The following is a 422,411-nucleotide window of genomic DNA, read 5'->3' as shown; positions in this document are numbered from 1 at the left end:
TATTGTCAGACTCGTAAGAAACGACATCTGTTGTGTTTCCAATCATTTGAAAAATTATTAGCAAATAGTCCAAGACCTGATCAGTCATTACTTAGCATTCAAGATCATTGTTATCCCCAAATTACACAATGTTGGAACTGAACTTATTGCCAATGTTTCTTCTAATCTCATACCACATGAAGATTTTAGTCTTGATAGATTTTCAATGGGATTGGTATTTAGACCGCTGTACCTAGTAATATGTCAAATTGGAGAGTATTTAACAATGATGATATCATACATTCCCTCAATTGAGAGGGGACCTAAGATAATTTTGTTATTGACAAAGACATTCATGATCAAGAGCTTAATCAGACATCCAATAATGGAAAATTAAAAATATAGAATACTATACCAAAATCCATGGTTAAATTGGAATATTTTTATGATTTAAAAGACCTATTTAAAACTCCTACTAATTGTAAAATGAATAGTTCTTCAATGAAATATGAAGTGATTAATTTAGGTACCAAACAAAACCCACAAAATGTTAATTTGGGTCTAAGTTGTTCACCATCAGAAAGAGATGCATTTATTCATTTATTAAAATAATACAAGGATGTTTTTTCATGGTCTTATAATGACTTAGCAACCTAAGACACCTCAATAATCCAACACACGATCCCTATGATCCTAATTCTAAACTAGTCCAATAGAATTTAAGAAAAAACTATCATAACTTAGAAATCCAAATTAAAAATGAATTGAATAAAATTCTTGGGGAAAAAACAATTTTTCCTATTAGACATTCTAAATGGGTTTCTACGTTAGTTTTAGTAAAGAAAAAAATGGACATATTAGAATATGTATAGATTTGAGAAACTTGAATTAGGCATCCAGAGAAGATAATTTACCTCTTCCTCCTGGTATGGAATAGATATTGAAGTCTGTGGTTGGATTAAAATTAATGTCTTCTCTTGATGGTCTTTTAGGTTGTAACAAAATCTCAGTTGATCTCAATGATCACTTGAAAACAACCTTTCGAACCAAATGGGGCACTTTTTGCTATCAAAAATTGCCTTTCGGATTAATCAATGTTGGAGCTACATTTCAAAGAACCATGGATATAGCCTTCAGGGGGATGAATAATAAATCAATTGTCATTTATTTGCATGATATAACTATTTATTCTAAGAAAATATCTAACCATTTGTATCATTTGAAGAAGATTTATGAAAGATGCAGAAAGTATGGAATCTCCTTGGATCCCAAAAATTCATTTTTTGCATTAAATGAGGGGAAATTATAAGGATTCATTGTTTCTAAAGATGGGATTATCATTGAACCATCTAGATTTAAAGCAATTTCTAAAATCCCATTGCTAGATAATAAAAAATCTATGTAGTCTTTCTTAGGACAAATAAATTTTGTAAGTCTTTGTGTTCCTATCTTTTCCAAAACTATTCTTCCCTTACAAAATATGATTAAGATGTTGTATTAAGGTATAATTCTCAATAACGAGAATCTTTTGACTTCATTAAACATGCAATTTTTCAAGCTTCTACTCTCCTTTACCCAATTATAATAAATATTTTATTATTTACACCTGTTCCTCTAATCAATTATTTGATGTAGTTATCACACAAAAGGATGATCAGAATGCCAAGATTCCAATATTTTTTATGAGCTCAGGATTTCAAGGAGCTAAACTTAATTACACTAATGTTGATAAGCAGACCTATGTTGTTTTCAAGGTTGTAAAACATTTTAGGTTGTTCTCATTGAAATCCCATACTGAGATAATAGTTCGTTATTCTACAGTTAGAAATAGGCTTGTTCAAAAGGATTTTAGTGAGAAAATGGCACATTGGATGACAACGCTTCAAGAATATGGCCTAGAGATTAAACCTTCCAAAATTGTTACAGTTCAAGGGTCATGCAGATTGGGTACACAATCATTTGATTTTGAAACTAACGAACTTTATGATGATCAGGTCTTCGAAACTTCTCATCAAGAATTACAATAGATATATGTAAATCCTGAGTATTCCAATTCATGGTATACATATTTAATTTATTATTATTTATGTCATAGCTTTGCTACACCATATTTATATTTAAAGAAAAATTGTGCTCTGAGATTAAAATATAACCAATATCAATTGATGAATGGGGTGTTGTTACGCAAGAATTACAAGTCATTTTAAATTAGACGCTTAGAAAATCAGAAGTTGACAAAGTGTTAAATGATTTGCATGATGGACCTACAAGAGGATATTATGGTGGGGATACCACTACTCACAAAATTTTGCATGTAGGGTATTAATGCCTTCATTGTTTAAAGTTACACACACATATGTTTGTAAATTCTAGGTTCGCAAAATAGCAATATGAAGAGAAAGGAAATTGACTTTACCACTACAACATGTTATAACCGAAAAACCATTTTAATTGTGGGGTCTTGATATTATAGGTGAAATCAATCAAATCCCCTCTAAACAACACAGGTACATTTTGATAGCAATTGATTATTTTACAAGAAGGGTAGAAGCCATATCTTTGAAAATGATAACTTCAAAATAGGTAATATTTTTTATTGAAAAAATTATTTTAATAAGGTTTGGCATCTCAAGCACTTTTGTTTTTGATAATGCTACTTAATTTTCTTCTATACAACTAACTAAATTTGCTTTACAAATTGGTATTAAACTCAAATATTCTACTAATTATTATCCTCAAGGGCATTGTTTACTAGAATTGACTAATAAGAACCTTATCAAAGTTATTAAGAATACCATTACTGATTTCACAAGAATTGGCATAAATCTCTGGTAAATGCATTATGGGTAGACAAAGTAACATATAAAGCTTCTATAGGAAATATCACCCTACTTCCTTGTCTATGGCAAGGGAGCCATCCTTCTACCTATGTGGATTTCTCTTATTTACTGTTAACCCAGTCAGTTCAAGATGAACCTTGTTCTAACATACAACATTGTATTGAATAAATACTTAAATTAGAAGGAGTGAGAGATAGAGCCAAACAAACCTTGTCAAATCATCAAAATATTATTAAGAAATGTTTTGATAATCATTGAGTTGGTGGTAAAATTTTGAAGTTGGAGATTTCGTTTTGAAATGGGACAAATCCCATGAGGAAGAAAGAAAATACACCAAATTTCAAAAACTTTAGTTAGGACCATTTCAGGTCTCCCAAACGATTGGTCCATTCACTTTCTTACCATATTCTTTAACTGAGGAAAAGGAAAATATTCTTGTTAATGGGAAAATCTTAAAATTATATATATATCCTTTTGATTTATTTTTATGTGTGATTAAGGTTTTGTCAACCATCAATAGTTAACATCACACTGCAATTAAAATGATCTTTGTCAAACATCTTTATAAATAATTGTTATGTATTAAATTATGACACAGAGTGGAGAATTTATGATGAATATGATATAATCATGATGAATAAACTTTTATGACTACTTTATCATTATATAAGAAACATTCTCAAGGAAATTACTTTGACATAAAGTCCTTTCTCATATTCCCCTCCATTTGTTAGGAGTATCAAATGTTAAAATAAAAGGTTTGAAGTTTGTGAACCAAGATATTGTATTAAATAAAAAATATTGTCATATCACCCTACTTCCCATTCATCTAAAATTGTAAAAAAGGAAATCTCAAATATTCTCTTACCAAAATGGTGACTTGTAAATTATATCATAGGAAGTTGAAAGCAACTAAAGGTGTGAGAAGTGTATACAAACCCATCGGGGCTATGGAGGATCACTAGAATTGGAGCAATGTATACATGATACTAAGGAAACTGTGTCAGGGTTATGGATGCTCGCTAGCAGCGAAGCAATCCTGGGTTATAGAAAGATAAGATGAAGTGATTACATTAAAATCATAGCATGCAAAGCTTTACTTACTAGTCATATTAACAACCAACTTCTTAGTCAATTAATTTTAATAAATAAATAATGAAATTCCCTTTAATTCTCTTTGGAGGGATGGACTAGAAAAGTTACAACTACTAAATTGTTATTAATCTTTAATTGTTAGTCATAAAGGAAAAAAATATTATTACATCCAAAAGTTGCAAAGAATGTTTCCTATACTATTGGAAACTAGATCACTATTGAGGAAGTGGGAGGGCGGGGTTGAATTATTAATGAGACCATTTGTGATCTGGGTGGATATCGGTGGCCACCCGCCTATTCCACCTAGAACCCCCAGTCAATTTCATATGTTTCCTTGTTCATTTCAACATTTACTATTTTTAGCAATTTTTCAGGTCGTGAACTTTCAGAGTAGTTTTGACCCCCTAAACGACGATTTTTTTGGGGTCCGTGGCAGGCCCGTGGACATAGGCAAGGGCCTAATGTGAAACCTGTAGTACTCAATGAGACCTTTCCAAAAAGGTATCGTACACGCCAAACAGAGATAATATGACCAAGTTATGACCTCGGGAAGTTGGTTGCCCAACTAACCCCAATGAGGCCCACAGACTCTTGGTTCTACATCTCCTGGGGTTACGATTTTGGCTGTTTAGGGTTTTCTCATGTTTTCCAATAATAAATAGGCCCTTGAGCCTCATTGTAACACAGTTCAGAGGAAAGTAGCCACCACATCTCTTCTTAGAGATAAGCTACCATCACCTGAGTTATCTTATTTCCATTTTGTTTATAAGCATAGTTCAATATTTTGCTATTAATAAAATGAAGTGTTTTTCTGTTGCATCTCTATGTTTATGATTATATCTGTAATTTGTTGTGTTCTTGTTTAAGTTCAGATCAGCGGTATCAGAGCGATCTTCTCTTTCTCTTTTTTCTTTGCATGTCCCCAACTAGGTCAGGGTATAAGGAGTTAGGGCTTGATCTAGTTGAACCATTGCAAGATCAGCCTCGAAAAACCCGACAACCTCCCATGACAGAAGAAAAGAAAGATGAGGGGGAAGGATATCCTTTCAAAATGTTGCTTGAGGAAGTCCTTGAGCGAAAAATGGACGTAATGATGGATAACTTTACCCAGATCCTTCGATGACTACCCATAGGCAATGCATCTTCATCCAACAGCCACTCTGGAGGTGCCACTCCTTTTAAGGTACAAGTTAACTTCGATATTCCCATACTCGAAGGCTAGATAGATGCAGACACCGTAGATAAATGGTTAAATCTGTTGGAAGGATATTTTCAGTTCATGACTTTCAAGAAAAGATTACTTTTGCACTTCTCAAAGCTACCCCACACGTCAAGGACTGGAGGGAAACCTACTCTGAACAAAAGGACAAGAGTGAACCCTCATTTTTTTCATCCACACCAACTTGGAATTCTTTCTGAGGCACCATCAAGGAAAAATATTACCCTTTTAGGAGCTATGAATACAAATACATAAAGTGGACCATGCTACAGCAGGGAAGGGACCAAAACGTGCCACAGTTCACAAATATTTTCCATACCCTTCACAAGAAGCTAGGTATCAAGGATACTGAGCAGAATTTGGTGCTCAAGTACCATGGTTGTCTACACAAGAACATCCAGGACGAGATGGAGTTCCTCGACATTTCCTTGCTCAGTACGACGTATCGTACGCTGTCAAGATTGAGTAGAAGTTTAAACAAAAAAGGTGAGACTTTGGATCTATAAATCCAAAGCAAGGAAAAGGTGCCCCCAAACCATAGAACAAAGGCCCAAGCCAAGGTCTAGAATCAAGGAATATTCCCAGATGGGATCCTTCTAGAATGATCTAGAATTAAGGAATATTCCCAGAACCCTATGCAAATTTTGCTCAATGTCATCCAGCGTAGGTCAAAGAGGGCCTAAGTGCACTGCAATGCAAGCCTGAATGGGCCTACCTGCTATGCAGCGTAGTTACCCCTTACCAAGGCTGCATTGGTGTCCCAAGGAGGCATTTTAGCAAGGTCTCAGGCTAGGAAACTTTCATGGATGGAAGCATTCAATGTGATGAGTTGTCTAGGGCATGTAACAACTGAATTTGGGTTTGATGAGCCCTAATTGTACTGATCTCAATGTTAGGAGTGATGTGCCCAAATAGATGAGATAAGAGATGGGATCCTTCTAGAATGATCTAGAATCAAGGAATATTCCCAGAACCCTATGCAAATTTCGCTCAATCTCACCCAGTGAAGGTCAAAGAGGGCCTAAGTGCACTGCAATGTAGGCTTGAATGGGCCTACCTACTCTACAACGTAGTTACCCCTGACCAAGGTTGCATTGGTGTCCCAAGGAGGCATTTCAGCAAGGTCTCAGGCTAGGAAACTTTCATGGATGGAAGAATTCAATGTGATGACTTGTTTAGGGCATGTAACAACTGAATTAGTGTTTGATGAACCCTAATTGTACTTATCTCAATGTCGAGAGTGATGTGCCCAAATAGACCTGTAACAGTTTCCCCCTAAAGCATGAAGTAGAAAATGATAATGTCAAGTGATATGCTTAATGATGTGACGGGGAGGCTCTAAAGCAGATAGTGACCTGCATCAATTACAATACATAATATCATGATATTTTGAATTTTTCTTGAATTGCTGAGGGAAGCCATACCCATACTCAGCATATAAACTTTTCATTACATGTACATAAATCAGATAGTCGTTTATAGATATAGACCCTTGATAGGATGACCATCTGTGTAAAGCCATTGTACAGATGATTTATAACTCTCCTGAAATCGCAGCCCGAATGGATGAAACTAGATTCGGGGTCTTCTATCTTGTCCAATCGTTTGGTCAAGTACGAGTCTAATCATGTGAAAATGTGATCTAAAGTTGAACATGGGAAGACACCGTCTGGTTACCAACCAATGATGTAAGATGTTAACACACGCGAGAGAGATCACCGATAAGGATAATGATTCTCAAGGTACTACAATACATTCTGCATGGTGTGAATAGATGTTTTGATGTTGAACACCATACAAAGTCTTTCGGTCGAAAGCCAGTGATGTCAACCTGTCGCTGGAAGCGAGAAACTTGCCATTGATGTATGCAAGCCCCAAGGTACTAGAAGGGTGTTTCTATGTCAACTTCCTGGATAATGTGTTGATGTCGACAAGAAGCGGCTAGTTGCAAGAGGGCCTTGATGTATCCCCCATCAACAACATGAAACGAGTGTAATGATTTTGAAGACAGAATGTGTCTGACGACACAAGGTTCAGGAATGGCGGTCATGAGAATGAAGGTTTATGAGTATTGCAAAGGATGAAGTTTACTGAGTGACTTCTCTTGAACATGTCAGCGACACTGAATAAATTGGCAACATTGACCCAAAACCAAAGTGATGGATGGTGTGATAGACCATAAGTATGACAACCATCAAGCAGATAACCCAGCCCAAATAGTCACAGAGATGAAGTGAAAGTGTCATGTTCAAAAGTGACTTGCTACCATAAAGTGATTTACCCCTTTTCCCATTTTCCCCAATCATTTTTGACCAGTACCTCTTTATTTTTTAACAAGTTTGAGGAGGATAACATATGCTTGTAGTATAATTACACCCTTCGAGTGAATCCATCACTATGTGATGTTTTAACGAGTCTAGTGAAGGTGAAACTCGGTCTTGTCACGATGGACAAGTTTGTCGCTATTTGATGTTTTAACAAGTTTAACGACAATGAGAACTCGATCCTTTTCATGTTTTGAGTGTTTGAAAAGGGACAAAAAGAAAACTCCACAAGTTCTTTTTCGTAAATTTGTCTCTCAAGTCTGAAAAATGTAAAATAATACAAGAGAGAACCTATTAACCATGTTCGATCAACATATTCCTTTTTTGTAATTAATCTATCTCAGTCCGGAAAAGGGTTAAACTTATACTGAGTAGATGTCATTTCCAATCTGTTACAAGCTGAAAAGGACAAGCACTTAGGAAACTTTTCATATTTCGAGAGTCCAAAAAGGGCTTAAAGAGGACTCCACTCAGAGGATAAGAGATGGGATCCTTCATATCATGAGATAAGAGATGGGATCCTTCTAGAATGATCTAGAATCAAGGAATACTCCCAGAACCCTATGCAAATTTCTCTCAATATCACCCAACGCAAGTCAAAGAGGGCCTAAGTGCATTGCAATGCAGGCCTGAATGGGCCTACCTGCTCTGTAGCGTAGTTGCCCCTGACCAAGGCTTCCTAGGTGTCCCAAGGAGGCATTTCAGCAAGGTCTTAGGCTAGGAAACTTTCATGGATGGAAGCATTCAATGTGATGACTTGTCTAGGGCATGTAACAACTGAATTAGGGTTTGATGAATCCTAATTGTACTGATCTCAATGTCGGGAGTGATGTGCTCAAATAGACCTGTAACAGTTTCCCCCTAAAGCATGAAGTCGAAAATGATAATGTTTAGTGATATGCTTTACGATGTGACGGGGAGGATCTGAAGAGGATGGTGACCTGCATCAATTACAATACATAATATCATGATATTTTAAATTTTTCATGAATTGCTGAGGGAAGGCATACCCATATTCAGCATATAAACTTTTCATTACATGTACATAAATCAGATAGTCGTTTACAGATATAGACCTTTGATAGGATGACCATCTATGTAAAGTCATTGTACAGATGATTTAGTACTCTCCTGAAATCGCAACACAGATGGATGAAACTAGATCTGGGGTCTTCTATCTTGTCCAATCATTTGGTCAAGTACGAGTCTAACCATGTGAAAATGTGATCTGAAGTCGAACATGGGAAGACACCATCTAGTTACCAGCCAATGATATAAGATGTTAACACACGCGAGAGATATCACCGATAATGATAATGATTCTCAAGGTACTACAATACATTCTGCATGGTGTGAATAGATGTTTTGATTTCAAACACCATACAAATTCTTTCGGTCGAAGGCCAGTGATGTCAACCTGTCGCCAGAAGTGAGAAACTTGCCATTGATGTATGCAAGCCCCAAGGTATTAGAAGGGTGTTTCTACATCAACTTCCTGGATAATGTTCTGATGTTGACAAGAAGCGACTAGTCGCAGGAGGGCCTTGATGTAACCCCCATCAACGACATGAAACGAGTGTAATGATCTTAAAGACAGAATGTGTCTGACAACACAAGGTTCAGGAATGGTGGTCATGAAAATGAAGGTTTATGAGTATTGTAAAGGATGAAGTTTACTGAGTGACTTCTCTTGAACATGTCGGCGACACTGAATGAATTGGTAGCATTAACCTAAAACCAAAGTGATGGATGGTGTGATAGACAATAGGTATGATAACCATAAAGCAGATAACCCAACCCAAATAGTCACAGAGATGAAGTGAAAGTGTCATGTTCAATAGCGACTTGCTACCATAAAGTGATTTACCCCATTTCCCATTCTCCCCAATCATTTCTTACCAATACCTCTTTATTTTTTAACAAGCTTGAGGAGGATTGTAGTATAATTCTAGGCTTCGAGTGAATCCTTCACTATGTGATGTTTTAATGAGTCTAGCGAAGGTGAAACTCGGTCTTGTCATGATGGACAAGTTTGTCGCTATTTGATGTTTTAACGAGTTTAACGACAATGAGAACTCAGTCTTTTTCATGTTTAGAGTGTTTGAAAAGGGACAAAAAGGAAACTCCACAAGTTCTTTTTCATAAATTTGTCTCTCAAGTCTGAAAAAATGTAAAATAATACAAGAGAGAACCTATTGACCATGTTCGATCTACGTATTCCTTTTTCATAATTAATCTATCTCAGTCCGGACAAGGGTTAAACTTATACTGAGTAGATGTCATTTTCAATCCATTTATAAGTTGGAAAGGGCAAGCACTCGGGAATCTTTTCATATTTCGAGAGTCCAAAAAGGGCTTAAAGAGGACTCCACTTAGAGGAACGAGTGGTGTCTAGGATAGCAACTGGTTCTGGTGATGTTGGAACTTCTCAAAACATGTTATGGTCAAGAGGTTAGCTAATAAGACCACTCATTTCAGTTGTTCCTCAAAAATGGTAAAACAACCAAGTGAAAGTGTATGATTGGCCAAGTAGATAGTGATGGTGGGAGGACAAAAACAAAGGCTCATATGACGGAAGAGGCTGATAGAATGGCAATCACGAGGGTTAAAATGGAGATGGCTTCATTTTTACACAAGCTTGAACCATAGGGAACTATGCTTGGATTCAGTTTCATGTTTACACAAGCTTGAAATGAAAAATTATGCTTGGATTCAGTTTCATGTTTACACAAGCTTGAAACGAAAAACTATGCTTGGATTCAGTTTCATTTTTACACAAGCTTGAAATGAAAAACTATGCTTGAGATTGGTTTACATGCCCCCAGCATGATGACTCGATTCTAGGTGCATGCCCCCCAAGCTTCATTGTATTCACCTAAGTAGTCTACTCGTGGATATCAGGTGGATGGAATGAAGGTTCATTTACGAGATCAAGTGAAATACTTGACTGGGATTTTACGAGATCTAATCAAAGACTCGAATTGGAACTTTGCTCCAGGGGACCTTGTTTCATTTCTTAATGAGCTTGACACAAGACAAGGAACTCTGCTCAGATTCCTTGTTTCATTTTTTAACGATGTTGACACAAGACAAGGAACTATGCTCAGATTCCTTGCTTCATTTTTTAACGAGCTTGACACAAGACAAGTAACTATGCTCATATTCCTTGTTTCATCTTTTAATGAGCTTGACACAAGATAAGGAACTATGCTCATGTTCCTTTGTTTCATTTTTTAACGAGGTTGACACAAGACAAGGAACTATCCTCATACCCTTTGATCACAACCCATAAGAGGTGATGACTTCCAAGAGGTTCTCATCAGATGGGAGAACAATTCTCTGGAAGGGATACGTAGCAAGGAATGCATTAGAGAGATCTGGTTCCAATGCCCCCAATACATAATGCACAACATTATGGAATTGATCAACAGTTGATGTAGGCATGGAATGGGTTGCCACATAATTGACCCATGGCGGGTAAGATACCATTGGGACAAAAGGACCATTTAGGGAAGATGGTTGACTAGAAGCCATATTTGGATCAGGAAATGAAAGCTGGTAAATGGTGACAATTCTACCTTCATGCAGGAAACACGTCACTCAAAAGACTAATGAAACAATAGCTCCCATGTCATAAACATAGTCACACCCAAGAAGTAAATTGTAATATAAAGGGATTGGGACTACCATCACATTGAGATAAACAACTTTTCCTCCCAAAGTAATAGGCAACTGAGGAAGGATCCCTAATGGTTGACTGGCTCCTCTGTTAAAAGCCAACAGATTCTGGTTAACAGGCACAAGTGGCGGCGAACCGAGTGCCTGCCAAGTAGTGGAGGAAAGTATACTCACAAAAACATCTTCATCAATAATAGTGCCAGATACAATCATATAATAAAACTGTACTATGATCTGGAAAGGCACATAAGAAGGAAGACGACATCCTACTAGTCGATTCAAATAAAAGGAAGTGACTAGACTACTTGGAGGGGGTACCATAAGAACGGGAGAATTACCCCCTTGAGTTATGAGAACAGGAGGATTTTCCTCTTGTCTTGATGGAACAGGAGGGTTGCCTCCAAGCTCATTGGAATCTGAAGAAATGAAAAGAACCTGAGTGGTATCATACTCACTCTCTATGGGAAAGGTACGATTAACTGAAGGTGAAATCGGGTCAACTGTTTCCTCGACCTGTGATTGGTTAGGTATAGACTCATGGGATTCACATTCAGAGAGAGTGGGTTTGACCAACGGTTGATTTGGGTTAGTCACTTCATCAACTAGTGAAGGATTAAGGGAGAGTCTCCTGTAACTAGATGGAAGTCGTTGTGGAGAAGCAAGATGGTTATCCAACACTTTTTGGGCTTCATCCAGATAGGGACAAAGGTGAATGGGGTGATTCCCTTCACATAACCTACAGGGAAACTTAACTTTACCCTTCTTTCCATGAACTTTACTACCACTAGTTGATGGTGTGTCACCAGCATGATCTCCAGAAGTTGATGACATAGGATGATGTGAACGAGAAGACCATTCTTCTAAGATCTGAGGAATACTAGAAAAATTTCAAAGAATATGGTCTCCCATACAATGTTTGCAAGGATATTGAAGTTTGTGAGGCTTATCGGACAATTTCTCATCAGAAGTTGCATTCAAAGCAATGATTGCTTGGTTTCCCCCCTACTGAATTTTCTCCTTCTCCTTCTTCTTCCCTTTCTTCTTCTTCTTATCCACCTGGTTACTAGTGTCAATACTTTCACCAGGCAAAGAGGAAGAAGGGAAGGAAGAAACAATTGACGAAGAGGGTAAAGGGTCAACTTTAGAATCAATTGGAGGTTGATTTTGTCCAGGTGGAGGAGTACTCGATTGCGGAGAAATCACAACATTTTGAACCAAGGAGGTTGAAAACAACCATACTGGCAAGCCAATGGTAAGTCCGAGAAGGGATAATGTAGCCATATATGGAGCACAAATATTTCTGAAAGGAGGAAAAGGAATAGGATTCCCATCAAAAGGAATTCCTTGATCAGTGGACTCTGGAGTTGTTGCCATATGTCTCAACCTAAGATCGACTAAGGAGTGACGTGGAGGATGTTATCCATGGTCAATTAATTTTATTTTAATCAAACTAACATAACAAAACAAAAGAGGGATAATATAGGCAAAAGGATTACCAAATAACTGTGAACTGCAATATACTGCTTCAGTAAACCAAGGACTTAACATACGTGCAGGAAATCTCCCCGAATGTTGTTTTCGATGTATCACAGTATACAAGGAAATCGACTCAGTTACCTATGGATGGATAGCAACCTAATGTAGTCCTCCCAAATATACCTTAAAGTACGTGGAGGCCCAATCCATGTTAGCGCTGTCTAATGTGAAACCGCACAGTGAGAGCATTCCTTTATACTTTAATTTCATATTATAACACCGCTTGATATACCCAAAAGTACGTGGACGAGATACGATATACTTACATATGTGGAATGAGGTATCACAATTGGAATGTATCGCAGACCATTAGCGACAACTTCTATGTTTAATGACACCGGAACACGTCTCCAGCCTAGACCTCTAAATGTTATGCGTTAAGTTACAATTCTCCATTAGGTTAATCGAGATAACTTTTAAGTTGATCTTCTTAAGAATTTTCCTTTCAAGGTTCACCACGTGATGTATGTTTGAAATTCCTAGAATTCAACTAACATGAGAAACATTCTTTCATTCAATTAACAATAAAAACCGTAGCTAATAAGGGATAGAGCAATCATCTCTTTGACAAAGAGAAAAGAGCACACCTAATGCAATTTCCCTAGCTATTCCTACAAGCACACACAAACCTCTAAATGCATAATGCATGTTTTTCTTTTTGTTTCCTTTAATGTTTTGATGAACAAAAGGAAACTAAATGCAAAAACAATCAATCAATACTTTTCGCAAGAAACGAAGACTTTACGACAGTTCCTTTTTCAAAGAAATGAAGACTTTACAACACTTCTTTTTCAGAAAAAACTAATCGATTGTAAGCTAACTTTGACAATGAATTGATAATAATAAAGAATTCACTTAAGAAACACTAAACGATCAATGCCAAAGTAGGGCCAAGAGGAGAAATACAACTTGATTTCAGAACCATAGAAAACATTGATCTTTCAGCAAACAAAAACATAAGCAACTTTGGAAAAATCAAGCCAAAGGTGGGTATTTTAGCCTAAGAGGGATCAACGCAGGCCACAGTGTGCTATAGTTCACTGTCTCTAAGCTAAGGCTACTCTGCAGTGCACTGTGTCAAGACCAACACTGCGTTGGTGCTAGAGAGTCAAATCAGGAGACATCTAGTCACAATTGTTTTACCAAAAACACTTCAAAATGACTGAAATAAGATCAATGAAGTCAAGAAAAATCTACTAGGATGTAATATTATGAGAGAAATCTACTAGAAATGACAGTCGTTCCCCAGTATGGTTGCCAATTTGTTATATGGAATTTGTATCTATGGATAAACACATTTTCCCTAAGTGGGTAGCTACACTTAGAACAACAGAAAGAAAGTAGTTTAACCTTTTCCTATAGTAGATAGATGAGATGAAGGAACTTACTTGTAGTCTTTCGCTTCCTTGATCTCCTTTGAATCGCTCCTGTCGCTCCCACTTGAACTAAATCCGCTCAATTGGTACCTATGTCAATAGAAACAAAAACAAAAACGATCAAAGCATACATGATCTATCTACTATAAATCAATGGAATCAAAGACACTAAAACACATAATAATCATAGATATGAAAAAGAACATGAGAAAAGGAATAAAGAAATTTATTAATGTAGGAGGAGTTTCACCCAATGCGGTTCGATCCCATGTCACTCTCCAGCTCCAGTCCAACCCTCATCACACCAAAATCACACCAATATAGTAGCAAAACATTACTTGACATGAACTCAAATCTCCAACCAACAGTATTTCCTTACAATCTTCAGATTCTAGCCTCTTGATCACTATGATGAGTGCTCAATTTATAGGGAAATGGAGGTGGTTTTGTCATAAATTGGGTATTGAATGGCCTTCCAAAATTGGAGTTAGTTTCCATGGAGCAAGGGATGAGAGGATAGGAGGTTAATTGATCCTTAGCCTATCCAAATTTGAGCTCATAAGATGAGATAAGAGATGGGATCCTTCTAGAATGATCTAGAATCAAGGAATATTCCCAGAACCCTATGCAAATTTCAGTCAATCTCGCACAACACAGGTCAAAGAGGGCCTAAGTGCACTGCAATGCAGACTTGAATGGGCCTACCTACTTTGCAACGTAGTTACCCCTAACCAAGGCTGCGCTGGTGTCCCAAGGAGGCATTTCAGCAAGGTCTCAGGCTAGGAAACTTTCATGGATGGAAGAATTCAATGTGATGACTTATCTAGGGAATGTAACAACTGAATTTGGGTTTGATGAGCCCTAATTGCACTGATCTGAATGTCGGGAGTGATATGCCCAAATAGACCTATAACATAATGATTCTACTTGGATAGGACTTAATGTCTTCTAGATAGATATGGTGTTTAGTTTTGGTAGAGTGTTTTTCCAAGGAGCAATACACTCATGTTTAATATCAACTCCATGTTCCCTTAACCTAAAATTTAAAGGATCTCCTAGTTTCTCCAATGTTGTACTTTCCACACGTGCAGGTAATTATGCATACTCCTTTTTGATGTTGATCATCAATTTTGTCTTTGAGGGAACTAATCCTTTGTTTAACCGTCATCACATGTTTGAAAGAGTTAAAGATATTTTATTTTTTTAGGACCCTAGTGATATTAGTGACACCTTTTCTATTGGGTTAACATGGGATCAATTGATGTTTCTTGACCTTTTTCTTTCTTGTCTCAAGGACCTATTGTCCTTATCTTTATAACCAATACTTTTGAAGGCATTTTGTAGATGATCCAATTCTTGTTCAAGGTATTCATGGTTAGATATTCTCACAACTGTGGTTGGTAAGGTACTTAACATGCCATTCGTTTTCAAGGGGTAATGATGGGAATCAACATGCACATAAATTTTTGTGTGGTTTTTTTTGAATACTTGATGTCTTAACATGCCATCATTTTTTCATGGTAATGAGGAGATCAAGTAAGGGGACGTTTTTATTGCCTTCTCGCTCCATAGTAAACTAAATGTCTTTTGAAATCCTATTGAGGTGGTTCATAAATTTTATAAGTTCTTCCTCTCTATGAAACCATTTTACATTAGTATAATCTACAAATATCTTCCACCAAACTATTTTAAGGGGATAAGAATTTAGGGAAATCTTCTCAAAATTTTCCATCAAAATATTGACAACAATGGGAGACAGGGGGGATCCCATTTCTACCCCACTAATTTTCTCAAAAATATCTCCTTGAAAACTAAAGAAGTTATATCTTATACCTACCTAAACTGGTTTGGCTATATTCATATCTATGACCTATTTAACTACTTGAACAACTCATGAAGGGGAGTCTTGATAAAAAGTAGGACCACATCAAAGATGACTATCATGCCTTTAGGGCACACCTTATCATGTTTTATCAAATTTACAAAATGACAAGAGTATTTAATGTATGAACCAATGTTACCAACTAACGAGATTAGGATTTTGATAACATGTCTAGCTAGTTCATATTTTGGGACAATGGTATCAACTATAGGCCTAATCGATATCCCTTATTTGTGTATTTTAGAAAGTCTATAAATTTTGGGAGTGATATCAACACTTGGAGTTAGATTTTTTATAATCATTTCATTGAGATTAGGTTCCTTAAGAGTCTTTTTCATTTCTCTGATTACTCTGGAGATTGGATTGATTCTCAGCTTCTTGTACGTAATGCTATTATTAAGATTCTCATGCACCTTTTTATTTAGGGTTTATCTATATTTTTAATAAACTTTATGGTTTTATTTATTACTATAACCATTCATCCTTATTGTTCCCAACCTTGTAATAGGTTCCTTGTGGACCCACCTTCATCCTCCCATATTTTTTGCATCTTGTATGTATCACTTAAGTTTGACATTTTTGTCCTGATGATGTATATTGTTACTAGATTTGAAATGTTGACTACAAAATGTATATAGTGGAGGAAACTTTGGAAAATACCCTTAATCATGCATTTATGTAGTAAAAAAAATGCACGAAGTGTTAGCTTTTTTTCCCACAAGAGACGATCCCCTTAGGATCACTTGCATCTTGTTATTGCAACAAGCCTCTTTTGTAAGTGGGGCATTGACTTCATGACTAATCAACCATCCAAAAATAGTCACAAAAAAAATAGTACACCATAAGGTTGAGAACATGCACACATTCAATAACATTGCTAACACTATGACTCACTTTTACTTTAACCATGTCATCACATGGTTTGGTGTCCCTAAGGAGTTAATGTATAACCACATAAAACACTTTGACAATGAGGTGTTTCAAAAACTCTCATTCCTCTTGAGGTTCACTCACGGATTTCTTCATGATACTACTCTCAATCCAACGACCAAGTCAAAGTTGTTAACAAAGTTTTCAAAATGATGTTGTGACTCATAGTGAACAAACACAAAACCAATTGGCATCACATGCTTTTATCCACCATATGGGAATAACATAAGTTGATGAAGACCTCTACTAGATTCACTACCTTTCATCTTGTACAAGGGTCAAAGCTATTCTACCCGTAGAATGTGAGATCCCAACTTTTTGCATTGTTATTGAACTTCTACCATATACTAATACCATAGAGAAGTGCCTCATTCAATTGGAAAATGTTGACAAGAATTGGTGTACTTCTCTCCTGCATAATGAGACCACTAAGAAAATATCTAATTCAACATTCTACTGCAACATAAATCTTCATACCTTTAGGGAATGGGATTTAGTTCTTTATTATGATGTTTACAATGAAGCTTGGCTCTTGGGAAGTTCAAAAAATTCTGGATGAGACCTTATATTTTCTAACACTACCTCCTAAAAGGGGCATACATCTTCATTGAGCTCAACAAAATATGTCTCAAAAATCCCATTATTGGATTCTGTTTCAAAAAATTTCATCCCTAATGATAGTATTGTTGTCCCCTAGTTGTTATTGTATAATAATTTTGTGCTTCTTGCATTTTAATAGCCTCAGGGATGTATATATAATCTCTACCCTTTCATTTATTTATACATGGATAACCCACCGATGTACTTCCTTGATTTCACTAATGGCACCACTAGATGGACTCAGAACTTAGCCTTGGCAGCCTATGCCATTTATTCCTCTATCAAACCTTGCTCCATACAAGTGGTGTTTGCATCAGGACAACCACAACCAATAAAGCCAAATATTATGTCATCATAGGCCTGTTGGATGATGCCATTTAACTTGGCATTCATCACCTACATGTGTTCCTTGATTCCCAACCTATCGTCACCCAATTGAATTGCAGCTTTTAAGTTCACAATTCTCACCTATTTGAAAGGTACTTGCATGCCAAGTTGTTAATACATTGATCACATCACATTTTCACATAAACCACAAAGTTAGAATTACATTGTCGTAAGACATTTTATATTAGAAAGAATCACATTAACCATAAAACCATCAATATACATGCAAAAAAAAAACATAAATAAACATCATACAAATAATTAGATACATCACAGAAGAAGCAATATATAGCTAAGATCACATCCATAAGAGACACATGCCACCATGAACTATACATATACACACATACATCATCATCATCATAATATAGGTAGTATATGTACATATTTTACTATCAACCATAAAAAGGGGTCGTAGCAAAAATCCAAGGGAGAATTCTCATTATGGATTCTTTTCCTCATACAACATACAAAGTACGATAACCCCACCTAAGGGGGCAACAACATCGGGGAATAATCGTGTTCCCCTCTCTCCCCAATAGGAGGGCCCCACCTTGCATCTCAATCTGAGGGAAAAATCGGTGTCACTGTCATTACTAACATTGTAGCACTCCTCGGTACTTATCACCACTACCGATGTTGCGTTATTCTGACATCCACTTCATCCTCTCTTAGCATGGCCCAACAGACCTCTAGGATACCTAGAAAAATATTTTTTGTCCACTTGCACACATCCATATCCTTTCACTCCAGTGTAGCCACGTGCACATGGAGTTGGAAGAATTGTGCATCACAAGAATTCCATCCCCCTTGCATACAGAGGAGGCCCTAAGGAAACATTAAACATAAGATCATATTTTATGTCACCATATTCACACTTCTAGCTAGGTTTAACTCATCAATGTTACTACTCACACATCCTTAATAAATTTAGCAACATTTTGTTATTTAAAATATTTGATGATGAATTAAAGGATGAATTTATCTCTCATATTCAATAAACATTGTGGTACATTGAAAATCTCTTCAAACTAGTGTCTAGGGAAGTTAGAAGGAAAATTTGATAGGAAGATATCATAGAGTTGTTAACCACCATATAAATGAGAAAGAAAGATTCAATTAATCAAAGAGAGAAAAACATTGGATTACAAATGTACACTTGCTTACTTGACTTGATTGTTGATCTATGCATGTTTTCTTGTCACTGTTTGTATGCTAAATATGGCTACTCGTTACCTCCCTACCTATTTCGAAGGACACTTCAACTTCCCAAATCAACATGTTGAACTTCCTAACCTTCCTATCCAAGGGATTTTTATATGGTGGTTGACAACTTTGTGACATTTTCCCATCAAAATTCCTTTCCAACTTCCAAAATATCGGAAGGCATTTCTTTTCAATGGAAGTAAATAAAGCATTATAAGGGTTACTTTTCCCTATGGGAAATGAAATAATAAACTAGCATGAAATTATGTTCTTAAGATCTTATATGAACAATGATGTAGTGCAAATGGACACAAAATGTGTAGAAATATGATAAGATAATGTTGAGAAAAGATTCACGAAGAGAGGGTAATCTAGGTAACATGAACCACACTTCATGTGGACCAAAAAAATATAAGGGGCATTCAGAGGAATTTCTAACCTTGGTATAATTGCACATAATAGTGATTATCATTGTTCGATTAGAGTGATGGCATATGAACCATAGTATGATAGGTTGCATAGGGAATTGTGAGTAAGACATTTTTGTGGATCATGTTGGATGATTATTGACTTGCATTACCACTTGAAACCGATATTTCATGATAACATTTACATTTAATCTTAAGAAAATTATAGGAAATATATGTTTGATGTTACATCACATGTACTATCTAACTTTACATAAAGAGTATACATCATTAGTGTTATTTATTTACTTGACTATAACATTAAGATGAAATTCCTTGAAGGGTGGGTGTAATACCCAAGGTTTTGATTCCCAAATTAATAATTTAGGTTGATACAAGATGAAAGGCTAAAGAGCCTAGCTATATAATGGTTTAGAGTATTATTAATAAAATACATTACAAGCTATTGATGGACAATAAAAGGAGCATAGAGGCCTATGATCCCATAAGAGGGGAGTACCTAGAGAGGCTAGACCATTTCATTTATATTTTATCAAACGTATATTTGAAATTAGAGGAAAAATTTCATTATACGAGCTTATTTGGGAGGCCATGTGACATTATGAAAGAATGCATATTTAAACTTACCTTTCTGGTAGTAGGGGGATTCATTCATTAATTTTCCTCATTTTCTTTTGGTGTTCCTATTTCTTGGATAAAAAGGAATAAGATTATTTCTATTGTAGAGAGTGATTATTAGTGGTTGTGTGTTAAGGCTTGTTATTTTCCAATATGAGGAGGTGCTTAAGTGTATTGGCATTGCTGATAAAATTGTCCATGTTTGAGAGTCTTTGGATCTTTTAGCATTGATATTTCCTAACTAATAACATTGGAGCCTTAGAGGGAAATGGAATAACCTAAGGGACTACATTGCAAGGATAGGAATTCCTTTCCTTGGGTTTTACATGCTAAAGGGGAAAGACATCTGAAAGTTGATATTTATATTGGACTGGTTGCGTAATATTGTATTTATTTAATTGGGTGATTATTTGAGTAGAGAAATCTTATGTGATAAGTGATAGAGTTGACCCAAAAACCCATCCTTGTGGAATAATAGCCTTAGCTTAGAGGTGGCTTGTTGTAAAGAGTGAATGTGCAATATAGCCTACAATTGGGTGGAGTGTTTGTTGGAAAAAAATAATGAATGGGTTGAGACCCTAGGTTCAGGCACAGGGGCCAACAAAGGCTCCGTCATAGTCTAGCATAATGGCAACATTTTCACCCTATTCAGGAAGAATAAGGCATCTTACCCGAGGCGTGCCACAACCTTACTTAGTTAAGGGGCTAAAATCAGGTTTCAAGAGAAACTACATAGAGGCTATCAGTACTCAGTAAACCCAGAACTAGAACATCAAAGGTACAATCATAAGAACTCAAGCATTCAAGGAGAAAATATACTGTGCATGTGCATTCATAATAAAAAGTTTTGAAAGGCCACATAAAGTCACACAAGAATATTATCATATAACCTTATAACTTATTCCTCCATTAGGTTAAAAAAAGTTACAACAATACATTTGATACAAAGGCTTCATTGACTGAACATAAACTAGCATGGAAAGATAATAGATGAGCAAGATAACATAGAATGGTGCAGGATCAATAGGCTCTGTGACAACATTATAGTGAACTCCTTTCCTCTCTCTCTCTTTTGGATTTTCCCATTGGCCTTCTTAAATCCTACGCTCGTTTGGACTACTGCTTCTCCCTTAGATACTCCACCTTTTCCCTTTTTCGGCTAACTCTATTTCTCAGTTGTGTTTTCTTCCTCAGTTGTCACTGTTCCTTTCAGCTCGGCTACAACTTATTGAGTTCTGATTTCTTTGACTAGTCCTCCGCAACTGCTAGCCTTTGGCAAGTCCCTTCTCCTTCTCTATTTGTCTTCTCCATGAATTCATAGTGGTTTCCTTTGGTCAAAATGTGGTGAACCTTAAAACATGTAAAAACTTAGCTCTCAAAATGAAGGACCCAACAGGCCTTGACCACAATCCATTGATTCGTCCCCGAGTCAATCATTTGTCAGTGTTGGTGTTGGTGTTGGTTCTTCTTCCTGTGATTCTGCTCCTCGTCTGGTTCATTCAAATGAAGGACCCAACTATGGGATAGACTCAATGGTTTCATTTTTAAACCTTGTGCACTCATCGAGAGTCACCTTCCATAAGCCTGTGAGAGTGATCACTTCATCGAGGAACAACACTATGATTTCGACGGTAGGATGGGTAAGGCAGGTCATCAAGAGGGTATTCCATTGAGTTTATGTGTCCTCGCTAATATACTATAGTCTCTAAATGAGCTTGTGATGGTGTCTTAAGGTCATAGAGCAGGCATTTAGCCTTGCTTAACTCATCCTCAATTTTTTGGATTTGGGTTTCGAGGGTATCCACTTGTGCCAAAAGCTTATTTTACTGGGTTTTGTCCTTGGAGTCCATGGCTTGGTTGAAGTTGATTGGCCTCTTCACACAATGGGTAAACTATTTTATTTCTTCTTGTAAGGTAGCTTGACCAGTCGCGAACTTGTGCTAAGAGTCCCTTGGCTTCCTCCTTAACCTAAATGATAGAGGCTTTCAAACAAGCCACTTCTGCAATTTTCTGCTTAATCTCACTAGTATACTAGGAAGAAGGATATAGTAGCACCCTTTGAGTGGCAGGAATAATTCGTTTGAGATCTCTATTGGTCAAGACGAGGTTAGTGCAGGCTGCTTTAATGTGGTCACAACATTATAAGAGAGTGTAGGCTGAGAAGTCTTCCGGTGCATCTATTACTATCTCTGCAACCGAGGGCCATAGATCCTCGAACTTTGCAGTGATTTGGTCAACCTGATTTTGTAGTGTTTTCTTCTCCTAGAGTATATGATCCCAATATGAAGCAAGGGAAAAAATTTGCTATTATTTTTGTTCATGTTCAGCTTCCAGAATGTTGTGCAACGCCTCTGCTTGGTGTGCAACTAGTTGAATGAAATTTTGAAATTGAGGTGAGAACCAACCTTGGAGGTCATCAGGGGTGATAGTAGAGGGTTTAGGGAACCAACTCTGCAATGGTTTTCCACTGGAAACTTATTTGTCAAATTTCCCTTAGAGCAATTTGTCTCTCTGTGAGGGCTCTGCGGTGTGAGGACTAATATGGCCCAGGGTGGAATGTGGTGGTGATGAGGGGGGCGAGATAAATGAGTAGGGGCAATGTGTGGAAGGCTTCTGGATTCAAATTCTTAGGGGAAATAAACTAATTGGTGACTGTTAGTGATCTTGATTCAAGTAGTAAAGACAACAAGGATGTGTTAACAAACTCTGTTCTTGAAGGATGAGTTGTAAGTGTCCCATTTGTATTTTTGGTAATGGAGTGAATAATAGATTTTACCTCCATTTCTGTTTCAGTACTGAGTAGAGTCCTAGCTGGAAGTGTTTTTTAGATGGTGGCAGAGGTAGAGGGCGTTCTAGGTGAGGGATTGCATGACCTTGGGGATACGATAGAAGTGGAAGGTGGATGCTCTTCTATGACAGATGTGTTAGTGTGAGAGTGGGGTTCTTCATCAATAATATCAACAACATTGAAAGAGGCGGTTGTAGTATTTTTCTTGGGGACCGATGGTGGTTTGGTCTTAAGATGTCGTGTATTCATAATCATGCATTCAATATGAGAGTGAGGACCCACTAAAGGAATTGAAGCAATAGTAGGGCTACAGGTCAAAGAAACAAGCAGAATTGAACTGAGAAAATCAGAAAAGGTAGGAAAAGGACGTACTGATGCCCCAAGATTATCCATAGTGCTATGTAAGGACTACATTTGTGTCTCAAGCTTCTTGATGACAGGATCTAGTGTTTCTTCATCTAGTCGCTTCCTTGAGGCGAAAGGGGTCTGTTCAGGTAGTGGGTGAGACACCATTCCTTTGAACAAGTATATACGCTTCCCATCCCGAAATTTGCCAACAATCCTAGGCCAAGAAGAGACTTCAGTATGGAAGGCTTCCTCTGATAGCACAAAATTGTGGGCCTGCATCAAAGTTGTGTCAGGGTTGACACACTTAGGCCACACCTAAGTGTTATAATGACTTATGCCAAACTAGATATCCTAAAAGTATTCATCAAGGAGCGACAATGGGATTCTTGGTATAGTCTTGGTGATGTCCAAAATTTTCCTGTACTATCTTACAAAAGAGGCTTCATTGATTTCTTTGTTGCTGGGGTCCTGAGAGGTACGCCATGGTACATACCTGAGTGCAAGGGGCTAGTCTTTAACAATCATCGACATCTCTCTCTCTCCTCTGGTGGGAACCATTTCCACATAGTGAAGGTGACAACGAGATATCCATATATAAAATGAGTGGCCATTTTATAAACATCTTCACAAGCGTCGAAGAGTTCATTTAATAGAAATTTACACCAATTTAATTGTGCACCTTGCACACAAGTTTCCGCAACTGAGATAGTATCTAATGTGCATTCGCCTCTTGAGAAGTGCTGCATGAACTTTCCAACAATCATATAATAGGTTAATTTTATTTTAGGCTTGTTAATTGGTTCTACCAGGGCACCTTTAGCTCCACACTGGGTACCATACTTCTTGTAGTAATTGTCTTCGCTCATCTTCTTCCCCGTCTTGGAAGTATTATGAAATGAAGTTGATACCATGGCTACGATAGTGGACAACCATGCAAGTATGTGAATATTGATGGCATGGATTAGTATACCTTGTCAATCCATAGAGAACCTCTATGCATCTTGCTGATGAGGAATTTTAAGCATTGCCTAATTGCTCACACAATGCTGAATACTAGAAGACCTTGTAGATTCAACAACGTCGGCCTTCATATTCCTCTGAAGTCTTCTCTAACTTTCATCGACTGTATTCCATCGGATTTGGTGACAGTTTCTATGTATACTTCCCTCTTGAGTGTTGGAAAATGCAATGAGTCTAAGAGATCATTATCTACAAGCACAACCTTTTCGTATTTTACATAGAGATGCTCAGTTTTTGTGATTCTTCAGTCCGGTTCAGTGTCTGGAATAGATATTATGGTCTTCATCATGGCTGCAGTGCGAGGATGATACACAAGGAACACGGGGGGATTAAACTTGGGCTGTGAACAGGGGAAATTTGATACAAACTCCAGACTGGGAAATTCGACTACCTTGTCTTTGATACTAAGAAGCTTATCATTTCCATGTGAATTAAATAGAAACGCTCGACATGGATTTTTTGACTAGACCGCTTAACTAATTAATACGGTAACTTTCCATACTCAATAAAAATTGTGGAAACAATAATGGGGGCGAGTTGGACCTCACTTAAATGACGCAAAAGATGGAAAAAGAGGAGGGATGATGGGTAATTATGGTGCTATGATAGCAAGCGCCTAGAAGTTGATGAACAGATCGTGTTAGAGATATTACTAGAGATATTTAGCCCAAATTTGAATTTACGCATGGAATTATTACTAATTATTATGGATATGACAACTGACATGTGTGAATCCCTAACCACAAATAGTTGCGGAGGGGTGAAGCAGCTACTTCCACAACTAAAATAACTAATGAAAATTTATTCAAGACAGACTTCGACTGTAACAACTGACTAACTAAATTGACTGAGGCAACTGGCACACTAAAATAACTGACTGAATCTACCTAGACCTACCTACGATCCCCTTCCGGAGATCAAATCACTTTGATGTAGAATTGGTTGAGCGGTGGAAATGTTTTAGGTGTGCACCATTCACCCATCTAGGTAGTAGGACTCCATCCAATTGTGCAAGCCTAGAAACTCCTGATTCTTTCACTTTCGACACAATGAACAGTCCAAACCAATGCATTTTTAGCTTTCCAAGATGCTCTAATAACTTATTGTCGTATAGCAGAACATGTCCTCCAAATGTAAAATATTGCAGCTTTATGTGCCTGTCATGCCATGATTTCTAGCTCTGATTTTCTAAAGTCTAATGAAAGTCTTCCAGAGTCTTCCAACCATTTTGGAATTGATTCATCCTCTGACATGCGAGTGGCCTGCGTAATAAAAAGGTTGGGGATGGTGAACTTGATAGTACTATAGATTATCGTCCATACACTAGCTAGAATGGTGTATACTTGTGCAAGTGCTTGATGGTTGTATGATAAGCCCATAATGTAGCTATAACTCGTTCATCCCAATCGTCTCGATTGGCCGAGCATATCTGGGTGAGCTCCCTCTCTAATATTTTATTAAAAGATTCCATAATACCATTTTCTTGAGAGTGATATGGGATGATCTTATGGTGTTGTATCATAAAGTTTTGCAGCAATCAAGCAGTTGTCTCATTAATGAAGTCTGTCCCCTGGTCACTGGAAAGGCTTTAGGGGCACCCAAATCAAGTGATAATATTTTTGAAGATGAATTTAGCGGAAGTGTGCAGTGACATCTTTAACTGGTGCAGCTTCAAACCATATGGTAAGGTAACCCGTGGCGATAACACTATATTTGGCATGTGAGAGACGTGCTAGAGGGGGAATAGGTCCCACAAAGTTTACTGCCCATTTCTCAAAGGCCTGGAGTGCTTGTAATAGTTGCAAAGGAAGTTCATCCTGGCGCGATGTCTTTCCAACTCTTTAACAAATGTGACATCTCTTAGCATACTCATTTGCCTCTCGGCAAAGTGTGGGCCACCAGAGTCCTTCCTACAAAACTTTCTTTGTGGTGGCCTTCTCATCAATATTCCCACTCACAACTCCTAAATGACATTCCCACAATACATCCTGTCTCTCATGATCAAGAAAACACCTTCACAATATCTTATCAAGGCCCAAATTGTACAGTTTTCCTATGATTAACTAATAATCTGAAGCGCGAACTACCATGTACCATGATTTTGTTGTTTTGTACTCCTTCGAGCATTTACATGTGGCTATAAATATTGCAATTTCCTCCAAGTAGTCTGGTATGGCTTTGACTCGGAACAGGTCGACATTTAGCAACTGATCATCTACTTACCCTCTGGTTTTGCTTGAATCTAACCGAGAAAGATGATCAGGGCCCATGTTTTGTCTTCCTGGCTTGTTGATTACTTTAAATGTAAACTCCTAGAATATAAAAATCCATCTACAAATCCTTCCTTCAAGTACAGGCTTGTTCACCAAGTACTTCAGGGTGGAATGCTCAGTGAAGAATTTGAACAGACCCCACAAAAGATAGTGCCAAAAATTTTGTAGTGAATACACCATCATGAGTGCTTCATGCTTAGTTGTGGTATAATTCCTTTCCACCATGGATAATTTTTTGCTAGCAAAGTAGATGGGCTGATCAATATTTCCATCTCCGGGTTGAGCCATGATGACCGCTAAGGCAATACCAAATGTTTAAATATGAACATGAAATTCCTTGTTCCAATCTGGATAAACCAAGATTAGAGCACTTGCCAGTTTTTCTCTCAGAACATTGAAAGAAACTTCACATTCATCTGACCATGTGAACCTTTCATCTTTCTTTAGTAGCTTCTCCAATGGTGCACTGATCAAGGCATAGTTGCAAATGGACCTCCTATAATATCTTGTGTGGCCAAGGGTGGATCTCAATTGTTTACTGTTTGTTGGTGAGGCCATATTCAAGATCACTATGACCTTAGTGGGATCAACACATGCTCCCTCTTTGCAGACTATATGGCCCAACAATGTTCTGAATGGGACAACAAATATGCACCTTTTCAGGTTTAGGGAGACCTGCAGCTATGTACAACGGTCAACCATCACTCGAAGCAAACTGGAATGTTTTTTTAGTAAATTGTAGAAGATCCAATCATCCATGTAAACCTCTAGGAACATGTGAATATAATCCCTAAAGGAAAATATTACAATTCTTGATAATACTATTGGCGCATTCTTGAGTCCAAATGACATGACATGGTACACATAGGATCCACATTCGGTGGTTGATGTGGTTTTCTTCTTATCTTCTTCCGTGATCTAGACTTGGTGGTAACTAGAGAATCCATCTGTAAAAGTGTAAGCTTCATTTCTTGCCACATTGTCTAGATCTTCATCAATGAAAGGTGTGAGGAAGGTATCATGAACATAGGCATTATTCAAACTCCGATAATCCATATAGACCCGAATTTCTTTAGGGTCCTTTTTTTTCTGTGTAACAATTGGACTGACCTAGTCAGCTTCGTCAAGTGGTAAGATAAGTCATGCTTCCAACATCTTGTCTATATCCTTCTTCACCTTCTCCTTGACTCTCAAGTTCAACCTACACAGTCGATGTTTCACTAGCTTTGCATCAAGTTTAAGAACAACCTTCATCTCCCCTAACTCTCCCTTAATCCCTTTAAGCTTCACAATAGATGAATGTAACAAGTCTTCGTATTCTCTTAGGAGATCAAAAATGTCCTTGGTAATTTGCTCATCCCAGTAATATCCAATCAAGGCTAACTTTGACTTCTCATCAGAGCCAATGTTGTGTTTATGCAACTTTATAGGCAACTGCTGTAGACCATCGGTTATAGGCCCATCTTCAACACTTTGTTCCCCTTCAGTTTCCTTGAATGTTAGATGTATTAATTCTTCCAAGTAATCTTCATCAACTTCCCGATATACCTTTCCACAAGCTACAATTTCGTGGAATATGGATTCATATACATGCTTAAGGGTGTTGTCCTTGGTAATTTGCTCATCCCAGTAATATCCAATCAAGGCTAACTTTGACTTCTCATCAGAGCCAATGTTGTGTTTACGCAACTTTATAGGCAACAGCTGCAGACCATCGGTTATAGGCCCATCTTCAGCACTTTGTTCCCCTTCAGTTTCCTTGAATGTTAGATGTATTAATTCTTCCAAGTAATCTTCATCAACTTCCCGATATACCTTTCCACAAGCTACAATTTCGTGGAATATGGATTCATATACATGCTTAAGGGTGTTCTATTCCATTCATCCCTCTGTCAACTGCCTTGCCATGAGAAAAAACCCTTATGACAGCTTACAAAGCAGTTGTTATCCTCTCATCACTATTTGTGAAGGGAAAGTTTTTGATAAATTGAGTTGCCATATAGTCCCAGTCATCGGTTTGTCTTCTTATCTCTTCATTTACGTACCATGCCTTCAAAAATGTCCCCAGGGTGTGTACAAATTTGTGCATGCACAAGTTCTCTAGAAGTCCTTCTCTGATCCATCTAGCTTTACAATCTTATAGGTGTTGCTGAGGGTCGGAGCTCTCTCTATATTTAATAAAAAATTTTGGGTAGTCCTTTGCATACTCCAATCTGACCCTCATCAATGTATTAATCTCCTACCATTCTCTAAGATGGTTGCGATGAAATCCCACCACCTTGTTGGCGTCGGTTGGAAGAAAACATACAGTAAGGGCACTTTGTGTACTCCAGAGATGGTTGCATTAACTTCATTAAGAAAATCAGTAACGGAACCCATGCCATTGAAAATAGGGAACTGTCGTACCTTAGTACCAAACTAGTTGACATGATGGATCGTGGCACAATGCCTGATGTTGAGATCATGTCTAGCCTGCTACTAGTCATCCCATTAAGCCTCGGATCTAACCTCCAATCTCTAAATTCTCCTCCAGCTGATCGATCCTCTTTTCATCAGATTAATATCGTCTTCTCTTCTTCCTACCATCAATCAATATAGATGATCCAACAACTCAGGTTCTTCTCTATCATCTGTTGGCTCAGTAAACCTTGGCCCTTGGTAGGGGTCTAGGGGTTGGATCACTCTAACTCCCTCCACTTCAAAGGTCATCGTCTCCTTCTTTAGATCGATTATTGCATAATTCTCAAAATCCAAGTCTATTCCAAGCAACGCTAGATAGGGGTCTTTGTCCCCCAATATATATTACTTTAAATAAGCATAAGTTTTCACACCTAATATGTAAACTTCTACATCTTCTAGCCTTACAACCGCGAGTATACAATATTAACTCACCATGCATATCTGAATTGGAGAGAACATTAACTTAGGCCCTCCCAAGGCTTCCCAAATTTTCCTCGGCGGGATATTCACATCTAAGCCCAGGTCCAAATTGTATCCTTGATGTAAGATCCTGCAATCTAAGCATCAGTCCGGAACTCCCTCCACATTCTCTTCTTGTTTCTATGCACCCTCCTGGAGTGTCTTTCAGGTAAGTTGGAAGAAATGAATTCGTCCTCGACCGCTCCGTCCTTGACAACAAATTTAAGACTTTCTTGCAACTGTCTGAGCATCTGATCGTCATTCACAATCTGTAGAAACAACTTGAACCATTCTATTATGGGTCGAGTATTGAGTTGTGATAGGTCCAGACTCCTACATTTTGAAAACCTTGGTCATTCTCCTTGGGGCTTACCGCTTAGAGTCAATTTGTTAAAAGTCTCAGTGACTTCCTTGTAATATTGATTCTACTGATCAGAATCATATGAGTGCTTTTGTGAGGACAGTTTTCTGATCCTTGGTTGTTCAGCAGCTCCAAAGTAAACTTCAGTTTTCTTCCCTCCGTAGGTGACTATATTAATGTTTGAGAGGGGAGCTATCTCAGGTAACCTTGGTTCAAAACTGATTTAATTTTCTCCCCTTTGGTAGTTGCACTCTTCCCATCCAAAAATCAACTCTAAACAGTTTCTGTCGCATGTGTGTTGAACTTGCACTAAGAGCAATAGGGTCTTTTGGGTAGTAGGAAATCTCTTGGGACATGACCCTCTGGATTACAATTGTAGAAACATAGCATACCTATGCCTCTTGTTCTTCCTCCCCTTGTTCCTCCACCTCCTTTTTCTCAAGGAGTCTCATTGATCCAATAGGCAAATTGATCCAATCGATCAGCTAGGGCGTCTAGCGCTCTACACTGATCAATATGGCGAATTGGCAAGCCACATAATTCATAAAAGGTATTTTTTAGAACATTGGAATATTTATGTAGAATTGGACAGAGGCAATGGAGATATCCATACATTCTTCATATTTCACAATAATTAGATGGCGTTGCACTCTACTAGTTCAAAAATGCATGAAACTGAGTGTACCTTGTATATAGACATTGCGTACCAATTTTCACAAAGCGGTAGGTAAATATGTAAACGACCCCACTGGTACGGAGGGAGTTCTCAAGTCCCACAATCTTGGGCACTTTTTGGTGTGATGCCAATCGATATGGCAGTTGGTGCACCATACATTCGGTCGCACATGTCACACCAGTTGTAGGTCACTCAACTTCTTTGTCGGATCTGCGATCTGGTGCTGTAGTCCTAGGATAGAGGGGTCATGGGAAGATGTCTCCCCTAGTGCTCATGTGGGTATCTAATCATAGCCTCAATTCAAGTTACTTGCTCCAGGACATATTATAGAGTATCAATCTTTTGTTGAATCAACGACGTGCAAGTAAGTGGTAACAACAATTTAATGAACCAATCACGTTGATGATTGGGGTCAATCAGGTAGCTCAGCTTACTAATCCCATCCTTAAAACTTTTCATTAGGTCCCAGGCAATTTCTCCATCTCGCTGCTTAATTTCCCATAACTCAGACAACCCCTGCTGGTTGGGCTAGGGGAGCTTAAACTCCTGAACAAACTCTCATCTGACTTCGTCCACCATTGGATTCTATTGGAATGAAAACCATTTGATGAACCATCTTAATTCTCTCTCTCGAAGTTTGGTTTGAAACTCAATCAAATTTGTAGCATTTGGAGTCTGGGCTGCCCTCTAGATAGCTTCATATAGGTACCAATTATATTCTACGTCCTCATTTCTCCTACCAGAGAACTCGGGATATCAGGTAAAGGATCCTACCATGTTTGATATAACTCATGGGATGAGTATCAATCCTTGATAATCGAGTTATGATGATCCTTGGAGACATGTACTTCTGTTACTATTTGTACTTCTAATTTTGCCATCTTTGTAGGTGGAGTGCACACTCTGAACCTTTATAACTTTAATTAAATTAGACAAAAAATGATCGGGGTTGTGATAAAGTACCAAGAGAAGGTTGGGGGAAGTATTACCTGAGCTGTTGGGCAGTGAATCACTATTCATGGGGGACACATCATTCTCATAAAACAATATTCTCATGGTGAAGTGCACGCCATCATCTGGGACTTCTTCGGGACCTGCAAAGCTCATTCCATTTGGTGTTCCCATCTCCGCCGGCGGGGTGGAGTCTCTACTGATTCTCTGACCCTCTGTCACTATGGTTGCCTCAACCTCTCATATTGGACCAATTTTCACTCTAGCATTATCCCCACCACTATGCAACTTCAGTCGAATTATTTATATTTCTCATTCCTCTGGATTGCCTAACACCATTCCTTATTTGTGTAGCTCTCTTCGCCTTCTATCAATCTCATGTAGATCTCTCTCCTACCATTCTTCATCTATCTGTGCTCTCCTTTGTGCCCTCAAATATTTTGCCTTCCAGAAGTCATCCACATCTATTTCTTCAATATTTTCATAGCTCCCAATTAGGTAGCATCCATCCCCTTAGGCCCCTCCCCTAGTTTCAGGCCTTTAAGCTACCATGGGCAGGTTTTGGAACACCAACAAGTTCTCCTGTACCATTAGAACTTTAACCCACAATGAAATTTCATTTAGTAGTATTCCCTGCAACCCAAACCTGAACATGACCTCTACCTGAGTTATAGAAGGACTGATGACCTTCCAAAGAAACTCAATAATATACCCCTTTAATGTGGTATGCACTTAGAAATCGAAAACTCACATCAAATCTGTGTCAAGCCGATGTAGTTAAACAAGATCTTCTTAAGTCCAGGTATGAGGAGGTCGGATCTGGACGTTGGTTTTTTATTTTACTTTCAATCTTCAAACCTGTTTATAGAGCTCCGATGGAAGTTGTTATCCCTAGCATTAATATTTTTCCAAAGTTGGTAATAAGGCTATGTCAATAAAATTCAAAGGAGTAATTGCACTCAAAGGAGAAGTTTCGAGACCAAATGCATGATTAAAAAAGAATTTACATCGAAGCAGGTTATGCTATCAAGTGTCCAAACCAAACTGCAGCCAAATTTACCAAGCGACCATACAATGTTTCAAGAGTAAAGATAAATGCCTTGCCTCTTTCACATCGATCGTCATTCCTTGCAGACCAACGATGCTCCCGAACTAGTTCCCTGGATGAAACTTGCACAGGGGTTAACATACAATACTACGTTGACATTGAAAATTCAGTCATCAATCTGACGACCCAGATTAATTTCGGGGGTGAGGAGAAGAGCTCGTCCACCTATGGGCCTGCCCACTGAAGTACAATGGGGGCCACCTGCCAAGTGGGCTACCCCCATTGGCCCCTTATGACCAGTGATCACAGTGCTAAAGGTAAAGTTGATTTGTGATCCCCCCGCTTCTGTTCTCTGGTTATCCTTTCCCAACCAATCCTCAACTTCCACATTCCCATCCTCTTACCCCTGACATCATCCTCTCCCTACGTGTCCTCTCCTTGCTATAAAGTAGATTGTCCACAAATTCCCTTTTCTTGACAGCTACCCTATAGTTCCCCAGTGAGAATATCCTAGTCTTTTCACCTATGAAGGACCTCCCGCTCAAATTAACTAGACCAAATAAGGACCTCCTCATAATGTCGCTTTAAGATGCTCCTACAGGCTCTAGATAACTCGTCACCCAACCACCTATGTTTTGTGTTATGTTCGCTCGATAAAATGAAACAAACGACGCCTGAAACACCTAAAACCCATGAGGTTAATTCTTCTTCTACCCTCAAGCCCCTAATGGATTATGAGGGCCAAATTGAAAACCCATCTTGCTCTTATCAGCTTTCCAACCTCCGCTTTGATATATTTTCCATCCATGTGAGGGGAGAAGACACCTTTCGAGTTGTCAACTCTGGCTTATATTTCCAAATCATGCCCTCAGTCCATCACTTCCCAGAATTTATATCATGGCTCACTGCGACATACCTAGATGAAAAGAATTACTTCGTCTCCCCTTTAGGAACCAAAATATTGGAGGTAACCCCCGAATTGATTCAAAAGGCCCTAATTTTCCCTTTCTCTCCTGCAATGCATTTATTTACCGATGCTACCCTAGCCCACCACTTTTCTACTCTTCCTCTTCATGAGCAATAGCCCTTCTTGGACCAAATGTTTTCCCTAGGAGTCAAATCCCTGCCCCCGAATGAGTCTTTCCCAATTACCCTCTTCAGGGATCCTATTTGACCTATTATGTTTGCAATTGCATGTTTATTTGGGGAAGACAACTCCCATGGGATCAATAATTCCATTATGGTATGTTTACATAAAATGAAGCAACCTATTTGTCTGCTCAACATTTTGCTCTATCTATCTATAGTGATGTGCTTCCAGCTTCATTACTTCCCTGCCACTGCTTACTTTCACTATTACACCCTTCTATTATACCTATTTATGTATACCCACATCGAAGAGTTTGAATGTTTAGGCCTTAATGTAATATCTCTCAACAAACAACAGAATTCCATCTTCGACTGGAATATATTTGTAAGAAGAAGACCCAGCCTTGGTGGGTACTCTCAATTCATCTTGACCTTCATGGCCATTGCATACAGGATTATCCATGGGGCCTCGCCACCCAGAATTTTCCCTCAGAAAAAAGAGCTCCTCCAACTTAGCAAAGATGTTATTGTAGGAGATTGTTACATCTATGAGGATTACATAGAGCTTGTGGTTTATGGGTGCGAGATTTGTCCCTATCGTTTACCAATGTTCATGCCTATGAGAATATTTTCCCTTGATTTTATTCGACAACTCCTCAGTGTAGGCCTACTTCACTTCATTCCTACAAAGAAAGGTTTCATTTTTAAAATGAGACAACCTATGGGTCCTTTTGTGGTGATCACAAGAAAATATTTTAAAATAGTTGAGGCTTTACTTGAATCCATGGATTTTGAAAAAGGATACACTTGGCACTATGATCCCCAAGGCATCATTGCCCGAAGGAGAGAAAATATAAAATCATCAACTTACGTACATGAGCTCAAGCCCAAAATTGAATGGAAAGCTAACTTTGATTCATGTCCTCTTAATATAGAAATGGACACTGCATCCCCAGTAATCACAGGCAAAGCGTTAAAGAGGACGATTGACCAAGCTGGGGATACGGAGATGGAAGAAGCACACATAAATGAAAGGGCTATGATTCAAGGCTCAGAAGAAGAAGAAGAATATATTGTGATACATCTAGTGGAAATAGAACCAGATCAGACAGGTTTTCAGATTACTTTAGAGGATCCACCTTTAGCTATAGCTTCATCCACTATAGGAGTAACCATCCCAGACCCCGAGGACAGTGCTGCGGCCACTGGATCTAGCTAACCTATTGGAAAGCCATTGAGGAGAACAATAAAATATGCAGGGAGAGAATGCAACAAATGATGGCTATCAAATCAGCATCTCACCACACACGATTGCTGGCTACTATGGACCTGGAACGTGATCAAATGAAGTTTTCACTGCAACGCCCATCAACATAGTCATTACCTTCAGGGCCTAAATTAAAAACCTTGGATATCTCTCTGAACTTAGCAAGTGTCCCTTTACCAAATAAGATAAAATTTCATAAGTAGGTGGGGGATATGTTGTACAATGATCTCGACAAAAACTCCATGACCATTAGAAAAGCTAAGACATTGTTATAAAATGCTTTAAATAAGGTGAAAATGGAGAACTACAATTCTAGAGCCTTTCATATTCAGAATGAATGCTACAAGGAGTTGATAATCAAGCTGGAGGTGAACCCAAAAGAAAATACATTAGTGGAAACACTTCTTCAACAATCTCAGAAAGAGATCCGGGGATTAAGACACAAGTTAAAGATGGCAGGCAATGAACATGTCCAGACTAAGGAATTGGCTCAGGTCGAGAGAGAAAAGGGAATGTTGATGAAAGATTTGGTATATATAAGTGATGAGATAGTAGCTCTTAAATAGACAGTGGTTGAACTGCAAGAAAAAATTAACTCTCATGTGTGTGCGGTGGCAGTGCATGAAGATCCACAAAACCCTACTGAGTAGCTCACCAAAGCCTTGAATGAAGTGCATCTCTCGCACATCTCTCGGAAAGTGAGTTGAAGAGGGTACAAAGAGACTTAGATTCTACAAATGAAAGATTGGCTCAGAAAGAAAAACAGTTTTAGATTGTAGTAACGAATGCTGAAGTAGCCAACAAGAACCTATAGTCCGCAACACAAGAGATTACTGACCTTAAGACAAAGTTGAAGGGGAATATGTTTCCTCTGGAAGCCAGACAATTGGTATGGAATGAGATCATCGAGGAAATGAATCTCAGCTGGGAGCATATGACATTAATGCATGAGAAAATAGTTGCAAGCAGGGATTACAGGCGGTCCATCATGAATGCTAAAGAAGAAGGCGAAAATAATTCCCAAATTTCCAAGAGATTCATTTGCTTTATAAGTGAGAGACCAATTGAGGAGTTAAGACCCATCGATATAGAAGATAGGGTTAGTGTTGTAATGTATATATCTAAAGTTATTTTTAAAGAGGAATCAAGGGTTAGAGTTGAACAATGCATCGAGGTATTACAAAAGGAAGTGGCCTCCTTTAATGTTGAATTCGATAGAGTAGTACAAGATGGGTTACTTATTTGTTAGGGACTTCATGGTGAGTTTCTCTCTCATTAACAATATAATCAGAGGCATGTAAAAGCTAAAAGTAAGGCATGTTTGTCCTATGAGAAAACAACCACTCTCAAAGATAAAATAGTAGTGAACTTCCTGAAGAAGGAATTCCAATTACTTGGGATGGTTAGAAGTCTCTTTCATCACAGGTTGAATTACTTTGGTATAATTGATTTAAAGGTCAATTATCAATGGTTCAGCTCTGCTCCTCACCCACCTCTAGCATTATGGCAACAATGTGAGAAGTTTTTTAATCCACCAACTATCCAAGTCGTCGATCCACAGGCACAGGGCACTCCACAACGTACTTATTCATCCCACCGCCCTTGAAAAATATTACTAATAATCTCAATCTTGACATCTCATTTACATATTTTATGTTATTCACATTTTAATTTTTATTTTTGTAGGTTTTAACCTCATACAGAAATTGCCTGCATACGAATTCTAAAAGAAAAAAAATAAACAAAGGCGAGAGCATAACAGATAAAATAAATATACACAAATATTTCCCCCTGGATCCCAAAACCAGGACTACTAGATTGATTTTTCATTATTTTCCTTTCAATGTTACAATACATATATATACATGCCGATGCATACATAAACCCCAATCCATTAACCCTGGATTAGAACATAACCGTAGTTCCCTTCACCGGATCTACAAAATACCATGGACCGAAAATCATCGCGCTCAAAACCATGTGCGAAAACCATGCACAAAACCATAGGTAGGTCCGCCCACCTAATATAGGGTCCAAAAAAAAAAATTCCCGGGGACGCTGCCTTGAACCCCATAAAGGGGGGCTAATCACCCCCCTCAAACCCCCTATTGCGCATCGGCACAACGAGGGGGGGCTCTGCCCCCCCTCTAACCCCCCTATTTCTCTAGGGAAGCTAGTCGTGGAAAGAATATAACACAACCCAATAATTTTGTTATGTTAAATGGTTACATTTTAGTTAAGTACAAATGTGTAGTCAGTCACACTGAAGTTTTGAGGTGCTTAGTCATCATGAACAAAATCAAGAAGACAATATTCTGTAATGGCCTCTCTCTTTCTCATAGGGCCTATATAATTAGTTTTGAAAGAGGAAAGAAGGGTTTCGAATTTTGGGAATGAACTCTTTTCAAGTTTCATGAAGAAAATGTTATGAATCTCGATGCATGGATGTTTCTCAGAAAATTAATGTGATATTTTTGGTGATTCCAACTTATTGGATTGCAGTATGTTCATCTTCCTTTTTGTTTTTCATATATGTTGAATGTTCTTCTAAAATTTCATGTCATGTAGTTTCCAAATCTATTTCTCATAAGATGCAGATTCATTTAGATCAAGTTATTGATGGATAATGCCTGTATGAATATGGAAATCAAGTCTTTAAAAGAGGTCCATGTATCTTAGCATCCCATGAACATTTCCTTTGTCTCATTTATTTCTAAATCCAGATATATAGAATTCTTAAATTTCAAGCTCTGTGTGATGGATTTCTCCTCTACTTTCTTCTGTAATTGCATTTGTCTTAACAATTGATTCACTGCAATCTCTCAATCTGAATTGGCCACTAAAAATTGATGATTATATTCCTATGCATTCTTGTGTGTGTATCGATTCATGCATTGTATCCTTATGAATGGTTCTGAATCAACTTTATTTGAATTATATGCAAAAGAAAGGTGCTACAAGCTCTTAAGACAAGTTTAACAAAACTGATTCAAATGTCCTAGGAACTAATCTCCTCTCAACCCAAAAATGGTCTCTAGGAGTGACAACATCTTCTGGTGCTGTTTCGGGGAAACAGATTAGAGACTTTTTCCTCTGGGTATGACATTCATACACCCTTTGGTAAGCTGAGAAAATATGTGTGGGTTGTATATTTATCACCTTGGCGACTCCATAGTCTAATTATGAGTTCATCATTGTGAATTTTAAGAGGCCCCGTACCCACTCAGATACCTCTAAGAAAAGAACACTATATGTATCTGATCCAGAAAGACTAATATCTAGAAGGATTTGGAAGGAAAAAAACCCCAATATTGATGCTACTATCTCCTTGTTTCCTGAAACATCCTCGTCCAGCTCATAAAATGCCATAATTCATTGCTTCGATTTTTCTCTTAGAGTCCTGGTATATCCTTTAGAAAGTCGTTAACTACTCAGTATTGCTTCCCTAGAAGTCAAGGAATAATAAGTTTCACTCAACACTTATTCTTTCTCATTCCCTCCCCTCCCTAAAGTTGAGGAGGTTAAAGATATCCACAAGAGCAGTCCTACTCACAGTGTGAACAGTTTCTCAATCCTGAGTTAGTTAGTTGTCTCGCAATTAGTCATAGCACATAGGCCACTAATAAACCTAGCACCACCACCTCTACTTAATATGGTGGTCTTAGGTTTCCTATTAAATCAATATGCTCCCTTAGAACTTCCTCAACCTTTAAGTGCCATGCCACAGTATTATCTCAAAATCTTGTCCAAGTTTAATGGAGAAGACACATCAACACAGAGGCACATAGAAACTTTTTGTGCCTTTGTAGAAAATTGAAATGTCAAGCACCTGGATGTGGTTTTGAGTCTCTTCGTCCAATCTCTAGATGGAGAAGCCAGGAAATGGTTCAAATCCTTGCCGGATGCTTCCATTACTACTTGGGTAGAGATGGAAAACTCTTTTATGCAGAAGTGGGGAGAAAAGAGAGATTATGAATATGTCCTTACTGAGTTCAATGTTATGAAAAATAAACATGATGAGGATGTCTCTAGGTTTATAAAAAGACTTAAGAAATTGTATAATAGTCTACTTGCCGAGATAAAACCTCCACGACCACTGCCAGAGTAGTTTTTGTTGGAGCCTTTGAATCAGAGTTTAGTCTCACACTTTGAGAGAGGAAGTCTTGTACCTTAGACCAGATTAAAATTGACACTCTCGAGGTAGAAGCCAATTTTACATCACTAGGAAGTCAAAAAACATAACAGACCTAGAGGAGAGAAAAAATGGGAAAGATGAAGCAACTTTCTCAAGTCATGGAAGAGAATCCCAAGAACAAAAAATGGAGGAAATGGATAAGTTAATAAAGAACTTATCAAATAAACTGATAAAATTGGAGCTAGAAAATAAAAACCTTCCACGACAGAATTCCCAGGCTACTAATCAAGGTTTTAATCACCAATATAGAAGGCCTCCCCTACAAATATTGAAAAGGTAGAGAAAAGAACAACAAGACCACATCCACCCCCCATTATATATAGAAGATGATCTAGAGGAGTAGATACAAGATGTCAATGAAGTTCAGGGGAACATGTATTCCTCTTTCTCTAATGAAGAACAAGAAGTTAGAATGTATGAAGAAGAGGGGAATTGTAACACGCTCCTCCCACATCTGCCCAAGCAACCGACTAGCCAGGGTAAACATGTGATGAGAAGCCAATATGATATGATTCAACCTCCTAGGTAACCTTAAGGAAATGGAATCAACGGAACATCACACAGTCATCCAACGTCATCAATAGAACCCTCAGAAGACAAGTCAACCACTCAGATAGCCTGTCCCTAGTTCCTACTGTTGTTCTCGACCTATTAGGCCATAATCACTCACATGCCATTGGCAAGGGAGCAACCACAAACCCAAAGTCGCTCTCATAGGCCTACCTGCCAGCAATTGTGGACTAGAATTGCGAGTTCTGTGCCAGTGACCCAGGGATTTAAGTCACTTTTTCAAGCCTAGATCCTAGGCCAATGCCTAGAATGGAATGATAGCTTAGAATTAGGAAAATTACAGGGAAACAATGATGCAAAATTAATGAGATGATCAAGACCTTAGTCAGACCCTTACTAGCCATGACAGGAATTTCAACAAACATATCGTGAACATGTAACCTACAAGTGTAAACAACATAATTAAGTGTAGGGATCTCATACTTATTTAAGAATCTCTATGAACCATTGATTCCTCATGTCATTCGCTGCATATTCATCTATTAGGTCATAGACACATTATCCATTCACATACAAGTAAAAACATGTTGAGAGCCATACATAGTTGTTGTCATAAAATATACATATAACCAACATAATAGGGACATAAATATCAATAAAATCACAGCCATATACACCACATATAGTCCATCATAATACTCATAGAAATTCCATGAGATATCACCTTTCATTAATGATGCAAAATCAAAACCCGGGATGGGACTTCCACGTTCCACCCAACCGTAGAATGGTTGAGCCAAATCTCTCTTCAACCATTCACCCCTGTGCCATAAACTTTCATAAGCAGGTGGGGGAGATGTTGTACAACGATCTTGGAAAAAATCCATGAACATTAGCAAAGCCGAGACATTGTTAGAAAAGGCTTCAAATAAGGTGAAAATGGAGAAGGCCAATTCCAAAGCCTTGCATATTCAAAATGAATGCTACAAGGAGTTGATAATCAAGTTGGGGGTGAACCCAGGAGACAAGACAATAGTGAAAACTCTTCTTCAACAATCTCAGAAAGAGATCCAGGGATTAATACATGAGTTAAAGATGTCGGGAAGTGAACACATCCAGACAAAGGAACTGGCTCAAGTCAAGATGGAAAAGGAAAAAATGATGAAAGAGTCGGTAGACATAAGTGATGAGATATTGGCTCTTAAATAGATAGTGGCTAAACTGCAAGAAAAAATTAACTCTCATGTGTGTCTGGTGGTAGTGTCCGAAGATCCAAAAAACCATACTGAGCAGCTCACCAAAGCATTGACTGAAGTGCAGCTCTCGAAAAGTGAGTTGAATAGGGCACAGAGATACTTAGATTCTACAAATGCAAGACTGGCTTAGAAAGAAAATAGTTGCAGATTGCGATAACGAATGTTGAAGTAGCCAACAAGAGTCTGTAGTCCATAACGCAAGAGATTATTGAGCTTAAGACAAAGTTGAAGGGGAATATGTCCTCTTTTGGAAGCAAGACAACTGGTATGGGACGAGATCATTTAGGAAATGAATCTCAGCTGGGAGCATGTGACATTAATGCATGAGAAAAAAGTTGCAAGCAGGGATTGTGAGCAGTCCTTCATGAATTCTAAAGAAGAAGGCGAAAATAATTCCCAAATCACCAAGAGATTCATTCTCTTTATAAACGAGAGGTCAAGTGAGGAATTAAGACCCATCAACATAGTAGATAGGTTCAGTGTTGTAATGGATATATCTAAAGTCATTTTGAAAGAGGAAGCCAAGGTTAGAGCTGAACATTGCCTCAGGCTAGTACAAAAGGAATTGACCTCCTTTATTGATGAATTCGATAGATCAGTACAAGTTGGGTTACCTAACTGTTGGGGACTTCATCAGGAGTTTGCCTCTCAGGAATAGTACAATCAGAGGCTTGTAGAAGCTAAAAGTAAGGCATGTTTTTCCCACGATAAAACAACCACTCTCAAAGGTAAAACAATAGTGAAATTCCTGAAGAAGGAATTCCAATTACTCTGGATGGTTAGAAGTCTCTTTCATCATAGGTTGTATTACTCTGGTATAATTGATTTAAAGGTCAACTATCAATGGTTCAACTCCCTCCTCACCCACCTCTAGAATTATGGTAACGATGTGAGTAGTTTTTTAATCCACCAACTATCTGAGTCATCGATTGCAAGCACAACGCACTTCTTCATCCCACCATCCTTGAAAAATATTTCTAATCATGTCAATCTTGACATCTCATTTACATCTTTTATGTTATTCACATTTTAAGTTTTATTTTGTTCTGTTAAATGGTTACATTTCAATTAAGTACAACTGTGTAGTTAGACACACTAAAGTTTTGAGGTGCTTAGTCATCATGAACAAAATCAAGAAGAGAATATTTTGTAACAACCTCTCTCTTTCTCAGAGGGCTTATATGAACAGTTTTGAAAGAGGAAAGCAGGGTTCAGAATTTTTGGAAAGAACTATTTTTTGGTTTCATGAAGACAATGTTATGAATCTCGATGCATGTATGTTTCTCAGAAAATTAATGTGAGATTTTTGGTGATTCCAACTTATTGGATTGCAGTATGTTCATCCCCCTTTGTGTTTTTCATATATGTTGAATGTTCTTCTCAGATTTCATGTCAAGTAGCTGCCAGATGTATTTCTCATAAGATGCAGATTCATTTAGATCAAGTTATTAATGGATAATGCCTCTATGAATATGGAAATAAAGTATTTAAAAGCACTCCATGTATCTTAGCATCCCATTAACATTTCCTTTCTCTTGTTTCTCTCTAATCCATATATATGGAATTCTTAATGTTTAAGCTCTGTATGATGGATTTCTCCTCTACTTTTTTCTGCAATACATCTGTCTTAACAATTGATTCATTGCAAGCTCTCAATCTGAATTGGTCACCATAGATTGATGATTATATTCATGTGCATTCTTGTGTGTGTGTGTCGATTGATGCATTGTATCCTTATGAATGGTTTTGAATCAACTTTATTTGAATTATATGAAGAAAAAAAAGGTGCTACGAGCTCTTAAGACTAATTTGGATCTTCTAGGAACTGGTCTCCTCTCAATTCAAAGACTGTCTCTAGGAGTGACAACAAAAACTTGCATCAGAAGATCTCGTACTGATCACTTGTAGGTTCGCGTACATGATTTCTTCCTTCAGTCGCTTCACACTTCGACGATGGAGTTGAGGTTTTTGAGAAGAAAAATGCTCTACTTGTTCGTGCCACCAATATTGTAGATCCTTCTTAAAGATCCTCGACACCATATTCCAGACCCCCTTGAAAATTTTTACGTCCCGACAATAGAACCATTTGTTGTCATAAAATGATGAATAGGTTGAGACACTAGGTTTAAGCATAGGGGCCAACAAAGGCTCCATCATAGTCTAACATAACGTCCACATTTTCACCCTATTCAGGAAGAATAAGGTGTCTCCCCTGAGGCGTGCTGCAACCTAACTTAGCTAAGGGGCTAGAATCAAGAGTTGGGAGAAACCACATAAAGGCTATTAGTACTCAGTAAACCCAGAACTAGAACATTAGAGGTACAATCATAACAACTCAAGCATTCAAGGAATAAAAATATATTGTGCATGTGCATTCATAATAAAAATCTTTAAAAGTCCGCATAAAGTCACACAAGAAGATTCTCATATAACCTTGTAACTTCTTATTTCATTAGGTTCAACAACATTACAACGATACATTTGACACAAAGGCCTCATTGAATGAACAAAAGCTAGCATGGCAAGATATTACATGAACAAGATAACATAGAATGATGTGGGGCTCAATAGGCTCCACGACAACATTTCAGTGCACTTCTTGCCTCTCTCTCTCTCTCTTTTGGTTTTTCCCTTTGGCTTTCTTAAACCCCGTGCTTGCTTGGTATGCTGCTTCTCCCTTGGATGCTATGCCTTTTCCCTTTTTCAGTTGCCTATGTTGTTCAGTTGTGTCTATTTCCTCGGATGTCAGCATTTCTTTTAGCTCAGCTGCGACTGCTTGAGTTCTGATTTCTCTAGCCATTCCTCCACAACTGCTAGTCTTTAGTGGGTCCCTTCTCCTTCTCCGACTGTCTTCTCCACAACTTCCCAACTGTTGCCTCTAGTCAAAATGTCGTCAACCTCAAAACATGTCAAAACTTAGCTCTCAAAATGAAAGACCCAACAACGTCCAAAATCTGTAGTTAATTAGTGAAATATTTGTAAAGATAAGTTATTTTTGTGTTCTCTATATTTACGTTTCTACTATATATTCATTGAGTGATTATTTCTTTAATATTGTGCATGCCTATATGCATTTTCATTGCATATATTTAACATTTCTTGATAATTGCATGAATGTGCATGTATCCTACATGAATTAGTGATTTTCTTGATTATTAAAGACGTCATCAAAAGTTGAATTTCACCACAAAGAAAAAAAAAATTTGCATTCTCAATTGTACCTTGGCAAGGGGGCATGCCACAATGGGTGTATGCATTGCCCCACACTTTGGACTTTTACTTAATATAGTTTGCAATATTGTTTTATTACATTTCACATCATTGCACATTGACTTAGGGTTGAACAAAATCGATTATATTTTGTCTAAATATTATGAGACCTTATGGTGATTTTGTACTCGTACTATTATGTGAGGCGACATATTTGTTTATATAGATATATGTTGCTTACACTATTAATGTGAATTTCAATGCATGCATAGTCTTAGGTGCTTATGTAGTGATTATATATAAGGATGTTATTTATCATGAATATGATGCATGTAAATCTAATTCATAGTTAAAGTATATATAATTATTATATATACATGGATGTGTAAATAATGGCTTGAGGAAGTAATGATATTTATGCATAGAGGTACAATGATGAACTAACATGCGAATCTTGGGTCCTATAATGGTCCAGTGATGGTATTAATAGTAAGGAGGTTATCATACTTTTTTTTATAAGAGGCATTATTCTATAATGTTTTACTTGGTGAGATGTGTCATGTAAGGTACAAAATATTTTCTTAAGTAATTATCTTTTGGGCAAATTTGGATACATCAATCTAGAATGATAGTGGTTAGGGGATGATAAGGTATTTTAATTCAAGTATAGATGGAAATATTAGGCAGTGGAGGTTTTCTTCTTGTATAACATGCAACAACCCTGGGATTATAAAATTCGGTAAGTAAGTTTATTTTTTCGTAGATGGGTGTGGTTAATCACCAAGATATAGTTGTTGACCACATTATTATAATGACTTCTCTTAGCATTGATTGCATTTGATAAATGAATATGCCATGGTCTGCAAAGTGTGATTTGAGTAACCATAATCTAGCATGATATCATCCTAGTTGTCTAAACTAAGAGATACAATGATGTTATCACTTCATTTGATTTATTCAGTAACAATTTGGTCTCACCTCAAAAAAGTGACGACCACAAACCATGAAAAAAGGAAAACACCACATAAGGTAAAGTCATGCTCATTAAGATTTAAACATAGTGTCATACAATAATAAAAAGGGTGGGTGCCAGATGATGTCATGCAATAATAAAATAAAGGAAATGGGCATGCGTACATACACCTAAAATGTTAAACAATATTGGGGGAGTGGGGTGTGTGGCAGAATAAAGTTTCATACAATAATAAAAAGAGTGAGTAGTGGTTGGCTTGAGGGCCTCAATCATAATTGAACTTGTGGCGTAAGACCTCACCATCAACAACACATCTTAAGTAGATGGTTCAATTGATTGGGCAAACCCTTAGGGTTTAAAAATGTTTGGAACATCTCATCAATATCTTCAAGCATTTTAAGTAAGAGTGACATTAGTAGTACCTATCCCAAAACAAACATGTTACAAGTAGGCTTTAAACTTTAGTGATGAGGATAAAAACTTTCTCTTAATTATCCAAGCTAGACCAAATGAACTTACAAAAAATATCAATACATATTACATATATTGTGGTTGGAAAATGGTTAGTTTAACTAATAGATGAAATGGAAGTCCAACAACACAATTTCCACCTATATTGTGATTTATTGTTACTTAAAATGCACTTTTGAATGCAAAAATAGATTCAACACTCCTAGACAACCAAATTTTACAAATAAAACAATTTAAACTACTAAATTCTACCAGATTTTAGGCAAAAATAAAAACTGCCCATGAACCAACCATTTCACTTATTAATTAGACTATATAGTTAACAAAATTTATATAAAAATAATATGTGGAATTTTTTTTTTTAAGAAATTTCAATTAAATTTAAACTTTATTGAAATATAAATAAAAAGTAACTTTTCTTCTAATCTAGTTAATTCGATACATATGTAGAGGATGAGTAAATTTTTTATATATAGTACTTAGGAAAATTTAACACAGAGATTAACAAAACTATTAAAAACATAAATGTGTAGTCATGTTCATTGTGAAGAGTGGGTGAACATTGGAAAAGGCATTTAAAAATATAATAAGTTCTCATAGTAGAATCAACCTATAGTAGTTGAATGTAGGTCAGAAACAGTTAAACAATTAAGAAGATAATGTGTAATTCTGTGAGTTGTCAGAGGATAGGTGAGCGCCGGAAGAACCCATTAAATGCCGGTATTCTTCTCCCTTACCAGGGTGAGGAGACACAGAAAAAGGGAAATGCTTGTTACAGGAAAGAGCGGAAATTAATAGTTACTGAGAAGATCAGGGAAGTTTGAAGAAAGTTTGAAGTTGGAAGATTTCAGAGAGTTATCAACAACCATAAAAACGAGCCCTGTGCTGGGGAGGTCAGGAAGTTCAAGTTGGGGAGTCAGAAAGTTGGAGTGGCCATGTTGGGCAGGCGAACAGTGAGGAGCAAGAATGCACAGATCAACGATCAAGTCAAGTAAGCAAGTCTACATCTGAGATCCAATATTTTTGTTGCTTCTATTAATTGAATCTTTTTTCCAGTATTCAAATTTTAGTTGGAAATCTTGTGATGCTGCGATTTCAATGAAACTGCCTATTAATTTATTTACAGAATCAATGTGGAAAATGAAACACTGTTATACTGGTAAAAGATTATTTTCGTTGAATTTTTTAGATGAAAAAAATGTATTAATTTATATAATTTAAAATAAAATTTTTTTAAGGCTAATTATTTTCCCTGAATTATATGATTTAACAATAATTATTTTTGCTGAACTATATATTTTAATAATAATATGATACAGAAACACTGTTATACTGGTAAAAGATTATTTTTGTTGAATTTTTTAGATGAAAAAAATACTGGTTTATATATAATTTATTAGTGTATAAATTTAAAATAATATTTTTTAAGGTTAATTATTTTCCCTAAATTATATGATTTAGTAATAATTATTTTTACTAAACTATATATTTTAATAATAATATGATACAATAATCGTAATGATCGTATTTGTAATATGTATATTCAAATTTTGCAAATTACACAATTCAAATTTATAATTTTTTTTTATAAAATTAAATAAAAAAAATAAAAATAAAAATCCAAAACTTGTAAACTTACATTCCCACCTTCAACAAAATCAGTGTATTTCCGAGCCACTTGTATGTTACGAGCTGCGTTATCATTGTTTGATAACCCAATTTCAATTAACATTGAAATTTAGCTGAAGTTCAAGATAACTTGTCCTACAATTTCATCGAGTCTAATGTAACAATTAAATTTAGATCAAGTTCAATATAACTTGGCATACAATTTCATTCAGAATAATGTCATAATAAAATTGAAGAAGGTTAAACATTGCATTTCTTTTATTATTATTATTATATATCTTTATATAAGTTAATAATTTTTTATAAACTTCTAATTTTAAGTTAATTAAATTGTTATTTTTAATTTTATTTTTTTATTATGTTTTTTTTCAATTTTTTTTGGTCCTTTTTTTTTAATAATAAAAAAAAATCATATTTATTTTAATTTAAAATATTTTATTTCCAAACATCAAATTAAATTATTTTTTTTTCCCAAACTTCAAATTAAAAATATTGGTTTAATATTTTCCCTATTTTAAATTACTAAATAAATATTAATTTGTAAAATAATTTGACTATATCTAATGAAATTTATCTCAAGTTCAATATTGTCTTCATTAACAATTCCAACACCTTTCTTTTTTTCATGGAAATAAGTATTTTTGTATTAAACCCGTGCCCGGTCATGGCAAATACTTGTGGGAGTTACATTATTGTTTTGCTCATGGGCATATGGATTGAAAAATTGCAACTATCTACCCTTTCCTAGATTACATCAAAATCCTGAAACCTTGACAATACCCTTATTGTCCTAGAAGTATATAGTCGACAAGATTGAAACAACATACATACACATTTAACTCTGATCATTACCTTAAGGCTTAATCAGAGCTATCTCCTAGTGGGATCATTGGACGATTGGTTTGAAGATGCAAATCCATAATTATACTGCATAGAGCTTCCACCTCATCTTCCAAACGTGCAATTCTCTTTTGTTGGGCCTCAACTAATTCCATTATGGTTCAATTTGAGGTCTATTGTTGATATAACATTACCTACAAGTCGTAAATTTCAACGTTCATCTCTACATGGGCCTTTCAACAATGTTCACATACAATTGAGGCTAGAGAGTTTGACTTTGAGCTTGAATCCATGAGAGGGGTTGCTGAGACCAAAGCCAAAAAAAAGAAGAATCAACTGATACTGAGCTGATAGTAGAACCACCAATTTCCTTTCCTAAATCATAACTTGAAACCTCTAAGTAGAGAGAATGCTCCCTATTATGCACCAAACTAATTGAACAAAGAATGGACACAATTACCTTGAACCAGAGAGAGTGTGACACCACACTTCCCAGCTGCAATGATGCTTTACTCCTGAACAAAGATCCCTACACCAAAGAATCCAAGTAGCAACCTCGAGCTCATCAGTGATCTTCCAATTTCCCCAACTGCATGCCACCCTTGCTAATAGAACCTCCCTTCGACTAATGCTCATAGCATGGACATACCATAACCTTCTCTGCTCCCGTGGAATTGAGAAAACAAAGCCTCCTCTCCACAATTTAATCTCACTACCAAAGGATAGTCCCATAAGATTTTGTAGGGTTACATTATGTAATTTAGGTTCCCGTAACGAGATAATCATCTCCCCACTAACTGAAACGACACCTTCCTCCTATGGCATGAATCTTGCTTTGCACTTCTATCTAATCTTCCTTAGTTCACATGAATGAGGCACATTCAAGGAGATAATTGAAAGAGGTGTTGAAGAAATTATCTGCAACACGATTGCATGTAATCTAACCTCAAGGGATACCACACTTGTTTGGTATAGAGTTTGCCACAACCTCATTGCAATTGGCACCATAACACAAGCTTGCCTATCAGCTAAACATGGAGGTGAAAGGGAGGGGCAAGGAGAATTTTTAAAGGAGATTGAATAACATGAATTTGACAATGATGCTATAGAGGGGAAGGGGCACAAATTAATGTTGGGAATACAAAAATAGGCCATGAGCTTCATTTATGGGATGACAACATGACCAACCATAACATTTATTTATGTTCACCCTTCTGCCAAGAGGCATGTTTATTGGCCATAAGATCTACTTCACTATTGAGACTATGAAGAATATGAAAATGGGGGGAGCTAGATAAACATCATAATATACCTTTGATGCATTGGAACAATAAGCTAAGCATAAAGTCTTTAGGAGGCATATTGGATCTTAGGTGGTGAATGATTAAGGAGTCTCCTAGCATAACTATGTCTTTGATGCCACACTTTTGGGTTATTGATAGCCCCAAGAAAAGTCCATACATCTCGATCAGGTTGTTTGTTTTCCTGCCAAACCCCCACGAGAATTTGTCCACGATTATTCCTTCGAGATTTAGAAGAATCCCTCCCCCTCTTGCCACCCCTGGATTGCGCTTGGAGGCACCATCAAATTGGAGAACCCAGGGCCGAACATTCTTCCTCCATACTACAAAATTCTCTGCAAAAAGACACAACCACCACCGAGGACGAGACCTGCACTGGCCTAAAGAAATGAGTCTAGGAGAGATCCAAGGAGAGAGCCATTGTTGTTAAAGAATAACTAATGAATTCCAACACCCTTTTCATTAATAATTGGTTATGATAAAAAATAGATATAAAAAATAACAAACATGAAAACAATTAATCTTAAACTATATATAATGTAACCCTCAACAAAATGCATCTTATTATATAAAAATCATTAAACCAAGACATTTATACCCAATATCGTAAATACGAATGTGAATATAAATGTAAATTAAGAACTCCATAGAGTGATTTATTGATATCATGGAACATCCTTCTATCTATTTACACTTGGATAAGTCCATAAACTTCCAAGGAGAGGTTGGTTTTATCAAAATAAATTAATTTACTAGGTGATTAGTGCATGCATATAAATTAAATGGTTGGTAAATGCCCATAGGGATTAATCTATGAGAGGCATCGAGACACTCACCTCATGATAGATCTCATATTTCCAAGATTACAAAAAAACATTTATTTTTTTTTACTTTTATTTTAAGATTCAACACCTTGTATTTTTTTATTTTTTTTAAATAGCTACATAACTAATGTCCATATGCTATTAGTATGCCACATGGGAAACCAAGTCAATAACATAGTTTCAAATTTTTTACATTACATATCGCAAAAGCTATAATCTTATCATTTAAAGTAAAAGTATAATTAACAAAAAAAGATTACCAAATATTGACAATCAGAATTAAACTGGTGCCACTATAGAAAACTGCAATATCAATGCAGGCTCACCTGTTCATGTTAGCATAAGGAAGAGTCCACCTAGATCAATAGCTGTGAGGCCTAGGGAAGAGCACGAGGGCTTCATTGGGGGAGAAAGACGATACCACATGCATTCATATTGGGGGAGCAATACCATACCACAGGCATTCATATTGGGGGATATATATTGAGGAAAAAATGACATAATATATTGAGCATATAATATGGGGTAAAGGGTTTTTATATTGGCAAGTATAAAAAATGGAGCTCAAAGCTAATGAAAATATATAAAGGGGTATAAAAAATGTTAATGAAAAAAATGAATACCAAGAATATCTAGTGAAAGTAGGGGTTGTTTAAATTGGGGAGGTGTATTAGGTTCGTATTGGTAGTGGGTTAAATAATGTGATTTTTAGAGGTATTTCTGATATGTAGTCAAAGCAAGGGTGTTGTTTAGTATGCCACGAATGCACGTGATATATCAGAGGTTCATTGAGTGAAGCCCTTGTGAGGAAAATTCCACCTATATTAGTGGTTATAAGTATTGTCTTCATCAGATAGGGTAAATGTGATGCTTGCCATATTCTTAGCCAAAACAAAAACTTTGTTATCTAAATTCCCCATTTTATCCAATATCCTTGTAATGCAGACTAATATATTTTGATGAGTATCAACCCTCTCAATGAGAACTCTTCCCATTAGTGCTTTTATTTTCCAATAGAGATTGATTTCTTGCATGTAGGAGTTCTAACGAGATTGAGTATAAGTTCCAATCTTAGGGATCAATCTCCTTGTTTCCATGTCAATCTAATGATCAAGAATGAACTTGCAATCATACCAAACCTCCTCCTAAACTTCTAAAAATTTCACCGAATCCTCTCAATAAATACGTTGAGATCCATTGAATACTGAGCAACAATTTGAACATGTGGTTGATAGGAAGACAAGTGATGGACATCCCCACTTGCAAAGTGAATAGCTCTACCGCTTTTCCCTCATTTGCATCTCAAGGATATTCCTCTACATGCCATATAAGTAGAAGAAAGAACACAAAATGGACCAAAATCGAGGGGAGCTGAGTAAATCCAAAGGAAAGGACAAACACAAAATAGAGCTAGAGGAAAACTAAGCTTATGGAAATAAAATATCTAGGACAATAAAGTGGAAAGATATAGGCTTCATAGACTTAACAAGAATTTAGAGCCTCCTTCCCTTAAAAGCCATGAAAAAAGGGGGGCAACCAAGAAAACTGACATAAGGGGAAGAAGTAAGAGTATTACAGGAAAACATCTGCATTAAGAGAAGAATACCAAAGAACTGATAGTAAAATAAAAAACTAATAAATAAAACCATGAATTGAGAATTTGGAACTGAAAAACCAAGAAACAATGAATGAGAAGACACAAATATTATTGTCAAGGCAAAGTGCAAAGCCAGTTGAAGCCCAAGCTTGGAGCCAACAAACTTGCATCCACAAAACTCCACCTTTAGTTTGAAAGCTAGAATGAAGTCAACGAACATGAATATATCTTACTATAGAAACACATTGAGTTGGCCACAAAGAATACAAGAACAACTTAATCTTAAATGAAAGGAAACTCCAAGAAAAGAACCCTAAAACCCAATGAGGATATGCCTTATGAAAATGGCATAAGACTACAAAACTCACAGACAACCTTTCATGTCACTACTCCCACTAGATAATAACCAATTTAAACACACAACCTAATACCTTGAATTTCCCTTCCATTCAGGTAATAATTCCTAGGCTTCTCCATGAAATTGTCCATAATTAAACTAGAAGCAGAGTTGAAGGCGACCAACAGGTCGGGTTGTCCTTTCAAGGACTCTCGCACACTAACCTCCATGATGAACCATAACTCCCTTACATTTAGCTCAAGCTTCACCATCCAAATATTAATGATTTGCTTTACGTGTGAGCTGTCAACTGGGGGGCATACAACAAGATGCATTAAGATCTAACATACTCATATCAAAGAAGGGACACATATCCTATGTTTAGGCACCAATTGTGGGAAGAAAAAATCATAAAAATTAACTAAGTTATAACTTTATTTTAAACTATTATTATTGTTTTTTTTTGTAACCCATAGGAACTTGGTAATTTGCGTGACAAGGGGCTACCAATAAACCTCTGGGGTCTATGAGCTGTCCTCCTCTCTGTAAATTGGGACAGAACTAGGGGGATTTAAATCTTGGATGTCTTCATTACCACAAACTCACATTACTTCAATCACCAATTGAATTGCGTCCTTGAAACAACGTATTATTATTATTATTAATTATAAAAACAATTAATATATGAATTAAATAAATATATATTTTAAAAAATATATAACAAGAAAAATATAGTATTTGACATTTATAAATATGACATTTTTTAATTAAATTGAAAAAAGAAAAACATAACTACCTTTAAAATAAATATCAATTCTCTATCTTTAACTATTATTTAATATATTATATAAATATCCCATAAAAATTAAACCATCTATTTAATAATTAAATTAAAACTTTAACATTTTTATTCTATAATAAATAGATTTTAAACATCTATAAACTTAATGCATATTATTATATTCTAAATTATATAGTATAAATGCGAAATAATTATAGTTTTATAACGATTATATAGTATGAATATAAATTCAATTGATAAATTTTTTCTCGGCTCTCACTTTGCATAGTGTATGGCAAAGACTGGGCACAAGCCTATTGCAGGGCACATATTTTTCCTTCCACAACTACGACTGTCACATGGTGGCATGTCCATTACCGTTATTCTTGAAGTGCTGATTCATTTTTTTAATGGGTAACTTATAATTTTTTTATTTTTTTTAGAAAATACTTAAGAGATATTATAGTTATAAATATTTAATCAATTAAATAAAGTTTTAATTTTTGTTGTTGTTGTAAGTTTGGTAGGATTATATTTTTTTTTTTTCTTTTCCGTGGGGAGAAAGCATCCCCGCTGAAGAATCATCATACAATATATATCGTCGAAGCGAGCAGATTTCATCATACAACATTTATCGCCGAAGCGAGCAGAATTACGTCATCATCGAAACACATACGTCATCATCGAAACAAATGTGCTGCAGCATCGCGCAGCTCCCACAGGAATCGAACGTGGCTGGGGGTGCGAAAGCCAACCGCCCCAACCAACACATCATGCACTCACGTGCTTGGTAGGATTATATCTTTATCATATTCAATTTCTCATTTACAATGGAGAATAGCATAAGATTTGAATCTAAGACTTTTAATTCAGTGAGATTTTATTTTTATATCCGTTTCCAATTAAACTACCGCAAATTTGACAATTAACCATCAAAATTATTATATCACTCCTAACCGTTAATTAAATAAAAAATATTATATTTTATAAAATTTATGATTTGATTTTTATTATATCAAAAATTAAAAATAAATATGCAAAATAGTAATCACAAAATACAATAAAGTTTTTAATGAAAAATTGTCACTAATTAACCCTCAGAACTATTATATCAACTCTAACCGTTAATTAAATAAAAAATATTATTTTTATAAAATTTATGATTTGATTTTTGTTAAATCAAAACATAAAAATAAATATACGAAATATTAATCACAAAATACAACGAAGTTTTTAATGAAGAATTCTCACTAATCAATGAATGATGACAATGTGCAAATCTGTATAACGATAAGGGCATTCCAGTCACATCGTTACATTTACAATTTTTTATGCCTTTGATAATTTAAAGACAGGTCTCTTCCTTTTGTAAAGGACCCTTCCTCCTTCCTCAATTGCTATCCCTATAAAGGATTTTTTTTAAAGATTATTTGAAAAAAATAATGAATTTATGGTTAATACATTTTTGAACAATTATTACCCAAAAAATATGAATCAACCTCTTTATTAATATAACTATTTTAAAAATATTTTGTTATTCTAAACAAATTATATGAAATATAATTATACATGACTTAATATATAAACATTAATTTATAAATATAAATTAAATTGTACTAACCATTCTAATAAACATTATAATTATACATGACTTAATATATAAACATTAATTTATAAATATAAATAAAATTGTACGTTTTAAGAAGTTTTTAAAATCAAATTGGAATAAATTTCTTAAAAAATTAAGGGGTAATTTGATTTATGGAATTTCGTTAGATTTGAATAATGTTTTCCAGTGGAGATAATTGGAATTTGAAAAGGTTTTTTTAATCAAATTGAGTAATCTTTTTAAAAGTTTAATATGGTTGATTTTGATTTGAATAAAGTTAATTTCATTTGATTTTAAGAATTTTTTAGATTTGAATAATGTTTTTAAATTTTAAAAGTAGATAATCTTATTAGTGAGGTTACCGGAGCATATAAACTAGTCATATATTAAATGTTAAAGTTTTAACTATATATTTTTCAGTTTCATACTTTTACAATTTCCAATTCCAATGGAATATAAGACAAAATATACTTTGATTCATTTCACTAGTGTTAAAATATTAAAACTATATTAATGTTGTTGAATTATAGATTATGATTTGAAATTGAAATGACTTTGCAATGTACCTTAAGATATTAAAGACCTACCATTAAATGTTTTAAAATATTAAATTATAAGATAAAAGAAAACAAAAGATAACGTAAAGATAAATGTCAATTTTATTTTAACAATTCAACTATAAAAAAAGGAAGTACTATAAGTGAATTTAAGTATAGATTCGATGCACTACATTAAATTTGGGGAGAAATAAAAAAATGCATCAAATTTTCTCTAAAGTTAATATAATTGTAATATGTTAGTTTTAACCCTTTAGATGTATTATATTAGAGTATGTATAAATTGCAAATAAGTATTATAATAATTACAATATTCAAGACGCTTAAGAGTTTCAATAAAATTTTAATGTCAATCTTAAAGCCAAATCTTAACTATGAATGGTTCGGTACGTAATAATAGTAAATGTGCTTTCCTTGTATCATGTGATAGAACTTCAATGGTAAAATTAATATAAGTAAATAGTTTTGTTGAGAATTAATATAAATGTCGAAAATGAGTAGTAGGGAGTAAAAAAATGTAGGTTTTAATTTTGGAAAAATAATTTTTGCAGATAAATTCTCAATATAAAATATAAAAGACTTAATAGCACATGAACACAATTTGCAACCCAAAATTAGGAAAATTGGACTAATTTTTCTATAACTTTCAATGATTACATAAGCGTTATACATTTTCCTCTTAAAGGAGGGTTTCCATTTAGGGAAAAAAAAATCCCCAACATAACTTTTACTATTAAATTTGTGACCTAATGATGAATGGTCTAGATTGATTATGAAATTACAATATTCTACAAGGCAAATTTTCCAAAAAAATTTCTTTGAGGGCATTTCCCTCGAAATCTCCCACTGGGAGGGGCTCATAAATGTGTTGTCGCCCCCCTTGGACTCCCACAATGACATTTACATAGGGTGAAAGCCCCTCATTAGGAACTATGGCCCAATACGACTAATAATGCAAACAATCTAACACATACCCAACATTCTCGCACTTATTATTTTCGTTGCATACAAGGGGTCATAAGAGTACACAATCAACAATCTAGGGAAATAATACCCATTGTTTCTCTATACCCAGATAAATTCTTAGTACTTACATATTTTTTCATTGAATCTGCATCATTCTTCAAAGTGTCCACATTTATCAGTAGTACCTTCTTCTCTTCAACCATATCTCTCACAAAGTGATACTAAATATCAATATGCTTTGTTTTGAAATAATAATTAGGGTTCTTTGCTAGGAAAATTGCACTTTGGATGTCACAATCTATCCTTACAACTTGTACAAACCTAACACATGAACACAATCTCTGTAACCAATCTTCTTCTTTACTGCCATGAGTAGCTTACCATGTATTTAGCTCCTATAGTTGAGAGTGCCATTATAGAATGTCTCTTGCTTATCCAACAGATTGCTCATCCAAATAGGTTAAACACATACCCACTTGTAGATATTCTACGATCTAGATCTCCAACCCAACCTTCATCAACAAATCCATGTATGTCCAACACTCTGTCCAATCCTGGTCTTCCTTGGTAGCACAATCTATAATCAATAGTGCCACGCAGATACTTGAACACCCTCTTTACTATTGTCCAATTCTCCTTGGTTTTGACATATAGTTGATCAATTCTCCCACTTCATGTGCAATATCTGGTCTAGTACAAACCATTGCATACATAAAACTTCCAATCCCACTGGAAAATGGAATGCGAGACATGTTCTCTTCCTTTTTTGGTGACTTGGGAAACTGACTTGGAGATAAATTTACACCTAGGAATATGTACCTTTACCGATTTACCTTCTTTCATAATGAACCTCTACAATATTGTCTTGACATATTTCCTCTAATTTACCAGAGTTTCCTGTTTTCCCATTCTCTTTTAATTTCCATGCCCAAAATGAAATTTGCAACACCAGGATCCTTCATGTCAAATTTAGTGGAAAATTGAGTTTTCACATCCTGGATAATTTCCTTGTCATTTCCAATTAACAACATATCATAAACATACAAGACAAAATAAATAAGACGATCACCAACTAATTTAAAATAAATACGATAATCTACTTTCCTCCTTGTGAAGCCAAGTGTCAATTATATGTATCAAATTTTTAATACTACATGCCTGGTGATTTATTTAACCCATACACAGATTTTTTCAACCTACATAACAAATCTTATTATTTCCCTTCATTGCAAAGCCTTCTAGTTTCTTCATGTAGATATAATCTTCTAGATCCCCATGTAGGAATGTTGTCTTCACGTCCATCTATTCTACCTCAAAATCAAAATCAACAACAACAGATAAAATAAATCTAATAAAAACTAACTTAGCAAAAGGAGAAAAAATATCACCAAATTCAATTCCCGAGACCTGGGAATAACCTTTTACTATTAATTAAGATTTTTATTTGTCTACTTTTCCTTTTGCATTTAACCTCTTCTTAAACACTTAGTTGCTTCCAATAGGTTTTCTTCCAGCTAGAAACTCCACTAGATCCAAGCTTCATTCTTATCCAAGGTTGCAATTTCTTCAACCGTGGATTTTTTTTTTGTTTTTATTTTTCTTTCCATGGTTTTCTATCCTATGAATCCACTACCTCCCTAACAGTTCTAGGATAGTCATCAATAACAAACAAAGAAAAATTTGAACGAAAATCTGGTGGAGTATATCTTTTTAGTTTCCTTCTTTCCCAAACTGATCTCTTCAAAATCAAAGTATATGGTTCTTCTTCTTCTGATTCCTGTTCTATTATAGAGTTTGCTTCATTATTCTTCAGTTCAAAATCTATATTCTCTAGTTCTTTCTCCCTTCGTAGGACTTCCTATTTGATAACATATTTCACTTCTATAAATACCTCATCTCAACTATACAATACCTTCTTAATTTCTGGGTTCTAAAAATTATAACCTTTCAACCATCTTTATAACCAATAACGATGCCCCTTTCAAATTTACTACCCAACTTAGTTATATTTTCCTTCTAAAAATGTACATATGCATCACAGCCAAATACCCTGAGATGTGTGAGAGAGGGTTTCTTACCAATCCTACCTCATGTAGAATAATATCATCCAGTGTTGATGAGGGTGATCTATTTACCAAGTAATATGCAATATCAACTACCTTTGCTGAGAATTCCTATCCTAACCCAACACCATTGAGCACGTTCCTTACTTTTTCCATCAACGTCATGTTCATCCTTTCTACAACATCATTCTGTCAAGGTGTATATAAATTAGTTTTCTTCTGTGTCATACCAAAATTCTTATAACACTCTTAAAATTCTGTCTTGCAGAAGTCTCCACCATTATCTAGCCTCAACACCTTGATTTTCTTCTCTGTTTGATTTTCCACCAAATCCTTAAAATATTTAAATATGTCAAAGAATTCATATTTCTTTGTGATGATATATTCATTTATTCCTCAAGAAGCCATTATAAATGAGACATAATACACACATTTACCTAGTGATGGATCTGACATAGATCCAAAAACATCACTATGCACTAGTTGTAGTATCCCCTTTGATGTTTTAGCATAAGAGGAGAATATCACATTATTCTACCTCCCATATAAACAATGTTCACATAAATCAAAATTCAAAGAGAATTTTGACATACCTTATACCAAACCATTGCCATGTAATATTCAAAGATCATTCTCTCCAATATGTCCTAGTGTTTGATGTCACAACATAGCCTTTTCCCAAGAGAATATATGAATTTTTCCTTCTTCTACTCCACTCTTAGGAACAATGAAATTGTTGCACCTATTACTAACAATACTTTCCAATAGCTTATATATTGTTCCAATATGAACTTCCCTCAACAATACCATTGCCTCTTGAACCATCTGGAAAACAACCTTTTCACACATTGTTTTACATCACATCACTCTTCTTGCTTACATAAATCAATTTCTAGCTAATCTAGGGATGTGTAGAACAATAGGAAGTGGTCTAGCCATTCCACCCATGAGCTTTGACTTGAATTTTCCTTATCCTCTGATTCTGGTCATCGATTCATCCCCTACGAAAGCATTACGACCATCATATATTTCATACTCACAAAACCACTCACTATGGGGAGTCATATGAAATGATGCACTTGAGTCGAGCAACCATGCCTCATAACTACATGTGTACCTGAAGAAGCCAAGTACACATCTTGTCCTTCATCCAAGGATGTTTTTGGTTCAACAGAAGGAGCATCATTAATAGGTCCCTTCCCTTTCTTAATAGTTTTGGATTTGCAATATTTCTTGTAATGCTCTTCTTTTCCACATTTCCAACATATCTTTACAAATTTTCCTGAAGATTTAGATCTCCTATTTGAGGAGTTATTTTTATTTCTATTCTAGGACTGTCCTCTTACAGGGAAAATATCTCCATTTTGACTTTCCATCATTTTCCATCTCTTCTCCTTTGATAACAAGGATGAGACTATATCATTAAAACATAAGGTAGTTGCATTACTACCTATGGAAACAACCAAACTATCCCATAAATTTGGTAGAGAACAAAATATACTACTTCACTTATCTCCATTTGAAATCTTAATATCAATAGATGATAACTAACTTACCATTGTATTGATTGTGTTTAGATGCTCTATCACCGAGCCTCCATACTTCATTTTTAGGTTATACAACTTATTCCATAGGAATAATTTATTCACCAAGGACTTATACTAACACAATATCCCTAACTTATCCCACAATTCCTTCACTATAGCTTCTTCTAAAACATTCATCAATACTAAATCTTAGAGACACAATCATAAGGTGCTCTTTGCCTTTCAATCCAACTTGGTTTAATATTCAAGTGACATTATTATTGGTTTAGTACTTGGATCACTAGAATCCATTGATATTTGTATATCAACAGATCTTCCATCTCGAGCTTCCACAAATCAAAACTTTTTCCATCAAATTTCTCAACCTCTATCTTGGCATTTTTCACCATTTCTTTTCACCATAGGAATTGATTTCACAGATATCCCACTGTAATAGGATCTACCATAGGATTGAGTAAAATCCCTTAGCCACAAAGGTGTCCCCTTGAAGCCAAAACTACTTTGATACCAAATGTAGGTTTTAACCCAATATAAATAAAAAAGATTCAATAGCACATACATAATTTACACGAAATTTTTTCCCAAAATCTGGGAAAATCATACTAATTTTTATATATCTCTCAATGTTTACATAGCCACTATACAATTCCCCCTTAAAAGAGGGTTTCTAGGGTGAGAAACCTTAACATAACTTCTATTCTCAAATATTTGATCTAATGATGAACGATTTATATTGATAATGAAATTGTAATATTTTACATGGAAAATTTTCCAAAAAATTTTCTTCGAGGGTGTTGCCCTCGAAAGGCCCTGCCAGGGAGGAGGGGGGCTCCATAACAATGTCACTTCCCTATTGGATTTCCCATGGAAACAATTATATGGGGGGGTGGGAGCCCCCCATTAGGAATTGGGGTCTGAACATGACTAATAATGCAAAGAGTATAAAACATACCCAATACAAAAAGGGTTATGAATCTACTAGGGGAAGATGAAAGGAGTCCCTAGGAGAGGGGGAATTGGGTGAGAGTGGGATACCATCTTTCAAAGAACTCTCAACTTTTAATCGTGAGTCTTATTTAAATCTCTTCCACCATATTTGACTTAGAAGCCAATTATTGGATGCATGTGGTGGTTGCTAAGAATTATCTACCTATACTTATGAAGGCATGGGTATAGGTACACTAATCACGGGGAAGTGTAAGAGTCCCCCATCCTCATGGAAACCCATTCCTTCTCTATTTTAATATACACACTTTTACCATTCTCATGTTTAAGTACTATTAATGTTATGCAAATTGAAACCAATGTGTTTTAGAGTGATATACTAACCTGACATGGCCAAAGGGCCTATCAAAGAGTAATATATGGATCCAAAAAGAGAGACATATGGTCATAAGGGAGCATAGTGGTCAGGTTGTTTAACCACCCCTTCCTTGTTAATTTCTCCTTGGGTTCCCTATATCCAATGGAATATTCATTGAGGTTATTTCCATAAGATGGATAATAGTATGGTTCTTCCTAGCTATATTGAGGGAATTGGAAAGGATAATACTCTTGAGGGATAGTTACATAGAGAAGGGAAGTATCTTCCTTGTGTTGTGTGGGTAGTGGATGAGAATTCCATAACTAGTTGATGACTATGTGGTTTCTTGGAGTTCTTATTTGTGAATAGATTAATTGAGTCTAAGAGTAATTAGGTTGGGTTGATTAACCTAAGTCAATAGATAGTTTTCATCACCTTGATGACCTCATAGAATGACTTGGATGTAATCTAGACTAGATGCTTACTGAGAGGTGAAAAAGTACTCACGTATAACTAATTTCTTGGACCATCTTGGTTAAAATATAATTTTTCCTTGTATTTTTTAGTGACAGTCTTGTTATCCGGTCACGAGTGATCAAATATGCTCTCATAAGGTGTTGTTAGGGTGTCAAGTCAAATTTTTGTCATTTCAGTGAATCTTCAAATAAAAATTTGGTCATTGGTTGTTGTGTCTAGGTCATTGTTGCTCCCTTCACTTACTCATGGTCTTCATCACTCATCATGGTCATTGTCTTCTTCGAGGTATCATATCTTCATTTAAGTGTCTTGGGTCATGAAATGGTTAAATTCTTCATTTTAAGTCATGATCTAGGGCTTCACTCCATGTGTCATCATGATACCATATGTTGCCAAAAACATGTCCATCATGTGATTAAGTGGGGAAAGGAAGTTAGAAGCTTACGTAAAGCAAAATAAAGGTAAAGGTAAAGTTTTATTTCAAATAAAACAATGTTGCAGTACACTACCTCACCTCATCATTTCTCATAGGGACATGTTTGCTTCAAAATATGTTTCCGACCAAATGGAGAAGCATTTTAACAAAGTGAAAGTGTTTTTTGTCCATTATAGTCCAAGGAACACAAACCTCCTTCATTTTATGCACAGGTGTTATGATTTGAAAGAAATGCCCAAAATACACTTGCTACGGGAGAGTTGTTGCACTTCTGGACAAATTGACTTGAAGATAGTTTTTCAGGTGTTTGGATCCGTTTTTGGCAGTGCTTAAGGACTCTATTATGTAGTATACATCCCAAGCTTTCCAATGGTAGCTTCATATTGTGATTTGGATTAGTGTAAGGCATCCAAAAGTTCTTTGTAAGTTGGCGCCGTGCTTTTGTCAAAGAAACCTTGAGTTTTTTTAGTGACCTTGGGAAAATCCATTTTGCTCCCTGATGGAGTGTCCAAAGTACATTCTTGATGAGTCCATATTGTAGTAGACTTAAATAGATTTCCAACGAGCTATCAAGTGCTCAATTTGGAGTAGTCTAAGGCATCCAAAAGCAGGTTGGAATATGGCGCTGCATTTTTGCTGCGCTTCTGGAGGTGGTGTTGCACACAGAGACACTGCACTGTGCACAACCAAACTACGCTACGCACATGGTAGAGCATCCAAAACTCACCAAAAATCACCCAAATTCAAATTTTAAGCTTTCATTCCTGGTTTATATTTCTCTAAGCCATCTAGCAAGTAAGTACTCTCATTTCACTCCCTCTTGTACTTTGGCAAAACAAATGAATGATGGTTAGTTTAGTCATCTAGGGTTTGTGTGAATTTCATTCTTTGAGCTTGCAAATGATCAGTTGGAGCTTTTAAACCCTAAAAAACACTATCCCTATACCTCTATTTTCACGCAACTCATCATCCCCATTCACTAACAAACCATTTCCCTTCATTCCACTTCACCTCCCTACAAACCCTAGCCCTAATCTATCAAATTGTGCAATTTCCCTAGCTAGGACTATGTTTAAATTTCCTAGTTCATCTCCTTCATTCATTTCCCTTTATTTAACTTCCTAAGGATTCCTAAAACTTCCCTACTCCCATCTCCAAAAACTTCCCTACTCCCATCTCCCTTCCCTAACTCCCTTATTTCACCACTTCAATTACTTTTCACTGTTTTTTTTGCATTTCCTATCATCTAGGGTTTCAAAAATGGAAGGAGATTCTTCACCATCAGAAAAGAGAAAACATCATAAAGGAGGGAGGACTCTGAGGTATGAGCCCAAAAACTGAAATGAGATCAATTATTCACCATTCATAAGACAATGCTTTGAAGATGTCAACTACCTAGGGTTTTGCCAAAGAGTGGAAGAGGTAAGTTTTCATGAGCAGCTCATTGATTTGATTGCCACCAATCTGAAAGGAGAAAAGGCCACCATTGCAGGGATTGATTTCACATTCTTAGTTGATGTCATCTCTCTTGCCACAAGGATACCAAATCATGGAGAGTATTGGTTCAAAGACATGAACCCAGACCTAGAAGAGAACAAAAGCCACCAATGGAAGAATTGACCTTTGAGGAGAGGATTGCCATGGAAATAAATGAAGACAGGGAGTTTTGGCTTGACAAGATCAATTTCCACCTTGAGAATCTCCTTGAAAAGGTTAACAGAGATAATCAGTTGCTTAGGCATATGGCGCACCACTACCAGGCTCAAAACATGATCGCCAATGTCAAGGTAAAGCAGCTTGAAAACAAGCTCAAGGAAGCCAAAAAATACCAAAATGATGAGGGAAACTTGGAGATGCTTGCTGAGGCATCTATGAAGGTTTAACAAACATATTTTTTACAGCTTCCAACCAATTTTGAGAAAATTCTGAGAACGTTTAGTTTTTTGAGAATTTTTGAGCTAAATTAAGAAAATCAGTAGCATTAGATGTGCAGCACCTTGGCTCAGCGCTTTTTACTCAAGCCTCTATTTCAGGAAAATTTTATATTTTTGGAAATATATTGCCATCCTCTAAAAACTCATTTGCTCAGATTTTGCAGAGGTGGCTCAGTTTTGGAGAAAAGTGCAAAAAAGTGGCAAAAAATAGCATTTTGGACCCTTTTTTGACACGCGTTGCGCACCTGGAGTGACCTTGGGAGAATGGATTTTTGAAGGCCTTCCCATGGTCCAAATTCAAAAATTCAAATTGTTTTGGAAACTAGACTTGAAGGGCTAGTTGACCGTTCTTCTGTTTTGCAGTGTGACCTCTGGAAGGCACCTGAAAATCATCTCAAAGTCGGTGCTGCGCTTCTGCACTTTTTTGTGTTTTAATTTGTAAATTTCACTGTGTAAAATTTCTAGTTTCCAGTTTGACTTAGTCAAAGTAAAAATTCTCTATTTAATGGCACTCGTTTCGAGGCTAGGTGATGTAGGCATGAATAAATGTACATTGTAGGTTGTTTTTGATGTTTATTAGGCCTCATAAAGGAAGCAAACTCCTAAACAAACTCTCCAAGAAGTGTTTGAGTTTCACCTTCTCACTCTCACCTGTTGGTTGAGAGAATCTTGGAGTCAGTTCCTCCACCAAGGAATTCGACTCCTGAAGGTGGGAAAGTGGTCTAGGAGAGTCTATATGTATCATTTCTCTTTCAGAGAGAAAGGTTGAACTTTTTGTGGAGGAGGCTTGCATGTAATCATCTTTTCAGCTAATATAGAGACAGGTTGCAGCTATTTTCAAGGAACTCTAGCCCAGTGAGTTCATGGTGTATGTACTTCATTATATTTGTATTTTAATGGTTAAAACATCTTCATCTACATGATATATCTTCTTTCTATGGATTCCTTTCAGTGAAATATGCAAAATTCTTGTTTCTCAAGCTCTATTATCTGGTTTTCATAGTTATGTTTATGTCTTCCTAAGCTAATGAAATCATGTTTACTTATGCTCATTAGTTTCTTCTACGCAATCTCTTCTATACTACATTGGCAATATTCCAAATGCACCATGGCTTTTGATATCTATCTCCTTCTCATATTTTCTCCTGCACTCCTACAGCCTAGACCTATTTGTGGCTCCAAACCCTAAGTTCAGCAAACCCTAAAAACCAATTTTTCACAAACAAACAAACAAATACATATATCTAGCCTAAAACTCATTTGCTTTAAAGTCATATAACTCATAAGAGACTTAGAGATCCCTCTCATGCTCAGTAGGGCTAGCTAACTGAGCTGAAGTGGTTTGAGGTTACCCTTCTCGATTTCCTTTTCAACCTATGAAATTGTAAGGACTAACAATATTCTTGTTTTTCTCTATTTAGGAATTAGATGGATATGAAATCCCTAATTTAAATAAGTTTATGCATTTTTATTTCTATTGCATTTCTTAATTTAATACATTTATGATTTTAAATGAGATTATGGTTTCAATATTGAATATAGATTGAAATTGTGGGTCCTAGTCATGCCCTTGCTCAATGCATTGGATAAGTCTATGGACGGGGATGTGACAAAAATTACTTCTTTTTAGTTATGTTTAACATGTGATATTAAAGTTCTAAATGTTTACATTTATCTCTAACTTATATTTTATTTCAAATAAAAAAATGAGGTAAAACGTGAGCCTAAAAAAGTACGCTATCATTTCAAAATAACCAATAGGATTCAAGATGATGATGTCAACCATAAGAGTAAAGAGTTTTGGAGGGAAATAAAGAAAACTAATTTTTTTTTTTTTTAATCATATTTTTGACTTAACTCCTTATGGATTTACTCTAATTTCATGTGTAAAGACTCGATGGATCTAGAATAAAACTGTACATCCAATGAGAATCCACTTTGCATACTTTTGATAGATATATAGTGAGATCAACTAGGAATGCATGAAAACACGTGTTTCTCAAAACTTTTGATAGAACCATAGTGAGATAAATTGGAAATACATGAAAATTATGTTCTTTTTCAAGGAACACATTTTTCCATATATTTCTAATTTAACTCGCTATGGGTTTACCAAAAGTATGTATAGTGGGTATTCATTGGATGAAAATTTTAATTCTAGATAAAATGAGTGGATATACTTAAAATTAGAGTAAACCTCTAAGGGGTTAAGTAAAAAATATGATAAAGGATTTTATTTTAATTGCTATTGAAAATTCATAACTTTTATTTTATTACTTTAACTGTTATTTTATTATTTTCCTTGGGAGGCCCATTTAACGCTTCAAAATTTCTCTAATGCCTCTTTCTTTTAACATTAAAAGTTAATATTCCAATATGTTGGGTGGCAGTGTAGGATTTCATTTAAGGAAACTAGAATTTTAAACCATAATCTAGAATTCAAAAAACTCAAGTTTCAACATTTTAGTACTAGGTTAAGTGAATTAGTATAAGCTTTCTCCTATTACCCCATAGATCTAGACATTATAAGAGGATGAAGCATAATAATATAGATTTTAAACTTTATCAATATTCAATTTATAAGGTTTTTTTTTTGTTTAGTTTTATTTCCTTTCTCATTCAAAGAAGGAGATTATGAATGATAATATTTGAGTGACCCTCAAATTTTAGGAGGTTTATTAAATATGAGGAAGGATCCTCAAATTTGACTCAAAAGAGACCCTGACAATAAGAGGCACATCTCCTCCATTTTTGGTGAATATATACATATATATATATATATATATATATAAAATCAGAGAAGACCAGTAAAGGGCTCTTCATTGAAAATCATTATGGGAACTTTCATCAATTTCAAATAACCCAAAATTTGAGTAAGGTTCCTCGAATGGTTGGAAAGGAAAGGCCCTTCATTAACCTTCCTCCTACAAGAAAATGGTTTTTGTCTAGGTATACGATTCTATTCAAGAGACTTTTCGTGGTAACACCCCTTTTCTAGTTATAAATAGTTGTCAAAGCTACCAATCAATTTTTTATTTTAAAATTTTAGTAGAAACTTATTCTTAAACTTGATTGTGTTGACCTTTTTATATATTTTGATTAATGGATAGTATTTTTATGTGCTTTAAATGTTGAGATGAGATTTTGATTAGCTCTATCCTATTTGAATTTTATAAATTATCTTTTTCTAAACCTATATATATATATATATATATATATATATATATATATATATATAATTTTTTTAATGTTTTTAAGAATGTAAATAACTTATTATAGGTAATGACATCATCCATTTTCAAACACCTATATTTTTTGTAGTTTAATATTTATTTTTTGTAAGTTAACAGATTTCCATTATATCAAAAAGGAATACATCGCCCTATCAAGTATCTCAAAAACATTCGAACCTCACTCCTACCAAATCTATTGGCTAGAAGATGATTACCTAGGCATACAACAAGAAGACCGTACCATCTTATTAACAAGAGACAACAAGCCCAAATATTAATCCAAAATACATTCAAAATCAAAATGCAACCTAATATCATCCAAGATCAAAAGTGTACACCATAGCCAGATTTTCTGGAGCCGTTGCAGGTGAGGGTGGTAATTTGTAGTCACAGTGGACATGTTTTCCCATGTGTGCAAGTCACCCTTCAAAGCACTCCAACTTGGCCAAGATTCTCCTTTGACCTCTCTGCAATGTTGCTAGTGGGTCCAATATCCTCCATTGGTTTCTATGTCAATCATTCATGAATTCAATCATTGTGTTTATGTCATTGTGATGATCTCTACTATGCTTGTCTAGGAGAGTCATCATCTGCTTCAACTGATTGTCAAGAAGCTCAAATAGGGGAGGGAGCTCCAAAAAACGGGGGGAGTGTGTGGGAGTCAGGTCTATTGACTCCCCTTCACTGCGATATCCCCCAAGATGATTTTTTGCTGGTCCTGTGGCCCTACTCATCATTGAGCCTTTCCACACTGGTGATTCATGAGGCTCTACCCACAAAATGAAAAAATCCCAATGGCAAGGGAAGGGAACGCAAGTCTGAAACACTAGTAATCACCAAGGCACCAAGATTTTCCTCTAACAACCTAGATGCATGGGACTATTGAGAACACATATACATCAATCCCCACCTAAACCACAAAAAAACCATGCATAAGTCTTGTAGCCCCTGCTAGGAAACAAATAGAAACCTCCAAGATAGAGTCTAGGTGCCTCTTAACCCTGAACCAGTCCACTTGTAGTGCCTAGACTCCCCAATCCTCTTGTATGTTCCAAGGGCCAACCAACATGATAATACCTTGTCTGCTTTACCTGACAACCCCCCAAACCACCAAGAACAAAGCACAAAATGACATAAGGATGACATGTAGTTGTAGAGTGAAACACTAATACACCCCCACTCTCTAGAATAAATCAACAGGGGTCAAGGACCAAAAAAATCCCTCCCAACCCAGACTTGAGGGGCACCACAAGAAAAGGGCTCCACAACCCTTCATGTAGGCTTAAGCTCAGGCCCTTCGATACGATAGAAATTTCTAAATTAAACATCAAAATATCGGTAGAGCCGCAAGATTTTAACACAAGAAAGTCGAAGCTACTTACAAAATTTTTAAACAAAAACAAATTCTCTCCCCTAAATCCAAAATTTTGTAGAAATTAAATAGAAATTTTCTACTACTGATGAATTCGAACTAAAAACAAGAGATTACAATTTTTCTCTACTATTCTGTAGAATGGAAATCACAATTTAGAAACACATGCAATGACATGCAACCATCAACACCACAAGAACACAGATTTACAGGGGAACCCAATCGGGAAAAAAATCCTCGGCTGCTTTTCATTAATTAGATGAGAATGAGAAACTATTACAATGTCTTGCTTCAATCCTGAAGAAAACCTTTACTGCAAACATGTTCTCTTGCTAATTGTCTTGCTCTGGCCAACACTTATCCAATTCAAGGCTTCAACTTCCTCCTATTTCGTTGCACAATTCCCAAGGAATATATCACCTGCTTAACTGCGAAGCTTGTACACCCAACTAGTATACAATTGATGACTACATTGTGTCTTTTCCTCCACTTCATCTAGGAAATTAGAATTCCATGCATGTTTGGACTATTTTTAGTTGATTTACTAGTTTAACTGAGAGATCCGTGAGCTAACAACAATTCTACTACTCAACTAACCTTTAACTAACTCAATTAATTACTTGATGTCAATTAACTGAGTTCAACTGAAAATAATTGAACTAGATTGCTAAATTTTAGCAATCACTACATTCACAACTCTACTCCAAGCCTATAACTCGAATTTACTGACTTCACTCTAGCTAATTGCAATCCAAGTCATCCTGCTGATGTGGAAAATCGAATTACTCAATTTAACTAAACCACAAGTCAAATTGAGCCTTTGTTGCTACAATTTCTAACACTCCCTCTTAGCAAGAAAGGGATTTTGGACCACCCCTATCTTGCACTTGTGGAATTCGAATTTGCCTCTTGACAATTCCTTTGTCAAAATATCTACATGACGCTCCTTAGTTGGAATGTACTATAGCATCATGATTCTTCTCTACACACAATCTTAGAAGCGATGGTACCTGATATCAATGTGCTTGGACCTGTCATGAAATACCAGATTCTCAGAGAGTTTAATACAACTCTTATTATCACAATAAATCACTACTGGATCCATCTCCTAATTGAAAACACCCACAAGTATTTTCCTCATCCATATGACCTCACATGCTGCTTGACTTGCAACCATGTATTCAGCCTCTATTGAGCTTAGTGCCACAGACCTCCGTTTTATTCTATACCAGGAAATAATTGTAGACCCAACACTAAAGATAACACCTGAAGTACTTTTCCTGTATGATGGAATCCCTTCCCAATTTTCATCAATGAATCCTTTGAGCTTCACTCCCTCTGTCCTCTTGTACCATAAACCTTACTCGGTTATGCCTTTGAGGTATATTAACACATGCTTTGTTTCCTTCCAATATAGTGTTGTAGGCTTCACCATGGCTTGACTTAACTTATTAACTGCATAGCATATGTTGGGTCTTATGTTCACTAGATACATCAAAGATCCCACAAGCTAGCTGTAGATGGCAGCATCTACTGCCTCTCCTGAAGAACCATGCTCCTTAATCTAGTTGGTAGATAAAGGGGTGTCCATAGGCTTGTAGTTCTCTATGTGAAATATCTGAAGTATTTTAGAGGAATACTTCCCATGATTCACAAATGTCTCACCATCACCCTGCCATACTTCCAACCTAAGGAAGTAATGCATCAAGCCCATGTCCTTCATCTCAAATTCTCTTGCAAGGTTCTCCTTGCAAGAGTGGATCAACTTCTCATCCCATATAAGTATCAAGTCATCAACTGATCCAAAATGGATCTAGAATAGACTTCTAAGTCTAAAGTGTTCCTCACAGAGGAAAATGAAATTCCAAGGATGCTCTTGGAAATAGCCCCATTGCATAGATCTTTTCATTCTGAATCTACTGCAACTTGAATGGGCTAAAATGGACTTCGGATGAAGAAGTTATCGCAAAAAGAAGTTTGCCTTTGTCCTTTGAAAATGAGGAAAATTCTTATATAAATGGGACTTAAGGGAAAATGTGTTTTTAACATAAAAACCCTTAGAACCCATCGCATCACAATTCTTTATCTCATCGCAATAAACAAAGGGAAAGGACTTAAAACAGGCGCAAAGGCCTTCAGTGGACCTGACAGATTTACAAATCAGACAAAGGAACCTTTTGAATTCCGAAAGGAAGGCCATAAGTGGTATTTCAGGCAGGCTCCAAGTAGTAAGCGGTATTGGATGGGCTCCGCCCGAATCCATACATTGACTGACGCGTGGCATGGCGAAGGAGAGAGGAAACCACTTTTTTTGGGCAGTTAATCCACGTGCAAGTTACGCGCCTGAAACGGACTGTCAGCCGTTGGATTAATAGTCACGGATCAATGGCAAGTATTTGATCGGCGGATCGACGATCGACATGACCAAAGGAAAGAACCCCAAGCCGTTACCAATGCGATATGCTGATTGCGATATAGCGACGGGGCCGATAACGATCGGCGATATCGGCGAACCCCCGATACAAAGGGCCAACGCATTGCGATATGCCGATATGCGACTTGCGATAAAGGGCAGACCCGATGGAATTTATAAGCGTGATTCCATAATATTTGAAATCCGAAAATTCAGATTTTCAATGTATTTCCCATGTAAATGGGTTTTTGGCCATTTGGCCATGCGACAATGCGACGACGCAATTGCAATTTTGCGATGGATGGTGGACCCGAAAGGGATTATAGACCTGATTTCATAGATTTTGAAATCCGAGAATTTGGGATTTCTGTGTATTCCCGTGTATTGAGGTTTTTAGACCTCCTACCTAAGCGATAGTGATAAGCGATATTTGGACAGACCCGATAGGTTTATAGGGCCAATTCCATAATATTTGAAGTCCGGGCTAAAGGCCCATGATGTGTTTTGCGTGTGTTTCCTGTGTATTTCCGTTATTTGGCTGACACGGCCAGAGGAAGGCAAAACAATCGGGTTTCCCTACCCACATGTTCTTTTCCATTTGTAAACAAATTCTTGTGATGAAACAGTTGGGTTCTTCAATGATGGAGGACTGTAACCGATGCATGATAAAAACATAGACAACACAAATGTTGAAGGTAGTTGAAGGTTGCCGAGGGAGCTAGAGGACTGAAAGAGGTCATTGGAAGGTTGCTGAAGAATCGCTTGGAGGTCAAGTGCATTATAGAGGCATGTAGAGGCCGAGAGAGAGCTCAGAGAAGTTAGAGCCGAGAGCCAAGAGCCAGAGCCACGAGCCAGAGCCAAGAGCCAGAGCCAGAGCCAGAGCCAGAGCCGAGAGCCAGAGCCAGAAAGCCGAAGAGCTTCAGAGCCAGGGATAAGATGGTGTTCTAAGCCCATTGTGTTTAGTGTAAACCAGTGGAGTTGAGCATGGAGCTTGTAAAAGGACTTTGCCATAATCCCAGAGAGCCTAGTCGAGTTGACTAGAGCTCAAGGAGACATAGCCCAAGAGTTTTGGGTGAACTCCATATTATATTGTTGTCTTATGTGTTTGTTATTTGCTGCATTGTTTTACTGTTATATGCATTATTTACATATCAGTATAAACAACAGAACTTACAACACATAAACAATTTTAAAACAAACATAAGCATACACCTATATTCAAGCACTTTTTAATTCTGAAATTGGTTAATCATAAGATCTTGGGAATATTTAAGCTTTGGAAGTGGGAGAGGTTCTTGTAAGTTAGACAAGAAGCTATAGCACCCCATTTTCAGACTAGGTGGTATTAGAGCTTGAGATTGATTAACCCCACCTTCAGGAAGGTTATATCAGAACTGGTTATAGCAGAGAAAGTGGTACCAGATTAGAATGCTTGATTGACAGAGCAAAGATTGCCTGTCTGAAAGGTGTTTAAACAGTCAGAGGTTGATCGTTTGACTGTTGCAGACTGACTATTGTTTGAGTTTGCAGAGGTGAAGGAAAAGCTACTGATAGCTCAGTCCAGGAGAGGACAAAAAGGAAGAAGGGCTGAAGGCATTCTTCTTATCCCAAAGGACCTTAAGGCAATCCTTGAAGCACAAGAGGTTTGTTGCAAAAGGTTGCTGAATAAGCTCTTTATTAATCTTGTTTGAAGTTCTTTTGTTCATTGGCATAATGAAAACTTCTACAAGTGAGTCCTCAAATATTCTTTCTTCACAAGATTCTTTGATGGAGACATGAGGCAAGACTTGTCCACCATGATGGATAGGTGAGAGTAATGTATGAGGATGGAAGGAAGAGCATCATACTTAGAGAGCAGTTGAATTCCGTGGAGGAGGAGAAGCAGTTGCTTTTTGACAAATTGTAGGAAATGGAGAGGCAACTTCATATTGCAAATATGAACCTGAAAAGGATGAATGAGTTGGAGACATATCTCTTTGTTGCCAAAGAAGCCTTAGCCAAGTATTAGCTTGAAGAAGAGGTAAACAATTCTTGTTTGTCTTCAAATTATTCTAAGAATGCTTGTATTGGTTCTTTTGAAAAACATACCAGAGGCATAGGTTCCAAGTTAATGTCCAAGATGGGCTATGAAGGAAAAGGCTTGGGCAAACATGCCTAGGGTATTGTTTAGCCAATAATGATTGAGGATAGGCCTAAGTATTTGTGTCTTGGCTATGGACAGTTTTATGGAGAAAGTTCCAAAGCTGCCATGAAGGCCATTGAAACAGCTCCAAGAAGGAGTTGCATTGCAGGTCTTCTACCTCAAGAGTGTGAAGATTGTATTCAAGAGGAATGTAATAGCTTGAAACATCATTTGTAGGATGCAGGTGTTCAGAAGCATACACTTGAACCAGAGAGTTGTGGAAACTCTAACAGCCTTGAAGAGATTAATGGTGTTCCAAAGGGAGCCACTTCTTCATTTAATTCACCTCCTCAAGAAGGCAATAAAGGTGAAAGAGAAAGGTATAAATTTGGTTCTAATCATCTTCCTTTTGATTTTGCAAAGCATGATAAATTTCCACATAGATATGGGAAAAGAATTGCATGTTCCTTTTGTGGTTTGGACAACCATAATGTTTCTAGATGTTGGAAGAGAATGGCTACATATAGGAAACTTTTGAAGGAAAGGAAGCAAGAAGCCAAAGGTCCATTGGACAAGGCAAGTCATGCTTTCAAGAGGATGCATATGTAGTGCACTTACTGCCATAAGCAAGGACATCTTGCTGCTAAATGTTGGAATCTGAATCCAGCAATGCTTCCACAAAACTTGAAGAAGGTGGAAAGAGAAAATGGCAGAAATGGAAAGGAAGATTCCGTGATTGATGTGTTTCAGGATGATTCACATGTTGATGCTGATGTGCAGACAAAGGTAGTACCTTTGAAGTGGGTTGGTAAGAAATGGTTAGAGTTCTTATCCAATTAATATTGCATATATATAGTTGCATCTATTTGCATTTCTTTGTTAATAAGAATGCAAGTTGCAGGATTTTACCAAGAAGGTGAATGGAAAAAGTTGAGTAGGAGACTCACTTTATTGCTGCAACATCATATTTCATTTCAGCTTCGAAAGTACAATGTGCTTAAGCTAAAGTTGAAGGATGAAATGCATGCATAAGCTTGATGTCCATGAACACATGGATGTTGATGATTTCCTTGTATTTGAACATGTATGTGTAATTAACTTGCAGGGTTGATTGCTTTGGCATGCATGTGATGCAATGTTGACTTGGGAGAAGTTAACTTTGTCTCCAAGATGGAGATGATGATGAAGTGTTTCATCTTTTGAAAAGAATCCTTGAGATCTTTTCTACATGCTTGACTTGAAGGGTCATTTGTTTTAAAGGCATGTTTTGTGGGCTAGGTATCTAGTCCATCATTTGTATGTAGATGTAAGATATGGAGGTGTTCATAAGATGTGAAATCTATTTCTTTTGTTGAAGCAGGAGTTTAGGCCATCCAGTTGTTGTCTGTATTTATGTTGTTGTTAGCAGTTGTTGTTGGCAGTGTTAGGCGGAAAGAGTCGATAGTGCGGACACAACCAACCTCCCTAGGAGCCTAAGACTCTCTAGTGACAAACAAGACAAACAAGAGCAATCCTTCTCTAAACATGCATTTACCATACAAGAAATCAAGTGTTTAGATCCTACGTGTAGTCCAACGCTGTTGTAGTAGTCCAGCCTCGCCGATCCGGATGAGCTCCTCCTTCACTTCGAAACCTGCATTCACTAACAATCAAACGATTAAATAGCACTTGATAATCTCATAAAACAAAACATATTTAACATGTAGACCAAGGAGTACATGAAACAACTCATAAATAACAAGTTATTGAGAAGAATGGACTCATTTGCATTAATAGGAAACAAAAGGAACAATTACAACATGAGCCTTGGTGTTGTGCAAGTCCCTCCCAGGGTCCATCAAGAGTTCTCCTTTACTTTGACAAAGCTCACCCACTTCCAAATAGAACAAGAAAAGATGGTAATCTCTCCTCACAAGCTTCTAAATGGGAGTCCTAATTCCAGCAGCATCTACCCTTAGAAATGTTTAGCTTTCAACCTCCTCTCCTTTTGGCCCAATGCCTGTATTTATAGTGTTCAAGAGGAAGTTAATCAGGTCCACCATCAATGGGATAATCCCCTCTTTGGATGGGATAGCTCCTCTCTTGATGGGATAATTTCCTCTTTCATAGGGGTACATGAACCATCTGGAGGCGCTCAATACACGTCGAACAACCTTCTAGAATGCTCTAGAAGTGACCACAAGTAACTTTTTAAAGATGAAACTCGCGCCTTTTGACCTTTACAGGGGTACGCACCTGCCCCTTTACATACAGAGCGTACAAGTACGCGGTTTTTGTGAACATTAGGTGCGTATACATAGGTAAGGCCGAGAGAATCTGCGTACCCAGAGATAAACACATTTACAAAGACTTTCTCTCTTTTTGGAGTTTGACATGGAGAGTAGAGGCATAAGACTTGCCCATGAGGATAGCATGACTGTTGATAGAGCCATACTAACTGTAAATAGCCATGGTGACATTTTTTAGTGTAACAGATTGCCCCCTAAAGTGCGAAGCCTGTAGTAGATTAGGGTTTTGTATTATCTAGGAAGGGTGAAGCGCTTTATCATTTCAAGGATTATCTCGTGGAGAGCCTGGTCAGAACCTGCAATTTTCAACACAAAATACATGTATAAGATTATATCATCGCTGAGGTAGGCATTCCCATACTCAGATCAAAACTTTAACTAACAGACTAACTACTCTGATACAGGAATGATCTTGCAGTACATCATAATCATAGACTTTTGTAGACACAGTATGGGCGCAACCATCTGTTTATGATTAGTCTACTAGATAATGAATACAAAACTCCTCGCAGCCTGGATGGTGGAAACTAGATCCAGGGTCTTCATTTCTACTTCCCGAATTGGTACGATTCTAGCCATGCGAATAAATGAGTTGATGTCGAACATGGTAGAAACCACTTGATTATCAGTCGATGATGTAAACTGTTAACAAGTGTGAGAGAGACCACCAGTAATGTCAATGGTTCTCAAAGTACCCAGTACAATCCATGAGATGTGAATGAATGAATTGATGTCGAACATTTCACGGAATCCTTCGATCGAAAGTCAATGATGTAAACTGACGTCAAAGGCGAGAAACCTGCCATTGATGCATGCAGACTTCAAGGTACTGACGATTTCTAAGTCATCTCTCTAGATAATGTGCTGATGTCAATAGAAAGCGACCCGTTGTAGGCAAGCCCACAACACGAAATCATTGTTCAAGTTGAAGAAATGTTGCTGTAAGGACTGACTCAGGGATGGTCAAATGGATGACAAGTATTTTTGCAGATGAAAGTTTTGTTTGCAGACCTCTTGAACACATAACGACACAACAGATGGCTTGGTGACGAATGACTCAAAGTTAATCCCCGGAACCCAGCTGAAGACTTTCAATGTGGTTTGATCAACTGTGAGGTAAAGGATTTCCCAACCCAGGTGAATGAAAAGTGTCGTGTTCAAGAGTGGTAATAAGGTTTCTTCTGAGACAAAGGATAACAAATAGGCTCATTCTTCTCTCTTTTCCCCCACCATTTCTGGCAAGTACCTCTTTATTTTTAACAAGCTTGAGGAGGATAACATATGCTTGATTATAAGCTCATCCTTCGGATGAGTCCAACCTAGTTTTGATTCGAACCCTAGGAAGGAGTGGTTCGTTCCTGTTTGTAATTGAACAGGTCCTTTACTGTGAAATTTTAACGAGCCCAGTATAGGAGAAACTCAGTGTTTTTCAATTTTAGAGAGTCTGAAAAAATTAAGAAGACTCCAGGTTGAACTTTTTCGTAAATTTGTGTCCCCCAAGCCCGAAAAAGTATAAAATAATACCTGGGAGAACCGCTTGATCTTGCGACCAAGGAGTACTTTCATGATTAGTGTCTCTGACCTGAAAAGTAAAAAGCGATCAAGGACACGTCGTTTTATTTCCGTATCGAGTTTAAAACGACAAAAACCCGACAATCTTTTCCTGTTTTTACGGTCAGAAAAGAGCTATAAGGGGACCGTCTTTTAGTTCCGTTTTAACGAGTGTAAAAGAAATGCTTGGCAATCTTTTCATGTTTTAGGAGTCAGAAAAGAGCTTAAAAGATGACTCTGATATTTTGGTTCGTGAAAAATGATGATTTTACCCTAAAGTCCTTTTGTCCTGCACAAAAACAGCACATTACTCATACCTGTTTAAGATGGGCAAAAATACATTGAAAAATATCTTTTCATGGTGAAAAATAAACAAACTTAACATTCATTCATCCAAAAAACCTATAAAAAGACTTTTTACCATGTCATTTTTACCATTTTACTGTTGAGGTTGAGAAAAGTGCTTTTGACAAGAAAACTTCCTGTGGACATTGCGGAGAATCCGACCGTCAGAATCGAGCGCCGTCTCTTTCAGGTATTCCACAACATCCTCCTCTTCAATTTCATCCGTTTAAAATTCATTTTTAGGTTTTAGTTTGATTTTTTAGGGGGTTTAGGGTTTTAAGGTATGTTTCTCGGGGTACGCAGGTGCCCCATGGGCGACCTGCGTCCCCCGACCTTTTTGTATATAGGAAAAAGGTCGGGGTACGCAGCCCGCCTTCAGACCGGCTGCGTACCGCCGCTCTGTGTTCTGAACGCGGGGTGCGTACCCCGTGAAACACGCATTTTGAAACCCCAAACTCCAAATTAAACCAATCAAATTTCTTCTAATGAATTCTAACTATTGTTTTTTGGTGTGTAGGGCATTCACGATGCTAGATTGGAGAGAAAGAGAACACGAGGACGTTGATTTGGCCGCAATTGGTCATCAACCTTCCATTGATGCGTTAAAAGCATGCGGACTGTATAAATACTGGGCCATACCTGGCATGAGGGGCCAGGTGCCATTCCTTGAGTGGCTGGTTGAAAGGTGGAACATTCAGGATCAATGCTTCTACATCGGAGAGAACCAGCTCGAGATAGAGCCCTCCGACATATATTTTCTCTCTGGCTTGCCAAATAGGGGCGAGCAACTGACTCTGTCCGGGACTAGGCCGGGTGGCCAATCCCTTGCTAGCCTCCGGCTAGAGTGGTGCAACAATCAGAACCAGGAGAAAGGGATAGAAATCAAGTACATATCCCTGCCCGAACTTATGGTGATAGCCTTTACTGTTACCAGACTCTGCGGCGCAGCCGCCTTACACATTGCCACCGGGTCCCAAACGCGGATGGCGATAGATTGCTACCGAGGCACCATTTTCAACTGGTGCGATGCTGTGTTGGCCAATATGAAGGTCCAACTAACCAGGGCAAAGAACGGACAACTGAAGACTTTTGGATATGGGCCTTTAGTTGTGAGCTTTGCCCTAGAGAGAGTTCCAATGCTGATCCCCCAGCATCTTACTGTTCCAGTTGGGGCTCCTCGGGAGCCTAAGTTGACGAGATGGGTTGCGGTAATGGCCCGGCATCCTGATGAGGGCGCGACAGTTGTTCGATTTCCTGATGGTTACTTTCACTGGCTAGAGGGCCAGGTCTTTGCTATTCAGGATTTTCCCTATGCCGGAATGGATTTTCGGAATGATCCGGACATGGTTCTTCCACAGGGAGAACAGTGGGACGACAGAGGTATTTCATTCTTCACAAGTTTTTAAATTATGTATTTTTTTTTGTTTTTATATATATCGCCTCAAAACTGACAGCACAAATTTTCAAAATGCAGATGTAGGTCCACGGCGTCCGGCCAACCTCCGGGCTTTTGAGAGGAGAGTACCAGCTGTACCAGCACCAGCCCCACAGGATGCGGCTGCAGAGACCTTAGCCGAGCTGGAACAAGATCTAGAGCATCTGACGGCGGGTATACCAGAGACCACCATAGATGACATTCCTATTCGACTTCAGCGCTATGTGGTCGCAGTCCCAGGACCTTTTAGGAGGTTCCTGTGTAGGGTAGCGCGGGCAGTGGTCTCGTATAGAGAGCACCACCAGTGATTGGCTAGTCACTTTTGTAGACACATATGACATTTTTGGTTTTTTGTACTTATCATTTTTGCCGATCATAAGGTGTTTTTCAACCTATGATCGAAGACGATGTATATTTTTGACACACTCCTATCTATATATATATCATTATTACCGGCTTATCTTGTTTAACATATGTGATGAAATGTTTTTAAATTTACTTGCATGATTATCGCAAATGTCTGTCCAACATTCGAGAAGCAATTGCATCTGCTAATGTATTTAAAGACCTTGGAATATGCTGATATTCAATGTAATCAAATTCATGTTCCAAGAGGCGCACTCTCAAAAACAACCTTAATAACACAGGATTTCTAATGGCATATACTCTATTAAGCTGTAATACAACAAGTTCAGAATCTAACCTCACTATCAAACGTCGAATTCCAAATGAAATAGATTCAGACAATAATTCAACCACTGCACTGTATTCTGCAATGTTGTTCGTCGTTTGACCGAGGCTCACCCCATGCATAGAAACTAACTCGTCAGAGGGCGAATAGATAACCCAAGCTGCGGAAGAGATATTCCGTGTACTACGACAAGCACCATCGGCAAATCCAATGTACGTTTGGAGAGGCGTCGACATCTGCAATATCAAGAGTAAAACCAAGATAAGCCAGAATAACGACGAAAAACACACTTTCTAAGCTAAGCACACTATCTAAACTAACAAACATACTAGCTAGAAAGAAAACCTAACCTAACTAAAATTCTCCATACCCACCATTTAAGCATAATACCTCTTTAGGTAAAGTCCATTTCTGGGTTTACCCAAAGAGTCCCCATCAAAATCTACCAGCTCATAGGCCCCTTTTGCTAGCTTTCGCTTTACAATGTAGGGCCCATGCCACATAGGAACGAATTTTCCAGCACCTAGCTTATCGTTAGCTTGATCATATAATAGCACTAGGTCTCCCTCCGAAAAACTTTGAGGGGTCACATTTCTATCATATTGAGCTTTCATTCACTTCGCGTGAGTCTCGATTGCCAATGCAGCGTCACGTCGAGTCTCATCTAACTGAGCTAAGTATAATAAACGTTTCTCCTCTTCGGAAGTAGCTGGGAGTAATTCGACAGCCATTTGAAGTGATGGGATTTCGCATTCAATGGGTAACACAGCTTCCAAGCCATAAACTAGCTGGAAAGGAGTGAACCCTGTTGAAGTTTTCACTGAAGTTCGGTATGCCCATAGCGCTGAAAATAACATGTTGTGCCAATTCGACCGATGAATACCAATGATTCGTCGGATCATGATAACCAGAACTTTGTTGATAGACTCAACCAAACCGTTGGCTTGCGGATAATAAGGAGTAGAGCTATCGTGGCGCAAACCAAGCTGGCTTGTAAGCTCAATCATCATGATGTTTCGAAAATGGCTCCCATGGTCAGTGATGATCGCTTGTGGGACACCAAACCTAGTTATAATGTGATTGAATACGAAAACTGCAGCTGTTTTGCTGCTTGCGTCGAATGTAGGCATCGCCTCGGCCCATTTAGTAAAATAATCAACCGCGAGGATGATATGCGCATGCCCCCGGCCGAGTGAGGGTTACAAGTAATAAAATCGATACCCCATTTGGCGAAAGGACCAACGGCAATTATAGGATGGAGAGGAGCAGGTGGTGCGCGCATCTTGCGATCAAACACTTGACAGTTGTGGCACTTTCGGACCGCAACGATACAATCTTTAAACATGGACGGCCAGAAATAGCTAGCGCGCAACACCTTCTGAGCTGTGGCATACCCAGACATATGACCGCCACATGCTCCAGAGTGACAATCATTCAAAACCCTCTCAGCCTCTTCGTGAGTTAAACAACGTCGAAAAACTAAGTCTGCCCCCCGGCGATAAAGTGTATCTCCAATAATTCTGTATTGCTGGGATTGAAACCGAATTTTTCGACGTTCCGACTTTGAAGCTTCAGGCCAAAAGGTTTGGGTTTGGAGATAGATGATTATATCCCCGTACCACGAATCTAAAGTACTGATAAGAAACAAAGATTCGTCCGCAATGGACTCCTCTGCCACAGTTTCTGTGTCAGCATGCGGGAAATCACACATCAATTCCACAAAAACTAAGGATTTCTTAGACTTGGACTTCTCGAACTCCAAGTCGAACTCTTGCAGGATAACGATCCATTTAGAGTACTTGCCCCCTAGCAGTTGTTTAGTCAAAATATAAATCATAGGGTTGCAATCCGAAATAACTGTAGTTTTACGGAGAAGAATGTAGTGACGAAAACGCTGGACAACTTGAACGGCTGCCAGGGCCAATTTCTCCACATGCGAATATTTTAGCTCAGTGGGGTTTAATGTCCTACTAAGATAATATATCACATGTTCCGTTCCGAATTCATCTTCTTGGACTAACACCATTCCAATAGTGGAATGCGAAGCTGTGAGGTATAAGAAGTAGTCCTGGTTGTAGTTGGGAGGATGCAACAACGATGCATGGGTCAACGCGTGCTTAAGTGCATCAAAAGATTGTTGGGCAATCTCGTCCCAAAAGAATTGAGCGTTCTGTTTCAACAACCGTGTAAAACCTTTAGTGACCTCGGCGTAGTTTGGAATGAATCGGCGTAAAAAGTTTGCTTTCCCTTGCAAACTTTGGAGTTGGCGCAAACTCGAAGGAGGAGGCAATTTGATGATAGCTTTGACCTTCGAGGGATCGACGCGAATGCCGGCTTTTGAAACAACAAATCCCAGCAATCGACCCGTTTCTATACAGAATACACACTTGTGGGGATTCAACCGAATACGATAATGCCTACACCTCATAAAGATTGCTCGTAAGTGGACAAGGTGATCGCTCGATGTAAAGAATGAGCAGGAAAATCATCGAGGTACGGTTGCACAATGTGCTTGATGTCATGAAATGCGTAAGACATCGCCCGTTGAAAAGTGGCTCCGGCATTCTTAAGCCCAAAAGGTAATTTGCAGTAAGCAAATGTCCCCCATGGACAAATGAATGCCGTTTTTGGTTGATCGGCAGGTAGAATATTGATTTGATTATAGCCCGAAAAACCATCCATAAAGGAAAACATTTCACTTCCGGCACAATCATCAATGATTTGATTGATATAAGGCGTAGGATAGTTGTCTTTTGGACAAGCTCGATTTATATCCCTATAGTCGATACAGATTCTTATTGTTCCTTGTTTCTTGTTAACCGGAACAATATTCGATACCCAATCCGTTAACGGGATTGGATAAATGAAACCTTCTTTCAACAGCTTCTCGACTTCTGCTTTAATCGCAGCCGCTTTTCTAGGGTGAATCTGACGCAACCGTTGCCGGACGGGTTTAGTGTCCGGGTAGGTTTTTATTTCATGAACAACAATGGCAGGATCGATTCCTGGCATTTCCTCGTAAGACCAGGCAAACACATCGCGGAATTCTTGGAATAGGGCCTTGTAAGTTTGAATTTCATCTTCTGTACATGAGGCACCTATATGAATGTTCTCTTCAATTCCGGGCTTCACTGAAATGTCAATGGGAATAGTGCGAGAAATATTCCCTAAATTCAACTCTGAATCAGAATGTTTCGTTGGATTCTGAGCGTCTTTGACATATTCAGCGGTAAAAATAGATGAAAAATCGTTTTCAAAAACATCATCCTCAGGTAAAAACGAAGATCTATGATGGAGATCTTCCCATGGTAGATCGTCTACACTTAGGATTTCACGAAGTTGCTCGTCAGATGACACGACTTCGGGAAACGCTATCCGTTCTAAGGTTGATGTGAAAAGTGATTCCTCACTGACCACATTCATTTGGTCGATTTGGGTTGAACGCGAGTCGGTAAAAGACATGACGGCTTCATAAGCAATTTCATATGGACTCAAAGGCATAGCATCACCGAATGATTCTATCTCAGATTCAGATGGGACAATCCAAGGATCGTCGTAAATAATGGTGTCTGATGTAATCATATGAATTGATGCAAATGAAGGGTCTGCGTTGATTGGAGGGAAAGGAAAAGTTCCCAGTAAACCGGAATCTTTAACTAAACCTACGCCAACGTCCCTATAAGGGATTGTCATCTTACCGACATGCTGGATACTCTCTGAAGAGGCTGGGTCGGATGAAAAGTATGTCAGCTGATCAATTGTCACGATCTTACCGTTATGTGGAAACTTTATTACTCTGAAGACCGATGAAACGACCGCTTTCATAGCATATGACCAACTTCGACCCAAAAGAAGGTTGTAGTCTAGAGGGGCATCAACCACCTCCACATCCAGACTAACGGTTTTACCTTCTACCCCTATAGGCAATTCCTGTAGAATACCAAACGGACGGAACCCACAGCCATCAAAGGCCTTAAGGATGGTCGGGGATTGGTTCAGCGAAGGAGAACCAAGCGATCTCCAACACTGAATCGACATAATACACGTGGAAGCTCCCTCATCAATTACAGTCCGATGAATAGGCCTGTTTTTGACTATCACTGGAATCTGGAAAGCCATTTGATGGGGTAGACGCGGTGTACTATTTTATAGATCGAAGATTATCAGATTCGGGTCCTGAACATCAACAGCTCCGATAGCCGACAAAAGTAATTTTCGCTGTGCTGGGCATGATTGCAGCACTTCTAAAGCCGACATTGCTGAGGGTGAAACAGCTAAGTCCTCAACAATGTTGTAATTCTGGGCCGCTCTCGCATGTGGATTGAAAGCAGACCTTCGAAGTACACCCTTGGCGGGCGGTTTGATTACTAAGTCCGGGTTAGGTTTTTCGATCTGTAGTGGATTGGAACCAGGAGCTGAGGTTGATGGATTAGAATGAGAAGACTCTGCTTCCTTACCATCAACAGGATTCTTACTACCATAATCTTGCGACCGAGTCGCAATCCTCACATGAGACATCATCAAAATGGGTTCTTCACTGGCAGTCGAGGAAGAACCTATCATCTTACTCTCCTGCTTTGGAAATGGGTCTTTTAACACAGCAGGAGTGGGAGAACCTTTGACTATTTTCACAACCTTGGCCCGATGAGGGCAATCTCTTTTGAAATGATCCTCTTCACAAATAAGACAAGGATATCGAGGTTTGCACTTTTCGTCATTGGTTTCCGATTTTTCTGTTTTCTCCTTCGGAGCCTTGTCTGCTTTAGCCTTCTTCTTTCCTTTCTTCTTTCCACCGTTTTTTGATTTGGCCGTAGATGACTCTACAGCGTGAATATCGGCGGAAAGTTCAGGAGAAGACTCTCTTGTCGGGGAATCAGGCAAGGTGATTATAGGAGTAGTAGAATTCTTGGAAGATTTCTTCTTGCTCTTTGTGTTCACCGTACCAATCATACCATCAGCGGCATGAGATCTCGAAGGAGCAGCAGCGATTTGATTCGATTTTGGAAGATCTGGGATCTTCTCGTGTAACGTACCTGACTGAGTATAAACTAAGTCAAGGTACTGCGCCTGAGCAATGACTTGCTCCTCAGTAACTACTCCGGCCTTAGCTACATCTTCAGTAATCTTCGGTAATAATGATTTAACAAACCATTCAGCTAAGATTTGGTCCGGAATAAAAACTTTCACTAACCTTCTTCGACGTATCCACTCATGAATGTGATCAGAAATATACGTGGACGTCGATTGTTTTAGTGAAGTTAATAACTCCGTGCCGTTATCGTATCTGACCGGCAACTGAAAGTGAGTTAAGAACGAGGTAGCTAACTGGCTAAAATTGTAAAAAGAGGCACGTGGTAACTCAATGTACCACTTGGCCGCGAGACCAATGAGTGTACGCTGGAAAATACGTAAGCGGATCGAATCATCCGAGATAGAATTTGAAGCACACCAGAGGTGGTAAGTCATCACATGATTGGACGGATCCTCTCCAGACTTACCTTCGAACTTGGGTATATCACTGGGCAACTTATTTGGCATTGGCGGCCAGAACGGAAGATATTGAATTGGATCGTTCGTTAGGCGCGTCAAGTCTGGTAAATCCAAAGTTGCGATAAACGGTAATTGCCGGTTAGGATCTCTAAAACTCTGGGTCACAAGACTAGTCCCAGGAGGAGGATATCCAGGATAACTAGGAACAGGAATCGCATTAGGGATATTATATCCTCCTGGAAAACCAGGATTAACTGGACCGTACTGGGGTTGTTGAGGTTGTTGATAAGTGTACCCAAGATACGGTTGATACTGGTAAACCGGCTGCTGGACAGCTTGCCCATATTGGTACTGTCCCTGGTACGGTTGATGAACAAATTGAGGTTGAGTAGTGACAACCGTACTTATACCAGGCTGACCTATAGGCATCTGGACCGTGGTTTGAATCGTAGATCCAGACAACGGTAAAGATGTCTGAGGAGTGGTTGCAGAGACAGTAGAAACCGGAGCTGTCGATACTCCAGAAGTAAGTGCGACAGATGTTGCGGTAGTTGCAGCAGCCGTTTGAGATGGAGTATTAGGTGCAATTGGCGGATGAGTAACTACCGAAGTTACAGAAGTTTGAACATTTGACTGGACAGGTTGCGGTTGCTGGGGTGGACCAGAAACTACGGGTTGTCCAGCTTGAGGTACCAACTGCATACTTGGCTGCAACACCTGTTGACCTTGTGATGGATCCCACACTATCATTCCAGGGTATTGACCCGTAACAGGTTGAGGATACTGAGATCCATAACCGGATTGAGGATAGGATTGATAACTGAAAGGTACAGTTCCCATACCTTGAACATATGACTGACCTTGAGGTGGTTGATAACCTTGACTCGAGTATTGACCTTGAGGTTGATAACCTTGGGGTAAATACTGATACTGGGGTTGACCTTGACCTTGAGGTTGATACCCTTGAGGTTGATACCCTTGGGGTTGATACCCTTGAGGTAAATATTGATACTGAGGTTGACCCTGGGGTACATATTGAGGCTGGGGTTAACCTTGAGGCATGTATTGCACCATAGGTACATACTGACCTTGAGGCTGCCCCCCAGACACAATTTGTGTACCTTGAGGTTGCCCCCCAGGCGGTAATTGGCCACCTTGAGGTTGAGAAACGGGAACTGAACCTGACATCATGTAAATGTTTCCCAACGGTTTATTACCATTGTTTCCATCTAATAATCCATGATCAATGGGTTGAGGAGATGCCCCCGCAAAGGTACCAGAAAGTGATTGATACCCGGTGGGAACAGAAAGACCGCCGTGTAAGAAAGATTCAGGAGTTTGAGTAAACACGGACGACTGACCAGACATATTCACAGGAGTATAAATACCTCCAGGTGGAAAAGGAGTACGAGGTGGAGAAAAACCTAGCCCTGAGTTGTCTAAATAATTGGTTAACGAGAGGTACCAAGTAGTACTTCTAGGAGGACTGTAAAAGATAGATTCACGCTCCCTTAGATCAATAGTAGGTCGATCTTCAAGGTTAGAGACGCCTATTTCTTCCTCTGGAGAAAGTTCTTCAATAGCAATCAAACCAGTAGGAAGATTTTCGGTGATAACTCGTTCTACTCTTGGTGAATCTGGAACACTAGAAGTTGGAGTAACAGGTTCAGATATTTCAGGTTCTTCACCTATATCACTAGTAGATGAAAAGCTACCAGCAAGCTCGGAAACTGTAACAGCTTCGGGATTATAACCTGTCTCTAGACTTTGGTAATCTGGATGGACTACCAAGGAAGACTCTCCTTCTTCAGGTGAACCTACTCTACTGCCACTAGGAGGAGTTACAAGGACCTTCAATCCTTCGTACTGACCCGGGACGTCTTCAGGAGGTCCACCCCGTGATCTACGGAGTTTCCTCAACAAATCAGTTCCGGTAACAATCTCAGGTGACTTGCCCCGAAGTCTACGGGACTGTCTCGGTAATTCCGCCACAGCTAAAAACTTTTAACTACTACACACGAAAACAAAGTAAAATCTCAAATCAAACCACCTAAAGTCTCTAAAGACCCAAACAAATTTGAATCACACGCCTAAAGAATCTAGGGCGTCAAACCAAGCACAAACAGTAGCCTTCCAGACCGAAAACGCTAGTTGGAGATGAAACCCAACATCGCTGGATTCAGTACAGAAGTGGCGGGTGGAACAGTTACCCCGGCAACCTGCTTAATGAATAGACCGGCACAAGTTCCTCCACTTTAACCGTCTCGAGTGAAGTGAACCCCCCGGAAAATCCAAGTGAGTCTAGCCGACATCTGCTCTAGGTACAGTGGGATCTTCCCTCCACCGTCACCTCGGTAGAATCCTAAAGATAATGATCACTAAGGTTACCAACCGCAACAAATGCACCTGGGGGAACAGTCTACACTCCGACAGCATGCAAGGGCAGAGTATCGAGCTCAATCCCCTTGCCGGTTCCTTGACAATAATCCAAGGTTTACCGACAAGTGACCCCTGGCTCCTCGACAATGGTTAATCCGAGGTTTACCGTTTGTAATACGTGCGTGTCTGGCGTCGTTCCCAACGAGGGAGGATTGATCCCCTCACTGGTTCGGACACGATCTCGTGCTTCTCCTTTAAGAGGAGCTTTGCCAGAGTACAAATGAGACAATTGGATTTATTCTATCACAAGATAAGCTACTTGTTTGGTTTTGTTGTCTTGGAGAGTTAATTACTCTCCTACTCCAAGACACTAGCCTGATCTAAATTGGTGTTTCAGAGCCCTAGTAAATAAAAGTTACTAAGTTGATTTTACTTTAAGCGTTAATTTTATGGTTTTTCTTAAAGACAAAAGGTAGCGGAAATGAAACCAATGGTGTGTAGACTCGACTCAAACCACTACAAAGATGCACCTAAGATGATTTACGCTACTTTTCTCTTTCAATGAAACTCCTAACTAAGAGAGTTGGAAAATGCAAATTTTATAGAAAACAACTTTCTTAGTAAAGACAATCAAAGAAACAATTCTCTTTATCTTTCCAAGCATACAAACATGACCACTCCTTACGTGCACGAAAAATTCTTTTTCTTTCAAAATACCCCAAAGCTACTTGAAACAAAACTTTTCAAAGGAGATGTTTTTGTATTTTTTCTTATTTAATAAAGCATATAAATCTATTTTAACGAAAATCAATCTCAAAATCTATAAAATCTATGAAAAATTGACTCACAAGCAAATCAAAAAGAAATTTACTCTAAATCAAACCTAACGAGGCAAAAGCCTACAAGGATGATTCTAGGTTGTTTTACTTGACCACAATCAAGCCAAGGACCAGCTAATGTAGAATCAAAAGACCAGTCAAAACAAAACTCAAATCTTTTTGTTCTTTTTGTAAAATGGAATTCAATACTCAATCAACAAGCACTTCGAAATTCGCCAAAGAGACAACTCAAAGGTAAGTTACTCTCACAGGTAGACTTTATGACAGGTTCGACTCCTAAGAAGGCTGACAAAACCAGAGAGATCTAAGGCTTGACAACTTCTACCGCCAAAGTCACTACAAGACCTACTCAAAAATCAAACCCTAGGGCTTAAACTTCTATGAAATCCACTAAAACACTCAATGCTATCGAAACAAGTTCAGGTGAAGATCTTTGACAGGAGACTAATGGATCTGGGCAGTAAAAGAAAAAGCAAAATCTAAGAGGAAAAATGTAAAAAATGGAAATTTCTTAATTTTTAGCAGGGTACGCAGGCAACCTGTTAAGACAGGTGCGGGCCCGCTCTGTGCACACAGCAACAGTGCGTACAGGTACGCACTGTGCAATACTCAGAGGGTGCGTACTACTGGAAAAACCAAGAAAAACTAAATTCAATCTAACCCTAAGCTAACCCACCCAAATACAAAGTCACAGAGCCAAAAACCAGAAAATAAATGACTTTTCTCAGATCAAAGTTGCATACAAAGGAAAAAACTTTCACATCAATGGATTCCCCAGTGGAGTCGCCATTTTGTCAGGCGGAAAGAGTCGATAGTGTGGACACAACCAACCTCCCTAGGAGCCTAAGACTCTCTAGTGACAAACAAGACAAACAAGAGCAATCCTTCTCTAAACATGCATTTACCATACAAGAAATCAAGTGTTTAGATCCTACGTGTAGTCCAACGCTGTTGTAGTAGTCCAGCCTCGCCGATCCGGATGAGCTCCTCCTTCACTTCGAAACCTGCATTCACTAACAATCAAACGATTAAATAGCACTTGATAATCTCATAAAACAAAACATATTTAACATGTAGACCAAGGAGTACATGAAACAACTCATAAATAACAAGTTATTGAGAAGAATGGACTCATTTGCATTAATAGGAAACAAAAGGAACAATTACAACCTGAGCCTTGGTGTTGTGCAAGTCCCTCCCAGGGTCCATCAAGAGTTCTCCTTTACTTTGACAAAGCTCACCCACTTCCAAATAGAACAAGCAAAGATGGTAATCTCTCCTCACAAGCTTCTAAATGGGAGTCCTAATTCCAGCAACATCTACCCTTAGAAATGTTTAGCTTTCAACCTCCTCTCCTTCTGGCCCAATGCCTGTATTTATAGTGTTCAAGAGGAAGTTAATCAGGTCCACCATCAATGGGATAATCCCCTCTTTGGATGGGATAGCTCCTCTCTTGATGGGATAAGTTCCTCTTTCATAGGGGTACATGAACCATCTGGAGGCGCTCAATACACGTCGAACAACCTTCTAGAATGCTCTAGAAGTGACCACAAGTAACTTTTTAAAGATGAAACTCGCGCCTTTTGACCTTTACAGGGGTACGCACCTGCCCCTTTACATACAGAGCGTACAAGTACGCAGTTTTTGTGAACATTAGGTGCGTATACGCAGGTAAGGCCGAGAGAATCTGCGTACCCAGAGATAAACACATTTACAAAGACTTTCTCTCTTTTTGGAGTTTGACATGGAGAGCAGAGGCATAAGACTTGCCCAGGAGGATAGCATGACTGTTGATAGAGCCATACTAACTGTAAATAGCCATGGTGACATTTTTTAGTGTAACAGGCAGCTTTTCAAACAAGCACAAATGAAATTTTTGTGGAGCAGATGTACTTCACATTTGTTTGAGCCACCTTGGATCAATGATCAAGGCAGAGAAGTTCAAACTACCTTATGTGACCATCTCAACAAGAGTTCTGCATGAAGTCAAGAAGGAAAACAGTTCTTCCCAAGAGGACCAACACATCCAGGAAGGAGAGTGGTCAGAGACTTTGGTTCAGAGGCACTATGCAAGGCAAGTGTATGGATGCTGAAAGAAGAGGGTGTTGTTACTCTCATTTACTGTTCAGATCAGTATGTGAGTCTTTTGGAGATCAAAAGTTCTTTTAGTGGGAAGGTATGATCCAAAATGTATCTAGAATAGAATTCTAAGTCTAAAGTGTTCCTCACAGAGGAAAATGAAAGTCCAAGGATGCTCTTTGAAATAGCCCCATTGCATAGATCTTTTCATTTCGAATCTACTGCAACTTGAATGGGCTAAAATGGGTTTCGGATGAAGAAGTTATCGCAAAAAGAAGTTTGCCTTTGTCCTTTGAAAAGGAGGCAAATTCTTATATAAATGGGACTTAAGGGAAAATGTGTTTTTAACATAAAAACCCTTAGAACCCATCGCATTGCAATTCTTTATCACATCACAATAAACAAAGGGAAAGGACTTAAAACAGGTGTAAAGGCCTTCAGCGGACTCGGTGGATTTATAAATCAGACAGAGGAACCTTTTGAATTTTGAAAGGAAGGCCGTAAGTGGTATTTCGAGCCGGCTCCAAGCAGTAAGCAGTATTGGATGGGCTCCACCCGAATCCATACATCGACTGACGCGTGGTACAACGAAGGAGAGATGAAACCGCTTTTTTTCAGGCGGTTGATCCCCGTGCAAGTTACGTGCCCAAAATGGACTGCCAGCCGTTGGATTAGCGGTCGTGGATCAACGGTCAGGATCTGATCGACGGATCGGCGATCGGCATGACCAAAGGAAAGAACCCCCAGGCTGTTACCAATGTGATATGTTGATTGCGATATAGCGCTGGGGCCGATAACGATCGGCGAATCCCCGATACAAAGGGACAACGCACTACGATATGCCAATATGTGACTTGCGATAAAGGGCGGACCCGATGGAATTTATAAGCACGATTCCATAATATTTGAAATCCAGAAATTCAGATTTTCAATGTATTTCCCATGTAAATGGGTTTTTGGCCATTTGGCCATGTGACGATGCAATTGTGATATTGCGATGGATGGCGGACCCGAAAGGGATTATAGACCTGATTTCATAGATTTTGAAATCCGGGAATTTGGGATTTCTGTGTATTCCCGTGTATTGAGGTTTTTAGACCTCCTGCCTAAGCGATAGCGATAAGCGATATTTGGATAGACCCGATAGGTTTATAGGGCCGATTCCATAATATTTGAAGTTTGAGCTAAAGGCCCATGATGTGTTTTGCGTGCGTTTCCTGTGTATTTCCGTTATTTGGCTGACATGGCCAAAGGAAGGCAAAATGACTAGGTTTCCCTGCCCGCCTATTCTTTTCCATTTGTAAACGGATTCTTGTGAGGAAACAGTTGGGTTCTTCAATGATGGAGGATTGTAACCGATGCATGATAAAAACATAGAGAGCACAAATGATGAAGGTAGTTGAAGGTTGCCGAGGGAGCTGGAGGACTGAAAGAGGTCATTGGAAGGTTTCTGAAGAATCGCTTGGAGGTCAAGCGCATTATAGAGGCACAAAAAGGTCGAGAGAGAGCTCAGAGAAGCCAGAGCCAGAGCCGAGAGCCAGAGGCAAAAATCTGGAGAACTTCAGAGCGAAGGATAAGATGGTGTTCTAAGCTCATTGTGTTCAATGTAAATTAGTGGAGTTGAGCGTGGAGCTTGTAAAAGGACTTTGCCATAATCCCAGAGAGCCTAGTCGAGTTGACTAGAGCTCAAGGAGATGTAGCCCAAGGGTTTTGGGTGAACTCCATATTATATTGCTATCTTATGTGTTTGTTATTTGCTGCATTGTTTTACTGTTATATGCATTATTTACATATCAACATAAACAATAGAACTTATAGCACATAAACAGTTCTAAAACAAACATAAGAATACACCTATATTCAAGCACTTTTTAATTCCACAATTGGTTAATCATAAGATATTGGGAATATTTAAGCTTTGGAAGTGGGAGAGGTTCTTGTAAGTTAGACAAGAAGCCTACAACGTCCCATTTTTAGATCATCAACATACAATTCCAAGATAAGCAACTTTCCATCTACCACAATGTGATAGAGATTGGCATCTGCTTCACTTTTTGTGAAGCCCAATCCATTGATATATGTGTTAATACAAGTGTACCATGCTTAGGGTGCCTACTTAAGACCATACATGACTCTCCTGAGTCTACACACATGTCTCCCTGTCATAAGTCTCAAATCCCTCTAGATGCTCTATGCAAATTTCTTGCTCAACAACACCATTGAGGAAGGTGGTCTTCACATCCATCTGATTTCACCCCATATGCACAACTAATACTATAATGGTTATGATTGAAGAATATCTTTCTACAAGGTAAAAGGTTTCCTCATAGTCAACTCCCTCTACCTGTGAGAAGCCTTTGGCCACAAATATGGCCTTATACTTATTGATGCTCCCATCAATTGCATGCTTCACTTTGTAAATCCATCTGTAACCAACTACTGACTTTCTGTCTAGTATCAAAACCACCTACCATACATTGTTATTCATGATGGAGTAATACTCCTCCACCATGGAAACAACCCACATTTGTTGAGAAACTACTTCCTCAAACGAAGAAGGCTTTGACTCAATGAGTTTTGTCATGAGATCCATATACCCAGTGTATCTATCTGGTGACCTCCTCTACCTGCGCAAGGATGTAGGAGCTCCCACATGATCCCATGCATCTTGCATCAACCTATCAACTTCTCTCGTTCTCTTCCTCCCCTCTATGGAAGATTCTGGTTGAGTGTGTACCTCCACTCGCCCTCTTTATTTCTCCTCCGCATGTGGTTGCTCCACAACATCATGAAGCTTTGCATGAGGCTCCTCCTTTGGATATAGGAGCTCCTCCTCTAGTGGGATACTCAAATCTAACTCTAGAGAGCATATCATAGCCTTCTCCTCATCAAATTTGACATACCTCCTCACTATTGTCACCCTGAGTGAGGGAAAATATACCCTATAGTTAGGTGGAGTGTTTTTCTATCCTACAAAGGCTCACATCTCAGTTGTAGGATACAATTTGTTCCTACTATCCTTGGAGACATGAAAATACATATTAGCTCCAAAAATTTGAAAATGAGATACATCTAGCTTCCTCCCATACAAATCTTCTTTGGGTGTGATCATGCCAAGTATTCTATGAGGGATCCTGTTCTGCAAATAAACTACGATGTTGCATGCTTCTACCCATAGATGTAATGACAACCATTGATCATGTAACATGGATATTGATGCTCCCACTATGCTTCTGTTTTTCCTTTCAGCCACCCCATTTTTCTATGGGTTATGGGGTGGTATCGATTCTCTTCTAATCCCCTCTTTGGCACAAAAGTACTTGAAGTTGTTAGAAACAATTTCTCCTCCATTGTCACTTCTCAGGGCTTTCAATTTCCTACTAATATCCTTTTCAACCAATGCTTTGAATTCAACAAATTTTGAAAACACTTCATCCTTTTTCCTAATGAATAAAATCCAATAATTTCGAGAAAAGTCAACAAAAAAATTACATAATACCTATGTTTTGTTGTAGAGGCTGTTGAAAAGGGTCCACATACATTAGAGTGGACTCACTCCAAGATGTCTACTACTGTTATATCTCGGCCTTGGAAAGTGGATTTGAAATATTTCCCCAATGTGCATCCCTTGCAGACATCATGCTGGTTAAGGGTACATTTCGAAAGACCAGTGGTAATCTGCTACATGATTTTTAAGGCCCCATGGTGTAAGTGTCCCATGCACCTGTGCCATAGTTCTCCAACATCTTGACTCTGCACATTTTCTACGTTGCTACTCAGTTCAGAGCGAACTTCCACCTCAAGTTTGTATAGTTTTTTCACTCTAACCTTAATATGTTTCACTTGCCCGATAGCTACATGTCTTAGAAAGGATTTCTCCTTACTGAAAACAACATCATAGACTCTATCCTCCAATACAACTACATAGATCAAATTCTTCTTCAACCCAAGTACATACATAACATCTTTTAGATGAATATGGGAGCCTGGCTTCCTCTTAAAGGTTACAGTTCCAATTCCTTTGGTATTGTATCTCCCATCATCCCCAAGTTCTATGTGCATTTGGAGATCCTTCTCCTCTAGGCTGTTGAATAATTCTTTGCATCCTATCATATCGAATGCGACACCTAAATGTAGGTACCACACACTCCCCATTATATTGTCGGCCATGCATACAATTAGGATGAAGTCTAATTCAAATTCTGAGGCAAGTGCTTCACCCCCTGCTCCTCCTGAAGGATTCTTGTTATACTTCTTGTGTAGACACTTTGTAGCATAGTTCCCATATTCATGGAAGTGAAAATAGTTTATCTTGCTCAGTTCCTTCTAATTTCCGTTGTTCTGGCTGGACACTGGCTTAGTTTGGGCCTTCTTTCCATTACCTTTATTTCCCTTCTAAACCAAGGAGAAATTCTATTCCTCCTCATATTTGGATGTTACTCCATCTTTGGTGTTCCTTCGAATTTCGAAGCCTGAACCAAATAGGACCAAAGTCTCTCACAATTTGGAAATTTGACCCTTACATTTACAGAATCCTAGTAATTATGCCATGATTTTGGAAGGCCTAGGAGATCTAGGCTCACTAGATTCGAAGATGGTATATTTTCTCCAACTCCTCCAAGCTCATCTCGACACTGAGTGAAGTTGGAGAGGTAATGTGGAATGGTTTCATTTTTCTGTAATAAGATGTTTAAGCTTGTCCCTCAATTCCAATTTCCTGACATCACTATTATTTTTGAATAGCTCAGTGAGGGCGTTCCACATAGAAAATGGAGTTTCTTTTCCATGTAAATTTGAGACTATGTGGTCTCTCACACCCTCTAGGATGATCCTCCTGGATTTTGCAGTATCCTTCTTCCACTGGGATAACTGTTGTGCATCTGATACTACTGGTTTTGGAATGTCAGTTTCGGTGTACTCCAACACTCCATTATCATCGAGTACAACTTCCATTTTATCCTTCCAAGCTATGAAATTCTAGGTTCCCTCCACGACATACTCTAATCTTAATATGTTGAAAGACATTTTCTCGCACAAAAGAAAACCTGCTTCACTGAATCTGCAAATCAAAATTTCTGAAGGAGAATATCTATTGACTAGTTTCTATTGTGATTTTGAACTCTGATACGATGTAGAAATTAATATAAATTTGCTACTATTGATGAATTCGAACTGAAAACAAGAGATTAATAATTTCCTCTACTATTTTTTGGAATGGAAATCACAATTTAGAAACACATGCAATGACATGCAACCATCAAAACCACAAGAACAAAATGATTTAAAGGGGAACCCAATTGGAAAAAAAACCCTCCACTACTTTTCATTAATTAGATGAGGATGAGAAACTATTACAATGTCTTGCTTCAATCCTAAAGCACACCTTGCACTATAAACCTGTTCTCCTGATGATTGTCCTTCTTTGGCGCACTTAGCCAATTCAAGGCTCTGAATTCCTCCTTTTTCCTTGCACAATTCAAGAGAAATTTAGCTCCTAAATAACAGGGGAATTCGTTATTTCCTTGCACAATTCCCAAGGAATATATATCCTGCTTAAATCCCAAGCTTGTACACTCAACTAGTATATAATTGATGATTACAATGTGCCTTTTCCTCCACTCTAGCTAGGCAATTCGAATTCCATGCATGTCTGGCCTATTTTTAGTTGATTGAATGATTTAACTAGGAGATCAATGAGTTAACAACAATTCTACTACTAAATTGACCTAAAACTAACTCAATTAATTACTTGAGCTCAATTAACTGAGTTCAACTAAAAATAACTAAACTAGATTGCTAAATTTTAGCGATCGCTACATGCACAACTATACTCCAATCCTGTAACTCAAATTTACTGACTTAACTAGTAGACAAAGCCATGCCACTCTAGCTAACTGCGATCCAAGTCATCCTGCTGATGTGGAGAATAGAATTACTCAATTTAACTAAGGCACAAGTCAAATTGAGCCTTTCTTGTTACAATTTCTAACAAATTCCTCATCCAACCACCCCGCAGATTAAAGAGCCCCACTAGTTCACGAACCTCTGCAGGCCTCAATCTTCGAATGCTAGGATCCTAGGTTTGGTTTGGTTGGCCAACTGCCTCCCACACTTTAGCTTGCTAACCGAACCCCAAAAAGTCATAGGCCCTCGCCTCAAGGTTTCGTAGCTAGCTTAGTATCTGCCTGAAGCCAACTAGCCCATTCAAACCAGAGCTCCCACACACCGACTGTTCTCCCATTCCATATTTCACACCACCCTAGGCTATGCAACATACCACCCATAAATACGATTCCATGTATCGCAGGTGATATTTAATACCCACAAATATGCATTTTAGCTTTGTGCCATGCAACACCTCTTATTACTCACCATTCTCGAGGTGACGTCAGGTCCCCTTCACATGTCTTCTATGCCCCTCATTAGACACCCCGATTAAGGACTATAGTTTAATAAATTTGAAGAAAATATGACTTGTTATTTAAAAAAATAAATCTTTTTGATACTTGAAGAAACAATATCTTCTAACATTTATGTCATGTAGTAATTAGGGAAGATAGGTAATATTCTCTTAGATTCCCTAAATAGGGCATTAGGATTGCAAATTAACCCAAATATTTTCAACAATATTCACTCTATATTAATACACTTCTACTAAGAAGGCCTATTACCAATCCTTCATTCAACATAAATTTGACGAATCTACTTGAATTTCACTCATATTATCAACATACACTACTAGTCAATTCTAGTCTAGTTGAGAATAAATAGTCATTTCTCTTCACATTCATTTCATTTGACTATTTCTTTTAGTTTACTCAATCTCATAATATATCTTAATTGACTCTATTTGTTTGGTTATTTTTTCTCCTTGATCATATATTAAATAAAAACTACATTTTTTTAGAGCTTTTGGTTCGTTGGAAACATATTTTCTCTAAAGAAGATGGTGAAATTAGACATCCACCTCATCTAATAGATATTGCTTATATTTTGTATAAATTGGGCCTTTCAAGCCAATTTTCAGGAAATCTTATCTACCTTTGCAAGTCTAACAAAAATACATTTGTAACACCATGTCTTCGTCTAACTTAGGGTACTCATATTGCACTAAGTCTTGAACCATTGCCAAGTCTAGGAAAATTTTTTCCCCTTATCAAGCAAAAGAGATTAAAAAACCCTCAATTTCTATTCATTGGAAACATAATAAATTCTCATATATGGGGGAAATTGCATTTTAAGACCATTCTTCTCCACATTCTATGATTTTAAATTGGACCATACCTAATAGGTTTTAGGTTCTTTTTTGGGACTTGTAGACAATTGTTATTGAGGTCCAACCATACTGTATCTCCCACTTGAAATTAGTCAAATACTATATTAATCACGACTCTCTTTATATAGTTATTATGTTATCAATAATTCTTCTCCAAATTTCCTATATATATGCTTAATATTCTCAATTAATTGAACGATATTGACTTGATCATGTATTGGTCCTTAATATAACTCATCCATTGATCTCCAATAGCTTAAGCAAATAAAATATCAAAGGTTGTGTAAGGAAAAATGTAAACATGATTTAAATGATGATTTACTACTAGAACTATGAAATATATAATCATAATAGTGTTGAATATAGGGAAAAATTTCCACCCAAATGTTATACGGGATTTATGATTGTGGACAAAAATATCTCCCCTAGGCTGGTTGCTAACCTGGAACAACAAAGAGACAAGGGACACAATGCTTTTCCTTAAAGTAAATAGATGATGGAGTGAGGCCTACTTGGAATCCTTCACACACTTTGCTCCTTCTTTAGCTTGGAAGCTCCAATTCAAACTTCGAATACTAAAATTAGAACTTGCACAGTCAGATAACACAAGCCAAGAAATTACAAGATCTATGCAGTATCATCTAAGTACTTCATTCAATAGAACAACATGGTATTGAAATAAATGAAATAAAAACATCACATATAGGAAAACAATGAAATATTTGCATTACTATAAATGGAAGGATATTACAACCATAAGTAGCAGTTGATCTTGTAGAAGAGTTCCTCCAAGTTGTTGACTTTTCCTTTCCTTGTCACAATATGCACCTCCAATCACCCTAAATACACGAGATTATGACCACTCACTACAATAGCAGAAGAGAAGAATCACTCTCCAAAAGCCAACCCCCAACCACATAGAAGGCTGGGAATATATAGAGATGTAGGGTAAGTTGGGAGTTCTTATCCAATTACCAATCTAAGATGAGAGATCCACCTTTGATGGAGGGATAGGATCAAAGGATAAGTGGTGAAAACTCGAATGTAGGGAAGGATAGGATCTGAATGTTTTATCCAAGATGAGTAGTTGAAACAACTTCTAGAAACTCCTAAAAGGGGAAGTTTTAGGAATCTTGATCATTCTCCCATATTTCTAGAACCAATGCAGGTGCAAAGGGGAGCAACCTGTTGGTGACCAACACAGGCCATAGTGGAGTAACCTGCTGGTGAACACACCCTAGTAGGATTACAAGGAGAGTTGGTCCTCAAACTAGCTCAAATGAAGTAATTTAGGGATGAAACTATGGGAAATGAAAGGTTCATGCTTAGGGCTTTGTGAAAGATGGTGACAAGGGGGAATAGGATGTTGATTGATCCCATTAGGAGGCTCACTAATAATATGTGACAAAATATCTTATAACATAATCCCCCCTAAAGCATAAAGTTAGAGATGATGACTGATGAGTGAAGTGTTTTACCTTGTGACAAGTAGGGATGAAGGACAATTGGCGAGCTTCATCTGTTACAATACATTTACAACATGACATATTCTTTTTCTGAGGGAGGAATACCCATACTCAACACATAAGATAACATAACATGTATAATGATCAAAAGACGCAACCACAAATTCAACTGGTGGACCCATGACTGGATGACTATCTATATGATTGCGACCATCATACATCGTGATATTTGTATAATTCCTGAAATCGTAGCCCAGATGGATAAAACTATATCTAGGTTCTTCTATCTCGTTCACACGACCAACCAATGTACGAGTCTAACCATGTGAATCAATGAGCTGGAGTCGAACATGATAGACACCATATGATTACCGACCAATGATGTAAGTCGTTAACAGACACGAGAGAAACCACCGATGATGTTAATGACTCTCAAGGTACTAAAGTACAAACCATATGGTGTGCATAAATGAGATGATCTTGAACACCACAAAAAATCTTTCAGTTGAAGGCCATTGATGTAAACCTTTCACTGCGAGCGCGGAGACTTGGCATTGATGTATGCAAGCACCAAGGTACCGAAGGTGTGTTTCTAGGTCAACTTCTTGGATGATGTGTTGATGTCGATAGGAAGTGACCCATCACAGGAGGGCCTTGATGTATCCCCCATTAAAGACATGAAAAAGGTATCATGATTGAGACAAAATGATCAGAATGATGTTGATATGGAACTGGATCAAGAAAGGTAGACATGAAATGAAGGATTCTTAGTATTGTAATGGAGATCAACTGAATGACTTCTCTTGAAAACATAGACTACACTAAATGGAGTTGGAAACATTGACCCAAAAATGAAACGGAGGCCTTGAAAACGGTATGATAAACAAAATATAAGAAGATTACCCAACCCAACATCCACATAAATGAAGTGGAAGAGTGTCGTGTTCAAGAGCGATTAGCAAAATTGAATCCCTTGTTTTCCCAATTTTGCCAACCATACTGGTCAGTACCTCTCTATTTTTTAACAAGCTTGAGGACGATAACATATGTTTGATCTGTAAGTTCATCCTTCAGATGAATCCATCCGAGTATATTTAATAAACCCTAAGAAGGAGTGGTTAGACCTCCTCATGATAGACGAGTCCACCATTGTTTGATGTTTTTACGAGTCCAATGAAGGTAAAACTCAACATAATTTTCATGTTTAGAGAGTTCGAAAAAGAGGTGAAAAAGAAAACTCTAGATGTCCCTCTTCGTAGGTAGTCCCTTAGGTCCGAAAAGGTAGAAAAAAATACCCACAAGAACCTCTTAACCATGTTTGACTAAGGTATTCCTTTTTCATAGCTAGTCTATCTCAGTCCGGAAAAGGGTTAAACTTATACTGATTAGATGCCTTTTCATTTACTTTTAAAAATTTGAAAAGGCAAGTGCTCGACAATCTTTTCGTATTTTGGGAGTTTGAAAAGAGCTGAAAGAGGACTCTAGGGGGCTGTTCCTTTTTCATAGGTTTAAAGAGCCCGAAAAAGAGATAAAAGTGTACTTTGTGGTTAAAGTAACTTGTTCAAACATAATGAAAACCTGCTAACAACTGTCGACCTACTAAAAACACCACAAGAAGGATTAAACATACCTGTTTCATAGTAAAAATGAAGCATATCTAGGTCAAAACACTAAAAATGAATAAAATAATGAGAAAACGACCATAAATATTCAAAATGATTTCTCATTTTTGCCATTTCACATTTACCTTCAACAATGAGTATTTGGAGCCCTTTTGCCCTCGATCTTCTTCAGTTGATTACGGCCAATCCAGGGAACCATTTTAAGTGTTGTCACTTCCAGGTAAAAAATGCCTTGGGACCAACACAACCCTCCTATGTTGAAAACTGCATTGCATCTAAGCAGGGGAAAACTGTAGGCAGAGGTGCAATGCTTTGGTAAACATTGTTGGGGTTCGTCAGACACATTTTCCTAAGTTGTTTTTCAATTTTTCCTCAAATTTTGTCCAATTTTTTGCATGGGAAAGAGCCTAATGGATTCCTTATTGATGTTTCAGGTACCCATTAGCATAAAATGGCATTCATCTGGCGAAAAAGAGAACATGAGGAACAATAATTGAATGCAGAAAATGACCCCACTACCATCCAAGCGCTCAAAACTTGTGGGTTATTGAAATTCTTCTAGATTCCTAGTACGAGGCAACAAATGGAACTGTTGAAGTACCTTGTCCATTTATGGGATATTTAGGCACATGCGTTTAGGTTTGGGGAGAATCTACTCGAGGTATAGGTAGAGGATATTTACTTTCTGACAAGATTGTCAAAGCGAGGTGCCCCTGTCTCTCTTCTAGGTGGAAGAAGCGGTGGTGAGACGATGAAAGACTATATCACTACCTATTGTAAACCTCGATCCCTTCCTACTAAGGATGGAAAGATCAACATACACGATGTAACCCAATTACCTTCGAGAATGATCTTTTTCATTATTGCAAGATTGTAGGTAACTCAACACGACATGTAGCAATAAAATCATACATGCAATATGGGATAGAGTGTCTAGAGCTGACAATATTTAACTGGAGTGAGGGTGTCTTGGTTAATTTGAAGGAACAACTTACTAAAGCAAAGGAGAGGAAGTTGAAAAACTTCGGTTATGGCATGATCTTAGTCTCTTTTTCTCTAGAGTGGGTACCACTACTACAACCTCAACATATTGTACTTGTTCCCATCGATCCTAGGACCACACAGATGAGGAGGTGGATAGACCACATGAGCCGACATGTAGGCCCATTAGTGATCAACTTTTCACTAGCCTTCTTTGGGTCATTACACAGGTAGTTCATCATCATTGATGATTATCCTTACACAGGTACGAATTTTCGTGATGATCCTGAGCTCGAGTTGCCTGAGGGTGAGAAATGGGATGCTTCAGGTAAGATACTTCGAACATTAATTTTTTGAATGTTTTACAATTTTTTGTGTTTTTTTATGTTCCCGAGACTAAACTATTTGATGTTTTCATGTAGATATGGGACTTGTTCGACCAGTGGGTGCTACATATCTCTGTCGCCCAGAGAGACATCCATAGGAGGAGGTAGTGAGACCAATACATGTCATTGTGGTAGGATGGGATGTGCTACGAGATCCAGATGTAGCAGAGATCCTATCAGAGGTGGAGCGCCACATGGAAGGACTAACACACGGGATTGATGAGAGCATGGTCAATCAGATTGCATTGTGACTTCAACCACACACAATCAGAGTGCTTAGTCGTATTGGTTGATTAATATGCAAGATAGCTCATGCAATGTTGTTTTATCATGAGCACCACTGATTTTTGTCTACTTAGATGTTTTGCATGTAGTTTTTATATGGAAGACGTAGCCATATGTGTCTCGAGGCACACATTTTGTAAAACCAAACTTTATAGATATATATATATATATATATATATATATATATATATATTCAATGTTTCCTAGTTCCTATTCTTCTTCTTAATATATATATTCAGTGTTTCCTAGTTCCTATTCTTCTTTTTAATATAATGTGATGTGAATTTAAAGTTCTTTAGATTCTTTGAAAATGTCACTTTAAAACAAAATTAGATAGGGAATCTACTAATGTGTTCAAATTTGTAGATTTTTTTTCATATCGTATGAAATCGAAATGTCTTTCCAGAAGACACACTCTCAAAACCATGCGAAGCATGGTGGGATTTCTCACTGAATAGATATTCATGAGTTGTAGTACTATGAGCTGTAAGTCAAGCCTGATGACTATATGGCGGATACCATGTGAAATAGCATAAAAAAGTAGCTCGACCACGTTGCTATACTCAATGATATTATTAGTCGAGCGACCAATGCAAATCCCTTGCATGCTCACTAGCTCGCCATTCGAAGCAAAGATAGTCCATGTTGCGGAGGATAGGTTCTGAGTACTACGGATAACACCATTATCATAACCAATACATTGTTCAAGAGAGGTTGACATCTGTAATCCAAAAGTAAAAATAATCAATAAAAACAATGGAAAACTCTGAAAAACACACTGCAAACACACTCAATACACCTATAGACAATATGTACGCAGTGTACTATGCATGGGATCAAGCATAGTATTTTTTGAGGTACAACCCATTTCTAGGCTGCGCCAATGGAACTCCATCGAGATCTACTAACTCATAAGCCCCTTTTGCAATGAATTTCTTGAAAATGTATGGGCCCATCCACATAGGCTGGAACTTTCCTCGACCTAACTTGTTGGTCTCCTGGTCATATAAGATAACCAGATCTCCTTCTGAGAAGATTTTATGTGATCAAGTGCTCATTAATTAGCTCAAAAATCAAAGTTCTCAGATTGGCTCGAAAACTATACGATCGCGTCCGTCTGTCCAAGACGATCGTAACAAAATTCGTTTCACTAAAAACCGACTTCGGGTAAAGGAGAAAAGGCCTGCTGTTCGTTTTCCTAAACAGCTAAAAAAATTGCAAAACAGGACAAAATGATGACATGGCAGTACAATCAGCATGATGGGAATCTTCTTCAGTTTTTTCCCAATGAAGCTATGACAAATGTCACTTCAGGATTCGCCAGTTTGATTGTGTGAAGGGGAAATTGCCCAATGTCCTCCAAGGTAGAATTATGATTCATGATTAATATTATGTGGAAATTGTTATATATATATATATATCTATATATCTATATATATATAGATATATAATTTATATGATTTTATTATCATATATATATATATATATATATATAAACAAAAATTATAATCCAAATCCGCATATAAATATAATGGCACATTTTTAAAATATGGTATGATCAAAGTCAACGAAAATTTTTGAATGGCGCAAGTTTCATTTGAATGGCAATATATATATTTTGTGGGCAAAATATGTGTGAAGGGATGGGTGGAGGGTGGGTTGAACCCGTGACCTCTCCCTCCCAAACTCTAATGCTACCATTAGACCAAGCCACAGACTTTTTAAAAGGTACCTAGATTTTTATATTTATGCTGCAGTAATGTTCGACGACGGGAGAGGAGGGAGCCAGCCCTGTGGGCCAACCCCCTCTCCATACGACCAAGCTTTAAAAAACCAAGGGCCAACACTAAACAATTAAGTGCGATTAATGCCACTAATCATGTTTAGCCTTAATTAATCCACAGTTTATGTTGGCAACTATTTTGGAGGTGCGCCAAATTCGTCGGGACTGCCAGTTTTGGCGGTGCTAACTGGAGTCTTCTCTAGTTTTAGCGGGGTTTCTTAGGGAAAAATTGAATGAAGCATATCTTGAGAAATTTTTGACCAATTTTGGAAAATGAATAGTCATTCCTAGATGATTTCAACATTCTGAACTCATTGGTATAGGTTGTAGAGGCAATAGAAGACTTCTACATGTGATTTTTCCACAGGGAATTTTAGGGAAGCCTAGGGCCACCAGGGAAGGAGGTCATGCCCAGATCAGCCAGAGTCAGTTTTCAGAGATCTAATAGTCATTTTTGGCTAATTTGGACATTCTGAACACATTGGTGTAGGTATCAAGAGCCATAGAGCTTTGTAAACAAATTTTTTTCCACATTGAGCTAATATAGAGGCCCAAGCCATGGAAGCTGGACCAAGGAGATGTAGCCCAGGAGGGGTGAAATCCTTCATCAAAACATTGTGTTAATGTGTCTCTTTGATGGTTTGCTACACTGTACATCTTTGTTGTTCAGTATTTCTTTCTGAAGCTATTTTTCTCATGAATGTCACTTTAGACTTAAGGAAATTTAACTGATTGTATGCACAAATAACTAATGAAACCTCATCACAAGGAGTAATAAGTATGCACCTATTTATAAATATGTAATTGTTATTAGGAAAATAAAACTAATAATACAAAAAATATCAAGTTGGTATCAGAGCAATGGTTGAATTACTTGATTGCTTGAGTTTTTGCAATTAGGGTTTTAATGGTTGCAAAATTTTGATGCTTACAAGGTTAAAGTTGCATAAAGGAGAAGGGAAGTTATTGGTTGCAACTCCTGAGGTAATGCCCAGAAGATGGAGAGCCAAAAGGCCACAATCTCCACCACTCGAAGTTCCAATTCTAGTTGCACTTGAAATTCCTCAAGTTTTTCCTTGAATTGAGATTGAAGAGGTACAACTAGTATCAATTTCTGAGCCTCAATCCATAGCCATTATGTCTGGAGAAAGAGAGCCTGAAGGTCCCTCTTTATAAAAGGAAGAATTCAATAAATATTTCTACACTTTGACTGAGATGGTTAAAGTCCTCTATGTAGAGAGGAACGCTAGAATGGTTGGAGAGAGTTCTAAACCTCCACATGGAAAAGGAAGCTTAGAGGACAAAAAATATGAGAAGAAGGATTCCATAGGGAATGGTGGAAAGACACCTCCATCTCCACCATCCTCATCATCTTCCTCATCATCTCCATCATCTCACACAACATCATCTTCCACTACCACCACTGAAACTTCCCATACTCATTCGAAAACCCCAAAAGGAAAAAATCCATTACTGAAATTGGACATAAAATTCAAACTTCCCATGTACAATGGAGAGGTGAATGCAAAAAAGTTGGACAATTGGATTCGACAATTGGATGTATACTGCGGAATTCAGAACCTTCAAGACGACGACATAAAGATCTAGTTGGTTTCACTGAGGATAGAAGGAGCTGCACTAGTTTAGTGGGAAGCAAAGACTCAAGAGGAAATGAGAATCCATGGTAGGATATCCATCACTTGGGTTGAATTTGATTTTGAAATTAAAAGATAGTTTTATCCTTTAGCCTATATGCAAAAATCCATTATGAGTTGGCGTTTAGGAAAAGGTCTTTGTTATTAGGAGTGAATTTGAATTCCCAAGATACATTGCTGAAATATATTGGGGGGTTTACATTCCTATCTTAAACACACTATTCTTATGTTTAACCCAAACATTTTAGATGAAGTATGTGTGCAAGCCACACACCTTGAATCTAGAGGAAAGAACACTTATGAAGAGAGTAGTAATAAAAATCCATTCAAGGGTAAGGAGAAAGAAAAAGGTGGAAAATGGAAAGGGAATAAAAATGCAAGTGTGAAGAAAGAAGGGGAGAAAGTTATCTGTAAAAACTGTTCCAAAGAGGGACATAATGAGGGTAATTGCTGGAAACTCCATCCAGAAATGAGACCAAATAAGTTCAATAATAAAGGGAAACAGAAAACCATTGCTATCACTCAAGAAGATTTAGGTTCTGAATCAGGTGATGAAAACAAAATCACTGTCATGGGAATCAAAGGAAAACAAGATATTGCAAGCACTAGTTCACAAAACTGTAACACTACTACTACTCCAGATGAAAAGAGATGAATTGAGTTATTTCATGTTAGGGTCATCTCTAAACACACCAAGATTAACACACTCTTCGATAGTGGGTCACAAGCAAATCTAATCTTTGAAGGCTTAGTCAACAAATTGAATCTTGAAACTGTACCTCACCATAAACCATACCCTTTGGGATGGATAACAAGAGACACTAGTTTATGGGTCACAAGAAAATGTTTGTTTAAGTTTGCAATCACTGCAATTTTTGTTGACGAGGTAGAGTTAGATGTGGTACCACTTGATATTTCAGGTGTGGTGTTGGGTAGTCCATATTTGTATAACCAGAAATAAGTCTTTTACCGTCATGAAAACAAGTATCACTTGTCCAAGGATGGTGTGGAGTACATAGTGAGATCCCATCACAAAAAGCTGAACATTTCTTTGGTTAATGCAGGGCAGGAAAAAAGACTAGTGAATTCAAGTAAAAGTTTAGTACTTCTCATGTTCAAGCCAAATGATGATATTGTTTATGAAAATGTTGTTGCATGTAATGCAAGTTTCAATTCTGATTTGGTTGGTTCAGTTCATCAAAGTGATGAAGTATTTCAGGTTGTGAAAGAATCGTCCTTCAAAGAGAAAAAAACTTCACATGAAATATATTTGTAGCAAGAGGTTTCTCTTTGTGACGTTAGCATGCAAGGATTGACAAAATTGCAAAATGTAGAGACACCCATGCAATGTAAAAGTTTGTTGAACAATGGGCTCATTCAATCATCCTTTACACCATGTTGTGCACCGATGGTTATGGTGCCAAAGAGGAATGGTAAGTATTTCAAGAAAGAGGACAAAAGGAGTAGTTTTGGCCAAAGCAAAGTTGTAAAAAGAGGTCAGTGCAAGAATATACATAATACCAAACAAGAATGGTTTGTATGGCTTTTAATGTTGTATGTTCTTTGTAGAACTTCTATTACATACATGTATTTGAATTATGTCAAAAAGAGTCATTTCTTGAAGAAATTGTCCACTTGGGTGACATAAACATGTTTAGAAAGTTTTCGTATGCACATGTCATATATGAAGGAAAATTGTTTGATGTTTTTAAGATATCAAAGTATAAGTTGGGTTTCACTTTTTTGATGCATTTAGGCCATGATATTGGAGGAGGTAAGTTGAAGGCAAGCCTCTCTAAGTTGGATGCCATTGTTGATTTGTCAATGCCCAAGATCATCATTTTGATAAGAGGTTTGTTGGGAGTTGCCCAATGTTGGAGGAGAGTTGTTATTAACATTTCTTCTTTCAAAGCTCCTTGGCATGCATTGTCATGTATGCATAAAGTCTTCCAGTGGGGAGGTAAACACCAAGAGGCATGTGTTGCTTCAAACCAAAAGATCGGTTCAATTCTTTTTTATGCTCTTTCAAATTTGAAAGGTTCATTTGAGTTTCAGGTTTTTGCAGGCAACTTCACCATCTTATTTCATTAACAAGATTTCCATGGTGTAAAGATTAAGTTGCAGCGATCCATGCAATTTCATTGGATGGATACTTGTCAAAATTTTCACTTGGCTCGAAGATACAAAAGAGGTATAAGTAGTAAGTCCATTGTTATGCCTTTTAGGCCTACTAGTTATGTGACTGTTGCATTCAGGCTTCATTACGTTTTACATGAAAGTTATGTTCAGAAAATTTCATACTTTCAAGATATACAATCAGGCTTGAGTCATGTAAACCAAGTAGTGGAATTTGTCATTCATTTGCATCATATTTTGTTATGTCGTCTTAGTAAGAAGGATGTTGCTTTTGATGGCAACATGGAAAAAACCACGAGTTTCTGTGAACAACTAAAAATGGTGCAAAAAACAGTGAATCAGCTTGAAAAGGGAAAAGACACGTACAGGTATTATGTCAATCACATGTTTCAAGTTGATGGTGAAAGATGGTGTCAGTTTTGAAAAAAGAGGCTTCAAGTGGTTGAACAAGGAGAGAATGTTCAGATTTCACATTCTGAATGCATTCTTATAGAATTTTTGAATCAGTTTCAACAAGATGCCATCTGTGACGAAAAAATGGGGTCCTCAAGGAAAGTTAATGTTGATTTCCTTAAAGAGGAGCTCAAGGAAACAAATTCATCAAAAGCCAATTGGATCGAGCTTGGAAAGGTGAGGGGGTTGTACCCTCATCTACTTGTCAGATAATAATATCTTTTGGGGTCTAAAAAGCTTCAAATGGGGAGGAATGACCACGTGCTTAGTATTTAGCTCAAAAATCAAAGTTATTAGATTGGATCGAAAACTGTATGAATATGTACGTCTCATCAAGACAATCGCAACACAATTTGTTTCACTTCAAACTGAGTCCATATGAAGGAGAAAATGCCTACTGTTCGTTTTCCTAAACAACTAAAAAAATTGCAGAACATGACAGAATGATGACATGGCAGTACAATTAGCATGATGGAAATCTTCTTCAGTTTTTTCCCAATGAGGCTGTGACAAGTGTCACTTTAGGATTCGCCAGTTTGGTTGTGTGAAGGTGAAATTGCCCAATGTCCTCCAAGGTGGAATTATGATTCATGGTTAATATTATGTGGAAATTGTTTTTCTTTATATATATATATTATTTTAAATCATTTTATTATTATTATTATTATATATATATATATATATATATATATATATAATGGCGCATTTTTAAAATATGGTATGATCAAAGTAAACGAAATTTTTTGAATGATGCAAGTTTCATTTGAGTGGCAATATATATATATATATTCAATGGGCAAAATATGTGTGAAGGGATGGGCGGAGGGCAGGTCGAACCTGTGACCTCCCCCTCCCAAACTCCAATGCTTACCATTAGACCAAGCCGCAGACTTGTTAAAAGGCACCCACATTTTTATATTTATGCTGTAGTAATGTCTGACGATGGGAGAGGAGGGAGCCAACCCTGCGAGCCAACCCCCTCCCCATATGACCAAACTTTAAAAAACCAAGGGTTAGCGCTAAACAATTAAGCGCGATTAGCGCCACTAATCACGTTTAACCTGAATTAATCTGTAGTTTATGTTGGCGGAAGTTTTGGAGGAACACCAAATTCGGCGGGACTGCTAGTTTTGGCGGTGCTAACTGGAGTCTTCTCCAGTTTTAGCAGGGTTTCCTAGGGAAAAATTGAATGAACCATATCTTGAGTAATTTTTGACCAATTTTAGAAAATGAATTGTAATTCCTAGATGATTTCAACATTTTTAACTCATTGGTATAGGTTGCAGAGGAAACATAAGACTTCTATAGGTGATTTTTCCACAGGGAAGTTTAGGGAAGCCGAGGGCCACCAAGGAAGGAGGTCATGCCCATATCAACCAGAGTCAGTTTTCAGAGATCTAATAGTCATTTTTGGCTAATTTGGACATTTGAACACATTGGTGTAGGTATAAGGAGCCATAGAGCTTTGTAAAAAACATTTTTGCCACATTGAGCTAATATAGAGGCCCAAGCCATGGAAGCTAGACCAAGGAGATGTAGCCCAGGAGGGGTGAACTCCTTCATCAAAACACTGTGTTAATGTGTCTCTTTGATGGTTTGCTGCACTGTACATGTTTGTTGTTCAATATTTCTTTCTGAAGCTATTTTTCTCATGAATGTCACTTTAAACTTAAGGAAATTTAACTGATTGTATGCACAAACAACTAATGAAACCTCAACACAAGGAGCAATAAGCATGCACATATTTATAAATCTATAATTGTTATTAGCACAACAAAACTAATCATACAAAAATAGATCACTAGGGTTGACACTTTTTTCATATTTCGCTTTGACACGTCTGTTACGAGCTTCATTGGCTAATGCGACATTGCACCGAGTTTCATCCAAAAGAGTTAGATGTAAAAAATGCTCCTCCTTTGCTTAAGTAAAAGGAAGAAGTTCGATAGCTAGTTTCAATGATGGAATTTCGCATTCGATGGGGAGGATCACTTCCATACCATACACCAACTAGAAGGGTGTGAATCCAGTAGAAATCCTAATTAAAGTTCGATATGCCCACAAGGCAACAAAGAGAAGAGAGTGTCAGTCTGATTTGTGGACCCCTATCATATGTTAAAGCATAGTCTTAAGAATTTTTTTGATCACCTCAACTTATATGTTAGCCTGAGGATAATAGGGAGTGGAATTTTCATGTGAAAGTCCTAATTTGGAAGCTAATTCGATCATCATATGATTCCGAAAGTGCTTCTCGTGATCTGTTACTATTGCTTACGGGACACCAAACCTAGAAATCATGTGGTTGAAGAAAAAGTATGCAGCCATTTCACCTTAAATATTGAATGTATTCATCATTGTAGAAATTCCCACTGTAGATCACCTAATAATGCAATATACTAAAACAAAATACTTGATCTACTTCTACAAACAAACTTGCGGAAGCTTAATGGATTATGAGCAAGATCAAATAGAACACATATAACAGAGAATGAGAAATCAATCACACATGAACACAGAAGAATACTCTGGGGAAAGCCTCAGCTAAAAACCCCGATATCTGTATTATCATACAAGTGGAAATATGTCCGGATTACACAAAGATTTAGCTCACAAGCTATCCAGATCTCAGTAGAATACCTCAATGCTACTCATAGACTGAATAGACACAACATATGCCTTCCTCCAGTCCTCCAAGCCTCCTATTTACTTGCGCAGTTTATCCTAGGTCCTCTGGTTGCCACCTATGTGAATTCACCTCGCACACAACACTGACCTTTGAAATAACTGCGCAATCCTGAAGGAGATAATTCTTTCTGCATGGATGAGTTTCCTATATAGGAAAATTCCTCCAACTGATAGTACATTGTCCCTTCCTTTGATCTCAACTGGGTCTCTGACTGAACTGACATGCTTCAGTTATTTATGAGAGAATATTCAGTTATCTGAAGTACAACAGTTACATGCATGCATGTATTAACTAACTGAACTCACAATCAGTTCCACAAACTGTTGGAACTAATCTAACTGAACTTAACTCAGATAACTGAGCTAACTAATTACAACTCAAAGTACAACTCACCCTGATCTCCTTAATCAAGGGATAACTTCCTCAATCAATGGAGAAACTGTTGCATGTCTTCACATAGACTTCATGTTTGATTTCCTACAACTAATTAACTCAAGATGAATTAATTAATTATTTTACAAACAGTTGCTAAGATCAAATTCAAATCTTACTTCTCAATTTTAGTTCAGGGACTAACTAAAATTGGAATCTTTCTCAAAATGATATTTATAGCAATGCTATTTTTAGCATTTCTATTTTATCATTCCTTGTTGCTATTTCCAACACTGGTACCTGAGATTCTATTTATAGCATTTCTTGTTGCTATTTTCAACAATCACTTCGGCCCACTTAGTAAAGTAGTCAACAATGACAATGATGTAGCCATGCCCTCCGGCCGAGTGAGGGTTACATGTCATAAAATCAATGCCACGTTTTGCAAAGGGAACAACGACGACAATGAGATGCAACGGAGCAGGTGGAGTGCGGAATTTTCGATCATAGATCTGGCATGCATGAAATTTTTTGGACTGCGAGGATACAATCGCAGAAAATGGTGGGCCAAAAGTAACCAACGCATAAGATTTTTTGCACAGTAGAGTAACCAGATAAATGTTGACCACATGACCCCAAGTGGCATTCATTCAAGAATTTCTTGGCCTCTTCAAGAGTGAGGCACCTCCATAAAATTGTATCGATGCCACGACGATAAAGGGTGTCGCCGATAATCACATAGTTTCGAGATTGGTACCAAATACGTCAGTGTTCTGAGTGAGAGGTATTAGGATGGAAAGTCTGGGTCTGGAGATAGAGTAGAAAACATCGATATTATGGGTCGATGATGAGATCAGGAACAATGACTTGTTTGGGATGGAATCTTCAGATGTAGATTCAACATCAAGGGAAGGGAGATCACACATTAGCTCAACAAAATCTAAGGATTTCTTCGACTTGGATTTGATGAATTCCAGGTTGAAATCTTGGAGAATAACCATCCACTTAGAGTATTTTACCCCCAACAATTGACATGAAAATATGTATGTCATAGGGTTGCAATCAGAAATGACTGTAATTTTGTGAAGCAAGATGTATGGAAAAATCTATGGATGGATTGAAAGACCGCCAAAACTAACTTTTCCACATGAGTATATCGAATCACGATATCGTTGAGCTTCCAAATCAGATAATAAATAGAATGTTTAGTCCCCATATTGTCTTCTTGGACCAACACCATAGCTATAGTAGAGATTGTGGAAGAAAGGTACAATAAACAGTTGTGTTGATAGTTGGTGGGATATAAAAGAGATGCCCAAAGCAATACATCTTTCAAGGCATCAAAATCTTTATGCACAACGTCATCCCAATGGAAGGGAATCTCTTTTTGAGTAAGCAAGCAAAACCTTTCGTCAGTTTAGCGTAGTTAGGGACGAACCTCCCCAAGAAGTTGGCTTTCCCTTGGAGTCTTTGTAACTAAACAAGAGTGGAAGGTGCATGCAATTCAATGATTACCTCGAGTTTTAAAGGATCAATGCGAATTCCTTGTTTCAAAATGATGAAGCTAAGGAGTCGACCATAACTGACATAGAACACACATTTGTGCAGGTTGAGTTGAATGCTATTATGTCTACAACAAAGGAAAATGGCCCATAAATGCATGGGGTGATCAACTTGATGCTTGGAGTGAGCAGGGAGATCATCCAAATAGGGTTACATGATGTGCTAGATGTCTTGGAAAGCATAGTCCATCACACATTGAAACGTAGCCCCTGCATTCTTTAAACCAAAAACTAGAAGTAAAAGTACCCTAGGGACAAATAAAAGCAGTTTTAGGTTGGTCCGTCAGGAAAATGTTGATTTGATTATAGCCTAAGAATCCATCCATAAATGAATAAATCTCATAGCCAGTGCAGTCATCAATAATTTGGTCAATAAACGGGGTGGGGTATTTGTCCTTTGGACAAGATTGATTTACGTCCCGATAATCAACACATACTTGGATCGTGCCCTGTTTCTTCATGTCACAGACATCGTTCAATATCTAATCAATTAAAGGAATGATGTATATGAAACCAACCAGAAGAAGCTTTTTGATTTCAACTTTTATCCTAGCAACCTTCTTGGGATGGACCAGTCGGAGGCACTTTCAGACGGGTTTGGCATCATGATACTTCTTGATTTAATGCACCACGATGTTTGGGTCGATACCTGGAATTTCCTCATATGTCGAGGAAAAGACATCTATGAACTCATGAATAATGGCTCGATAAATATCAATTTTAGATGAAGTACAAGATGCTATAATGTATAAATTTTCGACTTTTCCTGGTTTAATTGAAATATTGAGAGGAATTGTTTCGTCGATATTCAAAAGGTTCTTTTCAGAGTTGATCTCATGAATGGAAACAAAATTCGTAAAGGGTTCAACAAATTAGGTAGGTACACACCACTGATATTATCTTCAATGGTATCTAGGAAGGAGGAACAGTGATGATGTTCGTCCCACAATGCGACGTCTAACATCATGATCTCTATGATGCTTTCGTTAATAAAGAATATATGTGAGAAAGGATTAGAGGGTGTACCCTAGTCCAGTGATCGATCTACCAAATTAATCGAAGAAAAAGCATAGGCTACATAAGCCGATCAGATGGCTTCATAATATTTCTCGACAGGGCTAAGCAACGTTCGATCGCCAATTTTTTTAATGCTAGTTTCATTAGGTACAAGTCATGGATCGACCATGATTGTAGATGATGATATCATGTTGATATAAGCAACCGAAGTGGAGGAGTTGGGAAGGGGAGGGGGAGGGAGTGAAAAAAGTTCCCATAAGTGATGAATTGTTCAATAAACCCACTCCAACATGTTGATAGGAATGCAGGGTTTCCCATACAGGAGGGACAATTACAATAACATTGGAATCAAAGGCGAAAAAGTTGAGTTTATCTATGGCCACGATCCAACCTTCATGAGGAAAGGTGATCATTCAAAAGTAAGTTGAAATGATGACAAAAATAGCATAAACCCATGTACATTCCGGTAGAAGATTATAATCCAAAGGTCCATCAATAACTTCTACCTCAATGAAGAGGGCTTTTCCCCCTATTTCCACTTGAAGGGAGTTTAGAATCCCACAAGATTTATATGTCCTTCCATCAAAGGTTTTTAATATAGTGGCCGATTGACTCAGTTGGGGTGAACCAACCGCCTTCCAACAAGACAAAGACATGATGCAGGTTGAGGCTCCCTCATCCACAATAGAATGATGAATGTTCTTACCATGAACAATGACCTAGATCATAAAAGCTAACTGAGGCGAAAGTCGAGGGGTATATTTTTCACGAGAGAAAACTACTAGGTTAGAATATGATGGATCCACACATTCTATAACTGACAATAAGGCCTTATTTTGGGTGGGAAGTTTTGCAACACCTCAAAAGTCGACATAGACAAAGGAGATTGAGCCAAGTCTTCAACTACGTTTTAATTTTGAGTGACTCTCAAACAAGGGTTGAAAGTAGAGTTATGGATAACACGTTTGGGAGGTTTGATAGTCAATTCCATAGGAACTGAAGGTGGAACAGGATCAGATGAAAGTGGTGTTGAATTGGCAGGTTGATCAGTAGCCTGACTGTTTAGTGGATTAGTATTACCATAGTCCTTATTCCGAGTGGCTACCAAGACATCATATTTCAGATTTGAGGAGGAAAGCATCAAAGTCGTCTTAGAGGAAGAGGCATCCTGGGCAACGATATGGGTCTCCTGATTGGGAAACGGGTCGGTCAGCACAGCAGGAGAAGTTAATGATTTAAGGAAATAATTCACTTCAGTGCGGTGCGGACAATCACAAAGTGATCCTCGTTACAAATCAAGCATGGGTATCGAGGCTTTCGTTTCTCATCAGAAGACAATTTTTTTTGTTTATCCTACGGTGTGGAATATTTCTTTTTCTTACCTTTAGCTTTCTTCTTGCTTCCAGGTTTCTGTTGAGACTTGAGTTTATCAAATGAGATGACATTTATCTCGGAAGGAAAAGATGCAGGAGGATGAGATGGAGGGTTTTTTGCAGGAGCGATAAAAGAAATACTAGATGGTTTACTCGTCAGCTGCGAACTGCTAGAACCTATAATGCCATCGACAGCATGAGATTCTTTACTAGATGGAGGAGGAAAAATATTCGAAGGTCTCAGAGCATTTGGTATCTTATCATAGAGCGTGCCTAATTGGGTATAGAGCATATCTAAATACTGAGCATGAGAAATAACTTGCTCTTCGGTCACGATTCCACCTTTGGCCACATCTTTTGTTATGGGAACTAACAAAGACTTAACAAACCATTATGCTAACAACTGATCAGGAACATAAGTCTTTACCAACTGACGATGACGTCTCCACTCATGAATGTGATCCTAAATGTGAGTAGAGTTTGATTGTTTGAAGTTGGTCAATAGTTCCATTCTAGTTTTGTATGTGATGGGCTATTGGAAATGTGTGAGGAGGGTAGTGACTAAAGTGTTGAAGTCGTGAAATGATGCTCTCGATGATTCAATATACCATTTAGCTCCGGTACATGTAATTGTTCATTGGAAAAGACGGAGTCGAATGGAATCATCATTAAGTGAATTGGATGAACACTATAGATGATACGTCATGACATGCGTTGACATGTGAATGAGCAATTAGGTCGTTAGTAAGCCAAGTTAAATATGGTAATTCAAGAGTAGCCACAAAAGGAAAATGTTGATTAAAGTCTGGAGGCAGATGACTTGGATATGAAGGGATAGCCTGGGAAATAGGAACTTGCATTCCTAGATAAGGAGGTTTTTAATAATAAGGAACCTGATTACCAAGATATGGAGGGCTCTGATAACCAACATACAAGTGGGTTTGTTGCCCAGCCCCAGGATGGTGATAAAGTTGCTGGAATGGTTGGGTTTGGATTTTCTAGCCTTGAAAAGGTGCTTGATGTGATCAATACTATTGCACGATCGGGGTCTGCATTGGCCCCTGGTGCGGGTTCGATTGAGACTGCGCCAAATTTTAAAGAATATGACCTACCAAAACTTGAGGAGTACCTTGTGCAAGTGATTGAGAAGGTGAGGAACTGTTGATGGTGCTGGACTCATCAACATTTAAGGGATCACCTCGGTATGAAGTCCCGACTAGACCTCACACCGTTTGGTGTGGGAGTCCCATCCGTTATGATGGCCCGGTCACCATTATCTTAAATATTTGCCTCAACTCTTGCTTGTCATCACAGGAGAGTGGTCTACTTTGTCTTCGAGAAGTGAGGTTCACATGCCCGGTGAGTGTAAGTCTTACTTGTGTCAATGGTTCTTTCATTGTATAGGGAGAGAGGGTGACAGTGATCCCCAAGACGGTTGGGAGAAGTCCAAACTCTGCTAGGAGCACACAACACAATAGGACATGCACAACTTCCGACAGAACAATCCACATAGATGCGGCAGTCTCAACACAAAAGGGAAGATAACACACATAAAACTCAGTGGATTAATCGCATGAGTGCAACGATTGTTATAGAAAGTTTTACGTGAAAGGTCTATCTGATGTCCGGGAGAGTAGTCTACACGGGCGATACAACGTTAACAACATATACAACACATTTCCATTAACATATGTGTATTACAACAAGTGAGTTAGTTCAAGTGTTAAAAATAGTTCCAAGCAACATGCATTACAAGTGTTAAAGATTGGTCTTACAACAAATAAAATACATGTGTGAAAACGTGCCGGCCTGTTAACAAGCTTCTGAATTAAGCGAAAGTACCTAGACACATCATTACACAATACATCACTAACCCCGTGTGAGGGGTGTTGGAGCCACTGCTTACTCCTCAAAGATAAGATAACAAACTCTCTTGGCTATGTGGGAGGAGCTGAGGTGAAAAATCCTTTGCATATACAAATGAGGGCGTATTTCTAGCCAAGGGTTAAACTAACCCTTGTGGCTATTCGACTACTATCATGATTGTTTGAATTCTATTACTTTTCGACTTTACATGACTCTTTGTACAAAAAGTGGGTCTCTTGGACTTCCACGTTACATTACATTGATTGACAACATAGCCCATAGTAGAGATGTGGGCAACATGACTCATGACATGACAGTGCTGGTACATTCGTGTTGCTGCTAGAGTGTATGTCGTGCTACAGTGCTATTGGGTGATGGATGTCTTCATGGTGTATCACAGCTTCACCTCTGCATGGAAAAGTGCTTGGAGTCTTCGATGGTCTTCGGTTCACTTGATGATGATTTGGCATGTCGCTCCTTGCTTGCATGTTGGAAGGATTGACAGGCTCATCTGTTTGCAAAGGGTGCATGTTCATCCGTTCGTCTGTCCGTGAGCACATCTTGCATGTTTGCTCATCCTTTTGTCCGTGAACATATCTTTGCATGATCATCTGTTCGCGAGCACATCTCTTCGCATGCATTGTTTGTTCGTCTGTTGGTGAACCTATCCTTATGCATGTGCTCACTTCATTCATCCCATTCGTCATCATGTCATTTTTGTTGGTGTACCTATACTTGCAGTCATTCATGAAGAGATGACATCAAATCCAACAACCTCCTAGTCTACCATGACACATGATCATTTCGGATGCAGGTGACTGGGGGAGGCAACAAGGTTGCGAGACGGGATGATGGCTCGGGGCACTGCTGATGAAAACTACGCAAGATTCACTGGGTGATGAAGATGGGAAATCCAAGTCGACAGTGGCTATCTGTGAGTTTTGGCTCAGTTGGGAGGCAAAATTGCGCAAATTTTGGGAGGACAGTCCAGGTTGCAGGAAGGCAAGGCAGACAAAATCTGCACATTTTCTGGAATCAGCGGGCAACAACGGTTGGAAGGTAAAATATACAAAATTTTCTAGAGGAACAGGTCGGGCTGCATGGAGGATCAGCATGCAGGAATTGCGCAGTTTTTTAGGGGAACTGGCCGGGAGCATGGCACCCAAACTATGCAGTTCCCAGAGGGAATTGGCAGTTGGCTGTTGGGTCACTGGCAGCCAAAACTACACAATTCCTAGAGTGAGCTGGCACTTGGCTACTGGGTCACTGGCAGCCAAAACTGCACAATTCCCGAAGGGGACTGGCAGTTGGTTGTTGGGTCACTGGCAACCAAAAATGCGCAATCCCCAGAGGGAGCTGGCAGTTGACTGTTGGGAGCTTGGCAGCAGAAACTGTGCAATTCATGGAGGGAACTAGCAGTTTGTTGCTAGGAGCTGTTGGCGAGGGAAAATGCACTGAGGCTGGGAGGTCGGCCTGCTGATCATCTCTGTGCAATTTCTAAGCTGAGCGGACTGTTGTGTAGCAGAAGGCTTGCTCATGAAAAATGTGTAATTTCCTGGATGAGAAACTGGTCTATTGTCGAAAGGACTGACTGGGAAAATTGCCCAATTTTCTAAGGGAGACAGGGATGGGCACTTGGTGTCTATCCAGCTTGTCTGCGCAATTTCCTCAGTCAGCAGAGCGGGCAAGGTCAGTAGCCTCTATGCAATTTTTGAGGGGAGTCAGTCCTGGGGTGGCTACCGGGTCTGACTCTCTGGGTGGCCAACATGAAAGCTGATTGGATCATTTGCTATCAATGTAGCTTGGAAAGACTTGCTTGGTGCTTTTGTACTATTCTGGGTGACATTCAATCGAGTCGATGGTAGAGTGATGGTCTAGCTGTCAGAGGGGAGTCTGGGCAGCAAGACTTTAGTAAAATGACTAAGTGTGTGAACGATCGAAAGATGCATAGGTGATCATGCAAACACACACTCGCATGAATTGACGACAAGACGACTCAAACCATCCAGACACACATTTTTAACAAGACCGATCGACAATGCAAGAGACAAGTGAGACACTCTTGATTTATCGTTGATCAACCATGTGACACTTGTGCGATAGTGAAAGTGACTCCATGTGTGAGTGTGACAGATTCTTTCATAGCGAACATAATAAGTACACAAGAAGCGAAGACTTTGATCATAACCAAAACATGGTCATAAGCATGACTTAAATACCAACATGCAAAAACTTGGATGAAATAAACAAGCAAGGTGGATGCAAAGACTCCCACAAGCTCATGGAGTGAACCTGAGGGTGTGCAGTCATAAAGGGAAACTCTCAATGGAGTCTCCGAAATTGGGTGCAGGCCAAAATTTTGGAGGGTGGTTGTAGCCGCTACAACAGGAACCTTGTACAGGTTGGCGAATCGAGATCTAGGGGGAACCAAATATTGTTGGAATGGGCTGTAAAGGTTGGTTCACATATATTTGAGCTTGTTGAGGCGCTGATGGATAGGTAGGAATCTGTGATGAAGATGGTACAGTTTTAGGATTCAACAATCGATCCCAAAATGAAGTAAGTTGCACGGGTAAAGTAGGTTGCCAAACAATGGAAGCTATTCCAAGATAAGGAGGACTACAACTAGGCGGATTACCATATTGAGGTATATGAACAATAGGTTTCCCCCCTACCATGGAAGGAAGGGATGGTGGAGGCAATTGCTATCCAGATGGAGGGTACCCAAAATAAGGAGGGTTGGGATTTTGAGGGTATCTTTGCCCAATGCTATACAGGCTAACCTGCTACTCTATTGTAGGCGTATATGAAGGAAAATGAGCAGATAGTGTGGAATTCATAAGATAAGTACCATACATTATTCCTGAATTGGATGACATGGGAGAGTTCCATACAAATGAGCTTCTGGTGATGTTACAAACATAGATGAGGATGCGAAACTTGATCTCTCAACCATAGTGGTGGACATAGGCTGAGATTTTGAATCAGTTCCAGTCATGGTTAACAATCCCAATGAATATTTCCACAAGAAATCTGTGGGTAAGCCTAAAGAATCAGGTAAATAATATTATGTCGGTGATTGAAGAGATGGAAGAGGATTGGTTTGATATAAATATAGTTCTTCCAAATGAACAGGTGTAGAAGGACGAGGCTATTCTTGAGGGATCTCTTCAATACATAAATTTTTTTATGGAAGAGGCTCACTATCAAGCACACAATATATTGGTTTTGTCTGAGACAAAGGAAGAAAGGGGGAAGGTCCCAAAGTCTCAGGTAAAGATGGTTGAGGTTCCTCAGGTTCAATAGCCTCAGGAAATAAATTTTACGACTCTAGGAGATCAGATTCAATGACGTCAGGTAACAAAATTTCAGGGACTTCTGTTTCATATGTGTCAGTGTTGCCAATAGGAATAAATGTAATCTCAAGTTCAGAACTCGAAGGGGCAAATGATTATGGCTGATCAATATTGGGAGGGACAGAAGTAGTTCCCGATGTTCCTGATTCAGTATTTTATGTTTTCCTATGCCTTGGAGAATGGTTAGGAGTAGCCTCTGGAGGAAGAGGGGGCTTATTTTTCATTCTAGATAAACGACGGGGAGGGGGATTTTGTTCTTCCACGTTGGACAATAATTTTTATTAACAAAAAAGAAATAAATCAAAAAGCTGATAATCTAGGCATAAATTATTACCAAGCAACCATGAATTGCAATATACACCTTGGTGAACCAAGGAATTAATGTGTGACAACCAATCTCCCTGAATGTTGTGTTCGGTGTATTACGGTATACAAGGCGAAAAACTTGGTTACCTATGGACGGATGCAGACTCGGTTACTTATGGATGGATAACAACCTATTGGGGAATCCCAAAATATATGCTACGGTACATGGGAGTGTAGTCTATAGTAGTGTTGTCTAATGTGTAACTGTTCAATGAGAGAGTTCCCATATACTTTACGTGCATGGAGCACCACCAATATACCCAAAGGTACGTGGAGTACCATCCTATACAATCACATACGTGGAACGAGATTTCACCCCCGGGATGAAATGTTGGAAAACAACGAGAGCTCCTACGTTTAACAACGTCGAAACATGTCTTCTAAATGTTTGCGTTAATGTTACAAATGCTCCTTAGGTTGATTCAATAAATTTTACTGTTTATCTTTGATTATGTTTTAGTTTTAGGGGTCACCACATATGTCACCTAAATATCCTAAAATGCAAATGTAGCATGAGAAAATAGAAATCCTTTCTCTTTCAATGAAAATTTAGCTAAGGAAGGGAAGAAACAACCAAGATGAAACACACAATGTGCAACAAACAAGATTCAAAACGCAATTTCCTTTACGATGTAACTATTCCTGTGCTAATGCACATGAAAAACCCTAAATGCCAATGCAAAAATTTTCTTTTCACCACACTTAATTTTTGAAATGGAGAAAACTAAGATGAAAATGTTCAATTAATGATTCAATTACACTTTTCAGAATTAGGACAAAAACAACAATTCATCCAAGCGACCAACAACGAAAAGAAAATAGTTTGCAATCGACCAAGTGGTACGAACAAAGAAAAATCGAAACCAATTCTTACCAAAGGTAAATAACAAAAATGAAAACCAAACAGAGGCTTTGGAGAGACCACAAGGCACTTAAGACTTAGGTATGTTCAACTGGAAGTAAGTTGACCAAAGAAAGGATCAAGAACCAAGGAAAAATTCATGCAAAAATAGGGGCCAACGTTGGTGCAGAAGAGGCACCAACAAGTTGCAACACTGGTGCAAAGTGGGCCAGGGTGAGGTGCAACACTCTATCAAAGACACAAGGGGTGCGTTGGGCGTAGGAAAGAGGATTCCAACACAAAAATAACCTATAACACAAGTTTTAGGATGCGTACTATTAAATCCCTTCAACACATGGCCATGATTCTATTCCCCATTTCTAAATTCCCATTTGTTTGTGGATGAAATTATGTACTTGTATTCAATCCAATTTCCACCATGTTGATTTTTCTTATAAAATACTGATATTCTAATATTGATAATTACTTGTAATAATTTATAATTATATCACATGAATCATTAAACAATTATACATCGGAAATATCAAAACTAGAACAATGATAATAGTAGGATCATAAAGAGATAGGAAAACACAGGAGACAAAAATTTACCCTGGGAAAACCCAACATTGGGAAAAACCTAACAAACTTTTCTTTTAAGGAGAATTTAATCTTCAGCAAAAGCTTACAATAAATATTGTCTAGAAATATTTGCCAATTCTCAAGCCCAACTACCAGCCAAACCTGGTCAAGATTATACCAAACTATAATTGCTTTAAAACAAAGAAGTCAATTTTGGTATACTAGTCAACGCTAGTCTACAGATAACATTTTAGTCAATAGAAAGGTTCATACTTGTGGTCAAGGTCCTAAGGGAAACTGAACCTGATTTCAATATACCGAGGTTAAATCCAAGCTACATTTAATCTAGTCAACACTCAAACTTGGTCCAATTTCACATAAATCAAACTTTGGTCAACTCAGTCAACTTCAGTCTTCTCTCTATTTTTCCACACGTGTGATTGCTTCAAATAAGATCTTCATTGTCGTTGGATTGGATGTCATATTTATGTATTTATAGTGGTCAAATGGGTGCCTATATTTGACCAAGGGTCACTTACAATGGTGGGGCCAACTTAAGCTTCTTATAGCTTACATAAACCAATATAAAAATTTATTTTTATAATATCTTTTTGTTGATTTGTAAGGCTCATTTGCATGCGTGAATACCTCCTGATGCTACAAAAATCAACAGTCCCTCTTAGTGAGGGAGGTATTCTCTTACAACAAATTTCCCTTTGGCTGGGTATTCTCCTTCCTATGAAAAGTTTCATGATCTTGTCCAGGTGATGAGCCTCATCATTGGGTAATTATATGGGCCTTAATTGACCTCCTAGCTTAGTCAAGCCAACTATTCTCATAACTTATTGCATACTTTTGATTATATTTTGTTTATGAGATAAGTTAGATTTGGATATTTTGCTTTGGGGTCTAATGTGCATTTAATGTAGGATTAAAGGATAAAAGCAAGGAATTTTGGCAAAATCCAAGGTCAAAACTAAAATGGGACAAGGGAGAGGGAGTATAGGATGTAAATCCTCCTCATTTACTACCCCTCCATTTGAATATTCCTCCATCAGCTCGGAGTGCAAACAATAAAATCATGAGGACTAGAAGGCATCCGAGCAAGTGAAATACAAACCACCAGTTTATCTCGAGTTTGGGAGCCGAGCCTCCCTAATTTTAAGGAAGTCATTGGAGACTTCAAATGTATAAGTAGAGAGGCCTAGGACCTTAGTAGGATTCGGATTTTTGATTGTAAAACTCTACTCTATTTTCGAGTTGCAAGACTTGTGACAATTTTTTATGTAATCCATTGTTTTGGTAATAAGAATGAGTTTTGTTTTGAGCCAGCACTGAGTTAACTCAGAGGGATGAAGATCTTGGGTTAGGGCACAACTCTAGCAGCCAAGACTCCTCTTTATTTTACATGTATTCTAATATAGATTCATAACTTAATCGTTCATTTGCTATGTAGATGCATTTCCATTACAACAATATAGATTAGATTGGTTGTGTGATAGTTTGCTTCCATTTGTGCTTCTTTCAAGTAACAGGTTAGCAAGGAGAAAAAGGATCACAACTAGGTTGTCAGCAGGTGTCTCAGCTTCACTTCCTCCCTCTCGGACCATGACTTGAGGAAGGGACCCTTCAGCAGCCCCAAAAACATAGATTTCTAGTTCTTGTATGAACTTTGGAGTTTGTTGTCTTTGATTCAGTGTTTGGTTCATGTTGCAAGCCAGATTTCATTGTCATATTTTTCCATCTCCATTTCTGCAATAAGATCTCACTCATGCTTTCATTCCCTTCGGCAACTTTCTTCATGCATAATATAGGCAATTGATTCATGCTTTTCTAGTTTATGAAAATGTATCTTGTTGCATAGTTCTTGGAAGACACACATGTTTTAAGCAAAACAGGTACCTCAGGAGGAGACTCAGACTTCATCACTAGAAACCACCTTCCACTTCATCCATCGTAGCCATCTCTTGATTCACCATCACCCTCACTAGCTTTTCATCATTTTTCATTGAAATTCCCCTAGATACATTGAACAAATCTAGCCATCTCTTATCTTGGATATTGACTCCTGAGTGCTCCTAGACCTTCTAACACCCCATTTCACTCATCACACACCTTTCCCAAGCTTCCCAACACCTCCAACACCTCACAATTAGCTCTCGGCTATATCCTGTAGGTTTCCTGTAATTCCTACAGGATCATCCTGTAGGTTTCTAGTACATCCTGTAGGTTTTTCTGAAACGACCTGTTTTGAGGCTGAATTGATAGGAATCCTCTAGGAAGTCACAAAAATCCTCCTAGGACCCTTCCACACCATCCAACCACTTCATAAACCATCTAGCCATCCTCAATCACCTCCCATCCACCTGTCACATCCACAAGAACAATTATTTTGCATACATGATTTTGCCTAAAAAAACCAAAAAAGTGAAAACAAATTTAGTTTAGTTTTTTGCTTACACATATGTATGGTATGATGCTCTTTACTTCTGCAACTGAGATAGTAGCATTTGTTTAGTGTTGATTTAGCAATTTTGCTTAGCATAGTTGTTTAAATGGTTAATTAGGATATGGTGTGATTTAGCATTACATGTTGTTTTCTTCATTACTGCAGCAGAGTAGCTCTCTTAGAGTAGATTTTCCCTTCTTCCATCAAAGAATCAACCTTCTTCCGACTCTATAGAAGCCTGGCTTGGAACCCCTGGGGTCTCTCACCGGCCGAACAGTGACAATAGGCAGGACCATCACTTTTACTTGTGCATACAACACTGTCACCTCCAAGTTTGTACGAACCCCAGTTTGATAAGTAAAACTGGTAGCCTAGGAGTTGCAGCATACTTGCTACAATACTGGCGTTCATCACTTTTTGGCGTCATTGTCGGGGAGGTGTCTGAGTAGAATGTGACTACTGCTTTCTTTTCTTCTATTTCTTGTCTTCAATATTCTACCGTTAGTTTATTTATGCAAAAGTAATCTAGTTGTTTCCTTTCTTTCATTTTTCATTGTCTACTTTTCTTTCCATTCTGCAAGTAGGATTTCAATTCAGCAAGTAGATTTTTTCATTCTGTAAGTGATTTTCATTCAATCAGTAATTTCATTTCCGCAAGTACTTTCCAGGTTTTAAAAAATGAATACAAAACCAACCCAAAAAAATTTCCTTTCATGCCTCATACGAATAGGGACAACTTAGGGAAATTTTTGCTGAATACCCTCACTGCATCCAACATCCAACCTTCTCTCTTCTTCGGTGGCTGTGAACTGGAGGAACCTTTGGGTGAGCAACCTGACATATTTGAAGAACCTACAGGGGAAGAAGAAGAAGAGGAACCCATTCCTATTGAACCAATGACTAAAAATCGAAATGACAGAGGGAATAGAGAGAGAGTTGAGGGTGCCTTCCCATTAGGGAAACCAACGGAGACACTAAGATGAAAAATATAAACCCCTCTACCCTACCTCATTTCCATGGCCTGACCACAGAGGACCCCGACACTTTCCTATTTGAGTTTGTTGTGATATGTCGAACCTATGACTATATAGATGATGAGAAAAAGTTAAAACTATTTCCATCTACCCTCAAGGATGCAACATTGCGCTGGTTCATGGGCTTACCTGGAGATAACATCACAACTTGGGCTCAGATGCAACAGGCCTTTAACAACAAATATGGAGAATACTGTCAGTCAAAGGATATTAAAGAAGAAATTTTCAAGATGTCCATAGGTCCTGATGAATCCTTAGAATACTACGAAGAAAGATTCCATCTCAGTTACAAAAGGGCCAGGTGCACACTTGACCCTGAGTCACTAAAGTTGGTCTTGCTTAGGGGAGTAAGAGAAGATCTTCTGGATACCTTACATTTGTTAGTAGGAGGAGATATCTACCAATTACCCTCTGATGATATCAAGAATGTCTTTAGAAACCATTCTAGGGCGGCCATGAAAAAGGGTAGGGGTAGTCAACCTATGGCCAATACATCATCTTCCAACTCATCCATCAAGGGTGAAATTGGAAATATGCTGGAATATTTCAAAAGTGAGATGTTGCAAACCCTTACCTTGCAAATGGACACCATGAACATTAAAAGGAAGCAAGAGGAAGTAGAGAGAGTGTTGGTCATCTTTTGTCGTAGATGCACCAGGAGGCATCCTAGGAACGAATGTCCATTGAACTGTATTGAAATTTTCTCGGTCTATGAAGAAAACCACTCCACAGAAATGTGCCCTTCTTTACCCAGAATCAAAGTTGTATACCAAGGAGTAGAAGGGGTCACTGAGCAGCTTTGCTATATTAACCAAAGGAGACCTCCTGGGCCTAGACCATACTAGCAGGGCGTGCAAGGGTCATCCCATGCATATTACAAACCGAACCAAATCACAGGTATACCTTCTTGGGGACCCCCTGCTCATCCTTCTTAATCTACACCCTCTCCTTGGTCCTATGCATCTCAGTATCATTCCCAGCCAGCCAGCCAGTCATTTCAACCTTACGCTTCACCATAATCTCAGTGGAATACATCGATCAAGGGGTGGAGGCCCCAATACAATAATGCTCTAGCTCTATTGCCTCCACCACTTTCCCAACAACAACTCCTACACTCTGCTCCACCCAAGAAACCCCAGATGCCTGCCTAGCCAAATCCGAACCCGAAAAATAGTCAGGCTCAGCAAGTATACAATGGAGAGACATCATATCCAGCTTATGTTGTGGAAATCCAGGAGATTAACTGAGATCTGGGAGAGTTCTCCCAGATAACCAACCCCCCCCTCCACCTAGGGAGGTCGAGGAAGAAAGAGAGGAAAGCAACCTTAAAGTAAATCCACCCTTTCCTGAGAGATTAGCCCAACCACTCCAGCCTACCCCAGAAGAAACTGAAATTCTGGGAGAATTGAAAAATCTATGCGTAAATATCCCCCTTCTCCAGGCAATAAAAGATGTCCCCATTTACAATAATTTGATTAAGGAGAAGTTCTTCAAGCATCCAGGAAGAAGAAAAAGGGATGCCCCTACCATTAGTGTCATTGGGCAGCTGTCTGACTTAATGCTGGGGCAAGTAATATGTACAAAATATTTGGACCCTGGAAGCCCTGTAGTAGATGTGCACATCAATGGCACCATTGTCCCACACACTTTGATCGATCTTGGGGTTTCCATTAATGTGATGACCAAGGACACCATGCTCAAGCCCAACCTCCAAGGGTCATTGAGGAAGACCACAACAGTTCTGCAACTTGCAGACTGTTCCATAGTAACCCCGAGGGAATTGTGGAGGATGTGATGGTCTCCATTGACTCCTGGGAGTACCCTGCAGATTTCCTAGTTCTATAGCCTAAGGCTAATCTTACTGGTTATCCTCTCATCCTTGGGAGGCCATGGTTGGTCACAGCTGATGCTTACATCAGCTGCAGAGCTGGGAATATGACCATCAAGAACGGGCATATTTCCAAGCAGTTAGTCCTATACCCTCCTCCTCAACCTTCTCTAAAGCATGATTTACCTTTATGGTTGGAGGAGGAGGAAGAAGATGAGGTTTATTCTACCCAACTTTATGCTTTGGAAGCAACCATGAGAGGAGGAAAACAAGATGAGGATGAATTGATTGAACACCTACTCCAAAGTCCAACTCCTAGTTCATTACCTTTAGAAGAAGCAGTAAAGGATACCAAGAACAATCATCCAATTGACTTATGCTTGGCCGATTCCAACCCACTCCGTGTCAAAACCATAGAATTCGGCCCAGAGAAAACCTTGAAAATTAATCCATCTCTTTCTGCTCCCGAAGAGGAGAAGCTATGCAACATGTTAAAGGAAATTCTATAAGCCTTCGCTTGGAGTTACAAGGAAATGAAGGGAGTACACCCCTCCATGTATACTCACCACATATACATCAAAGAAGGTTGCAAGCCAGTCCGGAAACCACAAAGGAGGATGAATCCATCTCTTAAAGATATAGTCAAAGAAGAACTGTAAAAACTACTAGATGCAGGATTCATTTACCCCATCTTTGACAGTGAGTGGGTCTCCCCTTTGGTGTTAGTTCCCAAGAAAAATGGTAAGTGGAGGATTTGTGTCGATTACAGGGAGTTGAACAAAGCCACAAAGAAGGATCATTTTCCTCTACCCTTCATTGACCAAGTGCTAGATGGCCTGGCAGGGAAAATGTTTTTCTCTTTCCTAGATGGATTCAGTGGGTACAACCAAATCCATATATGCCCAAAAGACCAGGATAAGACCACATTCACCTATCCTTGGGGTACTTTTTCTTATAGGGTCCTTCCTTTTGGCCTATGCAATGCTCCTGCCACTTTCCAAAGAGCAGTCTTGAGTATTTTCGCCGAATTAGTCCATGATGCGGTGGAAATTTATATGGATGATTTTACACCTTATGGCTGTGATTTTCAAGAAGCCCTGACTAACTTAGGCAAAGTATTACACAAATGCATTGAAATAAATCTATCTCTCAGTCCTGAAAAATGTGAATTCCTAATGACTGAAGAGACTGTACTAGGTCATTCAATATCTCAGCAAGGATTGCAGGTGGACCCGAACAAAATAGACATTATCCAAAGGGTCCCACCTCCTCAAAAGCAAAGAGATGTCAGAAGTTTCTTAGGGTTAGCTGGATACTACCGAAGGTTCATAAAGGACTTCAGCAAGTTGGCCTCTCCTTTATTTGGGTTGCTGGCCAAAGATTCCGAGTTTATATGGTCAAAAAGCTGTCAAGAGGCCTTAGACATTCTAAAGGGTAAGTTAACCACTGCACCAATTCTTCGGGGCCCAAATTGGGCCCTCCCCTTTCATATTTATGCTGATGCCTCACACAAAGCCATAGGAGTAGCCCTAGCCCAGGTAGAGGGAAAACTGCCTTGTGCTATCTATTTTATCAGTAACAACTTGTCAAAGGCTGATCTAAATTATACAATGACCGAAAAGGAACTCCTGGCTGTTGTGCATTCATTAAACAAATTTAGGCATTACATTACAGGCTATCAAACATTTGTGCATACTGACCATGCTGCAATCAAATATTTAATGAACAAACCATATGTGAATGCTCAAATTATAAGATGGTTGCTTTTATTACAATAGTTTGATCTAACCATTGTTGATAAGCCTCGTAAAGAAAATGTTGTTGCAGAGTTTTTATCTAGGGTAAATGTGCCTGTAGGTGAAGAAGGAATGGTGGATGACTAGTTACCGGATGAGCACTTGTTCGCTATTTCAGTTCTCTCTCCATGGTTTGCTGATATAGCAAACTATTTGGTATCAACATAGTTCCCACCAAACTTGCCCTCCAAAGAAAAGAGCAAGATAGTCAGGAAAAGTTCCCTCTTCACTTGGATTGGGGGAAATATTTTCAAACTTGGCCCAGATCAAATCTTGAGAAGGTGTGTCAGGGAAGAGGAAGTCTTTGACATCCTTCTGACCTGTCATGATGGGCCTTGTGGAGGTCACTTTGCATCAAAGAGGACAGCATTCAAAGTGTTACAAGTAGGCTATTATTGGCCCACTCTTCATCAGGATGTGAAAAAGTACACTAGTCAGTGTGATCGATGCCAGAGGATGGGAAGGCCTACTCCAAGAGATGAAATTTCCATGCAGCCTCAAGTGACTTTCGAGCCATTTGACAAGTGGGGTATGGACTTCATTGGTCCTATCAACCCTTCTTCAAAGAAAAAGCAGTACATTATTGTGTGCACTGATTATTTGACTAAGTGGGATGAAACCACAGAAATTAAGGCAGCAACAGAAGAGAAGGTGGCTGAGTTCCTAAGTGAGAATGTATTCTACAAATTTGGGTACCCAAGAGAGCTAGTCACAGACCAAGGTAGCCAGTTTACCTCCAACATGATTGAAGACCTGCTCAACCATCACAAGTTCAAGCATAGGAACTCCACTCCCTATCATCCACAAGCTAATGGGCAAGTGGAAGTGACCAACAGGGCACTGGAGGGCATCTTAACCAAGCTAATGAGAAGCAACGGGAAGGAGTGGGTAGAAAGACTAGTTGATACCACCCGGGCCTATAATACCACATGGAAGATCACCATTGGATTCACACCCTATGAGCTGGTCTATGGGAAAAAGGCCTTGCTGTCCATTGAGTTTGAATATAACACATTAAGGATGACAGCCCAACTAGATTTGGATCTCAATAGTGCACAGAAAGAGAGATTGTTCCAATTGAATGGCTTGGATGAATTCAGAATGTAGGCCCTCCTACATACAGAGGTAGTTCAACTTCAAAGGAAGATCTGGCATGATAAACATATTAAGGAGAAGCAATTTCAGGAGGGCAATTGGGAATTGTTATATGATTCTAGGTATAAAGACTTCAAGGGCAAGTTAAGGACAAGATGGCTCAGACCTTATGTTGTGGAAAGATTCCATGATAATGGTTCAATGCAAATCAAAACTATAGATGAAGAAGTCATTGCTTTTCTTGTTAATGGGCGCCAATTGAAAATGTACAAGAGACCTTTATCAAAAGAAGAGTTCATTGATAATATCAATAAAATAGTGATGATGGTGGAGCAAGTTCCAGATAATAATAATAAAAAAAGAAAGAAAAAAAAAGAGGCGGCCCAATGATTAAAAAAAAAAAGAGGAAAAAAAAGAAAAAAAAGAACAAAAAGAAAAGGAGAATAAGAAGATCCCTGGATGAAAACCTTCCTTGAGGCGCCTAGGGAAAACAACTAGGGTGAAAACCTCTCTGAGGCGACCTAGTTGTTTTTCAAAAAAAGAAAAAAAAAAAGAAGAAGAGAAAAATATATAATTGTCATGAAATTTCCATTTGCAGGTGGGCGAGAAAGACAGTCAAGGAGAAAAAGAGGATCCAAAGGGAACCCTACCTCTCACATATTCATCTCCTCCACTCCTTACCATGCATCCCTCCATCATTTCTGTCATTTTTCCACTCCATTGCTTCGATTTATGCAAAGACTGTGTTTTCTACAGGATCCCCTATATTCCTACAGGATCCCTTGAAAACCTATAGGATGATCCTGTAGGAATTACAGTGACCCAGAAATCCTATAGGAAGCAATCCGAAGGCACATGATAGATTTTTTAGGTCCCTAAAATTCACCCTATGCATGATCTAGCACCTCACCTCATCCACCATCATCATCCCTACACTCACCATTCAAAATAAAAAAATCAGTTTCAACAGTTTCTGCGAGTCTTAGAAAAAAATGGAAATAGAGAGAAGTAAGAGCATTACTTGAGTATCCTTTGCTCTACACACTTCTACTCCTTCCATCCATGTCACCATCCTCACAACCCTAGCCAGCAACATGGTTAAAGAATTATGAACGAGAAGTAGCTACAGGACATCTTGTAGGAAATCATGTAGTAGCCTATCCCATAGAATGCCAATCACACCAGCAACAGGTCTTCACTAGGATGATCTAGGAGCTCCATAACAGCAGCAACATCAGATCTTCAGCCATATACTTGCAAAATCAAAGAAACCATTAGCAGACAACAAGAGGAGGAAGAAGAATGACATGCAAAAAATATACAACGCAACACCTCTGGTCTTCGACAACTGTAGCATAGCATTGAAACCACAGGTAAGTATCCCGCTCGCTCACTCATATGCATCATGTAGTCAAAAGTTGTAAGGGTTATGAGATAGTTGGTTTATAAGTGAAAAGGTGGCCAGTTAACTTGGCCACCTTCGTTCAATCAGCACATGCACAACCAGGTGTCCTCTCACACGTGGCTACAGTCAACTCAAAGACAGAGAAGGAGTAGGACAAAAAGTGGTTAAACTACGGATCTACGAGGTGGGAGCTAATTACAAGGAGTGGGAAATGATGAGGTGGTAGTGGGGACCAATGGTCCAAAAATGACAATGTACCTTTGCTGCCAACACACCACCTCACCTCGAATCACCATAAGAAGAAATAAAACATCGTTCCCATGCATTCATGCATTTCACCTCCTTGAAACTCCCTCACTCAAGTTACTCTCATAACCCAGGCCACCCACCGGAAGCAAAGATCCATCATTCTGCACAGGAATTCCTACAGGATATAGTCTATAGGATACACAGAGACTATCTACAGGATACACAGAGACTGTCTACAGGATTGGCAGAGAAGAGTTTAGAAGGGATATCACAGGAATTGGCCACTACAACCAGTCTAAAGAGGTAGGCTCTAAAATTTCATCCCCCTTTGCAAGTAAATGAACCAGGGATACTCTCAAATTTAGTGAATTTAGCAACTGTGTGAAGTGAATTAAATACACAGTCAACTCTGTTTTGCTCCTGCATTTGAAAAATTGTGTCAACCCTCTCATTTTCTCCTCAAGATTCACCAGCAAGATGACAGGAGGGTTTAATAGGAGAGAGCCCACAAACACTGTGAGAATCCAACAACACCCCCAAGTGCTTGAAATATTTACAAGACACAACTGGATGGGGTTTTTCGAAAAATTCAAAGGGTATGATGATGAGGTGGCTCAAGAATTTTCTCTCTCCCTCACTCCACACAGCAGAATCCATGCCACTGTTATAGTAAGGGGCCTCACTATAGATCTCACCCCAGAGCTCATCAGCAGGGTCACCACACTTCCCCTAGGAATCCCATGGAGAAAATAAGACAAAGGAGATAGCCAGGTGGCAAAAAGAAAATTCTTTTTAGAAGGTGAAGAACCCACTGAGGACAAAAATGGAGTAAGGAGGGATAGTCTGCCATACCCATGGAGTGAGGTAGGTTACCAACTCATAAAATACATCTCATGTGAGGGTAGATATAGTGTTGTTTATGGCTATCATTTCAAGATCCTTGAGGAATTAAGATTTGGGGTAGAAACACCACCTCACCAAAGACTCAACATACCATATTTCTTGTTGCAATCACTCATAGACTCAAGCAACAAAGTGAAGGAAGGGAATTCCCAACAATTGGCTCACCATGGGTTGATTAGGATCCTCATTGAAGATGCCCTCCAAAACCTTAGAATCCCTATAACATGGTCAGTCTTCAGAGACTTGCTAGTAGAGGATGACATCAAAGCCCTCACTTATGATGTTAGTCCTACTGTCAGTGAAGAGGAGGTAAAACAGGAAGAGGAAGATACAGAGCAAGATAAGGATGAGATGGATGAAGAAGGAGTTGACACAGAGGAACATGATGAAGCTGAAGAAGAAGAGGGAGAAGAGAAGGAGGATGATGAAGAAACAAAGGAGGAAATTAAGGAGGAAACTGATAGAGATGATGAAGATCCACAAGAGGAAGAAGACAGGAAAAACAGAGAGGAAGAAGACAATAAAACAGAGGGGAAAGAACACAAGGAGGAGTCACCTAGGGTGTCTCTAGAGGCCACTGAGAGAGAGGCAGTAGCTGCCCTCACTGCTCTCAGCACCCCAGTCAAGCAAAAAGGAAAAAGGAGGAGGCAAACCCCACTATATTTCAGAACAAGAAAGAGCACAAGAATAAAATAGGGGAAGCCACAAACATCAACAAAAATTCCTATTGAGATTGAAGATTCCCCTACACAAAAAGACAAAATGCCTTCCCCTAAGTCCCCTATCACCTATGTAAGGAGGCCTACTACTAGATCAACTTCCTCAAAGGGTAAGGCAATCCTACAGGATCCACAACAAAATCTACAGGAAGCAAAAACAGTCCTACAGGATACTCTGTTGAATCTACAAGAGGCACAGAAATTGGAAAGAAAGGTAGGGGAGCAACAAGAAGCTAAAGAGGAAGACCTAGAGACAAAGGAACCCAGCCCCCAACCTAACCTGGACTCCTATTACTAGTTTATTGAAGGAGGCAAGGTAATACCTCAAAAATTTTCCATCCCACTATTCTTCAAGCTTGAGAAGGAGAGGGCCAGAACCCACCGATGGATGCAGATTGCCAAATCAAAGGGGGTGGAAGACATTGGGCACATGGAAGAGAAACTCAAAGAAATGGGCAGAGAGCTAAGTGGCTTAAGGGACAGAGAAGCTATAATGAGAAATCAACTTGAGAGAGAAAATGCATGGTTGAGGGGACAGCTGTAGGAAAGAGAGAACCAACTAGCATGTATGGCCAGCCTCTCCTTGGAGGCAATCTAGTGTAGGATGCCAACTAAATCCTATGCTCTTTACCTCAAAGAACAATGGCTGTAGTTTCAGATTAAGACACTAGCACAGAGGGGAACCATGCCATTTCAAGACTACAGGTAGTTTATTGATCTTTGTGATCAAAGTACACTAGAGGATAGGGCCAAAATGGTTGAGTTTTATTTGCACAACATGGCCCTCACAGACATGAATGTTTGGGACCCTAATGCCAAGCTAGGAGATCTAAAATTAATGGCTTTGGCATCATGGATGAACCATGAGGAGTCAAGAGCTGCAGAGATGAAAAGGATATTGGCCAGAGAGCAAACTGAACCTCTTTTGATTAGATCTGAACAATCAAATCCCATGGCCCTCATCAGTACCCATAATTTGATTTCAAATGATCCTTAGCTAGAACCTAGATATCTTGCTGCCCAAGAGCAAGCAATTTCACATTTTGAGGACATGTTTAGGCTACTAGGAGATGATAGTATACATGCTTGCCTAAGGAGATGGAACACACTACCACACAGCTTAAATATAAGAGAATATCACTCCCCTCAAAGGTTGAGAGAGGCACTCAACAGGACACCTATGTATAAGAAATCTATGCAAAGGTTGAAGGTCAATTGGATAGGCCTAAAACTCAGTCCACCACTACTCTTAGGGATGCTAGAAGGGAGAAAAGAAGAATAAGAAAAGAGGCAGTGGGAAGAAGTAGAAAAGAAAGTAGGCTTCTATGAACAAGAAGAAGAGACCACAACAGAGGCATGGGATGTTAGAGAGGCTACCAGAGCCATGAAGGATATGGATATTGACTAAGTTGCTCAGAGGATGAGCAAGACTTTCAGTGGGGGGGTGATGATGAGCCTCATCATTGGGTAATTATATGGGCCTTAATTCACCTCCTAGCTTAGTCAAACCAACTATTCTCATAACTTATTGCATACTTTTGATTATATTTTGTTTATGAGATGAGTTAGAGTTGGATATTTTTCTTTGTGGTCTAATGTGCATTTAATGTAGGATTAAAGGATAAAATCAAGGAATTTTGGCAAAGTCCAAGGTCAAAACTCGAATGGGACAAGGGAGAGGGATTATAGGAGGTAAATCCTCCTCATTTACTACCCCCCCCCCCCATTCGAATATTCCTCCATCAGCTCTGAGTGCAAACAGCCAAATCATGAGGACTAGAAAGTATCCGAGCAAGTGAAATACAAACCACCAGTTTATCTCGAGTTTGGGAGCCGAGCCTCCCTAATTTTAAGGAATTCATTGGAGACTTCAGATGTATAAGTAGAGAGGCCTAGGACCTCAGTAGGATTCATATTTTTTATTGTAAAACTCTACTCTATTTTCGAGCTGCAAGACTTGTGACAATTTTTTATGTAATCCATTGTTTTGGTAATAAGAATGAGTTTTGTTTTGAGCCAGCACTGAGTTAACTCAGAGGGCTGAAGCTCTTGGGTTAGGGCCCAACCCTAGTAGCCAAGGCTCCTCTTTATTGTACATGTATGCTAGTATAGATTCATAGCTTAATTGTTCATTTTCTTAGTAGATGCATTTCCATTACAACAGTATAGATTAGATTGGTTGTGTGATAGTTTGCTTCCATTTGTGCCTTCTTTCAAGTAGCAGGTTAGCAAGGAGAAAAAGGATCACCACAAGGTTGTCAGCAGGTGTCTCGGCCTCACTTCCTCCCTCTGGGACCATGACTTGAGGAAGGGACCCTTCAACAGCCCCAAAAACACAGATTTCTAGTTCTTGTATGAGCTTTGGAGTTTGTTGTCTTTGATTCAGTATTTGGTTCATGTTGCAAGGCAGATTTCATTGTCATCATTTTCCATCTCCATTTATGAAATAAGATCTCACTCATTCTCTCATTCCCTTCAGCAAATTTTTTCATGCATAATATAGGCAATTGATTCATGCTTTTCTAGTTTATGAAAATGTATCTTGTTGCATAGTTCTTGGAAGACACACATGTTTTAAGTAGAGCAGGTACTTCAGGAGGAGACCTAGACTTCATCACTAGTAGCCACCTTCCACTTCATCCACCGTAGCCATCTCTTGTTTCACCATCACCCTCACTAGTTTTTCATCATTTTTCATTGAAATTCCCCTAGATACATTGAGTGAATCTAGCCATCTCTTATCTTGGATATTGACTCCTGAGTGCTCCTAGACCTTCTAACACCCCATTCCACTCATCACACACCTTTCCCAAGCTTCCCAACACCTCCAACCTCACAATTATCTCTCAGTTGTATCCTATAGGTTTCCTGCAATTCCTACATGATCATCCTGTAAGTTTCTAGTATAGCCTGTAGGTTTTCATGAAACGACCTGTTTTGAGGCAAAATTGATAAGAAACCTCTAGGAAGTCACAAAAATACTCCTAGGACCCTTCCATACCATCCAACCACTTCATAAGCCTTTTAGCCATCCTCAATCACCTCCCATCCACCCGTCACATCCATAAGAACAACTAGTTTGCATACTTGATTTTTCCTTAAAAAACCAAAAAAGTGAAAATAGATTTAGTTTATTTTTTTCTTACACATTAGTATGGTTTGATGCTCTTTTCTTCTGCAACTGAGATAGTAGCATTTGTTTAGTGTTGATTTAGAAATTATGCTTAGCATAGTTGTTTAAATGGTTAATTAGGGTATGGTGTGATTTAGCATTACATGTTGTTTTCTTCATTACTGCAGTAGAGTAGCTCTCTTAGAGTAGATTTTCCCTTCTCCCATCAAAGAATCAAGCTTTTTCCGACTCTATAGAAGTCTAGCTTGGAACCCCTAGGGTCTCTCACCGGCCGAACAGTGACAACAGGCAGGACCATCACTTTTACTTGTGCATACAGCACTGTCACCTCCAAGTTGGTATGAATTTTGGGTTGATAAGTAAAGCAGGTAGCCCAGGAATTGCAACATCCTTGCTGCAATACTAGCACTCATCACCAAGGAAGGGGAAAATTCCTTTATGTCTCTTTAGGCAAATATATCAAACTCCTTTGGTCATGACCTTAACCTAGGAATTAAATCTTTTAAATTCTCAAGGGAGATTTTCCTTTGGACTATTCACCTTTTTTTTTTCAAAGTCCTATGTGACCTACCCATGTCCTTATGGTATTGAAAGGAAAATTTCATCTATATCCTTGGGTTGACATAGCCAAATCCTTCTGGATTATAAGGAGAATATCTGTCCAAATTTTATAGTTTCCCTACAACATTCACTTTTGGTCAACCTAGCCAAGTCCTTTTAGCTTCAAAAGTGAATGTATACATCCCTTCCTGGTCAAAATCCTTTATGACCTAGCCAAAGTCTTTTGGCTACCTCATCATTCCTTTCAATGAGGGAGATGTTGTCTTGTATGGGTCTGACCCAGGTTCAGAGGTGATTTAGCCAAGCAAATCCTAGTACTACTGGCCCTTTCGGTAATAGTCTGCGGAGCGTGGACTGAGGTCTCACCTGAAGTAGTATGGGAGGGTGCTAGAACCATGTTTCTACACCTTGGGGATGTCTAATGAGCTTCTGGAGGTCTGCACTTTGACCCTGCGTGCACATTGCTACGCGCACCTATTAGTCCTTCGGAACCTGTGATGCTACCTTCGCGCAGCCCTACTTAGGGCGTGACCTATATTATACCCAAGTTCCTTGCTATTTAACCTGTTGTTACCTGATTACTTAACTTCTCTATGTAAGACTAGTGATAATTAACAGTATATCCAGCAATCATATAAGTGCACGTGATAAACAAAACAATATAAATGTAAAGAAAGCAATACACAAGTAGATGCATCGAAATTGGAACCAGCTTCTCTTTATTATTCTTCGTTCAAAATTACAAACTCAACACTGCCCTGTGCACTCAGCTGCAAGGGTCCGCGCACTCAGCTGCGGACTCTACTAGGCCTCTACACATTGAGCTGCAGAGCCTCTTCCTACTACTACGACCCAATACACTTAGATTCTTACTATATGCTCTATCTTCGCTCCTTCGCTACTCAGCTGCTTAGTTCCTTTTACAACTTAAAGCCTCGCTCTACTTATACAATCCCATGGTCCACGGACCATGGGTAGGCCAACATGACATTGCATTACTCTAAAATACTTAGGGCAGACAAAGCTATGACTTAACCTATAGTTCACACTTCGCGCCCGCAATTCACAGAGTTTTACAATACATTTGACCAAAACTTGGGCTTTGATCCCCAAAACATGTTGTGGGGGGATTCCATGCCCAACAGGCCCCCAACATAATCATCGTGACTCGTCCCCGAGTCACTCTGTTGGCGTGGAGTCCCTCCATCTGGTCCCTTACTGCTCAGAGGTCCGCAGCGCACTGTTCTGCAGTTTTCTGGACCTGTTGCATGTGCTCTTCCGATGCTCCTGTGTGAGGATCAAATATCTACCTTAGCGCATAGAGCCCCTGCATCTGTGCGAGCTTGCCCTCGATATCTGCTGTAATGGTGAAGGCCTCGTCAATCCATGGTTGGACGCGTGCTTTGAGAAGTTCCTCTTTCTGCCTTGTGGCATCCACCTGCTCTTTCAGTGCCCTTGCTTGTTGCATCTTTTCTAGTCGTTGAGTGAGGACAACTATCTGTGCAGTTCCCCTTAGACTATCGTACTACTCCTTAAGCTCACGCGCCTCTGTTCCAAGTGTTGTATGTTGGGGTCCTCCTGCAAAGATGTGACGACTCCAAAGGCTTGGTCCAACATGCCGGTATATTCTTGCAATGCCCGTCCAATTTCTTCCAACCCTGTTTGGATAGCGCTAACGCTCTGCTCTCTAACTTCCAGAGGAGTGGAAGGTTGTGCCTTCAGTCGTAGCTCGGCAATATCGACATTCAACTCTAGTTGCACACGCGTTGTTTCCTCACGTGCGTTTTGGACTCCACTTGCCAGACAGTGGATGCGCATTTCTGTTGGTAGGTCTATGGTGATGGACAACTCTAGGACTCGCCGGCCCGCTTCATCAACTGTCTGTACTATTTGTTGGTTTTGTGACACCAGTTGGTCACGCTGCAGGCTAAGTTGTTCGATGTTGATCTTTTTCTCACTCATCACTTGAATCACGCAGCCCTCCTTGGCACGGAGCTCTACTGTTATGCCATCCTGCAGTTGGTATAGTGTGTCTTGCGGAAGGGCAGCCAAATTAAGGCCAGGTCCTTTGATCCTGCCAACCGCGGCTCTTTCGGTCTCATTCTCCGCTGCTAGCGCCCCTTCCGATAGCACTACGGTATTGGCCATCCTTGCACGTAGCATCTGCTCTGCTGCTGATGTGCCTACTACGGCGTAGGTGGCTACAATTCGTTCTTGTGGGGGCGCACATGTAGTTCCTGTAGCTGCGCCCTTAGGGCCCCTAAAACAATCTGCTGCTCCGACATGGTTTCTTGGAGCGCTTCCTTGGTGACCTCTCGAACTATGTCACCAATGTCGTAGAGGCTGCCTGCTGTTAACGTGATCGGGTCAATGGCCAATTTGGAGGCCTTTACCTTTTTCTGTGGACCCAATCTCTCTGTGACGCACGGTGTTACGAAACCAGCTCAAGAAAAGATAGAAAAGATAAATCCACGCCTTATAATTCAACCTCTTCGAGGGGGCAACCTCCTTTACATTACATAAATGAACAATTCTTGGATGATACAAATGACAAAACCTCCTTTCTATATATAGGAGTCTAAGGAGTCACAATATAATCCAGCCGACCTAACAATAATAATATAAAGCCACAAAAATAACAATAGAGGGATTCTAAGGGGCACAGAAATAACAATATGGGGGTAATAGGGGCACAACAATATAAATAAGGGGTATAACTACAATAGTAATGGGGTAATCACTAGTATTATAGGGACCCAACATGCCCCTCTCCTTCAAAAAAGTGTTGTCCTCAACGCTTGAGCAGTTCTGGATACTTCTGCATAAAATTCTCATCCTCCCATGTGGAATCTTCAGCGGATAAGTTCTTCCACTTGATAAGATACTCTGAAATTGATCGATTTCGTAGCTGTCGAGTTCTTGTTTCTGTGACTGCTTCCGGTTCCAATATAATTTTTCCTTCCTCGTCAAGTTCTGGCAATATTGTTTGAACTGGGAGCTTGTCGCCTATAACCTTCTTTAAACATGAAACATGGAAAACTGGGTGCAATCGAGAAGCTGCAGGAAGCTCCAATTTGTATGCCATAGTACCAATCTTTTCCAACACCTTGTACGGACCATAATACTTTGGTGATAATTTATTATCCTTCTTAGCTTGCTTTAGGGACATTTGCTTATATGGTTGTAGCCGTAGGAATACCCAATCACCTACATCAAAACTTCTTTCACTGCGATGTTGATCTGCCTGTTGTTTCATTCTATTTTGTGCCAACACGAGGTTATCCTTTAAGAGTTGGAGGACTTGTTGTTGATGTTCGATGTGATGTTCCACTGCCTGAACCTTAGAATTTTCTCTTAAATATGATGTGATGATGGTGGTTGATACCCATAAAGTGCCATAAATGGGGTCATTTTTTTGCTGTATGGAAGGAAGTGTTATACCACCATTCAGCCAGAGGCAACCATTTGACCCATTGTGTCTGTTTATCAGATACAAAGCAACGAAGATATCCTTCCAAACATTTGTTTACTATCTCAGTTTGCCCATCAGATTGAGGATGATAAGATGAGCTATGAGCTAACTGAGTACCAAGACAAGAAAATAATTCTGTCCAAAAATTTCCAGTGAAAATGGGATCTCTGTCACTTACAATAATCTTTGGGTTTCCATGTAGCTTTTGAACTGTTTCCATAAATGCAGTAGAAACTGTACTGGCTTTAAATGGATGTGATAATGCACAAAAGTGTGCATACTTGGTAAGTCTGTCAACTACCACCATGATGACACTCTTTCCCTCAGACTTGGGTAAACCTGTGATAAAATCCATTGAAACCTCCTCCCAACGTTGGCTTGGAATGGATAAAGGTTGTAATAGACCCGGTGTCTTAATTGTTTCAACTTTATTTTGTTGGCAAACCAAACATTCCGCCACAAACTTTTGAATATCTGATTTAAGGCCATCCCAAAAAAATTCCTTCTTAACCCTGTGGTAAGTTTTTAAAAATCCTGAGTGCCCTCCTAAGGGAGAAGTGTGCAATTCCATAAGAATCTTTTGTTTTAGCTGGGAATTCTTACAGAGGTATAAGCGATCTTTGTACCATAACGAATCATTTTGCCAGCTAAATGTATCAGAAGTACTGGAATCTTGTTGTAGCTTTCGAATAAGTGCCCACACTTCTTCGTCATTCTTCCATTCCTCCTTTGCTTCGTTTATCCAATCTGGTTGGATAATAGAAATGGCACACAACAATGCTTCCACATCCTCATCCTTTCTTGAGAGTGCATCTGCCACCACATTTTGCTTCCCTTTTTTGTAGATGATTTCAAAGTCATAACCCAACATCTTTGTGACCCACTTTTGTTGCTCTTCAGAGGATAATCTTTGTTCTAAAAAGTATTTAAGGCTATCATGATCCGTTTTTACCTTGAAGTGTCTTCCCATTAGGTAGGGTCGCCATTTCTTAAGTGCATGGAGTATTGCCAACATTTCCTTCTCATAAATAGCTTTGCTTAAAAACTTTCCCTTGATTGGACGACTTTCAAAAGCAATGGGTCTTTCATCTTGCATTAAAACAGCACCAATTCCATTTCCTGAAGCATCACATTCCACAATAAAGGTTTTTGTGAAGTCCGGTGTAGCTAAGACCGGTGCTTGGCACATTGCCTCTTTAAGATGTTCAAAGGCCTTTGTTGCTTCCGGAGTCCATGAAAATGAATCTTTCTTCAATAATGTTGTTAGAGGTGCTGCTATTCTCCCATAATTCTTAACAAACTTGCGATAATACCCTGTCAACCCAAGAAATCCTCGCAGATGCTTTATGGATGTGGGGATTTTCCATTCCTTAATGGCTTTAATTTTGCTAGGGTCTACCTTAACTCCTTCATGAGATACAATATGACCCAAATATTCCACCTCCTGGACTCCAAAGAAACATTTGGATCTTTTTGCATATAATTGTTTCTCCTCCAATAGTTGTAGCACCTGTCAACATGTTCAACATGATCCTTCCAAGACTTGCTGTAGATTAGTATATCATCAAAAAATACTAACACAAATTTTCTAAGGAATGGTTTGAAAATTGAATTCATCAAACCTTGAAATGTTGAAGGTGCATTGGTAAGGCCAAAAGGCATGACCAAAAATTCATAATGACCCTCATGAGTTCTAAATGCCGTTTTCGGAATGTCTTCAATCTTCATTCTGATTTGATGATATCCCGAACGAAGATCCAACTTGGTGAAGTAAATTGATCCATGCAATTCATCCAGTAATTCATCAATGACAGGAATGGGGAACTTATCTTTAATAGTGAGCTTGTTGAGCTCCCTATAATCTGGACACATGCGCCATGATCCATCCTTCTTGTGCACCAATACTACTGGAGCTGAGAAAGAACTTTGACTCGGTTGAATTATACCAGCCTCTAGCATTTCTGCAACCATACGTTCAATTTCACTTTTTTGGACATATGGATATCTGTACGGCCTGATGTTTGGAGGAACACTTCCTGGAATCAGATGAATAGCATGATCATGATCACGCATAGGTGGGAGACCTTTGGGAGTCTCAAATACCTTGGAATGATTGTCCAGGACTTTTTGGAGATCTGGAGAAATAGATGATTCCAATGTGGAAACATCTAGCGAACATAATTGTGCAATTACACCTCTTTGCTCCTTTTTAGAAGCTTTGTCATGCCATTAGAGCTGATTATCTTTCCTGGTTTCCCTGCAATACCCCTTAATTCAACTTCCTTTCCTTCCACAGAAAATTTCATGAAAAGTTCTTGAAAATTAAAAGCTATTGTACCCAAGGATTGTAGCCATTGGACTCCTAGTACAACATCAGCACCTCCCATTGGAATGGAAAGCATTGGGCTAGTCAATACATATTCTCCCATGGATAGCTTGATATTATGGCACTTTCCAGAACAATTTATTGTTCCTCCATTTGCAATCATCACTTGACACTCTGGTGCTGGATATAGGAAGCAATTCAATTCTTTTGCTACCCTACAATGAATAAAATTGTGGGTGCTTCCTGAATCAATCAACACTATTACCTTTTTCTTCTTGATTTGTCCTTCTATCTTGATGGTTTGAGGAGTGGTAATTCCCGCCAATGCATTACAAGATATGGTCGGATTTATTTGTTCTTCATCTAGGCTTTGTTCCTGGAATATATCCTCTTCTTTTGACCTTTCTTGCTCCTTTTCTTCTTCCTCTTCACAATCTATGTAGAATAATTTCTTCTCAGCACACTTATGACCTTTTGTGTATTTGCTATCACAATTGTAACAAAGCCCTTTTGCTCTTTTTTCTTCCAATTGTTGTGGTGTCAACCTTGTAGGTTGTGGAAGACTATGGGCAACAACACTTCCGTCTTTATAGTTGTGAATGGTATGCTTCCTAGTTGCCATAATTTTGCTTTCCATTTTTCTTGCTAACCTGAATGCCTTCTCTAATGAATCAGGTTCCCAAAGGCACACATCATGTTGGATATTATCCTTTAAAGACCCTATGAACACATCAATCCTATGCTCCTCTGGAATATCTTTTACCTTATGTTCAATTTTTGGAACTCCTCAATGTGCTCCATTATTGAACCCTTTTGTTTGAGACTTATCAATTGGCTAAAAAAAGTGTTGCTTTTTGTATCCTCATAATGTGCTATCAATTCTTCCGTAAAAATTGCCCAAGTGATAAATTGTTTACGAGAACAAAGCCATTGATACCATACAAACTGATTTGGTTCCAAATATAAAGTTGCCATACGTACCTTTTGTGTGTTTTGCACATTATTGAGATCGAAGAATTGCTCCATCTGTAATATCCATGTGGCGGGATCCTTGCCATCAAACTTCCTCATATCGATTTTTGGAACATGGTGAGTCTTCGATCCAACATTAGCATCTATGGTATCATGATTAACATTTCTTTTGTTCTCATCATGAGTTTCCTTTACTACCTTTTCACCATTAGTGACACTTTCTTGTAGCAACTTCTTCAATTCTTCCATATCTGTCTTCAAATCTATCTTCAAATCTGCCATGTCTCTCTTCAAATCTGTCTTTGAATCATCCATATTAGCTTCCATGCCCTTTATCTTAGATTCCACGCCACTTATCTTAGCTTCTGTTAGCTTTTGTGAGCGTGACATTTGTTGCACTTGTTCTTGTAATTTTGATATATCATGTAGCATTTCTTCTTCTTCTTCATGAGTCATGCTAGAGCTTTCAGGTTCCTTACTAGGTGTTTGCATTTTCTTTCCTCGGGGCATCAGTTACCGATAATAATGCTTTACTATTCCCTTTGAATTCCGTTAAACCAAGCTTACACAAAAATTTAAAAAAAAACTACACACCTTTTTTCACTTTATAGAAGCTTGATATTGAATCTGATGTATCTCTGTAATTTCGAATCATCCAATTCTGAAATTTATACCTGCAGTAGCCTTCTGCGTCCTCTTTCCAATGCCATAAGTTTGAGCTAAATTGGATTCTCCAAGGAAGAGTTATGTGAAATCTCCCACAGTGACTTTCTTTTATACTGGTTCAGTAGAGCGAACTTGTACGACGTGCCACGAGTCACTGTTTCAACCTTTGAATCTGAAACACACATACAATAAACTACAGTCCATCCTCTTTTTGTACCTTTTTACAAAATTTCAATCCGATCCTCAGAGAGAGAGTTATGACGATTTTCCCCAGGTCACCTGTTTTGAATGTAATTCAGGAGTCTGCAAAAAGGCCAACTTCCTCAGATCATATCTCCGAAAATATCACGCTAAAAGCTCTGAAATTTGGACCCAAGGTTCAGTGCCAATTCTTCTCAAATGGGTTTTTTTTGCGACTTCTGAAACATCACAGAAAAACAGTTATAGCGAAAATTCCACGATGACCTGTTTGGAGCAGCGAAACCCTAGAATCCAAAGCTCTGATACCAAATGTTATGAAACCAGCTCAAGAAAAGATAGAAAAGATAAATCCACGCCTTAGAATTTAGCCTCTTCGAGGGGGCAACCTCCTTTACATTACATAAATGAACAATTCTTGGATGATACAAATGACAAAACCTCCTTTCTATATATAGGAGTCTAAGGAGTCACAATATAATCCAGCCGACCTAACAATAATAATATAAAGCCACAAAAATAACAATAGAGGGATTCTAAGGGGCACAGAAATAACAATATGGGGGTAATAGGGGCACAACAATATAAATAAGGGGTATAACTACAATAGTAATGGGGTAATCACTAGTATTATAGGGACCCAACACACGGCCTTTTGAGTTGGGTGGAAGTTGTGCTCGAGTCCGTACCTTCTTCTGCAAGGTCTGTGTGATTTGCCTCCTATCCTATAGACAATTCTTGGCCCTCCTCTTCCTGCGTTGTTGTGGCCCCTGTTCTCTGCGCTGCTGCTACTATTTTGGCAGCCTTTGCATGCTCCGTGGCTACCTTTGCTGCCTCGCAGACTTCCCTTACCTCCGTTGCCGCTTTTTCATTATGCCTCTTCTTAGCCAACTTCGTGACGTGCAACTTGGCCTCATCCTTTCTTTTCTATGTTGTTGTCCTATCCAGCTCCACCAAATCCAGGGCGCGCCACTCGGGAGGCCATGATTCTAACACTGTAAAAATTGCATCATCAGTGGCGATGAAGGGGAGCTTGGTCCACTGCTGCGCCGAATCCTTTCGCGCCTTGATGTAAATGTTGTGCATGTCTGCCTTGAAGTCTGCAAAGCTCCGTAGACTGTTGTGCACTGTGGGGGACAGGTGTGGCTGCCTATTAATCCACATCTGGACGCTCGCCTCCATGAGCACCCAGAAGATCTTTGTCTCGTGAATCTGCTTTGCATCCTTGGTAGCCTAGAGCGACGCGTACTTTGCGGCCTATGGTAAGTCCTGTTAATGCTCGGGAACTAACTGTCCTCCAACAGTTCTCTTGCTACAAGAAAAATGGATAAAAGCAACCACGCGTAGTGGAAGGTCTTACCCTGCTCCTAGGCTTCCTTATAGTTGATCAAGAATTTCTTGCAGAGGAACTCAGCCCAGTTGAATTGGACCCCCTCTGCGCATTGTTTGGCCAACACAACTACCAACACTGGTACTTCATTGCCACGACATTTTCTCATTACCTTCCCGGCCAGGAGTTGGGTGGCTACACGCACCCCTTTATCTTTGATATTGCTGATAACGTAACCCCTTTTTTCCTTTTCGAGCTTATATTTCTTCTTCATGGCTTTCACGAGAGCCAAATTGCTGCTTTTTCTTGAAATCGTCGTGGGGTCTTTTCCCTTACAGGGAAGCCGAGAAATTTTGTGGATGAGATTCGTCGTGATGGGAATAGGCTCCTCCAGCCATAAGTACCCATCATGCACCAGGAAAAGCAGCTTCCTGATGACGAAAATAGTGATGGGTGCGTGGTGAAAGTGTGGAATCCATAGCAGATGAAGCAATCTGACCTTCTCCACACCACATAGCCATTTTCGCGGCTCTAAAGTTTTGACTGGCCCCTCCGTGCTCTACTTCATGATGCTCTCTGTCTCTAAGTGTGGGAACTTCTCACTGTCCGCGAGGTCCTAATCTTCAAACTTCAATGTGGGAATGCAGCCCAGGTGCGAGCCCTCAAACACAACTCCATCAAGGAGGAGCAGGGTCTGGAGTGTGCTCTTGGTGGCATCTAGATCCTTTGGTATCTTAGTTTTTCCTTTTCACAGAGGGACGTACTCGGGAAATTTTGCTGCAGAGTGCATCGACTAGATGTCCTATTCCATGTCCTCTGCTTCCTCTACCTCCGCAATGAGAGTCTACAGGTCCTCCTCCTTGTCATCTGTCTCAACGGTGACAACCTTACCCTTTTCTTCCATCTAGATCTTACCAAACCGCGGATTCCGCGGTGACATGTGGACTAGTCTCGCTGCCTGCTTATGTTTTTTCAGCCTCGGAGTCCGAGGTGATTTTGGGATTTCTGGCACGACCCCAGTATCTTCAGGAACATCATGTACCGTGGGGTTTTGTGCGGCCTCATCGGTGATTCCTTCTGCAAAGCCCAAACCTCTTCTGGTAGCCACCATCTTGTTTGAACTGTCTGTGGTCATTCACGAACTTCAGGGCTCGAATATCGCTCGGCGCTCAACACTTTGTGCTCTAATCAACTGCTCAAATCTCAAGTGAAAAAGTGTTGTCTCATGGCTAACCCATGGAGTTTTATAGTGCCTTTTGAATTCAAATTCTATTGTTCGCCCCAATTCTAGGCCATTAATGCTTTCTTGGCGACAGATTGTCCCAAATATTTCCCTTAATTCGCGTCATAAATGCCACCCACCCGCTCCCTTTTGCCTTAAATCGGACATCCCGTCATGAGCAGTGACACCAACGATCACTTCCCAGACTACCCACGCGGCAGCGTAGCCCCCTGTGTGCGGGTGTGACCCTTGTGACATGCTGATTCTGCGCACACCCCCCTTATCACGTAGCTCCCAAACAGACTCTTTTATAGTCCTGTGCTCTCTTTTAGCTACCATGAGTGCTGAGACTATGCTCCCTACGGCTAGTCAGGTGGTCGCACCACCTGTGTGAGACTCCAACTTGCCTTCCAGTATAGTTCGTGGAAACTCCTCAATTTCCCTCGTGGCAACTGGCGCCATGCGTTCTACCGTATGTAGTGCACTCCCCTGGTTACTGCATTTTGTGAGGTAGCAGAGTCATAAATTCTCGGCAACAATATTCTAATCCAGTGGTATGATCATCCATGTTATACAACAAATTTACCTCCTCATCAACTCAGAGGGGAAAGACATGATGGCTAAAGCAAAGACTACAATCACAGGCCTTGATTCCACACTAACGTTGGCTATGCACTGACAACCTACTTTATAAAGCTTGTCTGCAAGCCTAAGGGTGCGTTAGTGACCCTACCAACTCAAGTTGCTAGTATGGGAACAGCGTTAGTGAAACTTGGTGAAGTTCGAAGGGTCAAAGGAACGAATTGACTCATAAATATCTAGATATTTGTTCCTAAAATTACTCAAGAAAAGCAAGGAAACATCCAAAATCGATCTATTTGGAGGATTTCTAATCCGAAAGAAGGAGGAAAATGGGAAAGAGCTGAAAAACATGGCAACTTCATTTCTTTTGCCCTAGGGAACTCAAGGAGGAACTTAGCAACCCTAACTCAATTGCTACATAAGCAAAGTTAGGACTATGGTGATAGAGGTCAGAGCATTTGAAAGGATAGAATAATTGACTGTTGGGCATTGTCTCAAATCATAAGAAGTTGGCAAGAAGGGAAAGAGAGAGAGAAGTTGGAGGGGTAAAGGAAGGTTGATGCAATAGATGGTTGTAATCACTCTTCCAACATTAATATAAAACTGTAGTTGTACTGTCTACTCCGTGGTGTTGGTACTATCATTCATTTAGTTGTTTGTCCAATACCTTTTAGCATGAGTAGCTTAGTTATATGTAACTAGATGTTCTTTTATATATTCATGTATTAGTTATCAAAGTTGTATGTTGTGATTATGCTTGTCTCTTTTATGTGCAGGACTTGATCTGGAGCTGGCTCAGGGGACTTCCGCCTAGCTGCATAGTGCTCTCCAACAAATCTACATGGAGGCTTGAGGTAATCTACTTCTCCTACTTTGATAGTTAATTATTGTTTATGAACATGCATGTAACTTTGTGATGGTTGTAGATAATCTTATAGTTTGCCGAAGGTCCCGAGAAGACCTTTGAGGATATCTTCATTCTCCATACACCGTGCATATTATCCTATAGCAGAATTGGTGACTTCGTTGGGGACTATACATCTAGTTCCTGGTTTTCCCGGACAGTTCTTGATTTTCTCCTCCTTCTAATAGCTCCCTATACTTCTGCATTCCCTTTCTGACCCACCAAAAATCTTGCTGCATCTTTCCTACATGTATTCATCTCTAAATCTGATCTAGAAAGCCCTATTTTTGACTGATTTCCCACACTAACACAGGTTATCAGACTACATAGAGCTTTATAAAGCACTGTGTCTGCTCACAGGGAGTGTTAGTGGACCTATTAACTCTCTGTGGCCACTACTACAGAGCGTTAGTCTCCCAAAACCTTGATTTTCAGTTGTGTTTGTAAGCCAAAAGGGATAGGAAGCCTTCTCATGGACTGAAAGAAGATTTGTTACTGCATTTTGCTAGCAAAATAGGTGTCCTAAAAAGTTTTTTTTTTTGGAAATAAAGTTTGTTTTTTCTTTCTTAAAAGAATTTTTTACGAAAGAAATATCCACATTTTTTATTCATCCTTCTGTTTAGCTGGTTAAAAGCTGCTCTATTTTTGGTTTCAAGTAGTTGTTAAGAAACATTGGAAAGAAGTCCTTTGGTTATGCATGTGTTAAATGACTAAGATGCATGGAAAGAATATGAATATGTGAAAAACTCTCACCTGTAGAATACAACTTGTTTTCATCGAATTGAATTTTTTTTAAAGCATTGTCTTGTGCATGATTTATTGAGTCAGAGTCTCATCACATTTCATACGTCAACTCCCCTACTGAAGACAATAATCAAGTACACATAAAATTTACCTAAAATCAATCAGTAACTCTTTATTGAGAAAACCAACATTAGTGCAGGCTAGGATCTTGGGATAGGCAGTGTGAGTAAACTGCCCAAGGTCGAAAACCAAACTAGTGTCATTAAAAGAGAGAAAAATTCCTTCTGCACTCATACTGCCAAACCACTTCAGTAAAAGCGGAGCAAAATATGAGACAACATCGAACTGTAAGTGAAGATAGCCCGTCTTCTGTTACAACTCCTTTGGGTATTTTGTGTATTGGGGATCCCTTCGGGGATTTCGGAGCTGAGTCGAGGACTCAAGTATCCTGCCCACACAGCATACTATCTGCGACTATGTCCCCCCCGGTGGTGTCTATGATCTAAGGTATCTTTAGTGGCCAAACTTTTAGGGACTTACACAAGGTGACTGGGACGGGCTGTCCTGGTACCTAACACAGACAGATCTACCCTATCTTTAGTTTTTGGGAGGGTGCTCATCTTCACGAGAGTACTTTGCCCCTCAATTTAAGGTTCGGGTGAAGCTCTAGAGTAACCGTAACTGTACATCTAGCCAACCTTCTCTGTTATTCATTGAGATACTAGGTTTCATCTCCAGCGATCGGTGCTTATCAGACAGGGTAATTTCCCTCTGTTTGCTGATTGATCAACTTAGTGTATTTTTTATATTTTTTAGGCCCCCGCATGTTATCATTTTGAGACTTTAAAAAATATCACGATAAAATTTATTGATAAAATTAACGGTCACCGTGGCTACATCTGGCCCCCATTGTCAATCTAGACGATTTCTAGGACTTCCACCACTCATTGTGGAAGACCCGTCAAGCTCCAATGAACCGGATTCCCCATCTTCGAGCAATCAGTCTCTCAGATCTCACACGGATCTATGTGGACAATCGACGATTCAAGTTTTCTGGAGAATTTCTTTACCGAAGGATTCCTTCCTCCCTTTAACCCTCCACTCATGAATCCGTTGGACCCACTTTTGATTCCAGTGGCACCTGTACTTCCTACTTTGGTAGTTGGAACATTTCCATCTATCTCGTCGACGACTAACGGGTGGTGGGACTTTAGGGACACTTTTGGTCCTCCACCACTTCCCCAGTCGACAGTCACCACAACACCGATGATAGTGAACCCCGCTATCCAATTTGTCCCAAGTACAACCACTCACATGACACCCTCTACGAGTGGAACCCAGCCGATGTCGGGTTCCAACCCTTTAGTGTCAAACTACATACCTTCGACAACTGCTACATACAATGCTCCCTATAACGCTCAATATAGCAATATGGGCGCAGTTCCCATCTACCAACAATATGGTCTACCACTATTGTACAGTTCAATCCCCTGGATTCTTGTGTCTGGGGGCATTCCCAATATGCACATGCCAGTAGGTAACGTAACAGTTCCCCCTCCATTCTTAGGCATGCATGTTCAGTCGATAACTGACATGAGCATTCCTTATGTCAATGAAGGACAAATGGTTAGTTCTGTGATGGGCGGGAATCCTCAAGGAGGTCCCAACCAATCCATGGGGGCAACCTACTCACAAATTCAAATGAGTCAAGGGGGCACCTCTTATCCTGGGGGAAATTCTATACCCCAGTATCAAAATCCCCATGGAAATCCACACTACAACACCATCCCTCAAGGCAACTGCTATACCACGCAGCCCATGTATAATATTGGGACTCAAACGATGGGAGGAGCATAAGGCTCCTCAAGTCAGATGTCATCATCTTTTTCCGAGTCAGGGGCACCGCACTCTCTGCCTTTCTTGGCAATGTTGGATATCCCCGAATTGTACAAACTTACAAATGACCCCATCTATCATAACTTACAATGGTCGTCGATCCCGCATAAGTTACCAACGGACATCCCCAAGTTCGATGGGAAACAAGGGGAGGATCTGGGCACTCATATCACCACCTATCATCTTTGGAGTGTTTCTAACTCCATGGTGGATGATAGTGTCCAGTTACATCTTTTTCCCCGCACCCTCACTGGCAACGCAGCTAAGTGGTACATTGAGTTACCACGCGCGTCAGTAAATACCTTTGACGCTCTAGCGATGGAATTCTTAAAGAATTTCCAACTAGCCATCCGATATGAAACTAGGACGAAACTCCTCACTTCATTACGTCAGGATACCTCCACCCACATCTCCAATCATATACATGAATGGAGACGTATGCGAAGGTTATTTAAAGCTCCCCTCCCAGACTATATCTTAGTAGACTAGTTCTGTAAGTCCCTGCTCCCCCAAATCGCTAAGGATGTCACCTTAGGTGGTGTGGTCACAGAAGAAAAATCCATACGTCGTGCCCAGCACTTAGATCTGATATATTCACAGTCTGGCACTCTTTATGACATAATCCCCAATGCCCCTCGTAACTCCAATGATTCCACTGTTACGAAATCGACTACTCTTCCTACCACTACGATAAACTCTATGCAGTCTACAGGGAAAATTTTAAGAACCCCCCCCTAAATTTATATTTATAATAAATGGGCGAATCTCCATGGTATATAGGAAAAATGGAAGGCGATTTTATCAATAATATAATATGTATATATAATTTTTTGGCGAATCTCTCACCAGGCATGGCGAATATTTTACTCAATTATAAAATCTTGTAAGATCTTGGTATTACCATGGGTCAATACCATGGGTTATCATAAACCTGGAGCTTAAAAATTACTATTAGTAATTTATAAAAATTAATAAAATTAATAGTTGATTTTTATTTTATTTTTTATTTTAACCAAGCTAAAATGTTTAACATACATTAAATTACAACATCCATTTTTACTCTGGATCCACCCCTGAGAGGGATCAAATATTTTTTCACTCTATACTAGTTTGCATATCACGATATTTGATACCTCTCGGGGGTTAGTAGATCCAAAGTAAAGATGGATCTATGCTGGTTTAATTCCCCCATTTAAATAGGCTACATTCCAGGTGAATACCATGGGTCAATACCATGTGCCATTTTGGTGAATACCATGGGTCAATACCATGTGCCATTTTTATTTTTATTAATACTAATATTAGGGTTAATAATGTTTTTTTGCATGGTATTAATAACAATAGTCCATGGTATTTGTCCCATAGTATTTTGCCCATAGGTTTCACCTAAATATAACGCATTTTTTGAGTGTTCGTAAATATAAGGTGACTTATGGAGTAAATATAAAAAAATGTTTTATTTGTTTACCATACCTCTCGTTTATTTATATTTTTATTAATTTACCATACCTCTTTTACAAATATGGTATTTGGCCCATAGGATTCACTTAAATAAAACCTCTTTCTTGAGCCTTGATAAATAGAATGAGAGCTATGGACTAAATATAAAAAGAGGTTTTATTTATTTACCATACGTCTAGTTTATTTATTTTTTTATTTATTTACTATACCTTTTGAGTAAGTATAAAAAGATGTTTTATTTATTTACCATACCTCCACTTTACTTATATTTTTATTTGTTTACACCCTTGCATGTATATAAGGTGACTTATGGAGTAAATATAAAAAATGTTTTATTTATTTACCATAGCTCTCATTTATTTATATTTTTATTAATTTACCATACCTCTTTTATAAATATGGTATTTGGCCCATAGGATTCACTTAAATAAAACCTATTCTTGAAAATGGGCGAATGGATTCACTTAAATAAAATCTATTCTTGAAAATGGGCGAATGGAAGGTTGTAACTCCTAATTTCAAGGGCTAAATTTACCTTTTTTACCCCCTCCCTTAAAATAAGGTGGGCTATTTGAGGTGATTTGTAAAAATGTACTATGATACAAAATATTCGTCCACTAAAAATTTAAAACCCCTTAATTTCGCAAAAGGGCGAACATTCGCCCCTAAAATTTTCTATGGCAGTCTACACAAAATCTTAATGGTAAGAAAAAGAAGAATAAGAAAAAGACTGCTCCTTCTGAAGAGTAGTCAATAAAGTAGCAAAACCCAAAACAGAAAGCCACTGTGCCTCCTAACAAGGAAAAGGATAAACCCGCCTGATTCCCTTGTAAAATATGTGCTGAATACCACATGACATATTTATGTCCACGTCTTCAGGAATGCACAAAATACATTGCCAAAAAGGATGCTGGTAGGACCCTTGTTGTCCTTAATAATCCTTTCCCTGCTAAGTAGCAGCAAAACCTTATTGCAAACCAACCCCAACCCCCATAAGGGGGTAATGGTGGTTCTCAACATGCTTCAGTTGGTGAAGGATCTTCTACCGTTTACACCTTTCAAACAGTAGATCTACAAACAAGAGCCAAATCTATGGAGCTCCTGTCACTCATGAAGAGGAACCTTCCCTAAGTCAAAACCCACTGTCACCCAACGATTTGCATATCGAAAGGCCAGTTGCTGACCTTGTAATTCACACCCCCAAAGGGGCACTTCGACGCACAATACATCTGCACGTGTCGCCCAAAACTACAGCATTGTAGAAGACTTGGCGCAAGCGCCGTCGGCTATGTCGCCGCTTGAAGTATTACAAGCATGCCTAGCACAAAGGAAAGCTTTGCTTTTGGCTATTGGTGGTATCAACCCACAGGATTCCATGCTTGTAGTTTTCGACATGGAAAAGTGTAAACCTCCCCTTTCCCACCATCTTGCATTTCAAGTGCAAATTTTTTCGAAAGGTAAAGGTATACACAGAACTATCATCGACAAAGGTGCTTCTACCTGCGTCATGTCGACTTCATGTTGGCTCGCTTTGGGTTCTCCAACCCTATCCCTGCCGTCGAATTCCCTTAAAGCTTTCGATGGCCACACTTTCATCCCAAAAGGTTACCTAGCTAGCTATCCCATCACCTTGAGTGGGAAAATGGTAATGATAGATATTGAAGTTGTGGATCATAAACTCGACTATAATCTGCTTTTGGGCCACACTTGGACTTATGCTATGAAGGTTGTTGTGTCTTTGGTCTTCCATATCATCCTCTTTCCCTTGGATGGAAAGATAGTCACAGTGGACCAGTTGTCCTTTTGCACCCCAGATTACTCTCCGTTACCTAGCAGCTTTGTACCCTTAGTGGGTAGTGTACCTGACTCTTACATCAGTATCGATACTAGTCTACTAAAGGCTTCTTGCCTAATGGGTTTTTTCCCTCTTCAGCCGCCCAAGGTTTCACAGATGGTCAACATGCTTTCATCTATTCCTCATGAACAGACCGATCCATGGATCCTATCAACTCCTTCAGACATTAACACATACGGAGAACAAATGCCGTTGTCACCAGCTGAATTGGCCTACCAAGCCATTCAATCTGCATCTACATCTCTGGTCACTTTGGTTATGGCCAACGGTACCATTGCCCCTCCCATAACCGCTCCTTCTTTCGATCCACTCAATCAAGTCCTACCTATGGACGAAGCTATTAGAGAGATCACAAGTTTAGAAGAGTGACCTTGGGAGGACTCGCACCATCGTGTTTCGATATTTGATTCGGACATGATGCCTCTTCAAATCTTGTCATCTGACGCACCTGAAATCGTTTCCTCACCATATACGACTATCCACACTTTGGACTCAAAAGGAAACAGGGCCAACATTTCAAAAACATTTTTCATCGATATTTCTGTCATGACAGGCATCGTGGAAAACATACAGACTAGAGCCAATCGCAATCTTGAGGAAATTGTGAGCTTCACCTTCCCTTTTAAGGACTTCTGCGATGTTTTTCCTTGGTCTTATGAGGAAATGCATAGCATAGACCCTTCTATTGTCAAGCATGAGATCAAGGAAGATCGAGCATTCTTTTTATGGTATTTTTCTTGCTCGTTAATCCAAAACACCTCGAGTCTCCTTCTTTGGGCTCTTTAAACTACTACAACGAAGATATGAGCGCTTTCTTTTATGGGATATTCTCTTGCTCTCAAAAAATGAAACATCCCTAAGTTTGTCATCGTTGGGCTCGTTAAACATATACGATGATGGTATGAGCAACTCTTTTTCACTCTTTTTCTAGCTCATTAAACTGAAAAATACCATTAGAGCATTCTTTTTAAGCTCTTTTTTCTCGCTCATAAAACTGTCCTGAGTTTTGTCTTTAGGCTCGTTAAACATTTATAAAGATGACTTGATCATTCTTTTAGGTACTTTTCTCACTCGTTAAACTAAAAAATCCTGAGTTTTTGTCACTGGGCTCGTTAAAAATATATGGGAGCAACAAGAGCACTTGCTTTTTTAGGACCATTTCTCGCTCTTAAAATCGAAAAATCCTCGAGTTTTTCCCCTCCTTTGGGCTCATTAAATCTATGAAGGAGGAATGAGCAGTTATTTTACCTCTTTTTCCTCACTCACTAAACTGAAAAAGATACTTTGAGTTTTCTTCATTCGACTAGTCAAAATTTGATGAAGGCATTGAGTTTGTCGTCGCGTGACTCACTGAAAATTCACGATGAAAAACAAGTTTATTCTGTCTCCTCATACTCGTAACAAAATGAGGTCGACATCTATTGAACATAGGTTTCTCTTTATCCAGATTCAATAGATTAACTAACGGAAAAGTAACCGATCCGGGTATACTATTAACCTTTTGTCGCACCCGGTTAACAACTATGACAAAGGGACCACCATGGAGTCATTCTTTACGATCTTTTCAGACTCTCTAAATATGAAAAGACCACCGAGTTGTCTAGTCTGGACTCTTTAAATTACACAAACAAGATATAGAGTCACTCTTTTTGCGATCCTTTTCAGACTCTTTAAATATGAAAAGATCGATGAGTTTGCCTGTCTGGACTCATTAAACTAATCAGATAGGGCAGAGAGTCGCTCTTTTTGTGGTCCTTTTCAGACTCTTTAAATATGAAAATATCGATGAGTTTACCCGTCTGGACTCATTAAACTAATCAGACGGGGAAAGTGGACAGTACAACTGTATTCCGTATTAGAAAGCATGGTTTGGCAGCAGTCGTTCCCTTGAACATGGCACTCCCTCAGATAAACCTTCCTTGTGACGGCCTCTCAATATGAATCCTACCATCCTATTATTTTAGCATATATACCCCGATGTTCTTGCATCTCTGTATCCTAACACTCTTTGGTGTTCATGAGTCTAGTGCTTCCTGGTTAAAACCGTTGTCATGCCTTCTATTTTTCAAGGGTTAACCTTTTGTTTCCTCCATCAGTCCATCGAGCATATCCTTTCATCATGCCCTCTGTTGTTTAGACCCAAATGCTCAAAAGTTCCTCATAAAACAAAATCATTCTTGTCCTGTTTCGTGTCAATTGATGTAGGACACATTATTGCCTACCTTTCGACAGGTATCTTCCTATCGACTTCAACACTCTAACTAGAAAGACAACCCAGAAACACATTCAGTGCCTTGGTACTTGCAGACATTAGTGGTAGGTTGCCTTGTGTTTGATCAGGGATTCTCATTATTGGCTCTTGGTTAAGCGATTCTACGGGTGTTCGACGACAAAGACATCTTTCACACTCGTTAGATTGTATTGTGCATCTTGGAGACCATCACCATTATCAGTGGCCTTCCTCGCGTCTATTAACGGTCTCCATTATTGACTGGTAATCAGATGATTTCATGCATGTTCGACGTCAACACATATATTCACATGTATCGATCTATGCTGTTCGGTGAAGCGGAAATCAAGACCTTGGGTAGAGGCTTGCATCACTCAGCCTTGTTTCCTCTCCCAAGTTGCGGATATTGTTTTTTGGAGATAGCTTATCAAGATGATTCTATTATGACACCAGATCCGCATTGTGCTTATCGGCGGCTAGCATTTTCATATCTCTTTGGAGAAAATCACTCTGACATAGCTACTGAGCATGGGAATACCTGACTCAAGACATGATTTTAGCATTTTATATATATGTGTTGTATCAGGTTTCCAGTACCACCCAAAGCTTCGATCCTCGCTCTCTTTTTGAAGGAAAATTACAGTTAAAGTAAAGTATTCCAGCCATCGTCTCATACTTTAGGGGGCATCTGTTATACAACAAATTGACCTCCTCATCAACTCACAGGGGAAAGACATGATAGTTGAAGCAAAGACCACAATCACAGGCCTTGATTCCACACTAACGCTAGTTATGCACTAACAACCTGCTTTATAAAGTTTGTCTGCAAGCCTAAGGGTGCGTTAGTGACCCTACTAACTCAAGTTTCTAGTATGGGAACAACGTTAGTGAAACTTGGTGAAGTTCTAAGGGTCAAAGGAACGAATTGACTCATAAATATCTAGATATTTGTTCCTAAAATTACTCAAGAAAAGAAAGGAAACATCCAAAATCAATCTATTTGGAGGATTTCTAATCAGAAAGAAGGAGGAAAATGGGAAAGAGTTGAAAAGCATGTAAACTTTATTGCTTTTTCCCTAGGGAACTTAAGGAGGAACTTGGAAACCCTAACTCAATTGATACAAAAGCAATGCTAGGGCTATGGTGATAGAGGTCAGAGCATTTGAAAGGATAGCATACTTGACTGTTGAGTATTGTCTCAAATCATAAGAAGTTGGCAAGAAGGGAGAGAGAGAGAGAGAGAGAGAGAGAGAGAGAGAAGCTGGAGGGGTAAAGGAAGGCTGATGCAATAGATGGTTGTAATCACTCTTCCAACATTAATATAGAACTGCAGTTGTACTGTCTACTCCGTGGTGTTGGTACTATCATTCATTCAGTTGTTTGTCCAATACCTTTTAGCATGAGTAGCTTAGTTATATGTAACTAGATGTTCTTTTATATATTCACGTATTAGTTATCAGAGTTGTATGTTGTGATTATACTTGTCTCTTCTATGTGCAGGACTTGATTTGGAGCCGGCTCAGGGGACTTCCGCCTAGCTGCATTGTGCTCTCCAGCAAATCTACACGGAGGCTTGAGGTAATCTACTTCTCCTACTTTGATAGTTAATTATTGTTTATGAACATGCATGTAACTTTGTGACAGTTGCAAATAATCTTACAGTCTGCCGAAGGTCCTGGGAAGACCTTTGAGGATATCTTCATTCTCCATACACTATGCATTTTATCCTATAGCAATCCACACCTTGTCTTGTCATCCTTGGTTTATTGACGAGACATGCTTGCTTGATCTCATTTTCCAGCCTCTTGATTGCGTCATCCATCAAAATTATTTTCTTCCTCAACCGTACCTGGTCTTTTCCGAGTTCGCGAAGTCTAAGGTTCCCTCACCGAATGGCTTCCTAAATCTTTATGTGTTCGACCTCGCGTAGCTATGTGATTTCTTCGTCCTAGTCTTCACGCACTGTCACAACTACGGGAGCTCTTATGGGTGGACTCCTCTTTGCATTCTCTTCAGAAATTACGGTCTCTACTTTGTTCCGCACCTTTGGAATCATTTCCGTGGTCAGGGTTTTGCACATGGTCCTATAGGCCCATCGAACCGCTGGTACGCGCAGGTCCCAATCAGTGTGTCTCGCCTGGTGAACCCTGTTCAGTACTTCGCACACCCTATCGAATGCTTCTCCATGGATAATTGGTAGTGCACGTCGCCTTTCCTGCTGTTGCGGTTTGTTCCGATTCTCTATTCTGGGAGTGGTGTGCGCTTGTGCGGGCTGTACAACATATGTTCGTACCCATCGGGAAAGGTGGGCGCGCAAGTTGTCCTACCCCTGCTGACTGGCTCTCGTTCCAAGTTGGGGTTTTCCAAAGTGTAGGCGCATCATCCTTCTGCATCCGTGCCAGTCTTGAAAACTTCCTTGATGCGTGCCCCACCATCATGCGGGCGTTGTGCGCAGTGCCCACTTCAAAGCATCGAATTGCTGCTATTCTGGTACTACGCTTTCAAATTCGCTCAGGAATTCATCCACCGCTATCAACCCATCATATGTCAGCAAATTCCTTGCCTCTGTTGTCACACAACGCAGTGATCTAACCATCATGTTGCAATTAAGCATTGTTACTTCGTGCAGCCGATTCTGCCATCGCTCTATCTCTTCGTCTAAATCCGAAGTGCAGGAGCTTTCGCGCTCCCATGAAATCCTTCCATCTGCAGTCAGATTCACCCAATCCTCTTCTTGCGTGGTTATCTTGTAAATACAATCAAGATCATCATCACTATCGTCGTCATGCACCGGTTCAGTGTATCGCGCTCCTTTGGCTGGATCTAGCGGTACTACTATGCGTAGTGACTTTTTTTCAAAGATCATTTTGCACTTCTTTAGATTTATGACTCCATTCATATCGATGGCCTAGTCTATTCCTAGTAGCACGGGATAGGGATTACTGTCATCGAAAATATCTATCACTTCAAAATCCGCCTGCGTGCTCGCACCTTCAATATCTACTATTACCCCTTGCAATATTCCCATGGGCAAGGCCTTATGTTTGTTTGCCATTCGTAACTAAATAGGAGAACACTGTAGCGTGGGTCTGCCCATGCGTTCCCATGTTTTTTTTGGCAGTACATTCACGTCTGATCCGAGATCCAGGATTACCTGATCCATTTCATATTCGCCGATTTGCGCAGTCAACCTCATTTCCCTTCCTGTGCACAATGCATGCTTACCAAGTTTTCGGACCACGCGCGGTTCTCCTGACCTCGTGCACCTAGTGATAAGTTCCTGTAGTCCTTTTACTGCCTTTCTGTCACATAGCAGTTTCATGCATGTCTCCAGAAAGGTAGTGAGAATTGAAGGATCCATCCCTGGTTCTAGTTGATCCTTACTACCTGAAGTGGAGGCCTTCGTGAAGCTCTTCTTAGCTTCCATGAATGTCTCCTTCGCACGTTCTAAATCAAATTCGGGTTCCTTTGTAGGAGCCTTGTGAACCCACGCACTTTCTTCTGACTACTTACCTTTATCATTGCCAGTGGTCATACCGCTCCTGAGCATCATGTTTACATTCGGGTCTTCTTCGCGCGGCTCAGACCTCATCATTTGTAGATTCTGAGTCGGAGGGGGTTGAAGTACCCCTTTTTCGCACAATCTCACTATCAATGTAGGGCAGTCTTCTGCCTCATGATCAAACTGAGTACAGTACAAACATGATGTCCTTGTCGGGTTTGTACAATCGTGGGCATAGTGCCCTGGCCCTCCGCAATTATAACAAATTAACTGTCTGCGACCCCTTCCTGGTCCCATTCCACCTTGACCTCGAGTGCACCCCTGATTTCTAGCGCACGCCATTCCTGCATTCGGGTCAAGGGCTCACGTTTCGGTCTGCACCCTATAGGTAGGAGTCTGATCCATCATTAGTTCGTAGCTTCTGCAGGTGCGCTCATCATGGCCTACTAACCTGCAAAAGTTACAAAACAATTGCTAGGACGTCTGCATATACTTCTGCAATAGATGACAATTATCCATAGTGTGTTTTCCTCCTATCTGACAGATCGCGCACCATAATGTAGGCACCACGCTCGGTCCTGCTTGTGCCTCAGGTCTTAATGGCATCGACCCTCCTCCTGCCAAGTAATTCACAAACACTAGACAATGGTCCTTTTCATGCCCTTGGCCTTTGCATTTTATGCACCATACCTCCTCGCGCGCCTCTAGGCGAGGTGTCCTGTCCTGTTTCAAACTCTACACTTCCAAACACAGGTTTTGCAGCTGCGCATGGATTTGTTGGACTCCCAGACCAGGGTCTTGTTTAGGGGTCTCATGCAATCTCATCGCCATCTTCAAGGCTTCGCCTGGGTGGAAAGTTTTTGCTATGACAACACTGTCCTTAAGTGCGATGTTAGTGATGCTACAAACCATGCACGGTGCTATCCATCTATCAATGTCATGTTGGCTTCGCGAATCATGCCCTTCAATCTTTGGTCCAGATCCCAGGGGGTCTCGCCTGGGAGCATTGCGATCTCCTTAAACCCGATGATTGATTGTGTTTCTGACTTTGGCATGCTAAATTCCCTGTTCAACGCGGTCTGGATTTCTATGATTCCTGCGTTTGGATGGTCATTAGAATGCTTGATGTACCATGTTAATGCACGATCCTGCAATGCACTCACCAGCATAGCCTTCTTGATATTGTCATCCACGATGCCTTATGCTTCCCATACTACTCTTACCACAAACCAGAATTGATCCAGATCTTCATTCCCCACTCCTCTCAATACTGGTAGTTTGATCGCACTCGTCATACTGAACTATGGTGGTGGCAGAGGTGGGGTGCGTGGAGATGGAGGTGAGGAGGGTGAGATGGGTGGCAGTGTGGGTGGAGGTGGTAAACACGAAATGCGTTGCCTTATCAGACTAACCGCGCTTCTCGGAGAAACTTTCACAAGATCCTCCTCACTTTCTCGAGAGGGGGAAATTAAGGGACTAGTTTCCAATTCTTCACTACTTTCGTTTATGTAGATCTTCCCACTTCGCGTAGTCCCAAACATTAATTTATTCGCATAACCCACTTTTCACACAATAACATCTTAATCCAAGTGTTCAAATATTTAATATAATTACCTCGCGGTCCCTTGAGGAAACGTCACTCCACCTCACTGTAGCTAACGGTCGTGTCTACTGCGAACTCAGTGATAAATCCTCCTATAATTTGGTTGAGCCAATGGTCCACAGATTACACGATCTTATCTCCTGACACTTCTAGTCTATGCACTAATTCCGGAGTCCACACGATTGGTTTGTCGAGCCTACACCTTCCCTGACTGTCTGCTAGCTTTGCAATCCACTCATACAGTTCAGAAGGAAAGGATGCAAAGAAAATTTCATGGATTTATGTATACGCGCTCCAACCACTGTTCCTTAGATACTCGCAGATTTCTATTTTCTTGGACCACGAACTCATGAATCTTCTTGTCCAACCACTCTTCAATTTCTTTCTTTGTTGGATTCCAGTGGCACGACATCAGACATCCCTTATGCAGATCCTGGTCCCGATAATGAAACCATTTGTTGGCTTGTATGGGCCTGACCTAGGTTCAGAGGTGATTTAGCCAAGCAAATCCCAGTACTACTGGCCCTTTCGGCAACAATCCACGACGTGCGAACTGAGGTCTCACCCAAAGTAGTATGGGAGGGTGCTAGAACTAGGTTTCCACACCCTGGGGATGTCTCATGAGATTTTGGAGGTCCGCGGTTTGACCCTGTGCGCAGGTCGCTATGCACACCTATTAGTCCTTCGCAACCTGTGATGTTGCTTTCGCGCAACCCTACTCGGGGCACGACCCAAATTATACCCAAGTTCCTTGCTATTTAACCTTTTATTACCCGATTACTTAACTTATCTGTGTAAGACTAGTGATAATTAACAGTATATCCAGCAATCATTTAAGTGCGCATGATAAACAAAACAATATAAATGTAAAGAAAGCAATACACAAGTAGATGCACCAAAATTGGAACCAACTTCTCTTTATTATTCTTCGTACAAGATTACAAACTCGACACTGCCCCTGCGCACTCAGCTACAGAGCCTCTTCCTACTACTACGACCCAATACACTTAGATTCTTACTCTATGCTCCTTCACTACTCAGCTACTTAGCTCCTTTTACAACTTAGAGCCTCACTCTACTTATACAATCCCATGGTCCACGGACCATGGATAGGCCGACATGACATTACATTACTTTAAAATACTTAGGTCCTCGCTCCTTCACTACTCAGCTACTTAGCTCCTTTTACAACTTAGAGCCTCGCTCTACTTATACAATCCCATGGTCCACGGACCATGGATAGGCCGACATGACATTACATTACTTTAAAATACTTAGGGTGGACAACCCTATGACTTAACCTATACTTCGCGCTCACAATTCGTGGAGTTATACAATACATTTGACAAAAACTTAGGCATTGAGCCCCAAAACATGTTGTGGGGGGATTCCATGCCCAATAGGAGACATCTAACATCCTACTAAGCTCATTTTCGTCCATAATCTATGTAACATACCCCCTACTATCATTAGCCCTTACCAACGATATAAGGAGTAAATTACTATGCTGACCTGACCTCCAATGTCTCGTTATGGAAATGTGGTCTAATTTTTTTTACTTTTTTGATTTTCTCAAAACTTAAATCAAATAACATCATTACATTTGTCTCATTGATACCTTTCCAACGATATGAAATTTACTCCAATCTAATTCACAAATCATAATATATGGCTATTTAAAACTAGCCTATCGTATAGTGTCACATCTTCTAACCTGCCATGTGTTCTCCACGTGGCGGCTATGTGGCTATCTAGTTCGTGGCCTTGGTACCAACCACGTGGTAGTTCTACATTGTTTTCGACCCGTTCACATTGTGTCACAGACAATCCCTTTCCTATGGTCCACACAATCCAACCTATAACAAACATGCAACATAGAAGATGTATGCGGGTGCAAGCCTTCCATGGCCATCCCATCATAGGAATAGAATCCTGACAAGTTTCAATATTGTTCCCTATTGAAGCTACCAAGGACAACCTTTTGAAGCTACATGGAATATACACCTTGCAAAAAAATATTCTCCACCCCCTCGACTTATATGCAAAAACATTTACACCATGCGTCATTTGTCTCCATTGAATGAGACCTACATGCCAAGTCACCCAAGGATTCAAATCTGAAGCATTCTACTATGTCCTTCACTTGAAATATTTGAGGTCCAGGATGACTTCATCCTTCTTCATGCCATGCATGTCATGTTCCAATGAAGGCTCTAGGCTCTTTGTGAATCACATAATTCTCGTCATATGGGACATGTGGTGTTTTCCATGGTCTTTCTATGACTGTTGACAATGACCCCACTATCAAACCATCCCAAATATTTGATCCTAGGAGTTTTTCCTTGGCCTCCTTTCGAAACCTTCGAGGTACTAATCCTCCTGGGAAAAGTTTTGGGCTCATCCAATGGCCATGAACGATTACCCATTAATGTCTAACATTTCTCTTGTCTAATCACTGGATCACCACACTTGGTCACAAGTGCGAGGGGGGCGGGTGTTTAGGCCATTTCCTCCAAGATACTAAGGTTCAGACTCGCACATACACACATGAATACGTATATATAGATAATTTGTATGCAAGACTGTATGGGTTATTCATCCTACGCTTGTCAAGAATTGGCCATGGCCCTCAACCCACTGACTGTTCATATATGCATAAGTAGTTTACGCTACCTCTTCTAAGCTTAAACAAAAAAATTGTAGCCCAACGCATATAACCATATATTTATTCATACATGAAGGCTACATACATGCCACTGGACTTAATTTCAATCTAAGGGTAAACATAAAAATCATTTTAATGATGATATTTTACCCATACATTGGCTTAATTATTAAGGTTGCAGCTCAACCCCAAATTAATCATAGGAATATAATTATTTCCTTAAAACTCATTACACAATGTATTGGCATTCCTCTTTTATGAATTCAGCCCCAATTTCATTTCACAAATACAACATTCAACCAATACAAACCACATGTACGTGACATTTACACAAAGAAGCATGAATAAATACTTATCTTATGCAACACAACAATTTGGTGACTTAGAGTGGGAATTCAACTCTCCACCGAACCTTAGACAAGCTACAACGATTTTTAATTGTAGTTGTCACCCTCAAGCCAGATTCCATTGCTTGAGGTGGAGTGATTTTAGAGGATCATAATTGATATTAACAGTTGAAACAAGATGTCACAAGGTCACTCTGCCTTCATCCACCAAATTCACAAGCTTCCACTTAGTTTTTCCAAACTTTTCTTACATGATTAACATCCATGCTAGAATACCACAATACAAAGAGTCTCAGCTCGATTTTAGGAGAAGAGAGTCCACATCAAGGGGGGGTTCATTAGTGGATAAGCTATTGATGAGTAAGAGATGACCTCTCCAACTACTTCATTAGTGAGTCAAGAAGTAGAGATTTGGCCCCCAAGGAAACTCTTGGTGGTTCATCAACCTCACAAATACTTTAGTGTCTCTCCCTAATCCAATAGGTTCATCAATCCACAAGCTTCCAGTGGGTTCTTCAGCCTTCAGGAAAGCCACTGCTCTCTATAATATTTTCACCTAATAAGCCTCTTTGAGGGTTCCTCAAATAGTTCCCCTTCACCATAGCTTGATCATTATGATTTTGATCACTGCTCTACTCCTGTTACACCTCCAACCCTTTGGAGAATTTATACATACATAATTTCTTAATGCGAAAAATAGAATTCCAGTTTGTTATGGAGTGTAATGCTAAAATTGGAATTTCTTAATTACTAAGATTAACTCCCTCTAATGTTGAAGTGGGTTTTTTGGGTTTCTCCCTCTATCATGGAAATAATCCTTCAACTAAGACCTCCTATTAGTGTCGCTTCCTCTGTCATGTGCTACAACTCCTTGCGAGACCCTTCTAGTTACTATTTTTTTTATATTCTTTTAGAAGTTTAGTATCAATATGATCATCCCGAAATCTCATTGTTGGGTAACTTAATTCTTGATTAAATTACTTACATTAAATCATCAATCCAGGGTTCGTGAACTTGCGAAGTACACTTGCACTATATATGTTAGGCTATCAACTTTTAATTGAAAGAAAACTATTCTAATTGGAAGATGAAAATTAAACCTATTTATGACAAGAATTTAGTAAGGATACACGCACATTCTATATTATAAGCCTAGATCAAATTCAAAACTTGGAAATTAAATGAATTCAAAGAAATCTATGCTAATGTGAAAGATTCAAAATATATTCTATGACACAAGGAAATTAAATCTTATTCTATTGAACTTTGAAAGACAAATTTATTCTACTTATGCTTTGAAAGAAACCCATTCTATGGAATCTTGACGCAAATCTATTCGATGAATCTACTCTATGAGACTTTGAAAGAAAATTTAATATATATATGTGTGTGTGTGCGTGTGTGTGTGTGTGTGTGTGTGTGTGAGAGAGAGAGAAAGGAAATATAAGCTATCAATTCAAGAAAGTAGAGTTGATCTAAAAGCTACAAGACTTTGAAATAAAAAACTATTCTAGAGTATACAAAATATAGAACAATGAAATAATAATTATGGAAGCCTCAAAAGATTATTGATGTGCGCACTCTAAACCAGAGCCAATCATAACCTATCACACATAAATCTGAGACTAAGATTAAAAGGCAATTCAAGGTAAATATTTTGGTGTTTTTGGTTTATTATCAAGCGCTTGACCTGTAATGAAACAATGAGAAATGAGTGCAATTTTAATTTAAAAACATAGTATTGAAATAAAACTAAACATCTAAATAAATTGAACAACTAAATAAAGCATATTCTAATCTAGTTGGAGAGCATCAAGAAATTAAATCAAAATGACAAAAGACAACTAAACTATCTCACACATCCTTAGGGGGGCCTGCTTGTGAGTGTGGGAGGTTGAAAACTTTAAATCACGAGACTTGAATAACCAATACAATCACAAATATTCCATGAAAAAAGTTTGCATTATTTGAAGTGTAAAAACAAAGTTCACAATAGGAAACGATAATAATAGTGGTGCTAAACTTAATTGGATGCCTTTTGCTTTCAAAAAAAAGTTCTTTTATAATGGTTTTAGGATTAACAACTTAAGAAATTATTTCCTAAATCTAAGAATTTGAATTGACATCTAGGGTTCTAGATCAAAATAGGAATTTCATTTCTCATGATTCGCTACTAAAGGAATGAATCATGAGAAGGCACTCATTAGCACATCATCAACTTAAACTTAGGTCTTCAGATTGCGATCGCTTGCTATTTCCACGCTTGCTTGATTGTAGAGTCGATCCCTTGATATTCTGTGCAAATCAATTATTCCATAGCCATGTTGACACCAAGTTTGACCAAAGAGCCATGTTTATTTTGTGAGCTTCCACCAGTGACTAGTAGGTGGATGTCAATGTAGGTGACACTTGGAAACTTCTCATGTGCTTTGGTCATCCTTTATCACACGCTCACATGTAGAACTTAGGATTTGGTTGTGGAAATCCAAGTTAGCTGCCTAAAGTGCATGATTTTGTATTTATTACATAGTTTAAACCAATTTCATAAAGAAAACATAGACTTTGAGCTATTGATGAATGATTACCTTTTTATTGACATTTGCATATCTTCAGCTAGAGAAGTTTGTAGATGCATGATGGTCATGAGAACGATCAATAAACTTTGGTGGTTTATATATGAAATCAATAATGTTATTCATAACTCTTTTCTTATACTTAATTAGAAGGTTAAATTATTGCAAAAATACATCCACTTGGCATGCTTGGCTTGTTGTAATGTTATTTAATATACAAAAATAAGAAAGGTTTGTGTTGTTGTGAATCCCGATTTCCTTCTTTAATATTTAAAATTTCTCATGCTCCACGATTTGTTGGAAAACTAACTTGTCCAATAACCCATATGTACATATATATTATATTAATTTTGAATAAAATAAAATATATAATTATAATTATTAATTTTTTAAACTTAAATAAAAACTTATTATAATTATTTATTTTTAAATATGTGAAGTAACTATCCATCAATAACTTCATTTGAATTATAAATTTTTTGAACTTTATCTCATATAATATACAATCCTAAAAATTTTAAAATTTTATAGTTCATTAAAATGTATAATTTTCTATTATCTAAATTACTTTTAAATCGGGAAACAAAACTTATATTAAAAATTTTGAGCAAAATGGTGGTTGACCTTTATATTCTTTAGCATTTCATTTTTAATTCATATTAATTAAAATAATGTGGTTAGATCTTATTCACTATCATCTTTTGATGTATCATATTTGTTTATTTCAAAATGTCGAGAAAATCAAATATAAATGTGATGTATTTGGAAAAGTATATATTTGTAACCTTTGGATTTTTGTTTTATTAGTATTATTATTGAACTTGTATTTTATTAAAAGAAAGGAGATTACAGAGGTTGTTATTCAGATCCATTTAGTATGCTAGAAAACCAAGTTAACCCAAAATCCCAAATACATCCAAAGCCAGAGAGAATAATGCTCAATCCAACACATCTAGGCATAATTATACTAATCATTTCCATAGTGGGAACAAACAGGCCCAAATATCACCAGGTCCATAAGAACTCCTCAAACTTTATTACGAAGTTACAATGTAGTAATAGAAAAAGCAATCAAGTTCCTCAAGAGGAAACAAAGTATACCAACCCTAACAAACTAGCTAGATCAGGCTTGCACCAACAAAAACATAAACCAATTGACAAATCATATCAAACATCCCTCTCTGCAACTCAGAATCACCAAAAAAATATTTCCATAGAAGAAACAAGATTTCCCACGTAATACCCAACACTTGTTATAAAAAAAAGCCAAGCATAACACCTCCATACCGTTCATAAAATTTCAAGATTTAATCTCAACAACAAAAAATACCCAATGCTAATAAAAAAAACAAACAACAAACAACAAGAAGACATATCATCACCATTTAAGTAATACCCATCACCAGTGAAAACAACGAATTGGCAGGAAGATCTATCATCACTATCAAAGTATGCAGTCACTTTATCTAGGATAAAAAGCAGAGGACATGAGGTACCAAGACAATGCAAAGACAACATATAGGGGATTCCCCTAATGCACATCCAGTGCACTGCCATAGAAAAATATATAATGGAACTAAATCCACAATATTCAATTTAAGCGACTAGGAAGAAACACCTTGACCGAGAACCCTCATAAACACATAAAGCCACGACAATACCATATAATGACATTCAAACCAAAAGCTAAGAATAGAATCATCCCTCACTAGTACTATGCCACCTATTAGCCATGAGGAATTATTCAACCAAATCACACTAGGACTAAAACATATTGAGCATGCAAACTAAGAGTCTAGGAATTCAAAAGGCCAAAACTTATCAATCTCATTGAAGATTACCCAAAATTGTCACCAAAAACTTTGAAATTATTCATCTTTAATCAGGGTCCTAAGAAGAGACTATAGTCTGTGCCTAAGCACTAGATCCCGATGGATCCATAAGGTCCTCATAGGCTTAGTCACTCATAAGAAATCCCTCTACGTGGTCCAAACAAGAATCCAAGCTATCCAGACAAAACCTGTGATTTCAAAGCATGAATTTGATATCCTCCAGAGATGAAAACACATTGTAGTTTTCCACCTGCCTATCCTTGAGGACCATTCACAACAAGGTAGAAATTTGAATATTTAAAGAAAGATAATCCAGAAGATGAATCTTCCTACTCCTAGACTTTCCATGATAGGAAATTCCTTTCCATTTCAATTCATCACCTACCATATCTGAATCAGAATGATATAAATGCTCTCCTTTATCTTGAGTATCCAAAACATGAATTTATTTCCTCACCTTAGGAAGAACAATATTGAAAAGGGAAGCCACAAAGTCATATGCAAAAGGATGAGACTGTTTTTCCCCAAAGAGGAATTACTTCCTTCACCTTGCCTACAAGCCATCCTCTACCTTGGAGGAATTAGAACAATAAAAAGATAACACACTGGTTAAAAATAGCAACAAGAAATGATAAAATTAGAATCCAATATATTCCAATTTTAATTTGTCCTTGAATTAAAATTGTGAATTAAAATTTGAATTTAGTCTCACCAGCTGCTTGAAAAATAATTAATTAATTCATCTTGAGTTAATTAGCTGGAGAAATTCAAGTTAGAAGTCTTTCTGAAGTCATGCAACAGTTATCCCTTAAATTAAGGAGATTATCCCTTAATTAAGGAGATAAAATTGAGTTATATTTGAGTTGTAATTAGTTAGCTCAGTTAACTGAGTTAAGTCCAGTTAAATTAGTTCCAAACAGTTTGAGGAACTAATTGTGAGTTCATACAGTTAATGCATGCATGCATCCAACTAGTGTACTCTAGATAATTGAAGATTATCTCATCAGAAACTCATGCATGTCTATTCAGAGAAAAACCCAGTTGAGCTAAATGTCAAGGACAGGTTACTATTAGTTCCATGAGTTTTCCTATAAAGGAAACTCATCCATGCAGAAGGAATAAGGTTCCTTGAGGATTGCACAGTTTTATAGGGTGTGAGATCAGTGTGAGTGAGCGGTGTTACACTTCGTAACAATAGGATCACCCAGGAGAAACAGCGCAAGGAAATAGGAGGCTTGGAGGGCCGAGGAGAAGGTTTGTGAGAAACCTTGTTTCCCTGTGAACATCCAGGAGGATTGTACTGAGAGCTGGCTAGTTGTGAGAGCTAAGGCTTTGTGTAATCTTGATGTATTTCCAACCTGTATGATAATACAGATAGTGGGGTTTTTAGCTGAGGCTTTCACCAGAGTATGCTTATGTGTTTCATGTGCATTGATTCTTCTTCTGGTTATATGTGTTCTGCTTGATTTTTCTCAAATCTATTAAGTTTCTGCAAGTTTGATTGTAGAAGTAGATTAAAATATTTTTATTTAGTTATATTGCATTATCAGGATGATCTACAGTTAGAATTTCTACACACTTGGGACAAATGTTGAAGGATTGACGACCTAAAATAAAGCAGGAAGAAGGACTCAACACAAGACTTAGAACACCAAACCTAAGAACCACTATATCATCACCAAATTTCCAAATTAAAGGTTCCAAATTCACTAAGTAATCGACTCGAAAATCACTTAAAACAGAGAAGGGTTGACCCTTACATTGACTTGATTTTGATAAAAAAAAATACACAAAATTAACAGGGTAGAGCCATGAATTAACAACCAACCCAGAAAGAGTTGAACGAAATTTCACAAGAAAACCTTACAACTATTTTGAGCAACAAACTCTATATAGCTCAAGAGTTGACTGGAATTAAAACTGAAAAATGCCCAACAACCAATAAGCCACAAGGTCTGGAGAATTAACCTCAGGATAGATAGAAGCAAAAGATGAATGACCTTGTTAAAAACAAGACGCCAAAGTGAGAATCAAAATAATATAAAATAAACAGGCATGTGCTTGCTCACCAGTGCAGCAATATATCTATGATTTTTCCCCTAAAAGGAACCATCACTGCAAGTCGTCTTCAACAACAAAAAACCAAACCAAGAATCACAACAGAGGCGTAAAGCAATGGAGAAACACCAACTGAAGGTTGTATAGGGGCTTCCCTCACCACCATTCACACTAAGCATTGCACACATAAAAAAACACCAAGGCCAAAGTATTAGAGGACACCACACTTGTCACCTTGCATGTCAAACATCAGTTGGCATTGTTGTACCTTAAGAAACCAATTTCCTGGCTGTGGAGAAATTGTGCTTAATACATTAATGATTATTGTTTGATGTCACTTTTTTGTCACTTTATTGTTTGTTGTATTCTTAAATGAAGGACTTGGAAAACTTGGTCTTTAACCCTTAATACATATGTGACCGGAAAATCTCATAATTCCATTTGTTGCTAGATATAAATGATGAACGAAGAAAGCTTGAAGGAGAAGTTTAAGATAATATGCTGCTTAACACAGAACCTACTATCCGTCACTTAGAAGAATTATGAAAATGACAACTGAATCATAGACAATATGCTGCTTGACACAGAAACTATTATCTGCAACCCTTGGAGAAGTTAAATATAATATGTTGCCTTACACAGAAACTATTATATATAACTTAGTAAGGAAGATGAAAACTTCAAGTATAGGAGTGCTCTTTTAAGGGATTTTAACTTTATCTACATAAGCAAATAAAGACCTACAGCTTCATTACTATACTTGATAGAAGAAAACATAAGATGACACATGACAGAGAAGTTACAAAATTATACCCAACAATTCATGGAAACTTCTGATTCTTTCATTAGTCAACAGCTATATCAGGAATACAGTGGCTTAGTCTCTAGGTTCTCCAAAATTCGAACCCCCCTTATCTGTAAATTTTCCTCTTTTTATACATTGTGAAATAGTTGTTGATCTTTGAAACTGTCAAACTACTAAAATTGTTTCTCTAACTATCTGAAGTAAGAATTATTACAAAATATTACACAGAGGGTAAAGACATCTCAAAGAACATAAAATAATAGAAAATCACTGAACATGACAATGACTGCTGGCTTTTCGGCTCTTGAATTCTTCTGTAGATTCTTTAATAATTATTAATCCTCTTTAACCATAATAAACAGTGTTTGACTTTGACTTGTGCATAAATATGGGCTTACGCATGTATCAGGTGCGCTTTAATTGGCCAAAACGCAATTGAACCGCACTAATTACCTTCCTTTGAATTTGCCTCTAACACTAATTTTTCCCGCAACCTTTGATTATTATGGAACTCAAAAAGAATTAATTCTGCTTCATAAATCCATCGGATCCGCCCGTTCAATACTCCATTGACTTCGTATCGCAAATCACAATCGGCACCTTCAATTGATATATCAATACAAAACTTAACAACATGCGACATAACGGACGCGTCAGAAGAATTAAACATAATATATACCATATCGGGTCCGGCTTGTCGCAAATTGTAATCGGCATAACCATATACATATACATAAAGCGTTATGCAATATCACAGACCTGTCGACATTATAAAATGTAACACATATATTTTCGGGTCCGGATTTTCCATCACTCATCGCAATGAGCAAAGGAACCAACGCATATGCAAAGACGATTTGCGGACCCGCCGGGACTTATAAAATTCAACATATAGTTCTTCGGGTCCGGCCCATCATCGCAAATCACAATCGATGTTTCCGTGCTGATAACATAAATTCCCATTACATTTTTTGCGATTGCGATTAACTACATCGCTAACACACACACACACACACACACACATATATATATATCGGGTCTGGCTCCATATAAACATTTATATAGCAATTTGATTTGTTCGTATAGCAACCTTGGCTACACCGGGGCCGATTCTTTTACACTTCTTTCTTTTGCGATTTCGATATAATAAAAAAATACTTCATTTCCCTTAGACTCTGCGAATGTAAAGAAAATAAGGGAGCTTTATTAAGGTTGAACCCTTGTAGTGATTTTTAGACCACGCATTGTGATAAAAGTGATAAATAAGCTTAAACACAATATCAGCTACAACAGGCATAATAAAAGAGACATGAGCTCGTTAATGGAGTTGGTACCCTTGGGAAGAGGAGGGCACAAGCTACAATGAGTCCATCAAATAAAGAGTAACACCCCCATCAAGATTTTTTATTTTTATTACTGTTTTTGTTTTTTCTTAGGAGGTATAGATAAGTTGATTTCTGTGGAATTTAGTCTCTATTAGGTTATTAATCTAAATTTTAGGGAATGGGTTGAGGATCAGAGCCACATGTGAGAGGTTAAAATCGTTTCACGGGCTGTTGAAGCTTGACCAATCCTCATACAATCCTAATGATAACATCTCAAAAATGGGAAAGACATTTTCCCATCCAACATTAAAATTATCCATAAATTAAACTCAACTTAAAATATATATATAAAACAAAAATAATATATTAAATCAATAATGATGTTTAAATTTAATCTTATTTCAATGTTTTTTTTTTTATAATAATTTTCAAGATTTAGTTAAATAAGTTGCCCCTTTAAAGTGCATCGAGGACCTATTTCAAAAGATGATAGTGAACAACTCTTGATTTTCTTTCCAAGAAAAAACAATCTTTCTTTCCTTCGAGGACCTATTTCAAAGGATAATAGCAAAAAACTCTTGATTTTCTTTCCCAGAATAATCAATCTTTCTTTCCTTTGCTTTTACTCATTTTTGAGTACATAGAGACATGTTTATAATTTTTTATTTCATGGTTAACTTTATTTGATATTTGACTAAATTGAAAATTATCAATTTCGGGAAAAAAAATGAGTTCATATTTTTTTTAAGTTACACTTTAGGGTTGATTCCAATCTCATTTTAGAAATATATTGTTACTCATAACATTTTTTTAGAGATAGTTTTCACATTCTTCAATATTCTTAATTATTTTTAAATATGTTTTTTTTTATTATTATTAACAACGTTATATGTTATTTATTTTTCCAAAGTTATAATTTTGTTCTAAATACTTTTTTTAATGTTACATATTTTACATAAAATTGAAAATAATATTTTAAACATCCGTTAAAACTTTAATTTAATGTTTATATGATAAATATAGCTAAATAATACCAATTTTAAATATTTAATTAAAAAATAAATTGAAGTGTTAATCATAATATTAAACATATAATAAATCATTTTTTTATAATCAAAATTGGGAAAAGGAGAAAAAAAAAAACATAGCCCAGGAATTAAATCTTTTAAATTCTCAAGGGAGATTTTCCTTTAGACTATTCACCTTTTTTTTCAGAGTCCTATGTGACCTACCCAAGTCCTTATGGTATTGAAAGGTAAATTTCATCTATATCCTTGGGTTAACATAGCCAAATCCTTCCGGATTATAAGGAGAATATTTGTCCAAATTTTATAGTTACCTAGAACATTCACTTTTGGTCAACCTAGCCAAGTCCTTTTAGCTTCAAAAGTGAATGTATACATCTCTTCTTGGTCAAAATCCTTTATGACCTAGCCAAAGTCTTTTGGCTACCTCATCATTCCTTTCAATGAGGGAGATGTTGGCTTGTATGGGCCTAACCCAGGTTCAGAGGTGATTTAGCCAAGCAAATCCCGGTACTACTAGCCCTTTCAGCAACAGTCCGCGGAGCGTGGACTGGGGTCTCACCCGAAGTAGTATGGGAGGATGCTAGAACCAAGTTTCTACACCCTGGGGATGTCTGATGAGCTTCTGGAGGTCCACGGTTTGACCCTGCGTGCATGTTGCTACGCGCACCTATTAGTCTTTCGCAACCTGTGATGTTACCTTCGCGCAACCCTACTTGGGGCGTGACTCGTATTTTACCCAAGTTCCTTGCTATTTAACCTGTTATTACCCAATTACTTAACTTTTATGTGTAATACTAGTGATAATTAACAGTATATCCAGCAATCATATAAGTGCGTGCGATAAACTAAACAGTGTAAATGTAAAGAAATCAATACACAAGTAGATGCACCAAAATTGGAACCAACTTCTCTTTATTATTCTTCGTTCAAGATTACAAACTCGACACCGCCCTACGCACTCAGCTGCAGACTCTATTAGGCCTCTGTGCACTCAACTGCAGAGCCTCTTCCTACTACTACAACCCAATACACTTAGACTCTTACTCTATGCCCTATCTTCGCTCCTTCGCTACTCAGCTGCTTAGCTCCTTTTACAACTTAGAGCCTCGCTCTACTTATACAATCTCATGCTCTGCGAACCATGGGTAGGCCGACATGACATTACATTACTTTAAAATACTTAGGGCGAACAACCCTATGACTTAACCTATACTTCGTGCTCCGCGCCTGCAATTCGCGGAGTTTTACAATACATTTGACCAAAACTTGGACTTTGAGCCCCAAAACATGCTGTGGGGGGATTTCATGCCCAACAGGCCCCCAACACAATCATCGTGACTCGTCCCCGAGTCACTCTATTGGCTCGGAGTCCCTCCAACTAGTCCCGTACTGCTCGGAGGTCCGCAGTGCATTATTCTGTGGTTTTCTGGACCTGTTGCATGCGGTCTTCGATGCTTCTTTGTGAGAATCAAATCTATGCATTAGCACGTAGAGCCCCTGAAACTGTGCGAGCTTGCCCTCATTATCTTCCGTAATGGTGAAGGCCTCATCAATCCATGGCTGGACGCGTGCTTTGAGAAGTGCCTCTTTCTGTCTTGTGGCATCCACCTGCTCTTTCAGTGCCCTTGCTTGCTGCATATTTGCCAGTCATTGAGTGAGGATGACTGTCTGCGTAGTTCCCCTTACACTATCGTACTACTCCTAAAGCTCGCACGCCTCTGTTTCCAGGTGCTGTATGTTGGGGTCCTCCTGCAAGGATGTGAGGACTCTAAAGGCTTGGTCCAACATACCGGTACAGTCTTGCACTGCCCGCCCAATTTCTTCCAACCTTGTTTGGATAGTGCTAATGTGTTGCTCTCTAACTTCCAGAGGAGTGGAAGGCTGCACCTTCAGCCGCAGCTCGACAATCTGGAGATTCAACTCTAGCTACACACGCGTTGTTTCCTCGCACGTGTTTCGGACTCCACTTGCCAGACAGTGGATCCGCATTTCTATTGGTAGCTTTGTGGTGATGGAAAACTCTCGGACTCGCCGACACGCTTCATCAACTATCTGTACTATCTATTGGTTTTGTAACACCAGTTCGTCACGTTGCAGGCTGAGCTATTCGATGTTGATCTTTTGCTCACTCATCGCCTGAATCGTGCAGCCCTCCCTGGCACGGAGCTCTATTGTTTTGTCATCTTGCAGTTGGTATAGTGTGTCTCGCGGAAGGGCAGCCAAATTAAGGCCAAGTCCCTTGATCCTACCAACCGTGGCTCTGTTGGTCTCATTATCTGTTGCTAGCGCCCCTTTAGGTAGCACTACGGTATTGGCCATCCTTGCGTGTAGCATCTGCTCTACTGTTGATGTGCTTGCTGCGGTGTAGGTGGCTACGATTCCTTCCTGTGGGGTTCGCACCTATAGTTCTTGCAACTGCGCCCTTAGGGCCCCCAACACAGTCTGCTACTCTGACATGGCTTCTTGGAGCGCTTCCTTGGTGACCTCGTGAACCATGTCGCCAATGTCATAGAGGTCGCCTTCTGTTAACGTGATCGGGTCGATGGCCAATTTGGAGGCCTTGACCTTTTTCCGTGGACCCGATCTCTCTATGACGCGCGACCTTTTGAGTTGGGTGGAAGTTGTGCCCAGGTCCGCGCCTTCTTCTGCAAGGTCTGTGTCCTCTGCCTCCTATCCTGTAGACAATTCCTGGCCCTCCTCTTCCTGCATTGTTGTGGCCCCTGTTGTCTGCGCTGTTGCTGCTACTTTGGTGGCCTTTGCCTGCTCCACGGCTGCCTTTGCTGCCTCACGGACTACCCTTACCTCTGCTGCCGCTTTTTCATTGCGCCTCTTCTCAGCCAACTTCGTGACGCGCAACTTGGCCTCATCCTTTCTTTTCTATGCTGTTGTCCTATCCAGCTCCGCCAAATTCGGGGCGTGCCACTCAGGAGGCCATGATTCTAACACTGTAAAAATTGCATCATCAGTGGTGATGAAGGGGAGCTTGGTCCACTGCTGCACCGGATCCCTTGATGTAAATGTTATGCATGTCCGCCTTGAAGTCTACAAAGCTCCGCAGACTGTTGTGCACTGTGGGGGACAGGCGCGACCGCCTATTAATCTACATCTGGACACTCGCCTCCATGAGCACCCAAAAGATCTTTGTCTCACGAATCCGCTTTGCATCCTTGGTAGCCCAGAGTGACGCATACTTTGCGGCCTCTAGTAAGTCTTGTTCAATGCTCGAGAACTAACTGTCCTCTGACAGTTCTCCTGCTACCAGCAAAATGGATAAAAGCAACCACGCGTAGTGGAAGGTCTTACCCTGCTCCTGGGCTTCCTTGCAGTTGATCAAGAATTCCTCGTAGAGGAACTCGGCCCAATTGAATTGGACCCCCTCTGCGCATTGTTCGGCCAACACAAATATCGACGCCAGTACTTCATCACCGCGGCATTTTCTCATTAACTTCCCAGCCAGGAGTTGGGTGGCTACGCGCACCCCTTTATCTTTGATACTACTGATAGTGTAACCCCTCTTTTTCTTTTCGAGCTTATATTTCTTCTTCATGGCTTCCACGAGAGCCAAATCGCCACTTTTTCCTACTATCGTCATGGGGTCCTTTCCCTTATAGGGAAGCCGAGAAATTTTGTGGATGAGATCTATCGTGATGGGAATAGGCTCTTCCAGCCATAAGTACCCATCGTGCACCAGTCAAAGCAGCTGCCTGATGACGAAAATAGTGATAGGTGTGCGATGAAAGTGTGGAATCCACAGCAGATGAAGCAATCCGACCTTCTCCACACCGCACAGCCATTTTCGCAGCTCTAATGTTGTGACTAGCCCCCCCGTGCTCTGCTTCATGAGGCTCTCCGTCTCTAAGTGTGGGAACTTATCACTGTCCACGAGTTCCAAATCTTCAAACTTCATTGTGGGCACGCAGCCCAGTTGCGGCCCCTCAAACACAATTTCATCAAGCTAGAGTGGGGTCTGGAGTGCGCTCTTGGTGGCATCTAGTTCCTTTGGTATCTTAGTTTTCACTTTTTGCGGAGGGATGTACTTGGGCAATTTCGCTGCAGAGCGCACCGACTGGATGTCCTCTTCAATGTCCTTTACTTCCTCTACCTCAGCAATGAGAGTCTACAAGTCCTCCTCCTTGTCATCTGTCTCAATGGTGACAGCCTTACCCTTTTCTTCCCTTGAGAGCTTACCAAGCCGCGGATTTCGAGGGGACATGCAGACTGGTCCCACTGCTTTCTTGTCAATTTTCGGCCTCGATGTCTGAGGTGATTTCGAGATTTCTGACGCAACCCTAGTATCTTTGGGAACATCGTGTACCGTGGAGTTCTACGCGGCCTCGTCAGCGGTTCCTTCTGCAAAGCCCAAATCTCTTTTGGTAGCCGTCATATTGTTTGAACTCTCTCTGGTCGTTAGCGAACTTCGGGGCTCGAATATCGGTCGGTGCTCAACATTTTGTGCTCTAATCAACTGCTCAAATCTCAAGTGAACAAGTGTTGTCTCGTGGCTAGCCCCTAGAGTTTTATAGCATGTTTTGAATTCAAATTTGACTGCTCACCCCGATTCAATTCAAGAAAGTAGAGTTGATCTAAAAGCTACAAGACTTTGAAATAAAAACCTATTCTAGAGTATACAAAATATAGAACAATGAAATAATAATTATGGAAGACCCAAAAGATTAGTGATGTGCGCACTCTAAACCAGAGCCAATCATAACCTATCACGCATAAATTTGAGACTAAGATTAAAAGGAAATTCAAGGTAAATATTTTGGTGTTTTTGGTTTATTATCAAGTGCTTGACCTATAATGAAACAATGAAAAATGAGTGCGATTTTAATTTAAAAACATAGAATTAAAATAAAAATAAACATCTAAATAAATTGAACAACTAAATAAAGCATACTCTAATCTAGTTGGAGAGCATCAATAAATTAAATCAAAATGACAAAAGACAACTAAATTATCGCACACATCCTCAGGGCCCCCTACTTGTGAGTGTGGGAGGTTGAAAACTTCAGATCACGAGACTTGAATCACCAATACAATCACAAAGATTCCATGAAAAAGGTTTGCATTATTTGAAGTGTAAAAACAAAGTTCACAATAGGAAACAATAATAACAGTGGTGCTAAACTTAATTGGATGCCTTTTGCTTTCAAAACAAAGTTCTTTTATAATGGTTTTAGGATTAACAACTTAAGAAATTATTGCCTAAATCTAAGAATTTGAATTGACATCTAGGGTTCTAGATCAAAATAGGAATTTCACTTCTCATGATTCACTACTAAAGGAATGAATCATGAGAAGGCACTCATTAGCACATCATCAACTTAAACTTAGGTCTTCAGATTGCGATCGCTTGCTATTTCCACGCTTGTTTGATTGTAGAGTCGATCTCTTGATATTATGTACAAATCAATTATTCCATGGCCATGTTGACACCAAGTTTGACCAAAGAGCCATGTTTATTTTGTAAGCTTCCACCAGTGACTAGTAGGTGAATGTCAATGTAGGTGACACTTGGCAACTTCTCATGTGCTTTGGTCATCCTTTATCACACGCTAACATGTAGAACTTAGGATTTGGCTGTGGAAATTCAAGTTGGCTACATAAAGTACATGATTTTGTATCTATTACATAGTTTAAACCAATTTCAGAAAGAAAACATAGAATTTGAGCTATTGATGAATGATTACCTTTTTATTGACATTTTCATATCTTCTAGAGAAGTTTGTAGATGCATGATGGTCATGAGAACGATCAATAAACTTTGGTGGTTTAGATATGAAATCAATAATGTTATTCATAACTCTTTTCTTATACTTAATTAGAAGGTTAAATTATTGCAAAAATACACCCACTTGGCATGCTTGGCTTGTTGTAATGTTATTTAATATAAAAAATTAGAAAAATTTGTGTTGTTGTGAATCCCGATTTCCTTCTTTAATATTTAAAATTTCTCATGCTCCACGATTTGTTGGAAAGCTAACTTGTCCAATAACATATATATATATATATATATATATATATATATATATATATATTATTAATTTTGAATAAAATAAAATATATAAATATAATTATTAATTTTTTAAACTTAAATAAAAACTTATTATAATTATTTAATTATTTATTTTTATGTGAAGTAACTATCCATGAATAACTTCCTTTGAATTATAAATTCTTTGAACTTTATCTCATATAATATACCATCCTAATTTTTTTAAAATTTTATAGTTCATTTATATGTATAATTTTGTATTATCTAAATTACGTTTAAATTGGGAAACAAAGTTTCTATTAAAAGTTTTGAGCAAAATGGTGGTTGAACTTTATATTCTTTAGCATTTCATTTTAATTCATATTAATTAAAATAATGTGGTTAGATCTTATTCACTATCATCTTTTGATGTATCACATTTGTTTATTTCAAAATGTCGAGAAAATCAATATAAATGTGACGTATTTGGAAAATTATATATTCGTAACCTTTGGATTTTTGTTTTATTATTATTATTGAACTTGTATTTTATTAAAAGAAAGGAGATTACAAAGGTTGTTATTCAAATCTATTTAATATACTAGAAAACCAAGTTAACCCAAAATCCCAAATACATCCAAAGCCAGAGAGAATAATGCTTAATCCAACACAACTAGGCATAATTATACTAATCATTTTCACAGTGGGAACAAACAGGGCCAAATATCACCAAGTCGATAAGAACTCCTCAAACTTTATTACGAAGTTACAATGTAGTAATAGAAAAAGCCATCAAGTTCCTCAAGAGGAAACAAAGTATACCAACCCCAACAAACTAGCTAGATCAGCTTGCACCAACAAAACCATAAACCAATTGACAACATATCATATCAAAACATCCCTCCCTGCAACTCAGAATCACCAAAAAATTATTTCCATAGAAGAAACAAGATTTTCCAGGCAATACCCAACGCTTGGTATGAAAAAAAGCCAAGCACAACGCCTCCATACCATTCATAAAATTTCAGGATTTAATCTCAACAGCAAAAAATACCCAACACCAATAAAAACAACAAACAACAAGAAGACATATCATCACCATTTAAGTAATACCCATCACCAGTGAAAACAATGAATTGGCAGGAAGATCTATCATCACTATCAAAGTATGCAGTCACTTTGTCTAGGATAAAAAGCAGAGGACATGAGGTACCAAGACAATGCAAAGACAACATATAGGGATTCCCCTAATGCACATCCAATGCACCGCCATAGAAAAATATATAACAGAACTAAATCCACAATATTCAATTGAAGTGACTAGGAAGAAACACCTTGATCGAGAACCCTCATAAACACAGAAAGCCATGACAATACCATATAATAACATTCAAACCAGAAGCTAAGAATAGAATCACACCTCACTAGTACTATGCCACCTATTAGCCATGAGGAATTATTGAACCAAATCACACTAGGACTAAAACATATTGAGCATACAAACTAAGAGTCCAGGAATCCAAAAGGCCAAAACTTATCAATCTCATTGAAGATTACACAAAATTGTCACCAAAAACTTTGAAATTATTCATCTTTAATCAGGGTCCTAAGAAGAGACTGTAGTCAGTGCCTAAGCACTGGATCTCGATGGATCCATAAGGTCCTCATAGGTCGAGTCACTCATAAGAAATCCCTCTACGTGGTCCAAACAAGAATCCAAGCTATCCAGACAAAACCTGTGATTTCAGAGCATGTGTTTGATATCCTCTAGAGATGAAAACACATTGTAGTTTTCCACCTGCCTATCCTTGAGGACCATTCACAACAAAGTAGAAATTTGAATATTTAAAGAAAGATAATCCAGAATATGAATCTTCCTACTCATAGACTTTCCATGATAGGAAATGCCTTTCCATTTCAATTCATCACCTACCGTATCTGAATTAGAATGATATAAATGCTCTCCTTTATCTTGAGTGTCCAAAACATGAATTTATTTCCTCACCTTAGGAAGAAAAATATTGAAAATGTGAGCCACAAAGTCATATGCAAAAGGATGCGATTGTTTTTCCCCAAAGAGGAATTACTTCTTTCACCTTGACTACAAGCCATCCTCTACCTTGGAGGAATTAGAACAATACAAATATAACACTTTGTTAAAAATAGCAACAAGAAATGATAAAAATAGAATCCAGTATATTCCAATTTTAATTTTCCCTTGAATTAAAATTGTGAATTAAAATTCGAATTTAGTCTCACCAGCTACTTGAAAAATAATTAATTAATTCATCTTGAGTTAATTAGTTGGAGAAATTCAAGTTAGAAGTCTTTTTGAAGTCATGCAACAGTTATCCCTTAAATTAAGGAGATTATCCCTTAATTAAGGAGATAAGATTGAGTTATATTTGAGTTGTAATTAGTTAGCTTAGTTAACTGAGTTAAGTCTAGTTAAATTAGTTCCAAATAGTTTGAGGAACTAATTGTGAGTTCAGACAGTTAATGCATGCATGCATCCAACTAGTCTACTCCAGATAACTGAAGATTCTCTCATCAGAAACTCATGCATGTCTATTCAGAGAAAGACCCAGTTGAGCTAAATGTCAAGGACAGGTTACTATCAGTTGCATGAGTTTTCCTATAAAGGAAACTCATCCATGCAGAAGGAATAAGGTTCCTTGAGGATTGCGCAGTTTTACAGGGTGTGAGATTAGTGTGAGTGATCAGTGTTACACTTGGTAACAGTAGGATCACCCAGGAGAAACAGTGCAAGGAAATAGGAGGCTTGGAGGGTTGAGGAGAAGGTTTATGAGAAGCCTTGTTTGCCTGTGAGCATCCAGGAGGATTTTACTGAGAGCTGGCTAGCTGTGAGAGCTAAGGCTTTGTGTAATCTTGATGTATTTCCACCTTGTATGATAATACAGATAGTGGGGTTTTTAGCTGAGCCTTTCCCCAGAGTATGCTTCTGTGTTTCATGTGCATTGATTCTTCTTCTGGTTATATGTGTTCTGCTTGATTTTGCTCAAATCTATTAAGCTTCCGCAAGTTTGATTGTAGAAGTAGATTAAAGTATTTTGCTTTAGTTATCTTACATTATCAAATTGATCTACAGTCAGAATTTCTACACACTTGGGACGAATTTTGAAGGATTTACGACCTAAAATAAAGCAGGAATAAGGACTCAACAAAAGACTTAGAACACCAAACCTGAGAACCACTATATCATCACCAAATTTCCAAACTAAAGTTTCCAAATTCACTAAGTAATTGAGCTCCTAACGTCCAAGAACCATGACCCACCCAACTGGAAAATACCTTAAAACAAAGAAGAGTTGACCTTTACATTGACTTGACTTTGATAAAAAAATACACAAAATTAACAGGGTAGAGCCATGAATTAAAAACCAACCCAGAAAGAGTTGAACGAAATTTCACAAGAAAGCCTTACAACTACTCTGAGCAACAAACTCTATATAGCTCAAGAGTTGACTGGAATTAAAACTGAAAAATCGCCAACAACCAATAAGCCATAAGTTCTAGAGAATTAACCTCAGGATAGATAGAAGTAAAAGATGAATGACCTTGTTAAAAACAAGACGCCAAAGCGAGAATCAAAATAATATAAAATAAACAGTTTGTGCTTGCTCACTAGTGCACCAATATATCTGTGATTATTCCCCTAAAAGGAACCATCACTGCAAGTCATCTTCAACAACAAAAAATCGAACCAAGAATGACAACAGAAGCGTAAAGCAATGGAGAAACACCAACTAAAGGTTGTGTAGGGGCTTCCCTCACCACCATTCACACTAATCATTCCACACAACAAAAAACACCAAGGCCAAAATATTAGAGGACACCACACTTGTCACCTTGCATGTCAAACATCAGTTGGCATAATAAAAGAGACATCAACTCGTTAATGGAGTTGGTACCGTTGGGAAGAGGAGGGCACAACCTACAATGAGTCCATCAAATAAAGAGTAACACCCCCATCAAGAATTTTTATTTTTATTATTGTTGTTGTTTTTTCTTAGAAGGGATAGATAAGTTGATTTATGTGGAATTTAGTCTCTATTAGGTTATTAATCTAAATTTTAGGGGATGGATTGAGGATGAGAACCACATGTGAGAGGTTAAAATTGTTTCACGGGCTGTCCAAGCTTGACCAATCCTCATACAATCCTAGTGATAACATCTCAAAAATAGGAAAGACATTTTTCCATCCAACATTAAAATTATCCCTAAATTAAACTCAACTTAAAAAAAAATTATTTAAAAAAAACAAAAACAATCTATTAAATTGATAATGATGCTTAAATTTAATCCTATTTCAATGTTTTTTTTTTTTAAATCATTGTCGAGATTTAATTATATAAGTTGCCCGTTTAAAGTGCATTGAGGACCTATTTCAAAAAATAATAGTGAACAACTCTTGATTTTCATTCCAAGAAGAATATATCTTTCTTTCCTTCGAGGACCTATTTCAAAGGATAATAGTGAAAAACTCCTGATTTTCTTTCCAAGAATAATCAATCTTTCTTTCCTTCGCTTTTACTCATTTTTGAGTACATAGAGACATGTTTATATTTTTTGATTTCATGGTTAACTTTATTTGATATTTGACTAAATTGATAATTATCAATTTAGGGAAAAAAATGAGTTCATATTTTTTCAAGTTACACTTTAGGGTTGATTCCAATGTCATTTTAGAAATATATTGTTACTCATAACATTTTTTTTTAAAGATAGTTTTCACATTCTTCAATATTCTTAATTTTTTTAAATATGTTTTATTATTGTTATTATTAACCAGGTTATATGTTATTTATTTTTCCAAAGTTATAATTTTGTTCTAAATACTTTATTCTTAATGTTACATATTTTAAATAAAATTGAAAATAATATTTTAAACATCTCTTAAAATTTTATTTTAATGTTTATACGATAAATATAGCTAAATAATACTAATTTTAAATATTTAGTTAAAAAATAAATTTAAGTGTTAACCATAATATTAAACCTATAATAAATCATTTTTTTATAATCAAAATTGGGAAAAGGAGAAAAAAACATATTTTTATATATCTAATTTCTAAAATTGAGAATATATAATATTAGTTCCATTAAAATAATAATTCACTTGAAATTAAAAGGACAAAAAGTAAATTAAATAAGATTGTAAGGAACATATTAGAAAGATTGATTTTACATCAATATTTGTGTATATTTATTATAAATTGAGAATCTCAGTTTCCAAAACATTACAAACATAACTCATTATTAATATTTCAAATTGAACATTTTCTTCAAAGACATCTTAAACTAATCAATAATATCTAATATGTGAAATTCATAATTTTGGCAGGTACATCTTCAATTTAAGGAGCTTGACTTTTTTCTCTAACATGACTCCACACTTGCATTGGATCTTGTATATCTGTAAGTTGTCCAATTTGATCCTTTTGAAATAACCCTATTAATGGTGATTGAGGATTCTTTGACATTTTGGCTACATGTTGCACTAAAATTTCTTGTCTTCAAGTCAATTTCCTTCATTTCATTTTATTTCTTTCTACTTAATAAAATCACATTATAATGTATCATTTTCAAAGGATATGCAATTTCTTTCTTTCTATAAGTAATGTGCTATGTTGTACCTAAGAACCAAATTGAGAAAAATAAAGAAGTGATTTTTATTTTCCCCAGTGGTAGGATACCTTCATAATCCTAATAATTTGGACAACAATTTCACTTGGGGCATTCCACTTATCTATGAGCTTGCGAACAAGTTGCATCTATATGAAATCAATTGTGTATGGTCACTAAGGACAAGTAATTATCAAAAATACATTAAATAAATAAGAGTAAGTATGGATAGTGTTATGCTCTATAATTTAGAGGAGATACTATTGGATACTAGGTGAGCCACATCAAGTGAATTACTATCTACATTAATAACTATTTCTCATGCCACTATTGACAAGGCTAAAGTTGACAAGTTTGAGGAGAAGGGATGAGAAAGGAACTTGATTTACTTAGGAACCAAGTTAGATATTACAACAAATCTCAAGAGATAATAATAATGTTTGTGGATGATGTGCTAGTAGAGAATTAGAAACATGAACAAGTTGAATGTTAATTCTCGAGAGGAAAGTATAGCTTCAATAAACATTACAATTTTTTATAATGCAGAAGGAGGTTCTAAGTTAGAGCGAAAAGGGGGAAATCAGTAAGACTAGATTGAATATATCAAATAAAATTAGAAGCCACAAAATAAAGAAGGTAATGAAATCTAAATATTATTAGATGAGAGGATGTAGGGGTTAGTCTAGTACTAGGTAAAGCAAGTTGTGGAGCCAAGGATATAAGTGGATGAGGAAGGGTTTGTTTGTCTTAAATTTTGGAATAAGGTTAAATAGGTGATGCATTATCTTCACTTACCTAGTTTTGGTCCATTTCAGTAGTTTCAACAATTATAATAAGTGGTGTTAGTGTTCCCACAATAATGAAACCATCCCCCCTCAAGACCTTTTTAATGGAATGGGTGTCAAGAAATGACCTCTAGGGTTACTTTTTGGAGATGGAGTTATCATAAAATTATCTTCCTTCAAGCACATTGAAACTCCTGGCTTCCACTCACCAAGAGCTTGCCATCCATATAAATTTCATCAAAATTTTAGCTTTTGACACAAAGTTATTTCCTTTTAAAGTTTTGTCTTCCAAGCACCACTTCAACCTTCGTAACATTTCCACATGGCATAATTTTAATCCCATGTCTCCTTTGTATAATTATGTGTCAACTAACATGTGGTTATCCATGCCCACATGTCACCATCACACAAGACAATGTCACTATTTTACTTATCAACCAGTCCTTACATTCAAATATGTGATCTTACTTAAATCCCATTATAAGAAGTTCTAGATCTCTTGACTTTTGGATACATTTGGAAAAAATATAAAAGATTTATATCCATGGAAAATGTAAGTGTACCTCTTACCTTTGAGTTGGATCTATGGATATCCGAATTCCTAAATATCGTTATTTCTTTTGATTGTTATGAAACCAGCTCACAAAAAAGATAGAAAAGATAGATGAATGCCTTAGAAATAAGCCTCTTCGAGGGGGCAACCTCCTTTAAATTACACAAATGAACAATTCTTGGATGATACAAATGACAAGACCTCCTTTCTATAAATAGGAGTCTAAGGGGTCATAATATAATTAGAGCCGACATAACAATAATAATATAAGGGCACAATAATAACAATAGTGGGCTTCTATGGGCACAATAATAACAATATTGGGACTACATGGGCACAACAATATAATAAGGGGGTTGTACTAATAACAATAAGGGGTTACACTAGTAGTATAGGGACCTAACATGCCCCTCTCCTTCAAAAAGTGTTGTCCTCAACGCTTGAGTAGTTCTTAATGCTTCTGCATAAATTCTTGTCCTCCCATGTGGAATCTTCAGTGAGTAAGTTCTTCCACTTGATGAGATACTCTGAAATTGACCTATTTTGTAGCTTTTGATTTCTCGGTTCTGTGACTGCTTCGAGTTCCAATATGATTTTTTCTTCCTTGTCAAGTTCTTGCAATACTGTTTGAACTGGGATCTTCTGCAAATTTTGAATGAGTTCCCACTCCTTTGGGCATATGGATATATGTAAGGCCTGATGTTTGGAGGAACACTTCATGGAATCAAATGAATAGCATGATCATGATCACAAATAGGTGGGAGGCCTTTGGGAGTCTCAAATACCTTGGAATGATTGTCCAAAACGTTTTGGATATCTGGAGAAATACATGATTTCGATGTGGGATCCTCTAGTGAACATAATTGTGCAATTACACCCCGTTGTTCTTTATTTAGAAGCTTTGTCATGTGGTTAGAGTTTATTATCTTTCCAAGTTTTCCTTCGATACCCCTCAATTCAAATTCCTTTCCTTCCCAAAAAAAATTCAAGAAAAGTTCTTGAAAATTAAAATCTATCGTACCCAAAGATTGTAGCCATTGGACTCCTAGTAAAACATCAGCACCAACCATTGGAATGGAAAGCATTGGGCTATTCAATACATATTCTCCCATGGATAGCTTGATATTATGGCACTTTCCAGAGCAATTTATGGTTCCTCCACTTGCAACCATCACTTGACACTCTGGTGCTAGATATAGGAAGCAATTCAATTGCTTGGCTATCTTACAATCAATAAAATTATGGGTATTGCCCGAATCAATCAACACTCTTACCTTTTTCTTCTTGATATGTCCTTCTATCTTGATAGTTTGAGGAGTGGTAATTTCTTCCAATGCATTACAAGATATGGTTGGATTGATTTCTTGACACTCGATGTGATCTTTAAATTCTTGAACACTTTTCTTCTTGATATGTCCTTCTATATTGATAGTTTAAGGAGTGGTAATTTTGTCCAATGCATTACAATATATGGTCAAATTCATTTATTGTTTCTCGATGTGATCTTTCACTTCTTGAACCTTTTTCTTCTTGATATGTCCTTCTATCTTAAGAGTTTTAGGAGTGGTAATTCTTTCCAATGCTTTACAAGATATGGTTGGATTCATTTCTTCTTTCTCTGGGGTTGGTTCCTGGTGTATATACTCTTCTTTTGACGTTTCTTGATCCTTTTCTTCCTCCTCTCCACAATCAATATAAAATAATTTCTTCTTAGCACACTTATGACCTTTAATGTATTTGTTATCACAATTGTAACAAAGCCCTTTTTCTCTTTTTTCTTCCAATTGTTGTGGTGTAACCCTTGTAGGTTGTGGAAGGCTAGGAGAAACAACACTTCCATATTTATAGTTGTGAGGGGTAGACTTCCTTGTTGCCATAATTTTTCTTTCCACTTTGTAACAAATCCCTTTTTCTCTTTTTTCTTCCAATTGTTGTGGTGTTGCTTTAAAGAAGGTGTTGCTATTTGTATCCTCATAATGTGCTATCATTTCCTCCATGAAAATTGACCACGTAACAAGTTGTTTACGAGAACAAAGCCCTTTATACCATAAAAATTTATATGGTTCTAAATATGAAGATGCAATACATACCTTTTGTAACACTGGTACACCATGTAGATCAAAATATTGCTCCATCTGTAGTATCCAATTTACTGGATCCTTTCCATCAAACTTGCTCATATCGCCTTTTCTTGATTTCATGAGCTCGACCTTGAAATGGTTGTAACTCTGTACTTTCAGATCTCAAAGTTATGAAATTGTCTCCTGCAGTAGCCCTCTGAGTCCTCTTTCTAACCTCGCAAGTCTGATCAGAATTTGATTCTCCAAGAAAGAGTTATGCCCAATCTCCTAAGATGACCTGATTATATAATGTTTCAGTAGAGTGAACTTGTATGGCGTGCCACGTGTCACTGTTTCGACCTTCGGATTTGAAAACTATGCACAGAAAACTACAGTCCGTCCTATTTCTGTAACTTCTTATGAAATTTCAATTTGTTGCTCAGAGAGAAAGTTATGATGATTTTCCCAAGGTCACCTATTTAGGATGTAATTCGGGAGTCTGCAAAAACCCTAACTTCCTCAGATCATATATCCGAAAATATAGTGAGACAAGATCTGAAATTTGGACCCGAGATTCAAAACGATTTCTTCTCAAATGGGTTTTTTCTTTAGCTTCTGAAACTTTGTAGCGAAAAGGTTATAGCGAAAATACCATGATGACCTGTTTTAGATGAAATTTTGGAGCTTGCAAAAACCCTAACTTCCTCATATCATATATCCGAAAATATAGCGAGATAAGATCTGAAATTCAGACGTGCGGTTCAGCAATATTTCTTCTCAAATGGGTTTTTGTTTTAGCTTCTGAAACGTCGCAGAAAAAAGTTATAGCGAAAATACCACGATGACTTGTTTGGAGCAGCGAAACCCTAGAATCCAAAGCTTTGATACCAAATGTTATGAAACCAGCTCACAAAAAGATAGAAAAGATAGATGAATGCCTTAGAAATAAACCTCTTCGAGGGGGAAACCTCCTTTACATTACACAAATGAACAATTCTTGGATGATACAAATGACAAGACCTCCTTTTTATATATAGGAGTCTAAGGGGTCATAATATAATCAGAGCTGACATAACAATAATAATGTAAGGGAACAATAATAACAATAGTGGGCTTCTATGGGGCACAATAATAACAATATGGGGACTACATGAGCACAACAATATAATAAGGGGGTTGTACTAATAACAATAAGGGGTTACACTAGTATTATAGGGACCTAACATTGAGCATCTAAGCTTTCAATTACATTTGGTAAATCTAAAACATTCAGATCCAAGGACAACACAAGTGTTTGTGTTATCTTTGATCATGATCTTTGAATAAGAAACTTGATTTACATATTTTACATCACACACCACGTCATTGACACATTGACCCTTCTAGCCACAATTCACCACATCATCTTTCTACATTGACATGCCACATTAACAGTATGTCAACATGCCACGTTACCCAAATCCTGCACTTCGTGACAATTCAATATGGCATGTCATCATGCCACATTAATACACACCTACTCATAGAGTTTGTGTGTGTCAATGTAGGATCCATTTAATTTCCACCTCTCTTGTGATTATGGCATCTGACATCTAACATTCAAGTTTTTATTAAAATCCATTTACCAATTCTTCTAGATGATTGAATATTTGAATCTTGTTAAAACAATTAGGCTGACATCTCAATATGGGTTTTTGGCAATGGTCTCTTTATAAGGTTTTTTGGATTCTTGGATACCCAAATATCCTATAACCTTTATTTTCACGTTCCTCCTATGCGGAGTTTCACCACATTTGGGGTTCCACCATTTGACATTCAAAATTTGGGAAAATAATCTTATACAAGGAAATCTAGATGTTTACATATGTAGATCTCCCCACTTCTCCACATTTAATAGAAATTTATTGCCGATATATATCCACCACACTTACCATATCTTACTATTTCTCATTTGGAATCTAGCTATTTTGAATAAGGTTGCTTGTGAGTTGTCTCAAATGCTTGAATACCTAGATATCTAGATCTTCATAAATCTAGAGAAACACGACTTTCACTCTTTAGTAATTCATCAAATGTGATGATATATAGATATTAGAAACCTCTTTTACTTATCAACTTAAGCTCCTTTCTTGCTGGCCCTTAGTCATTATCCTCTCAATCCAATCCATGTGACCATGGGTTGGGGATAAACTTATAATACCAAATTTTTTCTACATAAATTCAAAATTCCAATGATCATCCTTGAAATCCAAATTTTTTTGATACACACTTATATTCCATTCCCAAGGACTAAAAAGGATTGCAATAAGGCGTTAATCTTCCTAGGAAACTTATAAGACACAAAATTAATTTTCAGCCTTTAGAGGATTTCAAACTCTACCCTTAAATAAACATCCTCAGAAGAAGGGAAAAAAATATGGCCAAAGGACAACACCACAACTTGACCCAAACTAAGATGAAATCCTTCTCATTTATTTGGGATGTAAAATTAAACTTCAAACTTGAAAACTTACAAGTAGAAAATCCAACAATATGGCCTATCATTTGAGAAAATAGGGTCCCCAAACTCTTTAACAACAAATTTGCAACCTATCTCTCATAAATGTCACAAATAGGGATTTTAACCCCCTCTCCAATGTATCCATGTCATGAAACCAACTCACAAAAAGATAGAAAAGATAGATCAACGCCTTATAATTCAGCCTCTTCGAGGGGGCAACCTCCTTTACAATACACAAATGAATGATTCTTTGATGATTCAAATGACAAAACCTCCTTTCTATATATAGGAGTCTAAGGAGTCACAATAGAACCCAGCCGACCTAACAATAACAATATAAAGGCACAAAAATAACTATAGAGGGATTCTATGGGGCACAGTAATAACAATATGGGGACAATACGGGCACAACAATATTAATAAGGGATACAAATACAATAGTAATGGGGTAATCACTAGTATTTATAAGGACCTAACATGCCCCTCTCCTTCAAAAAAGTGTTGTCCTCAACGCTTGAGTAGTTTTGGATGCTTCTGTATGAAATTCTCATCCTCCCATGTGGAATATTTAGTGGATAAGTTCTTCAACTTGATGAGATACTCTGAAATTGATCGATTTCGTAGTTGTCGAGTTCTTGTTTCTGTGATTGCTTCCAGTTCCAATATAATTTTTCCTTCCTCATCAAGTTCTGGCAATATTGTTTGAACTGGGAGTTTGTCGCCTATAACCTTCTTTAAATATGAAACATGGAAAACTGGGTGCACTCGAGAAGCTACAGGAAGCTCCAATTTGTATGCCATAGTACCAATCTTTTGCAACACCTTGTATGGACCATAATACTTTGGTGATAATTTATTATCCTTCTTAGCTTGCTTGAGGGACATTTGTTTATATGGTTGTAGCCATAGGAATACCCAATCACCTACATCAAAACTTCTTTCGCTGCGATGTTGATCTGCTTGTTGTTTCATTCTATTCTGCGCCAACACGAGGTTATCCTTTAAGAGTTGGAGGACTTGTTGTTGATGCTCGATGTGATGTTCCATTGCTTGAACCTTAGAATTTTCTCTTAAATATGATGTGATGGATGGTGGCTGATATTCATAAAGTGCCATAAATGGGGTCATTTTTGTTGCTATATGGAAGGAAGTGTTATACCACCATTCAGCCAGAGGCAACCATTTGACCCATTGTGTCTGTTTATCATATACAAAGCAATGAAGATATCCTTCCAAACATTTGTTTACTATCTTAGTTGTCCCATCGGATTGAGGATGATAAGATGAGCTATGAACTAACTGAGTACCGAGACAAGAAAATAATTATGTCCAAAAATTTCCAGTGAAAATGGGATCTCTGTCACTTACAATAATCTTTGGGTTTCCATGTAGCTTTTGAATTGTTTCCATAAATGCAGTAGAAATTGTACTGGGTTTAAATGGATGTGATAATGCAAAAAAGTGTGCATACTTGGTAAGTCTGTCAACTACCACCATGATGACACTCTTTCCCTCAGACTTGGGTAAACCTGTGATAAAATCCATTGAAACCTCCTCCCAACGTTGGCTTGGAATGGATAAAGTTTGTAATAGACTCGGGGTCTTAATTGCTTCAACTTTATTTTGTTGGCAAACTAAACATTCTGCCACAAACTTTTGAATATCCGATTTAAGGCCATCCCAAAAAAATTCCTTCTTAACCCTGTGGTAAGTTTTTAAAAATCCTGAGTGCCCTCCTAAGGGAGAAGTGTGCAATTCCATAAGAATCTTTTGTTTGAGTTGGGAATTCTTATAGTGGTATAAGCGATCTTTGTACCATAACAAAACATTTTTCCAGCTAAATGTATCAGATGCACTAGAATCTTGTTGTAACTTTTGAATAAGTGCCCACACTTCTTCATCACTCTTCCATTCCTCCCTTACTTCGTTTATCCAATCTGGTTGGATAATAGAAATGGAGCACAACAATGCTTCCACATCCTCATCCTTTCTTGAGAGTGCATCTGCCACCGCATTTTGCTTCCCTTTTTTGTAGATGATTTCAAAGTCATATCCCAACATCTTTGTGACCCACTTCTGTTGCTCTTTAGAGGATAATCTTTGTTCTAAAAAGTATTTAAGGTTATCATGATCCTTTTTTACCTTGAAGTGTCTTCCCATTAGGTAGGGTCGTCATTTCTTAAGTGCATGTAGTATGGCCAACATTTCCTTCTCATAAATAGCTTTGTGTAAAAACTTTCCCTTGATTGGATGACTTTCAAAATCAATGGGTCTTTCATCTTGCATTAAAACAGCACCAATTCCATTTCCTGAAGCATCACATTCCACAATAAAGATTTTTGTGAAGTCTGGTGTAGCTAAGACTGGTGCTTGGCACATTATCTCTTTAAGATGTTTGAAGGCCTTTGTTGCTTCTGGAGTCCATGAAAATGCATCTTTCTTCAATAATGTTGTTATAGGTGCTGCTATTCTCCCATAATTCTTGACAAACTCGCAATAATACCCTGTCAACTTGAGAAATCCTCGCGGATGCTTTATGGATGTGGGGATTTTCCATTCCTTAATGGCTTTAAGTGTGTAAGGGTCTACCTTAACTCCTTCATGAGATACAATATGACCCAGATATTCCACCTCTTGTACTCCAAAGAAACATTTGGATCTTTTTGCATATAATTGTTTCTCCTCCAATAGTTGTAGCACCCTGTCAACATGTTCAACATGATCCTTCCAAGACTTGCTGTAGATTAGTATATCATCAAAAAATACTAACACAATTTTTCTAAGGAAGGGTTTGAAAATGGAATTCATCAAACCTTGAAATGTAGAAGGTGCATTGGTAAGGCCAAAAGGCATGACCAAAAATTCATAATGACCCTCATGAGTTCTAAATGTTGTTTTTGGAATGTCTTCAGTCTTCATTCTAATTTGATGATATCCTGAATGAAGATCCAACTTGGTGAAGTAAATTGATCCATGCAATTCATCTAGTAATTCATCAATAACAGGAATGGGAAACTTATCTTTAATAGTGAGCTTGTTGAGCTCCCTATAATCCGGACACATGCGCCATGATCCATCCTTCTTGTGCACCAATACTACTGGAGCAGAGAAAGAACTTTGACTAGGTTGAATTATACCAACCTCTAGCATTTTTGCAACCATACGTTCAATTTCACTCTTTTGGGCATAGGGATATCTGTATGCCTTGATGTTTGGAGGAACACTTCCTGGAATCAGATGAATAGCATGATCATGATCACAAATAGGTGGGAGACCTTTGGGAGTCTCAAATACCTTGGAATTATTGTCCAAGACTTTTTGGAGATTTGGAGAAATAGATGATTTCGATGTGGAAACATCTAGTGCACATAATTGTGCAATTACACCTGTTTGTTCCTTTTTTAGAAGCTTTGTCATAGCATTAGATCTTATTATATTTCCGGGTTTTCCTGCAATACCCCTTAATTCAACTTCCTTTCCTTCTACAGAAAATTTCATGAACAGTTCTTGAAAATTAAAAGCTATTGTACCCAAGGATTGTAGCCATTGGACTCCTAGTACAACATCAGCACCTCCCATTGGAATGGAAAGCATTGGGCTAGTCAATACATATTCTCCCATGGATAGCTTGATATTATGGCACTTTCCAGAGCAATTTATTGTTGCTCCATTTGCAACCATCACTTGACACTCTGGTGCTGGATATAGGAATCAATTCAATTCTTTTGCTACCTTGCAATGAATAAAATTGTGGGTACTTCCTGAATCAAACAACATTGTTACCTTTTTCTTCTTGATTTGTCCTTCTATCTTGATGGTTTGAGGAGTGGTAATTCCCACCAATGCATTACAAGATATGGTCGGATTCATTTCTTCTTTATCTAGGCTTTGTTCCTAGAGTATATCCTCTTCTTTTGACCTTTCTTACTCCTTTTCCTCTTCCTCTTCACAATCTATGTAGAATAATTTATTCTCAGCACACTTATGACCTTTAGTGTATTTGCTATCACAACTGTAATAAAGCCCTTTTGCTCTTTTTTCTTCCAATTGATGTGGTCTCAACCTTATAGGTTGTGGAAGACTAGGGGCAACAACACTTCCATCTTTATAGTTGTGAGTGGTATGCTTTGTGGTTGCCATAATTTTGCTTTCCATTTTTCTTGCTAACTTGAATGCCTTCTCTAATGAATCAGGTTCCCAAAGGCGAACATCATGTTGGATATTATCCTTTAAAGTCCCTATGAACACATCAATCCTATGCTCCTCTGGAATATTTTTTTACCCTTATGTTCAATTTTTGGAACTCCTCAATGTGCTCCATTATTGAACCCTTTTGTTTGAGACTTATCAATTGGCTAAAAAAAGTGTTGCTTTTTGTATCCTCATAATGTGCTGTCAATTCTTCCGTAAAAATTGCCCAAGTGATAATTTGTTTATGAGAGCAAATCCATTGATACCATACAAACTGATTTGGTTCCAAATATAAAGTTGCAATACATACCTTTTGTGTGTTTTGCACATTATTGAGATCGAAAAATTGCTCCATCTGTAATATCCATGTTGCGGGATCCTTGCCATCAAACTTCCTCATATTGATTTTTGGAATATGGTGGGTCTTCGATCCCACATTAGAGTCTATGAAATCATGATTAACATTTCTTTTGTTCACATCATGAGTTTCCTTTACTACCCTTTCACCATTAGTAAGTATTTCTTGTAGAAAATTTGTCAAATCTATCTTCAAATCGTCCATCTTAGCTTCCACGCCCTTTATCTTAGATTCCACGCCATTTATCTTAGCTTCTGTTAGCTTTTGTGAGAGTGACATTTGTTGCACTTGGTCTTGTAATTTTGATATATCATGTAGCATTTCTTCCTCTTCTTCATGAGTCATGGTAGAGCTTTCAGGTTGCTTACTAGGTGTTTGCATTTTCTTTCCTTGGGGCATCAGTTACCGATAATAATGCTCTACTATTCCCTTTGAATTCCTTCAAAATAATTTTTCAAACCAAGCTTAAGCAAAAATTTAAAAAAATCTACACACTTTTTTTCACTTTGTAGGAGCTTGATATTGCCTCTGATGTATCTCTATAATTTCGGATCATCCAATTCTAAAATTGTGATCTGTAGTAGCCCTCTGTGTCCTCTTTCCAATGCCACCAGTCTGATCCAAATTGGATTCTCCAAGAAAGAGTTATGCCAAATATACCACAGTGACTTGATTATAGACTAGTTCAGTAGAGCAAACTTGTATGACATGCCACATGTCCCTGTTTCGACCTTTGGCTCTGAAAAATATATACAGGAAACTACAGTTCGTCCTCTTTCTGTACCTTCTCACAAAAATTCAATCCGATTCTCAGAGATAAGTTATGCCGATTTTCCCCAGGTCACCTATTTGGAATGTAATTCAGGAGTCTGCAAAAAGACCAACTTCCTCGGATCATATCTCCGCAAAGATAGCGCAAAAAGCTCTGAAATTCAGATCCAAGGTTCAGGGCGATTTCATCTCAAATGGGTTTTTTTTTCACTTCTGAAACGTCGCAGAAAAAAATTTACAGCGAAAATTCCACGATGACCTATTTGGAGTAGCGAAACCCTAGAATCCAAAGCTCTGATACCAAATGTCATGAAACCAGCTCACAAAAAGATAGAAAAGATAGATCAATGCCTTATAATTCAGCCTCTTCGAGGGGGAAACCTCCTTTACATTACACAAATGAATGATTCTTTTATGATTCAAATGACAAAACCTCCTTTCTATATAGGAGTCTAAGGAGTCACAATATAACCTAGCCGACCTAACAATAACAATATAAAGGCACAAAAATAACAATAGAGGGATTCTGTGGGGCACAGTAATAACAATATGGGGACAATAGGGGCACAACAATATTAATAAGGGATACAAATACAATAGTAATGGGGTATTCACTAGTATTTATAAGGACCTAACAATCCAATAAGGGAAACCTCACAGTATTCTTACTTCCATTTAGGGCTACTACACGATTGTTCAACCCACTTCTGGCCTAACAATGGTTGATCATACCAACAAAAACATGAAGAGCATTAGCCTCCAATTAGTTTGTACATTTTAATTCACAAACCATACATCTGATATTCATTATAAGTAACATATTCTAAGGATTACTTCTGCATACAACATTAATATATAAATGAATTTACATATATTTACCAAATGTTGTTCACCACGAATTTTAGCTTATCATTATAGACACACTTAACAATACATTGTAGCAATAATGATGAAACATTGAAAAATAATTTCATTTCATTAATATAGAAAATATATACACTTATTTATTTTGCTTAATTTTGCTGGAAATTGAAGAAGGGAGAGACACTCCCCACCCAACCATAGGGAAAAATACAGTGTAGGTTTCATTAGTTGTCCACCTGTAAACTAGATCTGATGCCTTGAGAGGAAGCTTCACGTACGGTTCAGCAAATTTATTTTAGGGTAGACGACATAAAGGCCACATAGAGAGAATCAAGATTCATTGTTTCAGTTATTGAGAATGGGCCTATTTACAAATAAAAATATGCTCACCATGGACCCAAACAACACAAAAGGGAACCCTTCACTGATCTAGAAGTTCCTCTATGCTTACACTTTTCTTAGTTCCTTAGATGCTTGATTAAGACAAAATATTCAGAAATTCCTACCGATCCTCTCACTCAAGCTAAAGACTTCCTCACTAATTTCCTTAACTAATTTAAGTAAGATTAGACTCTACACATGGTTCTTCTATCACTCAATGGGTTATTTTTCACCCCCTTTCAGAGCCACATTCTCATTTCTACATGTGTTTTAGTTCTATTTTCCTATGTTTCACTAGTTCACTGGTACACAATCTTTAGTTCTATCACACACATTAGTATTCATGACTGCTCTCTATTGCCCACATGATATGATTTCTCTACTCACACTACCATTCCATCCCTTAGCCCATGCACTCTTCCCAACATGAGAATACGGGTCCCTTCATTGGGTTGTGTAGTCAACCTGAAGTCTCCCAAATGGGTATGAGCATACCTATAAAGCAATTTCGTACCACTCCCATTCCTTCTCGTAACTACTAGTAATCAAGTGGTTCAACTACCAAATATAGAATTAGAACATTAATTTTAGGTAAGATAAGAAACTTCCCAAACCCCCCTTATAGCTTCCCCTCAGGAATTATGATCATTCTTGGTTACTCTCTTCAAATTTAGCAATATATTAAATAAAGATGAATATTTAAACCAAATGAAGACTATACAAATATCCATGTTGGCCATCCCAATATTATGATTATTTAATACAAATTACAAAATTTAGAGATTAAAAATGGATTTTACAATCCCCTCTAAGAGCTTCGTACTCTTCTCCATCTTGAGTTGGTTGCCCTTCTTTTCTAGCTCCTCTCCCATGGAGAAAATTTCAGCCTCAATATTTTCAACCCAACTATCACTTTCTTTTCGTTGGATTCTCATAACATCCTTAATTCTTTTAGCCTCTCCTGACTAGGTCTTTAATATGATTCCTTCCTCCTTGATCTCATTCTCCTTCTAATAAAAAACATGCATGGATTTTTCTTGATCTCTACACACTGTTATTAACCTCTCTACTTAACCAGTTAGCTTATATATTATAATCATGGTTGACTTAATTTGAACTTTAAGAACCACCGCATCATTGTCTTGACTATTCAAATATGAATGGATACCATTAGAACTATCTAATGCATGACTCAGAAATAATTTACAATCATAAATATCTTCAAATATACCTTGTTGCAACACCTCTAATTCTCTTGTATCTCCATTTTTTTACTTCTCCTCTTGATGATATAACAACCCTGGGTTAAAAATTCATGTAATAAGGTTAATAAAGGAAAAATAAGACCAAGGTCATGTGACACGTATTCCAGGTTGAATGTTGGGAAAAAAATCCTAGTGCGTGTTCATTTGATAATTATGGATAAAGGAAATTAGCAAACGCAAAGAAAAAGGAATTGAAAAGGCAAAGAGGCATTAATTGGCATTTTATTTATGAAAATAATGGAAAATAGGAGAAAAGGAAGGTGAAAGGTAACAGGTTGCATGTAAGGAGGAAAATGATGGAAAATGAAGAAAATAGAGGCCTCATTGATAAAAAGGTTTCTGAAGATCACTTCAAAACCTTTTGTCAGTTTAGTTTTGGAGCTCTCTCTCTATTCTTTCTCTCTCATACTCTTGCACACTTCGATAATTCTTGGATCACTCTAGCATTGGAGAAATGAAAGAAAAAGGAAGGAAAATAAATCAAAAGGGAAGTAAAGATCAAGAAAGGAAGAGTCAAATCAAGCAGCTACAACAAGATTACTTGCACGTATCGAGTGGCATGTATGATTTCCTTGCTAGTTTTGGCATGCATGGTGTATGCATGTGTGTATTTGGTTCTCTTGTTGTCATTTGCATGTGTTTTTCTAGGCGTGACAGTGGTTTTCAGCCTTGCCTTACCATGTTTGGATAGCCATGGTTGGATGGGGTTCTTTTACTTGGTTGAGTTGGATTTTCAGATGGTTTGAAAACTGAATGAGGTGGTCTTAGGAAAATTCCCAAAGGCCTAGAAAACCATAGATCGGTAAAGGTGGGATATGTGGTAAAGCCTGAAGGTGGAGATGGAAAAATTCCTCATGGTTTAGGTGGATAGATTCAGAGTCATCCATGCTTGTATAGGCCTAGTGATCCCTGGACTACTATATGGTGGAATTACGGTAAAACATGGTAGTGTATGTTTCCTTATTTGGGCCTAGGAATCTTTGATCGGTAATGGAGGGATTGCGGTAAATCCTGGTTATATAAATGAGGGTTTTGGGCCTAGGGATCCTTGACTGGTAATGGCGAGATATACAGTAAAGCCTAAGGAAGCCCTGGTTGGTTTTTTTGTGAGTCCCATATTCATGCTTGGAATATGACACAAGGGTGATTGGCTGAAAGAAAGATTTGGTTCAACCCAATATATGGTCGTGTGGTACGTGGAAGTCCCCGAATCGGTTGGATTTGCATATGTTAATAAAATCTTTTTTTCCTCTTGTATTTTATGAGTAAATGTGCTTGCTAATATGTGGCTTTAATGGTTGTTCTATGATTGATATTTCTCTAGTTATATGTTGGTTATAAACACGGTTTTATGAAAAACTTTAGTTATGGCTCTCATTATGTTTTGATTTGTAAATGAAAGGTTAATGAATGTATGACCTAATAGACGACATTGCAACTATTATGAGAGGGCATTAGTCCTTCTTGCTTATTCTTAGATAAGTATCAAACCCCCGTGTTTAGATGTGTATTTATGACCTGAACATTACATGTTCATGATTTTTTTGACAGAATGTTTGTCATGGATAGGCCTTCTTAGGTTAGGTTCTTATCTAAGTTTTGTATGGAAGGCCTTTTCCCTGTGTCATTTATCATTTCTAAGAGTTTCATTAAGGTTATGGGAAGAGATATGGATCCTAGCCTTGAAAAAGTGGCTTAAGTCTCGCGGTCGTTAGCATAGAACTGAGCAAAACATACTTCACTCACTCTATTGTAGGCTTGTGCATGCGACTAGAGAGTTGCAGTCTAAATTAGGGAGTGTTATTCCAATGTCCAAGGGTCTAGATCAGTGAAAAAGAGGCTTAACTCAGGGTGTGGGCACCTGGAAGTGTGGGTTAGTCTTGGGGGTCCTGTAGCACCTGAGGAGGTCGGTAAGGTTTGGTTGTTTCGATTCCACTTCCTTAAGGTGATCTAGGAGGTTGAGTCATATCATAGTAACTCTTCATCACATATTTACCCCGGTGGACCGGTAAGCTTGGGTAAGTGTGGGAGGAGGGCGTTATAGATTGGTATCAGAGCTTCCAGGTTCAACACTTGGACTGGATGGGCATAATTTGTTTTTCATTCATGCATGTAGGTTTTATATGTGCTTGTTATGTATGTATGGTGGTGGTCATTATTATAGTTGTGTTGTCATGTGGAAGTTGATGGTGTTGTTGTTGGAATGTGGTCATCATGAGTGCATGTTGGTTATGCATTTATTATGCATGTTAGTGTCTATATGTTGTTATGCATGCATTTTCATGGTTATGGTTGTCGTGCATGAGGTCATGGTATGTAGTTAGTATTATCATGCATGGTAACTAGATAATGGTTGAGATGATGTTGATATATTGTTATGATTATGATTATACATGTATTGTGTTAATCTGGTTGATCTTGCAGATGAGATATCCTCCCCTGAACTATACTGATGTATGTTGATTATGTTTATATTTTGGTTTAATTGATATGATATACTTGTAGGAAGAAGAAAAAAGATGACTAACAAGATGGTGGATTATAATTCATAAGAATCTCCCTACAAATCCGATGAGAAACATGGTGATGAGTACTCCCCTCATATAACAGACACATTGAGGATTTTTAAGGCAGAGATAAGAATTTGAAAAGTAGACAATGGCATAATCATTCAGTCACATGAGAGGCTTTCCAAGGAATAGGAGAAAAAAGCAAAATTCAATGTAGTTATCCTTCATATTTTGTCAGACTTGTAGAGACATGGACAACCAAAGATCAGTCATGAGTAGGAGGAAATGACAGATGGGGAATATGGTAATAAGTCTCACAGTGGGCACAAGTTGGATAAGGATGGCATGATTAGATATGGAAGGTTCTTAAATATGCTAGATAGGAGAGGTGATGGAAACAAGTTCTATTATAGTTCTGGGTCCGATAGGTGTTGTGGAGCACTGGAAAGGTATGTTTTTGACGAACAGTTTAGTGACTTTTCAGTAACAATTGTAACCCTTTCTGCATAATGAACTTAAAGAAATAAAGAATTTTAATAGAATGTGTGAGAATTAGTATGGAAAGCGTAATCGCTAATAATTGTCATTTTTCTATGCAGGGAAGGGTGGAAACGAAGATCTGCCGTCCAAAAGGGAAAGACAAAGGAGGAATAACTGTTGTCCCTCTAGAAGGAAACCGGATGCAAACGAGATCGAACAGATCGAAGCAGAATGACCCAGGGAAGAAAGAAGGGTTACCAATTCGGCGAAACAGGGAAAGAAAAGCAAAGGATTAACGGCTTGGCGAATCCCTCAGGATCTTTGATCCTGAGGGATCGTTGTTTTGCTTATTTTTGTTACCTAGATACCTCCGCCGTTACTTTTATAAAAAGGAACAGCACCGTTAAGCAAAGGGACTTTTTTTTATGTAATCTTAAGTTTCAGACTAAACTTTGATCATCGACTCTCTCTGAGTCTTGGTTTGCTGTACGTTTGTTGATGCATTAATATAAAAGACTTGGTGTTTATTTCATCTCTGCGTCTGGAGTAATCTAAGGAGGTGTACCGTTGGAAGCTAAGGGCCCAGCTCCGAAGGACATTTGCTTTTGTATCATTATAATTTGATTTCTGTGTGACTTGCTTATCTTTATAGCTCAGTAATCTGACATGTTTTTCATATGTTATTCCATGCTCTGTTACGATTAATTCATTAATGGTTTCTTCAAGAAATTTATGAAGTGACTCTGTATTGTATGAGTGAATCTTTTCAGAGTTGATTGCATGTTATCAGTCCAAGCCAACTATTTCTGTTACAGAGCCTTTATATTGAATATTGTTGTATTGGATTCATTTGAAATCTCAATTATTGGAATCCGGAAGTAATGTTATTCTATTTGGAAACATAGTCGTATTCTCTTTAATCATCAGATTGCTATATTAGCGTGTTGTGTATATATGGTTGATGATTGCTGTTCCATAATTCATCTGTGAGTGCTGTTCCATAAAGTATATTCCATCGAAGTTGCCTGAAGAGAGGAGATTGCTATTTTATTACAGAGTGTGAGTTTGGTTCAATAGAACAAGTTTAGTTCGGACTCGCGAGGCTTAGTTCATTTATTGCTGTTCCATTTACTGTTGTTCCATTACAGATTTGTTGTTCCATTTCCTGTTTGCTATTCCATTTTACTTTCTGTCGTTCCATTTACTTGCAATTGCTGCTTTGGTGTGAGAGAAGGTCTAAGGCTGTAGAGAGCCTCAGTTGTCGCTGCCTAGCTCCCAGACCTATGGTCCATGCTCTAATTTCCTTTCCATCAGTTTCTAGAGGGATGGGTTATCGCTTCCGCACCCTTGACTGATAAGCTGCCTTGTGTGATTTTATTCCTTTAAGTAGTTTAGTCGTAGTTTAGCATCAGTTTACTCTTGTATTTTCTGGACACTGTACTACTAAGCATTACTCTGACGAATAGCCTCGGATTGAGATACTCTTTGCAATAACAAAGCGTTCCCGGATTGACTTATTAATGTGGCATAACTAGAGGTGAAAGAGACCCTTGTTACAGCTCTACATTTTGGCGCCGTTGCCGGGGAAAGAGTATAGCCATTTGTCTTTTACAGAGTAGTGTATGAGTCTGCTAGGGGAGAGTTGGATTTTAAAAACGGAAGGTAAGAACCTGCGTACAGAGCATGTAAAAGCCCTGCTCCACCGTCCGCTTTCCTGGCAGAATTGTGGGTTGAATAGAATCTGGTAGTTTATAGAGTGCATGACTAAGCAGAAAAAGCCAGAAAAAATTATCAAACCTCCATTCAAACCCGAAAAAGCCAAAGGGCCGGTGACCCTTGGCCGAACAACCTTCATAGACGAAATCTATAAGAAAACTGAATCTCAGCCATCAGTAGGGCTCAGGAAAACCAATTCTAAACAACCTACTAGTTCCCTTCAGGCTGCAGGATCACCATCTGTAGCCTTCGCTGAGGTGCATAGTCAGACTGATGAACAGGACTTTCAAGAAATTGAAAATTCTATTCCAGAATGACTGCAGGAAGGGAATCTAAGCAATCTTTGTGAAGGAGAAGGGGAAGCAGGGGAAGTTGAAGAGCTAAGGTGTCCTCCTAGGATAATTCAGCCATTAAACAACCCAGATAAAGGGAGCGCTGCAAAAATCATTGTTGGGCGGATTCAATCTCCTCAAATAGTAGGGACTTCTATTATTCCAGACAAAGGAAGTGATATTAAAACAATCCCTGTCAAAGGTCGTTCCTTCTCAGCCTAGGAATACCCTCCTAGAAATTCCGGAAGGTTATTGGCACATATTTGACCCTATGGCGCAGAATCAGCCAAATACTCAAACTTCTACATTATAATATCCTACAGTGGATTCCGCAGCAAATGCTCCTATGAAAGCAATTCCCCTTCAACACATTCCTACATTTCACGGACTTACATCAGAGGACCCCGATGCATTCTTATTTGAATTTGATGTGTTATGCAGGGGATATGATTACACCACTGACCCCCAGAAATTAAAACTGTTCCCCTCCACCTTGAAAGGGGCAGCTTTAAGATGGTTTATGGGTTTAGGTGGTGGAGTTATAAATAACTGGGGGCAAATGAAGGAATCTTTCCTAAAGAAATATCAAGATTATTGTAGGTATAGAGAACTGAAAGATGAAATATTTCAGATGATAGCTAGACCAAATGAAACATTAGAAGAATATGTAGAACGTTTTCAGTATAATTTACAAAGATCTCCATATGCATCACTACCTCTGCCTGATAATGTGTTAAAAACAGCACTGATCAGAGGCATGAAGGAACAATGGATTGAAACATTAAATATCATGGGAAAAGGGGATATTTATCAAGAGAATTTTGCTGACATCATCGACTTATGTATCAGGAGCTCGAGAGGTAGCACAAGGATAAAACCAACAGAATATGATCGGTTTGTCAGAGATAACAAAATATCAACAGAAGGAGTAACACGTGTAGAACTTGGGAATTTATTAGAAAATTTTAAAACTGATATTCTGGGGACATTAACTACACAACTTGATATTGTGCAGGCTAAACAGAAGCAGATGGAGGCAAAATAGAATTTGGCGATCTTCTGCCCCTGATGTAGAAGAAAACATAACCATAAGGAATGTCCACTGGATGCAGTTCAAACATGTGCTATCTGTACAAAAGATCACCTTACTGAGAGTTGCCCCTCACTTCCTGGATTGAAAGCAGTATATAAGGAAGCGGAAGAAGAGCCAGAATCAGCATACTTCATTAACCAGCGTCGCCAATGGCAACCAAGGCAATCTGGTATGTTTTCAGACCCAGCTTCTTCTTTCCAGCCTCCACAGTATAATGCTCAGCAATATAGTATGTAGCAAAACCAATCTCAACCCCCATTTCCAAACTGGTCATCACAACTGTTTCCTTCTCCAAATCCATGGATGAATCAGCCAAGCCAATTTGGTTGGCCGAATATTCCTTACGCCCCATCATATTGGCAAAATAGCTCATATCCTCCACAATGGACCCCCCCTACTTCACAAGGTTCACCCCGGTAGACAAACTGGCCAAAATCGACATATCAGCCAACAGGAACTATTCTGCTCCCTCAACCGACTCTGCTAGCTTTACAACAAAATCCCCAGTCTAATCTGAGACCGCAACTCCCAGCCCAACCCAATCCCAATCCAAATAATAGACCGGTCCAATCCCTCCAAATCATAGAATCATCAGAAATCGGACCTGATCTGAGGGAGTGCAATGATCTTCGGTTAAGATCTGGACGTATAATAGAAACAGAGGGAGATAAAACAGTTCACATTGAAGATCAGTTACCAACAGAACAGCTGTTACAACAAGAGGGTGTAAATAAGGAGCAGACTCATCAGCAAGCAAGTAAATCCTCTCCTCCCTTCCTAGAACGATTAGTCATACCACGACCTGTACAATATCCTGACTTTGACATTCTGGGAGAGTTACAAAACCTGTACATAAGAATTCCTTTCCTCCAAGCCATTCAAGACATCCCTATATATGCAAAAACCATAAAAGAATTATGCATAAAAAAACCAAGGAGGAATGCAACCACTAACCCAAGAGTCCAAGTAGTCGGTTCTTTATCTAATCTGTTATCAGGAACACCTATTAAATATGAAGATCTGGGAAATCCAATCGTAACTGTTCAAATCTATGTTCAGACCTTGACTAATGCTTTAGTTGATCTATGAGCTGCAATTAATATTTTGACAACTTCTACTTGCCAAAAGCTCGGCATTACATCGGTAGAACCCACTTCTACTTTGTTAGAATTGGCCGACCGATCTGTAGTTCGACCAAAAGGTACTCTATAAAATGTCATGGTTTCTATAGATTCCTGGGAATACCCAACCGATTTCCTGGTAATTAATCCAAAAACCCGACTGGATGGACACCCGCTAATTTTAGGTAGACCTTGGCTTGCTACCGCCGATGTTACATTAGTTGCCGGCAGGGGAATATGACCATAACCAGAGGACCAGATATTAAAAATCTAGTTCTATACCCTCCAGCACAGCCAAGTCTTACAATGATAAAAACTAACCAGCACCCTGTATCATACCTTACTGACAATCAGATCACCATTGACTATACAGAAGGCCATAGACTTTAAAGACCAAACAGAAGACGATGCTATCAATAGCTTCATTAGTCAAACTGAATCTAGACCCCACACACAGTGTTTCATGATAGAAGCTGCATTCGATACCGAACTAGAAGAAGATCCCTTGAAAGACACACATGACCAAACGATACATGTGACTTCAGTTGCCAATAGTAAAGTAGTGGAAATTGAACCGGGAAAAACTCTAAACATCAATGCCAACCTTACACCGGACCAAGAAATAAAACTCATCCATCTGTTACGGAAGTATCAAGAAGAATTTGCGTGGGATTACCCTGATATGAAAGGGATTGATCCCCAATTGTGCACCCATCATATTTATATAGAAAAAGATGCAAGACCTGTCCGTCAACCGCAAAGAAGACTCAACCCTCATCTAAAAGATGTTGTAAAAGCTGAACTTCAGAAACTTTTAGATGTTAATTTCATTTACCCTATTTTTGATAGTAAATGGGTCTCTCTGCTTGTGGTTGTACCCAAGAAGAATGGGAAATGGAGGATTTGTGTGGATTATAGGGAGTTAAACAAAGCCACACAAAAATATCACTTCCCTCTCCCATTCATAGACCAAGTATTGGACACTTTAGCAGGAAAGAAATTCTTTTATTTCCTGGATGGCTTCAGTGGATACAATCAGATTCAGATTGCCCCTGAGGACCAAGATAAGACTACCTTTACTTGTCCTTGGGGAACGTTTGCCTATAGAGTTCTACCATTTGGCCTATGTAATGCTCCTGCCACATTCCAAAGGGCCGTTATTAGCATCTTTGCAGATTTAATCAATGATGGACTTGAAGTGTACATGGACGACTTTACACCATATGGAGATGATTTTGATCCAGCTTTAGACACTCTAGAAAAAGTCCTACAGCGTTCAATTGCTACCAAGCTTTGTTTAAGCCACGAAAAATGTTATATGATGATGACTGAAGGGCTTATTCTAGGACACTTTGTCTCAGCAGCTGGCATTCAGGTAGATCTGGCCAAAATTCAAATACTTTTGCTTATCCCCACTCCCACTACTCAAACAGAGGTACGCAACTTTCTTGGATTTTCTGGGTATTATAGACGATTCATAGAACATTATTCACACATTGCTGCACCTCTATATGCACTAACTGGTAATGTTGATTTCATGTGGACAGAAAAATGTGACCACGCTTTCCAGGAATTAAAGAAGCTTGTATCAACAGCTCCAGTCCTTCGAGGACCAGACTAGAATTTACCATTCCAAATCTCGTCTGATGCCTCATATGCAGAAATCGGTGCAGTCCTTGGGCAAGAAGAGGATAAAAAACCATATGCTATTTATTATATCAGCAAAAATTTATCCCTTGCTGAATTGAATTACACTGTCACTGAGAAAGAATTCCTCGCTGTGATACATGCTGTCAATAAGTTTAGACATTATATTACAGGCTATCCCGTTGTTTTATATACAGATCATTCTGCTATTAAATATTTAGCAAATAAGCCTGTTACAAATGCTAGAATAACTAGGTGGTTGATCTTATTGCAGGAGTTCGATATCACAATCAAGGATCGACCCGGCAAGAAAAACCCTGTAGCTGATTTTCTCTCTCGAATACAAAAATCAATTGAGGCAGCGGCAATGGAAGACCAATTTCCGGATGAGCACCTGTTTGCCATTGTTGTTCAAACACCCTGGTATGCTGATGTTGCCAATTACCTTGCAGTAGGTAAGCTACCAAAACACTTAACCCCTAATGAACGTAAGCAGATTGTTCAGAAGAGCACTCGATTTTCGTGGATTGGGGGTCATTTGTTCCACACAGGGGCAGACATGCAAATTAGGAGATGTATTCGAGAAGATGAAATTTTCGACATCTTAAAAGCCTATCATGACGGACCATGTGGGGGACACTTTGCTGAAAAAAGAACAACACATAAAGTATTGCAGACAGGATACTACTGGCCTACAATTTTTAAGGATGCGAAGAAATTTGTCCAAGCATGTGATAGCTGCCAGCGAGCAGGACGACCTGGTCAAGCCGACGAAATGCCTTTGAGGCCACAATTAGTCATTGAACCATTCGAACGATGGGCTCTTGATTTCGTTGGACCCATCAACCCATCATCAAACCAAAGAACATATATCTTGGTAGCCACAAAATATGTTACTAAATGGGTTGAGGCCAAAGCGTTGCCTAGAGCTACAGAAGATTCTGTAATATAGTTCTTGTTCCATTTGTTTGTACGTTATGGCCTTCCGAGAGAAATAATTATAGATGGAGGACCACAATTTGCTGGAAACAAATTAGCTGCAACACTTAACAATTATCACGTCCAGCATAAAATTACTACCCCATATCACCCGCAGGCAAATGGGCAAGTAGAAAGTAACAATAAGGTAATAGAATCAATTTTAACAAAAACCATTGCTTCACATAGGCGTGATTGGGCCGCCTGACTACCTGAAGCACTCTGGGCTTATAGAACCACATGGAGAAGTACCACCGGTTATTCACCCTATCAATTAGTGTTTGGAAAACAACCTATTTTCCCCATCGAATTCGAAATCCAAACGTTACGAACTGCACAGAAAGTTGGCCTAGATTTAAGTGAGGCACAAATTAATCGATTACAGCAGATTAATGAATTGGACGAAATAAGGCTCTCTGCATTACAGAATACAACACTTATGCAACAACAGCGAGCTAAATGGCATGATGCACTTATCAAGAACAAAGTCTTTCACGAAGGGGACTGGGCTTTGTTATATGACTCTCAGTTTCAGGACTTCCCGGGGAAACTGCAGACTCGTTGGTTGGGACCATACGAAATCCAGAAAGTACATGATAATGGGACCCTTACTTTGATCACAATCGATGGTTCTGGATATGCATTCAAGGTAAATGGCCACCGAGTTCGTCTTTATCGCAGGCCACTCACTCGTGAATCCTTCTGTCAACAGCTACGTCAAGACACTGATATGGAAATTTTAGGAGAGGAAGTAAAATCTTCCTCACCTGTAATTCAGTAAGGAATGCATTTTTTTTCCTATGACTTGTACATAAGTTCTTGTATATACGTTTTCTTAACATTTTTTTTTTTTGATCTTTCTTTTTTAATTTTGATTTTTGCATTCAGCGTATCTTTGCTGTTCCTTTTCCAAAAGGAACAACATTTGTTTGTTTTTTTGTTTCTGTTGTTCCTTTTCAAAAGGAACAGCATTTCTGAGTTTTTGCTGTTCCTTTTCAAAAGGAACAACATTTGTAATTTTCTGTTGTTCCTTTTCAAAAGGAACAGCATTTGTAATTTTCTGCTGTTCATTTTCAAAAGGAACAACATTTGTGAGTTTTAGTTGTTCCTTTTCAAAAGGAACAGCATTTGTGAGTTTTTGCTGTTCCTTTTCAAAAGGAACAGCATTTGTGAGTTTTTGCTGTTCCTTTTCAAAAGGAACAGCGTTTGTGAGTTTTTGTTGTTCCTTTTCAAAAGGAACAACATTTGTGAGTTTTTGCTGTTCCTTTTCAAAAGGAACAGAATTTGTGAGTTTTTGTTGTTCCTTTTCAAAAGGAACAGCATTTGAGAGTTTTTGTTGTTCATTTTTCAAAGGAGACAGCATTCATGATCTTCGGCTGTTCCTTCTCAAAGAACGGCATCTCAACTATTTGTTTTGCATGGATTCTTCTCTCTTGTTCCTTTTTCAACACTATTAGTGCTTGAAATTTCACCTCAGGCTGAAAAAGGTAAACTTCAAGGCAACATCAAACCACTTAGCCTCGTAGCTAGCCCTACGGGGCAGGAGAGGGCTCTCTCCGGTCTATCTCAGTAAAGATCTTCAATGGGCGAGATGACCAATAGGAAAACACTGATTTTAGGCTAGTAAACTGATCGAGAGGTTTAAATTTGGGATTTTTAAAGTTTTGGTGGAAAATTGGGGAATGGCAATTTCGGGTGCGAGGATTGGACACAGTTTTCGCAGGGAGTTCTTTGGAGCGAGGTAGGAAACAGTATTGATGCCTTTGATAGAGATGGATGGATGAGAATGACTGGTGAGGAGTTAAGGAGAGCAAGCAATAACCTTGAATTCCCCTTAAACAGTTGAAAACATTGATATTAAGCAAACTTAAAAGCAGAGCATGACAGTCATGAATTCTACTTTAACACTTCATTTGCCTAATTTGCAGAAGGAAAAGTAAGGAAATGATTCACATAACACACTTACAAGTACAAAGAGAAACACACCATCAATACATGTGACCACAAGAATCCCAAAAAGGATTGCAAAACCCTGGTCTTCCTTTGCCAAAAATTGCAGAGATACAGTGAATAATACAATAAGAGCTTCTCCCTCAAGAGTCCAACCATGAAAATGAGAAAGAAAGTACATAATATAGGCCATCTAACATATTTCCCTGCCTCTAGGGGTCGAGCTCATCCTTCTAGGAGCTGTTTCAACCAGTTCTAAACTAAGCACTGAAAACTAGGCAATCAAAACAACTTGCCTCTATAAGCTAGGAAACCAATTCATTCATTAAATGCATGCTATTTCATGAATGAATCTTATAGAGAAGGTAAATAAGTGTCATATCAACATGAAAATACATAAATTACATCAAAGAGGGTGAAAAATCCCATCAAAAGTCAAAACTAGTAAAAGCTGGGCGAATCCATGAGCTGTAAGTGAAAAATTGTGAAAATTGCCTGATGGGTCGCACGCATTTCCTGGACGGGTCGCGCGCCTTTGGAGGCACGTTTGAGGAACTTGCAGGTGTCCAAATGAAGCAAAAGTGGGCTTGTTGGAAAGGTCTGGATGTCTACTTTCCAACCCAAGTGGAATTTCTGAATTTGGTTGTCATTTGCACCTCCAAAATTACAATCTCACAAGACTGCTTTCTGTGTGTCAAAAATGTGGCAGAAAGTCTTTTTTGCTTGTTTTTTGACTTTCTGGAGGCCCAAAACTTCATAAAATCTCTTGGAAATGGGTGAGCATGTGTAACGTTTCATGAAAAATCCAGAAATGCTGAGTTTTCCTGGAACGGAGTAGCCAAATGAAAGGGTCGCGCGGGGGCTGAGACCCGTTGAGGGGACAAAACCTGTTTTTTGCCTGAAAAAACCAAAATGACCCAAAATGCTCAAAATTTCTTGGAATTTGTGTTGGGGTTGAGCTATTTAGTGCCATGCTCCTTCAAGGAAGCCTCGGCCAAGATGTGGAGGGGGTCAGACCTTTTTCTTCGTTTTTGTGCTTTGGCCAACCGCCTTTGGAGCACCTTCATTTTTGCCTTGCATACGTGCATTCAGGCCCAATAGTGGTTTTTCATGTTCCGGAGCAGGCTCAACTTCTGGTGCTGACTCACGGTCATCACTTTGCTCATAGTCAGTTTCGGTTTCTGACATGGTTTCAGGGGGCAAAGTGGCTGAAATGTACTGCTACTTCTGCTTTGAAATCTGCTGTTTTAACTGTTTTGAAATGTTGTTTCAAGGGGACAAGTAGCACAAGGGAAATGTTAGTGAAGGGAGACTTGGAAGGGAAATTGGGAAAAATATATGAAACAGGGGTTAAAGAGAGGAATCATGACATCAACATCATCATACAATTTCATTTGCAAGGATGTTATGAGAGGTAGGGTTTAGGGTTTGATTTTTGATTTCTTAATATTTTTGGTAGGGAAATTAAATAACAGTGATAAGGGAGTAAGAAATGGAAGGTGGGAAAATGTAGGAACAATAGGAATGAAAAGGAATACCTTAAAACAGCAAAACAAACCCTAGCAACTTTGATACTTTGAAGCAAAAGCACATGGAGTCTTTACTTGCAAATGAAAGCTTTTAAAATATTATCATGATCTTCTCAAGCTTTAGCAAACCATAATTTATATGATTGAAGGCCTACCGGACAAGCTTGAACAATTTGTGGTCGCTTGGCAGCTTGCTGGTAATTTTCTGTGGAGGAAACCCTGATGGGTCGCGCGCACTGCCCAACGGGTCGCACGCCCTCAACGGGTCGCGCCTGTGTAATTTTTACACTGCTGGAGGTGCCTTGACGGGTCGCGCGCCAGTCTCGACGGGTCGCGCGCCTCCCAAACTCACCGAATTCACTCAAACGCTCTTGCAACTGATTTCTCTATCACTTGGATGCACAATGGAGCTTGATGGAGGGAAATAGAGCCTTTATAGCCTGGCTTTGAATAAATTTCATGTCACAACCCACTTTCTAATGTTTTTCATGACACTTTTTAAACTTTGAATGCTGCTGACTTTTTGGTTTCCTTTTATCCTGAAATTGGTTGAATTGATGTTTTCCTTGATAATTTTTTGCAGGGATAGCTTCTGAGGGGTCCTGGCAAGGGAGCCAGGGTTGTATGCTGTCCTTTGAATCATTTTGAATTTTTACAATTTTTACAAAATTTTGAGAAATGACCTTGGCTTTAAAAACAGGGTTTTTAAATCCAAGGTGAAAATGAACTGTACAAGATGAAGTTTTTCGAAGAAACATTTTGAAAATCATCCCTCTGCCTTGCTGGGCACTTATTGACCTTCAGAGACATGACCTTGAAGATAAATTTGACCTAAACCCTAGACCTAGAAATTTTGACTTCAAGACAAGACAAATAACCTTGAAAAAGTTTAATGACTAAAACAACTTGATCCAGCAGTGCCAAGAGGGGAATAAAGACACCAGCTCCTCCATCAGGGTTATGGCATGCCTAATGGAATGCAAGACACTGATGAGACACCGATTTATGCAGATGCAAAGAGCTTTGATCGTTGATGAAGGGCTACTAGACCGACTCTAACATTGGCTCCAATGGGGATGGTAGCTCCTTGGAGGTGCCAAGAACCGCAGATCTCTGTAAGAGCTAGACAGTGCCTTCATCTATTGGGCAATGGAGTCAAAAACTCAAGCTGCAATGCATGACTGAAAACTGATGACTTGACAACACAAATTGACTCTCACTCAACTAAAAACTGACTCAATACTTAAACACAACCGACAAACTGAAAATGATGCTCAAAGTGGAGCTTATTCATCAAAACCTACTCTAACAGTTTCATTCATCACCTGATCAAGTGAAATGAAACAACCAATGCAACCAAGTAAGTATCCCGTCTGCTGGTTGAATTCTCCACAAGTTCTCGCTTATGAATAACAAGAGAGAACTACTGAAAGGCAACTCCCATGACAACTTAGAAACAGATCCGTTGAAAGATATGAATTCTCTATCCACCTCCAAAAACACTGCATAAGGATCTTGAAATTCAAGCACACTGGAACTTAGCTCATCCAATGGATTACTTCTCTTTCCTTCATACCATGAATGCAAATTTTGATCTGAGCCTTGTGACGAGACCTCTGCTGAAAATGACAAAGAAACCAGCTGCCGAATCAAGCTCATATCAGCACATGTTTCAAGCTCACATGTAGTCAATGGAGAAAAACTTTGACTGCAAACCTCATCCAAAACATCAGCTATTGGATCATGAAAAACATGAAAAGACTGCTGCAATGTATCCATTGAAAATGTATGACATCCTTCTAGCTGTTCATCTTTTTCTTGAGAGATTTTACGAAGATTCTGCCTTATAAACTGAAATGCTTCGAAACAAAAGGGTATAGAATCTTCCTGCTTCATCAAATCATGTAATTCGTCCTCCACAACTTCATCTGTAATCTGCCCTTCAATTTCATTTGGTGGCTGCAAATCTGATGCTACAGGCTGCTCAAGAATTTTGTTATTTGTCTCATCCTCAACTTTAACACTGAGAGATTGTTGATTTGTTATAGGCTGTTCATTTGAAGATCTACTATGCAATCTACCCTTCAAAAACGGAAATGATTCAAAACAGAATGGTACGGAGTCACCTTGAATCATTAAATCATGTGTGTGAACTTCCAAGTCTTCATCTGCAACTTGAAAATCAATGGCTTCCGGGGGTTGCAAATCTGAATATGTAAAGTCTTGAACAAAATTTTCATTGCTCTCAAGATGATTCAAATAGAGACTTGTTGACATTTGATTTCTGATTGCATGGTAGTTATCTCTGATGAACTGAAACTAATCAAAACAAAAAGGCAAAGATCCTTCACTTACTTCAAACTTTGCTGCACTTTCCTCGTCAATGTCATAGCTGATATGCGATGGCCGAACATTGTATTCGAGCTGCTGAAAATGAACTTCCTCCTCCCACAAACTAGCTGCTGATTTGTCTGCAAGATTAGCTTCTGTTTGGAGAACATAATCATCATCATCATACTAATCAAACTGAGGCAAATCATCGGTATAAAACATATCATCAAGCATGCAGGTCATTTCAACAATTTTCTCTTCTCCAAGATGATTAATAAGACAATCATTATCAGATCTATGACAACTAGGATAAGAAACAAAATGTTTTGGATCAGCAACTTGTTCTTCTTCAATCAGCGCGCCATGAACATCATAATCATTTCTTGTGTTGATCTTGTCCATCATCTTTTCCACTGCACTTACCAAAATGTCAAGCTTCACCTCTAGAGATGTTGATTCGGCCGGATCTATGTTTTTCATCTCTTCTTCCTTCAACCTTGCCTGTCGGATCAGCAGATGCGCCTCTACATTTACTGCACGGTTTTGCATCTCGTGAAGTGTTGCAATATCCCTTTCTCTCAGCTGAAACTCCATCTCCGGATCAAAGGCACCCGGATAGTGCAAGAGAGAAGATCTAGGAGAAGGTCTAATATCAACTGGCATCGAATAATAAACTTGGTTAAATCTGGCTGAAAACTGTTGTACTGTCTCCCCTGGCAATCTTTTCAGCTGGTTATACTCTTCTACAATCAAGAAAAGGTTTTGTCCGATCATCCACCTGTCGAGAAAAACTTTGATGAACTGCTGGAAATCTGAAATGCTTGCATCAGGCAGGGTTTTGAACAAACTCTTCACTTTGGCTTGCAAAGAAAGAGCAAAAAGCCTAATACTAATATCTTCATCATCAACTTCAAAAAGATCTAGAAAAGTCTCAACATTCTGCACATGTTGCTCAACGTTGACATTCTTACTTTCACCATCAAACCTCGGCAAGTATAGATCATAGTTTTTGGGGAAAGGATGGAGAACTGAAGGTAAAACAAGAGGTTTATACCGATCTGGAATTTTACAAGGTGTATGGGTATGTACAACAGGTATAGAATTAGTCTTGGTTGCTTGGGGCTCATCAGTTTGAAGATGGTCATCACAAAATTCGGAAAAAGGATCTTGATCAAGCTCAAAGGCATGCAAATCTTTGTTATTCACAATCTTCAAAGGGAAAGAATCAACTGCAGGCCGAGGATCTTTTCTCAAGCATAGTATACTTTGCAAAGCCTTCTTGACATTCTTGGGAAAAGAGAAGAAATAATTTATGACAAAGAACAAAATATCTTGGATGAAATTGCAACTTGAATACCTGATTTGTTCATGTTGTCCTTTCATGTTTTTGTTGGTCGGGATCATCCCCAAGTGGAGTCTTTGGATCTGATCTCGAAAATGATTTAGAGTCGCCAAGTGAATGATTTCAACCTTTCAAGTGTCTGATCGTTGTCCACTATCAACAATCAGATCTGAACTTGATACATGTACTGGGGTAAAATGCAAATGAAGTGTTGTATCCACAAGCTCACGGAGATTGACTGAAGCAGCGTTTATCTACTTCCGCTTATGTAAAGCAAAAGCGTTTCGAAGGCTACCTGGCATAACTTCAAGCTCCGTCTAAGACTTATGAAACCAACACATCAATCAACAAACAATTTGTTCTCCCCAGTATGGTCACCAATATGTTAGCGCTTGAAATTTCACCTCAGGCTGAGAAAGGTAAACTTCAAGGCAACATCAAACCACTTAGCCTCGTAGCTAGCCCTACGGGGCAGGAGAGGGCTCTCTCCGGTCTATCTCAGTAAAGATCTTCAATGGGCGCGATGACCAATAGGAAAAAACTGATTTTAGGCTAGTAAACTGATCGAGAGGTTTAAATTTGGGATTTTTAAAGTTTTGGTGGAAAATTAGGGAATGGCAATTTCAGGTGCGGGGATTGGACACAGTTTTCGTAGGGAGTTCTTTGGGGCGAGGTAGGAAACAGTATTGATGCCTTTGATAGAGATGGATGGATGAGAATGACTGGTGAGGAGTTAAGGAGAGCAAGCAATAACCTTGAATTCCCCTTAAACAGTTGAAAACATTGATATTAAGCAAACTTAAAAGCAGAGCATGACAGTCATGAATTCTACTTTAACACTTCATTTGCCTAATTTGCAGAAGGAAAAGTAAGGAAATGATTCACATAACACACTTACAAGTACAAAGAGAAACACACCATCAATACATGTGACCACAAGAATCCCAAAAAGGACTGCAAAACCCTGGTCTTCCTTTGCCAAAAATTGCAGAGATACAGTGAATAATACAATAAGAGCTTCTCCCTCAAGAGTCCAACCATGAAAATGAGAAAGAAAGTACATAATATAGGCCATCTAACATCTTTCCCTGCCTCTAGGGGTCGAGCTCATCCTTCTAGGAGCTGTTTCAACCAATTCTAAACTAAGCACTGAAAACTAGGCAATCAAAACAACTTGCCTCTATAAGCTAGGAAACCAATTCATTCATTAAATGCATGCTATTTCATGAATGAATCTTCTAGAGAAGGTAAATAAGTGTCATATCAACATGAAAATACATAAATTACATCAAAGAGGGTGAAAAATCCCATCAAAAGTCAAAACTAGTAAAAGTTGGGCGAATCCATGAGCTGTAAGTGAAAAATTGTGAAAATTGCCTGATGGGTCGCGCGCATTTACTGGACGGGTCGCGCGCCTTTGGAGGCACTTTTGAGGAACTTGCAGGTGTCCAAATGAAGCAAAAGTGGGCTTGTTGGAAAGGTCTAGATGTCTACTGTCCAACCCAAGTAGAATTTCTGAATTTGGTTGTCATTTGCCACTCCAAAATTGCAATCTCCCAAGACTGCTTTCTGTGTGTCAAAAATGTGGCAGAAAGTCATTTTTTGCTTGTTTTTTGACTTTTTGGAGGCCCAAAACTTCATAAAATCTCTTGGAAATGGGTGAGCATGTGTAACTTTTCATGAAAAATCCAAAAATGCTGAGTTTTCCTGGAACGGAGTAGCCAAATGAAAGGGTCGCGCGGGGGCTGAGACCCGTTGAGGGGACAAAACCTGTTTTTTGCCTGAAAAAACGAAAATGACCCAAAATGCTCAAATTTTCTTGGAATTTGTGCTGGGGTTGAGCTATTTAGTGCCATGCTCCTTCAAGGAAGCCTCGGCCAAGATGTGGAGGGGGTCAGACCTTTTTCTTCGTTTTTGTGCTTTGGCCAACCGCCTTTGGAGCACCTTCATTTTTGCCTTGCATACGTGCATTCGGGCCCAATAGTGGTTTTTCATGTTCCGGAGCAGGCTCAACTTCTGGTGTTGACTCACGGTCATCACTTTGCTCATAGTCGGTTTCGGTTTCTGACATGGTTTCAGGGGCAAAGTGGCTGAAATGTACTGCTGCTTCTGCTTTGAAATCTGCTGTTTTAACTGTTTTGAAATGCTGTTTCAAGGGGACAAGTAGCACAAGGGAAATGTTAGGGAAGGGAGACTTGGAAGGGAAATTGGGAAAAATATATGAAACAGGGGTTAAAGAGAGGAATCATGACATCAACATGATCATACAATTTCATTTGCAAGGATGTTATGAGAGGTAGGATTTAGGGTTTGATTTTTGATTTCTTAATATTTTTGGTAGGGAAATTAAATAACAGTGATAAGGGAGTAAGAAATGGAAGGTGGGAAAATGTAGGAACAATAGGAATGAAAAGGAATACCTTAAAACAGCAAAACAAACCCTAGCAACTTTGATATTTTGAAGCAAAAGCACATGGAGTCTTTACCTGAAAATGAAGGCTTTTAAAATATTATCATGATCTTCTCAAGCTTTAGCAAACCATAATTTATATGATTGAAGGCCTACCGGACAAGCTTGAACAATTTGTGGTCGCTTGGCAGCTTGCTGGTAATTTTCTGTGGAGGAAACCCTGATGGGTCGCGCGCACTTCCCAACGGGTCACGCGCCCTCAACGGGTCGCGCCTGTGTAATTTTTACACTGCTGGAGGTGCCATGACGGGTCGCGCACCTTCAACGGGTCGCGCGCCAGTCTCGACGGGTCGCGCGCCAGTCTCGACGGGTCACGCGCCTCCCAAACTCACCGAATTCACTCAAACGCTCTTGCAACTGATTTCTCTATCACTTGGATGCACAATGGAGCTTGATGGAGGGAAATAGAGCCTTTATAGCCTGGCTTTGAATAAATTTCATGTCACAACCCACTTTCTAATGTTTTTCATGACACTTTTTAAACTTTGAATGCTGCTGACTTTTTGGTTTCCTTTTATCCTGAAAATGGTTGAATTGATGTTTTCCTTGATAATTTTTTGCAGGGATAGCTTCTGAGGGGTCCTGGCAAGGGAGCCAGGGTTGTATGCTGTCCTTTGAATCATTTTGAATTTTTACAATTTTTACAAAATTTTGAGAAATGACCTTGGCTTTAAAAACAGGGTTTTTAAATCCAAGGTGAAAATTAACTGTACAAGATGAAATTTTTCGAAGAAACATTTTGAAAATCATCCCTCTGGCTTGTTGGGCACTTATTGACCTTCAGAGACATGACCTTGAAGATAAATTTGACCTAAACCCTAGACCTAGAAATTTTGACCTCAAGACAAGACAAATAACCTTGAAAAAGTTTAATGACTAAAACAACTTGATCCAGTGGTGCCAAGAGGGGAATAAAGACACCAGCTCCTCCATCAGGGTTATGGCATGCCTAATGGAATGCAAGACACTGATGAGACACCTATTTATGCAGATGCAAAGAGCTTTGATCACTGATGAAGGGCTACTAGACCGACTCTAACAAACACCATAGCCATGTTTTCGCTCTCTGTGATGATTCATATTGAGGATGCTTTTAGCCATGTTCTCTCCAGTCTTTAAGATACAGCTATGCACTTATGCACTGAACATAAATTACGACGTACCGAAGTCAGCAGATCATAAGATCGCTATCTTTATAGAGCCTAGTATTGATAAGAGGACAAGAGGAGGGACATATTTACCTCTCATCTCTGTTGTCATTGACTTATTCCCATTGTTTTGATTGGTTATCTTTATCATGGCGATTTCCTTAAAAAATTTCTTTGATTATTACTTAGGGATAAGAGCAGAGGATTCATATCTTTCTGTTGGGATAATAAGACTTCTTCCACTATTCCCACTCTTAAGGAGTGCTGAACCACCCTTATGTGTAAATAAATAAGAAAAAAAGTGTTTTGCAAAAAGAAAAAATGAATATGGATTGTCAAATGCAGGATAGGGGGTCTCATCACGAGCCAGCCTACCATGATCATCAGGATGGAAGCGAAGTGGCATTCCCAGTATGGCCACTACACCAGGGATATGGTCCAAAAGGTACACTAAATAAACAGACCTTGGAACAGGGGGTCTCATCACGAGCCGGCCTATCCACGTTTCGCACCTTCCTTGTGAATGGCATTATGGCTACCTGGTTACCAAGCCAGCATAATGGCCTGCATTTCGACAAAATATTTTTCAAAATACACACAAAGGATCATGGTTCCAAGGGTGAAATAAACAACTCTGCCAAGGTTATGAACACATGTCGGCAGCAGAGCTCTGTTAATGGTATCGAAGTCATAATGGCTACACCAATAGGTATGATATTAATACCTCTTTGTCTCTTATATCCTATAAATAATTCATATTTTATGTCCCAATGAATATATCGCATGAACACTCATTACCACCAATCATGGCAAAGGAACTGACAATGACCTCTGGAGACTTCGTACGATTGACAGACGTCCCATCCCCCGGCCTCGCATCATATTACGCAGGCTCTTATGTAAAACGCGATCCACCTTTTTGCCTCAATTTCGGTATTTCGTTGTCCATCTAAAACATGGCGTAATTTTATATGATGTTCCTTTATGACTGGTTACACGATGGCTGTTGCTCCTCTGTTTGACGGCTAGGGCAGCCTATCACATCGTGGGGGGGGGAAGGTAATCTCATTACTCCACGAGTTACGTGTCAGCACACCATTCGGGGTAGATAGTGTACGAAGGTATGTCATGGTTTAACGGTATGATAATTCTATTTTACGCAAAGTTGCCATCCACAATCCATTTTTGTTGCATACTCTGTTTTTTTTCGAGACGATCACCCTCTCTGCATCTCAAAACAGCACAGGCAGTTGCTGTTCCATTGGAAATTCTTAGTGGAACCATGGGAGGAAAGGCAATCCGAAGCGAACCTCAAGAATTGACAGTCTCTGCTGCTGCCCGGGAGATCCTGGAAAAGGCTGGATGGCTGAATTATTTCAGTCGCCTACAAGAATCAAACGAGACAGTGGCATTGGAATTTCTGCAAAACTTGCAGGAGGACTACTCCATAGTAAGAGAAAGGCGGATAGTGGTCACTGATGATGTAATTGCAGAAGTCTTAGGACTACCAACCACCGGACCTGTATGGACGCTGAGGAAAGAAAGACTACAAAAGATTATGGAGATTTTCCAGGATGAAGGCCAAAGCTTGATAGTGAAGGGGAAGGGAGTTCTGCCAGCAACGTTAGGAGAACCCTGGACCGAATTAGCAAAGATAGTACAGAGCTACATTACTTGCGAAGGAAGGAAAGATGTGGTAAGACCACGTCATCTTAAACTCTTAGCTGTTTTGAAAGAAAAATGTTCTGTAAATCTGCCTGCACTTTTAAATTCACTATTGCATGATGCGGCCCGAAGCCTGAAAACGACACAGCACGTAGAAGCAGTTGTTAGCCACCATGGATTGATTCGATTAATAGTGAGCCATAGTCTCACTCAACAGCAGAGCAGCTGGGAGGAGCTCATTGCATTGATTGAGGGGGGATTGGCTGCACCATCCCCAAAACCTAAACATTCCTCTAGCACACCGGAACGATCAGAGAAACGCAGAGAATTGGCAGCAGGAAAACGTGTTGCTCCAAAACATAAGCATTCTTCAAGTACACCGGAGCGACCAGAAAAACGCAGAGAATTGATAGCAGAAAAACCTGTTGCTTGTACACCTGAACAACCTGAGAAACCGAGAAAATCAGCCCGGCTAGCTCGAATACGAGGGAGGCTGGAAAAGATTCGGGAAAGCACCAGCCAGCCAATCGAGATTATAGACGAACCTCCAGAACTAGAAGGAGGACCTTCCGAAGAAAATGTTGGACAATCTAGGGGCGAGCCTTAGCAAGCCGGAGAAGGAGGCGAGGAGGGAGAAGTGCACTCCGAAACAGAAACAGAAGCTGAACACTCCAAGGTAGTCACTGAGCAGGACAATCAGGAGGAGGAAGTAGTACAGCCAGAGAGCAGCCCGCTGCGAGATCCTGTGGGCGAAGATGAATTGGCCGCAATCCTGGCCAATATGGGGGAATATGGCCAACCCTCCAGCCCAGCAGGTCCTCCCGATGCACCCCCAGAGGAAGACATACCTGAGAATTCACATGCAGAAAAGGAAGGAGAAGAAAACCCGCCCATTCATGAGGAAGAAATAAGGGACACCAACCGGGAACAATCTGTTCCCAAGGCACCAGAAGAAATTCTAGACAGAGTAGGAGCAGATTTAAGGGCCAGTCGTAAGCCCTCTGCTGAGGCAAGGGAAATCAAGAAATTAAGGAGAAAACAGCAGAGGCTGCTGAGCACTATAGCCCGGCTCCGACAGCAAATTCGGATTCTGAAAGCCAATCTGAGGATACAAAGGACCACCAGGAAAAGAAAAAGGACCACTGCAGCAAAATCCCGTAGGACAAGAAGACGAAGGACTTACAGCCGCCCTGTTGGTCAAAACCCTGCTGGAAGACCTACTGCTGTTCCAAATGACGTTGAAGAACAGACTGCTGTTCCAAACGATGTTGAAGAACAGACTGCTGTTCCAATTGACACTGAAGAACAGACGGCCGTTCCAAACGACGTTGAGGAACAGACTGTTGTTCCAATTGACAATGAAGAACGGACTGCCGTTCCAATTGAGACAGAGGGACAAGATGATGTTCCATTGACAGGGGAACCACAGCAACCTTTCATTCGTGTTAAGAAAGAAAAGGAGAATAAGGAGATCCAAACAGAGGCACCACCCTCAGGGGTGATCCGGGTTCTGAACTCCAAACAGTATAACAAAAAGGTTCAGGTAAAACTCCCGGCCTCTACGGCTTTATGGAAAAAGGATCCAAAAACAAGAACCTTGCACAAGATGATGAAGCAAGCTCAACAAGAAGCTGAACAGCTGAGAGAACAAACAGTCCCCGGGAGAAATATGAAGAGTTGCAACAACAACTTCGGGATATGAGTCAGTCCGAGAGCCAGGCCTTTGAAGGCTGGCAAAAGGAGCAAGAAAAGGTTGCCAAGGTAACTCGTCGATTAGATATTGTTGTTAGGCAGATGGACACTGTGTGTTCTTTGTATAATGACGTTCTGGCCTGTAGGGCCCCTGCTAAAAACTATGCTTTATTTTTGCTTGAACGATATTTACGATTAAAGATAAAAGCTGTCAGGGCAGGTGCCCCTATACAAATCAATACTGTTAATGATTTTATAGATTGTTGCAAGCATTATGGAATTAAGGTTCAAATATTATTGTGTGAATTTTACTTGCATAACCTCGTGCTAGACCAGGAAACTGATTTAAATCCTGGCCCTTTTGTTGGGGACATACAATTGCAAGCCTTCGTTTCATTCGGGGTTAATCAGCTAAAATGGCTCAGGGCTTATAACACTTTTCAGAGACAGGAAAATAGCCTAAACCTGTGGGTAAGAGCCGAGCCTAGAGACCCAGTGTTGTTATGGAGAGCACATAGGAACCTTATGAGAACCCCGGGTGTTATGGAGACATTAGGACCCATGCACGAGGACCTAATCCGACAAAGTCTGGAATATTTTCTGACTATTAAAGACCTCGCCATCGATGCTGCAAAATTCCGATACCGGACTTCTAACCCAAATATCTAGCTCAGGGAACCGTTCAAATATGAAAATTTTGAGCTAGCTACCAGCCGATTGAACCTTTATGGCGAACGTATTTTGCAAGCAGGGCCATCCTGGTTAGGGTATCGATTTCGTAGTCCAATCATTTGGCACCCTGCACCCGGATATCAGGCCTTGTATGAAATGCCTGAAGGTCAAACAAATCAGTTCTTTGATGATCTAGTTGCTCATCACGGTTGTAGGCCTCCACATGAAGTTCCCTCTCCAGCCTATTCACTCACCGCCTTGCATGTCAACTATAATGTTTTCATGAGGGCATGAAACAGGGTAAGCAGGGGGGTGTGTGGAGCACTGGAAAGGTATGTTTTTGACGAACAATTTAGTGACTTTTCAGTAACAATTGTAACCCTTTCTGCATAATGAACTTAAAGAAATAAAGAATTTTAATAGAATGTGTGAGAATTAGTATGGAAAGCGTAATCGCTAATAATTTTCATTTTTCTATGCAGGGAAGGGTGGAAACGAAGATCTGTCGTCCAAAAGGGAAAGACAAAGGAGGAATAACTGCTGTCCCTCTAGAAGGAAACCAGATGCAAACGAGATCGAACAGATCGAAGCAGAATGACCCAGGGAAGAAAGAAGGGTTACCAATTCGGCGGAACAGGGAAAGAAAAGCAAAGGATTAACGGCTTGGCGAATCCCTCAGGATCTTTGATCCTGAGGGATCGTTGTTTTGCTTATTTTTGTTACCTAGATACCTCCGCCATTACTTTTATAAAAAGGAACAGCACCGTTAAGCAAAGGGACTTTTTTTTATGTAATCTTAAGTTTCAGACTAAACTTTGATCATCGACTCTCTCTGAGTCTTGGTTTTCTGTACGTTTGTTGATGCATTAATATAAAAGACTTGGTGTTTATTTCATCTCTGCGTCTGGAGTAATCTAAGGTGGTGTACCGTTGGAAGCTAAGGGCTCGACTCCGAAGGACACTTGCTTTTGTATCATTATAATTTGATTTCTGTGTGATTTGCTTATCTTTATAGCTCAGTAATCTGACATGTTTTTCATATGTTATTCCATGCTCTATTACGATTAATTCATTGATGGTTTCTTCAAGAAATTTATGAAGTGACTCAGTATTGTATGAGTGAATCTTTTCAAAGTTGATTGCATGTTATTAGTCCAAGCCAACTATTTCTGTTACAGAGCCTTTATATTGAATATTGCTATATTGGATTCATTTGAAATCTCAATTATTGGAATCCGGAAGTAATGTTATTCTATTTGGAAACATAGTCGTAGTCTCTTTAATCATCAGATTGCTATATTAGCGTGTTGTGTATATATGGTTGATGATTGTTGTTCCATAATTCATCTGTGAGTGTTGTTCCATAAAGTATATTCCATCGAAGTTGCCTGAAGAGAGGAGATTTCTATTTTATTACAGAGTGTGAGTTTGGTTCAATAGAACAAGTTTAGTTCGAACTCGTGAGGGTTAGTTCATTTATTGCTGTTCCATTTACTGTTGTTCCATTACAGATTTGTTGTTCCATTTCTTGTTTGCTGTTCCATTTTACTTTCTGTCGTTCCATTTACTTGCAATTGCTGCTTTGGTGTGAGAGAAGGTCTAAGGCTGTAGAGAGCCTCAGTTGTCGCTGCCTAGCTCCCAGACCTATGGTCCATGCTCTAATTTCCTTTCCATCAGTTTCTAGAGGGATGGGTTATCGCTTCCGCACCCTTGAATGATAAGCTGCTTTGTGTGATTTTATTCCTTTAAGTAGTTTAGTCGTAGTTTAGCATCAGTTTACTCTTGTATTTTCTGGACACTGTACTACTAAGCATTACTCTGACGAATAGCCTCGGATTGAGATACTCTTTGCAATAACAAAGCGTTCCCGGATTGACTTATTAATGTGGCATAACTAGAGGTGAAAGAGACCCTTGTTACAGCTCTACAGGTGCCATGGTCATGTCGGCTTGAGGGGGCTTGGACCAGGTTCAAAGATAGCTACTCTAACCAACACAACCTTACACTACCTTCCCTTTTGACAACAATCCGCTTAGTGTAGACCGCCATATCACCTGAGACAATATTGGGGGATGCTAGAACCAGGTTTCTACATCCAGAAGGCTATGTGATATAGCAGCAAGGCGTTTCCTTAATCCAAGGCTCGATCGGACCTTCACGAACCCTTATCTTCAGAATCACAGACTTAAATCGATTTCTACTTAAATATATCTATGAGATTCGCCTAATTATTATAACATGCATACGTTATCATACAAAAGTAGATCTGGAACTTCACGATGCAATTAAAAAAATATTACAGAGAATTGAATCATAATTGAGCATAAACACAAAAACATAGAAATATACATAGAACACACGAAATTGCTTCAAATATGATTTATTACTTCAGAACTTGAATGAATACACTTCTTTTGACACTGCACACATAGTTGTAGGGACCCGCCCACTCAATTGCGGACTTGCCAATGTCTCTGCGCACTCAGCTGTACGAGCCTTCCCCTTAGCTAGAATACATAATTACAAACAAAATAGCCTCAAAATCTCATTCATGCACTTGAAATTAATTGAATTAACTAATGACTCCTAGATGTCTTCCTTTTATAGATTTTACATTACATTACTATGGTTCGCAAACCATTGGTGGAGCTCATTACTTAATCAAAACAACCCATCCCTTTACAAAATAAGAGGCTTTGACCTGCCTAAAAACCCATTTGACTCTAAAGGTTCTACGTTATTCGCACTCTGCTCCTCAAAATGCAGATACTTTACAATATTACATCAAAATTGATTAAACTTTAGACAAAATTTAGACCTGGGGATCCCCATCCCAACAAGTCATCATCATTATAATCCTTATAGGAGGAATGATAGAGGATATTTTCTGGATGAGTTCAAGAAATCCAAGCCACCTACATTTGATGGAGAGTTGAATAACCTAGAAGATGCAGAGGCATGGTTGCTTAGGATGAAGAAGCTCTTTGAGCTAATGATTATACATGAAATATGAAGGCCATGATAGTTGTCTTCAGCCTCAAAGGGAAAGCAGACATCAGGATAGAGGAGTTGAGTTGGCATGAATTAAAGAAACTTTTCAAGAAGAATTATTTGTCATAGAGGTACTACAACAGTAAGGCCAACGATTTATATGAGTTGAATATGTGATCAATGACAGATGAGGAGTATATGACCAAGTTCTTGGAGTTGTTGAGGTATGTACCATATCTTAAGGATGAGAAAGCTAAAGTTCATAGATTTTTCAGTGGATTACCATTAGCATTTAAAGATCACATTAAGTATGATGAGCCTCGGTCACTTGAAGAAGTAAGGGAAGCTGAAGCACTGTTATGAGAAATCAAAGCATAAGACAAAATCTCAACAAGTTTGGAAAGGGAAAGACAAGACTAAAGGTAAATGGCAATCGAAAAGAAAAATACTCCAAGATGCGGGTGAGAAAGAGAATGTTGTACCTTACAGGAAGTTTAATGCACCTCATCCTGGAGAACAACTAAACATAGGTGATGGTAGGAGACAATTGTAGTGTTGGGCATGTGGTAAGGAGCATCTTAAGAAAGATTGTCTGCAAAATCAGGGTGCCAGGCCTTAGATTTAGAGTGCACTGGAAGAACAATCAGTCGAGGATGTTGGACAGAGTGTTCCATGGATCTATGCAACATTGGATAATAGGCGGGCAGATCACCAGGCGTCTATTATCGAGATCGGTAAGATTTGTGATCAAGTTGTTTCTATTTTGATTGACCCTGGATCTAATTATAGTTATGTTAACCCTAACCTCGTGGATAAGTGTGTTTTGAATAAAGAAATACATGCAAAATGTTGGTTAGTGCGGTTGGATATATGTACAAAGAAAAGAGTTCATCATTGGGTAAGCACTTGTGCATTTGAGTTGAATGGTATGCCCACATCGACATATTTGAATGCACTTCCCTTGGGATCATATAGTATTATTCTGGTTATGGATTGGTTTTATCTTCATAGGACTAAGGTGGATTTTTATGATAAGGCTATTGAGTGTTTGTATCAAAATGGGGAACAAAGAATCTTGCAAGGTAAGAAGAAAGCTACATCATTTAGAATGGTTACAACTATGCAGGAAAAGCATAGCCACAGGAAAGGGTGTGTGTTATTTGCAGTGCATATTTCTAGTGATAAAGGTAAGGAGGTTGAGGATGTGGAAGTATTGAATAGGCAACACAGCAGTTTCAGGATGTATTTCCCATAGATATATCAAATTTTCTGCCTCACAGGGAAGTGGACTTTTCTATTGAGTTGGTACTAGTGGAAACTCTAGCATCAAAGGCACCATATAGGATGAGCACTCCAGAGCTAGTAGAATTGAACTTTTAGTTGAAGGAAATGCTTGAAAAGGGATACATTAGGCCAAGTGTGTCGCATTGGGGTGCACCAATATTGTTTTTGAAGAAGAAGGATGGTACTCTTAGGATATGAATTCATTACATTCAGTTGAACAAGGTAACCATCAAGAACATGTATTTGTTGTCAAGGATTGGCAACATGTTTGATCAGTTGAAGGGAGCAACAGCATTCTCGAATATTGATCTAAGATCGGGATATCATCAAGCATGGATCAAAGAAGTGGACATCTACAAGACGACTTTCCAGGAATTCTGAGTTTGTTGTAGTTGCATTTGGTTTGACTAATACTTCAACTACTTTTATGTGCTTGATGAATAACGTGTTGCATCCTTATATGGACAAGTTTGTTATTGTATTGATTGAGGATATATTGATATATTATATGAATGAGGAAGATCATGCCGAAAACTTAGCAACAATATTGATATTTCTAAGAGAGAACTAGTTGTATTCCAAGCTTAGTAAATGAAGTTTATTTTATACAAAGGTACATTACTTGAGGCATGTTCTTTTCAAGGAAGGTATTACATTGGATTCAAAAAAGATAAGAGGTAGCATGGAATGGAAAACTCCTAAGAATGTGGATGAGGTAAGGTAATTTATTGGGTTAGTAGGTTATTATAGGAGGTTCATTAGGAACTTCTCATGGATTTCATATCCTATTACATTATTGCAGAGGAAAGGAAATAAATTTGAATGGATAGAGGAATGTGCAACAATTTTTGAGCAGTTGAAACAATTATTGACAAATGCTCAAGTTCTAAACACTGCATATTCGGATAAAGAGTTTGTGGTATGTATAAATGCTTGCAAAAGAGGAACTGGTGGAGTCCTGATGAAGGAGGGAGAAGTTGTGTGTTACAAATCAAGGAAAATGAATGAGCACAAGAAAAACTATGTGACACATGATCTTGAGTTGGCAATGATCATCCATGCTTTGAAGATGTGGAGACATTATTTCTTGGAGGTGATTCATATTGATGAGTGCTCGCAGTAGATTGAGATACTTATTTGATCAACCAAATATAAATGCCAAGCAATATATATGGTTGGTGATGATCAATGAGTTTTATTTTGAGATCAGGTACATTAATAGAAGGGAAAACAGGGTTGCAGATGCTCTTAGCCGAAGAGTACAAGCGGATCATATAGCAACTAGGATTTCTTATGGAACGGATTTACAAGATCAGATCTTAAAGGAAGGACAATAAGATGATAGGTACAAGGAGATTAGGCACAGGTTAAATAAGGATACAGGGGAAAATGATGTGGATTATCATCTTACATCAGATGGTTTGATCAGGTTTAGGAATATTTCTGTGTCAGACAACAGTGAGTTCAAGAAGCTTATCTTGAGGGAATTTCATGCTAATCCATATTCAGATCATCTGGGATATCGGAAGGCATTGACAATGGTGAATACATTCTACTATTAGTCGAATCTGAAGAAGGAAGTGGCAGAGTTTGTGGCTAGATGTTTGGATTGTCAATAGGTAAAAGAAGAGTGTAAGCATCCAAGCGGTTTGCTACAACCGATTCCAATTTCGAAGTGGAAATTGGAGGTCATTTATATGGATTTCATCATAGGTTTTCCAAATACGTCTAGACAACATGATTCTATTATGGTTGTGGTTTACTGATTAGTAAAGGTAGCGCACTTCATTATAGTGAATTCTACTAATTCGGCTATTGAGGTAGCACATGTCTTCATCAAAGATATAGTGAGGTTGCATGGTGTTCCAAATAATATTGTGTCAAACAAAGATGCTAATTTAACTTCCAAGTTTTGGAAAGAGTTATTTGTAGGATTGGGTACACAGTTGGCCTTCAGCATAGCTTATCATCTGCGGACAAATGAACAGACAGAGAGGGCCAATAGGATACTGGAGGATATGGTAAGGATGTATGTGATGCATTTGCAATGGAAGTGGGAAGAGTATCTTCCACTGGTTGAGTTTTCTTAACACGATGGGTATCATGAGTCACTGAGTATGAGTCCATTTGAGGCACTTTATAGGCAGAGTTGTAACACTCCCATCAGTTGGAGTGATCCAGTGAACAAGGTATTGATTGGGATGAACATGTTGGTAGTGATGGAACATGAAATGTAGTTTATCAAGAAGAATTTAAAGGAAGCACAAGATAGACAGAAGATTTATGCAGACCAACACAAGAAATTTAAGGAATTTCAGGTTGGGGAACATGTGTACATGTGCATCAAGCCCAAGAAGATATCCTTGAGTATTGGGTCATGTGCAAAGCTAGAACCTTGGTATTGCGGGTCTTCGGGCCTTTCAATATCCTTGATAGGATTGGACCATTGGCCTATCAACAGTCACTTCCTCTGATAGTGAAATTCCATGATGTTTTCCATGTTTCATTGCTTAAGAAGTATGTAAAATATGTTGATCGTGTTATTTATTGGTTTGTATTGTAGGTGGAACCAAAAGAAGAATTCAAGTTGGAACCTCAATGCATTTTGCAGAGAAAGATGCTCATGCTCCGAAAATGAGCAATCGAGCAAGATAAAGTGTAGTGGAAGAACTTTGGGCCCGATGAAGATACATGGGAGATGGTTAATCATATGCGGGCTATGTATCCTTCCTTGTTTTTCGGTTGAGGAAAAGTAGTTTTGGTATATGTATATGGATGTAAATACCGCCATGAGATGTGTTATAAAGCTGCAATAAGCGATATGGTTGTCATGATGGTTTTTTATTTTGAGCAGGTTTTTCATTCTAAATACTACAACGAGCTAAGTTATAAATGTCCATGGGAAATATGTTTTGGTTTCAGTGGTCTCGCTGGTTGTAGGTGTCAATTAACACCAAGGACGGTGTTCCCCTAAGGGGGAGGGGTCTTTAACAACCCTGAGTTAAAATTTCATGTAATAACGTTAATAAAGGAAAAATAAGACCAAGGTTATGGGACAATTATTCCAAGTTAAATGTTGGGAAAAACATATTATTGGGTGTTCATTTGGTTATTATGGCTAAAGGAATTTGGTAAAGGCAAAGGCAAATACATTGAAAAGGAAAATACACATTAATTGGAATTTTATTTATGAAAATAATGGAAAATAGGATAAAAAGAAGGTGAAAGGTCACAGGTTGCATGTGAGGAGAAAAATGAAGGAAAATAATGGAAAATGAAGAAAATAGGGGCCTCATTGATAAAAAGGCTTTCGAGGATTAGTTCACAACCTTTTGTCAGTTCAGTTTTGGGCCTCTCTCTCTATTCTCTCTCTCTCATACTCTTGCACACTTAGAGCATTCTTGGAGCACTCTAGCATTAGAGAAAGAAAATCAAAGGAAGGACAAGAAAGCAAAAGGGAAGAAAAGATGAAGCAATGAAGATTCAGATCAAGCAGCTACAATGGGATTACTTGCAATTATCGAGTTGCATGTATGATTTCCTTGCTATTTTTGGCTTACATGGTGTATGTGTGTGTGTATTTGGTTCTCTTGTTGACATTGGCATGGGTTTTTCTAGGTGTGACAGTGGTTTTTAGCCTTCCCTTGCTATTTCCAAATAACCATGCCATGTGTTGGGTGTGGAGCCTGATTATCTTCTATATTCAAAGGTATCGCCACATTGGACCCCAGTTCGAAATGGGGGCGGCAACGTCGCCCGTAAAATATTCGCTGCAGGGGGGGTCCGGGGGGGGCGGCTGCGACCTTTGGGAGCCCCCCCCCTGGCGGGGGGTTTCGAGGGCAGCGCCCCCGAAGCTAAAAACAGTTGTAAAATTGCCTTGTAAAAGTATAGTAATTTCTAGTCAATCTGGGCCGTTCATTAGGCAGATGATCTGACGGTAGAACTTATGTTTAGTTTAGGGTTTTTTGCCCTAGAAGGAAACCCCTCTCTTTGTATGAGGGCATTGTATTTGAGGCTGTGTAATAGATGTGTATTCCGTGAGCGAGAAACAGAGAGGTGAGACTGTGAGAGAAAACAGAGGATATTACAGCGATTTTGTTGTAGGTTGTGTCTCTTCATTTTGCTGGATAATAGAAAGGAAGGATTGGTTGTTCGGGGTGGACGTAGCCCAAACTGGGTGAACCACGTATATTTGTGTCTCTCTTGTTTTGTGCGTTTTCTGTGCATATATTTCTGCAATATTTTATGTGTTCCATTGCTCCATAATATATAATTTTCTAACAACTGGTATCAGAGCTGAAGGTCTATTTGGCTGATAAACTCACAGGAAATAAGGGTTCCTGGTTCGAGTGGGAGCAATGGCGGAAGATGGTAAGTTTAGGGTCGAGAAATTTAACGGCCAAAACTTCTCACTGTGGAAGATGAAGATGGAAGATTATCTGTGTCAGAAAGATCTGTACCTACCATTGGGCGGAAAAACAAAGATTCCGACGGGTATGACAGATGAAGAATGGAACCTTCTCGATAGAAAGGCACTCGGAACAATACGGTTGTGCCTCGCTGCATCAGTCGCCTTCAACATTTCGAAGGAAACAACGACAGAGGGTTTGATTCAGGCGTTGTCGAAACTATATGAAAAACCCTCGGCCTCAAACAAGGTATTTCTCATGAAACAGTTATTTAATATGAAGATGTCGGAAGGTGGATCTGTTGCAGACCATTTAAATGATTTTAATACTGTTACAAGTCAGTTATGTTCTGTAGGGGTAAACTTTGATGATGAAGTTAGAGATCTGTTATTCTTGTGCTCATTACCATAAAGTTGGAATGGTTTAGTAATGGCCATTAGTAACTCTGTGTCTGGATCTAGTACTTTAAAGTTTGATGATGTTGTCGGTGCTATCCTTAGCGAGGAAATGCGACGGAAAAGCTCCGGTGAGACATCGGGTAATGCTTTGAGTGTAGAGTCTAGGGGAAGAAAAATGGAAAGAGGAAAGAGCTCAGGATATCGCAGTAAATCAAGGAAAGGCAGATCCAAGTCCAGATTGGGGATAGTGTGCTGGAAATTTGGAAAGAAAGGACACCTAAAGAAAGACTGTAGATCTCGGAAGGGAAAAGAAGGAGATGCACAGCAAGAAAACAATCACGAATTAAATGTGACAGGTGAGGTGTTACAAGATGTTTTTATTCTTTCTTTCGAAAATATTACTGATTCCTGGGTGGCAGATTCAGGGGCCTCATTCCATGCCACACCTGATAAGAAATACTTTCATGACTATGTTCAAGGAGATTTTGGACAAGTTCGTTTGGGTGATGATAAACCCTGTAAAATTATTGGAATGGGTAAGGTTCTTGTAAAACAGCAGAATGGAAACCAATGGCTACTAAAGGAGGTAAGGCATGTTCCAGATCTAAAGAAAAATTTGATTTCAACAGGGCAGTTAGGCGGTGAAGGTTGTGTGACAACTTTCACAGATAAAGCTTGGAAGGTCACCAAAGGAGCCCTAGTAATAGAAAAAGGCGAAAAGGTTGGTACATTGTATTTATGCAATGGTATTTCTAACATTGTTAATGCTTTAACTTCCAAAGGAGCAGATGCAGCATTATGGCATCATAGGCTCGGACACATGAGTGAAAAGGGGATGAAGATTCTTCACTCAAGGAATTTGTTGTTGGGTTTGAATAATATTGATTTGGACTTCTGTGAGAATTTCATTTATGGAAAACAGAAGAGAGTCAGATTTCTCAAAGTTGGGAAAGAAAAGAAGAATGAAAAATTAGAGCTTGTGCATACAGATGTATGGGGACCTGCTCAGGTATCATCTCTTGGTGGCTCTCATTATTATGTTACTTTTATTGATGATGCAACTAGAAAAACTTGGATTTATTGTATTAAGAATAAATCTGATGTATTTGATACTTTCAAGAAATGGAAAGCTTTGGTTGAGATTGAGACAGGAAAGAAATTGAAGTGTCTTAGATCAAACAATGGAGGTGAATATTGCAGCAAAGAGTTTGATAGGTACTGTTCAGAGCATGGATTTCACAGAGAGAAGACAGTTCCAAGAACACCACAAGAAAATGGTGTGTCAGAAAGGATGAACAAAACAATCATGGAGCGTGCAAGGTGCATGAGATTGCATGCAGGTTTACCTTTACAGTTTTGGGCAGATGTTGTAGATACTGTTGTTTATCTAATAAACAGAGGGCCTTCAAGTTCCTTGGATGGTGGTGTTCCGGAGGAAGCATGGACAGGTAAAAAGGTAAACTACTCTTTTTTAAAGCCTTTTGGTTGTGAGGCCTTTGTTCATATTGATAAAGAAAATAGAACAAAGCTTGAGGCAAAGTCAAAGAAATGTACCTTTATTGGATATGGTGCTAATGATTTTGGTTATCGCTTATGTGATTATGAAAATCACAAAATCATTAGAGCAGAGATGTAATATTCAATGAAAAGGTCTTGTATAAGAATCAGTTGCAGGAAAAGAAACAGGAAAACAAGGAATATGCAGTCCTTGATGAAATCATTGAAAAAGTAAACGTGCCTGAAAATAATAATAATCAGCAACCACCACAACAGCAACAGGCACCCCAAACACCTGAAAGTGGTGTTAGAAGATCTACCAGGATAAGTAGACCCCCTGAACGATAATGTCCTTCATTATATTATTTATTATTGACTGATTCCGGTGAACCCGAATGTTATGAAGAAGCAATGCAAGTTGAAAGCAGGAAGAAGTGGGAGGTAGCCATGGAAGAAGAGATGGACTCCTTAATGCATAACCAGACTTGGGACTTAGTCAAGTTGCCTGCAGGAAAAACTACATTGCAGAATAAATGGGTTTACAGGCTGAAGGAAGAAGATGGAGGAAAACAGAGGTACAAAGCTAGACTTGTGGTGAAGGGGTTTGCACAAAAGAAAGGTATTTATTTTGATGAAATATTTTCTCCTGTTGTTAAAATGACTTCAATTAGTACTATTTTAAGTCTTGTAGCAGCTGAAGATTTGCATCTTGAGCAGTTAGATGTAAAGACAGCCTTTCTCCATGGGGATTTGGAGGAAGAGATATATATGCAGCAGCCACAAGGATATGAAGTGAAAGGGAAGGAGAAACTAGTGTGCAGGTTGAAGAAAAGCTTGTATGGCTTAAAACAGGCTCTAAGGCAGTGGTATCTAAAATTTGACAAGTTTATGTCTGAACAAGGTTACACTAGATGTCACTCTGATCATTGTGTTTATCTGAAAAGCAAAATGATGGCGGCTATATTATATTGTTATTGTATGTAGATTACATGATTGTTGCAGGGTCTAACATGCAGGAAATAAATGTGCTCAAAAGAAAATTGGCAAATTCATTTGCAATGAAGGATTTGGGAGCTGCAAAACAAATCCTTGGTATGAGAATCACTAGAGACAGGAAAAATCGCAAGTTAACATTGTCTCAGAATGAGTACATACAAAAGGTGTTGAAAAGATTTAACATGCACAATGCAAAACCAGTTAGTACACCTTTTGCTAGCCATTTCAAACTTAGTAAGGAAATGTGCCCAAAGACCCAAGAAGACATGGATTATATGTCTAAAGTTCCATATGCATCAGCAGTTGGAAGCTTAATGTATGCAATGGTCTGCACAAGGCCTGATATTGCACATGCAGTGGGAGTTGTAAGCAGGTACATGAACAATCCAGGAAAGGAACATTGGATGGCAGTAAAATGGATTCACAGATATTTGAAAGGTACCACAAATCAAGCATTATGCTTTGGTGGTTCAAACATTTCCCTACAGGGATATGTTGATGCAGATATGGCAGGTGACAGAGATAACAGGAGGAGCACTACAGGATATGTATTTACTGTTGGAGGAACAGCTGTCAGTTGGGTTTCAAAAATCCAAAGTGTTGTTGCACTTTCAACAACAGAAGCAGAGTATGTTGCTACTACAAAGGCTAGTAAAGAAATGATTTGGTTACAAAGGTTTATGGGTGAATTGGGTAAGGAGCATGATAAGGGCACGTTATATAGTGATATCCAAAGTGCCATTCATCTTGCAAAGAACTCAGCATTTCATTCCAGGACTAAACACATACAGCTCAAGTACCATTTCATACGATTAGTGTTGGAAGATGGAGAGTTGAAGTTGGAAAACATACACACTAGCCAAAATCCTGCAGATATGCTAACAAAAGTTGTAACCAAGGAGAAACTGAGAATATGCTCAGTTTCAATTGGTCTTCAAGGATGACGATGAAGATGAGAAACAACCAGGTCCAAAGAGGAGTCATTGTCCAGCAAATGGAGCAGCAATGGAGTTGCTACAATCAGTCTCCAAGTGGGAGATTGTTGGGTGTGGAGCCTGATTATCTTCTATATTCAAAGTTATCGCCACATTGGACCCCAGTTCGAAATGGGGGCGGCAACGCCGCCCGTAAAATATTCGCTGCAGGGGGGGTCCAGGGGGGGCGACTGCGACGTTGGGGAGCCCCCCCCTGGCGGGGGGTTTCGGGGCAGCGCCCCAGAAGCTAAAAATAGCTGTAAAATTGCATTGTAAAAGTATAGTAATTTCTAGTCAATCTGGGTCGTTCATTAGGCAGATGATCTGACGGTAGAACTTATGTTTAGTTTAGGGTTTTTTGCCCTAGAAGGCAACTCCTCTCTTTGTATGAGGGCATTGTATTTGAGGCTGTGTAATAGATGTGTATTCCGTGAGCAAGAAACAGAGAGGTGAGACTGTGAGAGAAAACAGAGGATATTACAGCGGATTTGTTGTAGGTTGTGTCTCTTCATTTTGCTGGATAATAGAAAGGAAGGACTGGCTGTTCGGGGTGGATGTAGCCCAAACTGGGTGAACCACGTATATTTGTGTCTCTCTTGTTTTGTGCGTTTTCTGTGCATATATTTCTGCAATATTTTATGTGTTCCATTGCTCCGTAATATATAATTTTCTAACACCATGATGGGGTTATTTTACTTAGATGAGCTGGATTTTAAGATGGTTTTGAAACTAAGTGAGGTGGCCTAATGAAAATTACCAAAGGCCTACACATTTATGGACCGATAAAGGTGGGATATTCGGTAAAGCCTTAGGGTGGACACGGGAAAATTCCTCATGGTTTAGGTGGAGAGATACATAGGAATCCATGCTTGTATAGGCCTAATGATCCCTCAACCGGTATATGGTGGGATTGTGGCAAAGCTTGGTAGCGTATGTCTTCTTGTGTGGGTCTAGGAATCCTTGATCGATAATGGCAAGATTGCAGTAAAGCCTAGTTGTATAGATGAGGGTTTTAGGCCTAGGAATCCTTGAATAGTAATAGCGATATATATGGTAAATCCTGAGGAAGACTTGGTTGGTTTTGTTGTGAGTCCCACATTCATGCTTGGAATATGGCATGAGGGTGATTGGCTAAAAGAAAGATTTGGTTCATCCCAATCTATGTTCGGGTGGTACGTGGAAGTCCCTGACTTGGTCAGATTTTCATATCTTAATAAGAGCTCATTTCCTCTTGTATTTTATGAGTAAATGTGCTTGCTAATATGTGGCTTTAATGGTTGTTCTATCATTGATATTTCTCTGGTTATATGCTAGTTATAAGCATGGTTTTATGATAGACTTTAGTTATGGCTCTCATCATGTTTTGATTTGTAAATGAATGGTTAATGAATGTGTGACCTAATAAATGATATTGCAACTATTATGAGAGGGCCTTAGTCCTTCTTGATGATTCTCATATAAGTATTAAACTCCTATGTTTAGATGCGTATTTATGACCTATACATTGCATGTTCATGATGTGTTTGACATAATGTTTGTCATGGATAGGCCTTGTTAGGTTATGTTATTAACTAAATTTTGTATGGAAGGCCTTGTCCCCGTGTCATTTATAATTTATGAGAGTTTCATTAAGTTTTGGACAAAGTTATGGATCCTAGCCCTAAAAAAGTGGTTTAGATCTCACGGTCACTGGCACAAAACTTAGCAAAAATTACTGCAGTCTCTCCCTTGCAGGCTTGTGCATGCACCTACAGAGTTGTAGTCAAAATCAAGTAGTGTTATGTCAGTGTCCATGGGTCTAGATTAGTGAAAAAGAGGCTTAACTCAAGGTTTGGGCACGTGGAAGGGTGGGTTAGGCTTGGGTGTCTTATAGCACCTGAGGGAGGTCAGTAAGGTTTGGTTGAGTCGATTCCACTTCCTTAAGGTGATCTATGAGGTCGAGTCATATAATAGTAAATCTTCATCACATACTTACCCTGATGGACCGGTAAGCTTGGGTAAGTGCGGGAGGAGGGCGTTACAGATTATCAAGTACGTTCTTACTAGGACGATGGATCTCATCAGGCTGAGAATATTTTTACTGAAATCCCTTCTTCTCCTTTTTCTTTTTGTTCTTATTCTCTCCATCATTTTTTTTTATGTCTCATCCATACATCACCTACAATATGTCCCATATGTCCTTTACATATGTCATATCCATTACCTTCTCAAGATCCAAATTGTGGAGATTTATAAAGATAACACACTTTGTTTGGGCATTCAACTCTCGCACTTTCGCTAAGAGGGGATCTTTGACGAATCCTTCACACACTATAATCCAAATATTAGATCCACTATCCTAGATGTCATATTTAACCTTTTCACTCCATACTTGATAGCTCGTAACACTAAGTAAAGGCACACCTTGATGATCTATCCGAGAAAAAAAATAGATTTTTTTTACCAGATCTTCCTTCCAGTGGTCAAGATGCACCTGAAGACACCTGCTTTGATGCCAAATTTTGGGAGCTTGACAATACTTTGTTGGGGGGGGGGGTGTGAATCAATATTGTGTAGTATGGATCCCCAATTAACACTTTTTACCTTTTCTTACACTTTACTAAATCATTAATGAACATCAACACAATATCAATAGTAGATATGAAGACAATGCATTATCAATACATAAGAGCAACACATGAGACATTAAAGAAACCAAGAGAGAAACACATGAATAATCATCAACATGTGAGGACACCATATATTAGGTGGAAACTCATTTGGGAGAAAAATCATCATACTCTTTGTCTTTAACTTCTTCTTATTAAAAATCTTCTTTTACATCAATCACTTTCCACCACTAGTGTGCAAGCTAACGTACAAAACCCTACACTACCGACCCTTTCGGTAACAATCCACTTAGCATAGACCGCAGTCTCACCCGAGACAGTATTGGGGGATACTAGAACTAGATTTCTGCATCCAGAAGGCTATGTGATATAGCAACAAGGTGTTTCCTTAATCTAGGGCTCAATCTGACCTTTGTGAACCCTTATCTTTAGAATCACAAACTTAAATTGATTTCTACTTAATTAGATCTATGAGCTTCACCTAATTATTCTAACATGCATAAGATATCATACAAAAGTAGATTTGGACCTTCATGATGCAATTAAAAAAATATTACAAAGAATCGAATCATAACTGAGCATAAACACAAAAACACATAAATATACAGAGGACACACGAAATTGCTTCGAATAGGATTTATTACTTCGCATCTTCAATGAATACACTTCTTCTGACCCTGCGCACACAACTGCAGGGGCCCACGCACTCAACTAGGACTTGCCAAGGTCTTTGCGCACTCAGCTGCAGGAGCATTCCCCTTCACCAGAATACAAAATTACAAACAAAATAGCATCAAAATATCATTCATGCACTTGAAATTAACTGAATGGACTATTGACTCCTAGATGTCTTCCTTTTATGGGCGGAGCTCATTACTTAATCAAAACAACCCATCCCTTTACAAAATAAGAGGCTTTGACTGCCTAAAATCCCCTTTGACTCTTAAGGTTCTGTGATATTCACACTTCGCTCCTCAGAATGTGAAGACTTTACAATATTACATCAAAATTGATTCAAAATTTAGATAAAATTCAGACATGGGGGTCCCCATCCCAACATGTCATCATCATTATCATCCTTACATGAGGAATGATAGAGGATATTTTCTGGATGAGTTCAAGAAATCCAAGCCACCTACATTTGATGAATAAGCCAGAAAATGCAGGGGCATGGTTTCTTGGGATGAAGAAGCTCTTTGAGCTACATTACTATTCAGGAAATATGAAGGCCATAATGGTTGTCTTTGGCCTCAAAGGGAAAGTATACATCAGGATAGAGGAGTTGAGTTGGCATGAATTCAAGAAACTTTTCAGGAAGAATTACTTGTTAGAGAGGTACTATGACAGTAAGGCCAAGGATTTATATGAGTTGAAGATGGGATCAATGACAGATGGGGAGTATATGACCAAGTTCTTGGAGTTGTTGAGGTATGTACCGTATCTTAAGGATGAGAAAGCTAAATTTCACAAATTTTTCAGTGGATTACCATTAGCAATTGAAGATTAGATTAAGTATGATGAGCATCGGTCACTTGAAGAAGTAATTGGGAATTTGAAGCACTGTTATGAGCAATGAATGCATAAGACAAAATCTCAGCAAGGTTGGAAAGGGAAAGACAAGAATAAAGATAAATGGAAGTCAAAAAGAAAAATACCCCAGGATGCAGGTGGGAAAGAGAATGTTGTATCTTACAGGAAGTTTAATGGACCTCATCCTGGAAAAAAACTAAACATAGGTGATGATAGGAGACAGTTGTGGTGTTGGGCATGTGGTAAGGAGCATCTTAAGAAAGATTGTCTACAAAATTAATGTTCCAGACCATAGATTTATAGTGCACAACAAGCACAAATAGTTGGGGATGTTCGACATAGTGTATTGGATAACAAGCAGGTGGATCACCAGGCGTCTATTATCGAGATGGACGGTAAGATTTGTGATCAAGTTGTTTCTATTTTGATTGAACCTAGATCTAATTATAGTTATGTTAACCCTAACCTCGTGGATAAGTGTGGTTTGAATAAAGAAGTACAAGAAAAATGTTGGTTAGTGCAATTGAATATAGGTACAAAGAAAAGAGTTCATCATTGGGTAAGCGCTTGTGCATTTGAGTTAAATGGTATGCCCACATCGACTTCTTTGAATGCACTTCCATTGGGATCATATAATATTATTTTGGGTATGGATTGGTTGTATCTTCATAGGACTAAGGTGGATTGTTATGATAAGGCTATTGAGTGCTTGGATGAAAATGGGGAATAGAGAATCTTGCAAGATAAGAATAAAGCTACATCATTTAGAATGGTTACATCTATGCATGAAAAGCATAGTAGTAGGAAAGGGTGTGTGTTATTTGCAGTGCATATTTCTAGTGATAAAGGTAAGGAGGTTGAGGATGTGGAGGTATTGAACAAGCACCCATTTTTACAATAGTTTCAAGATGTATTTCACACATATGTCAGATTTTCTGCCTCAGAGGGAAGTGGACTTTTCTATTGAGTTGGTACTAGTGAAAACACCAGCATTGAAGGTACCGTTAGTGTCAGTCTTTCCAGCCTTCCTCCAGTGATCAAATATGCTCTTACAAAGTGATTTTGAAGTGTCAAGGTCAAATTTTGTCATTTCAGTGAGTTTTCAAGCAAAATTTGGTCACTAGGCATCAGGTCTAGGGTTTGCTTTAACTCCTTCTAAAGTTGTCAAAATGTCGGTCCATGTCATTATTCAGCTGAGTCTATCATCATTCATAGGGTTTTCATTATCATGTCAGTGTCTAATGAGTCGTTTTACATCTTGTTCATGCTTCAGTTGTGCCTAGGCAAGGTCATTTCCCTCTCCTAGGGTTTTGAAAGCCAATTTCTCTTGGACGGTCAAGTCATCGGCAAAACTTGTATCCAGATGTTCATACACCTTCCTCTATCCTTAAAATACCCTATCAAATGCTTCCCATCCCTTAGATCCCCCAAATTCCTCATTTTTGCACAAACCCTAGTTTCTAGCTACAACTTGGCAATTTTCTAGGTTGGGCGTATGTTTTTCCCTTTTGGACCCCTTCCCCTAACTCAATCTCTGAGATTACACTTTCCCCTGCTTCCTAACATCCCTTCCTACTTCCAAAAATTTCCCCAAGAATTTAGAAGCCCCCTATCCCCTTCATTTCGCTCCATTTCGACAAAATCCCTTGTTCCACACATCGGGATAAGTTTCACTCAAACAATGTTTCAGAGCAATCAAAGATGAATTTTGAAAAACTGAGAGAGGTTTTTGTCCACAACATGCCAAAGAAGAAAAACCTCCTTCACTTTTTGCACAGGTGTCATGGTTTTAGAGAAATATCAAAATTACAATCGTCGGATCCAAGGCAGTTGGCCAAGGCACAAAAAAGGAGAAAGAGGCCCGATCCCCTCCATATCTTGGCTGAGAACTCACTGAAGCATCAAGGCACTCAATAGCCTAGCCACAGCTCAAATCCCAAAAAAAATTGAGAATTTTGGGTAATTTTGGCATTTTTTGGTAATTTACAGGTTTTGGCTCTTTAACGGGTCTCACCCCCGGTGAGACCCTTTGTCATGGCAACTCATTTTCACAAAAACTCAGCATTTCCTGATTTTTTATGCAAAGTTACATATGCCCATGGATGGAGTTGATTTTTTATGGAGTTTTGGGCCTCCAGAAGGTCAAAATACATGAAACATTTGACTTTCTGCCACTTTTTTGAACTGCAGAAAGCTGTCTTGGGAGAATTGATTTTTGATAGGGCAAATGAACTCCAAATTGAAAAATTCTAGTTGGGTTGGAAATTAGACTCAAATACCTTTCCAACGAGCTATCCTGCACCTGATTCTGACACCGGGAAGTGCCTCAAACAGAGCTCCAAAGGGGCGCGACCCGTTGAGCAGGGGGGCGCGACCCGTTGAGCAGATTTTGCCAGAATTGACTTGTTCAGCCCAGAAAACGCAGATTTGACTCTTGTTGACTTTTTGAGGTTAATGATGATTATCTTTGATGTAATTATTGTAACTCTAAGACACTTTTACTCTTGTTTAACACTTCTAGAAGATTCATTCATGTCAAGGGTAAATATTTAATGAATGGATTGGTTTCCTAGCTTATAGAGGCAAGTTGTTTTGACTGCCTAGATTTTAGTGCTCAGTTTAGAATTAGTTGAAACAGCTCCTAGAAGGATGAGCTCGACCCCTAGAGGCAAGGGAATAGGTTGGCTTGCCTATATTATGTATTTTCTTAATCATTTTCAGAGGTTGGAAGGTTGGACTCTGGAGGGAGAAGCAGATCATTGTATTATTTCACTGTATCTCAACAATTTTTGGCTAAGGAAGACCAGGGTTTTGCAGTCATCTTTGGGATTCTTATGGACTCATGTGTTGATGGTGTGTTTCTCAATGTTCTTGTAAGCTTTGTTATGTGATTCATTTCCTTTCTTTACTTCTGCACATTAAACAAATGAAGTGTTAAAGTAAGAATTCATGCTTGCCATGCTCTGCTTTTAAAGTTGTTTAATTTCTATGTTTTCTACTGTTTAAGGAGAATTCAAAGTATTATTTGCTCTCCTTAGCTCCTCACCGGTCTTTTCCATCCACTCACCTCAATCAAAGGCATCAATACGGTCTCCTACCTCGCCCCAAAGAACCCCCTGCAGAAACTGTGTCAAATCCCTGCACCCAAAATTGCAATTCCTCAATTTGCCACCAAAACCCAAAAAACCCCAAATCAACCCTTTTGATCAGTTTACTAGCCTAATATCAGTGTTACCTTGTTGGTCATCTCATCCCATTGAAGATCTGCCGAGATTAACCGGAGAGAGCCTTCTCCTGCCCCGTAGGGCTAGCTACGAGGCTAGATGGTTTGATGTAGCCTTGAGGTTTACCTTTCTCAGCCTGAGGTGAAATTTCAAGCGCTAACATACTGGCGACCATACTGGGGAGAACAAACTTGTCTCTTTATTGATGTGTTTGATTCATAAGTCTTAGACGGAGCCTGAAGTTATGTCAGGTAGCCTTCGAAAACGCTCTTGTTTTACATCAGCGTTAGTAGATAAACGCTGCTTCAGTCAATCTCTGTGAGCTTGTGAATACGACCACTCCATTTGCATTTTACCCCAGTACATGTATCAAGTTCAGATCCAATTTTTGATAGTGAACAACGATCAGACACTGACAAGGCTGAAATCATTCACTGGTGACTCCTTCACTGAAAACTCCAGAGATCAATGCTTCATGGTGACTTCACTGCAGAGAGATCAGTAGCTTTGAGCTTTTCAAAATGGACCAAATCACAAGAAGATATGCTCCCTTGAGCCGAGATCACATTCCAGGTTTTCCAAATAAAATTCCAAAGGTAGATTGGTCAAGGAATTTGCCTATATTTAATGATGATGGTAAGAAGGATGCTGCTTTACATTTGGTTAGATTTCACATGCATATTCGCAAGTTGAAGGGTTTTTTTCCTGAAGATTGCTTGATGAAGATATTCCTGGCCACTCTCGAAGGTAAAGCCCAATCATGGTATGAAAGTTTGCCGTTTGCTTGTATTTACTGTTTAAAGGATTTTCATGCTATGTTCATTGAACGATATAAGGACTCTTATCCATCATTAAATTTAGTTCAAGACTGTTGCCAGCATGCATATAGTTTGATTGAAAGCCTTGAGAAATATTATGAAGATGATAATTTTATGGATGTTGAGATCATGGAGGCTCTGTATGAAAATCCGTTTCAGCAGCACACAGAAATCTTAGAGGATACTTGTCAAGATCAGCAGGCTGAAGATTTCCATATGGCTGAAAATGAGGAAAGAGAAAATGTTGTTTCAGATCTGCCCACAGAAGACAGCAGCATGCAAGTAAGTCCAGTGCTGATTGTAGAGTGTGATAATGTCCAGTCAGCTACTTCAGAACTACATTCAGATTGTGATAACCAAGCATACCTTGTGCCGAATCCTGAAAAGGAGAGTTTTGTTGTTGAGATCATAGACAAAGTTCTTGATCCAAATGTCCTTATGCCATCAGAACAGAGCCTGCATGAGGAGGTAATTCAGCCAGCTCATGAACAGCAAGATGAGATCTTTGTTCAAGTAAGTGAAAACTCTTCTTTCAATCATAATTTGGATAGTTTGATTGCCATGTCATATGAAGATGATCAACAATGTTTCCAAGTTTCAGAAGATCGGGACTGTCATTCAGACTTTTCATGTTTTGAAATGTTATTTCAAGAAGACAAGACTTGTTTGAGCAAAGGGAAACAGAAATTCTTATCTCCTTTGTCTGAAGAGGAGATAGATCAGCTTTTGAAAGGTCATGCTACAACCCAAGCTAAAGCAAATCGGCAGTGTGCACATGGTCACGAAAGTGTTGGTGAAACTTCTTCCTCTTTTGAAAATGATGACAGTGTTGTAATTAGTTTTATAGATCAGCAAACCAATAATATTTTCTTTCATGAAGATGATGAGGCTGTCATGTTTGATGATCTTGAGGATTGTTTTCTGTTTAAGAATGACTTAGACCATGAAATTGAGGAATATAAGCTTGAGAGAGACAATATGTCAAAATTTCTCACGGTCAAGGAATTTACAGCCAACACTCATATGACAGAAGCTTATACTTCTCTGTGCCTTCCTATCAATCAGCAACCCACTGTTCTTTCAGATCAGAATGAAGCGAGTACTTATATTTTTGCAACTGGATCTCCAAACAAGGTAGTGCTTCAAGATTATCAAGATCCCTTTGGCATTCTTCTGCAAGCATTAGAAAAGATAAATGGTGCCTGGTTCATTATCATAAGCTTTGGTTTCAGTGGTTATTTTGAGTTGCCTACAGGTTCATCGTTTCGCCTGCTCGAGATAAGCGAGAGCAGAAATTTGGTATGTAGCCATCTGCTGGATTGGTTACATTGGAAAGCTCATTATACATGATTGTACATATTTCATTAGTATGCAGGTGGTTGTCATCATGATTCCAAATCTTGATGGATTGCTGCCGTTTTTCCAAAAGCTTTGTAAAGTTTTGTTTTAAGTCAGTCATGAGTCATTTGTGTTTGGTCTGTTGAGTGAGTTTTTCAAGTTATTTCAGTTTGCCATCGAGTCGGTTTGAGTCAAGTTTCAGTTAAGTTTCAGTCAGTTTTCAATCAATTTTTCATTCAATAAATGAGTCAAAGTCTTGTGTCGTTTGCCGAAATAATGACTCCATTGCCCAATGATTGAAAGGCACTGGTCTGCTCTCCCAGAGGTCTAAGGTTCTTGGCACCTCCAAGGAGCTACCATCCCCATTGGAGCCAATGTTAGTGTCAGTCTTTCCAGCCTTCCTCCAGTGATCAAATATGCTCGTACAAAGTGATTTTGAAGTGTCAAGGTCAAATTTGTCATTTCAGTGAGTTTTCAAGCAAAATTTGGTCACTAGGCATTAGGTCTAGGGTTTGCTTTAACTCCTTCTAAAGTTGTCAAAATGTCGGTCCATGTCATTATTCAGCTGAGTCTATCATCATTCATAGGGTTTTCATTATCATGTCAGTGTTTAATGAGTCGTTTTACATCTTGTTCATGCTTCAGTTGTGCCTAGGCAAGGTCATTTCCCTCTCCTAGGGTTTTGAAAGCCAATTTCTCTTGGACGGTCAAGTCATCGGCAAAACTTGTATCCAGATGTTCATACACCTTCCTCTATCCTTAAAATACCCTATCAAATGCTTCCCATCCCTTAGACCCCCCAAATTCCTCATTTTTGCACAAACCCTAGTTTCTAGCTACAACTTGGCAATTTTCTAGGTTGGGCCTGTGTTTTGCCCTTTTGGACCCCTTCCCCTCACTCAATCTCTAATATTACACTTTCCCCTGCTTCCTAACATCCCTTCCTACTTCCAAAAATTTCCCCAAGAATTTAGAAGCCCCCTATCCCCTTCATTTCGCTCCATTTCGACAAAATCCCTTGTTCCACACATCGGGATAAGTTTCACTCAAACAATGTATCAGAGCAATAAAAGATGAATTTTGCAAAACTGAGAGAGGTTTTTGTCCACAACATGCCAAAGAAGAAAAACCTCCTTCACTTTTTGCACAGGTGTCATGGTTTTAGAGAAATGTCAAAATTACAATCGTCGGATCCAAGGCGGTTGGCCAAGGCACAAAAAAGGAGAAAGAGGCCCGATCCCCTCCATATCTTGGCTGAGGCCTCACTGAAGGATCAAGGCACTCAATAGCCTAGCCACAGCTCAAATCCCAAAAAAATTTGAGAATTTTGGGTAATTTTGGCATTTTTTGGTAATTTACAGGTTTTGGCTCTTTAACGGGTCTCACCCCCGGTGAGACCCTTTGTCATGGCAACTCCTTTTCACAAAAACTCAGCATTTCCTGATTTTTTATGCAAAGTTACATATTCCCATGGATGGACTTGAGTTTTTATGGAGTTTTGGGCCTCCAGAAGGTCAAAATACATGAAAAATTTGACTTTCTGCCACTTTTTTGAACTGCAGAAAGCTGTCTTGGGAAAATTGATTTTTGACAGGGAAAATGAACTCCAAATTGAGAAATTATAGTTGGGTTGGAAAGTAGACTCAAAGACCTTTCCAACGAGCTATCCTGCACCTGATTCTGACACCGGGAAGTGCCTCAAACAGAGCTCCAAAGGGGCGCGACCCGTTGAGCAGATTTTGCCAGAATTGACTTGTTCAGCCCAGAAAACGCAGATTTGACTCTTGTTGACTTTTTGAGGTTAATGATGATTATCTTTGATGTAATTATTGTAAATCTAAGACACTTTTACTCTTGTTTAACACTTCTAGAAGATTCATTCATGTCAAGGGTAAATATTTAATGAATGGATTGGTTTCCTAGCTTATAGAGGCAAGTTGTTTTGACTGCCTAGATTTTAGTGCTCAGTTTAGAATTAGTTGAAACAGCTCCTAGAAGGATGAGCTAGACCCCTAGAGGCAAGGGAAGAGGTTGGCTTGCCTATATTATGTATTTTCTTAATCATTTTCAGAGGTTGGAAGGTTGGACTCTGGAGGGAGAAGCAGATCATTGTATTATTTCACTGTATCTCTACAATTTTTGGCTAAGGAAGACCAGGGTTTTGCAGTCATCTTTGGGATTCTTATGGACTCATGTGTTGATGGTGTGTTTCTCAATGTTCTTGTAAGCTTTGTTATGTGATTCATTTCCTTTCTTTACTTCTGCACATTAAACAAATGAAGTGTTAAAGTAAGAATTCATGCTTGCCATGCTCTGCTTTTAAATTTGTTTAATTTCTATGTTTTCTACTGTTTAAGGAGAATTCAAAGTATTATTTGCTCTCCTTAGCTCCTCACCGGTCTTTTCCATCCACTCACCTCAATCAAAGGCATCAATACGGTCTCCTACCTCGCCCCAAAGAACCCCCTGCAGAAACTGTGTCAAATCCCTGCACCCAAAATTGCAATTCCTCAATTTGCCACCAAAACCCAAAAAACCCCAAATCAACCCTTTTGATCAGTTTACTAGCCTAATATCAGTGTTACCTTGTTGGTCATCTCATCCCATTGAAGATCTGCCGAGAATGACCGGAGAGAGCCTTCTCCTGCCCCGTTGGGCTAGCTACGAGGCTAAATGGTTTGATGTAGCCTTGAGGTTTACCTTTCTCAGCCTGAGGTGAAATTTCAAGCGCTAACATACTGGCGACCATACTGGGGAGAACAAACTTGTCTCTTGATTGATGTGTTTGATTCATAAGTCTTAGACAGAGCCTGAAGTTATGCCAGGTAGCCTTCGAAAACGCTCTTGTTTTACATCAGCATTAATAGATAAACGCTGCTTCAGTCAATCTCCGTGAGCTTGTGAATAAGACCACTTCATTTGCATTTTACCCCAGTACATGTATCAAGTTCAGATCCGATTGTTGATAGTGAACAACGATCAGACATTGACAAGGCTGAAATCATTCACTGGCGACTCCTTCACTGAAAACTCCAGAGATCAATGCTTCATGGTGACTTCACTGCAGAGAGATCAGTATCTTTGAGCTTTTCAAAATGGACCAAATCACAAGAAGATATGCTCCCTTGAGCCGAGATCACATTCCAGGTTTTCCAAATAAAATTCCAAAGGTAGATTGGTCAAGGAATTTGCCTATATTTAATGATGATGGTAAGAAGGATGCTGCTTTACATTTGGTTAGATTTCACATGCATATTCGCAAGTTGAAGGTTGTTTTTCCTGAAGATTGCTTGATGAAGATATTCCTGGCCACTCTGGAAGGTAAAGCCCAATCATGGTATGAAAGTTTGCCGCCTGCTTGTATTTACTGTTTAAAGGATTTTCATGCTATGTTCATTGAACGATATAAGGACTCTTATCCATCATTAAATTTAGTTCAAGACTGTTGCCAGCATGCATATAGTTTGATTGAAAGCCTTGAGAAATATTATGAAGATGATAATTTTATGGATGTTGAGATCATGGAGGCTCTGTATGAAAATCCGTTTCAGCAGCACACAGAAATCTTAGAGGATACTTGTCAAGATCAGCAGTCTGAAGATTTCCATATGGCTGAAAATGAGGAAAGAGAAAATGTTGTTTCAGATCTGCCCACAGAAGACAGCATCATGCAAGTAAGTCCAGTGCTGATTGTAGAGTGTGATAATGTCCAGTCAGCTACTTCAGAACTACATTCAGATTGTGATAACCAAGCATACCTTGTGCCGAATCCTGAAAAGGAGAGTTTTGTTGTTGAGATCATAGACAAAGTTCTTGATCCAAATGTCCTTATGCCATCAGAACAGAGCCTGCATGAGGAGGTAATTCAGCCAGCTCATGAACAGCAAGATGAGATCTTTGTTCAAGTAAGTGAAAACTCTTCTTTCAATCATAATTTGGATAGTTTGATTGCCATGTCATATGAAGATGATCAACAATGTTTCCAAGTTTCAGAAGATCAGGACTGTCATTCAGACTTTTCATGTTTTGAAATGTTATTTCAAGAAGACAAGACTTGTTTGAGCAAAGGGAAACAGAAATTCTTATCTCCTTTGTCTGAAGAGGAGATAGATCAGCTTTTGAAAGGTCATGCTACAACCCAAGCTAAAGCAAATCGGCAGTGTGCACATGGTCACGAAAGTGTTGGTGAAACTTCTTCCTCTTTTGAAAATGATGACAGTGTTGTAATTAGTTTTATAGATCAACAAACCAATAATATTTTCTTTCATGAAGATGATGAGGCTGTCATGTTTGATGATCTTGAGGATTGTTTTCTGTTTAAGAATGACTTAGACCATGAAATTGAGGAATATAAGCTTGAGAGAGACAATATGTCAAAATTTCTCACGGTCAAGGAATTTACAGCCAACACTCATATGATAGAAGCTTATACTTCTCTGTGCCTTCCTATCAATCAGCAACCCACTGTTCTTTCAGATCAGAATGAAGCGAGTACTTATATTTTTGCAGCTGGATCTCCAAACAAGGTAGTGCTTCAGGATTATCAAGATCCCTTTGGCATTCTTCTGCAAGCATTAGAAAAGATAAATGTTGCCTGGTTCATTATCATAAGCTTTGGTTTCAGTGGTTATTTTGAGTTGCCTACAGGTTCATCGTTTCGCCTGCTCGAGATAAGCGAGAGCAGAAATTTGGTATGTAGCCATCTGCTGGATTGGTTACATTGGAAAGCTCATTATACATGATTGTACATATTTCATTAGTATGCAGGTGGTTGTCATCATGATTCCAAATCTTGATGGATTGCTGCCGTTTTTCCAAAAGCTTTGTAAAGTTTTGTTTTAAGTCGGTCATGAGTCATTTGTGTTTGGTCTGTTGAGTGAGTTTTTCAAGTTATTTCAGTTGGCCATCGAGTCGGTTTGAGTCAAGTTTCAGTTAAGTTTCAGTCAGTTTTCAATCAAGTTTTCATTCAATAAATGAGTCAAAGTCTTGTGTCGTTTGCCGAAATAATGACTCCATTGCCCAATGATTGAAAGGCACTGGTCTGCTCTCCCAGAGGTCTAAGGTTCTTGGCACCTCCAAGGAGCTACCATCCCCATTGGAGCCAATGTTAGTGTCAGTCTTTCCAGCCTTCCTCCAGTGATAAAATATGCTCGTACAAAGTGATTTTGAAGTGTCAAGGTCAAATTTTGTCATTTCAGTGAGTTTTCAAGCAAAATTTGGTCACTAGGCATTAGGTCTAGGGTTTGCTTTAACTCCTTCTAAAGTTGTCAAAATGTCGGTCCATGTCATTATTCAGCTGATTCTATCATCATTCATAGGGTTTTCATTATCATGTCAGTGTCTAATGAGTCATTTTACATCTTGTTCATGCTTCAGTTGTGCCTAGGCAAGGTCATTTCCCTCTCCTAGGGTTTTGAAAGCCAATTTCTCTTGGACGGTCAAGTCATCGGCAAAACTTGTATCCAGATGTTCATACACCTTCCTCTATCCTTAAAATACCCTATCAAATGCTTCCCATCCCTTAGATCCCCCAAATTCCTCATTTTTGCACAAACCCTAGTTTCTAGCTACAACTTGGCAATTTTCTAGGTTGGGCTTGTGTTTTGCCCTTTTGGACCCCTTCCCCTCACTCAATCTCTGAGATTACACTTTCCCCTGCTTCCAAACATCCCTTCCTACTTCCAAAAATTTCCCCAAGAATTTAGAAGCCCCCTATCCCCTTCATTTCGCTCCATTTCGACAAAATCCCTTGTTCCACACATCGGGATAAGTTTCACTCAAACAATGTTTCAGAGCAATCAAAGATGAATTTTGCAAAACTGAGAGAGGTTTTTGTCCACAACATGCCAAAGAAGAAAAACCTCCTTCACTTTTTTCACAGGTGTCATGGTTTTAGAGAAATGTCAAAATTACAATCGTCGGATCCAAGGCGGTTGGCCAAGGCACAAAAAAGGAGAAAGAGGCCCGATCCCCTCCATATCTTGGCTGAGGCCTCACTGAAGGATCAAGGCACTCAATAGCCTAGCCACAGCTCAAATCCCAAAAAAAATTGAGAATTTTGGGTAATTTTGGCATTTTTTGGTAATTTACAGGTTTTGGCTCTTTAACGGGTCTCACCCCCGGTGAGACCCTTTGTCATGGCAACTCCTTTTCACAAAAACTCAGCATTTCCTGATTTTTTATGCAAAGTTACATATGCCCATGGATGGACTTGAGTTTTTATGGAGTTTTGGGCCCCCAGAAGGTCAAAATACATGAACAATTTGACTTTCTGCCACTTTTTTGAACTGCAGAAAGCTGTCTTGGGAGAATTAATTTTTTACAACTCAAATGAACTCCAAATTGAAAAATTCCGGTTGGGTTGGAAAGTAGACTCAAATACCTTTTCAACGAGCTATCCTGCACCTGATTCTGACACCAGGAAGTGCCTCAAACAGAGCTCCAAAGGGGCGCGACCCGTTGAGCAGGGGGGCGCGACCCGTTGAGCAGATTTTGCCAGAATTGACTTGTTCAGCCCAGAAAACGCAGATTTGACTCTTGTTGACTTTTTGAGGTTAATGATGATTATCTTTGATGTAATTATTGTAACTCTAAGACACTTTTACTCTTGTTTAACACTTCTAGAAGATTCATTCATGTCAAGGGTAAATATTTAATGAATGGATTGGTTTCCTAGCTTATAGAGGCAAGTTGTTTTGACTGCCTAGATTTTAGTGCTCAGTTTAGAATTAGTTGAAACAGCTCCTAGAAGGATGAGCTCGACCCCTAGAGGCAAGGGAAGAGGTTGGCTTGCCTATATTATGTATTTTCTTAATCATTTTCAGAGGTTGGAAGGTTGGACTCTGGAGGGAGAAGCAGATCATTGTATTATTTCACTGTATCTCTACAATTTTTGGCTAAGGAAGACCAGGGTTTTGCAGTCATCTTTGGGATTCTTGTGGACTCATGTGTTGATGGTGTGTTTCTCAATGTTCTTGTAAGCTTTGTTATGTGATTCATTTCCTTTCTTTACTTCTGCACATTAAACAAATGAAGTGTTAAAGTAAGAATTCATGCTTGCCATGCTCTGCTTTTAAATTTGTTTAATTTCTATGTTTTCTACTGTTTAAGGAGAATTCAAAGTATTATTTGCTCTCCTTAGCTCCTCACCTGTCTTTTCCATCCACTCACCTCAATCAAAGGCATCAATACGATCTCCTACCTCGCCCCAAAGAACCCCCTGCAGAAACTGTGTCAAATCCCTGCACCCAAAATTGCAATTCCTCAATTTGCCACCAAAACCCAAAAAACCCCAAATCAACCCTTTTGATCAGTTTACTAGCCTAATATTAGTGTTACCTTGTTGGTCATCTCATCCCATTGAAGATCTGCCGAGATTGACCGGAGAGAGCCTTCTCCTGCCCCGTAGGGCTAGCTACGAGGCTAAATGGTTTGATGTAGCCTTGAGGTTTACCTTTCTCAGCCTGAGGTGAAATTTCAAGCGCTAACAGGTACCATATAGGATGAGCACTCCAGAGCTAGTAGAATTGAAGTTGTAGTTGAAGGAAATACTTGAAAATAGATACATTAGGTCAAGTGTGTCACCTTGGGGTGCAACAATATTGTTTTTGAAGAAGAAGTATGGTACTCTTAGGTTATGAATTGATTACATTCAGTTGAACAAGGTAACCATCAAGAACAGGTATCCGTTGTCGAGGATTGGTGACTTGTTTGATCAGTTGAAGGGAGCAACAATGTTCTTGAACATTGATCTAAGATCAAGATATCATCAAGTGCGGATCAAAGAAGTGGACATCTACAAGACAACTTTCGAGGAATTATGAGTTTATTGTAGTTCCATTTGGTTTGACTAATACTTCAACTACTTTTATGTGCTTGATGAATAACGTGTTGCATCCTTATCTAGACAAGTTTGTTATTATATTGATTGAGTATATATTGGTATATTATAGGAATGAGGAAGAGCATACCGAAAACTTAGCAACAATATTGATATTTCTAAGAGAGGATCAATTGTATTCCAAGCTTAGTAAATGAAGTTTCTTTTAGAAAAAGGTACATTACTTGAGGCATGTTGTTTCCAAGGAAGGTATTACAGTGGATTCAGAAAAGGTAAGAGCTATCATGGAATGGGAAACTCCTAGGAATGTGGATGAGGTAAGGTCATTTATGGGGTTGGTAGGCTATTATAGGAGGTTCATTAGGAACTTCTTATGCATTGCATATCCTATTACATTATTGCATAGGAAAGGAAATAAATTTGAATGGATAGAGGACTGTGAAACAAGTTTTGAGCAGTTGAAACAATTGTTGACAAATGCTCAAGTTCTAAAGACTGCATATCCGGATAAAGAGTTTGTGGTATTGTTGTTGGGAAAAGTATCTATTCAGAACGCCCTTATCCCACTCTAAGGTGTGACAGTGCCTTAGCAACAAACAAGGAAAACTACTTGAGTATTCTTCTTTATGAAATGTAAACGAAGAGGAAGGATAAACTAACCTGTGTCTTGCGCTAGTTTGTTGATCCAATCGCTCCTCTCTTCAATAGCTCCTAGCTCCCTGCTCCCTTACCAGCCCAGCTTCACCAAATTCCTGCAAGATCACAGAAGAGAGAAACTACACGAAGATATAGATGTACATTCATAAAAAGCTTAGGATCAGATTAAGCTAAACATGCAAATATAACAAAACATCATTGATACACAGCATGTAGGAGAAACTCAAATAGTTTTATTGATATGATAAGAAAGTCCAAGAGGAGATACAACCAAGTGAGTCCCGATCCAGCATCTACCTCCCAGCAAAGGAATCCCTTCCTCACCTCCAACAAAGCATAAATCACCCAATGCACTAATCTCAATCTCAAACCAAGAGCAATTCTCTGCAAAGTACAAAATTCCAGCCTCTGGATCTCTGGGATGAGGGATCCATATATAGATGTAAGCAGAGAGGATGAGTCAGCTTATGTTTTGACTTGTGGCTTCTCTCTTTCAGTTCTTGCTTCCACTTGGAGGCTGAGAGCCTCTTACTCATCCTTGGTCGAACTCAGTGAGGCAAGTGTCATTGAGGAAGATTTTGGAAGCTTCCATTGTCTGTACACCTCGCGGAATGACACTGCCATTTGGCATTTCTCGCTCAGCGCACCCTGGTAGTGCATTTAGGTGCGTTGCAACGCACCTAGCTAGTGTACTGGGGTGCTTTGCAACGCAGACAGCTAGTGGAGCACTTGAATTGATCCTGATTTAACTGATTCTGAGTAGTTTTTGGTGGAGAACTTCTGGGAGAAGCTGTCATTGGTTGACCTTGTTCCTTTAGGGGCAGGAACAACACTTTTAGAGACTTTGGATCCCTTGGATTATGGACATTTCATGCTCAAAGCTGTAAGGCACAAAAATGTCTATAACAGTTTCCCCCTAAAGTATGAGGCCGTTTATCGGGTGAAATGCTTTATTAGGAGGATCCGAAGTTCTTTCAATGCTGGGAGGAGACCTGTAATAAGATACAATACAATACATTATTTTTCATACTGTTTTCATGATCTAGCTGAGGCGGGCATTCCCATGCTCAGCTTTACAAATTCATTTTTATGTACATAGGACAGACAATCGTCTGATGGTAGACTGATGATTCTGATGAAGTCATCATCCTTTTGGTAGGATGATCATCTGTGCTGTAATATTGTACATGTCAATGTCTTTATTTTTCCTGAATATATATCGCAGCCCGGATGGATGAAACTAGATCCGGGGTCTTCAATCTCGTCCGATCTTCACTCGAAGTACAAGTCGATCCATGTGAAAAATGTTTTGAAGTCGAACATGGAAAGACATCGCTTGATTACCAGTCGATGATGTAAACTGTTAACAAGCGCGAGAGGAATCACCGATAATGATAATGACCCTCAAGGTACTACAGTACAATTCACGTGGTGTGAATAAAGGACTTGGCGTCGAACACCACGCAAAATCTTTCGGTCGAAGGTCATTGATGTATACCTGTCGCCGGAAGTGAGAAACTTGCCATTGAGGCATGCAAGCTTCAAAGTACTGAAGGGGGTGTTCCTAGATCAACTTCTTGGATAATGAGCTGATGTCGACAAGAAGCGATCCGTCAAAGGAGGGCCTTGATGTATCCCACATCAATAACACGGAACGGAGCAAATGATTTTGATGGAGGTGAAAACGATCTGATGATATATGGTTCAGGGTGGCGGTCATGAAAGAATGAAGTATAATGTATGGTAGTGGATGGGACACAGGTGACTTCTCTGGATGACTTCTCTTGAACATATCGGCGACACTTATATGATGGATTGGTAGCATTTACCCCAAAGGTGGATGGTATGGTGAGACCATGGTGATGTGACCGGTGAATGAAACAACCCAACCCGACTCAGGCACGGAGTGGAAGTGTCATGTTCAAGAGCGACTTGCTACCAATAAAGGTTCTTTGAGTTTCTTCCCAATTTTTCCCCAGTCATTGCTGACCAGTACCTCTTAATTTTTGTTAAGATTGAGGAGGATAACATATGCTTGTTCTATAATTTTCCCTTCGGGCAAACCCATCGCTATGTTTTAACGAGCCTAGCGATAGTGAAACTCGTTCTCGCCTAAAGACAAGTTTGTCGCTATTAATGTTTTTAACGAGTTTAACGACAAAGATAACTCGGTCCTTTTCCTTTTTAGGGAGTCTGAAAAGGTACGTAAAGATAACTCCGGAAGTCCTTTTTCGTCATCTAATCCCTTAAGTCCGAAAAAGTATAAAACAATACAGAAGGGATGAATTTTCGATAGTTTTAACGAGCCGAACAAAACAAGCGCTCGATCTTTTTGTGCAATAATCCCTCAGGTCCAAAAAGATTAAAATCTAGAGGAGGGATAGCTCTTCCTGTCGCTTTAACGAGCTGGAAGGCCAAAACTCGGCAATCTTTTCATATTTTACGAGTCAGATGAAAAGAGCTTAAAGAAGACTCGTCTTTTGAGGAACGAGTGATAAAATGGGTAGCAGCTGATTCCAGGTAAGGGTTGGAATTTTCCAAGCACGGCAGTGTCACAAGGATGGCTAGTGAAATCACTCTTCGCAGCTGTTCCTCAAAATGGGTAAACAATCATATGGAGGTGAATGATCGGCCAATGGAAAAGTGGAGGTGACGGTGCAAACACGACCAAGGCTTTAATGGCTGATAATGTTACATTCACGGTGGTTATTTACCGGAAGATAGTTCATTTTTTAACGAGCTTAAACGCGGATTGAAACACTTGCTCGGTCTTATGTTTATTTTTTAACGAGCATGAACTATGTGCTAAAACTGCTCGATTATCCAGTCATATGATAAGAATGTCTCATATAAGATGCCATTTTTTATGGAGCTTGCGCCTTACAAAGCTTTGCTCCGCATCCTTTCTTTATGCAAGTTCGGAAACGACTAATCCTACGAGTTTAAAGGGTTAGAGGTCCTAAAAATTTAAAAAATAATAGCCGCCCCTTGCTTGCACTCCAAAAGGTTTGCATGCCCCCAGGTATAAAGTACGATTTCAAGGTTACCCCTCAATTTGCAGATAAAACATTTGTTCTACCAGTGAAGGCCTACCTCTTTCAGGTTATTCAAAGTCTGTTTTATTTGTGGTGCAAACAAAACACTTCTTCGACGATGTCTACCGAGATAAACAAAGGTAAGCGGCGCCGACCCAGCTTACATAACTTTGACAAGAGAATCTTATTCTAGAATAACCCTCTTCCAGCATGGGCGGGGTACAGACTAGTCATATTCTCCCGCGGAAACCTACCCTATACCCAAAGTTTTCCTGCCGAAGCAGACCAGGACGCATGCCCCCTGGGTTCCAGTCATATCCTTCCGAATTACTCGAGCTCATCGGGAGGACGGACCGTGGGCTGAGACATTTCTTGCGTGAAGAGACCATTTAGGGATGGTATATGACTATTTGCGATGCGTGATCCGGGAAATGAAAGCTAGTCTACGAGCTTGACCACTCTTCCTTCGTGCGGAAAACACATTACTCTAAAGAGTGAGGAGACGATGGCTCCCATGCAATATATATAGTCTCGTCCAAGGAGTAGGTTATAATCCCAGGGTACTTGAACGACCATCACGTTCATTTGAACGGTCTTCCCTTTCAATGTTATGGGCACATTAGGGAGGATCCCTAAAGGTCGACTGGTTCCTTTATCGAAGCCTGTCAGATTTCTCATTTCAGGCAAAAGCGATGGCGAACCAAGCGCTTTCCAAGCAATAGAGGAAAGGATACTCACAGATGCCCCCTCATCAATGATGGTGCCAGCCATGACCATTCTGTATATTTGAACGATAATTCGGAATGGTATGCTTGCTGGAAAATGGGGTCTGCCTAGTTGGTTCCAGTCGAAGGATACAACTAGGTTGCTTGGAGGTGGGACCGAGTAGACGGCCGGGTATGGCTCTGACGAACTTCCTTCCTGCGATAAAGGAATGGATGGATTGCCCCCGTGTTCGTCGGAGTCTGTGTTGATGAAGAGAATTTGGATGGTGTCATCCTTATCCTCTTCAGTGACTGTATCATTCGAAGATAAAACCTCTGAAGGAAAGACCGGGTCAACTGCCACCTCGACCTTTTGAATTTCGTCTGGTATGGGTTCAGTTGGTTTATCTTCAATGACAGACGCTTCAGCTGACCACTTGAGCGGGCCAGTTGGATTCTCAACTAACGAAGGACTCGAAAAGAGTTTTTTATATCTAGGAGGGAGTCGTAACGGTGAAACCGGACGATCATCCAAGGCTCTTTTAGCCTCGTCTAAGAAGGGACAACGGTGGAGGGCATGGTTGCCTTCGCACAGTCTACAGGGAGGTCTAGCCCTCCCTTTTTGTCCTGGAACTTCACTTTCGCTAGTTGACGGTGTGCTTTCAACATGGCCATCAGAGGTTGACGACACCGGATTGTGCAAACGAGGAGACCAGTCCCTTAGTATCTGAGGGATGCAAGGACAATCTCTGTGAAAGTGGTCTCCTCTACAAATGACACATGGCGATTTAGGCCTGGTCGGTGCTGTGTGTGGATTTTCATCAGACGACACTTGTTTTCCCTTATTTGCCTTTGGCTCCTTCTTCTTTTTCTCTTTCTTCTTCTTTTCCTTTTTCTCCTTAGGAACTTGGTTTTTAGCTTTACCAGTCCTGTCACGCGAAGAGGAAGGAAGAGAGGAAGAATTAGAGGAAGTAGAAGGTTGGTGGGAAACTCTGGACTCGTCTAATTGCTGATTTGACTATTCAGGAATGGTGGTGTTCTGAACGACATTGGTTGAGAAGAGCCAGACTGGCAAGCCAATTGTCAGTCCTGGAAGCGACAATGTGGCCATATGGGGCACACCAACATCTCCCCAAGAGGAGAAGGGACTAGGATTTCCACCAAGAGGAATTCCTTGGTTGGTAGGCTCCATTTTCTCAACCTAAAGATCAACGCAGGAAAAAGGGTATGAATATTCCGTTTAAAATAAATTTTAACGACGCTTGGACACAACTTGATTTTTCAATTTTAAAGAGTCGAGAAAAATCAAAAGATGACTCTAGTCTCCTTCGATTTTTAATGAGCCTGAAGTGACAAGTGCTCAAATGGACCTTTTCTGTTAAGGAGTCTGAAAAGGAACGAAAGGGACTGCTCTGGAGATCTAAGTAGAGGGTGTGCCAAACCAATCGCAAAACCACAGAATACTTTTTAGGGTACGGGCGGTCAATCTTCCCGAATGCTGTGTTCAGTGCATTGCGATCAGTAGGGCGGCCGAAACGGCTTCCTATGGATAAAGGTTTTATGCCTATAGGGGTCTCCCAATATATACTCGACGGTACGTGGGAGCACAATCCGTACTGGCACTTATCGTCTCACAGTGGAGGAATCACCCAACCAACAGTGAGGACAACAGTTACCAGGCTTTACAACGCCGGAACACGTCTCTAGCCTAGACCACTATGTTGTGCGTTAAGTTCCAATGCGTTGTTAAGTTCATTCAATTTATTTTAGGTTGATCTTTCTTAGAAGTTTGCCTTTTTGGATCACCATGAGATGTAGATACAATTCCTAAATGCAGTCTAAAGATGATAAGCAAGCTTTTATCTCTTTTCAACAATGAAAATCCTAGCTACAAGGGGAAAAGAAAGACACAATCTTTTCTCAAAGAGCATAGAGCACACTGTAAATGCACTTTTCCTAAATCAAACCATACAAACTGTCAAAATGCAAATGCACATATGCATGTATTTGTTTTTACTTTCTTAATATTGATGCCTAAAAAGAAAGTTGTTGTACAAATTTGAATTCGATTTCAAGTGAAAACACAAAAAAGTTTCTTTTTGAAATCAAAAAGGCGATTACGACACTTTATGATTTTGAAGTAAACACTTGTTTCGACACTAGAAATTCACAAATTCAAACCAAAAGACAAAAGTAAAAGCGCAATCAACTGTCAACAGCAAACAAATTTACTCCTAAGATCAAAACGACACTTACGACAGGTCTAGATCTAAGGTCGACAATATGACTAGTTTACTTTTGTAATGGGAAACTGCAAATGATGTAACAAATACACAAAAACAAATACAGTTTCTTTTATACAACTGAGGTGGAATTAAGGCAAATAAAAGGGGTTTTCAGATACGTACATACACTGATAACAGGCTGCAAAAATCAGAGATAAAACTGAACAAAATGAAGCAAAGAACCACAGCTGCACAGGGCAAAGGCTGATCAGCGCACCTGTTGCACAGAGAAACTGAATTGCAGCACAGGTAGCCCTCTCGGGACCTGCGTTGAAATGCAGAACCTCTTCACAGAGCCTGCACTGAAGCAGAAACGAGAATTTTCTCTGGGTTCTGGGTCACGGTTTGCAGTTTAATCTATGGTTTTTGGCCGGATAAAAGCTATCAGTAAGGTACAATTAGAGGGATGATTTAAAGGAGGACTAAGAGCTATCACAAAGGGCAATTAGAGCATTTGTGGATCAGCTGTTCAGATCATAAACAGGCCCAGTGAATGGACTAGAGTAGCAGATCTCTACTTTGCATTTGTAAATGGAAAATGCAGTTCGATTCGCCACGCCTAAGTTTATGAGAAGAACAACAATAGAAACACAAATAAACTAACTAGATACATTCCCCAGCGGAGTCGCCATTCTGTTGTTGGGAAAAGTATCTATTCAGAATGCCCCTATCCCACTCTAAGGTGTGACAGTGCCTTAGCAACAAACAAGGAAAACTACTTGAGTATTCTTCTTTATGAAATGTAAACGAAGAGGAAGGATAAACTAACCTGTGTCTTGCGTTAGTTTGTTGATCCAATCGCTCCTCTCTTCAATAGCTCCCAGCTCCCTGCTCCCTTACCGGCCCAGCTTCACCAAATTCCTGCAAGATCACAGAAGAGAGAAACTACACGAAGATATAGATTTACATTCATAAAAAGCTTAGGATCAGATTAAGCTAAACATGCAAATATAACAAAACATCAATGATACACAGCATGTAGGAGAAACTCAAATAGTTTTATTGATATGATAAGAAAGTCCAAGAGGAGATACAACCAAGTGAGTCTCGATCCAGCATCTACCTCCCAGCAAAGGAATCCCTTCCTCACCTCCAACAAAGCATAAATCACCCAATGCACTAATCTCAATCTCAAACCAACAGCAATTCTCTGCAAAGTACAAAATTCCAGCCTCTGGATCTCTAGGATAAGGGATCCATATATAGATGTAAGCAAAGAGGATGAGTCAGCTTATGTTTTGACTTGTGGCTTCTCTCTGTCAGTTCTTGCTCCCACTTGGAGGCTGAGAGCCTCTTACTCATCCTTGGTCGAACTCAGTGAGGCAAGTGTCATTGAGGAAGATTTTGGAAGCTTCCATTGTCTGTACACCTCGCGGAATGACACTGCCATTTGGCATTTCTCGCTCAGCGCACCCTGGTAGTGCATTTAGGTGCATTGCAACGCACCTAGCTAGTGTACTGGGGTGCTTTGCAACGCAGGCAGCTAGTGGAGCACTTGAATTGATCCTGATTTGACTGATTCTGAGTAGTTTTTGGTGGAGAACTTCTGGGAGAAGTTGTCATTGGTTGACCTTGTTCCTTTAGGGGCAGGAACAACACTTTTAGGGACTTTGGATCCCTTGGATTATGGACATTTCATGCTCAAAGCTGTAAGGCACAAAAATGTCTATAACAGGTATGTAAAAATGCTTACAAAAGAGGACTTGGTGGAGTCATGATGTAGGAGGTACAAATGGTGTGTTACGAATCAAGGAAATTGGATGAGCACGAGAAAAACTATGTGACACATGATCTTGAGTTGGCAATGATCATCCATGCTTTGAAGATATGGAGTTCATCTTGATGAGTGATCGCAGTAGATTGAGATACTTATTTGATCAACCGAATCTAAATGCCAAGAAATATATATGGTTGGTCATGATCAATGAGTTTTATTTTGAGATCAGGTACATTAATTGAAGGGAAAACAGGGTTGCAGATTCTCTTAGCCGAAGAGTACAAGCGAATCATATAGCGGCTAGGAGTTCTTATGGAACAAATTTACAGGATCAGATCTTAAAGGAAGGACAATAGGATGACAGGTACAAGGATATTAGGCATATGTTAAATCAGGATACATGTGAAAATGATGTGGATTATCATCCTATATCAGATGGTTTGATCAGGTTTAGGAAGATTTACGTGTCAGAAAACAGTGAGTTCAAGAAGCTTATCTTGAGGGAATTTCATGTTAATCCATATTCAAATCATCTGGGATATCATAATGCATTGACAACGGTGAATACGTTCTACTATTGGTCGAATTCGAAGAAGGAAGTGGAAGAGTTTGTGGCTAGATGTTTAGATTGTCAATAGGTAAAAGAAGATTGTAAGCATCCAGGTGGTTTACTACAATCGATTCCAATTCTAGAGTGGAAATGGGAGGTAATTTCTATGGAATTCATCATAGGTTTTCCAAAGACATGTAGGAAACATGATTCTATTATTGTTGTGGTTTACTGATTGATAAATGTAGCGCACTTCATTCTAGTTAATTCTATTAATTCGGCTAGTTAGGTAGCACAAGCCTTCATCAGAGATATAGTGAGGTTGCATGGTGTTCCAAAGAAGATTGTGTCAAAAAAAGATGCTAATTTCACTTCCAGATTTTAGAAAGAGTTATTTGTAGGATTGGGTACAGATTTGGCCTCCAACATAGCTTATCATCAACAGATAGATGGACAAACATAGAGGGCCAATAGGATACTGGAGGATATGGTAAGGATATGGAAGTGGGAACAATATATTCCACTAGTTGAGTTTGCTTACAACAATGGGTATCAGAAGTCACTGAGGATGAGTCCATTTGAGGCACTCTATGGGCGGATTTGTAACACTCCCATTGATTGGAGTGATCCAGTGAAAAAGGTATTGATTGGGTCGAACATGTTGGTAGAGATGGAACATGAAATGCAGTTTATCAAGAAGAATCTAAAGGAAGCACAAGATATAAAAAGATTTATGCATACCAACACAGGGAATTTAAGGAGTTTTAGGTTGGGGAACATGTGTACATGTGCATCAAGCCCAAGAAGAGCTCCTTGAGTATTGGGTCATGTGCAAAGCTAGAACCTTGGTATTGCGGGCCTTTCAATATCCTTGAGAGGATTAGACCATTGGCCTATCGACACTCACTGCCTCTAATAGTGAAATTCCATGATGTTTTCCATGTTTCATTGCTTAAGAAGTATGTAAAATATGTTGATCATGTTATTTATTGGTTTGTATTGAAGGTGGAACCAAAAGGAGAATTCAAGCTGGAACCTCAGCTCATTTTGTAGAGAAAGATGCTTATTCTCCGGAAATGAGCAATAGAGTAGGCTAAAGTGTCGTGGAAGAACTTTGGGCCTGATGAAGATACATGGGAGATGGTTGATCAGATGTGGGCTATGTATCCTTCCTTGTTTTTCAGTTGAGGAAAAATAGTTTTGGTAGATGTATATAGATGTAAATACCACCATGAGCTGTGTTATAAAGATGCAATAAGCAGTATCGTTGTCATGATGGTTTTTTATTTTGAGCAGGTTATTCATTCTAAATATTGCAATGAGCTAAGTTATAAATCTCCATGGGCAATATGTTTAGGTTTCAGCGGTCTCTTTGGTTGTAGGTGTCAATTAACACAAAGGATGGTGTTCCCCTAAGGGGGAGGGGTCTTTAACAACCCTGAGTTAAAAGTTCATGTAATAAAGTTAATAAATGAAAAATAAGACCAAGGATATGGGACAATTATTCCAAGTTAAATGTTGGGAAAAACATCTTAGTGGGTGTTCTTTTGATTATTATGGCTAAAGGAAATTGGCAAAGGCAAAGGAAAAGACATTGAAAAGGTAAAGAGGCATTAATTGGCATTTTATTAATGAAAATAACGGAAAATAGGAGAAAAAGAAGGTGAAAGGTCACATGTTGCATGCGAGGAGGAAAATGGAGGAAAATAATGGAAAATGAAGAAAATAGGGGCCTCATTGATAAAAAGGCTTTCGAGGATCAGTTCACAACCTTTTGTTAGTTCAGTTTTGGACCCCTCTCTCTATTCTCTCTCTCTCATACTCTTGCACACTTAGATAATTCTTGGAGCACTCTAGCATTAGAAAGATAAAATCAAAGGAAGGACAAGAAAGTAAAAGGGAAGAAAAGATCAAGCAATGAAGAGTAAGATCAAGCAACTACAATGGGATTACTTGTAGGTATCGAGTTGCATGTATGATTTCCTTGCTAGTTTTGGCATACATGGTGTACGCATGTGTGTATTTGGTTCTCTTGTTTACATTGGCATGGGTTTTTCTAGGTGTGACAGTGGTGTTTAGCCTTGCCTTGCTATTTCTGAATAACCATGGCGTGATGGGGTTATTTTACTTGGATGAGCTGGATTGTCAGATGGTTTCGAAACTAAGTGAGGCGGTCTCATGAAATTACCAAAGGCCTACACATTTATGGACCGATAAAGGTGGGATATGCGATAAAGCCTGATGGTGGAGATGGGAAAATTCCTCAGGGTTCAGGTGGAGAGATACGGAGGCATCCATGCTTGTATAGACCTAATGAACCCTGGACCGGTATATGGTGGGATTGTGGCAAAGCCTGGTAGTGTATGTTTTCTTGTGTGGGCCTAGGAATCCTTGACCGGTAATGGCAAGATTGCAGTAAAGCCTAGTTGTATAAATGAGGATTCTGGGCCTAGGAAGCCTTGCATAAAAATGGAGGTATATACGGTAAATCCTGAGGAAGCCCTGGTTGGTTTTGTTGTGAGTCTGTTGTGATCACCAACACCCCCCCTCTTTGTTTGGTATTAGCAATAACACCAAGCAAATGGGGACCCTTAACAATAAATCCAAAAAAAAACATTTTATCAAAAATTTTGTATCTTAACTCCCTAAAGCTGTATCGCATCGCGAAGAGAGAGTGAAGCGTTTTCCTATGCGCATAAATAAGCTGCGAAGGAGCGACGCGAAATTCATCACATCGCATATATTGAAAAGCGCTCTTAAAATGAAAAATTAAGGAATCGCCGACGGCCGCTATGTGACGTAGCATATCGCAACATCGCATAAGCAGCACACAGTGATCGGATGATTAAACGCGATTTGCGATCTTGCGATCTGCGATTTGCGATCTGCGATGAATGCGACCATCAATTCCTGCGATGACACATCTTGACATCGCAATCCTCGATACTGCGATGCGAGTCATAGAAATCACTCATCGCAAAATTCCCTCGACATGGTGTTCAAGGAAAGTTGTCTGTAGACCAAAATTGGGCACGCGGCTTAAGAGAAATTAATGATTGTACGCCAAAGTATCCAAGAAGGATTCTGTTGTGTTTTTCGAAGAGTCAAGTCATTATGAGTGTCATGATTATGCATTCATTAGAACTTAAAGCTTTCATGTCAATCTTTTCGTCATTACTCTTTTCCTTTGCGTAAACTGTAAGGCAGCAACTAATATAAATCAATGTGCAAGAAACATCTAAGGAAAAGGGGAAAGCGTCAATACTCGGAGAACAGAGAAGAGATGCCTTCGCAAACGAATGTCGCATGCAGTAGGACCGCGGATTCTAGAGTATCACTCAACAGATACTGATGGAAATAGACTATCCAAGACTCAGAGTCAAAGGCGCACAAAAGCAGCATGTTTACAAAAGATCTTGAAGCTCAGACTGGGTAAAGCAAAAAGAAAAACGCTAAAGAGGGAAGACGCTCCAGAAAAGCCTGGAACAAAGAACGGAAGCAATTTTCAATATGGAAAATTGTTCAGAGAGCAAAGTCCCTAACTTATTGAGTCATTCGCACGGCCGGAAACCGAAATAGCAACAGCACAATTAGTTTGAAAGAAATTTGGGTTATACCAAGTATACACACGGCGAATACACCAAGCCAGAGGAAGATTTTCGAAAATATATTCTAGTTTGTCAGAAATCGGTGCCAGCTCTTGTTATTTCTATTTTCATCGCTCGAACGAAAGGAGAAGACAACTAGCCGACTCTTCCCAGGCGAACGTTGCATTGCTTACAGCACTAAAGAGCAAATACAGAAACGGTTAGAAATTAGATTCAATTTTTAGAAATAAATTTGCTTTAGTAGAAGGGCGGTCATTTGAAGCCGTGTCCTAAATTTATGTAATTAAGATTAATTAGTTAGTAGTATTTAACCCTTCTCATGGCATTTGGAGAAGGGTCCGGAAATTTTTCAAAAAACTTGTCCTCAGAACATGCACTTTTGCACCCTCGGAGGGGGTTTTTGATGAATGGATGGATCGAAATTTATCAATGTTTGCATTTAATGTCTGCTACTGATGTTGCACTTTTGTACTCTTAGTAGATGTTAGAACAAGTAGAGATAAATCGTTATTGCTTGAAGCTTATGAGTGAAATCAGTCATAAATGGTACTTTTATCTCTTGACCAATTTCTTCTTATATTCTTAAAGTGTTATGCAGTTTTCAGTTGTTTATATGTTAATGCATGAATGTGTGGGTTACCATTTGGCACTTCTGTACAGTGGAGTCATTTATTTGTGCTTGATATATGAATAACTTATTATGTGATATGTTGTTCACAACTGTTTTGCTTAACTTCTTATGCAGAATGGTTTATCTTAATTGATTTCTATTCTTATGATAGTTGAATGATCTTTATTACCAGTTATTGTTTGAAATCTCTTTAGATCGCATAATAGAAGAAATACACCCCGGGTTAGCGTAGATTAGATGTGTTGTTTCTTATTAGATTACAATAGCATAGAGTTAGTTTAGAAGTTTGAATTAAATTAGCTTAAAATACTCCTAGATCAGCATCATCCAACTCTACACACACACACACCCCTTAGATTGGGAAACTGGTCCCATTATCCCCAGTCGGACCCGCTATACCAAACGGATAAGGAGCTGCCAACCAAGGTCCGGACCGGGTGGGTATCCCTCTTGTTGTCGACCCAATTTTCGGGGCCTCAACATATTTGGCGCTAGAAGGAGGGCACGAACTATGAATGGCACCTAAATCAAAATCTAAATACCATTCTGAGAGTAAATCACCCTCATCAACTCCCCCGACTTCCCCAGTACGTTTAAATCCAGAGTCAGAAGTCGCTCGAGTATCAACCGCTGCTACATACCCTAATATTTCAGACCAACTTATCATTGAACCCCCTGAAATTCAAACTCTGATTCGTAAACTTCAGGGATTCTCTATTTTTACTCAGAGGTCTGATAAATCTCAAAGCAGCGTGACTTCGCAGTACAATCCTGCTCATCCCCTGACCAGATTAAAGAGCGAAAAATTTGGCATCCAGCCAACTGAATTCCCTCTCCCCACCAGGAAAAGAGCAAGGAAAACACCACCAGAGTCTGACAGTGAGACTCTTTCATCCACGTCGTCCATTTCAACTCCCTCACCGCGAAGTCAACCACCCACGTCTTCATTCCAAACCACTCATCCATCTTCCACAGCCCCTCCTCTTCAATCATCAAAGATCATAATATCTTCATCTTCCCAGCATCAGGGATCATCCTCTGCACTTTCATTCACTAGTAGCTCAACGATGGCCCAGTCTCCATGGAACAATCCTGGGGCGGTTTTAATGCCTCCACCCCTGAGCCCAATACCGACCCATCCTGAGAAATGGCTACCCAAATTCAATCCAGAAACAGGCATGCTAGCTGAAGAGCATATCAATAATTTCATGCTTTCTGTTAATCTCAACGGAGTTACGAACGAGGATGCTGTCGTCTGGCTTTTTCCCTACACAATGCAAGGAACAGCCGGGTCATGGTACTTTTCATTACCTTCCGGGTCTATCACAAGTTGGGACATTTTTCAAAGTCAATTCCTTACCAAGTTTGGGGATGACAGATCAACGGCGATGTTGATCAATGACCTATCCAATCTGAAAGCCGAGGCTAGAGAACCCATCAAAGATTTTAATTTACGGTTCAATAAAATCCTCAACAAAATTCCCGCTGCTTCCCAGCCCAGCGAAGAAGTGAGATGTGAATGGTATATTACAGCCTTACCATCAAACTTGGCAATCTTCGTCGATAGGGCAAATAAGACAACCTTAGTTGAAAACTTGACAGAGGCGATAGCAGTAGAGAAACGCGTAGTAGCCCTGGAAAAAAGATCTGCGATAGAGGAACGCAAATCTAAGAAAGTCTCCTACAAGGAAGACCCCAAGAAGAAACAAACGAAAGATCCTTTCGATTTGGAAGGATTACAAAAAGTGTTAAAAACCATGTCTAATGAGATGATTGACATAAAAAAACAAGTAGCAGAAACTTCTTCAAAAAATCCCTACAGAGCTTTTAAAAGAAATCCTTTAATGGATGTGAAACCACCCAACGCTATCTCAAATGTCGAATCCGAAGAAGAGGAAGAAGAAGAGAATACCACTGAAGGGCAGACCGATGACGAAGAAGTTGTGGAACTACAAGGAATGTGGGATTTCATCCTCCCACAAGAAGAAGATCAAGAAGCATTTCTGGTTAGCACACGAAGAAAAAACCAACTTGATCCTCCCCAAACTACCCCTAAGCAGAAGGGCGCAAGCCCTGCAGCAAAAGATAAAGTCGCAACATAGAAAACAACCGCTAAAGCGACTCAATATAGCCAGTCCAATCAGATCAAGCACCTCCATCAAAAACACTCATTGTGTCGGATGAAATGGAGTACAACATTATCGATGACATGAAGAAGACTAGGGCTAATATCACTCTTTACGAGTTGAGCAAATTGAAACATCAACAGAAGATAATGATGAAAGAATTACATGCCGTGCCTACTACATCTTTACCTACAGCTGTAGCTTCCCACAACATGGGAAGACCTCCAACCAACACGATCAATAAGATTGACCCAAATGACATCGCCTTGATTGGAGGAAGATCAAGGTCTCACACTCCCCCTTTTCTTCTCACTTATGAAATTTTCAATAAAAACGTGCACAATTGTTTGGTAGATTCTGGTGCTTCAACGAATATTTTACCCAAATCAATATGTGCCAAGTTGAATGTTCAACCACAAAAATCTGCGGTGTGCATAGTTTAGCTTGATCGATCTCAAGTCGAAGTGATTGGTGAACTTAATCAAGTGACCATAAGATTGTCGTCTAACCCGAAGGTATGTCAGGTTATTGACATTCTAGTAGCTGATATCCCTGAATTCTATGGTTTAATTCTTAGCAGGGATTGGTCCGAAAAACTCCATGGATACTTCTCAACCGACTGGTCACACATGTGGTTACCCTACAATGGTAAACCGAATCAAATAAAGGTTGAACGAGAGTTACACCAGAAGTACATAGTGACAGAATTGGAGGGAGAAAATGAAGCAATAGCATACAACAGCAGTATCATAGGCAATTACTCGGTAGATTCTTTCCTCGGAAATTTCAATGCTCACATCTCACCTTACTTAGAAAATTCAGTTTTATCCCAAGTCGAAAATTTTTCCCAGACTGATAATTCAAAGTGTGTTAATTTTTTAGATAACCCTGTAAATACATCTTTGTTTTGGAAATTATATTTTGATGGCTCTAAATCTAACGAGGGAGCAGGAGCAGGATGCGTTCTGATTAGCCCAGACGGAAATAAGACCATGCTTACGTGCAGACTTGAATTCGATTGCACAAACAATACAGCGGAATACGAGGCCTTGGTGCAAGGCCTATACAAAGCAATCGGGTTGAACGTTAAGTACCTGCAAGTTTTCAGAGACTCTGAGATCATCGTCAAACATGTACGTAACACCATACATTGCCTATCAGGTCATTTGAGACACTATCAATCTTTAGTACAAGATCTGACTGCACATTTCATAGCATTCAATATTTCGTCAACCCCAAGACTTCAAAATGCTAGCGCGGACCTGTTAGCTAACGTAGCCTCTAGACTTATTCCCTCCGAAGATTTTAGTCCAGATAGATTCTCAATAGAATTAATCTTTAGACCATCCATCCCTGACAACATTACAAACTGGAGAGTATTCAATGACGATCCTGACATTGTAAATTTCCTCACTTCCAAAGGATCCTACTCAAATCAAATAATTGACGAAGACCATCATGATCACCAAATACAACAAAATAGCACTGATAATGCTATACCTAAATCGGTGGTTAAGTTAGAAGACTTATATGACTTGAAAAGTCGGTTTAAAAGGTCTACCAATTCTAAACTCTACAGTTCGACTCTGAACTACGAATTAGTAAACCTTGGAACTGATGAGAAACCACAAAACGTTAATCTAGGCCATGGCCTAGCCCCTGAAGAAAAATTAGCGTATATCCCTCTTTTGAGGCAATACAAAAATGTTTTTGCCTGGAATTACGATGAGCTGAAGACATACGACACTTCTATCATTCAACACACTATCCCTATGATTGACAATGAAAAACATGTCCAGCAGAAACTCAGAAAAATCCACCCCAATTTAGAAAATCAGATAAAAACTGAGCTAAATAAGTTGTTGAGAGCCAGGATAATTTTCCCCGTCATACATTCCAAATGGGTATCCAATATGGTACCCGTTATAAAGAAAAACGGAGATATTAGAATCTGTATTGATTTCTGGAATCTCAACAAAGCCTGTCAAAAAGACAATTTTCCCCTCCCACCTATGGAGCAGATATTACAGGCAGTAGCAGGCTCAGAATTAATGTCTTTTTTGGATGGATTTTCAGGATACAATCAGGTGCTGGTACATCCCGATGATCAGTTAAAAACCACATTCCGAACTAAATGGGGCACATACACATATCGGAAGATGCCATTTGGTCTGATCAATGTCGGCGCTACCTTTCAGAGAGCCATGGACATCGCATTTAAAGGTTTAGTCAATAAATCTGTAGTGATTTACCTGGATGATATAACAGTGTACTCCAAGAAGCGAAGTGACCATCTTAAAGACTTGAAACAAATATTTCAACGATGTTTGAGGTATGGAATTTCACTTAACCCAAAGAAATCTTTTTTTGCATTAAGTGAAGGAAAATTGCTAGGATTCATAGTGTCAAAATCTGGTATTCACATTGAACCTAACAGAATCAAAGAAATTTCTGAAATATCCATGCCTCATAACAAAAAAGCCATGCAATATTTCCTTGGTCAAATCAATTTTGTGAAGATATTCGTCCCATACTTCTCACGTATTGTTTCTCCTTTGCAAAATATGATTAAAAAGAATTCGAATTTTAAATGGGGTCTGTTAGCGCTTGAAATTTCACCTCAGGCTGAGAAAGGCAAACTCCAAGGCAACATCAAACCACTTAGCCTCGTAGCTAACCCTACGGGGCAAGAGAGGGCTCTCTCCGGTATATCTCGGTAAAGATCTTCAATGGGCGAGATAACCAATAAGGAAACACTGATTTTAGGCTAGTAAACTGATAAAAAGGTTTGAATTGGAAGTTTTAAGATTTTGGTGGAAAGTTGGGGAAAGGCAATTTTGGGTGCGGGGATTGGACACAGTTTTTGCAGGGGGTTCTTTGGGGCAAGGTAGGAGACAGTATTGATGCCTTTGATAGAGGTGGATGGATGAGAATTACCGGTGAGGAGTTAAGGAGAGCAAGCAATAACCTTGAATTCCCCTTAAACAGTTGAAAACATTGATATTAAGCAAACTTAAAAGCAGAGCATGACAGTCATGAATTCTACTTTAACACTTCATTTGCCTAATTTGCAGAAGGAAAAGTAAGGAAATGATTCACATAACACACTTACAAGTACAAAGAGAAACACACCATCAATACATGTGACCACAAGAATCCCAAAAAGGACTGCAAAACCCTGGTCTTCCTTTGCCAAAAATTGCAGAGATACAATGAGTAATACAATAGAGCTTATCCCTCAAGAGTCCAACTCTCCAACCTCTGAAAATGACTAAGAAAATACATAATATAGACAAGCTAACACCTTTCCTTGCCTCTAGGGGTCGAGCTCATCCTTCTAGGAGCTGTTTCAACCAATTCTAAACTAAGCACTAAAATCTAGGCAGTCAAAACAACTTGCCTCTATAAGCTAGGAAACAAATTCATTCATTAAATTTTTGCCTATCTTATGAATGAATCTTCTAGAAGAGATAAATAAGTGTCAAAATATCATAAAATTACATCATTTACAACAAGGAGGGTGAAAATCAACTCCAAAAAGTCAAATCCAGTCAAAACTGCGTTTTGCTGAGCTGTAGATTGAATTCCTGTGCAAACTGCCTGATGGGTCGCGCACAATTCCTGGATGGGTCGCGCGCCTTTGGAGGCACTTTTGAGGCACTTCCAGGTGTCCAAATGAGGCAAAAGTGGGCTTGTTGGAAAGGTATAGATGTCTACTTTCCAAACCAAGTGGAATTTCTGAATTTGGTGGTCATTTGCCGCTCCAAAATTTCAATCTCCCAAGACTGCTTCCTGTGTGTCAAAAATGTGGCAGAAAGTCATTTTTGCTTGTTTTTTGACTTTCTGGAGGCCCAAAACTTGGTGAAATTTCTTGGTAATGGCTGAGCAAGTGTAACTTTCCATGAAAAATCCAGAAATACTGAGTTTTTCCAAAATGGAGTTGCCAAACGAAAGGGTCGCGCGCCATTGGTGGAGAAAACCTGTGTTTGGCACAAAAAATTCACAATTGACAAAATTTTCTCCAAATTTCTTGAAATTTGGGCTGGGCGTCCCCAATAAAGTACCATGCTCAGTCAAAGAGGCTTTGACCAAAATTTGGAGTGGATCGGGCCTTTTCCGTCGTTTTAGTGCCTTGGCCAACCTCCTTGGATCTAGCGATTGCAATTTTGACATTTCTCTAAAACCATGACACCTGTGCAAAAAGTGAAGGAGGTTTTTCTTCTTTGGCATGTTATGGACAAAAACCTCTCTCAGTTTTCCAAAATTCATCTTTTATTTCTCTGGAACATCATTTGAGTGCGACTTGTCCCGATGTGTGAAACAAGGAATTTTGTCGAAATGGAGCGAAATGAAGAGGATAGGGGGCTTCTAAATTCTTGGGGAAATTTTTGAGAGTGGGGAGGGATGTTAGGAAGTAGGGGAAAGTGGAATCATGGAGATCGAGTGAGGGGAAGGGGTCCAAAAGGGAAAAACACAGGCCCAACCTAGAAAATTGCCAGGTTGTAGCTAGAAACTAGGGTTTGTGCAAAAATGAGGATTTTGGGGGATCTCAGTGATGGGAAGCATTTGATAAGGTATATGAAGGATAGGGGAAGGTGTATGAACATCTGGATACAAGTTTTGCCGATGATTTGACCGTCCAAGAGAAATTGCCTTCAAAACCCTATGAGAGGGAAATGACCATACCTAGGCGCAACTGAAGCATGAACAAGGTGTACAATGACGCATTAGACACTGACATGATAATGAAAACCCTATGAATGATGATAGACTCAGCTAAATAGTAACATAGATTGGCGTTTGGGCAATTTTGAAAGGAGTGAAAGCAAACCCTAGACCTAATGCCTAGTGACCAAATTTTGCTTGAAAACTCTTTGAAATGACAAAATTTGACTTGGAAACTCTGAGACCACTTTGTAAGAGCATATTTGATCACTGGAGGAAGGCTGTAAAGACTGACACTAACAGGGTCAAGATGAGCATGAAGCATTCAGCTTGATCAAGCAAGCTATCATTAACGCTCCATCTTTAGCAACCCCGAATTTTTCAGAATATTTTATCTTATACACATTTGCCTCAGAGAAATCTTATGTCGCGATTCTAACTCAAGCAAATCAAGAGAAGGCGGAAGCTCCAATCGCATTTTTTAGCTCGAACTTACAAGGTGCTGAGCTCAACTATTCAGACGTGGAGAGACAGGCATATGTTGTTTTCAAAGCGATCAAGTATTTCAGACCTTTCTTACTTAAAGCCCATACCAAAGTCATAGTACCGTTTCCAGCGGTAAGAAACCTTCTGATACAGAAGGATGTGGGCGAAAAAAGAGCAAATTGGATCACCGCTTTACAAGAATACGATCTTGAGATCAAACCAGCAAACATTGTAAGAGGTCAAGGCTTCTGCAAGATGTTGGCTAGAGCATCGCAAATTCCTGAGAACTCATCTGAAGAGGTACATACGTATGAGGTAAGCCTAAACGACGCAGAATCATTATATGCTGACACCATTTATTATCTTAAGAACGGGTATGCTCCATCACACCAAGAAAAGAGCTCTGAGATTGAAAGCTAAACAATACCAGCTCATAAATGATGTTCTGTTTAAAAGGAATTACGATTCTGTGCTTCTTAGGTGTCTTGAGAAAACTGAAGCCGAAAAGGTTTTGTAGGAACTCCACGATGGACCAGCAAGCGGACACTATGATGGAGACGCTACTGCACATAAAATTTTATGTGCAGGATATTATTGGCCCACGCTATTCAAAGACTCACACAGTTACGTGAGGAAATGCCAAGTCTGCCAGACTGCTGCAGGGAAACAAAATAAATCGTCCATGCCACTACAGCCGGTTAACATCGAGCAACCATTCAGTCAATGGGGCTTGGACATAATAGATGAGATCGTTCCTCACTCTTCTAAGCAGCATAGGTACATCCTCACGGCAACAGATTATTTTACTAAATGGGTAGAAGCAGTTCCTCTCAAGACAGCTAATTCTGAAAACATTATTGAATTCATAGATCAATTTATAATCACTAGGTTTAGATTGCCAACGGCCTTAATGTTTGATAATGCTTCATACTTTTCTGGAAATACAATGACTGAGTTTGCACTTAAAAGATGGTTCAAACTGAAATATTCGGCCAACTACTATCCGCAAGGTAATGGATTGGCTGAATCAACAAACAAAAACCTGATCAAGATTATTAAAAGAACAGTCGACCAAAACCAAAAGAATTGGCACAAAGCGTTGGTAAATGCTTTATGGGCAGTTAGGATAACGAAGAAAGCTTCAATCGACACTTCTCCCTTTAATTTAGTTTATGGGAAGGAAGTGGTTCTTCCAACTCACTTAGTCATTCCCTCTTTGTCTTTAGTACAACACATCGATGAGGTATCTACCTCCTCCACACAACTAAGACAAATGGAAATAATAAAATTAGAAGAACAACGAGAACAAGCTAAGAAAACCCATGCCCATAATCAAGCGCTGATAAAATCCTCTTTTGACTCAAGCATAATGACCAGAAAAAACTTTCAGATGGGAGATTTAGTTTTGAAATGGGATAAGGCTCATGAAGAAAAGGGTAAACATACGAAATTCCAGAAGCTGTGGCTTGGTCCTTTTCAGATTGTAGAAGTCATAGGCCCATCGACGTTTGTGTTGCAGGATTTGGCAGGTAGAAGAGATTCTTTGCCTGTTAATAGACAGATTCTTAAAATGTATTTTCCATAGAAGATCACTCTTCTATTTTTGTAGGATAGTTTTAGTTTTTATTTTTGTTTTTCTCTTTCTTATAAATAAAACCAGTTGTAGATGGTCACTAAAAGGGTTCATGAAAAAGACACCAATTCTCTATCAGATTTTGAGCTTTTCGCTTGTACAAGTAGCAAAATTTTTCGAAAAATCTGATTTTTATTATTGACAGGTAGAGTTAACTTTAGCCTAGACATGATGCTAGTTTCAACTTCAAAAAACTTTGATGAAAACAACCTTTGGTAAGAAATTGTTTTATATCAGCACAATGAAAGGCATCAATAATAAAATAAATATTCTCTGTAAAGCTGCTATTTTCAAACTCTATTATTGTCGTCCAGAGCTTTCTTAAGGAAAAACAATGACTTCCTCCTTGCTAAAGGAAATCGCAGCATTCAGAGGAACAATCCGAGAAAACACTATATCTCAAAGAATAAGAGGTCTCATCACGAGCCGGCTTATCATGATCACAGATATTATAACTTGCTGACTTTGCCAATACTGTCTACCAAAACAGGGCAATGACTCAAGATTGTTGCAATCAAAAGACAAGGGGTCTCATCATGAGCCAGCTTGTTCAGCAAAAGTGTAAATCGAGTGAATGAATGTGTCATAATTTGGCCACCAAACCAAGACATTGTTCTTTAGAGAATAAAAAAGGAAAAAGTGTCAAAAAGGGTTTTTCTCTTAAATGTTGTAAATAACCTCAAGCAGGATAAAGGATCATTGTTGGATAACAGGTAACCCTGTCGAGGCTATGGACGCTTGCGGGCAGCAGAGGCTCTACCTATGACAAATGAGCATATTTTAGAAGCCAGTACGCGGGGAAGACCTTATTTTATGTTTAAAAAGGACCGAGTAATGTCTGGTGTGAATACAAGAACTAAGCCTGAGGAAGAAAACAATTGGAATATGAAAAAGGTTGAGACAAAGTATCATTGATAGGATAAGGAGTAATGTACTCTATCTATCCATAACAAAATTTAGACATATGAAAATTTTTCTGTTTCGGAAGTGGAAATTCAATAGAAAAGCAGAGATAACTGGTTCTTCACAGTGAATCGCCATTGTTGTGGTCACCAACACCCCCCCTCTTTGTTTGGTATTAGCAATAACACCAAGCAAATGGGGACCCTTAACAATAAATCCAAAAAAAAACATTTTATCAAAATTTTTGTATCTTAACTCCCTAAAGCTGTATCGCATCGCGAAGAGAGAGTGAAGCGTTTTCCTATGCGCATAAATAAGCTGCAAAGGAGCGACACGAAATTCATCGCATCGCATATATTGAAAAGCGCTCTTAAAATGAAAAATTAAGGAATTGCCGACGGCCGATATGCGACGTAGCATATCACAACATCGCATAAGCAGCACACAGTGATTGGATGATTAAACGTGATTTGTGATCTTGCGATTTGCGATCTTGCAATCTGCGATTTGCGATCTGCGATGAATGCGACCATCAATTCCTGCGATGACACATCTTGACATCGCAATCCTCAATACTGCGATGCGAATCGTAGAAATCACTCATCGCAAAATTCCCTCGACATGGTGTTCAAGGAAAGCTGTCTGTAGACCAAAATTGGGCGCGCGCCTTAAGAGAAATTAATGATTGTACGCCAAAGTATCCAAGAAGGATTGTGTTGTGTTTTTCGAAGAGTCAAGTCATTATGAGTGCCATGATTATGCATTCATTAGAACTTAAAGCTTTCATGTCAATCTTTTCGTCATTACTCTTTTCCTTTGCGTAAACTGTAAGGCAGCAACTAATATAAATCAATGTGCAGGAAACATCTAAGGAAAAAGGGAAAGCGTCAATACTCGGAGAACAGAGAAGAGATGCCTTCGCAAACGGATGCCGCATGCAGCAGGACCGCGGATTCCAGAGTATCACTCAACAGATACTGATGGAAATAGACTATCCAAGACTCAGAGTCAAAGGCGCACAAAAGCAGCATGTTTACAAAAGATCCTGAAGCTCAGACTGGGTAAAGCAAAAAGAAAAACGCTAAAGAGGGAAGACGCTCCAGAAAAGCCTGGAACAAAGAACGGAAGCAATTTTCAATACGGAAAATTGTTCAGAGAGCAAAGTCCCTAACTTATTGAGTCATTCTCACGGCCAGAAACCGAAATAGAAACAGCACAATCAGTTTGAAAGAAATTTGGGTTATACCAAGTATACACACGGCGAATACACCAAGCCAGAGGAAGATTTTCGAAAATATCTTCTAGTTTGTCAGAAAGCGGTGCCAGCTCTTGTTATTTCTATTTTCATCGCTCGAACGAAAGGAGAAGACAACCAGCCGACTCTTCCCAGGCGAACGTTGCATTGCTTACAACACTAAAGAGCAAATACAGAAACGGTTAGAAATTAGATTCAATTTTTAGAAATAAATTTGCTTTAGTAGAAGGGCGGTCATTTGAAGCCGTGTCCTAAATTTATGTAATTAAGATTAATTAGTTAGTAGTATTTAACCATTCTCATGGCATTTGGAGAAGGGTCCGGAAATTTGTCAAAAAACTTGTCCTCAGAACATGCACTTTTGCACCCTCGGAAGGGGTTTTTGATGAATGGATGGATCGAGATTTATCAATGTTTGCATTTAATGTCTGCTACTGATGTTGCACTTTTGTACTCTTAGTAGATGTTAGAACAAGTAGAGATAAATCGTTATTGCTTGAAGCTTATGAGTGAAATCAGTCATAAATGGTACTTTTATCTCTTGACCAATTTCTGCTTATATTCTTAAAGTGATATGCAGTTTCCAGTTGTTTATATGTTAATGCATGAATGTGTGGGTTACCATTTGGCACTTCTATACGGTGGAGTCATTTATTTGTGCTTGATATATGAATAACTTATTATGCGATATGCTGTTCACAACTGTTTTGCTTAACTTCTTATGCAGAATGGTTTATCTTAATTGATTTCTATTCTTATGATAGTTGAATGATCTTTATTACCAGTTATTGTTCGAAATCTCTTTAGATCGCATAATAGAAGAAATACACCCCGGGTTAGCGTAGATTAGATGTGTTGTTTCTTATTAGATTACAATAGCATAGAGTTAGTTTAGAAGTTTGAATTAAATTAGCTTAAAATACTCCTAGATCAGCATCATCTAACTCTACACACACACACACCCCTTAGATTGGGAAACTGGTCCCATTATCCCCAGTCGGACCCGCTATACCAAACGGATAAGGAGCTGCCAACCAAGGTCCGGACCGGGTGGGGGGGGGGGGGGTTGTTTGAATCAATATTGTGTAGTATGGATCCCCAATTAACGCTTTTAACCTTTTCTTACACATCAACACAATATCAATAGAAGATATAAACACAATGCATTATCAATACATAAGAGCAACACATGAAACATCAAAGAAACCAAGAGAGAAACACATGAATAATCATCAACATGTGAGGACACTATATATTAGGTGTAAACTCATTTGGGAGAAAAACCATCATACTCTTTGTCTTCAACTTCTTCTTATTAAAAATATTCTTTTGCATCAATCACTTTCCACCACTAGTGTGCAAGCTCTGACTTGCAATGTATGTGAGAAACCACCAACTTCAGGCCACTAATTGATGGAAGCTACCACTTCTACAACTATATGTAGGCCCCAAACTGCTGGAGTCCCCAACCCGCAAATAGTTTCTCAAGACACCACCTAAAGGAAGCCACTACTCTCTATACCAATAAGAAACCACTTACCATTGAAGGCCCCAGTATTCAAATTCTTATGGACCACCTTCCATATATTTTTAGAATGTGCCCATGAATCTCTTCTCAAATCACTGTGGACGATGTTTCATCAATTTTCAAACTAAAACCACATAATACCTCTACTCATTAACAATACGAAATACCTTTGCAACATAAAATCCCTCTGCCCAATACATCAAGAATGACAAACCCTAGCAACACACTTTGACAAAACCATAGCTCATCATCATCTCTGTGCAAACATAACATTGAAAAATGTAAGCATCAAATACACACTAACACACTTTAACAACTTATATCAATATTGGAGCCAAACACAACAAGACTCATCCATGCAATGTTCATGACAAGACACATTCCATGAAATATATAAAGGCTCCAGCAACATAGAAAAAAACAACCACATACAAACTCTAAGTACAAAGATTAGTGGAAACATAACTCACACACTCAGCTATACAATCTCATTCTGGAAACAAAAACAACCAAAAACTCTAATCTCAAAAGAAATACTTTGTCCTTTGTAACACTTTGTACTTATGACAACACTTTCATAAACAAGCCTGTAATGCAATAAACAATCTAGTCATCACCCACTTCATATGCACTTGCACAATCCTTTTGTTCACTTAAACATGTTAGGAGGAACACTATGATACTATATAAGTAGAAACAAAATCAATATGTATAGGAGAAACAAACTCAGAGGTACAACATAGCCCCCAAAAATACATTCACTCATATCCAATGCACTGTGTAACACCCTCCTCCCACATCTACACAAGTAACTAGTCAACCGGGGTAAACATGAGACAAGAGGCTACTATGATTGGATTCGACCTCCTATGTGGCCTCAAGGAAGTGGAATCAACAGAAACATCACACACAGTCATCCAACATCAGCTTCAGAATCCACAAGAGACATGTCAACCACTCAGGCAGCCTGTCCTTGGGTCCCACTGATGTTTTGGACATATTAGGCCTCAGTCGCTCCCATGCTATAGGTAAGAGAGCGTCTAGAAACCCAAAGTCGCTCTCACAAGCTTGCTTGCCATTGACCAAAGACTAAAATTTCCAGCTCTATGCTAACGATCCTGAGATTTAAGCCACTTTTCTAGGCCCAAAGCCCAGGTCACTACCAAAAATGGAGTGATAGCTTAAAATCAGTACAAGTACAGGGAAACACTGATGGAAAAGCAATAAGTTGAACAATACCTTAACCAAACCCCTACTAGCCATGACATGCATTTCTTCAAACATATCATCAACATGTAACCTATAGGTGTAAACAACAGAATTAAGTGTAGGGATCTCATACTTATCTAAGAACCGCTATGAACCATTGTTCCTTCATGTCATTTGTTGCATTATCATCTATGAGGTCATAGACACATTATCCATTCATATACAAGTAAAAACATGATGAGAGCCATACATAGATACTGTCATAAAACATATATATACCAACATAATAGGAACAGGAATATCATAAACATATTAGCCATAAAATCCACATATACATCAGTGCATTTACACATGAAAATCAAGGGAATGTATTTCTTATTAAAGAATGCAATAAACCAACTGGTGATGGGACTACCACATTCCACTCGACCATAGGTTGGTTGAGCCAAGTCTCTCTTCAACCAATCACCCTCCTTCCTGTTGAAGCCCCGAAAATCGAGTCTACAACAAGGGGGATACCCACCCGGTCCAGACCTTGGTTAGCAGCTCCTTTTCCGTTTGGTATAGTGGGTCCGACTGGGGATATGGGACTAGTTTCCCAATATATGTGTGTGTGTGTTGAGAATTGATATTTTCTTTCTAAAAGTTCCTAAGTGAAATGCTTTTATTCTAAATCTAATCTAATAACATGCAATTGTATAGAAATATCTAATTCTAAACTAACCCGAGATGTAATCTTTCCGTTATGCGATCTAAAATTATTTCAAATAACAATTGGTAATAAATATCATTCAACTGCTATGAGAAAGGAATTCAATAAAGATAAACCATTTCGTATAAAAAGTTAGACGAAACAGTTGTGAAAAACATATCGCATAATAAGCTACTCATATATTAAGCATAAATAAATAGCTATCACCGTACAGAAGTGCCAAATGATAACTCAAGCATTCATACATTCATAAGTCTTGAGTTCATCGTCGTTCCAAGCAAAGACACTTTTGTATTGTTTCAAGAGACGAACATACGCTAATTTTTCTTTAGGAGCTAAGCCAAGGCCTAGGTTGATATTCTGTGGCTTGGTATCAGTTCCTAGATTTACTAATTCATAGTTCAAAGTTGAACTTTGCAGTTTTGAATTGGTAGATCTCTTGAATCGATCTTTCAAATCATATAGGTCTTCTAATTTGACTACTGACTTTGGCATAGCATTATTAATGCTATCTTGTTGCAATTGTCTGTCATGTTGGTCCTCATCAATTATCTGATTGGTGTAAGATCTTTCAAATGTGAGGAAGCTTACAATATCAGGATCATCGTTGAAAATCCTCCAATTGGTAATGTTATCAGGAATCGAGGGTCTAAAGATTAATTCGATTGAAAATCTATCAGGGCTATAGTCTTCTGAGGGAATGAGCTTGGAAGCTACGTTAGCTAAGAGGTTTGCACTAGAATTCTGGAGTCTGGGAATTGATGAAATATTGAATGTTATAAAATGTGCAGTCAGATCTTGAACTAAAGATTGGTAATGCCTTAAATGACCTGATAAACAATGTATAGTATTGCATACCTTTCTGATTACAATTTCAGAATCTCCAAAGACTTGTAGATATTTGATGTCTAATCTGATTGCTTTATATAATCCTTGGACTAAAGCCTTGTATTCTGCAGTATTATTGGTGCAATCGAACTCGAGTCTACAAGTTAGCATAGTTTTGTTTCCCTCTGGACTGATTAACACGCATCCTGCTCCTGCTCCTTCGTTAGACTTAGAACCGTCAAAAAATAACTTCCAAAATAAAGATTTATTTACAGGACTATTTATAAAATTAATACATTTAGAACTATCTGTTTGAGAAAAGTTTTATACTTGAGATAAAATAGAATGTTCTAAGTAAGGTGAAGTATGAGCATTAAAATTTCCTAAGAAAGAATCAACAGAGTAGTTGCCAATAATATTATTGTTGTATGCTACCGGTTCATTTTCTCCTTCTAGTTCTGTTACTATGTATTTCTGATGTCTTTCTCACTCAACCTTTATCTCATTTGGTTTACCATTGTAAGGGAGCCACATGTGCGACCAATCAATTGCAAAGTATCCATGAAGTTTTTCTGACCAATCTCTGCTAAGAATTAAGCCATAAAATTTTGGAATATCTGCAACTAAAATGTCGATAACTTGACATACCTTTGGATTAGATGACAACCTTATGGTAACTTGATTTAATTCGCCAATCACTTCAACTTGAGATCGATCCAGCTGAACTATGTGCACAACAGATTTTTGAGGTTGAACGTTCAACTTTGCACATATTTACTTTGGTAAGATATTACATGAAGCTCCAGAATCCACTAGACAATTATGCAAATTTTTATTGAAAACTTCATAAGTAAGAAGAAATGGGGGAGTATGAGATCTCGACCTTCCTCCAATTAAAGCAATATCATTTGGATCAACTTTATTAATCATATTAGTTGGAGGTCTTCCCATTTCATGGGAAGCTTGAGAGATTACAGCGGCAGGCAGAGGTGCAATTCATACAGCATGTAATTCTTTCAAAAGTACCTTTTGTTGATGTTTTAACTTGCTCAATTCATAAAAAGTGATGTTAGCCCTAGTCTTCTTCATGTCTTCTATGATATTATACTCCATTTCATCCGAAACAATCAGCGTTTTTGATGGAGTTGATGAATCTGTTTGGACTGGGCTTGTTTGAGTCGCTTTAGGTGTCGTTTTCTTCGCTGCGACTTTATCCTTAGGCATTGAGCTTGCGCTCTTTGGCTTCAGAGTAGGTTGAGGAGGATCAAGTTGATTTCTACTTCGAGTACTAACCAGGGATGCCTCTTGATCTTCTTCATCTGGGAGGATGAAATCCCACATACCTTGTACCTCTACAACTTCTTCTTCATCAGTAGGTTCTTCAGTAGCAATCTCCTCTTCCTCTTCTTCTGATTTAGCACTTGTGATAACATTTGGAGGCTTTGAATCGGTCGAAGGGTTTCTTCTATAAGGCTTGTACGACTTTTTAGAAGAAGCTTCTGCTACTTGTTTCTTAATGTCAACCATTTCGTTAGACATGGTTTTCAAAATTTTCTGTAATCCTTCCAAATCGAACGGATCTTTCGATTTTTTTTTCTTGGGATCTTCCTTAAAAGTAACCTTCTTAGATTTTCGTTCATCTACAACATTTTTCTTTTCTAAGGCTATGATACGTTTCTCTACTGCTATTGCTTCCTTCATATTGTCAGCTAAAGTTGTTTTGTTAGCCCTATCAACAAAGATTTCTATGTTTGATGGTAAAGCAGAGATGTGCCATTCACTTCGCACTTCTTCGCTAGGCTTGGAAGCAGTAGGAATTTTATTTAACACTTTATTGAAATGTGAATTAAAATCTTTGATAGGTTCTTTTGACTCAGCCCTAAGGTTAGACAAGTCGTTGATCAGTGTCGCCGTAGACCTGTCATCACCGAACTTAGTCAAGAATTGTTCTTGGAAGATATCCCAACTAGTGATAGATCCAGACAGTAATGAGAAATACCATGATCCGGCTACTCCTTGCAGAGTATAAGGAAAAAGTCGGACGACAGTGTCTTCATTTGTAACTCCATTAAGATTTATGGATAACATAAAGTTATTTATATGTTCTTCTGCTAGCATGCTTGCTTCAGGATTAAACTTAGGTAGCCATTTTTCAGGATGGACCGGTATTTGACTCAAGGGCGCAGGCATTAAGACTGCCCCTGGGTTATTCCATGGAGATTGGGCCATCGCTGAACTACTAACAGAGGAAAGTGCAGAAGATGATCCCTGCGGTTGGGAAGATGAGGATATTACGATTCCAGATGATTGAGAAGGAGATGTGGAAGTTCTAGTGGACTGGTGGACAATAATCTGAAGTGGAGGGGTGGATGGTTGACTTCACGGTGGAGAGGTTGAGATGGATGATGATGACGAAAGAGTCTCGCTATCAGACCCTTTAGGTGATTTCCTTGCTCTCTTCCTTATAGGTAGAGGTAACTCAGTTGGCTCAATACCAAACCTTTCGCTCTTTAATCTAGTGAGAGGATGAGCAGGGTTATATTGCAAAGTCACACTGCCTTGAGATTTATCAGATCTTTGAGGTGATATAGAGAATCCCTGAAGTTTATGGATCAAAGATTCAACTTCAGGAGGTTCAGTAGTAGATTTCTCTGAAACGTCAGTGTTTGTGGCAGCGGCTATTGTTCTTTCGACTTCTTGCTCTAGATTTAAAGATTCTAAGTGCGATGGAGAAGTCGGGGGAGATGGTGAGAGCGATTTACTCTCAGAATGGTATTTAGATTTAGATTTACTTGCCATTCACAATTCGAGGCCCTCCTTCTAGCGCCAAATATGTTGAAGCCCCGAAAAATGAGTCTACAACAAGGGGGATACCCACCTGGTCCGGACCTTGGTTTAGCAGCTCCTTTTCCGTTTGGTATAGTGGGTCTGACTAGGGATATGGGACTAGTTTCCCAATATATGTGTGTGTGTGTTGAGAATTGATATTTTCTTTCTAAAAGTTCCTAAGTGAAATGCTTTTATTCTAAATCTAATCTAATAACCTGCAATTGTATAGAAATATCTAATTCTAAACTAACCCGGGATGTAATCTTTTCGTTATGCAATCTAAAATGATTTCAAATAACAATTGGTAATAAAGATCATTCAACTACTATGAGAAAGGAATTCAATAAAGATAAACCATTTCGTATAAAAAGTTAGACGAAACAGTTGTGAAAAACATATCGCATAATAAGCTACTCATTTATTAAGCATAAATAAATAGCTATCACCGTACAAAAGTGCCAAATGATAACTCAAGCATTCACGCATTCATACATAAATAATTGAACATGAATATCACTTTAACACAGGCAGAAATAGTTAAGAGACAAAAGTACCATTTATAACTAGTTCTACTCATGAGCTTCAAGCGATAATGATTTATCTCTTCTTAATCCAACATCCACTAAGAGTACAAAAGTGCAACATCGGTATTAGATATTAAATGCAGATATCAATAAATCATGTTCCATTCATTCATCAAAACCTCCTCGGAGGGTGCAAAAGTGCATGTTCTGAGGGCAAGTTTTTGACAAATTTCAGGACCCTTCTCTAAATACATGAGAAGGGTTTAAATACTACTAGCTAAACCTAAAAAATAATTTATTACAAAAATGTAGGATACGGTTTAAATTACCATCCTTATTTCAGGCAAAAATAAAGCAAAATTAACACTAAAACTGAATCTAAAACTAAAACTAACAACTAACTATTTGTGTATCTGTTCCTTGAAATCGCAAGCGTTCAGCATTTGCTTGAGGAGAGTTGGCTAGCCGACTTCCGACTTTAGCTGTCCTACGAAAACGGAATCGGCAAGAGCTGGCGCCATCTTCTTGGCAGAATTGATGATACATTTGAGAGTCATGCACTGGCTGTGTGGTTTTACCAAATACGCCCAGTAAGAATCCCAATTCAACTTAGTTAATATTTTGATTGATTCTGCCCTTTCTTGAGCCTTTTGTCTCCAACCTGTCTGTAGATGTTGTACATATCTACATACCACTTTGAGGATATTTCTGATAAATACCACTGGTTTTAGAGTTCAAGTTTTGCCTTTTTCCTCTAGTGTTATTTCCTACATATTTTTGGGCTTACAGGCGACTGAGCGATTAGAGGCTTTCCTCTTCAAGGGGTTTTGCCCAGCGATGCACGATTACGCTAATCGTGCATCGGAAACTGCCTCTGTTTCTTGATCCGGGCTTCCCTGGTGCGATTTTCGCCTCTTGCGCGCCTTTTGTTAGAGGATATAAGGCTTAAATTTTGTGAAAATAATGATTGTGTAAATTCTTGACCCTGAGTCTTAAATTTTTTGTTTGTGATGTTAGCGTTGTCCAGTACCCATTTAACCATGTCCGTGTATGGAAGAATTTTGGGCCTCGCTGCTATCCGATGAAAGAACGAGCAAGCTAGTTCTGTAATAGATGCCTCAGAAGACCCATGTGAGCCTGCAGTAGCTGTAACCTCCATCATTTTGGGATTTTCTTCCTCAAGTAGATTGTACATGCCTTCCCAAGTAGTAATACCAGCATCTTTGTTACAGGCGGTGTCTGTATACAAGGGCGTCATTTCTTTGTCTTCAGAACTCGGAGCTTTACCCTTCTTTCCCATAATATCCTGAACACTGCTTTGTATAGTTCTCTGCTCTTCGTTCCTGCAGTTTACAAATGAGGTGAGAATAATGATAAGAAAAAGGTGACGGGAAAGCTTTAAATGCCGAAGACATATAAAATATACCACCTTACGTGAAATGGCTCTTCGATCAGAACAAAACCATATTTCATTAATGATTGCCAACTAACTCATTGATTAACATTAACGCGCATAACCGGGTCTCGGTTTATGGAAAAAGCTTTTTCGAACAACGAGCCCTAAAGATCTGCGATGAGGCGATTTGCGATTTGCTTTGCAATATCACAAAATCCTGGAATCGCAATATTGTTGGATCGTAGCATATGATAATCATCCGTTAATGTGTTCTCTACAAAATACGATTTTCGATATGCGCCATCGCATATCGGCGGTTTGAGGTATTTCAACATAAGTGATGTTTGAGGCATGTGATGCGATGAATTTTTTTAGTGCATAGTCTCGCATCACGATTTTGCAATCTTAGAATTCCGCTTGTAGGGAGGTATCTATTACCCTTTTTGCGATGCGATATTTTTTAAGGAATGATTTTATCCTAACTTATCATAAAACTTAAGCTTTTTATATTTTTTGAGGGTATTCTCCTAAGTTTATGATAGTAAGTTTTATTGAAAAAGGAAATACAAGCACTAATCAATTTTTTAAATTTTTAATAAGGGTCCCCACTTATTTAGTATTAGTGATAAAACTAAATAAGAAGGGGGGTTGTTGCTGGCCACAACACTTCCATATTCCAAGAATGAATGTGGGACTCATAAAACACACCAAAAACGCCAACAAGCATGGATTCCACTAGATTTCTCTGCCTACACCGTGAGGAATTTGAGTGACTCCTAGTCTCTCAGGCTTTACCGCAATCCAAAGTCTTATCCAGGGATCAATAGGCCCTACACTGAGACACACTCTCTAGTATTTACCATACATCCCATCCTGGGACTACTACTAGGCACGACAGAGAGAAAATCCACCTCTTGGCTTTACCATATATCCCGCCATTCACCAGTAAGTATTCCTAGGCCCACCGAGGCACACAATCTGGATTTACTGCAACCCGCAGTCTGGTTCAGGGGTTACTAGGCCAATGGCTTTACCATGATCCATAGTCCAGTTCATGTACCAGTAGGCCATGTGTTTGTCAATTCGGAGATCCACCCCACTTAGCTTCAAATCCAATCTAACCATCCCACATTAAGCGAACATGAGAACCCATCTTATCAAAGTTATCAGGAAATTGCAAAGCTAGGCTGAAGAATGTTGTCACACCTGGAAAAACCCATGCCATGATAGAAGAGAACCACATGAAATCCCATGCATGCCAAATCTAGAAAGGAAAATACACATGCAAGTTGATACCTGCAATGAAGCATGTTGTAGTTGCTTGATCCTACCTTTCCCTGCTTGATTTTTGCTTCCTCTTTCCTTCTTTTCCTTTCTTGCTCCAATGCCAAAGTGCTCCAAGAAACTTTAAGTGTCAAAGAGTATGAGATAGAGAGAGAATAATGAGAGATCTCCAAAGCTAAACTGACAAAATGTTAACAACTGATCCTCATAAGCCTTTTTTATGAATGAGGCCTCTCTTTTCTTCATTTTCCATTATTTTCCTTCATTTTCCTCCTCACATGCAACCTGTAACCTTTCACCTCCTTTTTCTCCTAATTTCCATTATTTTCACAAATAATTGTGCAAAAAATGCCATTTTTCCTTTTCAAGGCCTTAACCATTGCCTTTGCCAATTTCCTTAGCCATAAACAACTAAATTAACACCCCCTAGGATGCCTTGCCCAACATTCAACTTGGAATAAGTGCCCCATCGACTGTGGTTATTGTTTTTAACTTTTATTACATGAAATTTTCACCAGGGTCGTTACACATTGTCACTTTTTCTCCTCACACTCTGGAAATTACAGAGGTAGAATTCTTCACTCCAATTGCAAGTTGTTCCTCACTGACATTACACAGGGGTTTTCACATGAAACTTCAGGTCGCCAACACTCCTACACAAGTGTATGCATCACTCTATAATCATACTTTCCAACATTCTCTCCACTTTAGGCTACCATATCACCATGCCTTGATTCACAAGACATCTCAACATACACATACTCACCACACTACAAGAATACTTGATGCTCTAGCATTTCATTCAGCCTCTAATACACACCACCATAGTCCATACACACTTGCCTCTATGGGGATACAATTCAGGTTCCAATGCACACTCCATTTATGCACTCATTTCTTTGTATCTATGGTCCACATGCAACATACATTTCATTCAACCATTGATCTACTAATCACACTAAATTTACGATACACTCAACACTTTTTATATACAAAAATAAAATTGAACCATCAACCTCTATGCATTGTCACATCTCCTCAACACACTCTGCTACAAAAATATCACATTCGATCACTAAATCAGCCTGATAATTTTCACAAGTTCGAACTGGAGAATACATTAACTTTAGATTGCAACAATGAACATGTTCATTTATCAAGTCATTACAACCATGTTCAATCACAACTACACTCAAACAAAATGATGTTGACTTCAATGCTCTCATAACTTCCATAGAGACTAGTAATCTGATTGGTTGATACTCATTTTATTCACATAGGAATCAATATAGTTTAACCTCTAATCGACCCATCACATGGCACATTTAAACTCATTTCCAATGATCAATTTGGACCACATCAACCAATCAACGTGTTCCATTTTCTTGTTGACCAAGTCAACACATTGAAGACATTTATAAAATTCCATTACGCCTTAACCAAATCAACCAGATGAACCATGCATTAATCAAAGACATTCAATATTTTGGTGAAAAAAAACAAAAAATGCATTAATCACCATCCATAACGCACTCTTCATTATGTGGAAATGGCCATATCAAAACCATTATTTGTGACCAAAGCCATCCACTATGCATTCAACTTTTTCATTATCTAATGATGATCAGATCAAATAATTAATTACCAAAATAGCTTGGAGTGGTTGGATCAAACACATTGAATACCTTCCACTCCTCTTGAAACCAATTCTATGTATGGATCAAATAAAAAAACATTAAACATGTTCATTACTCTTTTATGACCATATCAATCACTACACATAAGACACATCCAAAACCATTGGCAAATCACTGGTAAAAGCTTGATGTTTTTGGTCTGCATCATACAGGAAGTTTCTATGGGTTTTGGCCTATGATTATGGGATATGGATGTTGGTATTTCACTAGAAAACCAGGTTTAAAGGTATGCAAACACTGATTTTCCATGTTTTATGTGCATCTGTACTTGAATTTTGGGAAAACATAAAATTCTCTGCCTAGATCATAAACTAGTGCTCCAAGCTACCTATAAGCATAATTTCAAACACCTTTACAACTCCAAAACATAAAACACTCATCTGAATGATGCATAACCATTCTTGCAATTGACATCAATGCTAATAAAAGATTGACTCCATAGTTGACATCAATGCCAACGCTAGGCTGCCAACAAATTGTTGTGACTATCATCAATATAATTACTCTAAGAAGAAATTCCTATAATGGATTTATGGCATGAATTTGGTAGAAAACAAATTTCTAGATGGGTGTGCTCATATTGACTAATCAAATGACCAAGAGAAAGACACTGTAGAAAATTAATCACATGATAAACCAAAGAGACAACTATGGTTTTGTGGGATATGATGTTTGATTTAAATGTGATTAAGGAGGATGATATTATGGAAGAAACATTAGCATTCTAAAATAGAAGCAAGGGTCTCTTCTCCCAACCAAATCTTGTTGTGCCTCAAACATCTAATTGTAAGAAGCTATGGTTACCAACTTCTACCCATAGACTCACTTTTCCATACATTAATTCTTGTAGCCCCGTAATTCTTGAGATTAAGACTCTACAGTTCAATGCCATGGTATATTCGAAGAAAATCAAGGTGAATATTTAATTTTTGTATATATGTAAAATATCTTGGAAACAAAAGCTTCTTTTAAACACTTTAAAGGGGGATAAGTTCCAATGTGTAATCCCTACCAAACCTATGAATAGAGTCCATACAAGCGACCCATAGAAAACAATAGTGAATGTAGCTTTGAGTAGAATAAAATTTGTATCCTTTACAACTCCTTTTCAAATAATTTTTGAGATATTTAGTTTGAATTTTCATAAATGTTTACTTGATTCTCAAACATCCTCAAATGTCATGCCCATTCTATATGTAAAAGTTGAAGGCCATGCCATGGCTACCAAGTGTTCAACACATATAATTTATCTAGATAAATCAAAAGTGAAGGTAATTTGTGAGTTAAAGAATTTTTTCATTAGGTTTTCTTAAAATACCAAAATTCATCAAGTCATTAATATAGTTGTGGTGGACATCCTAGAATCTTAGGTCTTCTATCTAGTGGAGACAAGTCACGAAAAGTACAAGGTTGTTTTTCTTCAAACTAGTCCCACTTATGGTTACCTTGGATTGGAAAATCTAATAAAATAACATTTGTTAAGGAAAAATACATGAAACATAATTTACGCTGATAGGTGTTTCTCTATGGGGTTGGGTGGGCAGGAATTGTTCACCCTATCCAATCATTGGCCTTCATTTTTTCCTCCTTCTTCCAATTATAAATTTCCACGTGGGACTATGAACAGTGTCCAGACCCACCCATCATGTTCCACCCCACCCAAATTGACAACATGATTCATCCATCCCATACAAAAGCAGCATTTCCTATAGTATTGGATGTCATTTCTTGGGCGATATTGTTCACATATACTGGGTATTTTAAAATGAAAGATTCAATACATTAAGGGTACCCTTTACCAAAATGAAAATATCCATATTTTATACCATTGAATAAATCTTTAAACCCCTGTGATAGTCCTTTGAAACCCCTTTAAATATTTTCCCAAATATCTACTCCGATCCGAGACCTAGAAAATCGAGTTTGCCAATTTCCATTTGATTTTTTTCATTTCCCCTGAGAGGTTAGAGAATATGTGAAAACAACTCGTGTAATAGAATAAAATGCCAAGTTCTAATAAATCACTTCTGTGACATTCCTGATGATTTTCCCAGTGCAAAAATTGTTGCTCGTCATGAAATAGCTTGTCCACAAACCACTATTAAAACAATGAATGAATTAAATTCATAATTTGTAGGGGAATTAAATAACAATAACATGAATCGATGAAATTTTTTGCATAGCCACATTATATTGATGGTTGAACCGCAACTTCCTCCACTCAAAATTACAAATAAAATATGATCGTCAATAATTGGTAGCGTTGATTGAATGACTTACAAGAGAAGCGTTGAATATCATAACGACGTGAGGACTATTAGATGTTGTAGGTATTTAGAAGGTGTGCCACTCTATCCACTGGCTCCTCCTCCTCTTCCCTTACATGGCCTTTGTGACAACATCAACATTGATTAAGTGGTGCACCCTCCTGAGAATCTAAATCCATTTAGAGATCCTCTGTTGATGAATCATACTATAATGATTGATCGAGCATTTATTGTATGGCTTGGCAATAACATTGTGGATACATTATTTTCAATTCGTTACAACATCTCTTCAATGTCTGCTATCTCCAATGCTCCAAGTAGTCTTAACAATTAGACAATCTCTACAGGTCAAAGGATCACCCTTCCTATTTCACCTCCTCTCCATGTTTATTTTCTTCATGTCCATCAACATTATGAATACCCTAGTGAAAGAAGAGGAGTAGGGAGACAGATAAATTGAACCATTTAAGCATCATCCTAGTCATTGAGGGGGAAGAGACACCCATTAACTTTTGTTTTTTCCTTGCTTCTTGATGTGATGAATGAAATGAAAGTGTGAGGTGGGAAGTATAAGTGGGTATTCATGATGTATTTATAAAGGCCGGGGAAGAAAGGAATGTGTCTCAGTGTACAAGGACAACAACACGATGAAAAATAAGATAAAATAGATGCTTTGCATGTAGTGCCTCACTCTTCACGTCCTAACTCAAAGAAGGAATGCCTAACTACCACGGTTTCCAATGGTCATGTCTTTCAAAGAAAGAGAGAATCTTGTTAGTAGGAAGGCTGCCACATTCAAGACACGACTTAAGTAAAAATCATTTTCCCTTAACATTGTGTTTACTCTGCGTAACCTAGAAAAAAAAAATATCTCAATGTAACGAAGATAGATTTTTTATGTTTTCACTTCCAAAAAATCAGTTCTAGGTCTTTAGGAAACTCAAAAAGCATACAAGCATTTTTTTTATGCACTATACAATATCAAATTCTATACAAATATACAAAAATTAGACATATACAATGTTTCAAAATTTGAACCTCTTGAAGGTTGTGTCGGAAAACATTATTGATACAATCTTGGGCTTCAATTTTTTTTAAAATGCAGCTGAATATTGTGAATTAAAAATGCATAGATCTCAGAAATATATCATACACTCCCTAACGTGAACCTTAGGCAACATTAGATGATTCTTACATTCTACATAGGTAGCCATTCACCACCACATGGACATAAGATTTCATGGCAAGCAATCACAATTCCATACATATTTGGATGCCTTAGTTCATCACAACCTTGATTCACATATTATGATGTAACACATAATCTATTTAGACAGTGATTTTAGTTTCACAAGGGAAAGCGTAACCTAACTATTCCTTTTGGCATAATGAAGGTAGTGAAACAATATTTATCAGGTTAATTGGTTCAATTTGGTAACATAGAAAACTAAGCAGAATCTCCTTGATATTTTTCAACTTTATTTGAACATGTATGTGAATTCTTTGATCATATTTATGAAATTTATAACTTTCAATCCATCAAATAATATTCTCACCTATATTTTATAATGTTGATATGCAATATTCAATGACAATGGTGTTAAATATCTAAAACATTGTTTAAAAAGGCATTCTCATAGTGGATGTGTGAAAATTCTATTTTAATGGTGTTTCATATAAATAAAATTGTATTCTTAGGTTTTTGGATGTTTTTAATACTGTATTTGCAAATAAATAAATAAAATCCATACTCACCAACTCTATCCACTAGGAATATGTATGTGAAAGGAACTCGGTCCCTTTAATTTAGTCTCGAATTCTCCTGTAATTTAATCTAAAATTCACTCAGAAATACATTAGTATTTGTATTAGAAAGAACACTTTTAAATATCCAAAATGCATCAAGACCTTTTCAAGTAACAAGTTTGCAACTTCTTACCCTTTCACGATCTTCTTGTAAGTCATCAAAATACACATCTTATTGAAAGCTTTGACTCCTACATACATGTAATCATGCATTCTTAATATTATCGTTAATAGAATAGACAATGTATATGGAAATGTTTTCACATGACTTTATAAGGCTAGAAGTAGATGATACAGTCCTAATTTCATGTTACTAGTCTTGGTGATAAGACATAAAATACAACCACTAATAAACCCAACTATTTCTTTGAATCCTAGGCTAATGAACAAACATTTGCAAGTTAACTATAATGTTACGTAAAAATCATTTTAGTTTCCTTATAAATAGTGGTAATTGAAACATAATCAATTGTACATTCATTTATCGACTAGGTGCTATGACATACAAATGTCTTGCTTTGGATTTTCTATGTAGGATAGAAGTTCCTATTTTCTACTAATTTATTTATTAGGAAATTTTAGCGAGGAAGACTATTGGAAAATTATGAATAATTTTCTATATATTAATCTAATCTACAACATCTAAAAATCATAATAAAATGTCGTGGTTAGGAAATAATAATCTTACTACAAAATTCAAGGTGCATATAAAAATAAAAAGGAAAATTCTACCTATATAACCAAAAAAAAATAGCACTTATTTTTTTGGTATGGGCACTTCCTATGTAGAATAGAGTACTAGGCTCACTACAACAAATTAAACAATCTTAATCATTTTATGATACTACATACTTAAGAAAGGAAACTTGAATTTAAAAAAGAAAATGTTGAATAGAGTTAATCTCTATTTTATGAGTGATGCAACCTTTTCTTATGGAGGTACAAGGATTTATTTTATCCCATGTCTTATTAAGGAAATAATAACGACCAAAAGTTGTTTTAATAAAGTACTAAAATGGGAGGGCATATAAAAGGTAGTTTCCATAGTAGATTTATAATAGTAGAGACATGAATACAATGATATCTTAGTTGCAAACCAGTTTCGAAGAAGGAGGGTTGGATCATGGCTCATGCATACTTAGACAATCCATAACAAATATCCAAGGAGATTATTCACCTAGGTTATATGCATTGCATTGTTAACTCTAATGCTTTTTCATATTTAACATTACTTATGTAGCATTCTAGAATAAAAAGATATGTAGTGAATGAATCTATCCAATTATAGATGCAAATACACACTTTTTCGAATGTTACTCATAAAATTGATTGAAATACTAAGAAACATGGATGAAAAATACCTTGAGCATACTAACTATTTGGACGATGGAATTAAGCTCCTAGATGTATGTAATGTCCTCAAGAAGAGCTTCATAAATGTGGATCCTACTAGATGCTGGTGAAACTCACCCTTCAGTGCTTCGATAATAAGGAAAACATGAACGAAAAAATCTTGATTACGGAAAAAAACATTCTCCATGAATGCATCAAAGTAGTGAAGAAGAAGGATGAAGAGATTGCCATACAAGGGTAGCAAAGATCCAAGATGGAAAATTGCAGCTCCATGCTTAGAAGAATGGAGAAGAAGTTAATCTCACCAGTATCTCTTGATAGGTCCAAGGCCAGTTCCATGTTGCCTGCCATGTATGGAGAAAACATGGCCATTATTTTTGTCTATGGGGTTGTAGCTTTTTCTCTACTCGTTAAACCCAAAAGTAATCTACCTAATCTACATCTGAGCAATAATTCCCATTCTTGGGCTTCTTCAATTTTCAAATTGCAGAGCAAAGTGAAGGAAGAAATTGATAAGAAGAAGGTCAGAGCTTCTTCCTCCGCTCTTCTCCATGAATTGTATTGTGTGCATTATGAGGTTAAGAAGTTGTACATTGTGTTAGACAAGATGTTGGCTAACAAGACCAACTCTTCCTTGAACCGGGAAAGATGGACGGGGTAAGGCAATCAGTTGGGACTCTGAAAAGATATGTTATGGTCTTATTGAAAGGTGTCATTCCTTTGGAAAACAAAATTAAGGAGATTTTTCATATGCTTGTGTTGAGACGGGTGGCTCTCCTTGCTACTTGTCACCCATGCTTGGAAATAGACATTATATGTGTTTTTTTCTTCTTCTTCTGAATTAACAAAAGGGAAAAAATGCTTTGAAACAAGCATTGGGAGTTTGATAGTTTGGTCAGTCATATGCGATCATTAATATGGATTTCATTATTTTGTAGATGTACACAATTAGGTCTTATTCTTATCCATGCCTGAATTTGAGCTTCTCCATGGGGAATTTGCAGTTGTCCTAGATATTCTCATGTATCTAATTCTCTAGAATAATGTAAGTTTATTGTATATGTATCTCTTAAATATTGTAAATATTTTGTACATGTCTAATTCTCTTAAATAATGCAAATTTACAATGTATGCATTTCTCTTAAGTATTGGCACTATATTGTTATTGGAATAAAAAATGGAAGTTTAACATTGCAGGTATGATTGAATGTTGTTATGTCTAGTGATATCTAAAATTCTACACAACTATATATAATTTTCTATTTAATTATGTGCAAACTCACCTCTGTTGTAAGAAAAGATAAAAAACCCTAGATTCTTTTTTTCAAACACTTTTATGATGATATCGAGATAAAATAAAGAGAATGTTTTTAAGATGATATCATGATAAAATGAAGAATACTGTTTGGGTAAGTTTACTGTCATCCCCTAACCATTAATGGAGGTAGTTTGTGATTGCTTTGTTTTGTTTCTTGTATTTCTTTTATGTTTAATAAATATGCATTGCAATCCAAATATGAGGAAAAATATACTTTGCAATATAACATAAATATTCATGAAAATAAATCCAAATGAATCTCCGCCTTCCCAAAACCATATTTTTCCACAATAGTATTTCCCTGAGAAAATCCTAGGATTGAGAAATGTGGATTAGCCTCCCCTATTTCTCCATGTATTCAATGTGGCACTATTGAGAAAAAAAAAACATTATGTTGTACATTTATTATTGGATGAATCTCTGGTGGTACCTAGCCCATAAATTGAGATTTTATTAATATGAGTTAAATCCAATTATCACCTAAAAAACAATAATACTTCAAGAGATAATTTGCATGCTATCAACTCAAGTTAGCAATGAAAATAGGAATATGGAAAAATATAACTGAAAAAGTGCCTTCACTTGCATTGCAAGTAAGGAGACACAAAGAATGGTGTACATGTGATGATGTGATATCCTGTATCTAGGTAAGTAAGGTACAAACACTCAATAAACCATGAAGATTTAAAAAATATAGATAACTTTAAATGTTAGTTGACCTGCCATTTTGTTTCAACTATTTACCCCACCTCACAATTTTTATTTTACTATAACTTTATTCTAAATGAATCCAAAAAACTAAATTTATTTAATGCCATTTTAAAAATCCACAAAAAAATTGAACTCCTTTGTTATGTACCTTGCTCTTGCAAGGATCACCATTGTTCCCAGACATCTATGTTAGTGTGACTTTCTTGTTAAATTTAACCTCCTACTACATTCTTTAAAAGATATATAGAAACTCAAAATTTGATTGCATTTTGTTGTTTATATATTTCACTTGATTATTGCCTTCCACATTCCCCCCACTCCTCCTATTGGCATTCCTTTGCACTCCTTGGTGCAATTGCTAGTGTTATTACTTTAGAGGCAAGCAATGCAATGAAACTTCATCATTTGAATGCATGATTTTGGGGAGCGATTATCTTAATTCCAATTTTGGGAATTTTATGGCTTTGGCATGTAAAGTGCCAAAAACACACAAGTTGGATTTGGTTTCATAGGAGAATATTGGTCCCATAGAATAACTAAGCACCGATGTTGAAAATTATGTAACTTCTAGTTCAACTGAATAAAAAAAGAAGAAGAAATGAATGAAAGTCATAAAAATAAATTAGAACTAGGATTTAGTCCTGGCATGTGGACACTATTTTTTCATGGTTCTAAGAAACAAAGAGTAAGAGTGGGTTTGTGTTCATTTAACGAAGGGGTAAACATAATTTTGTGTCATGTAGGTTAGAATTTGATTATGTGAATAATGTGATAGAATATTAAGCTTTACTCCAAGACCTCATGAAAGCTATTTATTTGAAGGTTGAAAAAAATAATTTTTTTGGTGATTGTGAGATCATAGTCAAGTAGATTAAGAATGTCATTCATTGTAATGCACCACATCTTAAAATTTATCAGTAGGAATTTCACATACTCAAGGATATTTTTTCATCTTTTAATATAATTGAAATTCCATGATTTGCAAATCTTTAGGATGATTCATTAGCTAAAACTACATCTAGGTCTCCTTTGGAAGGTTTTGAATCCACTAGGTTCACCATTGAGTTATTGTACAAACATTTTATTCTTAATAATGTTATAAATTTGAGGCTATTTTAAATATGAACAAATACTAGAGTTTCTCAACAATAGGGAGAAATTTAGATATTTTGTAATAGATGATAAAAAATTCGAGGACTCTATGGTAAATGAAGAATCTTACACATGAATTGATGAATATAGCAAAAATTGATTAATCCCAAATAATATACCATTCCAAGAGGAGTAATCAATATTGAAAATCATTTTTTATTTAGAATATAGGTCTAAATAATTAAATGCTACATAAAATAACTCTAGATTAGGTGAAGAAGTGATCAATTTAGGTAATGCATAAAACCTCAAAAATATCAATCTTGGTGAATCATTTTATAAAAAAGAAAAGGTGGATCATGTTAAATTGTTTAAGGAATATTAAGAATTTTTTTCTTAATCCTATTGAGATTTGAAAACCTATGACATACAAATCATCTAAAATACTACATCATTGACAAAAAAAATTAAGTCCTTATATAAAGAAATGCATAAGTTCCACCCTAACTTGAACCCTTAATTTGAAAAAAAACTAAAGAAAATATTGGATGCTAAGATTATCTATCAATTTAGACACTTGCCTTGAGTTGCTAATATTATGTCAGTAAGAAATAAAATTGGGGAAATACATCCGTGTGTATATTTTTGTAACTTGAACACAACTTCATAAAAGGATAACTATTTTATTCCACCCATTGAACAACTTTGATAGACAATATATCGATCTATAATTTTCCAACTATAGGATGGTTTTCAAGATAAAAATCATGGTAGAAGTGGATCAACTCAAGATGATCTTGCATACTAAATGGGGAGCCTTTTCTTATGAATGATTTTTGTTGGGATGAGGTCCCCTGGGTCAAATTTTGATAAAATATTGTAAAGTCTCCGCATTTTGAGGAACGGAGCATGCAACGCGCAGGTCAATAGGAGTCAAGGGGTTTTAGGAAGGTCAAAACCCCTTACATTTTGGTATTGTTTTGAGATCCATCCATGGTTTGCAGACCATGGCATTGTAATAGAAAAGAGTATATAAAGGGTGTCTTAACAAGTCTAAGGGAATGAATAAATCAATAGGATGGGATTTTGATATGTTTTGAGCATGTATGATCTTTTTGTATTTTTGGCGAAGGGGAAGGCTCCTACAACTGAGTGCGCAAAGACCTTGGTAAGTCTGCAACTGAGTGTGCAGGCCCCTGCAGCTGTGTGTGCAGGATCTAGGAAGTTTGTATAAGGAAGATTTGAAGTAATAAAGAATATTTGAAGCAATTATGTGTCCAATTTGTAGACTTAAGTGTTTTCTGTATTTTCATGCACTTGAATGCTAGTTATATGTATTTTCGTATTTATTGCTCCGCGAAGATCTGGATCTACTATTATATGTGATTTTATGCATGATTAGATGTTTACGCGAAGTTAATAACTCTGTTTAACTGAAAATCGTTTAAGTTTGGGGATTTCATGAATAAGGGTTCGCGAAGGTCAGATCAGGCATAGAACTGGAGAAACACCTTAACCCCACATCACATAGCCTTCTGGATGCAAAAGCCTGGTTCTAGCATCCCCCAATACTGCCTCAGGTGAGACTATAGCCTGTGCTAAGCGGGTTGTTGCTGAAAAGGCTGGTAGTGTAGGGTTTTGTTGGTTAGCGCAGCTAGCTCTGAACCTGGGTCCAAGCCCCCTCAAGCCAACGATTTTCTTTTTAATTTAATTAATGTAGGTGCTACTTTTTAATGAGAAATGTATACCATTTTAAGCAGTTTAATCAATAAAAATGTGGTAGTCTACTTGAATGATGTAATAATGTATTCAAAAGATATAGTGTATCATATTTCATGTCTTGTTGAGATTTTTGAGAGGTATAAGAAGTATGGAATTTCCCCAACCTTAAGAAGAACATTTTTGGACTAATTGAAGGGAAACTACTAGGTCACATAATATCAAAAGAAAGGATATTTATTGATCTTCAGTGTGTAAAAGTTGTCTCCCAATTGCCTCTACCTCATAAAAAAAAGACAATTTAGCCATTATTTTTAAAGAACAAATTTTTAAGGAAGTTCGTACCTAATTTTGTTGAAACTTTAAAATGACTACAAAAGATGATTGAAAATATATATAGAATCTAAATGGAACAAAGAAGAGAAACAAGTTGATAATAGTAAGATTTCTATTTCTCATTATCTTATTTTTCATAGTCTATATTTTAATTGCAATTTCTTTCATTATACTTTCACATATGACCACTCTCTTTCAATAGTCCTGATCCACAAGCACAGTGATATTAATGAAGCTCCTATTTCTTTTATGAGTACTAATTTGCAAGGAAGAGAGCGGAATTACCCCACCATTAATAGACATTCCTATGTCATTTTCAAAGCTCTTAGACATTTTATACCATATATCCTCAATAATCATTCTAAAGTCATAGTGCCTCATTCTACCGTGCATTTACTTTTTAATCAATAGGAGCTAGGAGAGTGCAAGGGAAATTGGATTATTGTAATATATGAATTTTACCTTGAGATAAAAATCACTCATATACTATGAGACTAGGGGTTACATAAGTTGGTGGCTGAGTAACATGATTTTATATTTAAAATTGAGGAAGGTTGGGAGAATGAGTTTTTTCCCTAATGATCTACTTTATGTCCTAGAAAATGGTAGCTCATGGTATTTTGATTTAATTTATTTCTAACACCATTACATATGTATTAATCATATGAAATCCAAGGAAAAAAGGGAATTACGATTAAAATATGCTCAATACTAGTTAATCAATTTTTTGTTAGTTTGGAAGAACTATCATGGGGGTGCTATTGAGGTCATTAGAGAAAGATGTTTACAAGAAAGTTTTTAAAGACCTTCATGATGGTATTGTTGGAGGATGTTTTATTAGAGAAACCATAGCTCATAATATTTTGAGAGAAAAATAATATTGGCCTACTTTATTTCGAGATGTACATGCCTATGTGAGCAAATGTAAGGTTTTTCACTTAAGCATAGGTAGAGAAAAGAAAGCATTTACCCCATTACATCTTGTCACTAATAGTAGACCTTTTGAAGAGTGGGGAATAGATACCATAAATTAAATAAACCATTATTCATCAAAACAACATAAATACATTTTAATAACAACAAATGATTTTACTATTCCCTTGATTCAAGTCAATGAAAAATCCATTATTTAGCTTTCAGAACAACATTTGATTATGAGGTTTGGGGTTCCTTATGTAATTTTTTTAAATAATTATATTTTATTTTATTTTACTTTGTTGGATGAATTTACATTGGTGATGAGCTCTAGTATTGCAACTAGAATGATGCAACTCCTGAGGCTATCGACATAAATTATCAACTCGAGGTTTGTACAAACTTAAGAGGAGTAAGCACTGTATATGCAACAGACACCTTCCTCTTCCTTGTCTGACTCCCTTTGATGCAAGTGAAATAATAAAATGAAACAAGTTCAAATGAGAAAATATCTAGGTAAGCTACTAATCCTAAGTTGCAAAAAGTAAATAACAATAAGCAAACCTATTCTACTTTTGCTGGAAAGTAAATGACAGAAAGGAAATTTGCAAAAATGTAAAACGCAATGACAGCCAAGCAGATCTAATCTATATTGCTGGAAAATAAATGGCATTAAAGGAAATCTATTCTATTTTTTAGGAAAGAAAGGTCCTAGATTATTTTTCAAGAAGGAAAACACATTTTTCTTAAAATAAATCATGGAAAGGAAATCTAGAGTAATTGCAGAAATCAACATTCAATAAGCAAGCAATGTAATAGCTAAATTGCGACCTAACAAAATGTCAGCTCAACCAAAGTGGTCTCAGAGAATTCATAGGCTATAAATATACTTCTACCATGAATTTGGAGTGAATTTAGGCAAGGAAGATCTCAAAAACAAATTGCTACAGGATTGCTACTTCTCGAGATAACTTGTTGAATGCTCAAGCAAATCAAATGAAAATGAGATGGGAAAAATTTTGTTATTAAGTAGGATGTCCTAGGATTCTAAACCAAGTGGAATCACCCAAAAATACCCTTGTTAACATTTGCTAAAACATAACAGAAAATTGTTACTCTAAAAACTGCAGATTCAAGAATTACTGAGCTAGTTAACCTATCAAATGCCTAACTTGATAAAGTGAAAATTATATGGGGTAATTTTTTTATTAAATAGAATTTTGTTAGGAATCAATACAAGTGGAATCAACTCAAAATATCCTTGTTAACACGTGCTAAAAAATAGCATAAAATTACTATTGTTTTGCTACAAGATTCTTCCAGAAATTCAAAAATTGTTAACTAGGAAACCAATCCAAGTAGATAAATCATGGATATGACTTTGCAAGGTTGTTATAAAGATGCACCATTCTTGTGAATTCATAAATAACCTGAAAAATAACTCACTTCAATCATTTAACCAATATAACCTACATCAAATGAAACACGGATACTAAGTGCAAAAAATGGAAGAATAAGAAATGCAAGTGAGCAAGACATTTAAAGAAGATAAAGAGATTGTACAATAGGGCACTAAGGCTCCTGGGATGGCCAATCCCAAGGATAATCCAATTCATATGAATGAAACCAAGCCTTAGAAGTTGAAAATGACACCAAACTTCATTATTTGAATCAATCCAAGTGCATCCCTGTTAGAAATGAAATTAGCGCTGCTAAACAACAAGTTTTCTCCACAATGAGATTAAGAAATGCACGCCCCTAGAGGATAATTCAAATTTTCACTTATAAAAATAGATGGGAAAGCATCATACTTGAAAGGAGACAACTTTCCCCTCCAAAATTCCTCAAAAAGTGGGTTTGTTTCCCAACACTAGGAATCTTCATTAAATGACAGGGAGAAAATTCCTAGATTTTCTTAATCACTGGAGCTCCTGAATCTCTGCAATAATTTCATAATATCTTGTTCATTTATTATCCAATATTGGTCCATCATGTAGCAGGGAGAAAGTCCCTAGATTATCTTAGCTTCCAAATCTTCATAATCTGCCCAATATTATATCAATATTCTACAAAAATAATTAATATCAGGCACATAATGTGAAATTATCTTTAAACCTTCCTAATGAACATATTAAAGCTAAAAATATGTCTTCCAATGCAAAAAGAGAGGTTTAATGTGCTAAAGGATGGTTAGACCGGCCTTAATTTGTATCTAATTTATAGGCCCATCAATTGTATGAAGGGATTATTTTGAGATATTCAATACCATTATCCTTAGGGAAATGGGGTAGTTAAGTCAACTAAGAAGAACTCAATTTGAATCCTAAAATAGATTGTAGAAGAAATCCATAGGAACTAGCACAATGCTCTTCACAATGTACCCTAAGTTAGTAGGTTAATCCTAAGGAAGTCGTGGATACTTCTCCATATTTTTTGGTGTATGGCCAAGAGGAAATCTTTTCAACAAATATCTACCTCCTTTCCCTGTAATTATCACAAGCCTTGAGAGGTCAACCTCTCTCTTCTATGCAACAACGAATTGACACACTCCTTATGTTGGAGGAGGAGAGGGGAACATTTAAGTAGGGATCTGTAGCACATCACCATATAGTCAAGCAATGATTTGATAAATGTAATGGTGGTGATAATAATTTTAACATAGGTTATTTGGCTTTGAAATGGGATAAATGTAAAATTTAATGACCTTACAGGGAAATATACTAATTTCTTGAACTTATGGTTTGGTCCCTACCAAGTAGCTAAGAAAAGAGAAACTGTAAATTTATTTGGAAAAATATAAACAATATACTATAATAACTATAAGGAAGTCTATGCAACAATAAATCTAGACTAAACAACCTCCTATTGACAATTTGATTGATGGAACTATAGAAAATTTGGTAATCCCAATTCAAGGTATAATTTACTTAAATATGGGAAAAGAAAGGATATTTTGATAGAATAGATAGTTACTCCCAAAGCTTGGAAAATATTATATCATGGGGTTATAGGAATATTCCTAATCATTGAGATGATTTAGTAGACTTAGAACTTATTGCTTATGATTAAATAAAAAAACAATTGCTAAGCAAACGCAAAGAAAAAGGAGTATTGGTTTAGATAATACAATGATTTGTATTGGATACAAAAAGAGAAAGTTTTAATAGAACTGTTATCAATTGGGCTTGCTATTACACAATATACTTTGAAAACATCGATAAAAAATCATAGATACGTAGAATCTTATAGAAAATTACACTATTAGAAAATCAATTGAAGTATTATGAATCTACATAGGGTTTAATAATAGTTTCATACATGTGTTAATGGAAAATGAATCCAATGGATATATCAAAAGTGAATTTTTTCCAAAGACTTTCAACTATAAGAATTGACTTTACACCTTCTGATTTTATATAAAAATATATATTATGCAAAAAAAACCCAAGGAAAAAATCAAGATTTTTTGGAATTCATCCAATATATTTAAAAGCATATAGTGAATAGATCTCATAACATCATAATTTTGAGCACAAAAGAAAAATATGAAATTGAACAAGACCTTAAAGACCTTAACTACTAGAAGAGAGTATCTCATGAAACTAAGAAGTAGATAAAATATTTGTAATTATATTGCATCAACATTTGGAATTTTATTGAAAAAAACAATAATTAAAGTAAACTCCCTTCCCTTGGTCCATGTGAGAATTTCAATTCACACATCAAATGTTCCAAACATTTAAAGTGTTACTCAAACAACACAAGGTCTATTTTCAACATGTATAGAATGTGCAAAATAAACCTCTTAAAAAGTTTTTAATTAATAATTCTAAAAATGCAATATAACTTAAATGTGTCTTTCTTAAAATTGAAAAATATATTAATTTTTTTTTTATAAAATTACTAACTTTGAGGGCCCCACTAAGGCAACGTGTTTTTTCCCATATTAATTTATGTGAACCTTAATTCAACAATAAAAAACAATACGATAAAGAAGTAATTAGAGATCAAACCCCTACTTCACTAAATGGTTAAATCATAAGTTGGTTCTTGTAACCAATATGGTTAAATAATAAGTTGGTTATTGTAACCAATTTTCAAATTGTAGTTATAGAGGAACCTAAGAAGTAAGAGGGGCTCTTTGGGAAATGAATTTTTTTTATTTAACTTCTTGTGTCTTTCTCTAACTTTATAGTTAATATCGAAAAGCCAACCATTTCCCATGCATTTTGTCATTGGAGATTTTTTCCCTGATCTATTGTGAATTATTTTGCAGCGCATTTGAATAGCATGGATGTTCTATAAGAAAATTATTTTATTTATTTATTTCATGCTACTCCCGAGCAATATTGATATATCGTTTATTTATTTTCTCAACTAATCTAAATCAATTAATTTATAAATTGTGTGTTTTATGTTAAGTTTCTTCTTTTTTATTGAAAAATCTATTATCTAATCTAATTATTTTTTATAGAACTATTTCTCAATTTCTTATAGAACTATTTCTCAATTTCTTATAGATAAAGTGAAAATTATTTTTGTAATATGAGTTATCTATCAAAGTTTTGTATTTGTTTCAAACATCATTAAATAATGAGCTTTTTTCCTTTCTTTTTATAAACCGCATTGAAAACTATAAAAAGAAATGAAATATATTTAAGGCTCATCCAAATGTTGGCGGGAATAAATTTTGAGGGGTTTTTTGTTTTTTTGTTTTTTTTAACCACAAGGTGAATCGATAACTGCCAGTCCTAATCTATGGGAGACCCAGGATCAATCCTCGTAACTGCCACTATAACACCAAGAGTACATCCAACTACCTGCAATTCGATATACTAAGATCCTATGGTTTTAGCAAAGCGAGACTCTCATGCCGCCAAGGCGGGGGTGGGGAATCTGCTTCTTGAGCATCCACCATAGCAGACCAGTGTACTCAATGAGATTTGAACTACGATCTCCCAGGCTTCGCCCAAATAGACTTACCGTCAAACCACACATCACTGTACAAATCTTGAGGGGTTTTTTACTCCAAAAGGGATAAAATATAATTAGGCATCTTTTATAGGTTAAGCACCTATTGTTAACACTTGGATATTTTTCCCCATTAACAATATGTTAGATAAGAACAAAATTTAAAAAAAGATAATTGTTATTACAAATCCTGTTGTGGGGATAAAGAGAATGGATTCAACGTGTTCATGAATTTGGAGCCTTTTTCTTTTGGGATGTAGCACTAAGGAAGTATCATGGAGAAATAATATTGATGAGTCTGGAGCGTGGTGTGATTTCTTATTTTAAAAAAAACTTATTTATTATATTCTTGATGTTGCATGGAGGTCTTGGTGCTTGTATTGATTTAATAGCTGAAGAGCTAGAGATTAAGGGTTCAAATCCTATGACAAACGTGGAAATAGAGTTGTATTTTCATGTCCTTATGGGATACAACATGGGTATGGTTTTGAAACTCTAAGGAAGATAATAGTGCTATTGTGGAGATCTTGTGTGATACAATCTTGATGAAGCTAAGGAGGACTTACTAATGTTGATGCTATCTTATTGTAGTTCTTTGATGGTGGCTTGGATTTTCAAAGTTTTTCCTAGCTAGGGAGTGAGTACCTAAATATTATATTAGCTTTGTGACAAAGATTTGGTATGTACTCTCTCTCTCTTGATATATATGTATATATATAATGAAAAAAATATTTATACTTTATAGAGGAAATATACATATTATAGTCCCATCGAAACTTCAAAAAAGAAACAAGCTAAGATAAAACATTATTCTTCAGGGAAAAACTACCCTTTCCATGTCCTCTGTTTAATACCATCTAAAAAATGCTTATTCTCAACTTATCGAGTGCAAAAAAAAATAGTCTACCCATGGTCCTGAAAATAACATTACATTTTTCTAGAAATCATACTTAAAATATTAAAAAAGAAAGGAAACATGGTCATCATAAAACGCAAGTCCCATCAAGAAGTCATAGGGAATCTTTGGAAAGTTCATTTTATTTTTTGATGAATTCTCTATATATAAGTTAAAGAAGTCCAGTCAAAGTCGTGTGTGTAATTTCTAATACTTGTTGTTTATGTTGATTTCACCTCATATAGGGATAAAATTGTTAAGTGGTTTGATATATAACTTAAAGATAAGAAAGTCGATTCTTTCTTGTTGTAAATCTTATTGGAATAAAATGGTTTTAGGATCAACTATATACTTGAAAATGTGTTGTCCTAAGGGTTAAAACTTGTTGGAATATACTTGGTAAATTTTATCTTCAACTGCCTAGTACAATAAATTGAAGTGAAGTAAAATATAATCTATTACTAAATTTCAAATCATCCCTAAGGCTAGATATTCATAGGGATTAAATTTTGGTAACCTTTAGTAAGGCTAGATGTTCATAGGGATTAAATTTGGGGAACCTTTAGTAAGAGAGGTGAAATTTTAAATTTTCATTTATTGTCATAAATTCATTTAAATTTCAAAATAAAACACCATTACTTTAAATAAGGATAAATGATTTCTTAGTGACTTCTATAGGATATAATAAAATAAATTTACTAGAGGAAATTTCAACGTAAAAGTAGTCTCTTAAGGAAAAATAATATAATACTTATTAAAATAATAAACTAAGAGTTATGAATTTTGGAGGGAAAAGAAGAAAACTATTTTTTTTAATTGTATTTTTGGCTTATCTCCTTATAGGTTTACTCAAATTTCAACTGTAGACACTTGTTGGATGCATACTTAAATTCCACATCCAATAAGTACCCATTATGCATACTTTTCAGAAAATTCACATTGATAAAAATTGGAGATACATTCAAAAAGCATTGGAATAGATGCAAAATAATATAATGATCTAATCCAAATTAATATTAAAAATATCAACAACATTTTGAATCTTTCTTTGGAAGCAACATGAAAAGATTCATATGTTTGTTTGATTTTCCCATTGATATGGAATAAGAGATGATATAAAATATTTTATTGAATAAATGATAGAAATTCATCTGCATATTTAAGAAAATTTAAAGAGAGTAGGGTAATACATAAGGATAATGCTAAAGTGATTTAAAGCAGATGATTTAGGGATGGTACACTTACGTATAGAGAATTTTCTTAAACACATTTATAGAAAATTTAAATGTACAGAAGATTTGATCTCAAAGAAATAAAAATATTGTTTAGAGATAATTCATATGATATGAAGTTGTTAGTTGTTTTTTATATTTTACTTGTACTTAATGTGATTGACTTATGTGATTTTGCAAGTAATGATTATATGGAGTTGAAGAAGATGAAATAAATATTGAAGAAGGAGAAACCAAATATAGAGAAAGTTTTGGATGATAATGTATTCAAGATAAGAGGATATAAATATGTAAATATCAAAGCATGAGTATTAAAGGCTATGTAAAGGAAAATGAGTGACGAAAAAAATAGGTGGTAGTATGTGCATGAAGATGAAAATATTTTCTTTAAAGGTGATTTTGATGTACAATAATCTAGATTTATATCCATATGAAGTGGCATATATGATAAGAGTGTATAGCAGACACAAAATGGACATGTAAGAAAAATGTTGGTATATAGAAGAAACTATTGGTGGAGAGAAATAAGCATGTGAGAAGGTAGATTATTGTACATTTAGGGTAATATGAATATTTTATTCAAGAAGATAAAAGGTTGCAGGGAACATAACCTAAGAAAGGATAACAATTAATTGTTACCAATAAGTAGCTAAAGCAATTAGAAGCCCAAAGGTTTAAGGAGATAAAAATATAATTATGTAGTGTGAAGGAAATTGTATTTCCATTATATAAGTGAATTTGAATGACCAATATGAAGGAAAACAAGTGAATTTGAATGACCAATATGAAGGAAAACAAGTGAATTTGAATGACCAATATGAAGGAAAACAAGGGAGAACTGACATAAATGAAATTGGATCCAAGATAGATAAAATTGGCTATGAGAGAAGGCTACATGTAGAGAAGAGAAGTGGAATTGGTGAAGTGCTTATATTTCAAAATATGAGCTAATGTATGAAGGTGTTATGTGGTTTATGGAATTAAAAAATATCGATAATGAGGATATAAAGGCAAGGTTTGTATACTATGTGCACTCTTTTTTTAAAAGAGAAGTTGACCATGAGAAAGGTGAATTAAGAGAAGAGAAACATAATTGTAAGAAAGGAAAATATATTATAGATTCAATATAATAAAAGTTGTATTTTAATATATTATTAAATATTAAAACCCTTATGAATACACTTTTTTTTCCTTACAATTTTTTTCCGTGTGTGAGAAATATATAACTTATTTTTTTTTCTTTCATACATTTGTGAAAAAATTATTGGTTTGAGTATGAACACAATAAAGCAAAGTTATGTGACTATTACCTTATTTCTACACATCCATGTCCTTATCATGACTCAAACAAATACCTTGGGGATGGATAAGTATAGGATTTAATATAACAAGCATAAAAGATATCAGGGTATTCTTAAAATTGCACGTTGACATGGTAAGATCCATGTCCCTACCATTTCAAACAATGATAGATGGATATAATATATGTTGTAGTTAATTAAGAAAGTAAGTTAATTGGACATTAAAACTACCTCACCACGTAATGGTTTCATTGATCGGTATCACCAACAAAATGTGCAGACAATACTACCAAAAGTTGATATTAAAGTGCTTTATTCCATAGAAACGTACGTTACCAATCCAACCATTCTTAAATGAAATTTCTCTCATGGAAATGATCTGCCTTCTCTCAAAACGATAATTTATGTATTTATCCCTTTGTATGAGTATGGTGTAAACATGGAACCATTTGCAGGGACAAACTTCCTCTTGATGAAGGTAGATATGCACACATATGAGGACTTTAATGGGATCATGGTATTGTCCACTATTGTAAATCAAGGCAGTAATAACAATATTACCTCAAAGTCCTTTCGGAATAGAATTTCCACACCACCTTTACAGAAGTCATTCTTCTCCATCATGGAAGAATTACTGGATATTAAAAGTTCATATTTTGATGGTTATTCAGGTTAGAATTTTTAATTAATATAGGATTAGAATTCAAAGAGAAATGAAGTGAATTCTATAATTTAATATGAGAAATATGTGTTATTTTTATTTTTAGATCTACTGTGGCAAGAGCCATATTTATATTTACAAATCAAAATATAAAAAATTTAATTTTCAAATGTCAAATTTTTTTTAAATATAATATCAAGAATTAATTCTAATACATACATGAATATGAATATAGATTCATCTTAATTCTAAATTATTTAAATATTAATATATTTATATCAAATAATCTACATCTAATATACAAATACAGAATAATTGCCAAAAAAACTCCAATAAACCAAATAATGTGTTATTGATAACAAAACTATTATAAAATGACGTAGTTTCATTTATAATATTAAATGCTTATATCCTATAAACCATATATTAAATCACTATCTTTTTAAAATAAATTCTCATTTTTAATAATATTAAAATAAAACAAAATTATATTTTTATTATACTTTGCAGAAATAATTTATGTTGTTTTTTATTTTGGTTAAAAAAAGATAATGTGTTATTAATAACAAAACTATTATAAAATGACCTAGTTTCATTTATAATATTAAATACTTATATCCTATAAACCATATATTGAATCACTATTTTTTTAAAATAAATTTACATTTTTTAATAATATTAAAATAAAACAAAATTATATTTTTATTATACTTTCTAGAAATAATTTATATTGTTTTTTATTTTGGTTAAAAAAAAAAATTGGCATTTCATTGGTTTTGAAATTTTTAAATAGGTTTTATGAAATTTATTAAAGTTAAAAAAGTATTAAACTGAATATTTTAAAAATAAAATATATATATATATATATATATATATATATATATATATATTTATCAAATATATTGTTTTTTTCTAGTTGACTGATGACTATTTTTATATGGTTTTAATTTGAATTATCATATATAAAATTATATTAAAAAATAAAAAATAAAATAAAATAAACCCGGATGCGGGTGATATTATGAGCAGTTAATGCCCATACGAGCGACGCCGGCATTGGGCGCCATCGTAGAGCAAGTAGGCGACTTTTGGCAGCGCATTAAGTCCCATTAATGAGGAATTGGGTGAACAGCATGCGGAGTAAGTACTTCAGGATGATGAGCATACGATCTATTTCAATTGCCCAGAGCTCGACACTCTCTCTGGCTCATTCTAGCAGAGACATTCCAGGTCGAATTGGTTCACAGGAGTTAGGTGCAGTGCTAAGCATTTGGAAGCCATCAGGGCTCCATCGAAGCCTGCAACAGGCCAGCCTCAAGCATTTAATCACGGTTCTTCTGGCTCGCATCTGGTATGGTCATTGTTTTTTCCTTGGGTATATAACTGCAATTGGTCGGGTCACGGAGTCTGTTGAAGCTGTTTGGGCTGGGTGGGGGAATCATTCAGTCAATTCTGGAATTTATTTCGGGGTTCTGTTTTTTATCTGGGTGGTGCTTTCTCTGAGCACTTTCTACTCTGAGTACTGCTATCCTCGGTTTATTTCAAATTGGGGTGGGTCGTTCTTCTTCCTCATCCAACCCTTTTGTCCTCTCAGTTTATCAATTATTGCTGGTATGGCTCGACCTCGAGGAATTTCCCGGAGGGGTAGAAGTTCAGGCACACGAGGGGGTGTTAGAGGAAGGGGAGGTCCTGTTCCTCGACGCATCTCCCCGCTTGTTTCAGTCTCGCCGGCCTCTCCATCATCCGACCACTCTGGTCCGTCCCTCTCCAGTTCTTTCCACTCCTCCCGTTTCACTTTTAAAAGCAAGCTAAACAAGCCTACTATCTCTGCTATTATCACGGTCATCTCCTCAGAGGAAGAAGATGACCTCCCTGGCTCTGTTGAACATTCCATGGACAAAACTCTCTCACAAAATTCTAAGGACTCTCAAGGAGGCAGGGTAGAGGATATCTCCAATCTTCCAGAGGTGCAGCAGGATGAAGGTCATGAAGAGGATGCGCGTCTTCAGCAAACTTCTTCACACGAGGAGGTCATCATTTGTGCACCGGCGCAGTTCTCTGGCACTGTTCTGTATCCGGTGATGCCTCCTGGTCACAGTATTACGGATGTTAAAGACAATGTGATGATTGAATGGGTCAGCTCTTCGTACAAAGCCAACAGCGAAGATGCAGAGTTACCACCTCATGCAGAATCAATCAACGGCGGAGATTGATGGAGCAGATCGGACGGCAGTGGAGGATTTCGGAAGGCTCTTTTTGGCAGAACTTTACGTCCCGAAAAGTCAGAAATGATGACGTCAGTCGAGGGCCACGCGTCAACAGGAGATTTTATCGGGCTCGTTCATACGGAAACCGCTCGCTGGTCGACGACGGTCCGATAAACTGGTGGTTTTTGTTAAGCGGTTTAGTGTTGCCGCTGATGTCCACGTCAGCTTTTTTCAGTGTAATTCTCCATCATCTTCTTGTTTTTGCTTTTTGGTGGTGGTGTCTAGTTCTACAGAGTCCTGGGCTCTCGTTTTTTATCTATGTAAACAAACAGTTGAGAGCTGATGGCCGAAGTTTTTTTGACAGAGGGCTGGCTTTAGCCCCCTCAGAGGTTACAACCTCTTTGTAAATATTTTCCTCTTTTATTTATACATAATAGAATAGTCTTTACTCAGAAAAAAAAAATAAAATAAAATAATATATATATATATATATATATATATATATATATATATATATATATATATATATATATATATATATTTGCCAAGTGTCATAATAACTTAGGCTTTGTTACAATACCATGGGCCAATACTATGGCTTATCAATACCACATTCCCACAAATCATAGCACATTTCAAAATTAAAATATTTTATAAATATTTTATTTTAATTTTAATTTATAACATTTTTTAAATTAAAAGTTAATACTTACAATATAATAAGATTTTTAACCATGGATATTTACTCTATTTTACCATGAATATTACTAACTTGTAAATAAGTTTTGTTACCCAAAAAGCATAACTCATTTCAAAACCAAATATTTTATTTTATAATATTTTTATGAAGAAACTCTTATTATGTTAAATTTTTATATATTTTTTTAATATTGTATTAACTTAAAATTAATTATATATATGTGTGTGTGTGTGTGGGGGGGGGGGGGGCGGGTTAAACTTATAAACGAAATAACTTCTTTCCACCGGAATCTGGTGATACAATTTCAAGCAAGAATGTGATTTTTTGTTGTTTAAAATACATTTTTGAACACATAAACGGATCCAACACCTTGAAAATCCCCTAGGACACTCCAATTCTATAGATTAAACAACTTAAACTCAAGTTTTTAAAAAATTCTACCAAATTTTTGTTAAAATTTAACCAGGGAAAATGTCTTGAAAAAAACAATTTTGTCTATAAATTAGATTATATATATATATATATATATATATATATATATATATATATATATATATATATATATAATTTAAAATTATTAATTACTTTTTATATAAAACACAAGTACCAAGGAATAATGTTTGCATATTACACTTGTTAAATCACACTATTTATGAATCACTACTCTAAAAATGAATTCACATCCATAGTATCAAAAAATGGCATAATTCATCACTTTGTTTTGTTAATCAAATTCTTTATGCTAATTATTTTCATTGTATCATGCATCCATAAACATTTAATTTCCTTAAAAGGATTTTGTTAAAACAAGTTTTCACATAAACACTTCTCATAAGGAATTAAAATGATTTGACTTATATTGGCTATGTATGTTAAAGTGACATTGACATTGTTATTAGTCCATGCCTTCAGCAGAGTCGGGCCTATAGCGATTGGCAGATGTTGACCCAATATTAATTTGCATTGATGAACCAATGAATTCAATATTTTAACCAATGCTTTAACAAAATTATTTTATGAAACAAAATTTTACCCAAAGTTTCAGTTTGAACTTCTTATTGCGGGCAAAAATGTATGGTTTTCATGATTTTTATTAAAACTTAGGAGAACCAACATTGATTTGAGTTTAAAACCTTTATGAAATTGAACTAATGCTAAATTGAAAGTTAACATTAGTCTGAAACATTTAATGTGATTTTTTTTCTTTTATATACAAAGTTATGCCTGCCGCTCAACCTATAGAGGTCACCTGCAGCCTCAACATCTACCTCTCTTGCCGCTCAACACCTTACCTTGTATTAACTTGCCTGGCCTGCCACCTCAACACCTTGCCTTGTATTTGAATACATGGAGCATGATTTCACTCCAATCTTGCAGCTTGTTTTGGAAGTGATTTTACTCCAATCTTGTAATTGATTTCATTGAACCACAAGTATACCCTATTTGATATGGTTTTCCTTTTCTGGTTAAAATGTTTTCTTGTACTATGGCTTCATATCCTCAGCGTAGTTCCAGACAAAGGTCTCATTTCATTTGAGTTTCGGAACAAAATTTCTTCTTCTACTCTTGTTCCTGGCTTGGATGCTGAGTATCTTCGGGCATTAATCAATTGATAAGGTCAAAGCTCTATGCTTTTCTACTGCTACGCGCATGGGCTGTGCTACTCCATCTACAATTAAATATGAATCTCTGACTGAAGCTATTACATCTCTAATTGGATATGGATCTCCAACATGCAATTAATCAAGAAGGGATTTGGGTGGGGAATTTTAAGAACAACTTTGGAATTAGATTCTCTAGGGTGAAAGAAAGATTGAAAGAATAGGGACAACAGAGTGGTAAGACATCGACCTTGAAACTATTTGGATTCTGGGAATTAAGAGACAAAAAAACAGTTAGGTGGTGCTGCCAAATAGATATAGGGGCGACTGAGATAACACCATTTTCCTAAACTGAAAGAAATCATGCAGGTGAGTTCCTCCATTATAAATTTGAATCAAGAAAGAATTATTTTCCTTCTTTTTCCAATAGATTACCTTTGCTTAGTGCCAGGTCCAAATTTAGTGGTTAATTTTGTTGGTCCAAGAAGAAAATATGCATATCTCTTTACATATGATGTTCTTTACCTAGCATTGGCTACTAAGATAGAAAAACCACCAGTGTTAAAGGTAGAAGCAACACTAATAACAACTTATCCACTACCATCCAACCCCATAAGTTAGAAAGCCAAAGCAAGCCAGTCTTAGATCCAATTGAAGATGCAAAAACATTTATCTATGTCCTTCACTTCATGGGGCATTCATGTCCTGGTTGTTTTTTTATGTGTTAATCCATCCAACGCTTCTTACATATAGGGGGTTACCATTGAGTTGCATTCTCTTTCCTCTCCTTCTTCTATGAGTTGGATTCTCCTTCTTCCCTGCCTGGTGAACCATCAACCCTTGATTCAAAGGAACCAATAATAATAGAATGAGAAGACTCTATAGGGAGAGTTCCCATATGTAGGGGAGAATCTTGTAGTGCCCTTTCTATTTTTATAGCCATACGTTAGTGGGGATTTCCATATCGAGATCTATACCTAGTTTACTAAGTTGATCTTGTTGAAACAATTCCAACTCCATTTTATCCAGTTCTATAAATATAAGCACACAATCTTATATAAGGGTTCGTCTTCATGAGCGATCGAGATATTTACTAGGCTAATGTGTGTAGTGTAACTCCTACACTTCGGCTTGATCAAAATATTTACTAGGTTAATGTGTGTCGCGTAACTCCTATGTTGAAGAAAGTGTAACTAGGTTCAGTCTTCATAAATGTACTTTTGATATTTGTATTTATTCAAGAAAAGAAATATTATTTTTGTTATATTTATCAATGAGTTTCTTGCTCGTTGAAATAGGTCTAGCACATGATAAAGTGTTATAGGTAATTCAAAGAGTCAAAAGAATGTTTGAATACCCTTAAGGGCATGTTACACCATGTACATATTTGTATAAGAGTCAAAGAATATCCCTCCAAGAAAAGACAAGTCCTCTCCATGCAATGACATCATCAAAGGAGAAAAAATGATGAAGGAAACTCAAGTCGGCCTACAGTCATCATGTCAGCCTCAAGTCAACCTAAAGGAGGGACAATCCTCTATATATAGAGGTTGTCCACTCCCTCAAATGACAAGCAATCCACCTCTAAAATTAGTGAGCAAGGAAGACCAAGAAAAGGGTGAAAAAGGACGAGTATAAGGAGCATCTAGTGCAACGAAGAAGGAGAAGTCATCAACAAAGGTTGGAGAATTGTTTCTAGGGTAAAACACAGTCACACATGCGAGAAAAGGAGGCATATCTGCGGTCATAACAACAACAATGTAACAGTCTCATACTTCTCATTGTTTGGGCTTGAAACTTAGGCCTATAAGGCCTCCCACTAGAGCGAAGAAGAGACTCTCTCAATCGAAGAAGAAAGGAACCAAATACTTAAGGGAACCTCCCCCACGTATGAGAATTTAGGGTTGCAGGACAGTCATATCAAGTCTATAACTACACCTTGAAGAAGGAGCTTGGTTGGTCAAGAGGAAGGAAGGGATAATCACAAGTAAATGGTCTCACTAAAGATAAAGGATAAGTAGCTCTTCTAGAGCAAGTGAAACAAGGACTATCAACAATTGTAAGGAGAACAAAGTGCCAAAAGAAGGAGGACGAAGTGTCAGGGAACGAAGTGTAGGAAGGAGGAAGGACTTGACTTGTGCTTGGAGGATATTCTTGTCAAGGGTTTAGGGTTTGGCATTGATAAATAACAAGCTCCAATAAGAGAAACTTACGAAAGGGTTTTCCTCTTTAAGAGAGAGAGGTTTTTCCCTAGTAGAGAGCCAACATCTTGTGTTCTTTTTCTTATATTTTTGGTAGAAGTTTGATGAAGTAAACACACGTGCATTAATAATAATAAGAAGAAGATATTTAAGCTAACAAGATAAATTGCAAAAGAGATTCACAAATTGTTATCAAGTCTAGAAGAATCCTACTATGCCCCATTGCCCTAGATTCTTCAACATGGTATCAAAGATAAGGTGACACATCATGGAAAGGGCATCTCAAGCTCATCTAAGAAGGATATCTCAAGAACATCTTCAAGGTTGAAGCATCAAGCCAAGAAGTCTCAATCACAACAAGGACAAGAATGTCTACTATCTACTATTCATCAAGGAAGACTACAAAACAAGAAGAAAGCCTTATATAAAGGCACCTAAAAGAAGATCAAATCAAAGAGGGAGCTACATCAAGCTACAAGACATCAAGCAAGTCCATTTGGAGAAAGAAACTTGAAGAACATCAATATCAAAGGAAGGCAAGCCATCAAGTCTTTAAGAAGAAAGCAAGTCCACTACATCTCAAACTCTATCAAGTAAGTATATGTCCCCTTTTGAATATACATCAATGTCTTTTTTCAAGGAGAGCAACAAATTGGTTGGGACCAATAACTTCCTTACATGAAAAAGGAGGATTGATTTACTTCTCAAAGAGAATGAACTTCTAGATCATATCAAAGGGAATATCACTATCCCCACTAAGGAACAAACTCAAGCCTTAGCCAAGTACAATAAGGATGAGACAAGAGCTCAAAGGATTCTAATAGAATCCATCAAAGACTCTCTCATTCCTTATGTCTCCAAATTTGAAACATAAAAAGAAATCTATGACAAGCTAATAAAGCTATTCTCGGTAAGCACAACTGGAGAAGTGATATCTCTAGGAAATTATTTGTACAAGATGAAGTTATCAAAGGAAGGAATACATACTTCATGAAGATCTCTGAGATGAGGGATAAACTTCAAGAGTGGGGAGAAGTCATGTCTGATAGAGAAATGACAACTGTAGTACTTAATGTTGTACCTGAGGATTGGGGCAACTTCACATCAAGCATATAAGCGAAGAAGGAATCTACCCCACTAAGTGAATTATGGTCTCTATGAAAAATATAGGAAACTCGACTCAAAGCAAAAGATGATGTGGGATCAAAGGAACAAGCATTTACAACCATGGCCAAGAGAAAGGGAAATTTCAGAAAATTTGGTCCACGAAGATCAAGCAATAGAGATATGTCCAAAGTCTAATGCTTTGGATGCCAAGAATATGGACACTACAAAAGGGATTGTCCTAAACTTAAGAATGACAAAAACAACAAGATAAAAAGGGAAGAAGCTCATGTAACTCAAGAAGTGAAAGAAGAAGACAAGAAGCAGAAAAAGGAAGATCCTCCAGATCTCTACTATGACTAAGTCAACCTCTTTACTTAAAGTCTTCTTTCAAAGGTTTGAGTAGTATAATAGCATATAGAAATAGAATAGATTGCATGGTTAAAGCTATCTTCTAGAATATAGGAGCATGGTGTAGATATAGCTCAAGATATTCATATAGAAGGAGCATACCTATTATAGGACCTCATCCATAATGAAAGAATAATTGATCATGATTAAAATTCTTAGAAGGCCTCCATCATCAAAGGAAGAAACATTTGCAGGATAAGGGTCTTCAAGATCCTCTAATAGAATCTTCAAAAGAAGGTTGATAAATAAGAGCAAATGTCTCGTTGGGAGTCCCATTCATGGGATTCAAGAAAGGATGATATGCAGGAAAAAAAAAGATGAATCAAGACCAATCAAGAAGAACTATCAAATGAACCCAAGATGATCAAAGCAGAATCAAAAAGAGGTATGTATGCATCAAAGTTTAAGTCATGTCATCATATGTATTATTGAATCATGGGAAAAGTTCTAGAAGCATGATCAAGAATAAAAGGATCTCTTTCACCAATGATATGCTCGAAGGCATGTACTACAATGCAATGAAGGTCAACATAAAGAAGTTCTCCCATAAGGAGTATAAGGTGGTTGACTAATCAATCCAAGAAGAAGAAAATGAAGAAAGAGATCATGAAGGAGCAAATGAAGAAAGAGATCAAGCATTTGAAGAACACCATGGTCACAAAGAATCACTATCTGACAATATCCATTAAAGACATCTCCCGAAAGAAGACATGACAACTATGACAAAGGAAGAAAATTATCAAAGGACCCTTGACACCTATGCAGGCCTTGGAGATAGTAAGGTGCAGATAACTGATTCAACTCTACAAAGATATCATGATGAATAAGCTATCCAGCAAAAGCACCATTTGATGTTGAAGAAATACTAGAATGAAGTCATGAAGGGCTACTAAATCAAAGTATGGAACAAGCAAGTACAACTAAGCATCCATGTGAAAAGTATTCTGAAGCATAAAAAATATGACAAAGGAGTAGCTGGGTGACAAGATGACCTAATATATATCAAGAAGGCCACTTTCCATGAAGGGAGAAATGACATGACAAACCAGGACGGAAAGTGATCAATGGTCGGTGCCCTACTAAGAAGAAGTTCAAACAAAGACTTCATGACATCGAAGGAAAGAAGGAGATCAAGAAACTAAAGGACTTGTGAAGAAGAAGTTGCTAATGAATGGACAATTCCCTAGCTAAGAGGGGGTTCTAACAAGTTCCCAACTACAAAGGAGCTTGGGAAAGCTCCTTGTCAGAGGAAACTTGGGCATGTCTTCCTTAATCAAGAGGAAGAGATAGACACAACATTCTTGTCTTCACTTGGGATGAAATAATGGGAGGATTGGGTAATCATATGGCATCTGATGCTCTTTGAGGATGTGTAGGGAATCCAAGACAAGAGTAGGTAGGAGGACCGACATTATTTGAGGGATGGGAACCTAAGACAAGATTAGTCCTAGAAGGTCATACTTAGTGAACAACCGGGTGGGTATGTACCTTGAGAGACAATTTCTAAGGTATCTATAAGCCATTGGTCTCAGAAACATTGTGCTCTGATCTTATGAGAGATGGATTCATTAATAAAGGCCTTGTTATGAATAATGTTACTATGATGCTATAACAGATGGATTTCCAATCCGATTTCTCTTATGTGAATTCTTCAAGATTGAAAAACAGCCAAACACCTTGTAAGATTTATGAATACGTCCCTAGTTAAGAGGGAGTGTTGAAGAAAGTGTTACTAGGCTCAGTATTCATAAATGTACTTTTGATATTTGTATTTATTCATGAAAAGAAATATTATTTTTGTTATATTTATCAATGATTTTCTTGCTCATTGAAATAGGTCTAGCACATGATATAGTGCTATAGGTAAGTCAAAGAGTCAAAAGAAAGTTTGAAGACCCTTAAGGGTATGTTACACCATGCACATATTTGTATAAGAGTCAAAGAATATCCCTCCAAGCAAAGACATGTCCTCTCCATGCAAAAAAATCATCAAACGAGAAAAAATGATGAAGGAAACTCAAGTCGGCCTACAGTCATCATGTCGGCCTCAAGTCAACCTAAAGGAGGGATAATCCTCTATATATAGAGGTTTTCCACTCCCTCAAATGACAAGCAATCCACCTCTGAAATCAGCGAGAAAGGAAGACTGAGAAAAGGGTGAAAAAGGACAAGTATAAGGAGCCTTTAGTGAAATGAAGAAGGAGAAGTCATCACCAAAGGTTGGAGGACTGTTTCTAGGGTAAAACACAGTCACACATGCGAGAAAATGAGTTATCTCTGCGGTCATAACAGCAACAACGTAAACGTCTCACACTTCTCATTGTTTGGGCTTGAAACTTAGGCCTATAAGGCCTCCCACTATAGCGAAGAAGAGAATCTCTCAATCGATGAAGAAAGGAACCAAATACTCAAGGAAACCTCCCACAAGTACGAGAATTTAGGGCTACAGGATAGTCATATCAAGTCTACAACTACACCTTGAAGAAGGAGCTCGGTTGGTCAAGAGGAAGGAAGGGATCATCACAAGTAAAGGGTATCACTAAACATCAAGGATAAGTATCTCTTATATTGCAAGTGCAACAAGGACTATCAACAGTTGTAAGAAGAACAAAGTGCTGAAAAAAGGAGGATGAAGTGTTGGCGAACGAAATGCAGGAAGGAGGAAGGACTTGACTTGTGCTTGTAGGATATTCTTGTCAAGGGTTTAGGGGTTAGCATTGATCAATAATAAGCTTCAATAAGAGAAACTTACGAAAGGGTTTTACTCTCTAAGAGAGAGAGGTTTCTCCCTGGTAGAGAGCCAACATCTTGTGTTCTTATTCTTATGTTTCTGGTAGCAGTTTGATGAAGTAAACACACATGCATTGTTAGGACTCTGGACACCACATATCTCCACATTGGTATGATATTGTCCACTTTGGGCCTAAGCCCTCATGGATTTGTTTTTGGGCTTTACCCCAAAAGGCCTCATCCCAATGGAGATATTTGTCCATCCTTATATACCCATGATCCTCCCCACTTCTAGTCAATGTGGGACTTTGGTCGTATACCCAACAATCCTCCCCTCGAACAAAGGACCATCGAGCCTCCCCTCAAACGATTATCCATCCGTCCACTCTCTACCAACCAGGATTCTCCGCTCCAATGCGTTGGAAGCACACGCCTTACATGGAAGCACCACCTGCCTCGAGAGCTTGCTCTATCCCAGGTCAACTCCTCTTCACCGTGTTGGGACCAGGACACGTCCATGAAGAATCCGAAGCACACCGCCTGTCTAACCGAGCTCATCCACGGATCCCATCGTGACATTACCGGGGCCCACCACCTCCGTTCGGCATTCCGAGGATTCATCCACTTGGCTAACTTCGGGACATGGCTCTGATACCACTTGTTAGGACTCTGGACACCACATATCTCCACATTGGTATGATATTGTCCACTTTGGGCCTAAGCCCTCATGGATTTGTTTTTCGGCTTTACCCCAAAAGGCCTCATCCCAATGGAGATATTTTTCCATCCTTATATACCAATGATCCTCCCCACTTCTAGTCAATGTGGGACTTTGGTCGTATACCCAACATGCATTAATAATAATAAGAAGAAGATTAAACTAACAAGATAAATTGTAAAAGAACTTCACGAATTGTTATCAAGTCTAGAAGAATCCTACTATACCCCATTGCCCTAGATTCTTCAACATCCTAGACTTCGTCCTAACACCTCTGCTTTGATTTATGGCCATATTTCCTGGGACTTGGAAAGCATATACCCTCGACCAACTTTAATAGAAAAAATGGCAGGCTACCCTCGACCAAGTTTAATAGAAAAAATGGTAGAAACCTACGAGAGATACACTACCCTCAACCAGATTTACAAAAAATGTTAGCAACGATAGCTATGAGGCACCCTTGGTAAACATGCATGTTGATCTATCTCGCTATGGACGAGTGGTCGACAGATGGGCCCACGTAGTGTTGTAGTTGTGCACCTATGCGGGTATGGTACCATGTGTCTAAAACATGATGTTGTGTGACCTAAAATATGTTTAAATCAAAAATTTGTAATTTATTAAAGAAGCTTAATTATTCCTCAAGCATTCAAATACTTGAACAAATATGGCAGTGCCATTTGAAAAACATGTCCAACTTGTAACTGAATTTCAACTTCACTGCAAAAATATTATAATCCCTTTCTCCTTTTTGGGTGATTAGATAGGGGGAAAGCACAATATCTTTTGCCATGATCACATTCAAACATTAGATAATTTTGGTGTCGGTCAGAAATAAGGATACTTATAGGAATAGGTTATCCAGCTAAAAATGTCATGCAATTGTGCTCTTTTCTTTTGCACAATGAATATTATGAAAATTCCATTTGAATTGTTGTCAGGATTGCAAAGGAATAGAAAAAGCAAGTCTCGGGATCAAAATGACCAATGTAAGTTCATAATTCATTAGTTCTTAGGTTTCTAAAGTAGGTCCGCTTCTTGTGAATTTAGGTTTTTGAATTAGGTCTTTTTTGTGATTTAGGTTCTTTATTAGGTCTGCTTCTTGTGAATTTAGGTTTCTGATTTTTTTTGTGATTTATGTTATTTATTAGGTCTTGCGAATTATGTTTGAACCTATTTATTGAATCTAGGTCACATGAATTTTATGTACTATGAATTTAATAAGCAAAGCTCAGGTGACTAAGAAACCTCTTTTTGGGTCCAAATGATATCCAAATAGCTATGATAGATGAGAGAATTTATTGTTTACGGGTTGAATATTTAGGCACGCAGCTTCACTTGTATTAGTGTTATTGTGTTGCTATTGTGCATCAGGGATTCCCACATATTGGTTGTTTTTCATGTTCCTTGGACTCACTGAATCTTCATCGAGATATCTATGATGAACTATTTCTATTAACATTCAAACAAAAATGGAATTACACCTAGATAACTACATTTCTATGGACTTTAGTACTAAGTGAGCTTTTAAGAGCCATAAACTATCAAGGTTCTGATAAGCAAAATCCCAGTTGTCTCAACAAGGTTCTTTGCCAATATATTCAAGAAAGGTGGCCATCAACATAGTGGACAATATACTTCTGGCTCATCAGGTGGATGCAAAAGTAGTTTTGTTGTATGAAATGTTTGTAGATTGAAAAGCTCATGTATCTACCTCTCATTATCTCTTGGTTAGGGGTCCATTTTAATCTACATATTCTAAATTCTTTTAGAAGCAAAGATTATGACTATAAGATAAGGTAATGTGCATGGTGGGTGGGTTTTTCTCAATCCTGATATGATGTGTGACAACATTCATGGAATTCTACGGTGGGTCCATTTCGACTTAGAGACTATTTACTACTAGCAGTTCAAAAGTATTTCCATTTTTAGTCTTTAGCAGCGATGCGGCCCACCATTTTTGGGAGGAGACCTCATGTGTATCGAGATGGGTGGGTTTTTCTCAATTGTGATTTGATGTGTGGCAACATTCATGGAATTATCTGGTGGGTCCATTTAGACTAAGGCTATTTGTTGTTAGTAGTTCAAAAGTACTTTTTTTTGTTAGCATTTGTTAATGACACGACCCATAATTTTGGAGAGGAGAGCTCTTTATGTGATTGTGATGACAATGTTTATTCAAACTCTTTCACATTCACACACTATGAAATTGGAAAATTATTTTGCAAGAATATCTGAAACTGCTTTGTCCAACAAATTTGTTAGCCAACAACCTTCAGATTCTCATCTAAATGGAGGACAAAAAATAATGAACCTGGATGCTTCATTAAGTGAGAACGCTATAGTGGTTGACATGCGTGGTGAGGCTACTTTCATGGGAAAAGGATTAAAAAACACATTGTGAACAATCTAAATTGTCAAGTCTAAAATATATTTTGGAAACAAAAATATTGGAGGATGTTGAATGTTAATATCAAAACATAAACAATTCACTTGGAAGCCATCTACAGGAATTTAACTAGTAAGGGAGGTGCCATAATATTTAACATTTTCAACTTATTTGAACGTCCAAGACAGAAGTCAAGGACACCATTATTCAATATATTTCGAGATTTGTCTTGATGATATTTGAAGGCAGACTGGTATTGTTGTAGATTAGCAATATATCCGCAGAAGAAGGGCATTTTTTAAAGATTATATGAAGTGGTGAGGGTACAAATTTGAACATGTTTGATGCATTTATGCCAGCAAGGTGAGCACAATTTTATCAATAGTACAAAGGCACCTCCATCCGAGAATAATTCATAATATAAAGGGTAAAATAATTAGTTTATGAAATGCAACCCAGTTGTTTCCATGAGGTGGAAAAGGGTTGATTTTATGTGTTGAAGAAGAAGAAATTATTTTAACATCCTGTTGAAGCCTCGAAAATCGGGTCTACAACAAGGGGGATACCCACCCAGTCCTGACCTTGGTTAGTAGCTCCTTTTCCATTTGGTATAGTGGGTCCGACTGGGGATATGGGACCAGTTTCCCAATTTATGTGTGTGTGTGTTGAGATTTGATATTTCCTTTCTAAAAGTTCTTAAGTGAAATGCTTTTACTTTAACTCTTATCTAATAACATGCAATTGTATTCTAATAAACAAAAATATCTAATTCTACACTAACCCGGGGTGTAATCTTTCCGTTATGCAATCTAAAATGATTTCAAATAATAATTGGTAATAAATATCATTCAACTGTTATGAGAAAAGAATTCAATAGAGATAAACCACTTCGTATAAAAAGTTAGATGAAACAGTTGTGAAAAACATATCGCATAATAAGCTGCTCATACATTAATCATAAATAAATATCTATCACTGTACAGAAGTGCCAAATGATAACTCAAGCATTCACGCATCAATATATAAACAACTGAATATAAATACCACTTTAACACAAAGGCAGAAATAGTTAAGAGATAGAAGTACCATTTATAACTAGTTCTACTCATGAGCTTCAAGCGATAATGATTTATCTCTTCTTAATCCAACATCCACTAAGAGTACAGAAGTGCAACATCAGTAGTAGATATTAAATGCAGATATCAATAAATCATGTTCCATTCATTCATCAAAACCTCCTCGGAGGGTGCAAAAGTGCATATTCTAAGGACAAGTTTTTGACAAATTTCAGGATCCCCTCTAAGTGCATGAGAAGGTTTTAAATACTACTAACTAAATCTAAAAATAACTTATTACAAAAATGTAGGATACGGTTTAAATGACTGTCCTCATTTCAGGAAAAAATAAAGCAAAATTAATACTAACATTGAATCTAAAATTAAAACTAACAACTAACTATTTTTGTATCTGTTCCTTGAAATCGCAAGCGTTCAGCATTTGTTTGAGAAGAGTCGGCTGGCCAACTTCCGACTTTAACTGTCCTGCGAAAATGGCATCGGCAAGAGCTGGCACCATCTTCTCGGCAGAATTGATGATACATTTGAGAGTCATGCACTGGCTGTGTGGTTTTACCAAATATGCCCAGTAAGAATCCCAATTCAACTTAGTCAATCTTTTGATTGATTCTTCCTTTTCTTGAGCCTTTTGTCTCCATCCTGTCTACAGTTGCTGAGCATATATACATACCATTTTGAAGATATTTCTGACAAATACCACTAGTTTTAGGATTCAAGTTTTACTTCTTTCTTTTTTTACCTCTAGCGTTGCTTTCTTACAAATTTCTGGGCTTACAGGTGACTGAGCAATTAGAGGTTTTCCCTTTCAAGAGGTTTTCCTAATCGTGCATCAGAAACTGCCTCCGTTTCTTGATCTGGGCTTCCTTGGTGCGATTTTTTACCTCTTGCACACTTTTTGTTAGCGGATATAAAGCTTAAATTTTGTGAAAATAATGATTCCGTAAGTTGCTGACACTGAGTCTTAAATTGTTTGTTTGTGATGTCAGCGTTGTCTAGTACCCATTTAACCATGTCCGTGTATGGAAGAATTTTGGGCCTCACCGCTATTCAGTGTAAGAATGAGCAAGCTAGCTCTGTAATAGACGCCTCAAAAGACCCGTGTGAGCCTGCAGTAGCTGTAACCTCCATTATTTTGGGATTCTCTTCCTCAAGTAGACTATACATGCCTTCCCAAGTAGTAATACCAGCGTCTCTGTTACAGGCGGTGTCTGTATACAAGGGCGTCATTTCTTGATCTTCAGAACTCAGAGCTTTGCCTTTCTTTCCCATAGTATCCTGAATATTGCTTTGTATAATTCTTTGTTCTTTGTTCCTACAGTTTACAAATGAGGTGAGAATCATGATAAGGAAAAGGTGACGGGAAAGCTTTAAATGCTGAAGACATATAAAATATACCACCTTACGTGAAATGGCTCTTCGATAAGCACGAAACCCTATTTCATTAATGATTGGAAACTAACTCATTAATTAGCATTAAAGCGCATAACCAGGTCTCGGTTTATGGAAAATACTTTTTTTTTAACAACGAGCCCGAAAGATTTGCAATGAAGCAATTTTGCGATTTGCTTCGCAATATCGCAGATCGCAACATCACAATATCACTCTATCGCAATATCACACTATCGCAACATCGCTAGAGCGTAGCATATGACAATCATCCGTTAATGTGTTTTCCGCGAAATGTGATTTGCGATATGCGCCATCGCATATTGGCAGTTTGAGGTTTTTCAGCGTAAGTGATATTTGATGCATGCGATGCGATGAAGTTTCGCATCGCGATCTCGCAACCTTAGAATTGTGTTTGTAAGGAGGTATCCATTATCCTTTTTGCGATGCGATATTTCTTAAGGAGTGATTTTATTCTACCTTATCATAAAACTCAAGCTTTTTTATATTTTTCAAGGGTATTCTTCTAAGTTTATGAAAGTAAGTTTTATTGAAAAAGGAAATTCAAGCACTAATTGATTTTTAAATTTTTTGACTAAGGGTCCCCACTTATTTAGTATTAGTAATAACACTAAATAAGAAGGGGGGTTGTTGCTAGCCACAACAATTGGCGATTCACTTGGAAGAACCAGTTATCTCTGCTTTTCTTTTGAATTTTCTAAACTTCCAAAACAGAAAATTTTCCAGAAAATCAAACTTTATTATAGAAAGACAAAGTACATTATGCTTTTACCTATCAATGATATTTCGTTTCTTCTATTTTTAATTTTGATTATTTACTCCCTCAAGCTAGTCCTTGTATCTACATCAGTCACTACTTGGTTTATAAAGATAAAAATAAAGCCTTCTTTATAAATCGGTTTTAAATATGCTCATTTATCGTAGGTAGAGCCTCTGCTGCCAACAGGCGTTTATAGCCTCGACAGGGTTACCTGTTACCCAACAATGATCCTGTATCCCACTTAGAGAAATATACAATTTTCAAAGAGAAATCCATATTCACACTTATTGCTTTCATTTTTCTTTTTACCCTTAAAGAACAATGTCTTGGTTTGGTAGCCAATTTATGACAATGCCATTCACTTGATTTATAACTTTGCTTAACAAGTTGGCTCGTGATGAGACCCCTTGTCTGTTGATTACAACAATCTTTGAGTCATTGCACTGTTGCGGTATGCAGTATTGGCAAAGTCAACAAGCTATAATATCTATGATCATGATAATTCGGCTCGTGATGAGACCTCTTACTCTTTAAGTTAAAATGTATCATTGGATTATTCCTTGAACGATGTAATTTCCTAGGTGGAGAGGAAGTCATTGTTTCCTTAAGATAGCTCTGGACGATAATGGTAGAGTTTTTGGAAAGAGCTTTTCTATAGAGAATCTTCGTTTTGTTATTGATACCTTTCATTGGACTGATATAAAACAATTTCCCACTAAATGTCGCTTTTCATCAAAATTTACAAGGTTGAAACTAGTATCATTTCTAGGCCAAAGCCTTTGACTGTATCTTTCAGTGATAATGATCAATTTTCTAAAAGAATTCTATTTATACAAGTGAAAAAACAAAATCTAAAAGAGAATTTGTGTCCTTTTCGTGAATTCCAAATGTAACCATTTACAACTGGTTTTATTATGAAAATAAAAAAACTAATCTACAAGATAGAAGAATGATCTCCTATGGAAAATATTTTTTGAGGATCTGTCCGTTAACAGGTAAAGATTCTCTTTTTCCTGTTAAATCCTGTAACATAAAAGTAAACGGACCTATGAATTTTGCGATTTGAAAAGGGCCAAGCCACGTTCGTTGAAATTTCGTATGTTTCCCTTTTTCCTCATGAGCCTTGTCCCATTTTAGAACTAGATCTCCCATCTGAAAGTCCTTTCTCATTATTATGTTTGAATCAAAAGAAGCTTTTACTAATGCTTGGTGATGAGCATGCGTTATTTTGGCCTGTTCTCGTTTCTCTTCTAACTTAATTATTTCCAGTTGCCTTAGTTGTAAGGAAGAAGTTGGTGCTTCATCAATATATTGAACTAAGGCCAAAGAGGGAATTGCTAAATGAGTTGGAAGAACCACTTCTTTCCCATAAACTAAATTAAAGGGAGAAGTGCCAATGGAGGCTTTCTGCGTTATTCGATCTGCCCATAAAGCATATATTAAGGACTTGTGCCAATTTTTGTGATTTTGATCAATGGTTCGCTTAATGATTCTGATTAAGTTTTTATTTGTAGATTCAGCTAACCCATTCCCTTGTGGGTAATAATTGGCAAAGTATTTAAGCTTGAAACCCCTTTTGAGTGCAAATTCAGTCATCGCATTACCAGAAAAATATGATGCATTATCAAACATTAAAGCAGAAGGCAACCCAAACCTAGTGATTATGAACTGATCTATGAACTCGATGATGTGTTCGGCATTAGCCGTCTTGAGAGGAACTGCTTCTACCCATTTAGTAAAGTAATCTGTTGCTATAAGGATATATCTATGTTGTTTAGAGGAGTGAGGAACGATCTCACCTATTATGTCCAATCCCCATTGATCAAAAGGCTGCTCAATGTTGACCGGTTGCAGCGGCAATGATGGTTTCTTTTGTCTCCCAGCAGCGGTTTGACAAACTTGACATTTCCTTACGTAGTTATGTGAGTCTTTGAATAATGTGGGCCAGTAATAGCCTGCGTGTAAGATTTTATGTGCAGTAGCGTCTCCAGCATAGTGTCCCCCGGCTAGCCCATCATGGAGTTCCTGCAAGACTTTTTTAGCTTCAGATTTCTCAAGACATCTAAGGAGAACAGAATCATAATTTATTCTAAAAAGAACATCGTTCACGAGCTGATATTGTTTAGCCTTCAACCTTAGAGCTCTTTTCTTGGTATGATCGAGGTTTGAAGGAGCATATCCATTCTTTAGATAAAATATGATATCAGCGTATAATGATTCAACATCGTTTAGGCTTACCTCATACATTTGTATCTCTGTAGATGGTATTTCGGATATAAGCGATGCTCCAGCCAGCATTTTGCAAAAGCCTTGACCTTTTACAATACTTGCTGGTTTGATTTCTACGTCATATTCCTGTAAGGCAGTAACCCAATTGGCTCTTTTCTCACCCACATCTTTCTGTACTAAGAGATTTCTTACCGCTGGAAACGGTACTATGATTTTTGTATGGGTTTTAAGTAGAAAGGGTCTGAAATATTTAATTGCTTTGAAAACAGCATAAGCTTGTTTCTCTACATCTGAATAATTTAACTCAGCACCCTATAAATTTGAACTAAAAAAAGCAATTGGAGCTTCTGCCTTGTCTTGATTTGCTTGAGTGAGTATCGCAGCATATGATCTATCAGAGGCAAATGTATATAAAATAAAAGGATCGGAAAAATTTGGAGTTGCTAAAGATGGAGCATTAACAATTGCTTGTTTGATTAGATTGAATGCCTCATATTCGCCTTGGCCCCATTTGAAGTTTGAGTTCTTTTTAATCATTGCTTGTAAAGGAGACATGATTCTTGAAAAATCTGGAACAAATCTCTTTACAAAATTAATCTGGCCAAGGAAAGATTGCATAGCTTTCTTGTTGTGAGGTAGGGGTATTTTGGAAATCTCCTTGATTCTGTCAGGATCAATATGAATTCCAGATTTTGACACTATGAATCCAAGAAGTTTTCCTTCACTTAATGCGAAAAAAGGATTTTTTTTCGGGTTAAGTGAAATTCCATACCTTTGACAATGTTGGAAGATTGGTTTTAAATCTCTAAGATGATTGCCTCGATTCTTGGAATATATAGTTATATCATCCAAGTAGATTACCACTAATTTGTTAACTAATCCCTTGAATGTGATGTCCATGGCTTGCTGAAATGTGGCACTAGCGTTGATCAGACCAAAGGGCATCTTTTGATATGCGTAAGTGCCCCATTTGGTTCTGAATGTGGTTTTTAATTGATCATCGGGATGAACCAACACTTGGTTGTATCTTGAGAATCCATCCAAGAAGGACATTAATTCTGATCCTGCAACTGCCTGCAGTATTTGCTCCATGGGAGGTAAAGGAAAATTATCCTTTTGACAGGCTTTGTTAAGGTTTCGAAAGTCAATGCAAATTCTAATGTCTCCGTTTTTCTTTCTAACGGGAACCATATTGGAAACCCATTTGGAATGTCAAACGGGAAAAATGATTTTGGCTTTCAATAACTTATTGAGTTCAGATTTGATCTGGTTTTCTAGATTGGGATGGATCTTTCTCAGCTTTTGCTGGACAGGTTTTTCATCGTTTAGCATTGGGATAGTATGTTGGATGATAGAAGTGTCATAAGTTTTGAGTTCATCGTAGTTCCAAGCAAAGACACTTTTGTATTGTCTCAAGAGACGAATATACACTAATTTTTCTTCAGGAGCTAGGCCAAGGCCTAGGTTGATATTCTGTGGTTTGGCATCAGTTCCTAGATTTACTAATTCATAGTTCAAAGTTGAACTTTGCAGTTTTGAATTGGTAGATCTTTTGAATCGATCTTTCAAATCATAAAGGTATTCTAACTTGACTACTGATTTTGGCATAGCATTATTAGTGCTATCTTGTTGCAATTGTCTGTCATGTTGGTCCTCATCAATTATCTTATTGGTGTAAGATCCTTCAGATGTGAGAAAGCTCACAATATCAGGATCGTCGTTAAAAATCCTCCAATTGGTAATGTTATCAGGAATTGAAGGTCTAAAGATTAATTCGATTGAAAATCGATCAGGGCTATAGTCTTCTGAAGGAATGAGCTTGGAAGCTACGTTAGCTAGGAGGTCTGCACTAGCATTCTGGAGTCTGGGAATTGATGAAATATTGAATGCTATAAAGTGTTCAGTTAGATCTTGAACTAAAGATTGGTAATGCTTTAAATGACCTGATAAACAATGTATAGTATTGCGTACCTGTCTGATTACAATTTCAGAATCTCCGAAAACTTGAAGATATTTGATGTCTAATCCGATTGCTTTGTATAATCCTTGGACTAAAGCCTCGTATTCTGCGGTATTATTGGTGCAATCGAATTCGAGTCTACAAGTTAGCATAGTTTTGTTTCCCTCTGGACTGATTAACACGCATCCTGCTCCTGCTCCTTCGTTAGACTTAGAACCGTCAAAAAATAACTTCCAAAATAAAGATTTATTTATAGGACTGTCTATAAAATTAATACATTTAGAACTATCTATTTGAGAGAAATTTTCTACTTGAGATAAAACAGAACGTTCTAAGTAAGGTGAAGTATGAGCATTGAAATTTCCTAAGAAAGAATCTACTGAGCAGTTGCCAATGATGTTATTGTTATATGCTACCGGTTCATTCTCTCCTTCCAATTCCGTTACTATGAATTTCTGATGTCTTTCTCGCTCAACTTTTATCTAATTTGGTTTACCATTGTAAGGGAGCCACATGTGCGACTAGTCAGTTGCAAAGTATCCATGAAGTTTTTCTGACCAATCTCTGCTAAGAATTAAGCCATAAAATTCTGGAATATCAGCAACTAAAATGTCAATAACTTGACATACCTTTGGATTGGATGACAGCCTTATGGTAACCTAATTTAATTCGCCAATCACTTCAACTTGCGATCGATCTAGCTGAACTATGCGCACAACAGATTTTTGCGGTTGAACGTTCAACTTTGCACATATTGATTTTGGTAGAATATTAGATGAAGCTCCATAATCCACTAAGCAATTATGCAAATTTTTATTGAAAACTTCATAAGTAAGAAGAAATGGGGGAGTATGAGATCTTGACCTTCCTCCAATTAGAGCGATGTCATTTGGATCAACTTTATTGATCACGTTAGTTGGAGGTCTTCCCATTTCATGGGAAGCTTGAGAGATTACAGCGGCGGGCAAAGGTGCAACTGGTACAGCATGTAATTCTTTCAAAAGTACCTTTTGCTGGTGTTTTAACTTGCTCAATTCGTAAAAAGTGATGTTAGCCCTAGTCTTTTTCATGTCTTCTATGATATTATACTCCATTTCATCCGAAACGATCAGCATTTTTGATGGAGTTGATGAATCTGTTTGGACTGGGCTGGTTTGAGTCGCTTTAGGTGTCATTTTATTAGTTGCGACTTTATCCTTAGTCATTGAGCTTGCGCTCTTTGGCTTAGGAGTGGGTTTAGGAGGATCAAGTTGATTTCTACTTCGAGTACTAACCGGGGATGCCTCTTGATCCTCTTCATCTGGGAGGATGAAGTCCCACATACCTTGTACCTCTACAACTTCTTCTTCATCGGTATGTTCTTCAGTAGCAATTTCCTCTTCTTCTTCTTCTGATTCAACACTTGTGATAGCATTTGGCGGCTTTGAATCAATTGAAGGGTTTCTTCTATAAGGCTTGTATGACTTTTTAGAAGAAGTTTCTACCACTTGTTTCTTAATGTCAACCATTTCGTTAGACATGGTTTTCAAAACTTTTTGTAATCCTTCTAAATCGAACGGATCTTTTGATTGTTTTTTCTTGGGGTCTTCCTTGAAAGTAACCTTCTTGGATTTTCGTTCTTCTATCGCGTTTTTCTTTTCTAGAGCTATGATACGTTTCTCTACCGCTATTGCTTCTTTCATATTGTCGGCTAAAGTTGTTTTATTATCCCTATCAACGAAGATTGCTATGTTTGACGGTAAAGCAGAGATGTACCACTCACTTTGCACTTCTTCGCTAGGCTTGGAAGCAGTAGGAATTTTATTTAATAGTTTATTGAAATGTGAATTAAAATCTTTGATAGGTTCCTTTGACTCGGCCCTAAGGTTAGACAGGTCGTTGATCAGTGTCGCCGTAGACCTGTCATCACCGAACTTAGTCAGGAATTGTTCTTGGAAGATATCCCAACTAGTGATAGATCCAGACGGTAATGAGAAATACCATGATCCGGCTGCTCCTTGCAGAGTATAAGGGAAAAGTCGGACGACAGCATCTTCGTTGGTAACTCCATTGAGATTTATGGATAACATAAAGTTATTTATATGTTCTTCCACTAGCATGCCTGCTTCAGGATTAAACTTAGGCAGCCATTTTTCAGGATGGGTCGATATTTGACTCAAGGGTGCAAGCATTAAGACTGCCCCTAGGTTATTCCATGGAGATTGGGCCATCGTTGAACTACTAACAGAGGAAAGTGCAAAAGGTGATCCCTACGATTGAGAAGATGAGGATATTACGACTCCAGAAGATTGAGAAAAAGGTGTGGAAGTTCCTGTGGACTGGTGGACAATAATCTGAAGTGGAGGAGTGGATGGTTGACTTCGCAGTGGAGAGGTGGAGATGGATGATGATGATGAAAGAGTCTCGCTATCGGACCCTTTAGGTGATTTCCTTGCTCTCTTTCTTGTAGGCAGAGGTAACTCGGTTGGCTGAACACCAAACTTTTCGCTCTTTAATCTGGTAAGAGGATGAGCAGGGTTATATTGCGAAGTCACACTGCCTTGAGATTTATCAGATCTCTGAGGTGATATAGAAAATCGCTGAAGTTTATGGATCAAAGATTCAACTTCAGGAGGTTCAATAGTAGATTGTTCTGAAATGTCAAGGTTTGTAGCAGTGGTTGTTGTTCTTTCGACTTCTGGCTCTAGATTTAAAGATTCTAAGTGCGATGGAGAAGTCGGGGGAGATGGTGAGGGCGATTTACTCTCAGAATGGTATTTAGATTTAGACTTACTTGCCATTCACAGTTCGGGCCCTCCTTCTAGCGCCAAATATGTTGAAGCCCCGAAAATCAGGTCTACAACAAGGGGGATACCCACCTAGTCCGGACCTTGGTTAGCAGCTCCTTTTCCGTTTGGTATAGTGGGTCCGACTGGGGATATGGGACCAGTTTCCCAATTTATGTGTGTGTGTGTTGAGATTTGATATTTCCTTTCTAAAAGTTCCTAAGTGAAATGATTTTACTTTAACTCTAATCTAATAACATGCAATTGTATTCTAATAAATAGAAATATCTAATTCTACACTAACCCAGGGTGTAATCTTTCCGTTATGCGATCTAAAATGATTTCAAATAACAATTGGTAATAAAGATCATTCAACTGTTATGAGAAAAGAATTCAATAGAGATAAACCACTTTGTATAAAAAGTTAGACGAAACAGTTGTGAAAAACATATCACATAATAAGCTACTCATACATTAAGCATAAATAAATAGCTATCACCGTACAGAAGTGCCAAATGATAACTCAAGCATTCACGCATCAATATATAAACAACTGAATATGAATACCACTTTAACACAAAGGCAGAAATAGTTAAGAGATAGAAGTACCATTTATAACTAGTTCTACTCATGAGCTTCAAGCGATAATGATTTATCTCTTCTTAATCCAACATCCACTAAGAGTACAGAAGTGCAACATCAGTAGTAGATATTAAATGCAGATATCAATAAATCTTGTTCCATTCATTCATCAAAACCTCCTTGGAGGGTGCAAAAGTGCATGTTCTGAGGACAAGTTTTTGACAAATTTCAGGACCCCCCTCTAAATGCATGAGAAGGGTTTAAATACTACTAACTAAATCTAAAAATAACTTATTACAAAAATGCAGGATACGGTTTAAATGACCGTCGTCATTTCAGGCAAAAATAAAGAAAAATTAATACTAACATTGAATATAAAATTAAAACTAACAACTAACTATTTATGTATCTGTTCCTTGAAATCGCAAGCGTTCAACATTTGTTTGAGAAGAGTTGGCTGGCCGACTTCCGACTTTAACTGTCCTGCGAAAACGGCATCGGCAAGAGCTGGCGCCATCTTCTCGGCAAAATTGATGATACATTTGAGAGTCATGCACTGGCTGTGTGGTTTTACCAAATATGCCCAGTAAGAATCCCAATTCAACTTAGTCAATCTTTTGATTGATTCTGCCTTTTCTTGAGCCTTCTGTCTCCAGCCTGTCTGCAGTTGCTGAGCATATATACATACCATTTTGAAGATATTTCTGACAAATACCACTGGTTTTAGGATTCAAGTTTTTTTTTTTTTTTAACCTCTAGCGTTGCTTTCTTACAAATTTCTGGGCTTATAGGTGACTGAGCAATTAGAGGTTTTCCCTTTCAAGAGGTTTTGCTAATCGCGCATCGGAAACTGCCTCCGTTTCTTGATCCAGGCTTCCCTGGTGCGATTTTTTGCCTCTTGCGCGCTTTTTGTTAGCGGATATAAAGCTTAAATTTTGTGAAAATAATGATTTTGTAAGTTGCTGACACTGAGTCTTAAATTGTCTGTTTGTGATGTTAGCGCTGTCCAGTACCCATTTAACCATGTCCGTGTATGGAAGAATTTTGGGCCTCGCCGCTATTCGGTGTAAGAATGAGCAAGCTAGCTCTGTAATAGACGCCTCAGAAGACCCGTGTGAGCCTGCAGTAGCTGTAACCTCCATTATTTTGGGATTCTCTTCCTCAAGTAGACTATACATGCCTTCCCAAGTAGTAATACCAGCGTCTCTATTACAGGCGGTGTCTGTATACAAGGGCGTCATTTCTTGATCTTCAGAACTCGGAGCTTTGCCTTTCTTTCCCATAGTATCCTGAATACTGCTTTGTATAATTCTCTGTTCTTTATTCCTGCAGTTTACAAATGAGGTGAGAATCATGATAAGGAAAAGGTGACGGGAAAGCTTTAAATGCCGAAGACATATAAAATATACCACCTTACGTGAAATGGCTCTTCGATAAGCACGAAACCCTATTTCATTAATGATTGGCAACTAACTCATTAATTAGCATTAAAGCGCATAACCAGGTCTCGGTTTATGGAAAATATTTTTTTATTTTTAACAACGAGCCCGAAAGATTTGCGATTTTGCGATTTGCTTCGCAATATCGCAGATCGTAACATCGCAACGTCGCAATATCGCTCTATCGCAATATCACAACATCGCTGGAGCGTAGCATATGACAATCATCTATTAATGTGTTTTCCGCGAAATGCGATTTGCGATATGCGCCATCGCATATTGGCAGTTTGAGATTTTTCAGCGTAAGTGATATTTGATGCATGCGATGCGATGAAGTTTCGCATCGCGATCTCGCAACCTTAGAATTGTGTTTGTAAGGAGGTATCCATTATACTTTTTGCGATGTCATATTTCTTAAGGAGTGATTTTATTTTACCTTATCATAAAACTTAAGCTTTTTTAGAATTTTCAAGGGTATTCTTCTAAGTTTATGAAGGTAAGTTTTATTGAAAAAGAAAATTCAAGCACTAATTGATTTTTAAATTTTTTGACTAAGGCTCCCCACTTATTTAGTATTAGTAATAACACTAAATAAGAAGGGGGGTTGTTGCTGGCCACAACACGTCCACGAGGCTAAAGATAGCCTATGGGATAGATTGCTTCACCATCTGATTCATGTATTCGACCCTTTTCTTGTGAGGCCTAGCTTCTCGAAAAACCCCTCGCTGAATAAATTATCTCAAGAGCTAGTTGCCCAAATATCTGCATAACTTTCCCTGCTACCTTTGAAGGCCTCACATTCTAAAATGAAATGTTTTTCTGTTTCCACCTTTCCGGAAGATCAAAAAACACATACTCTTTATTCCCACACTTCTTTTGGCCTTTTCCAGCCCATGTTTCACAATAGAGTTGATGAGAATTAGTCCTTAACTAAGCAATAAGAATTTTCACTCTCCAAGAAATATTGGCCCCTATGTACTCTTTTTGTTGATGATTATGAGTGAGTTTAAACTCTTCAAGATAGTACTTTGTCTTTCTCCTTAGATCCTTATCCCAAGCACACTTGTGGAACTTATCCATAACAAACGATTTTGTCCTAACAAAAACTTTTGCCGCTTTGTTGTTTGTGGAACACATGTTTAAGTGAATACCCCATTTACTATACTATGTATTATTTTGTTGCATCCAAAAAAAAAAAAAAACTTTTACTAATGATTCATGCCACAGGTAATTTTTGATAGTTGAAAAGGTTAAAACATGACATTTGTGATATATTTCTTTTACAAATTCTCTCCAATGTTATGACCAAAGTTGTCATTATTATCCTTGCCACAAGGGAGTGGATATTGCAATGAGTTTTTGGTCAAACCCATATTAGTTTGGTTTTGACAAAAAAAAAATTGCAAATAATTCTATAGTATAATATTACACATTGAAATATATAATTTTTTAAAAATAATTTTATTTATTTATGTTCAACTTGATTTGCTATCAAATTGAACATGTAGTTGCCCTTTGCCTCTATTAATGTGCCCATTACCTCTGTTAATTAACCAAAAGTACACAGATCACATCAAGGCGTAGGATGAGTATTTATGATACAATTTGCTTTGGGGAGGTGACAAAATTATTGCTAATGAGTATATATTCCTATTTATAAAAATGGCTAAGGATTAATATAATTTAATAAAAAATATATTGTTTAAAATTACATATATAATTTAAAAAGATTATTTAAAATCACATATATAATTTAAAAAGATTTATTAATGATATGTGAGAGATATATTTATATTTTTACATTATACTTTTAAGGGGTAGAAATCACTTAGGTTTTTGTGCGAACTTAACCACATATGATAGATTTTGTACTATTAATGAATGAATGACATTCAAAATAATAGAATAAATACAAAATATCCCATATTCATAAACTAAGGTATAATAGAAATTTGTGATATGACCTCGATACCCAGGTCTAATATTAAGATTTTCATAAGACCATATCCACAAACTATAAAAAGCCAAATATAAACTATTAATAAATATTTTTGTGTTGTAATACAAATAATATTAATTTACAAAATTTAATAATATATTTAATTACAATTTAAAATTAATCTAATTATAATATTTTAAATTCTTAAATTTTTATTGTTTTCTACTTTTAATAACTATATTTAAATTAAACTACAGAAACTTACTACTATGTAACCTTTGTTTTAGTTCACAACCATAAATCTTTACAACCTCTATAACACTAGAAGATTCACTATTTACCCAACATAATCTTCGTCTCTTCCCATTTAAATATTAACAATGAGATACCCTCGTTAAGCCTTTGTTTGTGGTTTTAAATTTATTTCATAAATATAAAAATTAATTTGATAAATTAATCCCATATCCCTATGCTAGGAAGTGGGAAGGAAAATTATGGCATGTTATTATATTTATATGCAGATTGTGTAGATATTGTTATGACTAATTATTTAAAGTAAATTTAAATTTATTATAACTGAAGCATGAAAATTTTATTTATATTTTTTTTAAATTATTAAAATTTTTAATAAATTTTTATTTTTAATTTTAAAATAAATTTTAAATTCAATTTGACAATTAAATTATGATAAATTTTCTATTTTTGTAAAAAAAAAATTCAATAACATCCTTCACTTATCATTTCTAACATCCTCTCACTTATCATTTCTGCGCGAATTTGAAACGTGTACTTATTAAAACCCTCATGTGCAGCTTGGGAGGGACTACCGCTGCCTCCCGCTCTTGTTTTATTTTATATAGGTTTGGATATGTTGATGTCCAGATTCTCGGAGAATGTGAGAAGGATGAGATAGTTGAAGGGTTAGAGTTTGGGTTGGTTTGGTAAATTGGTATTTCAAATAAATTATATTATTTTTTTAAATAATATAAAAATGATAGAGTAGTGAAGTAATTAGATAAGTTTAAATTTTATTATATAATTAATTAAGATGTTTATTGATAAATTTTTTTTTCTTCTTTCTTGGCAAGTTTCAGGTTTCTGATTTTTCTATTTTTCTATGTTATGTGAAAAAATAAATAAAGGTTCACACAAACGACTGACCCTGGAAAATTATTGTGAATTTATCTATCTTTTAATACATTTTATAATAAAATTCCCACTTAAATTTGTAATGTTCTACCTCATGCTTCAAAATGGAATCATATCCACTACTAAGACTGAAGGTGGATTCCTATCGAAGCATGTTGTTCGACCAAACTAAACATTAAACAGTTAAAGTGTTTAGACATCTTAGGTATGTCCATGTGTTTTGCAGTATAAATGTGTGAAATTTATTTGGATTAAATATGAAGATTTTTTTGAATTTAGGTTTATATAATATATTTTGTGTTATTTTTTATGAAAATTTTATTAGATTTTTTGTATTTACGTAATATAAAAAGTTTTTTTTTTTTTTTAAATGGGGAGGGCGAAGTCTTCTAGGAGAAGCTGTAATAGGCTCATTAATCAATATACATTATGTACAATCACATCACAATCAATCCACAAATAATACATCATATGCTGCCTCAGCAGCGCTGCAAATGGGGCTCGAACGCGGACCGGGTGCGAGAAAACCGTCAACCCCGGACGCGTGACCATGCACTCATGTGCTTACGTAATATAAAAAGTTATAGTATAAATGTGTGAAAATTATTTGGATCAAATATGAAGAAGAAATAAAATTGTTTCTGAATTCTGAATTTTGTTGGTCGTATTTTGTTTCTGGCTTTATCTTGATGATGGTTGACAGCCCAAGTGTGGGTTGTATTGGCATGTTCTGGCTTTTTTTGGAATATGGCCCAATTCATGCTAATCCTGATCCTTTGGGACATATGCAATGCTCAAGCGAATGTACACGGCAGATTATCGTCGGAACTTAATCCAAGGATCCATACGTGCTAAAAGACGGAAAATTATGATATGGAAGAGGATACAAACGAATGTACATTCCCTTTTCTTTTTGAAAAGAAAAGAAATACCCGCTTATCCTAAAGATTATTATGACACGTCCGATTCTGGTAGAGTGGATAAGGAACAAATCGGGGAAGAAGTTAGGGAAAAAATCCAGAGAGTCGAAGATCCATTATCCCAGCAGACAATTGTTGAGTCCTTATGTTTAGCGTGGCCAGAATTGCACTATTTCAGAGGTTTATTATTAATGGCTCAATCAAATATTAGAAAAAATATTATATTACCATCACTTATTATAGCCAAAAATATGGGTCGTATTTTATTATTTCAAGTCCCCGAATTTTACAAAGATTGGGAAGAAATGAGGAGAGAAATGCATGTCATATGTGCTTCTGATGGTACCGAATTGTCTGAAACAACATTCCCAGACAAATGGGAAACACAAGGTATGCAGATAAAGCTTCTATTTCCTTTTCGTTTGAAGCCTTGGCATAGATCCAAACCCCAATCTGCAAAAAGATTGCGTTGGAGTTATTTAACGACCTTTGGATTAGAAACTGACATACCTTTCGGTGATCCAACCTCAAAGCTAGGAATTTTTTCCAAATTTTTAAAACCCATCTTCAAAAAAGTGAAGAGACGATTGATGGGATCTACAGGAATAAGACGCGTTCCACGAGTTGGATATATAGACAAGAGTGAACTTAATGACCGGATACAAAATAAATTACTAAGTGAGACTACCCCTATGGGTAGTGCAAATGATTCATCCGAAGTTAATGATCAATTTGGATATGAAACCCAAACAATTAATGTGAAAGATCAAGATGATTGGACGACCACAATGAAAGAGCGGATCGAATCTATCGCGATCATAAATAGCTCTCCTATAACTGGAATGTCTCTGGTGGATTCAGAGATTCATACTGGATCGAAGGGAAGTTTTAACATATTGGGATCAACATTAAAAAAACGATTGGTTCAAATTCGGCGAATACCTGGTTTATTTCGAAATAAAAGTGTACAATTAATCCGAAAAAGGTTCTATTCAATTAAATTTTTTATCAAAAGAATGGACCGAAGAATGGACCGAGATCTCTTACCAAGTTTTATTAATTTCATTGCGTCAAATATCAAATTTTGGATTCAATCCGCTTGGATTCGATCCACGAGGAATATAACAACAATTTACGGACGAATATTCATTATCAATAAAGATATTTCAAGAATCAATAGAGGTAAAATTACCAACTACTATTCAATCAATGAAAAAATACAAGATTTTGAAATTCGTCCTGATCGAAACATGTTCTCAATGTCCCAAGCATATATATTTCACAAGATATGGCAGATAAGGGCATTAGATATACAAAGAATATTGGATCACGAAAAACCACAAGATCTGAAAGAGAATGACTGGAAACAATGGTTGAGATGTTTTGACCGGTACAATTTATCCCCACAGATATGGTCTAGGATAAACCCAAATAAATGTAGAAATATAGTAAATAAGCAATGTACGTGTTATGAAGAACGATTCGTTCCTTATGAACAACAAGAAGATTCTATATTTGCGACTGTGATGGAACCTTTTTTGGGACTACTTCGGAAAATGAACAAACGTTACAGATACGATCTCTTATCATATAGTTATCTCAATTCTACAAAAGATTTGGATATTCTCAATTTGACAGATATTCCCGGACCACCAGTACAACCTGCTATACCAGATGAGCGGGATATTACCGATCGTGAAGGAATTCTCAAGGAAAAGTTTATTAATGATATTATCGAGGAGGATTGGAAGGGTACCGATTTCAATATCGTGAATGGTTCTCGTTCTACTGTTGATATTTACGATGCTATACGTTCTTGTGATTACGATCATACAACAAGTATTGACAGGCAAAAGAAAAAGACTGATCTTATTACGAATCAGCAGGGGATTGACGAGACGCGAAGAGAAAATGTTGGCATTATGGATTCTCCGAAAATCGAGAAGAGAATATCCCAATTAGATCTCAATTTCTGGTTATTCTCGGAACTTTCGGGAATAAAGAACATATATTAGGAAACTAAATCGAAATTCATACCAGGAAATTCACTTTTACGGGAAGAACGAGAGCGGAAAAAGATAGAGGAAGAAGAACGGAAGGAAACAACAAATGTTCTAGAACAAATAATAGGTATTAGATCAAATGTTAAGAACAAACAAGTAGAAGATGGTCAAGATAAAAATGGTCAAGTAGAACATCAAGATGGTCAAGTAGAAGATCAACAAACTGATGGAAAGAAAAAAACTAATAAAGGTCTTTTTCAATGCAAAGTAGTAGACGTTCTAGGGAAAAAACGTTTCTTCTATCTGGCGAATATTTGCAGGGTTATGTCCGGAATGAAGGATCCGGGAACATATCTTCGGATCCAAGAGAGAAATATTGACCTGAGTCTAATGGCCTTTTGCATTGCTATTCAGAAGAATAGCAGTGCAAATAAAATATCGAAAGAACTTGCTCTTCAGAGGAATGTTCGGGGAAAGGTACACAATGACAATGAAATAAGGGAAGATAAAAAAATAATGGTCTTCCAACCATATCGTTTATCAAGCATAGTGGATGACCAATTCCTGATGTATAAAATCGTAAGTATTTCATTGAAGTTTAAAAAAAGAGCCGGAGAATGGATAGATGGAGATTTTTATGATGGATCTGTGCAACGCGGGAAAATTCTGGGGGATGAAAAAAAGATTTTTAGTTCCCTCAATTTAGAAGATATTTTGCTTCCAAAACGTCGTAGAGAATTTCGAATCTTGAATCGGTTTGATCTGGAGAACGATCATGTAGGATTTTCCAATGGAAAAGACATACAAAATGATGAAGAACTCATGGGAAGAGACCAACATCTTAGCGTAGATACAACACAAATAATTAAACGTTTTCTTTGGCCTAGTTATCAATTAGAGGATATTATTTGCATGAATAGATATTGGTTCAATACAAATGATGGGAGTCGATCCGCGATGTTGAGAATACGTATGTATCCCCTAACTGTCAATTGATAAATTTTTTGCTTCAATTCCGTTTTCGTAAAAAAAAAAGAATGGATTGATTCAATGGAGTTTCAGGATATGGCAAAAATTGAACCAATCTGTTCGTTCTATTTCATCAATGTGAAAAGATTCTACATCTCGTATCATATTTTGCCATAGGTTAAAACCAGATGTTCGTCCAAGAAGATAGGAAGAATCCGACCATTTTTTCTTAAATGGTCGGACGGAACGAATCAGAATTATTATATGAACCATGAAAATGAAAGAATGGATCTAATTCTTTTTTCTGACTCGAAAAAAAATTAAGCCCTGGAAAAATTTGTGTTTTTTTTATGATCAATAATTTGTCCATTAGTTCATCTCTGATTCCCGATAAACAGAGAGGATTTTTTGAATCTCAGGTATTTTATTTAACCAATCGGGTCCTAAGACTTACCCAGCATCTGCAATTGCACGGAAGAGACTATTCATCCCAAAGGGGTTTGTGGAAAATTTTGAGCAAACGTAAGCAACTTCTGGTTTATCTATCCAAGAGGGATAAACTTCGTTACGATGATTTAATTGGTCAATTGGGTATCCGTGGGCTAAAAACCCGTTAATTTCGAAGTTTTCAATTCCAATCCAATTTTTAGAGATCCAGGATCCAGTCGTTCTTTTTTCTTTTTATTTTTCTCATTTAGAAAATGAATTGAAGAGGGGTTACACATGATCATGCTTGCTGAAAGACCCCCTGATGGTAAGTATGGGTCCTCATTATCCATCGATACACGTTGTTCTTCGACTTATTGCTAGATGGTAAAGATTTTATTGGTTGTGAACCTCTATCAGATTATTTACATAGGGGGGGTAGGAAGCAAATTGTTTAGAACCGAACAATATCTCCCCTATGTAACACAATGGGATTATTGCGCTACTATGTTCGCAGAGGCAATAAAGGTAAATGCGCCGAAAAGATCGATCGGGAAATATGTATCCCAAAGGGCTAGCTATAGCAGAGTGATTATGCTAAAGTTGGGTCGTATAGTTTTTTTTTTTTATAGCCTGGTTTTTTTCATGGCGAATATCGATGCTCAAACTTTTTATTCTTATATTTAAAACTCCATTCTCTTCTATTTTTGGAGATAGGGACATGATGTATGATCTATTTCTGCTACAGGTATGCGAATGATGCATAATCATTATATCACATGAATCGTTTACCTATGACTATTAAATCTCCCTATAAAAAACGGATCTCCCATCCTCGATTTCGTGGATGAATACACTTTGGATTCTTTCAAAGTATTGCTTGTGGAGTATGCGTTTATGCCTGATTAATCCACCCGTTGTTGATTGGAAAAACGAACGATTGGTAATTTATAGTATTTATTCTGGAATTTGCATCTTTCGTGGAAATTGTGTTGAGTATTGTTCATCAAATTTTGTTTTTATGATTGAAAGAATATGAACTCTCGACCTATGTATGATCGTCATGAATGAAATTATGATTATATTGCTCCGGGACGTTTACCAATATCGATGATCGAAGATTCGAGAGTTAAAACAATTCAAATTTTAACTTGTCTGTCCGAAGGAACTATGGACGAACATTCTGACCGATTAAAGAATTTCTACCAATTCTTCAGATTCAGTTTGGATTCGATCAGAGAGGACTGATGGGTCGAGACCATACCTTTTTTCCGGATGGATCATAAATAAGGATCAGGATATTTATAATTTGATTAAGAATGTCACATGTATTATTGATCAGAGTCTATTATCAACCAACGGAATTATAGACCAGTTCATGTAATTCCCAGATCCATTGAAATACAAATATTTCAATCCGATTAGGTATGTGGATAAGGTCACTTTTTTTTTTAGTGAATGTGATCATGAGTCAGAATATTGGAAATTCTCGCGCACATAATGAATCCACCTGGATATCTTTTTCGTCTAATAAGTATGATGAGAAGTATAATTCTATTCCTGATCTTATAATAGAAGATCATTAGATAATGGAAAATAAAAAACTAAATATAACTTTTGTATCTGAGAAGATACAGGTATAAGGGGTTGATCTATTATGCTCGAGCATACACTTATTCGAGTTCGAGGTGCTTTCTTCATTATCTATTGGTATTACGAGTCGAAACATGGTTAGAGCACTTATGTGTCGCCAATACTGCATACGGTCGATTCAAAATCAGTAGCATATTCGAATTATCTTAAAATATAGCCGGCCAGGGGCATCTTATCGATCTTTGTTATAGCTATTGTAGACGCTGAAACAGCTATTTTATCAGCTACTGACATCGTATCATATAATCAATTGTCGAAATGGTGATGAAGTATCGTATATCGGTATATCTATACCTTATAAAAAATAAGGTATATCTCAGAAGATATATCTATTCTATATGACCAGAATCTATCAAAATCTCTATAGTATTACGGTCGATCAAAAACATGATTGATCCATATAAAAATCATTAGGAAAATTACCTGTCATGATTGGACCATATTCGGGGTGATCTGGGGGGATCGAAATGATCCAAAAAATACAGATTGGTTCCAAATATAATGGAGATTACAATTATTGATTCGTTTTATATTCATAATATCTCGTTATTAGCCATCTTTATTGGGCATATATTAGAAGATTTGGCTATATATGATCTTATCAAATTAAAACTTTTTACTAACTAATGGAGATCCAATGGCACATTCGGTCAAAATTTATGATACATGTATTGGTTGTACCCAATGCGTACGAGCTTGTCCCACAGATGTATTGGAAATGATACCTTGGGAAGGATGTAAAGCTAAGCAAATTGCTTCTGCTCCAAGAACAGAAGACTGCGCAGGTTGTAAGCGGTGTGAATCCGCTTGTCCAACAGATTTCTTGAGTGTACGTGTTTATTTATGGCATGAGACAACGCGCAGTATGGGTCTAGCTTACTGATCAATATGCACAATAAAAAAGGTTAAATTCATTTCATATTAATATTTTTTTTATCCACTGATTGATAAAAACCCATACTTGATCCAAGATCTCAAGTATGGGTTTTTATCAATCAGTGGAGATGCAAAGTATCTTCTATAATGAGCGAATTACCTTGGCTCGCTCAACTATAATTGTTGGTTCGCCTATATCTGGGGTTCCTTAGTCCCATTATTTCCCACCCATAGAAGGAGGGAATGATCTGATTCGATGGTATACTCTAGGTATTTGTTTACTCTAACTCCTTTTCATTATATATACATTCCGTCCATTACCATTTCCAATTTGATAAATTATTGATCCAATTGAAAGAATAAAGAGTATAACTGGACTTATTGATTTTCATTGGAGAATGGGAATTGACGGATTTTCCATCGGACCTATTTGACAGGATTTGTTACCACTTTGGCCATTTCAGTTGCTTGGCCAATTACTAAAAATCCTCGATTGTTGCATTTACTGATGTTAGCAATATACAGTAGCCAATTATCCTCGGTATATTATACCTTTATTTCCTATGCGGGAACTGGAATAAATTTTTGTTCACCCACTTCTATCCGTACGGAGGGAGGGGGGGGGAAAGACGTTTCTATTTGGCCACAATACACTGCGAGTAATTCTATCTTTCCGCTAATCGGAGCTTTAAGTATAGGTCTCTAGAGATCTGATAGACCAACATTAGGTTCAGGAATATTGGATAATAAATAGTATTCTATTTAGGGTTCTTCATCGCTTATACAATGAAATCGCCAATTTTTTCACATACCCGGTTACCCTACATGGGTAAGCGCATTATTATAGTACATGTATGCTTCAGTAGCCGGAGTTCCATTGAAAAAAGGGAATGGGTTAATTCAAACATGGAATTGCTACCTCATACTCATTTTATATTTCTTTTCGCTGTGGTTGGTAATGATAGGAATGGTTCAAATCGTCTTTCTTTTATTTGAATCTATTTTATTTGAATCTAATATAGTTCAAGTTATTTCAAGTAGTGATTCCATCATTCTATAATCACTACTTGAAATAACTTGTACCAGTTATTGATGTCACTTATCAATCACATAAAAGAACTGGATCGAATCTATCCTTCCTTTTCCTTCCAGGAATTCGGTCCATTTATGGTTCCAACCATCCATAGCTGTGTAACCCTATTCCTAATAGATTGACCCCCAAATAACGGATCCAAACTATAAAAAATCCTAAAGAAGCCACAATTGCCGGTTCCTCACCCTGCCAACCCTTATTCATTCTAGTATGCAGATAGATTGCGAATATGGTCCAAGTAATTAATGCCCAAGTCTCTTTTGGATCCCAGCTCCAATAAGATCCCCATGCTTCATTGGCCCATATTGCTCCAGAAAGAGTACCTATGGTTGAAAGAGAAAAACCGAGACCAATCGCACGATAACTCCAATGATCTAATTGTTTAATCAATTGACATTTACGATAATTCGTTGATGAAAAATAAACAGTGTATTGCAAATCACTTTTTTGCTTTTCATGTGAATAAAAATTTTCATTGGGAAGAATGGCTCGGGAAAATAAATTGTCCATCGCACCAAAAATAACCTGTCTATTTACTCCGGACATAATCACTAGAAGAGCTATGGATGCTAGGGATCCACATAAAAGGGTTGCATAGCTGAACAATATCATACTTACATGCATCATTGACCAATGAGATTGTAGCGCGGGTACTAACATTCCGGATCGTTGCATTTCCTCCGGAAGACCTAAAGTAGCAAACCCATGAGTTAACATAGCACTTGGCGCGGTGATTGCACCTAACCACCGATCATCTCGACTCCGTACTTCTAGAAGTATATGGAACACGGATGAACTCCAGGAAAGGAACATGAATGATTCATACAAATTACTCAACGGTAAATGTCCTGAATAAAGCCAACGATTAATTAATAATCCCGTTGTACAAAGAAAAGTAACTATCATGCCCTTTCCTCCCGAACTACTTAGTCCTTCAATTCGATAAACTAAGGTTCCCCAATAAATGAGAGTGACAACCAAAATGAGAGAAAAAGAGATGTGAGCCAATATATGTTCTAAAGTTATGAATATCATAATAAACTCATTTATTCGTTTTATTCCCGAATGAGATCTATGATGGAAAGATAGGATTGATCCATCACAATGAAAATAGATTGAACATATATTGTTACATAGTAACAAGTGATTGATGAGATCTTCCTGGAAAAATACCGCCACTCGGATTTGAACCGAGATGCTCTCGCACTGCTTCCTACGAGCAGCGTGTCTACCAATTTCACCATGGCGGCTTCGTAGGGACCATACTAGCTTATTTACACCAGATCGTCAATGTTATGGAACGTATCTAGCAGGGGGAGTGATCTGTGAATATAATATAAGTCCAAATAAGATCTAAGTTCGGGCATTAACATTTGAATCAATTTTATGTTGGTTGATAGTTATAACGGAGCATGGCGCAGCTTAGTAGCGCGCCATCTTGGGGTGATGGAGGTCGTGGGTTCAGATCCCGCTGTTCCGAAAGATAATTGGAAATAGTCACATGCGTTATCGTACAAAGAATATATGTAAATTTTCGCTTATTTCGCTTACGATGGGAAGAATCAGAACAGCTAGATTCCAAATAATAAATGGTTATACCATCACTTTATAATTTTTTTGATTGGATGGTTTGATTATATACATATCTAGAACGAAACTATGTTTCTGATCCATGATCTCCCATATGATTATTATTTAATCTTTCCAATTTTAGGGGAGACATCCAAATATATTTATAGCTCCCAATAATATTACATACAGGCTAATATTACCATATATAAGCTGTTAATGAATGAATTGATCCTATTTTGAGCTACTAAGATGTAGAAGGGGGTTTCATCAATAGGATCAAATTGCACTAGATTAGTCAGCTCTTTTTATGTATCTCTGTCACAATGGTTTGGGCATTACGCATTATAAATGGTAGAGATACGAAGAAAGATGATTACTTTTAGTTCTCCTAAAGGATTGAGCACTTCTTTTTATCCAACCATAAAGGAGGGAAAAAATGGGACCCAATAGGGGGATGAATCATTGGGAGGAGCAGAAACAGAAGAAGAATGAATCAAGATATCTGAAACTATAGTAATTATTCGCCATAAAGCAATAACGCGCATCTATTACGAAATGCACGAGCAATTCCATAATGAAATAATATCATCCCCATGCGTGATTCCATAGGTTCTCTTTATTTATAAAGAATAATAAATTAATCCTAGTTTTGGATCGGAATGGATGGATTGGGATGTTGATAAGATTATGCTACATTTTCGGTAGCATAATGGTAATGCTGAAGTTCATTCGGGATCCTTAAAAAAAAAGGATTAACTCTAATCCCTTTCTAGTGGGAAGGCAGAATGGATAGAAGAATGGTTTATAAATTCATCATTTATCCAGATTGGCTGAAGGAAAGTACTGTAGTGGAACTAATTAATGACCGTGTCCTTTTCGTACGACCACCCTTGGGAGTACCCGAATAAAATGATTTTGCATCACTGTTCTCCAGGGTCCTGGAGGGTGGTGTCGTATATTGGTTCGTGTTGTGCTACGGGTCATCCAAATCAATTGCTGTCAATTTTGATTCGGATGATCCAGAGGAATCATCATTGACTATGCAATAAAAACTTTTCGAATGACCGGTGGAGATAGATTTAGCTAAAGAAAAAGCTTTTATTGCGGCCCGATATGCTTTTCCCTTCCGAACATTTTTACGAATTTTTTTTTTTGATCTAGAAGTACGCTTTTTTGGAACTGCCATAATTAACAATGGGGTTAATTCATATATTGTGATGTGAAAGACATCTTATGTATTTCATTTATTCATTTCTCTCGTAGATAGATAACTCTGCATATTCTTTATCTAAATATGCTGCAAATTGAATCAATCCATCCATTCTCTCGACAAAAACATTAAAATAATAATGGAATCTACCAATTTAAATTGAAAGGTCAATTTTCATGATATATTTTCATATATTTTATATGATATATTCATATAACGATCGATCTTCAAATTGATATCTTTCTCATCATTTTCCGAATGAGTTTCGCTCGGTCCTTGATTCTTCGAGATAATCTCATCCTTCTTGTTCGTGTTCTTGCCATATCCTGAATTTAAACTAATGGGATCAAAATCCCGATTGTAATATCTTTTCAATTGGAAAGATAGTAAAAGATGCGGAAATCTCAACCAATTTTGAGTGAAAGGCTTTAAATATTCTTCCGGTGTTTCATTTCCAAGTTCCATAAAGTTATGGATAGGAAAGAGTTTAATCGAATAGAAAATTTTTCTATCAATCATACTACTTTGATGATTGAAGCGATATATGAGGATCGATAATGTAAGTACTACTATACCTTTGACCAAAAAATATGGAAGGGCTTACATTAGGTTTAGGAATAATCAGGCTCGAACTGATGACTTCCACCATGTCAAGGTGACACTCTACCGCTGAGTTATATCCCTTCCCTACTCTCATCTGGAAGGAGAACTGACTTATGAATAATAACTTACCAAAGGGTCGAGAGACTCAACACAACTATCCCACTATTTTATCTCGAACAACTTGAAGCCAGACCTTCCTTCTTTTCACACTACTACGAAAAAAAATTGGAGCCTATTCTGAGTGAATCCTGTCGAAAGTAGTATTTCCTACTGATTCGAATCATAACATATGGTCCCGTAAAATCAGTAATATTTTACCTATCTTGATCAAGCAAGTTTTACATGAACTTGAATCAGCATGTTTGATCCGATCTAGCACTAGTGCGTACGGAAAGAACTCAATATTGTTTGGAAGAACAAGGAGAACAAGATCGAGTCAAGATTATACAGAGATGATACGGATCAAATTGTTCTTCTTGCACCAAGGAGAAGACCCTATGCAACCGTTAACTACTTTATAGAAATAAAGTGAAATCCTACCGGAACAGAATTTGTAACTAGCACTGCTATCCTCTCGTCTAGCGAGCAAATATTTACCCCCGTGGATGGAAATACTTCTTGATCTGGATCGATGTAAGAGTACAACTACATTTCCAAAATCCATGTTGTCTATTCGGAACAGGTTGACCCCTTCGCTCTCTCGTGGTACAATCCTCTTCCCGCTGAGCCCTCACTTTTCCACCGGTCCACAGAAACAAGATATATGACTGATGTCGTTCATCAGTTCATCATATCAGATCAAAAATAACTTTCTTTTCCGTATACTCTCCCTGGTATCGGTTGCTATTCGTGTGGACTTACGCAGTCGATCAGATCATATCTCAGATAGATATGGATATATATCTCCCTCAACATAGGTCATTGAAATGATCTTGGACAACCCCAACAAAAGCACGAAAGCCAGGATCTTTCATTAAATTGATTCATGTTCAAATTCGAACAGTGTATAACCACATGGATAAGCTCACATTAACCCGTCAATTTCGAATCCAATTTGTGATTTGGAGGAATGATATATCGAGATATCAAGAAGGAATTAGCATGTAATAATGTCGATTCATACAAAAAGAGTATTTCTTCAGGCACTGTACTTATAGGATGGGAATAGAGAAGGAAGAGGGAATCCCGAAGATTTTGCATAATATTTTTGACCGAAAAGGACAAATAGGATTCATTAGTGTTTGGTTAGAATACAAAAATGTGTTTGACTTAATTGGTTCCAGTTACTCTTTGAGACATAATGTATAAAGGAAGGGAATATTAATATTATCGAACAACGAGAATAATCCAATTTATCTTACTTCGAAACAAAAAAAAATTGAACGAGAAGCCGTATGAGGTGCAAATCTCATGTATGGTTTTGTAGAGTGACAGTGAAGAAAACTTATCTGTCAACTTTTCCACTATCACCCCCAAAAAACCAAACTCTGCCTTACGTAAAGTTGCCAGAGTACGATTAACCTCTGGATTTGAAATCACTGCTTATATACCTGGTATTGACCATAATTTACAAGAACATTTTGTAGTATTAGTAAGAGGAGGAAGGGTTAAAGATTTACCCGGTGTGAGATATCACATTGTTCGAGGAACCCTAGATGCTGCCGAAGTAAAAGATCGTCAACAAGGGCGTTCTAGTGCGTTGTATATTCTTACTTATCTAATACTTGTATCATTTCATGATGATGCCATGTGAATTGCTAGGAACATGTTAAGTATATAGCTAACCTAATAACGAACGTTTTGTAAGGGGACTAGAGCAGGCTACCGTGAAAAAAAAACACGATCTTATTTTTCATTGGAACTATTATATGTCCAAGGTTCAATATCGAAATCATTTTCGAAGTTTTCCCTGATTGTTTCAACAGAAAATTCAAAAATACCTTGACCTTATTAGAACGGGTTCAAGTCAAATAGCAATGATTTGAAACACTTTTTTATACACTATTTTGTAAACCTAAGGACTTGATCGTATAGATATGTAAAATACAGGATTTCCAATCATAGCAAAAGAAAGAAAGGGAACGGATACTCAATTGAGAGTGAGTAAACAGAATTATATGCATAAAGAATATATCTCATCTATGCAGATATAATAATGTGGAAAGCCGTATTCGACGAAAGTCGTATGTACGGTTTGGAGGGAGATCTTTCATACCTTTAGAGATCCACCCTACAATATGGAGTAAAAAAGCAAAAATAAATGATTTTCAGCCTTTATGAAATAGATTCTTGAACCTTTTTCACACTCATGTCACGGCGAAGTACTGCAGAAAAAAAAAACTGCAAAATCCGATCCTATTTATCATAATCGATTAGTTAACATGGTGGTTAACCGTATTCTTAAAAACGGAAAAAAATCATTGGCTTATCGAATTCTTTATCGAGCCATCAAAAAGATTCAACAAAAGACGGATAAAAATCCACTATCTGTTCTACGCCAAGCAATACGTAGAGTAACGGTAAAAGCAAGACGTGTGGGTGGATCGACTTATCGAGTTCCCACTGAGATAAGATCAACCCAAGGAAAAGTACTTGCCATTCGTTGGTTATTAGGGGCATCTCGAAAACGTCCGGGTCGAAATATGAATTTCAAATTGAGTCACGAATTAATGGATGCTGCTAGAGGGAATGGCAATGCTATACGCAAAAAGGAAGAGACTCATAGAATGGCAGAAGCCAATAGAGCTTTTGCACATTTTCGTTAACTCATAAACAGGATCAAGATCTACCTATCTATATAGTGGATTTATATATTCTGATAAATTAGAAATTGATTCCCGTTCAGATCGGACAATATGTTTATCGAAACAAAAGAGAAAAAATAAAAAGAAAAAAGCATAAATCATAGATAGATCTAAGTCCTCTTGGGAAGGCTTCCTTAAGGAAAAAGGAGATAGATTATGGAGGAATATTCGATCCTATTCATGAGATTATGTAAATCTCCTAAACTTGGAAGTTAGAAACTTTTTCTACTCTTTCGGAGATTGAAATAAATTACTAATTCATGATCTGACATGTACAAAGTGAAAACTTCATTTTCAATTATACCCTGAGATCGTTTGAAAGAGTTTCATTTTCTTTTCTTCCATTCTGGTTTATGGTCTTTCTGGCTATATGGTCTATCCAGGGGAAAGATTTAGCTTCAAGAAATAGTAAATGATCTCATAGATACACAAATGTATAACTCTCCAGGAATTTGGATTGTGCTTATATCCATAACTGTAGGAATTGGGTCCGAACTTTACTTTTTCCAGTCTCTTTTCATCAATGGACCCCTTATGAAGGGAAGAAGTGCGATTAATTTTACAAATTATTACCTCTCTAATAAAATAGATTGAATAGATATCTATCTTTTTTATAAATGTTTCTATGGACATGTGGAAAAGAGAAAGAAAAGGACTGTTACCCCTACCTCCACTCGGACCAAGACATCACTTTTACCGAAAAAAGTTAAAGTTTTTGAAAATATTTTTTATTTTGTACCATATTCAATTCTTTAGGTTTCTATTGAATTGAAAAAGAAAGGATGTTCATTCAGTCGTCTTGTTTTATAGGAAATCTCCTCCAGATAATTTTTTTTTTATGATGAACCTATATGACCAATCGTATATCAATACTCGAATACGCTATCTCTAACATATGTTCATTCATAGATCAGGATATTTTTCATATATATATATGAATGGAATAGAATTTCCTTTTGGGATGCCTTGATGGTGAAATGGTAGACACGCGAGACTCAAAATCTCGTGCTTAAGAGCGTGGAGGTTCGAGTCCTCTTCAAGGCATAATATTGCTCATGCTTATTGAATGAGCAATATTATGGCAAATCTCATAGAGTATCTCAATAGATTGAGATAGATTCTCTGTTGATACGAGGTATTCCGACGATCGATTACCTACAAGTTAACGCTGTTGGAATAGGATAGTGGATCACAGGTAGGATCAGATCTTCTCTACCTAATGAGGAGTCCATTCTGAATACACCCTCGTATTACGAGGTATATTTCATTAAGGACACAGATTGAGAAGATCGATACATAGATTGACCAGATACCACCTCTATCAAGATCTTGCAATATACGGGAGTTACGACCGAACCTCACCAACTATATCCATGTCGGATCCTGTGACTCTATCCTTTCCTCTCTTCAAATAGTGTGGAAAAAAAATAATGCTAGAACCGAAATCGAGGAAATAAGGAGTAAGCATAGTCTAGTTAACTTAATGAGATATTATTAGACTATGCTTACTCTTACATGGTCGAGATCTCGGAGTGAGGAACCTCAAATTAAAGATCTATCAAGTCTTTATAGGATCTTAAAGAATCAGTGTTATTCTCAATGGACCAAACAAAACAAATGACTAACCGAGAAAAATATTAGCGATTCATGAGAGTAAACTTCAATGACCAGAGTGAAACGTGGATATATAGCTCGAAAACGTCGGAAAAAAATTCTTGCATTTGTATCAGGCTCTCGAGGGGCCCATTCGAAACTTTTTCGAACTGCTAACCAATGGAAAGCTAGAGCCTTAGTTTCCGCCCACCGAGATAGAGGTAAACGCAAGAGAGATCTTCGTCGTTTGTGGATTACTCGGATCAATGCAGCAGCTCGTGCCAATGGGGTTTCTTATAATAGATTCATCCAATATTTGTACAAGAGGCAGTTGCTTCCAAATCGTAAAACACTTGCACAAATAGCTGTATTAGATAGTAATTGCTTTTCCACCATCTTTAACAACTTATTGTATGATGAAATAGGTTAGGTATAGATGAAATAAATAGGTAAAGATGGAATGGATAGAACAGATTCTCTCGGAGAATTCCCTCCGGGAAGGTCGAAATATTGAAAAGTTTTTTCATATTGGATTGGAAATGAACGAAAAGAATTCAATCCAATTCTTTTCCAAAAATGAAATCCTGTTGACTTTTTCAACAATAGACTCAAGATCTGCATCTTTATCGAACATATATTCCAGCTCCGATTTGATTAAGGAGTAGGCTTATTTCCCATGGATCAAATTAGTTTTCATTATAAAGAAAAGGTAACAAAGATAGAATACGAGCTCGTTTAATAGCGTTAGTCATTAGACGTTGTTGTTTTGAAGTTAATCTATTCACTCGGCCGGATAATATTTTTCCTTGCTCACTAATAAATCGACTAATTAGGCTCATATTTTTATAATCGATCCGATCTCCCGACCTAATAGGTGACAAATGTCTACGAATTGGTTTCAAATATCTACGAATTGGTTTAAAACGTCCGCGAATTGGTTTCAAATGTCTACGAAAAGATTGCTTGGGTTTATCCATAGTTTGTTTCATGAACCTTTTGAATACTATTTATTCCAAATCTTTTTAAAATATTGTTCCATTAAAGATCTTGTTGAAATACCATTTCTTTTTATATCTGTGATTTATTCCTATCCATGGGTAGTACGTTTAATCTCTTTTTTTTTATCTCTCCATGAATGGTATGCTTGTAACAATAGGGACAAAATTTATTTGATTCCAATCGAATAGGTGTATTGCGTCGATTTTTCCGAGTCGTATATCTAGAAATCCCCGGGAATCTTTTATAAACACTATCTTGGGTACAACTAGTGCACTCCAAAGTAATTATTACTCTTATATCTCCGCTCTTGGCCATAAACTTACTCTGAATATTGGTTTTGCTTTTCGACCTCAAAAATAAAAAGGGAAAAAGGGATAGAAGTTGATAGCCGGAGATCCTACGGTGAAACATTTGAAAGTAAAAAAATGATTGATCAGGAGTGAGTTTTCAGTTTTACTTACAAAATTGAATGTGGAAAGAATCTTTAGATCGATATTTCTACTTGAATTCTACCCCCTTCCAGTCCTAAACTTAGATCCTTTTTGGGGCTGAATGCACTAATTTCTCCAAGAGGTAGGAGAAGTCAATCTAGCACAATCTTTTTTCCCTTGGCTTTAAGAAAAAAAATAAAAAAAGGAAAGAGAAAGAAAAAGAGCATCTGGAAAAAAACAATTGATTTCTATCAATAGGGCGGCTAAAAAACTGACGCATAAAATAGCTAACACAGGCGCTGTGGAAAGATAGGTCTTTAGATCTTGCATTGTAAATTCTCCTTATTGATTATAATGTGTAAGTGATTCAACCGTATCAATAGTATAGTTATGAATCCTAGAGAAAACTTGGAACTGATGAATATATATATAATGTGATCCGGGCTGTGGTCCTATTTATAGAAAAGGAAAAAGATGTTTCATCACCATAATTAATAGTGATATTCTAGATAATAGACCTTACATGTATAAAGTCTTTTCACTCACGAGACCGAAGAGAAATGAAGGTGGAAAAATGTGGGAAACATATTTCGAATTCTATAAAATAAAATTAAAATAACATTGTCTAATGATTAGAAGGGATGTAGCGCAGCTTGGTAGCGTGTTTGTTTTGGGTACAAAATGTCGCAGGTTCAAATCCTGTCATCCCTACCTTTCCCTTCTTTTCTATGGAAAGAAAGGAATGAAAGATCATTTGATATCGATTCGACGGGAACATCAAATAATTGAATCGTATCAGATGCGAAAGTGTTTTGCTCTAAGAGTATCAACAAAAGGTATTTTTCCTTCATCTCCGAATATTAAAGAAAGCGCTCTTAGTTCAGTTCGGTAGAACGTAGGTCTCCAAAACCTGATGCCGTAGGTTCAAATCCTACAGAGCGTGATTCTGTTCCTATCAAATCCAACCCTCAAAATTATCGATAATTCATTCCAACTGGAACGAGCAATGGAATCTGACCTCCTAGGAAAAGTAGGAGGCCAATGAAATTGGAGGATATTCCAGGATCAAATATCCAATTGATCACCACGTCGGTATTGTGAATATGCAGTTACGAATAATCCGGCCAAAGTTATAGGAATTAGACCTAACACAATTCCGGATGGCAAAGCCTCAATCATTTCTATTCAACGGAATAAGTAGGGATAATAGCTATATTGGATAATACCCTTAATTTGCTATGAATCTCAATGATCAGAAATTTATATAGAGGGAATAAACAAAATTATTGAAATTGAAATAGTGAACTGAGAGGGTTTCCCCTTCCTTCATTTTGAATAAGTTGTATCTTGCTCGAACTAATGAATAGGACTAGGGTGAAAATGATAGAAGCCAATAAGAAACCGAAATAACTAATTATAGTTATAGTAGGCGTGGAAGGACTAAATGAAATATGGTTTATACATATCTTCATGAGACAATTACCTAAATTTTTCTTTTCGTAACCTTGAGATCAGAATACAAAAGATCAATTGTCCCAATTTGTACCAATTCTCCTATATCTACTATAGGATATGTATGAATGAACATGGATGAGAGGAGATCTATAGTAGAAATCTCTTCATTATCCTAGAAATCATTCATCGAGCAACTAATGAATAGCACCGGCAAACCCCTTCACAAATTGTCGAATGTAATCTTCTTACAGGGTGAATGAATTCTCAATCAGTACGATTGGATCACCTGGCATTATCTTTTTACCAGCAGCTATCAGTCCAGAGACTGGACCGGAAGAAAACTCTCCACAGACATAGCCAAAGTTTTGTGAATTTCACGTTTAGGTGTAAGAAAGAATATGAATATCCAGTTTGTCCTTTCATTTCTCGATCTTATTGATCCAATCATTCGACCCTCTAGACGGATTAGGTTTTTTAAATATTAATTATTATAGCGAGTAGAGCCCGATATTACAGAAATTCCACCTATTGAAAAGAGTAACTTGTAATTTCACATACCTAAAATCGACTAGGTTCTATTGCACTATCCACTTGGTTTTATCTAATAAGTAACACCTACTCGTTAATACAAGGTACTATATAATAAGTCTGTGGCATAACTCCATCTGTGCCGGATACTATTGGAAAAGCAACATACATCTGCGTAGCACCAATGATCCCCGTGCAATTTGAATTACTGGGTTCATCTACACGGGCATAATGTCATGTCAGAATGAAAAAGGAAGAATATAAAAGAATAATATTCTGGATGAGTTTTATTGATAGTGATTGATATCCTTTGCAAGCGGCACTCATCCTCTTTTTCGGTTCTAAAGTCACCCGTATGCAGAAGCTAATTCCAATCGAAAATTTCCACTATGCTATTGTTACAACATCGATTGAGGGAGTTGGGGTTCCTTACGCCCGGACGGACCTCGGAACATGCAATATTCTCTTCTTTCTGTTGGGATTTAGTCGACCAAACAGAGATAGAATAACTGCTGGCAGGAACAGAATCATTCTATCCCGTTCCTTCTCGATACTCATCAAAATTGTATTGCTGTGTCAGAAGAAAGCTAGCTATACTGGTCCAGTAGACTTTAAAGATACCCTTGGTATAACATTGACAATCGAACAAGGATTGGAGAAGATATCAGTAGTTTTCTATTTCCTGATCTCTATCTTTCATGGGATCAATTCCCCCTTGACTGACTTTACAATAATATATGGAGCTGAGCATGTCTGGGAATACGGGAGAACGCTCCTTTGCTGACATTATTACTAGTATTAGATACTGGGTTATCCATAGCATTACCATACCTTCTCTATTCATTGCAGGTTGGTTATTTGTAAGCACGGGTTTGGCTTATGATGTGTTCGGGAGCCCCCGGCCAAATGAGTATTTCACAGAAAGTCGACAAGAGGTTCCATTAGTAACTGGCCGTTTCGATCCGTTAGAGCAACTCGATGAATTTACTAGATCTTTTTAGGAGGCACTAATGACTATAGATAGAAATTATCCAATTTTTACAGTTAGATGGTTGGCCGTTCACGGGCTAGCTATCCCTACAGTTTTTTTCTTGGGATCAATATCGGCAATGCAGTTCATCCAACGATAAACTCTATACTAAAGGAAGAGGAAGTATGTAGATATGACACGACCGAACCCGAACGACCAAAATGTTGAATTGAATCGTACCAGTCTCTACTGGGGGTTGCTACTAATTTTTGTACTTGCTGTTCCATTCTCCAATTATTTTTTCAATTAGGAACAATGATAATATTCTCACTCCATTCGAAGAGATCCAATACGCATAATTATCTATGCTATGACTGTTTATGTCTCGAGTATGACCACTTAAGAAAATTTGAAAGGGAGTAAGAGAAATGGCCGATACCACTGGAAGGATCCCTCTTTGGTTGATAGGTACTGTAACTGGTATTATCGTGATTGGTCTACTGGGTGTCTTTTTCTATGGTTCATATTCCGGATTAGGGTCATCCCTATAGTAGGGGAAATGCACTTACTGTCTGTGGGAAATAGTATACATGCGAAAGTTAAAAATCGATAAGGCCTTACCCTTCAAAGAAGGGTAAGGCCTTATCGAAATCTCTTTTTGAGATTCTTTCTATATTAATCTGAATTAGAAGAGAAGATTCGTACAAATAAAATGACTCTGTCATTTACTTCATTCAATGCCTTTCAGTCAAGTGATGAGCCAATCTATTCTTCCGCTATATGATCGGAAAAAATTTGGATCGATCAAATTTAAATATCTGTCGAAGGAACAACAGAAAAACGGATAATATTAAGTACTAAATATTTGCTCATTTATCTGATGGAAGATTATGCGAAGTTTTTGTAAAAACCCGAACTATACTATGAGAATCTAAATGTGCATATATAATATTTTCTTCTATTTTCTTCTATTTTTTTGGCTTACAAAATAAAAGAGGAGGAAAGACACCTTTTCTTCATTTTCTCTCATTAGGAACAAACCCTATCAAAAGTTTTATAGGTTTTTTTTTATGAGTGATATTGCCCCTTACTTGTCTGCTCTTCCTTCTTTAGAAATTTTCAGTATAACGTACAAAATAATCTTCAAATTACGAAGGAATTGACGAATAGGACAAGATCGGAAACCCAATTAGTTCTTCGAATAATTAAATAGGAGAATGGGATCAGAGAAAATAGGAATCTTCTCCAAGATTGCTTAGTTATTCTCCTCATCTCTCCTCCCTACGATCTATCTCTATTTTCCGGCCGGATCGTTTGGACAAGGAAAGGAGGGAATGGCATGTATATAGTACACGATATAGCATATCGGGGATCGTTCAACAAGTTGATCTGTTCCAGTGCTTATGGAGTCACTCCCTATTTCAATTTTATTCCAATTTAGATCTAAATGAACATTTTATCAAGAATATATAAGGGAGAAGAAGGATAAAAGGCTCCGAAGGGGTATTAATTTTTGAATCAATAAGTAAACTTCATGTTCAAAAATCTATGGACCTAAAGATTCATCTCGGCCAATTGAACTTTCTCAAATTGTTTCTTCTTAAGGACCAAAAATATCTGTGCCAGAATGACAGATGCTAAGAATAATAAAAGACCTTTAACACGTAATGGATCTTGAAGTACTATCTCTGCATCTCCTTGACCAAATCCACCCAAATTAGGGTTATTCGTTAATGGCTGATCGACCTTGATCAATTCGCCTTCTGAAATAAGAAGCTCCGGTCCTGGAGGTACAATGTCAACCACTTGCCCACCATCTGATGTATTATCGATAGTTATCTCATATCCACCCTTTTCTTTACGTAAAATTTTGCTCACTCTTCCTGTTGCTGAAGCACTATAGACCGTATTGTTGCTCTTACTCCTGTCGGGATAAATTTGTCCTCTTCCTCTATTACCACCCACATATATGGGATATTTCAGGAAGTGAGCTTCTTTATCAGTAGAAGGATCTGGTGAAAGGATGGGGAACACAAGTTCACTATATTTTTGACCGGGAACAAGACCTATTACAATAATGTTTTTTTTATTGGGACGATAGTTCTGAAAATAAAGATTACCCGTCTTTTGTCTAATCTCAGGGGAAATACGATCCGGAGGGGCTAATTCAAAGCCCTCGGGTAAAATTAGAACAGCTCCTACATTTAAAGCCCCTTTCTTGCCATTAGCAAGAACTTGTTTCATCTGCATATCATAGGGGATCTTAACAACTGCTTCAAATACGGTATTGGGAAGCACGGATTGTGGAACCTCAATATCCACAGGTTTTTTTGCCAAGTGACAATTGGCACATACAATACGTCCAGTGGCTTCTCGGGGATTTTCATAACCCTGCTGTGCAAAAATGGGATATGCATTCGAAATGGATGTCCGAGTTATGATATGTATCATGACCAGGACGGAAATTAACCGAGTCATCTTTTTCGCCCATTCATAAGTATTTCTATTTTGCATGGTTCAATTATTGGTTCCAAATCATTTTTGGGGTGAGAGTAGGTAGCTATCATAGTTACCTGTCAAAAATTCTGCTACTATATTGATTTAACCAAACCTAAAAGTAAGAAATCGGAAGTCTCGCACCAGGAGAAGAATGAAGGGGAGGAATAGCTAATTCCTGAACACAGAAAACACTTTATTATTCTGTTTCAATTGTTTCGGTCGGAGAAAACAACCTACCTATTCTTTATTCATTCATCGAATGATAAATTACTACAAGTGAAGGAGATATACGATTGAAACGACGGAAGATCCAATATTTAAGAATCGTATCTAAGATGACTGGAAAAGTTGAAACAAGACCAGATATGATTCGTTCATTATGGGCAAATCCATAACTTTCGGAGATCGAATCGATCATCAGTTCCCAACCATGGGGTGAATGAAACCCAATACATAGATCGGTGTGGCTCTTTTATATATCTTATATAAATACAATCATGCTTTTTCGTCCTGAAAAAAAATTGTTTCTTAATTCAGATTTTGAGCTATATTTTGTATTACATTAGAATTTTTGTATATAAACATTTAAACGTTTAAATCTTGAATATAATTTTCATTAAAAATTATAACCTGTGAAAATTTATTAATTAATTTAAAATAAATAATAAAATCATATAAAAATAAAAAATAAAAATAAAAATAAAATTAATAAAAAAAATATTTTTCCCATTCAAAATCAAACCCAACCACTTAAGCACATGGTAAAAATTACAAAATAAATTAAACCCCATCAGAATCACATGATTGAAATTAAAGAATTAAAAAAAAAAGAAGACAAAGTTAAAAACAATAAATTAACTAATTAAAATCCTCGATAAATAAATATATTATAAATGAAAGAATAAATAAATATATTATAATAAAAGAAGAATCACATGATTAAAATTAAAAAATAAAACAAATTTAAAAACAATAAATTAACTAATTAAAATCCTCAATAAATAAATATATTATAACGAAAGAATGGGGAAATCAGAATTAAAGAATATATATATTTTTAATAAAAACAAAAATATTAAATAAATATATTATAACGAAAGAATGGGGAAATCAGAATTAAAGAATATATATATTTTTAATAAAAACAAAAATATTAAATTAATAGAAAACTTTGTAAATAATTTTTTAATAAATATAAAAAATAATAAATTCTCAATAAATCTATAAAAATATATTAATCCATATAAGGGTGCAAAATGCATTAATTAATAAATAATGATAAAAATAAAGTGAAATTAGAAAAGACTATTTAAAATCAAAATTAAAGAATAAAAATATAATTAAATATTAATAAATTATAAAACCATTTTTAAAATTATAAATATAAATTATTTAAAAAAAAATATTATTAAAATACGAATATATATAAATATAAATCTAAAAATAGAAAGAAGGAAAAGAAACTGAAGATTAGATTAAAGGATGCAAAAACCTAGAATAAATTAAGAATAATTTTAAAGAATAATCTTTAATGAAATAAAATTAGTTATTAATATTTTAATTAATTAAGGGTGAAAATTAGGAGAAGTTAAATAAAATGGAATCTAAAAAAAGAGGTAAACAAAAAATAGAACATAGGAGAAACACCCAAGAAAAAAAAATTTAAGAAGGGAAAGATCCAACAACTACTAATTTTACAACCATCATCTTTATTAAGATTACTAGATCTCCTTTCAATCTCTATGGCTTTTCTAAATTTTCTATGGTGGAAATGATCAATCCTTGCAATGACCTAAGCCTCTTCAATACAGATGGGGTGTTTTGTCTTCTCTGTTCTGTTAATGCTATGGCCTCTTCAATACAGATGGGGTGTTTTGTCTTCTCTCTGTGTTCTGTTAATGCTATGGAACCGGTCCTACAATGCTTGATGTTGGTTGCATGCTCATGAATCCTTTGATTTATTGAGCGATCAATCTCGCCTATGTAGGGGTCCCACATGAACATGGGATTACGTAAACACCTTCCATATGCACTTGTCTATAATGAGACTTTTTGGAAGCTTTTCCGGTGGGTTTTTCTAGTCAAAATCCGGCAGCAATTTATTGGAATCGCAAGTTTGATAGCTAGTTTCTGCACAATCAAAGCGTCCCAGGGTTTTTCAGGGTGCTGAATCCAAATATGCAGTTAAAAAACCATTTTAACTGCAACAAATCAAGATTTAACCTCAATTTTTTCTGCCGGATTCCGTCACCGGAATCTCCAAAAAGTCACATTATAGACAACTCCCTTCCATATTCCTGGGGTCGAGAGAGTCTTTCACAAGGAGATTCGAAAGGTGTTAAGGGGCCTAAGGTTGAAGGAATCTTATGCTTCTTGAGGACCCTAGCAATTTTGTCAGTGGTCCCTTGGATAAAGGGGAGATGAACCTCACAAATCTAATCTCTGGGTTCTTTTATTATCCTAACACCTTTGGCTGCTTTTAGGAAAGCTTTGAGACCCTGGTGCCTGCGATAGGCATTATTTGCTAATATCTTAAAGAGATGGGTCTTCTCATCATCAAAGTGAATTTCATCACAAACTCTTAAAAGAGATGGGTCTTCTCATCATCAAAGTGAATTTCATCACAAACTCTTAAAGCACGAGTAACTAACGTATTAAGAACTCCCAATTTCTAAGCAAGATAATGATGGAAGAGGATCAAGCCATGCTTAGCTTTAAAAAATTATGGAAGAAAAAACAGTGGAAAAAGTTTCTAAAAGGTCTCAAACAAATTTATTTATATTTATTGGGAATTTATTTATAAAATGCTCAGCTAATTTAATATATATATTTAAATCTTTAATTTTGATTTCCCAATTCTTTTATTTATTAATTCTTTGTTTGGCTTGTAAATATTCTATAGTTATTTTATATTTATTTATTGAGAATTATTTTTTTAATGTATTAGTTAATTTATTGTTTTTAACTTTGTTTTGTTTTTCTTATTATTTCTTATTCTTTAATTAATTTCAACCCTGTGATTGGGTTTGCTTGATTTTATTTTATTTTTATTTTTATATTATTTTATTATTTATTTTGAATCAATTTAATTAATTAATATATTTGTGAACGTTATAATTTTTAATAATTTTTTATTCAAAATTGGATTGTTTTAGTCTGTTTTTTTGAATTACTTTATATCATTTTCATTATTTAATTTCTTACCAAAATTAAACTTTCTATCTTAATCTTCAACATGAATCATACTAAATAATACGTAACACGTACTGAATAGTTCCAAACACATAAACACAAAAATATTAATGTGATTTTCAAAAAAATTAACACAAAATAAAGTTGTTGAATTGAGGCTTTTGACTAATTGATTCGAAACGCGTGACAAAGTTTTAACGCCGAAATTCTTTTTATAACAAAATAAGATTTTGCTTTCTTTGACATCTAGTGAGAAATAATCCTGTTAAAAGTTTAAAAATGAAATATAAAAAAATAAGATTTTGCTTTCTTTGGCATTTAGTGAGAAATAATCCGGTTAAAAGTTTAAAAATGAAATATAAAAAATGGATAATAGATGTTTAAAATGCATATTGATAAAATATGATAAACAAGTTTCAGAATCTGAGGAAAGCGGCGGTGTTGCAACCATAGTCGATCTACAAACTCTCCATGGTCGTCACGAAGGGGCTTACCCCCCTCCTCCTGCTCTCAGAGAAGAGGTCACAACATTCAAACTGCTGGTAGTTGATATTGTGAATCGACCCCGAAAACAAAATTTGTAAAGCGATCTGAAGTGATACCATTTGCAGCCTTGTTGAACGGAGTTAAAAAAACCTCTCTAGCTTTTTCAGAGCGAGCGTTGGTTGGAATTTTACTGGCATGTGGGCATCCCCTCGATCAATGGAGATCTGGATCGAAAAAACTGGGAGACACCAGATGAATGGCCAGATCTGACTGTATGTATGCGACAATGGTTTCTTTGCATTTTTATTTGAACTCAAAGAAGATATATAAATGATATTTCGAAACAGGACCTATTTCTTTAGATCAAGAAGTATGTATCTCAATAAGTGGATTTTAGACTTTAATCCAGACAAAGACATTCTCACGAATAATCCCGGTTTCGGTGAATCTTCCCCGCCTTCCTCTCTCATATTGGAGTGACGGTTACCTATGCGCCATAGGTAATGGGGTTGAGCGTTATCTAAGTGGATTTTAGACTTTAATCCAGACAAAGACATTCCCACGATAATCCCGGTTTGGGTAAATCTTCCCCGCCTTCCTCTCTTATATTGGAGTGATGGTTACCTATGCGCCATAGGTAATGGGGTTGAGCGTTATCTTGATTGCGCTGAGCCATAGGGATATCAGTTTGCTTGCGTGAATATCTGCGTCGAGGTGGATTTGGAGAAGGTCTCGCCCTTAGAGATCAATCTTACCCCAGGGGATTGAATCCAGGGTCGAACCCTAGATTATGAGAAAAATCCTTTTAAGTGCAGACATTGCCATAAATATGGGCATTTTGCTTGAGACTGTGAAAACTCCCCATTAGTAAAGGACTCGACCCCATCCGGAGCATGAAGAATGGAAAACTCAGAGGCGTGGTGTGAACAATGGGAAATCGACGGGAGGCAAAAATCAGATAACCTAAAAATAACGAGGGCCTATCTTCCTCCTCAAGTTCTTATGAAGCTTTGCAAGATCGGGAAGAGAATGAACCTAAGCTAGAGAATCGCTCTCTAGATCAAGGTATTCTAGGGACGGATTTGCAAATGGGGATGTTAAAAAAACAAGAAAACAAAGGAAATACGAACCTTGAAGATAAGGGAATTAAAAAACAAGATAAAACTGAACAGAATGAGGGACCCTCTCAGGATGTGGAAGTTTCTATAGGAGGAAGTCAAGTAGTGTCAGGGGTGACAACTCGCAATATGGCGCAGACTCTAATATGGGTGGATGAAGGAAGCAACTAGGAAACTGAAAGCAATAAAAAGAAAGGGAGGGTGTTAAAAAAATAGTAAGAGAGCATGAAGCAAAGCAAAATAAAAAGTTCGGTAACCAATCCGTTATTTCATAAGTTATAAAAGCCAAATCCAGTAAAGGTTTAGAAAACCCAGAAGTGGGAGGTGGATCTCAACAAATCCCCTCTAAGAATCAATGAAAGTTTTGTCGTGGAATATAAGGGGTATGGGGAACCCCGGTAAATCCCTAGCCATAAAAGATATGGTAGTTGTTCTTGAGAAAACCTGGATATTTTTCATCTAAGAAACGAAGCAAGAAGGTAAAGAAGTACTCTGAGCTGCAAGATCATTCTGGGGACAAAGCTGAGGGATTACGCAAGATTCAAATGGAGCCTAGGGAGGAATAGGTATATGATCTGATTCCTTTTTTCCCTTAGTTGATAGTGTGAAAACTTCTTTTTGGATAGTGACTCTCCTTACGAGGATGGATACTGGAGATTGAGTTCCTGTAATATGTGTGTATGGGCCATTGCAATAAGGGGAGAAATAAAAAATTTGGGAACCCTTCTATCTTATTAAGATCTGCGACTGGTACGTCAATAACATTTTAGGGGGAATTTCAATACGGTGCTCAAATCGTTAGAAAAGAGGGGAGGAAGTTTAGTATGTGATCCATATCGAGAGCAGATGGAGGATATAATATCATAATGGGATCTTGTGGATATTTTCTCTAAGTCAGGAAAATTCACATGGTCCAATAGGCGCTCTAGCGATAGTCATATTGCAACAAGGCTTGATTGATTTTTAATCCATAACAATTGGCTAACATTTGGCTTGGCTTTCTCCTCGTCTATTCTTGCTAAGTGAAATCTTAGACCATAGGCCCATCTCTCTGACAATTGATAGCAAGCGAGACCTAGGCCTGCTTCCCTTCAGATTTAACCCAGTCTGAACACAAGGAGACAGGGTTATTGATATAATTCAAAATGCTTGGAGGATACCTACTGTGGGATCCCCATTTTATGTTTGGGAGACTAAATTGAAAAATATCAAGCAGGCATTAAATAAATGGTTGAGGGAGTCTTATCGCACTTCGGGCCAGAAACCAGGCGAGATAATAAAGTAGTTAGAGCAAATCCAACAACCCATGGAAACATCGAAAAAGAGAAGGCTTTATACTGAATCGGTAGGAGAAGGCCCAGCGGAGATTGAGATCTCGAAGCCTGTGTCTTAAAGCTGGTGACCTAAACACATCATTCTTTCACAAACAATCTAAGAATGAAGAAACATGGTCGTGGAAGTTACTCCTTTAGGGTGACCAAAAAATGACAATTATGAAGATATCAAGGATGAAGCCTATCGCCATTATTGGTCTCTCTATCAGGAAACTAAAGAGATCAACATGGACAAAGCGCAGGAGTTCCTGTCATGTGTTCCCACTATAGTCTCTGAAGCTCAAAATCAGTCATTGATCTATGATATAGAGGAGGAGGAGGTCCTTGAAGCGATCTGGAGCCTGGAGCCAGATAAATCCCCTGGACCATATGGATTCTCTATTAGCTTCTACAGGATGTTTTGGAACATGATTAAGAAAGATCTGCTACGAATGTTGAACAACTCTCGAAGGAATATTTTGATAATATCATTTTAGTGCAAGAAGCTATCCATTCGAGCAAGAATGTTGGTGAAGCAGGGATGGTCATCAAGCTCGACATGGAAAATGCCTTCGAACGAGTGAGGAACTCCTTTCTCTTTTTAATGTTGGAAAAATTGGGATTCTAGACAAGCTTTATAAGCTGAATCGAAGCTTGCATAGGCTCTCCATGGATTGCTCTATTGGTCCATGGGAGACCAGTTCCTTTTTTTCCTGCTTCTAGAGGTCTACGTCAGGGATTCCCTCTGTCTCAACTCCTAAATATTCTAATGGCAGAAGGTCTTAGTCGAAATTATATATTCTAATGGCAAAAGGTCTTAGTCGAAATTTGGAAAAGGGTAGGCAGGAAGGGAAACTTGTGGGACTAAACATCGCTCGCAATGTTAAAAAAATCAACCATTCTCAATTTACTGATGACACTCTGCTGCTTGGGGGAGCGTCAAAGATCACTGCAATTAGGTTCCAATGGATATTAAGTACTTATCTCGACCTATCTGGAGGAAAGATTAATGAGAAAAAGTTCCAGGTTTATGGACGAAACTGCTAATTTATAACACTGTCAGAGATTGTGAGACTTCTGGGATTCTCCTCAGCCTTGGAGTGGAGATCCTTCAAATACCTCGGTATGTCAATCTCTTTGGGAGTGACCAATGCGGAAGACTGGGAAGATGTGTTGGGTAAAATATGAAAGAGGATTCAATCATGGGGAATGCAATGGTTAAACATCGCAGGTAAGGAATTTCTAATCAATTTTGTATTATCATCCTTGCCCATCTACATTGGCTCGGGTCTCCTAGCCCCCAAGGGAATACTAGTCACATTGGGAGCCTCCTTAGAAAATTTCTCTAGTAGGTAGGGAGGAATAACGATAACGAATTTCAGTTGGTCAATTGGAAGACTGTGTGCTTGCCCAAAGAAAATGGTGGTCTCACAATCAAATATCCAGAGTTAATGAACAAATCTTTGGGAGCGAAGATCGTATGGCGACTGCTCTCATATTTCTCAGAATGGTGGAAATTGGCCTTCCTTAGGAAATACTTCCACAATAATCGGTTAATTCAACCTAAAGAGGAACCTTGGCCTGATCATGGTTCTAAATCTGTAAGATATGTAAATAGGTTGTGCTGATTATCCTGGAGAATCTCAGGTGGAAATCTGGTAATGGTGCTCACATTTACTTATGGACGGACAAAATCTCGTCCCTGGGGATAACAACAGGCAACGCAGGAATGGAATCCCTTGTCTCGTGGATGAAAACTAACGGGATTAACAGGCTCACAAGTAAACAGGACATGGATTGGATGAATTTGTCATGATATCCTATCCAATCTCCAAACTCATTGGCCTTCACTAGTTAATGCGTTGAAAGGATATGCTCCAGTCTCCACGTCAAAGTTGGATGGACGAACCTGGACTGGATGTAAGAGTAATGTATACTCTGTTCAAGCGGGGTACAAGGATATTTTAAAGAGCGCTATATGGAAAAGGTTTTGTAATCTAGATTGTCTTTCGAAAATTAATTTATTTTGTTGGGAGCTCGTCCATCGAAAAGTATTAACTTCAAATAATCCAAGGAAACAGAACATTTATGTCCCTTCACGTTGTGCTCTGTGCGACAAAGTAGAAGATAATATCTCACTCGTCTTCAAACAATGTCCTTACTCTCTAGAGGTTTGGAATCATGCTCTGTCCAAGATCAAACCCATCCATAAGCTTTCGGAGGATTGGGTGGAAATGTTCAAATCCTGGAAACATCAACTTCCCTAGAAAAGGAAGAGTGGTTCTCCTATCTCTTGGTGTTGGATGGTGGCCCCATTTTTTATGCTGGGCCATTTGGATCGCCCAAAATCATTCAATATTTAATAACAAACGTCCCTCTCTTGATCGAACTGCCTCTAAGGCTATGGGGATTCTTTTTGAATCAATGACAATTCAAGGTTGCCGCAGGAGGAGATTGGTGACTTATCCTAGCAAGAGAAATATTGACCCAGTTCCAGCTCATGTTGTCTGCTTCATATACCTTAGTTCTAAATTCAAGCCTCGTCTTCTCATAATGGAAGTGCATGACTTTCAGCAGTGGATTCGAGACCAAAATCAATATTTATTGTTCTTTGATGGAGCGTCAGAAGGTAACCCTGGTGAGGATGGAGACAGAGGGATCATTCCCTACCCTGATGGAGAAATAGAGCCTAAATTTGCTTGGGGAATAGGCACGTCGACTAACAAACCGGCAAAAATGTTAGCCTTGTGTCAGGGGCTTCACTTCTCTATGTCAATTGGGCTATCTCATGGTCCTTGGAGACTCCATGATTGCTATTCACTAAGAAGGTAAAATTCGAAATGAATGCTCTCAAAACCTTTATGCAATTCAATTAAGACTAAAGCTCCTAATTGAACAAACATACCGTATTGAATTTATTCATATTAAACGCCATCTCAATTCTTGTGTTGACCAATTGACAAATAAAGGAACAATTATGGAACAAGGATTAATAATGATTAATGAGGAAGGTCCCATACATAATCCAATCCCATGAAGTGTTTGTTTTTGAATATGAAGTATGTGTTTATGCCAATAGGAAATTCTGAAGAAGAATGCAGATTGATAGGTGACAGAGGTCATTTAAGCTAATTAATTTTTATGTAGTGTTATTTTGTCAAAGTTCTAGGTGTCTTTTGGCAGATATACAAGTATAGTTTGAATGGAAATTTAGTTTGTAAAAGAAGAAAGGTCAGACTAATATTAGAATGGAGTCTATAGATAGGCTTAGATTCAACAAGTCAATACATTGTAAAAGTTCTAGCTTTTCATCTAGATAATTTTAATATAATCTCATATCCATTCCATTTAAAAAAAATAAGATAAACAAAAAAGAAATTTACAAATTTTGTGATTTAGTGAAGAAAAATATTGTTAAATTTATTGAAAGTGAGAGTCAAATTCAAACATAAAAGTTATGAAAAATATACTCCAATATTCCATATATGAACTAGAAAAGTGGACATACCTATTCATGAATCATTAGTTATTTGTAAAATAACAAAGAATTTTAGTTTTTAAAAAAACCGCCGCTGACTAGAGATGAGCGACAGTTAGGTTGTTTGTAGCTCACTGATCTATGGTGAATTCTAGTGATTTAAAGAAGAAATTAGTTTCTATTAAATAAATGGCAGCTTAGGCCATAGTTTTTTTATAGTGCCATGCTAAAATTTGGATTTGTTCTTCCTGTTGTCCAAGAATCTCCGACCCTTGATATTCATGTGGAAAAAGATGCCTTTAGTGTTGATTTATTATTATTATTGTTTTAGAACATGATTTGGTATGCAGATTTAATGGGTTATGGTCATGATTGTCCTATCTCCACAAATAGTTTTGGGGCAACATTGACCTTTTTATGCAGCCCTAATCTCCCACCTTTGATCTAGTAATGACATCAATCTCCACGACTCCTATTTGGGTAAGGCTTCCAAACTTTTCCTCGCATTTTTGAACCTTCCAGCATTATCTTCCATTGGTATTGGGGAAGTTTTATTATTGTAGCCCAAAAACAATTTTTTAATAAAACCACTTATGCTTGAATATGTGTTGAGATGGATTTCAACAAGGGCTTTTCTGCAGAGATTAATATGGCGACTCTTGACTATGGGTGTAACGTCCTCCTCCCACATTTACCCAAGCTACCCAGTCCATTGGAGTAAACATGTGATGAGAGGCTACTATGATGTGATTCAGCTCCCCATGTACAGTTAGGGAAGTGGAACCAACAAAACTGAACCAAAATGACCTTCCACACATGCTACAAAACCTCCAAGAGCCAACCAACCTTTCCAAGTGACCAACCCCTAAGGCAACTCAACTTTTCACTTATCTAACTAACCATTCGCTCACTTGAAAATCCATGCATGCGATTGTAGGCCTCCAGTATCTTCCACAACAAGAGTAAGGCAATGACTATGTACTTTTGTTAAAATTGGCAACTAGGGCCAAACTCCATGTGGGTCATCTTATTTATGGCAGCTGATATTTTTCTTGGATCCCTCTCATCGAGAGGTGTAGGATTGATCTAAAGATCATTCGATTCCGATAAGTATTCATGGAGTTATGAATTTATTTGTGTTATAAGACAATTCATCAAGGTCGGCCAACAACCAAATAAACCCCACATGTGCTCAATGTTTTAGTATAAATAGAGGTGGCCTTTAAGTCATTTCAACACACACTTGGGATCTGTTCCTCTCTCTACTTGTCTTTGGGTTTTAGTAGGAGGAGAGATCCTAAGGGATAACACTACCTTGATCCAGAGGGCAAAAAGCTGGAACTGCCGGAAAAGCTGAAACTGTCGGAACTGTTGGAAAAGAAGAAACTGCCGGAAAAGCCGGAAAAGGCGAAACTGCCGGAAAAGCTGGAACTGTTGGAAAAGTCGGAATTGCTGGAAGAGTCGGAACTGCCGAGAAAGCCGGAACTATTGGAAAAGCCAGAAGCTGAAACTGCTGCAAAAGCTGGAACTGCTGGAAAAGTCGGAAAAGCCGGAACTGCCAGGAACAGCCGGAACGGAACTGCCGGGAACTGCTGGAACTGTCGGAACTGCCGGGAAAAGCCGGAACTTGTTGTTTCGAAACGCGTCGACAAATGCTCTATCATGTGATTTACGCCAAAAAACTTTTCTTAAACTGCCGGAACTGTCGGAATTGCTGGGAATAGTCGGAATTGCCAGAACTATCGGGAACAACCGGAACTATCGGGAACAGCCAGAACTGCCAAAACTGCTGGGAACTGCTGGAACAGCCGGAGCATCTGTCTCTGGAGGAGAGCAGCATGCAAGGGACAGCTAACTAACATTGGGACAGTTGTATGGTACTTAGCAACAAATACACCAAGCATGCGATGTTACAGCTAGCATGCAAGGGACAACTAGCATGCAACAACAAACATGCTAAGGACAACAAGCATGCTAGGGACAATAAGCAAGCAAAGGACAACAAGCAGGCAAGGTGTAACCAACACATAGGTCAAGATGGCAACATGGTGCAGCAATGGCACATAATGCAGTACAGTGACGGGTACAGTCATGATTAATGAAGCATGATGAGATGCAACATAGTGATGATGGGTGCAGCATAGTGCAGTGCGGTGAGGTGCAACATGATGACAAAATGCAACACAACAATAGGTGAAGGAGTCACCTTGGAGAATTAGTTGAAGACATTCTCATGTATCATCTTCTTAGAGATGATCTATGCTCTTATTTAGATAAGTCAAAGTGTTGACTTCTATTGTAAACGTACTCTCTCTCTCTCTCTCTCTGCTGAACTATTGAAGAACATATAAGAAGAATTGATCAAGGGTTTCCCCACATTGGGGTTTGTCCCTGGCTAGCGCCACATCTTGTGTCCTCTTGTCTTGGCTCGTCTTTTGCGATTTATATTTATGTTCTATCTGCAGTTTACTTTAATGCTGATGTGATTGCTAATCTGGAAAAGATATTGAGCTAACTGTGAAAATTGAAATAAATTGCTGTAGCATAGAACATACCTAAAATTAACATGGTATCAGACTTGAGGTTAAGACAATGCCCAAGCAAGAGTGAAAGAGCAATCACCGAAGACAGTTGGGAAAGGACAAAAGGATCAGTGGATTCCTCATCCCTCTTCAAATTCGCCGAGGGTGAAGTCGAAGTAGAGAATATTATCAAAATGGCACAACGGAAGTTTTTGATGGCATACCTAAAGATCACTTCATTGGGAAGTTTGGATCTAAGGGTGGAAGGAAAGGCGGATGCCTTGGTTGCAATAAGTTTGGCCATTATGCGAAGGAGTGTCCGAATGGCAGAGACACATCTCTTGATGAAGATAACAATCATTCCAGGGACATCTTCAATGATCAAAGGAATGACAGGTAATGCAGGTCATCAAGGAAATGGTTGACTCTTCAAAGAAAGAAAGGAACCCCAGGTATGAAGAATCAAATGTTGTTTTTGATAAGATAAAGAAGCGTTATCTTGTATTGGCCCTCTCCTTCAGATTCTTTGGGAATCTGGCTTATTGATTGTAGTGCTTCAAGGCACTTCATCGGATAGATGGGTGCACTCTCTACTTTGGTAGAGATGGAAACAATCGTGGGATTATACTTGGAGTCGATACCACCTATCTCGGAAAGGGTGTAGGGAATATTATCCCTCAATTGAATGAGGGTAACTCAATTCATTTACAAAATCTCTTTTATGTACCTGATTGCAAGAAGAACCTGGTGCCCATTTCAGAAATGGAAGTCAAAGGTTTCAGGGTGGCACTCATCAATGGAAAGGTACGTGTTTGAAAATAGAATTTTCAAAGATGTTTTTGAGTTCAGGGTTGTATCAAGTTGCAGGAAGTCCACTGGGGACCATGTCCATTGACACATAGCACCGAAGGTTTGTGAGTCAGATGGTGACAGGGATGCCTGAATTCAAAAAGAGCATGAAAGTACATGTTTGAGATGTATCGAAGGAAAATCTTACAAGGGGACCATTCCCCTCATGTAGCAGGTCCACAGGTTTGGAACAACCCGAGGGGTTTGAGATTGATGATCAGGAATCTCACGTATGCAGGTGGAAGAAAGCCCTCTATGGCTTGAAGCAAAACTCCTCAGGTGTAGTATGAGAGGATTGATAGCTGTCAGATGAAGCTGAGATTCACTAGGAGTGAAACTGATCCAAACCATTACCCGAAGGTTGTGGATGATAGACCTCTCATACCTGCACCTTATGAGGACGACCTTCTGACAAGTGCTGACCCTCTCATTTGCAGAAGTAAGAGGGAGTTAGATTTCAGATGTGGAATGATAAACTGCAAGCCTGTGACTACCTCGAGGATCTTAACTTTTAAAAGTTATATGGTAGTGATGTCGGATCAGATTTGGTAAATGCCTTTGAGTTTCATAAACTTATTCACGTTGATGTTCTTGGTGAACTTTCGTCCGGACATATGTTTTGTAGCTAGCATGGTGAGCTCATATTTGGTTGAGCCTCACTGGATTGGTGCCAAGAATCTTTTGAGATATCTTCAATACAAATATCCTGCCAAGAAGATAATGACTCCACATCTTCAATGAATGGATGATTACTGCCCACTCAAGATCATATGTCATATAATTCTCCTCGTGATCATTCAATTTTCATGACACATAGCATACCACTTGTCCTTCCTGCATAAGGACTCCACCAAGTCCTCTCTTGCAAGCATATGTGCATACCACAAACTCTTTGTCTGGATCTGCGAACTTTAACACTAGAGCATTTGTCAACAACTGATTTAATTGCTCAAATCTTGCTGCACATTCCATTGTCCATTCAAATTTCTTACCTTACCTCTACAGTGACATAATATGATATGAAATCCAAGAGAAGTTCCTTATGAATCTCCTATAATAACCTGCTAGCCCAATAAATGGTCTTACCTCATCCAAATTTCTAGGAGCTGCCCACTCCATGATACATCTTATCTTTTCTAGATCCACTGTTATACCTTCCCTGGAGACCACATGCCTCAAGTAATGTACCTATGTTTGAAAGAAACTGAATTAATTGAGCTTAGCATACAACTGATGCTCCCTCAACAATCTCAAAACTACTGCTAAAATTTTGGCATGTTCTTCCTCATTCTTAGAATATATCAAGATGTCATCAATGAATATAGCAACAAACTTGTCTAGATAAGGACGCAACACATTATCCATCAAGCACATGAAAGTATCTAGAGCATTAGTCAAACCAAATGGAACTACAACAAACTCATAATGCCCATACCCAGTCTAGAAAGCAATCTTGTAAATGTCCTCCTCTGTACTTGATGATATCTAGATCTTAGATCAATCTTCAAGAACACTGTTGCTCCCTTCAACTGATCAAACAATTCATCAATCCTCTACAACATATATATGTTCTTGATGATTACCTTGTTCAACTATATGTAATCAATTCACAACATGGGTGTATGATCCTTCTTCTTCACAAACAATAGCAGTGCACCCCAAGGTGATACAATTGGACTAACACGTCTCTTGTCAAACATTTCCTTCAACTGCAACTTCAAATCCACCAACTCTGGTGTGCTCATCTTGTACGGTGCCTTTGATGCTGATGCTGCCCCTGGTACCAACTCAATGGAAAAGTCCACTTCCCTATGAGGTGGAAACTCTCAAATATCTGTTGGAAATACATCCTAATACTGTTTTAAAACTGAGTACCTGCTCAAGACATATGCATCCTGAATTTCTTTACCTTTATCACTAGAAATATGCATTGCAAATAACACACACACTTTCCTACGACTGTGCTTCGCCTGCATAGTTGTCACCATCCCAACTGATGTTTCCTTCTTCTTACTCTACAAGATTATTTGTTCTCTATTGTCATCCAAACAATCAATGCCTTTGTCATGAAAATCGATCTTAGCCCTGTGAAGATACCACTAGTCCATACCCAAAAGAATATTATATGATCCCAGTGGAAATACATTCAAATGTGCTGATGTAGGCATGCCATTCAACTCAAATGCACAAGTTCTTACCTAATGATGGACTCTTTTCTTTGTACATGTAGCCAACTACACTAACCAAGATTTTGCATGCACTTCTTTATTCAAACCACACTTATCCACTAAGTCAAGATTAACATGACTATAATTAGACATAGGGTCAATCAAAATAGAAACAACTTGATCACAAAGCTTACCATCCATATCAATAATATATTCCTGGTGATCTACCTGCATGTTATCCAACACTGCATAGATACGAGGAATGCTTTGCCCAACATCCCCATGAGTTTGCTCCTCCTGTGCACTGTAGATCTGAGTTCTACCACACTGATACTGTGGAAAGTCCCATACCATCACCTCTCCTCTGCTGCCCTCTAGATTGTGACCCATGTCCCTATCTAACTATGCTGAACTTCTTGTAAGGTGCAACATTCTCTTTCTCACCTACATCATGAGGTCTTATTGTTTTTGGCTACCATTTTCCTTTTGCTTTGTCTTTCCCTTTCCAACCTTGTTGCGATTTTGCCTTACGCTTTGTCTTCTCATAATAGTGCTTCATTTTCCCAATGGCTTCCTCAAGTTACCGAGGCTCATCATACTCAATATGGTCTCTAAATTCTAATGGAAAACCACTGACAAATCTCTGAACTGTATCCTTTTCTTCCTTAAGATATGGTACATACCTCAATAACTCCAGGAACTTGGTCGTATACTCCTCATCTGTCATCAATCCCATCTTTAGCTCATAAAATTCATTGGCTTTAATGTTGTAGTACCTCTTTGACAAATACTTCTTTATGAAAAGTTTCTTTAATGCATATCAACTGAACTCTTATGTCTTTATGTCTCTGACACGCTTCTCATTTTCCCACCATATGTTTGATTTCACTTTGAGGCTAAAGATAACTACTCTAGGCTTCATATTCTATGTGTACTCATGCAGCTCAAAGAACTTCTCCATCCCAAGCAACCATCCTCTGCATCCTTTGGCTTCTTCAAATCTCCATCAAATGTAGGTGGATTTTCTTTCTTGAACTCATCCGGAAAATATCGCCTATCACTCCTCCTGTATGGATGATAACAATGATGATCATAGTGCTTCCAGAACCAGAACTAGAATAAAAGCTGTGTCCATCACCTCTCCTATCCGAAGTATCCAAAAACCTGCCATCTCTAACCGTGTCATCTCTATTCGACCTATGCCCACCATGAGATCTACTGCCATATGCCCCATTAGTCCTATCCTTTTGCTCATGGCTGATCCAAAGTGGTATTGTCTTTGCAATTCTGACAAACTATGAAGGATTATTGCATTGACATCAACTTGTTTCTCTTATGCCTGCATGATCCTATCATTATCTGCTTTACAATTCCTTATTTCTTCCTTCAAACTTCTTAAAGTGTCTTCTAAGTTAGGAAAATTCCCACCTCCACATTGCTTATTTGATCCATAGGGAGAATCTCGTGAACTGTAGTCTACCATATTTCTAGTCTTCTTTGATCTTCTTCCTGACAAGTATACAATGTCAGCTAAACCAAAACATAAACATAATCAACATACTTCAACATAGTTTGGGGAAGGATATCTCATCTACAAGAGCAACCAGATTAGCAGAGTACATGTATAACCATAATCATCACAGTATATAAACATCATTTCAACCATTATTCAGTTATCAATGCATGACCATACCGATCATATACCATGACCTCATGCACAATAACTATCACCATGTCAATATATGCATAACAACATATACACACTGACATGCACAACCAATGCACAACCAACATACACTCATGATGACAACATCCATCAACAACGCCATCCACTTTCACATGGTGACATAACCACAACCATGACCATCGTTGTGCATACACAACAAGCATATGGACCAAAATCATAAAATACACATATGCAACTGAAATATATGCATAACCAACACACCGCCCATCCAGTCCAAGGGGTGAACCATGCTCTGATTCCACTCTGTAACACCCTCCTCCTAGATTTACCTAAGCTGCACAGTCCACTGGGGTAAACATGTGACGAGAGGCTATTATGATGTGATTCAACTCCCCGTATACAGTTAGGGAAGTGGAACCAACATAATTGAACCAAACTAACCTTCCACTTATGCTACATATCCTGCAGGAGCCAACCAACAATTCCAGGTGACCAAATCCTGAGACAACTCAACTTTTCAAGTCGCTCCCACAACAAGGGCAAGCCAATGACTATGGAATTTCTCAACTAGTTTTGTGCGAGCGACCTTAGATTTTGTGCCACTTTTTTAGGGCCAAGAGTTAGGCCACTGCCCAGAACTTCATGAAACTTTAAGGAATGATAAATAACACTTAAAAGAGGTTACTAATTCATTCATTTGATCAATGACTTTATTGGACCCTTACTGGCCATGACAGAAATTTCGTCAAACATGTCATAAATATGTAATCTACAAGTCATAATAATATATCTGAGGATTGGGGTCTCATACTTATCTGAGATTCGTAAAGAAGCATTGATGTCTCATCACAATAGTTGAATTATCATATGTTAGGTCATAAATTAATTGCTCATTCATTTATCAACCAAAAAATGATGAGAGCCATACATTATCACTGTGATAAAACATGTTCATAACCAACATATAACCCACAAAAATAACAAAGGTACAATAGCCATAAATACCACATATGAACCAACACATTTACACATGAAATACCAAGGATAAGAAACTATTATTAATGAATGCATAAGCGAACTAGGTTTGAGATTTCCATGAACCACCTAACCATATATTGGATGAACCAAATATTTCTTTAAGCCAATCACCCTCGCGCCATATTCCAAGCATGAATGTGGGACTCTTAATCAAAATCAACCAGGGCTTCCTGAGGCTAAACCACCGCAACCTCATCAATAGAGCCAGGCTTTACCGCAATCCTCACCGGATCACTAGGCCCTAAACAAGCAGGGATGCCTTCGGATGTTTCCATCTAAACTGTGAGGAATTTGTCTGTCTAAACCTCTCGGCTTTACCGAGTATCCTGCCATTACCGGTCAAGGGATTCCTAGGCCTACGAGGTCTCTACCCTCTAGGATTTACCATGTAGCATGCCATTAACAATTAAGGGATTCCTAGGCCCATTCAAGGGTATTCATCACTGAGCTTTATTGTGTATCCTACCATTATCGGTCAAGGGATTCCTAGGCTCAATTGAGGTGTTCACATCTAGGTTTTACCGTGTAACCCATCTCGGGATTCCTAGGCCTTGTGAATAATCTTGAGACCACCCCACTTAGCTTCGAGTCAATCTGACCATCCAACTCAACCAAATATAAGAGAACCCACCACATCATGTCTATCTGGAAATGGAAAGGCAAGCCTTGAAGAATACTGTCACACTTGGCAAAACCCATGCCCATGACAATAAGAGAACCAATAACGCACATGCATAGCCATGCATGCCAAAACTAGCAAGGAAACCATACTGAATTGACAAAAATCTGTGAAGTGATCCCTAGAAGCCTTTTTAGCAATGAGGTCTCCAATTTCCTCATTTTCCATTATTTTTCTTCAATTTCTTTCTCACATGCAACCTGTGATCTTTCACCTTCATTTTTTCATCTTTTCCATTATTTTCACAAATAAAATATCAATTAATGCCACTTTGTCTTTCCGAAGCTTTTGTCAATTTCCTTAGCCTTAATAAACCAAATGAACACCCAGGCTAGGATGTCTTGCCCAACATTCAACTTGGAATAAGTGTCCCATGATTGTGGTTATTATTTTTCCTTTATTAACTTTATTACATGAATTTTTTCACACAATGTGTGGGCTCAGAAAATTGATTACAAAATTGTATCATTTTGATGTAGAGCATGAGAAGATTGATTACGAAAATGCATCATTTCGATGTAGAACATGCTATTCAATAAGACATGTAATAAAAAAATTGCCCATAGCATTCATAAAATAACAAGGTCCGAAAAAATAACTGGAGGCCCATATGGTGGGAAGGAGCTCAGAGAAAACATTATATTGTATATAAAAAAAAGTGACTCACGGTAAGAACGAAGCAAAGGAAAAATAAGAAGAAGTTATTGTTAAAGAAGATTCATCCAAAGAAACAGAAACCAATGAAGAAGAAGTCCACGGGGACCCACCCAATTTAGCAATAGTGAGAGCTCAACAAACCCAAGTGACCAGTGAAGAAGAAGTCCATGGGGAGCCACCAGATTTAACAATAGTGAGAGCTCAACAAACCCAAGTGAAAGTCGGATCCCCCCTTTGAATCCCCAAGAAAAAAGGTTGGAAAAGGCTCATTCATCAAAGGGTGATCTGATGTAGCATAAAATGCAGATTGGATTAAAGTTGGGAAGAAAGGAAAAAATATTTAGCCAAGAAAAAATAGAAGCCAATCAAAATTAAATCAAAAGTGATGAAAAATAGAATGTAAAGGCATTTTCATTTTAAAAATATTTTCGAAAATATGACTGGAATAAGACTAGAAATTTAGTGCTCAATCTCAAACCAACAAAAATATTAACACTTTCCAAAAAAAGTTACGAGTTTCATCCCAACCTTTTTTAATAAAAAACTCATACCAATTTCTTAGAAACCAAAAAATATGAAATTATCCTTAATTTCTTTAATTCTTATTTAATCTGTGCATAAAATTACTCACTTAAATATATTAATCAATTATTATTAAATATTTTAATTCTGATTTAATCTTTGCATAAAATTTAATTAGCCATGAAAAGTAATAATGAGAAGCCCATTTCTGATACGAATATTTGAAATAATAATGAAAATCCCATTTCTGATATGAATATTTGGATTTTTTATACAGATTGTTGATTTCATATATTTAACAAATATAACTGATTTTACTCCATTTCTGTTAAATACCAAAATCAGTTACTCTATGTCTATTAAATACCAAAATTTACATTATTAATATCTAATAAAACAAAAAATAAATAATGCAACTTGGCACTCAAGTTCCATAGCGAGATGGGCCTGGAGTATGCCCTAAAACTGCTTCTGCTTGGCTAAGAGCTCGTCTTCCTCGGACGTAAGGAAACAGGTTAACGGCCCAAGACCCAGAGGCATCTGGCAGGAGTGAAAGCCTGCTCCCTTACGGACCACCAGCGGGTTATTTCAGGTGGCGTGGTTTTCCTTGATAACAGTGATGTGTCAACTGACATTCGCGGTTAGCAGCCAGAGATGGCTGTCCTCACTGTTGGTTTGACAAACTGAATTTGATAGGTTTTTCCACCTTTTGAAAAAAAAAAAAAAGAAAAAGAAAAAAGAAGGAAAAAAAGAAAGTTCCATAGCGAGGAAGGTTCAAATGATCTCTACCAAAATTTATAATAGTCTAAAAGTTTTAAAAAGATGATAGGAAGAAGATTAATTACTTCATCTAAATATTTCTAAAATCTATAATTAATATATATATTTTCAAAATCTATAATCAACATAAAAGTTAATTATTTCATTTAAATATTTCTAAAATTTATAATTAATATAAATATTTTCAAAATCTACCATCTAACATAAATTCAAGGGTAAGCTATCTCAGTCACTCACTCTGCCGCATTCAATTTTAAATATGTTGTAAATTATAATTAGCTTATTCAAATATATTTTTAACATTGCAGCGATCAGGGTGATATTCAGATTTAGTCAGAATTTAATGAAGCTTATGTTGGCACAGGTTTGGCAACACCAGCTTTAATGATTGTACAAGGAAAGGAAATGGTGATAAATCAGCAAGGCCCTTGTGAGATAACCACCCTTTCTTTTCCTGGTAGCTGTGTTGCTTGAGTTTCTTATGTTTCTTGGTGTTTTTTGAAAGTATTTTTGTTTGGGTGTTTCACAGTATACTGTCCAGAGTTTTGCTATGACGATGTGGTATCCACCACATGCACGTCGTTGGCAAACCAAGTACTAAAGCCCTATTGCAATTGCTGTTTCCTGCAACAGCAATTGCCTGATGCTACAGGCTGCAGCTTGAATTTTGCCAACGGCTCTGCCCTCCACTGTTGCGGGCGCGTACAACCCTGTTGAAGCTATGATATCAACTGCGTCCATTGTTTTATATTTTCTCAAGAATATTTTAGTTGTTTTAATTTTTTTTTTTTTCAAATATTTTAATTATATCATAGATATCCTTATGATTGGTTGTTTTAATGTTTTCTTCAAATAATTTATTTGTATCATAGATATCCTTATGATTATCAAACATATTTTTTATGATTTTTAGTTTGCATTTTTTTTCAACATTTATAAAATCTTTGGTTTTATTGTGAAAAATGAATTAGCTTTATACTGTATTTTTGGATTTTTTTCATAATTTAGATTGGGAAAGATTTTATTTATTTTATATGGTTTTTTTCTCACTATTTTTTATTGGATTTTGTTGATGGTAAGGATGGGAGCAATTGTTTCTTAATTGAAAAACTAAATTAAAAAAAAAGAAAAGGAAAAAAGTAAAAAGTAATAATAATAAAAACACAATTTATTTACTTTTAATATAAAAAATTAAGATTAGATCTTAGACTTTTGTGATCCATAATGAGATTGTCTTTCAGATTAATCACATTATAATGAAACATGGCTATTTAATGAACACTTCCAACCATTAATGTGATTCATCCTGGAGAGGAAAATGAGATTTGTTTTTTTATTATATGGAATTCCCAAACATATTAATATTTTTTAAGAACATAAATATAATATAAATATAATAATACTATATATTTGTATTAATACAACATAACAACTTAAAAATTTACTATATATTTGTATTAATACAACATAACAACTTAAAAATTAGTATAATAGTTAAAATTATATATATATATATATATATATATATATATATAAAATTATACAATATCAATAATTAATACATATAAAATGAATTTCTATCAATATATTAGTATAATAGTTATTGCAATAGGTAGTAATGCAACTGCCTTGAAGTTTGATGAAATAGTCTCACCTTTATTGACGAAGGAGATGAGACAGAAAAATATGGAGAACCAGAATGGTGATGCCTTGCCTGTTCGAGGACGGTCACAGAATAGAAACAAAAATAAGTCATTGAGTGTGAGATCTAAATCTAGAGGGAGATCTAAATCTCCAGGGAAGCCTGTAAAGGTGGTGTGCTGGAAATGCGGAAAGGAAGGGTACTACAAAAGGGATTGTAAGTCTAAAGCTCCTGATAAAGGAAAGGGATTTGATGATGCTCCTTCTGCAAAGGCGAAAATCACCTCAGATGAAGGTGGGGATGTGTACTTGGTTTCTTCAAGTACACATTTAGATCATGAGGCATGGTTGATTAAATCAGGTGCATTCTTTCGCTTCACTCTCCATAGAGAGTGGTTCTGTGAGTATGAGAAATATGATGGTGGTGATGTCTTCTTGGGGGATGACAGGAAGGCTAGAATAGTTGGTCGTGGAAAAGTAAAGTTGAAGTTGCAAGGTGGAAGGGTTAGAACACTTCCGGGTGTTCTGCATATTCTTGCATTAGCCAGAAATTTGATTTCTGTAAGCAAGTTGAATGATGCAGGTGCAAAAATAGTGTTCAAGAAGGATGCCTGCAATATGGTTTGGGGAGCACTAGTATTGATGCGGGGAGTTCGGATTGGAACTCTGTACAAGTTGCAAGGTAGCACTGTTGTTGATGGGTGCAACAGCTTTGTGGTTCCCAAAAGTGGCGCTGAAAATCTAGTGGTCTCTAGAGAGAAGACCATGTTGTGGGATCAAAGGCTTGGACATGTTGGAGAGAAGGGCCTTCGAATAATTCGTGGTAAAGGTATGAGTAATAGCTCTCTAGATTTTGATTTCTATGAAAATTGTGTATATGGGAAGCAGAATCGGGTGAATTTCTCCTCTAGTGGTAAGAAGGCGAAATAGATATTAGATCTTGTGCACAGTGATGTGTTTGGACCTAAGAAGGTTCCATCACTGGGTAAGTTTATGTACTTTGTATCATTTATAGATGACTTCTTAAGGAATACATGGATATATTTCCTTAAGAAGAAATCTAAAATCTTTGACAGGGTTAAAGAATTTAAGGCTCTCGTGGAAAATCAGACAGAGAAAAAGATAAAGGTGCTGAGGACAGATAATGGTGGAGAGTTTTGCAGCAACGAATTTGAATAATTCTGTAAGAAGTGTGGTATAGCATGGCATAAGACTACTCCATATACACCTCAGCAAAATGGATTTTCAGAAAGAATGAACAAGACATTGATGGAAAGGACAAGAAGCATGCTCAATGGTGCTGGGTTAAGACAGGAATTATGAGCAGAGGTGGTGGATACTACATGTTACCTGGTCAATAGGTCACCTTCATTAGTGTTGGAGGATAAGACTCCACAAGAGGTATGGACTGGTAAGAAACCCTCTCTTTCACATCTGAGGGTATTTGGATGTGATGCATATGTACATGTTCCAAAGGAGAAACGAACCAAGTTGGATAGTAAATCTGAAAAGTGAATCTTTATTGGGTATAAGGTTGGTTTAAAAGGTTATAAGCTTTGGAACCCAGTAACAAGGAAGGTTGTTTACAGCCGAGATGTGGTGTTCAGAGAGGTGAAAGATGTTATTAAACATGAAGTCCAACCAAAGGAACCTGAGAAGATAGAGTTTGAGCTAAAGAAGGAAGAATTAGACTCTACAGTGGAGGAGGAATTAGAAGATGAAGAGCCACAAACTCTCGGTGTGAGAAGATCAGTTCAAGAAAGAAGGCAGCCAGAAAGGTATAGTCCATATGCTTTCTATTCAAATTTTGCTTTATCTATTACTAATGATGATCCTAGAACTGTGAAGGAAGCAGTAGATTCAGAGGATGGCAAAATCTGGAAAGAGGCCATGGTTGATGAAATGACATATTTCCACAAAAATGAGGCTTGGGATCTGGTGGAGTTGCTGGCTAGAAGGAAACCCATTGGCAGCAAATGGGTGTTCAAGAAGAATACAAATGTAGAAGGAAACGTAGAGAAATACAAAGCTTAGTTGGTAACAAAAGGTTATTCCCAAGTGCCGGGAATTTATTTTGGTGATATTTTTTCTCCCGTTCCCAAAGTAAATTCTATTAGTTTACTTTTATCTATTGCTGCTGCTTTTGATTTTGAGGTAGAACAGATGGATGTGAATTCACGGGGATCTGGAAGAGGAGATCTACATGAAGCAACCTGAATGTTTTGCGGTGAAGGGTAAGAAAGAACTGGTATGCAAGCTAAAGAAGTCTTTGTATGGGTTAAAACAGTCACCAAGGATGTGGTATCAGAAATTTGATACATTTATATAGGGACTTGGCTTCACCAGAAGCAAAGCAGATCGCTGTGTGTATTTTAAATTAATTGGTGACCTTGTTATTTATCTGGTCTTGTATGTGGATGATATGTTGCTGGTTGGAAATGACAAAGAAATTATCCAGGATTTGAAGACCCAATTGTCCTTCAAATTCAACATGAAAGATATTGGTGCTGCAAACTATATTTTGGGCATGGAAATTAAAAGAGATCAAACAAAGAGGAAGCTTTGGTTAAACTAGAGGAAGTATGTCGAGACAATACTGCAGAGGTCTAATATGCAGGATATTAAACCGATGAAGGTTCATATTCCTGTAGGTGTGAGGTTATCTGCTGAATAGTGTCCCAAGACACAAGAAGAGGAGGAGGACATGTCCCATGTTCCATATGCAAGTGCAGTCAGTAGCCTAATGTATGCAATGGTCTGTACTAGACCAGACATTGCACATGCAGTGGGAGTATTGAGTAGGTTTATGTCAAAACCAGGGAAGGAGCACTGGACAACAATGAAGCGCATTTTCAGGTATTTGCATGGCACTAGTGATTATGGTTTGTGCTACCAAGGAAGACCAGGATTGGACAGAATGTTGGATATTCGTGGCTTTGTTGATGTAGACTAGGCTGGAGATCTGGATCAGAGAAGATCTACAAGTGGGTATGTGTTTAACCTATTTGGAGGTGTAGTCAGTTGGATGAATAAGAAACAATTTGTAGTGGCATTATCAACTACAGAGGCAGAATACATGGCAGCTACTCATGCAAGAAAGGAAGCAGTTTGGTTGCAAATATTGTGTTCAAGTATGGGGTTAGTACAGGGAGCTATAAGGATAGACTGTGACAGCCAAAGTGAAATTTTCTTGGCAAAGAACCCCGCATATCATTCAAAGGCGAAGCACATTGATGTTCAGTATCACTTTGTGAGGGATATGATAGAAGACAAAAATGTGTTGCTAGTAGAGGTGGACACTTTGAAGAATACTGCAGATGCATTGACAAAATCTGTGAGCTCTGAGAAGTTCTCTTGGTGTAGAGAAACAATGGGCGTTTCAGGGCTGGATAAATGACTAAGCTGTCTTGTGGCCCCTTTTGGAAAGAAAACAACAAGTGGGAGAATGTTGGGTTGTGTTATATTCTTTCCACACCTAGCCCATGTAGTTAACCAAGGGTCAGAAGGGGGGAGGTCATATGGGGTTTGAGGTGTACCTGTAACCCCACTTTATGGGGTCTGGGGCAGCACCCCAGAAAATTTTGGTTTTGGACCCTATGTTAGGTTGGGCAGACCTACCTATGGTTTTGTGCAAGATTTTTGCACATGTTTTTTTGGACACGATGGTTTTCGGTCCATGGTTTTGGACATGATGATTTTTGGTCCATGGTATTGGATGCTTCGGCATGTATAAATATGTATTGTAACATTGAAAGGAAAATAATGAAAAATCAAGCTGGTGGTCTCGGTTTTGGGATATGGGGGAAAATCTCTATGTATATGTGTTTTATGTGTTATGCTCTCGCATTGTTTATTTTCTGTGTTTTAGAATTTGTATGCAGGTAATTTTTGTACGGGGTTAAAACCTACATCAATGTACCAGATTGGGATACCTAAGGTGATATTAGTTAAACTCAATGTAGCCATGACAAGTGTAGAATAAACTCTGGGAGGTGGAAATAAGAACGGTATCTGACCAAAAGGGTAATGACCTAGAGGAACAACTCTCGAATTGTTAAGGGTTGGGGGAACGAATCTGTTATCTCAAAATCAAGACCTGGAAGGCTGCAACCCAGGAAGACTCCAAGTAACTATTTCACACCAATCTTTTGACTAAGGCTTAGCGTCCTTAGCCTGAGAGGGCTCTCTCAAAGGATTATTGATTTTAACTATTAATAAGATGGTTAACTCTTGTGAATAACATTGACAAATAATGAAGGCTAGACAAACATTACATAAGTTTCCATTGGGCCTATGGAGTCAAACATACTACAGCAAACAATGATGATGCCTTACATAAAAGTCAGGGCATTTAGCATTTGGATGTTCAGAATACCACTTATATAAAACCACAGTTTACAAAGACATACAGGAAGTCAGAGCATGATCAATGAATTTTGAGTCATTATGCATTTGTACAACTGTAAAAGAACACTAAAGAAAATATACCATCACATATTCTGAACAAGAAAATCCCTTATGAATCCTGAGAAGTAAAACAGTCATTTATATTACTGAACTCTGTTTTTACATAAGCCAAAACAGTCCTCTGTTTTATAAAATATCCAACCCTCATTACATCACTGTCTTAGCTATATATAGAATTCTTATTCTATCTAATTCGAGATTCCTCATCCAGCATGAGGGGAATTCAATAACTACTTTTTATGACACCTATCTGCGTTGCAACAAACTATTAAATACAATAAGTGCTAACTGGAGTTCTAAAGAGTTCTAATTTGACTATGACTCTAACTCTATCTTCTTCGTAGAATGATTCCTCCTTGTTCTTTGACACCTGGTCTCCTTTCAGTTTGGCTGAGATGGCTGAGATGATTGCTGAGATGAGTATTTAATGCTCCATGTTGGCCTTGGATGCTGAATGCTTTAACTGCTCAGTGATGTTAGGTGATATCCCTTGCTTTTCGGTTCCAGTCCTCCATAACTTCGAATATACAGCAGCATGTCTTTTAGCCCTTTTAATAACCCAAAAATATAGAACACCACCATGTTCATGATGTGTTGGAGGCTTCATCGATGGCCAAGTGTGCAAGCCAAAATTCCTTGTATGCAACTCATTCAATACCCTATGACCGGTAATAAAGTGGCTTTATAACAGAAACTTTAAACTTGAGTTAAAGCATTCCACCTTTTAAAGGTACACCTGTCTTGATCTGAATGGTTGTGATGGCTTCATTTGGTCTCTTACATATCCTTTAGGTGTTTCCTTTTGAAAATTTCCGCACATATTACCAAACTGTTTGTCTGCGTTGAAAACACCACCTACAGCAGTTTCGTAGCGCGCTACAAAACTGCTGAATTGTTTAAACAGCTTGTCTTTGCCCTGAGGTATTTACCGCCTAGACATTTGATTGCCAAAACTCCTTTTGATCTTTGATACATATAGCAGGGATCTACATGTCCTCAAAACAATAAAACTAAGCAAAATTTGACAAAATTTGGAACAAAACCTTTCTTTGAACAACAACTTCATTTAGCAGCTAACTGGCCTAGCTGTGCCTTCAAGTCTTCAACTTTCTTCCTCATAGCTTTATTTTCAGCTCTTAGATGCATATTTATCTTTCTGATGAATTTGGCCTCTTTGATTGCTGGAACTGTCCATGTGTAAACATCGGCTACTGAATCCAACTGGTTTACTAGGTTTTCACTTCCTTTCCATACAGCGTTACGATAATTTGCATACCTGACTGCAGACTCCCTAGTGGCATTCTTCACCTTAGCAATCTCATGTTTAGCTGCTTCTAACTGGTTCCTTATAGCTATAATATTACCTCCTTGAGATATGATGACTGTTCTATTTGTGTCTTTTTGCTTAATTTTCTCTGCCTCCTCTGTTCTGGGCAATTCCTCGGCTTCCTCTGTTCTGGGCAATTTCTCGGCTTCCTTTACTTGCTTCCTTGTAATAGGTCTTCTGGGTTTGAAAATGAATTCTTCACCTGGCTCATCAAACTTCAGCCTTTTTGAGGCCTTAGACTTCTTGGTACTTTCTGGTGATGACTGTGTCAAATCAATATGCACTGGTTCAATTTGCTCAAACTCAATGGCCTCCAATAAATCATTTAGGCTTGCCTTAGATACTGAGCTTTCTTCAACAGCTATGGCTTTACCTTTTTCTTTACTTATTTGGCTTCTTGTCCTTGCCCTTGACACTGTTTCAGATCTACTTGTTTCAGGTACAATCCTCTTATGCTGAGCTTCTTCTTTTGTTGATTGCTGAGGTTGTTCTCTAATGATCAGTGGCTTCACTGGTTTTCTTAGCTGTGACTTGGCTTGCTTTTTATCTCTTGCCTCTTTTTGAAGCTCAGCTATCGTGAGTTCTTTGACTGGTTGTTCTTTAACTGTTTGTGGAGTAAGGCCAGTTTTGCTTTGGAAACCAGCCATGAAAATGAACGAATTCCAGTCTCTGCCTATCTTCTGGAAGCCATCTAAAACTAACAATTTAACCAAACCATGGTGAAACAAAGAGGTTTCACAATCCTCTTTCCTCAGCTGCACCTTATCACACATTTTACTCAAACTGCGAAATAAGTAAAAAGGAATGTCTATGGAAGTTTTCCCAGTGAAATGTAAAAGCAGCTTGAAGTGGTAAGAGTAGACCTTATTGTATCTTCCTTCACAGGTCAAGTATTTCTGAATACAGGTGAGAAGAAGGGCATAATGCTCCTTGACATAGTTTCTGGGCACTGCTTTTGTTAGGTCTTCATTCACATATGCCTATTTTAAAAACTCTTTGCATGGATTCATATCAAACTTAAAATTCTTAAACCATTCTTGCCGCGCTCTTGGGATCTCTGTTACAGCAGCTATTGCCTCCGGAGACACTTGAACTTCCAACATAGCTATTTTTGAATTTAAACCGATGAAGTTTAAAGCAAACTCTTTGGTTACCTGCGCATGTCTTCCTTGCAGCTTTTTACAAAAGTTCCAGCACCCGGCATCTTTGAATGCTTTCTTCACGCCTTCATCTCTCAATGCTATGTCCAAACCTTCAGGTTCGGTCCTCTGGCATTTTCCAGATCTGTGTTCTTTCCTCTCCATTTTGCTTTTGAAATCTTCACACACACAATGACCAACAGCTTCAGTTGAAATGGCGGTTCAGTTCTCTTTAACTCGGCCTCGCTTGTAATCAGGCTCGCTTGAAAACAGCCTCGCTTGAAAACTCAAATACATCATCATACAAGCTTGTCACTTATGCATCGCTTACGATCATCATAAAGATCCATGCACGGTAAAATCCATTGGAATGATATTTCTGTGCATTTCAACAAATCTATTGGTGGAGTAGTGACTAATGAGCGTTTAGACATGCTACGGGAGGTACACAAACTGACATGAGAGGACAGAATTGGTGACTCATCAACATACTTGACACTTTGGGAAAGATTCGCTGCGAAATGCACGAATCCACGATTTCGCAGCGCGGTTAGTTTTGAATTCTAATAATGCGCTGCGAAACGGCTTAACGATAACGCGCTGCGGAATGGCTGAACAATGATTACGCTGCGAAACTGGACAATAGGAGATTACGCTGCGAAATCACGAAAATAATCGGTGACTAGGATAAGACAAGACATGACTTATGAAACCATGATGGTGGAGGATGACCAATAGGATTCGAGTATAATTTAAATCAAACACCTTTAAAGCTCCAACCCTAAGTAAGAAACATAAAACGAAAACAATTTGACACAGACTTTTGACATTGAACTAGGACAAAGGATTATATGCAATTTTTTTTTTTTTTTTAGTTCTAAGTGATAACAGTGGCTCCACTTGGGATAGTGTGCTCCTGTAGTACACTAAGAACTCGTAGGTCCAGTGCTTTGTTCAATTTCTTAAAAACACACACAGAGTTGACAAGCATTCCTTTCTAGCTTTGTGGGCCTTCACCTCGGGCTAAAGCTTTCTGTTCAGCTTGTCATTTATTTTCAACAAGAAAGATTCATAAAACGGTTATATACAATGTTTGTGAGACACTTGGCAGAAATTCATTAATTGTAATGCTTTAAGAACCTGCCATTAACAGGTCCTCCAGCATATGGTGTTCCATCAACTTCCTGCAGAATGTAGGTGTTATTTCCATGGAAAGCAGAAATCTGATATGGCCCTTTCCACAAATTTTCAAATTTACCATGTTTACCTTTCTCTTCAATTCTGGCTTCCCATTTCAGGACTTTATCATGAATCTGAAATGTGACCTCTTTGATCTTTTTGTCAAATGCTCTCTTGACCCTGTTCTGGTTTTGTTGATGACTGTCAAACACCTCACTTCTTTTCTCCTGCAAAGCTATTAGCTGATTGATCCTTCGCTGTATAGCATTTGGTTCCTCTTCTAATCCTTGAATCAGCTTCATTACTGGTACCCCGAGAGATGTTGGGAATATAGCCTCTGCTCCATACACAAGTTCATATGGTGATGTTCCAATGGACCTCTTTGTGCAAATCCGGTCAGCCCACAAGGCATATTTCAGTTTCAAATGCCAAGCTTTTTTATTTTCTTGCAGCAGCTTCTTTATGATTCTCACAAGACTCTTGTTTGATGACTCAGCTAATCCGTTTCCCTGTGGATAATAAGCAGTGGAATGTCCAAGGGAAATGTGATACTGATGACAAAAATTAATCATTCTTTTGGACTTGAAAGCTTGAGCATTATCTGTAATGATCTTGATTGGACAACCAAACCTTGATAATATATTATTTTCTAAGAAAGAAATAATCACAGAATCATTTGCTTGCCTTGTGGGTATTGCCTCTATCCATTTTGTAAAGTAATCAGTGGCTGTGAGAATCCAGCGATGCTGTCCTGATGAGGGAGGATGGATTTCCCCTATAAAATCTAATCCCCACTGCTGGAATGGTGCTTCAACATAAATAGGAACCAAGGGCATTGGCATGAGCTTTCTTTTTCCTTCAAATATTTGAGATTCATGGCATGTGGCTATCTTTTTATAAATATCTCTAAACATAGTTGGCCAAAAATAGCCAGCTCTCAAAACCTTGTTTGCAGTGGCTTTCCAATAATGATGACCTCCGCAATCCCCTTTATGAAACTCATCAATTACTTTATCAGCTTCTTCTTCAATGAGACAATTTAATAATATTCCTCCTGCATCTTTCCAAAACAGATTTTGATCATACACAAAATATCTGAGAGATTTCAACTTGGTAAACCGAGCTTTGGACTTTGAAAGGTTATCAGGAGCTCTATTATGCTGCAAAACAAATGCTATATCCTTATACCATTCAGAGATCAGGAATTTTTCATTTATCTGGACCAACTCTTCTTCATTTTCAGAAATTTCTGAGATTTCTGTGCTTAGATTAATATCAATACAGTCCAGATTTGACTGAGTCAACAATTTGGCTAGGCCTTGACCCTTTACCAACTTGGTGGGTTTGATCTCAATATCATATTCCAACAACTTTGCTATCCACTTCCCCCTTTTTCCATCTAGATCAGCTTGTGTAAGAATGTCATTTATAACAGTATTTGGCACGTATGCAACAATGTGAGAGTGCAAAACATAAATTCTGAAATCCTTAACGGCTTTCACCAATGCATAAGCCTGTTTCTCTAAGATATTATATTTCAATTCAGCATTAGCCAATGTCTTGCTAAAGAAGGAAATGGGTTGTTCAGTACTTTGACTTTCTTTTTGCAATAAAACTCCAGCAATTGTGTCTTCAGAAGCAAATGTGAAGATCAGAAACTCCTTGGTAAAATCTGGGCTGATGAGTACTGGTGCTTGAGTAAGTGCTTTCTTAATTTCTTCAAATGATTTCTTTGCTTCAGGTGTCCATTTAAAATCTGCTCATTTCTTTAACATCTTTGTTATGTTCTTAACCACTTCAACAAAGTTAGGAATGAATCGTCTAACAAAGTTAACTTTCCCAAGAAAAGATTGAATCTCCTTCTTACTTCTTGGTAAATCTAACTTTTGAATTGCACTAACTCTATTAGGATCAATCCTAATTCCCTCTTCAGAAATAATATGTCCAAGCAGTTTGCCAGAAGTTAAAGCAAAAATACTTTTGGTTGGGTTTAGAGAAATACCAAACCTCCTACATTTCAGTAGGACCCTTTCAAGGTGCTTTAAGTGGTCTTCTTCCTTTTTTGAAAAAACTGTGATATCATCAAGATAAACCACCACTGATTTGTCCTTTTCTTCAACAAAAGCAATGTCCATTGCTCTCTGGAAAGTTGCTCCAGCATTCATGAGGCCAAAGGGCATTTTTGCATACATGAATGTTCCCCAAGGTGTAGTGAAAGCTGTCTTCTCCTGATCATCTGGGTGAACAAGAATCTGATTGTACCCTGAGAAGCCATCAAGCATAGACATCCTTTGTGAACCAACAATGTTTTGCAAAATGAAATCCATTTTGGGAAGAGGGTAATTATCCTTCAATGAAGCTTTGTTTAAGTTCCTGAAGTCTATACAAATTCTGATCTCCCCATTCTTTTTCCTAACTGGTACCAAGTTAGCAAGCCAATTTGAGAATCTGATTGGAACAATAATTTTGGCATCAAAAAGCTTTTTCACCTCTTTTTCAATCAGTGGCATTAGAAGAGGATTAATCCTCCTTAATTTTTGTTTAAAAGGCTTCTCATTTTGCTTAATTGGGATGGTATGTTGTATGATTGAAGAATCATACTGTTTCAAATCAGCATAGCTCCATGCAAAAACATCAATGAATCTTTTCATCATTTCAACATATTTAGTCTTCATATCAGCTGAAAGGAACTTTGAAATCTTGACTATTTTAGGCACTACTGAGTCACCTAAATTACAGCTTTCCACTTCCTCCTCATTAGCTTGCAGTCTTGGTGCTTTGAACACATCATTTTGATCAAATAATTTCTCCAAAGGAATGAGGCCTTTAGGGATTAAATTATTTTGTAACTGTAAGACTTCAGAACCTTCCTTTGATTCTACTAACATGTTCTGCTGATCTATTTGATTGTGCTCAAACTCTTCTTTTAATTCAATGAAATTTCTTACCTGCTGGTCATCCTCAAAAACTTGCCAATTTATGATATTATCTGGTATGACTGGTCTATGGCGAACCTCCACCTCATAACTATCAGAAGAGTGCTTAGGAATGACAAATAAACTGGCTGAAACAGCAAGAGAATCTGCAATAGAGTTTTGGTCTCTAGTTTTGATGCTAAAAGAGTAAGTCTGAAATTTTTCTAACATCTCCAACACTAAATTTCTGTATGCTCTCATTCTTGCATCCTTGGTTTGATATGCACCCTCTATTTGTTTAATTACCAATTCAGAATCTCCACAAACAGCAATGTTTTTGGCTTTCAACTTTATCAAGGCTTCCAGACCTAAAACTAGAGATTCGTACTCAGCCATGTTGTTGGTACAATCAAAATTTAATTTGTATGAGAGAAACTTACTTTCTTCAGTTGGACTAGTGATCCAAATGCCAGCTCCTGCCCCTTCTTTTCCTGCTGATCCATCAAAGTACAATGACCAACAGCCCATGATATCCTTTACATCTCCTTGCTGTCCTTCATGACTCTGATTTTCTGCAGGTTTATCTTCTAATTCTCTCCCAACTGATTCATTGAAAATGATCGCTGAACCAAGACCAGTATCACATGAGTAAATAGGAAAATTCTGAGGTTTTTCTTTGCTGCTCACCATGTAGGCCATCCTTGTTTCACGGTACAACCTCCTTTGCTCACCAAACACTGGAATAGTAGCATATGTAAGATCCATCTGCATTGTGCCCTTGATTTTGGCTGCCCATGACCTTGAAAGAAGCATTCCAAACTTAGGTGGAATGTCTGCAACAACAATGTCCATAACAGTGGTTTTCGCTGGAATTTGTGTAAGACTCACAACAATATCTTTTATCAAACCAATGCAGTGAACTCTCTTTGAATCAAAGGAGAATAAATCCTTATATGGCCTAGTAATCTCTAACCCCAGTCTTTCCATAATTACCTTAGGCATAAGATTATGTGATGCCCCTGAATCTAACATAGCATTATGTAGAGTCATGTCATGGATGGTAATGCTTATGTAGAAAGGAGGAAATTCTTCATTTTGTTCATCCTCAAGCCTTGGACCCAAGCATATAATAGGATTATCTTCTTGTACATTTAGGATATCAGCCACTCCTGGTTGTGAATTAAGCATTTCAACAATTTTGCTTCTGTACTTATCTACCTTGAGAATTTCATTAAAAGGGACTGATATTTTAATTTTTGCAATCTCATTCTCAATATTAAAAACAGAGGTAGACTTGTCACTTTCTTTGGGAGGAGAAGAAATTTGAATGTCCCTTTTGTCAAGAGGAGGATCATCTTTACTTTCACCTACCTTTGCTTTTTCCTTTTTATCATCAGCTGTTCTTGAGGAATTCTTCTTGGACTGTGCCTTGTTTGCTGTGATAGGAACATCTCTATTCCTAAGATTGTACTGCTTCTGTATCTCAAATATAGCATGCTGATAACCTTTTAAGAAATCTGAAGGCTCCTCTTCTGATTTTATCATCAACAATTTTATCTTCAGGACTTCTAGAAAATTCAGGAAACAAAGATTTTGAAATGTTTGAAGTACCTGGTATATCAGAAAATCTTTGTCTACTCCTTGAGATAATGTTGGGATTATCCACAGGACTAGGTGGGTTTGGGTCAGGATTACTCCTTGTATATCTTCCTCTCGAAGCCACCTTTTTAACTTTAAGATTGAATGGAGTCACCAAGGTAGAATGCAGCCTCGAAAACCTTTCTGAGCTCCTGCTACCTTCAGAAGTTCAGCTTCATAATTTTGGGAATGAGTAATCTTCAGGCTCCCGGCAGACGCACCAAAATGTTATCTCAAAATCAAGCCCTGGAAGGCTGCAACCCAGGAAGACTTCAAGTAACTATTTCACACCAATCTTTTGACTAAGGCTTAGCCTCCTTAGCCTGAGAGGGCTCTCTCAAAGGATTATTGATTTTGACTATTAATAAGATGGCTAACTCTTGTGAATAACATTGACAAATAATGAAGGCTGGACAAACATTACATAAGTTTCCATTGGGCCTATGGAGTCAAACATACTACAGCAAACAATGATGATGCCTTACATAGAAGTCAGGGCATTTAGCATTTGGATGTTCAGAATACCACTTATATAAAACCACAGTTTACAAAGACATACAGGAAGTCAGAGCATGATCAATGAATTCCGAGTGATTATGCATTTGTACAACTGTAAAAGAACACTAAATAAAATATACCATCACATATTCTGAACAAGAAAATCCCTTATGAATCCTGAGAAGTAAAACAATCATTTATATTACTGAACTCTGTTTTTACATAAGCCAAAACAGTCCTCTGTTTTATAAAATATCCAACCCTCATTACATCACTGTCTTAGCTATATATAGAATTCTTATTCTACCTAATTCGAGATTCCTCCTCCAGCATGAGGGGAATTCAATAACTACTTTTTATGACACCTATCTGCTTTGCAACAAACTATTAAATACAATAAGTGCTAACTGGAGTTCTAAAGAGTTCTAATTTGACTATGACTCTAACTCTATCTTCTTCGTAGAATGATTCTTCCTTGTTCTTTGACACCTGGTCTCCTTTCAGTTTGGCTGAGATGGCTGAGATGATTGCTGAGATGAGTATTTAATGCTCCATGTTGGCCTTGGATGCTGAATGCTTTAACTGCTCAGTGATGTTAGGTGATATCCCTTGCTTTTCGGTTCCAGTCCTCCATAACTTCGAATATACAGCAGCATGTCTTTTAGCCCTTTTAATAACCCAAAAATATAGAACACCACCATGTTCCTGATGTGTTGGAGGCTTCATCGATGACCAAGTGTGCAAGCCAAAATTCCTTGTATGCAACTCATTCAATACCCTATGACCCGTAATAAAGTGGCTTTATAACAGAAACTTTAAACTTGAGTTAAAGCATTCCACCTTTTAAAGGTACACCTGTCTTGATCTGAATGGTTGTGATGGCTTCATTTGGTCTCTTACATATCCTTTAGGTGTTTCCCTTTGAAAATTTCCACACATATTACCAAACTGTTTGTTTGCGTTGAAAACACCACCTACAGCAGTTTCGTAGCGCGCTACGAAACTGCTGAATTGTTTAAACAACTTGTCTTTGCCCTGAGGTATTTACCGCCTAGACATTTGATTGCCAAAACTCCTTTTGATCTTTGATACATATAGCATGGATCTACATGTCCTCAAAACAATAAAACTAAGCAAAATTTGACAAAATTTGGAACAAAACCTTTCTTTGAACAACAACTTCATTTAGCAGCTAACTGGCCTAGCTGTGCCTTCAAGTCTTCAACTTTCTTCCTCATAGCTTTATTTTCAGCTCTTAGATGCATATTTATCTTTCTGATGAATTTGGCCTCTTTGATTGCTGGAACTGTCCATGTGTAAACATCGGCTACTGAATCCAACTGGTTTACTAGGTTTTCACTTCCTTTCCATACAGCTTTACGATAATTTGCATACCTGACTGCAGACTCCCTAGTGGCATTCTTCACCTTAACAATCTCATGTTTAGCTGCTTCTAACTGGTTCCTTATAGCTATAATATTACCTCCTTGAGATATGATGACTGTTCTATTTGTGTCTTTTTGCTTAATTTTCTCTGCCTCCTCTGTTCTGGGCAATTCCTCGGCTTCCTCTGTTCTGGGCAATTTCTCGGCTTCCTTTACTTGCTTCCTTGTAATAGGTCTTCTGGGTTTGAAAATGAATTCTTCACCTGGCTCATCAAACTTCAGCCTTTTTGAGGCCTTAGACTTCTTGGTACTTTCTGGTGATGACTGTGTCAAATCAATATGCACTGGTTCAATTTGCTCAAACTCAATGGCCTCCAATAAATCATTTAGGCTTGCCTTAGATACTGGGCTTTCTTCAACAGCTATGGCTTTACCTTTTTCTTTACTTATTTGGCTTCTTGTCCTTACCCTTGACACTGTTTCAGATCTACTTGTTTCAGGTACAATCCTCTTATGCTGAGCTTCTTCTTTTGTTGATTGCTGAGGTTGTTCTCTAATGATCAGTGGCTTCACTGGTTTTCTTAGCTGTGACTTGGCTTGCTTTTTATCTCTTGCCTCTTTTTGAAGCTCAGCTATCGTGAGTTCTTTGACTGGTTGTTCTTTAACTGGTTGTTCTTTAACTGGTTGTGGAGTAAGGCCAGTTTTGCTTTGGAAACCAGCCATGAAAATGAACGAATTCCAGTCTCTGCCTATCTTCTGGAGGCCATCTAAAACTAACAATTTAACCAAACCATGGTGAAACAAAGAGGTTTCACAATCCTCTTTCCTCAGCTGCACCTTATCACACATTTTACTCAAACTGCGAAATAAGTAAAAAGGAATGTCTATGGAAGTTTTCCCAGTGAAATGTAAAAGCAGCTTGAAGTGATAAGAGTAGACCTTATTGTATCTTCCTTCACAGGTCAAGTATTTCTGAATACAGGTGAGAAGAAGGGCATAATGCTCCTTGACATAGTTTCTGGGCACTGCTTTTGTTAGGTCTTCATTCACATATGCCTCTTTTAAAAACTCTTTGCATGGATTCATATCAAACTTAAAATTCTTACACCATTCTTGCCGCGCTCTTGGGATCTCTGTTACAGCAGCTATTGCCTCCGGAGACACTTGAACTTCCAACATAGCTATTTTTGAATTTAAACCGGTGAAGTTTAAAGCAAACTCTTTGGTTACCTGCGCATGTCCTCCTTGCAGCTTTTTACAAAAGTTCCAGCACCCGGCATCTTTGAATGCTTTCTTCACGCCTTCATCTCTCAATGCTATGTCCAAACCTTCAGGTTCGGTCCTCTGGCATTTTCCAGATCTGTGTTCTTTCCTCTCCATTTTTCTTTTGAAATCTTCACACACACAATGACCAACAGCTTCAGTTGAAATGGCGTTTCAGATCTCTTTAACTCGGCCTCGCTTGTAATCAGGCTCGCTTGAAAACAGCCTCGCTTGAAAACTCAAATACATCATCATACAAGCTTGTCACTTATGCATCGCTTACGATCATCATAAAGATCCATGCACGGTAAAATCCATTGGAATGATATTTCTGTGCATTTCAACAAATCTATTGGTGGAGTAGTGACTAATGAGCGTTTAGACATGCTACGGGAGGTACACAAACTGACATGAGAGGACAGAATTGGTGACTCATCAACAGACTTGACACTTTGGGAAAGATTTGCAGCGAAATGCACGAATCCACGATTTCGCAGCGCGGTTAGTTTTGAATTCTAATAATGCGCTGCGAAACGACTGAACGATAACGCGCTGCGGAATGGCTGAACAATGATTACGCTGCGAAACTGGCCAATAGGAGATTACGCTGCGAAATCACGAAAAGAATCGGTGACTAGGATAAGACAAGACATGACTTATGAAACCATGATGGTGGAGGAGGACCAATAGGATTCGAGTATAATTTAAATCAAACACCTTTAAAGCTCCAACCCTAAGTAAGAAACATAAAACGAAAACAATTTGACACAGACTTTTGACATTGAACTAGGACAAAGGATTATATGCAATTTTTGTTTTTTTTTTAGTTCTAAGTGATAATAGAATCCATGCAGAAAAAGATTAGGAGAGACACAAACAAAAGGTGGTGGTCCTTGAAGAGTTGTACTATTAAGCATGGTTGATTTAGGCACAACAAGTTGGGAATGTACAAATTTTTGTGAAGGCATAGTGGCCCATTTGTCGGCGGCATGCAATGCTTGGAGCATGCAAACACTCGATGAGCTAAGCTCAGAAGGCTTAGGAGGGGGAGATAGTAAGAACCAAGTAAAGGGAATCTTTATAGACTCCTCAAGAAACAGACGAGACAATATTATTGTCAACCATGGAATAAATGTTGGTCTGAGGAAAAGTCTGGGCTTTTGGATCGTAATACGTCAACTGATCAATGGTGACAATATTTCCATTGTGGGGACACCACATCTTACAGTGAACGCAGATGCGACAACTGACGTGGCACAAGTATAACTATGACCTAAAAGGATGTTATAGTCAAGGGTCACATCAATGACTTTGATATCAATACAGATGGTCTTGCCAGTAACTGTGACAGGGAAGTTGTGGTATAAGCCAAAGGGTTGTGAGGGATGACCATCCCATGCACACAAAGTGATGACGGATGGGTATAGGTCAGGGGATCCAAGTTGTTTCCAAACACTATCAAAAATCACACAGGTGGAGGCGCCTTTTTCAATGATACATCGTTGGACAGTGGAATTTCAAATGGAGATTGGGGTTTGGAAAGAAATGGATGAAGGTAAAGGAGGGTTGTTCGATTTGTCAACATGGAAGAAAATCATTTGATCATTTTGGAGATATACATCGCTTAGAGTAGATAATAGAGCTTTTTGTTGCAATGGGCACATTTGGAGGACTTCCATCGTTGACATGGCAGTAGGGGACTGTGCCAAGTCATCTACTATGTTATATCTATGGGCAGCTTTGGCAGAAGTAACATTTATACATAACGGTCCTTTAGGATCTTGGGTATGACCTCAAACTTAGGTTGAGGGATCTGTAAGGTACTGTTTGGTGATGATAGATGCTCGGTAGACACTTTGGGTTGGGACTCAGTTGTAGACTTAGTAGGTGGCTTGTCATACTTATGTGATCAAGTTTGGAGGTTGACTTGTTTGATGTTTACCTCATAAGAATTCATCATGAGATTCTGATAATTGTGGTGACCAGATGGAGGATTTGGTTGAGTAGCCTGACCTTGTAAAGGTTGGGAAACTATATACCCTTGGTGGGGAAAAGGGTTGGTGAGAAAAATGGGTTGAGATGAAGTAGGAGGGGGAGGAGGAACAGAGGGTTATGATCCTCGAGAAGCCGCTTGAGCTTCCTATTCTTGGCACCTTTGAGGTAACAGGGGAAACTCATGAGTATAATTACCATAGAATCCATAACAAGAACAAGGTTTGTTCATACGGAGACCCTTTTTTTATTTGGCTAACTGCCCTATTACGGGGTTAAGAGATTAGGTTGACTACCCTAAGGGGCATTGGGTGGAGGACCCTGGTTGCCTTGATTACCTTGCTGTTGTTGGTTCCTATTTCTCTACTGAGAGTACACTTTTCCTGATTCGAGGGATTAGGAACACTCTGATGAGCATACACTTTTCCTTGTGTAGGAGGTGCATGCTACGACAGAGGGGAAGCAGGCATGGGGGGCTGGGGCGTGAGTGTCGAAGGAGTTGGAGTGCTAGGTGGTGCATACAAATAATATGGATATGGGGAAACATTGGTATAAACAGGCGGTGCAACAGTTGGCCCTGACATTGATTGATGTGGAGAGGTATATGAATATGGTGTGTTAGGACCTAGATAAGGAGTACTCTAATAAGGATTAGGGGAGGGATAATCATACATGGGATTGGTTCCTCCCTAAGGTTGACCATAACTCATCTGAGGAGAAGCATATGGTTGGGGCTGTGAAAGGGTTCCAACAATGCCATCCATGGCATGAGATGCCCCTGGTGCATTAGCAGCACCAAGTCGAAGCAGACCAGAGATGGAAGTGTAAACGTAACCTGATTAGGCGTAAATCATGTCAAATGTAAGAGATATTTGGAGAGATTCTTCCTCAAATTGAGAAAAGTCAGAAGTGACATCTTTCGCAATGGAGGCCAACAACAATCTAAGAAAACTGCATAAAGACTCGGTCTTCGAAGTCAGGAGCTTGATAGATGCTCATCCTTCTATGCCATTCCTAAACATGGTTAGAAAGGCGAGTGGCAGAAGTTTGATGGAATGAAGTCAAAATTTTAGTACCAGTATCATAACAAAGAGGTAGCTGGAAATATGCAAGAAAGGTTGTGGCAAGAGTCACTAAAGTGGAATGGGTTGCCCTAGGTTGGTCTACATACCACTTCACATTAGCTCTAGTGAGCGTGTGTTGGAACAACTGAAGATGAACGGAGTCGTTAGTAATAGAATTGGATGAAAACCACATATGAAAGGAGTGAAAATGATTGGTTGGGTCTTCTTTAGGATTACCCTCAAACTTCGAGATGTCTATAGGGAGTTTTGTAGGCATTGTTGGCCATGTGGGATCGTGGAGAAGGGGAACATTGATAAGCTAGTTAAAACCTGGGAGGCTTAGACCAGCAGAAAAAGGAAGTAAAGGAGTCGGAGTGATCACATCGGTTGAGGTTCCACTAGTATGGGTACCCTAGTTAGCACCTCGGTTACCTCCCTAGGTTCCTGCACTTACATTGGTGCTTAACATGATGGTGGTATGAGGATGAGGGGACACAAAATCAAAGGATAAATCAACAGAATCAGAATCAGAATGATGACTCGATGGAGGACTAGGGGGATGAACTCGCACTTAATGGGGAGGAGTGATATGGCATAATGGGAACTGAGGGTGAAGCCCTCGAATTCGATGCGACAAATGCATTGGAGGCACTATGATGTCTAGACTAAGTGATAATGATAAGAAGAAAAGAGCAAAAAACAACAAGCAAACACCTAGTGTAGTGGTACGAAGTGTAAACTAACTATTTTAATGATGTTATTCTAATGCAAGAAAACACGTCCTATAAAATAATAATAAAAAAAAACCTCTAGCTTATAGGTGATCTGAATCCAAAAACAATCCTAAATCTACTATTTTAGATGACCTTCCAAAGAACTTTTTACTTGATAGAAGCTCATCCCCGCAAGCAGAGCTGTCTAGAGAAAGGTGGGGTAGAGGACCAAGTGCTTCCCACAGCTAGTCCTACAAGGTGTTTTCCTAAGATTGGTCACTATGGTTACCTTTGTCCCACAGTGGTGGTCGAGTCTTGAGATTCTTGTTAGTTAGCCATTGCACTGAATTCCTTGCCACGAGTTGGGTAGCCTCAAGGAGAATTTCTTGCATGATGACCTAGCCTAACTCCCTCTGAATTTGGTTTCTGACGCATTCTAGCTTTAACCATGGGACGGTGAAGGATTTTAAGCTCCCTAGTATGAAAACTTCTATTTCTCAATGAAAAGTGACTTTGGGTGTTATTGGAATCCTATCCCACTGACCCTACACCTACACTACAAATATTGTTTAGCCCTGATGCCCCAGTGGGCTTAATCTATGTGTGTTGATTTATTAAGGTGTAGTGTTTAAAGTCTTGGCTTGGCAGTGTTAGCCAAGCTCTCATTCGCTTAAGGTGTGAGTGTGTGAAAAATATGTGTCAAGTGGATGAGTTAATTAAGCATGTTTCATGATGCCATATGTTGTTGAAATTAAAATGCTGAAATGTTGTAAATGAATCTTAAATGACAGAAAATTAAACATTCAATCAAGCATACACAACCCCACCCACAAGGGATACTAAGAAGTTAAGCAAGAGAAGGAAAATAGGTTACTCAAAGCAACATAAAGAAGCCAGAAAGATCTAATGTCAAGGGACTAGAATCTAAAGGCCCTAAGATGCTGAAAATGGTGTAGACAAACAACAAAAATCAGAAGTGAAAACTACTTTAAAGGGCAGGTATGAAGCTCTAAGACTTAGGATGCTCAAGGGGATCCTAAGGGGGAAAAGGAAAACCCAAACTCTAAAGTGAGAAAAGGTAAAATAAGCCTTTCCAATGGATCTAAAACGTAATAGATCAAATCTAAAAAATAGAGGCTAAAAATGTTGAAAACCCTAGATTCCTCACTCAACAAATGTCTTCCTAACAATGTGGAGGAGTACTCTAAACCCTAGGGGGCTATTTCCTTCCTCAAAGAGACAAAACAAGTGGATCTAGGCCTAAGGGAGACTGATTAACAAAGTTGAAAAACCCAAAATAGTCTACAGACAACACTCTTGCAAAACTGTAAAAAAAAATTGAATTTTTTTCAGAAAGGTTGCAGAAAGCATGTACTAACCTATTTTTAGTGGGAGCGCAGTTCTTGGGCCAAAAAGTGCACTCTGGAGCACACTAAAGGGGAAAAAAGTGTTCTCTTCCTGCAGGAGTCTTGGTTAATAGATCTCAGGCAGAAGTTGTTGTCTCCTACTCGGCTAGTACCTGTGACCTGCGTAAAAGACCAAAAACGCATCAGAATCTAAAAAAATGACAAAATAGGGTTTGAAATTGGAAATAAAAATTGAGAGGCATAAAAAATGGCTGAATAAACCCTCAAATTTTTGAAACTTCAGTCACCCAAGAATGTGGTTATTAAACCACTGGACTCACCATTTGTTAGATGACAAATGCATAACTAAAAACTGAGTGGAGTCGCCATTTGTTAGTATGAATATTTCTGGAAGTTGTACCAAAAATCCTCACTTAAGACACTAGGTGACAAGTGACCCTAACAACAATTTGATGGTTGTTTTCATTCTAGATCTATAATACAAATGGAAAATATGTAGTAAAAGAAAACAAGATCCAAAACAAATAGCAACAAAATAATGTATCCAGACTGATAACCCAATTGGAAAGACAATTTTAAATGAATAAATGTTTATTGATAACACTTGATCAATCAGATCTACAGATTGGTCTGTAAGTCCCCTCCATGGATGGGTCCTTTGATATCGTCAATGCTTCAAAAATAGAATTTCCTTTCTCAATTGTGTGAAAATCCCAAACAAAGTGAAGAACTCAAATGGGAGCTCAAGAAAATGACGATAATGTTGACGATGATAATGATTATGGTGAGAATGGATGAAAACCCCTCCTTTATATAACAAAGTATGGAGTTAATCTCGAAAATGGAGAATAATAAAATATTATTGACTAAATTCAGATCTAACTACTTGGAATACTTTATTATATTTATTGGAGAGGGAAAAGGAATTTAAAATGGTTAAATTCCTTTATTTATAAATAATTAACAAATAAAATGATTTATTAATTATTTCGCGAGAAACAAGAAAGGTATGAAATCAAAATAATTATTAAATAGTGATTTAATAATTATTCTAATAACATAAATAAGGAAATTCAAATAAATAATGATTTATTTAAATATTCCTAAGGGATTTAGTCAAATGTGACAAGGAATAATGATTAAATAATGATTTAATAATAATTCCTAGAGAAAATTAAATAAATAATGATTTATCTAATTATTCTCATGGGGTTTTTTGATTTAAATAAGAAAATAATTAAATAAAAGTGGTTTGCTAAATTATTTTCCATAGTGAAAGTGATTTTAATATGGTAAAATTAAATCCACATGGTGTATTTCGATCCACCTAGTTAGAGATGGTTAGGTGATCATTTTTTGGTGATAACACATGTCATATCTAAATTATCTGCATTTGTATGTTGGATCAAATCAAAGGAGATTCATATGCCTAGCGTTCCACAATGACGTCAAGAGATAATTGAGATTGTTTGTATGTTTTGAGAAAGAACTGCTAACAAGTTTCATGGACTTGTAAGTTCATCTTCTAATTCACCTAGTAGATGAGGTTGAATTAGTTTGGGTGGTTTCTTGTTCTTGGATGTTCTTCTTAGGGAGGTACATAAAGAAATTGAAAGGTTTTGTTTAACAAAGGAAAAAAACCCAAGGGGTCTATAGCAGAGGGGAACATATCATATTATTCTTTCTATTATGCCAATGAGTACATAAATAAAATTGACAACACACTAGGTGTGTTGATTTTGGATGACAAAAGGGTTGAAGACAAAAGAGAAGGGGATCTCCTCCAAATAAATGGGAAAAGGCACATGATAACGAGTAAGTGACTTATCATTTGTCAAATTTCTACACAGTAACTATTCACAATGAACTTCATGATGCATGTTTTGATCTCATATGTACTATATATGTTGGTTTGATTTCATTAGCTAATTCAGAAATTGAAGCCATCAACAAATTTATTATTTACAATTTGGAAGCGACATAGTTAATGTTGAATATGTAGCAAGGAATGGATTATTTGACTTGTTCCTTAATCAAAGATTCTAATTTGAATTTAGTCTCATAGTTGCTTGAGTTAGCTTTCAGTTAACATGTGTGATGTGGACTATCACTAAGTTATTGTTAGTTAATTCAAGTTAGATGGCATACAATGAGTTGTGGACTAGTTGATGGCTAAAATTAGCTATCTAGTGGAGTTAACTCTAGTGTCTATCAATTAACTTATCTCTAGTTATAGAATAGAGATAGACATGAGTTTAGTGAGTAGTTGAATTTGTGTTAACTCGACTTACTCTATGAACTACTACAATTGCGAAATTTAGTTGTAGTAGGTCATGCAATTTGAACTGCTTATTGAGATTCGATGAAGGCACAATTGTATAATTATTATAAATAGATTTTTGTGTGCAGGCTTGAGGATTGAGTAGAGAAATTTCTCTTAGGAATTGTTCAAGGAAATATGATAAATTCCTTTTTTTAGGGGTAGATTTTTGCTAGGAAATAGGGGGCTACTAATAGGCCTTATTTTCCTAAGCGTTGGGTAATTCATGTAGAAGAGTTGATGAATATTGCTGGGAGCTTCATGCTTGAAGAAAATTCTATGTAATAGATCAAATTACGAAGTTGATTTAATAAAAGCAAGTAGGGGTTTTCCCAGTAGGGTTCCCCAAATATATTTTGTGTTCTATGTGTGATTGTGTTTCTATTCATTGTTTTCTTTTCGCGGATTTTTGGTAGAGAAATCTTGTGCCTTTTATCATCAGGTTTCTCTGATTAGAATTTTCAAGGTTTCGAGGATTTCCTACATGCTATTAGAGTAGAAAAGAAGATAGAGACCAATTTCCTTGATCAGATTCAAAGTGCATTAGAGAGAAGACCATTTAGTGCATGAATTCTACAAATGCAGGAATCATGTCATCCAATGGTTTGAGGATAGAGCATGTCATAGAAGGGACTTCAATTTTTTTTTCTTGGAATGATAGAATGGAGGTTGTGTTAGATGATAATGGGGTTTTTGAATACATCAAGACTGATATTCCTCAACCTCCTACATTACATGTACATCAACCGACTCAATGGAAGAAGGCCATTGTCGAAGCTAGGTGGATGATCCTATAAGGAGTTAGAGACCATATTGTTCCAAATTAGCATGGGAAGAATCTAAAATTCTAGATGTGGAAGGTCCTTAATGTTTTGTTTGAAAGAAGTAGTGAGGCTAGAAATCTATCTTTGAAGGACACATTGAGGAACATTTGAATGAGAAAGAATAAGCCCATTGTTACATATATCCAAGTTTTCTCAAGTGAGGGATGAACTTGGAGGTGTTGGAGAGACAGTTCCACCAAAAAATCTTGTGAGCCTTTCTCTTCTTGGGCTTCAAAAATCATGGCATAGTTTCTAGGATGCAATGAATGGAAGAGATAAGCTCCCTAATTGGGAGAGACTGTGGTCAGATCTTGTGCAGGAAGAGATAAGGATGAATATAAGGGATGGAGTCTTAGCTAGGACTTATGATAAGGATAATTTTCCTTAGCTAGCAAAGGGAAGAAATCCAAGGGAAAGAAGGCCCAAGGAAGGACCAAATAAATTCAGAATGGAGGCAATAAAAAGAAGGATCTTAGCAAGATCAATTGTTTTCATTTTTATGAGTTTGGACACTATGCTACAAAATTTCCAAACAAGCAATACAACAAGAATATTGCAACAACAGTAGGAGGAGAAGAACTCTCTTCTTAGTTCGAATTAGATTTCTCTTTAGTAGATTGCATGGGAAGCTCATTTCAAGGTACTGTGTGGTACATTGACTCAGGGGCTTTATTCCACATGACAAGGAATAAATATTTCTTCATCAATTTGGAGGAGAAATACATGCAATTCCATATCAAGCTTGGAGATCATGATATATACATGACCAGAGGATTTGGTATAGTGATCTTTAAGAGGGAATGTGTTTCCCTTCTCAATCTTAAGAATGTAATGTATGTTCTAGGATTGAAGAAAAACCTTGTCTCAGTAGAAGTTGTTGAAGTTAAAGGGTATGATGTAGCATTCAACAAAAGGAAGGCCTACCTCAAGCATTCTATTTTAGGATAGGTCAAGTAGGTTGATGTCAGGATCAAGAACCTATATAAATTGGAGGTTGATACGTGTGTAGCCTTGAGAAGCAAGAAATTTTCTTTTAGGGCCAAGATGTCAGATAGCTCTGGCATAGGCACATGGGACATCTACATCATGGAGCATTGAAGATGCTTCAGTAGATTACCACTAGGCTACTACATTTCACCCTTGATCAACATGATGTTTGAAATGGATGCACTCTTGGCAAGTATGCCAAACCATCCTTTTAGAGATGAGATAACAGAGCTAGAGCTATTTTGGAGAGAGTCCATTTAGAAGTTTGTGGCCCCTTCCCCATAGTTTCCATTGCAAACATAGGTATTATGTGATCTTCATTGATAATTTTTATTGTAAGTGTTGGATTTATTTTAAGATGAGGTCTATTCCAAGTTTGTAGAATTCATGACCTTAGTGGAGAATGAGACAGGGAACAAAATCAAGTCCCTGAAGAGTGATAATGGAGGAGATTATGTTTCCAATGCCTTTAGATATTTGTGTGCCATGGAGGGAATTAAGAGAGAGTTGATTTCACCCCATAATCCTTAGCAGGATGGGCTTACAGAGAGGAAGAATAGGGGTATTGTTGCGGTTTCTAAAGACATGTTGCATGACCAGGGTTTCCCTTATACTTATGGGCAAATAATTTCAATACAACTTTGTTCTTGCAAAATAATAGTCCTCATAGAGTTCTTAGGATGATTACACTTGAGGAGGCTTTCACTGGTAGGAAGCTTGATGTCTCCCACTTTCACATTTTTGGGTCTATGGTATATTATCATGTGTCCAAAGATGATAATAATAAATTTGATCACACTATATAGAGGGGGGTATTTGTGATATATATTGAGGCACCTCATGGTTACAGGGTGTACATTTCCTCTCTCAAAATAATTTTTTTGAGAAGGAATGTGAGATTCGATGAGGAGAAAGCCTTGAGGATTTATTTACAGCGAGAGATAAGCATATCACTAGATGAGGAGCTTATAACTCCCAAGGAGGAGAATCAATCAGATTCATAAATTTAGTCCTTGCCTAAGGGCAAGAGCACATTCCAGGAGGTTGATGTGGAGTGACCACATGATGAGGAGAAGAGAGAAAACCGAGTGGAGGCACCCACTCACATAGTGACACCTAGTGAAGGGAGGAATAGGACCAAGTTGGTTGACATATTGGTGCAGGAAGCTAAAGAGCAAGTTGGATATCCTAGTTCCTTGTAAAGACAACACATATCACCAAATAGATACACAAGATAGATAACACTAATGACATGATTGATAGATTTTGAGCCATATTCTTTTGAAGAGGTATCTTCCTAATAGGTTTGGTTGGATTCCATGATGGAATAATATAGCTCCATAATGAATAATGATGTTTGGGAAGTTGTGCCTATGACTGAGGGAAAATTAGATTTTGGCCCCAGGTGGTTGTATAAGGTGAAGCATGTTGTATATGGTAGTGTGGAGAAGTACAAGGCCACGTTTGTGGCCAAGGGTTTCTCACAGATTGAGGGATTAATTATGAGGAGAACTTTTCCCCAATGGAAAGTTACTCATTTATAAAGACCATACTTGCATTGGTAATGCAGTTGGGGTGGAAGATCCACCATATGGATGTCACGAAAACTTTCCTCAATTGAGTCATTGGGGAAGAGATTTACATCGAGTAGTTAGATGGTTTCGAGACCTTCAACAAAGACACATAAGTCTGTAGGATGAAGATATCTCTTTATGGGCTCATGCATGCACCTAGAGCATGGTACACTCACATTGATTCTTACCCCAGAATATTGGGCTTTACTAAGAGTTAAGAAGATGCGAACCTACACTACATCATGGTAGATGTTAGTTTGCTCATCTTAGTTCTCTTTGTTGATGATTTGATTCTGAGAGGAGATGACATTTTGATCCAAGATTGCAAGGAGGATCTTGTAAGAGAGTTTGATATGAAGGATATGGGGCTAATGCACTACTTCCTTGGATTGGATGTTTCATAGGGTGATGGAGAGATATTTTTTGGAAAGGTGAAGTACACCTTTGAGATACTTTAGAGATTCTACATGTAGGATTGAAAGCCCATTGATACTCATGTATGCACTAACTAGAGGAAGGAGGATGCCTCCATAGGAGATGTAGTAGATGGTACAATATACAGGAAGTTGATTGGGTCCTTGATGTATTTTGTGAACACAAGGTCTGGTATTTGTTTTGAAGTGAACCATTTGAGTCAAATCATGGTGGATCCTTCCAAGTTCTAATGGAAAGTTGCAAAAAATGTTTTGATATATATCAGAGGTACAATGGACTTTGGATTGTGGTACATATAGATTGATGGAGTGAGGCTAAAGGGATCCACATATGCATATTGGGAAGTGAGTCCCATAGATAAGAAGAGAAAATCAATAACAGTCTTTAGTGTTGGGTCAACATCAATTTCTTGGTACAATAGGACGTAGAGATCAGTTGCACTCGTTTCAACGAAGGTTGAGTACGTGGCATCTAGTTATGAGCATGCAAATCTATTTGGATGAGGAAGATCCTGGTAGGAATCTTCAGTCAGGGGATGGAACCGACATTGATCCACTGTGATAATCAGAGTTGCATAAAACTCTTTGAGAATATTGTGTTTCATGATAGGCCCAAACATATAGACATAAGGTACCATCATCTTAGAGATTATGTGTAGAGGAGGATTGTTATGCTACAATACATTCCTACAGAGTATAAGGATGCATAAATCTTGACCAAAGCCCTATTATGGGGCAAGTTTGAGTTCCATAGAGGTAGGATTTGGGTTGTTCATAATCCCTTCCTTGCTAATAGGAAGTGTTGAATATATAGCAAGTAATGACTTCATTGATTTGTGCCTTAGTCAAAGATTCTGATTCAAATTCAACCTCATAGTTGCTTGAGTTAGATTTCAATTAACCTGTGTGATGTGGGCTATTGATGATTTATTATCAGTTAATTTGAGTTAGATGACATACAATGATTTGTGGACTAGTTAATGGCTAAAATTAGCTATCTAGTGGACTTAACTCTAGTTTCTGTGAGTTAACTAATCTCTCGTTCTAGAATAGAGATACATGAGTTTAGTTGAGTAGTTGACTTTGTGTTAACTCAAATTACTGTTAGTTAACTGCTGCAACTGCTAAATTTAGCCCTCGTAGGTCATGCAATTTGAATTTCCTATTGAGATTGGATGAAGGCACAATTTTAACAATTATTGTACAACTAGTTTTGGTTTGGAGGCTTGAGGATTGAACATAGATATTTCTCTTGAAAATTGCGCAAGGAAATAAAATAAATTCCTATTTTTAAGGGCATATTTGTGCTAGGAAATATGAGTCTCCTACTAGGCCTTATTTTCCTAAGTGTTGGGAAAGTCTTGTAGAAAGTTAATCAGTATTGCAAGAAGCTTCAACCTTGAAGAAAATTCTATGTAATACATTAAATTTCTCAGTTGATTCAATACAAGAAAGTGAGGGTTTTTCCTAGTTATGTTCCCCAAATATATTTTGTGTTCTATGTGGGATTGTAATATTATTCATTATTTTCTTTTCGCATATTTTTGGTAGAGAAATTTTGTGTCTTTTATGATCAGTTTTCCCTCATCATTAGTTGCAAGGTTTCAAGGATTTTCTACATCTGTGGTTTTCATTGTACGGAAAAAATAGTAGGAAATAGGACAGTGACAGGAAAGAATTCAGACGGTTCAATGATATAAACTTGCCTTATCCTGATCAATAAAAAAAATATTCCAATGGCATGCCCTAATAGTTGGGTTGTTGATCAAGTCAGAGAGAAATACAGGGCATTTGGTTATTACCACGTGCTGAGTAGGATGTGCTAAACATAGGGATTGGGTGTAGCAACTCAAAAATAATCTCTTTCTGTACATTTTTAACTTCATAATGAACCTTTGAATCGTAATATATATATATTTCATATTTTAATTATGTTTGAGTTATTAGACACATGACACTATGTTTTTTTAATTTTTTTATAGGTCCATTTTCCCCTTCTGTGTGGAAATATGGACATCATTTTTGCACAGGGGATGCTGATGATGGAAACATGACACAAGAATATGGAGAGGAAGTTTAGTTCGACCAATCTAGTCATGCTAGCCACTGCAGTCAAAACCTAATACAAGGGACGTTAGGTTACGTCGGAAAGATACAAGAGATCATTGAAATGGATTTCTCTTCATTCAAATGTGTTATTTTTAGGTAAGTGGTGGGACGAATTTGATAATAAAAATTTAAAGGAAGATCACAATAGTGGGTTGATATCTATAAACTCTAGAAAGATGTGTGATGAAGCTAGGGAGCCTTATGTTTTCCCCAAACACTACAACTAGGTGTTTTCTTAACAAGATGTGTTGGATAGGGATTGGTGGTTCATATTAAGGCATGAACCTAGATCAAAACATAATTTTTAAAACAACAATGTTATCATGGGAAGCGGGGAAGATAATCAGGGTGATGACAATGTAGAGTGATATGTACTTGTGTTATTTCATCATTTATACCATGGCTTTATGTTTTTGTTTTCTTCATTTCGCTAATCATATTGTTTTTTATTCGTCTTCTTGGAATTTTATATAATTGGTAAGATTAACAAACAATTTTACATGTTTTTTTCTAGTGGAAACATTTTTACACTTAAAACTAAGTATTTCCAATTGTGTAATTTATAATTTTAAAATTAAAATTTTAGCATATTTGTTTAAGTTGTTTAATTCTAATTTATAGTAGACTTCTTCTATAGGCTTTGGCTAGACATTAAGATGGAACAAAATATTATGATTCTAAGCATGGGTTATCAATTTTGTACTCTTTTTTGACTCCAAACATATATTTCTAATATAAAACATTTTCTACTCTAGATAATATAAAAGTCCATTTTGAATCCTAAAGGTGAGCACTACATTAAGAATGCTTATTTATAACTATATTTTTTATATCAATCTAAATATACTCATTATATCCTTTCTTAAAATACATTGCGAGTATCATATAAAATAACTCACAAAGTGATAGAAAAAGGAGAAGGAAAATCATATATGTGTACTAAAAAGTCTACTACAACCATCGTCAAAGTTTTTCAATATAGTAAAATAACCTCCCTTATTTTCGATATGCAACATATATCCATAAATATAAATGTTTAAAACATGGTGTAGAATATCTATGATAATAAGGATTCAAGGTGACAATCCTTCTCGAATAGGAAAATGAGAAGAACATCCTAAAAATAAGAAAACAGGGAATTTGGAAAAAAAATTGAAGTTTTATTTTAGAAAGGTTCACAAGAACACTCCATAATTTCGATAAAATAAGTTGTTTCTTCCCTACTTGACATAAAATGGTTGAGATGAAGGATTTAAAGAGAAGGAATGTATAATTAGATGTTATATATTTATTGGTTTATTAATCATTTCACATGTTTTTTTCTTCAGGTTTATATCAAAATCAACATAAATCATGTGGCAATAAATCTACGAGTAATTTAATAATGAAAAAATTGTGTATTAATATGTAAGATTAAATTCTTGACATGAGAGGTAAACCCATGTTTACTATATTTAAATTTCAGTTCTTGCCACATTATGTAAACTAAAATGATGTCTAATGTGCATATATAAAATGTTGATTACATCTTTTTCTGGACCATAAGAGAAACAAATGGGCTTACATGGATGCATGAGAGGTTTTAATTTTTTCTTCATGGAAGAGTTTTGAATTTTCTTTTCAATGGTAAATATATATAAAAGTTGAATTAATAAATATTTTATGGCTAAGAATCAAATGATAAATAGAGTGATGGTGATTAAGAGACCTTTGTTTAACTTTCTAATAGTCTTGGTGATGGATTTTTCTTTCCTATTTACATTATGTAATTTTTTTTTTCAATTTTTTTTATAAGTAAATTATTTAAAGTGGACATGTCTTTATCATTGTAAAGATGATGTACTAGCTAGGACAAATGTGAAAACGTGAATTTTAGTGACTATCTTGTGATAAGCATGTGAAAAATAATATTTCTTGAGTTCTTCATTAAGAAATAGTCAAATATATCATTTGTCAAAAAGTTGAATCTATTATAGTTTGTAGTATTTAACTCATATTTATAATTAAAAAAAGATAAATTTAAACCCCAATAGAAATTGAAGGACCAAAATAGCACCAAAATGTTATATCTTTATTACTAGAAAAAAGTTCACTTGCCTCTTTAAGGGAGAACTTCCAATGAAACAAATCCCCAAATACAAGTAACTTCACAAGCCTTATTTTACAACTCATATTTAGAGAGAGAAATTTCTAATTTAAATTGGTAAGGGTTGCTACAAATATTTAATTTAAATTGCTTGAAACACACATAACTTTAGTGATAAATTTAATTTTATTAAAATAGAAAATTTTAAGTTATTTTAAAACTAAATTAATTATAAAAAGTTATGACTTAAGTTTTTTTAATTTAACAATAGATTAAATTTTATAAACGAGTCTAGATCCATCATAACAACGGATCTACCAAGAGCTGAGAGGGATCAAACCTCATTATGAAAATCTCTTTTTAGAATGCAAAACTTGAAAAAATATGTATATATCAAAATATTTAATCTCTTTTCGTGCTTCATAAATATGTGATTAAGATGGATCTATCATGGTTTTCTATCTCTATGCATAGAGGATGTGTAATTTTTCATTGTTTAAATTGTATTTTTGAGTAATTTATTATTATTAATATTTTATATTAAAAATTGAATTAATTGCATATTTTTGTCTTATTAAGAACTAGCTATTTTTTCTTTTACCTTTAATTATTTTTTTCCTTGTGAATATTGAAATATTTTACTGATTCTGTTAGAATGAATAGTATGAACTCTCTAAGCAATAGAAAAATATTTATGGTAATTTACAATTAAGTTAAAAACATACTAAACTTTGTAATTTATAAAAGTATCTTTGCATTCTTTTAAAGTAAGTCGTTTTGCATGTAATTTCATATTATAAAATTTTGATATTAGTTCACCAATGAATAATCTATAATAAATCTTATTCCATAAAAATAAACATTGTAATGATAACTATCTAATGCTCATAAACATCATCTCAAATACACATTCAAATTCACTTACATCAACTATTTATATTCACCTCTAACACATATAAACATCCTTAGCTAGCACACAATCTAATAATCTAACAGGGCATCATTATCATGATCACATCTAAAAAAGCACAAGCATTGTAATCATCATCACACACATCCTCAAATATACATCGCATGTCAAATAACCGCTATCACATACACATCTATCTGCAAGCACATTAAAATTAACATATGTAACATCACCTAACATATACACATCAAAACCAACATATAAATTAAGTACATCAACATGAACCAAAAAATACACCATATATATATATATATATATATATATATATATATATATATATATATATGTATATATAAGTCAAATAACTGCTATAAAATATCCAATACAACAATAGTAGTGGAAACCTAGTCTGTAGTAGAGGACAATGGATGCTCAACTGCCTCAACAGTCAAACTATGAGGTGGAGAAGAAGGTGGCTGGTCTTCTCTCTGAAGAGAAACATGAGGCAATGGGTGATCATGAGGTGAATGATGAGGAGGTGGAGTACTATAGGAGGGATCAGCGTCACCCTGATCATGATCTGATGGGGTAGTATGTTTGGGTGAAGACTGTGTATCTAATGCATGGCTATCTTGAGGAGGTGGAGTACTACCATAAGGATCACCACTCTGATCATCATGATTAGATGGGGTAGTACTAGGTGGATACTCATGTGTATCCACTGCATTCTCATTCCTCCTCACTACCAATAGCCTAGCAGCTTCGATGATATGATGCATAAGAGTCATGATATTGTGTAGACACTCCCTCATGAGCTCTAGAAGCCTACGATTTGACTCAATATCTCGAGTCGTCATAGGGAGGACTCCCTCCTCAACCAAAAGTCTAGAGAGTCAGTAACAATACTCCATCTTGAATCCAACACCAGCCCTACGCACCCGCATGCCCGCGCTCATCTCTATCGGAGGTTGTGCTTCACTGTCTACGACCTCGACCATATTTGCATCTCCCTCCAATGGGGGAGGGGACATGTCCCCAATGAAACTGTCAATGTCTACAAAATATGTAGTACAAAAAAATAATTAGACAATTTCATTAAACAATTTAATAAATCAAGTTAAATGACGTGCTAGAATAATATTTATTCTAATTAATTACGATAATAAAATGAAACTAGATTTATTTAAAGAAAACACTAATATTACATTTATCATCTGTAGGCTCATCCAGTGTGGAGGATGTTTGGACATTGTCACCAATCCATCCTCATTGAAGGACATGACACCAAGACAAACATGTGGTCAGCCTCACTGGCTAGTAGCCTTAGTGCCTCAACGGAAATCCTGGCTGGATAGTCCAACAGGCCCCTTTTGAGCATCATCTCAACCCACATGCACATTCGCACCTGAGTCATTGACCGAGGAAGGCCACAGTCAAAAGTAGGCTTTGTCTTTAGAAACCTCTCAAAAAATAAACAAAAAGGGTCTGAAGCAAAAGGTAATTTCACCCTCCCATGTATCATAGCATGACATCTATCTAAATCCATACAAAACGACCACAAAAAAATGGTAGACCATTTGATACATCGTGGCTTCTGTGCCAAAGAATCAACTTACAACAAAAGAGGGGAACTAATGCATTTCCTATCACTAGTATAATGTGAAATGGTACTCACTAATAGTGAGAGGCACCTAAACTTCTCTACATCAAAAGAAGTGATCCATAGTTTTCCACCAGACACCTGAAAATATGTTGAATGCACTACATGATCCCCAACATATCTCTAAGAGCATACAACTTGACTCTATGCTTCAAAACCATGGGGCATATCAGGGTACTATGGAAAATCCTTCCCTCTCCTAAATGGGTCAGTGATAAAATAAATTTCCTCCTCAGTGGGCTCATATAGGGTGTCAAGACTGACATGGAAAGCATGTTGGTGGATATCCCACCGATAGATCAACTATGCCAATGACCCAGATTTCCCCTTCAGGGATGTAGCCTCCTTATAGTAATTAAGGAGGCCTATATTCCTCAAGAGGAATTGACTTACTGTGGTAATAGGGCGAGGGTTTAAATCGCTCTCCCTCTCTCATGCCTCCCACAGTCAGACCATAATGTATTGGTCCACCTTTTTCTCTTGTTGTTGTTTCTCCTCCCTCTATTGATGTCTCTATTGCATGATTGACATTTAAAATACACCCACCTCATACATAAAACATAAATTTATTTTGTTTATAAAAAATGTGTTTATAAATATGGATATGTAACTTTCAATTAAAAAATACATCCCCGATGCACCAAAAAAATAGTAATGAAACAGACACAGTGCACCACAAAATAAGAAAGCACCGACCACGGTGCGTACAATGGCTTGGAACACCACTTTTGTTTCGCATACATACAAACACATTGGTTTATTTTTTATTTTTTAATGCAGTGTGTCAACATAACATTATGCATGAGTGCATATGCATAACCTTTTTGCACTAGAACGAAACATTCAGGTTAATGAACACACAGAGCTACATTTTTTTAATATTATGGATGCGGTGTGTTTTATAAAAATAAACGCACTAGGAATTAACTTTTACTAGACACGCCACCATAAAAATTAGAACTTTTCCCGATGTGTATTTATTTACCAAATGCAACACAATAGTGTGTTGCATTAATAGAACACACTGACTTATAGTGCACCCAGTAAGTTTACATGGTGCACTGTAATCAGTGTGAGCCAAACCTGTCGAATGTGTTGTACATAAAAACAAAACAATGGATATTTTTACCTAATTTTCAATTATACTCCACTAAAAAATTAAATTAGAGAGAAACATAGACATTACTTGGACATTTTCTCTTTGGGGAGGCATAATTTCCACATAAATGAAAAAAAACAAATTTGACCACTGTTTGAGAAACTTTCAAAAGACACACAGTGAGAAATGGATGAAAAGATGGAAAACAGAAGAAGCACCAACAACAGGGCACTTGACAGAGGCACAAGTAGCACCTGTGCTTGAGAACTCCACAACACTATAAATGGTAAAAATGGATTTGATAGCCGGTATTTTTTTTTAATTTTAATTTAACCTTTTTCCGGTGTGATAGGGTTACCGCACTGGTGCATACTATTTCATAAGAACACAACTATTTTTTTTCTAATTAAAAATTGTATCACAATGCACCTTGTTAGTTACGCACCAAGGCATTTCAATCCATGAATAGCACTGTTTCTTCATTGGATTATAACACTAAAATGGTAAAAATGAATTTTACAACTAGCATTTTTAAATTTAACCTTTTTTTATTGTTATTGAGTAGTATACGCACCAGTGTGTCTTATATGTGCACCGTTGTTTTTATTTGTATAAAAAATAACCCTGCAATGGTACACCACTTTCTATTAAGTATCGCGCCTTCGGTCCAATTAATGACATTGATGTGTATAATATAATAAGATCATCACTATATTTAAGTTAAAAACCCAATAGTAGTGCTCTAAATTGTTTATGCAAATGGGTGTTCATGTACTGGTTTAGCACCAGGTGGTCGTGAAAGTATAGCACCATATTGCACAAAATGAACTTTACAACCGACATTTTTTAAAATTTAACCCTTTTTCAGTGCTATCACATAGTATACATACCGCAATGTTCTATTTTTATTTTATAAAAAATTAACTCTGTCACGGTGCACCATATGCTATTAAGAATTGATGAGTATAATTATATAACGCACTAGTGCATTTATATATCATAGATGTACCATTAAAAAATATTCGCTAAAACATCTTTCCACCCAACTTTGCTTGTGACCTCTGCTACAAACGAATTTTTGGGCTATTTTTATAGAGGCTTTTGCTAAAATCTCCACTAGAGGGTCTTTTCCTTGTAGTTCCCTGACATAAACTTTTAATCCTTAGTAATATCATCATCATAAAGTACATGTGTCATATAACTCAAAAATAGATTAATCATGCTAGCATAAAATGTTCATAAGCAAACATAATCCCCATGCCTGTATTATAAGATCAAATCATTATTATCTTATATGTGCACCGTTGTTTTTATTTGTATAAAAAATAACCCTGCAATGGTACACCACTTTCTATTAAGTATCGCGCCTTCGGTCCAATTAATGACATTGATGTGTATAATATAATAAGATCATCACTATATTTAAGTTAAAAACCCAATAGTAGTGCTCTAAATTGTTTATGCAAATGGGTGTTCATGTACTGGTTTAGCACCAGGTGGTCGTGAAAGTATAGCACCATATTGCACAAAATGAACTTTACAACCGACATTTTTTAAAATTTACCCTTTTTCAGTGCTATCGCATAGTATACATACCGCAATGTTCTATTTTTATTTTATAAAAAATTAACTCTGTCACGGTGCACCATATGCTATTAAGAATTGATGAGTATAATTATATAACGCACCAGTGCATTTATGTATCATAGATGTACCATTAAAAAATATTCGCTAAAACATCTTTCCACCCAACTTTGCTTGTGACCTCTGCTACAAACGAATTTTTGGGCTATTTTTATAGAGGCTTTTGCTAAAAGCTCCACTAGAGGGTCTTTTCCTTGTAGTTCCCTGACATAAACTTTT

At 37.6% G+C, this 422,411-nt stretch overlaps 1 protein-coding gene, 3 non-coding genes and 1 pseudogene across 5 annotated transcripts; all 5 read left to right on the top strand.

Moving 5' to 3' along the window:
- Positions 1-46,162: 46,162 nt before the first annotated feature.
- LOC149170144 (uncharacterized) lies at positions 46,163-384,869 on the top strand. Of its 2 annotated transcripts, none has more exons than XM_089428917.1 (4): positions 46,163-46,444; positions 186,066-186,139; positions 384,322-384,387; positions 384,591-384,719. In XM_089428917.1, exons 1-4 carry the CDS (start codon positions 46,389-46,391, stop codon positions 384,599-384,601), a joined length of 207 nt encoding a protein of 68 aa, XP_089285043.1. In that variant the 5' UTR covers positions 46,163-46,388; the 3' UTR covers positions 384,602-384,719. The 2 variants fall into 2 exon arrangements, with proteins under 2 accessions (XP_089285043.1, XP_089285041.1); XM_089428915.1 differs by having other exon boundaries at positions 46,183-46,444; positions 384,487-384,869.
- LOC149170148 (protein ROH1D-like) lies at positions 296,340-297,186 on the top strand (annotated as a pseudogene).
- On the top strand, positions 355,957-356,037 carry TRNAL-CAA (transfer RNA leucine (anticodon CAA)). The gene has a single exon. It is a non-coding gene; the product is annotated as a tRNA-Leu (tRNA).
- On the top strand, positions 358,654-358,727 carry TRNAP-UGG (transfer RNA proline (anticodon UGG)). Its single transcript has one exon. It is a non-coding gene; the product is annotated as a tRNA-Pro (tRNA).
- TRNAW-CCA (transfer RNA tryptophan (anticodon CCA)) lies at positions 358,886-358,959 on the top strand. Its single transcript has one exon. It is a non-coding gene; the product is annotated as a tRNA-Trp (tRNA).
- Positions 384,870-422,411: the final 37,542 nt, after the last annotated feature.

This window comes from Pinus tabuliformis, chromosome 4_2 (assembly GCF_031772625.1).
Source record: "Pinus tabuliformis cultivar Carrire ecotype Pingquan chromosome 4_2, CPIR1, whole genome shotgun sequence".
In the NCBI taxonomy this organism is placed as follows: Eukaryota; Viridiplantae; Streptophyta; class Pinopsida; order Pinales; family Pinaceae; genus Pinus; species Pinus tabuliformis.
The sequence above is the reverse complement of the archived record's forward strand: the minus strand, read 5'-3'. Positions and strand labels throughout refer to the sequence as shown.

What these genes read in the sequence shown, in the direction of transcription:
- LOC149170144 (XM_089428915.1), top strand. Translation starts at nt 46,389, where the DNA reads ATGTTGGGCAGGCGAACAGTGAGGAGCAAGAATGCACAGATCAACGAT. An exon ending in CAGATCAACGATCAAGTCAA is followed by an intron (nt 46,445 to 186,065) that starts GTAAGCAAGTCT and finishes TAATTTTGGCAG; the next exon opens with GTACATCTTCAATTTAAGGA. An exon ending in GATAAATCAGCAAGGCCCTT is followed by an intron (nt 384,388 to 384,486) that starts GTGAGATAACCA and finishes GGTGTTTCACAG; the next exon opens with TATACTGTCCAGAGTTTTGC.